This window comes from Delphinapterus leucas, chromosome 14 (genome assembly GCF_059928025.1).
Source record: "Delphinapterus leucas isolate spDelLeu-1000000601 "Yukka" chromosome 14, BTC_Dleu_Yukka2, whole genome shotgun sequence".
Taxonomy (NCBI): domain Eukaryota; kingdom Metazoa; phylum Chordata; class Mammalia; order Artiodactyla; family Monodontidae; genus Delphinapterus; species Delphinapterus leucas.
Window position 1 is genome coordinate 18,696,582 of NC_143142.1, and position 496,333 is coordinate 19,192,914.

Here is a 496,333-nt window from a genome sequence, read left to right on the forward strand (position 1 = left end):
TTAGACAACTATCTTTACCTTTCTGATCTTGATTTTCTCATCTGAAGAATGAGGATCTTCAGAGTCTTTCTGATGAGCTCATTCATGTAAAGCGCTAATCACAGGATTTAGCACAGAGTAAATCTACATAAGTATGAGCCGTTAAAAAAGAAAGACTATATTTCACCAAATCTAAGATGCCACTGATTGTACGACATGTTACTTCATGAACCACTGGTAATGAGGAAATGGTGCCAATTACCCCATGACACAATGCCTTCATGTCAGTTGATGGTAAGAAACATCCTGACTTCAGAGATGTTAAAATGTAAGGAAAATGTGCATCTTAGAATCAATGAGCTAGAATGTAAAGATAAAATTCATCTTCCTCAATTACCCTCTCTAGGACAATTTTGTACTTCTGGCAAGCAGTCCTTTCCAAGCATCCCTTCATTCACAGAACACAAACCCCAACAGAACCTCCATGATCTTCTCACTTTAGAGACAGCAAGGTCACCTGGCTCTCAAGGTGAGGGGGGCTGACCTTTGCTCACTCACGGAGGCTGAAGCAGGAGAAGTGGGTTAGATGCGCCTTCTCCTCTGGCCCAGGCTGGTGTCATCCCCCGGCCACACAGCATGTGTGTTTACAAACCTGGCTTGCTGACTGAGCTTTTGATATTCACCCTACGGGATTCAGACTCATCATGATAAGGAGAGAATCCAGCTTTACAAGACACTCAGGACCTGACTCCACTCTCTGTGATCTTTGGCAACTGCCCAGGGCCTGGATTTTAACCTCCCTGGAAAGCCATGATTCATGTCCCCCTTCTCAACACTTGACAGCAGCCTCCCAGAGTCTGCTGAGACCTCTCCAACAGGAAATCAAAGTGTGTGGGCATTTCAGAACTGTATCCTCCTGCTGTCAGAAACAGGGGTGGAGGGTGTAGTCCAGGATCCCCAGCAAGGAGACACACATGGAGGCATCCTAGCCCCCAAGACTGAATGAACCATGAGTAAAATCCTAAAGTAATGGGTCTGGAGTAATGAATTCCAACCACAAAAAGGATAATTATCAACTACTACTATTGAAAATGTACTGGTTATGTGCCAGACAATGTTCAATGTACTTTCCAAGCATCACCTCATTTAAAACTCACACCCCTTGTGGGTAGATAATCATAAGGTCCATTTCACAGATGAGGACACTGAGGCTCAAAGTCACAAACCTAGAAAGAGTTGGAATGAGGATTTGAAGCCAGGTAGCAATGACTCTTACCCAAGACCCCTGGGGACAGGGGAGGGACATGATATGAGGCTAGAGAGGGGTCTGCTAGAGTCCTGTGTGGCTATCTGGGGACAACTTTATGCTTAGCAGCAGGAAAGGGTTTTCAAAGCGTTCCAAGCATTTGTGGCTTGAAGATGGTAAAGTTCTCCATCTACCACCTAAGCGTTTATTTCTCACTCACACGTCTGTGAGCCAGTTGGAATCTGGCTGGTCCAGGCTGGGTTCTGCTGGCTTTGGCCCCGGTCAGGTCAGATCCATATCTGCTCCATGCGTCTCTCATCCTCCTTGGACTAGCAGTCTGACTCCAGAGGCATGTTCTACTCAGGCTAAAGGAAGGAGCTTGAGGGGGCCAACCCCACAGCACAAACGCATTCTAAGTCTCTGTTGGGATGACATCCTCTAATGTCCTCTTGGTCAAAGCAAGTCACACGGCCCAGCCCAAGTCAAGGGGTGGGATGCACGGTCCTCCTTGCAGATGCGCAAGGGAGTGGATATTTGCTGAATAAAGACCGGACACCCTACATCCTCCTCGTGGGATTTTCTTTCTGTTTTGCGATCATCTGGCCATTATTATGGCAGAAACCATTTCCTTGGCATAGTCTGGGTCACGGCACCCAAATTATTGATGCATGGTTTTCTTTTTCGCTCGCAAACTTTGGTCTGTCACCTCCAGCTATAAGCTGAGTTCCTCCTCTGAATTTTATAACTCTAGCCCCCCAGTCTGAACGGTAAGCCCCTTTTTAATTAAAGAATCCTTATTCCTGAGGAAGCAATGCTCTCTCTAGGCTTGTCGCCAGGTAATAATCACTGCCTCTGACATGTAACTGATAGACTCTCCTACCTGGAGCCTCTCCACCAATGACCACAGTGAGCCAGTCTATTTCTCTCTAGCTTGCGATCTGGGACAGCTTCCAGGACAGATATTCATTGCTCACTGGGCCTCAACTTGCTGCCTTAGAAACTCCCCCTTATTTGGCTACTCCCTGCAGGTAAGTGTTGTCATCGTGGCTTCTCTCAGACCCTTTAATGTGCTTCTCTCTGGCTACCCCTGTGATCCCATGACTTTGAGTGACCCACCCTGTTTCCCGATCTGCAAGCATGTACGCTTCCTTCAAAGGGAATCTTTATCTTTCTTTTTTCTTTTCCCCTGAGCTTAGTTCAAACATCTAGGTCGTTAGAACTTCACACAGCCCTTCTCAGCAATCCAGGGTGCCCATGTGCCCCAAAGTCTCCCACCAGGTGTAGCCCTTCCCCTGGATTGCTCCACTGGGCATAGTGGAGACCAGGCACTATTTCCCATCTTCCACCAGCACCACTGTCTCTCTCACTGCCCCTCCCAGGAGCCCATTCTAATGAGCTGAACTTCCTCTGTGCTGATGGGCCCATTAGTCCAGGATGAAGAATAAGGTGTGAATGGCTTTCACCCCCTTGGGATGCACCATATCAGAGGGGTCTTAGTGTCGCTGCTTGGGCATCAAGCTTCGAGAATCTGCTCCTTTGCTTCTCCCTATGACCCATGTATCCAGGTGGCTGGCCTGGATTGGGGATGGATTTTAATCTTCCCATTCAGAATCCCCACGCCCCTATGACAACTCAGGCCTTTCCATTAGCATAGTGTCATAATGCTAGACCACCTCTTCCCTTGGGGTGAATTCTCTCCCTGGGGGCTCCCTGACTGATGGCAGGGGTCACATTCTAGCAGAGATCCCTACTTATCAATCAAAGTCCACTTTTACATGAAAAATTTTTGTTTCCTGGAATATAAGTCACAAATCAACCCAAAGCATGACCAAGGAGAGGAGACTTCAGGGAATTTGACCTGGAAGGAGAAACACTTTTGCCCAAGGCAGATCATTAGCACATCCCCCAACAGAGCTGAAAAGTCAATCTTTCAATGTGTCATGATTAGATTTCCATTTGGAGTTAACATCTTCCCAACTGCTGAGATCTAAAAAGGCCTCTGGCCCAAGCAGCGGGAAGACAGGAGAAAAATCAGCATCGTTATTAATACTCTGTATGTAATTTCAAGGGGAAATGCTCGGGAATCGGGGGTGAGGAAGGAGGGGGCCACACAAACCAAAATGCCCATGTCCTTTGAAAGCGGCTGTGATTGATTGAGTTACGTCCCTGGTTTGCAAGTGTCCTGAGTGGTCCCCTCTCTGGTGCAACCAATTATCTTCCTGCCTGCAGGAGCCACGGGGTGCATTAACAGGAAACCAAGGTGATTTACACAAAATTGAAATATCTCCTCTGGGACAAGAGCAAAAACTGCAATTCAACCGCACTTGGCTGACTCTGGCCTGAGCACCACGAACTTTTCATTTGCCGCTACAGGAATGTTCTGCTACAGGACATTCCAGCTCCATCTGTTCACTCAGCCATAAATATTTTTCTCTACCACCTGACCAGAAATCCTGGGGAAGGCATGGAGTTCCAGATGGAGAGCCCAGATGATGGACAGACCGTGACCTTCTCAGGGTCCTCAGGGATGCAGGGACATACAAGGGAGCCACAACTGAGAATGCCCACGATTGGACAGAATTTACAGGAAACTGTGGGTCACCTGAGCCAGCACCTCTCAAAGTGTGGTGCTCATGGCTAGGTGGTTCGGGGTAGGGCAGTAAATAACACTGACAGAAAGCCATTCTCTTTTGGGTCTTAAACAGTAATGAGAAAAATCAATCCTTCTCAATTTCCTTTCATCCTTCTGATTAAGTCAAGGAGAAGTCTCTCTTTGGCGATAATAGGTCTCTAATACCTAACACCTGCTAATCTGTCCTGATATAACCAAGAGTCATCAAGAACCAGAGAAGAACCTCAGGCAGGAAACAGCCTCCAGCCAGAATTCTGTTTAAGACTTACACCCGGAAATGGCATAGCATCCCTTCTGTCATATGCTTTTGGTTAAAGCCAATCCCAGGGCCAGTCAGATTCAACGGGAGGGGACAACACCAGGATGTAAATATTGGAAGGCATGGTTCACTGGGGGCTGCTAATATCCAGACACCCACTGTACCCACTTCTAGAGTCCGAACCACTCACTTTGCCAGAGGGTTGGAGACCCCATTTGCAATTTAAAAAAAAATCTATTTCATTTGTTTCATATATTCCTGTAAGCAACACATATCAGCTCGGGCCTACTTTGTGCCGGGGCCAGAAGTCATTAAGGCACAATCGAACAGAATTTTGTCAAGACCAAGACCCTCGACTTACTCTTTGTCTAGTCCCCACTGGGCCCAATCCAGCACCAGACACAGAGCTAGTGTCAATCAGTCACAAATCTCGCCTCCAATGCCTACGGCTCTGTGAATTGCAGCTGGTCAGTTAACATGCTTCAACCTCCACGTCACCATCTGTAAAAGGGGAATGATGCTTCTTGGCCAGGTTCTTGTGGGAACCGATAAGATTAACATATGGAAGCATTTAATACAAGTTGGTGAATGAATGTGTGCATGAGTGAGTAAGTGAATGAATGAGTGAGTGAATGAGTGAATGAAAGAACAGATCCAGAATCTCTTCCATGCCAGGCATGGGGCAGAGATCAAGGGGTTGCAGAGTTGAGGGGTTAGGATCTTGAACTCTGGGGTCAAAGTGTCTATGTCTAAATTCCAGCTCTGCAGCTCAGTTGCTGCATGACCCTCTCTGGGTCTCAGTTTCCTCATCTGTAAAATGGAAACAAGGGGAAAACTATCTGCCGAGCTTACAGTCAGCATCAGCTGTCATGAGGGATCCAGAGACCAGGAAGTTCTGCACAGGGCAGTGGGCAGGGGCCCTGAGTCCCTGTTTTCCTGCCTCCCAGGGTGCAGGCCTGTAGAGGCTGTGAATGCCAGCTGTCTTGGCAGCTACTAATTCTGGACAGTCTCCACGTGTAACTCAGACTCCGCAGAGAGAATCTGTAAATAAGGCCTCCCGTAAATCACAGCTAACCACTCTCATCAGGCCCCTCGTGCAGCCTCCAGATCCAGTAAAGTCAGGCCCTGTTGCCTGACCCGTTATGCCGCCCCCTCACCCTGATCAGAGACCCTGGGAGGGCTGATGTTCTGAGACCCGTGTCCTGACTGTCTCCATAAATGTGGAACTCACGGGTCTCCATGCCGCTGTGATTCCACCCTCTCCCTTCCCTGTCCATTTAGGCCATCTGATTCATCTCTCCAATTTAATAAAAATAGTATCCTCCCAGGCTCCCGCCAAGGCCAGAGACAGGCAGGATACCTCCAACGTTTAAACCAAGCCAGACCTTAATTAGTCAGCAGCATCAATATCACTTTTTCCTGTGATTAGCATTTCAAAGTAAGTTCCACAACTTGGGCTGTCAGCGTCCAGGAGCCTGGCAGAAGGTTGTTATGTGCAGCAGGAAAAAAACAAAAAAAATCCCACCACGGAGAGTGCCTGGGCTTTCAGAAACTCAGCAACTCTGCCGAGGCCCCTTCCTCTCAGCTGCTGACCCCGTGCCAAGTTCCCCAGCTGGCCCCATGTTTCCCTTTCTGTCCGTGGGCCTGATCTTTACACTCTGAGGTCTGGGTCAACAGAAGGTCGGTAGAACCACCGAGAGCTGTAAACTGAGGTCCACAGGCTAATTCTCCCAGGTGATGTGTTGTCTTTCTAAACAGGAAATTGTACACAAAAGTCTCCATTTCTGGCTTCTTCTGGGAAGTGCCAGATCTGGCCACACGGAGCCCACCTTTCCTCCTGTAGCAGCATCATAAGAACTGAGTAGCAGCTGCCACTTTTAGACAGACACGAACCCTCCAGTTTGCCACGGTCCCCATCATTCCCTACTGTCCGGTACCTGGCTCTCACATCTGTTATGTGTGGGGCCTTGGTGAAAACTTGAGTTTTTGTCCCCTGTTATTGGGGCTGGTTGGATGAGGCAGGAAATTCTGGATGGCCCACAGACCGTTCAGAGGCGAGACCAGGGGTAGCCCTCTCAGGAAGAGGAGGGGAATGCAGGTGGGGCCAGAAAGATCTCACTGGGTGTGAAGGAAAAGCCTGGCAGAGGGCATAGGACCCGCTCAAGCAGTCCCTCTGCCCCATCACCCCCAGCTTCTCTCTCCCTTCAACTCAAATCTCATGAAAATCTCTGAGACTGGGGGTAGAGTAGAATGAGCACCTGCACAAGTGACAGGACAAATGGGTCCCTGCCCAGATCTGTCATTACCCTGATGGATCACCATGGACACATTTCTCTGTGCCTTGGTTTCCCCTTCCATAAAATGAAGCCGTTGAATTGGCTTACTGACCTCCGAGCTTCCTTCCAGCTCCTCGTCACTTGTCCCAAGGAAGAGGCTGTGACCAGAGGCTCTCTGAGCTCTGGAGAGGGGAAGAGTGACACTCCCCAGTGGATTTAGACACCTCCCCCTCAATAATCACTAGCACTTGCTCCATTTGTTTATATAAATGAACATGTTCTGAATCTTCGGTAAAGGGCTTTGACTACTGTGCAGCTTCAAGTCGAGTCCCCAGCACATGGTTCCAGGAAAACGGCACCCCTAGCACCTCCCAGAGAGAAATTCTGGCATTAATACTGAGCCTCTTGCTCAGGCCTTGACCTCTGTCTGCTTTCAACTCTGCCAGTCCACTCAACACATGTCTTAAATTTGTTTTAAGCATCTTTCATGTGCTAGGAAGTGTGCAGGGTCCTAGGGCTTTGGTGTCTAAGGGAGTGTAGGGAGAATTCTGTTGCTGACTCCCATGGCTCTCTGTGAGAGAGAGGGGGTGGGGGGAGAGGGAGAGAGAGAGAAGGAGATAGAGAGAGAGGGAAAGAAAGATGGAAAGATGGATGAGTGGATGGATCTATGGAGAGAGGGAGGGACTCCACTGATAAAGTTCTTAACCAACCCCCTGACCTTCTTATTTCCTTTTCTCTTGTTCTATCAGTGTCTCTCATATTCTACCCTCTTCTCCCACCCTCCCTGTGCTCTGCAGGTTGAGTGGGTAAACGAGTTCGGATCAGAGACCTATTCTCTGTCCCCTCATTTGCTTTTCTGGGTTTGGGTCCCACTTTCTGGCATCATGGCCCACTCTTTCCTTGACCCCCTCACTCCATGTGTCCACTCAGGACTGCCCAGGAGACCCTGCTGCTCTAGCCACTGCCCCGAGGAGCAGATGCCCCAACTCACAGGCCAGTGCCTCCCCCGCTGAGAAACTGGCTCCCCATGGGGACCTCTAGATTCAGAGATGGGTGGGAGGGGAGAAGAAGGGCAGTGAAATTGAGAATGCTTTTGAGACCTCAGTGATGGCTGGGCTGTAACTGGAGATGGCATTCTCTCCCCTCCTTCCAGGCTCCAAGCACTCTTCTGAGAATATTTGCTTTGGCATCTGCTGGAAGCTGGCAGCATGCAAGCGGTATAGAAGGCTGCTGGAAGGAAGGGCCAACAGCCAGCTTCTTTCTAAGTGAACCTAGCTCCTCCCTACCCTCCCAGCATCTCCTGAGGAAGAGGCTTCCTTTCTTTTGAAGGGGAGCAGAATATATACCAAGGTCTTTTAGGGTCAAGAGATAGTGTCTGATAGAGACATCTATCCCCTGAGGCATCAGCCCAAATCTGGACCAGGACAGTGCTGTGGGTCTGGAGGACCTACCCATTGGTCTTGGTCTGCCTATTGTACTCCTCCACCTGCACAAAAAAACTACTTTTCATGGATGGCCCCATGCTCCTAGGCTCCCGTACCGCCTCCATTGACAACAACCACTTAATAATGACAGTAACAATAGTAGCTGATTGTTTCAACAGTACACACATTGGGTAACAGCCATGCTAAACTCTCCAGAGCCACTAAACTATTTCATCCTCCGAACAGTCCATCAGCCAGGTATTAATATACTATCAAATTCACACCATGTACTCCCTGTGTGATCTGGACAATGTAGTTACCCTCTCTGAGCCTCAGTTTCCCCATCTGTAAAATGGGAATGATGACACCTGCTTCATGGGGCTGTTGGGGGACTTTTTCTATGCCTGCAAAAGGCTTGACCTAAATCCTGACTCATGAAAGTGGAAACTGACTTTTCAGAGGGGTTAATTATTCAGGGACACACAACCAGCATTAGGGGCCAGGTTTTCCTGCCCCTAAAACAAGTGCACTCAGCCAGTACACTATGCTTAAAATCAGAGTTCTCTGCAGCTGGACTGCAGAGATCCATCATGAGCACGTAAACTGTAATCCCCGTATGCCACTGCATTTTAAACAGAAATCGAGAGTAAGCGGTTCACATGGGACTGAGCAGCTGGTGGTCATGTCGTTATCCAGCAAATCATGCTTCTCCCTAAGGGACATTTGCAGCAGAGTGGTCTGAGGGAGGCCGGAGATATTGCAAGGCCTCCTCAAAGCAGAGGAGCCCCTTTGGACATATGTACAGACCACATCTCTTAATGTTCCCTCTGACTTTGACAGCAGGGAAGAAAGGATGAATCTCTCAGCTCCATGCTTCCCAAACCTGGCTAGGTATCACATCACCTGGGGACTTGACGAGAACGTACATTGGTTGGCCCCATCACCAGACCTGGTGATTCAGACGCTTCAGCATGCGGCCTGAAGATCTGTATTTCAAGGGCATCATCACAAAACTTTTTTGGGGCAGCAGAAAACTACCACTACCACTGTGTCCTTGAATCGTCAACAACATCTCTGAGGGGTCTGGATTTTTAAACCTGATGAGGTTACTGAAGCTCAGAGAGATTAAGAAAATTCGCTCAAGACCATACAACTAGTGTATCAGGATTAATTCTACTCTGAGAAGAAAACTCAAAATTTTAAAGGTGGTTTAAACAAAAATTTAAAGATAGTAGTTTATTTCTCTCTCACAGAATCAAAAACTGCAGTTAAGGAGTTCAGAAACCTAGGCCTCTTCTAAGCTGTTGCTCTGCTAGCTCAACACAAGTCTTCCCCCTCATGACTCAGAATGGGTACTCCAGCTCCGGTCATTATGCCCATCTTCTAGCTTCCAGAAAGAAAGAAGAGAAGGTGATTTCTGGAAGTTTTAGATATCACTGCCTTTTGACTCTGTTGGCCATAACTTACTCTCATGGTCATGGCCAGCTGAAAGGGAGACTGGGAAATATAGTCCTATTCCCAATTTCAAGATTGAGAGCAGGAATTTAAACTACCAAGTGGCATGTGGTTTATATTTCTCATCTTAATCTTAACAAGGCCCAATGAAACAGATGCTATTATTATCTGTGCATGACAGATGAAGAAGCTGAAACTCAGAACAATTAAGAATTTTGCTCAAGGGCTTCCCTGGTGGCGCAGTGGTTGAGAGTCCGCCTGCCGATGCAGGGGACACGGGTTCGTGCCCCGGTCCAGGAAGATCCCACATGCCGCAGAGGGGCTGGGCCCGTGAGCCATGGCCACTGAGCCTGCGTGTCCTGAGCCTGTGCTCCACAACGGGAGAGGCCACAACAGTGAGAGGCCCGCGTACCGCAAAAAAAAAAAAGAATTTTGCTCAAATTAGATGGCTACTCCTTAGCCGGGTTAGGGTTTAAACCCAGGTGGGCTTACCCTGAATTCTATGATTTCCCCTTCCTTACATGATGCTGTGATGCCAGCAGAAGACAGAAGGGAGAATCCTCTGTTAACAAAGCTTCATCTTGGCAAAGATACCTTCTATCCAGTTTTCAATCCATGCACTTGGGGAAAAACATCACAACTTCCCTATCACCCAGGATCAGGAAGTAGAGAGGTGGGTTGGTTCTGTAATGTGAAACAACCCCTGACAATAATTGGGAAAATGCCATGCTGCCGTGTGTGTCTCACACACGCTGGGACCCACAGGCTTGGCTGCTGTGGATGGAGACACCCTCTGGCTTTCTCAACCCCTCCCTCTCCCCCTCCTGTCCACCACCTACTCCTCCTCCTTCTCGGATCCACACAATGGACCAGATGATGTACATTCCCAGGAGCCTTATGACTGTCACCTGCTCCCACAAAGGGCAAAGGGAGAGATGGAGAAGAGGCATTGTTGTCTGTAAAGGGACAGATAGAAAATAGGGTTTCCACGCCATAACGTTTCTGTTATGACCACTCAACTCTGTCAGTGGAGCATGAAGCAGCCATAGACAATATGTAAATGAATAGCTGTGTTCTGATAAAACTTTTTTACAAAAACTGGTGAAGGCTTGATTGGACCCACAGGCCATAATTTGCTGACCCCTGGCCTAGTGGTTACATGCACAGACTGGCATCCATCAACACTTCCTACAAATCCTACCTTCTAGTGTAGATGGGAATTATCTACCTAATCTTGGGCCTCAGTTTTCTCATCTCTCCCATGGAAATAAATATACCTACCCCCACTCCATGATTAATAAATTCTCTGTTCCCCAACAGGCAAGCTTACTCTGACCCCAGGGCCTTTGCACTTGCCTTGCCATCCTTTCCAGCTCTTGCATGTTGGCTCCACCTCATCATGAAGTTTCTTAAGTCACCTTCTCAGAGGCTTCCCTGGCACCCCTGTCCAGAGTAGTGAACCTTCCAGCCTGGCACATAGCAGATACAGAAGCCAACTTATTTAAAAGACATTGATTCTTTTCTAGATAAGGAAGGATATGATTTCTGCAGCCCAGGAATTCCCTGCACTGGGAATGCTACCTTCTCTCCTTTTCCTGAACCTTCAGAGCAGGTCACAGGTGGGATCTAAAACTCAAGGCAAGGAGAATCAGTGCACCTTTCTCCAGCATGTACTTTTCAACTCTGGGCACTTCCTTCTTCAATCAAGTGGCTGGCAGGGTCGGCAGACAAAAGTAAATGATGGGGTGACCTTCAAGGCCCTTCAACCAAGCCGCGAGTGCAGAGTTTCGCTGTCTGGTGACCCATCCTCACCCTGCTGATGGGCCTTCCGTGAGTCACCCAGAATTTTCCACCTAGATTTATGAAATCCATTTTCTCTGAGACAGACTAAACAGTTTAGAGAGAACCAATATCATTAGGTTAATGATTCCCCATAAATAATTCCCCACACAGCCCAGTTAATCCCACAAATGGAGCATTAACGGTGGCAGGTCACTTGCTGGCCCTTCACAATTCCCTGGGATGACCATGGCTTAGGCAGACGGTGCTGCCTAGTAAGGTCCTGCTTATCGGGGCTGGCCCACTCCGTTATAATCCTCCATCAGCCACTTCAGGGTTCCCGCTGCAGCCTGGGTGTGATGTCCTAAATGAACATCATGGATGGGAATTATTTTCTGTCTCGTTTCATCCTTGGCCATGACTTTTCATTTTCCATTGATGTCTGATTTATTTATCTGTTTATGAAGCAACCCGTTTGGCTTGAAGTGACAGCGATAGGCATTTGATCAAATCGAGTCACAAATCTCATCTCCCACCATCCTGAATTTTTATTCCATCATTACTTAACAAAATAGAATTAAGTTGGGGAGAAAGCAGGCTCTTGCATTATGCATTGGCCTCATTTCAGTGGTCTTTATGCTGTCTCTTGGGGTTGCAGCTTTTCCACATTACCAAGTGTTCTCAGAGGAAAGCAGTTGCATCTCTAATGCCTGAGAAATTTTGTTCTCCACTCTGATTTGCCTGGGTTCTGAAAGTTGGCAGAGCTATCCAAGGGATATGGATCAGATTGTCTTTAGCCAAGGTGGTTCCCATGGGACAATACCCTATAAGGTTTTTCCACAGAAGAGCAGAGCTTCCCAAAATCTAACCTCCTTAGAATCAAGGTGTGTTTTCAATGTGTCCTATAAGCCCTGCTATTCCTCACCCAAACAGGCATGGAGGGCATAGAGCATACGATATTGGTATCATCATCATTATCAAAATTACTGGAAACTAATTATCAAAGTTCTTGCCAGGTGCCAGGCACTCTGCTAAGTGTTTCTCATATTTATCCCCATTCTACAGATGAGAAAATCGGGTAAGGGACAAAACTAGGACTCATTTCTCATCTACCCACCACCAGAGCCAGGTTCTTAACAACTCTGATTCTGCCTCACAAGGAGGTACTTCATTTCTTGCCAAGGAGGAAGGGAAAGTAATAAATATCTACTGGGCACATATGTGTTAACATTTTCCACATTACCTCATTTTATTCTTTATTTTAATTTATTTTTTAATTTTTAAACATTTATTTAAAAAACCATAATGGTACAAAAAGGTTGAAAGTAAAAGAATTGGAAAAGATATACTGTGCAAATATAAACTAAAAGGAAAGTATATAATAACAGATAGAGTAGATGTGAAAGCAAAAGCGTTACTAGAAATAAACAAGGGCACTTCATATCAACAAGACCAATTTACAAGGAAGTTTTAAATTTGTATGCACTTAACTTCAAATTATATAGAGCAACAGAGCTACAAGGAAAAAATAGACAAATTCACTATCATAATAGGAGATTTAACATACTGCTGTCATTCACTGATAGAGGATACCTCTTTCAGGATCAGTAGACCCCCCCCAAAAAAATTAGTAAGGGTATAAAAAACTTAAATAATGTGAGCAGCAAATTTGATTTCACAAGCAGATATACAGTCACTATGCTCCAAAACTTGAAATTACAAATTATTTTCAAGCACACTTGGAACATTTTTAAAACTGGCCATATTGTGCTATAAGGCAAATTTTAACAAATTTCAAAGTATTAAAATTATACAAAGTATGTTTCTTGACTTGTAGTTAAGCTACAAATCAGTAACATAAAAGTAACTAGAAGTTATGAAATACACTACTTCTAAGTAACCCCCCCCAAAATAAATCACAATTGGAGTGAGAAAATAATTTGAACTGAATGATAAAACAAAATATTACATACCAAAACTTGGATGTGACTAAAGCTGTGCTTACAGGAAAATGTATAGTCTTTTTTTTTAATTGCACACATGTCTATAAACCTAATAAATAGGTTTTCTCTATTTTTTTCATACAGCAGGTTCCTATTAGTCATCAATGTTATACACATCAGTGTATACACGTGAATCCCAATCTCCCAATTCATCCCACCACCACCCCACCTGCCACTGCTTTCCCCCCTTGGTGTCCATATGTTTGTTCTCTACATCTGTGTCACAATTTCTGCTCAGCAAACCGGTTCATCTGTACCATTATTCTAGGTTCCACATATATGAGTTAATATACGATATTTGTTTTTCTCTTTCTGACTTACTTCACTCTGTATGACAGTCTCTAGATCCATCCACGTCTCAACAAATGACCCAATTTCGTTCCTTTTTATGGCTGAGTAATATTCCATTGTATATATCTACCACATCTTCTTTATCCATTTGTCTGTCGACGGGCATTTAAGTTGCTTCCGTGACCTGGCTATTGTAAATAATGCTGCAATGAACATTGGGGTGCATGTGTCTTTTTGAATTGTGGTTTCCTCCGGGTATATGCCCAGTAGTGGGATTGCTGGATCATATGGTAATTCTATTTTTAGTTTTTTAAGGAACCTCCATACTGTTCTCCATAGTGGCTGTATCAATTTACATTCCCACCAACAGTGCAAGAGGGTTCCCTTTACTCCACACCCTCTCCAGCATTTGTTGTTTGTAGATGTTCTGATGAAGCCGATTCTAACTGGTGTGAGGTGATACCTCATTGTAGTTTTGATTTGCATTTCTCTAATAATTTGTGATGTTGACCAGCTTTTCATGTGCTTCTTGGCCACCTGTATGTCTTCTTTGGAGAAATGTCTATTTAGGTCTTCTGCCCATTTTTGGCTTGGGTTGCTTGTTTTTTTAATATTGAGCTGCATGAGTTGTTTATACATTTTGGAGATTAATCCTTTGTCCATTGATTCGTTTGCAAATATTTTCTCCTATTCTGAGGGTTGTATTTTCGTCTTGTTTATGGTTTCCTTTGCTGTGCAAAAGCTTTTAAGTTTCATTAGGTCCCATTTGTATATTTTTGGTTTTATTTCCATCACTCTAGGAGGTGGATCAAAAAAGATCTTGCTGTGATTTATGTCAAAGGGTGTTCTTCCTATGTTTTCCTCTAAGAGTTTTATAGTGTCCGGACTTACATTTAGGTCTTGAAGCCATTTTGAGTTTATTTTTGTGTATGGTGTTAGGAAGTGTTCTAGTTTCATTCTTTTACATGTAGCTGTCCAGTTTTCCCAGCACCACTTACTGAAGAGACTGTCTTTTCTCCATTGTATATCCATGCCTCCTTTGTCATAGATTAGTTGACCATAGGTGCGTGGGATTACCTCTGGGCTTTCTATCTTGTTCCATTGATATATGTTTCTGTTTTTGTGCCAGTACCATATTGTCTTGATTACTGTAGCTGTGTTCTATAGTCTGAAGTCAGGGAGTCTGATTCCTCCACCTCCGTTTTTTTTCCCTCAAGACTGCTTTGGCTATTCGGGGTCTTTTGCGTCTCCATACAAATTTTAAGATTTTTTGTTCTAGTTCTGTAAAAAAATGCCATTGGTAATTTGATAGGGATTGCATTGAATCTGTAGATTGCTTTGGGTAGTATAGTCATTTTCACAATATTGATTCTTTCAATCCAAGAACATGGTATATCTCTCCATCTGTTGGTATCATCTTTAATTTCTTTCATCAGTGTCTTATAGTTTTCTGCATACAGGTCTTTTGTCTCCCTAGGTAGGTTTATTCCTAGGTATTTTATTCTTTTTGTTGCAATGGTAAATGGGAGTGTATCCTTAATCTCTCTTTCAGATTTTTCATCATTAGTGTATAGGAATGCAAAAGATTTCTGTGCATTAATTTTGTATCCTGCAACTTTACCAAAATCATTGATTAGCTCTAGTAGTTTTCCGGTGGCATCTTTAGGATTCTCTATGTATAGTATCATGTTATCTGCAAACAGTGACAGTTTTACTTCTTCTTTTCCAATTTGGATTCCTTTTATTTCTTTTTCTTCTCTCATTGCCGAGGCTAGGACTTCCAAAACTATGTTGAATAATAGCAGTGAGAGTGGACATCCTTGTCTTGTTCCTGATATTAGAGGAAATGCTTTCAGTTTTTCACCACTGAGAATGATGTTTGCTGTGGGTTTGTCATATATGGCCTTTACTATGTTCAGGTAGGTTCCCTCTATGCCCACGTTCTAGAGAGTTTTTATCATAAATGGGTGTTGAATTTTGTCAAAAGCTTTTCTGCATCTATTGAGATGATCATATGGTTTTTCTTCTTCAATTTGTTAATATCGTGTATCACATTGATTTGCGTATATTGAAGAATCCTTGCATCCCTGGGATAAATTCCACTTGATCATGGTGTATGATCCTTTTAATGTGTTGTTGGATTCTGTTTGCTAGTATTTTGTTGAGGAGTTTTGCATCTATATTCATCAGTGATATTGGTCTGTAATTTTCTTTTTTCGTAGTATCTTTGTCTGGTTTTGGTGTCAGGGTGATCATGGCCTCATAGAATGAGTTTGGGAGTGTTCCTTCCTCCGCAATTTTTTGGAAGAGTTTGAGAAGGCTGGGTGTTAGCTCTTCTCTAAATGTTTGATAGAATTCGCCTGTGAAGCCATCCCGTCCTGGACTTTTGTTTGTTGGAAGATTTTTTTTTTTTTTTTTTGCGGTACGCGGGCCTCTCACTGCTGTTGCCTCTCCCGTTGCAGTGCACAGGCTCCGGACGCGCAGACTCAGCGGCCGTGGCTCACAGGCCCAGCCGCTCTGCGGCACGTGGGATCCTCCCATACCGGGGCATGAACCCGTGTTCCCTGCATCGGCAGGCGGACTCTCAACCACTGCGCCACCAGGGAAGCCCTGTTGGAAGATTTTTAATCACAGTTTCAATTTCATTACTTCTGACTGGTCTGTTCATAATTTCTATTTCTTCCTGGTTCAGTCTTGGATGGTTATACCTTTCTAAGAATTTGTCCATTTCTTCCAGGTTGTCCATTGTATTGGCATAGAGTTGCTTGCGGCAGTCTCTTAGGATACTCTGCATTTCTGTGGTGTCTGTTGTAACTTCTCCTTTTTCATTTCTAATTTATTGATTTGAGGCCTCTCCCTCTTTTTCTTGATGAGTCTGGCTAATGGTTTATCAATTTTGTTTACCTTCTCAAAGATCGAGCTTTTAGTTTTATTGGTCTTTGCTATTGTTTTCTTTGTTTCTATGTCATTTATTGCTGCTCTAGTCTTTATGATTTCTTTCTTTCTGCTAACTTTGGGTTTTGTTTGTTCTTCTTTCTCTAGTTCCTTTAGGTGTACGGTTAGATTATTTATTTGAGCTTTTTCTTGTTTCTTGAGGTAGGCTTGTATAGCCATAAACTTCCCTCTTAGAACTGCTTTTTCTGCATCCCATAGGCTTTGGATTGTCGTGTTTTCATTGTCATTTGTCTCTAGGTATTTTTTGATTTCCTCTTTGATTTCTTCAGTGATCTCTTGGTTATTTAGCAACATAGTGTTTAGCCTCCATGTGTTTGTGTTTTTTACATTTTTTTCCCATGTAATTCATTTCTAATCTCATAGCGTTGTGGTCAGAAAAGGTGCTTGATATGATTTCAATTTTCTTAAATTTACTGAGGCTTGATTTGTGACCCAAGATGTGACCTATCCTGGGGAATGTTCCGTGCGCACTTGAGAAGAAAGTGTAATCTGCTGTTTGGGGATGGAATGTCCTATAAATATCAATTAAATCTATCTGGTCTATCGTGTCATTTAAAGCTTCTGTTTCCTTATTTGTTTTCATTTTGGATGATCTGTCCATTGGTGTAAGTGAGGTGTTAAAGTCCCCCACTATTGTTGTGTTACTGTCGATTTCCTCTTTTACAGCAGTTAGCAGTTGCCTTATGTATTGAGATGCTCCTATGTTGGGTGCGTATATAATTGTTATATCTTCTTCTTGGACTGATCCCTTGATCATTATGTAGCGTCATTCCTTGTCTCTTGTAACATTCTTTATTTTAAAGTCTATTTTATCTGATATGAGTATTGCTACTCCAGCTTTCTTTTGATTTCCATTTGCATGGAATATCTTTTTCCATCCCCTCACTTTCAGTCTGTATGTGTCCCTAGGTCTGAAGTGGGTCTCTTGTAGACAGCAAATATATGGCTCTTGTTTTTGTATCCATTCAGCAAGCCTGTGTCTTTTGGTTGGAGCATTTAATACATTTACATTTAAGGTAATTATCGATATGTATGTTCCTATGACCATTTTCTTGTTTTGGGTTTGTTTTTGTAGGTCCTTTTCTTCTCTTGTGTTTCCCACTTAGAGAAGTTCCTTTAGCACTTGATGTAGAGCTGGTTTGGTGGTGCTGAATTCCCTTATCTTTTGCTTGTCTGTAAAGCTTTTGGTTTCTCCATCGAATCTGAGTGAGATCCTTGTCAGGTAGAGTAATCTTGGTAGTAGGTTCTTCCCTTTCATCACTTTAAGTATATCATGCCACTCCCTTCTGGCTTGTAGAGTTTCTGCTGAGAAATCAGCTGTTAACCTTATGGGAGTTCCCTTGTATGTTGTCGTTTTTCCCTTGCTGCTTTCAATAATTTTTCTTTGTCTTTAATTTTTGCCAATTTGATTACTATGTGTCTCGGCGTGTTTCTCCTTGGGTTTATCCTGTATGGGACTCGCTGAGCCTCCTGGACTTGGTGGCTATTTCCTTTCCCACGTTAGGGAAGTTTTCGACTATAATCTCTTCAAACATTTTCTCTGGTCCTTTCTCTCTCTCTTCTCCTTCTGGGACCCCTATAATGCCCAGCTGTTGCTGTTCTGCGGCAGTGAATTCCATCATTCTGTCTTCAAGGTCACTTATCCATTCTTCTGCCTCAGTTATTCTGCTATTGATTCCTCCTAGTGTAGTTTTCATTTCAGTTATTGTATTGTTCATCTCTGTTTGTTTGTTCTTTAATTCTTCTAGGTCTTTGTTAAATATTTCTTGCATCTTCTCGATCTTTGCCTCCATTGTTTTTCCGAGGTCCTGGATCATCTTCACTATCATTATTCTGAATTCTTTTTCTGGAAGGTTCCCTATCTCCACTTCATTTAGTTGTTTTTCTGGGGTTTTATCTTGTTCCTTCATCTGGTACATAGCCCTCTGCCTTTTCATCTTGTCTATCTTTCTGTGAATGTGGTTTTTGTTCCACACGCTGCAGGGTTGTAGTTCTTGCTTCTGCTGTCTGCCCTCTGGTGGATGAGCCTATCTAAGAGGCTTGTGCAGGTTTCCTGATGGTAGGGACTGGTGGTGGGTAGAGCTGACTGTTGCTCTGTTGGGCAGAGCTCAGTAAAACTTCAGTCCACTTGACTGTTGATGGGTGGGGCTGGGTTCCCTCCCTGTTGTTTGTTTGGCCTGAGGCGACCCATCACTGGAGCCTACCTGGGCTCTTTGGTGGGGCTGATGACAGACTCTGGGAGGGCTCACACCAAGGAGTACTTCCCAGAACTTCTGCTGCCAGTGTCCTTGTCCCCACGGTGAGCCACAGCCACCCCACGCCTCTGCAGGAGACCCTCCAACACTAGCAGGTAGGTCTGATTTAGTCTCCTTTGGGGTCACTGCGCCTTCCCCTGGGTCCCGATGCGCACACTACTTTGTGTGTGCCCTCCAAGAGTGGAGTCTCTGTTTCCTCCAGTCCTGTTGAAGTCCTGCAGTCAAATCCCGCTAGCCTTCAAAGTCTGATTCTCTAGGAATTCCTCCTCCCATTGCCGGACCCCCAGGTTGGGAAGCCAGACACGGGGCTCAGAGCCTTCACTCCAGTGGGTGGACTTCTGTGATATAAGTGTTCTCCTGTCTGTGAGTCACCCACCCAGCAGTTATGGGATTTGATTTTGCTGTGAGTGCGCCCCTCCTACCATCTCATTGTGGCTTCTCCTTTGTCTTTGGATGTGGGTGAGTTCCAGTGTCTTCCTGTCGATGATTGTCCAGCAGCTAGTTGTGATTCTGGTGTTCTCACAAGAGGGACTGAGAGCACGTCCTTCTACTCTGCCATCTTGACTGCTCTCTCCCATTTTATTCTTTAAAAAAAAAATTTTTTTTTAAGAATTTAAAAAAATATTTATTTTATTAATTTTTGGCTGCATCGGGTCTTAGTTGCGGCATGCGGGATCTTTCGTTGCGGCATGGGCTCTTCATTGCGGTGCATGGGCTTCTCTTTAGTTGTGGCCCGCGGGCTCCAGAGTACGTGGGCTCTGTATTTGCGGCACGCAGGCTTAGTTGCCCCGAGGCATGTGGGACCTTAGTTCCCCGACCAGGATCGAACCCACGTCCCCAGAATTGGAAGGAGGATTCTTAACCACTGGACCACCAGGGAAGTCCCTGTTTCATTTTATTCTTAAAGTCTCCCCCAAAAGAAAACCAAACAAATAAATAAATAAAGTCCCCTGTGACATATACATTAGCCAATCTTACAGGCAGAAAAGCTGGGGCTTAAAGATACTAAAATAATCTGTCTCTAAATCCAGGATAACAATGATATCCAGCCAAATGAGGGGTCTTGAGACTAAAGGTATCTCGTGATGCAGCTTCTACAGCAGGGGGTCCTGGTGCAAGGTCCTGAGATGGTCCTCAGCACATTCATGACCTTTTTTTTTGCACAACACGGTATGCATGTGCACATGAGGATATTTTCTAAGGAAAGCCTCATAGCTCTGATAAGATATTGGAGGGGGTTCTAAACCCAAAATAGATAAAGAGATACTGGTCTAGAAGACAGCTTATACATGCTTGTTGACTTCAGGCAATCAGCCGTCAACACACATCTTTTCAGCACGTACTCTGCATGGAATACTAGAAAAATATAAAGATTGATATCCACCCATGTCTTCAAGGAGACAAATAACAGGAGGAACAAGATCAGGTCTTATCATTTCCCTGCTTAAGCCCTTCCACTGGTTTTCCAGCCCACTGAGAATAAAATCCAGACATTTCACTGTGACCTACCAACAAGGCTCAGTAGGACTCCTACCTTCCCAACTCTTCACATATTGGGTTTCTTCTTATCCTCAGGACTCAGAACAAAGGTCATTTTGGAGAGAGCCTCCTTGAACTCATGTGAGTCTAGCATATGCTGGGTTTCCCCTTAGCTGTATCACAATCTCTGATCGTTGTGTCTGTGCGCTTACTTACTCAATGTCTATCTCCCCAGCTAGAATAAAAGCTCATGAGGGCAGACTAGTCCATCCTGGTCACCATTCCCAACACCTGACACTGTGCCTGGCACAGACTTGGTGATCAACAATATTGAGTGGATGAAAGGGCATGTCACTTACCACCATTGAGCCTCAGTTTTCTCATCTATAAAGTACAGGTTTGGACAATGGATGGTTTGCAAATTATGCTCCCCAGGTCCCAAGTGCCTCCTCAAAGTCCCTCAAGACCCCATAGGGAAAAAGAGGTAAAAATAGTGATGTTCTTGGCCTCCTAGCCCCACCCCAGCTATGTATTCTAAACAGTGCCACTTGGGATAGGATTTCATCTGAATGCAAAAGAATTCTTCAGCTTAAACCTGAAGTTTTAAACTGTTGGACTCTGAGCATCTTTGCAGCTCTAAAATCTATGACCTGTAACTAAAAAACACAAAGAGTGGTACAGAGGGGAAGGAGCCCCCAGGAGTTTTGGGGTTCGGGGAGAGATACCACACAGATGGGCTAGTCCCAAAGACCTAATGGAGGGAGAAAGGACTTGAAGGACAAGTTAGGAAAACAAGAACGAGGAGGCATAGAGTTTTGAATCATGGCAGTGAAGAGCATCTAGAGGGGACATTCAAAGAGCAAGAAGAGTCCTAAGACAGTGGTCTTGATGGATGGTCCCTGGATCGGCAGCATCAGCATTGCCTAGAACTTGTTAGAAATGCAAATTCTCAGGCTCCATTCCAGATCTACTAAATCACAAACTATGGAGGGGGTGGAGCCCAGAAATCTGTGTTTTAACAAGCCCGCCACACGACTGGATGCACGTTTAAGTTCTAAGGTTAAGGGTAAGGCAAGAAGGGTGAGATACCTGCCCAAATCCAACTAGAAGGCAGTCATGGAAGAATCCTGGGGGATGACTTAGTGGTTCTAAGTGGTTCTAACCACCTTAGTGGTTTTCAACCCTGGCTTCACATTAGAATCACCTGGAGAGCTTTTCCAACTCCTAATGCCCAGGCCACATGCAGAGAAATTAAACTGGAATCACTAGGGATGGGAGCAAGGAGTCTGCATTTTTTTAAACCTCCCCATACAATTGCACTGTACAGACATGGCTGAACAGCATAGTGTCTGTGCTTTCTTGTAGGACAGGTAGCAAGGGGAGCCAGGACCCAGTATACCTGGAAATTCTGCTTGATAATGTAACCTGCTGGGGTTCACTGTGCTGCTACAGAGAGGTTGATGGTGGTACTGCTCAGGAGGGAGAATTAATTTATTACAAAGGGGAGAATGCATTTAGTTAATTAAGGATGGTAAATGTGCCTCATAAGTAGTTCTGTGAGAAAGAGGGTGGAGGGAGAAGGACAGGAGAGGTATAATCATGTGGTTGTTTAAGTTATCTCTTGCTGCTAGAAATAGAATGTACTGGATCAGTAGAATTAGAAGAAAAGGCTTAATAATGAAAAAGAAGAGAATGAACACCGAGGACATCTCAAGAGGAATATTTTAGAGTGGAGTTTGAGAGGATGTTATGCAGAAGACAAGGAAAGATCATGCCTGTGTCATAGTGGTCAGGACTACGAGATCTGGAGTTCTACTGCCTGGGTTCAAATCCCATCTCGGCCATTTCATAGCTATGTGACCTCAGGCGTGTTGCTCAACCTCTCTGGACCAGTCTCTTCATTTGTAAAATGGGTGGGGGAGGGGTAATAAAAATTTCTATCTCATTGGGTTTTTGTGATGATTAAATGGGTTAATCTACACAATGTGTTTTTTACAGCAGCTCCTGGCACTCTACAGTGGGTTGCTATATTAATTGTTCTTGTTTATAAGGTTGTGGATAACAAGGGATGCACTGACCCAGGAGCTCAAGGATTTCTTGGCATGGGGCATGCTTCTTTTCTTCCCCCAACAACACGGCTGTGACTCTTGAAATAAGCCATGTGTTCATGAATCCATGTAGTCTCAAGAGTTCTACCTGTGTTGACTTCTTAACAATTGCAGAGATTGTTGCTTCAACTGCTCTCCTGCCACTGGTCACCATCATAGAGTGTCAAATCAGCCCTAAGGGCATACAAAGAGCCCAGAGACCACCAACCAATAGAGTAGCTGAGCTGACATCAGAGCCCTCTCAACACTCCAAATCCATAGGAATGCTGGATAAAATATAACAAAACTTCACATACATAGCTCGGATCAAAAATAAAGGAAAAGAGAATCCCAGGTGCCAGAAAGGACAAGCAAACTAAATGAGCCCAAAGGTCCATGTGATATCAGAACTGCATATACCTAGAGAGTCATAATACCAATGCCTGGAGAGCAGAGCTGCAGCCACAGGATGGGAGCTGATAAGGCCCAAAGCAGGGAACCATAAAGGGCTTTCTATCCATGAAAGGGGCACTAAAAAGTTCTACCTAGTGGCTTAAGCACATAGCTTTCAGGTGAATTGGCCACCCCAAACCACAGGTGGTAAAACACTCACTGAGAGAAATTTAAATATCAAGGCTGTGCCATGAGGTTCCCCAATCTTGGCTCCCTGGGAATCCCAAAGAAAAAAATCCCCACTGAAGATGAGCTCACAGTTAAAAATGATAAAGTACATAAAGAAACCAAGCCCCCACAAGAGTCAGAAGATGCAACTAATGAAGGAATTCAAACCATAGAAACTAAATTCACAAGACCTCTTTAAAAGTCTCTTTGAAGTTATTTGAGTAATAAAAAAAAAAGGAAAGAAAATAGGGTCAATAGTAGCTACAGATCATTAACCATAGACACAAAGCCTGCATGAAGGAGACTGTTGCCTGTTCAGTTTCTGCCTGCTGATTTTAAGGATGTGATGCAGGAGAGTGAAAAAAGATACTCATACATGTGTAGGCTGATATGGCCTTTCTAGTCTTTCTAGAAAAGTCAAGTTTTCAACATGGATCAGAAGCCTTAATTATTTTTGCACACACTTTGGAGAAACCCACTTTTAGGGATTTATTCTAAAGAAATAATGATGGATATGAGCAAAGATTAGCTACAAGGATATTTTTTTCTTTAGTGTTGAACAATTGGAAACATCCTAAGTGTCCAGCAGCAGGGATTTATCAAATAAATGAGGATATATCCAGATGTTGGGGTTCTAGGCAGGCATTGAAATGGATGCTGTAGAAGAATGTTGAATGACATGGAAAGATGTTCATAACATTGTAAGTAAAAAGAAAACAGACTTTTTTGTAATTGCATGGGCCATATAATTCCATTTTTATAAATGTAGGATAAATACTGTGGTTTAATATTTAACTATGGAAACTCAATTATGAAAAATAGATGTAATACTGGAAACAAAAGTCACAAACAGGATTATCTGTGAGCGGTAATACATTATGCCATTGATGGAAACACACCACTGGCCCAGTTGAAAAATGAAAATTGTCTTTAATGGGAAAGGATACAAAAACTTTTGGAGAGCATTGCGTGAAGCAGAAAACAACACAGCTCCTCACAGACAGACACAGATTTACAGTTCTCCTGGAGCTCAGCATGAGGATGACAGCTGTCAATAATATGACTGTGTGGAATGAAGGCTCTCCCCATGCATTGCCCTCCAAGCTTCTCCTCTTATCTGCCCATTCTGGAGCTCCTGGCTACCTGTCTGCTTGAATTCAGGTGAAAGTCACTGATGCAAAAGAGCCTAGAACATTCCTTAGAGTTCGCTGCAAGACTGAGTTAAGAGGTGGTGTCTTCTCCAGGACCATCTCGTGGAGCATCACGGCCACCTGAATTCTAATAATGCTGGGATTACAGGAGATTTTCCTTTCTGTCCTTCTTTTTGCTTGTTCATATTTTCCAAATATATTATTCTGTGTATTAGTCACCACAAGCTATAGGGTAACAAAATAATCCCTAAATCAGTAGCTTAGCACAAGAACTGTTTTTCTTCAAACTAAAAGCCTGATACTGTAACTATACCATACAGGATACACAGCTATGAAGGTTGAGGCAGCAGGGGAAGAGAGAGCATAGAAGTGGCACAACAGCTGCTAAATACCTTACGACAGGAGAGACACATCATTTCTGCTTACACTTCACTGGCTAGAATCCATTGGATAGAATTCCCAGTGCCCACATGGCAAGTTACTGGGAAGTATATTCCTCACTTGTACTAGAAAGTCTACTACACTATGTATAGAGAACACTGGTAATCCTGACCACCTCTTTAATAAATACTATTTTTAACACACTTTCTAAGGTGGGGAATACTGTCCCATTAGACTTAATATAAGAAGTAAATCCGGTACAGACACCAGGGCGGGAAAAGGGGGGTGGGATGAATTGGGAGATTGGGATTGACATATATACACCAATATGTATAAAATAGATAACTAATGAGAACCTTCTGTATAGCACAGGGAACTCTACTCAATGCTCTGTGGTGACTTAAATGGGAAGGAAATCCAAAAAAGAGGGGATATACACATACATATACATATATATACATATAGCTGATTCACTTAGCTGTACAGTAGAAACTAACACAACATTGTAAAACAACTATACCCTAATTTTAAAAAAAAGGTAAATCTGTATGTTGTCTCTACAGGAAACCCATTCACATAGGTCGCTGACTTTTGTAGAATAAGTGGATGAATTTCCAGGTCTTGAGAAGCTCTAAACAACCCATTATTCAGCCCCCTCCCACGGATACCTAAACCTCCCCCTCCTAGGGAGAGACCAAAATCAGAGAACAATTCTCTGTATTACAGTGGGTCCAGGCTGGTCACCGGGGAACAACAGTGTCATCACAGCCCCAGTTGTTTTCCATTCTTTTACACTGCTACCCTCTGCATGGCCTCAGGATGGCTGGTTCTGCTTGAGACATCCTGGCCTCCCCAAATTTCATCCAAAGAGGAAAAAGAGAGTCTCCTGGTACAACAACTTTTATCAAGAAAGGAACCTTTTATACCAGTCAGGATGGCCATCATCAAAAAGACTATAAATAATGAATGCTGGAGAGGGTGTGGAGAAAAGGGAACCCTCCTACACTGTTGGTGGTATGTAAATTGGTGCAGCCACTATGGAGAACAGTATGGAGGTTCCTTAAAAAACTAAAAATAGAGTTACCATAAGATCCTGCAATCCTACTCTTGGGCATATATCTGGAGGAACCATAATTCTAAAAGATACATGCATCCCAATGTTCATTGCAGCACTATTTATAATTGGCAAGACATGGAAGCAACTTGTATGTCCATTGACAATTGAATGGATAAAGAAGATGTGGTATGTGTATATACAATGGAATATTACTCAGCCATCAAAAAGAATGAAATAACGCCATCTGCGGCAACATGGATGGACACAGACATTATCATACTAAGTAAAGTAAGTCAGACAGAGAAAGACAAATATCATATGATATCACTTTTATGTGGAATCTAAAAAAGTGATACAAATGAACTTCTATACAAAACAAGTATAGACCCACAGACATAGAAAACAAACTTACAGTTACCAAAGGGGAAAGGGGGAGGAGGGATAAATTAGGAGTTTGGGGTTAACATATATACACTAGTATATATAAAATAGATAACCAACAAGGACCTACTGTATAGCACAGGGAACTACACTCAATATTTTGCAATAACCTATAAGGTCAAAGAATCTGAAAAAGAATAGATACGTATATATGTATAACTGAATCACTTTGCTGTACACTAGAAACTAACACAACACGGTAAATCAACTATACTTCAATTTTTTTAAAAAAAGAAAGGAACCTTTTCCCAGAATCCCTCCACTCACACATCTAAACCAATCACTGGCTAGAGTTGTGAAATGACCGTAATTGTATTTAAATAACCAACATACACCACCCTGGAACTGGGAAAGGGGCCATGCGGTACATGAAAGCCTACTACTTAGTCCAAATTGAGGTTCTATTAGCAAGAAAGAAAAGAGAAGTGGGAAATCAATAGTATTCTACAGATGTAATAGGCAGTACTTGTAGGTCAGTATCCATCTATGTATTCCCTCAATAAATGTTTCTTGAGTGACTACTCAGTGCCAAGTGTCATGGTGGGCATTATGGAACCAGAGAGGGACTAGACACATTCCCTACCCTCAGTGAATTTTCAGTCCAGTAGAAATGGTTAGGCATTAATTACATAACCACAACAGATTGTGATAGATGGCCAGATTGATGTTTATGCTATATACGGAAGCATGGAAGAGAGACTTGAAGGCAATCATAGAAGGCTTCTCAGAGGAGATGACATTTAAGCTGGACCTCGAAGGCTGAGGAGTTCACCAGTTAGACAGTATAGGGAGAGCAGTCCAGGGAAAGGCAGAAGTGAATGAATACATGACTGACTGAATCAATGAAAAAGACAATACGAAAAGATACTTCAAAGAAAAACATGCCTGGTAAGAGAAGGCAGTGTGAGCTTTGTGAAGGCCTAACCAGTAAGGCCTTCCAGAACGTCAAGAGGAGTCTGTGGGTTGTAGTACCTGTGATTATATGCACTACTGACTATGTAACTTCAGAGTAACTGCAGGGAAAGAAAATGAAGTGCATTCAAGTACAGGAAGACACCTTCACCAGAAGTAATAAATCTGAAAACCCTTCCAGACACAGACCTTTATGGGTGTGAAGTATTTTAGGGACAGTCAAAATCACGTAACATAGAGCAGTGCATCCTAATGCAGTGGAACCTAGGAACCACTTTCCCTCCTGCCTTGAATCTTTCCAAAAAGTTAACTCTTTGGTGGCCAGTCCTCTTTCTGGCTATGGGGGAGGTTTAAGCAGTATTGTGAAAGCAAATGCGGGGACCTAGAGGAGAAAGGTGGCCAGGCCCCACTGCTGTGTCTCCCTGGGAATCTGGAAATGCCCAGCCACATGGACTGACTGGAGACTCTGCCAGCCTGTGTAATTTTGTTGTCATTTTTTTCTGAAAATGATAATCAGCTGTTTTCAATGATTAAAATACAGGCTCACCTGGAGGCAGAAGGATGGACAGTTTGACCTCTCAAGATCTTCCTTCAGCCTTATATTTCAGGAGAGAGCATGGCAGAGGGAATGTGATACAATAAAGAATGTATCTGCTTTGTTCTGGGTTCCTGGCACAGTGTTTCAAAATCCTTGGAATTTCTTAGTGATAGTAGTAGCTTTTGTTATTCATAATGAGCCCCTTTTGGTGTGGGGGGGCGGGGGAGCATGGTGGGGCGCTGGTGGCCAGGGGAACCAACAATGTGATTGGAGGGTTGAACCTTTCAGCCACCCGTTGGAGAGGGGAGGGGAGCTGGAGATTGCATTCAATCACCATGGTTTAAATTAAATCAATGATTTAATCAATCATGCTGACATAGTGAAACCTGGATAAAAACTCTTAGGCACCAAGGCTTAGCGGAACTTTCCGGTTGGTGAACACATCAGTGTGCTGGGAGGGTGGTACACCCTGAACCCATGTGGAAGGAGTATGGAAGCTCTGAGCCCCCTCCCCTACCTTGCCTTATGCATCTCTTCCAATCAGCTGTTCTTGAGTTGTATCCTTTATAATAAAACTGTAATTTTGGGTATAGTGCATGCAGTGAATTCCTTGAGTTGTTCTAGTGAATTACCAAACCTCAAAGGGAATTATGGGAAACCCCAAATTTGTAGCAGAAGCATGAGTGGCTAGGGTACACCTGGGACTTGTGGTTGGTGTCTGAAGTAGGGGCAGTCTAGTGGAGCTAAGCCCCTTAGTCTGTGGGGTCTGCACTAATTCCAGGGAGTTAGTGTCTGAATTGAATTGAATTGGGCTGAAGTGAATGACACCCAGCTGGTATTGGAGCTTAGGGAATGAAGATGATGGTTGACACTTACTGAGTACTTATTATGAGCCATGTGCATATAAAATCTTTCATGTGCATTTTCTCAAATAAGAGTCCAGACCCCGCCCTGCTCCCAATATTGATGGTTGCAGTTTACATCGTAGATTCCTCAATATGTTATATATAGCTTTAAACCAGGTCGCACATTCCTTAGAATGGCCTTCAACTGGCCAGGGATTTCACACCTTTAGTTTTAGGTATCCCTCCCCATCTTCGGCCTTTCCAGCGAGCAGTTACAGATTTGTAAACACTCCAAGGGATGCTATTTAAAGACAGCCCTTTGTAAATCAGAGTGCTTCTGAAACACAAATGGATGTAATCACTCCCTAATTTGCCTGGTTTGTGGGTTTGAATTTGCTTGCTTGCTTTATTTAGACTCTTTTGAATCATTTCGTGGGCTGAGAATCAACAGCTTCAGCCATAAGTGCTCTGACTCTGTTTTGTTTTGTGCAACACCAGGTGTAATGTCAGACGAATAATGTTATTTTTTTCCCCAATGCTATACATTACACATCCAAGTGAGCCTTGTCTTTCAAAGTTCTCACCTCGAGGAGGCAAATGCTTTCCCCACCACTCCGTCTTGAGTACCTGGAGCACCCCTGGAGCACCCCTTCCCCCACTCCCTTCCCTAGAGCCTGAGGGCTCTTCCCACACAGGAATTGTACTGTCTGATTCCATATCAAATGTAGCACATGACTGGATTCTACACACCCCCCACTCTCCTCTCCATGGGTCTCGACATTCCAGTTGATGGGAAAGAATGGAAGCAAAGAGAAGAGGGTTGCAGGGGTTCAGGCGCAAGAGGGTTCAGGGGTTCAGGGCTCAGACTAGGGTGGTGGCAGTGGGGATCAGAAGAGGTGAACTATTTTTGGAGCCCACCACTCATTGGATGTATGGGATGTGGCAGTGAAGAAAAAATGGGTCACTTCTGATCTCTCACCAAAATTCTCAGTGACACTCAGAGCCCTTGTCATATTTGGTAATCAGAATTATTTGTGACTGTTTTTCTATCGTCTATCTCCTAGACTGTGAGCTCCAGGAGGTCAGTGAGTAGCAGAGGGCTTAGCACCCCAGAGGACTCAGTAAATATTTGTGGAATGAAAAAATGAATGAACATCTTATCCCCCTGATAGAAGCCCATATGCACAAACACAAACTTGCTGCATCCAGTGATCGAGCTTCCTATTTTGGCTCCAAAGCTTGAAAGGTCAGAGGTCATGGACACTTTTGAGAATCTGATGGAAGCTAGAGAGCCTCTCCCCTTTCCCAAATGTGAACAGAATTTTGCACAGTACTTCAGAGATTTCACTGACCACACATGGACCACCCAGAGTTCTTTGTTAAGAATTTCTGATCTCGGGCTTCCCTGGTGGCGCAGTGGTTAAGAATCCGCCTGCCAATGCAGGGGACACGGGTTCAAGCCCTGGTCCGGGAAGATCCCACATGCCGCGGAGCAACTAAGCCCGTGCGCCACAACTACTGAGCCTGCGCTCTAGGGCCCGCGAGCCACAACTACTGAAGCCCACGCGCCTAGAGCCCGTGCTCCGCAATGAGAGAAGCCACCGCAATGAGAAGCCCGCGCACGCAACGAAGAGTAGCCCCTGCTTGCTGCAAATAGAGAAAGCCCGTGTGCAGCAACGAAGACCCAACACAGCCAAAAATAATAAATAAAAATAAATTTATTTTTTAAAAAAAGGAATTTCTGATCTCTAATCCAAAGCTCTGGTTTTATAAATGTGCCCAGAGAGGGGAACTAACTTGCCCAAGATCACATAGCTAGAAAGAAAGAAGGGGAAGGAAATGCTTTTTGAGCTATAAATGATCAGGACTTTTCTCATTTTTCCAGATCCCTCACTTCCTCTGGGCAGAGACAGCCAGCATATTCATCCAGAGCTGGACTTTTCTGCTTAAAAGTCCTTTCTTTTTGGCATGGAAATGTGTCTTCAGAAATTTTTTTTGGACCAAAATCTCCCCAAACTAGGTTTGAGGCTTTGAGAAGAGAAGAGCCACATACTGATATGCATGTGTGTTGGGAGAGTTTGGAGAGAGTGGTTTCTGTTGTTAGTTAGGGAAAGTACTTTTCTTTTTTATTCTCTTTTTACTGTTTTCCTAAGTGTTTTTCTGACTCAGAGGGGAACCAGAGCTCAGTTCTGCTCCACAGGATTAGTTAACAATCTTTGACAGTGCTGCATTCTCAGTGGAAGTCAGAACCCCTGCAAAACACTGAATTATTCACACCAAACAGGTCACATTTGCTGATGGAGCAAGTAGAATTTTGTGTCATGGAAAGACTCATTAAACTGAGTGCTTTGGCAAAGCAAGCCTCACTGGGGTCTAACTTGTTGGCATTGCTTGACATCTGCCTCCCAAAAGTAATGGGGGCCGCATCTACCTAATGGGCAGAGAGAGTGAGCCCATTTCTGTCTGTGGCCAGAACACATGTCTCATGGACCTGCCCCAAGCCCTGTCCTTCATCCATGCTATCAGCATTTGGACCTTGGAGACTTGCATGCTCAAAGCTCTGTGGAAGGCAGAAAGACAAGACTGGTCACTTTTTGGATGAGGATCACTAATCCAATGATGCTATCTTTATCAAGAATCATTTGGTTGCAAGGAACGAAAACCTCCTTAGACTGACTCAAGTAAAAGGAGATTGATTAAGTGGATAAAGGGTAATCTTGTGGATCTCAACGATGGAGAAAACCCTTTTTAAAATTTTATACAGCAGGTTCTTATTAGTTATCTATTTTATACAAGTTAGTGTATATATGTCAATCCCAATCTCCCAATTCATCCCCCCACCCCCACTGGACCTTTTGAGAATCAAAACTCATTAGGTAAACTATGTGTTTTCTCTCCTCTCTCTCACCATACGACAAGATGCATGAATAAATCCAGTAAATGGATACATAGGAATCCAAGTGCATCAGTCATGGCACTGCTTACATACAGCCCCTGATAACTTGGATGTAGCCTTACCTCAGCTGCTGGGGGGAGATGCAAATGCATGTTGCTGTCCATGGTTCTAAACAACCACTGAACACAATTTTCTTTTTCCCTAACACTGGGACCCAGATAACCTCATCCAAACTGGCTCAGGACATCTTAATCAAATTTTGAAAGAGGTGTGAGGGTAGAGAATGAAAAAAGAGGAAGATTGGGAAAAATGACAGGCCATTAGAGGCAAGCATGCAGGACCACAGTTCGCTAGAGATGATAGGAACCAAGCATGACCATTGGCTAGGTTATACCAATGCACTCATGGGTTGTTTTGTTGTTTTATCTTCTGTATTGATGAATAATCAGGTATTCTTCACAGTTGAAGGACAAATAGAATTACCAGCCTTGCTCCATTTTTTTTTTTTTTCCCACACTTTGAGGCTTGCGGGATATTAGTTCCCCAACCAGGGATTGAACCAGTGCCCCCTGCTGTGGAAGCATGAAGCCCTAACCACTGGACTGCCAGGGAAGTCCCCAGTCTTGCTCCATTCTGATGCCATACTCCAAAGTGTCAGGAGCTCACCATTTTGTAATATCATCTAATTCCAGAGGTGTAAGAATCTCGGTTTTTGAAAACATTTCTTGTGTCAGACTTAACCTGCTCTCTTGTAACCACCACCCTCTGTTCGCAGTTCTGCTGCCTCTTCCACATGACAGCCCTTCAGACAATTAAAGCCCACCCTCACCTGTCCCCAGGTCATCCTTCCCCAATTGATCCTAGGACTCCTGTGCTATATCAGCTCATCCTGACTGAGCATCGCGTGGAACCCAGAGATTAAAGTGAAACTTCTGAGATGGGAGTCTGTGCTAAAGACAGCATCTGAATGTCCAGTTTCAAGCAGTCCCAAGTCCTTCCCAGGTACTGATCAAAGGTCCCCGCACTCTGCACAGAGCAGCGTTTCATCTGAATCCGCTCCTGGATGTGGGCCATGGCATTAAGACATCAGCCTGGCCTCCTTTCTCCCTAACATTAGACAAAGCGGGAAATGCTGTCATTACAGCAGAAAGGAGGCTAAACTGATGGCTACATCTTCACCTCAGTTCTCCTTGCTGCATCCCACATTCTATCCCATTGTCTCCATGAATTAGAAAATACAACCATCTGGGTGATATCCACTGATCTGTGGTCCCAATCATAATATGTAGCCTTTTGTTCATGCAGTGAATATTCACTGAACTGCTATTGTGGGCCAGGCACAGATGGTTCAAAGACTCCTAACATCCAGACCCTGCTCCAAAGAAGCCCATGATCTGGTGAAGGAGACAAAAACATGTCAAAAACAAATGATTACAATAAAATGGTCCTTTGAGAAAAGGACCAAATTTGACACATAAGCAAGTTGCTTAGAGGAATTATGGAAAGAGGATAAGTTCTACTCAGCAGATAAGAAAAGGCTTTGCAGAAGAAATGACATATGGTCTGGGTACTGATGGGTGAATCAGAGTTTTCTAGGGGGCAAAAAGGTGAGAACAAGATTCCAGACGGTATTTGTCAAAGCACACAGGTGTGAGAATGCAGGGACAGTTTGGAGAAGGACTGATGGCACCATGGGGTGAGAATGTCGGATTCACACCACTTAGGTCAACCAACTAATAGGAATGAGCCCCCACTAAGGGCCAGGCACCAAGGATATAGCAGTGAATATGCCAGGCTTGACCCGTAATTTCCTGGAGCCTCTACTGCTTCAGAGAAGAACTTCAGGAGATGATGTGCCCATGGAGATGCTTCCATAACACCTTGCACGTCCTGGGGTAGCACACATCACTCTCTAGAGCTACTGTCTGTTGACCTATGATTAGACAATGACTTCCTTAAGAACAGAACGTTGTGCCATTTACCACTTCTGCATCCCCTATGCCCAGCGGTTTCTGGCACACACTGGCCACTCAATAGACGTGCGATGGAAGAATAAATGAAAAGCTGGTAGGGCCAGTTTGTGACTGGCCTGTCTTTCCTCCTCAGCCTCTTGAGGAAGAACTATTACTGGTACCTGTATTCAATGCAACAAGGCAGGGATTTTTTTAAAGCAGCAATGATTGCATTTCCCTAATCCAGGACTGAATTAAACACTACCTTTAACATGGGTTGTTAAAAATGTTTTACTTCTCCGGCTGGCACTTAGAAGTCAGCTCTTTCTCAGACATTCTCTTCCTTCATTTACTTCTTATCAGGGACATCAAGACCATTGGCATTTAAAAAGCACATTATGTTGGCTCTTTTCTTTCCAAGCACTGCAAAAGAAGTGATTTGACCTTTCATAAGGAAAATGGAACCCTGAGCTTCCCCTACATGGCAGTGATGTCCGGGATTTCTTATCTCCGTGTCAGGAGACCTTCTCTCCAGCCTGGTGGGAGTGAGGCTGGGAGATGGATGGAGCCTATCTGATACGGTCCCTCAAGAGAAAATGCTGAGGGGAAGGTTTATTAATAGTGCAGACCAGCCCTGCCGTAGGCAACTGTGAGGAGGAGGCGGGAGAGCACTGGCTCCAGGGTCACAGTGAACTCTGCTGACATTTCATTTCTTTGACATCTGTGCAGAGAATCCCACGCTATTGTCCTGGGGGGATGAAAAGGAGAGGATGGCCACAGTCAGAAAACTAAAATGGAAAAAACTGACTGACCCAGGAGCCCAGACAGATAGAATGAATTCCCTCATGGGAAAGGGCAGGTCTCAATAAGTCTCCTGTTTGGCTTGGAAATATAAGAAATAGATCTATTGCCATCCTCTGCTCATGAGAGCTCCCTTTTGTGATTACTTTTACATGTAGCAAGAATTAGGAGTGTGTGAGTCCTTGGAGTATATTGCTAAAATTATGGCAATTTTTCCTCTCACTGTGCCCATGCTCTTTGCAATGAGACTCTGCTGCTTCTCCCATCAAGGTGTGGAGCCTCTTCCCCACTCCTGGAACCTGCACTGGACCCTGTGACTAGCATTGGCCAGTAGAACATGGTGGAAGTGTTACTGTGTCAGTTCTAAGCCTGGGCCTCTAGAGACTGTGCTTACTTCCATTCTCTCTGGGAAACTTTCCTGGCCACCACATGAACAGCCTGGGCTAGCCTATGGGAAGATGAGCGATCAGAGCCATTGAAGAACATTTACCCCAGCTGAGATCTCAAACATGTGAGAGTCCAGCCAGGATCACTAAAACTGCCTACCCAACCTGTAGCTTGAACGTGGATGCAAGAATGTATCCAGGTAAGATCAGAAGAAACACCCAGCTGAGTCCACCCTAAATTGCCAATGGCAGAATTTTAAGCTAAATAAATTGTTGCTATTTTAAGCCACTGGGTTTTGAGGGCATTTTGTTATACAGCAATACCTAACTGATACATTTGTATTCTTATTCGAGCACCCCTAGAGGACAGGAGAATTTAGCACTTAGATGAGAAGATACCAGAACTCTAAGCTGGCATGTAAATCCCATGAAGGCAGGAACCATGTTTTCCTGGTTCAACCCAATGGGCACAGCAAGTGACACAGAGCAGATGACAAAAAAACCTTGTTGTATTGAGTCTGAAAATTGTACAGAAAATTGGGTATCTTCAAGAGGATGCCCTCATGAGAATTTTCCCAACTTGCCTCCTGGAGTAATTATCACCCTGGTTAAAGCTTCAGTAAGAATGGCTGGCAAGATCAATTGAGCTTCTTGAATTTAATCTGAAGAATTGTGTGTCCTGGTTAAGAAGAGCCAGCAAAGAGTTAAAACATCTCTACCACATACACTCCCTGCCCCATCCATTACTCCCCCAGTTATCTAAACCTATAGTCATTCTTGACATCCCACCCCCTCCTCTCCTTCATTCAGTCTCCATGTCCTGTTGCTTATGTCTCTTACATACATCTCAATCTATTCACTTCTTGCCACCACCGTAGTTTAGGCTTGAACGATCATATCAGCTCTTAAACTCGTCTCTTAATTAGTTGCTTGACCCCTTCTCCCCGGAACAGCAATTATGATCTTTCCAAAGCACCAGTCTGATCATCCCTCCCCTGCTAGCCTTCAGTGGCTCCCCATTTCCCCCAACAGGGTTTCTTAGTCTGCGTATGCCCACTGATGACTTTCCTCCCTCCCTTCTCCTTGTTCTCTGTTTCCAACAAACCACATGCCTTTCCTGTGATACTGAACTATTTGTAGTTCTCCTGTGACATTCTTGAGCTGGGATAGTCTCTCCACTCCCTATCCTACTGCCCAGCTATTTCCTTTCTTCTTTTAAGGGCTTTCCTTAGATGTCATAGTTTCCTTCCCTGATCCTCAGGCTGAGTAAGATGAAAGGATCTCCTCTGTTGTCCTTCAGCTTCCTGTCCACTTCCCAGATCTCACTGAAGTTCCAGTGCCTGTTCTTCTCTTCCCTCCCCCTGCCACTAGCCTATGAACTCTGTGAGGCTGGGGCTATTTCTTTCATCTGTGTCTAGCAAAGGACCTGACTTACAGTAAGTGGTTGATAGAATGAGTGAATGAATGAACCTAAAACAAGAGGGACAGGGACTTCCCTGGTGATGCGGTGGTTAAGAATCCACCTGCCAATGCAGGGGACACGGGTTCGAGCCCTAGTCCGGGAAGATCCCACAAGCCGCGGAGCAACTAAGCCCGTGCGCCACAACTACTGAGCCTGTGCTCTAGAGCCCGCAAGCCACAACTACTGAGCCTGCACCCTAGAGCCCGCACACCACAACTACTGAAGCCCGCGTGCCTAGAGCCCATGCTCCGCAACAAGAGAAGCCACTGCAATGAGAAGCCCGTGCACTACAACGAAGAGTAGCCCCCACTCTCTGCAACTAGAGAAAGCCCGCGCACAGCAACGAAGACCCAATGCAGCCAAAAATAAATTAACTAATTAATTTAAAAAAAAAGACAAGAGGGACTTTTGGCAGCCCCTCCTGAGAATGAATCAGACTTGAGGGAATCTTCTAGAGAGAACTAGAAGAACCAGTTCCCACTTCCAGGTTACATGATCTTCTGGGAAGTGGATTAGAAGGAAGGATGAGCAGTAACGCATGTCTGAATCAGGCACAAACATGGAGCAAATTCACGAATTGGTAGCTCTCATTAGACTTCAGTTGTCAAAAGTGAGATTTGCTAACAATCAATAAGGGTTGGTGTTGATCAACAACTTGTATCAGTCGCTGTACTAAGAGCTTTACAAGTCTCATCGCATTTACTCATCTCAGCCACGCCGTGAAGTATGTTTTATCACCATCCCCCACTTTTCAAGTGAGACTCCAGAAGCACAGAGAGGTTAAGTAACTTGCCCAAGGTCACTCAGTCAATGGATTAGGTTAAGCAAAGTCATTTTGCTTGAGTGCAGGTTACACAGTCTTTATCTGATCATCTGCTATGAAATGTATGATGTGGGAAATTCAATACAATTATACCATTTAAACATACTTTGCTTGCTTATGGATACAGGCCAAAATAAAGCATCACATTCAAATAATTAACCTAGTCAATAGAAGAGTAAACAGGATGCCGATCAATATACAGAGTTTTTTTTTTCTTTCTGAGATTATCAATGCACTTTTAAAATTGAAGTACAGTTGATTTACAGTGTTGTGTTAGTTTCAGGTGTGTATCAGTGCACATTTTTTGCCAAGACATAAGCATTCTATTTCTGGCCACCAGACTCCTAAGAGTGAAGAAGTGAAAATTATATATGCATTTAATGTCCCCAATTAGAGTACTGCATGTCTATTAGTTTCTACATGTAACATCAATGTTGTTTCCCCATTTTCCCTCATATTAACTGGCCCCCACTATAAACTAGTCACTTTCCCTGCAATTCTACAAACCTTGCCACCTCCTGGGCCCTTATCCATGTGGCTTCCCTTGCCTGAAAGCCACCCCCATCTAAATCTGTCTTTTAAGGTCAAGTTCATGACCACCTCTTTCTGTCTTGCCACACCTTCTCATTCTAGGAAATATGATATGGGGCTCAGTGCTCTTTCCATTCCATCTTGGGCTGGTCAAGGAGCATCCTCCCCATCCACATGTGTTTTTATTTGGCCTGCATGATCTGGCTGCACAGATTTAAAATTTGAATTAGTTGTCCACTTCCAAAAATCAAGAAAGTTTACATAAAGATCCAGCCTTCTGATTTTCTTGAGAAGTCACAAGATTTGATAACTCTGTAACCCTATACCTTCATGGCTAAAGATACCCAGAACTGAGTAGCTGCTTCCTTCGACAGGGTACCACAGATGCTGGTGTGCCCCCCATCCCTCCTACTCCCTCATCACCTACCATTTATGGGCACCCAGAAGGCCGACTGACTTCCTGCTTGTCCACTCATGCAATTCTTTGGGTGAAGATTCCTTCTGCCTATGGAGGCTGCTCTGTCTCATTGCAGGACAGACCAGAAGTGCCAGGGAATAACTGTCTTCTCATCTCCTCCCAAGAGCAGCTCTCAACCAATGATGGCAAGACGTTGGTGAGCTTCCCTCATCATCTAAATGTTCCTGGGTTCCAACATCCTGGCGGTCTGCTTATTATCCAGTGATGCGTAATAATAACCTCCAAACACAGTAGCTTAAAACAGTGTATTAACTCTCACTGTCCTGTAGGTCACCTGGGCAGTTCTGCTCCACCTGGTATCAGCTGGCCATTGGGTGGCTGCACTCATGTGCAGGTCCATTTAGGCTGTACCAAACAAGATGGCTGGAGTGAGCACCGGCAGGGAGTTAGTGCTGGAAGTCAGCTAGGGGTGCAGCTGGGGATGACTAGCAGCATGTGCATACGTGGCCTCTCCATGTGGCTTAGGCTTCTTGCAACGTGGCAGCTGGTTCCCAAGAGGGAGTGATCTAAGAGTGAGCATTTCCAAGAGACCCACGCAGAAGTGACAGGTGTCTCATAAACTGACCTCAGAAACCACATAGCATCCCTCCACCACCATCTCCCCACGCTTCCTCAGCCTCTCCTTCCCATCTTTTGAAAGCTGCTGTGTGAGGCCATGAGGTCTGGCACTGCTGCAGCCAGCTCACAACCATGAGGTGGGGGGCTGCCAAGTGGTCAGAGAATTGCAGAGCCATTCGGGAGCTCAGAGTCCGGCATGAAATCTTGGAACTACCTCTCTTCAGACCTCTTCATGATGGTGGTAACTGTGCTTAGAATTTGAACCACAGTTAGGCTTTCTACTACTCATGGCTAAATGTATCCAAACTGATGAACCGACTGACTTCAAGTATGGGACCCAGGTGGGTGTCACTTTTCTATGTTCCCCAGATTCTGATTTATAGCTCCTGATGTAGTCGTTTGGAGATGTCAGGAATTGGGAGAAAGGTTGCAAGACAAGGCTTGGAGGAATGTCTTCTTGCAAAATACCTAAAGGACCCTGATGGAGAAATAACGCACTCTGCTGAGTGCCTCTCCAGAAGTTTCCCCTGGAGACTAAAACCTCAAATGATCCAATTTAAACAGTTTATTCTGGCTGGACAGTTAAGAGCAGTGTATCTCAGTAAACCAGCACCCTTAGAATACTGCCTAGCCTTGGATAAGAGCGCTCTTCAATGGCACTTAGTATTGAAACCACCTTGGGTCCTTGCTAGAATTCAGATTCTTGGGCTCCCTCTCCTAAAATATTTGGATTCATAGGTCTAGGGTAGGGAAAAAGAATCTACATTTTTATTAAGGATTTCAGGTGACTCTGATGTGAATGGTCGATGGATCTCATCTTGTGCTTTTCAAACTGTATTTTAAAGGAAGTAATTTGTTGGGTCGTGTGTGTGTGTGTGTGTGTGTGTGTGTGTGTGTGTGTGTGTGTGAGATCTATATAAACACCTGTGATCAGCTGAATTTAATTGGACCACAGCTGGTGTTGATTGCATATTTTTTAATGTGGCTTTTGAATACTCTCCCCTAGAACAGCCTTTATGACTGAACATCGGCATTGGTCCAACCTTGGCTGTCAATTTTAAGGTTTATTTAAAGGCACATGACAGCTGGAGCTTTTTATTCTTTACCTAAATGACACTACATATGGACTTGGGAGTTTTAAGTGCAGCATGTTGACAGGATAATTTCTACCATGATTGGGCAGCTGCCAGTTAGTTTTTTGTTTTTGTTTTTGTTTAATTTTATTTATTTATTGCTGCATTGGGTCTTTGTTGCTGCTGTGGGCTTTCTCTAGTTGCATCTAGCAGGGGCTACCCTTCGCTGCAGTGCGTGGGCTTCTCACTGTGGTGGCCTCTCCTGTTGCGGATCACGGGCTCTACACACACAGGCTTCAGTAGTTGCAGCACATGGGCTCAGTAGTTGTGGCGCACGGGCTTAGTTGCTCCGCAGCATGTGGGACCTTCCTGGGCTGGGGATCAAACCCGTGTCCCCTGCATTGGCAGGCGGACTCTCAACTACTGTGCACCAGGGAAGTCCTGCTGCTGGTTGGTTTTAAAAACTGTGAGTTGCTTGCTCTCAGAGTCAGCTTGGGCAGATTATGTCATGACCCCAGGTCAGCAGAAGGTTGTCTACCCTGAAAATAGTCATCAAGCCTGCTGCAAGCCTAGATGAGTCTCTGTATGTGAATCAGAAAAAGGTGCCTCTTTCCTCAGGCAGAAAGGACTTCTCCTGGCTTAGTGAGGGGTATGAAGGCTGAAGAGTGAAGGAAGGAGGCTCCTAAAACAAAACAAAACAAAACAAGAGGCAACCAAGGTATTGTTACAATGAAGGGGAAGGGACGTTGGATGTGTTCCCTGCCACTGGAAAAGAGGTCTCAGTGTGCTGACTTTGTATATGATCCAGGTATCCTTATGCAGTGCACAACCCATACAACTACACATGACAGCCATGTACGAGTTAACACAAGTCTTGTTCAGAACTGGAAGGGCTCCAAACATCAGACTGGAGGCTGTGCATGTTGGTGGAAAAAATAAAAACACAGCAGCAATACCATTTAATGAGCCAGATGGTAGAGGCCTCTTCTGTGAAGGGTGACCACAGGGAGAGAGACCTGTGATGGCATTAACCTCTGAGCAGCCATGTGAGTTTCTCTCCAAGGCCACAGTGGATCATGGTCACATGGGATCCATCTGAGAATGTGTTCTCCATCAGGGAACAGTCCATGGGGGTCTGGGTCCAGCAGGAGTGAACACACCCAGGATCCCTTCCCCACTTGGGGTACTAGTACCCTAAAAAGTCATCCTTTGAAGAACTGCCTCACTTCCACTCCAGTTTTAGTGATTTGGGTGCTGAAACTCACAGCAGCTCCCGAGATGAACAAATGACCCAGGCTTCAGCAGTCAGGATAAATCTCCCGGGAAGAGCTTTACTTTGGATTCCACAGACTATGGAATCAGCTGCAGGGGCAGCATAATGCTAAAAGTGTGGGCTCTGAAGTCAGATTTCAACTCCACAAACATCTAGTCGTGCGACCTTGAGTGTCTTAACCCTTCTGGGGCAGACAGACTCTGAAGTGGCCATGGTCCCCACCTCCCAGTTACACGCTGTGTAGCCCACTCCCCTTGAGTGTGGGCAGGACCTTGGTCTGGCTTCTAACCAATAAATATGACAAAGATGATAAAATGATGTCACTTCTGTGATCATATTATGTTAAGACTGTAACATCTGTCTTGCTTGAAGTCCCTCTCCCTGTGACTTGGAAGAAGTAAGTGGCTATGTTGGGAAGGAACTGGGGGTGGGTGTCTCTGGCCAATAGGCAACAATAAATTGAGATCCTCAGCTCTATAGCCCATGAGTAAAGGGCTGCTGCCAACAACTGTGTGAGTTTGGAAGCAAATCCTTCCCCAGTTGAGCCCCAGATGAGACCGCACCCTGACCAACACTTCATTACAACCTCGTAAGACCCCAAGCAGAGAACTCTGTTAAGCTGTGTCCAGAGCCTTGACCCACAGAAATAGTAATATAATAAATGGGAGTCGTTATAAGCTGCAAAGTGTGTGGTAATTTCTGCAGCAACAGATGACTAATACACCCTCTCAGGAAGAGAATGGAGAGATAGTCACGTGGTTGAGAGTAACGCTTTCAATATGATGTCAAGCACCCAGCAGATTGCTGTGAGACTGTAGGATACTGCAGGGGTGTGCCTGGCACACAATAGATACTCAATAAATTGCACTTCCCTTCCTCCCCTCAGTAAGACCAGTGTCATAAGTTGGCGACCTTGGAATAAGTTGGCAAACTCTGTATTGGAAGTTTCCAGGGTCACCCTAGGAAAACCAGCAGAAGTTAAAAAGCCAAGCTTCTTTTGTGGAAGGTAAAATCATTTTACATCGTCCAAGAGGCTTCACACAAGGCAAAAAACTGTTTCATAATCCTGCCATGTAAACCAGCTGGGATTTTCCTTCACATAAATTGGATTTTGATTTATATGTCAACAAATGCCCCCAGAAACCTCATCATTTGAAAGTTCATCAATCTCAGCTAGAACTGCAGATATGGCCCTACAGGTACCTCCCTGGGAAATACAGCCCTCGTTTACTAGCCCACACGCTGACAGGGGCATGAAAGAGGAAGCGGGAGGCAGGAGAGATAGGATCACCTACCGGGGCTTTGCAGTGTCAGGCTGAGGACTTGAGGCCCCAGAAGAGTGTGAGAGAGCCTGGTGATTTGGGGGACCTGCTTGAAGGTGTGGCACGGCTGGAGCATGCAAGGAGTGCCAGCTTGAGATCAGGGAGATAGGGAGGGGCCAGGTTATGACTAGCACTGAATGCCAGGACATGGGGCTTGGGTTTTGAAACAAGAAAATGGCATAGCAGATACGAATCTTCAAAACAGTGTTCTAGCTGCAGTGTGAAGGACAGGATGGAGAGACATGCCTGGGGACAGAGAGACCAGCTGGGATGCCACTGCCATCCTTTATATGAGCAATAATGGCATCCTGGACGGTGATGGCAGTCAGGGTGAAGAGAAGGGGATGGATGGAAGGACTCTCGGGGGATTCATGTTGGCAAACCTGGTGACTGATAGGACTGGACAGAGAGGTCTGGTAGGACGACACTGATTTCTGAATTAAGTCAGAGGACGGTGGCAGCATTTACAACCCGAATTGTGGAAGAAAAGTAACATAGTCAATGACCAACCGGAAGTCTTAGAATAGTCCCAGAAGAGGTTTACATGGAAGAGAAAAGAAAATCTCAAGTCAGGAGAGTAGAGCCTCCAGCTAAGAGAAAATTGCCCCAAATCAGCTACTTCATGCATTACACCATGCAAAGCCCCCGTCACAGACACTTTGTAGAATGTCCTCTCTGGGGACATTATGGCCCAGCTACAAATGAGTCACAACCTCCCTTTTAAAGCTAATAAGGCTCTTCTTATAGAGTAGTGGAGCCATGACTACTTTGGCAGCTCTGACATAAGGGATTATATTGACGTGGTTGAACATTTTACTGAGCAAGGGAGGTGTTTGGCTGGCCAGTAAAACTGAAAATATGTGCTGTGGGCTTGGGGGCTTGTCAATTCCATTTCCACTGTCCTTTCTTAAGTGAAGACTATACCAAGTCCCAAAAGACTGCCCTTCAATCCACACGGCACATGGTCAATTATCCAGTATCCAAGCTCAGAGGGTCTTTGTGAGGACTAGAGGCCATGATGGGTGTAAAGGACTTGGCACAGTTTCTGGTACAAAGGATGAGCTTAGATTTCCCCGTCACCAGCACCATCCTTACTGATGTCACTAACATCATCACTGTTATCATATAGTGTGGAGCTGATCAGACCACTCCCCTGCTCAAAAGCCCTCTCTGGCTCCCCACTGCACATAGGAGAGAGTCCACACTCAGCCTGGCCGTCACTATGCGACATCATCATACCAGTCCAGGTTTAACTTCTTCAGCTCCTGAACACCTGTCCTACATTTTAACTATACAACCATGTAGGCATTTGCAACAATTTGCCAAACAATAGGGAAGGGAATTAGACATGAATTAGACTTTCACTGGCCTCGTGAAACTCATGCTCTATCTGTAGATTAAGACACGCCTAATGAGAGTCCAGAGAAAGCTAAATGTTGGGCAAGGGACAACTTTATATCTAACTGGGGATTTAGTGCCTGAGCCAGGTGGTCCCTGATGAGCAGGAAAGAAGTCTGTGGAAAATCCCCTTGCCTAGACCCAGTGCAGGGCATGATACCAGGCATTTCACACAATCATTCAGTTTGGGGCCAGGCACTATTCTAGGTATTTGACATATATTATCTCATTAAATGAATCACAAGTCTACGAAGTATACAATCTCATCCCCATTCTACAGAAGAGGAGCCTGAGGCTCAGGGAGATTAAGTAACTTGCCTAAAGTTTCCCAGTGGATAAATGGCAATGTCAAACAGAGCCTAGATATTTTTAACTGCAAATATCTTAGTACTTTCAAGACCACTGGAGTGGCTTTCAGGTTTGGATTGTCATTGGAATTTACAAGACACATGATAGGCTCACCAGGCATGAGACTTCTTTCACCTTAAGAAGGGATACAGAATAAGGAGCACAGCAGCATCTTAGGCTAGCAGCATCACAAAGGCCTTGGACATCCAGAGCCAATGTCCAATGTCCTAATCACCATTCTGGTCTAAAGCACGAGAGCTGGTGTGACTGTGGGTCACACTGGCATAGGGAAGCTTCAGGATCTTGGAGCCTTGAATACCTTGCTAGTGACGTAGTGCCCTGAGGGGCACATGTTTCTCATTCTTCAGCAGCTGCACTCCATAAACTACAGGTCATGTAATAAGGAAACCCGACAAGCAAGTACAGTGGGCTCCGAGACATCATTGGATCAGTGATGAGCCTATAGCCACCCCAGGAACAGCATCATTTGTCTCTAGTGGATACATTCCTTCCGTCATTATCAGAAAGAGTCCAACTTTCCTCAAGCATTCCTGAGGATGGAAGAAAGATTTACTGTTCACCTGTGAGCCCCAGCCCCTTCCTTCTGATGATAACGATGATGACCAACACTTATTAAGAACCCACTATGTGCCAGCTCTGTGCCAAACTTTTTATCTGCATTATTTCAACTAATCTCCATAAGCCAATAAAATAGGTCCAGTAAATATTGTTCCCATTCTATAGATGCAGAAACTGAGACTTAAATAGAGAGATTCCGTAACATTCCCAGAGTCACACCTCTAGGAACGGAACGTGCCAGAATTTAACCCTGGTGCACTTGACTCCCTAACTGGTGTACCTAATCAGTCTGTGAAACTGGATAATGGAGTCAAAACCAAGTTCATCCCTCCCAGTTAAACTGGTTGCGTGCCTGAGTCCTAAATCAAACGATAAACCAATTCAACTGGAAAAAAACATCTATTAAACTAGTAGATTGTCTAATTTGGTCAGTTCCTGAACCAAACTGACAAGTCATTTCATTTAAAATAAATGAGCTAATAGTCGTGTGTAGAGGTGCCATCATGGCTTAGTTGCTTTGCCCAGTTTTATCACATAAAAGCTGTGTTCCTGAAAGCGTTCTCTGAGGCACTAGAGCTTTTGCAGGGGCTGTGCTGTGGTCAGACTCTGGCAAAAGTGGAATTAAGCCTTGTTAAGGGGATCATTTTAATCTCAAGAACCTTCAACAGGATGCTTCCTATACGTTATGAATCTCTTCTTGTCAGAAGTGCGAGGATTCCCCCAAATCCTGTTCCCACGGGCCCCTCTTTGGGTGAGAATATATTCCCAACACACACTGGGAAATGCTGCCCTATCCTTCTCATCTCCCTGCTCCTCTTGATTTTTCTCTTCTCAGAACTGGAGTCTTTCTTCTGCTCCCATCACTCCTCAGGTCAGCTCCCAGCTTCCCAGAGCCCCATCTGCAGCGCAGCAGACGTCACGAAGAGTACAGTTACCCAGGGAACAGAGGCATGGACTTCACGTTGCATTATGTAGACCCTGCCTAGCCACTGTTGAGTACATCAGCTCAAATAAATGATTTACAAAGACTACTAGAGCAAAAGAAATGCGAGTACACATACGCACGCACACACATGTGCACACACACCCCTATAAATGTTATTGGCTTTCATCCACCAGGATGCCTTTGAACAGATCTCATAAACATTAAAAAAATGTTTACTAAGGTGAACAATGTACTGTAATATCTCCTGAATAATTTGTGCTCTCCGGAGCACCCACTGCGGTATTTTCTAGTTTTTGTCCTCTCCGGCAGCTGCTGGCCACTCCGAAAGAAACGAGCTTCCAACTGTATTAATAGCTTTTTCACCTTCCTGCCGCTGCTCCCTCTAAATGGCTTGCCGTGATCTATTCATGAAATAAGTAACTGCTACCTTTCACGTCTCCCAAACCTTCCTTGTGCCTGGTGAGATTACAGAAGTCAGAATCTTTCCAAGGAGCTCTCTAAATGCCTGTGTTGCAGGAGAACCCAGGAAGGCTAGCTCTGTGTGAAGTCAGTGGAAACTAGGTAAGTCTGGACATCGTTTGGTCACAGGGGAGTTCCCACAGGGCCTCGGTACAATGTGCTTCAGTGTGCCGGTATGTTGGATGAAGCCTTCACCGGGTTTGTTATCCTTTCCACCAGTTCCCTGTGAGTTTTATAGCCACCCCTCTGTCTGTGGGAAGCCACAACACACGTGGCAGGTGAACATTCCATCCCCAGAGTCTAAAAGATGTGAATCCAAATCCCAGCTCTGACACTCACTAGCTGTGTGACCTTAGGCAAGTTGCTTTGCCTCTCTGAACCTCAATCTCTTCTAGTTGATACAAACAACAACAAAGCTATAATACTGCTTTTGTTGTTAATTTTATTATCCCCACATTGGAGCAAATGGATCCAGAGAAGTTCAATAGCTTGCTCATGTGCACACCTGAGTGTGAGTGGCAAAGGTGGGAGTTTAATCCAGTTTTATCTGATGCCAAAATCTGTGCTCATTCCAACTACATGCTCAGCACCAGGAAGGCAAGGCCTTGTCTGTTTGTTTCCGCTATGTCCCTAATTACCAGCCACGGGAGGTGCCCAAGTCTTAATCACCTCTTGCAACTTACTTGGTAGGCAATGTTCTAATCATTTCCTAATATGCCCTTATTTAATCATTACAACAACGATATAAGCTGGGTACTGGTATTACCCCCACTTTAAAGATGAGGAAATGGGTGGATAGATGGATGCATGAATTCCATTACTGTTTTCCAGATTAACCTGATCATAGAAATCACCTAGGTTCTTACTAAAAATCAGATTCCTGGACTCCCCATCACTTCCTCTATCCCCAGGGCTTCTGTTTCAGTAGGTTTCGGTGGGCTCCAATCCTGGGATATGTACACAACAGAGTCCACCCATGAGGTCTGATGAGTTTTTTAAACGAAACGAGGGTCTAGTTCTCAAACAAAAATTCTGGTCCAAGGATGATACTCATAAGCACCTGCTGAGAAGGAAGTCAGTTCTTATAATTCAACACAGTCTGGGGAAGGAGAGCAGGTCTTGGAGTCCAGCTGACCTAGATATGACTTCCCACTTGCCCCTTAATAGATGTCTGATGGGAACCAAGTCACATAACCTTGCTGAGCATCAGTTTCCTCAACTGCAAAGCCTGGATAATCGTCCCTTCCATGAATGGTTACGGTCATATTTAGCAACAATATATTTACGATGTCTCCATGATGCCTAGAACATGGTCGGAGTTCAACAACTAAGAACTGATTACAAATCGTGTAGGACACAGCATGATCCAGAAAGGAAGCTTTTGAGCCAGGTAGACTTCATGTGTTTATTCAGCAAATATTTAGTGAACATTTAGTGCTTACTGTGTGTCAGGCACTGTGCCCAGAGCAGTGAATACAGCAGTTAACAAAATAAATTAAATACCCTGCCCTGAGGGATAGTCAAGTAGGAGTGAGACAGGCAATTAAATATATGCAAGATAAATAAGGAAATTATATAGTAAGAGATTGTGTCTTAGAAGGCAAAAAGTGCTTTGGAGAGAAGAACAAAGGAGGGTGAGGAGAAACAGACATGGGGGCAGAGAGAGAAATTTTAAAAGGATGGTCATGATACGTTGCATTGAGCGAGGGATATCTGGATAAGATTTTAAAGAAGTAAGGACTCGTGGTTTGCCATATCTGGCATTTGAATTCTAGCTTTTCTATTTACTTTCTGTGTGATTTTGGGAAAGCCATCTTATTTCTCTAAGTCTGCGTTTCATGATCTGTAAAATGGGAATAGTGGTACCCAGAGTCATCAGATTTCATAATAATGTATACTGGTTTTTGTGCATAAGTTATTTTTAAGAAAACTGGACAAATAATGGCTAACATTTATCAGGCACTTCCTCTGCCTACCAGGTCCTCTCCCAGGCATTTCATATGCAGTATCTCACTTTAATCCTCACCATAGCTCACTGAGGTAGCATTCTAGTCCCATTTTACTGATGAGGAAACTTAGGCCCAGATATCTGAAGTGACTTGCCCAACTTCGCTAAACGAGGAAATGGTACAGCCAAGACAGGGACCTGGATCTGACTCACAAATCTACTTAACCCTCTCCCTCACTTACTGACTGTGTGACCTTCAACACATCACCCCCTAAGCCTTCATTTCTCATTGTTTAAGAATCAGAGCACTGCTTGTTTTCACATCAAATGATGTGAAATCAAATCATCATCAAATCTTCATCATCAAATGATGATGCCTTGATTACCGTCTTAATTCAATCCATGTATCTGAGGCTGTCTGACAGGAAAAGACAGATGCCTAAACTCAAAGAGGACATAAAACAGCATCCAGACACACTTGGAAAACTGATTTCACCTCTAACCCAATTTTGATCAGTGGCAGAAGGTGCCTGGTTCCCGCTACTGGGAAGGATTTTAAGATCACAACTAGTCTGAGCAGGCTGTACTGCCATGATCTATTAGTGATGTCTGGCACAGATGAAGAAGTGGAGAGCAGAGGTCTGTGTGATGCAAAAGTCACTTCTGTTGGTCCTAAATGGAAAATCCAAGTACCCTTGCAAAATTAAAACCTGCCCTCGTATTTTCTTTGATCCAGGTAGAGAGAAACTTAACTTACTTGAAGCCAGTTACCAACTTTGACAAAGTGAACATGAACTTAGGAGTCATCCTCTCCATTTTCTGGACATTATCTAGTTCTTGACGTTTATCCATCAATTAAAATATTTTTGGCAACATGGTAAAGACACGAAAATGGTTTTCAACTATTTTTGAATTGAACATAGAGGGAAACCAAAGACATTTCCTTGGTTAGAAAGGAATCTAGTTCTCTCTAGAATTACTTAATGAATGGCAGCCCAAGAAAGGCAGAGAAGAGGGCGTCTCCCAAACTGCTGATTCAGGAGCCTGTGCCCATCTCAACGAGGTCAGAGGGTCTCCCGATTTACAACTCACAGCACACCAAGGAGACCTTAAACCAATATGCCAACCAGGGAATGCGCCAAGGCAAGCAGACTCCTTCCTACCTTCCGAGAAGAAGGATTTATATAGAAACGTGCTAAAAATAACTCCCAGGTGTGACAGGCTGCGTTGGGTCAGGCAGCTCTCAATTATCTGGGATGGAGGCAGCCTAGGATGCTGGTAAAGTGAAGTAAAGGAAAGCCCAGCCATCGTGTCTATCTAGCCTTAGGGTTCAGTGCAAAGGCTTGGGAGTTTCAGACAGATCTGGGTCTGGATCTTGTTTGAACCACTTCCTGCTGTGTGACCTTGGGCAAGTCATTTCACCTCTCAGAGCCTCAGATTCCTTATCTAGAAAGCAGAGAGCGTTACATAGAGTAGTTCCTCGGTATCCGTGTAAGATTGGTCCCAGGACCACGCCCCCTGCAGATACCAAAATCCCCAGGTGTTCAAGTCCCAAAGGTGGCCCTTGGTATTGGGGATGTGGAACCCACTGACACAAAGGGCCAACTGTACCTTCTTCCCAGCATGTATTTTGAAGATTAAATGAAATAAAGAACACAGCACTCAGCAGAGTGCCTGCAACATGGTAAACCCTCCATCAATGTGAGTTTGCTTATTGTTTTCCGAATGAGGGAGGGGAGCATATTTCTATTTCTTAATGAGTGTAATGCAGGCTAATAGTAAAGTGAGTCAGAATCCCCGTATTAAATTCAAGAGATGAAGTGGGGAAAGCTGCTAGGTAAGATAGCTAGTTCTCACTCTGTCCGCACCTGCTGTTCAGGCTTGGAATTTTCCCCCCCATCTCTAAGATGTGGATGGCCCATTTGTCACAAAGAAAAGGGTAGCACATGGTTCAAGACACAGACATAGGTTTCAATTCCCGGCTCTGCCTGTTCTGAGTGACTGAGTCTTGGTTTACGGATCTGTGAAATGGGGATGATGATAACAACACCAGCCTCCCAGTGAAATGAACAAAATAAGCACCACAAAATTTTAGTAATACTAATCCTTAGCTTCTTTAACAAGATTATTATTATTATTTAAGTGATTATAGCTCAGGTACTACCTTGCTTCAAGAAGCCAGTGGTGGCAGCAGGATGGAAAGCAATCAAATTGCAGTGGACAATTTGCCCCAGATATGCTGCATGTAGGGAGCTGGGAATTGCACAGGGGCCTCCAACACCCCAAGGCTCTCCCTCCCTCAAACACCCCATTCTCCCCTCCCCTCCAAAAACAACCAAGATTATTCAGAGAAACTTTGAAAAATATAAATGCCCACTTCTCACCGCTCTGTAGTTCAAATTCCAAGAAACAGCAAAGCTCCTATATCAGCACTAATTAAACCGCCAGCTAGTAACAGTCCCATCACTCAACCAGTAAATCTAATTCCTATCTGTTCAGCAGGGATCCCTGAACCACATAAACCCAGGCTGGAGTCTGATGTAACCTTAAAGGACTCTTGATAGCTTCTGGAGTCTTTCTCCTCCCCACACATCTTGCAGCATCGAGAAGGTCTACTCTGTGAGTTACTGGGAGAAATAGCTTCCCTTGGCACTTTCCACATCTGTCTTAATTTTTAAAATTATATTTGTATTAAACCCTGAAGGAAAATGGACTTGCAAAGTTCTCATTAAACAGGGAACCACGCACTGCCTAAAACAGAGAGATGAAAAATTTTTTTGAAAGCAACCCTCACAATTTGCCTTAATGAGCTCTCCCTGCACTGCTGTATTAGAGCGTGTGCAAATAAATAGAGCACGTTGTGAGTGGTGGATGCGCAGATGGATATGTGAGCAGCTGATAATAGTTCTGGCAGCCTCCAGTTGGGATCTTTCTTCCTAGGAACTTAAAGCATTGGGTGCATTACGCCACAGTCTTTTCTCCCCGGCTTAATGCTGGGGTGGAAAGACAACTCATCCCTGGAACCTCTCACGGAGGGAGAGTCACTCCCACACAACAGTTTCAGAGGAAGCTGCGGGAGTCTGCTTCCTAGGAGAATACACAGTGTTTATCGAGCAGCTACTCTGGCCAGGCTTGTTGCTAAGCGCTTTTCCTGGCATCCGTGGTTATCAGCTGTGGTAAACTGGATTATGGCTCCCAATGCCACATCCTCCCTTAAACAGAATTATACACCCACGCTCTTTGCCATGTGACTTGTGGGTGGAGTCTACTACCTTGCCGCATTAGCGCTTAGTCACGTGACTTGTCTTGGCCAACGAAGTATGGGAGGAAGTCTTAGTGTTACAGTTCCAAGCTTCAAGAGGCATCACGTTTCCAATCTCTTGCACTCTTGCCATCACCATAATAAGGGACCTGCCATCCCCCATATGAGACACACAGCCTAGAGTTATAACCAACTGAAATTAGCCAAATATTAGCCCGTTGGCACACACAGAAGTGAAAAAAAAAAGAAGGCATACAGATGGCCAACAGGCACATGAAAAGATGCTCAACATCACTAATTATTAGAAAAATGCAAATCAAAACTACATTGAGGTATCACGTCACACCAGTCAGAATGGCCATCATCAAAAAGTCTACAAATAATAAATGTGGGAGAGGGTGTGGATAAAAGGGAACCCTCCTACACTGTTGGTGGGAATGTAACCTGGCTCAGTCACTATGGAGAACAGTATGGAGGTTCCTTAAAAAACTAAAAATAGAGTTACCATATGATCCAACAATCCCACTCCTGGGCATATATCCAGAAAAGACAAATGCACCCCAATGTTCACTTCATTATTCAAAAAGACACATGCACCCCAGTGTTTACTGCAGCACTATTTACAATAGCCAAGACATGGAAGCAACCTAAGTGTCCATTGACAGATGAATGGATAAAGATGTGGTGTATATATTTACAACAGAATATTACTCAACCATAAAAAAGAATGAAACAATGCCATTTGCAACAACATGGGTGGACCTAGAGATGATTATACTAAGTGAAGTCACAAAGAGAAAGACAAATACCATATGATATCACTTACATGTGGAATATAAAAAGACAGATACAAATGAACTTATTTACAAATAAGAAACAGACTCACAGACATAGAAAACAAACTTATGGTTACCAAAGGGGAACAGGGTGGTGGAGGAGGGATAAATTAGGAGCTTGGGATTAACAGATACACACTACTATGTATAAAATAGATAAACAACAGGTCCTGCTATATAGCACAGGGAACCATATTCAATATGTTGTAATAACCAATAATGGAAAAAAATCTGCAAAGGTATATATATACACATTTTTTTAAGATTATTTTTTTGATGTGGACCATTTTTAAAGTCTTTATTGAATTTGTTACAATATTGCTTCGTTTTATGTTTTGGTTTTTTGACCCAGAGGCATGTGGGAGCTTAGCTCCCTGGCCAGGGATCGAACCCGCATCCCCTGCACTGGAAGGCAAAGTCTTAACCCCTGGACCGCCAGGGAAGTCCTGACACACACACACACACACACACATATATATATATATACACACACACACACACAAATATATATATAACTGAATCACTTTGCTGTACACCAGAAACTAACACAACATTGTAAATCAACTATACTTCAATACAAAAAAAAGGAAGAAACTAAATCAGACCTCAAACAAATCATCAGTAGGTTAGGTTTGGGTTTTTGTTGTTGTTGTTAATGTCGTCTTGGTTTGAGGTTTACTTGTCTGTGAAATGAAATGGTGACGACAGGGTGTTTTGAAAACAGCCATGTCCCTAATAAGGCTTAGACCAGTGCATGTCAAACTGTCTGCAATGAAGGGCCAGCTTTGTTTTTTCCCAGGACATCACGGACTAATCCTAGTCGTGCAAGGAGCTGCTACTTGTCACTCGATCCTACTCTGCGTGAGTAGTACCCACTCACGCCACAGGCAGCTCACCACTGAATTTCAACAGCACTCTGACTGGTCTACACCTGGTTCAACAAGGCAAGTGCACTTGGCCCCTGTGCAGGGCTAGATTGCTATGGAAGTTTCTACATGCCAGTTCTTGATGTCTTACTGATCTTGTCCCAGAGCTGACAAAGCTCAGAGGCACAGCTCAGAGACTACACTTTGAGTAGCACTGGACTGGAGTCAAGCAGGGCTCTCACCCCTTCCCAGTCCTGGGAAGAGCCCAAAGATGACTCTGACAAGCTGAAAACCCCTACATCAGCCACTTCATGCTTCTTTCCAGCTCAGATTCATGAAATGCCAACTGAGGCAGGAAAAGGCTTTTCACTGTTGGAGATATAGTGTCCAAGGTGGGATCCCACAGGAGCTTGGGGACCAGAGTGGACTGACCTTGACATTCACAAAGTATAAGTTTCAGGACTGTCATCTGAATGCACTGCCAAATAAACAGGTACTCCCATACCTAAGTTTCATGACTAATTTTCTTAAGAGGGTCGTTCACACTGTATCAACTTCAGTTCCTCAAATCCGATCTGACCCTGCTGGGGACTTGGGCTGAAGTTCACCAAGCCATTAGGTCTACAAGGTGAACCAGCACATATGCTGCAAGTCTGCAGGCAGTGATGTTTTACCTGTACTCTAGCTGCCTTCTCAAGGAGGAAGTTTTAGGTGTGTGGCCAAAGAACCCTGGAGTGGGATTTTGGCAATGCCATCTACTTGCTGAACTTGGATGAGCAGCTGTACACTTCTCAGAGCCTCAGTTTCTTCACCTGTACAATGGAACAAGAACAGCACGCATCAAAGTTTAACGGGGATACAAGCTCACGGGCTCAATGCAGGGCTGCATGTCTAACAGAGGCAGCGCCTAGCGATTTAGCACTTGGCCTCTGGAGGCAGAACACTCAAGTTCAAGTCCTGGCTCTGCCACTCACTAGCTGTGTGACTTTGCAAGTTTTCCCACATCTCTGAGCCTCAGTTTCCTCAGCTGTGAAATAGGGCTAACATTATAATTCCCTCCCGGTGTCACTCTGAAGATTAATAAGATGGTGCCTGAAAAGGATTAGCGGACTCCACAGGGCAGAGTGGGTGCTTATAAATGGCAACTAGTATTATTGTGCAAACGCAGGCTTTGGTCTGAAGGATGTAGGGAAGATGTCAGAAGGCCAAGATTAGGGTTAAGGGATCCCATGACCCTGGAGCTGAGTTATGCCAACAGGCTACCCAGACCCACAACCTTGGGCTGTCGGGCCGACAGAGCCCGCGCCCCACAAAGCCAGCCTGCCATAGGCCACCAAGGCTGTTTCCCTCTGCAGAGAGCTGGCAGCCGTGTGAACCTGTTCTCAATCCACTCCCATATCATTCCCCTTAACATCTCCCTGGGAGCTGATTGATGGCGACAGGCGACAATCTATAGCTATGTGACCGAATGTTTACTACCAGCCCTCTAGGAAATGATTACTTCGAGGTAATTTTGAACCTCCAGACTATGATGCAGTGTCTCATATATTAAACTGAAGTGAGCAGTGTATAAAAGTATTACAAGGAGACCTTGTATTTCACAGTTTACTGGGGAAGGAGCACACAGGGGCTCCTTGGTCTGAAATTGGTTTCAGGGGAAGGCGAGCGTGGAGGATTCAAATTCTTTGCATCCAGCCTTATGGAAGGAACAGAGAATTCAGCTTTGAGTCTACAAGACCAAGGTCAATGCCCATTTTATCCCCCTGGAGCACTCCAGGGGTGACCCTACAGCCCTTGCCACTGAGGACCCGCACACTATAATCCACACTACCAAGGCTCTAGGACCCTGCCACGGCTGCTTCCAGAAGCTGGATGGGTTTCTTCCTGCCCCTTGCACAACCATTACCAAAAAATGGGTCCCTTGGGAGTACCTCCTTCTTCACAAACCTCTCTTTCATATGAAAGTTTTCTAAAGGTTAGACATATCGACCAATGGAACAAAATAGGGTCCAGAAATCGACTCACTCATAGTCACCTGACTTATAACAAAATTCCCTGGAAGCAGAGGGAGAAGGATGTTGTTTTCAATTACTGGTGCTGGGTCAACCCATGCTGGAAAAGAAAAATTCAGCTTGAACCCTACCTCACACCATACAAAGAAATCAGTATCAGATGTATTGTACAGCTAAATGTGAAAAGGAAAACAATAGAACATTTAGGCAAAAACACGGGAGAGCGTCTTCATGACCTTGGGGTAGGCAAAAATGTCTTAAATAAGTCACAAAAGTGCTACCTGAAGGGGAATACTGATAAATTGGACTACAGCCACAACTGTTGATAGTAATCAAAAGATACCATGGAGGGAATGAAAACACACCCAGGAGAATGGGAATGGATATTTGCAAATTCAAAAAGGACTTTTAACCAAAGTATTAAGAAGAACTACAAATTTGTAAGAAAAAGGCAGACAACCCGAAGAGAAAAATGGGCAGAAGACATGAACAGGAAGTGCACAAAAGATGGTCTCCAACTGGCAAATAAGTACATGAAAAGGTGCTCAGATATTAGAGAAATACAAATTAAAACCACCATGTAATATTTCTCACTCTTACCAGAACAGACTAAAATGTAAAAGGCGTAGACACCAAATGTTGGAGCAATTGCAAACTCTCATATATTATCGGTGGCAGTGTAAATTGGTATAAACACTTTATAAAATGATTTCACAGTACCTGCTAAAGCCAACTATGCATATTATCTTTGACTCAGCAATTCTACTCAAAAGAAATGCATATATATGTTCACCAATAAACATGTACAAGAATATTCATAGCAGCCCTACTTGTATTAGCTGAAAACTGGAAACAGCCCAAATGCCCATTAACAGTTGAATTAATAAACTAACTATGGTATCACCACACATTGGAATACTACCCTGCAATAGGGATGAGTGATATATGCACAATATAATTTATATTTCCATATTCCATATATATATAATTAATTCTATTAATTTCCATATATATCTTCATATAATATATAACTTTATATAATTCCATTTCTATAAAGTTCAAAAACTAGCAAAACTAGCCTATGCTTTAGAAATCAAGATAATAGATACTCTTGGGGTGACTGGAAGGAGGCCCAACCGGGTCTTCTGTGGATCCGGTAAAACTGTTTCATAGTTTAGGCACTGGTTACAGGACGATGTTCAATTTATAAATATTTAGCAAGCAACATACTTAGGCTTTGTGCGATTTTCTATATATATATGTTACTCTTCAATAAAAAGTTTACCCCTCCCCTCCCCAAAAATCCAAATTTTCCAGCACTGGGTCCCAAGACTAGACCACAAACTTACAAGGGAGATGGCGAAGTGAGTTTTTGGCTTTTCTCTTGGGGACGTGGGACTCTGGTCAAGGGAAAATTCCCCCACCCAGGAAGGACATTATATTGATGCTCAGTGGCCAAAAGGCATAAAAAATGGCCACTAGAGGAGATGGAGGGGGAGAGGAGGAGAGCATCCATCCTTAAGTGCCAGGCACTGTATTGAGTAGCTCTGTGCACATCTATTCATTCAAGCCTCACCTGGGCTCAGGGGGTAAGTACTTCATCATCCCATGAGCTAAGCACTGCTGAGGCAACTGAGGCTCAGAGAGGGGCCAGAACACGTGCCCAGGTCTCAATGGCTCCAAACCCAAGCTCCCAACCTCCAAGGGTAGCCTGTAGATTGCCTGCTTACTGTGCAGGAGCAGCTGTCATCCCAGGGCCCTGTGTCTCTGTGACCTCCCAAGAGAAACGTGGGGACCACGTGGGCAAGAGGAGCCTGGCCTTCTCAGCGGGTGAGTACGTGCTACCCTCCTGCTCAGCCTTGTCTCTGCCTTTAATTGGCACAACCTGCTCCATAGCAAGAGAAATGTTTACAGTGTTAACAAGGCAAACTGTTAATTAAGACAGAGGTACCTTCAGGGGGTTTTAATTTAGGGTAGGCACCAACCGGGATAAAGAAGACATTCAAATCATAGGATGTGTGCATTTTCTATACCCAACTGGCTACCTTGCAGAATTTTAATAAAGATGATTTCTGCTTTCTCGTTATGATTTCAAGCTGCCTGCAAACAAGGCCTTTGCTGTCTCAGAAGGGTTTGGAGTCTGTACTTGGGGTGCTGATAACTAAGGGAAGATATGTGAGGCAGTGAAGGGGATGGTGAGGAGGTAAGTAGTCTTGGTTCAAATCCCAGCTCCATCACTTACAAGCAGTGATGAGTCAGTCACTTGGCCTCGATAAGCCCCAGATTCCTCAGCTATATAATAAGGTCAACATGCCCAGCTAATAGGGTTATTGAGATTATAAAATTAGTATATATGTGTATATGTGTGTGTGTGTCTGTGTGTGTGTGTGTACACACATTATATAGGTACATATACATATAGATATACACATCTCATTTCGCACAGTTCTGGGCATATAGCAAGTGCTCAATTATTGTTAGGACTCTGCTTACAGCTCACTGTCCTGGGTTCAGCTTTGGGAAACTGACCTAGATGTTGTAAACACCTTAACTTCAGAGAAATTACCTAAGTTGCCCAAGGTCTCACAGCTAGTAAGGTTTGGTACTTGGCCAAAGTGAGGTTAGGTCCCAACCGTGTTTGACTTTTGAGTCCCTCCTTTTTCACGGCCATCTATTCCAGGTGTGACCTGAATTTAGATATCCCGGTGCCAGCCCAGAAGCTCCGCGTGGAGTAATTTGCACAGAGGTCCCAGCCAGGCACACAGCGAGAACACCTTTTGTTAGAAAGCGGATGACCTTCACGCCATTGGCTCCCCAGTCCCATGGGGCTTTCCACTCTGGCTGCTGTTCTTGGTCAAGGATGAGATAGGTTGTGGATTTCATAGCATCAGGAGGCTCCATTAAGGGTTGAGGCATAGGAAGAGGTCAGAATTACCAGATCCTCTAAAAACAGCTGCAAGGACTCCCCTTGGTGCAATCATCCTTTTCCCACACTCCCAGAGAGTGACGAGGTGACCAGTGAGACTGGGTCAAAGTGTTCTAATGCTGGATTCCAAAATAAACAAAGCTGAGCCCCTCTAATGTCTAGAGTTCAGTTGCTTGAGCTGCATCCCTGCCCATCCCAGCTCTGGCTTCTATGCATGATTGGATTCCAGCCATGGGACTTGGGATTCAGATGTGGATTCAAGTTCATCTATATCCCGCAGGGAGTCAAAAAGACATGAGTTTAATCTAATCTTCCACAACATTGATATACTTATTGTTAAATTACACACATAATCCTATACTAATACATCATGTGCATTATGGAGATGTGTCTATTATAAAACATGGAGAAGATACATAAAATGTAAAAGGAAGAAATGGAAAATAGATATAAATAGACAGTCTAATCCTTTCTTCCCACACCCCTGTACATATAGTCGACAGTCTTGTTGACCGTTCCCTTTCCCAGGGGGTATACTCATTCATAAAAGAGCTGTCCTCTCATCTGAGCAACTTCCCTTGGCTAAAGGGAGATGTCTCACTTTGAAGTTGACACCCCTCACCACCCTAGGGTCAGGTGGCTGACAGAGGGACACAAAAGGTCAGCCCCCTGTGATGCAATTCACCTGCCAGAGATCCCGTATGGACCAGGCTGAACCTAGACTCCAGCTGACATCACACCCTTGCGTAGGTTTTTCCCTCTTCTCCATACTGCTTCCCTGACTCTCGCATAGGTTTCTCCTGAGTGCTCCCCACCCCAGTAAGTCACACGGATCCAAATCCTTGCCTCAGGCTCCACTTCCAGGGAACCTGAACTAAGACAGTACATTATAAACTGAACTAAGACAGTACATTATAAAACATGCACAGAAGTATAACTTTCAAAACAGATATAATAGAAAATACACAGAAACAGAAGTTCTTATACCTTTTTCCCACACCTGGGAGGATCCTCCTGCGTTGCCCCCAGTTTGCAGATGCCCCACTCCAGAGACCACTGCTACAGGCAAGCTGAGCCTTGGCAGGGTTTGAAGGAGGAAAGAGGCTGGGGTCAAATCTGTGGTTTGAAAAGAGGTCTCTGGTTGCCCGATAAAGAATGGAATGGGACGGGGGGGAAGGTTGGAAGCGGGCAGAGCAGGAGGAAGTGGCTATAGGCATCCAAGCAAGACACAATGGCAGCCTGGACAAGGGTGGTGGGAGGATGGAGAAAAGTGGCTGATGGGAAAAAGACTTAGGAGGTGGGATCTCCAGCATGAGGAGGTTGAGTGACTGTCAGGGGACAGGGAAGGAGGAAAGGGACAGAATGCCTGGGTGTCTTGTATCAGCAGTTGGTGCACTGTGCTGTGTTCACTGAAACCTTGAGGAGAAGCAGGTGCATGGGGTGGGGTGGGGGAAAGAAGAGTTGCATTCTGGACTCACCTCCACCACCTGAGCCAGGTTCTCTATCCTTGAAGGGAACTAGGAGTTCAGAGAAGAGCCACACACATTCTCCATCATGGGAGTAAATACCAGGGCACACACCACAAAGCGTATTCAAGAACGCTATAAGACCAGATGCAGTTTATTTTGTTGGCCCTTTGTTGAGCACCACTGTGTGCAAAGCTCCTTGCTAAGCCTGAGGCAGACACGAGGCTGAAGACACCAGGGGTGCTACCCACCAGAAGCTCGTGGTCCTGAGGGAGAGACAAACGCACTCAGGCAAGGTTCCGGGAGCCCTCACTAAGAACCCTGCGGACTTTGGAACCACATCTCCTGCTGGGGTCCTATCCTATCTTCTCAATTTAATTATTGGTTTAGCTTGGGTATGTTACTTAATCCCTCTGAGCCTCAGTTTCCTTGCCTGTAAAATGAGGATGAAAATCGTGATACCTACCTCGTGGGCTGCTGTGAGGATTAAATAACAGTAATAGCAGTAACTAGCATTTACTGAGCCCCCAAAGCTCCAGCACTGTGTACCTGGCACATAGCAGATGCTTGACAACTATTTGTTGAATGAATTAATTGAGCACTTACTGTGCTCTAGATGCTGGGGAAACTCAATAAATGTTATTTTTTATCCTTTTTTTTATTACTGAATTTTCTCAGCAACTCTATGAGACCAACATGACTGTTTCCCCCTCTCTCAGGTGAGAAAACTAAGACCCTGGGACTTTAAGTGCATCATCCAACATCACACTGCTAGTAAATGACCGAACAAATCCAAACCCAGGATCCAGTCTAAGTCTGGAGCCGGTGCCCTTGGACCAAAGATGATTAATAATTTAATGTATGTGAATTACAGCCTGGTTCAGGGCGTGCTGTGTGTGTCCCCTCAATTCCAGAAGCCTCTCTGAGCCAGGTTTGGGCACCGGGACTCTTTCCTGTAAGTAATAGGGAGCCCCGGGAGGGATTCGATCAGGGGCCTGATGTGATCACATGTGTGATTAAAGGAGATAATTCTGGCTCCCATGCAGGGCCGGAACTAAGGTGAGGAGAGCGAGGCACCTACCTCAGGCACAAAATTTAACAAGAAGCTGAAAAGACTCATTAACACGATAAATAAAGACAGAATCCGTATTACTGATATTTCCTTTCTCCCCAGGCTTCAATATGGCTCAGCAAAGCCCTGTTATTGATCCTGTCTTAATTTAAAATGTTGGTACTTTGTTCATCATAGATTTTTTTGCAGTAATTAAAAAATATGGCATTAGAATATCATTGCTCTTGATTGCCGAGTTTTTCTGGTGTCCCCTTAACTTTGTGCCTGAGTCCAGGTCCTCCTCCCATGACTTATTTATTCACATTTCCTCAAAGCAAAACTTGTCCAAGTCTCATTTTCTACATCTGTGAAACAGGTATCTTAATACTTAACCTCTCAGAGTTGCCGTGAGTACTAGATAAGATTCTGCAGGTTTAAGCCTTGCTTTGTGAACAATGAAGTGTGTGACTCAGGGAGGTGACTGATCTCATGAAACAAGGCACCTGGCAATGCCCTTGGCAGAGCTGGGAGTCATTCAGGATTTTCTTTCTAAGCCTCAATTTTGGTCACACTGTCTCCCATCCTATTCCCTCAACTGCACCTTACAACCCCCGCTGCCCACCCCACCCAGTAAAGACAATCACACAGAGTGGCTTATTCCCAAAGAAGTTCTAGAGCCAGAAGAGTTCCCCAAGAATTCACTGCAAAACAGAGTCTTGATCTTTGACAAAATCCACTCTGAACCAGGCAGCTGAAAACAAACATTGCTTCTTCCACTGGTGTCAGAAAACCATATATTGTGTTTTGAGGCCTCCTGGAGAGGGCTGAAGTATTCTTTTTCTCAGGAGAAATTAAACCTGGCCTCGTACACTGCAGTTGGAACTGCTTCCAACCCCACATTCAGGATATTTGCTATTCTGATTGTATAAGCTCGAGTCAGGTACACACGCTGGGGCTTCTGAATATATTTACAAGGAAATCAGCATAATACACAGTTAATATTCAGCATTTGATTAATCCAAAAGCTCCGCTCCATGTTCCAATTACATCCACTGCTCCACTACGTGGGCCGGGTTTTGCTTAAACGCATTTGGAGTCAGTGGAGCGCAAGATTTACGGAGGCTGCCGAAAGGATGGTGCTCTGATGGTAATAAGTTATATTCCTATTATGTGGTGGGCAATAAAGAATCTGATATTTATTGTTCTGGATTTTCGAGAAACTCTTGGAAAGAATCTAGGCTGCTGGAACACAGTGACATATTTCACAAACAAATGTCTCCACTGCGGTTTGACTGTTTAGAGGAGCTGGGGCTGCCTTAGAAACCCAGCACCCTAAAAACTTTTTTTGATTTTAAATTTAAAAATTAAAAATTTTTAAATTTAAAAATAAAGGGACTTCCCCGGCAGACCAGTGGTTAAGACTCTACACTCTCAATACAGGGGACACAGGTTCAGTCCCTGGTTGGGGAACTAAGATCCCACATGCCGCACGGCACAGCCAATAAATAAATAAATAAATAATAAAAATTAAAATAAGTAAAAATAATTTTAAATTTTTAAAAAATTTTTAAAAATTAAATAAAAAAAAAGAAACCCAGTACCCAAGTACTCGAGTAGGTCAACCAGCACCTCCATCATGGTTGGAAGTTTCTCACTACGCTTAGAGAGACACCTGGTTCTGTCCTCCTGGAAATCACAGGCTGTGTGACCTCGGGCAAGACCCTTACACCTCTCTAAGCCTTTTTCTCCATCTGTAAAATGGGAATAGCAATAGTAACCTCAGAGTTCTGTTGCCAGGATTAAATGAAATACTGAGCGCGCACCTGCTTAGGCCGGTGCCTGGCATGTAGCAAGCTTCTAATGGATGGTTTTCAAAGAAGAACTGGAATTGACAAACGAATAAGTGGATCAAAGTTAATTTCTTCAACTCATGAGGGCACTTATTAGAACAGTGTGTCCTCAAAAATGTGGTAACCAGGGACTTCCCTGGCGGTCCAGTGGTTAAGATTCCACACTTCCACTGCAGGGGGCACGGGTTCAATCCCTAGCTGGAGAACTGAGATCCCACATGCTGCATGGTGCAGCCAAAAAATGAATAAATAAATTGTATTAAAAAAAATTTTTTGATGTGGTAACTGTACCACTCGGAGGTGTAGGGAATGATTTTTGATGGAACATGGATGGTGAATTTTATTTTTAAAGTTATGTGCTTATTTTAGTGGGTCTTGAGGGGAAATAATAAACACTCAACCTCATGATTTTGTGAACATGACTGCTTGAGCCAAAACTATAGAGGAATGACTACTAGAACAAATCTTAGAAAAAAAGAATGTGTAACCAAAGATAGGGCAAAAACCTTGAAGGTGATATTAAAATAACTGGGGTTTGGGAAGCACTGTTCTGAAAGGAGAAAAATAAAAACTCTTGGGGTTAGCAAAGCAAATCTTGGGGTCAGCATAAACATATGTTTATGTTTTAAACATAAAAAAATCAGGAACCATGAAGGGTAAGATTGTGGGTATCTCAGGGTTGTTCTGAATTCCCCAGATGGTACCCACTGCCTATTCCCACCCATCCCCCACCCGCAGGAAAGCACATCTGGAAGTAAAGCATTGAAAACAGCATCATTATAGAAAGAAACTTGAATGTTCTCAAACTTATTTTTTAAGCAAATAATCTGTCGCCTTTGGTATTTCACCAATAGCTCAGACTATTTTCCAACGTCCCTGATAACTTATGGCCACCCAGTGGTGATGCCATGCTGTGGCTGAGAACTGCTGGTCTCCAGAACCATGCCACGTGGTTAAATTAAAACCACCTTGGGTATCAAGAAGCTGAACTCAGACTGTAAACGGAGAGAGTTGGCTCCAGCTCTTTCTGCTGGTGTTTCAACATCTAGAGTGCTGCTAAGGCCTTTGTCCTCTGCTCTCCTAATTCCAGAGCTCCCCGCTCCCTGGAAGAGAAAGTCATTCCAGGCTGGAAACTGCAGAATGACAAGCTTCTGAAGCAGCAAGCATGGGGTTAGGTTGGTTAGCGGGGCGGGGGGAGAGAAGTTCTCTCATGCACATGGTTAGGGGGAGAAGCTCTTTTCCTTTGGCAAATGCTAAGCAGCTGACGGCTTTTCAGATTGCCAATGGCGGGGGTTCTCACTCAGAAACTGGGGTAAGATTCAGGAGGTCTATGGACCCCCTGAAATGACTGGCAAACCAGTGAAACCAGTGTGGGGTGTGTGTGTGTGTGTGTGTGTGTGTGTGTGTGTGTGTGTGTGTGTGTCTGCATGCACACACATGCATTTGAGTACTTCCCCAGGGGAAAGTCCATGGCTTCCACCAAACAGTCAAAGGGGCTGCTTTGGGTTTTGTCAGCTGTTTGGAGCTTCAGTGATATGGAATCTTAATGCAAAAGGTAAGAGAAGGGAAGGAGATGCATCAGTTAAGAGAGGAGAAGGTGGTTTGGGGTGTGACTGGGATAGAAGAGGTTTAAGAAATACTTCTGTGGAGCATGAGTCGTCTCCTAGTGTTGAGGAATTACGATAAATGAATGTAAGTTATTTTGAAATTATTCTTGGGATCATGAGACTGTTCCGTTGATCTCAACAGCTCTTGAGACTGGGTCACATGGATCCCTGAGGTATAAGCACTACATCAACACTTCTCTCCATCTCTCTTTTCATCTTCCAGGTGCTCATCCCCTAGAAGGCAGGAACTCTGGCTAATGACACATCATATCCTCCACCACCTCCAAAGCTGGTGCTTTGCCACATCCTTGTGGAAGGAGTGACTGTGCCGATCTTTAGGAGTCATTGGTCAGAAGAGCACGAGCTTTGCACCCAAATGGACATGGACTTAAATTGTGATCTCCATCATGTAGTCAGAAGGTTTTCTTGGGCAAGTTATGGAGCCATTTTCATCCACAGTTTCCCATTTGAAAGATGGGGGTGAACATTTCTAGTTGGCATGGCTCTCAAGATGATTAAATGAGTGAGTGGATTTCATGAGCTTAACGCCGTTCCTGGTACATGTGAGGCACGCAGCCAATCATAGTTATTGCTCTAAAAACACATTTGTTTGAAAGACCGACCCTACTTAGTTGTTTAAAAATCATTTAGGGTCAGCAGCATAAATCTCAAACAGAAAGATTTGCTGAGAGTCTTCTGCATGCTTTCTGTGTAGGGCAGCAATAATGCAATTCTTGCTTTCATAGGCTCCCGAAGGAGAAGCGATGGGTAAGCTGCACTTCGCAAGCTCAGTGAGAGCTCGATGCCATGAGCACCCCCCTGGACTTGGGGTCAGAGAAGAATTCCAGATGAAAAGACATGAGAGAAGAAGATGTAAGAAAAGAGCTGGAGAGGTAGCGAGGGAAAGGTGCTGAAAGAGGATTGTAGGTGAGGGACCTCCATGTGAGGAACCCTGAGCCAGGAAAGGGCTTGGTGAGTTAAAGGATCTGCCAAGGATCCCAGTGGGAGGAGACAAGAAATCCCTCAGAACGTCCTGTGCTAGGACTACTGCAGGGTCTCCAACCTGTTCTCAGTACCATCCTTCCAGCCGCCTTCTCCGTCCTGCCCACAGCAATCAGAGGGATCACTGAACAATATAACTCGGATCCTGCTGCTCCTTTTCTTTTCTTTTTTTTTGTGGTACGTGGGCCTCTCACTGTTGTGGCCTCTCCCATTGCGGAGCACAGGCTCTGGATGCGCAGGCTCAGCGGCCATGGCTCACAGGCCGAGCCGCTCCGCAGCATGTGGGATCTTCCCGGACCGGGGCACGAACCCGTGTCCCCTGCATCGGCAGGCGGACTCTCAACCACTGTGCCACCAGGGAAGCCCCCTGCTGCTCCTTTTTATGGCTCCCTACTGCCAACAGGATGAAGTCCAAGTTCCTTTTCTTACCCTAACTGACCCCTGCCGACCTCATCTCTGGCCCTCCTGACACACCAGGCTCCTCTGATTCACCACACACACTGTGTGTCAGCCTCCTAACAGCATCCTTCCTCTTCCCTGTCTGGCCCATGTTTGCTCCCACCACAGGGCCTTTACACCTGCTCTTCCCTGTGCCTTGAATGCTCTGCTTCCTCCAGTTCTGGCCTTGGTGCCTCCCTCTCTCCATTCATGTGTCAGCTCTGCTGTCCTCTCCTACTTGTTTTCTCCACGTAGATCCCACAGTTGCCCTCTGTCACATCACCCTATGCTTCCTTCACATTCCTTACTATCTTCTAACACTTGGTTGCTCTGAATCAGACCTCTACATAAAAAGAAACAGAACTTTCTTCTCCCGACTCTACAGTGGCTACATTTATCCAGCGTCATCAGGGCATCCATGGGTATTTGCCCCAATTGCCATGGAAAACTTGATTTCAAATCCAGAAAATCCCTGACAAATCATAAGGTCCAAGAATTAGAAACTCTGATTAACTGGATTTTCCCGTCAATTGAAGGCTAATCAGGAAACCTTTTGCGTTTTAATCCCTCTGGCTGGTTATCTTTCAATACCATGTTGTGGTTCTCTCCTGCTCTGAATCCCAGCTCTATCCTTGAGGAGCTCTGTAGCCTTGGGCAAGTTACTGAATATCTTAGTTACCTATTGCCACATCACAAATTTCCTCAAGCTTAGTGGCTTAAAACCACATGCAATCAATATCTCGCTGTTTCCATGAGTCAGTAGTCCAGGCATGGCTTAGCTGGGTCTTCTCAGGGTCCCACGATGCTTCAATCAAGGTGTCAAGTGGGCTCCTTCCCAGAGCTCAGGGTCCCCTTCCAAGCCTGCAGCAGTATTGGCAGAATTCAGTTCCTTGTAGCTGTAGGACTGAGGTTCCCATTGTCTTCCTGGTTGTCGTCTGGGGCTGCTCTCAATTTCCAGAGGACACCTACAGTTCTTTGCTATGTGACCCTTTGTCAACATGCTAACTTCCTTAGCATTAACTTGTGTAGTGTTCACCAAGATCCTCTGAAGGAGATGCAATTATTATTCCTACTTAGCAGATGAGGAAACTGGGGTTTAATAATGTGCTACGATTGGTACAAGGATATCCATCTGGCAAGTGGCAGAGCCCAAAACAAAGTCAAGTTGGTCTGGCTACAAAGCCCATGTGCTTACGTAACCACTACAAGATTCCGTGTGTTGTATCTTATTAAAACCTAGCTGAGGGCTTCCCTGGTGGCGAAGTGGTTAAGAATCCGCCTGCCAACGCAGGGGACATGGGTTTGAGCCCTGGTCTGGGAAGATCCCACATGCCACAGAGCAACCAAGCCCGTGCGCCACCACTACTGAGCCTGCGCTCTAGAGCCCACGAGCCGCAACTACTGAGCCTACGTGCCACAACTACTGAAGCCTGCATGCCTAGAGCCCGTGCTCCACAACAAGAGAAGCCACCGCAATGAGAAGCCCGCGCACCACAATGAAGAGTAGCCCCCGCTCACTGCAACTAGAGAAAGCCTGCGCGCAGCAACCAAGACCCAACGCAGCCAAAAATAAATAAATAAATTTATATTAAAAAAAAAAAACCTAGTTGAGTTTTGTCTTTTTTATTCTAGAGTATAGCTCTTGCACACAGGATGTTCTTGGGAAAAGGAGCCAGGTCTCAAGTTATATGTGTCCTAGATCCATAACACAAGTTGTAGCACATAATGGGTAATTAATAAACGTTTGCTAAATGGATGGATAGGGTGGGCAAGTGGTGGATGTCTGGATGTCTGGATGGATAGATGGATGGATGGATGGATGGGACAGATGGGTGGGTCTGAAGGGAGATGGAGTGGGTAGAGGAATAGATGGATGAAGAATGGGGTGGGTATTAGGTTGGATATGGACTGGGCAGTGGGTGGAGGGATGAACGTGTGGCTGAGTTGGTGGGAGATGGGTATGGGTATGAGATAACTGGGTAGAAACAGATAGTAACTTCTCTCTGAATAGCTTCCTAGACATTTTCTACTTTCCCCCTGTAATCCTCTTATACTGTACACATGATGTATCTACAAAATTCAGGCTGGCCTAAGTTCGTCATTGGCTTGATACCCATAAACGTATATTTGGATTCAAGAATTCACAAATCCTAGGCTATTACAGGGACTGGCAGTGCCCTGTTTCTCTAGAATGGAGCAAGCTGAATGGCTGTTTAATAGGTGGATGACCCCCGACCACCAAGAGGTTGATCCTAGGAAAAATTCCCTGCCCAGTGCATCCCAGAGCTTCGGAAGGCTGAGGGATGCCTCAGCTCCTACCTGCCTGGAAAGGAGAAGAATTTTACTTTTCTAAGAGCTGATGATATCCCACTGACCGAAGAACTGTGCATAGCCCTCCCAATAGCAGGGGTGGGTAACCCAGTGCTGTAGCATCAGATGGAGCATTCTGTGATATCCTAGCCTATTCCGGAGTCTCAGTCTTTACCCTGAGCTCATTTGGGACATGTGTAGTTACAATAACAGTTTAACAAGCATTAGCAAAGTACTCTGCCAAGGACATTAATGTACATCCCATTTAATCTTCAAAGTGGTCCTAGAACCTGGTGCTGATATTCTCTCCATTGGTTCAGGAATCAGGTGAGGTCATCCTTCAAGGTCACCCAGCTGCCAAGAGGGGAACTTGGGCTTCACAACCACTTCGATCTGACTTTAAAACTCTCGTTCTGCACTTGTGTTCCAAACTGCTCCCGTCCAAGGAGAAGAAACGCCTTGTCTCTTGACTAGCAAGATACTTGGAGAGGACAGGACAGAGATGGGCCTCTTGTGAACAATCTCTTGGAACACATGGTTTTGATAAAGACATTGGGAGGCAACAGATTCAAACAAATATTCTCTAAATCCCCCTCTCAACCATAATAATCTTGGGAATGGCTCTTGCTTGGCTGATGTATTGGGGAGGGGGGAAATTCCTGAAATAACTGTAGGATTGTTCAAGGAAGCCCTTCTGGCTAAGTCCACGGAGAGATCGCAAATACCATTCCCCATCACTGGCCAGAGCAAGAGAAAACCAGGGAGACTGAGAAGGTGCCCAAAGGGCTGTACATAGATGGGGCTCCTTGTGCAAAGCCCCACAGTGCTTTGTTAATTCAAGTGCCCCACACACCCTCTTTCGCTCTTAACTGCACTGCCAGCTTGGGGTAAATAAGAATCAGATGGACAAAAGTCACGCCATCTTCCTGCTGAGCTCACACTGTATCCTGTGCATGGTGCTGAGTTATCTTTATGTGCGTCATCTCGTTTAATGATCATAGCCGCCCTGGGCAGGGACTTCTATTACTATCCCTATATATGAAAACTGAGGCTCAGAGTGGTAGAGTAACTTCCCAAGGTTACTCAGCTTGGAGGTGAAAGAGGCAGGATTCCATGCCAGGTCTGCCTGACTCCACAGCCTCTTAAGGACTGCAATTGACAGCCCCGCATTGCAGTAAAAACAAGGGCTTTGCAAACAGACTCATTTCGTCCTCATCTGCGCAATTGGTTCAGTTAATTGCCCATTTTACTGAGGAGAAAACCCAGCATCAGGGAACAGGGCCCAATTTCCTCAGAGAAGCACAGGTAGAAAACAGCACAACGGAAATACGAATCCAGTTCTGTCCACTCCAGAACTTAATGTCTTTCTTCCATGCCTCACTGCCAATCAAATCTACTCTCTCAACGAGACGATGTCCTGAGCAGGTCCCAATGGGAACTCTGGGCAGCTCTGTCCACAGCCCCTGGACAGAGGTCGGCCTCCTCCACCCTCTGCCTCGTCTCTCCTCTAATAGCCTGGCCCCTCTCCAGACCCTGCAAGCTCTCCACCCCCATGTCAACTGCTTTTCAGGCTGCCTGTCACCCATGGTTTACAGCTCACTCGATGAAGAGCAAATTTGTATTGATCTCAGAACAACTCAGGCTGTAAATAACTGGTCATGATTGGCTTGGTCACCTCAAGATGAAGATCTATCCACTGCACCAGGGGTCTAAATCTAATTATCATCCCAGAAAACCCACTGGCAGTATGACCCAATGTCTACGTGAAAAGAACTATTAAGGTGGCCAAGAGCTACCTGTAAAAATACATACCACATGATGCAGAGCTGGCCCTGGTCTTGGCTGATGGATCAAAGTCTTAGCGGCTTACTTTGGCCATTGAATTAAGTTTGAGACCTGACCGTGAGCCATTTCTGTTACTAATAATAGTGGTAATAATGACCATGGCACAACAATATAGCTAATACTCACTGACCACTTTCCATGCAGTATTTCATTCTCACAAAAGCCCTGTTACTTATTAGCTATGGGATTCTGGGCAAGTTACTTAGCTTCTCTGCACCTCTGTTCCCTCAGCTGTAAAATGAGGAATAATATTAACAGCTCCCTTATCACAGTGGGGGAAAGGTTAAATGAAGTGATTTATGTAAATTGCTAAGATCAGGAGCTAGGTGTACTCTTACCCTCACTATTCATAAAGAAACAGAAGCTCAGGGATGTTAAGAGACTTGCCCAAGGTCACACAGCCAACATGGGGCTTTATTATAGATCACAGTGCATTGTTTATAAAATGTTCAACTGCCAACACCGAAAACTAGAGATGACTTCCTGTTTCTCTTGAACATTGGGGAAAAAAACTGGCAGCACTGGGCTCACCTTTCTTTCCACCATATTTTTCTGCTAACCAAATCTGTTCCCTCCCATCAGCTAAGCCCAACAATGCCTAAGTCTGCCCACAGACTCTTGAAAAAAAAAAATTCTGGGATTTTGAGGTTTACTAGAATGCCTGGATCAAATGCCTGAGTGCCGTGGAGCAGATGACGCTGGCCAGCAGCTGCCACCACTCCACGGGGTTAGGGCTCCTGGTTTACCACAGCTCCCAGCACCCCCTGCTGCCCTACACCTGGCCTACTTCTCACGTTCACAACGCCTGCCTGGCCCCTGGAGGCACCTGAGACTGTGGAATACATTAGCACACTCGAACCCCTGAGGGATGTGCCATCGTCACTCCCAGGTGCAGAAGCACGGTCAAGGAGACCGTGACTTGCCCAAGGTCACCCAGTCAGTGAGCGTCAGGACCGAGATTCCAACGTAAGCCTACCTTCTCCCAGAGCCAACCTTCTTTGTCCTTTGCCGAGTTTCCTTCCCAGGCTCACGGGCTACGTGAAAGTCTGCAGGCAGAGACAGGAAAGAAAAATCAATATCAATCTCTCACCCTGGGGAAGGAATGTAAAAAGAGAGAGTCTTCAAGTCGTCTTTCAGGTCTCACAGCCTCTCCTGAAATGACTCTTCTGAGGACAAAGGGCTGTTCCCAGTGGTTAATGGCTTGGTCTGTGAAAGACCCATATCGGGGAGAACACTGAGCTTACATGTGTCCCTGTTCTGTGACCGTCACAAAAAGGCTCCCACGTTCAGGTTGCCGTCCCTTTTTCCATCTTCAGACCTTGCAGGAAAGAGGCAAGGAGGGCTGTGGCTGACAGCCACCCCACGCCCAGCCCCGACCCCAGTAGGTGACAGCACCTAGGCCCGTGAAGAGACGGCTCCCCCAACCCCAATGAAAGCAGTCCCCCTTCCTGGCCCCAAGGCTCGGGAGGTGGGTGGGAAACGGAGGCGGCGCCCGGAAGAGAGATTTCATTTTCTCTCCTCTTCCAGAGCTGACAGCTTGGACAGCAGCTTCTGAGGAACAAACTTTATTCTCAGGCAGACCGATAGGCCTGAGCTTTAAGTGATGCCATGAATATTTATGGCTTTTCTCCCTGCTTCTTCCTCAGCCTTGGCCATTACACAAGGTTCCCCTCACTGCCGGCAGATGCCTCATTATTGCTCCGCGGAAGCCGCTTCTCTGTCCCCGGGATGAAGAGCCACCAGGTGGCGCTGTTGTCTCTCGTGAATGTCGGCGACGATAAATCTACATCAGCCTCTGTAGTTTATGGAGTGTTCTAAGAGCTTTACACAGGTTACATCATTTAATCCTCGAAACGACCCCGAGGAGGAGGCAGTGAGGCGCAGAGAGGAGAAGCTACTTACCCAAGGTCACACAGCTAGGAAGCATCGAAGACAAGATTCAAATCTATATGCCGACGGCAGAAAATTTCTGTAGCAAAAATGTCAGTATACAAACACCGACTGTCCCTGCCTGGGAAAGGCTATGTTTTTTTTTTTTTTTCCTGAAGTTATGTCCTTCTTACGTTTAGGTGTTAAGATGGATTTTCTTTTTTGAAATGATGGAGACAGGATGCGTGGTGGGTTTTCATGTCTTTAATAAGCAAAATTCTAAATTTCCTATCCAATGGACCTAGAGATTATCATACTAAGTGAAATAAACCAGATAAAGACAAAAATAACATATGATATTGCTTATATGTGGAATCTTAAAAAAATGATACAAATGAACTTATATACAAAACAGAAATAGACCCACAGACATAGAAAACAAACTTAAATTACTGAAGGGGAAGGAGGGGGGAGGGATAAATTAGGAGTTTGGGATTAACATATACACACTACTATAGATAACCAGCAAGGACCTACTGTATAGCACTGGGAACTATACTCAATATTTTGTAATAAACTATAAGGGAAAAGAATCTGAAAAAATATATATACGTATAACTGAATCACTTTGCTGTACACCAGAAACTAACACAACTTTGTAAATCAGCTATACTTCAATTTAAAAAATTTAATAAATAAAATTTCCTATCCAAAACTTTTTCCCCACAATTTTCAAGCCCCAGATATTCAAGATCAAGGACCATTTCCCTTAATGGACAAGCTCTGGTGTTCAGTTAGGAGGAAATTCAAGTTTGTACAACAGAATTCTGTTGGTGCCCCAGTCACACAGGAGTACAATCAGTAACGCATCGTCTGGTACAAGTGGATGTAGACAGGGGACCCAAGCTCTCTGGGCCTCAGTCTCCTCACTAGTAAGATGGGATAATCACAGCAACCCACCGTCTCATGATGAGGACTGAGTGAGATGATGCGTGTAACTGGCTTATCACATTATCTGGCCAACAGTAGGTAATCTGGTGTCTGATTTCCTTCCTCTGTGAGGTTCATCTACCTTGTTCCATGCAGTTGTGGTTTGCTCATTCTCTTCGTGTGTAGTGTCCCACTGTGTGAATATGCCACGCTTTATTCATCCTGCCATTAATGGCCACGTGGACTGTTTCACGTCTGGGATTCCACAATCTTAGGGATTGTGGTCCTATGAACATTCCAATACATGTGTATTTGTGAATGTAAGTACACATCTGCATTGGGATTATGCAGAGGGGAGACTGTGGTGTCCAAGGTCTGGATGTAATCACTTTTAGAAGATACTGACACATACCTTCCCAGAGTGTGTGTCAACTTACCCAACTGTCAGCCCTGGAGGAGTTCCAGTTCCTCCACATCCTCAGCAACACTAGATATGAGAACTTCTATATACTTTCGACATTCTGGCAAATGTGTGGAACTGTCACATTGGGGTGTCAAACTACATTTCACTGAAGAATAATGAGCACATTTTCATTTGAGTTTTAGCAATGGATATCCTCTGTTGGGAAATGTCTATTCACGTCCTTTGTTCATTTTTCCTTTTTTTTTTTTTTTTTGCCACATCCTTTGTAGGAAATGTGTTTTGCAGAAAGCCTTTTCCATTGCACTTTACTGTTTCTTTCACTTAATGGTGTCTACTGATGAATGGAACTTCTTATTTTAAAATAGTCAATTTTTCCCTTCATGGTTAGCACAATTTTATCCTAGTTACATCATCTTTGCCTACTCCCAAAGTCATGAAAACATTCTCCCTTGTTTTATTCTACAAGTGTATTGTTCTACCTTGCATAATTAGATCCACAATAGACCTGGAACTGATTTTGAGGTTGGTTTAAAGATTTCCATATGGAAAATTTATTGAAAAGCATGGTCAAGTTTATTTTTGTTTTCACTTCCAAGAGTGAGGTGTTTTAGCTGCAATCATCTTTAAGTGCTTGTTGTAGAACCTGCAGTAGTTTATTCATTTATTCAGCCAACATTAACTGAGGTTGTACTTTGTGCCAAGCTCTGTGCTGGGCACTGTAGTCACACGGGTGCTGCCCTCAAGATTCCCTGGGGAGTAGACACAGGACATACAGTCCATTGAATGGATCTGTCATTCACCTCTGTATTCTCCAAGCCCCACACAGTGCCCAGCCCATAGTAGGAGCTCAATAAACAGCAACTTCCTTGGGCAACAGAACAATATTATGTCTCTGGCATCTGGACTTGGACAAAAACTTTGTCAAATCACGGCCTGTCCAGTTATGTGCTGTGTGACTCTGGGCAGGTCACACCATCTCTCTGAGGCTCGATTTCCTGGTACGTAGGATGGGAATTTACATCGCAGGGTCTCCTGGGGGTTTAAGGAGCTAATCCATGAAAACAGACTGGCACACACTGAGTGCGTGACAAGTTATAGTTTTTGGAGTTAATATTGTCACCATGATGTCAACAAGCCCTGGTAAATACTACGGTCTCCATTCTCCCTTCTGGAAAATAGGGAGGACGGACCACATCACCTCTGTCTCCTCCACACCAGGACCCTAACGGATCAGACACGGCTGCGGTGAGACCTTCAAGATGGCGGAAGAGTAAGACGCGGAGATCACCTTCCTCCCCACAAATACATCTACATGTGGAACAGCTGCTACAGAACACCTACTGAACGCTGGCAGAAGACCTCAGACCTCCCAAAAGGCAAGAAACTCCCCACGTACCCGGTTAGGGCAAAAGAAAAAAGAAAAAACAGAGACAAAAGAATAGGGACGGGACCTGCACCTGTGGGAGGGAGCTGCGAAGGAGGAAAAGTTTTCACACACTAGGAAGGCCCTTCACCGGTGAAGACAGGGGATGGTGGGGCGGAGGGGCTGGGCACGGAGGTGGGGGGGGCTTCGGCGCCGCGGAGGAGAACGCAGCCACTGGGGTGCGGAGGGCAAAGCGGGGAGATTCCCGCACAGAGGATCGGTGCCGACCGGCACTCACCAGCCCGAGAGGCTTGTCTGTTTCCCCGCCGGGGCAGGTGGGGGCTGGGAGCTGAGGCGCAGGCTTCGGAGGTCAGACCCCAGGGAGAGGCCTGGGGTTGGCGGCGTGAACACAGCCTGAAGGGGTTAGTGCGCCACAGCTACCCGGGAGTGAGTCCCGGAAAACGTCTGGAGCTGCCGAAGCGGCAAGAGAATATTGTTACGGGGTGTGTGAGGAGAGGGGATTCAGAGCACCGCCTCAATGAGCTCCAGAGACAGGCGCGAGCGGCGGCTATCAGCGCGGACCTCAGAGACGGGCATGAGAAGCTAAGGCTGCTGCTGCCGCCACCAAGAAGCCTGTGTGGAAGCACAGGTCACTCTCCACACCTCCCCTCCCGGGAGCCTGTGCAGCCGCCACTGCCAGGGTCCCGGGATCCAGGGACAACTTCCCCGGGAGAACACATGGCGTACCTCAGGCTGGTGTAACGTCACGCTGGCCTCTGCCGCTGCAGGCTCGCCCTGCGCTCCGTACCCTCCCTCCCCCCAGCCTGAGTGAGCCAGAGCCGCTTAATCAGCGGCTCCTTTAACCCCGTCCTGTCTGAGCGGGAACACGCCCTCACGCGACCTACGTGCAGAGGCGGGGCCAAATCCAAAGCTGAGCCCCGGGAGCTGTGCGAACAAAGAAGAGAAAGGGAAATCTCTCCCAGCAGCCTCAAGAGCAGCGGATTAAATCTCCACAATCAACTTGATGTACCTGCATCTGTGGAATACCTGAATAGACACCGAATCATCCCAAATTGAGGCGGTGGACTTTGGGAGCAACGATATATATATTTTTTTCCTTTTTCTCTTTTTCTGTGTATGTGTATGCTTCTTTGTGTGATTTTGTCTGTATAGCTTTGTTTTACCGTTTGTCCTAGGGTTCTGTCTGTCCATTTTGTTTGTTTATATTTTAGTACAGTTTTTAGCACTTGTTATCATTGGCGGATTTGTTTTTTGGTTTGGTTGCTCTTTCTTTTTTCTTTTTCTAATTACTTTTTAATTTTAAATTATTTTTTATTTTAATAACTCTATTTTATTTATTTTTCTATCTTTTTTTCTCCCTTTTCTTCTAAGCCGTGTGGCTGACAGGGTCTTGGTGCTCCAGCTGGGTGTCAGGCCTGTGCCTCTGAGGTGGGAGAGCCGAGTGCAGGACTTTGGCCCACCAGAGACCTCCCAGCTCCATGTAATATCAAACGGCGAAAGCTCTCCCAGAGATCTCCATCCCAATGCTAAGACCCAGCTCCACGCAACAACCAGCAAGCTACAGTGCTGGACACCCTATGCCAAACAACTAGCAAGACAGGACCACAACCGCCCCCATTAGCACAGAGGCTGCCTAAAATCATAAGGCCACAGACACCCCAAAACACATCACCAGACGTGGTCCTGCCCTCCAGAAAGACAAGATCCAGCCTCATCCACCAGAACACAGGCACCGGTCCCCTCCACCAGGAAGCCTACACAGCCCATTGAACCAAACTTAGCTACTGGGGACAGACACCAAAAACAATGGGAACTATGAACCTGCAGCCTGCAAAAAGGAGACCCCAAACACAGTAAGATAAGCAAAATGAGAAGACAGAGAAACACACAGCAGATGAAGGAGCAAGGTAAAAACCCACCAGACCAAACAAATGAAGAGAAAATAGGCAGTCTACCTGAAAAAGAATTCAGAGTAATGATAGTAAAGATGATCCAGAATCTTGGAAATAGAATGGAGAAAATACAAGAAACATTTAACAAGGACCTAGAAGAAATAAAGAGCAAACAAACAATGATGAACAACACAATAAATGAAATTTAAAATTCTCTAGAAGGAATCAATAGCAGAATAACTGAGGCAGAAAAACGGGTAAGTGACCTGGAAGATAAAATAGTGGAAATAACTACTGCAGAGCAGAATAAAGAAAAAAGAATGAAAAGAATTGAGGACAGTCTCAGAGACCTCTGGGACAACATTAAACGCACCAACATTCGAATTATAGGGGTCTCAGAAGAAGAAGAGAAAAAGAAAGGGACTGAGAAAATATTTGAAGAGATTATAGTTGAAAACTTCCCTAATATGGGAAAGGAAATAGTTAATCAAGTCCAGGAAGTACAGAGTCCCATACAGGATGAATCCAAGGAGAAACACACCAAGACACATATTAATCAAACTATCAAAAATTAAATACAAAGAAAAAATATTAAAAGCAGCAAGGCAAAAACAACAAATAACATACAAGGACATCCCCATAAGGTTAACAGCTGATATTTCAGCAGAAACTCTGCAAGCCAGGAGGGGGTGGCAGGACATGTTTAAAGTGATGAAAGGGAAAAACCTACAACCAAGATTACTCTACCCAGCAGGGGTCTCATTCAGGTTTGATGGAGAAATTAAAACGTTTACAGACAAGCAAAAGCTAAGAGAATTCAGCACCACCAAACCAGCTTTACAACAAATGCTAAAGGAACTCCTCTAGGCAGGAAACACAAGAGCAGGAAAAGACCTACAATAACAAACCCAAAACAATTAAGAAAATGGTAATAGGAACATACATATCAATAATTACCTTAAATGTAAATGGATTAAATGCTCCAACCAAAAGACATAGACTGGCTGAATAGATACAAAAACAAGACCTGTATATATGCTGTCTACAAGAGACCCACTTCAGACCTAGGGACACATACAGACTGATAGTGAGGGGATGGAAAAAGATATTCCATGCAAATGGAAATCAAAAGAAAGCTGGAGTAGCAATTCTCATATCAGACAAAATAGACTTTTTTTTTAACATCTTTATTGGAGTATAATTGCTTTACAATGATATGTTAGTTTCTGCTTTATAACAAGGTGAATCAGCTATACATATGCATATGTTCCCATCTCTCTTTCCTCTTGCGTCTCCCTCCCTCCACCCTCCCTATCCCACCCCTCTAGGTGGTCACAAAGCACCAAGCTGATCTCCCTGTGCTATGCGGCTACTTCCCACTAGCTATCTATTTTACGTTTGGTAGTGTATATATGTCCATGCCACTCTCTCACTTTGTCACAGCTTACCCTTCCCCCTCCCCATACCCTGAAGTCCATTCTCTAATAGGAATTAGACTTTAAAATAAAGACTATTACAAAAGACAAAGAAGGACACTACATGATGATCAAGGGATCAATCCAAGAAGATATAACAATTGTAAATATTTATGCATCCAACATAGGAGCACCTCAATACATAAGGCAAATGCTAACAGCCATAAAAGTGGAAATCGACAGTAACACAATCATAGTAGGGGACTTTAACATCCCAGTGTCACCAATGGACAGATCATCCAAAATGAAAATAAATAAGGAAAGGGAAGCTTTAAATGATACATTAATTGATATTTATAGGACATGCCATCCAAAAACAACAGAATACATTTTCTTCTCAAGTGCTCATGGAACATTCTCCAGGATAGGTCATATCCTGGGTCACAAATCAAGCCTTGGTAAATTTAAGAAAATTGAAATCGTATCAAGTATCTTTTCCGACCACAATGCTATGAGACTAGATATCAATTACAGGAAAAAATCTGTAAAAAATACAAACACATGGACGCTAAATAATACACTACTTAATAACCAAGAGATCACTGAAGAAATCAAAGAGGAAATAAAAAAATACCTAGAAACAAATGACAATGAAAACACGATGACCCAAAACCTATGGGATGCAGCAAAAGCAGTTCTAAGAGGGAAGTTTATAGCAATACAATCCTACCTCAAGAAACAAGAAACATCTCAAATAAACAACCTAACCTTACACCTAAAGCAATTAGAGAAAGAAGAACAAAAAACCCGCAAAGTTAGCAGAAGGAAAGTAATCATAAAGATCAGATCAGAAATAAATGAAAAAGAAATGAAGGAAACAATAACAAGGATTAATAAAACGAAAAGCTGGTTCTTTGAGAAGATAAACAAAATTGATAAACCATTAGCCAGACTCATCAAGAAAAAAAGGGAGAAGACTCAAATCAATAGAATTAGAAATGAAAAAGGAGAAGTAACAACTGATACTGCAGAATACAAAGGATCATGAGAGATTACTACAAGCAACTATATGCCAATAAAATGAACAACCTGGAAGAAATGGACAAATTCTTAGAAAAGCGCAACCTTCTAAGACTGAACCAGGAAGAAATAGAAAATATAAACAGACCAATCACAAGCACTGAAATTGAGACTGTGATTAAAAATCTTCCAACAAACAAAAGCCCAGGACCAGATGGCTTCACAGGCGAATTCTATCAAACATTTAGAGAAGAGTTAACACCTATCCTTCTCAAACTCTTCCAAAATAGAGCAGAGGGAGGAACACTCCCAAACTCATTCTACGAGGCCACTATCACCCTGATACCAAAACCAGACAAAGATGTCACAATGAAAGAAAACTACAGGCCAATATTACTGATGATAATAGATGCAAAAATCCTCAACAAAATACTAGCAAACAGCATCCAAGAGCACATTAAAAGGATCATACACCATGATCAAGTGGGGTTTATCCCAGGAATGCAAAGATTCTTCAATATACTCAAATCAATCAATGTGATACACCATATTAACAAATTGAAGGATAAAAATTATATGATCATCTCAATAGATGCAGAAAAAGCTTTTGACAAAATTCAACACCCATTTATGATAAAAACCCTCCAGAAAGTAGGCATAGAGGGAACTTACCTCAACATAATAAAGGCCATATATGACAAACCCACAGTCAACGTCATTCTCAATGGTGAAAAACTGAACCATTTCCACTAAGATCAGGAACAAGACAAGGTTGCCCACTCTCACCACTATTATTCAACATAGTTTTGGAAGTTTTAGCCACAGCAATCAGAGAAGAAAAAGAAATAAAAGGAATACAAATCGGAAAAGAAGAAATAAAGCTGTCACTGTTTGCAGATGACATGATACTATACATAGAGAATCCTAAAGATGCTACCAGAAAACTACTAGAGCTAATTAATGAATCTGGTAAAGTTGCAGGATACAAAATTAATGCAGAGAAACCTCTTGCAGTCCTAAACACTAATGATGAAAAATCTGAAAGAGAAGTTAAGGAAACACTCCCATTAACCATTGCAACAAAAAGAATAAAATACCTGGGAATAAACCTACCTAAGCAGACCAAAGACCTGTATGCAGAAAACTATAAGACACTGATGAAAGAAATTAAAGATGATACAAATTGATGGAGAGGTCTACCATGTTCTTGGATTGGAAGAATCAATATTGTGAAAATGACTATACTACCCAAAGCAATCTACAGATTCAATGCAATCCCTATCAAACTACCAAAGGCATTTTTCACAGAACTAGAACAAAAAATTTCACAGTTTGTGTGGAAACACAAAAGACCCCAAATAGCCAAAGCAATCTTGAGAAAGAAAAACGGAGCTGGAGGAATCAGGCTCTCTTCAGACTATACTACAAAGCTACAGTCATCAAGACAGTATGGTACTGGCACAAAAGCAGAAATATAGATCAATGGAATAGGATAGAAAGCCCAGAGATAAACCCACGTACCTATGGTCACCTTATTTTTGATAAAGGGGGCAAGAATATACAATGGAGAAAAGACAGTCTCTTCAATAAGTGGTGCTGGGAAAACTGGACAGCTACATGTAAAAGAGTGAAATTAGAACACTCCCTAGCACCATACACAAAAATAAACTCAAAATGGATTAAAGACCTGAATGTAAGGCCAGACACTATAAAACTCTTAGAGGAAAACATAGGCAGAACACTCTATGGCAAAAATCACAGCAAGATCCTTTTTAAGCCGCCTCCTAGAGAAATTGAAATAAAAACAAAAATAAACAAATGGGACCTAATGAAACTTAAAAGCTTTTGCACAGCAAAGGAAACTATAAACAAGACGAAAAGATAACCCTCAGAATGGGAGAAAATATTTGCAAATGAAGCAACTGACAAAGGATTAATCTCCAAAATTTACAAGCAGCTCATGTAGCTCAATGTCAAAAAAACAAACAACCCAATCCAAAAATGGGCAGAAGACCTAAATAGACATTTCTCCAAAGAAGATATACAGATTGCCAACAAACACATGAAAGAATGCTCAACATCACTAATCATTAGAGAAATGCAAATCAAAACTACAATGAGATATCACCTCACACCAGTCAGAATGGCCATCATCAAAAAATCTAGAAACAATAAATGCTGGAGAGGGTGTGGAGTAAAGGGAATCCTCTTGCACTGTTGGTGGTAATGTAAATTGATATAGCCACTATGGAGAACAGTATGGAGTTTCCTTAAAAAACTAAAAATAGAACTACCATATGACCCAGCAATCCCACTACTGGACATATACCCTGAGAAAACCATAATTCAAAAAGAGTCATGTACCACAATGTTCATTGCAGCTCTATTTACAATAGTCAGGACATGGAAGCAACCTAAGTGTCTATCGACAGATGAATGGATAAAGAAGATGTGGCACACATATACAATGGAATATTACTCAGCCATAAAAAGAAATGAAATTGAGTTATTTGTAGTGAGGTGGATGGACCTAGAGTGTGTCATACAGAGTGAAGTAAGTTAGAAAGAGAAAAAGAAATACCATATGCTAGCACATATATATGGAATCTAAAAAAAAAAAAAATGTTTTAAAGAACCTAGTGGCAGGGCAGGAATAAAAACGCAGACGTAGAGAATGGACTTGAGGACACGGAGAGGGGGAAGGGTAAGATGGGACGAAGTGAGAGAGTGGCATGGACTTATATACACTGCCAAATGTAAAATAGATAGCTAGTGGGAAGCAGCCGCATAGCACAGGGAGATCAGCTTGGTGCTTAGTGGCCACCTAGAGGGGCGGGATAGGGAGGGTGGGAGGGAGACGCAAGAGGGAGGAGATATGGGGATATATGTATATGTATAGCTGATTCACTTTGTTATACAGCAGAAACTAACACAACAATGTAAAGCAATTATACTCCAATAAAGATGTTAACAAAAAAAAAGAAAAAAAGAAATGGCTGTTGTGTTGGGTGGGTGTAGAGTGGCATCTAGTGGAGAGGAAGAAAAAGTTACAAAGTGTCATAAGGATGTTTGGAAAAGAGTTTTCAAGACTGGCAGAAAAGCCAGGAAGGTGACTGGCACGTACTTGTGTCCCCAGCAGGGGAGGTACACAAACTGCCCTCGGCTTCACTCAGGACTCCCTCGCATGTGCCTGAGCCCCACGTACTAATGGAAGACTCCCCCCTCCCCCTCCCCAGGCCTCTCTGGGTGCTGGGTCTCTGGGTCCTGTGGGCTCAGAGGCTCATCTTCCATGTTCTGCTCCACCTGCCCCATGTCCAGCTAAGGGCATTGCCTCCGCTGCCACCAAGTGCCCAGCTCTCAGGATAATTAAGAACAGGTAAGTTAGCAATGTTCAAACACATTTTTCTGTTTCCACGTTTTGCTACTCCTAGTGCAGGAGCAATCTAAGGACTGACTCCAGCCTTTTGTTTTCCCTGTTTGTAAACAAATCAATTTTCTTTGTGGTCCTGACAGGTCATTGGTCTGCAGCACCTTCATGTGACAGAGTCAGGCAGGACCTCTGTAGGTTCAGATCACAATTTTACTGGAAGCAAAACCTGCGAAGTCTTCTTAAATAATGTATCACAAAGTCTTCCACTCTGTGAACACAGCATATCTTTCCATTTATTTGTGTCTTCTGTATTTTGGTTTAGCAATGCTTTGTAGTTTGTGGGAGATGGGATATCTCTGCAGATGGCAATATGGGGACAGAGGTACCATTGCTGGACACCAGTAGGTGTCCATGGACAGAAGGAGGATGTGGAACTAAATGGAAGAGTATTTTCCATACTATGTGGGACATGAGGCCTTAAGCAAAGTAAAGAGGAACAATGAATCTCCAGATATCATGGAAGAAACTGGTCTGATTAATTTGACTGAGTAAATTGTGCTTAATTTGTGAAATAACAGTTTTGTTTTCAAATTACAAACAACTGAACATAATCTTACTGTTTTCGCCTACCTAAAAATGTATCATAAATTAAGTATCTTTTCTTTCTCTGTATACATTTTTTGTAAGACCGAATTTTGGTCCTATTTGATAATGATTTATCATGTGATTAGCAGACACAGAGAACAGACTTGTGGTTGCTAAGGGGTAGGGGGGTAAAGGAGGGATGGACTGGGAGTTTGGGATTAGCAGATGCAAACTATTATACATAGGATGGATAAACAAGGTCCTACTGTATAGCACAGGGAACTGTATGCAGTATCGTGTGATAAACCATAAAGGAAAAGAATATGAAAAAGAATGTATATATATATATATATATATATATATATATATCTGAACCACTTTTCCATACAGTAGAAATTAACACAACATTGTAAATCAACTATACTTCAACAAAATTAAAAAAAATTTTTTTTAATATCAAAAAGAAATCACGTGATTAGATGACTCTTACAGATTCAATGTTTTAGCAATGGGAATAAAGACTCGGGGAGATGGTCTGTAAGAGGCCAGGTTAATTCTAAATGGTTGGATTAAATTGTATTGCATCTAGAAAGTAATCACCCGTGTTTGCTTTTTGCTGGATTCTTTGGTCATTGTAAAGACAGAGCCCAGCGCTCCTGTATTATCTAATCAAGAAAAACGGAAAAAGACACATCTCTAGCTGAAAACTGTGACACGTGTTCTGTGAGGTGGGGGCTAAATTTCAAGTGTAAAAACAAAAGACAGTGGAAATAATTTATCTCAATATAAGAACAAGTTTATACAGCATGCAACCAGTGAGCTGGGCTTTCAGTTTTCGTGGAGCCAAACACGCTCATCTCTGGGCTGAAAGGAGGGCATGCGGATGTCGCTGGAAGAGTGAAAACAACATAGGCTGGTTTTTTGTTTTTTACCTTTTGGCCCCGCTACGCGGCACGGGGGATCTTAGTTCCCTGACCAGGGATCGAACCCACGGCTCCTGCATTGTGAGCGTGGACTCTTAACCACTGGACCGCCACGGAAGTCCCCTGTTTATTAATCCTGTAGATGTAACTTGTAGGGAATAGGAGGACCCTGATGACCGCACTAATGGGCAAATGCACAGCATGTCCACGAGGTGGCGCGAGGACGGTATTCTGTGACCTGTGGAAGGATGTACGGTATTTGCCTGCGGTGCTCCCAGCAGCTGTGCTGATGAGCATCTTGCGTGGCGGGGATGGCTGGGTGCTGAGACCAGGATGAAGACAGTCATGGTTTGGGGGAAAGTTAACAGAGAGCAAGGAGCTGAAGTCTTGGAGCAATGACGGGGTAGGCCCGGCAGCTATTGCGTCCCTGCAGTGAATCCATGTATGGCCCTAAGCAAGATGCTGAAAGAGCACAGTCCCCAGAAGAGAGGTCCAGCAAGGCAGCAGTGTAACCAAGGAGACGCCAACTCTGGTGATGGAAGCAGAGGGTGGAACCTTCAGAGAATCAGCTCAGGACACGTGGGAACTGTGGGTGAGCATCCACGATTCTGAGGAGGGTTGATGGGAGGCCAGAGGGTGAGGAGCTACCAGGTCCCACCTGCACGGAGCCAGGGGTGATCCAGGCAGTGGGTGGGCTGTGAGGTCGACACCTGGGGGCAGGAGCATCAGACAGCAGGTGTGCCAATTTTTCAGATGTTGGTTACTACTATAATTAATTTTGTGAATGATGGAAATATTGATGGCATCATCGCTTAAAATTCACTGTGGATAACGTTTGCTTTGTTTTACCAAGAGCTCAAATTGACCTTTTTTAGTCTTTTATATTATGTACATATTATTTTGATAATGTTATTTAAGAAATAAAATTTCCAAATTGTGTTACATTTTTAAACAATATTGAATATTTTAAAATTACATTTTCAGAAGTTTCTTTTCTGAGTGTTCACCAATCTCACCACGTATTGCTTTCGTCCAGTGTTTATTGATGTTGCTTTGACCTTGAGGAAGAGGTTTACATTATCAACAAAATTAAATCTAGACATTCTACTTTATTGTTGCATGTACATATATAATTATTACTGTATAAATATATATAAATACAGTATAAATATTAGATACATATATGTATGTATATGTGTGTGTAAATATTTCATGCTTAATCTTTAGCCAGTGCAATAGTGGGTTTTTAAAACAAAAACAACTCTCATTTTAACTTCACTTGATGGCTTTTTAAGATTTAAAAAGTTCATTATCACATAAATCATATCAATGTTTTGTTAGGTCAGTCTCCCAAGGCAATAGAAGTAAAAGCAAAAATAAACAAATGGGGCTTAATCAGACAAGTTTTTATACAACAAAGGAAACCATAAACAAAATGAAAAGAAACCTACGGAATGGGAGAAAATATTTGCAAATGATGTGACTGACAAGGGATTAATTTCAAAAATATCCAAACAGCTCATACAACTCAATAACAAAAAAAAAAACAACCCAATCGAAAAATGGGCAGAAGACCTAAATAGACATTTCTCCAAAGAAGACATACAGATGGCCAACTGGCACATGAAAAAATGCTCATGATCGCTAATTACTAGAGAAACGCAAATCAAAACTACAATGAGTTACCACCTCACACTGGTCAGAATGGCTATCATTAAAAAGTCTACAGATAACAAATGCTGCAGAGGGAGTGGAGAAAAGGGAACCCTCCTACACTGTTGGTGGGAATATAAATTGGTGCAGCCACTATGGAGAACAGTTTGGAGGTTCCTCAAAAAAAACAGAATTGCCATATGATCCAGCAACCCCACTCCTGGGCATATATCTGGACAAAATTATAATTCAAAATGATACATGCACCCCAATGTTCATTGCAGCACTATTTACAATAGCCAAGACATGAAAACAACCTAAATGTCCATCAACAGATGAATGGATAAAGATGTGGTGTGTGTATACACACACACACACACACACACACACACACACACTGGAATATTACTCAGCCACAAAAAAGAATGAAATAATGCCATTTGCAGCAACATGGATGGACCTAGAGATTATCATACTAAATGAAGTAAGTCAGAAAGAGAAAGACAAATACTACATGATATCACTTATATATGGAATCTAAAATATGACACAAATGAACTTATCTATGAAACAGAAACAGACTCACAGACAGAGAACGGACTTGTGGTTGCCAAGAGGGAGGTGTCGGGGAGGGATGGATTGGGAATTTGGGATTAGCAGATGCAAACTATTATACAGAGAATGGATAAACGACAAGGTCCTATTGTATAGCACAGGGAACTATATTCAATATCCTATGATAAGCCATAATGGAAAAGAATCTGAAAAAGAATGTATGTATAACTGAATCACTTTGCTGTACAGCAGAAATTAACACAACATTGTAAATCAACAATACTTCAATAAATTTTAAAAAAAGATTTTAAAAGTTCAGTGTTGTTATTATTCACTCCATTGTTTATTCATGATATAAATTTTCACTTGCTTTAGCTACAGTACTTAGAAAATGTAGGTCCAGGAAGAACGGATGGCATGTTTTCCGAATAATCATGTTGTGTTGTGATCTAAAGTAAAGTGAGATGGAATCTGAAAATGTTTTATTGCGATCTGATTCTTCTCCTTGGCTTCATTTCCAAGCAATGAGTAGAAAGAAGGAATCTTATTGTCTTGTTTTACCCCTTGATTAAATGTAAAAAAATTTAATGATCAAAAATAGTGAAGCTGATTTTCAATATTTTTTAAACTCATAGAAATGAATAGGCCATGAGGGCAGTTCACAAATTGCAATAATTATTTAATATCTTTAGAAATTACTGGGCACTCTCAATGCAATTTGATGGTGTGTGTCAAAGATCCTGCACAGGTGTTAGTGACAACTGCAGACCCTTTGAACATAATAAATGACCCTCTGACTAATAAATTTGTGCTAAAATGAGCAGCAACCCTCAGGGGTCGTTATATCACCATTTACAAAGGGATGGGTACCTCCCTTTTCTGATGCAGGTTCCAGGACTCCATTCTACTTTCTGAACACCCACCACAGTCCAGGACTAAGGTGATACCATCTCTGCTCAGTTCAGTAAACATATGTGTCTACTAAGACCTAAGACTTGACCCTGTTCCTTACAAGATTATTTGAAATTACAGCAGTTTCAATTCATATGCAGCCAATGTTTTTAGGAGAAGATGCACCTACACTGCCCTCCCTTCTGCTTCAAAACCTGTAATTCCGGTTATAAGATAAATAAGCACAAGGGATGTAATGTACAACATGATAGTTATAATGATCACAACCTGCCGCTGACCAGCGAGAGAAAGAGGATCTCACCGCCCAGGGCCAGAAGGGAAGGGGTAAGGAACTGAAATAGCACCGACGAATGGTGTCAGAACGACCAAGACAACTGATGGTTGCAAGGCAAATTTTATTGTGCTACAGTTGCAGATTATATAGACTAGAAAAGGGAAGGTTGCCTTCCCCCTCCCCGTGTCCTCAAGTCCATTCTCTACGTCTGCGTCTTTATTCCTGCCCTGCCCCTAGGCTCTTCAGAACGGTTTTTTTCTTTTTTAGATTCCATATATATGTGTTAGCATACCGTATGTTCTTCTCTTTCTGACTTACTTCACTCTGTATGACAGACTCTAGGTGGGCTACTTTAAAGCGGTGCCTCTGCCTCCTCCCTGCTGAGGGCCTGGACGGAAAAAGCGCGGGCAATGCAGGCCACGCCCTGCGCTGAGGCCCCGCCCCCTCAACACCGTGTCCAACCAGGGCCTCCTGACTGGGGATGGACTGGGGAGGGCCCCGCCCCCGCCCCGCCCCCGCATGCCGGAGAGAAGGCCAATTCCTACACCAAGACCCGCGCCATTTTGCGCCGCCTCTTGGCACTCTGAGGGAAGCAGATGTGCCAAGGAGGAAGGTTGGGCCCAAAAGGAGTCCCAGCAGGCTTTCCCCAGCCAGACTTTGCCCTTTATGACTAACATTAAGCTCTACTTATATGTGCCAGGTGGTATGCTGAGTGCTTTATTTGTGTAATCACCTGAAATCTCAACAGTCCTGGACCCTGGAAGGTGAGTCAATTAGTCCTTATCTTGGAGTCTCACTGCAATGGGGGTGCTTCTTTCTGGAAAATAGGGGGCTGGAAAAGTACCAAATGATCCCGCTGCGAATGAGATGCCTCATTTTTTTGTAATCAAAAGTTTTTATTTTGAGATCACTGTCGATTCACACGCAGTTGTGAGAAATAATACAAAGAGATCCCATGGATCTTTGACCCAATTTCCCCTAATGGTAACATCTTGCAAAACAATAGTACAGTGTCACAACCTGGATATTGACATTGGTCCAGTCAGGGTACAGAATTGATCCGTGACTACAAGGGTCCCTCATATCCCTTTAATTCCCACATCCTCTTCCCTTCTCATGCAGCCTCTCCTTAACCCCTGGATTCCACTACTTTTTTTTCTCTGTAGTTGCAAGAATGTTGTGTAAATACACCATACAGTCCTTTTGAGATTGGCTTTTTTCACTCACATAATTCTCTGAAGGTTCATGCAAGATGTTAGGTAAATAGTCTGTTCCTCTTTACAGCTAAATACTATTCGGTAGTATGGACGTTCTACAGTCAGTTTAGCCTTTCACCCACTGAAGGACATCTGGGTTCTTTCTAGTTTTTAGCTATTATGAATATAGCTGCTATAAACATCCATGTACAAGGTTTCTGTGTAAACATAAGTCTTCATGTCTCTGGGAAAAAAAAAAAGATGCTCAATTGCTGGGGCATGTTTAGTTTACTGGTAAAAACTGCCCAAATGTTTCCTGGAGTGGCTGTACCATTTTACATTCTGCCAGCAATCCATGAGAGATCCAGATCTTCTCCGACCTCAGCAAAATTTGGTGCTCTCACTGTTTTTTATTTAGCCACTCTGATAGATGTATAGTGGTATCTCATTGTGGTTTTCATCCCTGATGGCTAATGAATGTCAAAAATTTTTTTTTCTCTGTAAATTCCTCTTTGGTGAAATGACCATGTCTTTTACCAATTTTAAAATTGGGGTGTTTTGTTTTTTGTTTTTTCTTTTTTGCGGTACGCGGGCCTCTCACTGTTGTGGCCTCTCCCATTGCGGAGCACAGGCTCCGGACGCGCAGGCTCAGCGGCCATGGCTCACGGGCCCAGCCGCTCCACGGCACGTGGGATCTTCCCGGACCGGGGCACGAACCTGTGTCCCCTGCATCGGCAGGCGGACTCTCAACCACTGCGCCACCAGGGAAGCCCATGATTTCAAGTATATTCTTAATTGCTTATTTGAGGACTTTTACAATGGCTGCTTTAAAATCCTTGTCAGATACTTCACCACCTCTGTCACATCAGTGTGGGCATCTACTGACTGTCTTTGTTCAGTCCGTTTGAAACCTTCCTAGTTCTTGATGTGATGAGTAATTATCTATTGAAACCTGGACATTATGAGTATGATGAGACTCTGGATCTTATTTAAATGTTCTGTTTTAGCTGGATTTTCTGACCCTGCTCAAGGGGAAGAGGGTCTTGACTCATTACTGCCAGTTGAGTGTGGAATCCAGGTCTCCCAGTTGGCCTCCATTAACCCTCGAGGGCTGAGGTTCTCCTTACTGCTGGTCAGGATGGGACAGGAGAGTGGAGTTCCAGCTCCCCACTAGGGCTCCAGTGATACATCGGTGGGAGGGAGGGGTATGAGTGCCTCATTAGTGCTCCCCATGTGACCTCACTGACATCAAGGGTAGGGAGAGTGGCCTTAGTAACACTGAGTGGTGGTAAAAGCCTCCTCTGACATCACCCCAGCGGGGAGAGGGAGGCCACCTCTTTACGGCTGGGTGTTGTTGGAAGTCCAGGCTCTCTCCAAAATCCACTGACACTGAAGAGTGGAGGACTTCCTCATCATCTGGCAGGGATGAAAGTCCTGACTCCATACTCAGTCTTCTCTGGCACCACCATACCCCCTGTCCCGCCAGAAGGGGGTTGTAGTGCCTCATTACAGCCTGGAGAGAGTGGAAGTCGAGTTTATTTACTCAGTCTTTGCAGATATGGGTGGGTGACTTATTCAGACTAATTACCCCTGGTTTCTACTTTGTGCCTGGATCAACTTCCCTTGACCCTGGGATATAGATGAAAAGCAGCTTCTTTGAAATGTGGCCAGACATTCTCATTGTCTGAGAACAATGAGGGAAAGGGTCAGAAGGAAGAAACAGGGCTTGCAACCCAGAATAAGTACTGTAAATTATTAATCCCTATTAATGTTGGAACTGAATAACACACTCTGGCACAGCTGCAGAGGATAGCAGTCGTGAACATGAGCTTGGGAATCAGATAGCCCTGGGTGCAAATTCCAGCTCTTCCACTAATTAGCTGTGTGACCCTGGGTAAGTTATTCAACATCTCTGATCCTCATCTATAAAATGAGAATTGTTAATGTAACACGTTTTGAGTTCATACTATGAACAAATAATTGCTATTTTATGCCACTTAGGACCCCATCACAACACTTTGGGATGATTTGTTACACAGCACTAGAAAACTGATACAGAAACCTTATCCTCCCATTTTACAGACTGAAGAAAGTGAGGTTTGCTTGAAACCGTGGAGCCACAGTTCAGTCTCTTTCCACTACATCATCAGGGTGAGGCCCCTTCTGACATCCCCAGCCCCATGAAGCAGGGCCAGTTACTGATAAGACAGGGGGTGGGAGACTCCAGTTTCCATTTCCGAAACTCTCATCCACTCACTCTTGACTCTCAGTTTTCACATAAAATGGGGTCACAGCACCTCCTGGGAGGCTTACTGTGAATATCTTTTCAGGTGGGGGATTCTGCCTTCTTCCTATGAGACTTTGGGACTGGCCTTCCCACTTGGGGAATCAGAGGCTGAGACACCTCCCTGTGTCTCCTTGAGGGTGCACTGGAAACAGTGCACCTGGAGACCTGCAGGCACATGGGGCCCACAGCCAGGACCCTCCTCCTGGAGCCTGGAAGGCTGTAGGAGACTGGGGGGTGGGGGGAGGTGCCAGGCTTGGAGGAGACAACATATACAATGGGACCAGGTGCTAAGGCTCCAGGTCCATGGCTGGAGCTGGAGCAGTCCTGGGGAGAAAGACTGATGGGCCTCTGAATGTTGCCTGGTTGCACAGAGCAGAGGTTGGTTGGGCGGGTGCCATGTGGGTGTGGCCCCCTGCAGTTCTAAATGCTGCCCTGCTGCTGCTCCTTGGGGCTGAGCTTGTGCAGGGGAGGCTTCTGCCAACTAGATGTGGGCATGGGGAGTGGGGTGAGGTTAGGGCTGTCCTCTTCTGGAGCTCTGAGAGCTTCAAAAGAGCCAGAAGCCCAGAAGATGCTGGCATTGTAGCCCTTCACCATTTCAGGGTTGGGGGAGGCAGGCTGAACTCCCTCAAACCAAGAATTCACTGTATGTCCCCGAATCATCTACTGTCTCTTCCTTCATTCAACAAATAGGTCTGGGGCTGAGGTTAAGACCGTTCTTCCCACCACTGTGTGATTTGAGCAAGTGACTTCACCTCTCTGAGCCTCAGTTTCCTCATCTGTAAAATGAAGATGACAGTAACACCGCTTTCATAGCTTTTTGAGGATTTAATGAGAATCCAAGTAAGGCCCTTAGCAAGGCGGTATTAGTGTTGATGCTCTCCTCCACGCCACACCCTCCCCACTCCCTCAGCCCAGGAGACCCCTGCCTGGTCTACCCAGAGGCCCAGCCCTGCTGGTTATTTGGGGTTGCCCAGGGAGAATGGCTAAGGCCAGCGCTGGAACCAGCAAGATATAGGCTCAGTGACATCCCTCTCTGGATCTCAGTTTCTCCATCTGTGGAAGACAAGAGCTGTACTGTAAAAAATGAGAGACAGCAGTGCCTGGTGCATTTATGGAGGGCCAACGGTATGCTCCACACTTCACCACCTTCCCTACAACCCTAAGGGGCTGCCAGTGTCATCAACAGCCCCATTGTACAGTCACACAGCTAGGAGTAGGGGTGCTGGGCTTGAAGCCTCACTCTCATGGCTGAGGACCTTGGGCCCCTGGGAAAGCAGGGCTAACTCTGGAGGGACTTCCTCTCCCCCTCCCTCCTCCCTCCTTCCCAGCCTCCACTGGGAGGTGTGCCCTGGAGGAGCAGCTGCCACCCCACCTCCACCAGGCTCAGCACAGAGGCAAGGGCAGGGCTGGTGCTCTGTCTCCACCTCATCAGAAATGGGATGGAAAAACACAGGAGAGTCGACCTGGAGGGGAGGGCGCTCAGGAGCTGGCGCTGGCTCTCTGGGGCTGCCAAAGAACTGAAACAAGATTCAGTTCCTTCGGGCATCTGAGCACCTACTGTGTGCCTGGCACTGAGTGGGGCCCGAGGGGCGGGTGGGAGAGTAGGAGCCATCCCTGCCCCCAAAGAGCTCATTCTCCATCACACAAGCCGTCCGTTACTTCACTTACTATAGGGGACTCACTATGTCCCTTCATTCACCACCACCAAGCTATGGGTGCTGTTATCCCCAAGGGTTGTATCTGGAAAATGAAGCCCAGAGAAGGAAAGTGAGTTGTCCAAGCTAGTTGGTGTTGGAGTTGAGAATTATGATTCTTTTTTTTGAATCACACAACTTATTATTATATATTGACTTTCTAAAGACAAAACAGTGCTTTTGGTCTCCAACCATATTTAGTTGCTATTTATTCACGTACCTTCAATAATCTTTCTCTTTCGCTAACGTTTGCCTAGTATAACTTCCCAACATTTTAATCAAAAGTACATATGTGGGGGCTTCCCTGGTGGCGCAGTGGTTGAGAGTCTGCCTGCCGATGCAGGGGACACAGGTTCGTGCCCCGGTCTGGGAGGATCCCACATGCTGCGGAGCGGCTGGGCCCATGAGCCATGGCCGCTGAGCCTGCGCGTCCAGAGCCTGTGCTCCGCAACGGGAGAGGCCATAACAGTGAGAGGCCCCTTTAAAAAAAAAAAAGTATGTATGTGTACTTATATATAGTCATGTCTTGTATGGTTTATCTAATCTGGATAAAAGCTTTTTAACTCTCATGTTAAGCCCATTTAAATTTAGTATGAGTGAATATTTTTATATTCATATTTATTTCTATTATAATTTTGATATATTTGTATTTATTTCTACTATGTTTTTTGCTAATTGTTCTGATGGTTTGATGCTTCCTTTCTCCTTTTCTTTTTTCTTTTGGATTGACTAACTGTAATTTTTACCATAGTACTATTATGTAATTTTAAATTTACTCTTAAAACTTTAACATACAAAATTAGCTTACAATGCAAAGTAATCTTTGTGCCTACCTCACTCTGAACAAAATGAGAACTCTTCAAATCTGATTGCCATCCTTCTCACCCTACATGTTACTTCAGTAGTTTGCTTTTTTTTTTTAACTCCCAATTTGGAAAATACTATTATTTCATTTGGTGAGTACTTCATTTCTGCTCACCAGTGTTCACTGAATATCCCAACATCTCAAACTTTCATTCTGAGATCATTGTCCCTTTAATTACCTCAATTTGTCTCTGAAAAATCACCTTTACTGTTTCTTTTCACTGTTATTTGAATACAAGTAAAAGTCTATAATTCTACACTGATCTTCTTTTGAATCTTAGCATATGAAAGTGTTATTTCAGTTCCTTTTGTTTGTACTTTTGCTGGTTGTTCTTATGAGATAAGAATAGCCCTTTCTCGTCCCTCCGTTTGTTTTTCTTGAGATGCACTGCAATATAGCTCTACATGGATTTTTTATTTATTCACGTGCTAGGGTTTTCATCCTGCTTTCTGAAGAGGAGAATTCACATATTTTTTATCACATCTAGGAAATGCTCGGCCGTGATTACTTCCAGTGTTTTCTTTCTCCCATTCTCTTCATTTTCTCCTTGGAATAAAGTTGGAAGATGATCAAAGCTTCTCATTCTGTGTTTCATATTGTTTTACCTCTTTATTTGAGCATTCCATTTCTTTGTATACTAAATTGGGAAAATATGTCAGACCTAATGTCCATTTCTATGTTTCTTTCTTCACCTATCTCTAATCTTCTGCTATAGCTCATTAAATGAGTTTTTAATTTTAATTTCTGTATTTTTCACTTCTAGTAGTTCAGTTGTTTCCTTTAATAATCTGCCTGGACATTTCTGATCATCTGTGATTCCTTTCCATGTTTTTAGTTCTGCATTTAATTTTTAAAATATTTAAAAGGTCTTTATGATTCTGACAATTATAGAATCCCAAGCCCTTAGATATCTAGTCAAACAGGAAGTTATAGGTGAATTTTCTAGATAAAGAACTTTGGCTGTGTTTCTGCAAGCCATTGTAATCCCTTTAGATGGTACAGGTTTGTGTCCTAGGGGGTGGGGTGTGTCTGTATGTGAGTTCGTGTGGTGCAGTTTTGTGTGTGTGTGTCTGTGTGTGTGTGTGTCTTTCCCCTATATTCCTTTTACACAGCAAAATTGCAAGTGTCAGCTTTCTCAGTAAAATATCCCATTGCCATTGCCTCATGGGTATATGTGTTAGGTGTACTGCAATGTCATTCTGACGCTAACCACCAAGAGTTACTATCAGATCCCACAAGTTAAGGACAAAGTCCTCCATATGACTGCCGTTTCTTCAGATACCAGCCACATTTTGTGGGTTCCCAGGCTACCCAAACTTCCAAAAGACTGGCTATAAATTCAGGGGTTTCCATGACCCCCTCAGGTTTGATAATTCGCTATAAATGACTCAAAAAACTCAAGAAAGTGCTATACTTGTTATTACAGTTTTATTATAAAGGACACACATAGGGCGAGGCCTGAGGGGGTCCTGGAAGCAGAGCTCCCATCCCCTCTCCCTGTGGAGTCAGGCACGTCACCGTCCCAGCACATCTGTCTGTTCCCCAAACAAAAAACACCACTAAGCTTCGGTGTCCATAATTTTTATTGGGGTGTCACTCTGCAGGCATAATTGATTTAAACACTGAAGCCAATCTCTGTCTGCCCTCCCCTCTCCTAGTCTTTGACCATGGTTACCTTATAGCAAAATGATCATACCTGTCTGAGCATCTACATTTGGAGTAGCATTTACATAATAGATACAGCAATAGTACTGATGTGAATATAGCTAATATTTGGAGGAGCAAGTGTAGGGTACAGATAGCAGGTTTTTAACTCAAATGTATTTCCCAATACATTTAACTATCAGTATAAGTATTATAATCTTGCCAACAATGCCAGTGTTAGACCGCATCTCAATATTATAGATGCAACCTGAAAAATGAGTTCCTTTTAGTTATGAATAAATAGTCCAGCCCATCATCATATTACATGACCAAATGTCTCCTGGGCCAGGGCCACAGAGGTTTGCAGGCTTCCGTTTGACATTGTCAGGTTCCAAAAGAAGGAGTGGTCTCAGCTCTATGTGGCTTCAGCCTTTCAGGCATCTGGCATAATTGAGCTAAGAGCCTTTTTGGAAGAATACTGGATTTCCCTCTCTGCATAGCCCATGTATTCATTCCTTTACCTTCGGCTATTACTTCTGCTTCTCTCCATTTGTACAGAATGAATGGGCTATTTCTACCGCTGGGCAGTATAAGAGCATGCACCATTAACCCCATTTTGGCTTGAGGGAGTGAAACCAGGACTTACTCAATCAGGCCCTTAGGAAAATTGACATAAACGTGTAAAAGTAGAGTTACAATTTCTTGCCTAGGACCCATGCCTACTTCTGATTGTAGTTACAGCCCAGTCCTGTGACTACTATTTACATCAGGTAGGGGAAGAAAGTTGAGGTGATGGGTGAGGAAAAGAAAAATATATAATCATACCATCATCCTCCCCCAGTGGGAAGAACTGCATAGTCAAAGCAGCATCCCCTCCCACGCCCTCTCCCTCAGATCCACCACAAAAGCAGAAGGATCTGTCTAGTGGGGAAATGCCTTTGGCGCCTGTCACGGTGAGAGTGAGCAAACGCTTGTGAGGGCACATAAGCAAGTCTGTTATGCCTCTATCTCCCCCTGTTTTAGACAAATCAGTGCTTTAATTGCCTATTCCAATCTTCTACCAAACCATTACTCTGAGGATGAGCATTGTGTTGCTCAGTGCAGGACCTTCTGTTCTGACTCTTTTGTTGTAGTGTGAGCATTGGCATGTACCACCTGATAACATACACTCCAGTCCATAGTCAGTATCTATTCCTGTCAGGACTTAGGTACAGCCCCCTGGGGCCCCAGCATTAGTCCAGTGTAATCCACTTGCCAGCTTTCCCGCTGGGGAATCCACTCCACGGCCATCAGCAGTCTGTGTCTCTCTTGTCGACAGACAGAACAGTTCCTGGCATTTTGTGTCTCAGAGGGAGCAAGAGGAATGCATGCCGATTCAGTCCATGGACCGAGGAGGCCACCTCAGGCAAGCACATTAGTATATCCAAACTCATCGATTCCAGTCATCTTACAAATCTGAAGAATGGTTTTTCTGATGGGCATTGACATATCCTACTTGAATTCAGTCTTCAGATTTCCATAGTGATTTCCATAGGGCCATGCCCCATCTGGGCATCCTTCTCATAGGCCATTTTTCCATTGCCTTTTGGCCTGACCATATGGCCAAGCTATTGGCCACCACCCATGCATTAGTAAAAACCCAAACAGCATGCAGTATAGGGGCATGGAGCTAGTTTATTTTTACCTTCTTTGATCAGAGTGATGGTCTTCCAAACAGGAAACTATCTCTTCATCTTGCAACTGTCATCTAGAAGCTAAGCTGCTCTTTTTTGGTCAGTCAAGAGCTGTTTATAGGGCACTGTCCCAAGTGGCAATGGAATCAGTAGCTCCTCATGTGATTCCAAAGTCAGTCCTAGAGAAAATGAGTGTACTTGCCCACAAATACACTGAACAAGTCTTTGCAATCCCCTCACAGCCTGCTCCTGTGCAAACCATTTCCATTTTATTATGGAACTCACCTGGGCATTGCCCTCCCTATTAGAGTGTCCCTCTGCTATCACCCAAGATATTATGGGTATTTCAGGTTTCAAGATTATTTTATGTCCTTCAGTTGTAGGGCAGAGTCAGTTAATGTCCAATAGCAAGATAATAATTGCTCCTCTTACAGAAATTCTCTAGTCTGTTATCCCAGCAGTGGTCACTGGGAGGGGAACACAGGGTTTTGCCATAAACCCCAGTCTACACTCTTACATGGGTCTACTGTAATGAGAATTTGTCTGTACCAACACTTAAGCTTCTATTTTATACTCTGTAGGTTCTGACATTTTTACTGCTTCCCATTTAGCAATTAGTATTGCTTGAAGAGTGGACTTATGTGCCTTCTGTTTTATGCCAGGCAAGGGAAACATTCCTCAGTCAGACCCAATATCCATCCCTATAATATGTTCAGGTAACACAGACACAGCCACTTTACACAGAGCCTGCATAAACATTCCAGTTTTCATCCAAACTTTCTACCTTAATCCGATTAAATCATGCATTTCTTTTATTTTCTCAGTTTAATTGTAGGCTCTTTGAGGTCCTGTCTCACGCACAGATTTGGGTGCTACACAGTGCATGAAGTTCTTTTGTCAAGGAGCCCAGGAAACTTCCCTTCCTCCCTCCCCAATCATTCCACCCACTCGTGTGCATAAGACTTTGGGTCCCCCAGCAGAGCCATGAGCCAAGATACACTGGCCCCTTTGTCAGTCTTTATCTAGGTGAGTCTGCTTGACTGTCATCCCAGGTGACTCCCAGTTGGGTTTCTCACTGTAGTCTTTGCCTCCTGACTTTTAAAATTGCTCCAAACTGGGATAAATAGAGTGGAAAGACATGTTTGAGGACCCATGTGGACCCATTGGTCCACTCATCCTTTGATGGTGCTCCATTAGGACTTTTGTTTCAATGCCATTAAGGTCAGCTTTATTCATCCCATTCCTCAAAAACCATGCAAAGATTTCCATTCTGCTGGGATAAGTCCCTTGACTCTCCCTTCTGCCTTTTGCCGTTGTTTAAAGTTAATTAGTCTATTTTTTAATTAGCATCTATAAGACCCGTAAGGGGAAAACTGAGACAGAAAAATCTCATAAATCATTTTGGGGTGCTGTTTGATTTGGCAGCAGTTAGGTTACAAGACGTGTCCACGCAAAAGAGGCTCTTTAATCACAGCACTTGCCATGTCCTGGGTAAGGGGCATACTCTGTGGATTAAAATCCTGATCTCCATAAAGCCAGTGTAGCATGGCTTGTGTGCAAAGCATTTCAGCTGCTTCATCTGAGATGTCCTAGTTGGCATTTATAGGGGGAGTCAGACAGTCTTTCCTGTCAGGGGAAACAGACTTCACAGGACCTTTTATCCAGCCCACAAGGCTGTTGGGAATAACCTTTGGTGTGTCTGAATCATGCACAACCTTCTGTGATTGTTCCATAGTGACATGTGGGTCCTGGATCAGAGCAAACACACCCTTCCACTGTGCAGCCTTCAAAGCCAGAGACACAGCCCCCACATTAATCCTCTCACGTGCCATTTCAGTACAGGCTTTTCAGGAAGCTGATGATACCAATCCACAAAATGAGACAACTGCACACTCTACCTCCTGGTTTCAGTAATTTCTTCTTTTTGCCATCCTCGACCTGGACTACCTTTTTGATGACCAGAGGTCTCAGAGGTCCTCTCCCCTGTGCAAAATCTGAGCTTTGTCAACACCAAGATCTGACTCAGAACTTTCTTTCAATTCAGTTTTAGCTATTACAGATAACAGTAACCAGCGGACTACATACTGAACTTTTTTCTTGTTATTTTACAATTCTTATGCATCCAGTGAGCCAAAACCCCAGGAGCTGGGTCCATCATCTCTAAACTCTATTGTTCACTTTTGAGTAAGGGACTGCAGCACAACTGCTATTCCATACTGTAAATGACCTTGTGGTCACCCAGGAATCAAAAAATCCTCACCCGCCACCCTTTTATCCTTTCTCTTCACAAACCACATGTCTCAGTGGGTCAGGGTCCTTGTAGTGGATCCCCCATTTCTGACACCAAATGCTGTGTTTCCCCCCCTATTCTGGGCATACATTAATGTGAGTCTGATGCTCACCACCCAGAGTTAGCATCAGATCCCACAAGGTAGGACAAAATCCTTCACAAGACTCTCCTTCCATCAGACACCAGATGCAATTTGGGGATCCCTAGCCACCTACACTTCTGATGGACTGGCTATATATTTAGGGGTTCCCACAACCCCTGGGGTTCAATAATTCCCTGGAAACAATTCATAGAACTAAGGGAAGCACTATTCTTACAGTTTTACTATAAAGGATACACACAGGTGAGGTCTAAGAGGGTTCTGGATGCAGAGCTTCCATGTCCCCTCCCTGTGGAGCCCTAACACATCACCCTCCCACCACGTGTTCACCATCCTGGAGGTTCCAATGTGTACAGGTGTCCAGAGTTTTTACTGGTGTTTCATTAGGTAGGCACGATTAATCAAATCTTTGGCCGAATGACTGAAGTCAATCTCCAGCCCCCTCCCCTCTCCCTGGAGGTCACTTTGGCTTGAAGTTATAACCATCTAATCCTGCAGTTGGCCTTTCACTCCCATCCTAAAGCCATCCGGGGATCCAAAATGAGTCACCTCTTTGGCCTAACAAAGGCTATCTTAACATGCAGGAAATTCCAAGGATTTTTGAAGCTTTGTGCCAGGAGCCAGGGACAGAGACCAGACACCATCTTTATTATACTATAGGATGTATGTCCAAATTTATCAAACTGCAAACCTTCAGTATGTACAGTATACTGTATGCTAAGCACACCTCAATAAACTGGGACAAAATACTGTTGCCATCCAGGAAAACATTCACAGAGTTCTAAATGGACAAAACTGTGGCTTCAGAATCACTATTACTGAGACATTAAGTATTCGTTTAATAATAAATCTCCACTCTGAGTTGGCCTTTACATTCCCCTCATTTTGGTTGATCAAATACAAGAAAAGAATCTCTAACTGTATTTATTTGACTTATGAGAAATGGGAGGCTTGAGAACGTGGGGGTATTCTGCAAAGCTGTACGACCAGCAAATAGGGAACCAGGCCCTGTAGATTAACCCTTCAGTTCCAAATCCTGTGGACTTTCTCTGGTGCCTCTGCTTCTTGGGACAGACTCTAAACTTCTCCTATGAGTTTGGCATATCAATTATGACTTTAATCCTTGTTCCCAATCCTTGTGTGGGATGCTCAGCAGGCCTGAGATTGCAGGAATCCCAGCCCTTGCTCCTTCAGATACTTTAACATTAAAGGGGTATTTTCTCAAGTATGCCCCTTCCTGTCCCTCTCCACATTCCCAAAGCTTCTTTTTGTTATTACAAGAGGCTTCAGAATTAATCCTCCCCCATCTCAGCTGGGCGCTGGGGCAGCATTCCTTCCTTTTGCAGGAGCCCCAGGTGAACCCACATGTTGCACCCAATTCTGGAGGAATCTGAGAAAGGAGGATCCTCCAGGGATAAATGAAGAACCTATACTCCAACTCTCACCAACTAAAGTCTAGTATTTTGCTCCAGAAAATGTTGCCAAGAATAGGAAATGCCATTCTGATGTGGGAAATCAGTCTCCCATCACTTATGCCAGCCCTGGTTTCTGTGTGCTGGGCACGAAACACTGTACAGAGATCTCTTTCAGGGACTGAGCGTCAGGGTAGGCCCTGGGCTCCCTTCCTGGGAGGCTGAAGGGGAGGTTATGCATTGCAAGGTGGGGAGAGGGGAACTCAGCAGTGGGACAGGAACATCGCCACTCATGTCCCAGTCAAACCTGCCAGAGGAAATAGGATCTGGGTTTCTTCTGAAGCCTTAGCAAGTAACAAGTCAAGGGAGTTGTTTGAAGTCAATGCAAATATAAAATGAGGCAGAGTCTGACTTGAGGATCCTTTTGTTTCATGGCTCCTGTGTGAAATGCATGGCATTTTAATAGAATTTGATTGTCCTACAGGAGTGTTGAAATTTTTCCCCACAAAATAAAAAGAGGAGACTAGTTGATTAAAAAGATCAATTTTTACCCCCAGAAGCAAGTTTCTTATAACAAGATTGTCCTAGAAATCCTTCATCTCTAGATCACAGATTCCCAGGGGTGCTTGAGGAGACCCTGGCCATGTGTGATTAAAGGTTACAGCGAGAGATACCAAGAGCAGCTGCCCATAGGAGACATCAGGGCCCAGAACCTTGGGCAGGACCTTGAGAGGGAAAAGATACGGAGGGACACAAGAAAGACACAAGAGTACCCAGGCCAGGGAAGGAAGAGGGGTGATAGATTCCAAAGTCTTCAGATGGGAAAAATCAGTACAGCATCACCACCTGTGTCCAGCCATGGCCATCTCTACCTCTGTGCTCCTTCCATGTGGGGATGAGGGAGGATGAGGTGCAGTGGCTGCAGTGAGAACAACAGGGACATCCACCTTATTTTCTGCAGAGAGGAGCTTCCTTCCTATTCTGTTGTCTTCTGCATCAACTGGAACATACCCGGCACTTTGCATCATGGCAGTTGGTGAGAGGCAGAGAAGAGGAGTCAGGTCTGACATGGGTCAGCAGGAATGGACTACAGGGTCTGGCCAGAGACAGGAGAGTCTGAGACCTCTTCTCCCTCATGCTGGGACAGGGACCAGTTTTTACTTTTCATCAGCTTCTAGAGGTTGCATGACTGCTACTCCTTTTCTAGACAATATTAACCAAGGATTTTCCGGCCCAGAAAAGCATTTAAACTGAAGAGAGCTCACAGCATGTGGCCAGGCAGCTGTAGGAACACTCCAGGTGCAGTGGAGGTGGGGAGGGCCACAGGCACTAGCACCAGGCAAGCTCAGCAAAGACATGAGGGATGTTCCCAGAGTCGAGGTAGTCCTTGCTACTCTTCTCTATGACTGAGAGGCATCAATTTGAGAGTTTCTTCGAAATCGTCTTGGAATTCTCAGGCCTAAACTCTGTGTCCTCCCACTCTTGGGGACAGGAACCTTGGACGTAGGTGACCACTGCAAGGGCACTGCCTGTATCTTCCTCATCAATTCTCACCCCAGTGGTCAGCCTTGGACAACCCTTCTTAGACCCCATAAATGTCTAATGTACATCCCCCCACCCCGGACTGGGATCCAGTTCAGGGGTGGAAAGGGTCCCTCCTCAGCTTGTCCAGGCCTGCTGGGTCCACACCAAGTCAGGGGCCTGCCCAGGTTCTAATCCAGATCAGGAATGAGACGGGTGGGCTCCTGAAACATCCCTCCCTCACCCCTGACCCTGCTGTTCTGATTACATCAGCACAGGTGTGCCCGGTCTTGCTCTTCATCTCTGCTGACAGGTGGGCCCCCTGATGGGAATCCTCTAGCACCTGGGTGTTGACCTTACTGTCTGTGTCCCCAGGGCCTCACTTAATGCCTGGCACGTGTGCGTGAGTCCAGGAAGGACCTACAAATGCATTGTCAGATAAGACCAGCAAACTATACTTACAAGGAACAAGGCGGAGCGGGGGAGACTATGTCTTCCTCATCTTTGGATTCTATAGCTGTGACATCCAGTGTGGTGTTCCCTTGCCAGATTTGCCTGTTTATAACTAACTAATTAATTAATTATAAATAAAATGAACATTCAGTCCATCCATCACACCAGCCATGTTTCAAGTGCCTTATAGAGTTATGTGCTAGCAGCCACTGTATTCAACAAGGCAGAGAGAACATTTCCATCCTCACAGGACACTGTCTTGTGCAGCTGACCTGATCTGGGCACAGGTCTGTTGGTTGAACTCATCTAATTCAAAGTGTTTCCATCACAGGTGGAATTTCAGGTTGATAAATTTGCAGGTGACAGTGGTACTTATCCGGTGGGAATTGGGGTAGTGAGAAGTTGAAGAGGGCTCCTCTCTCTCATTAGAAGATTTGCAACTATGATCTTGGTGAAGGGCTCTGGCTCCAGGGAGCCCAGGGAAGGCTGAGAACCCAGAGGAAAGAGCCGGGTGATGCTGAGTGAGCCAGCATGGCCTCCACTGGAGTAGAAGGAAGGAGTGAGCTACTCTCTCTAACAACCTTATTGCTCAAGTTTGTGTTTCTAAAGAATGGCTGGAGGAGAGCATATATGACTCAAGCAGCGAGGATGACGACTCTCCAGGTAGGGAACAAGGCTCAGCTGCTTTAGTAGGCTGAGGAAGAAAGGTATAAGATCAGAAAGAAGAGGAAACATGGAGGCTTGTTTTGTGTTTTCCGTATTTTTAAAAATTAATTTATTTATTTTTGGCTGCATTTTATTTTTGGCTGCATTGGGTTTTCATTGCTGTGTGCGGGCTTTCTCTAGTTTGAGCAAGCGGGGGCTACTCTTTGTTGCGGTGCGCGGACTTCTCATTGCAGTGGCTTCTCGTTGCAGAGCATGGGCTCTGGGTGCACGGGCTTCAGTAGTTGTGGCTCGTGGGCTCTAGAGCGCAGGCTCAGTAGTTGTGGCACACGGGCTTAGTTGCACCGCGGCATGTGGGATCTTCCTGGACCAGGGCTCGAACCCGTGTCCCCTGCATTGGAAGGTGGATTCTTAACCACTGCATCACCAGGGAAGTCCCATGTTTTCTGTATTTTAATGACCTAATAGGAAGAGGTATTACGTCTGTGGGCTTTGAGGGTGCTGTGTTTGTAATCACCTTTCCTGGCTTTGTTATTTAAGATAATCATTTCCAGGAGACCAGTTCTTGCTGCCTTTGCCACTGCCAAACACCAGAACCTTTGCTTACGTTTGGTTGGCATCTCTTGAGAATAAAGCACAAGTGTTATTGGGTTGGGGTTTGGGGGTTGAGCTGGGATGAGGCCATCTGGTGGGACTCGACTCCCTCATGAACACTTGAACCTGGAGACACAGTTCTTCGTGTGTGATCCCGGTGCCGGGTGAGAAGCAGACTCTCCCTCTGCACATTCAGGTCTTGAGGCGGCACCTTCATGTCCTGTCCTCAGGTTTACTCCTGGTTTAAGGGCGCTCCCAGGGATGGGGAGGTTAGAGGTGACATCCTCCCAGCTTCCTGCACGGGTTCCTGGGTGCTCCTGGAGAGGTGAGTGGGGAGCACACCCTGGAGCACATTTCTCGCCTCCACTCCTCACCCACAACCCAAATCCTGGGACCAGGAATGAGGCCCATGTTCAGCTGCCCCTCGAGCCCCTCCACGGTTGGCAGGAATTCTCGAGGATGCTGTGAAGGGTTGCCGGGCTGGCCCCACACACTTGTCCTCATAGCCCTGCTGACCTGGTCCTCTGGGACTGACCTGCCCCAGGACAGAGCGTCTGGGAGGCAGGGCCAGGGGTCGCTTCTCCTCTCAGAACCCACTGCTGCAGACAGGCAGCGCTGCCCCTGCTCCCCCATACCCCAGCCATGCCCACCCTGTGCTCTTCCCCCAGGCCGGCCCAGGTCCCCTCCTCCCCAGTCCTTCCAGGACTCCGGGGAAATCTCTCAGGTACTGTTTACTCATGTGGGCATATATCCTCCTGCTGGAGAACCCTTGTTGCATAGCTTGCAGACCAAGAGAATTTGGACAAGTTACTTTACCTCTAAGCTTGTGTTCATCCCCTCTAAGGAGCTAGAAAACTTACGGGGTTGTTGTGAGGACTAAGTATCTAGCAAGTAACTAAGGTCATCGCCTCAGGCACAGGACAGATAAGTTGTATGTGGAATTGGCTGCCATTCTGTCCCAGGAGGCCCATCAAAACCCTGGGTCCATGACAGGTGCTTCCTGCATTTGGTTGGATTGGTTCATCGATCCATTGATTGATTAGGGAGAGTGGCAGGATACCCACAATTGTTCCTGCAATGTTCCCATATGTTGGAGAACAATATGGTTGGTGGAGGTTGTCAAGGAGAAGGGACTTTAAGCCGACAAGGAAGGGAAGAAGTAAGGAAGAGGAGGGAGCTGGGAGGAGGGCAGCGTTATGCACAGAAAGCCGTGGAGATGTGACTGGCTGTTGGAGGCACAGGAGGACACAGGCATGGCTTCCTGGTCATAGTTACAGAATTCGAGGGCTGGAAAAGGGGCCCTAGAGATCCTAGACCCTCGCCCTCATTGCAGAGGTGAAGCCATCCAGGCCCTGGGAGAGATGGGGACAGAAGGGGCCCCGAGTTCTGACCTTGACTCTGATTCTCAGCTCTCCTTTCACATGCCCCCACCCCCAGCATCGTTGCTGTCCTTGGCACTAAAACACTCCTTGGCTGACAGTGCAGACTCTGAACGGGAGGGCAGCAATCCGCATGTAACTTACTCTTTCATCTCCTTTACATTTTCTCTCTTTTTCTAATCCATAAGCTCCTCTGTGTAGCTCTTCCCTGTCCCCTCCTTCCCTCTTTTTAATGATTCTCATCCAGAAGGACCTGTTCTCATCCAGGCACTTGAGGTCCTGGGATCTTCTATAAAATCTGTACAAACCCTCTGCAGCCGTCCTCCTCCACTTTCTTAGCATTGCCCTGGCTCCAGAGTGCCCGCCCACCACCCTGTCTGTATCACTGAATCGTGTTGAGCAGCCCTGAGTGCCCCCCCTCCCTGGGGCAGGAGGCAGGTCAGAGTCAGAATGACTGGGCCCACCCTGCTGGAGCCCCCCCAGCCCCACCTGTGAAGTCTGGCTCTGCCCTGCCCCCTCCCACCACTGCCACTAATGGGTGTAGTCCTGCCCTGGGCGCCTCTGACAAGTGCCATTGTTTTCTCTCCAGCTGTCAAGAAATTCTCTCCTACTCTATTAGAATGAAGGAAGGAGATAAAGTGGAAGAATAAGAGGAAATGGGAGCATGAAACAAGTGAACTGCGGAGGGGAGGCAAATAAGGGCACATGGGTTCCATTGCTTCCTAACTTTCTTTCTGGCACTTTGGTAGAACCAGCCAAACTGAGGAGCACATTGGGGCGGCCAGTATTGCATGCAAGGGAGACAAGAGGATGGTAAAAATCTATGCAGACAAATGAAGGGTGCCCTGAGAACATCTTTCCTGGAAGCGATAACCCACTCCACATAACCTTTTAAGGTTGCTGGGCCAAACCCTCCAATGGCTCCTCCATTTGGAGGGGAGGGCTGTAGGTTACTGTAAGGCCACCTGTGCCTGACTCCAGGCTGCGTTGTTCACATCATACACGTTTGTAAGAGTCTTCCAGGATTTATTTAATATCTTGGTAGTGCGGGACCCAGCTCTGCTCCACCAACCCCCTTAACATCAACAGGGGGCATCCCCCACTCAGCGGCTGAATGCTAGATCCGCTAACATTGGATATGATGAGATAGCATGGTGAGGCCCTGACCCTCCCCCTCCCTCAGGCCTCCTAGGAAAAGGGTGAGAAGGACAGTGGCACCTGGGACTCCTTCTCATGCAATCAGGACAGCTCACGTGGGCCAGCTTAGAGCCCTGTCTGCCCGTAGTAGTCTCAGGATCAAGTAGGGGACTCTGCAGGATCCACACCCAGCTGGGAGGGAGCCAACCCCTGGGGGCCCCTCAGCCTCTACAGAGCCCTGCGGAGGGCCTGAGTCACCTCATGGCAACGTTTCTCAGGCTGAGGCTCTGTAGATTTGTCATATGTATATAAGAACAAAACAGGCACACAAAAGTGGAAGGAAACTCAATGCCATACTCATTTGGGATAGGGTAAGGGGGCAGAATTATAAATCGCTTATGTTTCTTTAATTTCCAAATTTGTAAATAAGTAAAAAAAATTATATATTTGATTATATTTCATTTTTTATTTATTTTTTAAATATTTATTTATTTGGCTGCATCAGGTCTTGGTTGTGGCATGTGGGATCTTTAGTTGCAGCACATGGGATGTTTAGTTGTGCATGTGGACTTCTAGTTGTGGCATACAAGCTCTTAGTTGGGGCATGTGTGATCTAGTTCCCTGACCAGGGATCGAACCTGGGCCCCCTGCATTGGGATCACAGAGTCTTAGCCACTGGCCCACCAGGGAAGTCCCTATTTCATTATATTTTATTTTATTATTTTTTAAATAAATTTATCTATTTATTTATTGGCTGCGTTGGGTCTTCACTGCTGCGCACCGGCTTTCTCTAGTTGTGGCGAGCAGGGACTACTCTTCGTTGCGGTGCGCGGGCTTCTCATTGCGGTGGCTTCTCTTGTTGCGGAGCTCGGGCTCTAGGCGCACAGGCTTCGGTAGTTGTGGCACGTGGGCTTGGTAGTTGTGGCTCGCAGGCTCTAGAGCACAGGCTCAGTAGTTGTGGCACATGGGCCTAGTTGCTCCGCAGCATGTGGGATCTTCCCAGACCAGGGCTCGAACCTGTGTCCCCTGCATTGGCAGGCAGATTCTTAACCAATGCACCACGAGGGAAGCCCTCATTATATTTTACATAGCAGTGTTTTCTATAACCTTTTCACATTGGAGTACTTAGGCCATAAACCTCATTTTTTTATTACCACTGAATAATCTTTTTCTAAAGTGAAAGAAACAAGCAAGGCTTGGTGGGGATGTTAGGAAAAAAATTATTGGGGATAAAATGTGACTTAATTGTTCATTTCCACTGTGCAGGTCTCCTGATGGGTCGGGTTGAGTAGGGCTGGAGGGAGAGGGTCACTACTTCCACCTGTGTCATCAGACCTCCCACTCCTCACAGCACCCACACTTTTCACCCTGGAGCCCCAGAGCCTCCCCTTTCCTCTGCATCACTTTCACTGTTCAGGGGACCAGTCAATTGAACGCCACCCAGCCAAATGCCCAGGTTAAATCGCCCCTGTAGGACAGGTCTCTATGCTACCAGCACACACTTGGCAAAGAGCAGCAAACAGGCCCCAGTGCCCTGAGGATGTGAGCCCTGGGGATGTCAGGGCCCAAAGTCACTTCCAGGGTCTGAGTAGCCCCCTGGGTCCCACACACCGACCCCAGGGAGCCCACCTCCCCACTGACTCCAGTCCCTGCCTTTGTGTGGCAGGTTCTGGTCTGACACCTGTGAAGACCGTGACCTGGAGGCCTCAGCCTGAGACTCAGGGGGGATGGAGCTTGTGCAGTGTCTGGCAGCTTAAATGAGACACGAGGCCAAGGAAGGAGGGCCGCCTCTCTGCTCCGCCTCCGCTCCTGAGTCAGCTAGTGGGTGCCGGTTACTTCCTGTCCGAGCTGTACAGATTTAGCATTAATTTTAGATATATGTTTTATTTTTAACACTGGAGGCTTTTACATCAAGCAAAATTGATCTCCTCCTTGGTTTATTTTTTAAACATTTCTATGTAAAATAACACACAAGTATAGAAAATCACCCTCCGCAGAGGGAGGGCTCAGTGAATTACAATGGGCGCTCCACTCTGGGGAGCAGTAGTTTTTCCCTCTGTAAAAGCCCAGATGCTTCTGAGAAGCTCCTCTCAGCTTCCTTCCTCTGGCCTGAGACCTCCACAGCGGAAATCCCAAAGGGACTGGATTCTCCCAGCCCTCCAGCGCCCTCCACTACTTTCTGATTGTGCTGCCACACTCATTTTGAGTTATTTGTGTGTAAATCACTGCACTTGGAATATACATGGAGTAACTGATTTCATTCTTATAACCAAATAAGTTAGCACTGATTCTTCTCTCCTTCTACAGGGGGCTGCCAGGGTGCTGGGGACGTCCTGTATATTGAACTGGGTGTTGGTAACAGATGTGTTTATATTTACAAGAAACCATAAAGCTCTACGCTTAAGATCTGTGCCCTGTACAATACACCAAGTAAACTTCAATTAGAAAGAGATCCAAAAAACTTTCCCCACAAAACAAACTTCAGGCCCAGGTGGCTTCCTCTGATTTCTATCAAACATTTAAGACAGAAATGATGGCTGTCTCCTACACACTCTTCCAGAGAACAGATACAGAGGGAACACACCCGCACTGCTTTCATCGGACCAGGAGAATACTGATGTCATACCAGCAGCAGATATTACAGGACAGGAGAAATGACAGGCTAAACACTTCTGAATGTCGATGTCAAAATCCAAAAGCAAATATTAGCAGTCTAAATCTAGAGGTTTTCAGAAAGGAAGGAAACTGGGATTTCATGGCGGTATTTCCAGTGGTTGATGTGCACAGGATCACTGGGTGTTTGGGTGCTGCCTGGGAACGTGAAGAGAAGGGGCAATGCCATCGGGTTAGTGGAATGAACATTTGGTGACAGAGATTAGGAGGGCCTGGGTCATCCTCAGAGACAGTCCTGTGATGGGGTCTCTAGGCTGTGGCTATGGAGGGGTCCCTCTAGGAGGACATGGGCCTCCTGTGCCACCGCAGGGTCTAGGGATGGATGAGGAGTTTGTAGGGGCTGGATTTTGATGAGGAAGGATGAGCAGGGAAGGTGCGCCCTCGGAGCCAGTGCAGCCACGGCCCCTCCCCAGCCAGACCGTAGCCCAGGCTACTCAGACAGTTGCTCACATCAATAGTCAGGCGACAGTGGGGCACGCCAGCTTCACCCACTAAACCACCAAGCACAGCCCAGCAGGCCACTGTCCTCATTAATCAGCACTAACTGTGTATCCAGGGCTGGTTGTTGAAGACCAAGCTAATTTGTTAGAGACGTGCCATGTGGGCAGCTGGCTTGGAGAGACCGGGGCTCTGAGCCACGTGGAGACAAGCTGACCACTGGTCAGACCACCAGGAGGCTCACCCGGTGTGTGAAGATGATGAGGGAGGAGGGACGTAGATGGGACCCTGTGATCCTTCAAGGGACCTTCTTTCAGGGATATTTAACAGCTGTGGGGTCAGGGATCAACATGTAAGGGAGGCAGCGGGTCAGGCATGGGCCCTCCTGTTGGCTCAGACCCCTCCTGTCCTTGGAGCAACCACGGGGCAGGCAGGAGGATTGGGGGGATGGAGGGAGGGGAGCCCTGGGCTCAGGAGTCCAGGGCACCATCTAGAGGATTCAGGGGTTCGGGGATTTCTGTCCCAGGGAACCAACTACATTCCTGTCCCACATCCATCTGTCATCAGCTTTGTGACTCCGGGAAAGTCACTTAAAATCTCAACATTTTAGTGCCATGTACCATAAAATATGGATCACAGCACCTGCCGTGAGTTCCCCACGGGGCTGATGTGGGGAATCACAGGAGATGATAACAGATACTCTTCACAAGCTCTAAAGCATCACACCCATAACCTTCCCCGCTCCCCTGCCCTGTGGCATCCAGGTCCCCTCTCTGGAGGCAGCACTACCACATTTCTTGCTTATTCTTCCAGACATTTAATATTTGAACACTTAGGTAGCACTTATGAAGTACCCATCATTTTTCGTCAGGGTCTACCTGATTTGTTGTATTAAGCTTCATCATGTAATACTAATAAGTGGGCCCTATTAACATTTCCATATCACAGAACAAGGAACTGAGGACAGAGGGTCTGCATAACTTTCCCAGGTTCATGTGGCTTCTGGTATGATTTGAATCCAGACCATCAGGCACCAGCCCCCACTCTGTCGGTCACTGTGCTGTGTTCCTTTTCTATATTATCTCACTAAATAAAGTCATGTCCCCGTGCAGTCAGCCCACTGGCTATTTTAAGTGCACCCCACAGTGCAACACCCTCTTCCCAAGCCCAGCTTTGATTCGCTTGACTCCCCTAGACTCCCCTAGGAGGCTGGTGAACAAAGAGAACAGACGTGTGACCTGGGAATGAATTGACACCTCTGCATGGTCTTCTCCCAGCAACTTATCAATAGTTCTTTCAGTTTTTGTTGTGTTTTCCAGGATCATGACTCGGGTACCAAGAAGAAAAGGAAGATTATAAAGGAATCAAACACAGGATGCACAAGAATATCATCTGTGATCAAGATAATCTGCTGGCCATCCGCAGCGGTGGTTCAGGCACATCAGAATCAGCATCTGGCCAAACAACAGGGTGGGGACCCAAATAGCACCCCCACTGACCACTCCATTGAAGGTACTGTGGAACTAATACCAGCAAGTAGATTCAGGAGCAATGGCTGTAGTTTGTACAGCAGAGCCTGGATCTGGCTGAGGGATGATTGGGCAGGGAAGGTGCCCACTCAGAGCCCATGCAGCCACTGCCCGCTCTTAGCCAGGCCTTAGTCCAAGCTGCTCAGACGATTGGTCAGTTTCTAGTCAGTGAGACCCTGAGGGTCTGTAAACTTCATCTGTTAAGCCACCAAAACACCAGCCCAGTAGACCCTGTTCCCAGCTAATGAATATTAACTGCTCATCATCCAGGTTTGGTCAGTTGAAGATGATGCTAATTCTCTGTGCAACTGTCATGTGGGCAGTTGGTTTGGAATGTCCTGAGTTCTGAGTCAGTTAGGGAGTCAAGTAGACTACTGGTCATTCAGGGTGGTCACCTGACCACCAGGAAGTCTCACTGCAAGTCAGCTGCTAGAATCAAGTGCTGAGGGGGAAGGGAGGGGAGATGCACACATATTTGGATACTCCGGTCCATCAGGGGGTCTGCATTTGGGGGAGAGGCATTGTATTTGGGGTCAGGAATTGAAACGTAGAGCCAGGAGTTGGGTCCAGATTTGAGCCATTCTCTTGGGCCAGGCACCTCCTCCGAGTACCAGCTGTCTCCTTGCAGCATCCTTGGGGCAGGAGGATGTGGGAAAGGGAGTGAGGAGAGCTCTTGGTTTTTGTATCCAGGGCATGATCTCATGTCCATGTGTTCAGGAATCTCTATCCGCAGGGAATCAACTCCCTCCCCTGCCTTAGACCCATCACTCATCAGTGTTGTGACTCTGGGCAAGTTACTCAATCTCTCTAAATTTCAGTGCCCTGAACCATAAAATATGGGCCACAGCTCCTACTCTGTCCAACCCATAGTGCTGATGTGAGAATCCCGAGAAATAACAGATTCTCTCCAGTATTGAAAGTTGAGTATTGAAGTTTCTCACTATTATTGTTGAGGAGTCTGTTTCTCTTTTCAATTCTGTCAGTTTGCTTCATGTCTTTTGGAACTATCTTGTTAAGTGCAAAATGTTTATAAAGTTTCCTCCTTGAGAAATGGACCCTTTTGTCACTCTAAAATGTCCTTACTTGTCTCTAGAAAAAATTGCCATAATGTTTGTCTTATATAATAAAGCCAGTCTAATTCTCTTTTGGTTAATATTTGCTTGGTATATGTTTTCCCACCTTTTTACTTTAGATCTCTTTGTATCTTGAATTTAAAGTGCAACTCTGTAGATAGCATACAGCTAGATCATAGCTTTTTATCCATTCTGCCAATGTCTGTCTATTGGAGTGTATAAACCATGTATGAATACATTTTATTTAATCACTAATCAGGTAGCATTGAAATCTGTCATTTTGCCATCTGTTTTCTGTATGAGTTATATCTTTTTGTTCTAATATTCCTCCATTGCTGCTTTCTTTTGTGCTGGTTATTTTCTAGTGTACCAATTTAATTCCCATGTTGTTTCTTTTACTATAGATTCTGGGTTATAGTCCCACTATAGTCCTTAGTGGATTCCCTGGGGACAATTAACATCTTAATTTATAGCATTCTAATCTGGATTAATACCAAATTAATTTCAGTGACTTACAGAGACTTTACTCATCTGTGGATCTGTTCCATGTACCCTTCTGTATACTGTTACTGTCATATAAATTACATATTTTATATGTTGTGTGTTCAGCAATGTAGATTATTATATTCTTATAGTGTCCTTTTTAAGCAGATAGAAGAAAATAGTACATTGTTTATATGTTTATACTATATACATCTTATGTACTTATATTTACACTTTCTTTTATATTTACATATGTAACAATTTCTTTATGTAGATTTGTGTTACTCTGTTGTCTTTTCATTTCAGCCTAAAGGACTCCATATTTCTTATAGGCCTGGTGATAGCAATGGAGTCTCTCAGGTTTTATTTATCTGGGAATGTCTTAATGTCTCCTTCATTACTGAAGGGCATCTCTAGTAGAGAATTCTTGGTTGACAGTCAATGTCTTTCAGCACTTCTTTGTGTTTTTTTTGGCCACGCTGCGCACAGCTTGTGGGATCTCAGTTCCCCAACCAGGGATTGAACCCGGCCCCTCTGCAGTGAAAGCGTGGAGTCCTAACCACTGGACTGCCAGGAAATTCTCTTTTTTAGCACTTTTACTATGTCATCCCACTGCCTTCTGTTCTCCATGATTTTTAATGAAAGTCGGCCCTTAAACTTAGTGGGGAGCCTTTGCCCGTGATTAGTCACTTCTTTCTTGTTGCTTTCATGATTCTCTCTTTGTCTTTGACCTTGAACCATTTTAGTGTGATGTGAGCTTATTCAACTTGATGTTCATCGAACTTCTTGAATATTGATTGTGTTTTCCATCAAATTTGGTGAGATTTTGGCTGTTACTTCACATGGCCTCCCTTTCTCTCTCTCATGTCTTTTTGGGACTCTTCTTTATGCAGGTGTTGGTATGCTTGATAGTATTACCCAGGTCTCATTAGGCTCTGTTCATTTTTCTTCCCTATCCCCCCCCCTTTTTTTAACTTACTGTTCATCAGACTGGAACTCAATTAACCTGTCTTCAAATTCGCTGATTCTGTCTTCCTCCTGCTCACATCTGTTCAGCCCTATTGTGGGTTTGTGTCCCCCCAATTATATATTAAATCTCTAATGCCCAGTACCTGTGACAGTGTCCTTATTTGGAAATAAGGTCTCAAGTTAAGATATGGTCATATGGGATAACTGTGGGCCCTAACCCAATGGCTGTTGTCCTTATAAGAGCAGGGAAGTTTGGATACACAGACACAGAGGAGAGAAGGCCCCGTGATAATGAAAGCAGAGATTGGAGTGATACAGCTGCAAGATAAGGAAAACCAATGAGTTCCAGAAAATACCAAAAGCTAGAAAGAAGCAAGGAAGAATAATTTTCTAGATCTTTCATAGGGAGCATAGCCGGGCCTACAGCTTGACTCCAGACTTCCAGCCTCCAGAAGTGTGGAACAGTAAATTTCTGTTGTTTTAAGACGTGTGGTTTATAGTAATTTGTTACAGCAGCCCTGGGAAACTAATCTAAGCCCCTCCAGTGAAATTTTCAGTTATTACTGTCCTTTTCAACTACAGATATTCCATTTGGTTCTCTTTTATAATTTTATCTTCTTTATTGCCATTCTCTACTTCGAGGAATATAATTTTCATATTATTGTTTAGTTTTTAAAATATGATTTCTTTTAATTCTTTGAACATACTCAAAAAAAATTTCAGGGTTCATAGCAGCACTATTTACAATAGCCAAGACATGGAAGCAACCTATATCTTCATCAACAGATGACTGGATAAAGAAGATATGGTGTATATATATATAATGGAATATTACTCAGCCATAAACAAGAATGAAATAATGCCATTTGCAGCAACATGGATGGACCTAGAGATTATCATATTAAGTGAAGTCAGAGAAAGACAAATATCATATGATATCACTTATATGTGGAATCTAAAAAAATGATAGAAGTGAACTTATTTACAAAAATAGACTCACAGACATAGAAAACAAACTTATGGTTACCAAAGGGGATAGCAGAAGGAGGGAGTAGAGATAAATTAGGAGTTTGGGATTAACATATACACACTACTATGTATAAAGTAGATAAACAGCAAGGACCTACTGTATAGCACAGGGAATTATATTCGATATCTTATAATAACCTATAATGGAAAAGATTCTGAAAAAGAACACATATATATATAAACCAAACCATGTTGCTGTACACCTGAAACTAACACAACATTGTAAATTAACTACACTTCAGTTTTAAAAACTGGTTTAAAAAAATAGCTGATACAAAGTATTTGTCCATTGTCAGGAGTTTCATGAAGATACTGTCTACTAGGGTTTTTTAACCCTTGTGTGTCAGCCTGTTTTGGTGGGGGGACGAGAACACCCCCAGGCTATATGATTCTCTCACTGAACTCAGTATATTGTCATACTAGTTGCTATCATTTATTACAATGACAGCACACGAAGCAGAATAAGCTCAGGGGAAAAGTGCATGCAGGAGGTCCAGAGGAAACCAGGCACAGGCTTTTAGGAATCCTGCTCCAGTGGAGTCACACAGGCACACTGAGCTCCTCCAACAAAACTTGTGACAGCACATGTGAAATGTTGGCTTCCAGGGAACCTCATTAGAGACTGTGTGCCCAGAGGTTGTTACTGGGGGCTGGTCATTTAGTCATCCTCTGCCTAGCACATACCTAAACTCAAGAATTTCAGCAGGAAAGAGATGTTCAGCATAAAGCACAGTGTTTGCAAAAACAGCTTGGGCACAGTGAGCCACTCTTACTGGAGAATGGTGGGGACTGTCCTGATTCCAAGTTCCCAGACTCTAGCCAAGGGCCAATCTAGCAAGCAGGCCTTTCTAAGGAAAGCAATCTCAACCCTACTATGTCAACTCTTTTCTGGACCACACTTTTTTTTTTGGTGGGCGGGGGGGCATAAACTGGACATTTAAAATAATATCACATGGAAACTCTGAGAATCAGATTCTCACCCCTCCCCAGGATTTGTTGTTATGCTATTTTTTTGTACTTGTTGTGTTTTTGGTTTTGGGGTTTGTTTTTTGTTGTTGTTTTGCTATTGACTTTTCTGAGCAAATTCACTAAGTGTATTCTGTGTCGTGTGTGACCACTGTCGTCCCTGTTTTGTTACTTGGTGGTCATTTGTTGATTGGATAGAGATTTCATTAACAGCCTGGAACCAAGAAGTCACCCAGTCTTTACTGAGGGGCTCTGTGAGCATGGGGATTTTTGTCTTAGCACTCAGCCAGGCAGCGGAAATCCCCACCTAAGCCTTCACTTCCTGCTTGTGCAGAACGTCAAGGTCAGCCAGAGGTGAGAGCTTAGGACCTTCGCAGGTCTTTCCTGAGCGTGTGCACAGCCCTGAGTATGTGAGCCAATTCCTCATAATAAATCTCCTTCTATCTCTGTTTGTTTCTCTAGAGAACTCTGACTAGCCCAGGCTCCACATGACCTCTACAGCCAAATGCATACTTCTTAGGATGTGTCATCTTTACGACATGGCTGCACCCTTCCTTCATCTCATCCAGACTCATCTAGAGTCACTTCTCCTGACCCTGTCCACACTGCCATCTGCCACACTTAGGCCCAGTGCAAATTCTATTATTTACTTGGATGAACAACCAAAAAAATTTTTTTCTGTTGACATATGCTGTTACCAACACCTAGAGCATTTTCCCCCTTATTTCTCCTTCTAGCTCATTTCCATAAATCCTAAAGATATCACCCTCTGGGGTCAGGTTTCTGTGTCCTAAATGCTTCCCCCAAGCCTAAACCCTCACTGGGGTTTAACTCAATATGTGCTCCCACGGCACCCTTCTAATTCTCACACTGTTGTGTTCAGGGACTGGTAGAAAAAGGTGAAGGTGGGGCTTTGGAGGCACAATTGAGGAGACTGACATCCAAAAACATAAACTGTGTGAGAGCATTACTGTTCTAGTGTTAGGGACCCCAGGAAGTGGCCAATATATGCTGTAATGGTGGATAATCCACAGGACTGAAAAATTAGATGATTGCATGGAATTGAAAGATTGTTAGGAAGAAGTTGGGCAAGTAAATGTCCCTTTAGCTACTCTTGGCATTGTTTACAGTTCCTTTATGGAAAAAATCGGAGGTTAAATAAACATATTTAACCTAGCTCCTCTTCATTAATAAATACATGTAATACACATCATCAAGTAGATCTCAGTAGGTTTAGAACTGTGCTGCATATAAATATTTTTGAATGAGTAATTCTAAACATCCTTAACTGGATTTATTGAGTTTTGTTGGCAGTCCCAACTTTAAAAAGCCCCTTCAAGTACCCAATATTGTCTACTCCATATCTCCTCAGGGATCCATTGCACCCCGATGCTCTGGGCAGCGAGTAGGTAGCCTGAAGCCCAAAGGTCTTTCTCTCACTTCCCTGTGGACCTTGAGCACAGTGCAAGCACTCAGCTGCTGTCCCATGCTGAGCAGTAATGATTAGCCTCATCTCCAGGCTGGAGACCAGAGAGAGAGAGGCCAGTCTGCCTTGACCCAGAGCCCACGAATCTCTGTGATTCCTGAGAGTCGGTTAACATACTTGTGGGTCAGGGGCTTGAGGACACAGCCTGAGTGTTGCTGCAGCCAAGCTGCTCCCTGGTTGCCCATATTGTTGCTATTTCCAGTACAGGTGATGGTGGTCATCTGTCCTGGGCCCTTGGATGCTGAGGGTGGCTAAGTCAGCCCTGCCTGGGCCGTAGACCCTAGAGGGAGAGAGGGAACAGTGAGCCAAGTGAATGAGGGTACAGGGCAGAACTGAGGGGTCCCCCACAAATATTCCACCCAGAACAGGTCAGCCCTCACCTGCTGCAGAGAGGGAGGAGAATGGTGAGGAGAGGGGTGCAGGTCATGGGGCAGGTGCTCAAGAGCTGTGCTGCCTGAGACTCCAGTGGGTGCTCCCCTAAGTCTCTTATTCTGAGGCACCCATGGGAGGGAGGAGTTCCTACATTCACATGTGTCCCTGTTCCCCGACATGCTCAGCCCTGGGCAATGTCTCTGTGGCAGGTTAATGGCCCCTCCAAAGATGTTTATATTCTAATCCTTGGATTCTACCCAAATGTTGCCTTATATAGGGAAAGGGAATTAATGTTGCAGATGGAGCTAGGCTGCCTATCAGCTAACATTAAAATAGGGAGAATATCTTGGATTATCCAAGCGGTCCCAACATCATCACAAGGGCCATTAAAAGTGGAAGTGGGAGGCAGAAGAATCAGTGTCAGTGGGATATGAGAATGACTTCATTGGCCATTGCAGGCTTTGAAGATGGAAGCGGGGCCAGGAGGCAAGGAATGCAGACAACTTCTGGAAGCTAGAATGAAGGAAACAGACTCCTAGAGCCTCCAGAAAGGAATGCAGCCCTGCTGGCATTTATTTTAGCCCGGTAATGCCCACATCAGACCTCTAACTCAGAGTCAGGACATTCATTATTCTTAGATTATATATTGTATTGCTGCTTAGGCCAAATTCATTCCTAACCTACTCAGTAACGTGAAACTTAGGTACTATGATACACTGGAGAAAGTTTATCTGTAAGCCTTTGGAACAATAAAGCTTTCTCCTAGAAATATTTGATACCCAGTTTCCTTCATCTAATTTATAAAGGACTAGTAGGCTAATAAAGTCAGATGGTGTCCTGGTCACAATACTTCTGTTCATCTTACAAAAGCAACAATTTTTTCTAATCAGTAGATTAAGAAGCCTAAGACCATATTTTTAAGAACAAGACTGAATTCAGTGATTTTAACATGAATACGTTTAGTGAATCACATTTTAAATTTATAATTCTAGACATTATAGTTTTATGAATAATATTTGTATTGCATTTATAGGAAATGTTCAGAAAGTGCTCATTACTTTGAATTTGTTCCAAGTGATTTTTGTAGCTCTCTAGAAATGTACTACCATAAATGTATTATCATAAATCAAATTCTAGCTTTAGAAAAGAATGTGTTATCTTTAATCATGGAGACCATATCCTATATTTATCATTATTAGCAATACAGCTAGGTAGGACGTTACCTGGATTACAGTATATTTAAAAGACTTGTTTTAATTTTATTTCTTATAAGATGGGTTCAAATTGCAAACCTAAATTGATTAACCTATAATCAAAGCAATTATATTGTTTTTAAACATATCCTTTCTGATGTATTTGAAGCCCCCTAACTACCCCACCTCAAAAAGAAAAAATACCACTCTAGGAGTATAAGAGAATGAAAGTTTCACATATTGTTTTTTTAGTTAATTAAGTTATTTATTTATTTATTTTTGGCTACGTTGGGTCTTTGTTGCTGTGTGCGGGCTTTCTCTAGTTGCGGTGAGCGGGGGTTACTCTTTGTCGTGGTGCGTGGGCTTCTCATTGCAGTGGCTTCTCGTTGTGGAGCACAGGCTCTAGGCGTGTGGGCTTCAGTAGTTGCGGTGCGTGGGCTCAGTAGTTGCGGCTCGCGGGCTCCAGAGCGCAGGCTCAGTAGTTGTCACGCCCGGGCTTAGCTGCTCTGCAGCATGTGGGGTCTTCCCAGACCAGGGCTTGAACCCGTGTCCCCTGCATTGGCAGGCGGATTCTTAACCACTGAGCCACAGGGAAGTCCCACATATTGTTTCTTAAGTCTATTTACAGATAGTTTTAAGTGGAAAGAGAAAAAAAAAATGTGTCTGCTTTCAGGAAAAACATGATAGCTTCATTTAAACAACTTATTCAAGACTTTCTTCTGATGATGGTACAGCTAACACAATAATGTCACACTTAGAACATGCACAAGAGAATGAATTAAACAGAAATGCTAACAAAGCCTTTAATTTACCTTCTTTGTGGAAAAAGTGACAAAATGTTACATTCCTGAGCCACCAACTTTTAAATCGCAAAGCTCTCCTTACTACAGCTCCACCAGAAAAAATTCAGATTGCCATGCAGATACAAAGAACAAACTATTTCATATATAGGTTGTTTCTTTCATACAAAATATTAAACACAAATAAATTCCCATTTAATTTTGCCACTTTTATGTCTTCACTGTCCTGAGAAAAAGGTTGTTACAAAAATAAAGTAGGTATGATTTTCCAAGTAGAATTTACTTGTTCATAGATATATATATTCTCCATGTGACTAATGCCCAACCTTTTTTAAAAATTAATTAATTTATTTATTTTTGGCTGCGTTGGGTCTTCATTGGTGTGTGCAGGCTTTTCTCTAGTTGTGGTGAGCGGGGGCTACTCTTCATTGTGGTGCACGGGCTTCTCATTGCGGTGGCTTCTCTTGTTGCGGGGAATGGGCCCTAGAGTACGTGGGCTTCAGTAGTTGTGGCATGTGGGCTCAGTAGTTGTGGCTCGTGGGCTCTAGAGCACAGGCTCAGTAGTTGTGGCACATGGGCTTTGTTGCACCACGGCATGTGGGATCTTCCTGGACCAGGGCTCAAACCCGTGTCCCCTGCATTGGCAGGCGGATTCTTAACCACTGCACCACCAGGGAAGTCCCCCAACCTTTACAATTAGAGCAGCATTGCTTGGAGTACAGAATATTCAGGCATGTTTAATCATAAAGTCCTTGTAACACATTTGAGAGGTAAATTCCAAAACAAAACTGTCACTGTCAGTTCTCCAGCCTGGAGAAGAGAAGCCTCATGTTAAGTTAGTGGTGGTATTGAAAATAGCATAACACACTTGGAGTCTCGTCCGTGTCCAGTCAAGAATGGTTTTAAGCTCTGATCGTGCATCTAGGAAAAAATTTCAGATGTACAGATGCAGAATGAGAAAATAAATTTACAAATTGTGATTTTCAACATCCTATCATGCTTTCTTCTCTATGTTAAAGGTAAAAGAGATGTTTTGACAGAGATCCATGTGGTTCTTGGTGAAGACTCTGGCCCACCAGGTAAGCCAGCTTATGGGTATAATGGCAAGGAGCAGGGACTCAGATGATACCCTTTAGGAGAAAGATTAACCAAAACAATTTTCTTACCTTTATGTCTACTTTCCCTAAGTTTAAATTTTTATAGATATCCAAGGTTCAAAAAGCAGATTCAATTTTGAACAGTTTCACAGATCTGAAGGAAAATCAGTATCAAAAAATACTTACCATAGCCACTATGGAGAACAGTATGGAGGCTCCTTAAAACTAAAAACAGAGCTACCATATGACCCAGCAATCCCACTCCTGGGTGTATATCCAGAAAAGATGAAAGCTCTAATTCAAAAATATGCATGTACCCCAATGTTCGTAGCAGCACTATTTACAATAGCCAAGACACAAAAGCAACCTAAATGTCCATCAGCAGATGAATGGACAAAGATGTGGTATGTGTATACAATAGAACAGTACTCATTCATAAGGAATGAAATAATGCCATTTGCAGTAACATGGATGGACCTAGATATTATCATACTAAGTGAAGTAAATCACAGACAAATATTATTTGATATCACTTACATGTAGAACCTAAAAAATAGCATACAAATGAACTTATTTTTATTTACAAAGTAGAAACAGACTCACAGACACAGAAAACAAACCTATGGTTACCAAAGAAGAAACTGCAGGGGGGAGGGATAAATTAGGAGTATAGGATTAACAGATGCACATCACCAAATTAAAGAAAAAAAGTACTTACTGAAAAATTGTAATACATGTGGCATAATTTGTAAGTTAGACTCTGTACTGCATCTGGGCTCAAGTAAAGCGTGTCATGGATGACATTATAATGAGTGGGAGTGACAGTGCCAGTGCCTTCTTTCACAGACTGACTCACAATAAAAAAGTCATACCTAGAATTATAGAACCTAATTGGTATCAAGCTTATTTTAGAAGAAAAACAGTGTAGCAAACCTAGTCTCTGAAGTAACAATTTACAGAAATCTATGATACAGAGTTTCCTTTATATTTAGAAGCCTGGCTAACTGTTGAGCAATGATTTGCTAAAGCAAATCTACAAAGGACAGTGAAATCATTGACAATTAATAACGCTCATGGGATTTAAACTCAAAAGCATATGCACTGATGCCTAGAGGCAGCAAACATCAAATTAGCACGTTAGACATGGTCATAGGTAATGTGATTCAGAGGTTCAGGGAAAGTTGGGAATATCCATCCCTGCAAATCACCAGAATATATTCAAACTCCCTAAATTATATAAGTGGTAAGCTTAACCAATTTATTGTAAATATTGAATGTTTATATCATTTTATGTTATACTTTATGTTAATTGTACTCTTCATTTGCTTTGTTTTCTTCAATCCTTTCATGCCTTCTACTAGAAAAATCAGTGTTTCTGCCTTTCTTCAAGCTTAATTCATTTCTCCCTATCTGTTGGTATGAATATCCTGTTTTATTTCTTGCTGTGGTTTTGCATAACTTTCTCATTTGCATAATTCACTTTACAAGTCTAAAGTTAACCAGAAGTTCTAGCCTTCTTCCTAACAACGGAATCATCTTAGAACGATCAATAAATATTTGTCTGTTTTTAAAATTCTCTGAGAGGGCTTCCCTGGTGGCGCAGTGGTTGAGAGTCCGCCTGCCGATGCAGGGGACACGGGTTCGTGCCCCAGTCCGGGAAGATCCCACATGCCGCAGAGCAGCTGGGCCCGTGAGCCATGGCCGCTGAGCCTGCGCGTCCGGAGCCTGTGCTCCGCAGCAGGAGAGGCCACAGCAGTGAGAGGCCTGCGTACCGCAAAAAAATATATATAATAATAATAAAAAAATAAAATTCTCTGAGAAACAAAATGATTGAAGAAAGAAAAAATTATCATCTAATATACCTATCATTTTTAACCTTCTTTAGGTCAATTCTTCCTTTCTCGTCCAAATCACGCAAACCTTAAAAAATTCTGTTACTATTTGAATAAAAAGGAATCTTTAAAATAAAGATGGCTTACCATTCCGTCCTAGTCACCTCTAAATCAATAACAATTCCTGGAGATGGATTGTCAAGTCTTCCTTCATCCTTTTCAATAAAAAATCTGATGTTTATTTGTTTCTTCACCACGATGAAAGTTAGTCTGACACTTAAAAGATTATGATCAGTGTCACTCTGTTTGCTCTGCGTTATCTCAGAAGCATTCAGAGTGTCGAAAACAGCCCACACGTAGGAGCCATTAAAAGGAGTCTGCAGATGGTAGCTCTCCACACACCCCAATTTTACTGTCTTAGATCCAAGAGCCTGATTCAGGAAGTAAAGGAGGAGGTTTCTATTCATAGCCATTCAGATCCTAGGGGAAGGGTCCCTTCCTCCCAAGGTCAGGATTACTTGTACTGTCTATGCTGGGCACCAGGCTTCACTGACAAACAGGTGAGGCCAGAGAAGGGAACTGAGAGGAATCCCCAGTCCTGGGACGTACAGAACTCCAGGATAAAGGAGCTGGATAAGTACAAACCATTGACAGGCTATGTTCATGGACTTTTAGGAATATCTGAGGTTAGCAAGCCCTTCTCCATCAAGGTTTGAAAGGAGATTAGAAAAAGAGAAAGAATCATGGGGTTCCATATGGAGAAACAACCTGCTACTGCAAGGCTTCAGTTCTGCTTTCTCCTCTGACGTGGGCATGGAACGCAAAGGGGGAAGGGTCTGTTTTTTCTCCCCCCCGCCATCCACTGAATCCCTCCATATCCAGCTTTCCAATTCACACATCACAATTGTTGTAGATATTTCCCCCTGCCCCCAGAAACTAAAATGTAAAGCTTACAAAATCTGCACTTCAAGAGTAATATACCCACTTTTGTCCTCTGTAAGCATTTTCTAAGTAGGACTCCATCTGTCTTAGTTTTTGGTCAGTCAGTGCTTGAAGCTGTCCATCTCCCACTCCATCTCGATACACAATGGTGAATGTGGCAGAGATGAATTTTGTTCATACCAGAGCTTCAAGGCAGCTGAAAGGAAGCCAGAAACACATATAAATAAACCATAACTTGGAACAAAGTGGCCACTATTTTTGACAACTTCTGTGTTCATTTGTCAACATGGTAGCTTTCAGGACACTGCTTAAGTCCTCAGTCTAGTCCATACTTAACAAGAGTATGAAAATTTTGAGCCAGATAATTCTTTGTGGTGGTCAGGGGCAGGGAGTGTTGCTGTCCCATGCATGGTAAGACATTTAACAGCATCCCTAAACTTCTGTCCACTAGATGCCAATAGCACCTCTATCCCCATTGTGACAACCAAAAGTGTCTTCACTCATTGCCAGATGTCCCAGGTGGGGGAGCAGTATCTCCACCAGTATAGACTCAAGCCCTCCAGCCTCCACCAGGCACTGACTGTGCAAGCAGGTCGTCAGCCCATTGACAAGCTCCTGCCCCGATTGCTGGATGATGCATTGAGAGAACCACCTGTATGGAGAAAAATAAGCCATTAGTTTGGAAAACAAGATTAATTCAGAATCAAAATGATGAAATTAATCTATGACCAAAAAAAAATTCACTATCAGTAGTTGAGGATCCAATTAAAGATCCTTTTTTTTTTTTTGGCGGTACGCGGGCCTCTCACTGTTGTGGCCTCTCCCGTTGTGGAGCCCAGGCTCCGGATGCGCAGGCTCAGCGGCCATGGCTCACGGGCCCAGCTGCTCTGCGGCATGTGGGATCTTCCCGGACCGGGGCACGAACCCGTGTCCCTTGCATCTCAACCACTGCGCCACCAGGGAAGCCCTAAAGATCCATTCTTCATCCCGCTGCAGAGATCCAGGTATTGGTCTCTTCACATATCTTAGGCATTTTGTAACATTTTGAATGTACAGAAAGAGTAAGATAGAATGGAAACATTTGTTAACATTAACTACAAATTATACATGCTTTGAATACATATGACTCATATTGTTTCAGCTCCTGGGGAATTCCACAAAGTGCAAACCCAGTGTTTCTCTGGAGACTCCTACTTTAGTTCAATGTCTTAAACAATGGTTCATCCATATGAATCTGCTTTGGAGGGAGCAGTTTGCTTCAAAACAGTAATAGCTATTGTGACCACTGCTCAAGGTATCAAGTAAAATCACCTGTTTGTCTCGAGTTTCTATCCCCTTATTGCGTTTTTGTTTGCTTCAGAGTATTAGGATGACCTGATAGGGCATGATGTATGTTTGCCTCTTCATCTGAATCTGTACTCCAATGGACGGGATCAGGTATTTTGGCTTTACATTTTCACTGCTGCATTCTCAGTATTTACACATAGCAAGTGCTCAAAAATATCTATTGCATGAATGCAAGCTTAACTTTTTACCTATTATCACATTTTCTACTAAAAAAGGCAGAGTAAATCCATGTTACTGTATTTAGAGTATGACTGGAAAAAAAAAGATCCTTAAAGGATACTGTGGAATTATACCTGGTGGGCCACAAACAGCATTGAACATAGTGGTGGTTTGTGACTGTCCCACATACCACAACGCACAAGAGAAGAATATGCAAACCCATCTGCACTATGGGTTTTATTTTCTACTCTAAGCACAGAAAATAAAAGGTCCCTGGAGAAAAGGAGAATCATAGGATATAGAAGCACATCTCCTTATTCAGGTACATTATATACAAATGTATGAAGACAAGATCTTATTATACCTACAGGCCACTGAGTATGTTCCCATATGTGTCTTCACCCACGTATATCCTAAGTGCTTCCTCATGTGTCCCTATGCAGAGGCTTACTGATCAAATTCTGCGGTTGGCAGAATTCTACCTGTCCTCATCCTTGGAACTTGTGAACATACTGAGATCTGGCCCCTGTGGTGATGTTATATGGCACAGTTGACTTTAGGATAAGGAGTCTCCAGATGGATGATATCCGACATCCTGAGCTCCTTTAAAATCAGCAAGTTTTCTTTAGCTGATGACAGAAGAGGAAGATGGAGAGATTCAAAAGAGAACAATAGCACAGTGTGAATTGGCGGGTTGGAAGTTGGAGGGGAGGCAGGGAGCACATCAGAAGGAACATGGATGAAACTCTAGAAGCTGAGACTAGCTGTAGGTGACAGCCAGCAAGGAAGTGGGGTCCTCTGTCCCACAATCACAAGAAAATTGGCTCTGCCACAACGACGTATGCTGGGAAGAGGATCCCAAGCCTCCAGGTGAGAATGTGGCTTATGTGACACTTTTCACTCAGCCTTGGGACTTCCCTGGTGCTCCAGTGTTTAAGAATCTGCACTTCCTCCGCAGGGGCCATGGGTTCGATCCCTGGTCGGGGAACTAAGATCCCGCATGCTGCGCAGTGCAGCCAAAAAAACAAACAAAATCTCAGCCTTGTAAGGCCCTGAGAGCCACGCAGTGCCCAACATCTGACCCACAGGACTGTCCATGGTCATGTGAGTGTCGTCTTAAGCTGCCATATTTTGTCATGGTTGTTAGGCAGCAATAGAGAATGATCAGAGGCTTCCATACAAAATGTTCTGGGAGCCTAACTTTGCCAGAAGATCAGGAGAGCACATCTCTAAGAACAACTTGTCCATGGAGCTTGCCAATAATGTGTGTTAAGTCCACCTCTCCTATCTGGCCTCCAGATAGCTCCCCACTAAACACTGTCTGCCAAAGCTTACCCACCGCGTCAAGTCTGGATCGATGCTTGCCACAAATCCTGCGACTGACTTCCGTCGATGTACAATACCGTGGAAACAATCGATACCGATGAACATTGCATTCTGCAACTTAAATTTTAAACAAGGTAGCAGATTGAGTTAGAACACGAAGCAAATTTCCAATTAAATAGGACCTTAACAAATTGTACCAAAGACAGATGAAAGCAAGAGAAGGCAACAAAATCCCCACGTACTTCTATATCCACCTTCCAGAGGGCACCTCCTAGCTTGCAGTTCATCTGCAGGGCAATCTTTGTAGCGATGGTCTCTCTAAGGTCCGTTTCAACACACACTGGCTTGGAAGCGGGTAATTGACACACAGGTGTCTTTTTATGCCATCATAAATTTCTTTATTTTCAGTGGGCAGCAAGAAAAGGACCTTGAAAGAAAGCAAACATGACATTCCCCAAAATGCAAGAACACGGTGACGTGAGAAATGGATGCGTGTCGAGGAAGCTATATAGGTGGAGCACTGACAAAGTAGAGACTATTTATTAAATAGATATCTGAATCCATGAGGGTGAAGGGTCTAGAATCACACTGCATTCAACAAGTGTGAGTGTGAGTGTATGGAAGAGACAGGCTGCGAGACAGGCATTTGGAAATATGCATCGATCCTTTAAACGTGCAAAACACTTTCATCCTAGTCATTCCATTCCCAGGAGTCATTCCATTTCCAGAAGTTTATCATGAAGTCAACATGGATGGGTTAAAAACATAGACTGAACTATACCGTCCTCAGGACAGTCACCGTCGATGGGATGATCGCTGTGTGGGGTGCTTCCCAAGCATTCTACTTGATTCAGTTAATTCTCTCACCAATCAACTGAGATAAATACTGTTATGTGCCCCCACCAGCAAACAAGCTTGGGGGCTGTTGTGGAAACTGCCTGATTTACAAGCAGCAGAGCAAGTTTCCAAACCCTCGCCAGGACCTCCAGTAGGACACTGAGCAGTTAGGAAGAGAGGCTACTGCTTGGCTTGTTTCTGACTAATGGGAAAAATCATCAGTATATATATATATATTTTTTCAATTTTATTTTTTTTTATTTTTTTGCGGTACGCGGGCCTCTCGCTGCTGTGGCCTCTCCCGTTGCGGAGCACAGGCTCCGGACGCGCAGGCTCAGCGGCCATGGCTCACGGGCCCAGCCGCTTCACGGCATGTGGGATCCTCCCAGACCGAGGCACGAACCTGTGTCCCCTACATCGGCAGGCAGACTCTCAACCACTGTGCCACCAGGGAAGCCCAGTATATTCTTTTTAACATAATGATGCTTATAGAAGTTTTTGGCAGACGTTCTTTATCAGATTAGGGTAATTCTTTTCTCATTGTAGATTGAGTTTTTTTTTTCACATGAAAAAGTATGAGATTTTATTAAATGCATTACCTGCGTGGACTAAGAGAAATATTCACCACACTATAATTCACCACACTAACCAGTTTTTAGAAAAATATAAACAACCTGTTTCAAACTTAGTGGCCCACTCTAGCCCATGGTGTTCTCCTAATATTTCTTTAACCACCAACTGTGAACTTTGGAAATCACACTTCCCATTTCTTATAGCTTTTGTAAAAAATAAACAAGCCTCAATTAAATAGAGTCAGGAGACGAGAGGGGGAGCTCTCATACCCTGCAACCATAGCAGAGCCCAACAGGAAGAAGAAAGACTTCTTTTCTTCCCTGGCAAGACCTTGGCCAATGAAAAGCCATGGACTCTTTGTTTACTAAAGCCCTTCCAACTTGCTTTTCTCTTCTATGAAGGGGTTCTCCTTTCCTCATCAAGTGGGACTTGCACGTGGCTCGCCAGGGTTGCAGACCCCAAATTGCAATTCTACACTGATCCCAAATCAACCCATCTTTGCTGAAGAAAAAACCTGCAGTCTATTGTTTTAGGTCCAAAAAACAAATCAGTTCTGTTGTCCCTATTTCCATTATTTGAAAGGTAGGATTGCGCTTACTTTCTAATGCCTCATCTATGAATTCAGCAGTTTTTCCCAGATCTCATTACAGCCCTACGACAAAGTTGTCATCTCTTATGAGACTCAATTCCTAGCAGGGCATCCTGAGACTACCCTAGTCATTCAAATATTTCAGCACATCCATTTCACTCAAGTAAATCTGCTGGAACCATTTTCTTATGTTTACATGTAAGACTCTATATATCAACACATGCCAAGAAGGTAGTTTGCCCTAATGTGACACACTCCCTCAAATTATTACTAATCCCAGTACTCTGTGATGCTAACATGCATGAATTATCTATTACAACCTATGTGTATGAACTGCTATGTGCCAGGCATGGTGTGAGGTATAAGAGATATGTATTGCAAAGAGCAGAATCATAGCTCTCCTAGTCCTATGAAACTCATAGTCTATTGGGGAGGGGAGAGATTAATAAAAATCACCCAAATATATAATTACAAACTGGGATAAGTGTTATGAAATACAAGTACATAACAGAACAGGGTGACCTCACAGAGGCCTGATGTTGCAGGTCAGTGTATGCACGAGAGGGAGGGGTACTGTTGGGATATCCAGAATGGCTCTTTTTCAAAACATTTTATGAAGTATAGTTGATTTACAATATTGTATTAATTTGTGCTATATAGCAAAGTGACTCAGTTATACATATGTACATTCTTTTTCATGTTCTTTTCCATTATGGTTTATCACAGGATATTGAATATAGTTCCCTGTGCTATGCAGTAGGACCTTGTTGTTTATCCATCCTATATATAATAGTTTGCATCTGCTAATCCCAAACTCCCAATCTTTCCCTCCCCCACTCCCTCCCACTTGGAAACCACAAGTCTATTCTCTGTATCTGTGAGTCTGTTTGTTTCATAGATATGTTCATTTGTGTCATATTTTAGATTGCATGTATAAGTAATACCATATGTCCATCAACAGATGAATGGATAAAGAAGATGTGGTGTATACACACACACACACACACAATTGAATATTACTTAGCCATAAAAAAGAATGAAATAATGCCATTAGCAGCAACATGGATGGACCCAGAACGGCTCTTCTTAGTCAAAGATCTTTGAGATAAAATTTGTAGGATGAACAAGCAAACATCAGCCTAGGTGGAGGAATCAGCACACATAAATTGAGAAGGAGAGAGGTCCTTAACTCTCTCACAGCCTCACCTCCCTTACTTCCCCAGCTTGCATTCCATAGCCTGTCACAATTACATCCTCACAAATGCCATTCATTCCTTCACTATGCCTTCATCATGCTACGTTGGCAAGTCTCAAACCCTGGTAAAATCCAGCTGTCTGTTCTGCCCATGCAACCAACAGCCTAACCCTGCTGAGTGGTTCTAGAGTCAGTCTGCCACAATCTAAAAGGGGTGTTCTGTTCAGATGCCCTAGTTATGCTTCCTACCCATTCAAAAAACCAACATTTCACACTTTCTCATCTCTTCTCAAATCTCCTATACATCTCCCTCATCGCTGCCCATCAACTAACTCAGCCAGTGATCTTGCTTCATACTTCACTGAGAAGTGAATGTCTGAGGATTCAGACAGGAGTACACTTATATTCTGCCCGGTGTTTGCCTTCTCTCTACACATATGTATGTTCTTCTTGCCTTCCGATTACTATGGAGGATGTGTCCTGCTCCAGAAAAGGGTCTGTAATCTCTACTACAGCTATGGATTCTAACCTCTTCTTTCCTTCAGGGATTTTGTTCCTATCATTACCCCTCATTTATCTTGCCTTCTGTATTAACAATTTCTCCTTCTCTATTGGACAATTTATACCAGGATAAACACATACTGTAGTATTCTCTAACTTAAAAAAATCCTTCATCTACGTAACATTTCTCTTCCCTTCTACAGCAAGTGTTGCTAAATTTTTCCTTCAGTACCTTCCACCTGGACTTCAATTGCCACCATTACACAATTTGCTCTTGGCAGTGAACTCCATGCTATCAAACTCAATATACTCTTCACTGTGTGTTTTTCCCCCAGCTCTATTGAGGTATAATTGGTATACAAAAATCTGCCCATAATGTGTACAGTTTGGTGAATTGGGGCATATGTATACACTCTCATTTAACCTCATCTTAACATTCTACAGAGACGCATATCCTTCTTTCCTGAAATATTTCATTCTCTTGGTCATCTATATATTCTGCCTAGGTGACTGCATATCAAAATCCAAGGACTAGGTAAGAGCTAATAATTCCCAAAATGAAAACTCCAGGCTTTACACCGTGGGACTCCAGACTCATCCGCATGCCCAAAGAGCATACTTTATTTACACCCTTTGGCAGAGAGATGATACTGAACTCACCACATCTGTACACGAAAGAAAAGAGTGTCCACTTAGGTAGGTTCAGGCTATAGGACTGAATTTAACAAAGAAATATGAGTGAAAGTAGTGCATCAGCCTATCACTTTCAGTCTAAGGGACCTAAGAGCCAGGATGCTGCTTCTACCTCTTTTCTTCTAACATGACAACCTTGGAGTCCTCTTGTTGAGATGGTAGAGCCACAAAATGGTAACAGATGAGATCACTGAGTCTCCGTGACTCTCATTAGACTTTATTCAAGCCAGAAATAAACCTTTTAAAATTAACTTATTGATATTTCAGTTTGCAATTCCATCTGTGCCTATCTCATCCCAGAACAATCCCCTCACTTATTACAACCAAGCCTTCACTATGTCCCCTCCATTTTCACCTACTTCTCCCACCCTGCTCCAGGCCACCATCATCATTTAAGTCAACTGATTTAATAACCTCCTCACTGGTTTCCCTGCCTCCATTTTTACCCCCATACAGCCCATTCTCTGTATATTAGACAGAAATCTTACAAATATCTACGCAGTATTATTTGACAATCAAATCCAATTTACTTCTCCAGAGAACACTCCAGCCTAGTTTGGGCTCTGGGTACACAATGCCCACCCCGAAAATAGTGCCTTTGTACTACCTCTTCTCCCTCATCCGCACCTAGCTTGCTCCTTGCTTCCATTTATATATCAGCTTCGCAGAGAAGCTTTCCATGACCTTGCAGACTAATAGCCACCAGATATTCTCCATAATACCACCCAATTTTAATTATCTCCATATCCCTTATAACTATTAGAATAGTTTTCTTCTTGTTTGTCATCTCTCTGCCATGAGAAGGCAAGTGCCTTAAGAGCTGAGAACTAAATTGTCTTACTAATGTATACCCAAGATATACAATAGGCACTAAATGCTCTTGGGATTGAATGAACAAGTAATAAGTGTGAAACACAAATGAGGATAATGTCATGATAACCCTCCCTTGAAAGGATGTCAGAGGGCTATGTACCTGCAATTGTTCCAAGTAGCTATGTTTTGAGTCCCAATATAATACAAGCTTTTTAAAAAACATCCATTTATAAGTTCTTTCCATTTGCCACAAATATCTGCCGTTCCTTTAATTACCTTTCTCTCATCTGCTAAAGCTAGAAAACCAACCTCACCAACTGGCCTGAGTTTACATTCCTTTAATTACCTTTCTCTCATCTGCTAAAGCTAGAAAACCAACCTCACCAACTGGCCTGAGTTTATTTGTGAGCACTCAAATTAAAAATATAGGAGGGAGGGCTTCCCTGGTGGCGCAGTGGTTAAGAATCCGCCTGACAATGAAGGGGACACGGGTTCGTTCCGTGGTCCGGGAAGATCCCACATGTCGCAGAGCAACTAAGCCACCGCAATGAGAAGCCCACGCACCGCAATGAAGAGTAGTCCCTACTCGCCGAAACTAGAGAAGGCCCGCGCACAGCAACGGAGACCCAACACAGCCAAAAACAAATAAATAAATAAATAGAGGAATCCATGAATTATGAGATTTAGCACGTAACAGACATCATCTCAGATTGTAATTGGTCGTTTTTTTCTTCTTTTTGAACCAAGTTCTGTAGGGCTGAAACTCCTACATAAAGTTCTCATTTCTGAAGTCTTACCATATTTTATTTTCTACGTAACAATCCATCTACATGTTCAAAACAACCATAGCCACTTCTAAGCCTGACAGAGAGGGCCATCTTGGAGCCATTCTAATTATGTGACATTACCCTATACACAAAACACTCGAATACATGGATAATAGATATAAGCCAAGCTATAATACCCCAAAAGGAGAATATATACAAACACATATATATGTGTCTAAATAAGACTTGAGAAATATACTTAACTGTATAATATGAAAATTTTTAAGACAAGTATGTTTGAAGAAATAAAATTTCATACCTCCCTGTAATAGTCTACAAAGGAGGTTTCACTGCCATCTGATCTTGTAACTGTAGAGCTGGGAGACTTCTCCCAAGTAATACCATCCACCCTATAGGTTCTGTTGTCATACCTGTGAAATAATCGTAATATATGGTATTATTCCTGACGTTATTGCATGGAACCATGTAAGAAAGAAGTGGTTTAAAATCCTACAGGTAATTGCAGGATATATAGCTTTACTAAGATTAATTCACATAACATGCAATTCAGCCACTTAAGCGTGCAGTCCAGTGGTTTTTAGTATACTTACTGAGTGGTGCAACCATCACGCGATTTTAGAATATTTTCATCACCCAAAGAAGAAACACCTGAACCATGAGCGGTCACTCCTTGTTTCCACCCAATTCCCCCGGGCCTTAAACCACCACTAGTTTACTTACTGTCCCTATGCACTTGCCTACTCATCACATTTCATATAAATTGAGTCATATAATACGTGATCTTCCCTGACTGGCTTCTTTCACTTAGCATAATATTTTCAGGGTTCATTCATGCTGTAGCATGTATTGCTACTTCATTCCATTTCACTGACAAATAATATATCATTGTATAGATATACCACATTTGTGTTTATCCATTTACCAGTTGATGAACATTTGGGTTGTTTATGCTCAAGCTAGTATGAATAGTGATGTTGTGGACATTCATATACCAATTGTGGTGGATATGTTTTTATTTCTCTTGGGTATATAACCTGGAGTGGAATTGCTGGGTCGTATGGTAATGCTATATTTAGCACATTGAGGAAATGCCAGACTGTTTCCCAAAGAGGCCATACTTATACCAGCAGTGTATAATGGTTGGTTTCAATTTTTCCACATCCTTGCCAACACTTGTTAATATCTTCCTTTTTAACTTTTAGCAATCCTAGTAGATAGGAAGTGGCATTTCATTGTGGCTTTAATTTGCATTTCCCTGATGGCTAATGATGTTGAGCATCTTCTCATATGATTATTGGCCATTTGTATATTTTATTTGGAGAAATGTCTATTCAGATCCTTTGCCCATTTTTTAAAGTTGAGTTTCCTTGATTGAGTTGTAAATATTCCTTATGTATGTAGATACAAATTATTTATTACATGTGATTTGCAAATATTTCCCCCTGTTCTGCCAGTTGTCTTTTCACTTTCTTGACAGTATACCTTAAAGAACAAACATTTTATTTGGTTAAGTCCAATTTATTTGTTTCTTTGGGCATTACTTGTGCTTTTGGTGTCTTATCTAATAAGGTTTTTGCCTAACTCAAAGTCAAGATTTACTCTTATGTTTTCTTCTAAGAATTTTATATTTTTACCTCTTTTAGTTAGGTCTATCTCGAGTTAATTTTTTAGTAAATTTGAGTTAATTTTGTGTATCCTGTGATGAAGGGGCAGGTGAATATCCAGCTATCCCAGCAATACTTGTTGAAAAGACTGTTCTTTCCCTGATTGAATTATCTCCATACCCTTGTTCAAGTCAACTGACTATAAAAGTGAGCGTTAATTCATGGATTCCCTATTCTGTTTCACTGGCTTTTAGGTCTATACTTATACCAGCGTCACACTGTCTCGGTTACTGTAGCTTCATAATAAGGTTTGAAATTAGGAAGTGCAAGTCTTCCAACTTTGCTCTTCTTAAAGATTGGATTTAAGGTTACTTAGCCAAAACATCCTCTTACCAATTAAGATTTCTGGTGTAGAGGGAGATTAAAAATAAAAACTTCCTTCAAATGGAAATTTGCTAGTAGATTATAATTAAGCACCAATTTTTAAAAATAGCTAGACAAAGAGAAAGGAAAAGAGAAATTTGGAAGATGCATACTCTCTTGAGTGCAAGTGAGCGTTCAGAGCCAACAACTGAGTTAGCAGTAGGACTCAGAAGAACCTCAGAGTTTACAATTGACACATGTTCCTCTCCCATGCTGTATAACCAGATGAGAAAAATTATCCAGTGATTCTTGCCATTTTCATGCTATTTCTACTTCTGAATGTCTATATTTAATCATTCAAAAACCCTAGGAACATCTCTAATGAAAAAAAGTCAAAGTGATTGGATAGGTTTCCAAAAAGCAGACTTACTTTGTAAGAACAGATGACCCAACTAACTTTTTAAGAATTTTCTCTTTTGCATCTTCTCCTCTGGCTTTTTCACGACTGTGTGATATTAAATCATAAGCAGTTTCCATTCGGAGCAGTTTATGGCTCACATCAGCACAGAGGGTAAGACCAGCTTCATATGGAAGAATGGAAGTAATATAGCCAGGCCAGATTTACAATCTGCAAATAAGTTAGATGTGGGTTTCAAGATCCCAGCTCTGGCCGTAAAGCCAGGTATTAGGGAACCTAAACTCACTGTCTAAAATTGATACTTTTAGAGTCAGTTTTAATCTCTTATTTTTAATAATCACTGGTCTTTTGAAGGACCTTCAAACAGAGATTTTTACCAGATGCGCTAGTTATAAGTAATACATCATCTTTGTTAAACCATTTTTATTATCACCTATGGGCTTAAACTGTTATATATACTCATATGTGAGGATATATATGATATATACATATGTAAATTATATACACGTATACCAAGGAGTAATACATACACATAGACACAAGTGTTATGATTGACAATATTTTCAGAGAAATTACCCAAGTTTGAGATGATTATTTGGTTCTTTAATGTAGAAGTTTATAGGATAAAATAGTAAGTCTTTCTCCCAATGTTTTTTTCTGCTAAAGTTTTAGAGGGAACAAGAAATTTTAAAAATTACTCAAAACTTCATTATCGGCATTTGAGACATATTGTACCATTAAAAAGGTGGTAAAAGATATATTTTTTACCTTTGTACTAAATTCAGTTTAAGCAGTGAAATGAGACACTAGAGAATATCGGTGATAATCAAACATGGCATGTGGGTTTGTTACAAGTCCTATGGGCAAGGGATGTTCAGGATATCTCCACAAACTGTTGCACAGGAATAGTGGGAGTTTGGCTCTAATAGAGTGAAAAATGGGAGAGAAAGAGCAATGTCAGGAAAATGTAGAATATTACTTAACCGTTTCCCCTAGTGAGTGAAGTAATAATAAAGAGTTTCCATCACGTATACGACGATGTCCCAATAACTTTCCAAGTTCAGAGAGTAAAGCTTCACGTTTTCGTCCATCCTCTATGTCTGGCATATAGATGACATTGTACTTGTGTGAATTCCCATGGGAACAAGACTTCAGCTGGACATGGTTCAAAAATAGCATTACCGGGCTACCTAGCATGCCTGAAAAATGGAGCCACATGTTAATCATGAAACAGAGTGGCTGATCAGACCCCAAACAATTTCGACACCACAATATTAAGAACCAAAGTTAGATCCAACCAGGAGATTGACAACAAACAACATAAGCAATTATATACACCTGGCCTCCAGAATCCCTAACATCAGTTTAGGTGAATCCTTATGCAAGCCCACATTTAGGAAGTTCAAGGATCAAGGTATTTAACGATAATAAAAATAGCAAACGGAAACCTCTGCCAAAAGCAGGGGATTAGGGGAGGGGAGCCACGGTATGTAATAATGTTTAGTTTTCTGGGTTTTTTAAAAATCTCAGCACAACCGAAGAACTGGGTCATTCTATCTTAAGTGGCTATAAAAGGAAGAGATGAAAATGAAGAGTACATCCAGGACTCTTAAGTCTTTGTTTATGCAAAAGTGAATGTTATTACAAAAATGTGAGAAGGTGAGAGGGTACCTCCACTTAAGGTGATGGTATAAAGCATCATAGATACTTAAACAACTCTATAACATTGTATTGTTAACGATCAACATACCTTTTGTTGAGTCTCTAACATGGCCTAATATCTGCTGAGTATTCACCACAAAGTCTCGATAATCCCTGCCAACATCCCTCCTCTGCCTCAGCGAGGATTCCTGCAACCCAGATGCCAGTTGAAGTTCCTCTACATGTAAACAAGCATGAAACTTGTTAATTTACACAAAAAGGGAAATGTAAATAGAAAGGACAATATTACACCCCAGCTATTAAGAGTTAAGATTGTTTGAGGAAGAAAAGATATCAAAGGATCCCAACATTATTTTAGCAATGGGTCATCAGAAAAGAAGAGTCTTACTCAGAAGCTTTTCCCAACAAGTCCCCAGTCCACATCGGTGTTTGCCTTCGCACCTCATTCCTCCCTGCTCTAATATTTGTCTTGTTTCATCTGGTTTTGGTTCAGAATACAAGATTCTTCAACTGGAATATTGTTCAACATTAAACAATGAATTCTATGGGCTTCCCTGGTGGCGAAGTGGTTAAGAATCTGCCTGCCAGTGCAGGGGACACAGGTTCAAGCCCTGGTCCGGGAAGATCCCACATGCTGCGGAGCAACTAAGCCCGTGCACCACAACTACTGAGCCCACGTGCCACAACTACTGAAGCCCGCACGCCTAGAGTCCATGCTCCGCAAGAGAAGCCACCACAATGAGAAGCCCATGCACCGCAACAAAGAGTAGCCCCCGCTCGCCACAACTAGAGAAAGCCCAGGCATAGCAACGAAGACCCAATGAAGCCAAAAATAAATAAATAAAAATAAATTTTAGAAAAATCTTGCAATATGTAACAACATGAATGAACCTTGAAGACACTCACAAAAGGACAAATACTGCATAATTCCACTTATACATTGAAAATAGTCACACTCAGAAGCGGAGAGTAGAATGGTGGTTTTCAGGGAGTGGGAGAAGGGAACTAGGGATTTGCTAATCAACAGGTGTAAAATTAGAGTTATGCAAGATAAGTTAGTTCTTGAGATCTGTGGTACAACATTGTGCCTATAGTTAATACTGTGCTGTACATTTAAAAATACAATAAGAGGGTAGAACTCTATTGTTCTTACCACAATAAAAATTTAAAAAATGTTTTAAAAAGGTGGTTGGAGAATCAGATCTAAGGTTTCACTGCATTACCCAAATCCTTGGCAAACGACAACATCTGAGCCTGTGGGCTTACCTGTATAATGATAACTGTTCACCTGTGAGGATAATACAATGTAGGTAAACATTTGAGGAACTGCTCAACCTTTCAGTATAGCGATTCACGAACCCAAGAAAAATCTTGTTCCCTGAACTAGTTAACTTATAGTTGTCATACCAATGCATTTTCTAAATTTGAAAAGCAATTACATTGAATTAGCTAATGAATAATGACCTCTATTTCTTTTTCCATAAGTCTTAAAATATAAGGGGAATAAAGCATTGATAGCCAGATAATTCACTGCAGGAGATAGTTGAGAGCTGTACCTTCTTCCCATCCTGCCAAACATCACGGGAACACCGAGGCTGTCTGTCTAGAATTTTATCACTGTCATGTACCGTCACGTATTAAGTATCCTCTACCCCTCACCATATCTTTCTTCTTCCCTCTTTTTACCTGAAGGCTGCGGTGTTCCGTCTGCTTCTGTTGGTGGTCCAGCCCCAGCCACGTGGCTAACACCCCACAGCTGCTTGAGCCTAGCCTGGATTTGACGAGGTTGCTGAGCCTGCAAGTTTTTGGAGATAAAAATAAAGAGTAATGTTATCCATATGTTCGACCGTCACCCAAAAATTATCATATGCCTGCCATGTGCCACGATGCATGTATCAGAGCATAAAGCAAAGGAACTTGCTTGAAAACCTCATATTCCAGTGACAGAAAATAAATTGATGACTAACTTATATGGCATGAATATGATAATTGCTAGGGAAATGAAAAAAGTAGAACAAAGCCAAGTATGGAAAATTGGGAGTTATTGGGAAGGTGGGGTATGAAAGGGGCTGGTTGCATTAATTCATGGGGGACAAAGCAGAGCCTCAGTGCGAAGTTGACGCTGAAACAAAGACTCAGAGGCAGTGAGTTAACAAGGTTACACAAGCCTCAGGTGGAGGAAAGAGCAAGCTCCTAAGGAAGAATTGTTCAAGGGAGAGCAAGATGAACAAGGGAGGGGGAAGCAGGGGGACCTGGGGAGGTAGTGGGAGGGAGGCCATGTTAAGGAAATCTCCTGTGACTCTGAGAAAATGGGAACTCTTACAGGCTGTGGGTTGGACGTGAATCCAATTTACCGGCTCTGTGCTGGGAACAGACTGAGGATGAGACCAGGGCAGAAGCAAGAAGGCCAGTTACGAGGCCATTTGTGGGGTCCAGCCAGGGATGCTGGTGGTTTGGCCCAGAGGGTGGTAATAGAGGGGATGAGAAATGATCAGAGACTGGATATTTTTTGAACATCAGGGACAACAGTATTTCCTGATTGTTTATGTGAAGGGTTTGAGGTCAAAAGAGGATGAATCCAAAGACTTTGGCCTAAACAACTGGAAGAAAGGGATTTCATCAGATGAAGTAGTTAGGAATTGTCTGGGAGGGCAAATCAGGGGCGTGAGACATGCATGGGGATGTTCGTTTAGTGCAGGAGAGGGAACTTGTCCACATACCAGATCGCACCTAAAGCCATGATACTGATAAGATGACCAAGGGTGTGAGTGCATGTACCAAGGAGAAGAGGCCCAAGGACTAGGTCCTGGGCATATGGACAGGACAGGAGGAGAACCCAGCCAAGGGAAGCTACAGCAGTGGCCAGTGAGGTTGGTGGAAAACCAAGGGTGTGCGGTGACCTGACCAGCACATGGAAGGAGTTAATCAAGGAGAAAGGAGGGCTCAACTATTCCAAGTACAAGTGATAGGCAAGACCAAGGAGGACCTAGGACGGACCTGGGGATTTGACAAAGTGGAGGATACTGAGGAAGCCTGACAAGAGCCATTTCAGTGGAGCAATGGGGAGAGCACCTGATTGGAGTGAAGGGTCAAGAGGGAGATAAGGATTGGAGTTCAGAAACGAGACAAGACTTCGTTGATGGGAAGCAAAGAGAAAGGAAGTAATTGTGAGGAAAGCAGATCCAGGAGAGGATTCTCATTGGATGGCAGTCAACTCAGCTGGTTGTAGGCAGATGGGGATGATCTAGGACTTGGGAGATAGGAGAATTGCAGGAGAGATGCCAGGGGATAGAGAATTGGCTAAGGGGCCCAGGAGATTTTTCCTTTAGGTAGGAGCAGAGCCAGTGCCCTAGGGTCTCGGGTGAGGGGCCAAGGCCAGGATGTGGAGATTCGGTGAAGACAGCATTGAAGTTCTGCTTTGACGCTTTATTTGTCTCAGTGTCATAGGAGTTGATGTTAAAGGCTGAAAATTAAGACGGGGGAGGAGCAGCAGGAAGGGTTGAGGCTTGAGCAGGTGGGGGAGGCGAAGAAACAGGACCTGATGGGGTCATATGACTGCTGGCCAGCACTGGGACCCATCAGAGGTCAAAGCAAGACCCCCTAAAACATGCAAAGTGGATGCGGGATAAGAGAGGACAGAAGTGCATAGAGACAGCAGGGATAGCAAGTTTTAAACAAGACTAAAAAATTCTATCCAACTCAGTCTGTTCAAACACTTGCCTGAAATTGCCCATTTTGAAATCACTTCCCAAAGAGGAGTCACTGGCTGAGACCAAGAGATGTAGATGACTTTCCATCCACTGGGGTTTGGAAGAAGGTCTGTTTGCATCTATGAAGATGCACATGAAAGGGAAGGGGTAGAGAGGATATCCGGGTAGAGAGGATATCCAGGTAGATAAAGCCTACCCACACCGACAGCCATGGAATCTGAATTTTCTTACAAGATGCATTAGTTCCCTCTCAGCAGGAGAGAACTCTAAACCTGAACTGTACTGACTCAGCAAGGCATCTTTAGGAACATTAGGAAGCTCACTGCTGTGCCACGTCTCACTATGTCAGCGAAGCTCCGTTGTAGGTCAGTTCTGGGTACTTCAGGACCCCCTAGCCACCTCAGGCTTAGCAGGCTCCACGGATGCTGGATTGCACGCTCTACCTCGGGCTCGAACCCTGGCCCTGCCGGTCATTGCTGTCCCGAAGGTGATGACCCTGAAGGGGGGAGGCCCTTAAAAAACATGGTTTTGTTAAACATCTCTGTGTAGTTGCCTGGGAACTTTTTTTTAAACTACGACTTCAAATAAAGCATCAGGTTTCTAGCTACACACGTTTTCCAGTCACACCAACAAGAGGGACTGCCCCTAACTTGTCAGAGAAGTGTCCTGTAGTAAAAGACAGGGGACCTGGGCAGATACTTATGGGAATTTAAGAAAATTGTTGATTATGATTCTTTTCCACACACAGATTCACGAGACACTATGGTCAAAGTGCTTTCTAGTACAAGTCAGGTGTGTACTGGGTTCTTCTTACCTACTAGGCATCCCCATAGCACAGTGAGGAGCCTGGGTGTCCCCTAGACTTTCTCTAACGCACACACACACACACACACACACACACACACGGTGTCCCCTAGACTTTCTCTAACACACACACACACACACACACACACACACACCTCTAAATTGCTACTCCACCCACCTATCTCCAGTCTTGGTCCTCAGCCCACACAGCTCACCTACCCTCCTTCCTCTTCTGCAATTAGGAAGATCTGTGCATGATGCACCCACAGTTTTGTGCCCTCGGGTCCCTCTCCTCCAGCCCCACAGTGTCTGAGCGCCGATTTCTGCAGGGTTAGAGGTGCAAAGCTCCTTCTAAAAGGGTTAGCCCTTCCCAGGACACAACCCTGTGCCCCCAAAGCAGTCACCAAGCAGGGGTGGGATTGGAGGGAGAACTAGCCTGGCCACTTTGTGGGATGCGCCTCACCCCGAGCAGGGCAGGTGCCCGGTGCAGGCCTACCTCAATTTCATTTTCAACCCTGCTGCCCAGCCTCTTCCGGCGCCGCCTCCATCCTGGCCCAAATGCAGCCAACTCTAAGCTGCACCTGGTGAATTAAGAGATGCTCCGAGTGTCAGTGGGATGGGAAGGTGGGAGGGGGAGTGGCTCTGCCTGCCCTTGGGCCCACCTGATCCCACCCATCAGCCATCCGCAGATTAACCTGCCGAGTGACTTTACCAAATGATGTTCACTTGGAACTCCAGAAACTTATGTCCTTAGCACTTAATACTTGAACTAAATCCCTGCTGTGGCCAATATAACTAACTCAGTTGTAGCTACTGTGGCTGTCTTTGGACTCAAACCTGGGCTCATCCCTAGTTGTCTCCCTGGCACAGATCCCTACAAGTGGATTTGCAGTGATATTTAAGCTAACTATTGGAGGTTGTTTTTGTAAATGATATTTGTTGTATCAGTCGTTTTGTTAATTGCCTCCAGGTTCTGTCATTCTTTGGCTTTGCCATTTAAAAATTTTATTAGGGCTTCCCTGGTGGCGCAGTGGTTGAGAGTCCGCCTGCCGATGCAGGGGACGCGGGTTTGTGCCCCAGACTGGGAAGATCCCACATGCCGCAGAGCGGCTGGGCCCGTGAGCCATGGCCACTGAGCCTGCGTGTCCAGAGCCTGTGAGAGGCCCGCAGCAGTGAGAGGCCCGTGTACTGAAAAAAAAAAAGAACTTATGACTAAAAAAATAGTTATGACTGAGAACCATAAACAAAATGAAAAGACAACCTATGGAATGGGAGAAAATATTTGCAAGAGCTTTATTTCCAAAATATACAAACAACTCATACAACTCAACAACAACAAAAAAAACAAACAACCCAATTGAAAAATGGGCAGAAGAGCTAAATAGACATTTCTCCAAAGAAGACATACAGATGGCCAATAGGCACATGAAAAGATGCTCACTTTGTTATAAAGCAGAAACTAGCACACCATTGTAAAGCAATTATACTCTAATAAAGGTGTTTAAAAAAAAAGAAAAGATGCTTAACATCACTAATTATTAGAGAAATGCAAATCAAAACTACAATACAAAGAGGTACCACCTCGTACCAGTCAGAATGGCCATCATTAAAAGATCTACAAATAACAAATGCTGAAGAGGGTGTAGAGAAAAAGGAACCCACCTACACTGTTGGTTGGAATGTATTGATAAGTTGGTGCAGCCACTATGGAAAACAGTATGGAGGTTCCTCAGAAAACTAAAAATAGAATTACCATATGATCCAGCAGTCCCACTCCTGGGCATATATCTGGACAAAACTATTATTCAAAAAAATAAATGCACCCCTGTGTTCATAGCAGCACTATTCACAATAGCCAAGACATGGAAACAACCTAAATGTCCATTGGCAGATGAATGGATAAAGAAGATGTGGCACATATATACAATGGAATACTACTACTCAGCCTTAAAAAAAGAATGAAATAATGCCATTTACAACAACATGGATGCAACTAGAATTATCATACTAAGTGAAGTAAGAAAGTGAAGGACAAATACCATACTATATCACTTATATGTGTAATCTAAAATGCAGCACAAATGAACCTATCTATGAAACAGAAACAGACTCACAGAGAACAAACTTGTGGTTGCCAAGGGGAAGGGGGGTGAGGGAAGGATGGATGGAGTTTGGGGTTAGTAGTTGCAAAATATTACATGTAGAATGGATAAACAACAAGGTCCTATTGTATATCATAAGGAACTATATTCAGTATCCTGTGATAAACCATAATGGAAAAGAATATGAAAAAGACTATATAGATGTATAACGGAGTCACTTTGCTGTATAGCAGAAATTAACACAACATTGTAAATCAGCTATACTTCAATAAAAAAAAATTTAAAAAAAGAAGCTATGACTGAAAATCTTGGAAATAAGGAGAACACATATGCTTGTTATGTCAGTAACAACTAAGGAAGCCAATTACAAGTTCTAGTAAAATAAGTTTGTGCAAGGAAGTCGTGGGCCAAATAGGAGGCCAGTGAAAATGAGGCATGACTTTGAGCCTGTGATGGGTTATAAATTTAGAAAACCATTTGATACTTGGATGGAACAATTTCCTTAGAATGACCCAGGACTGGTATTTCATTGTGTCCAATGGAATATTATTCCATTGTGTGTGTGTGTGTGTGTATGACATATATATATATAATATATATATTATATATATATATAACATTTTCTTTATTCATGCGTCTGACGATGGAGATTGCTTCCTTGGATTAGCTCTAGTAATTGATGCTGCTATGAACATGGGTGTACAAATATCTCTTTGAGATCTTGCTTTCAATTCATTTGGGTATACACCCAGAAGTGAAGTTGCTGGGTCATGTGGTAATTCTATTTTAAATTTTTTAGTAACCACCACACTGTTTTCCATAGTGGCTGCAGCATTTTACATTCCCACCAACAGTGCACAAAGTTTCCAATTTCTCCACATCCTCACCGACACTTGTCTTTTGTTTCTTTGATAGTAACCATTCTGATGGATGTGAGGTGGCACCTCCTTGTAGTTTTGATTTGCATTTCACTAATGATTAGTAATGTTGAGCATCTTTTCACATGCTTGTTGACCATTTGTATACACTTTTGAACAAATGTTTATTCAACTCCTTTGCCCATTTTTGAATGGGGACATTAGTTTTTTGTTATTGGATTGTAAGAGTTCCTTATATATCCTGAGTATTAACCCCTTATGAATGATTTGCAAATATTGTCTCCCATCCCCTGGGTTACCTTTTTCACTCTGTTGATTGCGTCATTTGATGCACATAAGTTTTTAATTTTGATGTAGTCATTTATCTATTTTTATTTTGTTGCCTGTGCTTTTGGTGTCACATCCAAGAAATCATTGCCAAACCCAACATCATGTAGATTTTTGCCCTGTATTCTTCTTCGAGTTTTATAGGTTTAGCTCTTACGTTTAGATATTTGATCAGTTTTGAATTAACTTTTGTATATGGCATAAAGTGAGAATCCAACTTTATTTATAATTCCATGAATATTTGTGGCTTTTCTGCTTATTTCTCCCTCAGCCTTGGCCATTACACATGGTTCCCACTCACTGCCCGTGTGGATGCCTCCTCCGAAGCAGCTTGTCTGTACCTGGGATGAAGAGCCACTAGGTGGCGCTGTTGTCACTCGTGAGTTTCGGCGACGATAAATCTACACCAGCCTCTGTAGCAAGGGCTTTAATTTACATAGGTTAAATCATTTAATCCTCACAATGACCCGGAGAAGGAGACAGTGAGGCACAGAGAGGCAAAGTTGCTTACTCAAAGTCACACAGCTAGGAAGTATCAGAGACAAGATTCAAATCCATAAGCCAGGGGCAGGAGGTTTCTGCAGTGAAATTGTCAGTGTACAAACACCAGCTGTCCCTGCCCGGGAAAGGCCTTTTTTTTTTTTAGGGCTGAAATTAGGTCCTTCTTATCCTTTAGGTGTTAAGATGGTTTTTCTTTTCATTTTTTAATTTATTTATTATTTTTGGCTGCGTTCGGTCTTCGTTGCTGCCCGCGGGCTTTCTATAGTTGCAGAGAGCAGGGGCTACTCTTCGTTGCGGTGCGCGGGCTTCTCATGACAGTGGCTTCTCTTGTTGTGGAGCACGGGCTCTAGGCGTGCGGGCTTCAGTAGTTGTGGCACACGGGCTTAGTTGCTCCGCGGCATGTGGGATCTTCCCAGACCAGGGCTCGAACCCATGTGCCCTGCATTGGCAGGCGGATTCTTAACCACTGCGCCACCAGGGAAGTCCCGGTTTTTCTTTTATGAAATGATGGAGACAGTGGATGTGTGGTGGTTTTTTGCGTCCTTAATAACCAAAATTAAAAATTTCCAGGAATTCCCTGGTGCTCCAGTGGTTAGGACTCCACGCTTTCACTGCTGAGGGCACAGGTTCAATCCCTTGCCTGGGAACTGAGATTTTGCAAGCCACGTAGCACAGCCGGAAAAAAAAAATTTTTCCTATCCAATACATATTCCCCTGCAATTTTCAGGCCCCAAATATGCAAGATCAGGAACCATTTCCCTTAATGAACAAGCTATGGTGTTCAGTTAGGAAATTCAAGTGTGTACAACAATTCTGTTGGTCACGCAGTCCAAGTGGAATACAGTCAGTAATGTGGCACATATATTTATAAATGCACCAAACAATGAGAAATATAACAAAAATTTTTTTGTATCATACCCAAAGCAATAATTTATGAAGAGGAAGAGATAAATTTCAAACAGAATCAATGATTAGGCTCTTGGATTATTTGATAATCAAGTTAAGAAGAGGAGTAAACCCTAAAATATTGAAGGAATATACAAATCTGACCGGTTTCACAAGAAATCAGGATAACAGAAAACTATAGGTTTTCATTATAGGTTATTAGCATTTTTATGTATATTTATTTTTTACCTTTTAAAAAAATCATAGTTCATTTACAGTGTTGGGTTAGTTTCAGGTGTACAGCAAAGTGATTCAGTTATACATACATATATATGTCTTTTTCAGATTGTTTTCCATCTATGTGGAAAGAAAAACAGACCTTTTTGAATCAGGAGTTTGTGACAAACCACAGCAAGGCATTCATGTGGCATTAGGACATTTAAAAAAATTAATCCTGTAGGTGGATAGTTGTGGCTTCCTCAATATCACTGTGGGACTCCTCTTGTAAATGACAGTAAAACCACTTTTGTACACCACCACCCATATGTGCAAGTGTAAGGCCATCTTCCTAGGAATAATTGCTCAATTTGAGTTTAATTTCTTTACCATTTGTTTTTCTGATTTCACAGGTTCACCCCTTTAAGCCTCCAAAAATCACATTAACTGGATCCTTTTTTTTTTTAAACATCTTTATTGGAGTATAATTGCTTTACAATGGTGTGTTAGTTTCTGCTTTATAACAAAGTGAATCAGCTATACATATACATATATCCCCATATCCCCTCCCTCTTGCGTCTCCCACCGGCCCACCCTCCCTATCCCACCCCTCTAGGTGGTCACAAAGCACCGAACTGATCTCCCTGTGCTATGAGGCTGCTTCCCACTAGCTATCTATTTTACATTTGGTAGTGTATATGCCACTCTCTCACTTCATCCCAGCTTACCCTTCCCCTGCCCCATGTCCTCAAGTCTATTCTCTATGTTCCAAAATATAGTAGAGGGAGGAATACTCCCAAACTCATTCTACGAGGCCACCACCACCCTGATACCAAAGCCAGACAAAGATGTCACAAAGAAAGAAAACTACAGGCCAATATCACTGATGAACATAGATACAAAAATCCTCAACAAAACACTAGCACACAGAATCCAACAGCACATTAAAAGGATCATACACCATGATGAAGTGGGGTTTATCCCAGGAATGCAAGGATTCTTCAATATACGCAAATCAGTCAATGTGATAAACCATATTAACAAATTGAAGGAGAAAAACCATATGATTATCTCTATTGAGGTAATATTGATTATCTATTGAGACGCAGAAAAAGCTTTCGACAAAATTCAACACCCATTTATGATAAAAAACCCTCCAGAAAGTAGGCACAGAGTGAACTTACCTCGACATAATAAAGGCCATATATGACAAACCCACAGCCAACATCATTCTCAATGGTGAAAAACTGAAACCAATTCCTCTAAGATCAGGACAAGACAAGATTGTTCCTAACAAAGGCTCTGATGCTAATCCTAACTAAGGCCTGACACTACTCCTAACTCAGGCCATGGCACTAATCCTATCTCAGGCCCTGACACTGTCCCTAACTAAGGACCTGACACTACTCCTAACATAGGCCCTGACACGGTACCTAGCAAAGGCTCTGATGCTAGTTCTAACTAAGGCCCTGACACTACTCCTAACTCAGCTCCTAGCATGATAACTAACAAAGGCTCTGATGCTACTCCTAACTAAGGCCCTGACACTGTCTGTAAGTAAGGCCTTGACACTACTACTAACTCAGGACCTGATACTGTCCCTATCTAAGGCCCTGACAGTACACCTAACTCTGGCCATGACACTGACCCTAACTAAGGCCTTGACACTGCTCCTAACTCAGGCCCTGACACTGTCCCTAACTGAGGCCCTGACACTACTCCTAACTCAGGCCCTGACACGATACCTAACGAAGGCTCTGACGCTAGTCCTAACTAAGGCCCTGACACTGTCCCTAACTAATGCCTTGACACTACTCCTAACTCAGGCCCTGATATTATACCTAACAAAGGCTCGGATGCTAGTCCTAACTAAGGCCCTGACACTGTCCCTAACTAAGGCCTGACACTGTCCCTAATTAAGGCCCTGACACTACTCCTAACTCAGGCCCTGCTAGTCCTAACAGGGCTTTGAGAAGGATAGGTGTTAGCTCTTCTCTAAATGTTTGATAGAATTCACCTGTGAAGCCATCTGGTCCTGGGCTTTTGTTTGTTGGAATATTTTAAATCACAGTCTCAATTTCAGTGCTTGTGATTGGTCTGTTTCTTTTCTATTTCGTCCTGGTTCAGTCTCGGAAGGTTGTGCTTTTCTAAGAATCTGTCCATTTCTTCCAGGTTGTCCATTTTATTGGTATAGAGTTGCTTGTAGTAATCTCTCGTGATCCTTTGTATTTCTGCAGTGTCAGTTGTTACTTCTCCTTTTTCATTTCTAATTCTATTGATTTGAGTCTTCTCCCTCTTTTTATTGGTGAGTCTGGCTAATGGTTTATCAATTTTGTTTATCTTCTCAAAGAACCACCTTTTAGTTTTATTGATCTTTGCTATTGTTTCCTTCATTTCTTTTTCATTTATTTCTGATCTGATCTTTATGATTTCTTTCCATCTGCTAACTTTGGGGGTTTTTTGTTCTTCTTTCTCTAATTGCTTTAGGTGTAAGGTTAGGTTGTTTATTTGAGATGTTTTTGTTTCTTGAGGTAGGATTGTATTGCTACAAACTTCCCTCTTAGAACTGCTTTTGCTGCATCCCGTAGGTTTTGAGTCATCGTGTTTTCATTGTCATTTGTTTCTAGGTATTTTTTGATATCCTCTTTGATTTCTTCAATGATCTCTTGGTTATTAAGTAGTGTATTATTTAGCCTCCATGTGTTTGTATTTTTTACAGATTTTTTCCTGTAATTGATATCTAGTCTCATAGTGTTGTGGTTGGAAAAGATACTTGATATGATTTCAATTTTCTTAAATTTGATTTGTGACCCAAGATATGATCTATCCTGGAGAATATTCCATGAGCACTTGAGAAGAAAGTGTATTCTGCTGTTTTTGGATGAAATGTCCTGTAAATGTCAAGTAACTCCATCTTGTTTAATGTACCATTTAAAGCTTGTGTTTCCTTTTGTATTTTCATTTTGGATGATCTGTCCATTGGTGAAAGTGGGATGTTAAAAGTCCCCTACTATGATTGTGTTACTGTTGATTTCCCCTTTTATGGCTGTTAGCATTTGCCTTATGTATTGAGGTGCTCCTGTGTTGTAACTGGATCTTTTAAGGCCCACGTAGCTTCCCCAAATTGTCTTTTGAGCTTCAAAATTAAGTTGTTGAGAGAACTCTTCCAGCCCAGGAATTCTTAAGGACTCCCTATTTCCTATGGGATAATGGGTGGGGGGCTCACCTAAAAATAAGCCATGAAGGAGGTGCATCCAAGTGTCAGTGATGTGGTTCCCTGGTGAGCAGATTATTGTTTATGTGATGGTTCTTCTTTTGTTTTTTGTTTGTTTGTTTGTTGGGTTTTTTTGCAGATCTGCCCCAGATATGAGCTGCCCCTTTGCAGCACTCAGCATTACAGCAGAAGTGAGTGGGTCCCTGAGAACCACAAGCTGCTATGGGGGAAGCGTGGCCTGAACACCTGGGGCCCCCCTCAGCAAAACACCTCCATAGCGACCACAGGACCTGGCACTAAGAATAACCCTGTTTTTGCAGGCACGATTGCCCCTGCCTTAAGTCAGAACCTGGAGGTACTCCAAGGCAGAGCCCCCTTGTTGCAAGTAGGGAGCCCGGTGACACCAAAGGCAAGACTGTGCTGAGATGTAGGCTCTGGCCTTTGCTACCGGTGGCCCTGCTTCTGCCGAGGGCACAGTGAGGAGCAGCCTTGTCATTAGGGTCCCCTCATCACCTGCCCAGGCTCTTTTGGACACAGAACTGTCAGGCTATCACCCAGCTCATTTTCCTCTGGTTCAGGATCCACACTTCTGGAGTCTAGGAAGCAAAAGCCGACCTGAAAAAACAGTTTGCTTGAGAAGCAGCCAGAGCTCGGGTTCCTGTATCCTGGACCTTGCTTCTGCTCTGTCTTCGTTTCTTTTATAATTTTTTAAAATTTATTTATTTATTTATTTATTTTTGGCGGTGTTGGGTCTTTGTTGCTGTGCACAGGCTTTCTCTAGTTGCAGAGTGCGGGGGCTACTCTGTTGCAGTGCGCAGGCTTCTCATTGCGGTGGCTCCTCCTGTTGTGGATCACGGGCTGTAGGTGCTCGGGCTTCAGTAGCTGTGTCATGCAGGCTTCAGTAGTTGTGACTTGCGGGCGGTAGAGCGCAGGCTCTGTAGTTGTGGCACACGGGCTTAGTTGCTCCGCAGCATGTGGGATCTTCCCGGACGAGGGCTCGAACCCATGTCTCCTGCATTGGCAGGCAGATTCTTAACCACTGCACCACCAGAGAAGCCCTGTGTCTCTGTTTCTAACACAAATTTATCTCTCATTTGTGCATTCCTCCAGGAAACTGGAAACCCAAGACCTCGAAGGGAGTGTGAAGAGAAGGAGGCAGAATGAGACCAAGCAGAAGATACCTCGTGCCCAGATCTTGGTTTCTAATGCCACACTCCAAAAGAAGAAACTAAGGCGTCCTGGAGAAGTAGCTGATTCACAAGGAGGCAAGATTCACAAAACACGCAGGTACTTGCAATTCCTGCTGAGACCCTACCCCATCATCTTTATTATTATCATTATTATTTTCCATTTTGTGCAAAGGTACCAACATATGTTCATAACAATTTTTTGAAAAGCACACTGCTGGAGGGACTTCCCTGGTGGTCCACTGATTAAGACTCTGTGCTCTCAATGCAGGGGGCACAGGCACGGGTTCAATCCCTGGTTGGGGAACTAAGATCCCACATGCTGTGTGGTGCGGCCAAAAAAAAACCCAAACGTACTGCTGGAAAGAGCACACAATTCAAAGTAAGTCTCCTTCCCATACATTAGTAAAGGGAGAAAGACCCATCGGCAAAGAGAATGGAGCCACACACAGCAAGAGATGCTATTCGGCTTGTCCTTTTCTTCTGTCAAATCCGCCCCGCATATCTTTCCATCAATTTAAGTGACTCAGAGTGAGTGTCTTTCCTGTCTCAAGAGCCTTGACTAAGATCTGCTTTAGCAGCTCAATAACACAATTTTATCACTTCAGTAAATTAACAGTCATATGTACTTACATGGCATGTACACCAAGAGTCTCCATAAACACGATGTCATTTGATTCTTATCTTCACAGGTGCACTGGGAGATAGATAGACAAGTAGAATTAACACCTCTCCCATTTCATAGATGAGAAAAGTGAGGCTTAGAGGATAAGGAATGATGTTCAGAAGGCAATGCCTGTGGCACAGGAACCAGGACATCCTGGAGCCCTCAGAGACCATCTGGAACACTTTTCTCTCCCACCTTCTCCAGGCCTCACTCATAGGCACACTCCTGAGCCACATACTCTTCGTTCTGCTTCAGTAACAATGTTCACACCAAATAACTTCAGCCCTCTGGCTACAGCTGACTGGAGCAGATAGGGCCACCTGACCCAGGATAGAGTCAGTTCATTGGCTAGGCTAAGCCAATCAGATTTTGAAGTTTGGAGACTGGAGACGGGTTTTTTAATAAATTTATTTATTTATTTTTGGCTATGTTGAGTCTTTGTTGCTGAGTGTGGGCTTTCTCTAGTTGCGGCAAGCTGGGGCTACTCTTCATTGCAGTGTGTGGGCTTCTCATTGCAGTGGCTTCTCTTGTTGCGGAGCACAGGCTCTAGGCATGCGAGCTTCAGTAGTTGTGGCATGTGGCTCAGTAGTTGTGGCTCATGGGCTCTAGAGCGCAGGCTCAGTAGTTGTGGCACGAGGGCTCAGTTGTTGTGGCTCTTGGGCTCTAGAGCACAGGCTCAGTAGTTGTGGCGCATGGGCTTAGTTGCTCCGCGGCATGTGGGATCTTCCTAGACCAGGGCTTGAACCCATGTCCCCTGCCTTGGCAGGTGGATTCTTAACAACTGTGCCACCAGGGAATTCCCTAGAGACTATTATTTCTTGAGCATTTTCTGTATGCCAGGAATATAGCACTTGGCATCCATTTCATCCTCACAACAAGCTTATATTGATCATTATTGCCCCCATCTTATAAATGAGGAAACTGAAGTTCAGGAAGGTTAAGGGACATGATCAAGGTCACACAGCTGGCAAGTAGCTGAGTTGAAATTCAGTCTTGTGTATGTCTGACCAGAGACTGTGGTCTTAACCAGTATGTGGTGCTGCCTCCCTGAGTGGACCCCAGAGCTTTCTCAGCCACCCCGCTTTCAACACCCCAGTATTCAATTTACTGACCAACATGTAATTCCCCAAATGTATCTTACTGGCTGTCACCTCTGAACCCTGCATGTGTTATTCCTTCTGCTTTCCATGCCCTGGATCTGTCACCTCCTAACAGCCAGACCTTGGGCTTTGTTACTCCATCTCATTGATCTCAGTTTCCTTGTGTGTAGAATGGGAAACACTGATTGTAACCTTTACCTCGTAAGGACAATATGAGGATCAAGTGATGACTGTGAAACCACTTTATAAACTTCGGCAATACTCCCCCAAACTGTCTACAGATTAGTACAATCCTTAGGGAAAATCCCAACACCATTTTTGCAGAAATGAAAAAACTGATCCAAAAATTCATGTGGAATATCAAGAGTCCTCAAAGAGTCAAAACAATCTTTAAAAAGAACAAAATTGGTAGATTCACACTTCCTTACAGTTATCAAAACTGAGGTGCTGGAATAAGGATAGTTATATAGATCAACTGAATAAAATTGGGGGCCCAGAAAGGAGACCATACATCTATGATCGACTGGTTTTCAAGAGGCTGCCAAGACCATTCAATGGAGAAACAATAGTTTCTTTTTTTTTAATTGGAGTATAGTTGATTTACAATGTTGTGTTACTTTCTGCTGTACAGCACAGCAAATCAGTTATGCATATACATATATCCACTCTTTTTTAGATTCTTTTCCCATATAGGTCATTACATAGTATTGAGTACAGTTCCCTGTGCTACACAGTAGGTCCTTATTACTTATCTATTTTATATATGGTAGGGTGTATACATCAAGCCCAATCTCCCAAGTTATGCCTCGCCCCACACTCCCCCCCTGCTAACCATAAGATTGTTTTCTACATTTGTAACTCTACTTCTATTTTGCAAATAAGAACTTATTTTGTAAATAAGTTCTGTTTTGTAAATAAGTACCATTTTTTAAAATTCCACATATAAGTGATATCATATGATATTTGTCTTCTTTGTCTGACTTACTTCACTCAGTATGACAATCTCTAGGTCCATCCATGTTGCTGCAAATGGCATTATTTCGTTTGTTTTTATGGCTGAGTAATATTCCATTGTATATATGTACGACATCTTCTTTATCCATTCCTCTGTTGATGGACATTTGCTTCCATGTCCTGGTTATTGTAAGCAGTGCTGCAGTGAACACTGGGGTGCATGTGTCTTTTTGAACTATGGTTTTCTCTGGATATATGTCCAGGAGTGGGATTGCTGGATCATATGGTAGCCTTATTTTTAGAAACAATAGTTTCTTGAAAAAAGGGTACTGGGACAACTGGATATCCACATGCAAATGAAGTTGGACCCTTACCTCACACCATATATAAAACTTAACTCAAAATGGATTGGAGACTTAAATATAAGAGCTGTACCTATAAAACTCTTAGAAGAAAACATACGGGCAAATAGGCATAACCTTGGTTTTGGATATAGTTTCTTAGATATGGCATCAAAATCACAAGCAACAGGGACTTCCCTGGTGGTCCAGTGGTTAAGACTCCATGCCTCCAATGCAGGGGGCACAGGTTCGATCCCTGGTTGGGGAACTAAGATCCCACATGCCCTGTGGAGCGGACAAAAAAAAATTTTTTTTAATCACAAGCAACAAAAGAAAAAATACATAAATTGGACTTTATAAAAATTTAAAACTTTTTTTGCACTATCTCAATAGGCTTCTATCAAGAAAGAGAAAAGATAGCCCACAGAATGGAAGAAAATATTTGCAAGCCATATATGTAATAAGAGTCTAGTATCCAGAATACATAAAGAATTCATACAACTCACCAATAAAAAGACAATTCAATTTAAAATGAGCAAAAGACTAGCATAAAACTTCTCCAAAGAAGTTATACAAATGGCTTACAAGCATATGAAAAGATGTTCAACATCATTAGTCATTAGGGAAATGCAAATCAAAATCACAATCAGATACCACTTCACACCCACTAGGATGACTATAATTTTTAAAAAGGAAAATAGGTTTTAGCAAGGATGTGAAAAAATTGAAATCCTTGTACATTGCTGGTAGGAATGCAAAATGGTACAGTCACTATGGAAAAGAATATGGAGGTTCCTCAAAACGTTAAGCATAGAATGACCATGTGACCCATGTCTTAGTCAGTTTGGACTGTTATAACAAAATACCATAGACTAGGTGGCTTATAAACAACAGAAATTTATTTCTCACAGTTCTGAAGACCAGAAAGTCCAAGATTGAGGCACTGACAAATTCAGTGTCTGGTGAGAGCCCACTTCCTGATTCATAGATGGCTATCTTCTTGCTGTGTCTTCACGTGGTGGAAGGGGCCAAAGAGCCCTCTGGGGTATCTTATAAGGGCACTAATCTCATTCATGAGGGTTCCATCCCCCTGACCTAAACCTAATCACCTCCAAAAGGTCCTACCTCCAAATACTGTCACACTGGGGATTAGATGTCAACATATAAATTTGAGGGGAACATCAACACTCGGTCTATAGCACCCAGCAATTACACTCCAAGTTAAATAAAAATATTTGTCCACATAAAATCTTGTACATCGAAGTATACAGCACTATACATAGCAGCATTATTCACAACAGCCAAAAGGTGGAAACAATCCAAATGTCCATCCACTAATGAATGAAGAAACAAAATGTGGTATGTCCATAAAATGGAAATTCTTAGGCCATAAAAAGGAATGAAGTACTGATACATGCTACAACATAGATGAATCTCAAAAATATGGTATGTCAAAGAAGCTGGACACAAGGCTACCTACCTACTGGATCATTTAACTTACATAAAATCTCCAGAACAGGCAAACTGATAGGTACAAAAAGCAGATTAGTGGTTGCCAAAAGTTGGGGGAAGGGGGAAATGTGGAGTGACTGCTTAATGGGTACAGGGCTTCCTTTTGAGATGAAGTGTTCTGGAACTAGAGAGTGGTGATGGCTTCATCACATTGTGAATGTACTAAATACAACTGAATTGTCCACTTTAAAATGGTTAGAATGGTGAATGTTATGTGACTGTTACCACAGTAAATTAAAAAGGCTTGCTGATGGATAGAATGTGGAATGAGAAGGTAAGAAGGAAATCAAGACTCTCCTGGGTTTTTTTAGGGAGTTATGGACTGGAGGAGCCTTAAGTACTCACTGTGTTACAGTCTCCACCACATCCATTCTCTTCTTTGACTAGGCATGCTCATTCCCGCCCCAGGGGCTTTGCACCTGCTCTACCATGTGCCTGGAATGATCTAGATCTATATTTATTGACATAGATAGATGTTCTTTTTTTTTTTTTTTTTTTTTTTTTTTGCGGTACGCAGGCCTCTCACTGTTGTGGCCTCTCCCGTTGCGGAGCACAGGCTCCGGACGCGCAGGCTCAGCGGCCATGGCCCACGGGCCCTGCCGCTCCGCGGCATGTGGGATCCTCCCAGACCGAGGCACGAAGCTGTGTCCCCTGCATCGGCAGGCGGACTCTCAACCACTGCACCCCCAGGGAAGCCCGAGATGTTCATTTTTAAGTGAAAAAGCAGGTCACTTTTTTTTACAAATGTTCATGTAAACAGATGAACACATTACATAGAATAATTTTATCAGCAAGGTGTTTTCAACTGCAGGTAAGAGAAAACTCTAGGTCAATGACTTCACAATAGGGTCATGCCGTTGTGCCAGTAATCAGTGTATTGCTTTTCAACTCCAAATTCTTTCTTCCATAGTGAATGGAAGTGTTCAGAGGTCTTTGGCCATAAGCCACAGAAGCTGACTTTGGCTAATTTAAGAAGAAAAACGGGCATTCCCGGAGTTCAAGGGAGGCTCCTCCATAATAAAGACTGCATTAAGATTGTCTTTTATACTGAGCACGATGCTGAGATTTCTCAGTAGAGGGCGCTAAAGAGACACTGCAGGAGAAACAGGCCTTTCTCGCTGGTTCCCACAGCTGCACCAGTGGTCAGCAGCACAGGTATGAGGCAAAGCCTGGGTAGCTGTGAGTCAGATGGTGGAATTCTCAGACCCTGAGGAGGGCTTTGGGATCTTTCCAAGCTGATCTTAGGTGATGGCGCCCCAAGTGGTGAGTGGTCTAACTTCAGCGGAGAGAGCCAAGCTCCTGGTTCAGAAACCTGAGCAAATCCAGGTTCCACAGATGCCCATCTTCCTGTTGCTATTAAAGCAAGCTTCATCAAGTCCTTCTTTTTGGAAGAAAAGCTCCAGGTTTTCAAGGAGGGACCATCACAGGTCACCTATCCATGCCTAGTGCTTGGCAGAAGGAAAAACATGGGTTTTGAGAAATGGCTCCCCATAGTGGGGCCTGGGCATCCTACTTTTCTAAAGTACCACAATTATCCTAGGGGCACAGTCAAGGATAGAACCACTGGATCAATCTCTTGAGCCCTGAGGTCAGAATTCTGACTGCTGTTCACTTTGTGTATTACCATTTTTTTTTTCTTTTGCCAATAGGCAACTGTTTCTCATACTCTGGGCACCTGCACTGGAGATAGTGAGGTGGGGGGTGTGTGACTGAGACTCCCCTCCCTCAGAAGGAGCAGGCTGTGTGACCCAGGCCAGACCAATCAGATGCTTCCTCTCTGGAACAGGGCCTTAAATAGGTGGAGCTCCTGTCACCTGAGTGGTGGTGCTCTAAAGTCTTTGTCAGATGACTATTCCCAAGAGTCTCTTTCTGGCCTTCCAGAGCTGCCTTGGTTTTCATCCCATTTCTGAGTCTTCCAGCCTCCCTTGGACTCTGGGAATGCCCATTATCCTTCCAGTCTATTCCCTTTTGCTAAGTTAGCCAAAGTCAGAACCTGTGGCTTATGGTCAAAGGCTCCTGACACTGACAAATGGAAAAGAGGGGACTCTGGATCCACGGCTACAGGGAGAGGGCACACTCTGAGCTGTCCTCAGTCCTTCTGAAAGGAAAACTGAATAGTGGGGGCCCCTCTGGGGCAGGATGCAAATCCTAAAGTGGACTTCAAGGCCTTACAGGACTTTGGCCCACCATTGTGCTCCTTGTTTGTGCCACTCCAGCCCCACTGGCTTCTCAGCTTGTCGTCACACTCAGTGGGCGTACTCCCACCTCAGGGTCTTTGCACTTGCTGTTCCCTTTGCCTGGAATGCTCTTCCTCCAGAAATCCCCACAGCCTACTCCTTTGCCTTTGCTCAAATGACATCTCTTCAGTGGGGCCTCTCTCAGCTACCCCACTTCAAAATACAAAGCCCACCCGTCTGGGCCCTCCCTCTCTGCTTTGCCTACTTTATTTTTCTCCAGAAGCTTCCATCCTACTATATCATCTGCTTATTTATTTTGTTGTCTATTCCCTAAGCCCCACAAAGTGAGGCATTTTGTCTGTCTTGCTCACTTCAGTATCCCCAGCACAGTAACCTGGCACATAGTAGGTGCTCAATAAATATAGATCTGAGATGCATCCTGGGTGGATGCAGTCAGGAACTTGGTGGAACAAACCTTGGTCCCAAAGAGCCCATTGCCTGCCCAGCCCTGGAGATCCTGGCTGACAGGTGCCCCTATTGGGGTCCTGCCAGGACCCCACTCTCCCAATGACCTGCATGTGGGGGAGGGAGCCCCTCAAGGCTTGGCATCTCCTGGATGGAGAACCAGTGTGCCTTGGAAGATTCTTAATAATACCGCATACCTCAAAGATATGGCGGGTTCAGTTCCAGATCATCACAAAAAAAGCGTGAATAGCAAAATAAAGCAAGTCACACAAATGTTTGTTTCCCAGTGCTTATAAAAGTTATGTTTACACTATACTGCAGTCCATTAAGTGTGCAATAGCATTATGTCTAAAAAAATGGACATACCTTAATTTCAGAATACTTTATTGCTAAAAAATGCTGTCATCCAAGCCTTCATTGAGGAGTCGATCTTTTTGCAGGTGGAGGGTTTGAAATATTGTGAGAATTACCCAAATGTGACAGACACAAAGCAAACGAATGCTATCGGGAAAATAGCACCAATACACTTGCTAAATTCAGGGTTGCCACAAACTTTCCATTTGTAAAAACAACCCCACGATATCTGCAAAGTGCAATAAAGGGTAGAAGAGACACAAGCAACACTTCAGTTGAACATAGACTGAAACCTATAAGTTGGCTGGGAAAATGTGAACACTGACTGGATATTTGTTGTTATTAAGAATTTAGTGTTAATTTTCAGGTCTGATAATGAGATTGGGGTTTTGTTGTAAACAAAAAGAGTTCTTATATTTCAGAGATACACACTGAAATATTTATAGATGAAATGATAATGGTGTCAGGGGGTAGGACACAAATGACATATAAAAAAGAAAAGATTGGCTGTATATTAATAACTGGGGATGGGTAAATCCGGTTTATTATGCTATTCTCTCTACTTTTATATATGTTTGAAAATGTCCATGGTAAAGTTTTTAAAATGAAAAAAAAAAAGCAAAGCAGAATAAAACGAGGTATGCCTGTAATAATAATAACAACAACAGTAATAGTAGCAGCACAGCTATCTTTTATGGTTGCTGGCCTTTTGTTCCTAGGTGTGCGCTTTACATTCAGTACTTCATTTAAGTCTCATATTATTCCCATGAGGTGATCATATTATACCCACTTTAAAGATGAGAAAACCGAAGCTAGTAGAGTGTCGATAGTAGCCCCACCGTCTCCCGCCACTTCCAAGCCTGGCACACAGCAGACATTGAATAAATGATGCTGTCCTTCCCGGCCCCAAAGAAGGCGGGTGGGCATGGAGCGGGGGGGGGGGCGGTCCCTCAGGAGGGAGGTCCAGGCGCGGGATGCGCGGGACGCGCCGGATGCGCGGGGGTGAGCATGTGTGTCGGGCCGCGCGGAGCCTCAGCTAGGGCCTGGGCGGCCCAGCGTGGCTCTTCCGAGGGTGGGGCAGCCGCGGCCCGGCCTGACGTCTGGCGCCTTGACCGTCACTCGGCGCTCGCCCCGCCCCGCCGCGGCCGCAGCAGCCGGGAGAAGCCCCTAGGAGCCACCGCCGCCGGCCGCACTCGGATCGCAGCGGGCGCAGCCATGGCTTCAGGGCTGGCGGGTAAGGGGACGCGGGGCGCGGGGGCGGCGGGAGGGCAGCCCCGAGCCGCGGCCCCCAGCCCTCGGCTGAGCGGCAGTTCCCCCGTGTCACCCCACAGAGGCGGAGACCCGGCAGAGGTTGCTGCGCACCGTCAAGAAGGAGGTAAGTGCCGGGCGGGGGCCGGGGGCGCGACCCACAGGGCAGGGAGCCACCGCAGCCAGCCCGGAAAGCGTCTGCAAAGGAGCGGTGGCCTCCTGGGGTGTGGAGCTACCCTGCGTTGGTGCTGACCCCACGGAGCTAGAAGCGGGTGAGCTTGGGGGTGGGATTATTGGTGGGGGGCCCTGGGTGTTTTTGTGCTGTGTGCAGGGGCGACTGCTGCGTGAGGGCCCTCCAGGTGGAGGCACACCTGGATGTGTCTGAGTAGGACCCCCTCTTGTGGAAGAGCAGGTTGGTGGGTCTCGCCAAGGTGAGAAAAGCACTTGGTGGGGCTGACAGGGCATGTTGCTGGGGGCGGGCTGGATGGGACTGCAGCAGGAGCACCAGACTTTGGGAAAGGGGAGGAAGTCACTACGGGGAAATAAAGCTTCCCACCTACCCCTCCCCGAAATTCTCAGTCCTTGGAGCCACCCCCAGGAGCCAGGGGGCTCCCTCCCTGAGAGTCCCAGGTCAGTGGGTTACTCCATTTGAGGCATGTGCGCATGCTCCCCTGGCAGGCAGGCCCCCCCTGACCCCCACCCCACCCCACCCTCGAACGAGGGTGAGAATTAGTCAGGGTTCAGCTGCCCCTCTGCCCCTTCCCTCTCCCTGGGGTTAGACGGAAGCCCAGTCTAGCCTTAGAGTTAATAGTTCATGACTTCTCGGAGAGTGGGAGAATCTATAGTGATGGGTGCCTGGGAAAGCATTTAGATACCTGGACTGCGTGTGTTTTTTTGTGTGTGTACGTGCATGCACCTGTCTGTGTGGGTGAGGACACGTAGCTGTGAGTATGTGTATCTGAGAACATGTGTGCATCTGCCTGGAGATATCTAAGTGTATCTCTGTGTGTACATGCATCCGTGTGTCTGTGTGTTTGTCTGTTTTTGTGATTATGATGTGTATCTGTGTGATGTGGGAATCTCTGTGAATGAGTGAGGTTGTGACTGTGTGTGTGCATGTGACATGGGATGCATGAGTCTGTGTGTGAATGAGTGAGCTGTGACCATGCGTGCATGAGTGAGGCTGTGTCTGTGTGTGTGCATCGCCCTCCTCATGTCACCCGCATCCCTCCACGTGGGACCCCATTGCTGCTGAGCCTGCCTCACATCTGCATCCTGAGTGCTCAGCCCTAGACCAGGAATGGCCGCAGACCTTGGGGGCTGACCTGATCCTGTGCCTCTGTGTATGTTGAGGGTGTCAGTGTCTGGTAACAGTGCTGTCCACCAAGAAGCCCCTCCCCGCATGGTGGCAGATACCACCAAGGGCAGCCTGGAGGCTGGAACCTGTTGCTGCCCCTCCCTGCTTGGGGAGCGTGGGCATGTGTCTGTGCATATGTCTCAGTGTGTGGCATGTCCCATTGTTGCTAAAAGAATCAGCTCCAGGCTGACTGCACATTCTAGCGTTTCTGAATAAGAAGACGTACAGGCTACATGGAATCCCTCAGAAAGGCCCAGAACTTTTCAGCTCAGGCCTCTTAGAGACCCCTGTGGGGACCTGAAGAAAGCTCTGTCTAGACCCTCTTTCCATCAAAACCTACATATTCTGATTGTTTCGGGGGGAAGTGTGTATAGACCTCCCGCCCAAAACCCTTCAGGTTAAAAACATACAATTTTTTTGTTCATTGTTTAATTAAACCTAGGTGTAATATGTGCTCCCCAAATGTTTTCACCTGGAGTGGCTGTGTTTTTAAGGAAATGCTTGACTGGTTCAACAAGAGGTTGGGGGAGGGGACCTACAGGCAGAAGAGCTTGTGAACATCTTGAAGGGAGTGCTTCCCTGGCTCTGGGCAGGCCTCCAGCTGGGGCCCTGAACCCAGCTCTGCTACCAGCTCCCTCGATGCCCTGGACGAGTTCCTTCCCCTCTCAGGGACACAGTTTCCATATCTGGAGGAGGGAGCATTGGTTCAGTGTCCCTGGAGGTCCCATCCATGTCAGTCTAGTTTGGGTTATTGGCCAGGCTGTGGGGGACTTTTCCCCTGGTGGCCAGCGGTCTGAGGCTGCATTCTCTCTCCTGGGAGCAGCTGAGTTTGGGGCTTGGGATGAGCTTTCTGCCTGGCTCGAGGCCGAGGCCATCCCCTGGTCAGAGGGACCTCTTGGCATCCTGCTTGATGCCTGGGTGGGGGGCGGGGTGCAGAGGCAGAACCTTGCAAGTTTCGGCAAAGGACCTCGAGTGCCCATTGACCCCGATCTGCAATCAGAAGGCAAGACTTATAGTTGCAAGTTGATAGCTGTTTCTAAATTTTGCATTTCGTGGGGCACATCGTTTTAGTAATTAGTGCTTCCACTTACTGGGGGCTACTCTGTGCCATATCCTGTGTGCACAGTAATTTTATGAAGTGAATGAGGTTGTTCCCACTTTCAGACAAGGAAACTGAGGCTCAGAGAGGAGAAGTGAATTCCTCAAGAGCACACAGCCCAGAAGGGACTTATCCCCCTGGCCTGTCTGGTGTTAGAGCCAGGCTGTCTTACCCCCTAAATCAGAAACATGCCCATCCACATCTACACAGTGCCACAATCTCAGCATGTGTGGGTGGTATAATTTCCATTGTACAGATAAGAAAACTGGCCCAGAGAGAGTAAGCGAAGTGTTTCAAGGGCACAGAACCAGTGAAGGGGAACAGTCTTCTGTCTGTGAGCCCCCTGTTCAGCATGGGTGCCCCCAAGGGCGTGGTGACAAATCCATGCCCCCCAAAGCAGATCTCCTCTCTCCTTTCCTTCCTCTGCCTACCTCTTTGGAGAGCATCTCCAATGGAATGGTGAAGGGGAGCTCTTTGCTTAGAAAACTGGGAATTGATTGAGGTCTTCCTTCTCTCCACCCTCTGGGTTCAGAACCACATCCCTGCCTGTCACAGCCTCGCCCAGAGGCCCCTCCCATCCTTCTTTCTGGAAGGGGCGGCTTAAGAGTTTCTGTAGATAAACCAGGCAGGTCTGCAAACTTTGTCTGAGCCACTGAAGCTACAAAGGCTAGTAGAGCCTGTGGGGCTGGAAGTTCCATCTAGTGCTGACTCAGCTGGGCTCTGTGGATCCCACAGTGAACAAGATCGGCCCTGCCCTCTGGGGGCTTACATTCCAGTACGGTGGACAGACCCTGACAGACATCCGAATGTAACTGAAAGGATGATTGCAGGCTGTGCACTGAGGTCTGAAGTAGAAGCACTTGGCATCACAAGAACATATAACTGCATGCAGGTGGCTCAGGAGGGCTTCTCGGAGGAAGTGATGTTTAAGATGTGTGAAGGATAAGTAGGCTTTTTAGGTGAAGGGATGAGGTAGCAAGAGACAGAGGAAAACCATTCCTGGCAGAGGGAACTGCACATGCAAAGACTGTGGCTGGAGGGAGCACTACAGACAAGGAATGGAAGGACTAGGAAGTGGCTGGAGTGCAGAGAGAAAGGACAATGGTGCCACATGCAGAGGGGGCAGAGCATGTGGTCCTCTCCTAAAAGCAAGAGGAAAGGAGTGGGGAGGACATGAGGAATATGGAAAGAAGAGGGTGGAGCCGAAACTCATTGCTTAACAATTGTACAACTTGGACAAGCATCTGTCTTTACCTTCACACGTATCTGGGTTTCAGTTTATTCATAATGGGGGTGAAAATTACTCACCTCTCAGGGTAAACCATGTGAAAACACCCACCACGTTAGTCTGAGCTTCTCCAGGACAGGAATCTTTTTATTTTCTGTCTCCCCAGCACCACCCAGGGAAAGCTGGGGACAGCGTGGCCTCAGCATAATTTCCTCCAGTTAAATCCAACCAACTCTATCCTGGCTCCTTCCTGGCTCGATTAGCCCTCCCCTCCTTTTCCCTCCCTGCCTCCACCCCTTAATTTTGTTTTGGTTCCCAGAGCCTCAGGGACTGGCTTCCCGTTGCCATGACGACTGCCACTAAAGGAGCTAGTCACGTGACACGAGTTGATAAGGGAAGCAGAGTGTCTAACTGCCTTGTTTTCCTGCCTCAGGGCTGGGCCTGGGAGGCCTCTTAATTGGAGGGGAGAAGGCAGGGGCTTGTGGGCCAGGAGGAGAGACCCTGGGAAAGAGGCAGGGGGATGAGGTGGGTGCTAGAGAGGAAGCTACGTTTAGCTCTGCACACTGGAGCTGGTGTGAGGGCTGTCCTGGGGAGCCATCATCACAGTGGCTGAGCTGGGCTTGTCTGGGGACTCAGCCTCCCAGCTCCTGAGTGGGGGATCATGAGAGGGGAGGTAGGTGGGACGTGTTGAGAAGGTTGGAGGAAATCAAGAGGGAAACAACTGGTGTTAGTACTAGGACCCTGTGGTCCTAGTCTAACCCGGTGGTTCTTAGTGAAGGAGGGGGCACAATTTTGCCACCCAGGTAGGATTGCCACATAACATACAGGTCACACAGTTAAATTCAAAATTAAGATAAACAACAAACAATTTTTTAGAATGAGTATGTATTGCTAAATCTGGCAACCCTACCCCAGGGGACATTTGGCAACATCTGGAGACATTTTTGGTTGTCATAGCTGGGGGTGCTACTGGCATCTAGTGGGAAGAGACCAGGGATGCTGCTCAACATCCTACAAAGCACAGGACAGCCCCCATCACAAGGAAGTATCCAGCTCAGAACAGCACTACTTTGCTGACTGGTCCCCACATGCCACCTTCTTTACTCAGAAAGACAACCTTAAGAGGGAGAATAACCATCTCCTTCACTTTATAGAAGAGGACCTGGAGGCACAGAGACGGTAAGCAGCTCGCTTTAAGGTTGCACAGCCAGCCTGTGGAGAAGCCAGGATTCAAATCCCACATTCTCAGGATCTGAAGGGTGGCCTCGTGGCCTCTGATTCACAGAGGGCAGAGGTAGGGAGCTACAAGCTACAGCAGAGTCCCCGGAAGCAGGCTTGGGGGTCAGATGTGTGTAGGGGAAGGAGATGAGTCAGGAAAGGTCCGTTAGCCCCAGCTTGTGCAGGGCTGCGGATGTCAGGCGGCAGCCTTTGCTCCATCAGACAGTAGGGAGCTCTAGAAGATTTATGAACAGGGGAGGTCTTGCTTGGAGTTGTACTTCAGGAAGTTCCATTTGGCAGCAGGGGCCAGAACAGACCCTTTCTGCCAGCTCTTAGAAGAAAACTTCCTCTCTTCTTTCCTTCTTTCCACAAATATTTATTGAGCATCTACTAGGTGCCAGGCATTGTTGTAGGAACTGCAGATTGAGAAATGAACAAAGCAGCATCCCTGCTCACGTGCTCTCGTGAAGCTTACAGTCTAGCTGGGGGACAGATAACACAATAAATATAGTGACAGGAGCTATGAGGAAAATAAAGCAGGAAAGGTGGTGGAGAGTGGTGACAAGCGCACTCCAGAGGGGGCACTCTGGGATGGCCTTTCCAACAGGGTGACATTGTCTGCTTGGCAGACATCTGTGGGAAGGGTGTTCCTGACAGAGGGAACAGCATATACAAAGCATTTGAGTGGGGAACAGTGAATAGTGAGGAGGCCAGCGAGGCTGGAGCAAAGGGAAAAAGAATGAAGGAGGATGAGATGAGGTCAGAGAAGGAACAGGAGGCCCATCGTGCAGGGCCTGTGGCCCTCGGAAGCTTTGGCTTTTACTCTGAGTGAGGTGGGAGCCGTGGGGGGATTTTGAGCATGGGGGGAGTGTGAGTTCACCTATGTGTGGCTGCAGGCAGGCAATACATGGAGGGGACAAATGAGGATACAAAGTCATTAGGCAAGAGAGGAAACTTCTATCTAGTTCTTTCCGAGCTTTCCATTCTTGGGCTGGAAATCACAACCCCACACTCCTCTGCTGGGCCAAGTGGAGGTTCCGAAAACGCTTGCTGATCGAATGAACAAAAGCAGGAATACTGGGTGGGATATTTCGGGGCTCTCTGTTGCTTGCAGGGTTGACTCAAATCAGTTGGTGTGTGTCGTGTTTTCGAGCTTAAAACGGCAGAAGTTCTCATGAATAATGCAGCTATATCCACACATAGTCTGGTTTGATGCTTTTTTTGTATCTCTGGCAATGTGGCTTCCGGGAGCTTTGGATAGTGGTGGGCTTGGGTTTGATGTGACGGGGGTGGCAGGAGGGACTCTGGCTTTCCTGCTTAGATATGTCTCCCGTGAAGTCTGGGTGGATCCCCCCTGCAGTAACCTCCTGAGGGGCTCTGCGAGAGGGTGGTAGCTTTTGCTGCTGGTTGGCAGGTGGGAAAGTGCATTTCTGTCACCCACTTGGACCCACAGTTGTTGGCTGCAGACCCCAGGATGGGAGGTGAGGACACCTGAGTCCTTGTCCCAACTCTGCGCCTAACGACCTGTGGCCTCTTAGCGGGTCCCTTCTCCCTGTCTCATTCTCCTGCTTTCTAAGTGGACAAGGTCGGACGGCCCAGGGATTCTAAGAACATCGAGCCATCTAATTTGACCGGCATCTCTTTACAAGAGCCAAGCCTCTCCTGTGTTTTCTCTACTCTGAATTTGCCAAGTCTGTATTTAAGACTTATTATACTCAGTAGCTGATAAGACTTTTGGGGAGCCTTCACTCAAGGAAAACAAGGGCTCGACTAAAGCCATTCTAATGGGATCAAGTTTTTTTAAACAGCATTTACTGAGCATTTTATATGAATGACTTCATTTAAGTATCTCAGTGCCCTGTGGAGTGGATAAAACGTTCTCCCTAATAGAGAAGGATATTGAGGCACAGAGATGGCAAGTAAGACCCCTGCGGCCGTGGAGACTGTAAGTGGTACAGCTTGGGGGTCTGGCTCCAGGACCCAGCTCTGCACTCTGGAGCCAAAACCAATGTGGTTATAAGCTATGAAGAGAGTGTGGAGTTAGGGATAAGGCCAAGCTTTGGAGCCAGACAGCCTTGAGTTCAGGTTGCAGCCCTGCCGTTTAGGAGCTGTGGGAATCTCTCTGGCTTGAGTTTCCTTGTGTATCAGATGGCCAGGGCATCATCTACCACTCGTTTATGCTGTCACACGGGGGTTTGACAGTATTTGTGGAGGGACCAGGCACAGTGCTTGGCTCACCCAGTTAAGAGTGAGATGGAACTCGTTTGCAGAAGGACATTTTGCTGCCCTTTCTGGTCACGTTGAACTTGCAGATGCCCTCAGCATGGGATCTTGATCTCCTTGGGTAAGCCTTGGGCTGGGGGTTGCCAGGACCACAGCAGCAGTGCTGTAGCCTAGGAAGGGGATCCAGTGGGACTGAGCCCTTGAGTAGGAGTCTGCAAGGCTGAGTCTTGACTGATGGCATTGCCATCCTCGGGTGGGCAGCTGGAGGTTCCCTCTGTGTCTGACTGCTCATCGGCCCCCGTGGAGGTAATCCCTCAGCCTCAGGAGGTCAGAAACCCTCGTGAGCCTGCTGGCCCTGCCTCTTAGCTGCTGTGAGCCCCCGGGTGAGGCAGCTAGGAGGGCTGAACTCCAATGGGGGCAGCGTATTTTTCTTTCTTTTAGTAGTACAAGAAGATAGGAGATGAATAGTTTTTTTTGTGCTTTTTCTTCACAAAATCTTGAAGGAACTCAGATTCTGGGCATTTGTGAAGGACAGTAACAGGTCCTATTGCCGTAGACCCCCATACAAAAATCGGATAACTGAAGCCTCAAGAGATCAAGGGACTTGGCGATACTTGGGGCATTGAATGAATTCTCCTCTAATTATTGTTATTTAGTGAATTATGTTGAAATGGAAAGTTAGAATTAGAGCAGCTATCATTTCTTTTTTTTTTTTAAGAAATAAAGACATTTTTACTACTACCATTTATTAAACGCTACTCTAAGTGCTTTACTCTCTCTCATTTAATCCACAAAGCAATCTTCCTATAGAGTAGGCACAGATAGCAACTCCTCTTTACTGGAGAGGAAATTGAAGCTCATAGAGGTTAAGAAACAGGACTAAGTAAGGTCACACAGCTGCAAAGCAGCAGAGCAGGGTGTTTTAGCCAGCCCCGTCCAATTCAAGTTGGATGATAACTTGCTAAAAAAACTAGTTAAAACAGTAAATGAACACATAAATATAAAGCAGAAAGGGAAAGAGAGGCTAAGAAATGGATCTCTTGGTTCAAGGGTTTGGGAAGTTTGTAGTGATCCGGCTTTATGTACAGCTGTATCCAGGGGTTCCAGTGATGTTATCAGGACCATCTCTCTGTGCTGCTTTTGTCTGTGTAAGCTTTATGCTTCCTCTCTATGGGGAGGTAGAGGGTTGCCCAGCCGCTCTCAGGAAACAATATGCCAGCTTGACATCGAGACAAACAGAGCTTCTCCTTCCCCACGGTTCTAGCAGAAGTCTTAGGATTACATCTCATCCGACCAGCCTGGGTCATGTGCTCCTTTTGTGCCAATGGCTGTGGGATGGATTGCTCTGATTGGTCAAGCCTGGAGGGGTGAAGTGTGGAGTCAGCCCTGTGAGAGTAAAGGAGGGGACCCAGAGGAGAGTCAAGGTGAAATGACCAGACAGGGAGATGGTAACTAGGCCAACAAACCACAGACATCCACCTTCACAGCCTGAGGGTCCTGCATTTGGAGCTCAGCCCCTAACAGTAGAGGTGGCCACTCTGATGCTCCGACAGGGAGATGGTAACTAGGCCAACAAACCACAGACATCCACCTTCACAGCCTGAGGGTCCTGCATTTGGAGCTCAGCCCCTAACAGTAGAGGTGGCCACTCTGATGCTCCGTGCCTGGCTGTGATCCCAAGTGCTGCCTGGGGACCTGCTGTGCACAGGTGTCTGCTGGATCAGAGATTTTTACTCAGGGGTGTGCAAAACCCTGAAATTGTACAAACACTTTGTACTTGCTGTATGGAGAGGGTATCCTCCATTATCCTCAGGACCTGTAAAAGATCCACAACCCAAATACCCTAATACAGTTGGTGTCCTTTAATATGGTTTTAAATAAACCTTTCACAGATTAAAAAAAAAAAAAACATCCTGGAAGATGCTGGGATAAAAAGGTGAATACAGTACAGTTTCCCAACCTCCACGTGCTCAGAAATGAAATAGTGTCTCCTAATTTCTAAGCCAGTGAGTCCTCTAATAATAATATCAATCTCTAATAATAATCATAATGAGCATTTATTGGGCACCTACTATATTCTAGACCTGCACTGTCCAATGTGGGCTACTAGTCACGTGTGCCTATTTACATTTAAATCAAGTAAAATTACATTTTAAATACTGTTCCTCAACGGCACTAGGCACGTTTCAATAGCCCCACGTGGCTAGTGATACCATATTGGACAATACAGGGATACAGCATGTCCAGAAAGTTCTATCATGTTCTAGACGTTGTGCTAAGTGCTTTATATCCATTAACATATTTGATCTTTAAAAAATCCTTAATAAATAGGACCTACCCCTACCTCAGAGGTAGGGGTAGGTCCTATTTATTATCCCATTTTACAGATGAGTAAACTGAAGCACAGAGCAAGTGAAGTGACTTGCCCAAGGTCGGAGAGCCCGTAAGAACCAGGATTCTAACCCAGCCCTTAAACACATTATCTCACTGCTTTTCCTCTTAAGGTTGGCTGGAGGTGGTTAGTCCATTTTCTGGTCCATCCTGAGTGTGAACCATCTGGGTATTCCGTTTCTTTCTTTCCTGCAGCCGCCCAGACCCCCAAATTTTGGGCAGCTTTCCAGAGAATCTCTGCACCCTCTGGAGTCCGTGTGTGCCTTCCTCATCCTTGAGGCCCGTGGGTCTGCGGAAACAGGGCATGTTGCCAGGGGAGCCGCCACACTCAGTAGGCAGAGCAACCGGGAGAAAGCTGGCGGGTATCCATGGTGTGGGCTGAGAATGTGAAACACGCGGGCCCTTTTTCCTGGGGATGGGGGGCGGCCGGGGGATTGTCTTCAAGGCTTCTCCATGTCCATCCGTGGCTGGGTGTGGGAGTGTTGGCCGGAGGGACCTTTTGGCCAGGATGTCCCCAGGTGAATGGTCTTAGAATCAGGCACTGGGGAAGACTCCTTGTCGAGGGGTCTGGGGCACCTGTGCAGGGTGGCGATGACAGACCTGTTGGTGGGAACCCCATTCTCAGCCCCAGAGCACCTCTCCTTCCAGGCCCCGCTGGCTGGCGGGTCTTTCTACTCTTCGGAAACAATGCCTGGTGCTTATTTATAGCACGTCAGTAAACTATTAACTGGGGCGGGACCGGCAGCAGCCCGGGAGAGGCATTTGCTTCTCCTGCAAGCCCCATAGCCACCTTTAGGGCGTTTAAGAGTGAGGAACCAGAGGGAGGGCTCTTCTAACCCTCTGAAAATCCACATGCCACCACTTCACCGTTTATTTATTTATCCGCTCATTCCCATCACACGGATGGGACTGCAGAAGGACACCCCTGTGGCTTTGCCTTCCTTACCTGTGTGGATGTGGTGGGCAGGGTGGAAGGATGTGGGCGTGAGGGTGGGGCAGATCAGTCCTGGAACTGCAGGCGAGAGAGAATCCCCAAAAAGGAAGCTTCGATCCATTCCCTGTGGTTGCTGAGGTCCTAGTGCCAGACACCTTCAGACCCCTGCTCTGCGAGGCCCCAGAGCGCCCTGCAGACCACACAGGCTGAAGGCGAGGAGGAGTCCCTTTGGAAGGAGACTCAGTCTGTTTGCCCAAAAGCTGGGACCCCCGCCGACATCCTCCATGAGTGGCAGAGTAAGGTAAAGACATTTTTTTAAGAAACAGACTTTATTTTTTTATAGCAGTTTAGGTTCACAGTAAAAATTAAATGAAAAGTACAGAGATTTCCCTTACACGCCCCACCCCACACATGCACAGCCTTCCCCACTATGGACCCCCCACCAGAATGGGACATTTGTTACAATGGAGGAACCTACATTGACACATTATCACCCCAAGTTCATAGCTACACTAGGATTCAGTCTTGGTGATGTGCATGCTGTGGATCTGGACAAATGCATAGGGACGTGTATCCACCATTATAGCATCACACAGAACAGTTTCACTGCCCTAAAATCCTCTGTGCTCTACCTATTCATCCTTCTCTCCCCCCAACCCCTGGCAACCACCCATCTTTTAACTGTCTCCATAGTTTTGCTTTTTCCAGAATGTCGTGCAGTTGGAGTCATACAGTATGTTGCCTTTTCAGAGTGGCTTCTTTCATTTAGTAATAAGCATTTCAGCTTGGACATTCTTTTCGTGACTATGATTTTCCTTCGGGAACCGACGTGTGGCAGAGAGAGGGAGCTAGGAGGTGCCTGGTGAGCTGGGAGAGATGGGTCATGAAAGATGATGGCTGGGGCAGAGGTGGAGCTGGCAGGCGCTGCTGTACCCTGGCTGTGATTGTGACATTGGGCTTCACTGGGCTGAGGGAGCCGGTGCATTGGCCACCTGGCTGCTAGCGTCCCCACCGTGACTTGGGACTCCGGAGCAGGAGACCTTGATTCAGATCCCAGCCTCTTCGCAGGCCAGATGACCTTTGTCCCTCCCAGGTCTGCTGCTTCGTTGGAAAAATGAGAATAGTAGCAATGACACCTATATTATTGTGAATCTTTGGGCTCACATATGTAAAGCTCCTACCCAGCTTGTGGGAAGCATCCGTAGGTGTCTGTTGAATGAATGAATGAACCTACTGTGTGCCAGGGTCGGTGCAGAGCAGGTAGTCATGGGTCTGAATCCCTGCCCTGCCATTTGAAAACCTTGTGCTCTTGGAACGTCATTTAATCTCACTGAGACTCAGTTTCCTCGTTTGTAAAATGAGGAGGCTAATTGTATCCATTTCTCCAAATTACCACAAGGATTGGATGAGATAAACCTCCTAAACACAGTGCCAGGCGCACAGTGAGCACTTTATAAATAAATGCCGGTTGTTCTTACATAAAACAAATGCATAAAGCACCTACTATGTAGCTGCTGTTGTGTTTAATGCTTTATATTGAGTTGTCTGAGGTGTTTATATATATTTTGGATATCAACCCCTTATCGGTAATATCATTTGCATATATTTTCTCCCATTCCGTAGGTTGTCTTTTTGTTTCATCGATGGTTTCTCTTGCTGTGCAAAAGCTTTTAAGTTTAATTAGGTCTCATTTGTTTATTTTTGCTTTTATTTCTTTTGCCTTTAGAGACAGATCCAAGAGATATTGCTACAAAATGTATTATGCCTTTGAGACAATACTAATATCTAATACAAATACTGATATAACACTAATATGAATAACACCCATTTTATGGATGAGAATGCTGAGGCTCAGAGAAGGGACATGATTTGCCCGAGATCATGCGTGCATGAGCTGGGATATGAATTCTGGAAGTTTGATTCCAGAGTCCAGTGCTCATGGCTGTGCAGTGGGTGTTACTCTAGGAGCTGGGAAAGGGAGGGGACATCACATCAACTCGAGGGGGTCTCAGGAGGGAGTAAGAAGGTCACGTTATCTGCTTCTGGAGCACTGGGTGGTTTTTCCAGAGCTGGAGGTGGAGGTAAGGGTGGGTGGGGAGGTAAGGGTGGGTGGGGATGTCAGGTGGAGGGTACTGCAGAAGCGAATGTCAGGTGGTGGGAGTCACATGGGTCACACAGAAGGAATGCATGTGTGACTGGGAAGGGACAGGATTTGGCAGGAAAGGCAGGTGGAGCCACACCATGGGAATAGTTATAGCTTGCCAGGCGGTCCCATCCAGCCCCCACATCTGTGTCTGTGCTTTGGAGCTTCCCAAAATATTCCTTTCCCTCCCCCCCCCGCCCCACCCATCAGCCTCAGCCCTGTTCCAGCCCCTCCCAACTCTCACCTCCTGCGTGCCTCACCCATATCAAATTAAAAAATACAGAGCCGCCAGCTATTTCCATGTAGTGCTTTTCCCTGCCACACTGTCCGTACATCTGTTCCTTCCTTTGAGCTCCAGGGCACCTCTGTGGGGGCAGTAGCAGGAGGAATTTTTTTTCCCTATGCTTTAGAGTTGGTGAATCCGAAGCCCAGAAAGTTCATTTCTACTTGTACTTCAGATCTTGAGCATCACCTCCTGCAGGAAGCCCTCCCTGACCTCCCCACCCACCCAGTTTCCTTGTTATCTGTTCTCATAGAACCAAGTTCTTTCACTGCAGAGAAATGGTCTCGCTTCGTCATTATCTACCCATTGGTGTGATTTAGTTAATGTCTTTCCACCTTGCTGGACTGTGACCTGCGTGAGGACAGGGACTCTATCTGCTTGCCACCTGATGCCGCACACATAGGAGGCGCTCTGTGAATGTTGACTGACTGAGCAGTCAGTTTTGACAGTTTTGGTTCATGTGATACGTTATGGGAAGGCAGGTGTTAGCGGAACGTGGAAGAGGCATGCTTATCCCCGCTTGGGGTATGGAAAGTCCAGGAAGGCTCCCAGGAGGAGGGGACCCCTGGGCTGAAGCCTGAGTTGCAGTTAGCCAGCTGGAGCATGCATGGAGGGGCATCTGGCAGAAGGCACCACGTAGGCAAAGGCGTGGAGGTGAGCCCATTGCGTTGCCTTTGGGGACCTGCGTCCTGAGGCAGGGCTGGAAATACTGGCCTCTTAAGGTATCTGCATCTTGTTCTCAGCATCTGGGGTGCCTGCAGAGTGGCCCAGCCTATCCACCTCTTACCCCCCTCACCCCAGTCATTGTCGAGGGGGCCTTTGAGCCACCCCCCTTTTCTCCCCACTTTCCCCACATGCTGAGAGTTTTGTTTTGTTTTTTATTTATTTTTGGCTGCGTTGGGTCTTCGTTGCTGCACGCGGGCTTTCTCTAGTTGCGGTGAGCGGGGGCTACTCTTTGTTGTGGTGCATGTGCTTCTCGTTGTGGTGGCTTCTCTTGTTGCGGAGCACGGGCTCTAGGCGCGTGGGCCTCAGTAGCTGTGGTGCACTGGCTTAGTTGCTCCGCGGCCTGTGGGATCTTTCCAGACCAGGACTCGAACATTGGCAGGCGGATTCTCAACCACTGCGCCACCAGGGAAGTCCCTGAGAGTTATTTTTAAAACCACTTCGAAGGCCCTCCAGGCATCCTAATCTAACGGTCCTCTCCACCGTGAGTTTCTTGTAGATGTAAGAGTCAGGCTGCCTAGGGGGCTCCATCTCAGAAGCTGTTGCTACCTAAGCATTACTCACCCACCTGCACCACCAGGCACCTACCACCTGAGACCCCAGCTGGTGTGCGGATGCTCTAAGGCCTCCTAGGAGCAGGTGGCAGCTCTGGTGATGTTTATTTAGGCCTCCTATGTGCCACAGGCACTGTGCTGGGTGCTTTAAACCAGGGGTCCCCGTGGCCCAAATGCAGCTTGTTTGTGAGCTGCCCTTGAGCCAAGAGTGCTTTTTACATTACAAAGGGTTGTAAAAACAAAAGAGACTCTGTGATGTAGACTGTAGGTGGTCTAAAAAAGAGGTTTGCCAGATTTAGCAAATGAAAATTCAGAAAGCCCAATTAAATTTGACTTTCAGGGAAACAGTAATGTTTTAGCAAAAGTATTTACCATTCGCTATTTGGAACATACTTACACTGTATATATATATATATTATATATATTTGTTATTTATCTGAAATTTAGATTTTACTGGGCATCCTGTATTTTATATGGCACCGCTATCCTAAAGCCTGAAGTATTTGCTGTCTGACTTATTACAGAAGAAGTTTGCTGACCCCAGCCTTACACACATAGAAGTTTGCTGACCCCAGCCTTACACACATAGCAAACGAGATCAGGCATCAAAGGGGCTTAGGACACTGCCTGGACCCCAGCTCCATAAGCACCGGCTACTGGTATTCGTGTTATTGGCATAATCAAAGTGATCACCAAATATATATTGAACTGCTTGTCCGAGGGGCTCAAGGTTTACTTGGGAGAGACGGACACTGAACGAATAAATCCACAGACGTGTAGTGACGATCAGACTGTGATAAGTTCTAGGGTGCCATGCAAGAGACTCTGTTTTAGACAGGGCGGTTCTGAGCACTGTGCCTGTTTTGTCTGTGGAATCCTCACATAGCATCCGTGTGAGGTGGTGCAAACATCATCCCCATTTCACAGATGAGGAAACCGAGGCCCGAGGTTCCCCAGCTAACAGCAGAGCTGGACTTTGACCTGGGCCTGGTGGCTCCCAAGCCCATGTTCTACTCACGTCACTAAAATGCCTCCCTTTATATGGTGCCAGCTGTGTGCTGGGTCTCATTTGAGGTCCCCTGCCTGTATTTTCCGTAATCCTTGTGACAGCCCTGCATACTGGGCCATGTGATTCCCATCGGGGCTTAGAGGAGTGAACACAGCACAGTGTGGAGAGTCAGGGAGGAGGAGCAAGTCGATTTGGAAGCTGGCAGGGTTCCAGGTGGGCAACATGAGGGTACCTGGGTGTGCGCAGGTGGCAGGTGTGAGGAGGAGAGACACAGGGCAGCCCGGGGAGCCACCAGGAGCCCCCCTTCCGGCTTTGCAGATTGGCCCGGATTTCCCTGTCTCCCTCCTGAGATTAATCCTCCTTTTATGCTGTTTAAATATTTGCAGGTAGAGGGAGGGAGGGATGGGGGAGGGCGGGGCATATTTCTGAATGGTTGCCGGATGGGGCCAGTGGTGGGGTGGGGTAGGTGCTCTGAGGCCTGATGTGGAGGCACGGCTGGGCCACAGCCAGAGGAAGTTGGGGTTGGTGAATAGAGCTGAAAGGGCCCCTTAGCAATTGGCCGTTCACCTAACTAACTAACCCTCATGAATATCCACCGTGGGCCACTCAGTGAACCTGACCATCGCTATCATCTCAAGAGTCATTACTGTTTGTAGCATCCCTACTATGTGCCAAGTACAGTCTCCACAATCTCATTCAAGCCTCACATTACCCCTGTGAGGTAGGGATGCTAAGACCATCCACCCCATTTTACAGATGGGGAAGCTTGTCTAGCATCATGTGGGCAGTGAGTGGCCAAGGATTGGACCCCAGGTCAGTGACTCCACCTCTTGGGCCCTTAGCCTCTCTCAACTGCCTCCTCACATCCTGTCCTTAGAGCTGAGAAGCTGGTTCCAAAAAGAGTGAGCTCCCCATCGTTGGAGAAATGCAAGCAGTTGTTGGAGGACTCCTTAGAATGGAGCTGGAGAGGGATCACAGTTTCCCGACCACTGTGACCTTTGAGGTCCCCCTGCCTCTGAAGGGTCCCCACAGTGGGATGTAGTTGGCAGAGTCACATCCAGGTGACCCAGGTCTTCTGACTCCCAGTTCAGTGCCTCTTTCCATCCCCAAGTTGGGAGACACTGGAGAATCCCTCCTCACAGGTTTCTCAGCACCTTGGGATTTCAGAGGGCCTGACCCAGGATTGGGCAGGGCTGGAGGCAGGGCTCCAGGTCAGGCCATCAGACCTGGCTTCAAGTCCTGGCTGTGTGACCTGCAGGCAAGTTGTATAAACTCTCTGTGCCTCACTTTATCCATCTCTAAAATGGGGATAATAATGCTCTCATGAGGATTAAATCAGACATTCTATACAGATCACCTGGCACTTCGTAGATGCTCTTAGTATACATTCTCTTTTATTCTAATAACAAAAGCAGAATGACAGAACAAAAGGAGAATAACAGAAGCATTTGGTTCACAGTGGCCTCTGCTTCTGCAGTGACAGACAAAGTATTTGTTAGAACAAAGGCCCTGGGTCTGAATCCTGCTGCCTCTGCGTGACCTGGGTCAAGTTAGCTAATGTTTGTGTGTCAGTTTCCCCATCTGTAAAATGGGAATAACTTGGGAAATGACCTCATGAAGGTTGTGCTTACAGATAGTCCCCGGAACACAGCGAGTGCCCAAAAAAGTGAGGGTAAGCTTTAGCGTCATAAAGCTTCTACTGTGTGCTAGCCCGGCCTGCCCTTTCACCAGTCACATCACATTTAATTCTCAGCACAGCCCCAGGGGGTGATAGGTTCCACTTTACAGATGAGGAAACTGAGGTGCCAGCAGGGGCACGACTCGACCGAGCTCACACTGGACGTGAGTGGCCCGGCTGGAATGAGAATGCAGGTCTGTGTGGCTCTAGAGTGGCGCCAACCATAGTCACTGCCTCTGTGCCGCCCAAATGGGGCGGGATTCCTGGTCCAAAGCTTAGAAAATCACACAGGCCGCAAGGAGCCAGGATGGCACCCTGCCACTGCCACCGTCTCCAAACCACCCCACGGTCCCTCAATCTGTCTGCCTCCAACGTGGACCAAGTTCAAGACCATGTCTGGGGGCCTGAGAGGGGGAAGGTGGTTGAGCTAATTTCGGAAATCTTCTGCAGCTGCCAGTCCCTCTTCCCCCGTCCCCAGTGCTGACCTGTCCCGGGGGATGGGTCCCCCCCTCGCAGGAGTGGGCAGCAGCCTCTTTCTTCTTGCGGCGAGACCATGCCCTCTTCTGCAAGACTCTCAGTGACCTTCTGGGGGAGGCTCCCACAGCGTTGCCTTTTAATTTCCTCTCCTGGCCTCCGGCTGTCAGCCTGTTATGAACTTCCGGGAAGATATTCTAGCCCACAGCTGGGGGCCAACGGAGGTGGGGAGGGGCCCTCACTGCCGGAACCCCTTGTTCAGGCTGAGAACGCCCTGGGTGCTGCATTCTCCCCTCCACCACCCACCCCAGATCCATCCCCAGGACAGGAGGCCCAGAGCCAGGCAGCCACGGGCTCCTCCCTGCAGCCGGCTTCCCAGCTGTGTGACCCTTTGAATTTCAGGATCCACAGCTGTAAGCAGCCGGCCTTCTCCGCTCTGCAGATTCTGGAGTTGAGACAACGTGTGTGTGCAGTCAGGGTGCCGATAGGAAGCAAGTGCTTCCCCCAAGGTGAATTTAATAAAGGGCTGTTGACTAAGGCAAGGGAAGGATGCTGTGAGGCCCCGGGAAGCATGCAGCACCCCATGATATTAACGTTGGGGAACCAAGAACCGCTACTGCCCCCAGTCTGATCAGGGTGGGAGGGAGAGGTTCCCAGAAGGGGCAGGCTGTGTGGGGAGGGTCCCCAGAGACAGCTGTGACTGCTACGCCTCTTTCTTAAGGATTTGGGGGCAGCTCCTTATTTTATATCCTCCCCCACCCTTCCCCACTCTCCCCGCCTCTCCTTTTCCATCCCCTTAGATCCTTGAGTACAGTCTGAGCGTGCTTGAGATCACCTGGAGGGCTTGATCACTACCCCAGAGTTTCTGATTCAGTAGGTCCAGGGTGAGGCTGAGCATCTGTATCTCTGACCAGTTCCCAGCTGGTGCCGGTGCTAGTGCTTCTGGGCCCCACCCCAAGGAGCTCTGCTCGTCCCCATCGCACTTACCTCCCACCTCTCTTAGCTTGTGGCTCTTTGGACTAAGGGCCCCTTCAGGGCAGGACTGTCTTACTCCATCCCTGCAGCTCTGTCCACCTTGAACTCAGTATCCGAGGGCTGGTTCTCTTGCCGCCTGCCCAGATGAATCCACCTGCGTTTGTATCACTTGCAACTTGTCCCTGTAGATTGCTGTCCAGACATGTTGATCCGAGGTCAATGCTGAGATAGAGATCAGGATGCAGGAGGTCTATGAGGGCACGCTCTTGGGGTCAACACCAGGAGAGGTGAGGCAGAGAAACAGGAGTGGGTGGAGGGAGAAGTTGGGCCACGATGTGGCCTCCGTGGAAGCCTCAGTCAGCCCTGTGGAGAGCTGGGACGGCCCTTCAGAGCTGTCCCATGTGAGGGCAAGGATGCCGGATCTTCACACCCCACATGCATCATTCACTGGATGGGCCACCCCGGGAAGGACTGCGACCTTGGGGGAGGCCCTCTCTGCAGCTGAGGTGACCCTGTTTCCTAAGGGACAGCAGCCCTCCCAGCAGCTGGCAGCCTCCGGTCCTCATGGGATCTGAGTGGTGCATTGCAGCATCTGCCACATCATCAGGACCTTCTCATGGCCCCCACCGCCATCCTCTCCCTACCCCTGAGTCCCATGGCCCCTGTACCCCACACTCTTCCTTCCTTTCCAGCCCCAAACCAGAAAGCCCTCTTGCTATCACTCAAGCACACAGAGCCCCCAGTAAAGACACCTGCCCATGGTTTGGCCACCAGCTGACCTCTGAATCTTAATTTTGCTTGGCCAGGCCATCCTGCAACACAGAGAAGTCAAAGCCCCCAGGCCCCATCCTCTTTGTACTACATCAGTGTTATCTGCCACATGTGATGGTTAGGGATGCACCAGGCCTTCCAGAGAGAGGGAGAGAGGAAGACGGCAGATGTATTAGTCTGCTCGGGCTGCCATAACAAGGTACCACTTGGTGGCTTAAACAACAGAAATTTATTTTCTCACAGTTCTGGAGGCTGGAAGTCCAAGATCAAGGTGTCGGCAGGATTGGTTCCTTTGGAGGGCCAGGCGGGAAGGGTCTGTTCTGGGTCTCTCTCCTCGGCTGTTGATGGCTGTCTTCTCCCTGTATCTTCACATGGCCTTCCCTCTGTACCTGTCCATGTTCAAATTTCCTCTTCTTATAAAGACCCCAGATGATACCAGATGAAGGCTCACTCGAATGTCCTGATTTTAACTTAATCACTCTGTAAAGATCTCATCTCCAAATACTGTCACATTCTGAGGTCCTAAGGGATAGGATTTCAACATGAATTTGGTGGGGGGCCGGGGAGGGACACAGCTGAGCCGATAACATTAGGGGAGGTGACAGTTTACAGGATTGGAAAGCAGGTGACAAGGAAAAGGAATGGGAAGAGGTTAAGGCATCCTGGGCAGGTGTTTGAGGCCAGAGGGGTGGTGCCAGCCTAAGGGCCCCTACTAGTTGCTAGCAGAGCCGGAAGCTAAAGCTGAAGGGTGTTTCACGCATCCCGAGGACGCTCACAGCCTCCTTTTGTGGAGGGAGCCGATGGGGCCTGGTGGCCTCTGCGCTAACCGTGGGGAAAGAGGCAGGCTGGCAGCAGGGCCTCTGCATCAGAGCCACTCCAGAGGGTGACAGGCAGATGGCCGCCTCCAAGGAACAGGAGGACGTTGCCAGGGGGGCTGCAACCTGCTTAAGAGAGGGCTGGCCCTCTGGAAGGAGCTGAGGCCTGCCCTGAAATGGAGTGGTCACGCTTTGGCACTCCTCCCACCCCCCAGAGCTGACCTGCTGCTGCAGGGAACACCAGCCCGGCAGAGCCAAACGTTCCTGTGCTGGGTCGGTGAGCTGTAAAAACACGCCCCTCCTGTGTGTTTCTCCTTTGCTCTCACCTGTCCCCACACAATACTCCAATACGCAGACTGTGGGTTTTCTGCACAACAAACAATCCCCCAGTGCCAGCTGAGCATCCTACAATTAACTCAGTTCTGACACCATCTATCGGAGATGGCATCCGATCCCACAGGTTAAGGGCTCAGTCCCACAAGACTGACCCCCCAATTTCAGGTACCAGTTGCACATCTCAGGTTGTTCCTCGTACTTCTGGCAGACCTGCTGTAAGTCAGGGTTCGCACCTCCTAATCCCATCACAGTGCAAGTTAGGATTTCAGCGTATGAATTTTGGAGGAACCTAAGCAGCCCATTGCAAGGAGTATCCTCCCTCCTCCGTCTCAGTTTCCTCCTCTGTGAATGGAGAGGGTATTACTGTGAAGTTCTTGTGATGATCCAGTGAGGTGAGGCAGGCAGGAGAGAGCTTTGCAAACTGTGACACACTCAGGACTTACTTACACACTTGCTCATTCCATCCCACCTGCTTATAACTCCAAGCTCAACCTCACCCCATGTAGACTGCCCTTGGTGGCCGTGTTTCCCCTGCAAGGTTAATTTTGTTTATTGTTTTTAACTTGGTTTTACCTGCATACATGTGTTTGATGGCAGGGACTTGGGATGCATGGACCAGATTTGATATGTTGACGGGCAGCAAAGAGGTCATGGTCATCATTATTAAAATGTTACTATTTATTGACCACCTACTATGTATCAGGCATTATGCTGAGTGCTTTACCTATACTTCCTCATTTAAACCTCCCCGTGGGAAGTATGCATTCATCCAACAGATACTTATTGAGTGCCTACTATGTGCTCTTCTAGGTCTTAAGAATAGGGCGGTAAGTGATGTATATGGGTCGTGGAAGTCAAGAGATGCCAAGAAAGAAGCAAAATACATAGCGTGCTAGGGGCAATAAACACTATGGAGAGAAATAAGCAGAAAGGGGGTATGTTGAATGCTGACTGGGGTGGGGTTGAGATTTTAAATAGGATGATCAGGGGTGGTGACATTTGAGTGAAGAGTTGAACCGTGTAGGTTTCCAGGGAAAAAGCATTCAGTAAAGGGAACAGCAAGTGGGAAGGCGTGAGGTGGGACCATGCCCTCTGAGCTGGGCAGACAGCAAGGAGACATGGGGTACGTGCAGTGAGTGACGGGACCAGTGGGGGAGGAGGTTGGGAGGACAGTGATGGACCCAGGTTATGTGGAGCCTTGTGGGCCATCGTGAGCACTTGGGTTGTCAGTCCAGGTGAGATGGGAGCCACGGGAGAGCTCTGAGCACCGGAGGGATGGTGGTCGGACTTACCCTGTTTTTTCTAACTAGAAAATATTTATTTATACTACATTAACACATACATGCTTCTTAAAATTGTGGTAAAATACAGAGAACAGAAAATTCACATCCTTCACCATTTTTAAGTTCAGTAGTGTTAAGTATGTTTACATTATTGTGTAGCCAGTGTCCAGAACTCTCTTTATCTTGCAAAACTGAAATTCTGTACCCATTAAGCACTAACTCCCCATTTTCCCCTCGTCCCCACCCCAACTTCTGGTAGCCCCATTCTACTTTCTATGCATTTGACTACTTTAGGTGCCTCATATAAGTGGAATCCTACAGTATCTGCCTCTTCGTGTCTGGCTTATTTCACTTAACATGATGTACTCAAAGGTTCATCCATGTTGTAGCATGTGTCAGAATTTCCTTTTTAAGGCTAAATAATACTCCATTGTATGTATACACTACATTTTGTTTATCTATCATTGTTTATCTATCATGAACCCTTGGGTTGTTTCCACCTTTTGGCTATTGTGAATTACACTGCTATGAACATGGGCAAACAAACCTCTCTCTCTGTATATAATATCTAAATATAAGATCATGTCATCTGGAAAAAGAGATAATTTTCCTTCTTCCTTTCCAGTGTGCGCCCCTCTTTTGTTTCTTTTCTTGCCTAATATATCTGGCTGACTTCCAGTGCTATGTTAAATAGAAGAGGTAAAAGCAGGCATCTTTATTTTGTTCCTGAACTTATAGGAAAAGCTTTTTCAGGCTTTCACCACTGAGTATGATGGTAGCTGTGGGCTTTTCTTATACAGGCTTGACTCGGAGATAATGCAGGTTTGGTTCCAGACCACCACAATAAAGCAAATATCACAGTAAAATGAATCACATGAATTTTTTTGTTCCCCAGTGCATGTAAGTGTTATGTTTACACTATACTATAGTCTATTAAGTGTCTATTAGGTTATTCAATCTGTTGGTATCCAGTTGTTCATAGTATTCTCTTATAATCCTTTTTATTTCTGTGGCATCCCTTGTAATGTCCCCTCTTTCTATTCTGATTTCAATTATTTGAGTCTTCTCTCCTTTTTTCTTTTTTGTAAAAAAAAAATTTATTTATTTATTTTTGGCTGCGTTGGGTCTTCGTTGCTGCGTGCGGGCTTTCTCTAGTTGCGGAAAGCAGGGGCTACTCTTCGTTGCAGTGTGCAGGCTTCTCATTGCGGTGACTTCTCTTGTTGTAGAGCACGGGCTCTAGGTGCACGGGCTTCAGTAGTTGTGGCTTGCAGGCTCTAGAGCACAGGCTCAGTAGTTGTGGCGCACGGGCTTAATTGCTCCACGGCATGTGGGATCTTCCCCGACCAGGGATCAAACCTGTGTCCCCTGTATTGGCAAGAAGATTCTTATCCACTACGCCACCGGGGAAGCCCTCTCCTTTTTTCTTAGTCAGTCCAGCTTAAAGGTTTGTCAATTTTGCTGATTGTTTGAACCAACTCTTGCTTTTGTTAATTTTTTCTGTTCTCTATTTTGTTTATTTCTAGTCTTGATTTCCCTCTGCTAGCTTTGGGTTTAGTTTATTCTCCTTTTATAGTTCGTTAAGGTGTAAAGTTAGATTGCTGATTTGGGATCTTTATTCTTTAACGTAAGTATTTCCAACTGTAAATTTCCCTCTTATCACTGCTTCCCTTTCATCCCATAAATTTTTGCATGTTGTGTTTTCATTTTCTTTTGTCTCAAGACGTTTGTTGATTTTTCTTGTGATTTCTTCTTTGACTCATTGTTTAAGCGTGTGTTTAACTTTTCATTTATTTCTGGATTTCCCAGTTTTCCTTCTGCTGTTGATTTCTAGCTTCATTCCATTGTGATCGGAAGAGATACTTTCTTTGATTTCAGTCTTTTAAAATTTATTAAGACTTGTTTTGTGTCCTAACACAGTAATCTGAAGACTATTCCATGTACACTTGAGAAAAGTGTGTATTCTGCTCTTGTTGGTTGGACAGTCCATGTGTCTGTTAGGTCCAGTTGGTCTATAATGTCGTCCAAGTCCTCTGTTTCCTTATCGACCTTCTGTCTGGTTGTTCTGTTGACTTACCTTTTAACAAGATCCTTCTGGACACGTTAAGACAGCCTCTAGCATGTAGATGCAGGGAGACCAGTGAGAGGTTACAGTGTCAATCTAGGAGAGATATGACTTGGACCAGCATCACTGGCACCTGGGCAGTGCTGTTGGAGGGGAGGAAAAATGGTTGGACTCTGAGTCTGTTTCAGTGGTGGAGCCAAAAGAGTCAGTGAAACAATTCTGTAGAAATTGGAGCTATAGGTAAAGGAGTTTGCCTAAGCTCCTACAGCTAGTAAGTGGCTGAGCCAGGATTTGAACCCAGGTCTGTTTGGCTCCCAATTCTTGGCTGTTGATTACTCACTGTGCTTTTGAAAGTACTCCCGATCCAGCTGCCCGGACACCCACCCCCATGCCTCCCTGACAGTCCGCTGTCACCACTATTTTGCCTGAACTCACTCCCTCTGCCTCTATTCCCAAAGGATGTCCAAGTCTAGGTGCTGGGAGCAGAGAAAAGAGGGAGGCAGGTACCTGAGGCTGAGGAGGGCAGAGAGGGGGCCAAATGCTTTGAGACCATGTGGGCTTAACGGCATGTTGTAGAAGGGGCTCAACCCCTGGAGTCGGATAAACCTGGGTCCAAGCCCTGAATCCACTCGTCACCAGCTGTGTGACTCTGGGCAGGTTACTTCACCTCTCTGTGCCTTTGTTTGCTCCAGGGGTCATTATACTGCTACTCCGTTTACCCATGATTATAGTGACAAGAAAGCATGTTTTTCAACTGGAATATTCTACCAAAGCAGAAGTCAGTCATGATCTTTCAAGCCATTCATTCCTCAAACAGAACTTTATTGAGCACCTACTGTGTGCTGGAACCACAGTTCTTAAGCAGGGAGACACGGAGTGCTTGCCCTCATGGGGTCCACAGCTTGGCAGGGGGGACAGGTGCTGACAAAATCATCACAAATCTGATGGATGTTACAAAAAGCAGCCACTGTGGGCCCCCAAGCAAGGAAATTTAATCTTAACAGGTGGTGTTTCAGGCAGGACCAGAATAACGGTAAAGGAGACCAGGTGTGAGGTTCTCGGTAGGGCAATGACCTGCATGCAGCTAACGTTTATCGCGGTACGCTGCACACCAGGCTCTGTACTCAGCACGTGGGGCGCGTTACCTTGTGCAGTCCTCCCGTTGCCCCTTGTAGGCGCTGTTCCTACAAGCCCTGTACCCAGTGAGAACACTAAGGTTCAGAGAGGCGGCATGAGTTGCCTGAGGAAATACAGCTAGTAGCTAGACGGGTCAGGGCATGGCAGCTGGAGCCAAAATGAGAAACATTTTTATAAGTTGGAATTCCAGCTCTGCTGCTTCCTAGCCGTATGGCCTTGGGTGGGCTAGTTCATCTTCCTGAACCTCAGTTTCCCCATTTGTAAGTGGGACCAGTTCCGCAGGCTCAGTTAGATAGTTTTCAGACTTTGAAATGCTGCTGGCAAAACCAGGCTTAGAGCTTGCTGGGCTTGGTGGCCGGGAGCTGTTCACGGTGCGGGTGCTGACTTGGTTGTGTCGGGGGAAGTGCTGTGTCAGCTCTCAGGTGGTCACTGCCATGTGTTTTTCCAGAGAACATGGCCAAGGATGCTTTGGGTTCTGTCTTCCCCTCCAGAAGGCAATCGGAAGGGAGAGAGAGACACTGAGAGCCTGAGACTGCTCTCAGACAGGCACGTGGATGGGCTGGCCAGGCCGAGTGTAGGTGGGCTGCAGGGCAGCCAGAAGGGAGTAGGGGCTCATCGATGGGGGTGGATTCCGGATCCCCACGTCACAGCCCCAGAGATGTAGAGCTGGGACCAGGTTTTGAGGTCATCTCTTCTGACCTCCTCAACCTCCAGGTGGGCAAACTGAGGCCTTAGAGGGGAGAAACACTTTGCTAAAGTACTACAGTGACTCCAGACACAGTGGGGCCCAGAATCCAGCAGAGCAGAAGGGCATTCAGGCCACCAGAGGGCCACCTCCATAAGCAGAGGCATGGCTGCCCTTTCAGCGCTGTGTCCCCTGTGCCTGGCACACCACAGGTGTTCAATAAATATTTGTTGAATGAGTGAATGTAGTATGAAAAACACACAGCCTGGGGAGTCACACCCAGCTTGGTTTCTGTCTCCACTCTGGGCCAGCTCTATGCTTCTGGGTGAATTTCTACACATTGCTAAGCCTCTGTTTCCCAAAATAAGATCACAAATCCAGCTGGTAGGTACCTGAGCAGGGATTTGAACTGTGGTCTACAGGATTCCCTGATTTTTCATACTACACCTTCCTGTTTTTTTTAATATACCCGTTTCATTCATTCATTCATCCACTCACTTAGAAAATATTTATGGAGACCTACTATGGACGAGGCACTGTTCTAGCCTCCATGGATACAGCCGTGAAAAAAAAGGCAGACAAGGCCCTGCCCTTGGGGAAATTATATTGTAGAAGATGGAGACAGACAGTAAACAAATCGGACAGGAAGTACTCTGAAGAAACCATAACAGGGGATGGAAGGAGTTAGAGGTGGGATGCCTTAGATGATGTGGACAGTCAGGAAGGAGAGGACATTTTTCGTGACACCTCAAGAGAAGCCCACTATGCAGAGAGCCTGAAAAAATAATTTAGTGGAGTGTGGAGCTATCAGAGGCCACAGGCCCTAGCCCTACAGAAAACACAGCAGGGAGGATGTGGAAGGAAAGCAGTTACCAAAACATCCCAAGCAGCCTGAGAACACCGTGGGGGGTGATGTAGCCCTTTGAGGTTGCACCCCGAGTGGGTTTGGGTCTCCCCCTCTGGTGCCTCTGCCTTCCAGGTGAAACAGATTATGGAGGAAGCCGTCACGCGCAAGTTTGTCCACGAAGACAGCAGCCACATCATCTCTTTCTGTGGTGAGTTAGTGGCCTTGAAAAGCAGCTTTTTTTCCCCTCTGTGGGCTGCCTTGGGGATGTGGCGTCTTTCTTTGAGCAAAGTTCTCATGTCATTCTTTTGCTTTTTAACTGCGAAGTTATTTTTGGATTCTAAAGGGACTCCATTAGGGAATTTGGAAGTAGAGAAAAGATTTGGAAGTAGAGAAGAAATTAAGAATGACATCTGCACCCCGGGAAAAGGTAATCATGGTTGACACAGAAGGATGCCTTCCCTCCCGTGGGTTCCGTTCGCACTGATCCTACCCCAAGCGACCAAGGGTCTTGCATCTAAGGGATGGGCTCTACATCCTTTCCTCACCCAGGTAAAGAGAGAGGATGAATGAGGACTTAAAAAAAAAAGAAAGGAATCAGGAACCATAGACACATCCCGAGGGATCTCTTCCAGCTGGCTCAGCAAAGGAGGCAGGCTCAGAGCATGACTGAGACTTCTCTCCTTGAACCTGCGAGGCCCACAGGGTTCCAGGAATAACCTCGCTGCCCGGTTCTTACTGTACTTTCACAATGGCTAGAGACAGGTGTCTTACCGTGTCCCTGAAGTCAGGATTCAGTGCATAAGCAGTGTGTACATATACGTGGGAGTGTTTCTTTCTCCCTGAAAACCTTTTTATTTAGTGATTGGAGTCTCATAACAAAGGACAAGCTGTAATGCTCCCCTCACGGTCTTGGCCCTATAGAGGGGCCCATCAGCCTCCATCCAGATGGCCGGGGACACCACCCGTGGGCCTGCAGCTGGCCGAGCACATGCCATGACCTGGGAGACCACTGACGTCAGCTTAGCCCCTTGCAGCCCACCTCTGTTCACATCCCACCTCTGCCACTTCTTGGTTGGGTGACCTTGGGCAAGATCTTATTTTTTTAGGTGATAATGCATTTAGTTAAATAAATATATATATATACACATATATATATATTTTGGCTGCACCTCCTGGCTTGTGGGATCTTAGTTCCCTGAGCAGAGATCAAACCTGGGCCCATGGCAGTGAAAGCGCCGAGTCTTAACCACTGGACTACCAGGGAAGTCCCAGAAATACGTTTTATGTATATATTGGGTTGGCCAAAAAGTTCATTCAGGTTTTTCTGTAAGATGTTACGTTATGTATAAAAATACACATTTATGCGTGCACATATATATACACACACATATATATGGGAATATATATCTCTCTATATAAATATAGATCTATATCTCTGGCTTTCTTTTTTCTCCTGGACATTTTTATTTGCAAAAGACATGATATGCATGTCTATTTTGGGACTCACTAGCATACCTACCAATTAAAGACTTAGAAGACTAGAGAGTGATAAAAATCATAATAATTCTCTAACTCTGATCAGAGTTTGGGGGTGAGAGAAATCTGCTGGCCCTAAATGAGACCTGAGGGATGGATGTCCCTGAGGATTCTTTTGTCCATTGTTCCTTATGAGCCATTGTCGGAAAGTATGGAATAATGTCTACCAAGCCAGAATGGATCATGAACTTAATCAGTATAAAGAAATGAAAGTTCTGGGTATGTAAGCAAAACTGAAGATACTTTAGAGATCATCACCCAGAATATTTTAAATCCATGAGCAGATTAGGCAACATGTGAACAATCCTTCAAAGCCAAGTCATTGCTAACAACAACAACAAAAACAACACAAGCAGTTAAACTGAAACCTCTCAGTATTTCTCCTTGCACATGGCATGACCTTGGCCAGCCTCTTTTTTTTTTTTTTTTTTTTTTTTTTTGCGGTACGCGGGCCTCTCACTGTTGTGGCCTCTCCCATTGCGGAGCACAGGCTCTGGACATGCAGGCTCAGCGACCATGGCTCACGGGCCCAGCTGCTCCGCGGCACGCGGGATCCTCCCGGACCGGGGCACGAACCCTCACCCCCTGCATCGGCAGGCGGACTCCCAAGCACTGCGCCACCAGGGAAGCCCTTGGCCAGGCTCTTGAGTGCTGGTGTCCTCTTCTGAAAAGACAGTAACTAGAACACTTGCTTAATGAGTTTTGCCACGGGGATCAGGGAAGGTAAACCTTAACACTGGCTGAGTAGGTGCCCAAGAAGGGGTAGCTCTTATTATAAATTAACATTTTCCCATAAACATTGATTATGCTCCAGTGCATACCAGAGAGCTCCCAGTCTGCTGTGTAAGACGGAAAGTAAGAAGATAAATAAAGGCTGCTGAGAGTATCAGATGTAAGATAGGGGCCATCAGAATGGCCTGCACAGGGTCTGTTTCTTAGAAGGGAACACTGAGGACCAGAGGGGGAAAGTTATTTGCCTAAGGTCACACAGCAAGTTAGTGGTAGAACCCAGGCTACACCCTAGGTCTCTTATTTGAGGAGGGCTGGGCAGGGCCTCCAGGGGAAACACAGAAATGGGAAGATTATGACTGAATCCTCTCTTCAAATGCCCTTTGTGGAGGCACAAGTGTTGTGAGCACACCTTGGGTTCAGATGTGGGTTTGAATCCCAGCTCCATCACTTATTTGCTGGGTGGCCCTGGGCAGTTCAGTTTACGTCTGGGAGCCTCAGTTTCCACATCTGAAAAATGGATGGTTTTACTTTCTGCCTGGCTGTGGCAGAGATCAGATGAGATCCATAATGTTAGCTGTTACTGGAGTCACAGTAGTAATGACAACAGTGCGACTCCCTAACCGGAATAAAGCTCAGCAGTCACATGGTCCAGGCTCCCCTCCCTCATTGACAGGAGTAATAGCTAACATTCTTAAAGCACACACTATGTGCCAGGCTCTGGGCAAAGTGCTTTCCGTGCATTTTTTCCACCTCATCCTAACAGTAACCTCACGAGGTTAATGTTCATACCATCCCCGTTTTACAGATGAGGAAACTGAGGCACAGGGAGGGGAAGTAATTGACCCCTGTCACACAGCTGGTTATTGGCCAGGAGAGAATGTGAACAGAGATGATCTGACCTTGGGCGGCAAGCGTGGGTTCACCCCTAAGCCCCCTTGCTCCCTTTTGAGGGGCTGGATGGTGGAGAGGTATACGTGCTTTTTGCTATGATGCTGTCACGAAATTTGTGATTCTGGGGTCCCCGGATCTTCAAGGTACCTGTGTGTGTTGGAAGCTCAGAGCCAGGCTGGACACTGGGGAGCATGGGCAGGGCCTGCTGATCGTTGTGTCCCTGCAGCGGCTGTGGAGGCCTGCGTCCTGCATGGCCTGCGGAGGCGGGCGGCTGGCTTCCTGCGCAGCAACAAGATCGCAGCTCTCTTCATGAAAGTGGGCAAGAGCTTCCCGCCAGCAGAGGAGCTGAGCCGCAAGGTGCAGGACCTGGAACAGCTGATAGAGAGCGCGTAAGTGCTGAGAACGGGGTAGAGGCTAGGGTACCCCCAGAGGATAGCCCCTGCTCCTCCCCGGGCTCGGTGAGAGCCTGCACCCTCTCCACTCTCCACTCTGCTCCTCCAACCCTCCAGATTCTTTCACACCCCAGGTCCTTTGCACACACTGTACCCTCCACCCAGTTCACGCCCCTCATCTTCCATGGCTGGCTCCTTGTCATCCTCAGGCCTTCCCCTAACTAATGGTAAATTTCAACCCTCACCCCATTTCCCTTTTATATCCCTCTGTTTATTGTCTTCCCAGTTGTTATCACCATCTGTAATTTATTCATTCATTCGTTTACTGTTTACTTGATTGTTGTCTGTCTCCCCCACTTGACTCTGAACTCCTTGAGGGCAGGCAGCTGCACCTGTGCTATCCCCCATTAGGTCCCCAGTGTCTGAGACAGTGCTCAGCACCTGGGAAATGCCCAAGAAACAACTGTAAAATGAATAAGTGCCTACTCTGAGCCAAGCCTGTGCCAAATGCAGGAAGATCAAAGTTTAACATAACCAACATGGTCTCTGCGTGGACAGATGCTCACAGTGAAGCAGCCATTGAAGGGGATGTTGTCTTAGTGGCTGAGTGTGTGTACTGGGGGGAGGCTCATGGCCTGAGAGTGTGTACATGAGGGCCTTCCACCCGAGCCACCCCCAGCGTCCCAACTGCACAACCAAACCCCCTACCTGGAGCCTGGTCAGGGATGGCAAATAGATTTCAAACCCATTTGGTCCTAGTAGCTGCACAGAGAGTTGTGTTGTGAAAGATTCTGGAGCTGTGAGTGGACTACATGGGAAAGAGGGCATGGATTGATTAGCCATGCCTGTTATGGGCAACAGAAGGGAGAGAGAGGCGTGCATGTCATGTGTTTGCCCTCTCTGCCATGAGTGGTTACTCTGGATGAGAAATGGCCCTTTGCTTGCCCTTTAGGCCCTGCCAGCCCCGGGCTGCTGGCCAGAACTGCATGATGGGTAAGGCTATAGATTTGGCATTGCCAACTCCCATTTGGAATCTGACTCCTCAGCCACCTGGTCTTTAGGTGCCTTCCAATCCATCTGCTAAATTCCCAGGTGTTTGCTGATAACTTCTTAAAAGGGATGGATTTCCATGGACCTTCCATAACATTGGGAGCAACTTTCTAATGGAGGAATGAGAGATGTCCATTCCAGGTGTCCATTCATTCATTTGTGCAATCGTTCATTCATGGACATATTTACTGAGCCCTTTGTATATGCCAGGCACTGTGCTGGGCCCTGGAGATACAGGCGTGAAAAAGGGCCAAGGCTTGCCACTTGGCAGACTCAATATTTTATTTTAAAAGCACTTGCATTGTCCATACCCTCGAGGTCACAGTGTGGAGGGGAAGACAGAGAAGTGAGTGGGAAGTTAAGCTGCAGAGGTTGAGGGAACACAGAGGAGGGGCCCCTCCCCAGCTTCAGCTGGTGCAAGAGGGCTTCCTGTAGGAGGGGGTGCCCTCGCTGAGACCTCAAGAGTGAGAAGGAGTCAGCCAGGGAATAGGGTAGACGGGGGAAGCCGGGAAGAAGCAGCAGCTCACGAAAGTCCTCATATGAGAGCTTCGCAGCCTCAGGGATCCACAGATATCTCTGTCTGGCTGGATCATGGGGTCAGAGGCAGAGAGTGGTAAGGAGGTGGCTGGAGAGGCAAACGGGCAAGGTCATGGAGTGCCCTGCTAGTCATGTTAAAAAGCTTCCTTCTCCAGGGCAATGGGGAGCCACCAAAAGATCTATAATCCAAGACTCTTCTTGGCCAGCACTCCTTTCCAGCCGAGAGAGAGAGAAAGTAAGAGAGAGACAGAAATTTCAATAGGGGCAAGACGGGTATAAAGACACAGACCTACTAGAGAATGGACTTGAGGATACGGGGAGGGGGAAGGGTAAGCTGTGACAAAGTGAGAGAGTGGCATGGACATATATACACTACCAAACGTAAAATAGATAGCTAGTGGGAAGCAGCCGCATAGCACAGGGAGATCAGCTCGGTGCTTTGTGACCACCTAGAGGGGTGGGATAGGGAGGGTGGGAGGGAGACGCAAGAGGGAAGACATATGGGAACATATGTATCTGTATAACTGATTCACTTTGTTATAAAGCAGAAACTAACACACCATTGTAAAGCAGTTATACTCCAATAAAGATGTTAAAAAAACAAAGAAATTTCAGTATGAGAATCTGGCTCACCCATCAACAGTGTAGGAAAGTGTCAGTTTTACCACATCTTCACACTCACTCGGTATTATTTTTTCAACTCTTTTCCCATTCTCCAGGAGCAATATGGGCTCTTGTTGTTGTTCTAATTGGCATTCCTTGATTTCTTAGAGAAGTTGGACACTTTCCCATTTGCATATTGATCCTGTTGGATTTCCTCTTTTGTGAATATCTATTCTCTTCCTTTACTGGTCTTGAAGGCGAAACCAGATCCAGGGCCTCCAGGAGAATGTGCGAAAGCTGCCAAAACTGCCCAACCTGTCCCCACTCGCCATCAAGCACCTGTGGATCCGTACAGCCTTGTTTGAGAAGGTCCTGGACAAAATTGTTCATTACCTTGTGGAAAACAGCAGGTGAGCGGAAGACACCTGGGTGCGCTCTGCCACCACCTGCTGGCCTTCTTAGGAATTGCACTCTCTCACACAAAGCTGCTTACGCTTTGCCCCCTTGATATACACTTGATGTAAAGGTGATTAAATAAGGGCCTTCTGGATGTTTGACTCTGAACTAGCCTAGCTTAGAACCTTGGGAATATTTGGGTGCTTAATAGCAATGCAGGGTCTTTGGAATTGGGGTGGGGTGTAAGGATCTTGCAATCTTAGAGATGTTCCTTTTCCCATGAATGAAGCCCACATCTATTCACTATGTGGCCCTAGGGGACTCACTTAGCTTCTCTGTGCCTCTGTTGTCTCTTCTGGTGAATGGGACAGGATGGGAATTGCTGCCACCCTGGAGAAGAGGTGAGAAAAGGAGTTAGTGAGTACACAGCATTTTGGAAATGCATAGTGATATTTTTTACATTTTCTCTCCTAGCTCAGATTGACATGGTATAAAGGTTTTACAGTGTAAGTCCTCTTGGCAAACATTCATCCATGCATCCATTCATTCACCCAATAAATATTTAATGAGCATATACTGTGCGCCAGGCACTAACCTAGATGTTGGGGATACACTGGTCTTGCCTGTCATGTTTATGAACTTGGATATTATGAAAAGAACAGTGGAGATCTACTGAAGGATCTAGGATCTGAGACTCCTCGTGGCCAGCACCCCTTTCCAGCAAGAGAGACAGAAAGGATGGAAGAAAGAAAGAAATATATCTGAGAATCTTTCCATCTTTCAGTATGTAAAAATGCCTGTTTAACCACATCCTCACACAGAGTGGGTATCATTGTTCTCATCTTTTATTCTTTGCGTGTTTGCTAGGAAAATATGTATGAAAGTACAAACCAAAGTCCTTCCCCTCATGAAGCTCGCATTGTAGCAGGGAAAACAGGCACATAGTAATTGTGATAATTTGTGATGAGTGTACCAGGACAGGTGGGTGGTGTTTAACTTCCTCTGGGTGGTCAGGGAAAGTATCCCAGAAGATGGGATACTGTGAAACAGGGTGGGGAAGAGTGTTCTCAGCAAAGGGAACAGCAGGTGCAAAGGCCCGGAGGCAGGAGAGGAACTGAAAGAAATCCAGGCTCTGGAGTTCCAGTTCACCTTTTCACCTTCTAGTAAATTATAACACATCTCTGCCCCCTGTCTTGTTATGGGTCCAGGGTCTCTGTAGTTAATTGCCTTTGGCATATGACCTTGTGTTTTCCCGCTGAAAAAGTTGGTCATATTTTTTTAGTAATTTATTTGAGCAGCAATACCAACCTACTATTTCTTCATTAACACTGTATTTTGAATTTTAGGTTCACACAGAATTGAAACAGTAGTACAGAGGGTTCTTGCCTACCCTCAATGTTAACATCCTACATAACTGTAGTACAAGCCTTAAAACCAAGAAATTGCCATTGACGCAATGCTGTTAAACCAACAGTATTGGTACTTTTTTTTTTTTTTTTTTGCTATATAATTCTATGAAATTTTAACACATGCATAGTTTCATAAAACCAACACCACACTCAGGCTATAGAACTGTTCCAAAGAAACCCATCACCCGGAAGAAACTCCCTGGGGCTACCCTATATAGTCACATCTTGCTCCCAACCTACCTACTATTTTAAGGCATTATTTCCAGGTTACGATCACATAACTGTGCTGATTTTTGGAATAGAGTATGAGTGGTGGACTGGAAAGTGTCTCAAAGTATTAGCTTCAGATCTGACACCAAAATGTATAAACTTGATGTTGAGCATGTCCAGGATGTGTCATTCTGCCTCAGCCAATTTTATGGTTGATTGAAGATTTCTTTGGGGTAAAATTACAATGATATTGCCACATTTAGTGAGAACTTCACGGTCTTGGGACTTAATACATGCAGTTGGACATTTACTCCTCCCAGCATCCGCAAGTGGGTGAGTCCTGTCATTCTTCCCACTTTACAGCTGAGGGCACCGAACGAAGCTTAGAGAAGGTAGTCACCTGCCCAGGGACACACAGCGAGGGAGGGAGTGACCGAGCTGGGCTCCCACTCAGTCCGACTCCAGATCCTGTGTTCTTCACCCCCTGTTGTAGGAAGGGAAGAAGAGCTAAGCTTGCTGGGTGTAGCCTGCATCCACCTGCTGTGTGGCCTCCAGCAAGCCACTTACCTTCTCTGGGCCTGAGATCCCTCAGGAGGTCAGAACAAGGTCCTTTCCAATTCTGAAGTTCTGTTAGTTTCTAGATTGTATGAGTTTGCAAAGAATTAGAAACCAGTGCACAGCAACTCAAAAAACAAAACACTCAGCACGAACGTATTGACAACATTGCATGTTATTTTGGAGAGTCAGAGGCCGGGGGCATTTTTGAGCGTGTCAGGCCAGAGTCATCTGCTTTCGTTTTCCAGACAGGAAGGCCTATTATTACAGCTTTTGAGGACACACCACAGCTAAAAAGCATATGTTTGCCTCAATAATATTGGAAGGGCAGACATCATCTGAGCCTCTAAGTGACTTCATGTTTGAAATGGAAGATGCAAGAGAAGCAGACAGAACAGCCAGGCCTCGGCAGCCTTCTAATGATTTTTTCTGTTACTCTCATTATTAATAATAATGTATTATTAATAAGCCATGTATTAAGCAGTTATAGCCAAGCACTGTGTTAAGTGCCTTACATCTGTTGTCTCTCTCAAACGTCCTTTGGCAGCCCTATGAGACATATTGTTATTATCCCCATTTTACAGATGGGGCAGCTGAGGCTCACAGAGGTACTGGGTGACCAGAGAGGCATTGAACCCAGTCTGCTCTTAACCATCAGGTTGTAGTTGATCGTGCACCCTCCGCTGGTCACCATACAACCCTGCATGTCCTTTCCTCTCTTGCTAGTAAGTATTACGAGAAGGAAGCTCTCCTGATGGACCCCGTGGATGGCCCCATCCTTGCATCTTTGTTGGGTAAGTGGTCCAGTGCTCTGAGCTTCCTCTGGATCTCTGGTCTCAGCTCCAGGGGGCACCTCCTAAGGGCCTCTCTCGCCTCCCTCCAGCCTCTCCCTTCAAAACTGCTCCCTGCCTCTTGCTTTCAGGGTCTTGTGCTGGTTTCTCTTTAGCAGGACCCTGGGTCATGCTAGCTGCCTGGAGGGGAGAGATGGTGAAATAAGTGGTCCATCTGGTGGTAGAAGGGAGGGAGGACTTTCCAGGGAGATGGCTTCCCAGCCCCTGTCTGCTCCACAGTAGGGCCCTGCGCCCTGGAGTACACCAAGATGAAGACTTCCGATCACTTCTGGACGGACCCCTCAGCCGACGAGCTTGTCCAGAGGCACCGCATCCACAGCTTGCACCTGCGACAGGACTCGCCCACCAAGCGTCCGGCCCTCTGCGTGAGTGGGGTGGACGGTGGGGCACTGGGAGGGAGTCTGGCTGAGTTCTGGACTTGGTGTGGAGGTGGGGAGTGGACTGGGGCCTTGGTGGTCACTCCAGACCTCATCTGCCACCTCCCTGCACATTGCCAGATCCAGAAAAGGCATTCGAGTAGCAGCATGGATGACCGGCCGTCCCTCTCCGCCCGTGACTATGTAGAGTCCCTGCACCAGAACTCCCGGGCCACCCTGCTCTATGGCAAGAACAACGTTCTGGTTCAGCCGGTGAGAGTTCATCTTGGGCCCAGTTCTTCCACTGGGGGTCTGGCTCCAGGTTATAAAGGAGGAGTTCCCTCTGGCTCCTGGTTGCTCATCCATCTATCCATCCATCCACCCATTCACCATCTATTCATCCATCTGTCAAAATCTCCACCCACCCAGCCAGTCTACTCTCTTCCAGTCTCTGTATTCACCCATCACTGTATCCATGCATCCATCACTATTTCTTTATCCATCTGCCTGTATTTATATCCACCCAACCACCCATTCATTCATCCATCCATCTACCCATCATTACGTCCATACAGCCATCTACCCATTATTACATCCATCCATTCATCTACCCATCGTTACGTCCATCCATCCACCCATAGTTATATTCATCTATTAATCCATCCATCTACCCATCATCAATCCGTGTCTGCACTTGTCCATTTGTTTTCCAGTTCATCTATCCATCCATCTGTCCAGCCAGCTGTCTGTCTATCATTCTCTGCTGTAATCACTCATTTAGTTCACCCATTTGTACTGAACCTGCTATGCACCGTTTCAGGTGCACTAAAATGTGAAAAAAAATTGTGTATCTTAGAGTCGATGAAATACGGCAAGGATGCTTCCTCCCGGGGTTGCTGGCGTGTGTGGTTGAGATATTTATGGAGTGGAGCCATGCTCGGTACACCCTCGGTGCTCAGTAAATGTTAGTTGTCTGTCTCCACATGTTGTGGGGTGAATCTGGGGGGAGGAGGGCTGCCTCTTATGTGTGAGGCTTGGAGACAGCCCCCTCCGCCAAACCCCACTTGGGATAGAGCAGAGCAGGTGAGAAGCCCTGCAGGCATATTGGGAAGGCAGAGGATGGGGCTCCTGGGCGGGGAGTATGGAGAGGGTATTTGTGGAGGGCGTTCTGGGTAATATCTGTGCAACAGAACTCAGCTGCCATCTCTTTCTACCTTAAGACTGGACACAGTGATGGCAGATACATGCCTTCCGTTTTGGAAAGGGTGTTATTGAAAGGACAGAGCCCCCTTCCTGGTTCTAAAGATCCCCCCCGACTCCACCCTTGCATCAGGGCTCCTGAGCCACATGAAAGGGTGGGGTGGGCGGCTTTCACAGCTGGACTCTGTAGAACCAAACCCATCGTGGTGGTTGGCTTAGCACAGCCATCTGGAGGGAGGTTGGGGGTCTTCCAAATGGACATGGCCGTGGAGGGAATGAGCCAACCTCTTGGTTCTGGTTGTGTGCCCTTGAGTCACATGGGCCAGGGCCCGTGTCCACTGTGATGCCAGCGCTATGATCAGGCCTGAGTCCTGCTGTCTCTGCAGAGGGATGACATGGAGGCTGTGCCGGGGTACCTGTCCCTGCACCAGACAGCTGACGTCATGACCTTGAAGTGGACGCCCAACCAGCTGATGAACGGGTCTGTAGGGGACCTGGACTACGAGAAGAGGTAGGGTGCTGGGAGCCTCCCTTCCCCTCAGCGCAGGGATGTTTGTGCCCTGTCCCTTGTGCCCCGCCTCTGCCCCTGCTCCGTCTGGTTGTTATGGCCACTTGGTCCAGCCTCCCTGCAGCTGTGGCCTTGTGGGTAACTCAGGAGGATCTGGGAGCTGACTGGAAGAATCTTAGGATATAGGTATTAGGCAGTGCCCTGGGCAAACACCACCCGGAGAGGGGAATCGTAACAAAGATCTCGTGAGCCCTCAAATGGCAGATACTCCCCAGTCTCTTGCCATCTTACCCATCACTCAATACAAAAGGAAGGCCAGAGGCGTTGGTTGTGAGCACCTGGTCCAGGTCTGTGTCTCCTGTAATACCCCGCGAGTTATAAGACCCGGCGACGGCCTTGGAGTCACACTTCAAAGAGACCCGGGAACCAGGGATTCCCTGCCTGCGATCCCCTGTGTTCCAGCGCAATTAGGGAAAGTTTAGGAAAAACACAGGGAAGCCGCCATGCAGAGGTGCAGCCCGCCCGGTGATTTCAGCTGGGGGAGTCTTGGCTGCTGGTGGGGAGGAGGGATGATGGGTTTTGCTGCTCTGAGCCCACATCGGGCTCTATTATTATTATACATGTTCTTGATTTCTTCAAAACTTTTGATTATGAGGAATTTCTAACATAAAAATAGAACTCAAGTACCCATGATGCAGCCCTAACAGCCATCCCGTCATCCCCTCTGCCTTTCATATTGTCCTGCAGTAGCAAACAGACATCATGAAATTATAGGATTTCATCTATAAATATATATACATATTTGTAAGTATAAATATATATATTTACACATATAAAAGAAGGACTCTTTCCAAGGGCCATGACCAGAGCCCTATCATTGTATTCTGTGTAGTGTTAAGCCTCGGTGCGATTAACGCCAGGCTTTGGTGTGATTAATATCATTCTCTAAGCTGATCACTTCCTGGGCAAGGGTTACCGTCTGTCCTCAGAGACGGTCATTGGGAGGTGCAGTCGGTCCTCAACTGGGCCAAGTAATTCAGCTCCAGCCGGACTCCTGAGTTTCTGATGGTGGCACCTCCTGGGAGGAGCAGTGTGGGAGCCGAGGAAATGCTCTTGCCCTTGAACCTTATATCAGCTTATTCATCTCTATGTCAGGCCTTCCCGACCTCCCAGCTGAGTTCAGATCCCATGGAGGTCCCCTGAATCTCCTTCTTAGCATTTACAAAATCATAATAAATCTGTTACTACTTGTGTTCTGACTGTCTCGCCCTTTAGATATCAAATAATTGTGAAGCAAAGCAGGGAAGTCAGGGGACCTGGATTCATTCATCAAATGTTAACTGAGGACCTACCGTGTGCTAGACACTGTGCTTGGTCCAAGAGAGATAACAGATGCGTAAAAGGAGAGGAAAATCGATCTTTTCAGAGCTTACACTGTACTTACATTGTACTGGAGGAGACAACAAATAAGCAATGAATAAACGGATGTGATGGGAACAAGTCCTTGCTCGGTCCTCCCCTCACTGGATGACCTGGGGTACATCACTCCCCCTTTCTGGGCCTCAACTTCCCTCTCCTATCAAATGAGGGGGGTGGACAGGATGAGCTCTCCAGAACATGAAGGGTTCCCCAAGGGTCTGCAGGGGTTCCTAAACATTGACGTGTCTTCCACCAAACATCGAAGCTTTCAACAACACAAGGACTCTGTTTGTTGGTTGGACCTAAGCCCAGGATTGTGTGGGCAGGAAACTTTTGATGTTAATGTTTTGGGAAAGACATTGGACCAAATGGTTGCCAAGCACCTTCCCTCCAGCTCAAATCATCGGGGACTCTGTTTCTGCCTGTTTCTGCATCATCTTTTCCTCTGTGGACAGGCATATCATAAGTGCTTCAATATTTAGTTCCAGCTGAATCTGCACTTCGAAGGTCACTGCTAATGGGGTTGGGAACTTCCCCAGCCCTGGGCTCTGAACCCCCATCTATCCTTATCCTTGCCTGGAACTGAGGCTCACTGGAATAAAAACAGCCAGGGGTCAGAAATGTGCGTGTTGGCATGGGAAAGGGGGGAACCCAGGGGATCCAGCATCCCTCTGGGGATCAAGGGACAATGGCGATAAGGAGGAGGAGGTTCAGGACCTCTTTCCTCTTTTCCCAGCCAGACTTCCCTCTTACACAGCCAGGATCATAACTCCCCAGCTGGGTTTCCTGATGTTCGAGGGGAAATACCACCAGAAAGGTGGATATTTGGTCTCTGGAGTCAGCCCAGACTTGGCTCAAATCTCAGCCCTGCCATGTGGAACAGCTGGAACCCTCATACACTGCTGATGGTCCAACCACTTTACAAACAAGTTTGGAAGTTTCTTATAACATACCCTTGCTATATGACCCAGAAATTCCACTCTAGAAGCCGTTAGAACATGTAAAACGAAAACAGAAACTCAACTCTTGTTCCTTCCCAGTTGAGTGACCTTGGATAATCAATTTCACCTCCCTGAGCCTCAGTTTTTTCATCTGTAAAATGGGGATGTGGTAATGGAACCTCTGAAGAGACATACAGGGAAGAGTCAATAAGAAAATGCATATAAAGCCCTTAGCAGGAAGCCTGGCAGCTGGAAAGGCATCCCGGTCATGGGGTTTGTTGGTGTTAATTTAGATGGATCCAAAGGACCTGTGGCCACAGAGATCCTCCTTGCTGGTGTCTGGTGGTAATTGGAGAGTTGCCTTGTTTCCTGGGCATTCCAGGATCCAGCATTTACCATTCATTATGAACATTCTCTAAGCATTTTGCAGAAGTGAACAAAAAGCCCAGTCCCTCTCCAGGAGTTCATCACCCCTTGGAGAGACAGAGGAGAAAACAGGCAATTGCAACCCTGTGTGATGGGCCTGGTGTGGGAGCCCTGGGAAGGACCTCCTCACTGAGACTCGCCTTGTGAGGGGCTCGGCAGAGGCTGCTACTCGGAAAAACGCTTGTGTACTTGACCATCGTCCAAGGACATTCACTCCATGGATCCTGACGAGACTGATTCTGGTATAGACCGGTGCAGAAAGGGCCCTCGGAGAGCTTATATTCCAACTTCCTTGCTTCACATCAGAGGAAACTGAGGCCCAGAGATGGGGAAGGACTGGCTCAATGTTGGTGGCAGGAGTGGGATTTGAACGCTGCCTGACCTTGACGCCTGTGTTAGTGTCCTCCAAGAAGCAGACACCAAGACAGGATTAGACGTGCAGAAGAGATGTAATGGGGGAAGAACTTGCAAAGGATCAAAGTGAGGAGCAGGACGAGGCGGGCAGACCGAGAAGCTGGTCTTATCACTGGGAAGGGATGGGGAAAGGAAGGAAGACTGGCCAAGAAGAATCTCGGACACAGTGCAGTTCTAAGAACATTTGGCCAGATCAGTAGGGAATCCCTGGACTAAAGTTGACCATTGGAGGAGTCTCCCAGCCCACAAGAGTAGAGCTACACTGTCACCCCCACGTGCTCAGTCCTGACTAAAAGCAGCCCAAGCGAAGCATGACCTTAGCACAGATGTGGTGGTGGATCCACAGGGGTGGCCTCTGAAGCTGTTGGTTGGTCAGCTCTGCTCCCCACAGCAAGTTCTGAAGGAAACTTGAACAGTGCACTCCTGTGGCCCCCACTGTCCATTGTGTTCTGAGGGGAAGGGCAATCTGTTTCAAGACAGCAGTAGGCATCGAGCTGGAAATGGAAAACCTTAAGTAAATCATCACAGGGACGGTTCACCAAGTACCTTTTCATGCATCACCACTGTGTTAAGCCCTTCAAATATGTGATTCCATTTAATCCTCACAGCAACACAATGCAGTAGATATTATTATGAGCCCCGTTTTATAGAGGAGGAAAATGAGGTTCATGGAAGCCTTCAAGTCACCCTGCTGAGACCTGTGCAGTTAAGGCTGTTGAGTGGCTATTCTAACCACATGGACACATGGTGGCCTGGAGTTGGTCAAGACTCTTATCTTAGATGCTGGTGACAGAAAACCAAACTCAAACTGCCTTGATCATTGGCTCACATGAACTGAAAAATCCAGGGGTGGTGGCTTCAGGCATGGCTGGATCCAGGGACTCAAATGAGGACCTGAACTCTTTCCATCTCTTGGCTCTACTTTCCCAACTGTTGACTCCATTCACAGGCAGGCTTTTTCTTGCCATGGCCCTCTACATCTCCAGAGTTCTATCATCCTTACCACTACTCTCCTAGCAGAAAGGAGCATCTCTTTCCCAGAGATTTCTAACATAAATCCAATAATTGAGTCTCATTGGTTCTGCTTGCATCATGGGGCAATCTGTGAACCAATCACAGTGGCTGGAACAGTGTCATATACTGAGTGGCCAAGCCAGGGTCAGGTGCCCATTCCTGGAGTCCTTGACGTGGGGGGGCGTAGGAGAGAGGTCAGCCTTAGCCACATGGACTGGGGTTAAAGAAATGTGTGTGTAGGGGGGATTCCTTGGAAAATTGGGGTACTGGAACCAGAAGAAGGGGAGATAGAGTCTGGGAAGACTGGGACATGGATGTTGGGGATAGGTGGTCCTGGTGAGGAGGGTGGAGGAGCCCATGGATTGGGCTTCCCCATGGCGAGTTGGGCAGACATCCTGCAAGCCTGACCCTCCCTCCCCTTCCAGCGTCTACTGGGACTATGCCATGACCATCCGCCTGGAGGAGATTGTCTACCTGCATTGCCACCAGCAAGGTAGGAACTGAGGGTGAGCATGGGGCTGGGGTGTGTTCCTCCTGGATCCCCTGCCTGCCCCACCCACTTATTACCTGTGCAACCTCAGACAAGTGACTTCACCTCTCTGAGCCTCAGTTTCCCCATCTGTAAAATGGAAATCATAACAGCGTCTATTCATGGGGTTGCTGTGAGGATCAAATGACATTTGTTAAGGGCTCAGCATTGAACCCATGTATCAGGCACAGTTCTCACTATTCACATGCTTGCTATCTAATCGTTGCAACAACCCAGTGGTAGGGGCTCCGTCATTCCCATTTTAGAGGTGAGGAAGCAGCGTGGCACATTGATATACTTCCTAAGCTCCCCAGTCTGGTCTCAAACCCAGGCCTTTGTCCCTCCAAAGTCAGTGTTCTGAAAATCAAAGATTTATAGCTAGAGTTCTCCTTTATAGCTTAAGGAAGGTATATTCTGAACAAGCAGAGGGCCATCTTGCTTTATTAAGAAAGGAATCTGTACATCACCAAGACACAAAACACAGTGATTTAAATTATTTACTGAGACAGACGTGGGTTCAGATCCAGATCCTGCCACTCACCAGCTGTGTGACCTTGGGCAAGTTACATAACCTCTCTGAGCCTCAGTTTTATCATATGCAAAATAGGCAGTAATAGATATGCCTCATAGTGCTCTTTTGAGTATTACAATAAGACAATGCCTTTAACGTGCTATGCATGTATACAGTAAATGCTTAATACATGCTAGCAAGAGTCAATTACTAAAATAAATGAATAAATAAATTTAAAAAAAAAAAGAGTCAATTACTGCCCTGAAAATGGGTCTGTCTGAAAGCCTCCGTACAAAAATAGGTCAGGTCAATTTGTAGAGTGTGTTTGAGGGGCATAGGGTGTTTGGGGGTATCTTTTTCCTTTGGTGGGTGAATGCAGGGAGGCCAAGCACCTTCTTCTTGACCTTGTCCTGTAGTTCCCCAGTTGATGACCTTGGTGGGTGGGATGAGGGGGACTCAGAGGAGGCGACAGCTGCCCCTGAGCTTCTGCCCAGGCCTTTCGCAGAGCCTTAGAGCAGGACCGCTGGGTCTGGCTGGGCATGCCTGGGCGGGGGCCCATCACCATGTCTCATAGTGACTTCCTGCTGGGTCTCCTCTGGCCGGGTCGCGGTGGCAGTGGACAGCGGTGGGACAGTGGTGTTGGTCAGCCAGGACGGGATCCAGAGGCCGCCCTTCCGCTTCCCCAAGGGAGGTCACCTCCTGCAGTTCCTCTCGTGCCTGGAGAATGGGCTGCTCCCTCACGGGCAGCTGGACCCGCCACTCTGGTCTCAGCGAGGGAAGGTGAGTGATCGTGGGAGCCCCAGGGAGGCTGGGGTAGGGGTCAGCCATGGGGAGTGGCTGGCTGTTCTTGCCCATGGGCCCTTATGTGGCTGCATAGGCTCTTGCACGCCCCGCAGAGACCCTCGGGCTGTGCAGGTTGTGGAGACAGGTGAGTCCCAGGGACCATGCACTGGGATGTGTTCTTTCAGGGCAAAGTATTTCCCAAACTGCGCAAGCGAAGCCCTCAGGGTTCGTCCGAGTCCACGTCTTCAGACAAGGAAGATGAGGAGGCCACGGATTACGTGTTCAGGATCATCTACCCTGGCATGCAGTCCGAATTCGGTAAGCTGCCCTGGCCCTGGGCCCAGGGATCCACCTGTTAGCTGGTCCTGAAATTGACTTCAGCCATGTGGAACTAGAGGACAAGAGATGTGGATTCTGGGGCCAGCAGGGGGACCTGGAATCAGGAAGTTGGGGTCTTGGCAGCCTTGATTTCCCCCAAATGAAAACAAATAAGCGCTCTCTACTTAGCTAATAAAGATGTCCATGGGCACAAGGTGGCATGGGGTAGCAGCAGTGATATGGGCTCTGGAATCCTGGTTGAACTTGGGCAAGTCACTTCACCCCTCTGTGCCTTGGTTTCCTCATCCGTAAAATGGGGACCTATTCATAGCACCTATTTCATGGGACTCTTGCGAGGATCAAATGAGATAAAGCACTTGGCACAGAAAGAACACTCACATGCTATTATGTTGTTATTATTATTTTACTTCAAAATATTGTTGTAAGGATTCAATGAGATAATAAGCTGGTCAATGTAATGCCCATAGAATGAGGCCTCGCATACAGTAGGCCCTCAATAAATGGTTGTCAAGACAGCAGAGGGGGGGAATTTCCTGGTGGTCTAGTGGTTAGGACTCTGCATTTTCACTGCTGAGGGCGCAGGTTCAATCCCTAGTCGGGGAACTAAGATCAAGCAAGCCGCGCAGCGTGGCCATAAATAAATAAACAAACAAATAAATAAATAAAAGCCAGCAGAGGGGAAGGGAAGCCCTGGGCACTGGCACACAAGATTATAACGTGTCCTACAGTTTGCATGGTGACTGCCATGAAGTAGATGCTTAGTGAATGGAAACTGTTGCTATGAAGATCTTCATTACCAGAGGGCTGTGGTGACGATGAAATGAATGAATATTTGAAAAGTTCTCAGAAGGAGGCCTGACATTTGTTAAGCACTGTGTGGATGTCTGTTAAACAAATCAATAATAAGTTATAGGCTCTTTCTATAAACCTTATTTTAAATATTTAACCCTCTGCAGCCCTGTTCCTATTTGATGGATAATGGCTCTGAGATTCCCTTTGCTTAAGTGACCACGCTGGGCAGTGAGAGGCTCTTTTGAAAGCAGACACCCTCCCTGGCGAGGTTGGACTAACTGTGCCAGGCTGCTTAATGCTCCAGTTCGCGTCCACTGCTGTTGGAGCTGGGATGTGGGCAGGCTTGGTGGTAAGGTCTTATGTTGCTTGGGTTAGCCTGTGTTTTCACATGTATTCAGTTAGGAGCAAAGCCTCATGTTCCTGTGTCTTTAAGAGCCATGGAGTGTCCTGAAGTGTATTGCCATATCCGTTCCCGCCCAGGATCAGGGTCTGAAGCCATCCTAGCCTCTCTGCGGTACTACGGCTCACATGGCGCATGCCCCCGCCCCCCCTCCGCCCCCCACAGAGAGCTGATTTATCAGAGAGGCCAGTGCCCTGTGGCTGCCTTCCCAGGCAGCTCTCTCACAGGTCCTCATCCAACAAACAATTTGTAGGCTCTTGCTGGGAGCCAGGCTGGGTGCTGAATGTCTTACTTATTTGGGGAATATCCACGTTAGCCTGTCGTGGCCCTGCACGTGCCAGGGCAACAGATGCTAGCTGCACCCACCCACACCCTCTGTGCAGGCAGCTCTACTCCCAGCTGCCAGCCTTAGTGTCTCCAGCCACCAGGGTTCCTTCTGCCCTGGGGGGTGGGTGGGGTGGATTACAATCAGTGCCTCCCTGGAGCAGCCCTCAGCCAGTGTCCGGTAGGAGCTGGTGTATAAATGCCCCAGCTCCCTCACCCCTCAAGTGAGAACACGCTGAAATGTGTGTTCTGCACATGTCCTAGAGGTCCCCCACGAGATCAAGCGCCAGGTGCCCATGACGGTAACTGACGCGGTGACCAGCTTGTTACCCTCTTCGCCCTTCCCCTCCTGTGTCCTTTCACTTGTCCCCTACCTGTGCTTCTTGGGAACATCTCCCAACTTGCACTTGAATCCTTGTCTGCCTTCAAGGAAACCCCAACCAAGACAGTGAATTTAGAACAGGGCTTCTCAATCTTAGCACCACTGACATTTCGGATGGAATAATTCTTTGTGGTTGGGGGCTGTCCTATGCACTGTAGGGTGTTGAGCAGCATGCCTGGTCTCCACTCACTAGATGCCAAGTAGTAAATCTGCCCCCACCACCAGCACCACGTTGTGACAACCAGAAATGTCTCCAGACACTGCTAAGTGTCCTCTGGGGGCCAAATTGCCCCCGGATGAGAACTGCTGGTTTAGAGAAAAGAACAGAACACATTACTACTTTCAAGTCTGCCATTGCAATGTGGCCAAGTGACTGGCCCTCTCCAGGCCTCATTTCCTCATCTGTAGAACTGGGATAACAGCAGTCCCCACCCGGGATCATATTCTTAGAAGTCAGATCAATGATACATCACACACCTAATATGACAGATGCCCTGTGAGCAATGGTGGGTCTCATGTACTAAGTGACACTGTGTGCCGAGCCCACTTCTGTGCTCTCTCCATGTCTTAATTCACTTAATCCTCACCACAGCCCTCCAAGGCAGGTACCATTGTCATCACCATCCCCCCTTGTTCAAAGGAGGAAACTGAGGCACAGAAAGGTTAAAAAACTGATCCAGGATTGCCCAGCTAATCCTTGGCATGGCTGGCATTTGAACCCACATGGTCTGGCTCCAGAGCTTGTGCTTCTTACATCCACTCCATGCAGATTGTTTTGATGGGAGGGTAGGGGAGGGCATTGTGGTTTCACTCCCTCCATCCTCAAGGTCAGGTTCAGCCCACATGGAAATGGTGACCCCCATGCTTGGTTGATTTTCTCAGGACCCTGAGCGTCACAGAGTTTACAAAACAGTCATGTTATGATTTTCATCTGTAAGGTCTGTAAAGTCCTTTCTGAGGAAGTGCCTAAACCTGAAATCAGCAAACCCCTTCTTGTGGGCCAAATTCAGCCCACTGCTTGTTTTTGTAAATAAAGTTTTATTGGAACACGGCCACAGCCATCCATTTACATATGGTCTATGGCTGCTTGAAAAGCCACAGCTGCAGAGTTGACTAGTTGGGGCAGAGACCACATGACCCACAAAGCCAAAAATATTTACTGGCTGGCCTTTTGCAGAAAAAGTATACAGATGCCTGCCTTAAATGATAAGAGAGAAGAGTTTCCCCCTGTGGGAGGGAAGATGTGGCCACAGATGGTTCTAAACTCCCTTTCCATGTCTTCTCACCCCTGTCTCCACCACCTGGTTCTGTGCCTGCTTCATGTCCACAGAGGAGGCAAAGACAAGTTCTCAAGCGTTTAGGTGGGTTCACAGTCAGAGAAGGGCATTTCCAGACCCCTCTGTCGCCAAGACGGTCTCTGTACTGTCTGGTATGGGAGGTGTGAGCCGCATATGGTCCTGAGCACTTGAAATGGGGCTAGTCCAAATTGTAAGTGTACAACGCACACTGGATTTTGAAGATTTTGTACCAAGAAAAAGAATGTAAAATATCTCATTAATTATTTTATATTGATTCTGTGTGAAAATGATAACATTTGGTGGGACTTCCCTGGCGGTCCAGTGGTTAAGACTCTGCACTTCCACTGCAGGGGGTGCGAGTTCGATCCCTGGTCAACAATGGTCGGGGAACTAAGATCCCACGTGCCACGCCATGCGGCCAAAAAAAAAAAAAAAGATAACATTTGGAGTTTATTGGGTTAAACAGCACATATTGCTGATTGATTTCATCTGTTTCTTCTTACCCTTTTAGTGTGGCTACTAGGAAATTTTAAATTATGCTTGTACCTCACATTGGATTTGTATTGGACAGCACCTGCCCAGTGCAGGGTTCTCAGCCTTGGCACTGTTGACATTTTGGGCTGAATAACTGTTTGTGGGTGGAGGAGGGAAGAGTCTTATATATTATATAGGATGTTGAGCAGCATCCCTACCCACTAGATGCTAGTAACATCTAGCTAACTCCCAAGTCACGACAGAGTGTCTCCAGACATCACCAAGTGTCCCTTGGGAGGCCAACATCACCCCAGTTGAGAACCGCTGGTCTAGGGCAAGGATGGTTTGGGGAGACAACAGCCAGTAGGAAAACAGCTGAGAGAGTATGAATAGGATCTCGGGGTCTGATCCTCTAGGTTGGAATCCCGGCTCCACCACTTATAAGCTGAGTAGTCTTGGGCATGCTGCTTGAACTCTCTGTGCCTCAGTCTTCTAATCTGTAAAAGGGGATAATGATAGGACTTGAGCTCGGGAAGTGACAGCTCTTCTTAGTGGGAAGAGAAGGGGGGACTTTAGTCAAAAAGGTGAGGCTTTGAGTAAGTTGTGTCACCATTCTGAGCCTCACTTTTCTCTTCTGCAAAATAGGAAAAAAAAAATGCATCCCTTACAGGGTCGTTAGGGATAAGGCAATCCCCTGCATATAGTAGGGGATGTGCACCCAGCACAGAGTAGGCACTTTATAGGTAACAGCATTCTTTTTTCCTCTGATCAAACACAGTCCATGGGAACTAAGTGGAACAGGACAGGGGAAGGTTTCAAGCCCCAGGGAATTGGTTCTTCTCGCCTTTTCAGTGTTCCTGTCACCGCAGACCTTCCATTTCACCAGGGCTTTTTATTTTGCCTCTTAAGTTGCTTCCAGTGCCGTGGGTGGCACTTCCCCTGTCTCCGTGGGCCCTGCCTGGATGGTGGTTCCTGCGGGACGGTCCGCGTTAGTGGTGGCCAGGGGCAGTCGGTGGGCGCAGACCAAATGGGACACCACCCTCCCCACATCAAGCCAGAAGCCGCAGCCCCCCAGTAATGTCTGGGCTCTCCCCACCCCTGGGGCTGGGTGCCAGCCACCTCTGCCATGTTGTCATTTGAGTCTTGGTCCCGGGGGAGGTGGAGGCAGGAGAAATATTAATGCCCTCACACTGTCCTACCTCCGTGCTGCAGGACGCAGCTTGGAGTGTTGCGGGTTCTGTAGCAGAGGGATCCATTGATGATGTCTGCAGGGTGTGAGAGGCTGGGGGTGGAGGCATGCTTGCCACATCTGCGTGAAACTGATCAGTGCTTCCCTGAGATTGGCTGAGAACTGGGACTTTTTCCAGAACATTTTACAGGGGCCTACTGGTCTTTCTTGTCCAGCTCATTGGTCTATGGGGAGGAGTAGGGCAACAAGCCACTTTTGGTGGCCTCAAGAACCTCATTCTGTAGGCAGCTTTCCATTCTGTCAGTGGGTGGGGGCAGACGCTGTCAGCTACGGATCTGTGGTGACTAGGGGGGCCGGATCCACAGCTCCCCCTCTCCTTAGAGCCCAAGGGAAGAGGCCAGGTATTACCAGTCATCCTTGAGGAGGCATGGCTCATGGGGCAAATGAGTACCCCTCTTAATTTCCTAAAGCAGGGCTTGGCAGACTGTGGCCCACAAGCCAAATCCAGTCTCATTCTGTATAGCTCATGAACTAAGAATGGTGTTTACATTTTTTAAAAATCGAAAAAAAATCAAAAGAAGAATAATATTTTGTGACATGTGAAAATGATATGAAATTCACATTATAGTGTCCACAAAGGAAGTTTTATTAGAACATACCCATGCTCATTTGTCTGCCTTTTGTTTTTGGCTGCTTTTGCGTTGCAGCAGCAGAGTCAAGTGGTTATGATAGTGGCTTGCAAACCCTAAAATATTTTCTACCTGGCCCTTTACAGAAAATACTTACCAAGCCCTGTCCTAGAGAAAAGAACTTTTTTGCACCAAGAGGCCAGGAAATTAACTGCAGGAAGTCTAACGCCTGGTCACCGGGGTGTTTGTCCTGCAGCATTACAGATGCTGAGGTCTCCATGCATCTGGGAGAGAAAACAGTAAGGGAAGCTGTAAGTGCTCTATCCTTGGGAGCAATTGGTCAGGAACCACCAGTGTCCAAGAGTTAGGAGATCATTTGTGCCCTCTTGGTTCTCAAATGTGGCTGCTGCCTCAAAACTGTTTTTGAAACACGGACTCAAGGGCTGTATCTCCAGGATACAGCCTGCATATAGTAGGACCTACTTTAATTCAGTAGGTCAGGGGTGGGATACAGGCATATGGCTTTTCAACATGCCCCCCTCAACATGATTCTGGGGGGTTGCCAACCTATTTGAGGCTCTCTTGGTAGAGCTACAGGCCCAGGACCATGGACAGTGCAGGCACCCTCATCAGTAGGGACTCCACTGGGTCCCCTTGCTGTTGGGTGGCCTGCCTCACCTGTTGAGTCAGGCTTCCTTACATCTCACCACCAGGAGCTCCCCATGAGACCTACCTCTGGGGACTCGAGGCCATCAGCCTTCCCCAGACGTCCCCAGCAGGCTCCCCTTCCTTCCTGCCAGCCTCCTATGAGGACAACTGAATGACAACATGGTGAGGCTTGGCCTCCTGCTTGGGGATTGGGCCTGTTTCCTTGGCTCTGATCTCTTTCTGTCTGTTCTCCTTCTGTCTCTTCAGCTTTCATCGGCTCTGCCCATCTACTGGGGGCCCGAAATCTTGGTGGTGGCTTTCATTGGCTCGGATGGGCTCAAGGACCTGGTTTGGGGTCACTGTCTCCTGCTGTGACATTCAGAGTCTTTCTCTATCCCTGTGCTGGTCTGGGGGTGAGCTGCTTGCTTTGGGGTGAGGTTTCTGTGACCCACATAGGCTTAACCATGGCTCTTCCTCTGCCCCTTCTACCCACCACAGTCCCCCAGGACCTGATGGATGTCTCCGTGAGCAACCTGCCATCCCTATGGCAACCCAGCCCACGGAAGTCTTCCTGTTCACAGAGTGGCTCGGCTGATGGTGGCTCAACCAATGGCTGCAACCATGAGAGGTATGAGGGGCTTGGACTGTGGATGGAGGGAACGGAAGGATTTACCAAAGATTTGCAGATGCCCATTTCTTGCCTTGCCTTGAATTCAGAGGAGTGAACATAGGCTATAGAATCGTCCATGTCTGGGTTAAATCCTAGCCATGTGAAGTCTAGCTGTTGGAGCTTCCTTACATATATCGGTCAGGATAAACAAGATTATGATGCTGTAACAAACAATCCTAAAATCTCAGTGGCTTATTACAATAAAGGATTGTCCATCGTGCATATTCATGCTGTGTGTCTATCCTGGGTCAGCTGAGGGCTCTGGTTTCTCCACATTAAAGGGCCTGGCAGATGGAGCCACCACCATCTTGAATATTGCAAATCACGGTGACTGAGGGAAATGGAGCTCTGGATGGGGTTTAACCCGAGTGCGGCACTTACATTTTCACTCACACCTCATTGGCCCCACCAACAAGGGACCAGGAAGTGTGTCCTACCACACTCCTGGAAGGCAGAAGCTGGAAATATTACTTAATGACAACCAAACATGCCTCAGTTTGCTCTTCCAACAAGTGGGGATACTAATGCTTACGTTATGTAGCTGTTGTAAGGACAAATCACATAATGGTTTAAAGTGGCCAGCATGTGTACCTGGCACATGGTGATGTTCAATAAATGACACTTTTTAATTTATCGCATAAAGTTAAATCCCCAGATCATCTCTCTCCTTGCCCACAGGGCTTTGTCTCCTTGGAACTACGCAGCCCATTCCTGAGACTGGTCATGTTTCCCATTGACCCCGCCTGGCCTGGCCTGGGAGAATGGAATTCTTTTTTCCTTGCTGGGCCTCTGTCCCAGTGGGTGGTCCAGTCTTCAGTCATGGCCGTGTAAATGGGGGCCAGCATCAGATAAAGCCATATACTTACTTCCTGGCTTTCAGGGTGTGGTCTCTGGGCCAGCAGTACCATCACCCGAGCAGATTCTCTGTCCTTCACGCCAGACCTACTGAAGCTGAATCTGCATTTAACAAGGTCCCAAGATCGTGTGTGTACTTTTAAGCTTGAGAAGCACTGAAATGACCAGAGATTCTCACATTTTCATAGGCATCAGAATCACTTTGGGCATCACGTACTGCTTCCTGGACCACTTACTGGAGATTGTGACTGAGTAGGTCTGTGCAGGACCTAGGAATCCACATGCTGGAGAAACCCCAAGTGATTCTGTGGCTGATGGCGCATGGACAATTGACAAATGCTGTTCTAACCTAGTACCTCTCATAGTATCTGCTTCCGCATCTGTAATGATAGGGAACTCACCACCTTGCAGACGGCCAAGGCCACTGTGGGGCAGCTGTCAGTGTGGTGCTGTCCTTATGTAACCCGAGGAAGCCAAGCCTCACCAGCCTGAGGGCACAAAGAGGGTGACTTTAATGTTTAATGCCTCCACGTGCATAACTGGAGGACTTCAGCCATGCCTCCTTCCCAGTCTCGCTGGGTTTTTAACGGGTGTAATATTCCTCCACTCTGTTTTCTCCAAGAATGCACAACGCTACCTTCAGCAGTCCTGTTTTCTCCATCAATTCTGAGGCCTTCTTTCAGCCAAAACAGTCCCCCCCCCACCCCCGCAAATTCCCATGCAAGGAGAAGCTCTGAGGCATTACCTCCTTTGCAGTCAGCCAGAGTCCGAATCGCAGTCTGGCTCCACTTTGGTTCAGCGGGGTCACTTTAGAAGTCGGACATATGGCTATGGCTGATTCATTTTGTTGTGCAGTGGAGGCTAACACAACACTGAAAAGCAACCATACTCCAATCAAAAAATAAAAAGATGTCAAAACACTTTCTGCTGGTGAAAGAAACCCACTTCAAACTGGTGCAAATGAAAATCTCTTGATAGAACTGAGACATCCAGAGGTATGGTGGCTTCAGGCATGGCTGGATCGAGATGCTCCATAGAGGGATGTCTGTTTCTTTGGCTCTTGGCTCTGCTTGTGTCTATGATGGTTTCATTCTCAAGCTGGCCCTTCCTGTGCAGTAGTAAAAACGGATCCCAGCAGCTGCTGCCCTACAGCCCACTGGCTTAGGAACTCAAGCCGAGAGAAGAGTGTCTGTTTTCTAGTAGTTCCAACAAAAGTTCCAGGGCTGATTTTCATTGGCCCAGGTTGGATCGTGTGACATCCCCCCCCCCCGACCCAATAACTGTGACTCCAAGCTGAGTCATGTACTGGGTAGAATCAGCTCTACCCAAACCGTAGGGACAGAGTTGGGGAGGAGCTAACTCCCAAGCTGATAGCGGAAGAAGGGGCAGTGATGCTGTGTAGATAGAAACAGTAACACCCCCAGTCTACTTGACTGGCTGGTTTTAATCTGCTCCCTAGAGATAACGAGTTATGCTCCTCTCCAGCAAACCTGGGCTATGTGTGGATCTGTACTAAGTGTGTTCCTTTCCCTTCCTTCCTTCCTACAGGGCTCCCTTAAAGCTTCTCTGTGACAATATGAAGTACCAGATTCTTTCCAGAGCCTTCTATGGATGTGCGTATTGGCCTTATTTGCCATTGTGGTCTCCAGGGAGCATTTATTCAGTGCCTACTGCATGCCAGCAATATCAGGGGAAGGAGCCTGACTCCTATTTCCTAGGTGTCTAGTTTTGGTGAAGTTACATTAACCTTTCTTAGCCTCAATTTCCTCATTTACAGATTGGGCATAAAATGTCTCCCTTGGTCCTAAGGGGAGGCAGTGAACACTTGCTGGAAGGGGTTTGGTTTAATCATCATTGCATCTCCAGTGCCCACCTTAGAGGGTTTGTTTTCAGGCTTGAATGGAAAGCGTGTATAAAGCCCCTAGCACCTGGCATTGCATGCAGTCGGTGCTCAGTAAGTGTCAGTCCCCTTCTCCTATAGGCAGGAGCAGAAGAGTAAGATGGGCTGATCTCTTCCCCAAAACTTAAAAACTAAATTCATAATACAGGTGCTCTGATTATTTCCAATTAACAGATGAGGAAACTGAGGCACAGAGAGGCAAAGTGACTTGCCCAGGGTTACACGGCTAATAAGCGACAGAGCTGGGACTCAAACCCAGGCCTGCCTGGTGGCAAAGCCTCTGTTTTTTCCACTCTGCTATTTTGATTCTTAGCAGGTTTTATTTCCCCTATCTCACAGCCTAGATGGGGAAGTAAAATGTGTATATTTTCAGGGATTCTAGGAAAGTGTTAGTATATCCTGCTTGGGCCTGCGAAAAAACAGTGCAGGTCGTATCGGCCTGGAGAAACGGAAAGCATGAGCTCCCCAAGATCAAGGTTTTTGCCTGTTCTGTTATTACCCATCCCTAGTGCCTAACGCAGGGCCTGGTGTGAAGAAGGCATTGGGTGAGTATTTATGGAACCACAATGGAAGAGCTTCCTGGTAGAAGGGTTGGGGGTCGAGATGGGTCTTGATATCATCACATGGTGTGGCTCCTCCCTGATGATGGTTGAGAGCCCAGGTTCTGGAGCCAGACAGTCTGCATTCAAATCCCAGCTCGACACCTAGCAACGTGACCTGGGCAAGTGATGCACGCAGACTGTGCCTCAGTTTCCCCACCTATAAGATGGGCGTAGTAAGAGTGCCTGCTTCACAGGGTTGTAGTGAGAATCAACTAAGCTACGTAAGCTCTGGGAACAGCTCCCTGGAACAGAGTGTGCTATATACATGTTAGCTATCATATCATCCTCATCGTAATCATCATGATTACCCCTGTTGTTGGTAGGGGTGAGTCCTCAGGCTCCAGATGATCCAGGGTCCTCTCTGGGACTCGAGGATGAGTTGGGGGTCAGTAGCCAGAAGGAACGGGCATGGTCAAAGCGCACATAGGCCAGCACCGGCTGAGTGCTTCCTGTGGACCCGGCACCCAGGGTGGAGCAAATGAAGGGGGGCAAGTTGGTGGGAATTGCTCGAAGGGCCAGGGCCATCTTTGAAAGCAAACCAGTGCCCTCAGCATCTCCCCAGCTACTGATTGGCCAGGGCCTTCTTTATCCAGCTGCAGTTTGAACGAGTCATCCCCTCTCTCCCATTCTTTTTCTTTTGGTATGGATTGGAGGCACCCCAGGGCACAGCAAGACCGTGGAGTCACTGGCCTCTTCCTGCCTCCAGCCTGTGAATTAAATGCCTTGCTTTCCAGCAGAGGAGGTGCTGGGGCTGAGAAAGGTGACATGACTTCCCCAGGGTCACAGGGCTGTTAAGCAGTTAAGCCAGCAAGTGACTTTGCCTCTCCGAGCCTCACCTTCCTTATCTGGAAAAGGAGGATGACGACAGTTTGCTGGTCACGAGGGTTCAATCAGATTACGAGTAGGACAGTACTTTGGAGACTCCGTGAGACAAGGCAGGGGGGTGTTGGATGGTGGGCAATGACACTTTTCCTTCCTCCCCGGCAGGGCTTGCCTACTGCAGACACCTGTCCACTGTGAGGACCCACCTGTCAGCCCTGGTCAATCACATGATCGTGTCCCCGGACTTGCCCTGCGATGCTGGACACGGGCTGACGGCCGAGATCTGGGAGCAGTACCTGCAGGACAGCACAGTAAGGCTTGGCCTGGCTCGGCCTGCCGTGGGGCAGAGACTTTGCGGGGACAGAGACTATGGGGGGACCTTTTATCATCTGAGGAATAGACCCAGCTGCGTGGGGACTCAGGTGTTGTGACATCCTTGGGTTCTCCATACACAAATTGAAGGTCCCCTCCTCGAGAGTTCCAACACCCACAGCCTGCTTCTGCCCATTGGGGTGAGGATCAGGGAGGGTGGAAAATACATATGTTTGCCTTGAAGGAGTAAAGAATGAGTCAGCCAGTAAGCATTTATTAAGCATCAGCTGTATGCTCGGTCCTGTATGACGTGCTGTGACTTCCCGGCCAGAAGAATTTACAGTCCAGTTGGCTACTTAGAATGATGAGAGTAGCTAAGTTAGAGGGAGGCAGCTGGACCAAGGAAACCCCACCACTACATGAAACCGTTTTCCCTCATCTTTGTCTTAGGGCTCGAGAATTCTACCATTAGCTATTTCGCCTGGAGATGGATTTCTAAGATTTTCTTATTAGAATACAAATATTCCTGGAAGGGAAATGTTTATGTGTGAAAAGAGTTTCATGGAGAAATAATTTGGGAAACAAGCTTAAACAGCTTTCTGTATCCTGCAGGACTTGTCAGAGCCTTGGCTATGCTTATGCTTGATATGCTTATCACGCTCAGGAAATTGGGGGAGTGTGGGAGAGCATATGGAACGTTCTTTCCAATGTATGTGGCCGCAGGGACCTTCGTTGGAAAAGTACCACCTATGGTGGAAGGCAGAATCCACTCTAAGAAATACTGGTTTGCTGCCAAGTGCAGGCTCTCAGAGGAGATACCCATTTCCTCCACGGTGGGTAAATGCGGTGGCTCCGTCAGCTGCATCCCTCCTCCCTGGGGAGGGCCAAGCTGGTGAGCACCTGGCTCAGCCTGGCTTCCCCACGTTGGGGGAAGGTGCTATTCTGTGTATTAATCTGGGGATGCCAGGAGACTCAGTGGGAAAAACAAACTGATTCCCAAACCTGGACAAGCAGAAGGGTGGTTTTCTTTTTTTGCCGGAAATAGTTGTTTTTCTAAGTTACAGGAGGAATGCCTTCTTACTGTAACAATTCAAAGAATGCAGAACACAGGTGTACAGAATTTCTTTTAAGTTTTTAAATATGATCTCTCTGCTGCACCCCCCTAGTTCTGATCCCCTGAATTAATGAATAGTATCAGTTTGGTGTAGACCCTGTTATACATTTCCCATACTTATACATCCACAGATATGTCTATATAGATAAAACTGAAACTCATTTTTTTAATGAGGTAACATTATATTTTAAGTGACCAACTTACTTTTATATCAAAGGCATCTTTCAGATCTCTAAGTAAACTATTACACATTAGAACCTTAGCACCTTATATGTGGGTGGACCATAATTTAGTCAAATCTTCCCCTAATGATGGACATCTGGGCTGTTCCTTTTTCTTTTTTTAAAATTATTTCAAACAGTGCTGCAGTCAACATCTGTATAAGCATATACCTTTCTGTACTAGTTCTCTTATTTTGAGGGTAGAGTCCTAGAAATGTAACTGTTTGATGTCCATTTTAAATTTAAATAGATATGCCAGCTTACCTTTCTTGAGAGGTTATAGTGTTCATAATCCCTGGCAGTCTGTGAGAGTGAGTGCACACTTCCTGAGGAATTCGAAAGATTTATAGACTTCTGGGCTCCACTCCAGGGGCTCCAGCTTTACTGATTGAGCACCTCTAAGAGTGGAGCCCAAGAATTTATATTTTGAAAGTTCCCCTTCCCCAGGGAATTCCCTGGCAGTCCAGTGGTTAGGACTCCACGCTTTCACTGCCAAAGGCCCGGGTTCGATGCTTGGTCAGGGAACTAAGATCCCATGGGTTGCGCATTGCGGCCAAAAAAAAAAAAAAAAGAAAGTTCCCCAAATGCTCCTTGCAGTCTCCCCAGTTTGGGAGGCAGTATCCTAAGGACAAATTGGCTGAAACAATAAATAGTCAAAAATGAATATTTTTCATCTAGCACGCCTGCAACCCTTTCACAATCTGCTTGGTCGCATCGCTGTGTCAGGGTGGACTGGGCTGCAGTAACACATAGTCCCCGCTGCTTTCGTTGCTTGACACCATAGAGGTGTATTTATTGCTCACTTAACAGTCCTGGGTGGGCATTCCTGGTGAGTGGGCATCTCTCCTCCCTCTAGAGGGTCAGGGATCTTTCAGTCTTGTGGCCCCACCATCCTCTGGGGCCTTGTGGTCATCTGCTTCCAGCCAGCAGAGGGGAAATGGAAAGTGTGAAGGGAGTACACGTACTTCTTCAAAGCCCTGGCTTGAAAATGGATTACATCACTTCCTCTTACATCCTTTTGGCCAGAACCCAGTCACATGGCCACACCTACCTGCAAGGGAGGCTGGGAAATGGAGTCCAGCTATGGACTCCAGGAGAAGAGAACCCAGATTTTTCATGAAGCGTTCACAGCCTCAGCCCCAAATAGCTCCCTAGTTTTTATACAGCGTTGACAAGGCTGTCAATACAATATGAATAAAAATTCCTAACAGGAACAAAATGGCTGGTTTTGCCATTGTGGTTGGGTACATTTAAGACTAGTGTTAAAAAAAAAAAAAGACTAGTGTTAAGAAGTGAAACATGCTTTTAATTTTATAATGTGAAGTAAAGAGGTGGGAGGAAACAGGACCCTAGTGCCCTTCAGGGTAGCCTTCTGGCAGTCATTGGCACTTTTCACACACACACACACACACACACACACACATACAGATAGGACCCTCTGGTCCCCCAGTGCAACTGCTTGACAAATTGTATCTGCAAAGCCTTTGCCTGGAAATGAATTTTAAAAAAGAAAGAGGACAGATCTATTCCACGGTACAGCAAACAGTTGCTAAAGTCATTCTTGTGTGCACAAAAGCTATTAGTGTATGAAGAATCAGCTGGAAATGGCTCCTTTTCCGTTTAATTCGCTTTAAAACAACTTTCTTAGTGCTGAGTCAAGATTAATAACTCCAAGATAATATTCCCCAATAAGCACAGTACACACAATTGACTAAAAATTAAGTCGAAACGTTAATTCATTATATTCTGACCTTTGGGTTTTGTTTTTGTTTTTTACAAAAATGGGTTCACCCTCGGCCTATTCTGCATCTTATTTTTTACACTTAACAATATACACTGAACGCCCTTTTATGTAGGTTCTCATAAATGCACCTGCTGCCCTGTTACTCTCCGTGTGGTATTCCCACGTAGGGATGCAGCATTCCCCCATTGGTGGGCAGTTATGGGGGTTCCTGGGGTTTTTGCTTTATTGTATGATGCCACGATGGATATCTGGGCCCATGTGGCTTTGCTTTTTCACAGCATGATCACTGAGGGCTAAGTCTGAGAAGCGGGACTGCTGGGTCACAGAGTCCATCCCCTGGTTTCCTGTAGAGCAAATCCTTTGTTTCCCCACACCTACCACAGAGTTACCAGGAGCGGGAGCTGCTGCGTCTCATCTACTACGGGGGCATCCAGCCAGAGATCCGCAAAGCCGTGTGGCCCTTCCTCCTGGGCCACTACCAGTTTGGGATGACAGAAACAGAAAGGAAGGAGGTTGGTTACCCCTGATGGGCAGTGGGGTCTTTGGCAGCAAGAAGAGCCAGGTAATGTGGGGCTGGGGGAGCTCCGGTCCCATGGTGGACCAAGGTGGGGCAGGGAGATGTTGGGGAGTCAGGAAGCTTGGGGGCAGCACAGTCCGATAGAGACACAACAAACGCCACAGATGTAATTTTTTTGAATAACTTTTTTTCATTTTGAGGTAGTGATAGATTCACATGCACTTGTAAGAAATAACGCAGCGATATCTCATCCTTTATCCAACTTCCCCCAGTGGTAACTTCTTGCAAAACTATAATATCACAGCCAGGGTATTGACATTGACATAGATATACTGGCAATGTATCAATCATTATTTTTACATTAAAGTCCATATTTTATTGCATTTCTTTTTTGTTGTTTATAATAAATATGTATATATTTTTAATTGAGAGATAGTTTATTTGCAATATTATACTAGTTTCAGGTGTTCAACATAGTGATTCAAAATTTTTATAGATTATACTCCATTTATAGTTATTATAAAATATTGGCCATATTCCCTGTGCTGTATAATATATCCTTATACATATGTGTGTGTGTGTGTATATATATATCTCAATCTTAATCAGGCTTCCCATTTTACTTGTACTCGTGTGTGTGTCTATTTAGTTCTCTACAATTTTATCACACGTGTGGGTTTGTGTATCACCACCACAGTCAACATACTGAACATTTCCAGTGCTACTAGGGTCCTCATGGCCTTTTATAGCCAAACCTACCTCCCTCCCACTCACTCCCATCCCTAACCCCTGGCAACCACTGAACTATTCTCTATTTCTGTAACTTTGTCATTTCAAGAATGTTGTAGGAATGGAATCATACAGTGTATAACCTTTGGGGATTGACTTTTTCCACTCAGTGTAAATCTGTAGCGATTCATCTAAGTTGCTGTGCGTATCAGTTCTTGATTCCTTTATACGGCTGAGTAGTGTTCCACAGTATGGATGCACCACAGTTTAACTCCACCTGTTGATGGATAGGCAGGTTGTTTCCAGTTTTTCAGTGATTACAAATAAAGCTGCAGTGAACCTTCATATACAGGTTTCCATGTGAGCATAAGGTGGAATAAATGCTCGAATGCAGCTGCTGGGCCCGATGGTAGTTCACACTTTGTTTTGTTTTATAAGAAACCACCAAACTTCTGCAGTGGCTGTACCATTTTATCTTCCCGCTAGCACTGTAGGAGTGATCCACACCTGCACCCTCACCAGTGTTATCACTAGTTTTTATGTTATCCACTTACAGGAATGTGTACATGGTATTTCATTGTGGTTTTAATTTGCGTTTCCCAATTGACTAGTGATACTGAACATCTTTTCACGTGCTCACTTGCCATCTGTGAATCTTCAGTGAAATGTCAGATCATGGCTTCTGTTCATTTTCTTGTTGAATTGTTTCATTTTTTTATGGTTGAGTTTGGGAGTTCTTTTTATGCTCTAGATATTAATTCTTTGTCATATATGTCATTTGCAAATATATTCCCCCAGTCTGTACCTTGTCTTTTTGTCTTCTTAACAGGGTCTTTTGCAGAACAAATTTTTAGATTTTTGAGGAGGTTCAGTGTATCAATTTTCCCTCTGAGGGATTGTACTTCTGGTGTCAAGTCTAATAATTTTTTGCTTAGCCCCAAATCCTGAAGAGTTTTTCTCCTATTTTTTCCTAAAATGTCCATGATCCATTTTGAGTTCATTTTTGGATATGGTGTGTCATTTAAGTCAAGAGTTCTTGTTTGTTTGTTTGGTTTGGTTTGGTTTTTGCCTCTGGATGTCCAGTTGCTTCAGCACCATTTGTTGAAAATGCTATCCTTCCTCCATTGAACTGCTTCTGCACCTTTGTGAAAAATCATTTGGACGTACATTTGCAACAACATGGATGAACTTGGAGGGTATTATGCTTAGTGAAATGTCAGGCAGAGAAAGACCAATACTGTATGATATCACTTATACTTGGAATCTAAAAAATAAAGCAAACTAGTGAATGGAACAAAAAAGAAAGAGACTCACAGATATAGGGAACAAACTAGTTGTTACCAGTGGGAAGGGGGAAGAGGGGAGGGGCAAGATAGAGGTGGGGATTAAGAGGTACAAACTACTATGTATAAAATAAATAAGCTACAAGGATATATTGTACAGCACGGGGAATACAGCCAATATTTTATAATAACTATGAATGGAGTATAACCTTTAAAAACTGTGAATCACTGTGTTGTACACCTGAAACTTACATAATATTATGAATCAACTATACCTCAATTTAAAAAAAAGTGAAGGAGAAAAAATCAGCGGGGCTTATAGAGTGGCGTCTATTTCTGGATTCTCTATTCTGTGCCTTTGATCTAATTCCACACTATAATTAGTAATCTTCAGGTAATACCATACTGTCTTCATTACTGTAGCACATATGGAATTTTAAATGTTTTAGTAGTTACATTTTAAAAAGTAAAAAGAAACAGACACAATTAATATTTTTAAAGTTTTAATTTTAACATAATTTTAAGTTCATGCCAAGTTGCAAAAGTTGTGATGCAGAGGTCCTAGGTACCCATCACGCCGCTTCCCCCAATGGAAACATCTTATAGAACTATTATATATAGTGTATTATCAAAACCAGCATATCAAGGAAATTCCCTGGCGGTCCAGCGGTAAGGACTCGGCACTCTCACTGCCGGGGCCCTGGGTTCGATCCCTGGTCAGGGAACCGAGATCCCAAAGGCCTCGCAACCAAAAAAACCCCAAAAAACAAAAAAATAGAACATTAACATTGGTACAGTACAACCTAGGATTTCATTAGTTTTTGCATCCGCTCCTCTGTGTGTGTGTGTGCGTGTGTGTGTGTGTGTGTGTGTGTGTGTGTGTGTGGTTCTATGTCATTTTATCAGGGTGAAATTAATTTTAATAACATTTTATTTAGCCCAGTATATCCAATATATTACCATTTCAGCATGTACTCAATATAAAAATTATTAGTGAGATATTTTACATTCTTTTATTCATAATGAGTTTTCAAAACCCACTGATACTTTACACTCCATGTCTGTGTACCATCTGTGCTACGATTTACTAAGTATTTGTCTCTGAATTGATTCACTTAAAAATTTATATAACTTACTTAAAAAGGCATTTTATAGCCCTGCCATCAATGGAAAACCAATATGACTTGCCAAAAGAGAAGGAAACTCCAAAAATAAATAGAATGTGACAAAATGAAATAATTCAGCTCTACCTAGATGTCACAGGCTGCCTGAGGCCTCTCTCTCTTTGTTTAGAAGGGAGATTATAAGGTATTAAGGATGGATTAAAGACACGGTAGTGCCAGACTGGCCTTCCTCATAATCAGAAAAGTTGAATATGGAGACTTTCTCACACTGTGGTTCCATATGCTGAGGCTGTGCCACGAACTGTCGAAAATGATCTCAGGACCAGCATGAGGATTCCGGTGTGGCAGGCCCCGTGCTCGGGACTGGGAACCCAGAGGTGCATTAGATAAGGCCTTTGCCAGTTTAGGGGGGTTCATGCAAAATCAGATGGAGGCAAACTCAGGGGCTTTAAGAGCACAGAGGAGGCACCTCCACCGGGCAGAAGCCTACCTGAATTCTTTGAAGAGGTTGCTTTCCAGGCGAGGAGACTGAGGAAGGGCTTCTAGGAAGAGAGACTCCTGCATGATGCGATGTGTGTGTGTCTGTGTGCATTTGTGTGGGGAGGGGCGGAAGGGCGTGCGGATGTGGGTAGCTGGGACGTAAAGGACGAGGTGGGTGGGGGAAGCAGTGAGAAGCAGGGCTGGAGAGGAAACAGGAGGAAGACTGCCGAGTGGGAGATGGACAGGAGGGGCCAGGCTGGGACAAGCAGGCACCAGGAAGGAAGGTCATCTGGGTGAGGGGTCCTGGAAGCCTAGCCTAGGATGGCAGTGGGAACAGGGAAGTGGGCTTGGCTGAGTCTTCGGGATGTCAGTGGGAGGGAGCTGCCCATGACAGGCTTGGGCAGGGTGGACCCGGAGCCTCTCTCTGGAAGCCCTGACTAGCTAAAGGACGCCCGCCCCTCCTATCCCTGGCATGGGGCAGGCTCCCTGCCCTCCCTCTTCTCCTTCCTGCCCCCTCACACCCTTTCGTCAGCTTGTCTGCCCCACTTGTGCCCAGAGGTCTGGCAGATACAGAACCTCAGTTACCTGGGCTGTGCAACACAGAAATGAAGTAAGCTCCGATCTTCTCTGCTGAAATCTCACAAGGGAAACACTAAAAACCTGTGGCCCTTCTCTAAAGCCATTGCTGTAAGTAAAGGAAAGGGTCACTTTTATTCATCTTTGTGTTCTCAGCACCTACCCCCATGCTGGGCACCTGGGAGGCCCCTGGTAAGTGCGTTGAGTGACTGGAGGAATGGACAAATGAGGCATCTTGCTCATCGTATGTTTCGTATGCCTAGGTTGGTGCCTAGCACATAGTAGGTACTTATCAACTTAGATGAACAAGTGAATGAATGAATGAATGAAGTAGGAAAAAGGAAAAGAAGGTAATAAAGAAGGAAAGAAACAGTCTGCTCACTTTAGTATCCCCAAGGCTTAGTATACTGCCTGGCACAGAGTAGGTTGTCAACAAATATTTGAATAAGTGTATGAATGAATGAATGAATAAAAGAAGGAAGATAGGAAGGAAGGAGGGAAAAATGGAAAGAAAGAAGTTGCCTTGCTCACTTTTGTGTATCCCCAGGGCCTAGCCAGTGCCTGGCACATAGTAGGTGTTCAGTTAACATCTGTTGGATGTTAACTCCATGAATGTTGTATGGGTGTTTCTAGGGCTCAGGGTCCCAGGTCAGAGCCACCATCTTCTGGGTTGGGTTGGTTGTCCCCTGGGATCCCACCATTCCAGGTGACCGTGCATCTGCCTTGGCAGGTGGACGAGCAGATGCATGCCTGCTATGCGCAGACCATGTCCGAGTGGCTGGGCTGTGAAGCGATTGTGCGGCAGAGGGAGCGGGAATCCCACGCGGCCGCCCTGGCCAAGTGCTCTTCGGGGGCCAGCCTGGACAGCCACCTGCACCGGATGATGCACCGGGACTCCACCATCAGCAATGAGGTGATGGGTGGCTCCCCTCAGGGAGCCGGGGGTAGGGCTCTGCTCCATCAGGCTGTTGTAGGAAGTGTGAGGGCTGGGTGTTTGGGGCCTTGGGACAGAGTCCCACCCCTGGCTTTTAGGTGGAAGGTGACTTTGGAGTCAGACAGACCTGACTTCAAACTCCAGCCCCTTCATTTCTTAGCTCTGGGGCTCAGACAAGCACCTTTACTTCTGGGCCTCAGTTTCCTCATCTATGAAATGGGAATGATCATTTGTATAGGGGAGATTTGTGTACAACTCAAACAAGCTAGCATATATAAAGTGCCCAGCACAGTGTTAGACTTTCATTTGTTCAGCAAATGCTGTTGAGTACCTACTACGTGCCAGGTACTGTCAGGAATGTTCTGGAATGTCAAGAATGCTCCAGTGACCAGGTCAGACATATCTGTCCTGATAGAATCTCCAGTTTAGCATCCCAAAGCAGGGGGTGAAAAGAAAGCCAGTTCCCTTCACCAGTGGTAAATCCATCATCAATTGCCACACTAATACTGTGTCACAAACAACCCCCCAAAGCCAATGATGTCCAACAGTAAACATGCGTTTTTTACTCATGAGCCTGTGGGTCAGCCGGGCAGTTCTGCTCAGCTAAAAGGTTTGTTGATCTTCGTTGGCCTCTCACATATCTGGGGTGACTCGGCCCTGCTCCTCACGTCTCATCCTCCAGCAGGCTAGCCTGGCCATGTTCTTGCAGTGAAAGCAGATCTTAAAGAGAGAAAGCAGAAATGCACAAGCATTTTTTGTGTGTTTGCCCTGTCAGGTTTGCTAACACCCCACTGGCCAAAGCAGGTCACTTGGCCAAGCTTAGCATCAGGATAGACAGAAACTAGAAGTTTTAGGGCAAAAAGCACGTATACAGGGAAGGAGTAGAACATAGACATGCATACAACCAGTCCTTTGAGTTGAACTAAAATATTAGTTGGAAGTCTCAAGTGCAGAGCAGTTAAAGGTGGGGTTCTCTGGTTGTGGGTGGGAGGTGGAGGTCCAGTGGCTGCTATGGCCTCCGAGGAGGCTCCAGGGAGTAGGGAGTGAGCCGCCGCCCCACTTTTATTTGATAGGTAGGAAGCTGAGGCCCTGAGAAGGGACTTGCCTGAGTCAGGGGTAGAGATAAGACCACACTTACTGACTTCCAGCCCAGCAGCCCCTCCTGAGCTCAATGTGGGGACCCTGAGCCCGGATGCAGCCTCACCCACACTCCATCCAACCCCTTTTTCTCTCAGTCCTCCCAGAGCTGCAGTTCGGGCCGCCAGAACATCCGCCTGCAGAGCGACTCCAGCAGCAGCACACAGGTGACCTCCCGGAGGCCCCGCCCCTCCCCACCCATCCCCCTCCCTCCAACCTGGAATAACGGGACTGGAGGTCCCTCATATACAGGTCACTCATGGTTGATCTGTTTTAGCTTTTTATGCTAGCATTAAAAATTGAAGTTTTACCTACACGAGTAATACATGAATCTCTTTTGCCTGTTAAAAAAATAAAAATATTACAGAGAAAACTAAATTTGGCTTTGACCATCCCTAATCCCCACATGCCCTTCCTAGAAATAACATTGCTATCTTCAATTTGCTGTGTATCCTTCCAGACCCTTCTGTATGCCTTTACATACACAGAAATACATAGACAGTATGTAATATATTGCGATGTTTAGTAATCTTTTAAAATTTCTAAATAAATACCATCAGATGTATTGTTCAACAGCCTTTCATTTCATTCAGGGCAAAGAAATGTTAACACATTCTCACTCAATATTAAAGAAAAAAACAGTGAAAAATTGTGCAAAGTATGTCACCTTTTGCATAAACAGAGGAAATATTAATATATGTATGTATTTGCATCTATTTTCTAAAATGATGGAAGGATAAACCAGAAACTGAACAAATGGTTACTTAAGTGGGGTGAGGGGCACAGGGAAAGAAGCTACATTTCCCTGAATGTACTTTGTTTTCTAGTTTTGACTTTGGAGTTAGGTAAGGTAACTCCAAAAGCAATTTAATCGAAAAGAAATCTTTTTAAAACCAGAAGCACATGAAATTAACAGTAAATCAAGTTGGTGACATAACCACACAGAAGAAATATTTCAAGTGATCTTGGGACATGATCTTATACAGTCTGCCTTGATGGGATATGGCCTAAAGACACAAAGAACCACAAATAAATCTTAGATATGTGTCCTGGAGACTTTTCCATAATATTTCATATACATCTAACTAATTTTGAAAATTGATCCATAATAGTCCACCACATGGATGCTTTTTTAGCCTGTTCCTTATGTGGTTAACTAATTTTTTTACTTAAAAAAATTATGTGCACATAATTTTGTATGATAAAAGATATTCATCCTCAGAGTCAACTGCAATGCTTCCTTGTTTCTTTCTGGATTATTCTATGCTTATGTGTGCATATGGAGCAATTTTTTATTTTCTACACATGGGAGCATATATTACACCTTGTTCTGCCTCAGTCTTTTTACTGACTGTGTAGTGTTCCCCTGCAGGCATGTTCCGTATTTGAACCAGTCCCCTGTGGATGGATATTCAGGCTGCTGCTGGAAGTAGCACCACAATAGACATCCTAGTCCATCTGTCTTTGTGCACCTGGTCTGCAGGTCTTCGAGTCTGTGGACGAGGTGGAGCAGGTGGAGGCAGAATGCAGGTTGGAGGAGAAGCAGCCCAAGATCCCCAACGGGAACCTGGTGAATGGCACCTGTTCCCCAGACTCCGGCCACCCTTCCTCCCACAACTTCTCCTCGGGCCTCTCGGAGCACTCAGAACCCAGCCTGAGCACGGAGGACAGCGTCATGGACGCCCAGCGCCCTGCCCCACTGGTGATTCGACACAGGGACAGCGGTGTGGATGACGGGCAGAGCAGCGAGGCCACCACTTCCCGGGACGAGGCCCCCCGTGAGGAGCTGGCTGTGCAGGACAGCCTGGAGAGCGACCTCCTGGCCAACGGGAGCATGGACGAGTTCGTGTCCATCACTGGCAGTATGGATGTAGCTCTGCCCGAAAGGGAGGGCCCTGCGATGGAGGGCTGGAGGGGCATCGAGGTGGGGAAGCAGAGCCAGGTGGGCAGTGAGGACGACCTCTCAGAGGAGCCCGAGATGGAAAGCCTCTTCCCCGTGCTCGCTTCTCTGGCCGTGACCACTTCTGCCAACAACGAGGCATCCCCTGTGTCTTCTAGTGGCGTCACCTACTCTGTAAGTCACCAGGATTCTCCTCCACTCAATTTTCTGCAGCCTCAGGAGGGTGGGAGTGTCCCACAAACCTCAGTTATCCAGAACGACCTCTGGTTCGTTGCCTTTTCCCATCACGGAGGGTTCACTGTAGAAACCCATTTGGGAGAGAAGATAATATAATACTTAAAGAACACAGGCTTTGCAGACAAACAGTGCTGGGTTCAGATCCCAGCTTAGGTCCATCGCTTTATCTTTCTGAGCCTCAGTTTCCCTATCTATCTCATACCTTCCTCCCTGAGTTGTTTTCAGAATTAGTGAGTCAAGTCCTCTGTGCTCAGCCCATAGCGATCAATAGCAACCTTGATGGTGAGCATCCTGATTTACACTCAGGTCCAATATCTTTTAAATATTTTACTTTCTTGCCAAAAAGCCCAAAGCAAAGGACATCAACTGAAAGGGAGGTTTTTCTGGGCCAGGTGTTGTATATCCATTTTCTTTTGTTTGTTTTTTGCGGTATGCGGGCCTCTCACCTCTGTGCCCTCTCCGTTGCGGAGCACAGGCTCCAGTCGCGCAGGCTCAGCGGCCATGGCTCACGGGCCCAGCCGCTCCGTGGCATGTGGGATCTTCCCGGACTGGGGCACGAACCCGTGTCCCCTGCATCGGCAGGCAGACTCTCAACCACTGCGCCACCAGGGAAGCCCTATCCATTTTCTTTTAAAGGACTTTTTATATCTATCACAAAGAGTCAAACAGTCAGACAAGGCTGGATCCAAAAACTGGAAGTTGTCTGCCCCACCTCTGCCCATTAGGCTCTCCCCAGAGGCAGTAGTAGTTACTTATTCTGCCCCAATTATCTGGTGTTTACCCTCATGTCTGTAAATAATACACTTGTATTGCTACTTACTGATCTTTTTTTGTTTTTCTTCGGTTTTTGACATCTATTGACTTCCCACTGTGGAGGAAGAGGATTCAGTCTTCTTCCTTCCCCCCCACTGCCCCCTCACCACACGAGTGAAACCGTCCCACAGTCCCCACCCATTCACTATGGTCATAGTAATTTTAGTTAAATGACTGTTCGGTGGTTATATTATTATAAGAATTTAATGCATAATCCATGTAGTAACCTGTATATGTTTTTTCTTTCCTGCAAAAAATTTTGTTTTTCCTAGAAGTATTTTCATTTCTTCGTTTGCTTTTTATTAGTTTGCTACATATATATTGTAGCATATATATACATATATATATCAATCTTACTTTTTTCATCTATAAAATGGGGATAGCAATTCTATACATCTCATAGGATTGTGTTCTTTTATTTTTTTTCGTTTATTTTTTTAAATATATTTATTTATTTGGTTGCGCCGGGTCTTAGTTGCGGCATGCGGGATTTTCATTGCCATTTGTGGGATCTTCGTTGTGGTGTGCAGAATCTTTAGTTGCAGCCTGCGGGCTCTCTTAGTTGCAGCATGCGGGATCTAGTTCCCTGACCAGGGATCAAACAGGGGCCCCCTGCATTGGGAGTGTGGAGTCTTAACCGCTGGCCCACCAGGGAAGTCCCAGGATTGTGTTGCTTTATAAAGGAAAAAAATAAAGAGAATTTTCATCACACAAAGTGAAAGAGGCTTTCTCAGGAAACAATAGCAACAAAAATAAAGTCGAACATCTGACTGGTCCAGGTAGAGGAAGTTTTTTTCAGTGATGACAGGAGAGGGCTAGGAGGAGGAAAGAGAATCTCTGGAAGACAGCCTCTGTGAGGAGTTGGGGTGTAATTGTTCTTTTCCTCCCCTCCTGGGGGCCCGCAGCCAGAGCTGCTGGATCTGTACACAGTGAACCTGCACCGCATCGAGAAGGACGTGCAGAGGTGTGACCGCAACTACTGGTACTTCACACCCGCCAACCTGGAGAAGCTACGGAACGTCATGTGCAGGTGGCCGGGGTGGGTGGGGGGGATGGATCAGTCAGGGATCGGGAGGGGATGGCACAGGTGTGGGCTACAGGGAGCCCATTTAGAATCGCACTCTCTGCAGTTGGCACCATGCCCGCCTTGAATCTCATTCCAGCCCATCCTGACAATTATATAACAATTATAGTAATGATAATAATAGAGAACATTTATTAAGCACCTACTGTATACCAGGCACTGTCCTGAGCCCTTTACTAACATCATTTCACTTGGTCCTCACAACAAGCCTATGAGGTAAGTGTTATCCCCTTTTATAGGTGAGGAAATGGAGGCTCAGAGGGGTACCGCATTGCTCAGGGTCCCTCCAGGTGGGCAGTAGCTGTACGGGAACTCACCCATTTCTCTCGGACTCTAGAATCTCTGCTTTATTTCTTTAAGCCAGGATTTGGGGCTCCTTGTTACTTTTCATTAAATAGTAACTATTTTATTTCTTGATATATGAAAGTAACCCATGCTTATTAAAAACCTGAATCAACCAAAGAAATCAGAAGTTCATAAAGTATAAAGAGAAACTTCTCCATTTATATCCAGTCATTAATGCCACTCACCTAGAAGAAGAAACTACTGCTAACAGTTTAGTGAATATCCTCCCAAGCCATGTATATGAGATATCTATGTATACACATATATAATAGATAGTATGTTATATAATATACAGTGTTATACTATATAACATATATAATTATCCTTCATATGTAGTATATAATTATATAAATATATAGTATAATATGAATATACACATGTTAATGTATTGATATTTATTTAGTAATTAATATTTAATGTAATATAATGCTATATAAATATATAGCATGTAATTATACTATATAATATATAGTTATACTATGTAATATATAGTATAATATAATATGAATGCACACGTTTTAATTTTTTAAAAATGTTTATCTGCGTTGGGTTATACTATAAACTGTTTTTCTACAACTTGCTTTTTACACTCAACAGTGCATCCTGGACTTCTTTACGTGCTACTCTAACTCAGGGGTTTGCAAACTACTACTACAGCCCATGGGCCAAATCCAGCCTACCACTTGCTTTTGTAAATAAAATTTTTTTTAGAATTTACCTATGCCCATTTGGTTGCGTATTATCTGTGATTGCTTCTGCAGAGTTATGTGGTTGAGAAAGAGAACATATGGCCTACACAGCTGAAAATACTTCTTATCTGGACCTCTCAGAAAAGGATTGCCAAACCCTGTTCAAACCGTTCTTATTAATAGACACCACCTCTTAACTATTCTGTCTTATGGTCTCCCAAGCAATTACTGCCACTCAAAATTTAGTTGATGAGATACAAACATAATTAACTTTAATATAGCATGCTACCTTAAAATTAAATAGTGCTGGGGGGGAAGGAAGGATAGACTGACTTTTACCTAGTTATGGCACCAGGAGAAATCACGGAAGGCCTCACCGTGGTGTGACCTTCAAGATGAATTTTGGCAAAAAGAGAAGACACTGAAGAAATAAATCATTTAGCACTGAAGTTAAGGGCATATACTCTGGAGTGAGGCCACCTGGGTTCAAATCCTGTCTCTACCATTTATTGTTAGGTGTATGACCTGGTGCATGTCACTTGGTTCTCTGTGCCTCATTACCCTTACCTGTGAAATGGGATAATAATAGTAACTTTGTCATATGATTATTTTGAGAATTAAATGATACAGTACATGTATAGTGGACAGAGCATACGGTAAATGCTTAGTAAATATTAGTTATTATTATTAAGGGACAGATGGAAATTCCAGGCAGAGGAAACTGCTGGGACAAAAGCACAGCGGCATGAATGTATGCTTTATTTGTACAAAGGTAAATACCTCTGCAGCTGGAGGGAAAGAAGCACTGGGAAGTGATGTGTGAGACTGTAAAGAGGGATTGGGAGGAAACTATGAACTCCTTGGACCCCCAGTTAAGGAGTATGGACACTGCCCTGTCATGCAGTGGGGTTTTTGAGCATGTAGTGGTCTCCCTGAGCTGAGCTTTAAGAAGGACATCCTGGTGACTGAGCATAGGATGTTTGAAGAGAGTGAGACTGGGGATGGGGATGCAGGCATGAGGTTGAGGGAGTGGTCCAGGTGAGAGATGGGGACCAAACCAGGATGGAGGTAAAGGAGGAGGGGGTTGGAGAGGCATATTGTGGGGGCCATCACTGGGCATCTTGTGTCTCTCTTGTAGCTACATCTGGCAGCACATTGATATCGGCTATGTCCAGGGTATGTGTGACCTCCTGGCTCCACTGTTGGTCATTCTGGATGACGGTGAGTGTATCCTCCCTGCCCCAGACCTGGGGATGCAGTTTCCTTCCCACTACACAGAAGAGAGGTTAACCTGACTCTGTGACTCCATGGAATGGGTCAGTACAGGTGCTCAGAAGACCTGTCCAGTGAACACATCAAGGTCCTAGTGAAATAAAAAGTTCTCTTATTCCATGTTGACCAACACTTATTTCCAGGTGTCCAACACCCATCCAAGCTTTTGCTAGCCACTGGTTTTATAAACATGAGTGAGAACAAAGGAAAACTCAGACCCAGACAGCTTCACTAGTGAATTCTACCGAACACTTAACAAAGAATGAATACCAATACTTCATAAACTCTTGTAAAACAGAGAAGAGGGAACACTTCTCAACTCATCCTATAAGGCAGGTCCTTATATGAGGACCCACTGGTACCCTGATACCAATACCAGACAAAGACATCACAAGAAAAGAAAACTGCAGGCCAATATCCTTTATGAAATCAAAGGCAAAAATCCTCAACAAAACACTAGCAAACTAGAATCCATCAATATATAAAAAGGATTATATTTCAAGACCAAATGGGATTTATCCCAGGAATGCCAGGCTGGTTCAGTGTATGAAAATCAATCAGTGTAATTCACTGCATTCATAGAATAAAGGACAAAAATCACATGATCATGTCAGTTGACAAAGAGATGCCATCTGACAAAATTCAGCAGCCTTTCATGATAAAAACTTCAGCAAACTTGGAATAAAAGAGAACTTCCTCAACGTGATAAAAGGCATCTGTGAAAAACCCACAACTAACATCATACTCAATGGTGAAATACTGAACGCTTCTCACCTAAGATCAAGAGTAAGACAAAGATGCCCACTTTTGCCACAAGAGGCCCTCGCCTTTACAATTAGGGAAGAAAAAGAAATAAAAGGCATCCAGATTGGAAAGGAAGTAAAACCATGTATATTTGCAGATGACATGATCTTGCCTATAGAAAATCCTAAGGAATCCAAAACACATTAAAAGTAATAAACAAGTTCAGCAGGGTTGCAGGATAGAGGACCTATGTAAAAGTCAGTTGTATTTCTATACAATTACCATGAATAATCTAAAAATGAAATTAGGAAAGCAATTCCATTTTCAATAGCATCTAAAAGAATAAAATGCTTAGGAATAAATTTAACAGAAGTGCAAGATTTGTACACCGAAAACTATAAAACACTGCTGAAAACAGTGAACCAGAAACACAAGAACTTAGTTATTTTTCTTCCAGTGAGCATGTAATTCTTAATTGATTTGAGTTTGCAAATAGACAAACAGGTAAAAAAAAAAAAGAAAGAACAACAAAGAAAAAAGGACGACAAAATTGGATTCTCTGTCATCTCTCACCCAACAGAGAATAGGCTTTCATTATACACCCAACAGAGATCACCAAATAGGCAGACCATAAGAGCAAATCCCCAGTCATTGCTGCCACCAATTCAGATTAACTTATTTAAGGTATACAAGCCAGAAGTGAAAACAAATACATAACATCAGTAGAAAAAGAAAAAAAGAACTAGAGGGTCAGAAAAAGTTCTGTTGCCACCGAGGATGTACAGGTAAATTGATTTAATTTGTCTCCATTGGATTAATCCCCTCAAACATCTCAGTGGATGACCTTCAGAACTGATAAAATATAATTTTCAAAAAGTTAATGTGTCTCTCTCATACAAATAAAATAAACACATGACAAAGATTTTATTCAACTTATTAATGAGGAAACCAGTAAGATATGAAAACTGCCTCCAAGAGCATGTGAGAAGCTGGGCATTTTAGCAACATTAAAATAAGATTGCTGCCAGAAGGGACAAATCTGTAGAGACAGAAAATAGACTAGTGGTTGACAGGGACTGCAGGGAGAGGGAAATAGGTGATGACCTCTGATATAGAGAGAGTGTCTTTTGGGGGTGATGAAAATGTTCTGAAATTAGAGATTTTGGTTCACAGAAGTGAATATACTAAAACCAGTGAATTATACATTTAAAAGAGTGGATTTTATGGTACGTAAACCTCAGTAAGGCTGTTTTAAAATGGGAAGTATAGCTCCCAACTCTTCAGAGCTGAGCATAGTGACTTGCTTCCAGAAAGTTCAGTGTAGAAGGGGGTGGGAGGTGAGAGAGAAACTATGCAGTGGGGAAACCTGAAAACACTGCCTCTATCAGGTGGCCAAGGTCATCAACCATCCTCAATCACATTGATACAGTATACCCTTGATATGATGTGATTAAAATGGCACCTTACCTACGTCTTTCTCCCAATAACCCATAATTCCAGTCTTATCATGAGAAAAACATCAGATAAATTCCAATAGGGAGGCATCCCGTAGAATACCTGACAAGTATTCTTCATAACTATCAAGGTCATCAAAAACAAGGAAGGCCTGATGCACTACCATAGCCAAGAGGAGCCTAGGGAGAGATGACAGTTGTATGTAATGTAGTCCTTGGATGAGTTCTTGGCACAGAAAAAGGACCTAAGATAAAAAAAACTATGGACTTGAGTCAATTATGTATCATCAGTGGGTCATTAATTGTAACAAACGTACCATACTAATGGGAGATGTTAGTAATAGGGGGAACGAGGTGTGGGGTATATGGAAACTCTCTGTACACTCTTCCCAATTTTTCTGTAAATGTTAACTGTTCTGAAAAATAAAGTCTTTTAAAAAGTAAATGAGATCCTACTGTGCCTCTGGAAACCTTCTCATAACTTTCCCCAAAGTTACTAGGTGTTAAGAGAGAAAAAAGGTACCATTTTCAAATAAATTTTTTAAACACTGGGTTGAACAATATAAAAGATTTTTTAAATTACATGACTTCTCAGAGCCTTTTCATTCTTAATATAGGTAGTGGCTCTCTAAGCAGCATTTCCCAATGTTATTTGACCCTTTCTTTGCATAAGGCCTGCAAACACCCTTCCAATATTAACAATTGCTCTTTTAATACAGTGGTTCCCAGACATGAGGATTTCATGAACCCTGTAGAATTTTTTTTTCAAAAAGTTTGGGACCAAACATTGTCAACTTTTCATTATAGCAAATAGGGATCTTTAAAACAGAGCATTTTGCTGTCACCATTGTTTCCTAAAATAAAACACTTCAGTACCTCTAAAGGTGGGAAGTATGTAATTAATTGGAGAGTGTTCCTTGAAATGGTATACATTTGTACTCCATTGTCCTTATGTTTCTCATTTGGCTGTGGACTTTGTGAACCAGCTCAGGGCCTCGGACCATCACTTTGGGACCTCGGGTTCCTTGGGCAGTGGCGCAGTTGACTGTTCCTCCTGTGCTCTTCCCGCAGAGGCGCTTGCCTTCAGCTGCTTCACCGAGCTCATGAAGAGGATGAACCAGAACTTCCCCCACGGAGGCGCCATGGACACGCACTTTGCCAACATGAGGTCGCTAATCCAGGTAGGACCTTGTGCTTTTCAATAATATAACATTCCAGCTCAGCCCAATGGACCGCAAGCCAACTTAATAGCCACGCCTTGTTTAACTTGATTCAGTCGCTCAATCCTACTTAACTCAGCCCAGTTGAGTTAAACTAAAAAACTCAATTCAACTCAACCTTCACTCAACAGCTCAATCCACTACATTCATTCTCACTGAGCATTTATTTGGTTCAGGCACTGTGGCTACACCGATGAACAAGACATGGCCCTCGCCCTTAAGAGGATGTTTGATTGTATTGGTCCTTTTCTGCAAAGAAATATTTGAGTATATTTCTCTCTCTCTCGCTTTCTCTCTCTCTCTCTCTCTCTCACACACACACACACACACACACCTTTTTTGAGATCAATTCATATACCATAAAATTCACCCTTTTAAAATGTTCAATTCAGTGATTTTTAGAATTTTCATGGGTGTGAAATCATCATCACTATCTAATTTCAGAACACTTTCATCACCCCAAAGAGAATCCCCATACCCATTAACGTCAGTCCCTCCCCAGCTCCTGGCAACTACTAATCTACTTTCTGTCTCTATAGATTTATCTATTCTGGACATTTCATATAAATGGAGTCACACAATATGTGGCCTCTTGTGTCTGACTTCTTTCACTTAGCATCATGCTTTCAAGGTCCACCCATGTTATAGCATATATCTGTACATCATTCCTTTTTATTGCCGAATATTCCATTGCATGGATAGACCACATTTTGTTTATCCATTCATCCACTGATAAACGCTTGAGTGGTTCCCACTTTTTTGCTGTTATGAATAATGCTGTTGTGTACATTCATGTACAAGTTTTTATATGGACATAGGTTTTCATTTCTCTTGGAGATATACCTAGGAGTGGAATTACAGCTGCACCAGTTTGCATTCCCACCAGCAACATATAAGGGTTCCAGTATCTCTTCATCCTCACCAACACTTTGTTGTCTGTCATTTTTATTATAGCCATCCTAGTGCATGTGAAGTGGTCTCTCATTATGGTTTTGATTTGCATTTTCCTAATTGCTAATTATGCCCATTTGTTGCATCTCTCGTGCTTATTGGCTATTTGCACATCTTCTTTAGAGAAATGATGGGGTTAGGTTGAGCTAGGTTGACTTCCACCTCAAACCCTTTGCCCATTTTTAAACTCCACCTGGTTGTTAAGGGCTGTATGGTATCTGGTGTGGGGATGTAGCATCATTTATTCAGCTGTCCCCTCTAGTCTAGCCTTTGCCCAGGAGACTGATGCCTATCTTTCCTTTCTCTGACAGATCCTGGACTCAGAGCTCTTCGAGTTGATGCATCAGAATGGGGACTACACTCACTTCTACTTCTGCTACCGCTGGTTCCTGCTGGATTTCAAGCGAGGTACAGACTTCAAACTGGAAACTTGTTCTCAGACTCTTTGTAGCAGAATCTCAGGGGAAAAGGTACCAGGGAGGTGAGGCTGGGAGGTGTTGTAACAAAGCCAGTGGAAGAGAGTAATGCCCATTTGTTGAGTTCTGACTATCAGTTCACTCAACTTATCTTGCAGAGACACTATGCAGTAGGTGTTGTCACAATCCCCATTTTACAGATGAGGAAACTAAGACTGAGAAGAACTAAATTCAGAGCTAGGAATAATAAAGCCAGGATCTGAGCCCCACTCTGTCTACCTAAGCCCAGTTCCCTTCCATTCTATTAAGCTGCTTATCAGAGGCCAAGAACTCGGAAGCCCATAGAGCATCTTTCACACGTGACTTAAAAATGATGTCTGACACAGTGCATTGCTGTCATGCCAATTTGGGGTGATGCTAATAATATCTAACCTGTATGGAGGTGTTTAGTAAGGTCCAGGCACTGTGCTGAGCCATTTCTATGTATTATTTCTTCAGTCCTTTATTACTGTTAGTATCACCGCACTTACAGACGAGGAAAGAGAAGGGCTCATGGAGGGGAAGTAACTAGCCCAAGGTCACCTTACTAGTAAGTGATGGGGCCAGGATTCAGACTGAGTTTATTGGACATAGGAAGCCTTACTTTTCATCATTGCTCTATTCTATCTCTTTACCAGACCCAGAGGCAGCAGCCAGCTCTGCCTGGGTGCAGGGGGAAAAGGAGATACCCCCATTGGTGCTAAAAGAGATGGAGGGAGCAGGGAGAGAGGGGGACACTGACCAAGGGGCAGGGCAAGGACAGGTCAATGTAAATCAAATCTGCATGTGCCCGGTTCCTCCACTTACGGGATGTCAGAGTTGGAAACTTACAACCCACCTGGTTTGCATAGCCTATTCTACAGAGGGGAAAACTGAGGCTTCTGTCAAATGACAGCGTCCAGGTCTCCTGTCTCCTGGCCTGAGCTCTGTCCACTGCTCCAGGACAGAAGCGCGGACCATGGCTGGCCCGGGATCTTTCCGGAGGGAGGGCAGCACCGTGAGCTCAGTGACTGACCCTTCCCCTGCGCGTGTGTGTTGGTGTCCCGGCAGAACTCATCTATGATGACGTCTTCTCTGTTTGGGAGACCATCTGGGCAGCCAAACACGTGTCGTCCGCCCACTATGTCCTGTTCATCGCGCTGGCGCTGGTGGAGGTCTACCGTGACATCATCTTGGAGAACAACATGGATTTCACAGACATCATCAAATTTTTTAATGGTATCCATGTGGCCAGGGTCTTATCTGAGGGATGCAGGCTTCTGGAGGGCCCCTTCCTGGGGCCTGGAGAGGGATGGAGGGTCACTGAGACGGATGCACCATGAAGGGGATGGAGGAGGGTTCTCCCCACTTCTTGCAGCTATTTCCAAGTGGATGAGTTAACATCTTGTAATGCTGAGTGATCCCTGTGTGTTTTTCTCAGGGATCTGGCAGAAGGGGCCTAGGTGTTGAAATCAGGCTCAGGGGGCATCCCTGGCTCTGCCGTGAATCAGCTGTGCCATGGACACACCGCTTCCCCTCTCTAAACATCTGCTTCCTCACGTGGGAGATGGAGTAACAGTGTCTTCTTCAGAAGGTTGGCGTGTGTAGGGAAAGCAGATACGGGAAAGCAGTTGAAATGGCGTGAAAAAGGCACAGCCTTTGAAATCAAACAGAGATGGATTCTGATCCCAGCCTTGCCACCTGGGAGCTGTGTGACTTGGGCAAGTGACTTTATGTCTCTGGGCTTCAGAGTCCTTGGGGATAAAATGGTACTAACACCTCCCTCACGGAGATGTCAGGAGGATTCAATGAGACCACAAGGATATAAAGCCCATCAGTCAGATGGTACTTGGCTCATAGCTGTTACTATGAATAGAAGCTGTTGCTACTATCAATATTATCACTATTAAAACATTTTCTTAAACTAAGGAAGGTTTTGGAAAAAGCAAAAGAAGAAAAAAGCCACCTGTGATGACCTTACACTGGAAACATTATTAGTTTTCTTTAAAGAAGCTTTTTTATTTTGGAATAATTTTAGATTTAGAGAAAAGTTGCAAAGATAGTACAGAGAGTTCCCAATACCCTTCACCCAGCTGCCCCTAATGTTAATATGTTACCTGATCCTAGTACATTTGTAGAACAAAGCAATTAATATTGATATATTATTATCAACTAAACTACAGACTGACTTGATTTCACTTGGTTTTTAACTAATGTCCTTTTTCTGCTCCAGGATCCAGTCCAGGAAACCACGCTGTACTTAGTGGGTTCATTTTTTAAAAAATGTTTTTTCCATCTAGTCTTTCCCAAAGTAATGGATATTTTTATGTTGTTACCATTTCAGAATCCAGTTGTATCTAGGGTTTTTTCCGCTTAGTGTTTTAAAAACCATCTTCTATATAATCATTTTTTAAGACAGCAGAATATACCTCAAGTGACTGTTCATAACTTACTGAACCGTCCCTTCTGATTGGGCATCTAGGTTGTTTTCGGTTTGAGGGTGTGATTGAGAACCCAAAGCAATTCCTGTCTTAGCGTGGAGGTTCTCAAACTTTCTCAGTTCATGGCACCCCTGATGTCTCCGTAAAGTTTTCGTGGCACTCGGACCAAAAGTTCCATTCACTAACTAGTTAGGTCCAAACCACCTAATAAGTATATCTCTCCTAACAACTTAGTAGCCATTTGAAAAAATAATACATGTAAGTCAAAAGAAAATCGTATTTTTATTTTAAATTTAAATAAGTACAGTTACTGGGACTTCCCTGGCGGTCCAGTGGCTAAGACTCCGTGCTCCTGATGCAAGGGACATGGGTTCAATCCCTGGTCAGGGAACTAAGATCCCACACGCCACACGGCGTGGCCAAAATAAATAAATATAAATAAATAAATAAATAAGTACAGTTACTAATGGGTGTGTTCACCTGTTGGGCTTTGCACAACTTCTCAAACCTTGGAATCATTTTGAACCCCACCACCTTCATTTCCTATTCCACAGTGATTTTCACATGATAGTTGCTTTTATCATGGCAACTGCTTGCTGAAAACCTAGTTTTTGCAAAGCTAGAAAGCCGTTAATAGGAATGTCATGAAATTTGCAAACTCACTTGCATTAGCAGTTTATGTGGTGTTCAGTAGATGTGGAAGATAGCTGTATTTCCCTCAAAGTTTCCATGTGTTCACTGTGGCACCCTGGGATTCCTCAGCACCCAGTTTGGGAACCACGGTGTTAGTGTTTTTTGTTTGTTTGTTTTTCTTCTACCAAATCATTTCTTTCTTTCTTGTTTTGTTTTGTTTTTCTGAGGTTTTTTTTTAATGTTACTTATCCCTATTTTTATTTGTTTTTATTTCAACTTTTATTTATTTATTTATTTACTTGCCTGTGTTGGGTCTTAGTTGCAGAACGCAGGATCTTCGTTGCGGCATGCAGGATCTTTCGCTGCAGCACGCGGGCTTCTCTCTAGCTGTGGTATGCAGGTTGTCTCTCTCTAGTTGTGGTGCGCAGGCTCCAGAGCGCGTGGGCTCTGTAGTTTGCAGCATGTGGGCTCAGGAGTTGTGGCACGCAGGCTTAGTTGCCCCGTGGCATGTGGGATCTTAGTTCCCTGACCAGGATTCAGACCCACGTCCCCTGCACTGGAAGGTGGGGACTACCACTGGACCACCAGGGAAGTCCCCAAATGAGTTCTTTATGATAAATGTCTAAGTTTAGGATTATTCTGCTTTGAAGAGCTGATCATTTTGTGTCACTCTCGACAAAGTGATTACTGGTCCTTTCTCCCCTCCCCTCCCCCTCTCCTTCTGTTGCTTCCTTCCTTCTCTACTTCTAAGCATCTACCATGTGCCTGGCATTGCTTTCTTAAAAGGTGTCCAGTCATTATGTTTGTAGGAGGGTGGTGGGAGGACCTAATTTTTTTTTTAAACACACACACAGAGTCAGCTTCGTCTCGTTTGATCTCACAGTAACCTTGTGAAGTAGGTACTGTTATGGTTCCCATTTTACAGATGAGAAAACCGAGGTCTGGAGTTGCAGGCCTTCCCCAAAGTCTCTGCTTCCAGAACTGCCCTGGGGGTGATGCCAGATGATGATGATGATGGGGATGCCCCAGAGACCTCTCTGGGCACTGAAAGTGCGTCCCGAGGATGGACACAGAAGGAGGCTCATGAGATTTTACTTCCGCTCTTTCAGAAATGGCCGAGCGACACAACACCAAACAGGTCCTGAAGCTGGCCCGGGACCTCGTGTACAAGGTGCAGACCCTGATTGAGAACAAGTGAGGACCATGTCACCCAGGCAGCGTCACCCAAGCCTCTGCCCACCTGCCTGTCCTGCCTGCTTCTCCTCCTGGCCGCCCAGGGAGCAAGGTCCTGGCATCTGTTCCCGAGCATGGACCTCTGTGCAAAGAGAAAGTACCCCAACTTTGGCCGCCAGGCAGGTGGGATCGAGGGATTGCCCCTTCAGTTCAGCCTTACGTTTTTCTGTTTGACCAAAGATTGCCCAAGTCTGGGATTTCTCTCTTGTGGGAGTTGGGAGTTGTTGGTGTGCGGAGGGAACGTCTTCGTTCATGGTCCCCAGAATGGTCTCCTCCCTCTTCTCTCCCATCCCTCCAACTGTCTTGTCGGATGAGACTTAGGGAGGGAACTTTTTGGAAACTGGTATAGGAGAGGTCTGTGGGGCTACCTCTGTACTTTGAAAGGGGCCTTTGGAGATGTTCCAGAACGTGGCTGGAAGGTTGGCCTGGAGCAGAGCACTGTTGACATTTAATGCTTTTTTGAGGGATGCTGCCCTGTGCACTGTTGGAACTTGAGCAGCATCCCTGGCCTCTACCTACTACATGCCAGTAGCACCCTCCTCCCCAACCCCTTGTGACATCCCGGAGCACCTCCAGACATTGCCAAATAGCCCCATTTGAGAACCACTGGCTTGGAGGAGGGGCTACAAGTGTATCTCCCTCTCCACTTTCTTTGTACCTGAGCCGCCTATATCCTGAGACTTTCTTCCATTTAGAAAAGGCACATGGGGTCCTTTGCACATCTCTCTTGGGGTCCGGGATTTCAACCGTTGTATATTTCTCATTTTTTCTCCTCCACCTGGCCCAGGAGAGACTTTTTTCTTCTTTTAAAGAAAGACGTCTGCCTGTGAGAAGTGTCTGTAAGCATGAGATAGGCCTCTTCCGGGTCCTGCTCAGGGGCCCCCGGGGCAGGGCAGAGTCCACATCCCCTTCCTTTCTTCCTAGGGAGGACCTCGCCTCTCCTTCCATACATCGGGTCTGATGTTCCAGAAGCTTGGAAGATGTGTGTTGGTGCAAGCCACTTGTTTAGGGAGGCTGGCTTTTCTCTAAGTGCCCTTGCTCACTCAGGACAAAGGAGGGAAAGGAGGACAGAGGTTGGCCCAGGTAGGGTATGGCGGGTGTTTTCCTTGGGAAAGAAACATCAGCTGATGAACTGGTGCCAGGGTCACAGAGCAGACTGGAAATGGTCCCCTCCATGTCTTCACACAGAGGGTCACCAATCCCCAAACAGACCCTAAGCAAGCTAGTTTACCTGCCTACCTGTCCTCCCAAGAGGGTGGTCCTGCCAGCCCTTCTCTTCCGAGAGTGTACGAGAGTCGTCGGGAGAAACAGTGAGAGTTGGGGAGGGATGCTCATCCCAAGAATGGCAGGTAGGATTTTGGAGAGAGTAGGAGACTCGTCAAGCACTTTGAAGCATTCGCAGAGAGAGTGCATTAGTCCTTCCGTCCTGAGGAAACCAGGAAGGGGAGCAATCCCTGCCTGGCGTGCTTGTGAAGGCACTTCCCTTGGACCCAGCACTTTAGGTTGCCCTGAACTTCTGCCTGAGTATGGTCTCCTGGGCAGGATGGATGAGACTAGATGGCCCTCGCTTCCAAAGAACGCTCCGTGAGAAATGCATCTCCTCGCCCTAGTCCCCCACCTTCCCAAGATGGGAGAAAATGTATGAAAGTTCCCTCCAGATAAAAGTTTATATTGCCATTCAACTGTTCACTACAGAGGATGTTATTTTAGCAAGACCCAGGTCCTAGACCTTCCGATTCTTATTTATTTTTTGACAGACTAGTCTGAAAGTACAGCACAAAATCTCCTCTCTGCCTTCTCTCGTGGTGTTCCAGAGAGCGTCGTGGTTGTGATTTGGAATAACTCCTATTTATTTGGCTTACTGTGTTTATTTGGATCTTTGTACATTGTGTGTGTCCTTGTGTCCCTGAATCGTATGTGTGCGAGTTGTTTTATCTATGGAGTGCCCTCCTTTTCTCAGTGTTGCCAACGTATCTTGTTACAGTTTACTACAGAGTTGTGTCTATATATAGAGAAAATATATATAAACAGAAACATGTGAACCTGGGTTATTTTTTGTTTCTTTGTTTGGGGATTTTCTTTTTAATTTGAAAGAAAGAAATGCTTGCTTCTGAAGACTGTGTCCTTATACCCCACCCTCCACCCCACCTCAGTGACCCAGACACAGAGAGGGATGTATTCTTATGATAGCTCCCTGGTCTTTCCCCTGAAAGTTCAAGGCTGGTGAATCTCATCTCATCCTTTGTATCAGTTAGCTGTTACCACAAGTAATGCTGTGTAACAAACCACCCCAAATCTTAGTGGCTTCAAACAGCCATTTATTTAGCTTGTGATGATTCTGTAGGTCAACAATATGAGCTGGGTTCAGCTGGGTGGTTCTTCTGGTCTCAGCTCGACTTCTTTGTGTGTCTCTGATCAGCTGATGGCCAGCCAGGCAACTCTGCTTTTGACAATTGGCCAGCTGTTGGCTAGGATAGTGGGAGAAACTGGGCCATGTATCTCTCATCCTCCATTAGGCTAGCTCAGGCTTGTTTACATGGCCATGATGGCAGTTTCTAAGAGAGCAAACAGAAGTGTGCAATGCCTCTTGAGACCTAGGATTGGAATTGGCATAAAGTTATTTCTACTATATTCTTTTGGTCAAAGAAGTCATATGGCTGAGCTCAGATTGAAAGGATGGAGAAATAGATTCCACCAGTTGATGGGAGGTTTTGAAAAGTGACAACGAAAAGGGCTGTAAATACAGGCACGAAAATAATTGAGTATTTTTGCAAACAGTCTACCAGGTATCCCAAGGTCCATGCACAGGAGGGGTCCCAAGATGGTCAGCCATTGGACTCAAGAGTATACCTCTAAGTTGATGCCTCACTGTATCCCCACTGCTGAGCTAGCTCCTCTCTCACCCCCAGTGTTCCCATAGACCATCAACTTATCTCCTCAGTATCTATGATTCCCACTCACGGCTGCCATTCTGAACCACAGTCTTTGGGCAATGGAGACCTCACATGGATCTCCACCCCCAGCAGCCTCTAGCCATGCACCAAGGGAAACTTCTGGTTTTCCGCTGCAGACGCAAAGCTTGATTTAATCTAATGAGCACCCATCAAAACTTCAGGTTTTCTATAGAAAAAGTTAGTTTCCAAACAAGCCAGCAAAGTAAAGGAGTTTCAGGTGGCATTGGTGGCCTGGCTGAGCCCAAGTCACCACTTTCTTGGAAGATTGCCAGCAGAGGTAAGTCTGAAGCCACACAGCAGCGGGAAGGTGGGGACTTGTCTTTTGCTGGCCCACATGGGGCTCTCTTAGTGGGAAGGTCTGCTGCTTCCTGGGAGAAGCTTCTGAGAGCAAAGACTGGTCCTGATGTTCTGACCATCCTTTGAAGCCACTGGTCTCATTTCCCCAACTCCAGCCATAGCTTGGTACACATGGCCCTCCTCCTGGAGGACCCCACTATTCTTGCAGCTGCCTGGCACCACCAGACCTGGGTACCACCAGCATGCCTGTTATGTGTGTACAAATGTGCAGTTACATGCACTATTGACTTACGGTAAAGGATGACGTATTTTGTGGGAAAAAATCCTAAGAGAATGTTTTGCTTCTGTAAAGGTTTTCCTAAACACATGCATTTGCACCTTGCATAGATGTGAGAAGATGAGTCTTGGGCCACTAGGCACGTTTTCGTGACTCGAAGCAGGAATGGAGAAGGGGTCTTTGCTGCCATGCGTACGGCACACACAGTTGTCACTGTGGACCCCTCCTCCCCCCTTTTTCTTCTTCTTCCTCCGCCACCTCCTCCATCTTTTCCTCCATTTCTTTATCTTCTCCTTCCCCCATCCCTCCGATTCCTCTCCTCTGCCCCTTCTGCCTCCTTTCCTTGTAGCCATGGGCATGTGGACACTGTCCGTCACCATGTCTTCTGACTGAATGTTGCTGTTCTCATTCAGAACAACACTGCTGGGTTTAGACCCTCTGGCTGCTCTGTCATCTCTCTTCTAAATCACATTCCATTTTCTTTTCACCTCGAGCTTTCCATTTGGCTTGTGGGAGAGGCCATGGGGCAACTGAGAAGCACTTATGCAAAGAGTTTGGGAGGCCCCGACCATCCCATTTCAGAACGGCTGCAACCATTTATGCCATCCTGTTTCATCTTCCTTCTTATCCCTCCCTCCTTCTCTCCCAGGCCTGAGGTCCCAGCAGCCCATCGGAGAAAGGAGGTGAGGGTACAGTCAAGGGCAGTGGGAGGAAGTGGTTTAGATTTCTTTCCTTTTCAACAGATACTCAAGTTTGAGAGACATTAGATCCATCAATCAATGAGTCTTCTCCCCAGGTTTTATGACAGCATCAAACTCAAGTCACCTGCAGTCCACCTTTATGATTTGGACCATATCTGTGTACCATCTGTACTATTATATCTTTACTAGTCTTCTTTTTTTTTTTTACTTTTCGGCCACACCGTGTTGCATGTGGGGTCTTAGTTCCCCGATCAGGGAGCAAACCTGCACTCCCTGCAGTGGAAGTGCGGAATCTTAACCACTGGACTGCCAGGGAAAGTCCCTTTACTAGTTTTCTTTAAATCAGCTCATTTTTTAAAACTTCAAACTTATGGCAAGCCAGAATCATTTGCATAAACAGAAGATGGTTGTAAAAATAAATCTTATTTTGCCAAAATACTGTTTCCCACCAAAGGCTTTCTGAAGCTTGCTCTCTTGCCGTTAAGAAGAGATGCGCTAAGGGTTTGAGAGGTTAAAGACGTGCTAGCACCAGACGAGCCTTTCTTCTTGGAGGACTTCAAGGAGGATTGAAGTGGGAGTGACTTTCTCACCACACCAACTAAAATCAGGTCCTATATCTTTATCCACATGCTTGGGGAGGGATGACTTAGGATCCCAACTCTGCCACTTCCTGGTTGTGTGGCTTTGGGCAAGTGACCTTGCCTCTCTGAGCCTTGGTTTTCATTTCTGTGAACTGGGGGTAATAATGCCTCCCTTGGGTCTGGATTCAGTCCTGGCCCCCCTCTTTCCACTGGGACCCTCTGCCCCTAGCATCACTGGGGATGATTTCCTGGTTGGGACCTCAGTTTCCCTGAGTTCCCATCATCTGTCTTGCTCAGGTTCTCAGGTGAATCTTTGACACAGCTCCTGAAGGAGAACTGGGGAAGGGATGAGCTCTGAGCCCTCTGGGGCTATGACAGAGCAACTGGAGTTAGGTGTGGTGAGGCCATCAGTTCTTGGCAGGAGCAAAACCCACTCTGACTCTGCAGTTTGCATCGGGTTCTGCTGAGTCAGGGAAGGGCTCTCGGGTCTCTGTACTGCTGGCTTTTAAGCTGCTGGACACATTGAGAGCTTGAGCCCAGGACAGGTATAGACTCTAGAAGGAGCACAGTTTGATCCTTTTTGAAGTGCCAGCTTGCCAATCCGTTGCTAAGTCAACCTAGTAGAATTCAAATGACCTACAGAACGATGCCGTTCCCTAGGGACTTTCCATTACATCGGGGTGCTGGGCAGGAATCCTCCAGTATCTTCCTGGCTTGCTTTATTCAGTCTCGTGGGCACAGTGATTTCCAGCCTCGGCAGGTAAAGGGCTCCTGCAAACAAAGAATACCTCTTATTATGCTGAACAGAAAATAAGACATCCCTCTGTCTCTTGTCAAATAAAGACAGTGTCTGTGTAAATGCTTCTGCTTCATAGGCTGCAGATTTGCTCCCTTTGGCATTGCTGAAATTGTTGAAGGAGAAAATTAAGGAACTTGGGAGCTACTGTAAGGTTATTACATAGAGGAGGCAGCTCATCCCTAGCGCAGGTGGGTGACCTGAAGCTGAGTTTGGGCTTCTTCTTGGCGGCATCTACTTGCTGCTTTTTGCACTGGGATGCTGCCTGGGCCTCCTGGAATCTTCCCACAGAAGCCTGACTCACATCAGAGTGCTGATGGCACTTGAAACCTACCACTGGTCTTCGAGTCCATTTGGATACCATGCGGTGGCTTCCTAGGTTTCCTATTACTTTATTCCATTATTCTATTACTTTTTAAAGTAATTATTGTTTTTTTCTGAAAGACAAATGCAAGCTGCATTCTCTGTGGTTTGTGTGTTTTCAAAATAATAGAATCGCTCTAATAATATAATATTGTTATTTACAGATGTTCTTAGTTGAACATTTAAAACCAAAAGAGTTTGGTGAGCTGGGTCGGGGCAGAGATCACAAATTCAGGTGTTATTTTGCCTCCATCACAGAGTCTGACAGACCTGGATTCAAATCCCACCTCTGCCACTGATCAGCTGTGTGACTTTGGGCAAGTGACTTTGTCTCTCTGAGCTTCAGTTTTCACTTTTGTGAAATGCAGATAATAAAGCTTCCCTTAAAGAGAGAGTTTGGTATCAAATGTTTTTGCTTGCCTGGCATCCTTGCCCCATTCTAGGACCAGCAACTTCTCCCATCTTCTGGGGAAATGTATCTCCTACGTTATAACTATAGTTATAGTCTATTGAGATTGCTGACAAGCCCCTCCCCCCAAGGTGGGTACATGACTCAGTTCTGGCCAATCAGATTCCATCCCTGGGAAGAGAGCGGTTCACTCTTTCTTCTGGGCAGTCTAACTAGAGGGGTACCAGCCTGGAGCTGCCTGTGACTGTGTCTCTTGCAGGTAGCGGAGCAGGCATGGCTGCATCCAGCTACTCAAGTGAAGTCTTTAGAGCTCCATCTTTGTCTATCTGGTGGTTCCACTCTTGTCCATGTTGGCTTATACGGGTCCCATGCCCATCACTGAACCAATCATTCTGACTGGGTTTGACTGGCCAGAAGGACTCATTTGTCCATCCTAAAGCCTGGGGTGGTCAGAGAGTTGCTGAGGGTCATTCCCCAAGGGAAGATTAGGGCGCTCTTCCCAAAGAAGGGCAATGGGTCTTGATAAGCAAAGGCAACAGACTGACTCCATCCCTGGCAGAGAGAGCAATGTGTACAAAGGGGTGGAGCTGTGAAGAGACCTACTGTGAGCTCAGAATTCAGTGTGGCTGGAGGGAGAGGCGCAGGGTTGGGTGAATGACAAGAAAGAAGCTGGAGAGAGAGGTTCGGACTGGATTGTGAGGGGCCTCATGTTCCCCAAATAACAGTGAAGTTTCCACATCAGTGGGATTGTCCATGGAGGGGTGAGATAGGTCCTTACTGCCTGACACCCCCTCAATCCCCACCCCAGCACTGGACCAGCTCTCATCTATAAGGGGCACTCACTAGATGTTTGATGGGAAAATGAAAAATTTTCAAATTCTCCAAGAGGAGGAGTTATAAAAAGGGAAGGATATTTTTATTTTATTCTCTCATAGAGAATATGCACATACTTATTAAAAGATGTAGTATTTGAGTGGTGACCACGGATTCAGAATTGCCCCAGGCACTTTGCATGAATAGATTTATCCTCACCACAGTCCTGTGAGATAGGGATTATAATAATTATAGCTAAAGTTTATTGAATACTAGTGCCTAACATCATGCTAAGGGCTTTATTTATACACAGCATCTTAAGTTAATTCTCATAACAACCCTATGAGGTAGGCATTATTTCACACACACTCCCATCTTACAGAAGTATACACCGAGGCCCAGAGAAGTGAAGTGTCTTGTCTGAGCTCACACAGCAAGGAAGCAGCAGAGGTGGGATTTGAACCTGGGTGCATGGTGATTTCATACAACTGTTGCATGGGCTCTTTTTGCTCCTCCTGAGATATTTTTATTTGCTCATTTCTGGCACAAGGATGATGCTCTCAGTGTCACTGGAGAAGAGGATGGTCCTCTGCTGGACCTCGGTCACGTGGAGCCACCTGAACATGGGCAGGAGGCTAGCCAGGACTGTGTGGAAGATGGCAGTCACATAGCCCCAGCCCAGCTGGCACTGACCACCGTGGTACACAGAGGAGGCTAAGCAGGCTTCCTTGGCAAATGGGGAGGCCAAGCTGATCGGGAAAACCAGCAGGCCCACAATGGTGGCGATGGCTAGAAACAGCAGCAAGGAAAACCAGTGTGTCGGTCAAGGAGCTCTGGGCTGCCTTTCCATCCCAGGACTCACTCATCCACCCTCCTATCCCCCCACCCATCCATCCATCCACTCACTTATTTATTGGTTCATCTATCCTTTTATCCACCTATCACTCAGCTTAGCCTTCCACCCATCTGTCCATCTACTCACCCATCCACTCATTCTCTCCATTCCTACACCTACCTATCTATTCACTCATCCATCCAGCCAGCCAGCCATCCACCCACTTAGCCACCTACCTTCCACCAATTCATCCATCCATCCGTCTATCCATATTCCAGTCTACCCATTTTCCCCATCCTTCCATCCATCTATCTATTCATCCATTCTTCCAGTAATATGTTTATTGATGCATCCATCAGCTCATCCACCTACTTACCCACCCTACTCCATCCATTCACCAACCCATCCATCCATCCATGCACTCATTCATCAAAACTGTTAGGCACTCTGTCAAAGGTACTAATGATACTAAGAAAATGAACCGGACACCTCCACACCTAGAAGGCACTTCCCGTGCAGGAGAGTCACGTGACCTGCAGCCACCCTTCAGCCACTCTCGTCCACTTGAAGTTCCCTGCACATGCCTTGCTCTTTTCTGTATGCCTTTGTCCGTGATGTTCCCATTACCTGAAACAGCCTTCTACATTTGGTTAACTCCCACTCATCCTTCCAGATTCATCTCAGTGATGCCTCCTCAAGGAAGCCTTCCTTAACACCTTCCACACACTGGGTCTGGTACCTCTTGGAGTTTTTCTTTGCATCCTGTGCTCATCCTCTTGTGCCAAATATCCACTGAGTTATAACTGCCTAATACACCCCACCCCCGGTAGACACTGGAGGACAAGGACTGTATCTCCATCCATTGATTCAACAAATATTTAATGAGCAACTATTATGTGCAGAGTACCGTGTTAGATGCTGGTGATATCAAGGCAGACATGTCCTTGCCCTCATGGAGCTGATGTTCTAGTGGAGAGAGATGCACAATAATCAAGCAGGCAGATAAGATATTATCAAGCAGGCAGGTAAGTGCTATGAAAAATGGAAAGCAAGGTAAGAGGAAGGAGACTCCAAGGAGAGGGAAGCTCCCTTACCTTGAGGTCATGGAAGACCCCACTGAGGCAGTGATATTTGAGCAAAGCCCTTAATGAAGTGGGAGGAGCAAGATGTGAAGATCTGAGAAGAGAGAATTCCAGGCAGAGGGAACAAGCTTGGTTTTCATGAGCAACAGAAAGCAAGCCAGTTTGGCCGGAGCATGCTGAGCCTGGCGGAGCAGGTAAGAGATGAGGTCAGTGAGCGAATGAGGGCTTCATCAGTGGAGCCTCATCAGTAACAGGAAGTCATTGGCGCGGATAAGCCAGTCCGAGTGGCATGATTTCAGCTTTAACAGGACCCACTTGGCCAGAGTGTGGCAAACAGACTCTAGGGGGCAAGGGTGGCAGCAGGGAGACGTGTGAGGTGGTCACCTCTAAACCAGGTGAGAGATGGTGGAGAATTAATTGGATGAAGGTTCAGTCAAGACCTGAGCTAGATCATCCCAAGCCGATGTGTAAATTAGAGAAAAGCAGATGCAGCCGGGCAGACACAGCCCTGCAGTTTTCACAGCTTAGGAATTGGAGCATGGTTAGATTTCAGCAGCTCTCAGCCCTCAGCTGGATGCCCTTGTGCAGTGCACAACCTGCGCAACTGTATATGATGGTCCTGGTAAAAATGATGCAAAGTGGATGGATGGGAGAGAAACAAAGGAGGACAGACTATTAAGACTGGGTTTGGATAAGGGCAAGAGAGGGTGATGTTAAGGATACCATTCCCTACCTCCAACTTCTGGCTTGTTAAAGGACCTGGAATAGTCTACAATCCTAGGGTTTATCTCTGAGATTCAACTAGGAGGCAAGACTCTGCTTACAGGCTCATTCATCCATCCATTCATTCATTCATTCCACAAACATGTCTGGACCACATATGTGATAGAAGATTTACCTGCTGCTGCCTGCACCCCTGGCATTGGGCCGCTGCCCCTCCTTGGGCACAGCCCTTTGGGGGCTAAGGCCCAGGACAGGAAGAGAATTGCACTGAAGGCCAATAGGAGTCAACCTCCAAGGAGCATCACAGCTGAGACCTGCCAGGAAGAGAAAGGAGGGAGGGTGTTGTCTGGGGTGGGGGCAGTCTCTGCTCTCTCTGCTTAACTGATCAGCTACTGAGTCCTCAAAAATCCCACAAGATCTGTGCTATTATTATCCCTGTTTTACATATAAACAAACAGAGGTATAAGGAATTGGAGTCATTTCTCTCAGAGCACACAGCTACTTAAGAGGTAGAGTCAGAATTAAGATCTAGATCTACAACCACTATACCCTCCCTTTATTGAGTACCTGCTATACAGCAGAGTCACCAAGAGAGGCACCTTTGTAATCGGTTTTGAAGGCTGTGTAATCTTCCTTAGAGGTGCTGAACTGGGAGTCCCAACCCATTGTGCCCATCGTTGAATTTGGCAATTTGCAGTGACTTTCAACACCTTAGCTGTGGTTTTCAAACCTAGCAGCGCTTAGATAGAGGATGACCAGATAGGTGTGTACAGGTTGTGCACTGCACAACTCCAGGAGATGCGTTTGGGATTCATCACAGAAATGCATATTGACTACAGTACTTTTCCAGCAGATGGCAGTATAGTGTCCTGAAGAAGGGGCACCCTTTTCCTAATTTGTACAAAGGCACTGCATGCTGGCAGCTGCTTTCAGGATCATCCTGGGTGTTTGCTAAGATGCGGATAGCCAGACCCCACCCCGCACCTACCGAGTCAGAGGTTAGAAGGAAGGTGGGCAGAAATTGGCTTTTTTTTTTCTCTGATGGGTTTAAGAGTGCCCCACCGCCAGGTCCCAGTGAATGGATGAGACCACGCCTCACCTTCCAGGCAAAGTCAGGAATATCATCCGGGGACCTGAAGGTCCCACAGCTCTGGTTCCAGCTGTTACCCTGAGGCCAGGAGCAGTAGGTGAGGACACCAAAGGAGAAAGTGGTGGTCTGGAACCAGGCAGGAGAGATGAGGCTGAGGGCTGAGATGCAGGTTAGGGAAAGCCCCAGAGTTGCCCACACGCTGCCCACCATCAGGGAATGTCAGTGACCTAGAGGTCAAGGGACAAGATTAGTGGAAGGAGAGAAACAGGGGCTGGCAAAGGTGTCCCCCGCTCCCCGGCCAGCCAGGGATCTGGTCCTGTCTTCAGATCACAGGTCATTAGCCTCCCTTCGGCCTGGGATGCACTTGGAGGTGTTAATAACTGGGGTGAGGGTGGGTCTTTTCCCTAACAAGTTCTGGAAGTCGAAACTCCAAATTTTAGGATGAATGTTAGTGCTTAAACAGACCTTGGAGCACAACCAGTCCTCGGGAAACGATCATCACTGGTCCATGTGAGCCCCCTCTCGTGTTTCATTAATTCATTCATTTATTCCTTCATTCATTCGCTCTGCCCATCAAGGCTTGCACTTTCCAAAAGGTCTGCTTCTACCCTGCCCATCAGCTATCTCCTCTCAATCCCTAACCATTATTTAATGTGTATCTTTTTGTATGGAGGTATTTTTGCAAAATCAATATTGTTCAGTATATGTGTATTTTTCATGTATGTAAATGGCATTGTTTTATATATTGCTGTTTCATGTGGTGCCACATATGACCCTTGAGGGATAGTCAGGTGGCACCTGAACCCAGCCTTCAATGCCAAGAGTTATTTAGTTTTCAATTCTCCTTCAATCCTTCTCTTTACAACAAGGAGAAAATGTCTGTTGGAGCTAAAGGGTCTTAGTCATCTCCCAAGCATCTGTCAATCTCCTCTTTTTAAAAGACAGGGAGCCCTGAGCAAGCAGTGGGGTCTAGTGAGATTTTGGGGATGTAGTTGGATTTTCCTTGTATTTGTTGTGGTGTTTTTGTTCTATTTTTTGGCATGATACTGGTTATCCATTTTAAACTAAAATCTATTTTAAGGAGAAGGAGAGTTGATTTCAAGTCCAGTCTTACCAAAATAATAATAGAGGCTGGATGAAGATGCTGAGGCAGGATGGTGGTTTGCTAATAGCCAGCATTGTCATTGATGGTCAGAAGTGAGGCCCAGAAGGGCTGAGGCAGCCTAAGGGCACCCGGGGTCAAAAGCAGCTGAGCCAGCCAAGGGCACCTACACAGACTTTCCAGGACTTCAACCTTGGGTTTCACTTTGGGACTCTAAGCCCAGCCAGCACTTTAAACGTGGCGGGGATCCTGGGCTTGGAGGCCAGCCAGTCCCTCTACCACTTCCCAGCTGTGTGACCTGCAGCAAGTTGCCCCATTGCTCTGGGCCTCAGCTTCTCCATCTGCAAAAGCAGATTCTAAATCCCAGGGGGCATGTGGTGTTGGGTTCAATCACTGAGCAGGATGATGTGGTAGAAAGAAGCAACAAACCACGTTTCCCCCATATGACCTTGGGGAGGTCACCTCGTCTCTCTGGAAATGGGGGTGGGGGTGTTGTGAAGGTTCTAGGGGGTCAGATGCAGGTGTGCTGCAGGGAGAGGGGCTGAGCTAAGCCTGGGAAGGTAGGTCAGGGTAAGATGGCACAGGCATTTTATTCCCAGGATTAGAAAAACCTCACGGCAGCTAGCCAGCAAATGAGACACGGCCCCTTGAGGAAGGGAGGATGGATTTTTGTCCTACACCAAAATCAGCCTCAACTTTGGGGCTGGCAGGATCCCGAGGGGTGTAATTCCAGCCAGGAAGCTGGGGAGCCCAGAGCTGACTGAGGCCCGTGATTTTGCCTCTCTCTGGCTGCCCCAGTGCCTCTCCGGGCGTTTCTGACCTTGAAAGAAGTTTTGTTCTCCAGATAATGTGCTCAGTGTCACCTGGGAAAATCACACCAACCGTCCAGGTGCCCAGAAACTTAAATGAGGTATTATAACCCGAAACCACATCCGGCCAGGCTTCAATTACCTGGAATCCACCTGAGGGAAACATGAAAGGGATTGAATATTTTCTCCTCCAGCTCAGTGCTTAACTGTTAATGGCAGTTGACAATTCCTGAGCACTCATCAAGCCCCATTCTAAACTCTTTCAGTGCCTCATTCAATTCAAGACTGTGGTCCCTCTATGATAGGGTGGGTAGTACTGTTATCTGAGTTCCCATTTTACAGATGACTAAATGAAGCCTCAGGAAATGAGTGGTGGACCAGGGACTCAAACTCAGGGAATCAGGCTCCTGACTCTGGGACCTAAGCCCAAAGTGATATTAAGGAATTAGTTTAAAAGTCAAATACCCCAGCGTTTTTTAGGAGCTACCCAGGGTTAGAATTTGGTCAACCCTCCCACCTGCTCCAGCCAGTGAGCATGGATGGCCAGGGTAGCCATAGCCAGCCATGGCAGGAGGGGAACTGGGATTCGGGTATTTAGAGGTGGCTGCTAGAGCCTTGGTATGTCCCCATCATCCTGCTGTCCGTGTCCTCGTCTGTGAACTGGAAGGAATTGATCATTCATTCATTCAACTTTTATGTGCCCAACCCTGTGTGACCTTCACAGATACAGTGGTGAACAGAACATAGTGCCTGCCCTCAAGGAGCTTAGGGTTTCGTGGGCAAGGCAGACAAACAGGGTGGAAGAATATGGTCCATCATCCATCCATCCAGTCAACAAATATTTATTGAGTATCTACTATGTTCTGAGAACTGTTCTAGGTGCTGGGGGTTTAGTAGTGAGGAAAACAGACAAAACCACTGTCCTCATGGAGCTTACACTCTAGTGGGAGAGAGAGACAATAAGGAAATAATATATAAGATGCCTGATGTAAATAAGTGCCACAGAGGAAAATGAAGCTGGGAAGGGAGATGGTGAGTGACTGACGGATGGTCAGGAAAGCCCCATGAGAAGGTGACCTTTGACCCTTTTTTTTTTTTTTTTCTGTACGCGGGCCTCTCACTGTTGTGGCCTCTCCCGTTGCGGAGCACAGGCCCCGGACGCGCAAGCTCAGCGGCCATGGCTCACGGGCCCAGCCGCTCCGTGGCATGTGGGATCTTCCCGGACCGGGGCACGAACCCGTGTCCCCTGCATCGGCAGGCGGACTCTCAACCACTGCGCCACCAGGGAAGCCCAGAAGGTGACCTTTGAGTAAGAGCTGAGGGAGGAAGCCATGTGGATTTATGGGGGAGGAAATTCCAGGCAGAGGGAGGAGCAGGTGCAAAGGCCCTGTGGTAAGCGTGTACTTGGCGTGTTGGCAGAAGGGAGGAGGACCCGGTAACTGGAAGGAATGAGGAAAGGGGGAGAGTGGTGGGCCTTGTAGGCAATGATAGATCTTTGGCTTTTACTTTCTGAGTGAGATGGGGAGTCTGTGGGTGGTCTCGAGCAGAGATGTGACGTCACCTGTTCCAGTGTTTTAAAAAGATCACTCTGGCTTCTGCATGGAGGAGAGGCAGAAGGAAGGGCGAGGAAGAAGCAACCAGAGGCAACTTCAGTCGGTCAGGTGAGAGACATCAGTGGACCCGAGAGAGAGGAGAGAGGGAGGGTGGGGGCGGATTCTGGATCTTTGTTGAAGGAAAAAGGTAGGTCCGGCCAACCGGCTTTGCTTATGGATTGGACTTGGAGTGTGAGGGACCAAGAGGAGGCAAGGATGCCGCCAGGGCTTTTGACCTTGGCACCTGGAATGGAGGAGCTGCCCTTACTTGAGATAGGGAAGCTGCAGGAGGGACTGGTTTGTTAGGAGAGGTGGAGATATCTGAGTGTGGTGTAGCCTAAATGAAGTCTGAGATGTGTATTTCGCCAACCCACCGATCAACAGATGCAAACAGACACAGCGTCACACCAAGAGAAAGCCCAGGGCAATGTTGGGGCAGGCACAGAGGAGGGGCACCTGATCCAGCCTGGGTGCCAGGTGACATCCAGGCTGAGATCTGAAGATGGGCAAGTAGGGTTTAGGGGAGGATTTGACCCGCATCCCTTGTCTCATTCTCCTAGCTGCACAGCCAGGTCAGCCCTACTTCTGGTGCTTTTCCAGCTCCATTACAAGTTGGCTGTGTAAGCTGGTCAAATTATGATGTAATGTAATGGCTCCAAGCCTCTGTTTCCCCATTGCAGTGGACTGAGTGTTTGTGTGCCCCCCAAAATCACATGTTGAAATTCTAACCCCAGTGGTGATGGTGTTGAGAGCTGGGCATTTAGGAATGCCCTCATGAGGTCATGAGGGTGGACTTATGAATGGCATTCGTGCCCTTACAAAGAGACCCCAGGGAGCACCCTTGCCCCTTCTGCCATGTGGAGACATAGCAAGAAGACAGCCATCTATATACCAGGAAGCGTGCTCTCACTAGACACCAAATCTACCTGATCTTGGAATTCCTAGCCTCCAGAACTAAGAGAAATAAATTTCTGTTGGTTATAAGCCACTTAGTATGTGGCACTATGTTATAGCAGGCTGAGTAGACTAAAACACCCACCTGCAGAAAGATGGCCATATCCTAGACCAGTGGGACTTAACCTTTTGGAGGTGATGAATTCCTTTGAAAATAGGATTTAAAAGCATGGATGCATTCTTCATGCAGACTTACTTGTACACAACCCCCCCCCACACACACACAGTATTGTAATTTCAGGGGCTCATGGACCCTTAAAGCCCATTATGGTTCCTGGACAATACTTTCCTCTCTCCCCATCCTGACCTCACATCCCTCTTCCCACCAGACTCACCACACTTCAGGTCAAGACCCTCCAACGTGGCCACTTCTTCTCAGGCTCCAGCTTTGAACATACGTCTGCGACCTCATAACAGGTGTCCTTCTGTTTGAAGGAAACATTCAGGCTGCTGAACAAAGCCCAAGTGTGTGATAAGCTGGCCTGAGGGGTGTGTGTGTGTGTGTGTGTGCGTGTGCGCATGCGTGTGTGTACGTGTGTGTATTTTCCTTCCCAGTTCCTTAAATCGACAGGCTTTCATTGGGCTGCTGGGTGGGTTGGGCAAAGAGGGAAAAGCCAGCCCCAAATCAGGATGGGGTGAGGGTATGGGGTCTCCTGGGTAGGAGAAGGCATGAATAGGGATTAACCGATCTACGATTAAACACCAGGTGTTGAAATTCTTGCCACTGTGCTCTCTACTTTTCTGCCTTGGTAATTCTAGTTGAGGTATATTTCTCTGGGATCTGGATATCTACCCTGCAGGCTGTAAACTTGCGGAGAGTAGGCACTGGATCTGAAAAATCTTTGTCCCCCACATTCAGCATAAAACTTGGCACAGAATAGGCGCTTGTCTTGTCTTTGCGGTAAGTGACAGAAGTGCAGCTCCAACTGGCTCAACTAGAAACGAGAAACGCATTGGCTTACATAAGTGAAAATTCTGTGGGACAGCTTCAGGCACAGCTGGCTCCAGGTGAATAAGCAATGGACCTCTCTTTCTCTCTCCATCTCTCAGCTCCATTTTCTGCTGAGTTAGGTTCGCTCTCAGGCAGATTCTAACAGTGTTGGCTTCTGGTGCCTCCAGGCTTAGCAGCCCCAGAGAAAAAAAAGCTCCTCTTTGCACATAGTTGCCGCAATTGCTGTGATTAACGCTCACTGGACAAGCTTGGGTCCCATCATTGTGGCCAGGGAAATGGGATGCTCTGATTGGCCAGATCTAGGACCTGGGCTCAAGGATTAGGGATTGAGGGTTGGAGAATGGGGATTAGAGTAAGCATGTCATGAGGCTCACCGCACTAGAACTACATGGACTAAAGGTGGGGGATGGGTTGGTTTCTAGGAGGAAAACCAAGGTGCTGTTAGCAGAGGATGGGCCGTGGATGCTGGGAAGGTGAGAACAAGAGGCGTCACTCTGATGCTATAAATGCTGACACGACAAATGAGACACATCAGTTGGTGCTGTCAGAAGCAGGAAGGTTCAGTGATGCCTGAGATGGAGGCTCAAGTCCCAGCTCTGCCACCCACACTCAGTGTGGCCTTGGTCAGGGGATCTCTGCTTTACTGGGCCTCAGTCTTTCCACCGTAAAATGAGAGCCTCTGGAATACACCAGGGTTTTGAAGAGATGATTGCCAGGGTTTTTTTTCCCACTCATTCAGTCACGTATTTATTCTTTTTTTTTTTTTTTTTTCTTTCAATCAGTATTTGTGGAAGGGCTTTGGAGCTAGTCTGAACTGGATCTGAATCCCAGTGTGGTATCTCTCAGGCTTGATGGATGCACCTTCTCAGGTGTGCTTAGCTGTGTCCTTCCTGGCCACCCAGCGGCACTGGATGCCATAAGCCTCTGCTCACCTGCCCCTGCAGGCGGCCTGGGTCAGTTGCTGCAGCCACTTGGCCAGCTCAGCCTGCGGTGATGAGGCCTGAGTCGTGGCTTGGTCTCCCAACGACCCCAGCTGTGGTCTAGTCCGACCTGACTGGATCCTTGGCTGGGGGTTGGGAATAGGGTTCTGCTGCCTCCTCTTCTAGACTCAGGTGAAGCTCTGGGTGTAGAACTGGCTTCCCTCATGGCTGCCTGGAGGTGTAGGTAACACAGCTCAGACATGAGGAGCAGTTGGGCCCAATGGTCACTAATGGCAGACAGGAAAGGGGACGAGCCTGCAGATGAAGTTCTTGCCCTTTATCCCTGCATGTTTCACGTGGCTTCTCCAGAGATGCCCTGAGCCGTGGAACTCCCGGCCGTATTTTCTTGGAAAGCTGTGGCCAACTTAGTAAGACACGTCTTATATTTGCTCTCCCTCCTTCTCAGTCTCACAGTCCCTTTTCCTTCACTCTTGTTAAGCTGGGATTGCATCCCTGATAAGGCATTAGCTTATAAATCTTGCCTCAGGCTCTGTTTTCTAGGGAACCCAGGCTGTGATCCTAGCTGTGTGACCTTGAATGATTTACTTAACCTCTCTGAGCTTCAGATCACTTACCTGTGAAAAGGAGATAATATAGCATCTCTTATAGGATTGTTGTGGCGTTTAATGAGACAGCTCAATAAATTACAGATTTCATTATTATCACTACTGTGAATGAGGCATTGGATCGTATCATGTGAAAACATTTATTCAACGTTGAACTCCATGAATATTTATTGGGGGTCAGCTCTGATTCAGGTATTATGCTAGTCTCTGCTCCCAAGGAGCTCACAGTCTAGAAAGTGAGACAGAGAAGTAATTGGGCAATTATACTACAGTGTCATCAGTGTCTAGTTGGGGCTAGAAGACTCAGAAGCTTCGGCATGGGGGTCAGGGATGGTAATCAGGGATGGCTTCTTGGAGGAGTTGACTTTAAAACTAAGATCTGAAGGACACATAGTTTTTACAGATGATGGAGGGCAAAGTGTTCCAGACAGAGGCCACAGCATGGGCAAAGGCCTGGTGTTGAGAGAAAACATTTCAAAGAACGTACTGGCTCTCCCCTTCAAGGAGCAGGTAAATTACGGGAGAAACAAAATGAATAAATATACATCAATGAAAATGTGTGAATATGGTCTTTGCCAAGGAGTGTGTGAGTTCTAGAGCTGTCCTGTTCAATACAGTAGCTGTAGCCACGTGTGGTTATTTCGGTTAATTAAAATGAAACAAAATAAAAAATTCAGCTCCTCGGACACAATGGCCGAATTTCAAGCGCTCAGTAGTCATCTGCGGCTGATGTTGGACAGTGCAGATATAGAACATCTCTGTCATTGCAGAAAGCTCTACTGGACAGAGCTGCCAGTTCAGGACAAACATTCTGGAAGAGGGGGCAAACAATGGCAGAGAAGGGGTTCTGGGAAAGTCCCTGGGTGGCACTGTCCTCTCTCCTCAGGAGGAGAAAAGCCAGGGCTGGGAGTGGTGGGTGGGGTGTTGGCTCTGAAAACAATGTACAACCTGACACCTCTTTGGTCAGGGTGTAATCTCTGGGTGTGTGCTGGCTGGCAGCCTCTCACCTGGGAGGGAAGACACAGGAACACAGAGAGAATCAGCTAAGGTGGGGGCTGAGCCAGGAAGTCCCGCCCCTTCTGGGGCCAGGAGGGCTCTGGGAGTTGTAGTTTGGCACATCTGGGATTTCCCCTCAAAGCTTGATGTGGGTAGAACTGACACTGGGCATTTCTTGGGGTGTAGAGTTGGGGGTGGGCTGGCTAGGGCTGGGAACACACCTGGGTTTGGGGTTTCTGTGACAGGTGGCAGAAAAAGGACTGTCTTCTCCCTTCCCCCACTTAAGTTCTGGGATAGAGAGGAGAGGCCAAGATGGAGGACTAAGCTGGATGGGGAGCTGAGAGACGTCCAGTTCAACAGAATCCTCAGCCCACATGTTATGGTTCATTGAGATGTGCCTGGGAGAGACAGGAAGTTCTGATAAGGTTATGGAGGAGAGATAGCAGAGGGTACCCTATCAGCTGTTGGCCATTCATGCATTTAACCCAATATTTATTAAGCGCAGTATTTATTGAGCACTTACTATGTACCAAGCTCTGCTCTAGGCACTAAGAATAAGGAGTGAACTAAAGAGAGAAAAGCCCCTGCCTCCAGAAGTTCTAGAGAGGACAGCAGACGATTTGCCTTTGCTCATATAATATACATGTAATGCAAAAGTCCTGCTTAAAGGTTGATTTTGAGGCATTTTAACTTTCAATCCAACCATTCTCTGTCCCCCACCACAAAGACTCCGCCCTGGGAGTGGTAGTCGTATTTAAAAGCCACTCAGTTGGGTCCTACTGATGGCTGTTCTCAAGACATCCAGATACAGGAGATTATTCTAAGATGTAAGACGTTGGGACTTCCCTGGTGGCACAGTGGTTAAGAGTCCGCCTGCCAATGCAAGGGACACAGGTTCGATCCCTGGTCCGGGAAGAGCCCACATACCGCAGAGCAACTAAGCCTGTGTACCACAACTACTGAGCCTGCGCTCTAGAGCCCGCAAGCCACAACTACCGAGCCCGCGTGCCACAACTACTGAAGCCTGCGCACCTAGAGCCCGTGCTCTGCAACAAGAGAAGCCACCACAATGAGAAGCCCGCGCGCAGCAACGAAGAACCAATGCAGCCATGGGCGTCATGGGGCCACTGCCTCACCACTTCTGGGTTCCATCACTGTGGGCAAGTCTCAGGCTGCTGCTCGATAAAATGCTGATACTTACTCCAAAAGTGCAGATTAAAAGAAACAAGAGATATGATGTGTGTATCTCCTGTAACAGGGGTGCCTTCTTACACACACACACAAATTGAGAGAAAGACAGGTAAGAGAGAGCCCTGCCAATTCTCCTGAAGCCACACAGCGTGATGTTCTTTTTCCTCTCTTTGACTTTATTGAGGTCTAACTGACGTACAATAAATTCATGTATGATTTTAGATCCTTCAGTTAACTCTCCGTACATTTCCTTCCTAAGGAAGAAAGCACGAGTCACAAATACAATTCAATTTATTCGTGCAAATATTGTTTACAATGTCTGTAAGCTCCACGAGAGCCTGTATATTGCCAGATGCTTCACCACTGGGTCCCTGACATCCAGCATACTGCAGGTGCTTAATAAAGACCTGTGGAATGAAATGAGTAAAGGATAGCAAAACAGGCATTTTCCCATTCAGGAGCAACTTCCTTCGATTCTCTCAACTTGTCCAAAAACTCTCTATATGCCTCACACCTCAACCCCCACCTCAACACAATGGCAGCAGGCGTGGCATACAGTAGGCGCCCCAGCGGGAGTGAACAACCTCCTGCCAAGCCCCTGGTCGTGCGGTCCCGGGTGCAATTCCCCTGATTGCCGCGAGGCGGCACGAGCGCCTCGCGCAGACCGCCCCTCCACCCCCACCCACCCAAGCCGTCACCCGCAGCCCAAGAGATTCAATGGGCGAGGCTCTAACCGTGCGCCTCCTGAGTTCCCGGGCTGCATTAGGCTCTTGGGGGCGCAGACCCGGCGGCCGGTCGGTGTCCATTGCGGGGGATCCCAGCCAGAGCCGCGGGCTGACCCCGGGAATGCGGGCGGGGATCATGAACAACGTTCTGAGTCCGGCGCGGCGGGGTCGGGGCTCGAGGGCCGGGACCGCTTCCGGGAGGAGTGTCGGGGCAAACTCGTGACCCCTGACCTGTCTCACCGTCCCCCGGCCCCGGCGCCGGCCGAGAGCACGGGTCCGCCTGCAGCGCTCCGCCCCGGGGCCCTCCGCGCAGGCGCCGCCGGCCACGGTTCCCACGGCGACGGGGGCGCTTCCACGCCCGAGGCCCCGCCCCCAGCAGGCTAGGCTGCGCTGGGCCGCGGGCGGCGCGGGCAGGTGCCACAGACTGCGGGCAGGTGGAGGCACGGCGGGCCGGCGGCGGCGGCTCTAGGGTAGGTTGAGCGGCGGCGGCGGTAGATGGGGGCAAGCCATCCGCCCCCTGTCCCCGGTCTGCGAGGGGGCCGGGGAGGCGGCGGCCGGCGATGGCCGCCAAGTTTCTGCTCGGCTGAGGCCCCGGGAGAAAAGTTGGCAAAGTTGGCCGGGGAAGAGGTGGGGACCCGGTGGATCTCCCGGGGCTTTGGGTCTGCGGGGAGGAGGCATCTCGATTTGGGAGCCGGGAGGTCTGTCTCTCGAGACTTGGGAGTGGATCCCGCGGGAAGATCCCTCACTGGGCAGCCAATGGATCCCACGCCACCCGGTTGAAGACTTGGGAGTCGATCCCAGGAGTGGATCGGGCGCTGGTGGCCTGGGGTCCCATACGATCCCCAGCCTGGGGGTGACTGTGGACGGTGATTGGAAACTGGGAGCTGGTTTATCCCTCTCCTCTGACCCCCACTGGTCCGAGCCTTGGGAGTGATTCCGAGAGGAGATCTGGTGGCCGGGAGCTGGGGTATCGCTGGAGATCCGTACCCAGCCTGGAACTGCTAGGATCCGGACGTCCGTGCAGGTTGGAGGCCCAGGAGGTGGACACTGGGAAGCGGGGGTGCTGATCGAGGCGGAGCCCGGGGCGAAGGGATCCTCCGGGCACCTGAGGCGGTGGAGAGAGTAGAGCGCGGGGCCCCACGGGCTCCGGGGCTCCGGACGCGCCCTCCCTGCAGGGCCTGCGCACCCCACCGCGCGCCTTCTCAGGGCAGAGGCGCCCTGATGGGATTAAGGCTCAATCCCCCTGCTCCCGGTAGGCTCGGGTGGCCCCCACCCCGCTGGCGGCGCTGCCTAGGGCTACAGGCGGGACCCAGGGGAAGGGAAGCGGCCCGTTGACCCCCGAGCCGGGCCCGACCTTTCCACACCCTCCTAGCACACACTCGGCACGGAGCCGCGGCGCCGCGCCCTGAAACCCTGCTTCTCCGCTGGTCGGTAGCCGGTCGGTAGTGGGGCTGCCGTGTGACCTCCGCGCGCCGCCTAGGTGGCCAGGGCTTCCTACCCGCGGGACTGAACTTTCTCCAGACAGGAGCTGCCATTACCTTTTGGAAAGGAAAGGGCTATACCTGTTGCACAAAGAAAGTGCTTTTTCTTTGCAGCTTCTTTGTGACCTTGGACAAAACACTTAACCTTTCTGAGCCCAGGTCTCCCTTTGGGGCAAAATGGAGTGGGGGTGGGGGTCACAGTCCTCCCTCGTCTGGGTGCCTGGCAGGATTAATAGGTATAAAAGGTCTGAAACAGGTACAGGCTCTGTAAATATTAGTGGGCCCTCGTTCTGTGGTCTCTCCCTTGTCTCATGCCCTGCCGCTTCCCCTCAGGTGTCTGAAGGAAGGCTCCAGAAGCCCAACTTGCGTCTTTTTAACCTGCAGGATTAGGCAGATATTTAACTTAGTCTTCCTTCCAAAGGGGTTTAATTGCCCCTCTGATGCCCCTTGCAGAGAGAAGCTCTAGGGTTTGGCTAATCAGTAACCAGGGCATTTGGACAAGACTTCTCCCTTGGCCCAGCTTTCCCTTTGCTAATCCATCGAAGCTCCTGGACAAACATGCATTCACCCCCAGACACCGGTGTCTCATCCTTGGGACAGTTCCAGAGGGAGTTGTGCATCCACTAGCCACGGTCCTGGTGGTTTTATGGGGAATCCTTTTTAAAGGATTTGCATGCTTGACAAGGGTGCAATTATCCTAGAGAAGTGCAGGGTTTCATTCAGTACAGTGTCTGGACGTGTGAGAAGCTCATTCGGTCAACCAGTGTGTGTATTGAGCACCTACTATGTGGCAGACACTAGAAATGGTGGACCCAGGGCAATATAGGATCTGTCCTCCTGGCTTGCGATCTAGCTGTGAGCAATCAGCTTGCCCTGCAGTCCAGTGAGGCAGCTGTACTGATTCTTGATGTTGGGGGTATAACCCTCACCCCAGATTCTTAGTCTGGAGGTGCCCCACCCCCCCTTGGAGGTCCTGGGGGCTGGCTTTTATTCAGGGCTGACTTTGGCAGGAGAATGGAACAGCCCACTATCTGACCGTGAGCCTTTCTCCCCTCTCAGCATCACCAGAATACATCTCTGACCATCTCAGAAAAAGAGCCCCAGAGGAATGTTTTAAATGTGCATTCATTAATTAATTCATTCAACAAATATTTCAAGACACCATGTCAAAGAGGAGGCACACCCTTAAGGGGTAAATTCTTTGTGAAAAGAGGCAGTTGCCCAGAAGGAGAGAGCTGTGATAATGGGAAGAGGGGCTGATGGCTTCTGACCTGGAGTGGGGGATGGTGGGCAGGGGGTTTGTTTCTTGGAGAGCGTGCCCGTGGGTAGAGGATGGCGTTATGTGCTGGAAAGAGGGGACAGAAAGGCCTGGGTGCCTGGACGGAGGAGGGAGCATAGGGTGTTGGCTGGAGATCCTGGCAGGGGCCAGGGCAACCATTCCCAGGGGTTTGGACTTTATACTGGGGCACTGGGGCACTGTGGGAGTTTCTCTGGGGGAGAGGGATGGAGTCAGATGTGTGTTTTGGGAAGCTTGCCCATCTCTTGGGGAGGCTGGATGGGAGATGGTGTGCCAGGAGGCTGGAGACTGCTCGAAAAATCCAGGTGAGAGGTGATGACGGAACTGAACTTGGATAGAGACAGTGGTCAGTGTTGTGTTTCAAGAGCCACGCGGTTGAAGACCCCTTCCTGGAGGCATGGCAGTCAATCTGGAGAAGGAAACCCCCAGTGGAGGTGGCCTGAATATTTTAAGTGTCAGTATTTCATTCAAGTCAGCAAACCTTCCTGAGCATCTGTTGTCACCTGCCCTGGGAGGGTCATAAACACCTGAGGGGACTTTACCTTGGAACCCTCACCATCTTCCTGTGTGAGGGGGTGGGGCTCGTCATTCCCATTTTACAGATTCAGGACTCAGTGTTGTGGCGGTGAGGTCTTTGTCAGCTGCCAGTGGCAGAGCAGGGGTTTGAACTTGCTTCCAGCTTGCAAATCCAGGATGTTTGGAGTTAAGGAAGTTGAATAGAGAAGCCACAAATGTTGGTGAGGTTGGGTCAGGGTGCAGCAGGGGTAAACCCAGGGAGGCTTCCAGGAGGAGGCAGGGATAGAAAGGAGGGAGTCGGCCAGGGAGACTTGGGGGCAAACCCTGGCGCTGCCCCTTCCTGGCTGTGGTCTGAGGCCATGGTATTTGGTTTGAGACTCAGTGTCCTCATCTGTAAAATGGGCTCGTGATAGGATACTCCCCTTCCTCAAAGGGTTGTTATACAAGTTGAGAGAAGCAGTGCATGGACATTACCAGGCGTAGTGTCCACACTGGTCTGTGCCCACTAAGTAGTGGGTATGATTATTATAATAGATGTCATCACGGCATGTCATTATATATATATATATATACACACACACACTATATATATTGTGTTTCAGGCAGGTGGTGCTTGCCTCTTCCAACCTGGTGTGTTTGGTGGGGGGGTGGGGGGGACGTTGGGCGACCACGGGTGACACTTGAGCTGAGTCTTAAAGGAGGAGAGGGCAAGGATGAGGACATTGCAGGCAGCAGGAGCAGGACAGGCAAAGGCAGGGCCATTAGGAGAACTGTGTGCTCATTGGTATACCCAGAATACAGGGTGTGTTGAAGAAATAAAAGTTAGACCATTGGCAACAAAAATTCTCTTTACACCCCCTGCCACTCCCTAAATACCCAAACAGGAAGGCTTTGGCAGGTTTGGGATCGAGAGGAGGGCGGGGGAATCTCTGTCCAGGAGTTTCACATTTCTTCCCCCACTCACCCATCCAGATTATAGGAGTGTGACCCCAGACAAGCCATTCCCCTCCTGGGACCTCAATTTCTTTCTTTGTAAAATGGGAGGATTGGAGAGAATGTAGAGAAAGCACATAACACATCAGAGCAACTGCTTTTCACTGAACCCTTTACATGTGCTGGGTCCTGGGCGAAGCTCTTTTGTTCTTTTTTAATTCTTCACAACAAACACAGGCGATGCCTGTTTTGGGGACCCTTGATTCTGCAGTTTATAAAACTGAGGCTTTGAGAGGTCCTTCTGCCCAAGACCACTACCGAAACTCCTGTCATTTACAAAGAAGCTAACAAACTTTGAATTGAGAGATACACACACATGCACACACAAATTTTTTTTTCCTTCAATGTGATGGATATTTTATTGAGCATCTTCTATGGGCAATTCAAAAGAGCCTCTGCCCTTAGGAATTCAGTCCACAGAAATCTGGTCAATTGGATGGGAGGAAGGGAGGGGGAAGGCAAATTGAGATAAATATGGAAATGATTATGGATTGACTTCTGAGAAGTAGTATCGCCACATTTGCTAATTGCTCAGTTGAGTGACCTTTGAAATGTTGTATAGCCTTGTCTCCACTGAGAGTATAAAATACATCCCCAAAGGCTGATCTTTGGATATTTACATCACTGAGTCAGAAGAGATACACATACACGCACACACACACACACACACACACACAGTATAATAATAACATATAATATATATATTATTGTAAAATAACATGTAACATACCAAACACTTCAAAAATGGCAAAATGAATTTACGTTAAGTGAAAAGTAAAATCCCACCCAAGACCCCCAATCCCATTCCTCAGAGATAATGCAGTCAGCAGTTTCCCTTGACCCTCCAGAAACTTTCCACATACATATGCTCTGTTTACTTCTTTCCAAGCCCTTATCACACTCTGCTATCTTAAGTTGTTTTTTGGGGTTTTTTGGTCCACTCTGGAACCAGATGGAAAGAATTGTATCTTGGTTCTGCCACTTATTGTCTGTGTGACCTTGGGCAGGTGACTTAACCTCTCTGAGCCGCAGTTTCCTCATCAGTAAATGGAGATAATAACGGGTCTTACCTCTGAGGGTTGCTGTGAGGAGGAAATGAAAAGGGACTGGCACATGGTCAGTGCTCGGTATGTGTTGCTTCTTGTTCCTTGTGGTGGTTGTAGTGGAGGTGGTATTGCTTCCTCCCCCTCTAGATGACGCTCCAAGAAGGCAGAAACCCTATTTGTCTTCACTGCTGTTTCCTTAGTAAACAGTTGTGGAATAAAGAAATGAATCAGTATATGTGGACATATGCTTTGAACAACAACAATCATAAGGCAAAGAATTTCACGCAGAAATTAAAAATAGATGTGGCCCCATTTTAGACTGTGTTGACTTACTGCACTCTTTTAAAAAACTGAACAATACTTCAATGCATGAAGGTGCTATTAGTTATTGAGCACATGCCCTGCTGGTGAGCATTGAGTGGTTTGTTTTCTTGCTATAACACACAGTGTCACGGTGACATCCCTGCTCACGTGTCTTTGCCTACTTGTTGTAGTCGATGGGAGGGCACATTCTAAGATGGGGAACAGTTGGGATAAAGGGTGTTTAGAATGTTGATCTCACCTGCTCAGTTTCCCTCCAGAGTGGCTGTACCTTTCCTACTCCTTCCAAGGCTGGAAACACATAGTCCTTTGTGTCAGTCAGGTTTCTACCTGATAATACTGTGTAACAAACATCTCCCAAATCACAGTGATTTTTTTTTTTTTTGTCTGCATTGGGTCTTTGTTGCTGTGCATGGGCTTTCTCTAGTTGCGGTGAGTGGGGCTATTCTTCATCGTGGTGCACGGGCTTCTCATTGTGGTGGCTTCTCTTGTTGCGGAGCACAGGCTCTAGGCATGTGGGCTTCAGTAGCTGTGGCACACGGGCTCAGTAGTTGTGGCTCGCGGGCTCTAAAGTGCAGGCTCAGTAGTTGTGGCGCATGGGCTTAGTTGCTCCGCGCATGTGGGATCTTCCTGGACCAGGGCTCGAACCCATGTCCCCTGCATTGGCAGGCGGATTCTTAACCACTGTGCCACCAGGGAAGTCCCTGCAGTGACTTTTAACAGCAAACATTTGTTTCGTACTTGGGGGTCATCAGATGGCTTGGCTGACCTTGCCTGGGCTTGGCAGGGAGGCTGGATTCCAGGCTTTGGTTTGGGTTCCCGTCTGCCCTGTGTATCTTCATCTTGGTACCCAGGCTGACAGGCAGCAGCCAGCCAGGACGTGCTCTTCTGTGGTGGACAACAGATGCTCAGGAGCTCTCTGGGAACCTGCAGAGCCTCTGAAAGCCTCCCCTTGGAACTGGGAAGGTGTCATTTCTGCCCTCATTCTCTTGGCCAAAGCAAGTCACATGGCCAAACTCAATATCAATGAGATGGAAGTATGATCCTCTCATGGAGGCTGAGAGGGAGCTAGTATATATCTTCTGAGCAGGAATACAGCCTGCCACATGGGTCAGGGAGGTCCTTGCCAAGGTGGAGGGCCCGCCCAGCGGTGGCAGTGAGCATCGTGGCTCATGATTTGTGGGGGACACATCAGAGCAGGGGTCTGGGTAAGGAGACCCGGTTTGTGAGAACTCCCAGAACAGGAAGTTCACCTCTCTGAGCCTCAGTTTCCTCATCTGGAAAATGGGAATAATGCGTCTTCTCTGGCAGAGCTGCTGTGAAGCTTGAAACAGTATTGGATAAGGAGGTGCTTTCTGTGACATGAGGTGCGAAGGTGAGGGATAATCGTCTTGATGATGGTTTTTGCTCTGGACTTTGTTCCTCAGGCTCTGGTACCTGTAGCCAGTGGACTGGGAGATCCCAGTGAGGCCAAGGGGAGGCTGTGGAGGTGATCAATCCGGCTTCAAATCCCAGCTCTGCTCCTTATGGTCCTCGTGACCCTCAACCAGTCTCATCACCTCTCGGAACCTCAGTTTTCCTGTTTGTAAAATGGACACAGGGTGCTTATGACCATTAGCAAGAAGGACTGTGAAACACTTGGCATGAAGTAGATGACAAATAAATGGTCCTGTGACTGCGGAGCTGGGATGGGGGTGGGGGTTCCTAATTAGGGTGGAGTGAGGAGTTCTGCAAAACTGGATATCGGTTCTGCAGAATTGGTTATAGAATTAGATATTCCCAACCTCCCTTGGGAATAATGCAGAGACTCTGGATCCAGACTGCCTGTGTTCAGACCCCACCTCCACTACTTTCCAACTGTGTGACCTTAGGCAAGACAGTTGGTCTCTCTGTGCCTCAGTTTACTCCTCTGTAAAATGGGAGTAACAATGGTGCCTGCCTCCTGAGGTGGATGAGCATTAAATTAGTTAATACATAGTGCCCTATAATGAATGTACATGTGTCATTTTTTAAAATTAATTAATTAATTTTTTTTTGGCTGCGTGGGTCTTCGTTGCTGCACACGGGCTTTCTCTAGTTGCGGCGAGTGGAGGCTACTCTTCATTGCGGCGTGCGGGCTTCTCATTGCAGTGGCTTCTCTTTTGCAGAGCACGGGCTCTAGGCACGCAGGCTTCAGTAGTTGTGGCATGCAGGCTCAGTAGTTGTGGCTCGTGGGCTCTAGAGCTCAGGCTCAGTAGTTGTGGTGCACAGGCTTAGTTGCTCTGAGGCATGTGGGATCTTCTCAGACCAGGACTCGAACCCGTGTCCCCTGCATTGGCAGATGAATTCTTAACCACTGCACCACCAGGGAAGTCCCTACATGTGTCATTTTTACAATAATACTATTGTCATTATTACTAGTATCATTATTATGTATGAAGGTCTGTGAGGTTGCTTCTGGTCCTTGGAGCACCAGGGTCCTGGGGAAAGGAGTGACTTAGGACCCCTGCTTCCCAGCAAGTGTTTTTCCCCTTCTGCTGTAGCTGGAGGGCTGTCAGTTAATGGATCACTGTTTACATGACGTTCTGTCCCCAAGGCGAGCCTTGACTATCCACTCAGCCCCCTTCCGGCCAGGGAGGGGTCTTGGATGCTCTGAGTTTAAGGAATATTCACACCTTCCCATTGTGGAAACAATCAGCAGGTTTCAGGGAGCCCCTGGTTATGAGTATCGGCTGGAGGCCACCTGAGCTAGGTGCAGGGTTAGAAGTCACACTTACTCCTTCATTCAATGAAAATTTATCCTGTAGCTACCGCTTGGCAAATCCCGTGCTGGCCATGGGGAAAATGGGATCTGCTTGATGTCAGGGCTGGATTTTTGGAGAAAAGTTGGGTAGCGCCAGCATGGGATACCTGTGTGACCCTGTGTAGGTCACTTCACCTCTCTGGGCATTTCCCCATCGGTGAAGTGAGTCTCAGATGGGCCAAGGTGTCACTGAAGGTAAGAGAGGGCAGCCTTTTGACCTGTGTGTACCTGATGGTCTGCCTTGGCTCCTGTGCCTTCAGAAGTTTGGGGAGATGACTGAGTCTGCTGGTCCTCCATCTGCTGAGACCTGGCTTTTGAGAACACTAAATGTTATTTAGAGTAAAATAAAAATAATAAGTAGGGAGTTTTCATTCTGTCCCAGGCACTGTGCTCATCATTGTTTTATTTGATTCTTTTTTTTTATTTTTTATTTTTTCTGGTACGCGGGCCTCTCACTGCTGCGGCCTCTCCCGCTGCGGAGCACAGGCTCCGGACGCGCAGGCTCAGCGGCCATGGCTCACGGGCCCAGCCGCTCCGCGGCACGTGGGATCCTCCCGGACCGGGGCACGAACCCGTGTCCCCTGCATCGGCAGGCGGACTCCCAACCACTGCGCCACCAGGGAAGCCCTATTTGATTCTTATGTCCCCATTTTACAGATGAGAAAACTGAGGCTCAGAGACGGAGCCCCACGCCCAGGGCCTCTACTAGGAAGGGGGAATGCTGATCCTTGCAGCCTGACTCAGCCCATGTGCCTTCAATCCCTCCTTTGCTGCCTCCCTGGCGGTAAAGCAGGCCAAGCTAGAGAATCCTAGTGTTCCGTCCCATCTGTACTGTGTCATTGCTGTGTGACTCTGGGCAAGTGACTTTGCCTCTCTGAGCCTCAGTCCTCATCTGCAGAAAGAAGACTCTAGGATTTTCCCTGTGGGATGGTTGTGGGGTTAGGTGAGATAACCGTGCACATAGTAGGCACTTTAAAAATGGGATCCCTGCCCCATAAAAAGATCAGTTTAGTATTCTTAAAAACTGTCTGTAAGTTATACCAAGGAATGACTTTATGAATCACTATATAAATCTTCCTTGTTTGTAGTAGCAGAAGTAGTCATAGTAGCAGTAATTCAAAATAATAATTAGTGTTGATGGACTGCTTCTTATACTCTAGTTCCTTGTGCATTATTATATCCAATCTTTTCTCAGTGCTAGTGTCGTTCCCATTTTACAGATGAGGAAACTGAGTCCCGGTGTGGTGAACCTCCTCTCCCAGAGCTACCAGCTAGTGGCAGCCCTTTTGTGTGTGAATCTCCTTTGTGGAGATACAGCTGCACTTTCAAAGGCTCCAGGTCAGGGCTGTGGCTCTGTGTTGACGTTTCTTTTTGTTTTGCTTCCTCAGTGAAGAAAGCCCTTTCTGGGTGCCATCCTGTTTACCTGAGGCGTGGTGAGGCACCGCTGTGGGAAGGAAGCCCAGGGTGTGCAGGGCCCACCGGCAGAGGGAGGCCAGCGGGCATGTTGGGTACACCGAGGTCACTCCGTGAACTCCCGCCACACTGCCTGCCCAGACATGGAGCCTGGGCCTTAGTGGGCACAGTGCCTGCCAAGCCCTGCCCAGTGCCCTGGGCTGGGCTGCGGAGTGACTCGTTGGGGAACTCCCAGGGCCCTTTGGCCTGGGAAGCTGCCCAAGTTTGTCTCTCCCTTTCATTTTAGGCCCCAGCCCTGGAAATCTCATGCCTTTGTTTCTAGAATGGATTGCCTGCCTGCTAGGGACTTGGTTGGCATGAGAAGGGGTCCGAGGCCATGGGAGAGAATACAGAGTATATTAGAATGAGTTATGGGCCACTAGTCAGGACCCCTGAGTACCTACTTCTCTGCTGGGTGTCCTTGGGTAAGCCCCTTCCCGCTCTGGGCCTTTTTCACAGGGGGAGGGGCAACTGGATGAGTAGATCCCAGAGCCTTTTATTCCTGCTGCGCCTTCTGGGAAGACTCAAAACCAGACCTTTGAAACGCAGGGCCCAGGAAAAAACCAAAAAAACCAACAAAAAAATCCCACCCTTTGTTGAAGACCTACTGTGTACCAACTGCCTTGTTAAGGAGGTATTACATCTACGTCTTCTGTCAGTCCTCAGAGTGACTTGGGCAGGTGGTATTACTGACCCGTTTTACAGATGAGAAAACCGAGCCTCAGAGACCTGAAGCCTTCCTCAAGGTCTCTTAGCTTGAGGCAAGAAGTGGCAGAGGCTGGATCTGAACTCAGGTCTGCCACCTGGAAAACTGCCAACCCCTATGATAGTAACTCAACACAGTGGGTCCTCCCACCTCCCCATGACCATGTTGAAAATACCACCTCTCCCCTCAGAACTTCCCGGGCAGTGTATCCCTGTCCTCTTTTGGGATAGTTGGTCATTTTCATCTTTGTTATTAATTAAGCACCTACTGTGTACCAGGGCCTGGGCTGGGCCCTGGGTTTCAGAGGTGCCTGGGATACAGCTCCTGCCCTCCCAGAGGGGACAGATGAGGGGTTACAGGGCAGCGTGCCCAGGGCTGTGATGGTGGGTGTGGGGCCCATGGGGGCACCGGGGTGGGGACCCTGTTCTCCTGGCCCCGCCTCCTGGCAGCCTCGAAGCAAAACCGTTTCCCTTGACACGCTCAGACTTGGATGAGATGGGAAGCTTTGGCAACCAGCATTCCACCTCCTTCTTGGAGAGGTGAGGTGTGCCTGGTTACTGTGGGATTTAACTGCAGGGAGGAGATGATGAGACGTCCAAGTGTCGCCTTTATCCAGATGCCTTCATCTCAGCCCCTCTGCCCTCCTCCTTTTCCTTCATTAAAGGGGGGGATTGGGTGAAGGGGGGCAGCAAAAAGCTCTGGAGGAATTTTTGGAATGCCCAGAATGCTAGCTGACCCAGCAGAGTAAGTGTGAGCCATCTGCCCTGGCTTTAGTGAGCTCGGCTGGGCGACCGCAGGGGCTTCCTGGGTGTCACCCAGTTCCTGTGCCAAGGCCCGGGTCACCCCCGGGAAGGTGGCTCTTCTGTGGACCGCGGCAGCGGCCCACCATGATGACACTGCTCGGTTGAGAGCCATGCAGCCCTGGGGTCACCTGCTGCCTCTGTTTTGTCGCCAGCCCTGGGCATGGCTTCTTCTCTCTGCATGGGTGTCCGTGCCATGGAGCGTGGGTGCTGATGCCCGTCTTTCAGCCCGGCCGGGAGCTCCCAGCGAGGTCACGTAGGTGAATGTTGGGGTGAATGGCCAGTTGATGTTCGTGCTGGTCTACTGGGGTGGGTGGTGATGTTAAGTAAAGCCCCCACTGTGTGCATGCATCCTCACGGGGTTTCTATATCCTTTACTATTTACACCTGGCCAGCCCTTCTGCCTGAAGGTGGTGGCAGGAGATAACTGTTCAGTGCTCTAACGGATGATTCTCAGTTCATTTTCCAAATTAATAATTTTTATTCTCTTTTTATCCTTAGTACAATATGTTTACGTCATGCTACAGTACATGTTCATTGTCAAACATTTACAGATACAGATAAACAAAAAGGAGGAGGTAAGACTCATACAATCCCACAATCGAAAGATAACCAGGGCTCATGTTTTGCGGTGTGAGTTTTAGACTTGTGCACAGTACATGTGATGGAGAGATGTCAGCACCGCATTCTGCAGTTTAGAGTGTGGGCTTTATTCTCAGGTGGCTTGAATCCAAATCCTGGCTCTGGAATCTCCTAGCTGTGTGACCTTGGGCAGGTCACTTTCCCTCTCTGAGCCTCAGTTTCTCCTCCGTTAAGTAAGGTGGCTGTGAGGATTAAATGAGTCGATGTCTGTGAAGTGCTTAGAGAGATGCCTGGGATACAGCAAATGCTTCATGTTTACGAGCTACCGTTTTACACTATGCATATTTTTCCTTGTTTTGAGCGCTGCGCCCCTTTCTAGCAATGCTGTAATCTACAACTGGCGGGTTTGGACATTAGGCTGGGGGGGACACCCTGACCACCTCCTGGCAGGGCCAGGGCCAGGGCCAGCAGTGGGGGCTGCTGAGAACGGGGGTTGGGCCAGCTGGTTTGGCTGACACAGAGCGCTCCTGGCATGCTCACAAGCCGCCCCTGATCTTTATCGCTCAGGGATGCTTCCTGTCCCCACTGAGTCCTGGGCATTTGTCCAAATTAAAGCCGCTGGCTGGTCCCAGCAGCTGGAGGTGGCCCCTGTAAATGAGCTCACCAGGAACCCTTCTTCTTTCTCCCTTGGCGCCCGCAGTGGCTTCAGAAGGATGGGCTCAGCCACAGCTGGGAAGAGGGACAGGGTCGGCTGGCCACCTCTAAGCAGGTCTGAAACTAGGAAGTCACCTGGCACCAATGGGGACCCTCAGAGAGAGGGAAGGGGTTTGGGGAGCCATCGGGCAGGACAGTTAATGGAGCCTGGCTTTCAGAAGTGAATTTGGGGTTGGTGACATCCACTGGGGACAAGCGATGGCGTGCTTTACCAGCTCAGTGACCACGGGCGAGTTAAACAACCTCATCCGCCCTCAGTCTTCTTCTCTGTAAAATGGGGCTAATAGTAGGTCTCACCTTATAGGGTTGTTGTACTATGATATGTAAAGGTCCTAGCACAACTGGACCCATAGTCAGCACCTCAGCATCATCATTTGTGCATCTAAAACAACATGGACTGAGCAAGACACTATGCTAAGTGCTCGCTATGCGTTATTTTCTAGTCATGAATTGTCGTTGCTGTTATTAACACCGTTGTCCTGCTGTCTGATTCCACACTGCTTGGGAGTATGTTTAACCATGGCTTCACACCTTTGAGCGTGTGATGAAACACTCAGCACACAGTCAGTGATCAATAAAAGGCAACCACAGCGGTTGTTATTATTGGGTTTGCTGGCACTACACGGCAGCTGTTGGACGACAGGCAGCTCCCTCACCAACCCAACGCCTGTCATTTGGAGCGCCTGCCCCGTGAGTGTTCTTCTGGGGCTGACCTTGAAATCCAGGTTTGGGACTTCCCTGGCGGTCCAGTGGTTAAGATTCCGCGCTTCCAATGCAGGGGACGTGGGTTCAATCCCTGGTTGGGGGACTAAGATCCCTCATGCCTCATGGCACAGCCAAAAAAAAAAAAAGAAAACCAGGTTTTCCTTGTCCATTTCAGTGCCATGCCCCTGCCCCCATCGGCAGTCCTCCTGGCCGTCTATCCACTTCAGCTGCTCTGAAGGATGGTCTCCGCATCCTGGGGGTACCCCCAGGATCCTCCAGAGTGAATGTTGTACCCACGACACGGTACATCCCAAACGTCTCTCCCAAATTTGGGCGTGATTAATCTGGCTGTCGTTGTGGAGGATGGTACAAAATTTGCACCCGCAAACTGTACTTTTAGGGGGTGGATCGTGGAGGCAGGGTGTTGGGAGGATAACTGCTCTTGCGGGCTGCTGCCTCGGGCTCTGGCTACAATCTTCTGCTGGCTTGGAGTACGGGCGGGGGGTTTCCCTCTAACTGCTTCCAGAGGCCGACCGATGCTGGGAAATCTTGAGTTCCAGCGTGTGTCTACTGTGAGGGGGCGGGGTAGGCGGCTGGAACAGGCCGGGACCCCAGCTGGTTTTCCCTTCTATCTGAAATCTAAGATCATACTAGAGAAAGATGCTAAGTACTAAATATAATTCTTTGGGTAGTTCTTAGTACCGAAACAAGACAGAATCATTATAGAACACAAGCAAAAAATAAAAATACAAAATAAAAATCAACCAAAATGTTACCACCCAGGCAGATATCACAGTGATAACAACAACGAAAATAATAAGTTAATGTCTATTGAGCACTTGCTAAATGCTTTACATGCTTTATCTCACTTCACCTACTCAGGAAAAGGTATTTCTGAGAGATTTGAATTCGGGACCCGGTGCTCATGAACGCATGGTCAGAACCACCCAAAAGATCTGGTCCCCCATTGATCCTTCCGTCGACCCCCTAGGATGTGCCAGGCATGTGCTAACTCACTTCATTCTCATGGTGACTCAGAGAGGCAGGAACTCTTCTTGTTCCCATTTTCCAGATGAGGAAACTGAGGTCCAGAGAGGTGAAGTCCCTAGCCCATGGTCACTCAGGAGGTGGGATGTGAACCCATGTAGAGCCTCTGTTTTGAGGATTTAATGCATCAACTCTGTGTTTTCCAAACTCCAGTCATTCCTGTATCACCTTGAAAAGTTTTCATATTTATGTACCACCTGGGACTGTTCCTCAGTTAATGTTTTTCTTGAACTTGACTCACTTTTTAAAGTAACAGCTTTATTGAAATACAATTCACTTACCATATGATTCATTCATTTAAAGCGTACAATTCAAATTACAGTTAAAAATAGAACTACCATATGATCCAGCAATTCCAGTTCTGGGTATTTATCCAAAGAAAATGAAAACACTATCTTGAAAAGACATCTGCACCACCGTGTTCATTGCAGCATTATTCATAATTGCCAAGATATGAAAGCAACCTAAGTGTCCATCGATGAATGAATGGATAAAGAAGGTGTGGCATATATATACAATGGAATATTATTCAGCCATAAAAGGAGTGAAATCTTGCCATTTGTGGCAACATGAGTGGACCTCAAGAGGATTAACCTAAGTGAAATAAGTCAGATAGAGGAAGACAAATACCAGATGATCTCATTTGTACGTGTAATCTAAAAAGAACCCAAACAAACCCCAAACAAAAACAAGACCTCCAGTACATAGATATAAAGACCAGATTGGTGGTTGCCAGGTGGGGGCGGGGGGCCTGGGGGTTGAAATGGGTGATCAAAAGGTACAAACGTGCAGTTATGCAGTAAGTCCTGGGGATGTAATGTACAGCACGGTGACTCTAAGTTAATATTGTATTGCATATCTGAAAGCTGCTAAGAGAGTAGATCTTAAAAGTTTCATCACAAGAAAAAAACTTTTTGTAATTATGAGTGGTGATGGATGTTAACTAGACTTGTTGTGGTAATCACTTTGCAACATATACACTTGAAGCTAATATAATGTTGTATGTCGATTATACCTTAAAAAATTTTTAAATAAAAAGAATTAAGAAAGTATATAGTTCAGTGGTTTTTAGTATATTCACAATTTTAGGACATTTTTATGACCACAAAAAGAGATTTCGTATTCATTTGCAGTCATTCCCCACTTCCTTCCAATTCCCCCAGCCCCTGGTAACCATTAATCTACTTTCTGTCTCTCAGATTTGCCTATTTTGGACATTTTATATAAATGGAATCATACTGTATGTAGTTTTTATTCTAACTCCTTTTACTCAGCATAATGTTTTCAGGGTTCAGCCGTGTTGTCAAGTGTATCAGGACTCCATTCCTTTTTATGGCCGAATAATACTCCATTGTATGGCTCAATGACATTTTGACTCATTTTTTAAAAACTCAAAAATATTAAAAAAGATGTTCAACGTGCTGGTTATATTTGATCTAAAGCATGGGGAAATACATCACTTAAAGCCTGTTTTTTTTTTACTATAACTGGAGATTTATTATATTCTAATACAGATCATTTATAAATGCAATTTCTTTACTCAAAAGTTCCCTCTCTTTTTGTCTGTGTACAATTTGCAAAACTATTCTGAAAGCGGAATATATGTGCACAAGTCTGCAAAGACTGCAAATTAAGAATATGGCAAATGCTTTACAAGTTACTTTCAAAAAACTATCCGCTGTGTAACGGATTCACTTTGTTGTAAAGCAGAAACTGACACCATTGTAACGCAACTATACTCCAGTAACGATGTTAAAAAATTTTTAAAAATTAAAAAAAAAACCTATCTGCCACAACTGGGCCTTTACAGTGCCTTTTTCTTTTCTTTTTTTTTTTTTGGATAAAAATATTCCAATGCCAGCCTTCCTTCCGCTGCGTTATCACTGTGGTACATACATACTCCATGCCCTGATGTACTTGGGACCGTACCTTGTAAACTCTTAACAGGCCACCCACAAAGTGAGCTGTTTTATCGTGTCGTGTCGTTGTCATATTTGGGGGAGGGGGGTGTGATGAGATATTTTCCATTTTGTCCCATGAATGAGAAAAACACAGTCTTCTGCTAGAACAGAGGAGAGATTTAAATTTCAGCGTTGATCGCTCCCATGCTGTACGCTGCCCCCAACCACATATTGGGTAGAACGTATGAAAGTGCCATTTTTGTAGCCCAACAATGGTGGAATACTGTAATTTCATATGGTACAACCTGAGGATGACCCCACCAGGTCAGCAATATTGGTCCCTGTTTGCAGATGAGAAAACTGAGCCTCAAGAGGGAGGTGACTCAGCAAACACAGCCAGCACGGGCAGAACGGGGAGCCAAAGTCCCTACTCATTTCATATGGCCTCCCTTGGCTCTTGCGATGACACTGCTGACTCACCGGTGGTGGATGGGAGCTTTGGCTTATTTTTTCAGCAGCAGGGACGGGTTTCCCTGCACCATCCACGCTCCCCTCCGTTCTGCGTGGGCTGGCCACGTGCCTACTGCATGCCCTGCGGGAGGCCACTGGCTGGGAACCAAACAAGTCTACCCATCGCTGGTCTCCAAGGCCCCTGACAACCTGGTCCTTCCTCTCCCCATCCTGAGCCGGCGACTCGGGGCCCTTGGCCCCGCTGCAGCCGGGAACGCTGAGCCCTGCGCATCCCTCCCTGGAGGATTGGTCCACATTTGGCAACGCTGTCTACAGAGCAGGATGGCAGAATCCCCAGGGGCGGGCCTTGGATCCGGGCCCTAACCAGGCTGTCTGGATTTTTGTGCCTTTCCTTTGGAAGCCTTCCTTTCTAGGGGAGGGAACAAAAGGCCTCGAGTGCGTGTTTCTCTCAAGGTCACAGAGCCAGTTGGGAGCTGCTGCGCAGGGACAAGATGTCAGGATTCCTGCCACCTAATTCCTGCTTCTTCCCCCCGACACCCTCCCGGCCCCCTTGAGCCCCCCTGTTGTTGGAGGCACCAGTCCTTGCTGCCCCCCACAGCAGGTGTGAGCTGGCTGGGGGTGCCACACAACCCCCGAGCTGTCTGGGTGGAGCTCCAGCACCCACTGGCCACCCGCCAGGTGACTTGGGGAGCCCACCGGGCCGGTCATGGCTTGAAGATAGTCCAGCACCCAGCACCCCAGCAGGTGGAGGAATGGGTTTGGCCCTTTCCCCACCCATCCCCCGCATGCTGGGGCCCACCCCTGGCTCAGCCCATGGGCCACCTGCCTCTGGCAGCGCCTGAGTGCGCCGGGTTTTGCAGGAGAAATGCTGCCTCGGTCCTCCCCGCCCCAGTAGGACAAAGCCTTCCAGGGACCCTGCCAGTGGGGAGGGGAAGGGGGAGACCGAGGCGGGGTAACTGGACCAGCAGAATCACAGCCCAGTGTGGATGACCACGGTTCCACAGAGACAGACCCCAGTTCCAGTCTTGCCTCTGGACAAGTCACATCACCTGCCTCTACTTCCGTTTCCTCATCTGCCAAATGGGTGTGATAGGCCTGCTTCAAAGGACTGATAAGGGTTGGGCCTGTAGTAGGGGCTCAGTAAATGGCCATGTAATGGGGGAGGGGGTAGATGGAGGAGAGCAGGCAGTCTCTTGTGTCCAGGAAGCCTGGGCTCAAGTCTTTGGCTTCACCATTTGCTGCTTGTATGACTCCAGGCAAGTTGAGCCCCCAGCCTCAGTCTCCCTGTCTGTACAATGGGAATGACAGGAGAACCAATTTGAATGTGCTGTTATGAGGATCGATTGAGATGCTGCCTGTGAAGTTCTTATTAGCTTGGCATGTCTTTGGAAGCTGTTTTTATGATTATTATTAACATAATAATAATGTTTCCACAGTATCAGCATCGGATGCATCTGAGTGTGTTTATTGGATGACCTTGCAAACTTGGGGATGTTTCTTTGAAAAGGGGGAAACCAAAGGGTGATGGAGGCAGGGGGATGGATGATGTGAACCCTCAGGGGCCCTTCCTGTCCAGAGGTGCTGGATAAAATATTGGTCCAAGGCCAGGGACTCTGTGTTCTGCTGTCTGGGCCCTTGACAAATGGGGTCATTGGCCTTGGTGAGGCGAATGGGTGGATGGTAGGCAGGATCCACCCCTAACTTCCTGCTGGGGTGTGAGTCAGAAACAGAAAGGCCTGAGTGTGTCCAAGTCCCTCTAACCCTGTGGTCACTTGGGGGCACCCACCTTCCCCCCCCTTCCCTCCCCCGGGGTTCTGGTGGGGCCCAGGGGTGTGATGTGCTCACAGGTTGTTCTGTGGACTGGTTTCTCACCCTTAGATTCGCAGCGGGGTGGGGTGGGAGAGCTGGGGTTGCTGAAGCCCAGAGAGGGCAGGGTCTTTGACCTGTGTCACCCAGCAAGCTGAGGGCAGAGGGCTCTTGACTCTGGGCTCCGGGCAGGGACATTTTATTGCTGAATTGGCCTCTGTCCTCACTGAGTTTAATTTCTCCACTTTCTCACCTGCAGTACATAGTCTTTATTCCTTACTCATAAGTGGCACCTGGCATTAACCAAACCACGAAGCCAAAAATACACTCCCCTGGACCTACATATTTTTCATGTGGGTGTCCTCCAAAAGCTCAGAGGGGGGATGGTAATAACAGCCACCACCATCATATAGCTGTTAACACATTGAACACATGCTGTGAACCAGGCACGCTGCTCTGCACTTTATAACGATTAACTCATTTCATTCTCCCGGTGGCCCCATAAGGCAGGGATTGTTATTTTTATACCCATTTTACAGATGTGGTAACTAAGGTACAGAAAGGCAAAATAACTTGCCTAAGGCCACCATGGTAGAACTGGGATTTGAACCCAGGCAGCAAAATCTGGCACCAGATTTCAAAAATAAAAATTATGTTAAAATTGTGGTGAAGTACACATAATGTAAATTTAGCATCTTAACCATTTTTAGGTGTACCGTGCAGCGGCATTAAATATGCTACCGTCATCACCATCCATCTCCAGAATTCTTTTCATTTTGCAAAACTGAAACTGCACCCACTAAACACTAGCTCCCCATTCCCAGCTTCCCGCATCCCCTGATAACTGTTACTCCACTTTCTGTCTCTGAATTTCACTAGTCTAGATACCTTACGTAAGTGGGCTCAGGCAATATTTGTCCTTTTGTGTCTGGCTTATTTCACTGAGCATAATGTCCTCAAGGTTCACCCACGTTGTAGCCTTTGTCAGAATTTCCTTCCATTTTAAGGCTGAATAATATTTCATTGTACATAAACACCACACTTTGTTTATCCATTCCTCAGTCGTGTACCTGGACACTTGGGTTACTACCACATTTTAGCTGTTGTGAAGAATGCTGCTATTAACATGGGTGTACAAGTATCGCTTTGAGATCCTCCTTTCAATTATTTTAGGTAGTTACCCAGAACTAGGATTGACGGATGGTATGATAGTTCTATTTTTAATTATTTGGGGAACCACCATACTGTTTTCCACAGCAGCTGCACCATTTTACATTCCCACCAGCAACGTACAACTGCATCCCACCAACACCTGTTATTTTCTGTTGTTTTTTTTTTTTTTAAAAAACACCAGCCATCCTAATAGGTGTGGCTGGCACCTGATTTTTGTGAGAGATTCTTAGAAGCTGTATTTGTGAGGCCTCAGTTCCTGTTAGAATGTCTGCTGCATCATGGGATGCGTTTTCTGGAAATATTTTGGCCTCTCCCACCCGACTGGGAACTTTCTCAGGATGAGCCCCAGGGCCGCCACAGGGATGCTGGCCTGGGTTAGATGCTGAGGAAACGCTAAAGAACTCGATTCTCACTGACCCAGGGCACACCCCGGCATGTGTCTTTTTTTGGGAGAAACGCTTACGGCCCGGATCTTATTCTTCCGGGATGCTCTCTGGGCAACGTAGTCCCACCTTCTGGGTCACTGGGGAGGAAGCAGCGGCTGAATACCTGGCACCTGGCTGTTCGGAAGAAATACCCTCCCACCCCCGGCAGCTTTAAGAAAATACAGGTGCTGGGACCACCATTTGGAGGCTCATACTCCGTGGGTCTGGGGTGGGGCCCGAGCATCTGTTTTAAAAAAGAAATCTCCCCAGGTGATTCTTACGGGCACCTGGCCCAAGAGGCACGCCCATATAACATGTCACTCGACTCTGGCTACAGCTGAGGAATTTATCACAAAAATACCCGAGGGACATGTGTGTGTCTGCGTCTTCGCTAGAGTGAGTGAGTTAATGAATGAATGATGAATGAATGAGTGCTGAGTTCCCCAAGCTCTGTCAGCCCCACACCATCTTCATAATTTTTGCCCTGTCTCTACAGGCATACCTCGGAGATATTGCGAGTTCGGTTCCAGACCACTACAAAAAAGCCAATACGATAAAAAAAAAGCGAGTCACATGAACTTTTGGATTCCCGGTGCACATAAAAGTTATGTTTACACTATACTGTAGTCTGTTAAGGGTGCAATAGCATGATGTCTAAAGAGACAATGCACGTACCTTAATTAAAAAAATACTTTATTGCTCAGAAATACTGGTCATCACCTGAGCCTTCAGCTAATCATAACCTTTTTGCTGGTGGAGGGTTTGAAATATCGCGAGAGTTACCAAAATGTGACACAGACAGGAAGTGAGCAAAGGCTGTTGGAAAATGGCACCTATAGACTTGCTCGACGCAGGGTTGCTACAGACCTTCAATTTGTGAAAAACATAGTATCTTCGAAGGGCCAAAAAACGAGGTATGCCTGTATACTTTCTATGTTATTAGTCACCTAATACTTTAAAGCCACCCCACCTAGGTGTACTGAAACAAATCTATGTAAAAATTGGAAAAGCCGGGCTTCCCTGGTGGCGCAGTGGTTGAGAGTCCGCCTGCCGTTGCAGGGGACACGGGTTTGTGCCCCGGTCCGGGAAGATCCCACATGCCGCGGAGCGGCTGGGCCCGTGAGTCATGGCCGCTGAGCCTGCGCGTCGGGAGCCTGTGCTCCGCAACGGGAGAGGCCACAACAGTGAGAGGCCCGCGTACCGCAAAAAAAAAAAAAAAAAAAAACGAAAACAAAAACAACAACAAAAAAATTGGAAAAGTCAGTATCTCTGGCCATAAACAGAAGTTTACTTTCAAGGTACAAAGGCAATCAAACCGTGTCAGCAGATTTCAACTAAATTCAGTCATCCCTCGGTATCTGCGGGGGATTGGTTTTAAGAGCCACCCGGGTACCCAAATCCGCGGATGCTTAAGTCCAGTCTAGGATAGGCGGCCTTCCGTATCGGTGGCTTCCTCATCTTCGGATGCAACCAACTGCGGGTGGGAAACACAGTACACGGTGCGCAGTCCGTGGATGCGGAAACACCGGATGCAGAAAGTGTGTAGGCGGAGGCCAGACTGTAAATGCTGCAGCCCCCAAGGGTTTTGAGCCAGAGGACTTGCTCTCTTTATTAAAAGGTGTAATTAGCAAGTGTTACATAAGTGTTAAGGACAGGCAAGCACCCGGTGGAGATGTTCTTCTGCCTGGAACTACTTTTCCTCCATGAGTCAGTGCTATTTATTGTCCAGCGCTTGGACTATGTGGCCTCCCATGCTTCATAGCTGCAAAGTCAGGCAATGAGGGCGTGAGAGAGGAGCCAGGGTGACAGGGAGAGTGGATTCCCATGGGCGAGGCCCACCGTCTTGAGTGGCCATCGCCCCGAACTGCCCTGTGGGTGTGGGATTAACTCGAGCCCAGGGCATCCCTTGCCCCACGGCTGTCCCAGGACTGAAGAGGCTTTTATCTACAGGTTCATTGAGTTGAGACGGGTCCCTGCCAAGGAGGTCAGGTCCTGGGTCGGGCACAGAGCCCAGAGGGCGCGGACCTCGTAGCTGGGAGTCAGGAGGGAGAAGAGGCCTGTCCTGCAGCGCTGGAGTCCCTGTGGGGTGGACATAGGCATCCCGGCTCCTCGATCACCGGTGTGGAGGCCAGTGGTCTGCCTCTTCCTGGAGCGTGACCTTGGGTGAGTCCCTTGACGTTTCTGAGCTTTCCTTGGTCTCTCTGAGCTTCCCTTGGTGCATCTGTTAGATTAATTCATTTGGAAACTACTGTTGGATGCCAGCTGGGGCTAGACTCTGAGCTGCTTGCCGCAGGAAACCCGGCAGCTGAGACCCCTTCTCCCTGGGAGTTTATGGGCTGGCGGGGAGGCGGACATGGCAGGGAGGGGAAGAGGTGCAGGAGGCTTTGAAGATAGTCTGGGGGAGGCGCTTTAGCTGAGCGGTCGGCTCAGATTTTTCTGAGGCTGGTGTAACAGGTAACCACAATCTGTGTTACTTAGAACAACAGAAATGTATTGCCTTACAGCCTGGAGGCTAGAAGTCCAAAATCAAGGTGTCAGCAGGGCCACACTCCCTCAAAGGCTCTAAGGGGAACCCTTTCTTTCTTCTTCCAGTTTCTGGTGGCTTCCGGCAGTCCTTAGTGTTTCTTGGCTTGTGTCTGTATATCTGCATTTTCTTTTCTTATGAGGACACCAGTCATTGGATCAGGGCCCACCCTAATGCAATATGACTGCATTGAGACATCATTATGTCTGCAAAGACCAAATAAAGTCACATTCCAAGATTCCAGATGGACATGAATTTTAGGAGGACACTATTCAACCCACTATGCTGAGGAAGGGCCATTAAAGCTGAGACCTAAACATGTGTGTGTGGTCAGGGAGGGTGGGGAGTTGCGGGGAGGGGGTCATTCAGGCAGAGGGAACAGCATGTGCGACGGCTTTCCGGTGGGAGGGCAGCTGAGGCGAGTGTGACGGGGGCAGGGTAAACAAGGGGAGCTGTCGGGGCTGAGGGCAGAGAGACTGGGGGGCTGCAGCACGGAGCCCCGGAAAAGGGATGGATTTCATCCTAAGCGCCTCTGACGAGTTTAAACGGGGGCGTGATGTGATTGGATTCCCCTTTTTGGAAAACGGTCATCTTTTTTTTTTTCTAATTGAAGCACAGTTGACTTACAATGTTGTGTTAATTTCTGTCGTGCAGCAGAGTGACTCAGTTATACATATACATACATTCTTTTTTATATTCTTTTCCATTCACGGTTTATCACAGGATATTGAATATAGTTCCCTGTTCTGTTTTTTTTTAAAACAAGGTTATTCTAACTATAGACGGGGAAGGGGCATGGCAGTGACCAACAGTATACATGCTTTAAGGTTTACCCTAGCACATTTGCTTCCCACGAGTGCCTTAATATTCAGAGCCCTGGCAGGGAGGTAGGGCAGTGCTAATATCCCTTGAGGAAACGAAGGCCCAGAGAGGGTAAGCAGTTTTCCTAGGATCACACAGCTAGGATGAAGAGCACTCAGGACACTCACCAATGTCTTCTGTCTTGTGAATGCTCAGGCACCTGGAGGTGAAGGTCCTTGGACCTTGAAGGTCCATTTTCAGAGACAGCTGGGATTCCGGTGCAGGGGAGATGCATTGATTTCACACCTGTTGCTGCCTGTGCTGTGTCATTTGCTCAGCCCAGGGAAGGTTTAGCTATGCGATGGGGATAAGGTAGCTTTGGCAAGTTAGTGTGGAGTTAATTCCCTTGTATCTGTGAGCTGCTGGGATCCTCCCCTTCAGAGCAGAGCTCCAGAGGAGAAAAAGCAGGCCAAGGGCAATAAACACTGCCCTGTTCACCAAAGAGCATTTTGGAGGGTTGTGATAAAATCTTGGGCCAAGGCCCAAAGGAAATGGCAGGATAGTTAAGACTGTCCCAGAACCTTTGAGCTGATGTTTCTGTGACATTTGCGGTGTCTAGTCACATGGAAAAGAACTCTCTTCTTGAGAAATAAAAATTCGTATCTATTCGGATGGAACATTCCAGAGTGTGAACATGTTCATTGAACCCGTCCTGGGATTGACAACATAAATTAAGAGCCATCTCCCAGGTATTGAGGACGCTAACATCCTCCTGAGAGACAGGCTTATTTGCTGGATCTGAGATTCCCAGTGTGGGGCAAGGTCATTATTTCCTGCTCGGGTCTCTTGTTTCTTTAGTTCTCTCTTTGTCTCGGTGCTGGGGTCAGCGGGAGGGAGACGGAGGGATTGCTCTGGAATGCCCCCCTTCTGATGAGGATGTTTCTCCAACTGTGTTTTGAGAGAGCTGTGGGGTGCTCCCTGGGGAGAAAGCTGAGCCAGACACTGCTGACCCCCTCCCCAAGCCTAGCTGCTTGGATGGACCCCTTACCCGGCAGGGTTGAGAGATGCTGTGTGTGTGTGTGTGTGTGTGTGTGTGTGTGTGTGTGTGTGTGTGTGTGTGTGTGGCGGAGAGGAGTTAAACTTGGTTCGGGATCTGAGGGCTGGTTTCCTTCCTCTCCTGGTGAAAGGCCCTGTCGAATGAATCACATCCTCTCTTTAGCGTTCTGGGCCCACAGAATGTCAAGGCCAGCCTGGTGTTGTCAGAGGGATGCCCACCCAGGGGATGTCAGACTCTGGTTTGGGACTCCGTGGAGGGACTTTGGGCCACCCCAAGGGGTGATGCCTGTAGCTTCCCTTTGAGGCATGTATATTTCGTTCATTCATCCATCCATCCATGTATCCATCCATCCATCTGTCCTTCCACCCATCCACTCATTGCAAATCTGGGTGATGCTCAACCCCTTGCTGGAGATAGGTCCTTGGGTTAATCATCCACCCTTTGTTATTCCAACACCTGCCTCGGCCTGGCCCTATGCAGCCCCCAGGGACTCACCTATGGAAGAGACAGACAAGCTCCCGCACCCTGGTCTGCCAGCTTCTCCTGTAAAGGACCAGATAGTAACTATTTTCAGCTCTTCAGATCATAAGACCCCCATCACAACTGCTGACCGCCAGACACAATATGTAGCCAAGTACATGCTGCAGTGCTCCAGTCAGATTTTATTCAGGGACACTGAAACGTGGTTTTCCTATAATTTTCATGTTGACACACGAAATATTATTTTTTTGATTTTTTTCCCCACTGGTTTAAAAATGTGTGGGCTTCCCTGGTGGCACAGTGGTTGAGAGTCCGCCTGCCGATGCAGGGGACACGGGTTCGTGCCCCGGTCCGGGAAGATCCCACATGCCGCGGAGTGGCTGGGCCCGTGAGCCATGGCCGCTGAGCCTGCGCGACCGGAGCCTGTGCTTCGCAACGGGAGAGGCCACAACAGTGAGAGGCCCGTGTACTGCAAAAACAAACAAACAAACAAAACAAAATAAAAATGTGAAAACCATCCTTAGCTCACAGGCCCTACAAAAAGAGATTTGGCCCATGGGATTCTAGACAGAATCAAAGTGAGTAAGCCGACAGAAAGATCATTTTGGTCCGTGAGAAGGGTGGTACAGAGGATACAGCAGTGAGACGGAGGAAGCGCTTCTGTTTGGTGTTCAGGGAAAGCCCCTTTGAAGAAATGACATTTAAGTGGAGAACTGAGTGGAGGGAGAGTCAGCCCCTTGTCCAGGCAGTGGGAACAGCGGGAGCAAAGGTCTGAGGTGTAGGGAGGAGTTGGCGGAGTGGGGGGCGGGTGCAAGTACAAGGAACAGAAAAGTGTGCATGGCCCAAGCCAAAGGGTGAAGGGGAGAGATGGGTAGTGAGGTCCCAGAGATGAGAGCTCGGCCATTTTAGATTTTGATGAGGGTGTTGCACCTCAGTGTTTCCCCGAGGGATGGGAGAGCTGGGGTATTTATACTCCAGCTCCTGGGGCCTCAACTCCTGGCTACTTCCGGCTGTCTTGCACCCAGGCCCCCAGGGCAGGGGGAAGCCCTCAGGCAGAGACTACAGGGCTTTTGAAAATTGTGGGAGTGTTCAGGGTTGCAGATAGGACACTGACAGCATCCACTGCACTGGGATTTAGTGCCTTTTTCAAGACCTAGCTCAGGTATCTCCCCTGCAGGACGTCTTCTCCACTCCCCCTCCTGGCAACCCCTGGTCCTCCTTCCTCTGGTCCCGCTCGGCCCCCAGGTCAACCACCATCCTAGTGCTTCAGGGCTTGATGCTGTAATTCCTCCTTGGTCTGGGTTGGGGCCACACCTTGTTCCCAGATACAGGGTTTGGAAATGCCTGGTGATGATGAGTTCAGGGCAGTGAGGCGGGACCCCTGCCCTGGGGCGCTCACAGCCCTGGGGGGAGGCAGGCAGTGACAGGTGGCTGTGTTGCAGGGGATGAGGGCTGGGGAGGCTGCGGCTGAAAAGCGGCTGCTTTCTGAGCTCCTACTGCTCGCAGACCCTGTGCTTCTCACCCCTGGACATCCCTGGCGTCCCTCTGGGAGTTCCATAAAAATAGCCACGCCCAGGCTCCACCTGCAGAAATTCTAACTTGGCCCAGGACTGCATCTGGCTATAAATCTTGATCCAGTCCTTTGGGCTTGGAGTGCCAAACGCCTCTGTATTGGTTTCTTGTGGCTGCTTGAACAAATTATTACAGACCTTAAAGGCTTAAAGCAACAGACGTTTATTCTCTTCTGGTTCTGGAATCAGTTTCACTGAGCAAGAACCGAGGTGTCTGCTCCCTCCAGGGGCTGTTGGGGAGAATCCTTGCCTTTTCCAGCTTCTGTAGGCTGCCGCATTCCCAGTTCCCTTCCTGAATCTTCAGAGCCGCAGCTGAGCATGTCAAGTGTCTCTCTGCTGAGGCTGTCACATGGCCTTTTCTCTTCCCTAGGCAAATTCTCCCTCTGCGTCCCTTTTATAAGGACACGTGTGACTGCATTTAGGGCCCACCCGGGTAATCTAGGCTTATCCTCCCATCTCAAGATCCTGAACGAAAGCACATCTGCAAAGACCCTTTTTCTATGTACGGTAACAGGGATCCTGCTTCCGGGGCTTAGGACCTGGATATTTTTTGGAGCCATTAATTCAGCATCGTGCTCCTGGTCCCGAGAACGCACCTCCTGAGCCCCCAGCCCGGGCAGGTGCCTCCCCCCACAGCTAATCTTATGGACTCCTGCAAGGTTGGGTTCCTTATTTCTGCTTTCCAAGTGGGGAACCTGAGGCTTGCGGCGGGGAGAGTGATTTTCTGAAACCAAGCTTGCATTTGAGTCTGACCTCGCATCCTTTAAGCCCTGAATCGTGTTGGCCTTCATTCCTCATGCTCCAGGGAGGGGGCAGCGACCGAAGTGCTGTAGCTAGAGGGGGTTCTGCTGAGCTCCCTCTGCGGGGTCGCAGGATTCTAGAGACTACTGCCCTGGGGCTGGGAGCCTGCTTGTTATGTTTAGGGTGTCTCTGTTCCGACGCCCCTCAGTGGGAAGAATTCCCATTTCTTCTTCACATGATCCTTTTGGGGAGAAGGTCACTATTGATGTTAGTTCTTTAAAAATGGGCTTTGGGGTGATTTAACTCACCTGAGGATCGCAGTGGGCGTCAGCGCCAAAGACAGGGGAGGAAAGGGAACCGCTCTGTCCCAGTTGCTGCCCTGGGGCCCTCCGTGCCCATTCGGGCTCTGCATCACTATCCCCATTTCACAGGTGAGGAAACCCAGCCTTGGGCAGGGGGATTGCCGTGTCCAAGGTCATGCAACCAGTAAGTGGTGGAGGCAGGATTTGAACCCAGGTCTCCCTGACTCTGCCCTTTGCGCTAGTGGTGAATCACCAGGCCCGGCACGCTGCCTGATTCTGAGTGGTGGGATGGTTTTTTTTTAAATTTATTGAAGTATAGCTGGTTTACAATGTTGTGCTAATTTCTGTTGTACAGCAAAGTGATTCCATTATACACATACATACTTTTCCAGATTCTTTTCCGTTATGGTTTATCGCAGTATATTGAATCTAGTTCCCTGTGCTATGCAGTAGGACCTTGTTGTTGTTCCATCCTATATGTAATAGTTTACACCTGCTAATCCCAAACTCCCACTCCTTCCCTCCCCCACACCTGGCACCCACAAGTCTGTTCTCTGTCTGTGAGTCTGTTTCGTAGATATGTTCATTCATGTCATATTTTAGATGCCACGTACAGGTGATGCCCTGTGATATGTGTCTCTGTCTGACTTACCTCGCTTAGTATGATAATCCCTAGGTCCATCCATTTTACTGCAAATGGCGTTATTTCGTTCTTTATTAGGGCTGAGTAGTATTCCATTGTATATATACACCACATCTTCTTGATCCGTTCACCTGTTGATGGACATTTAGGTTGTTTCCATGTCTTGGCTATTGTAAATAGTGCTGCTGTGAACGTTGGGATGTATGTATCTTTTTGAATTATAGTTTTGTCTGGGTATATGCCCAGGAGTGGGACTGCTGGATCATATGGCAACTCTATTTTTAGTTTTTTGAGGACACTCCACACTCTTCTTCATAGCGGCTGCACCAATTTACATTCATGGTGGGAGTTCTGAATTGAACTTTTTCGGTCCCTTCTGGTTTCCCTGCTTCATGTCGGGAGGGGGTTCACGCTTTTCCTCTCACCCTCACATTCAGTCCTTCAGCCAGTCCCATCATCATTTTTTTTTTTTTTTTTTTTTTTTTTTTTTTTTTTGCGGTACACGGGCCTCTCACTGTTGTGGCCTCTCCCGTTGCGGAGCACAGCCTCCGGACACGCAGGCTCAGTGGCCATGGCTCACGGGCCCAGCCACTCCACGGCATGTGGGATCTTCCCGGAAGGGGGCACGAACCCGTGTCCCCTGCGTCGGCAGGTGGACACTCAACCACTGCGCCACCAGGGAAGCCCGCATCATCTGTTTTTAAAGCCATAACATCTCTTCTCTCCGTCCCACTGTCACTGAACCCGCCCAGGCCCCCCACCTCTTGCACCTGGGAGGCAGTAGGGGCCTCCACTCTTGTCCTCGGCAGTTTATTCTCCTCTGGGTGCCCGGAGTGAGCTTCCAGATGGTTCACAGCCCTGCTAAAGCCCACGTTGGAGTGGATTCCCACTCCTTCCCACAGAGGCTCTGCCTGACCCCCCCCCCCCCATCCATCCTGCCCCTCCAGATGACCTCATCCTCTCCCTTCCCACCTGCCTGCCTCTGGCCTTCCTTTTGGAAGGCTCTTTCCTGAGCTGTTTGCATGGCAGGCTCCTCCCCTTCCCTTGGGTCTCAGCTCAGGTGTCAGTCCCCTCCCCTCCCCATCCCCCCAGGGTAGAGTTGCTCCCCGCAACCCTGACTCTTATCACATAACCCTGCTTTATTGCCTTCACAGCCCTGGTCGGCTCCTAAACGATTTCTTCCTTTCCTTTTGTCTACTGAAAGCTCTGCCTTCTAGAGCAGAGCCTTTGTCAGTTTTGCTGTGAGGCTGCATCCCCCATGCACATAGTCGGTGCTTAATTAATGGATATTTGTTGAGTGAATGGTCCAGGTGAGGAGGTCCAGGTTCCAGTGTGGACCTTGCCCGGGCTTCCTGGATGTCCTTGGGCAACTTTCTTCCCCCTCGGGCTCTCCTCACCAGTGTAACCTAGAAGCTTGGGCTGCGTGGTCTCGAAGATGGAAGACTCTGGCCTTCCAGGCCCCAGGAATTCAGGGCTGGTCAGGGCTCTGGGGGGATGGGCTGGCCCAAGGGAAGATGTGGGAGGAAGGCAGACCCTGAGCCACAGGAAAGGGAGAGTCCCTGGGTGGGGAAGCAACTATTTGGGACGAGTTCACGAGGTTTAACCAGAGCTCACGAGCCCTCCTCTCCACGGCGCCCCAAGAAAACACTGGCTGTTGTCTTAGCTGCTGTGTTGGTGCCGGGAGGGTGTGCGGGGCGAGTGTCCCCCCTGCCGGGACCTCTGTCCAGCAGGCTTTGTTTGAGATTTGAACAGAAAAGAAGGCTATCCTCTTTAAAACGCAGCTCCAGAAACCTCTCTGGGCTTTGGGGATCTAGGCAGAAGATGGCAGGGAGCTTTTTTCTCACTCTTTGTTAAACATTAAAAATTTTTTTCTAATGGAACATTATACATGCCAAACACCAGGAAGAAAAAATACCCTCCGAAGTAAGCCCACCACCATTGGATAATCACCGTGAACTTTTGGCATGGGGATTTTTGTATTTTCGAGGGTGCCTTTGGTTTTCCCATAGATTATGCTGCTTACAGTCTTTTTTCAAAACCCCAGATGTATACAGCTTTGAAGCTTCCTTTTTTTCCCTCTTAAATCATGCTATTAACTAGTTTCTCCCATTACCCATCTTGGTAAACTTCATTTCGGACAAGTGCATAAAATTTCCAAAGAATACCATAGTCTGTTTAACCAAACCCCAGTCATTGGACATTTAGCTTGTTTCACATTCCTTGGTCCATCTCTCCAGCCTCGAGTACCTGGTGTTCTCTGGCCCTGGAAAACCCTGTACTTTTGGTTCCCTGAAAGGGTCTCCTGCCTCAGGACCTTTGCACAGGCTGTTCTGCTGCCTCTCCCTCTGTTGTACCTTCCTGGTGTGCCCCCTTTACTTTCCTCACAGTTTGTATGGAAACCTTTCTTGGGTTTCTCTTTGAGTTCTGCTCGGCTCCCCTCACCCCTGACTGTGAGCTGCCTGAGAGCCAGGGGTGTTGCTGTCTCTGGAGGGGTTATGGGGATTGTTAGTTTCATGCCCCCTAGATGTTTATTCTTGTGTTGTAAAAATGGGGCCTTGGCTTCCTTTGAGTCTTAACTAGTTGAGTGGCTGGCCGGGGTGGGGGGGTGGGGGGGTGAATATGTTTTATGATGGGGGTAGGGGATACATTTTTATTTTATTTTATTTTATTTTATTTTATTGTTTGGCCGCTCTGCTTGGCATGCAGGACCTTAGTTCCCCGACCAGGGACTGAACCTGCACCCCCTGCAGTGGAAGCGTGGAGTCTTAACCACTGGACCGACAGGGAGGTCCTAATATATTTTTACTTTAGCCCCCAAAGCATGAGGCAAAGATGAAAATGACCCCCACAGATGCATGACACCCCATCTAGTTCCTCCACTGACATACTCCATGTATGTGGACCCACATGACAATGGTGGTTACCATGGAGATCCACAGGTGTCATTGTCACCACGATAAATAGTAAGAGCTGCTCTTTCTTGAACTCTTAGTTTAATTAATTAGTTTAATTCAGTTACTTCTCACAGCCAGGCCCCGAGAGAGGCTCTCATCATCCCCATATTACAGATGAGGAAACTGAGGCTTGGAGAGATGTTGTAATTTGCCCAGGATCACACAGACTAGAAGTGGCTGAGGCAGTATATAAACCCAGGTGGGGTGGTTCCAGAGCCTGAGCTTCTAACAACAGCCCTGGCCCACCCCCCACCCCACACACATGCCAGACATGAGCACATGCCACCAGCTGCCTTGGGTGTTGGTATTGGCTTTGGGCTACAGAACCACTGCCTGCAGCCCAGCTCCAGTGTGAACAGGTCACCTCTGGGTGTCAACAGGCTGGCCCAGCAGGCGCTGGCTCACGCCCTGGCCTTGTCCATCCTTGAGGGGTGGAGTCATGACCTGGACTTGCAGGTGGGCAGCTTCAAGGATGCTGGCCTTGGACTCCTGCCATAGCCTGGACGGCTGGTCTTCCCACCACACCTGTGGGAAGGGCCTGGGGCTTGATGGGTGTGCCAGGCCCTTTTGCCCAGCAGGGGAGCTGAGGCTCAGGACACACAGCCAAAGTCTGTGGCATATACCCAGACAAAACTATAATTCAAAAAGCCCCAACCAAAGGCCTCCCCTTGACCGCTCAGCCCCTCTGTCCTGCTGAGGGCCTGGCCCAGGCAGTGCCTGTCACTCAGGCCAGCTTTGGGGACCCACCCTTCCGTATTTTTAAGATTGTCCCCTGTCTTCATTCCTGCCAATCCAGGAGAGCGGTTCAGCCTTTTGGGCTCTGAAGTTTGACAAGATGAGTGACCTTGGACTAGGCTTTTAATTTCCTTAAGCTTTAGTTTCCTCCTTTCTTAAGTGGGAAAAATCATGATACCTGTAGTCCTGGGGTAATGGGAGGAATCGAGGAGATAATCTCTATCCAGAGTTTATTTTAGAGCTGGGGACACGCACAGCAAGCGTGGGGTGAATGCTTGTTCTGTGGTTGGGCTTGTTATTTCCACCAGTATGGGGAGGTCCGGGACCTGGGTTTGCCCTGTCCATGCTTGTCCCCTTGCATCCCCTCCTTCCTTGGCGTGGCCACACCATATCAGCGTTTGCAGACATGGGTCTGGGGACCCCTCCCCCTCCTCTACAGAGCAGGACATGACTCATGCCTGCGCTGGTGGACACCGCCCTTGGCATAGCTGACCACGCCCGCAACTGATCTCCTGAGAGGTTGTCTCTGGGGTTTAGGTATGTTGCCAGCGGGTGGGGGTAGGGACCAGGGCTTGGACCCTGCCAGAGCTGAGACTGACCCCTAAAGAGCTGGATTCTTTAAGGATGCCCATGCCCGGGTCTCTGCCAGGAAACCAGAGTCTTAACTTGCCATGTTGTGGCTGTAGGCTCTGGGCTTTTAGTGGAGGACATGGTCTCAGATGGAGGGAACACACTACTATGTGCTTGTAAAATCCTGTCTTTGTAATTGCCGACTTGTGTGAACATTATATGTGTCCCCTGCCACCCCCAAGCTGGCCCCATCTTGTTCACAGGTGCATCCCGGCTCCTGGTACAGTGCCTGGCACATAGTAGGAGACCAGTAAAAGTGGAGTCAATAAATAAGCAGTGCCAAGCACTTTTACGTCCTTAGCAAACCTCTCAGCTACTTTTGGAACTGGATAGGATCACAAACCCATTCAACAGGTGAGGAGGCTGAGGCTAAGGAAGGTAAGGAGCCCAAGTGCACAAAGGCAGGATTTGAGTTCGATTCTGCACGCTGTGAGCTGCAACCTGAAGCTCTCTTCTGACTCAGATGCCCACTTGCCAGGTGCCGATCTCAAAGCAGCTCTCTCTGCCTCTCCCTCTACCTGCCTTGAAGCCAGCAGTTCTCACCTGGACGCACAGGATGGAGGATGCTGACATGTGAGACGCCCTCCCCTGGGAGTGGGGGACTCAGGGAGGCTCCTGGCAGGCAGGCGGTAACTCCACCCTCTCCCACTGAGGAAAGCAGATCAGGATGCAGGGGAGGCAAGGAGAGGAAGGTGTTTCTGGGAGAACCCCAAGTGCACTCTCATAGGTGGCCTCAGATCTGCTCATTGTCCCTTGTCCAGATTCAGCCCTTGCCACTTTTTGCCACTTCAGCCCAGCCAGGTTAGCAGAAATTGCCTTTCCCTCAATGCCCTGAGCTCTTTTCCAACTCTAGACCTCATGGTCTTCCCTTGGCTGGCTCCCTCTGATCCTTTAGGTTATGCAGCTGAAATGCCACCTCCTCCAAGAAGTCTTCCTTGATCACCCAATCCATGGGGCTCAACCATGATTCACTTCACAGACCTCATTCCCTTCACCTCCCTTGTCACATGCTGCCATCTTTGTCCATGTTGGCTTATCCATTCCCTGTCTTTCCCACTTCCCAACTCTAAACTCTGTGTAAACAGGGTCCTCGAGTTTTGAGTTCATCAGTATCTCCCCATCCCCGAACATGGGGCCTGGCACATAGTGGGTCAATATATCTTTTGAATGATTGGTAAAAGAGCAACTTGAAAACATTTGGCCAGCGCATACGTTGGCACCTCCCACCGTCTTGGTCATCGGTGGGTTGTGGACCGTTTCACAATGGGGTGTGCCTCACCATCACATCACGAGACCCTAGGGGAGAATGGGTGTTCTGAGCAAGTCCATCTCTTGTGAGTCAGTGATTTTAGGAAAAGACGGGTATCTTAGGTTGGGCTCCCCCAGAAGCAGAGCCTGAGTCAGGGGTGCCAGGGCAAGTGATTTATTTGGATGGTGGGACACGATTAGACTTTGCTAACAATCAAAGCAGCTGGGGGCAGCTGGGGTATGAAGTATGCTGGGAACCTCAGGGAGACTATGAAACACGCCTCTGAATTGTCCCACCAGCAGTAGAAAGTTGTCCACCAGTGCCAGGGAGGTTTGGGTGGGGCTCTGACAGCATCTACCACAGTGGGCAGGCTCTTACTCGGTGGCTGGCATGCCCGGCCTGGCAAGCTCTGGCAGGGACCTGCTGGCTCCAGCAGACAGAGGGGGATGGTGGCTCTGGTGAACCCGAGCATAAGCCCAGAGGCTGTGAGCAGGGAGAGGTTGGTTACTTGTTCCTGTTTCTGCCGAGATCTGGGGCTATTTGCACATAGTTGCCACTTTGGGTGTAAAAGGATCTCCGAGCCCAGGGAGGTCATTTTCTTGGGTTCATCTTCTGAGGAGGAGTTTTATCATAAGCAGAACTCCTGCGTACTGAGCGCCTGCTGTATACACTTCCCAAGCCTCTTTGGTTCCTTGTGTTGTTGGAGATGCTGGACGAAGTCTGCCTGTCCCTCCCCCCAGCTCTCCACGTCTTTCCTGCGCTTGTACCGAAGGCCACAGGTCTAGCCCCGCAGGCCCCCTCCTCGTCCCAGTCTCTCTAAGTGGTTAATAGTACTACTATTGACGAGGACAGTCATCGATGTGTGTGGCACCCACAGGCGTTGTCCTAAGCACTTTGCAAGTGTGGTTCCTTTAATCCTCACAAAAGCGCAGGAAATACCTACCCGTGATTCCATCTTATACTTGAGGAAGCCAAGGCTCAAAGAGGTGGAGTTACTTGCCCAAGGTCACACAGCTGGTGAGATCAAGACAGGACTGGACGCCCAGCTGGTTGACACTGGAAGTCCACGCTCTGCCCCGTCCTACAGAGGGACACGAACAGGGCGAGGAGAATGGGGGGCTTCTGGCTGCCAATCCTGCATGTTGTCCCCCAAGCATGTCGTCCACTGTGCTCTTAATAACTGCTGATTACCCTGAGCAAAATGAAGGTCTAGAAGAACTGAGTGCAGGTGGTTTTTAATCCGAATTTAGGAGACGGTTGTGTTTTCTGTCACCAGATCAGGTAGATTGCCTTTAGGGGAGGGGCTTGATGACTCAGGGAACAGACCCCTTCTGCCCAGGTGGCTCTTCTCAGAGCCCGTGGTCGGGAGGGGTGGCTCAGGGGAGGGCCCTCTCTGCGCTCGGAGGGATGTTTCTTAGCTTCATTGCTGGTGGCTGAAAGCAAGAAGGTTTTGATGGGGGTCCTTCTGTATATCTTTTAAAGATAAAAGTGAAAGGACTCGGGAGCAGAGGGTAGACCCTCCCCCAACACGCATGCACACGCAGACACACACACACACACACACACACACACACACACACACACACACACACACACACACACACACACACTGTGGACATTCCCTCCCCTTACAGCTGGGCTCCTGGTCCATCCTCAGTCTGTCATTGTCATTCACGTTAGACTTACCAGTGGGAGGCAGTGCATTGTCCCAGAGTCCAGGCCAGTGGAGACCCTGGAGTCTGTCTTAGGTAGGGTTTGGTTCCCGAGAACCAAGCTTGAGACGGGAAGCATTGATTGGATGGGGGAGGGGTGCTCTCAGGAGTGGGGGAGTGAGGGAAAGAGGAGCGGGCAGGGGAAGGGATGTGGTCTCATCCAAGTTTAGCTTCAGCCTGAACCACTGGGGGCCTCTGGAGCCACAGAATGAATCCTGCCTTGATGCAAGGGTAAGTGGCCTTTTGTATCCCATATATGTTAGTCACTGGCTATGGATGCCCTGGTTGGTAGGGGGTTTGCAGGGAGGGTTGGAGGTCTTGGCCTTTTGGAGGACAGCTCTCCTGGAAAAGTATGTATCTGTGAACAGACAACCCTCATAGCAGCTGCGGGGAGGGTGCAGCACCAGGGAAGGGGATCTGGTGGAGGGAGAAGGCAACAGTTTCTCCTGGTGGTTCTATGCTACATTTGTCCCTAATTGGCTGTGTGACCTTAGGCAAGTCACTTATCCTCTCTGGGCCCAGATTTCACCTTCTATACCTGGAGGGAGTTGCGCAGAATCATCTTGGCCCCATCCCTTTTTTTTTTTTTTTTTTTTTTTGTGGTACGCGGGCCTCTCACTGTTGTGGCCTCTCCCGTTGCAGAGCACAGGCTCCGGACGCGCAGGCTCAGCGGCCATGGCTCATGGGCTCAGCCGCTCCACGGCATGTGGGACCTTCCCGGACTGGGGCACGAACCCGAGTCCCCTGCATCGGCAGGCGGACTCTCAACCACTGCACCACCAGGGAAGCCCGGCCCCACCCCATTTTTAACCTCCATCAAGTGACTCATTTTCTCCTTCAGACATTCATTTGTTTCAGCAAATGTTTATTGTTTACCTATTATGTGCCAGGTGACTTGCTAGGCTCTGATGATGAGACAGGGGAGGGAACAGGACAGAGAGGGTCTCAGCCCTCAGGGGGTAAGACAATCAATTCAACAGACTTAAAACAGTAGGATCAGTGTCACAAAGAAGCAGAGAGCTGTGGGGATGAAAGCCTACCTGGGGTGGGAGCAGAGGTCTGGGAAGGCTTCCTGGAGGATAAGCATTTCATCAGAGAGCTGTTGCTGCATGAACGCACATGGGTACTGACATCACCCGGGAGAAACAGAAATGACCGGCATTTCCTTGCAGGTCTCTTTCCCATCTGAGGGTGGAATTCTTACAGATCCTGACTCCCTCCAGGCCAAAGCAAACTGAGATCTCCAGGCTGGGTGGAGCTGGGGGAATGGGAGGGGGCACTTGGTAGGAGATGAGGTCCTGGGGTATGTGGGAGGCACATCAGGCAGGGCTGTGGTGAGGGGCATGGCTTCATTTCGTAAGCACCTGGAGGCCATTGGAAGTTTGAGGGCTTGTTTTCTCAGGCATAACTTACAGTAAAGTACACGAATCTTACGTGTAAACTGGACACACGTTTGCATATGAACACTGCACGTAACCACCACTCATATCAAGATATAGAACATTTCTAGGCCCCTAGAAAGCTTCATTATACCCATCCTAGTCAATACTCCCCAAATTGACCTACCTTCTATCACCATTGGCTAGTTTTGCCTATTTCCTGAACTTCGTGTTAGTGCAATTTTACTGTACGAGTGCTTTTGGGTCCCGCTTGTTTTGCTCATCGTAATGTCTATGCATTTATCCACGTGTTTGCATGTTGCCATAGTGTGGTGTTCTTCATTGCTGTATTATATCCCATCATATGAATATGCTGCGCTTTATCCAGGCTACCGTGGATGGACACTTAGGTGGTTTCTAGGTTTTGGCTATGACGAATGAAGCTACTGTGGACATTCGTGTACACGTCTCTTGTGGACCTGAGCACTCATTTCTTTCGGGTAAATACTCAGGAGAGGAATTGCTGGGTCGTAAGTTAGATGCAGGTCAGCTTGAGTAGGTTCTGCCCAACAGTTTTCTAAAGTGTGCCGGTGTAAAAACGGTTCCACTTCCCCCCGGTCAACATGTCAGTCTGTTGTTTTGGCCATTGTGGTAGATGTCCGGTAGTATCTCATTGTGATTTTAATTTGTTTTCTGGATGACCAGTGAAGTTGAGCATCTTTTCATGTGCTTATTGCTCATTTGGAGATTTTTTTCTGTGTGTGCGCAGTGCCCATTCAAGTCTCTTGTCCTTAAAAAAAAAGCAAACAATAAGCCAGATTGTCTTTTTCGTATTGGTTTAGAGTTCTTTATGTATTCTGGATAGAGTCCTTTGTGAAGTATATATGTCTGTGTGTATACACATGTGCACATGTATAAATATGATATAATATTTTAAATTATATTTATAAACATAATATAGATGAAATACTATATATCATACCATTTGTATACATAATATTTTATCCCAGTCCATGTCTTGCCTTTTCATTGTCTCCATGGTGTCTTCTGATGAACAGAAGTTTTCCTTCATTTTATTTAAGATCAGTTTTTCCCATGTTTCCTTCTAGAAGCTGTACTGTTTTACCTCACAGGAAGCACTGTGAGGCGAGTGTGAAGGTGAGAGAGGGAAGGCAAGGAGCTAATAGAGGGTATGTCATGGAGACAGGGCATAATGTGCACCTCAGAGTCTTCCCCCAGAGTGGGAAGGAGCTGGGGTATTGATACACCAGTTGCCATCTGTCTATGGTGGAGGGCTGCGCATGGGGCACTGCCCAACTGGCACTTCTGGCCTGTGCTCCCATGGCCAGAAACCAAGCCAGAGAGTTGCAGGCATCTTCAGTAGGCAGCCTTCTGCATCCCGGGGTGGGTGCTGAGAGTGTAAGGCAGGACACCTGAGGTGTCTGATGCACCCTTCTCGAGAAAGGCTTGGGCTCTCTGACATTCGTATTATATTCAGAAATTTAGTCTGTTTCACTTTGTGCTTTCACGTACCTAGCATTTCTCTTTTAATTTGTTTATTTTATTTATTAATTTTTGGCGGCATTGGGTCTTCCTTGCGGTGCACGGGCTTCTCGTTGCGGTGGCTTCTCTTGTTGCGGAGCAGGGCTCTAGGCGCGTGGGCTTCAGTAGTTGTGGCACGAGGGCTCAGTAGTTGTGGTTTGTGGGCTCTAGAGTGCAGGCTCAGTAGTTGTAGCGCACGGGCTTAGTTGCTCCACGGCATGTGGGATTTTCCCAGACCAGGGCTCGAACCCGTGTCCCCAGCATTAGCAGACGGATTCTTAACCACTGTGCCACTAGGGAAGTCCACGTACCTAGCATTTTTAAAACGTTTCTTTTTTTTCTATCATGAGCACATTTATTTGATCAGAAGTCAGCACAGCAAAGGAGTCCAGACGGTGGGCTTCGTGGTCTTGGTGTCTCTGAGCCTCAGTTTCCTCATCTATAAAATGGGAGTAAAACACTAGTACCTGCCTCAGAGGTTGCCGGGAGAAGTGAAGCTTTGCCTGTAAAGTGTTTCACCTGGAAACTGGCTACACATTCAATAAATAGAAACTGTTTTTGTTGTGATTAGTATTGTATAAAGTTAAGAAATTATAAATAAGCAAAAAAATAAAAATAGATTAAAATCCCCTGTAGTCTCATCTCCCTCCCACTTAGAGTCACCCTCTCTGAACATTTCTTATATATTCTTCTAACACTTTCTGTAAGCATCCTTGTGTTCATATTTATATACCCATCCATGTGCATCTATATAAAACAAGAAATGGGATCCCCATGGTCCATATCTTACCTAAACGTTTTACAGTTTAACTTTTACTTATTTATTTGGCCAGGTAATACATTCACGAGGCTCAAAATGCAAAGTTACCAGAGTGCAGACAGTGAGAAACCTCCCTCCCATTTCTGGCCCTCAATTCACCCATTTCCCTGCCTGCCACCGCCAGGGAATGAATTTAAAATTTATTTTTAATTGTATTCCCCCCTGCCACCCTGAAACTCTTTGTAACTGCCTCTGTTGGGCAAGGAGCCCCTTATATCCTTGTAAGTGGCAAAGGTTACCCTAGAAATTGAACCATGTTAGCCTTGTGTGTTGATGGTGTCATTCTGGCCCTGTAGATAGAGGTTTTCTTAGCGCTGTATGCCAGTTGATAAAGATGATGGATTAGGGGGTCAAAGGGACACTGGCTGATCTCTCAAACATGTGACACTCCTAGCTTTAAATCACAAGTGCTCTGTGCCCGTAATGAATGGCTGGAACTGCTGTTAACCAGAACCTTTCATTAACCGAGGCCTCTCCTCTGCCTCCCTCGCCTCTCACCCTGCGTTTAAGGCAGAGAGAGAAAGAGGTCAAAATAAACAGTTCTCGGTGATGCTAAAGGTCATGACTCCTGACAGTGGGTGAATAATTCATGGTTCAGTTAAATAAGGTTGGGCCTGGGGTTGAGGCAGCCAGCCCTGTGGCCCAGGCCTCCTCCGTGTTAAGAAGGCTGAGGATTAAATTAGAAGATCCGGGGACTGAGTGCCAGCTTGTCCCTTCCTGCCCCTGTGACTCTGAGCCTCAGTTTCACATCTGTGTATTGGGAATGTACAGCGTGGTCCAATAGAACTTTCTGCACTGCCCAGTAAGGCACCCAGCCTCCCGTGCCTGATGAGCCCTTCAAATGGGGCTGGCATGACCAAGGCACTGAATTTAAAATTGTATTTAATTTTAATCAGTTGACATTTAAATTTTAGTAGCTGCATGGAAAAGTGCAGTGCCAGGACCTACCTTGTAGGATTTGATACTGTCAAGGTCCAAACAAGCAGGAATGGGGGGTTAAGAATTTTGGTGGCTCTGGTGGGGCTAACCCAAAGGACTTCACAGAGGCTTGAGCTTTGGGGTTATTTAGGTAGCCATTCAGCTCCATGCCGCCTCCTCCAGACAGTCCTCCCTTTCCTTTCTCCCCAACCAACTTAAGCTCTGTATGAGTTTCCTATTGCTGCTGTAACAAATTACCACAATTTACTGGCTTCAACAATGCAAGTTTATTACCTTATAGTTCTGGAGGTCAGAAGTCTAGTGAAGGTCGGCTGGGGTGTGTTCCTTGCAGAGGCTCTAGGGGAGCATCCATTTCCCTGCCTTTTCCAGTTTCCAGAGGTTGCTGCATCCCTTGGCTTGTGGCCCCGCATGGCTCTAATCCCTGTTCCCTTCATCACATTTTCTCTCTCTGACTCTGACCCACTTGCCTCTCTTCCGTAAGGAACCTTGTGATGACGTCGGGCCCACCCAGCTAATCCAGGATAATTTTCCTATCTCAAGAGACTTCGCTTGGTCACATCTGCAAAGATAACAGAGTCACAAGTTTTGGGGATCAGGACGTGGACATCGTTGGGGGGCATTATTCTGTCTACTCTAAGCCCTTCCTCCCGAGGGCCTCAGTCTCACCTCCCTGCTGTGGTCACTGTTTGTGGCCATGTCTGCAGCTGTGTCTGCCTCCCCAGCTAGACTGTGCTTTGAGCACAAGGATGTTTTGCCCCAAAACTTGCCTGAAAACCCAGTCTGAGCTAGACAGGTCCCGTGAGGGACAAAATGGCAAAGTGTATACACTGTGGAGTCAAACGCCTGAGTGGGATCCCAGATCTGCTAACTTACTAAGCAGTTGACCTCAGCCAATCATTTTGCCTTTTGAAACCTCAGTTTACCTATCTATAGAATGGGGATAATAATAACATCAGCCCCAGAAGGTCATTGAAGAGATTAACAGGGCCCAGCACAGGGGGAGGGGTGGAGGTGGGTGGGGGCGTGGCGTGGGGAGGGGAGGGGACGCCAGCACTTAACCCAGCAACTGTTGGCTGCTGCAGGATGAACTGGGTGGGATTGAACTGGGTGGGATTGGGAGGGAGGCTGCCTGAGTTCAAATCCCAGCTCCACCCCATGGGCAAATTGCTAAGCCTCCCTTGGCATCGTTGTCCTCGTCCATCAAGTGGGCCTAATCATGCGACCCACCCCAGAAGGTGGATTAAGTGGGGAAATTCATTTAACTCACAAAATGAGCGCCCAATCAGTGTTAGTGATCTGATGATGGTAATTATTAATGCCAAGCTTTCCCAGAGCCCAGCACTTAATAGGTTGCAGGACAAAGCAATTGAATAAACTTGGGATTGTTCATTGGGTTCTCTTTTTGGCAGCCGGGCCAGGTATATTTCTTCAGCTCCACTGAGGCCTGGGTTCTGTGCCAGGAGGGCCTGTCTGTCGTGCCCCGAGGCTGGCAGCGCCAGGCCCTGACAGGTTTACAGGGGAGCTGGGAAGCTGGCCCCAGAGGACGAGGAGGAAGAGTCATTGGTTGCCTGAAGGGTATCGGAGGCACAGTGACCCTCCTGGGAAAACCAGGAGAGGACATATCAGCCGTCACTGCAGGTTCACTGCCATGGGCGGAGCCCCGATGAGAACGGCTGGTGGGGGTGGAGTGGGGTGGGTGCAGCAGCCGGGGATGGACCTGGGACTGTTTACATCCCTGGGACACTACTTCGTCTTGACCATCCTTTCAGGCTTCCCTTGCACCTGGTTTTGGGAGGGATGCTCTTTGGTGTCTACATTCTTCGGTGCTTCTGCCTGATTTTAATCAAGGCTTGTGTAGATGACAGGCTGGTATTGGATCTTAGACCAGCCTTGAGAAAAGTATCCACTTACCCAGTCCCTGAATCACTATCTCTCCCAAATTCCTTCATCAGAGAGCTATTCCTTTAAATCTAGCTAAAAAACTCCCACCAACCCCCACGTCCCTCCATCAGGCTTCATGTTCTTTTTGTTTATTTGCTCATTTATTTATCATGCATTTGCAGAAACCTACTATGTATGTGCCAAGTATACTGATGGTGTTTCACATGCACCATCTCCTTTAATCCTCGGAATCCTTTGAGGTAGGTATCACTGAACTTAATTTACCCATGAAGAAACTGAGCTTTCAGGGGTGAAGTGGCTTGTCAAAAGCACTACTACAGGGCTTCCCTGGTGGCACAGTGGTTGAGAGTCTACCTGCCAATGCAGGGGACACAGGTTCATGCCCCGGTCCGGGAAGATCCCACATGCCGCGGAGCGGCTGGGCCCGTGAGCCATGGCCACTGAGCCTGCGCATCCGGAGCCTGTGCTCCGCGACGGGAGAGGCCACAGCGGTGAGAGGCCCGCGTATCGCAAAAAATAAATAAATAAATAAATAAAAGCACTACTACATTCACTGTGTTTACTTAGAAGACATTTGTCCACTTAACAAATTTGTACCCAAACTCCCTGTGTCCATTAGGAATGCTTTTGCCTTCATGTAACAGAAACCTTAACAATGGCTTAAATAGTACATTGTTATTTTTCACATAACAATAACAACAACAAAAATCCAGAGGAGAACGGTTCAGTTAGTTTAGTAGCTCAGCTATGTCATCAAGGTCTTTTCCATGTCACTATCCTTAAAGTATCACTTGTGATCCCATGGTCCCAAAATGGTTGCCTTGGTTCCAGGCATCACATCTTTGTTCCAGGCAGGAAAATGGGGAAGGAGCACCACAAGCTGCATCTGCCTGTTTTTGACTCCAATGCCATGATCTTTCCACTTTACCGGTGAATTCCAGTCACATGGGCTTTTTAAAAAATAATTAATTAATTAATTAATTGATTTATTTTTGGCTGCGTTGGGTCTTTGTTGCTGCGCGGGGCTTTCTTTAGTTGTGGCGAGCGGGGGCTGCTCTTTGTTGTGGTGTGTGGGCTTCTCATTGCGGTTGCTTCTCTTGTTGCAGAGCACGGGCTCTAGGTGTGTGGACTTCAGTTGTTGTGGCTCACGGGCTCTAGAACGCAGGCTCAGTAGTTGTGGCTCACGGGCTTAGTTGCTCCATGGCTTGTGGGATCTTCCTGGACCAGGGCTCGAACCCGTGTCCCCTCTCTTGGCAGGCGATTCTTAACCACTGTGCTACCAGGGAAGCCCCTGTCACATGGGCTTTTGCCATTTGTACCTAACCCCTGTATCATCATCATTTTTTTTTTAACTTTCACTTTTCCGAAAGTTAAATAAAATTTTAAAGGAACCATTACAAACATCTTACTGTAAATAGCAAACCAGTGTCACTTGTCTTAAATTGAAAACAACAGTAAAATTAAATACAATGAAAATAAAATTATATTTTAAGATCTGCTGCTGCAGCTGGTGGTCTGAGCTTGGAGCTGTGTCTTCTTTCTTAAACCTGGGAGATTAGCAGGTAGTGTAGGTGTTAAAGTCATGGTGGCACCAAGCAGAGATGGGCTCAGGAACTGCATGAGAAGGCACCCATGAGAATCAGAAAGGAAACAGTTTGCACAGAATGTCATTCACAGAAGCTTCATGCTGTGCCTGGGTGTCAAAGCACCCTAAGTGTTACCAAAGACCATCTTGTGTCCCGCATGGGCTGCCTCCCACCGCTGGGGAACCCAGCACTCTCCTATTCTGCCTTTCCCGTGCCAGGCATCAGGTAGGTTCTGGGAAGGGGAACCCAGAGCCGGAGGGGTCTGTGTCCTGGGTGGGCTCAGGAGGGATCTGTAAATCTTGCAGCGGGGAGACTGTCAGGCTTATCTCTGATACAAGGCATGATGATCAGGTAAATAGCCAAAGAAGGTTGGAAGACACTTTGGCTTAGGAAGTCAGCGCAGGCTCCCTGGAAGAGGTGTCCCTTAGTCTGCTGTAAAAGCATGAGTGGGATTTGGGCAAATGGAAATTGTGCTGTGGGTAAAGGGCTCTCCACGGAGAAGAAATAAGTGAAAAAGATACTCAGGTCGTGGGGTACCTTTGGGAATCTGGGAGTGGAGGCAGGGCCTGTAGTACAGACCATGTTGGTTAGTTTTGGCCTGTGGGTGGGTTGGTGGGGGGGGGTCTTGAATACCTTGTCCAAGGCAATGGACAGTGGGAGACATTTATTTTGGAGCTGGGGAACACATGATCAGACCTTCCCAGGGTTTGAGTTTGAACATAAGGCAGCTCTTGGGCCAAAATAAGCTAATTCCTCCAGAAACCTATCTGTGCTCGGAGGGAATTATTTATTTATTTTTCTGAAATGCAATATGCGCCTCTCAGGCTCCCTAAGGAGAGAGCATGTTATACTCAGATTTTTCTGAGTCCAGCATTGATCTGTGTGTCGTGTTGAACTGAGCTCTGAGGTTGAATTTCCTCTGCCGTGAATGTCATTTCTGGGGCAGGGCTTTCTTCCTGCCTACCCTTCCAACGCCAGGCGGGACACAGCCTCTGGGCTGGGCCCAGACTCACCTCTCCCTGTGAGCCGTTCTAATTGCCCTTGCAAATCTTACAGTCAAGTGCGTGATGATGGTCCGGCCATAAGTGAGACCCAGTAAAGCTGCCAGTGATGGCACAGTCAGCCCTGGGGCCCTGGTTTATTTCTCATCTTTACTGGGTCTGCCCCAGGGCAGAGGTTAAGAACCCTGGCCTCCTAAGCTTTGACTCAAGTTAGCATGGGACATGTTTCCCTTAGGTGTGAAGGGAAACACATGGATGTATGCTCCATTCTGCATATATCCAAAAAAGTGTACACCCTTGGAACCAGCCAGCCCACTTGTAGGCCACATTTACCTTGGGAAAGTCATTGCACGTGGGTGTTCATTGAAGTGTTGGTTTTAATAGTCAGAGATTGGAAACAACCTAAGGATACAATAGTGGAGGATGGATTCGATATAATGATGAGATATCCATGTAATGGGATACTGCAAAGCATGAGAAACAGCTGTAGAATTGTGTAGCTATTGATGTGAAAGGTATTTATGACGTATTTTGAAATTAAACAAAACAAAGCAAGTTCCTAAACAGCACACATGACCTGATTGCATTTTAGTTTTGACAAAAAGTTCCCACTTATATTGGAAATGGCCAGATGGATGGACATCAGAATGCTAGTAATGGCTGTTGGCTCTGGGTGGTGGGATATAGGATTATTAAAAACATTTTGCTCATTTATATTTTTGAATTTTTCTGCAATTACTATGTGGAGAACCTGAAGAGACCTCATGAAGACGTAGGTCTCTGCCAGAATAGCGTGAGAGCTTTAGATAACTTATAGGGGGGATGTCATATCCTTGGGGGAGTCCAGTCTCTCAGGGGACTGAGTTCTCTACAATCTAGAGCAGGGGTCACAAACTCTGTAAAGGGCTAGAAAGTAAATATTTTAGGCTTTCTGGGCCATACGGCCTCTGTGGCAACCACTCCAGTCTGTCTTCATACCTTGGAAGAAGCCATCGATAACATGTAAATTAATGGGTGTGTCTGTCTTCCAATAAAACTTTATTTACAAGAACAGGCAGTGGGCCAGATGTGGCCTACAGACTGTAGTTTGCCCATCCTTGATCCCAAGAAAAACAAACAAACCCAAAAAAGCTGCTTGCTTAATGGTTTTGGTGAGTGCTGTAGCCAGTCCAGAAATAGCACAAATAGTAGGAAGGAACAGGCCAATGAAAGTTGAAAAGGCGGATGTTTAAGTAAAGGCATAAAGGCCACTTGTAACATTCTTTCTCCAAATCAGCAGTTGCACCTGGACAAGCGGTATTGGGGTGAGGCAGTTTGGATTATGCTTTGGAGTGTCTAAGATGCCAATTAGCTCACCAGAGGCTCTGAAAAGTCTTGTGGGAAGGACAATAGTTTACACGCTGTTGAGCTCGCATTTCCCAAACTCTTTCTATTGATATACACCACAGGACCCTTTGTGTGAGTGTGAATGTGTACCACCCATATCTTGTGGTACGGGGCCAGTTGGGAAAAAGCCCCCTCAAACTGTTCCTCTGTATTCCAGAGTCTGAAAGGTCAGATGCCCTGAATTCTAATTCATTACAACTTGAGATTGACACAGAAGTCAAGGCTGTACTAATTAAGGCAGTTCTTACAGAATCACACACATTGAGTAGGAAACTTAGCTCTCACCACTTCCGTCAACACTGAATGAGAATTTTATTGAGTCCCTTAACAATCCTTTATTGAGCACCAGTTGTTCAGAAGGAATCGTGGGGGACCAGGGGATGTAGAACAGTCATCTCAGAATCTCAGAGAGCTGGGTTTCACGGGGGATGAGCCAGGGGCAGAGAAAAGTTGCATAATGCAAACCTGATAAGTCCTGGGGTTGAGCCAAACCACAGTCACAGAATCTGGCAGGGACTTGTCCAAGCTCTCATTGCAAGTTTGTGGAGGAACTGAGACCAAAACTAGGGTGAGAGACATATTGGGTGATTCCATTCCTTTGAAATACCCAGAAATGGCAACTCCTTAGAGACAGAAAGCAGAGTAGTGGTTGCCAGAGGCTGGGGAAGGGGAGAAGAGGGAGTGGCTGCTTCTTGGGTATGGGATTTCCTTTGGGGTGATGAAAATGTTTTGGAAGTAGATAGTGGCGATGGTTGCACAATACCGTGAATTTACAAAATGACACTGCTTTCACGCTTTGAAATGGTTGAAATTATGAATTTCATGTTATGTGGTTTCTACCACAGTTAAAAAAAAAAATGTAGGATGATGGAATAATTTATTGTCCAAACCTGGGCACTTTTGAGAGTGAACGCGTTCTGTCCCAGGTAAACCAGGATCTGTGATCATCTTGACTAAAATCACCCAGTTCTGACTCTCGGACCAGTGTTTTGTACCCTCCAATGCGTCTCTGACTCAACAAAAGTGCATGGTTTTTCGAAAGTTGTGCCACTCAGACTTTTCACCAAGATAGCCCCATGTTGCCCCAAGGAGAATAAGTGAACAGGCTCGCGCTATATGACTGTGTTTCTCCCGTACCTTTGGGCCTTTGCACATGCTGTTCCCTCTCCTGGCTCCAACCTCCTCCTCTGCTTGGCTGTCTCCTACCAGTCTCAGATGAGATGTCACCTCTTCCAGGAAGGCATCCCTGACTACTCCTTCTTTGGGCTTTTACAGCCTCATTAGAGCACCCCCCGATTGTAATCAGGAATGGGGTCTCCTTTGCTTCCCATTGCATTCCTAACGGGGATGGGGGCAGAGCCCAGTGTGGACCATGAGGGCTTTTAATGGAGATTTGCCTAAAGGACGTGGGTCCCAATGAGCTGAGTCACATGGTAATTAGAACTTAAGCATTAGGTTTCCTTTATATTTGTCTTTAGTTTCTTGGGTTTTCTTTATTGTGGTAAAATATAAAATTTTTATCACAAATTTAGCATAAATTTTATCATCGTAACTATTTTTAAGTGTGTAGTTCAGCAGCGTTAAGTACATTCACTCAACCATCACCACCATCCATCTCCAGAATTATTTTTCGTTTTTTTTTTTTTTTTTTGCGGTACACGGGCCTCTCACTGTTGTGGCCTCTCCCGTTGCGGAGCACAGGCTCCGGACGCGCAGGCTCAGCGGCCATGGCTCACGGGCCCAGCCGCTCCGCTGCATGTGGGAGCTTCCCAGACCGGGGCACGAACCCGTGTCCCCTGCATCGGCAGGCGGACTCTCAACCACTGCGCCACCAGGGAAGCCCCAGACTTATTTTTATCATTTCATACTGAAACTCTATACTCATTAAACAATAAAGCCCCATTCCCTCCACCCTCCGCCCCCTGGCAACCACCATTCTACTTTCTGTCTCTATGAATTTGACTACTCTAGGTGCCCCATATAAGTGGAATCATCCAGTATTTGTCCTTTTGCGAATGTCTTATTGCACTTAGCATAATGTCCTCCAGGTTCATGCACGTTGTATGTGTCAGAATTTCCTTCCTTTGTAAGGCTGAATAATATTCCACATTTTGTTTATCCATCGATAGATGTTTGAGTGGTATCTACCTTTTGACTATTGTGAATAATTTTGCTTTGAACACTGAAATTCAAATAAATTTGAAATTTATTAGGATTTTTTTCTCCATTAAGGAAGCTACATGCAGAATATACGACATACTATATATATATATATATATATATATATATATACACACACACAACATACAGAATATCTTTAAATAATACAACTCTCAGACGGGGACAGGGTGATCTTTGGGGGAGGGGCATTCTGCCTTTGCTTCACTATGTTCTATTTTAAATAAAAAAAATTTTTTTTGCTCCTCTGGATGGAATTCTGAGATGGCAGTGGATGGGGGATGTAGTGGTGCTGGGAGGATGGGAGAAAAGCAGAAAGCAGTACAAATACGAGACTTCAAGCAGATTCTCAGAGCGACTGGGAAGTAAAGACACAGAGAGGGTTTGGTGGAGGTGTGCAAATATCTGTTCGAGTCCCTACTCTCAGCTCTTTTGGACATACACCTAGGAGTGGTCATATGGTACGTCATTCTTTCTTTCTTCCTTTGGTTGCGCCGGGTCTTAGTTGCAGCAGGTGGGCTCCTTAGTTGCAGCTCACGGGCTCCTTAGTTGTGGCATGTGAACTCTTAGTTGCAGCACGCATGTGGGATCTAGTTCCTGGACCAGGGATCGAATCCAGGCCCCCTGCATTGGGAGCATGGAGTCTTAACTGCTGCACCACCAGGGAAGTCCCCATATGCTAATTGTATGTTTACTTTTTGAGGATCTGCCATACTGTTTTCCTGGGCAGTGCACAAGGGTTCCAAATTTTCCACATCCTCACCAGCACTTGTTGTTTCTGGTTTGTTTGTTTTTTTTTTTTTTTTTGCGGTACGCGGGCCTCTCGCGTTGCGGAGCACAGGCTCCGGACGCGCAGGCTCAGCGGCCATGGCTCATGGGCCCAGCCGCTCTGCGGCATGTGGGATCTTCCTGGACCGGGGCACGAACCCGTGTCCCCTGCATCGCCAGGCGGACTCTCAACCACTGCGCCACCAGGGAAGGCCGGTTTGTTTGTTTTTGGTTTTGGTTTTTTTTTTTGCAGTACACGGGCCTCTCACTGTTGTGGCCTCTCCCGGTGCGGAGCACAGGCTCTGGACGCGCAGGCGCAGCGGCCATGGCTCACGGGCCCAGCCGCTCCGCGGCATGTGGGATCTTCCCGGACCGGGGCACGAACCCGTGTCCCCTGCATCGGCAGGCGGACTCTCAACCACTGCGCCACCAGGGAAGCCCTCTGTTTTTTTTGATGGTAGACACCATAATGGGTGTGAAGCGTCCTTTACATTTGAACATCATAAAAAAGCACTTGTTCTAGTTAAACCCATGTGGACTTTGGAAGGAATCCTATGGAGGGGAGGGTGGATCAGCATACCTCCTGCTGCCCACGGCAGATCCATTCACTCCTCCAGCTTCAGTTTCCTCACCTGTAAGATGGGCTTCATAATAGGACCTGCTTCTTTTTTTTTTTTTGGCCATGCTGCATAGCATGAGAGATCTTAGTTCCCCAACCAGGGAGTGAACCCTCATGTCCTGCAGTGGAAGCGCAGTCTTAAGCACTGGACTGCCTGGGAAGTCCCAGGACCTGCTTCTTTGTATTGTTAAGGGGACGAAATGAGTCCTATCCGTAAGGCACTTAGCACAGTCCCTGGCACACGCTTAGTGCTTAATAAATGATAGTTATCTCTATCCTCAGCTTCTCTTAAAAAAATTTATTTATTTGGTTGTGTCGGGTCTCAGGTGAGGCAGGCGGGCTCCTTAGCTGCAGCTTGCAGGCTCCTTAGTTGTGGCTCACTGGCTCCTTAGTTGTGGCATGCATGCAGGATCTAGTTCCCGGACCAGGGATCGAAACTGGGCCCCATGCATTGGGAGCACGGAGTCTTACCCACTGTACCACCAGGGAAGTCCCTATCCTCAGCTTTTGAAAGCTCTGAAAGTGGGCAGGAAGGGAGCCTTGGTACCTCTACATTTTGAATTGATGGGGAGAACACAGCTCAGAGGGAGACTTCCGGTATTGAGGCCTAAAAAGAAATCTGCACAAACAACATTAATGGAAATAAAAAGGAATCTCAAAGTGAAAAGGAATTTAAAAATATAACAGTTCCACCCTTGTCCCCGACACTTTTCCTTTTCACCTGTCCCTTTCCCCTTCCAGACCTTGACCATTTGTATAAACAATTTTTGCCGTTGTCACAGCCTTGAATACAGAAAATTACCCACCTGCCACCCTCTCTCCAACAGCATTCTCATGAGCTCTTCTCACTTTCCTGCACAGGGTCCCCAGTCCTCACTTTCAAGAGATGCAGAACAGCCCCTTACACGTGGCTGAGAGACTTTCACCTTTTGTGGAGAATGTGGATTATTTCTAGGTTTTTGCCATGATAGCCATGGCAGCCATCTTTTGGAAAAATAAATTTATTTATTTATTTATTTTCATTTTTGGCTGCGCTGGGTCTTCGTTGCTGTGCGCAGGCTTTCTCTAGGTGCAGCGTGCAGGGGCTACTCTTCGTTGCGGCATGTGGGCTTCTCATTGCAGTGGCTTCTCTTGTTGAGGAGCACGGGCTCTAGGCACGTGGGCTTCAGTAGTTGTGGCGCATGGGCTCAGTAGTTGTGGCTCGCGGGCTCTAGAGTGCAGGCTCAGTAGTTGTGGCTCACAGGCTTAGTTGCTCCATGGCATGTGGGATCTTCCCAGACCAGGGCTCGAACCCGTGTCCCCTGCATTGGCAGGCAGGGAAGTCCCGCAACCATCTTTTCTGATCACAAACTCAGGCCATGTGGTGTGAAGGGATTTTTGTGCCACTTGTGGGCAGACTGGGAACTGGAGATCTGGTCTACCCGCTGACGTTGCAACTTTTGTGACATTTCAAATGGCTTCTGAGTCCTGGGTTTTTTCAAATAAGAGTTATCACCCTAAGTTCAGGGTGCGTTATTGCTGCACTTGGATGGACAACACTGCAGGGGGCATCTTTGTGTGTATGGTTTTCTCTTCCTTTAGATTCCTTCCATAGGACACGTTTTTAGACATGGGATTACTGAGTCAAAAATAAATGAATGTTTTTGGGGTGAGGTATATGGGGGGAAAACACTTGATTCATAGTCAGAAGATTTCAACTGTAACACTACCCCTCACTAGCTTGAGATCGGACTCATTTCCCTCATCTGTAGAATGGTGGTAATAAACTGAAAAGCACAAGATTGTTGAGAATATTACATGGGAGAAGGCAGAAGGTGCAGAGTCACTTAGTGTGGTCCCTGAGTCTTGACGGGGTCTCCAGTAATACTAGTGGAAAGTGAATATTGCCAGCTTGCTTTTGTAACTTACATTGTCCCTGGGAGCAGATGAGCATGTCAGTTTTCCCACACCCACGCCTGCCTTGGATACTATTATTTTCTTCTTTCAGGGATGCTCTCCCTTGAGGTATTTTTTGCACACTGACTTTATGTCCGGTGCAGCATCAGACCCTGGGGGTACAGCTGCGAACCAGACCCAGGACCCTCCTGGTCTGGAGCTCCCCCCACTCTAGAGGCAGTCACCACATGTGGGATCAGTGCTGGGCTAGGGAGAAGCTCTGGGAGTTAGATACCAGAGCAGAGAAGAGGCACCTGAACCCACCCTGGGGCATCAGGGAAGGCTTCCTGGAGGAGGTGGCTGCTTGGAGCTGAGATTAGCCAGGCAGTAGGAAATGGCAGTGTAGAGGCGGGAAGGTGAGGAAAAGCATGATGTGTCTTGTGACCTGTCTGAGGTTCATGTGTGCTGCAGTAAGTATGTGAGTGAGTGTGAGAGACAGACAGACGGATGGAGGGGGAGGTGTCAATCATGAGACTGAAGCTGGAGAGATGAAGAGGATCCAGATCCTGCCAGGACCCAGGGAAGGAGTTTGATCTTCATTCAGAGGGCAGTGGGGAGGTGTGGGGAGTGACATGGTGGCCCCTGCGTATCAGAGAATCACTCTGGCTGCTGCTAGAACAGATTGGAGGAGACACCAGCAGAGAAAGTTACTTACCTAATAACAACATTCTATGCCTCTTGCTTATTTATTTCGTTTATTGTCTTTTCCTATGTTCATGATTGTCAGCTCCATGGGAACAGGGCTTTCTGTATGTTTTGTTCACTGCTGTGTCCCCAGAGCCTGGTACATGGTAGGTGTTCAGTAACTGTGTATTGGAATGAATGAATGAATGAATGAGCTGGGGCCACAGCCATGGGGATGGAGAGGAGAGGATGCATACACTCCGTCGATATTAGACATTGGTCCCCCTCCATCTGGGGCCTGTGGATGGACAACGCTCATGCATTTACCACAGCCCTGCTTTCCTGGGGAGACCTGGACATGCACTTGGCCCTTCACACGGGGCGCCACACAGGATGGATTTGCGGATTTGGGAGCCCAGGTCACATTCCGGAAGACGCTGGAAGGTGTCAGGACTGGCTCACGGCCCTCACCAGATTGTGGCATTCCCAGGAAGCGGCACCCAGAGATGGCTGAGTGAATGACTGTGAGCTCCCAGATCGGATTTAGGGGTGTCATTATGAAAGATTGGCAACAGCTGTTCAAATGAATCAACGCCTCTGAATCTGAGAGAGAAGCTACCAAATGGTTGGGTTCCGAATGGAAGGGCTTCTCCTGCCTTGTCCCTGTGAGGTTCTCTCGGATTCCCCGGGAGCCTGTGTGCTCCACGGCTGCACCCCCAGCACCCGGCACAGAGCCTGGCTTGTAGAAGGAAGGTCAGAGGGATCGGAGGAATGAATACTCGTGAACGACGCCTGTCTAATTTCAGTGACGATCGGTTTCGGTGACTCAACCCTCAGGAACATGGTTTTCTCTGCATGAAATCGCAGGAAATGGGAATTTCAAACCTTGCAGATTAATTCAGGGAGATCGAGCCTGTGGACCTGGCAGGTTCAGCAACCGCAGAGGTACACCCACCACTACCCCCACTGCTGCCCCGCATCCTCCGTGTCCTGGTCCACTGCAGCCTCCTGACCTCCCAGATCAGCCTGGCTCCCCATCTGTCCCCCCATGCCGACCTTCACGGTTATTTGTAGATAAAACCAGACACAGCTCATACCTGGTGTCCCTGCTTTCTCCAGGGAGCTCTTATTTACCTGGCTCTGGCCATCGTGCTAATATATTTAAAAAGAGCGAGCGAGGCCACCCCAGGAATAAACAGCATCTGTCCTCTGTGTGAGTGGGCTTCTGAAATGTTTTGGAAGAGACTAACATCTCTTAAATTAAGCATAACATATGTGATGCATTTAAAGCAAGATTTTAAAGCGAACATTTCAGTTGGTTTCCTTGTATTTTACAACAGGTTAAAGGAAAACCTGAGAATCATGGGTTTCTAGGTTTGGGAAAGAGTTCAAAATATTATTTAGCCATCCACTATGGTGGTTTAAAAACTCTTTTTTATCCCCCTTTGTTCATTGATTGATTGATTCATTCATTGATTTGTTCATGCAACCGTATTTATAGACCAGGCATCTGCCTGGCATTTCAAATGGAAACTTGAGAGGGAGCCCAAGATAGAAAGGAGATTACAGATAACAGAGACACCGTTCTGGTTAAGAGGGGTGCGGACCAAGAGCCTTTCTCTTGTTTCCCCTTTTTCCTTCCCTGCAATCTGGCTACTGAGATGGGTTCAGAGATCCCGAAGTGGGGGCAACATTTGTGAGCCATCAACCCTGATTCAGCAACAGCGCTCTTGGTGGTTCTTCCCAGGAAAAGCTGTATAGAGAAGCATTCGTTCATTCCACCTTTGGGCAGATGAGCCGGTGTGACAGTCTGGGGTTAATGTGGTCACAGCAGGTGTCTGACGGCGGCCTGTCCCAGGCAGTGCATCAGGTGAAACTGGTGGGGCCTCTAGGCGGGGTCAGCAGGTTGAGCTCCCAGCTGGGCTCTTCGTAGCTCCTTGGTTCTGTCATTCAGTAGCAATTGACCTGTGGCCACACCAGAACTTGCCAGAGCCAGAGGAACTAGTTCATCTTGTGACCAAGACTGCTTAGTGTCATGAAACTCAGGACTCTAGCCCTTATTTAGAATCTTAGAAGGGTGGGGAGCAGGGCCAGGAGAATAGTTCTTCATTCATTTATTTATTCACTCAATAATTATGTGCTCAGTGCTCTTATCTGCCAGGCCACTGTGCTAGCTCTTGGGGATTCAGGGTGACTCCTGGGGGCTTCCCATTGATGTGAAATGAAGGATCATGAACTATTAAATGTAGCTGTGTAGCTATGAGGAGTCTGGCTGAGTGTCTGTGGGTCTCTCTGGACACGTAAGAGGGAGATTATACTAGGTTGGAGGGGGGCAGCTGTGTCTGGACTGCAATCTTAGGGGAGGGCCTGTGTCTGTGTGTAGTGACAGGGATATCTCAGAGAACAGGCACAGCACATGCAAAGGCCCTGAGGAGGCATGTGAGGACCTCCAAGAGATGCAATGTACAAATACTGCTGATCAGGAGAACCAGGGGAAATAGCTCCCAAATTAGCCAGCTCTTTGAGTCTTCCGGAGTTCCCTCCTCTAAACCGAGGGAGTCTTCCGGGACCACCACTCCCAATTTTAGACAGTTAATCCTCCTTTTCCTGTGCTCCCATGTCCCCCTTTATAAACCATGATGTTTATTGCCCAGTGTTGTAATCGCTTGTGTGTGTGTGTATGTGTGTGTGTGTTTCTCACACAAGACTCTGAGGTCCCTGGATGCAGGGGATATTTCTTATTCATCCTTGTGAACGTGGTAGGTGCTCAGTAAACATGTATCAGAGGAACGGGGGAGATTTTTATGGAGCACCTACGGTTTGTACTCGGCACCCTTGATGCCCACGTGTATAGATAAGGCGACAATACTGAAAAGCTGCTAGGAGCGTGAGTTTTACAAGCTGGCGGAGACACCAGCAGATGCAGTTGGAGCTCGAAAGCCTTTGCGCCGTCTGTGCACATATTGCCGGAACCCCGGAACTGAGGCTCTCGCCCTGTGTCTCCCCAGACCTGCTTGAAACTCAGCCTGCTGGGACGAGCCTCCCCTCCCCTGCCGGCTCCTGCCATGGGAGTGTGCGGACAGCCCCGTTGGAGATGAGACACGATACCGCTGGCTTTCTCTGGCAGTCACACTTCCCCAGCCAGGACCTGCCAGCTCGGGTAAGTGGGGCTGGAGTGTCCGGGGGTGGGCAGGGCTCCTGTGGGTTCTGCTAGGGAGTTTTCTCTCTGTCCTTTGAATCCTGTTCTTGTCCTGTGTCTCTGTCCGGGCTATGTCTGTGTCCCAGAGGTCACGGGAGCTGGCTTTAACGATGAGCAGTCCTGATTTGGGGCAGGACCCTGTGCACCTTAGAACTCCACCCCGAGTCTTTGCAGACGGGTTCCTCCCAAGTCTCCGATTTTCCCATTCTCCATTTCTGTGCCTCTCTTCTGCCTCTAACCCCGTCTAGACAGTGTTCTCCGCCTTGGGGAGAAGGAACCTTCTTAGCACCATCGAGCGTGTAAGGAAGAGGAAATATCAAAATCTGTCTGCCTTTCTTTCCTGCAGGCTGCTGAGTGAGTCAGAGCCGGGGGCAGCATTGTAGGGCCCCAGGAAGGGAAGTGGAGGCTTGCGTTGGACTAAAATGCCTTCTACTTTCAGCCCATCTAGACGGGGGGCAGGCTGGGGACAGTTTTGTAGGGAAAGAGAGCACTGGAGTGAAGGTGGGGTTAGGGTGGGGGACGAATCAAGAACAGCAGCTTGTCTGGCACTTTTTAAGACCAGAAAGGAAGAGGACATCATTGTTAAAAAGGCAGAGTTGAATGGGTCCAGGACTTGAGATCACGTTTCAGCTGTGTGATGGTTGGCAAGTCGGGCCACCTCTCTGAGCCCTTTCCCTTCATCTTTATAAGGGAGATAAGGATAATCCCTGCTTCTCGGGGTCGTTGGAGGATGGATGAGAGAGGAGGGCTGCTGCCTTGAGAGAGCAGAGCTCATGACTGGATGAACAAGGGGCTTGTGCCTGAGCTGCTGCAAAACTGGGGCTGGCAATCACATACCCGCCTCTTAGGGTTCTAAAGAGGATGTGATTTGTAAAACAGAGAAAGCACTGGGCTTACCTGAGGCCTCACTCTTGGTAAACTCTCGTCGTTAGCTGATACTCTTCTTACTGAGACTGTGAAGGCAGCCAGCGTAAAACAGGCGTTCAACAGAAAAGAGCCCAGAGGCAAACAATCACAGCAGCAGGTGGAGTGGGAAATGAGGGTGGCTTTCTTTTAAGGCTTCTGGAAGGACTGGGGAGGGGAGAGATAAGGGACTGTCTGGACGGTTAGAGTGCCAAGGCCAGTGACCAACTTTGTGACCGTTGGCTAGCTGTGTGAGGTGGGGCTTGTCACCTACCCTCTCTGTGCTTGGCTGTGACGAGGGTCAGGACCAGCCTGATGTGGCTGGGCTCTGAAACGGGAAAGTACTGCGGGGTGAAGGACTCTCATCAGGGTTTATGCTGGGAGCGTGTGGTGTGAATTTGGAGTCTGACCTGGGTTCGAATCCCAGCTTTGCCTCTTTACTCTCTGAGTGACCTCAGGTCGGTTACTTGGCCTCTCTGAGTTGGTTTCCATACCTGTACAGCAGAGATCATCACTTTTCACCCTGAAAGCTGGCCTTGAGATTAGCTGAGTCAGGAAAGTCCAAGAGAGTGTTGGCACCTTTTCTGTGTCCTTTGAGCCGGAATGAACTTCAGAGTCGGGCCATTTAGTCCACTGCCCTTTGCCCACAGCTGAGAGGTGAAGGCACTGGCCCAGGCTGGCCCCGTGGTCAATGGAGAGCTGTCGTCCAGACTCGGGACTCTGGTCTTTTGATCCCCATCCCCCAAATCCCTCTGCTTCAACCCAGACACTGACTGAATCTTAAATTTACTATTTTTTTTAGTGGTTGCCTCTCTGTTTCTGATGTTCGTCTTCCCCATGGATCCACAGCCGTAACCATGGTGACGCGGGTGGAGGTCGGCTCCATAAGTTCTCTGACAGGAGTGCCAGGCCTGGGCGAGCTCTCCAAGGAGGAAGCTCTGACTCGGACCTACTTCCGCCAGGCTGGCAGCGCCTCCGGGGCCCCCTCAGCGCTGCTCTTGGAAGGGAAAAGCCCCCTCAGGAGCCCAGTCCGCTTGCTCCCTCTGCCGAGACTCACCCCCAAGCCCTTCTCCAAGGAGAAGGCCGGGGACGTGATCTCCTCGTGGCCCAGCCTGAGCAGGCCGTCTCCTACCGGGGGGCTCCCCCGGGGCGTGGCGGCAGAGGGGCTGGACGAGAAGATGCCTGGCTTGGTGGGGCAGGAGGCGGGGAGCGGGGACGGCCCGAGCAGCTCGTCTCTGTTCTCCAAGGCCGCGGTGTTGCGGCCTAGCCCCAGCACCATGATCCTCTTTGAAACCACCAAAGCCGGGCCTACCCTGGGGAAGGGGGTCGGCCGGGGGGCTCCGGAGGCCGACGCAGGCGTGTCTCAGGGGCCCCCTTCTGCCTCCCGGCCTGAGGTGGCCACCAAGCCTGCCTTGCCGGCCCGAAACCCTGCGGGGACTCTTCCCCGACCGGCCTCCGTGTCTCAGGTCACCAGGCCGGCGGCCACCCAAGAGGAGACAGGCCTAAAGGAGCCTCTGTCAAAGGCCAGCAGCGTGGAGGACGCGGGTAGCCCCGCTCTGGAGCCCAGGCCTCGACTGAAGAGAAGGCCCGTGTCGGCCATTTTCATCGAGTCCATTCAGCCTCAGAAGCCAGCAGGCCCTGGCGGGGCAGCCATGGTGGGGAAGGCGCCCCCCACCCCTCCTGAGAAGACGTGGGTGAGGAGGCCTCGGCCTCTGTCCGTGGACCTCACGGCCAGGTTCGAGAGTAGAGAGGCCTTGGCAAGGAAGGTGGAGGCCATAGCAGGATCCACGGCCCAGTGGCGGGGTCCCGAGAGGCCTGACCTGGACCCCAAAGTAGATGGGGAGCGTCTGGTCAAAGCAGAGGCTCCCCTTCACGACCCAGATTCTGACTTCCTGCAGGTGGCCAGGAAGATCCAGGAACGGAAGGAGAAGCTGCTCTGCAAGCAGGCAGAGATGGGCCACCTCAGAACCATGGGGGGCTCGGCCAGGGTCACCCCCATCAGTGACCAGAATCTTGGGGAAGAGAAAGCCAAGCTGGATGGCGAGCCGGAGAAGGCACCCAGGGGCCCCCAGTCCCCTTCGCCCAGGCCTGGAAAAGGCCAAGAAATCGCTGAGGTCAAGAGCAGAGCGGCTGATGGGGAAACCCAGGCAGGGGGAGAGCGGACCCCGAGGGGCAGCGTGAAGAAGCACGTCAGCCTCTTTGGTGAGGAGAGCGCCTCAGCCTTGTCATTGGGGTCTTCGCCCCCATCAGCCCCCGCTGAGTCCCCACCGGCTGCACCGGAGCTGGGGAAAGCCGGTGTGAGCGTCCAGGAGCGGATCAAAGGCTGGGCCACCGAGAGCTCGGAAGCAAAGCCAGAGATCAGGAAGAAGGTGATACAGGCACGGCCGCTGTCAGCGGATTTGACCAAACTGTAAGTGGGAGCATCCCACTGGCTTCCCCCAGCCTCCAAGGTCCTCAACCCCTTACCAGAGACCCCTCGGGAAAGGAAATAGCAGGGCTCCAGGCTCCGTGCTGCGCGCCTTACGCCCCCTCTCAGTTGACCCACAGCCCGCAGAGGAAATGGCATTAGCTCCCATTTCTCAGATGAGGAAGCTGAGGTGTGGAGAGACAGGGGAGCTGCCCTCGTACGTTTCCTCGTACGTTTCCCTCTGTGCACTTTTCAGGGGGAAATATTGTGCCCATTTCACAGATATGGACAGGAAAGGTGAAATACCATGAGGAAGTCGGGAGCCTGGTGCAATTCCAGCTCAGCCTGTCTCCATAGCTAAGCTTTCCTTTCCTGAAGTCCGAGGACACCTAATATATGGCCTAAACCTCTGTGGATGGCCCCCAAAACAATCAGACGGGTCATGATAACTTGGGTGGGTAGCTTCACCCCTTGAGCCTCGGTCTCTTTATCTCCAAAACGGAAATGATGCTAAGACCTGCCTTTAAGGATTAAGGCAAAGACTCAGAGAGATAATGCTGAGAGTCACTCAACCCAAGGGAGCCCTCAACACGCTGTAGCTCCAAATGATACTATTAATCCTAATGGTTATTGATGATTTTCTAAGCTTGGCCTGGCCTCTGACATCTCTTGCTCCTTCGTTTTTCCACAAGTGGCTTCTCGGCCAGGACAGAGGGATGCTGCCGGGGGTTTCTGCCAGCTTGTTAATGACATGCCTGCCGCTGACATACTTTGTCAGGGATGGAGCTTCCAAGGGGAGCTCTGGGCCGACTGCCCTTCAGGCCCTGGGAACCCGGGCAGCCAGATTGGCCAGAGTTGGACCAGTGGCTCTCAGCAGTTAGAATGACCTGGAAAAAAAAATACCGATGCCTGGCCCCCACCCCACCCCCTAGAGAATCTGATTCAGCTGGTCTGGGGAGGGGCCCTTGTCGTGGTGGTTTTTAAAAGTTTCCCAAGTGATTTTCATGTGCAGCCAGGCTCGTGAACCCCTGAATTCAGAAAACAGAGAAATGGGAGAATTCCCTGGCTGTCCAATGGTTAGGACTTGGCGCTTTCACTGCCATGGGCCGGGTTCAATCCCTGGTCTGGGAACCGAGATCCCTCAAGCTGCACAGCGTGGCAAAATAATAATAATAATAAAAATTTTAAAAACCCAGAAAACAGAGAAAGGGGCACCCATGTCGGGGACCTCACACACCTTCCCTCTCTGCATCCCCCAGTGTCTCAGGTTATTCCCATCTGACAGGAGGGGAAACCAGGGCTCTGGGCTTAGAAACAACTCATGCACAGCCTCACGCCTCCCAGGAGGCAGACCTTGGACTGATGCGTGTGGGTCAAGTTTAAGCAGTTTGATTTCTTTCACCTCCCTCTTATCTGCAGCCCCCAGCCCTGAGCTAATCTTTCAGCGTCCGCTCCAGAGAACTCTTCAGAGATGGAAAAAGTGTAGCTCCAGAACTCCCCTTTCTCCCTCTTCCCCTTACAGTGGGGAGACAGGCCCAGAGAGGGATAATGACTGGGCCCAGGTCACTCGAGGCAGGCCCGTGCCCTGACACATTCCCCGACTGCCCACTGCCCCTGTGGTCGGTCTGCGGTGGGGCTGCTATTGTGAGGTTACAACCATTAATTATCCCTCCTGGGGCATCTTCACTCTTCTCTAAACGACTTCACGTAGCTATTAGGGCCTTGGGTAGCCTCTTATCCGCCCTACAAAAGACTGGGGAGGTGTTAATTATCCCCGTTTTATGAGTGAGGTCACAAGCCTGACCCAAGCTCCCTCAGTGGGGAGGCAGGAGAGCTGGGACTAGCACCCAGGTCTCTTCACCCAAGCCTGGGGCTCCTGCTACCCCGATGATGCTGTGTTTAAGGTAGGCTGTCCCCACTGGGCTGGAGGGGTTTGGCAACTGCAAAGGACATGTCCCTTCTCGGAGGAAATTGGGCAGTGTTGCTTTGATGATCTCAGTGCTGGTTTCACCCCTGGGTTCCTGAGCTAGTTACGGGGTGCGGGCTGGAGGGAGCCACAGCTGCCGGTCCCTGTACAAGTAACTTGGATCTCTGTGCCAGGTTTTCAAGTGCAGCTTCAAACAACGAAGTCACATGTGAGAAGTGTTCTGAGCTGAGCAGTGAGCCTCCTAAAGAACCAAGAGAAAAGGTAAGGAGCCACTTGGCGCGTCCTTTTTTCCCAGCAGGTAGTTATACTTATTGGAAAAAGGGCTTTTATGATCTCCAGGACCCAGGAAAGAATCAGAAACCTCTCATGAACTGTTAAGACATTTTTTTCCTTTAATGTTGGGACTTTTAAAGTCCCTTCCAGTATGATGGGCTGTGTGATTCCCCGTTACAAATATAATCGTCAGGCATTTCTTTTTGTCTGTGCAAATGGGAGGAGGGACATGGCTTTCCTGTGTAAGAATGTCTGCTTTATTAAGAAATTAGTAAAGATGTAAAAATGTTAATAGAACCCCCCCTCAATTTTCCCCCATTATGGTCCCTGCTTCTTTCCCCACCCTGATGTGTCACCTAGACGAAGAAGAAGGAGGAGAGTTACCATCAATTAAATTGCTTAAAACATATTTTCATTTAGTCTGTTTTCTTAAATATTTATTTATTTTGCCTGTGCTGGATCTTAGCTGTGGCACACGGGATCTTCGTTGCAGCATGCAGACTCTTAGTTGCAGCATGCATGCGGGATCTAGTTCCCTGACCAGGGATCGAACCTGGGTCCCCTGCATTGGGAGCATGGAGTCTTACCCAGTGGACCACCAGGGAAGTCCCCATTTAGTCTGTTTAATTTAAAAAAGCTCATAAAATAACTGCTAGGTATAACGGGTTTGTGGTTGATGCTTTCTGCAGTTTCAACTTTTCTTAAACAGCTTCACTGAGGTATAATTGACATACAGTAAACTGGACATGTTTAAAGCATATAAGCAGGTGAGCTTTGGCATCTTTGTACACCTGTTGAAGCTTTCATCACAATAAAGACAGTGGGCATTTCCAGCACATGCAAGTTTCTTCTCTGTGACCCCCCAGAGCAACCACTCATCTGCTTTCAGTTACTATAGATTCATTTGCATCTTCTAGATTGTTATATAAATGCAACCAGTGCTCTTTTTTCGGTCCGGCTTCTTTCACTCAGAATCATTATTTTGAGCTTCATCATGTCGTCATGTGTATCAATAGCCCATCCTTTTTTATTGCCGAGTAGTACTCCGTTGTATGGGTAGCCCACAGTTGGCTTATCCATTCACCCCTTGATGGGCATTTGGGTTGTTTCCAGTTTGGGGCCATTGCAAATAAAGCTTCTGTGAACATCTGTGGGAAAGGCTCTGTAGGGACATCTATTTTGTTTTCTCTTGGATAAATAACTAGGCACGGAATGGCTGGATCACATAGTTTAACTTTTTAAGAAAATTATACAGAGTTTTAAACACCAGAGCTTGGTTCCAAGCCCATTTGAATCCCTCCCATCATAAATCCCTAACAAAGGTGAGCTGGCTCTGAATGACAGTGCCTACCACTCCTGGGGTGGGCGGTTTGCCCTGTTTTTATCCTTGGATCTTCTGAGTCATTTCTTAAAAAATGGTAGAGAGGGACTTCCCTGGCAGTCCAGCGGTTGAGACTCCGCACTTCCATTGCGGGGGATGCAGGTTCGATCCCTGGTCAGGGAACTAAGATCCCTTAGTTTTCCCAAAATGGAAACCCCTTACCCAGTCACTCCTCATCCCCCACCTCCAGCCCCCGGCAACCATGAATCTACCTTCTGTCTCTATAGACTTGCCTATTCTGGGTATTCCATATAAGTGGAATCATGTATGTGGCCTTTTGTGTCTGACTTCTTTCACTTTGCATTATGTTTTCAAGGTTCATCCATGTTATGTTATAGCATGTATCAGTACTGCATTCTTTTTTATGGATGAATAATATTCCATTGCATGGATATACCGCTTTCTGTTTATCCATTCATCCATTGACGGACATTTGAGTTTCCAGCTTTTGGCGATTGTGAATAATGCTGCTGCGGACATTGGTGTACAAGTTTTTGTCTGAACACCTGTTTTCAGTTCTTTTGGGTATATACTCAGGAATGGAATTGGTGGGTTGTATGGTTAAATCTTTGTGTAACTTCTTGAAGTAGACCTTTTGCTAAGAGAAAAGAAAAATTTTAAATATGACTAAGCAATAATACATGAATATTATAACAACCCAACAGAACTAAAATGTGTAGGATTAAAAGATGACGTTCTCTTCCTCATTTCTTCTTCCTACCCTCACTCCTTCACCCACAGTTTTTTTTTTTTTAATTTATTTATTTTATTTATTCATTTCTGGCTGCATTGGCTATTTGTTGCTGCACACAGGCTTTCTCTAGTTGTGGCGAGTGGGGGCTACTCTTCGTTGTGGTGCACGGGCCTCTCATTGTGGTGGCTTCTCTTGTTGCAGGGCACGGGCTCCAGGCATGCGGGCGTCAGTAGTTGTGGCACGTGGGTTCAGTAGTTGTGGCTTGTGGGCTCAGTAGTTGTGGCTCACGGGCTCTAGAGCGCAGGCTCAGTAGTTGTGGCACACGGGCTTAGTTGCTCCACGGCATGTGGGATCTTCTCTGACCAGGGCTTGAACCCGTGTCCCCTGCATTGGCAGGCGGATTCCTCACCACTGCACCACCAGGGAAGCCCTTCACTCCCAGTTTGATTGTTATCTTTTCTCCACTGTTTATGTACACACGTACATATTTATACACATGTACACATGTAGTTTTTTAAAATGGTATTTTATTATAAATATATACTTCCTCATCCTGCTTTTCTTCCACCAGCACGACATTTTGTGTGTTCTTAGACGTTAGGACATTGGGACCTGCCCCCACTTCTGTGGATCCAAGTGCCTGTGTGGTATTCAATTGTTTGAATATTTCAGAATTTATTTAGCCAGTGCCCTTCAGATGGGCATTTAGGTTGTTTGTGTGTTCTTTCGTTTCACAAACAGTGCTGTTCTTGTTCACATAGACTAGTGCATGTGAGCAAAGCAAGAATCCTGGGAGGAAATCGGCCAGATAAAAGGAAATGAGTGTCCTAAAATCATGAGAGATATACTGAGTTGCCCAAGAATCATGCCCATTTATCTTCTCACCAACAGTGTCTGAGAGTGGCCGTGTCTGAGAGTGGCCATTTCACCACATCCTCACCCACACTGGCTATGTTCAGTCTGTAAGATTTAATGGTGTCTCACTGCTGTGATTTTAAAAGCAGCTATTTCAGGGCTTCCCTGGTGGTGCAGTGGTTAAGAATCCACCTGACAATGCAGGGAACATGGGTTCGAGCCCTGGTCAGGGAAGATCCCACATGCCGCGGAGCAACTAAGCCCATGCGCCACGACCACTGAGCCTGCGCTCTAGAGCCCGCGAGTTACAACTACTGAACCTATGTGCCACAACTGCTGAAGCCCACGCGCCTAGAGCCCGTGCTCCGCAACAAGAGAAGCCACCAAAATGAGAAGCCCTCGCACCGCAACGAAGAGTAGCCCCCGCTCGCCGCAACTAGAGAAAGCCTGCGTGCAGCAAGGAAGACCCAACACAACCAAAAATAAATACATCAATCAATCAATCAATCAATAAATTAAAGCAGCTATTTCAATCACCTCATCTCTTTCTTTCCATTTCAAACTGCCCCTCGAGGTTTTTTTTTTGGCTGCACTGCACGGCTTGTGGGATCTTAGTTCTCTGACGAGGGATCGAACCCCGGGCCCTGGCAATGGAAGGCCGGAGTCCTAACCACTGAACCACCAGGGAATTCCCTCCATTTCAAACCCTTTTACTTAAATTGGATTTTTTTTTTTTTCCACAGCAAAAGGAAGGGCATGGTGTGGACGGCGCATCTGTCCCAAGAAGCCCCTGGAAGCCTGCGACGCCCCGGGAGAAATCCAGGCAGACAGAGTGGAAAGACAGTTCTGACCAAGTCCCTGGCAGCGGTTGGAGCGAAAACGTGGTGGGGCCTCTGAGCCCTTCCGCCAGCACCCCGGATGATGACAGAAGCTTCCAGACCGTGTGGGCCACAGTGTTCGAACATCACGTGGAGAAGCACACCGTGGCTGACCTGTCAGGACACTGTCCCGCAGCCATGACCCCCAGGGACACGGCCGACGTCTTGGAGTTCAGATCCAGGTTCCTTGGGTCGAGAAGCTCTTTCCCGCAAACCACATACCCGAAGAAAGAGTGGTTGGAAAATCCCGACCCAAAGAAATCTGGGCGGACCGCCTTCTCCAACGGTGAGCCCAAACAGCATCATATGTCTTCCCTCCTGGGAAGATACCCTGTGGGCGACAAGTGCAGTAATAACCCCTGCCTCAAGCTCTTGGAAAGCCCTCCTGCATCCGAGAGGGTCGAGCCCAGGTATGACATCATGCACGCGGTCGGTGAGCGTGCACACAGCGAGGCCATCCCCATGGCGCCCGAGGAGAAGGCTGTGACGCTCCGGAGCAGCCAGTCTCGGCTCTCACTGTCCCAGGAGGTCACCCCTGCCGTGACCCCTGCTGACCCCGAGCGCAGGCTGGAAGGCCAGGTGGGGTCCATCCAAAGGGCCAGTTTGATCTGGGAAGCTCGAGGGACGCGTGAGGTCAGTGGGCCAAAGCCTGAGTTCCACCGAGAGCTAAAGGACACGTCTGGAGGCAATTGTCTGTCACCCAGATGGACAGGTGGGGTGGCCATCAGCTGGCAGAAAGCCGCTGTGGGGGTCAGTGAAGAGAGAGGCTCGGAACCAAGCCCCGAGGCCACCTCTGCGAGGACCATCCAGGCTGCCATCCAGGAGGCCCAGCACCAGGGGATCGAAGGGGCTGGAATAAAGCCAGGGGAAAGGGGTGCCCCCCAGGGGGGCCCTCTGGAGCCTCCTTCCAGGGCTAAGGGCGAGGCCTCTGACTTCCGAGCCCGGCCACAGGCAGACGTGCTACTGCAGAAGGGGCCCCTCGCCGTGGCTGGTGGCCAGAGTGGAGCGAGGCCGGCCCAGGTGCCGGAGCCCGAAGCCAGGATGCGGAAGGTGAGCCCCAGCGACCAGAGGATGGAGAGGTGGAGGCGGCGGACATTACCCCACGACGCGAAGTTCGATGAATTCAGCTTACTGGCCCCAGAGCACTCTTCCAAGGCAGAGCAGAGACGGACGGGTTATTTGACCCGCACCGCAGGTGCCTTAGGAAAACTCCAACTAGCCCACGGTTGGGAGGAGCCCCAGCAGGGGAACCCGGGCGTGTCACAGGTTCTTTCAGCAGCGAAGCAAGGGCCATCTGTGGAACCCAAGGCGACCTTTTTTGCAGTGACGTATCAGATTCCCGACACTCAAAAAGCAAAGAGCATTGTTAAGCCTGGGTCCGAAAACTTGATGGAACATTCTAGAAAAATAGCCCCACCTCTATCGCCTCATCTTTTAACATCTACCTTGGTTTCTCTGAACCATGAAGAGCTGCTGGAGACCATGGGCAGTAAAAACCAGGCTCCAGGCAGAGAGCATGACCGCGCAAGCTTTCCAAAGACCCCGAGGCCAGCGTCTCTTGGGGACAGGATTCTGGGTCCTCCCAGCGAGAGAATCTCCGATGGCGATGCTTTATGGGTTCGTCGGGGACCAGAAGACAGCGTTGGTTTTCACAGCGACTGGAAGGACCGTGGGAACAAGACATCCCCCCGTGGTGCTCCCAAAACACCTCCGGCTCTCAAAAGTCACCCGAAAGCCACCCATCTCCTGCTCAGAAGGAAGACGGAGGTGGTCAGCGAGACATTCCCAGGTAAAATCAAGGACGGTTACAGGTCCAGTGTCCTCGACATTGACGCCCTGATGGCCGAGTACCAGAGACAGCCAGCCGCAGGCCCCAGGGAGGCTCAGGAGCTGATGGGGGGGCCGCCCACAGAGCCCAGAGGCTCGAATCCTGAGAGGCCTGGCCAGCAAGGCGAGGTGGATCGGAGACGGAGGAGCCTGAAGGAGGGCCCTGAAATTGAGGGCCCCCGGAAGCAAGCCAGTTTTGCCGAAACAAACCCCAGTCCTACCCCCGGCTCGGGCAAGCAACTGGCAGAGACCCCGGAGGCAGCCACGAGCACCAAGGTCAGCCCTCCTCTGTGGGCCCTGCCGCACTCAGCTCCTCCTGAGAAATATCCAGGGGCCTCTTCTGGCCCTGCAGGTCCCAGGAAAAAAGGCTCGGGGGTCACCAAGGATGAGAAAAAGGCCTTTATCAGTAAACATCACAGTGCAAAGTGCCCGCATTCCCTGGCTGAGTCAAAGCCCACCACCTCCTGGGAGGATCTGGGCAGCGGGGCCACCATGCCACCCAGGTCCTCCCCCACTGACCAGAAGAAAGGGCTCCCAAGGAAATCCCTCGGGAGGGGAGAGGAGGGCAGTGTGACCCAGTGGGGCAACCACCCATGGGACTGTGGAAGGTCACTGCTGGATGTCAAGAGGGCCCACTCGGAGAAAGGCCCCCCTCTCAAAATCCGAGAGGGCCTGTCCATCATGCAGGAAGCCAGAGAGAGGAGGCAAGAGCAGCCCAAAGGGAGGCCCAGTCTCCCCAGGGAGATTTCAGAGGCCAAAGACATCAAGACGGGGCTCTGTCAGCAGGAGTCGGGGAATCGAGACAGTCAAAAGGTGAGTACAAACCATGTTGCAGTTTTGTCAAACGTTGTTAAACATGCAGGCCAGGGGTCTCAAACTCAGAATCCACGTGGGTAGGCCAGGTGAGTATGGAAATGAGTGGAGTCAGGCTGGGTGTGAGACGCTAGGGAGTGGTGGGGCTTGTGGCAAATGGAGAGCCCACGCCTTATCGGAAGGGGGCAACCGCTGCGCAGCCCCAGCTGGTTCTTGACAAGTGAGGAAGGTGGTGTTGAGATGGCAGATCTGATTTATCAAGAGAACCGGAAAGATCCAGATTTGTGTCTGTAATCCCCTCCCGCCATTATGAAATGAGGACAGAGTACTAAAAAAATGCTGCTTAGCCCAAGCAAAACTTGTCTGCTGGCACTATACAGCCTGTGGGCTACGAGTTTTAAAGCCCTGGGCTAGAATGATCACAATAGGTATCATTTATTGAGCACCTGCTGTATTCCAGTATGCTTCATCACGTTCATCATTGTATCCCCAGAATCCAGCATCCTGCTTGATGTTTCGTGAACGTTCAAGAAGTGTTTGTTGAATGAGCGAGCTCACGTGAGCCTCAGGACAATCCACACGAGAGGGATTGTCGTGGTTTGTGTTCCTATAGAAGCAGCCCCCTGCAAGTTGTTTTAGGAGGTGACCCCCTGAGGAGCTGGTGTGGGGAGGAGAAGTGAGTCAGGGAAGGGAAGCAGGTGATGAAGGTGTGGGCACCTGAGGCTCGTTCTCACTGGAGACCCCTGGGGAGCAGCACAGGTCACCTCTGGGTGGTCCTGTCCAAGGGGGAGGGGACCTGGAGTATTTGTTTCCTAGTTCCCCTCTGTCCTTGCCTGAGGCTGTGTCTGGGGCTTTTACCATTCAGACTCCTCTGACCTGGCTGGGGCCATGCTCAGTGGTGGAGAGGAAAATCCTCACGCAGCATTGGCGTGTACTTGAGTGGTGTGCAGGGCACCCATAATGTCTGCTGCAGGTATGATCACCTTGTTCAGATGGAAAAAACTGAGGCTCAGAGAGGTTCAGTAACTTATCCCAAGTCACAAAGCACCAAGTGGCATAGCCAGTGTTTGCACCTAGGTCTGGCCCGACACCCGAGCTTTCAGTGGAATGAGAGATCATGAAGGTGGGGAAGAAATCTGAGGCATGGAGTCAGCCCTCAGGAAGCTTTTGATCTCTGTGTGGAGGTGGGACACGGTGATTGACGGCCAGAAAAGGATGTGGTGCAGAGTGAGGCGCTGGAGAAGAGGCCCAGGGAGACATCCCGGAGGAGGCCCTGGCCTGAGCCCACCCTTGAGGGATGGATATGAATTCGGATGGGCTGATTAGAGGAGGTGAGGGCATTCTTGGTAGGAGCACAGCATGGGCAAAGGTTCAGAGGTGGGGAAAAAAATGGCATGCCCTGGGGCCAGTGTGGTAACTGACTACGGGGCCCTTCCTGTCACCCCCCAGCCAACCTAGAAAGGGATGTTGTGGAAATTAAGCGATAGGAGAATTCACCTAAGGTTCAGGGCATGTAAGTGGTGGAAGCAGACTTTGAACCCACGTGTCTTCCGATGACCATATTCAGGCTTGCGTTGGAATCTCCGCTCTGCCGCTCACGGGCTCAGCTGTGTGCAGAGCAGGCACTTGGCCTCCCCGAGCCTCAGTTTCCCCCTCTCTGGAGTTAGGAGTTAACGGGGATTCCTATCCTTGAGGCGCTGCTACCAGGCGGAGAGGAGGTAAAGTGCCCAGCATGGGTCAGGCAGGCAGCGGGCTCCGCAGATGCGCCTCCAGGAAGGGTTTCGCCTACCCCGCCCCCCGCCCCCCACCCCCCACCCCCCACCCCCCAGCTCCAGGCTGTTGTTATGGGGAAGCGAGAGAGGGAGGAGGCCATGGAAATGTGACACTGCATCTGTGTGCCAGCACCTGGCTGAGGGGCCCGCCGGCAGCAGGAGACTTGGGGCCTCGTGGGGGGGCCACCCCAGCCCGGCCTTGGATGTCCGCCCGGGGTGCCGAGGCCCCAGGAGCGCTCATTGTCAGGGGATCTGTTTTCTCACAAAGGGGACTGGGAAGCTTTGGAACAGCTCCCCGTTTCTCTTCTCTGCTGCCCAAAGATCTTTGGTTCTGGACCTTTAAAAAATAAGTAAGAGCAAAACAGAAGTAAAAAATGTTGGTTGTTGAAAATTCAAACCTTACAAGAGTGTATAACATGTATAGAAAAATGTCCCCCCGGACCCCTTTCCTTTCCCGTCCCCCAGATGCAGCCACTGTTACAGTTTTTGATCTTCTTGGAGACTTGCCTACACTCCAGAGTGGCTTACCCATCGCATATGTATTGATTTATAATTGTTGTATTTTTCTTATTGCAAAAGTAGTGAATGCTTGGGCACAATTTAAAATATTATTGAAACATATGGTTTAGGATGGAAAGCTCCCCCAAATGAGGACCCTCTGGTGCACTGGGACCCTCCCCTCCAGACCTGTTGGTGGTTCTTGGCCATGGGCAGCTTTGCTGCCAGGGCGCATTTGGCAAAGTTTGAGATGTTTTTTGTTGTTGTAACCAGGGAAGAGTTTGCTCCTGGCATCTACTGGGTGGAGACCAGGGGTACTCCACAACGTCCCACAGCGCAGCCCCCAACACAGAGAATCATGGAGCCCCAAATGCATGTAGAGCTGAGGCTGGGGCACCCTGGCCCAGACACAGATAGGTAAACGCATACTGTTCTGTGGAAACATGGCAGCATTCTTCAGAAAGTCTCACAACTTGCTTCGTTTTCTCTGTCGTGTATTTAAACTTTTTAAAAAATGTTTTGTAAAATTTTTAAAGATTACTTTCCATTTACAGTTATTACAAAATATTGGCTATATTCCCCGTGTTATACAATACATCCTTGAGCCTATTTACACCCAATAGTTTGTACCTCCCCGCCGCCTCATGCTTATGTTGCCCCTTCCCCCCATGCCCCACTGGTAACCATTAGTTTGTTCTCTATATCTGTGAGTCTCCTTCTTTTTTATTATATTCACTAGTTTGTTGTATTTTTTAGATTCCACATATAAGTGATACCATACAGTATGTGTCTTTCTCTCTCTGACTTATCTCACTTAGCATAATGCCCTCCAAATCCATCCATGCCGCTGCAAATGGCAAACTTTCGTTCTTTTTAATGGCCGAGTAATATTCCAGTGTGTGTGTGTGTACCACACATATACACACACACGCACACCACATCTTCTTTACCCATTCATCTGTTGATGGACATTTACATTCCACACCTTGGCAATTATAAATAATGCTGCTGTGATCATTGGGGTGCATGGATCTTTTTGAGTTAATTTTTTTTTTCAGATATACACCCAGATAACTTGCTTTAAAACTTTAACAGAAAAAAAAGTGCATATATAATCACCTTATTATTTTTTATGGTTGCAAAGTATTTCATTATGTGACTGAGCCCAAGCTTTTTTTATCCAGACTTTTGTGGATGGACATTTGGGTTGATTTGAGTTCTAGGGCTTCTTTGAGCATCTTGAGGTGCATCTCTGCTTCCTTGGGTGAGGATTTCTTGATCGACAGCCAATTCTGCTCATGTGCCCCACATGGGGTGTGATTGCAATTAAAGTTATTCCTCCCTCCCTCCCTCCCTCCTCTCCTCTCTTCCCTTCGTTCTCACTCTTTCTTTCTTTTTCACTTAACATTTATCAGAACTTTGTCCCAGGCCCAATTATAGTATTTCGTTTCATCAAATGATTTATTTTCGTTTCAAGAGAGAATATTTTCACATGGCTCCAAAAATACTTATAAAGTAAAAATTCCCCCAGACCTCTCATTCTCCATCCCTCCTGTTTCCTCCTCGTCCCGTAATCATATTCTTTTCTGCCCAAATTCTTTTAGAGTTTCTTTCCGAAAATACAAGCAAATGTGAATATGTAAGTCTTGTTTTTCCTTCCCTTTTCTATAAAAGAGAGCGTTCTCTAAGAGTGGTTGAAACTTTGGTTGCCTATGGGTAAGTCCTAAAAGACAGCAGCGCAGGGCCTTCCCCCCAGACCAATTTGGCTGAAGTCTTGGGGTGGGGCCTGCCTTTGTCAGTTTTAGAAGCTCGCCTGGGGATTCTTGGGTGGAGGGTCAATGCTGAACCCACAGATCTGCTACCTGCCTTTTTTTTTTTTTTTTTTGTATAAAGCCTCTTCGAGAACTTTTGCATTCAGCCGCAGACAGCGAGCGTCCTCATTGTTTTTACCTGCTGCATAGTAGACGTGGATGATATTTCCCACCTTTTACTATTTACAAACCAGGTATGTGCAGGTGTATCTGTGGGTTCAGAATGGCGATTGCCCTTCCACGGGGGAAAGGGGCTGTGATTTTGCAGGACTGCCAGCGTGCCATGCAGTGGAGCTGTACCAGTTCACATCCTCCCTAGTGATGACAGGGCCCCATCTTCCCTCAGCCTTGCCAGCCGGCTGGGTTATCAAACTTTTGGAGCTCATGCTCCCAGTGAGTGACCTCCATCTTGTCACTTGTGTGTGAGGCCATCTGTATTTCCTTCCTATAACCTGCTGGCTTAAGTTCCGCCACTTTCCTTTTGGAAAAAGAATTCTTCATTAGGAAGATGAACACTTTGTACTTTCATGATTTGATTTCTTCCTGGAAACAGCCCTGGACTGCAAATGGGGCAGACCTGGCATTGGGCAGACCTAGCTTTGTGACTTACCAGCTGTGTGGCTCTGGGCACCTTGCCAGACCTCTCTGAGCCTCAGTTTCCTCACCTGTAGAATGGGAATCCTGCTTGCCTCATGGACTTGCTGGAGATTTATCACAAAGTAACATATAGTCAAGTGCCTGGCCCAGGGCCTGATGTGGAGAAGGTTTGTGGAAGTCAGAGGGATGCACTTAGGGTCAACCTTCATCTCTTCACACGTCGAATAAGTGTACGAGTCTGGTGTCAGGCCCTGTTCTGGGCACCAGGGCTGCTGGGAGGGCTCAGTCCACTGTATCAGGTTGTGCCGTCCAATACGGCAGCCACTAGCCACGTGTGGGTCTTTCCATTTAAATTAGTTAAAATTAAGTAAGATCCAAAATTCAGTTTCTTCGTCGCACTGGACACATCCAAGTGCTCAAAAGCCACAAGTGGGGCTTCCCTGATGGCACAGTGGTTGAGAGTCCACCTGCCGATGCAGGGGACACGGGTTCGTGCCCCGGTCCGGGAAGATCCCACATGCCATGGAGCGGCTAGGCCCGTGAGCCATGGCCGCTGAGCCTGCGCGTCGGGAGCCTGTGCTCTGCAACGGGAGAGGCCACACAGTGAGGGGCCCGCGTACCGCAAAAAAAAAAAAAAGCCATAAGTGGCCCATGGCCATGGTATTGCTCAGCCCAGATGGAGAGCCTCGCCATAATCACAGAGTGTTCTAGCAGACAGGGCTGGTCCAGATGGGCAAGCAGAGTGAGTGAGTGGGATCATTCAGAGAGTGGTTTAAGTCCTGGGGAGATAGAGTAACCTCCCTGTCACCCCCTTTCTCTAAGGGGTGGTCTCATGGGAAGGGACTTGACAGATGCCATGTGAATGACGGGAGCACCCCAGACAGGCCAGGATCTGCGGGGAAGAGGCAGAAGCAGTGAGCGAAGATGCCCCAGCATGGAGATGAGCTGGTCCTGGGGATGCTGGCGGGACCCCAGTGGGCCCTGGGATGCTGGCCAGAGCTGAGCTGGGGAGGGGAGGAGGGCCCCAGAGCGTAAGGGGGCTAGCAAAGGGTTCTGAGCTGCTGCCACCATCTGTGTCTCAGAGAGACCCCTGGCTGCCCTCTGGGTGAGGGTGGAAGCAGGGAGGCCTGTGAGGAGGCTGCCATGGTCCCCAGACAGGTGACAGGGCTTGCACCAGGGTGGTGGCTGTGGAGGGGTTAGCAGCATTTTTTGAGGAGGTGGTAACAGCTTTACTGACATATAAATTCATGGCCCATGCAATTCACCCATTTAAAGTGTACAGTTAATTCAGTGGCTTTTAGTATATTCACAGAGTTCTGTAACCATAATCACATTCAATTTTAAAATACCTTCTTCATCCTCCAGAAAGCCCTGTACCCACTGACCAGTCACTTCCTGTTCTCCTAATACCCTCCAGGCCCAGGCAACCACTCATCTACTTTCTGTCTCTATAGATTTGCCTATTCTGGACATTTCATATAAATGAAATCACACGAAGTGGTCCTTTGTGACTGACCTCTTTCACTTAGCATAATGTTTTCAAGGTCCATCCGTATTGTAGCATATATTAGTAGTTCATTCCTTTTTATGGCCGAATAATTCTGCCGTATAGCTGCACCCCATTTTATTTATCCATTCTTTGGTGATGAGCATTTGGGTTGTTTCCACTCTTTAGCTATTATGGAGGAAGGTGGTATGAACATTCCTGCACAAGCTTTTGTATGCTTTCATTTCTTTGGCTATATACCTGGGAGTGGCATTGCTGGGTCACATGGTAATAACTCCAGGTTTCACCTTCGTGGGGCTGTCAGACTGTTTTCCAAAGCAGCTGCACCATTTTGCATTCCCACCAGCAGTGTATGAGAGTTCTAATTTTTCTGCATCCTAGCCAACATTTGCTATCCTCTGTCTTTCTGATTCTAGCCATCCTACTGAGTGTGAAGTGATATCTCATGGTGGTTTTTAATTGAGATATAATTGACATGGTGGTTTGTTAATTGAGATATAATTGACATGGCGGTTTTTAATTGAGATATAATTGACATGGTGGTTTTTAATTGAGATATAATTGACATGTAACGTTATATCAGTTTCTGATGTACAACATGATGATTCAGTATTCGTATATATTGCAAAATAATCGTTGTGGTTTTGATTTGCATTTCCTGTTGAGCATCTTTTAACGTGCTTATTGGCCATTTGTGTACTTTTTTGGAGTAATGTCTATTCAGATCCTTTGTCCAGTTTTAGATTCGTTTGTTATTTTATTATTGAGCTGTAATTATTCTTTGTACATTCTGGATACAAGTGCCTTATGAGACATAATGATTTGCAGGAATGTTCTCCCATTCTGTGGGTTGTCTTTTCACTTTTTTTAAATTAATCAATTAATTAATTAACTTCTGGCTGCGTTGGGTCTTGTTGCTGCGCACGGGCTTTCTCTAGTTGCGGCGAGCAGGGGCTACCCTTCTTTGCGATGTGCGGTCTTCTCATTTCAATGGCTTCTCTTGCTGTGGAGCACAGGCTCTTGGCGTGCGGACTTCAGTAGTTGTGGCATGCGGGCTCAGTAGTTGTGGTGCATGGGCTTAGTTGCTCCGCGGCATGTGGGATCTTCCTGGACCAGGGGTCGAACCTGTGTCCCCTGCATTGGCAGGCGGATCCCTGACCACTGCGCCACCAGGGAAGTCCCACTTTTCACTTTCTTAATGGTGCCCTTTGAAGCATCAGAGTCTTTCATTTTGATGTAGTCTAGTTTACTTGTCTTTTGTTACTTGAGCTTCTGGTGTCCTATCTAAGAAACCCTTGCCTAATCCATGAAGGTCATGAAGATATAAGCCTATATTTTCTTCTAAGAGTTTTCTCCTTTTGGCTGTGACATTTAGGTCTTTGATCTATTTTGAGTCGATGTTGGTATATGATTTGAGGTTTGCAGCATGTTTTGAAGGCAGTGTCAACTTTGTTGATGGGACAGAGAGGAAGAGGAGACAGAGGGTGACCCGAGGGTCTTGGCCTACCCAGCTGGTGACGGGGACAAGATTGGAGGGGAGGAATGGAGAGGCCTGTTTTGGGCACATGAGGTCTCAGACCAGTGTGAGCAGTGACTATAGATGGTAAGTGGGCAATGGGATCTGCAAGTCTGGAGTCCCAACACAGAGAGACAGAATCTGGACTCGCCCGTGTGTACACAGGATTTATTTAAGCCATGGGGTGTGATAAGAAACCCCAAGGGAGTGATGTAGAAGAGGAGGCTGCGTGGCTGGCCTGGGTCACACTTTCACATGTCCCTCTGAGATGCAGGGAGCCTCAGAAGGAATAGCCAGGGAGGTCAGAGGAGAACCAGAGAGCCTCATAAGGCATCAAAAAAGAGGCTATGAGGCAAGGGATCAGGAATCCAGCTATGCTCTTCACTCATGCTCTGTGTTCTTAAGCAAATGCCTTCCCTCTCTGGGCAGGGACAGTATGAGGTGTGTAAAATCCACATTCTAGAGTCCTGTGTTTACTGGCTTGTGACTCTATCCCCTTATATATAAAAATAACAGGATTCATACCAGCACACCTACTCCGTTGTATTCATGTACCATTTCTCTGTATATGTGCACATGTGTTTGGATGCATGGAAGGATGTCTAAAATGAGGTCGCCAAAGTTGCCAGTGGCAGTGATGAGGCAGGCTAACATTTACGGAGGGCTCCCCACATACCAGGCATGGGGGAGACTAAGGTGAAGCCAACCAGGCACCCAGGTCTCACGCACGTCTGCCCCCTGGTGGCAGCACTGAGTCACACGCTTTCCATGGGCTGGTCCATCCCTGAACTGAGGACGATTATTAGGGGGTCTTTCCCCACATGATCAAGGCTCAGAGAGGTTAAGGCACACAGCTGAGGTCACACAGTTACTAAGTGGCTGAGGCTGGGCTGAACCCAGACCTGCTGATCCTACATATTACCCCCGTTCATTGAGGTGGACCGCCTGCCATGGGATGGTGCGGGGTGGGGGGATGGAGCATCTGGTGCTTTAATTTTCTTCTTTGCCCTTTTAGGCCAGAATGGACTCTCTCGGTGTCCATTCTTCCTGCAAATAGGGAAGCCCCAGTAAAGTCCTCTTCTTGTGTCCTGTGCCTCAGGTGCCGCCAGGGAGGGAGTTTGCCCTCCAGGACAACGAGCCGCTGCTCTGGCAGGTGATCCCTGTGGCCGCGGGCCCCCGGAGAAGCCACAGCTTCTGCAAGGACAAGAGGAGCGGGCCCTTCGTGGTGAGTGGTGCTGGCGTGGCCAGAGTGGACACAGTTGGGAATGTCCCAGGCTGGCCCCAGGGCCTGCGGGGGACGGGGACAGGCAGGTGACTGTCCGGGAGCCTGGTGTTGTCTGGCTCTGCCATGGTTCATGACGTGGAGGGTGTTTGGTGGCTCTGCTGGGGAAGCCTTCTCCCCTCGTGGGTTTTTGGCCCCTTGTGGAGGGGTAGCCCCTGCTGCTTGGCATGGAGCGGTGAGGAGAACACGTGCTGGGGTCCGAGTGCCCTGGGTTCAAATCCCAGCACTGTCTCCTCTCAGACTCTTTGAGCAATTTTTATTAATTTCCATGCACCTCAGTTTGTTCACCAGGAGAACGGGGCTGTGATTCCTGCTTTTTTTGCGCCGCTGGGAGGATGGAGTAGGATTGCGTGGGGCCCAGCACATGGTAATTCAGACAGTGATCGATAGTGTGGTGACGACAGGAGGAAGGTGGGGTTAAGCTGCTTCTGGAGCCGGATCGCCTGGGTTCACATCCTAGCTGTGCATGCAGATGGGCACCCGGCCTCAGTTTCCTCATCTGTAAAATGGGGGTAGTAGTAGCATCTACTTCACAGGGCTGATGTGGGGTTCAGATAAGATAATTCGAGAAGTGTTTAGCTTGGTCCCAGGTACACGGTAAACACTTTAATAAGCGTTACGTTACCATTATTATTATCATTGTTGTTATTATTCTTGTTTTCGAGTGTCCTTTTGGCTGTCACTGAGCTCTGTCTCCTCAGCCAGCACTTCCTCCCTCTTAGCCTGTTTCCTCACTTGTGGAAGCAAGTAGGTAAATGAGGCGGCAGGACCCCAGGGGAGCCCCCTTCCCTGGAGCCTCAGTGTCCCCAGCTGGGTTCCAGGGCTTTACCACATCTGAATTTCCGTGATTTTCTTTTCTGTTTTTTTTTCTTTTCACTTTTGCTCCATGATCCTGGGAGATCTGCTGAGCTCTGCATTTCCTCCCGGGCCCTGGGCCCCACGTGGGGACATCTGAGATAAGCCTTTTTTAATGAGGCAACACCAGCTCTGTGCCTGAGATCATTCTGAGTGCAAGGCTGCATGCATTTCAGTGGTTATCTGTGCCCGGTCTCACGTCTCTGAGATGTGGGCTCCTGCAGCATTGAAGCCTGAGGTCCATTCCGTCTAGCTTTATGGTCACGGGCAAGAGACTTCAGTTTCCTAAACCTTGGTCTCCTCCTCTGTAAAATGGGTGAAGACACTGCCCCTGGCAGGCTTCTTGCCGAGACCTGATGGGAGAGTGAAAAGGCCTGACTGTGGGGCTGGGGGTGACAGCTCCCATGCAGGGACTCAGACGTCGGCTGAGAAGCCCTGGAAAATTCCTCAAGTGTCCAGATCTCAGCCACCGATTTCTTTCTCACCCTTGTCTCCATTCCCTCTCAGGCACTGACTCAGCTTATCTGATTTTGTGTGTGTGTGTGTGTGTGTGTGTGTGTGTGTGTGTGTGTGTGAGAGAGAGAGAGAGAGAGAGAGAGAGAGAGAAGACAAAGGCCATGGAGCGAAGAGCATTCAAACCCTGTCTTTTTACAGTCTCTGCTTGCTGGCCCCTCCCCTTTCTCCCTCTGTCACTGAGGAGCCTTTGTCCATGGAGTCGTCAGGTGGCTCCCTCCTTCTGGCCCCCAAGGCCCCTGCCCCATTACTGCCTGCTTGATCACCTCTCCTCCAGAGGTGGACGGGTTGGGGTACTGAGCCTGAGCAAGACAGAGCTGGGGCCCCAGACCTCGGTTGCCTGCTTTCAGGACTGACACCTGCAATTCCAGGTAGTGGCCACCAGGGGGTGATGGTGTTCAGCTCACTTTCTGATGGCTCCAAAAGCCTGTCTGGGGGGACCTCAGCATTGGGGCTCTGGAGGCTGAAAGAAGTAGGTTCAAGTTCTGACTCTGGCACTCTGTGACCTCAGGCAAGTGGTCTGATGGACCCCACTGAGCCTCAGTTTTTGCTTCTGTAAAATGAGGCTGGTCCTAAGTGGCCTCCAGAGTATTTCTGTGAGCAGTAAATGAGGTCACTCAGCCCTCAGGAGAGTAAATTCCCAGTTAATGCCTTGGCTGCGGGGATCACTGTTCCCGCTTTCCTTTTCCTCTCCTTCTCTTCCACCTCCCTTGCCCCCTCCTCCTCCTCCTCCTAACTCCCCCTCCTCCTGTCGTCTCCCTTTTTTCTCTCCTAGTCCAACTCTCTCATTATGAACGGGGAAACTGAGGCCCCGAGAGAGGGCCTGACGTAGGCAGGGCAACCCTTCAGATGAGGCCTGGGGTCCTGAGCCCTTGGCCCTGCCAGCTGCCCCTACCCCTCTGGAGGTAGGAGGTGGTCAGTCCTGCATTTTATACTCCGTGGTACGTTCGAGGATTCACTCACTAGTGGATAAACGCCATCCGCCATTACTCCCGTCACTGTTTTGATTGATGACTTTGTACTGTTGACTTCCAATTGAGATTCAGGTTCATCTCCCTTTTTTGAGTCTGTGCTCCAGGCCTTGTCAGTCCCCACTCCCCACTCATGTTAGGGAATATGAATCCCATTTTACAGAGGAGGAAACCGAGTCTCAGAGACGTTAAGCCACTTGCCCGAGGCCACACAGTTAGCAAACGGGGGAGCTGGAATGCATACTGGGCCTGTTTCGCCTCCAGCCTTAGCCCTGGGCCCCTTCTGCCTCAGGCCTGTGCTTTTGGCCTGGGACCACTCTGCCAGCCCCTCTCTCCCCTTGGGCCTGCAGTGCTTGGGGCATCGCTCACAAGGAAACAAGACAGCCAACCAATCCCCGGGGCTGAGAATGTGATATTTGTCCAGCACAGGGTTGGCCACCCTCCGAAGGGTGCCTGGGACCCACTGGGGCTGATGCCCTGCTGATCTGCAGAGCCCTGCCCACCCCCAGCTGGTCAGACCCTGAGCATGAGGTCAGACCGGTTCCACCCGGCCGCTTCATAGAGGCGGCAAACGAGTGAGTTTAGCACTCAGCGCCTCTCTTTTTTTCCTCTGTAAAGTGGTGGATTGCAGGAATAACAGTGCCCACCACAGTGCCCACCACAGTGCTTACTGGGTGGCGTAGATACTAGTTTATCCCCATTTTACAGGTGGGAAAACTGAGGCTCAGAGCCAGTAAGTGCCTCTCCCAAGGTCTGAGTCTACCTCATTGTGTGGTAGGAGGATGGGGCTAAAAAGAGATGATGCTTATAAAGCACTGATGGAGAGTAACTGCCTGATAAATGTTACTGTGTTTTTGTTTGGGGTTTTTTAAAAATAAATTTATTTATTTTTGGCTGCGTTGGGTCTTTGTTGCTACACGTAGGCTTTCTCTAGTTGCGGGGAGTGGGGGCTGCTCTTTGTTGCGGTACGCGGGCTTCTCATTGCGGTGGCTTATCTTGTTGTGGAGCATGGGCTCTAGGCGCGTGGGCTTCAGTAGTTGTGACACACGGGCTCAGTAGTTGTGGCTCGCGGGCTCTAGAGCGCAGGGTCAGTAGTTGTGGCGCACAGGCTTAGTTGCTCCGCGGCATGTGGGATCTTCCCGGACCAGGGCTCGATCCCGTATCCCCTACATTGTCAGGCGGATTCTTAACCGCTGTGCCACCACGGAAGTCCCACTGTGTTGTTAATTATGATTTGCTGTCAGCTGTTTTTTTCCTCTATATTCTCTCAAAGAGCTGCTGATGGAACGGGAAGTTGTCCCCTCTCTTTGGAGTTTTTTTTGCCGTTGAGGAAATGGAGGGCAGGGGAGGGGAGGTGTTCTGTCCGGGGGGTCCCACGGCAGCCAGGCTGGGCTGGGACTGGAGTTCTGAGTCCCTGGCCGGTGCTCTCTGCTCTCTCTGCTCCCCCGCTTCTTTCAGGGCCGTCCTTAGGACCTCCGGTCTGTGTGGCAGGTCCTAGTCCTGCGCCCAGCCTCCTCCCTCCACCATCCACGGGTGGTGGTGGATGGGCACACCCTCTTTTCCTCGTAAAGTGAGCCTTTGGCTTGCACTCGTGCTGGGATCGTAAAACACAGTGACTCAGTCGTGGACCACGACCTTGGGTCATGGTTCACCCCAGAGGCCCCTCCCGTGACCGTGAAGGCACAGATTCACTGGCTCTGGGGCTTCCCAGCGATGTGGCAGATGGGCCTCTGGTAACCTCAAGAATGTTCTCCCAAATCCCCAAACCCGTCAGTCAGCATTTGGTGGCTCATCTAGTGATGAGTTCACCCCCTCGTGGGCCTACTTTGTGCCAGGCCCTGAGTGAGGGGGCCCTGGAGAGTCTCTCACTCAGTTTCCTCGGGTCCACAGTCCAGGCGGGCCTGGGGGTGGCCCGGGAGGGCGTAGTTAGGTGAAGGCGGGCACTCAGGACATAGGGACAATGCATGCAAAGGCATGGTGAGGTGAAGCGAGAGGCGTGTCGGGGGGTCAGTGACCAGCCCAGTTGGGCTGAGATGGAACATTTCGGGGGTTCAGTCTTTCTTTTCTTTTTGTTTTTTTTGCGGTACGCTGGCCTCTCACTGTTGTGGCCTCTCCCGTTGCGGAGCACAGGCTCCAGACGCGCAGGCTCAGAGGCCATGGCTCACGGGCCCAGCCGCTCCACGGCATGTGGGATCCTCCCAGACTGGGACACGAACCCATGTCTCCTGCATCGGCAGGCGGACTCTCAACCACTGCGCCACCAGGGAAGCCCCCCAGTCTTTCTTTTGACAAATGTTTATCTGCATGTTACGAATAAGACACAGGTGGATAAGAAGGTAACTAAATAACTGCCTTGGGTTCTAATGGCTCTGGTTCACTGAGCCCTTACTGTGTGTGCCAGGCGCCCTGTTGCGTGCTTCACCTGCATTCCCTCGTTCAATTTGCTCATGGTTCCAAGTCCCCCCCTCCCAAAATTAGGGAGTATATCTCTCCATCTGGGGAGGTCTCACAGAGGAGGGACAATTGTTTTAGGTCTTCAAAGATGAACAAGCGTTTGCCAGATGGGTGTGGTCTGGGAAGGAGTGGTTTGCCCCTGGTGGAGGGAGCAGCTTGGGCCAGGGTTGGGGGGTGTGAAATCGCGTTCTATTCCTGAGTGTCATGCAGGGTCCAGGAGACGGCCTGGACGTCATTCCTGACACCGCCCCCCCCCCGCCCGCCCGTGTGTGTCTTAATCCTGAGCTCTGACCTTTCCCACACGTCCTGCTGATGACCCAGTGGTTCTTGCTTCTGAGCAGTGACACACCTCCTGACAACTCTGTCGTCATGCTGTCACCTTTGGACAAGGATCGGCCAGGGCAATCCCTGAAGCTTTGAAAGCATTTGAACCTGATAACTTTATTTTTTTCCTTTTTATGATCTCTCTCTTTTTGAAAAAACATTTTATTGGAGTATAGCTGATTTACAATGTTGTGTTAGCCTCAGGTGTACAGCATAGTGAATCAGTTATACGTATACATATATCCACTCTGAGCCTGATAACTTTATTATAATGACTGGAGAATGGGGGCACATTTTTTTGAATTCTAATGACAAGAATAGTAATTCTTGTGAGTGCGATCAGCTTGAGATAAGAGGGAACTCTTGATGTGGCCCCAAAATGGAGACATCAGTGGTCCTGGTTAGAGGTTCTCTTTGAATTTCAGTTGGTTGACTGGGCTGTCAAAAGAGAAGGAAAAAAAAAGCAAAATGGAAAACCATATATGAACTGCTAGAAAGAACTCATCAAAGATTGTGCTTAAAAAACAAGTTGTACATAAAGATATGACGGCTTTTTATTTGCTGGGGATGTGAATTCTCCTCCCCATACTGTGTTGCTTGGTGTTCCCACATATGAAGTTGGGCCTGTGTCCACGTCATGCTGAACTGCACCAGGAACGTGGCTCACTGGCTTAATTGAAAGGCCTAATTTGCCTCACACAGCAAGGTATCTGGAGGTGGGCAGCGGCTGACTTAGGTCAGCACCTCTGAGAGTCTCTTGGGCTTTCCCTCCTGCTTCATGCCTCACGGTCTCAAGGTGGCTGTCACTTTTCCAGCCATTCGGTCCACTTTCAGGTGGGAAGAAGTGGGAAGCCAGAGGGGCCATGTCAGCTGAGTTTGCAAGAAAGCAACAGCTCTCCCTGGAACACCCTCCCAGAGGGCAGTAATGGGTCACACGGCCACTGCTAGCAGCAAGAGGGTCTGGAAAAGTCAGTGTTCCATGCTGGAAGTTGGCCACGTTGGAAATGGCCATTGGTCGTTCAGATAGCATTGTCGGGAATTCCGTGGCGGTCCAGTGGTCGGGACTCCGCACTTCCACTGCAGGGGGCATGGGTTCAATCTCTGGTTGGGGAACTAGGATCCTGCAAGCCGCGCGGTGCAGCCAAAACAACAACGACAACAAAAACCAAATAGCATGGTTTAGTACAGTCCGGCTTCCTTGTCAAGGAAGCCTGGGGCCTCCAAACCAGGATACAGGACAAGAGAGAAAATCTACCCAGCATCTGTGTGCTGTGATGTGAGATGTGTGCTGGGCACTGGGCTTCAGGGATTGGAGGACACAATCCCCACCCTCCAAGGCCCCCAGTCTGCTGGGGAGCAAGCCTCAGGGAAGGGAAGGAAGGCTGAGGTGGAAGGAACAGGCCGGGGGGGAGCCGGCCCAGAGGCCAGAGTGACTCCTTCTGCCTGGGTGAGTCCGGATGATGGGCCAGCTCTAGGCGCGTGACGTGGAGCTGAGTGGTGAGGATCTGCAGCAAGCTGGGCTCTTAGGAGGCCCCGGAATCCTCTGACAGGTGGCTAATTTCATTTGTTAATGGCTTCTTGTCTTTCACTGTTGAGTCCAAAGGGCTGGAGAAGAATGGAGTAATTTATATCTCAGCTGATTAAAGTTCCTTTTCTGGATTAAAACCAGCCAGACCAGAAAGCTTTCATTTCCTAGGTCTTAAAATGCAAATGACCAGGGCTTCCCTGGTGGCGCAGTGGTTGAGAGTCCCCTGCCGATGCAGGGGACACGGGTTCGTGCCCTGGTCCGGGAAGATCCCACATGCCGCGGAGCGGCTGGGCCTGTGAGCCATGGCCACTGAGCCTGCGCGTCCGGAGCCTGTGCTCCGCAACGGGAGAGGCCACAACAGTGAGAGGCCTGCGTACCGCAAAAAAAAAAAAAAAAAAAAAAACGCAAATAACCAGTTGTGCCCGAGATTTTGTATTGGGAAGATTTTGTATTTATTCATTTACCCAGTTCTCTCTCCACCCACTCACTCATCTACCCTCCCAGCCATCTACCTATCCATCCTCCACCCAGTTATTAATTCATGCAAAGCTTTACAGATACCAAAGGTGAACAAGCTAACTTGTCCTCAAATTGCTCACATTCCTAGACTGTAAAGCCAGGATGGTACAAACTAGTTATTTGTTGATTTAGTCACTCACTCTTTCATTCAACAGAAATGCATGAGTATCTACTATGTGTTATGTGCTGTTTTGGGCCCATCAGGTACAGCAGTGAACAAGACGTGGTTCCTGCTCTCCTGGAGCTAATACTCTGGTGTTGGGTGGGACAATGTGGGGTTTTCCAGGAGCTTCGAGGGGGTTACCTGGGGAGTGGTGGGGATGAGCCTTCAGGGTTAGAATAAGGGGCGTGATGTTCGCCGCTGGCCGTGGAAGAGCCAAGGGAAGTTAGGACCAGGGTTAGAGAAGGTCAGAGGTGCGGCCTGGAGCGCCCTCTAGTGGCATTGCAGAGAAGGGTTGGAGAGGGTAAACTGGAAGCTTGGAGACTGGTTAGGATGTTGGAACAATTTGGGCAAGACGATTAAAAAAAAATTACTGTGGTTAAATACACATAACATAAAATTTACCATTTTAGCCATTTTAAGCTTACTATACATCTATAATAATGTATGTCATTAGATAAATTCTCGGTGTTTTGTAACCATCACCACCATCCATCTGCAGAGCTTTTCTCATCATCCCGAACAGAAAGTCTGTCTGTGCCGTGAAACACTAACTCCCCACTCCCCGACTCCCACAGCCCCCGGTAACCTCTACTCTACTTTATGTCTCTATGAATTTGCCCTTTCTGGGTACTTCATATAAATGGAATCATACAATGTGTATCCTTTTGTGTTTGGCTTGTTTTATTTATTTATTTGTCCGTGGTGTAGCACGTGTCAGCACTCCACTCCTTTCTATGGCTGAAAAATAGTCCCTCGTATGTACAGAACACATTTTGTTTGTCCGTTCTTCTGTGGATGGACACTTGGGTTGTGTCCACCTTTTGACTATTGTGAATAATGCTACTAGTAACATTGGTGTGCAAGTATCTGTCTGAGTCCCTGCTATCCATTATTTTGAGTCTATACCAGAGAGTGGAATTGCTAAAAAAAAATATGGTAATTCTACATTTAACTTTTTGAGGGTTCACCACAGTGGCTTCACCAATTTACATTGTCACCAGCAATAATGCACAAGGGTTCTAATTTCTCCACATCTTCACCAACACTTGTCATTTTCTGTGTTTTTTTAAAAAATACTAGCTATCCTAATGGGTGTGAAGTGGTATCTCCTCATGGATTTGATTTGCATTCCCCTAACAACTAATGATATTGAATATCTTTTCTTGTGCTTCTTGGCTAGTTGTGTATCTTTGCCCATTTTTGAATCAGATTGATGTGTGTATACACACACACACACACACACACACACACGTATGTATATCCTGGCTATTCGTCTCTTATTAGATACGTGATCTGCAAATATTTTCTCCCATTCTGTGGACTGTTTTTTCATTCTCTTAGTAGTGCTCTTTGATGCATGAAGGTTTTCAATTTTGATTACATCTAATTTATCTACTACTTTTTTGTTGTTGCGTAGAAAATAATTTTTTTAATTTGTGTTATAATATGTATACCAAAAATAATTTTTTAGTTGAAGTGTAATATGTATCTTAAGCCAGAGAGCCTGGGTTTGAATCTTAACTCTGCTGCTTCTCAGCCATGTGACCTTGTGTGGGTTAATATCTCTGTGCCTCTGTTTCCCCATCTGTAAAAGAGGGATAATAATAGAGCCAACTTGTTAGAAATGAACTGAGTTTAGATGAATTAATGTCAGAAGGCACTGTGAACAGTGGTTGACACCTAGTAGGTGTTTTTTAAGTGTTTGCTGTTATTACCATGACTGTATATCATATATTGAGTTTCTACATGACAGTCCCTGCGCTGAGTGCTGTACAAACATTATTCCACTATCCCATTGAATCCTCTCAAACCCCAAGAGGTTGTCCCCATGTTGTAGATGAGGAACCTGAGGCCTGGGCCCTTACACTTTGTTGAGGGCCATATCCTGGCATTTTCCCCCTGAGTGACCCCACTGTATCCTGAGGTGCTAGGAAGATGCCCATTTTAGAGATGCTGAACTCGAGGCTCAGAGAGGGGAGGTGACTGGCCCAAGGGCACACAGCAAAGGAATCGCAACACCTGGATTGATTCTTGGCCTGTGGACTCACCCCTTGCTGCCGGGGAGGGGTGAGGGCGTTTTGTGAGGACAGGGGAGTCCTGCTGGGCTGAATTCTGTTTCAGTTGTGCCACTGGAACTCCCGGGGCTCTGTGGGTTCCTGGGCACTGAGGCCACGGAGGACCCCTAGCCAGGTACCTGCCACCCGCAGAGGCCAAAGGCCAGTGAATGACCTAAACACCTGCTCCGCTTGCGAAGCCTCCCTGCTGGGGCCGGGTGGGCAGCTTGTGGGCGCTGGGAGGATATCCTGGGACCTGTTCACCTTGTCCACGTGTTAACCCATTCCGTGCCATGGCACACTGCCGCCATTGCACAGGTGAGGAAGCAGAGGCCCAGAGGGCAGAGGATGATCTCGTCCTTTAGTTTCACCTCCTTGGGAAAGTATGTTGATGTGCCCTTGCGTGAGAATGATGCTAATACTAGAATAATCCTGACTCTCATTTCTTTTTTTTTTTTTTGTAAGAAAGTAAATCATTAATGAACATACACTTTCAACTGCTAACAGTCACAATTACTTGCTTCACCTGTACAGGTGATTGAGACACAGCACCCTGGCAGGGTTGCTGGGGCCACACCATTTCTGCTTCCAGGGTGCACACAAGTGCTCTTGTGTATATGTACACACACACACACACACACACACACACACACGCCTGTGGGAACCCCAAATAAGCCCCACTCGACCCGTATTCTCATCTAACCTTGTTCAGCTGCCACTCTCTGGCTTCGGACACCTCGCTGAGCTTTATTTCCCTCATCTGTGAAATGGGGTGAAGCCCACTCCATGCCCCTCACAGGCTGTCATGAGTGGATGAGAAAGACATTGGTAAATTGCCAAGTTGGACTTAGTGGTCCAGGGCCCAGGCAGAGTTCGGAGTTCATTCCAGAAACGTTTGCTGAGCACCTACCGCACGCTGGAGAGAAGCCAGGTTCACATCGGTTCCTGGAGGATAAAATCCCATCGCACTCAGGCTCCAGTTCGTGGGCACAAACGGCCTAAAGGACTGTGTGTAGTTTGGCCCCTGGCCACCCACGTGACCTCTGCTCCCAGCACTCAATCTCCACTCACCCCACTCAAGCCACACTGGCCTCCAGAATGTTCCCTTCACATGCGGGTGTGTTTCCACCCAGGCCCTTAGCACAGGCTGTTTGCTGTCCTCCAGATTCCCTCCTGACTCCCCTCCTCTCAGGGCATCTCTCAGCTCAGTGTCACCGCTCAGCGGGGCCTTCCCTGATGCCACGTCTCTAGAAGGACCGCAGACACCTGTGTCACATGCAGTGTCCTCCCGTCACCCCGTGTCTTCCTCCCCCATCAGAGTGGAGGCTCTGAGAAGCAGGGAACACCCAGCACGGTGCCCGGCACATAGCAGACATGCAGCGCGAGGGTTTACTCCACTTCTGGTATACTCACAAACTTGTGCATCCATCATGCAATCAATTTGAGAAGACTTTCATTACCCCCCAAGGAAACCAAGCACCCCTTAGCAGCCAGTCCCTGGGCCCCTCCTTGATACAATTTATCGACCTCCTAGGATGCGCCAGGCACCGTGTTCGGTTCATTCTCACGGTGACCCTATGAGGTGGGAACTATTCTTGTTCCCATTTTCCAGTTGGCAAAGCTGGGGCCCAGAGAGGTGAGGTCACTTGCCCACATCATGAAGCCAGGAGGTGACAGAGCTGGGATTTGAACCCGCATGGAGCTTGTGCTTGGAGGATCTAACACATGAATTTGATGTTTCCCAAACCCTAGTCATTCTCATGTATCACTCTGAACATTTTTCATTTTCATGAACCACCTGGACTAATACATAGTTAACGTTTTTCTTGAACTTGGCTCACTTTTCAAAATGTAACAGCTTTATCAAGATGGAATTCACATGACATACAATTCACTCATTCAAAGGGTAGAATTCAGTGGTTTTTAATACGTGCAGCCATCACCACAGTCACCTCTAGAATGTGTTCCTCACCCAAAAAGAAAGCCGTACCCATTAGCTGCCACCCCCAGTCGGTCCCCAGCCCTAGGCAAACCCTCTCCTGTTTTCTGTCTGTAAGAATTGCCTGTTCTAGGTACCTTGTATAAATGGAATCACACAGTATCTGTCCTTTCGGGTCAGTCTTATTTTACTCAGCATTATGTTTTCTAGGTCCATCCGGGCCATGGATGGATACTCCGTTCCTTTTTACGGCTAGATAATACTCTGTCATGTCAACATACCACACTTTGATTGGCTGTGTGTCGATTGGTGGACATTTGGTGTGTTTCCACTTTTTGGCACTCCCCTCATTTTTACAGTCCCCTTGTACCGGTTTCATTTCTTCACTCTTCTAACCTCTGTCTGCACTTACTATTTATTTGGTTCCTGATCTCCTGTCTCCCTACCGCAAACAAGAATTGAGGGATTTCCGGGCTCCTGACTCCTTTGTTCAGCGCCATGTTGAATGAATGAGTGAGCAAGTGAACCAGAGGCTGAGTCAGCAGCCGAGCAGGGAGGATGGATAGGCATGTGCACAGCTAACCGGCCTGGCGAGAGGAACAGTGCTCGGACACCCTTGACTTGGTTGTGGGGAAGCCAGAAGGGCTCGAGGTACAGTGAAACTGGGTCTTGGTGGTGTGTAGAAGTCAGCCAGGTAGGGAGAGGCAGGAAGGGCAGCCCAGGCACAGGGCTCAGCCTGAGCAGTGGCCGGGGGGCTTGACCTCTTTGCCTGTGCAATAGAGATTTGTTGTCCTCGCCACACTTCTGGGAGGGGACCCCTGTGCTCGCAGGGTGGCCTTGTCACTGAGCAGAGAGGAGGGCTTGGAGCAACGCAGAGAATTTAGTCAGGGGGATGGGACAGCGCTCCGAGGACCCCATTCTTTCCACCTCAGAAACCCCCTGACCTGGTGATCCCTAAGTGCCGGCTTCAGATAGATGCATTCAGGGCTTCTGAATCCAGATTTGTGGGCGGTGTCCCTCGAGATTTTGTATCAGGGGCTACCCTCAGAAGCCAGGCCAGGCAGGGATGGGAATTTTCAATGACAAACAGTGTAGAGGGCGGGGGCCCTCCCAGGGTGGTCCTGCCCAGGGTGGCTGGACCACCCGATGTTCCAAGCAGAACTGATGACGGGGATTTGATCTCATTGTGAAATCTCACTGTTTTTATACATTGGAGAAAAAAAAATTTTTTAACCACACCCAGCCACCTTCAGTTAACACAGGCGGTATTGGCAGTCTCGATTCACATACGATCTCGCTGAATCTTTGCCACAGTTCATGGGGAAACAGAGGCTTGGGAAAGTGGGCAGGTGCCACCGGCGGGCTGGGTCCAGGGATGTCAGACTCTTGGAAGCCTCCACCTTCAAGGGGCATCAGAAATGCCCTGAGTGTCCTCCAGGGGGGGTCTTGCTACAGTTACTGTTCTCTCCCCCACCCGTCCTCCTCGCAGATTAAAGGAAAGCACCAGCTTCCTGATGCAGTGTTCACAAGTGACCACCAGAGGGCAGGATGGGGGCGATCTAAATGCTTTCAACATTTTGCTTTATTAGGAGTTTTTAACCCCTTTTGCACTAGGCCCTTCATTCTAAACCCGAAAAAGCCAAGTCTTCCACGGCCATTTAGATTTTTATTTTAACGCTTGTCACTGATTTTGGAGCACGTGTCACTCAGCTTGGGTCCCCATCAGGTCTCTTGTCAGTTTCGATTTTGCAAGCCAGTCAGGGCTGCTGGGCTGAAGTTGGGACGTTCACCTGCAGCCCTCACAGCCCTGGCCACCCCAGTTTGTTTTCACTGCTATTGTTTCTCTTTTGAATAAATTATTTTTGGGGGAAAAAAAGTTTCCCCAAAGTTTTATTTCTAAAAGAGGTGTGTGTGTGGGGGGGGGGGTGTATGTGTCCAGGGGGTGGGTAGCCCATAATGAGAGCCCCATGAATATAGAAATGGCACTTCTGACCTAAGAAGATGTATTTCCAGAGATGCTAAATCTTCTACTTGAAGACAGGGTCTCCTGAGAAGAGAAACGTTTGGTCGTATCTCAAGCCTCGGCTCCATGCCACTTCCTCTAAGAAGCCCTCCTGGGTTGCACCCTTTCCTGTGCACTCCAGGCCCTTCAGCCTCCAGTGCCATAATTTATTTCCAAGTGCTTCCCTCCTGTAGATCCTGAGCTCCCAGAGGGCAAGAACCTGGTCTCCATCATTCTCACTCGATGTCCCCACCACTTCACACTTCATCCTCAAGGCTTTCAGTGAGCGAGTACTTGAAATCTGCTAGGCGCTCTTCTGACCTCACCTCACCTCATCCCCCAGCTGCCCTGTGAGGGAAGAACTTATTATTGTTGCCGTTGTGGTCGTTGTTATCTTTTTCACCGACCTCGTTTGACATCAGAAGGAACCGAGGCACAGAGAAGAGAAAGCAGGTTGTCCAGGACGACGCCATTTGGCAGGATCAGAGCTAGGATTCGAACCCAGGCCCATCTGAGTGCAAATCCCTGCTCCTGGCAGCTTCGTGCCCCAGCACAGTAGCATCATTATAGGTACTCAAGCAGGGCTCACTGAGTTAGCAGGGAGAGCTCTCTGGCTGGGGTCTGGGTGCACGCAGCCCTGCACACGCCTGCCTGGGGCTCTTCCTGCTGCCGCCGCCCACCTCCCTCCGTCCTTCGCAAGCTGCCTCCTCTTTCTTCTTTCTTCTCCTCCTTCTCCAAAAGCCTACTGAGGTAGAATCTACATCTTATAAAATTCACTCGTTTTTTAAGCGTACAATGTAATCATTTTCAGTAAATTTACAAAGTTGCACAACCATCACCACTGCCTAATACCAGAACCTTCTCGTCACCACATTAAGAAACCCCGTACCCATTAGGCCCCGGCAGCCACCGACCTACTTCTGTGTCCATCCTTGCGCCTTCTCTGGACATTTCCCACCATGAGGTCTTCCCCCCGGTTTCTCTCCCTGAGCACGGTGGTTTCGGTGCAGCCAGAGTGCCTCCGCCTTTTGTGTTGGCCTGGCTCCCTCTCAGTGCTGGTGTCTTCCCTGTCCCTCCCTTCCCTGTCTGCCTCTCCTCACGGTGGAGAGAACCCAGGGGTCAGGCTGGGCGAAAGCGGATGAAAAATGTTCTGGTTTGTTTTTTTTTCGGGGGTGTGTTTTAAGTGATTTCCAACGTCCTGCAGTTGATAACGCCCTGTGGGTTGGCCGTGCCCTGGTGGGATGGGCTCAGAGTGCCTTGTTTGGGGTAGATAACCCCCCATCCTGCAGGGCTGACCCCAGCTTGGACCCCTCCTTGTTGCCCTGCCATCCAGGGCGGCTGAATTTGATACACCACTAGTCGGTCATGGCCAAGGTGATTTGAGTCCTGACTGAGAGCTCCATGCTCTGAGCAGTTTATTACACATATTTCTTCATTTCCTCCTCCCAGCGACCTGGTGGGACAGGCACTGTCGTCATCCCTATTTTACATAGAGCTGGGGCACAGAGACGTTAAACAACCAGCCTGATATCAAAGCTGTCTAGTGCTGGGACGAGGATTCGAACCCAGGCAGTCTGCCTCCAGCATCCACACCCTTTCCCTGCACTCTGGCTGCCTCTGTGACACTAGCCATCCCCTCCCTGGGTCTCAGTTTCCCCTCCGGACAGTCTTCTGCTCTGTCTGTGCCCTGACCCTTTAGGGGATTGTCAACTCCTGGAAGATGGGGGCATGTGTATGGCTTCTGTGGGCCCCTTTTGGTGGCTGAGGAGCCGCCATCACACAGTAGGTCTGCCTTCTGTGTGTCATGGATTCCCAGATCTAGCAGTGAACTCCTTGTCAGCAGGAGAATTGGGAACCCTCTGCCTTTCAGGAAGTGGTTACAGAGCACCTGAGTGCTGGGCTGCGTGCCAGTCCCTGGGACCTCCTTGCCTGTGGGGAGCTCACAGCCCTGCGGGGAGGACAGGCTCTCATCACGAGAAGCACCTTCATATACTCGAAGAGGAGGCCCAGTGACTCAGGCTTGCTCGCTCAGAGGGCTTCCTGCGGACGTGCTGCTTGCACTGGCCTTGAGCGATGGTTGCATTTCCACAAATAGAAAGGGCATTCCCGGCGGAGGGCCCTGCCTGAGCAAAGGCTGGGAGGCTGAGGGTCCATACACGGTTGAGGAATGGGTGTCACTGTGATGGTACGTGGAGGCTGTACGGCTAAGGTCACTGAAATCCCAGCCAAGGCTGGGGTGCAGGGAATGTGGCAGGGCCAGTGGCCCATGTCCTCATGCAGGAATGCAGACCCTTGGGCTAGGCCAGCCTTCTTTTCTAGGGACGACGGAAATCTGCATTGCTACCCACCGTTGCAACTCGTTCAAATAAAACAAAATAGTGTGCCTACCTCCCCCTGCCCCCCGGCACCCCTAAAACCTGACACAAACAGAGTCACTCCTGGGGGCTGCCAGTTTTCATCCCTGTTTTCCTTCGTGAACGCAGATGTTGGTTTTTAACAGCCTCGCATCATTTTTATAGGCAAGAGATTTCTGCTCAAGGCTAAGCCCTCTCAGTAGGTCGGCATGGTTGCTTGTACATTCAGTCTTTTCTGGAATGAATGAAGGACATTAATAAGGATCTCCCGAGGACCTACTGTGGCCGGGTGTCATCTTGGGACGTGGGGAGCCAGGCTGACCAGGGTGGGCGCCCCTGGGGAACTGACCTTCGAGGAGGGATGGAAGGAGGAATCACCAGGATGTAGAATGTTCCTCCAGAAGTGGCGTCGTGGGGCCCTGTGTCTGGGGGCCACCCTGAGCCTGGGCTGGAGGCTGCTGGATGGTTAGCCCTTAATCCAGAGATCCCGGCATGAATAGGCGCGAACTAGGTGGAGAGGAAGGGGCGTGTGTTTGTTTTCCAGGGCTGCCGTTATGAATCACCACGTGCTTTGTGGCTCAGAAACAGTAGATACTTATTCTGTCTCCGTTCTGGAGGCCAGAGCCTGAAGTTAAGGTGTCGGCAGGGCCACGATCCCTCCAGGGATTCTAGGGGAGGATGCTTCCTTGCCTCTTCTCGCTTTGGGGGCCCGAGGCATTCTCTAGCTTGTGGCCATACCCCTCCAGTCTCTGCCTCCGTCCTCATGTGGCATCCTCCCCGGAGGTTGCGTCTTCTCTTCTGGACACTTGCTGGATTTAGGGCCATCCAGGGTAACCCAGAATAGTCTCATCTCAAGATCCTTAATTTATTAATAATTACATCTGCAAAGACCTTTTTCCAGATAAAGTCACATTTACAGGTTCTGGGCGGACGTACCTTTTGGGGGGGCCACCATCCCATCCGCTACAGGGAGGAACAGCATGAGCAAAGGCCCTGTGGTCGCCTGGTGCACCCGATTGGGGTGGGGCAGGTGTGGGGTCAAGTGGTAAAAGGTGAACAGGGGTCTGGGGTGGGAGGGATGGGGAGCCAGGGGAGGCATCCAGGGTGTGTGTGGGGTGCCTTGGTCACCATTGTGCATGCAGGTGGTTCCCCTGGCCAGGTGAGAAGGGTCCTACAGGGCAGGGTGGGACCAGCCCAGCTGATCAGAAGGCGATAGCCCTGACTAGGTAGGGGTCGCTTTGGGCCTGGAGTGGAGGTGCAGCAGGGGGCCCCCTGCTCCTGGGAGTGTGACCTGGTGACTGTGGCCTCCTCCAGGCTGAGAAAGCGGGACTTTGAGCGGGTTGGGGGTGGGGGTCTCCATCACTGGTGCCTGCCCACCCCCACCCGCCTCGTGGGGGCTCAGCTCTGTCTCCACCTGGGACTTGCCAGGTCTGACTTGTTTACTTTTCTTTTTATCCTTCGCACCCCTGCCCTGTCTCCTGTCTTTCTGCCTCCACCCCACCCCCTTCCCTGCTCGCACCCCACTGCCCTGCTCTCTTTGTCTCCTCGCGGTCTCTGACTTTCTTCGGGTTCATCTCTTTTCCCGCCTGTGTGTGTGTGTCTCCATCCCCCTCAGTGACCGAGCCCCTTCCCCCGATCTCTGTCATCCTCTCTGCCTCTTCTAGCCCATTTCTCTCTCGGTCCATCCCCGTCAGGCCTATGGGAGGCAGAGCAGCTGGCCGTCAGCAGCCTCCGTGTTCCTGGTGGTGGACGGTTGCTCCCTAGGACAGGCAGACTCAGCTAGGGCCACCTCCTGCTGTTCTGTTAGCGCCTCAGCGAGCAGGACCCCACTTTCCAACTGGACCATCAGCCAAGCAGTCAGAGGGCAGGGGCCAGGCTGCACCTCCACCTGCGCCATCAGCTGGGGCCGCCCCCCAACTGGCTGTCCGTTGGGCAGTGAGCGGCGGGGACCCCTCGCCTGCCAGATGTGGGGCGCCGAGTCAGAGGGGCCATGGGCCTGCTTCTGAAGAGCTCAGAAGTTCACGCCGTGGCTTCCTCCGCCGCTGAGCTCAGCTCCCCTGCTGGTGTCCTCGGGGGCTTCCTGTCAGCCGCTCTGCCCCGGGTCGGGTTGTGGGTCTGATGTGTACGGTGCACGTGGTCCCTGGGGCCGGGGGTGCCTCTGCGCCAGCCCCCGCCTGGGCTCTCGTGCGGGGCGCTCGCCGTGTGCCAGTCCGGTTCCGGTTCAGGCGAGGGCTGACCTGATGGAGGTGGTGTGGAGCCGGGGCTCTGCGGCTGCCCTGCCGCTCACCTCGGCAGCTGCCTTTGCTCTCGAGCTCCAGCTTCCTCGTGTGGCCCGTGGAGATGATAATGTTTCCCCCAGGGAAGCACCGTGAGGACTAAACGAGATGCTTTGGTATTATTCTGCCTCATCCGAAGCAGAAAACCCTGAAACGCAGGGATACTCCATCCCATTTTACAGAAGAGGTAACTGAGGCTCAGGAAGGTGGGGTGACTTGCCAAGATCACACTCTTTCGAAGGAAGTTCCCAAGAAAGGTCACCTTGGGTCAGCCTTAGGTGTGCTACAATTCGCATTTTTAATTTCTGAAAAGGATGCTCCCCCTGTTCCCACCACCCTCCCCCCAACCCCAGCTGGCAGACGGTGACTCTGGGAGCCGGTCTGTCCCTTCCTCAGCATCCCCCTGCTCGCACCCTGGGCCTCCTGCCCTCGGGAGTGGACAGAACCCAGGACTGGTTGGGAGGCCTGGGTTCCAGCCTTGGCTCAGTTTCCACCTTTCTGTGTGACCTCGACCAAGTCCCTATCCCTCTCTGGGCCTCCCTTTTCCCCCTCTGTAAAATGGGGACAACCAGGGCCTCCTTCCAGGGCTGCTCAGAAGCTTAACTGAGTCAGAAGGAACTTGACTGAGCTGGGAGGGGCTGTGTGAACCGATGGGATCCTGAGTTGATTTATTTCCTTTATATGGAAGGATTTGGGGTGGGGAGGGCTCCCCCTTGGTGTGTGGTTTTGGGGAGGAACTTGTCCTCACATGACACACTCACACACACGCACACACTCAGTTCTGGGGCTTCATCCTTGCTCTTCCCACCACTCAGCGGAAAACCCCCAGGCCCAGAGCACCCCCAGGAGGGTGCAGGGTCCAGACCACTCAGCTAGATTAGGGAGGGGCCACCCCTGGGCCCGCCCCCCTGGAAGAGCCACTGGAGATGCTCCAGGCGGGGCCCTGGGACCTGAGCGGCAGCTTCCCCGCGCCCTTGGCAGGGCCATCCTGCCAGTCCCCTGGCCACCAGCCGGCCCCTGAATGATTCATGCCACCTTGAACTTGACTCCTGGTGTGACAAGCCGAGCGGGAAGAGCCGCCCCCTCCAGAGGGAGACTGGAAGCGTGCACAATGCAGGCGGCATAACCCCCAGGCGCCAGAAATGGAGTATTATTACTGCCCCAGCTTGTTGAAGCTCTTGCGGTACCTGTGGGTGAGTGCGGCCGTCCGGACCCGTATCTCCTTTTTCTTCTCCTCCCGACTCCTGCCAGCTTTGCTTCCTGGCTCTGTCTGGTCAGCAGTGGCTCTGTTTTCTTTAAGAAATGGTGGTTGTTTCAAGGAGGAGGGGGTGTTGGGAAAGGGATGGGGTTTGATTTGGGAGGCAGAGGGGACTCATAGAAGAGGACGAGGTCCTGCCCCGGGTGGATCAGTGGGCACGGCGGCCACCCCTCCCGTCCTCGGAAAAACAGGAAAAACAAGGGGAGCGTTAGTGATCTTTCCAGAAATCGACGTTTCTTTGATTTACCGGACTTTTCTTTACTCTGAAATTACATCCTACTTGCCTTTGTGTACACGTAAAAATGTCTCATCTTTTATGAGTTGGAAAGAATAGATTTTGTTTTTCTTTCAGTGAACTTACTAAGCAAAAGTAGAAAGTTGGAACCCTCCCATTGCAGCCTCTCATCTATATAACAGAGGGAAAAAAAAAAAAAAAACTCCAAACTTTTTTTGGCAAAATGCCAAAAACAGGGAACCCAAGTGGAAGTGCTTTGTGGGGTATAAAGTGCTTTTCAAATCTTGTTTTGACTCTGAGATTGATCTGCTGTGTGTCCACAGGCAAGTTGCTTCCCCTCTCTGGACCTCTGTTTCCTCATCTGTGAAACTAAGGGGTGGGCAGGAGATGATGGTGGGTTATGTGACATTCATCAGGGCTCCGTGAACAGAGGGGCTTAGCAGGGAATCATCACAGGTGGGTCTCAGAGTTTTCCAGAACATTTGCCACCCAGCTGAGAATGCCCAAGAAAGTAAGACTTGGGACATATTATTTTTCCCCCTGCTGAATGTTTGCAAATACTTCAAATGCCGAGTCACCCAGGGAATTTTCCGGAGCTCCTAAAAATACAACTTTAGGAAACATTGTCCTTCAGCCGCTCCCCACCCCAGCCCAAGTCCCCTGCAGCAGTTGAAAAACAGGAGACACCCCTCACCCCCGCCGAGTCCTTCTCCTTTGATCACTGACTTTTGATTATTGTCATACTGTAAACGTAAGGGAACATTAACTGGTTTATTTTTTTTTAATTACAGAAATAATTTATGGGCATGGAAGAAAACTTGGGAGATATTGAAGAGCATGAGAGAGAAATTAAGCAGCCCATGATCCTTTGTATTTGGGGATTCTGCTGCCCACTGGGGCCTCATGACCTTGATGTGCTGGGCACACAGGCGCTGGGCTTCAGTGTTAGGGAGGCTGTGATATTGTGATTTATAGTAAGAAATACATATTTGGTTTTTGTTCCTGTCTCTGGCACAGGGCTCCTAAAACCCTTGGTGTTTCCAAAGTGATAAAGGTGTCTAGATATTCACACATGAGTTTATGTTAATGAGATGACTTTTGGCCTGCACCTAAGTAAGGGTGGGGGCTGGTTGCCAGGGAAACCAACCACGTGAGCTCTTCCTCTTTCCCAGGAAGCCACGTCAGATGGAGAGTGACCAGCTAAGCATCGATTATTGTAAGGGTCCTGATGGGCGGGGGGTAGCCCTCCCCATCCCTGCTGTAGACTCACGTAGCACAGAATATACATTCACCCATCACTCCATCCTCCTGGGCCACTCACTGCTCTCCGTTTTCTGCTCCACGTCACCTCTTCATAATGTTTCAAAATTTTGGAATACTTTTAGATTTACAGAAAAGTGGCAGAGATGGTTGGGGGAGTCCCTGTATACGCTTCACCTAGCATCTTACTGTAACAACCATAGTATATTGTCCAACGTAAGAAATTAACATTGGTGCAGCACTGTTAACTAAACTCTAGGCTTCATTCCAGTGGTTCTCATCCAGGGACGACCTTCAGGGGACACTTGGCAATGTCTGGTGACATTCTTTGATTGTCGCAACTGGGGCGGGGGGGTGATGGTGGCATCTTGCAGGTGGAGGTCAGGGATGCTACTAAAGATGGTACAATGCACAGGGCAGTCTCCCACCCCCCAAACAACCACCACCAACAGTGACCCGTTCCCAACAGCAGTCGCACCAAGGCTGAGAAAGCCTGCTTGATTCGGATTTCACCAGATTATCCACCCATGTCCTTTCTCTGTTCCAGGATCCAACACGGGGTCCACGTCATATTTTGCCTCACAATTTCATCCATCGCAGTGAACGAACGAGTGTAGAATATGCACGTCTCAACTTTATGTGCCCACTAATAAGGGGAACATCTGTCCACATCTGGAAACCCTCTGTAAACGTGTTGCTTAGTGACTGCTAACTACCCACATTTGTCGTCAGCCTTGATTTATCAGCCGTTCTCCCACGGTTGGACACCTGGGTTACTCCCAGGCACTCACTACACGCACAGCTTAGTGATGGTCATTCTCAGCCTTAAATCTCTATTCACTTTTCAGGTTCTTTCCTAAGTCAGCTTCTTAGAATTGGGGCCAAGCGTGGGCTGCAGCAGGTTTCTGCAGAGTTGGTCATTTGTCGGTGGGGTGTCGGTGGTCTCCTGTTGCTGGCCCGCATCCCCCACATAGCTGCAGTTCTGTTCTGGGGGGGAGGGGCGCTGCCCCCACCATCAAGCCCAGTCACGGCCCAGCATCAGCTGGGAAGTGGGGGAGGGAGATTAAGTTTCTGCTTTAAATCATTAGTAACTGTAGCTGGTGGCTACCCCTGCCATGGCTGTTTTGAGTTACTTAATCTCCTTTGTTGCTGAGATAACCCAGCCAGACTGTCCCAAGGCTGGTGGCCTTGCTGGGGCGCTAGCAGCAAGTTGGTTGCTTGTGGTTGTCAATTGCAACAATAATAATAACAACAACAGCCACCGTCACCACCACCATTCCTACTGAGCGCTCCCAGCGTCCGGGGCCCGTGCCTTTCATGGTTATCTCATCCTCACGAGAAACCAGAACCTTACGTGTTGGTCTCATTATTATCCCCATTTTGCAGTTAGGGAACCTGAGGCTCAGAGAGGTTAAGCTGCTCACTGAAGGCCTCCCCAGCTAGGAGGTGTCAGAGCCTGTATCTGAGTGCAGGTCTCCCTTTATGACATTTCAGCTACTTCATTGAGTCTGATCTTCCTGTTTCTCAGATGGGGAAACTGAGGCCCACGGGTTGAGGTGACTTGCCGGCCTACAGGAAATCCTTCGACCTGTATCAACTTTTGCAAAGTGGAGGATTATAGAAAGATGTTGCACTGGGCCAAGCTGGGCTCTGGAGGGGAGAGCCCTGGCTTAGAATCCCAGCTCCACCAACAGCAAGTCACATTGCCTCGCTGAGCCTCAGTTTCCCCATCTGTACGTGGATTGTCTGAGAATTAGCTAAGACAAGGGGCATTAGTATCCTTGGCACAGGGCTGGACTCGGAGGAGGCACTCACAATCTAGATGTTCTTGTTTGGGGGTGGCGGGAGGGCTCTGATAGAATGGGAGACACCCTCCCCCAGGCTTTCCCTGGATCCCCAGAGGCTGCCTGTCCAGCCAGCCCAGAGAGCCTGAGCTCTGACTCCTGGCTGGCCACCTTCCTTGACTCCATGTCACCCACAGCCAAGAGGGTTGCCAGAGTGTCACTTCTGACAGCTTCTTCAGGAAGAGGCTATGTGACGCGGAGACCAAGCCCAAGGGCGGAGCCCTGTGCTGTTGGTGGCGGGTCCCTTTCCGCCCCTTTCAGACGCCTCCTCCCCAGGGTCTGTGGTCCGATGGCTCCGTCTCCGTGCAGTGACAGGGGAACCACCTTGTTTTCCATGGTGGCTGCTGAGCTTCATCTCCCTGCCTTCGACTCCATGGCCAGATTTTTTTTTTTTTTTTTTTGGTGGAAAAATGTCCAAATGTCTAAATGTGGTTAGACTGGCCGTTCTCTCCCCAGGGCCTCCTTGTTGCCTGGTTACTCAGCTTTGTCCCTCACTCAGCCTGTCATCACCTCCAGGAATAATAATACCAGTCATGAGACAGGGACGTGCATTCCTCTCTCACCCTCCAAACGCTTGCACGTGTGGCATTGCGGTTAATCCTCCCAACAGCCCCGAGAGCAGGGTATTATTATTTTACAGATGTGAAGCCTGGAGCTCCAGGGGGTTGAGTGCCCACCTGATATGGACCAGCTGGCAAGGGGCAGAGCTGGGGTTTGACCTCGGGAAGTCTGGCACCAAAGCTAATGTGCTTGGTTATGGCATGCGGCTTCCCTCAGGCAGGAAGGACGCCCATCTTCACCCAGCCCCGGGCACGGTGCATAGTAGGTGCTCAGTAGACACAGCGTGTGGAAGGCGTAGTGAGGGCTGGATGGCTGTGGGCTTTATCGGGGCGCCTGGCATTCCGCACACACCTGTCCACTATTACCATTGCTACTGCTGTTATTTTTACTACTAGCTCCTGAGTCTCAGATCTTGGCGGTCTTGCTCTGTGCTAAGGGTCCGGTCTGGCTTTGCAACGTCTGTGGCTGAAATAGGAGAACTGGCTATTTTTGTGCTGTTGGAGCCAGGGCTGAGGCTTGGGCCACAGGCAGCTTGTGTCATGAGACTTGAGCCCCGGGTGCCTTGTAAACTCAGTCGCAGGGCAGAGAACTGGGGTCTTGGTCCAGTCCCCACCGAGCAGCTTGCTAATGGAGTGGAGAGCTTCAGGCAAATCTCCTAGCCTCTCAGAAAGTCAGTTTTGCTGTCTGTAGAGTGGGAACGATAATAACATCTCCCTCGTGGGAGGTCTTGAGGACTCAGTGAGGCAATGCCAGCAAGCCCAGGGCACAGTCGGTCCCGTATAAGTGTTAGCAGCTGGTGCCGGTGTAGACAGCTAATGGGTCCTCAATCCAGTTCAATTCAATTACACGCCTGTGGCAGGGCCTGCTCTCAGTGTTCGAGATAATCCGTGAACCAGACGGGCAGAGATCCCTGCCTCGGGGACTAACGTTCCAGTGGGGGGTTCAGGCAGTAAACAATGGGCGTTTGTTTGCAGGAGCACTGTATAGTATGTCAGGAGTCCGGGCGGCTGGGAAAAGGAGGAGGGCTTGGATGGGTGGGCATGCCCCGAGAAGGCAACACTGGAACCGAGACTTTGGAAGAGGGGAGGGAGTAGGCCCAGGGAGGTTGCAGGAAGAGGCAGCAGCCAGTGCAAAGGCCCTGGGGTCCATGTGTGCATAGGCAGTTCTGTGGAACCAGGAGGAGGCCAGTGTGGCTGCAGCAGAGAGCGAGCAAGGGGATGGGAGTTGTCAAGGTCATGTAGGGCCTGGTAGCCGCTCGGAAAACTTTGCCTTGTGCTCTGAAGGGGACGGAGCAGTGGAGGGTGTTCGCTTGGAGTGGGAGGGACACAGTCTGACTTGGGTTTTGAACAGACAAAGGCAGAATCAGGGAGACCAGCGAGGAGTCTCTGCAGTTGTCCAGGTGGGAGATGACGGTGCCTCAGACCAGGGAAGTGGTGAGAAGTGGACAGATTCTGGATCTGCTCTGAAGGTCAAGCCACGGGATTCGCTGATGGATTGGGTGTGGGTGAGAGAGTCACACAGACACTGAGGATTTGGGGGCTGGCGAAGGGAAGGATGGAGCTGCTGCTGGCGTCCATTAGGACAACTGCAGAGGGAGAGGGTCCTGGGGGCAGATCAGGGTTTGGCTTTGACTTGTGGAGTCTGGAATGTCTGTTAGACATCCCGCACCCTTTCCCCAGCCTCTCTCCCCCTGTCTGTATAGCGGAGTTAATCCTGTCCGTATAACGGAGGTAACTCCTGACCTGCCCACGTCTGAAGGTTGTTGAGATGCTTTGGTGGAGATTTGAAAGCACCTCCGAGGAGAAGGAAGATGCCAAGCCCATGCCAGGAGGTTCTTTAGCCCCTGAGATATTTCATGCTGATGGGCTGAAGTGAACAGCATTCCCTACTCTCAGACGGAGGTCTCTCAGGCTGGCAGCCCTTGCTGTCCCAAAGGAGCCATTGCTGGGTTTCAGACATTCCAGGGATTAGAGCCATTAGAAGGGACATGCCAGTCCTATGACTGCCAAGAGGAATGATAAATGCAAGGTAGAAGCTCTGGAGGGGTGGGAATGAGGGCAAAACACTTCCGGGAGCCAGGAGTCTGGGGTGTACTTGTTGTGTGACCCTGAGGCGATTGCCTGCCCTCTCTGGACCCCAATTTCTCTGTTGGTATAGTGAAGTATTGGGCTGGATTCTCCTTGAGGTTTTTGACTGTGCACAGTCTCCCAATTCTAGGGATCCAGTAAAGAATGGAGCTTTGGGGTCAGACAGACCTGGGTTCGAATTCAGGCTTCCCTGCAGTGTGACCTTGAGCAGATGGCTTCCTGTCTCTGAGCCTCAGTTTTTTCACCTGGGGATGAGTAATCCCCCTTTCTCAAATGGGGATTATGTCAGCATCTCATTGTGGAGACCAGTGTCGGGAGCACCTGGCACATAATAGGCACTAAATAAATGGGGGCTGTTATCTTTTTAATTCCTTCCCAAGGGAATTATCCAAACTGACTTGATACAAGAAGTGGGCTGGGGGGCTCACTGGAAGAATGATTTCCAGATGGAGACGCTAGAGGGCACTCCTGTTGTAACAAATCACTCGAGCGGCTGCCTTTTTAAAGCAAGTGCAGGGCTACCCCATTTCCACACCTGAGCGTGTGTAACCCTCTCCAGAGAGGCAGGCGCTCTGATTATCTCCATTTTACAGATGGGGACACCAAGGAAACCTAACTTGTCCAAAGTCGCATAGAGGGGAGGCCTCAGAACTGGCTTTCTAGGGCAGGGTTTTTCCCTGTTGGAGCCCATGGTCTCTCTCTGCCCCTGAGGTCTCCTGCCGCCTGAATCCTAAGGCCAGTGAAGGCTAGGGAGTCACAGAAATGGCGTTGCCACCAAGATCAGCCTCGGTGGGATAAGCCAGGCCAAGGCCAGCCCCAGACCTCCAGTTATTTCAGCTGGAAAATCCAATATGAAGAGGGTGGGGTATAGTATGGAGTGTAAACGATGGAGCAGATTTTGCCAAATTTTGCTAAATCCCAGGATGTTGGTCCTTGCAGAGAATCTGCGTCTATTTTTTTGGTAGCAAATCTGGCCTCAGTCCATCAGCAATGGAGGGATGAAAAGCTTGATGCAGACCGGTGCCCGCTCTGCCACCCACTCTTGTCCCTGGTGGGCAAACGGATTTTCCAGAGCTGAAAAGGCACATGGCTTTGGGAGTTTCGAACTGAATGAACACATGGTTTCCATCCTCGAGGCAGAACGGGTGAGGGGGGAGGCAGCCTGGGCTAGCGGGACAGCGTCACCGAGTGGGGAGCCAGGACGCTGGGCTGCTGGGCTGTGGTCCTGGCCGTGAGACCTTGCTTGTGCTGGTCACTGCCCCTTTCCCGGCCCAGCGTCTTCACCTGTGGCATGCAGTCATAGGCTCGTCTCAAAGTTGGCTTGCTGTGCTGTGCGCGTGTATTGAGTGCCTTTTCTGGGCTGGGCCCCGATCTGGCTCTTAAAGCCTGAGTAGGATGGGGGTGCGGGGGGCGGCGTGGGGGCAGGGCATTTAGGTGGCGGGACCAGCATGTGTGGAGGCCTGGAAGTTCTGGAAGCGGTGGGAGGTTTGAGGTGTCTTTGTTTGGAGCCAGAAAAACACAATGTAAGTATTTCCTCAAGGGTGGAATAGTGCACGGATGAGAAGGCTGAAAACTCTTTGCTTTCTTTTTAAGAAAACCTGGTGGGGTTTGGGTTTTTTTGTTTTGTTTTGTTTTTTAATTTTTATTGGAGTATAGTTGCTTTACAACGCTGTGTTAGTTTCTGCTGTACAGCAAAGTGAATCATCTGTATGTGTACGTATACTTCCTTGTTTTGGGATTGCCTTCCCATTTAAGTCACCACAGAGCACTGAGTAGAGTTGCCTGTGCTATACAGTAGGTTCTCATCAAAGAAAACATGGTGCTTTATGTAGAAATTCTGAGGTAGGAAGGGACAGCTGTTTGCAGACGTATTCTGTTTAATGTCATATTAATATTTTGCATTAAGCCTACTTGTATTAATAAAATATAAGCACATTCATGTTAACATCATATTATTTCACAGTTACAATATAAATACGATAATATAGTAATAGGAGATCTTCATGTACCTCTTCCATTGTGTCAGTGTATGTATTTGCTAGGGCTACCCTATCAAAATACCACAGTCTGGGTGGCTTAAACAACAGAAATTTATTTTCCCACAGTTCTGGAGGCTAGCTAGGTGTCCGAGATCAAGGTGTCGGCAGGTTTGGTTTCTCCTGAGACCTCTCTTCTTGGCTGCAGAGGGCTGCCTCCTGGTTTGTCCTCACATGGCCTTGCCTCTGTGCACCCCAGGTGTCTGTGTGTCCAAATTTCCTCCCTATAAGGACACCAGTCTCATTTTTACTTAATTATCTCTCTAAAGGCCCCATTTCCAAGCCCAGTCTCATTCTGAGGTACTGGGATTAGGGCTTCAACCTATAAATTTTGGGGAAACACAATTCAGTCTATAGCAGCCAGGCACTAGGCAAAGCACTTCATATTACTTCGTTTTATCCCTTACAACAGTCCTGGGAGAGAAACACTAATATCATCCCCATTTTACAGATGATGAAACCGAGGCTCAGAGAGGTTATGTCACCTGCAGAAGATCACACAGCTGGTTGGCAGAGGAGCTGGGATTTGATCCCATGCTGTCTTGCCTTGGAGCCTGCACTATGCTAGTATATGTTTATAATTTGACTTGAATACTAGGGAGGCCTTTTTTTTTTTTTTAACCTCTCACATTCTATTGAATGTACCCAATATTTCCTCATTGCCTCTCTGTACTCTGCCCTGTCCTTGTTTTAGGTGTAATTGGAAAAGACTCAGAGGGGGAGCGAAGGCCCCTGCCAGACCCCAGTGCTGCCCCAGCTTGCCTGGGCCCTCGCTGGCCTGTTGGCCACCTTCCCAGGAGGGGCGTGCCGGGGGCTGCCTGCTCCCCGCTCTGCCCCCAGCCACCCATGTTTGCCGAGAGCAGCCTGGGGCCCAGTGAAAGCAGCCTTTGTCCTCCAGCCGTTCCTCCCAGAGGGATGACCCTAAGTCCCAGCTTGGGAACAAAGCAGCAACCTGCCATGTGAGTTCAGGTCAGCAGCAGTATCCTGTGGAGTCTCCCAGGCTAAACACGGTGCGGGGAGGGGGCGGCCTTGGCTACGGGGTTGCAAAGTTAGGTGGGATCAAGAAGATGGCAGAGCACTCCTGTGTCCTGAGCGATGATGCCAGGGGCTCCTGTGTGCACAGAAGTTTACAGTTTATAAAGTTGTTCCATGCTTTTCCGGGTTGGTGGAGCCTCCCCGATTGTGCACATCATAAAGGGCAGGAACTCGGAGAGACAGGTAGCAGTTTTTACATGGAACCACTTCAAAACATCGGGGTGTAAGCCAACCACTATTTACTCTGCTCATAACATTCGATGGGTCAGGAAATCGGGTAAGGCTCCGTGGGGATAGCAGCTCTGTGATATTTGGGGTGTCAGCTGGGATCCCCAAACAGCTGGGGGCTGGAATCATCCAGAGGCCTCTTCACCCACCTATCTGGTGCCTGTGATGACTTGGAGGCCGGACTTTCTGGGACTGTTGTCCAGGCACCTGCCGTAGCTTGGGCTTCCTCACAACATGGAGGCTCAGGGCTCCCAGAGCAAGTGTTGTGGCCAAGAGGGCAGACCTCCATCACCCTTTATGATGGACGCAGCCTCAGAATTCACATAGCGTCACTTCTGCTGCTCTCTGTTGAGCAAAGCAGTCACAAGCCCCCCAAGATTCAGGAGGAGAGGACATGGATCCCCACCTCTCAATGGAAGGAAAGTCAAGGAATGTGCAGCCATGTTTCAAAGCTGCCACAGCCAGAAATGAAAGTAAAATTACTAGGTAATGTTTATTGAGCACTTACTATGTGCCAGGCACTGTGCCAAGGGCTTCCCATGGATGAACCTACCTAAGCCTCCCCACAGCCCCAGGGGGCAGGGGATTCGGAGCCTGATGTTTTCCTGTCAACCTTTCAACCTGAGCAGACGGAGGAACCCAGGGAGATCGACAGGGCTGCCATTTGTTTGGTGTTGAACATGTCACTGTGGGAAGTTGTGGGCCGGTTTGTTTTTTTTCCCCTTCCTCCTCTAAACTTAGAATATTCCTCGAGTTCTTGAAAATTCTCACTTAGCTGCCTGATTCATCTCCTCACTCACCAATTCTTCCCTTTAGTGTTTATTTCGAGCAGTTTCTCTCTCCCTCCCCCATCACCCCTTCTCCACCCTGCAGCTCGTGGGAAGGGAAGGGGCATCGCAAACTTCCCCGCTGCCTCCTCTCCCCAGGCTTTTGAGGAAACAGGGGGTGGGGCCTTGCGGTCCTGCCTGAGGAACCGAGGTATCACTCGGCCTCCTGTGTGTGCCGGCTTTGCTCTTCCTCCGCGGCCAAGTCTGGGGCTCACTCATCTGCCTCCCAAGGGTCTGATGTACAATAGGTGCCCAATATATGTTTGGTGAACTGAACATGTAAATGATGGAGGAAGGAAGAACGGCTGGCTCTTCAAGGGCGGAGGTTCTCTCCTGTGCACCTCTGCGTCCCTGGCACGCAGTAGGCACTCAATAAATGTTCATTGTACCAAATGAAGAAAAGAAGGAATGGGTGGATGAGACAGGGAGCAGTGACTGGGCCTTACATTTGTATCCTTGTCACGTAACGCAGTGCTGGATGCCCATTCATTCCCTCGGTGAATGAATGAATGATTGACTCCAGTGAACTCTCCACCAGGAGGGGATGTGTCTATTTCACATCTGTATTCACAGCCGGGCACACAGCAGGTGCTCAGCAGTGCCTATGGAGCTGAATGAAAGAAAGAGGGAATGAAAAGAATGACTAAGTGAAACTTCTCATTATCAGGGACCTTGCCTTGTTCATCTCTGTCTCTCCAGTTCTCAGCACAGAGTCTTGTATACAGTAGGTGCTCATTCGATGTTGAATGAATGAATGAGTGAATGAATGAAAAGAGAAACTTCTTGAGGGTAGGGACATGTCTTATTTGTTTCCCCACTTCCTAGAATGGGGCTTGGCACACAGTAGGTGCTCAATAAATGTCTGTTGAACTGAACGCATGGATGAATGAGCGAGTGAGTACGTAAGTGAGACTTTTGGAGCGTAGGGCCTGTGTCTTGTTCATTTCTTTCCTCAGGTCCTAATACCAGGTCAGGCATACAGCAGGTGCTTAGCAAATGCTTCCGCGCTGCCCCGACCTTTGTGGGAGTGTCCGTGTCCATCCCTGAGAATGTACTGAAAGGGGAAGGCCGACTGGGGGCACCTTGTCCCTCTCAATTGGCCCGCACCCTGCCCGCCGGGCCCCATGGCCGGGACTTCCTGTTGTTCCCGTCTGCACAGGTGGACAGGAAGTCCCCGAAGGCCTGCCCAAGAGCTGCTTCCTATATTTCCTTCATGCCGGGCTGCCCTCGGTGGGACCCAGGCGCCACACCGGGCCCCAGCGCCGGCTGGCCGAGGAAGAGTACCCCCCAGGGACCCCACTTCCTGACTACATTAGCACTTCTATTTTAGGGCCTGCTGAGTTTTTGCACAAGGCAAGTGAAGCCTGGGAGAATGTTCCACTTGGAGCCAGCCCCTAAAATCACCTTGTTCTTATTCTGGCCTGTTAACCCCCTCACAGCTGAGCAGCAGGAACAGAACAGAGAGTCAAGGCTTTGGGGTCTGAGAGAGCAGGGTTCAGATCTACCTCTGTGGCTTTAAAGTTGAGCCTCAGTTTTCTCATCTGTGAAATGGGCTTTATAAATATCCACACACACCCTGCCCCTCCTGTTTTCCCATCTTGGCCACATGTCTGTTCCTCTTTCAAACTCCCCGTGCTGAGGCTGCCCACTCCCGGAGTTATGATGTCAGTAGATTCCCAGCACTGTGTTTAAAAAACTGTCTGCCCTGCTTGATTCTGAGAGGCAGTGGCTCAGGCTAGGTTCCCTAGAAACAGAGCTTGAGACGGGGATTCATGTGTCCACGATTTAGTGACGGAGAACTAGAGTCGGCCTGATCCCTGGAGGTGTTCTGGAGGGGCGACAGCACCACAAAGTCAGTCCCTGCCTTGGAGAAGCAGGGTGGCTCTTCCTCCACCAGCTGAGGTCAGCTGTTGGAGAAGCTCGGGCAGTGAGCGTTGGCAGCCAGCACCACAGAACCTGGGGGAAGGGGACCCCAGCCAGTACCAGGGGCCTGGGCGGGACACCAACAGCATCTACTGCTGTCAGGCAGCCTGGAGAGTTATGGACCCAGTGCAGTGAGATGCTGGGTGTAGATTGGCTGGCATGGAGACGTCGATGCCTACTAAGTAGTAACTTGGTAAAAATGAAGAGCTCTGAAGAAGATGGAAGTGGGTATATGGGTGTAATGATGCCGTTTGTTCCTCCAGCACATACTGGTTGAGCGCGAGAGGCCAGGCTCTCAGTGGGTGCACAGGTGTGGACTCCACATTCCGTGCCTCCAGGGAGGGGTGACACCCACATAAATGGATACATGGGTAATGGTGCTGTACCTGTGATGTCTCCACACATTGGTGGGAAGGTTAGGCCCATTTTTAGGGGGAGGAAATTTAACACAGGTGATGGATGTCCAAACATTCAAAATAGTTTATTTTTCTTTGATTTGAGAAAGTAATACGAAGACACAGTGAACATTTCCAATAGTGCAAAATAGCATAGCGTTCTACAGAAAAATGTGTCTCCCTGCTACCGCCAACCTGCAGTCCCACTCCGCTAGAAATTGGTGACAGTTTCATGCATCCCCTTGCAGAAATATTCTCTGCGTACATAAGACTCTCTGTGCCTGTATCTGTATTTCCTGTGTATATACACATATTTTTAACACCAGTCAGACCTTGCTATACATAGTGTTCTATGCCCTGATTTTTCTTTTTTTCATAATGATGAGACCTTTCCCTCTTAGCACAGTAGGTCTGTCTCATTCATTCTGATGGCTTTATATTTTTCCTCTCATTGTATTTATTGAACCAGTCCCCTCCCGATGGATATGTAGGTCATTTCCAGTTTTGTGCACCGTAAACAACACTGCAGCGAACATCCTTGTGCAAACGTCTTGGTGCCCTTGTGTGTTGCATCTGTCTGCAGGGGAAATGCCTAGCCATGGACTTGCCAGGTCATGTGAAGGTTGAATAGGGTTTTCCAGGTGGGCTGGGGCTGGCAGGAGTGGGAGTGAGGGGGAAGGGGAGGTGTTCAGGTATGAAGAACAGCATGAGGACATACAGGAGCTGGAGCTGAGAGCAGGGTGGCCTGCCTCCATCACAAATGTGGTCTGGGTCCCAGCCTGATGTTCAGATGCCACATCACCTGCCGAGTTTCACTCCAGCTCTGAGAATCTGGGGGTGTAGGTGGCTCCTTATGAGGGGTCTGACACCACGCAAAGCACTTTTTCTGTCTTCTCCTTGGGTTCACATGGCACATCATCAAACAATATTGTTATCACAGTTTTATCACGGGCTCAGAGAGGTGCAGTGACTTGCCCAGGGTCACACAGCTAATGAATGACGGATCTACATGATCCCATAGGTCAGTCCTTCCACATATACCATGTTGCTCCCTGCTCTTCCTTGCTAGGAATTCCTTGCCAGGAATGCTCTTTCATTGGATGTCTATCCTGTTGGAACACAGCCTCCATGAGGGCAGGGATCTTCATCTGTCTCATCCCCTGCTGTGTCCCCACAGTCCAGCACAGGGCCTGGCACACAGCAGGCATGCAATGAATGTTTGTTGAATGACCAAGTGAGCTAGTGAACTTCTGGTCCATTCCATTCCAAGCAAAACTTTTATTTGCTTATAATAGTATTTATGATGATGATGATCTGGTTCCTTTTCTCAGAAATAGACTCGCATTTTTTAAAGCAATGAAACATCTTTCTTTGCAAACCAGTTTATCTCGTAGGAATCTGACATTTTGCATTTTTTTCCTCTGGGAGCCAAACGAGGATGTCTATTCTGTAGAATGTCACCAGAGAAAGGAATCTGAACATTTCCTTTTGGAAATTTCTGCATAAAAAGTTAAAGCGAGATGGAACTGTACTTGAAGATTTCAGTTGCCATGGCTACCGAATAACACAGCGAATAGTGTTCTTACATATGGTCTCCACTAGACCTTCAACCACTGTATCTCAGTTACAGAATTTTGGCTTTTAAGTGCATTTAATGCAGTGAGGCTTTGAGAGGAGAGTCTTGCTGCTGGGTGTCCGCTGGCTGAAGTGCTTTAACCAGCAAGTATTTTTTTGAGCCTCTCCTGGGCCCCGTCCTTTGGGGCTTATCTTCATCACCATCGTGCGGGTGCTGGAACTACCACCTCCACTTCAGAGATGAGCACACTGAGCCCCATAGAGTTTTGGATGGTGTATATGTGTGTCCATTCAATGTTTATTTGTTCGTTCATTTATTCATTTGTTTATTCTCTCAACAACTATTTATTGAACCCCTTCTCTGTGTCAGACACTGGTCTAGGCAGTGAGCATCCCTGCCCCAGCAGAGTGTATGTTCCAGTGGGAGAGACAGATAATATATACGAAAAGTAAATACTGATAAATGTATGAAGACAATAGAACAGGTTGATGTGGCAGATAGAGGCTGGGAGGAGGTGTGGCTGTAAAGGCCCCTAAAGGGATGTGGCTTTTGAGCAGAGATCTGAAAGAAGGAGCCCACCACTTCTGGGGGAAGAGTGTTTCAGGCGGTGGGAACAGCACATGCAAAGGCCCTGAGGCCAGAACCAGCTTGGAGGGGTTGAGGCCAATAGTGGGGTCAATATGGCCGGCCTGGTATTGAGCAGGGGGGTAGGGGGAGGCAGGTGGGGGCCTGGAGGGCCAGGGCAGAGCGTTTGGAGTTTGCTCTGGCCTTAGTGCAGAGCTGAGGGCGTGCTTTTGGTAGCGGCTGATGGGACAGGTTGGAGAAGGGGGCTGGGACCTGGTGCTGAGGAGGGATGTCGGGGTCAGGGTGGGGATGGGGATGGAGAAATGATCTGGTTCTGGCTGTAGTTTGGGGAGGGGAGGAAAGGGACCGTGGAAGGTTTCCAGTTTTCAGGCCAGGACAGAGAGGTGAGTGGAGGAACTTGTGTGGAGAAAGCAGATTTGGGGCCAGGCATCAAGAGTTTCCTCCTGGTGTCTTTGAGGCACATTTGAGGCACCATTAGATTTCCAAGCAGTGAGGGAGGTGGGATTGAAGGAGGTTTCACTTTGGCTTTTGAAGATGAGTGATGTCGAGGCTTTCCTGATGGGCCTGGTCCAGCGGAGGGGGAGACTCGGGTGCTGCAGGGGACAGAGAGGTGGTCAGCTGCAGGGGTGAAGCCCTGGAGTTGGTGAGCGGGGTAAGAGGAGGGGCTGGCCTGGTAGCTGGAGGGAGGCAAGGCGGGCTCCCAGATGCGGGGGCCAGAGAGGGTGGGCTCACTCTCCTCTGATTGCTTTGATTTGTTTCAGTGAAGGGAGAGGGACTTACCCATTGGTGCAAAGAGAGAACTGATTGTGCTTCGGAGGCAGGCTCCTCGGTTCCGATCCAGCCATTCGTCCCCCAGCAGGTTGCTGAGCACGAACGTTTACCGAGCACTTCCTACGTGCTAAGTGATCCCTCCACAGAGGTCCCTATTATTATCCCCATTTACAGATGGACGAGGAAACAGAGGCTCAGAGAGGTGCAGCAGCTTGCCCAAAGTCACACAGCTCTTTGGCAGACAGGCCAGGTTTTGATGCTGTACAACCTGGGAACCAGGTCTAAGGCTCAGGTTTCTCATCTTTCAAGTGGAGACAAGACCACATTGGGCTGTTGGCAGAGCATCAGTGACCTAAAAGATACGGTGGCACCTGCCCTGCACCGAACGCCGTGCTCAGCCTACGGGAGGTGCGTGAGTGATGGCCACCCCATCCTGGCCTGTTTCTGTTCACTGGGTCTCCAGTAAGTGCCACTTGCTGCTGGCATCTCGAGGCTGCACAGCATTTTCATTGCTTCCAGAAGTCCTTCTGCCAAAGGATCTCATTAAGTCCATTTTGAAATGAGAACACTTGGCAGGGGAAGAGAAGGTAGTTAGCATATTTATTATTCAGATCTGAAATAACTTGCCTGGTAAGAATGGAGAGGCACTGGGATCTGGCCTGAAACCCCGCCCTCTTCCCCCCCTGCCCTCGGAGGATGCAGGGCCTGAGGGAGGAAGGCCGGGTTTCTGCCGGCCTGCTGGCAACTAGCCTGTCCCTGGGATCCAGTCCGATGCGGGAGGAGGCTCTGAAGCTGCAGCGCCAGACCTGTTCCCGGCCTGCTGCAGATGGTGGCTGGAGAGCCGAGATGGGAATTCTTCCTGTTCTTTCTGGGATGAGTGAAAAAACAAAGTCTAGGGCTTCTAGGGAATTCCATCTGGTGTGTGCCCTGGTCTCATTAGATGGGAAGAGACCTGGCACCCCAGACACCAGCTCTGGCACCCGGGAAGTCCCAGAAGAGCCGTGGGTGCTCAGCACAGCCCACAGGGTCCTTGAGGCTGGATGAATTAAGGCCACTTGTCCCCGAGCTGTCCCCAAGAGCTGCCTCTGGGGCCTTGTTTGCCAAGTTAGGAACATGTCAGAGACCTGGTTTCTCGTCCTCAGCTGTATTATAGAGCAGGCAGAGCTGAACATCACCTTCACCCAAGACGCATGAGGTCTGGTGGGGCCTCTGGCTTCTCAGGCTCCCACCTTCCCTCTTCCCCTCTTTTCTGCTGGTCCCATTCGGCCAAGACTCACCCACCCCCTGTCCCTTACCCTCAAGGCTCCACTTACTGTAAGAGCCACCACTGTTATTTTGTATGTGTGACAGCTTTGTTGAGATATAATTGACGTACAATACAACATACATATTTAAAGTGTGTAATTTGATGAGTTTTGACATATGTGTATTCCCGAGGAACCACCATTACGATGAAAATAATGAACACGTCCTTCACCCCTAAGAATTTCCTCGTGCCCCTGTGTGATCCCTCCTTCCCTCCCTGCCCTCATGCAACCGCTGATCTCTCTATCATTATAGATTAGTTGGCATTTTCTAGACTTTTATGTAAATGGAATCGGACACCGCACGCTCCTCTTCATCTGGTTCCTTTCACTCTGCATAATTATCTGAGATTCATCCGTGGCGTAGTGCGTATCAGCGGCTCATTCCTTTTTATCACTCAGGACTGTTCCACTGCATGGATGTACCGGTGTGTGCATCCATTCGTCTGTTGACAGACAGTTGGGTTGATTCCACTTTTTGGCTCACGTGAGTAAAGCTGCTCTGAACATTCTTGGTCAAGTCTCTGCGTGGACACGTGATTTCATTTCTCTTGGGTAAACACCTAGGAGTGGAGTGGCTGGATCATGTGGTAGGTGCATGTTAAACTGTTTTCCAGTGTGGCTGCACCATTTGCGTCTCATCCCCTGAGAGTTTCCGTTGCCCTGCATCCTCACCAGCACTTGGTACACTGCTGTTATTGTATCAGTGAAGATGCTGAAAGGAGCAAAAGAACGCCCCCCCAATAAAGACGGGTCAAACCATAAGGATGCGTATTACTTCACATAATTCACCTGATGGTAGAGGGGATGTAGTGCAGTGTTCATCACACTGTGGCCTGTGAGCTAAGAATGAGTTTTACATCTTTCAAAGATTATTTTTAAAAAATCCCCCAAACCAAAAAATATGTGACAGAGACCACACGTGGCTGGCAATACCTAAAATATTTACTATCTTGCCCTTTAAAACAGTTTGCCACATCCTGGATTAGTGGATCAACCCAGATTCTTTCCATTTTTCTATGCTCTCTTCAGCATCTTTTCCCCTCGTGGTCCCAAAATGACTGCCACAGTTCCAGCCATTCCTGGGAGACTTGACAATATCCAGCTAAGGAAGAGGGGGTGTATTGGGAGGAAGACTTCTCCCTGAGTGTACCCAGCAGACTTCCCCCCAAAATCTCATTGGCCAGGATTTGGTCCCATCCCCATGCTGTTGCTGCAAGAGAGGGTGGGAAGTTAGTAGCCAGCATTTTCAAGGCTTGGCCAGGAAAGAAGAATGCTGTTCATGGCTGTATTTTTCTGTGCCAATTCTTTGATTAGTTTCCTGGTGCCCGATTGTCTTGAATGAGTTTGAGCTGGTTATGAGGACCCTATATGTCCCTGGCCTTGGTTCCTTCATCTGAGATTTGATGTCACCTTTAAGGGCTGATGAGAACTGAATGAGATTTATGTAAAGTGCCTAAAGTGTTGCACATAGTCGGTGCTGGAGGACAGTGTGGTATAATGGTCGCCCAGGGTCCTTGCTGTGTGACCTTGGCCAAGTAGCTTGCCTTCTCTCAGCCTTACTTCTCTTGTCTGTAAAATGGGTATAAGATGGTCCCCCTCCTTACAGGGTGATGCTGAAGAGTCTGTGAATTATCTGATTCAAAGTGCGCGGCCTGGGCCTGGCATGTGGTTAAGTCTTGATAAACATTAACTGTGCACCAGGCCTCAGGATGGGCCCTGGAGATACAGAAGGGAATTGAAACAGCGCTGACCTTCCAGTATCTGCAGCCAGTGGGCAGAGGGGTGTGGAAATTAGCCCTTCTATTTATGGTTAAGAGAACACTGTGATGGGGAAGCTCAGGGGTTGGGGAGCCCAGAGGAGGCACTGAGCTGAGTGGGAAGGGTAGCAGGGAAGGCTTCCTGGAGGTGGGGGCATCAGTGTGAAGTCTTTAAGGGTGGGTAGGAATTGACCAAGGAGGAGAGGGGAGGAGAGGATGGGACTGCAGTACAAATGTTATAGTGTTTCTCCCCTACCCTCCCCATCCTCTTATATGCACCCCCCGCCACTTCTCCTCCCCTCCTCGCCCCTTCTTTCTCTTCTTCACTTCATTCATTCATTCACCCATTCATTCAGCAAACACTGAGAGCCTCCAGTGTGCTAGGCACAGGGACAATAGCAGATATTAAGGCATCCAAGGTTTCTGCTCTCACGAGCCTTGGTTAGAGAGATCACATTAAAGAAACGATCAGGAAAATACCAGGTAGTATAACAGAATGTGTGAAGGAAAGGGTGCTAAGGTAGAGAGGGTCTGGCAGCTCCTTTGTGTTGGGTGGTTGGGAGGGAGAGTCTCTGAGGAGCTAGATTCAGAAGTGAGAAGCATCATGGTATGCGGGGCTACAGTCAGTTTGGGGCTGCTGGGTGGTACCTTTCCCGGCAGGAGGCAGCTGGGTGGAGGGAGCTGGGGGCCTCACCTTCATCGTCCTGGCGATGGGAGAGTTCCAGACAGCTGTGAGTCCAGGCTGGCCAAGGTCCAGGAACTCTGAGGCTGCCAGAATATGCCTTGTGCCTACCAGGTGGGTACTGTGGGGGCCTACGGGGCGACACACTTTTGTCAAAATGCCAAGGCTGCCTGGCCGCCCTGCTTCCTGCCCTCCTGCCCAGCACAGCGTGGCTCCTGGAACAGTGTGGGCAGTGCAGAGGAGGGGCTGTCTACAAGCCGAGAAACAAGGCACAAGATAATAGACCTCTAGCCGGGTCGGGAGAAAGCCGTGCCTGTGTGGAGGCCTCAGCAAGCAGGGACCGAATGGGGACCATTAGTCACAGCAGCTCTGAGATGAGAGGAGGGTGGCCGAGGGCTGGCTAGCTGGGCAATGGGAATGATAGGGGTGGGCCTGGGAGGCCAGAGGCGCCAGCTCCCCAGCACCCACTGTCCCCTTGCCCACCGAGCCACAGCTCTGAGAGCACAGGCCTCCAAGCCAGACTTCACCACTAAGTGACTGTGCAGCCTTCAGCCTCTGCGCTCACTGCCTCAGTGTCCTCATCTGTATAATGGCGATAGTTGTTCTGCTCTCACGAGATAGAACACACATCACATGAACTTCAGCACCACCTGGGAAGGAGGGGACCGTTTTTATCCCATTTTAAAGACAAGGAAGGAGGGGCTCAGAGAAGGCAAGCCACTTGCCCAGGATCACACCGTGAGGAGTCAGTCATGGGAGGCCTGCCCTTAACCATGTGTGTGTGGGGATGACATGAGATGGCGTAGGACCTGGCCCGTCGTTGGTGCTTAGGAAATATTAACCGCGTCCTAGCAGTGTTTGAATAGATGTTGATTTGGCATGTGGGAGGACGTTTTTCTTCAAAAGTTTGTTCTCCAAACGTGAGCACTCCAGCCGCAGACCGCCCCGTGGGAACCTGACGCCATCCCACCTACCTTTGCCAGGGGCCTGCTTTGTGCACCCTTACCTGGGAGGCGGGTGTCACGATTTCCATTTGTGAGATGAGGCACCACAGGCAAAAGGAGGCCACGTGAGTGCCCCAGACCACACGGTGTTTGAGTCTGCCTGGGACAGGTGGCCTTTGAGAGGAGGCAGCTGGGGTTTTGAGTTGGGCTCCCCGGCCTCCCAGAGAGGAGGGGAGCGCTGCCCGGGGACCCCCAGTAATTGGGGGCAGAGCCTGGTGGCCTCAAGCCTGGGTCAGTGGGCCCAGGGCCCACCCTCTCCTCTCCGTTCAGCCGGGGCAGGTGGGATACAGGGGGCTTTCCAAGGCCGCCCAGACCTGGGGGTCCTTGGAGCTGCCGAGGCGGCTGAGGCCATCTCAGGAAACCTTGTGCCCATCACAGTCAGGCTTCACTTGGGATTCACGGCCGCCCGAGTCTGAGGAAGTGAAGCAGAGAGGAAGAAGGAGGAGCAGGGCTAAGGCCCTTTATCCTGCCGCCACCTCTTCTGCACCCCAAATCCAGCCCTGTTCTGCCATGAGCCGGGGTGCTCACAGAGGCAGGGTAGCCGGTGTTCAGGAGCCCCGGCTTTGAGCTCAGCCCGACCTGGGCTTAAGCCATGCTCTGCACGCGGCAGCCATGTGACTCGGGCTAGGGTCTTCCTCATTCGGTGTCTCGGTGTCCTCATCTGTACAGCAGGGATTACAACCATTCTGGCTTATGCAGGTCAGGGAGGTGATGGAGCGCACAGTAGGCCCTCGGCGACTAAGAGCTACTCCAGTTCATTATCATCCTTACTGCAAAGCCCAAATAAAACCACTCTGGGAGCCAGGGATGGGGTCCCCAGCACCTGGCACAGCGCTTGGCACATAGTAGGTCCTCATTCAAGTGCTTGTTGAAGTCAGAAGGGAGGAGGGAGGGGGCAGGGAAAGGAAGCCTTCTCATTCCTCTAGCCTTTTATTATCCTCGGGGAGAGGCTTCAAATCTTAGGGTGTTGCTTAGGGGGCACTTAGCCCAGGATAGCAGGCTCACTGCTCAGGGATAAATTTCCTAGGGGACATCATGAATCCCTTGTCCCAGTTCTAATTCTTGTTCCCCAAGAACATCTTGCTCTCTTTCACTAACTGATCCAAAAATGTGCAATTTCAGCTGCTCTGGTGGAAAGAGACGTGTTGTCCAACCCCAAGCAAGGCGACCAGACAAAGACCCCAGTAGGGTCCCCTTCTCCTTCCCAGAAAGCCCGAGGAGCGTGTGGCAGCGTTCCGGAAACCACTGCCCCAGAGCCACTGGGCAGCCAGCAGCATGAATCAGGCGGGGCCCTCAGCCCAGCCTGCTTCCATTTTTGAGGAGGCCAGGGCCTGCAGCTTTATTAGACGCCTAGCTCTTCAAAGAGGGGCTGTAATTACAGACTGGCCTTGCCACGCAAGGCGGGGCCACACAGCGGGCTCTCCCCAGTGTGGAAAATGCTACTTTCCACTTGAGCTCAGGGTGGGGCCTGATAAAGCAGAGAGATGAGTTCCTGGCTGTTTCTAGAAAGATTTCCTTTCCAGATGGTTTTTCTTTCCCCCCTCCCCTTCCAAGGTTAATTAAGGGCATCTTAGGTCATTAAAATGACTATTTGAATAAGAGTGTGATAAATGAACACAAGGAAATTGTCTTGGGCTTGGTTTATAAATAATCTGGGATTGACTTGTCAGATCAAGTTATTTCTGTTTTTTTTTTTGTTGTTCCCATATCAGAATTCTTTTCCCTGTTGCCTTGGAAACAAGCCTAGGGAGAGGGATGCTGGGAGTTGTATGACTGGGGTTCAAACCTCAATGATTCCCTCATTTCACACGGTGGGCACGTCGAGTGCCTGCTGAGTGCCAGATGCTGAGATTCAAGGGTGAACAGGACACATACCTGCTGCCCCTGGTCTCAGAGTCCAGTGGGGAGACTGACGGGTAAATTGAGTTACAGCTCAGATTGTTAATGATGCTTGGGGGTCATTCGGCAAAGTGGGAGCCCGAGGTGACCACCCCCTGCCGGGGGGCATGAAGAATCAGGGGAGGCTTCTTGGAAGAGGGAGTACCCTAAGCTGAGCTGTGAAGGACAATAGATGCTGACCAGGTGAGGAACGGGTAGAATGGTGTCCTAGCGAGAGGGAACAGCATGTGCAGAGGGCTGAACAAGAGGCAGCAGAGCACATCCCAGAGACCTTGTCAAAGTCCAGATCGTGAGCGAATCCTATGGAAGATCACGGCTCCTGACATAGATTTATTGTGGGTCTGGGACAGCCATCTGCCTGGGCCTGGTTCTTCAATGAAATGAGAAGTTTGGCTGTTGGTCAGCTCTCCAAAACCTTTGCTCCATCCCACGAGGAGAGAAAACAGGTTTAAGCTGGGTCGACAAGTCAGCCCTTCCCACATATGGTCCCTGGAATTAGTCTCTAGGCCAGATGTCAAGAAAGGAAACTGTTTGATTTACAACCAGACAAGTCCTTCTGCAGGCATTTCCTGACCCAAGGAGGTCTGAAGACAACCAGAGAAGTGTGTGGAATAGTTACTGCCCTCGTGCATGGGGCTTGGGACAGAGTTGGCTATTTTAAGGGGTCTTAGAGGTGTGGATAGAGTCTGGCTTCTGTCCTAGAAGGAGGAGGGCTTTGGAATCAGACAGGTCTGGGTTCAAGTCCCAGAACCCCACTTGCCAGCTCAGTGACCTTGAGCAAATACCTTCAGCTCTTTAAAACCTCACTGCCCTTCTCTGCAAAATGGGGATAATTAATAACAGGACTCACCCCGTAGGGTTGTTGTGAGGGTTATGTGAGGTGAGGTGTATGGGTGACCAGTTCCCGGCACACAGCAAATCCTCAATTAATGGTTATTATTATTTCTACCACACCCCCTTCCTTATCAGTATAACATTAGTATATTTCGAGGCCCAGGATGCCTACTTCCGGAATGTACAATCTTTTGGGAAACAGGATGTGCAGAGAGTCATGTGATTGAGACCTCCTGGGGGAGATTTGGAAAAGACTGAAGTTGCTGAAGGTGGTCATGGGGTGCGGGGACGTCCAATAGAGGTGGAGAACAGGGGAAGGCAGCTCTAGGCAGGGATACAGGGGATACAGCATGTGAAAAAGCCCAGAGGCAAGACTGAATACGGCCATGCCCAATGGCCTTTGCACATGCCATTCAGCCTTCCTGGAATACTCCTATTCATCTTTTAAGACCCTACCCGGATTTGCTTCTTCCAGTTACCATAAATGATCCTCAGTAAATGACCATCTTCCCTTTGCTCTTCTTTCCTCAAGTTCCTACATTCTTGGTTGGGTTTCGCCTCCCCCACTTACATCCCCATCATAGTGTGTTATTCACTAGTCTGTTATAGCCCTTGGTACTTGTACTGCAAATGTTCATTTTTTTTTTCTGGCTTTTTCTTCCACCTGAGGGATTCTCTAGAGTGTTCATATTTGTATCAGATTTGGGGGAGAAAATGATACAGCCTCAGATCTGAGGTGGCCTGTTGGGACACTCTCTCCCCTTAATGGCTGAGATCAGATAGCTATCCCGAGCTCTTCAGGGACTATAGGTCCCTTCAGGGTCAGCACGGAGCTCACACAAAGTAGCGGCACAGGGAACATTTGTTGAATGAATGAATGACCGCATTCTGATTTCTGTGACGGCACACACTTGTCTAGAAATGGTGACCTCTGGGCCCCACCTCATACTGTGGATAAAATTCCCCTTTATTTCCTGGATCACAGCAGTTTCTCCAGAGTATTTTGGATTAATTATGTAAGGAGATGGCTTTCTTTCCGTTTTGATGCCCAGCAACATCCCAAGAGTTTCCTGGAGAGAACAGAAGAGTTTGCAAAAAAAGTCCTCTGGCAGGGAAAGCGCTCAGGCTGCCCCAGTTTTCAGAGAGTGACGCTTTTTATAGTCACACTTTCAGACCACATTGTACCTAAGGGGAGCCGGGAGCGGGGAGCAAGCAAGCAATCTGTCTTTCCAGCTCCCTTCTGCACCCCTCTCACCCGTTGTGGAAGGAGGTGGGACCTTGTGATCCCGCCTGCTGCTTGGTCTTCTCTGCTTTTCCCAACATTTGTCTTCGATCCAGACTGATTTGCCAAAGGCCAGTCCTCCTCTACCTTGTCCAAGGTGCAAGGCTGGGGGTTGCACACTCTACCACTTAATAGCTGTGTGACCTTAGGCTGCTCATTGAATCCCTCTGCCTCAGTTTTTCCATCTGTAAAATGGGAGTAATAATCCTATTACAAACCTCATTTCATTGTTGGGAGGAGCAGACAGTGTAATACGATGCCTGGCACACACAGTAAGGGGTTCCAACAGCATCAGTGACAATGATGACTTTGATGATTTCATCTCTGAAGATCAGAGAGGCTCAGTAACTTTCTCAAGGCCACACAGCTAATAAGAGCCAGAGGCAGGTCTACAAACCCTTAACCATGAAGCTATATTGATTTAGCATATCCTGGGCTGGGGCTAGGGTGAGGTGACTGAGGCACACACCTAGGGCCCAAAATTTAAGAGAGCACCAAAATAATGGGTTATCAAAATAAATAACTTTAAATGCAGTATTTTTTAAAAAATCAAAATTAATTCAAAAATCCATGGTGAACAAACTGTCGACATTATACATAAAGACAGGATCAGTGTCACTGAGTTTTTCTTTTGTCTCTGACTTCAGTATGGGTCGGCACAACACTGAACGAGTCTCTTTTTGTTGGACGATAAGGTTTTTACGAATTTTTCACAAATATAACTGTGATGAACACCCCTGTATAGCAAAATGTTTGTATAGATCATTCTCATTTCCAGACAGATTTCTGGGTGTGGAATTGGATCATGAAACTCAGGATCAAAAGGCAGGCACATCCTCCCATCCCAACCTTTTATTATGAAAAATTTCAAATATACAGAAACTGTGCAGGACATACACATATACCTACCAGACAGATTCTATAATTGCTCACCTTTTGCTCTCTTTGCCTTAGAAAAATCTAGCCATCCATCCATTCCTTAGTGTATACTTTTTTTTTTTTGCTGCATTTCAAAATAAGTTATAGATATCAGTACACTTCAGCATGCGTGCCATTAACTGGCCATTGTTTTTAAGAATTTTGATCTTCAATGTTAAATTCCCTTCAGGAAATAATATACCAATCTCCATTTCCATCTGTGGGTAAATGTATCTCTTTTACCACAGCCTGACCAACACTGGGTATTATCACTTTAAAGGTGTTGTAGGTGCTGCTTTGATGTAACGTTTTTCCTCCGGAAGGGTCTCAGTAAATTTTTCCCACCTCTGTGTCCAGGTGGTCTGTTAAAAAGTTGCGTCCCTTTCTAGATCTTTAGGTATTTCTGGTGTGGCTTTTCTGGGGTTAGATGGGGAGGACTCAGCTCTTTCTCATGACTGCTCCCACCCTGGAAGTCCCTGGCCCTCTGGGCAACTGGCCCGCCCACTGCAGGAGGCTGGCTACGGACCAGGTGAGGAAAGTGGGCAAACCTTGGTGGCCAGAAGCCCTGGGACCCTGAAGGCTGTATGGGGTGGTGGGTGGGGCCAGACACATGTATGGAGGTAGGATCTGGGGTCCTGTGCACATTTTTCTCATTTGCATCATGGGGTGCAGGCTGCTACAAGAGGCCCTTGTCTCCCTCCCCTCTCTCTCCTCAATTCTGCTCCAGCTCTTGGTTTCCCAATGGCCCAGGCACTATCCTGCCTCTGGGCATTTGAATCTCTTGTGATTTCTGTGGGTCAGGAATTTGGGAGCAGCTTGGCTGGATAGCTAGGGCTCAGGGTCTCCTGTGAGGTTGCAGTTGAGGGCCACAGTCATCCAAGGGTTTGCCTGGCGATGTGGGATCTGCTTCCAAAATGGCTCACTCACACGGCTGGAAGTGGGTGCTGCCTGTTGGCTGGGGGCCTCAGACTCTCTCCACGTGGGTCTCTCCACAGGGCTGCTTGAGTGCCTTCACAACATGGCGGCTGGTAGGACCCAGCTTTGGAAATCACACACTGTCACTTCTGCCTTATCTCTTGGGCACACAGACCAACTCGGACTCATTGTGAGAGGGAACCACTCTGGGGTGTGAATAACAGGGGTCAGGGATCCCTGGAGGCCATCTTGGGGGCCGCCTACCAGGTGACGTCACCTCCCTGGGCCTCAGTCTCCTCCTGTCAAATGGGTTCACGTGAGGATTCATGAGTTAATTCCTATGAACACTTAGAATGGCATTGGACACTCAGTCACACTCTCAGTGAATATTAGCCACAGTTATAGTGTCCTACTGGACTGGGAGCCCTCAAGGGCAGGTGCGTCCTCAGTCTCTGTATCCAGTGCCTGGCCCGGGAAGGGCAGTCTCTGAATGCTTACGTGAATCAGTGAAAGAATGAATGAGCAAACGAACATCTGCAAGGACTAGGAATCCAGAGAAGAAGGAGATCTGCGTCAGCTGCATTGTCAGACACCTCCGTGAAAAACTTTCTCAAGTGAAGCCCTTTGATCGGTGTCTAGGGAGCAAATATTTGTTCAAAACTGAGATGACGTGGGTGGGGAAAAGTGCTGGGGATGCAGTCAGACTGATCAAAGTTTCACTCTTGGACTCGGCGTTTGAACGATAAATATTTACTGAGCTCCAACTCTGGACCATGTGCTGTGTCAGACCCGGAAAATGGGGCAGGGGCGGGGATGAAACAGCCCAGACCCATGCTCTGGTGGTACCCTTGCTGTGTGACCTTGGGCAAGTGAATCTATGTCTCTGAGTCTGCACCTCCTCATCTGTAACACAGAGGGTGGATCCCTGCTGGAAGGAGAAATCTCCTTCCAGGGGGAGGAGTGTGCCTCCCCTTAGGGAGGCTGCTGCTCACCGTTTCCGGACAAGCACCCCCTCCAGTCTCAGATGCTGCTGCCTCGCATTTCCCACCCCCACCCCCCGCCACTACAGCTCCACAAGGGTTAAAGCCCAGGAGCTCATGTGACCCAGTATAAACCATGAATCATTCCTGTTCATCCCTGTGCCGCGCCTGCCCACCCAGGATGGGGCAGATGCTGTGCCCCAGGGTTGCCATGGCAACTCTGCCTGTACTGAAATACAGCCCGGCCCAGTTCCTTCCTTGGGGGACCTCGGGGGTTGTTTCACCTGGCTGGGTGTTGCCTTTTAGGGAGGAGGGAGAGAAGGCTGGAAAGGCGAGAGAGACAGAGAGAGAGAGAGAGAGAAAGAGAGAGGATGAGAGAGAGAGAGGAGCTTAGGGAGGAACAAGTGGAAAATAAGACACGGGGAGGAAGGAGAGGCTGGGAAACTGACAGAGAAATGGACCGCCAGAGGGAGACAGACTGACTGCCGGCCAGAGGTCCACAGACGCTCGCCGCCTGTCACCCTAGAGGCAGTTTCCCAACTGTTCAGCCTTCCCCGGGCCGCCTGATCTCCGACATACGTGCACACAGGCGCCCGCGTGCACGCACGAGCAGCCGCATCTCCCCTTGCGCCCGCGGTCAGGGCACAGGGCGGATAGGCTGCCGGCCACGTGCATTCACAGTCAGCTCCGCGGGACGGTGAGCGAGTTGGGACTTGGAGAGGAAGAACAAATGGGGGCGGACGTCAGCTCCCTGGGCGGCTGCCTCCCCGAGGCCCCTCCGGCATTCCTGGGCAGCGAAGCCCCTCGCTGAGAACGGGGGCTGATGTCATCCTGGGCTGCCAAGCCAGGGGACCCGGGGCCCTGGTGGCTGCCTCCAGAAATGAGCTAGCTGCCCGCCGGCCCACAGGTTTGGAACCCCCGGCCGGAGGACAGGAAACCTGCGTGGGCCAGGTGAGCAGGGCCCCGCCGCCGCCGCGGGTGCCTGGGGGGTGCCTCCTACCTGGGGGAAAGTGAGGATCCAGGTGCCTGAGGGTGCCCGGGGGCCACCGCCTTTTCCACCCCCACCTCGCGGGGACCGTCACGCCCTGGAGCCGGCGCGGCAGCCCAGTTCCTCAAAGCTCCTCGTCACCCGAGCCAGCCGGCCAGCCGGTGAGCGCTGGGAACTGGATCTTGGAGCTGCCAGCGTGTTTACTCACAACTCCGGCGGGTGGACTCGCAGCCTGACCCTGAACTGCCTCAGATTCGGAGCGAGCCCCGCGGATGCCTCCGGCTGCTGGCTCAGCGATGTTTATCTACTCTCGGGCCGGCTGAAGAGGGCTGCTGGCTTTCCTCTCCAGGCAGCCCAGAACTCCTGGTGGTGCACAGCAGGGAGAGGGGAGAGGACCCCAGCGTTTCGCGGCTTTCCTGCCTCCCCACCTGCCGGCCCCATGGATTACCTGGGAGACAAACTCACGGTGGCCCAAACCCACATGACCCAGTGGATGGGGACCGTCCGGCGGTCCTTCCAGGAGGCCCTCAACTTAGTGACCAGCACGGTGGGCCCCGAGCGGGCGAGTGGGGAGCCCTCCGGCCGGACCCCCTTCAAGCGCACCTCGTCCTTCCGACACCTCGCTTCCCGCAGCCGGGAATCTTTACGCCGCTTCTCTGCGCGAAGCCAACAGAGATTTTCTTCCCTGAGGAAAAGGCAGCCGGACTCGGAGCCACCAGATCTTGTAAGCTTATTATGTTTTTTAAAATATGAAAACAACAGTGAGAACTCCTCCCCTCCAGTGCGGCCCCTGCCCCACTCCAGGGAGGTGGTGGGGTTCCCATAGATCCAACCGGGGAGGTTGCCTCTTCCAGAATAATTGTCCGTCTAGCCCGACCCTGTCCTGCTCCCGTGCCTGGGAAAGAGGCGTGTGGTGGCGATCCCCCTGACAGTGGACTTGCTCGCTCCCCCAAAGCGGTCAGGACATTTATACCGGACTCAACGTCTGTGCGGATGGGGCTGGCACATGAGTCCGGCAGGCTTTGCCGGTTGATTTATCTGCAAGTGCCGACACTCCAGCCCGACGCAAATGCTTCCTATTTTGGGGGAGGATTAGTTGGCACCTGCTTCATCTCCTCACACCCTCCAGGGTGGCCAAGTGTCCATGTCATGTGCGTGTGGAGACTTCTGTGGTCTTATAGTCGAGCAGAATTGCGAGGTCTCATCTGATTACCCGAGGTGGTGGGCAGATTTGCCCACTGACAAGTGAATCTTGGTGTGAATGAGCCAGGACAGGGGACCTTAATCTGGGTCCTGAGATTCCACCATCTCTCACTCAGGCAAGCTTGATGGGGCTTGGGGACCAGGGTAGAATGACATCTAATGATTGAAAACGCGACTTGCATCCAGGTTTTTTCTCAAGGACCTTACTAATGATTTGAAGAGGTGGAACTGAGCCCAGACAGGGAAAGGTACCTGCCTGGGGTAGCACAGTGAGTGAGTGGCAAAGCAAGTGCCGGAACCCCAAGCTTTGAACCCCACTCAGGGCTCTTTCCAGCCAAGCTTCCAGTAAAAAGATTTCTCCAGACCTTCCTCATAACTTCAGGGAAGCCCATATCACTGACCCTCAAAGAGAGGGCCTGGTGTTTTCACATAGGAGACATCTGCCACCAGACTATGTGACCCGGTTCGCAGGAGACTAAAGATGGGTGAAGGGCTAAACCAGCTCCTTCCCTGGGTTCAGCCTTGTGATGAGTCCCGATGGTCATTTTGGGACCCAGCATTTAGTTATGGAGCTGAGGGGTGCACCAGGCTCTCAGCCAGCCCTCTGTGCACGCGAGGTCGCTGAGATCTCACGCCTGCCCTCAAGGTGCAGGATCCCGGCATCCCCTCGGCTGGCCCAGAGAGGTGTGGTGATTCTCCCAGGGTCACACAGCAATCAGAGCAGTCAGTTGCTAACATGTGCCTCATTAATATGACATCTCCTTCCCTTCTGGGTCTGTGCTGCTCTGTGGCCCTGGACAAATCAGTGGGGCCTGAATTTATGAGACAGAACCCCCACCCCAACCTTTGGAAGGGGTGACTTAGCCCGGGGAGAGAAAGCCTCTCGTTCATTCTTTCTGTCCGTCTGTCTCGTCTCTGTGTGTCTCTCTCTCGTCTCTCCTCTTTCACTCTTGTTCCCTCTCTGGCAATTCATTTAAGGGTGTGGGGCTTGGTAACATTCAGTTCTCGTGCCCTGTAGCCCTAGGCATCGACCCGAGTCCCCCCAGGCCTCATTGCCCTGCTCCCCAGTTTGGTGAATGAATGAATGAATGAATGGAGATGGACCTTGCAGGGCCTTTGTCTCCTCTGTTCACTGTTGCCTTGCAGTACCTCCGTCAATGCTAATGCGTGCTAGATGAATCTGGGCTGAATTCATCTGGTACCTTCCCATTTAGCATTTGGCATCTACCAGCTGGCATTGGGGTTGAAAGCTTGAATCAAACTTGGCCACATCCTGGTGAAGGGACCTTGACCCTTCTCAAGCCTCACTTTCCTCCTCTGTCAGTTGGGGAGAACTCAGGATCATCAGGAGGTTGAAATGGGTGCCCATCGCAGGACTGGGCACATAATAGGTGTGCATTTGTAGCTGCTTTCTGTCTGTCAGGTGCCATGATGTCCTGACTCCTCGGGATGAGGGCAGAGTTGGGATGGAGACACAAGCTGTTATGCAGAGGGCCTGGGTTTGACTCCTGGCTCTGCCACTTTCCAGCTGTACAGCCTTGGGTGGACTGTTCCCCTCTCTGTGCCTCAGTTTCCTCATCTGTGAAATGGGGGTTTATCCTCATTTCCCATTTACATTTCCCATCGTTATCACTTAAGGGCAGTGACCTGCCACCAGTAGATGCATGATGCCCATGGCCATGGTATGTGGGCCTTAAAAGTTAGCTACTGCAACAACCAAAACCTTTTCTCCCAAACCATCCCTTCAAAGATCCCCAGCGAACTGGAAAATCCACACACTCCCCTTTCACTCGGGGACTTCGCTTAAATATTTGTTCTATGGGAGGAGGAAACTTTTTAAAGCCACAGACAGTTAAGAGTTTGGGGCCACCTGCAGGAGCCGTAGCTGGGGCTGGGAAGGGGACAGGGGGCGGGATTTCAGTCTTTGGGACTTGAACTCTTACTTGATTTACCTAAAGAGTCCGTTCTGTTCCAAATCCTGCCTCAGGCTCCTATTTACTCAGAGCCGAGTAGAAGAATCTCTGGCAGGCAGAAAGTAACCCTCAAAGGCGTGCCCCAAAACGTTTTTCTAAAGGCAGCCTTGAAATAATTTGCTAATGGCCTGCCTGGGCGTCTGCCGAATAAAAGGGGGAAGAAGGGAAATAATCGCATTGTCTCTGAGCGACAAAGGCAGGAAGAGGCATGTCTGTGCTGCAGCCCAGAGCGAGCCTGAGAACAAGCCCAGCAAGCAAGGTGGACTGCAAGTGGAGGCCGGGCAGAAAATTCCAGAACCCAGGCACAATGTCAGTGCCACAGAGGCCAATGGCTGGAGTGAAAGTAGGAAGCAGGGGTCTCCAAGGCTGAGGGCTGTTCTGCAGAGAGGGCTTTGGAATTGAACCAACTCGGGGCCGAGTGACCTTGGGCAAGTGGACCCGCCTCTTCCAGCCTCAGCATCCTCATCTGTAAAGTGGGGGCTCTCCTGGGGCTTGTCGGGTGGGTGGCCCAGTGGGACGGACTAAAAACCAGCACAGCCCTGGCACCTGTTAAGCACCCGCATCCAGGAAGGGCTTAACGAGTGTGGGTGCAGGTGCCGTGATGTGAGTCCCACCTAACCAAATGGCCAGACTGGTGCCTTTTGCAAAGCAAAATAAGAACCTGGCCAACCTTTTGTGGGCATTTACTGTGTGCCAGGACCCCATAAGCATGAGGTGTGTATTATTTGTGTCCCTTCGTTCACTCACTCACATTTTCATCCCACCAGTGTTTATCGAGCACCTACTAGGGTGCCTACACTGACTGAAACAGACACAGCTCTTGCCTTTATAGAGTTGCCTTCAAGGGGACAGAACATAAAACACGTCAGCAGATAAATATGTCATGTAGGGGCTGAAAACGAGGGAACCGTGTTAAAAGATCAAGGGCTTGTCTGTAACACCAAACTCTTTTGTTGTTGTTGTTGTTAATATTTATTTATTTGGCTGCGCCTGGTCTTAGTTGTGACACACAGGATCTTCCTTGCCACGTGCCGGATCTTTGTTGCAGCATGCATACTCTTAGTTGCGGCATGCAAACCCTTAGTTGCAGCATGCTTACTCTTAGTTGTGGCATGCAAACTCTTAGTTATGGCGTGTGGGAATCTTTTAGTTGCGGCATGCAGGCTCTTAGTTGCGACATGCAAGCGGGATCTAGTTCCCTGACCAAGGATCGAACCCGGGCCCCCTGCATTGGGTGCGTGGAGTCTTAACCACTGTGCCACCAGGGAAGTTCTGACACCAAACTCTGGCCATATGTCAGTTTTCCAGTCTCACTACCGTTGGTACCTAGGGCCCAGTCATTCTTTGGGGGGCAGAGAGCTGTCCCATGTATGTATATAGGATCATCCCTGGACTCTCCCAACTAGATGCCAGTAGCGCCCCCAAGCATGATGACCAAAAATGTCCCCAGACATTGCCAGGTGTCTCCAGGGGGCAAAACCGCCACCCCCTCCCCATCCTCCGGTTGAGAAGACTGCTGTACATAATTTGGTTGGGAGACTATAATTGTATTTGGAGTATCCTCCCACTGACCTGAGCTGGGGAAGAAGGGCAAGCACCTCCTGTTTGCCAGGAGTTTGTCTCATCGAATCCGCATAGCTGCCCCTGAGGGACATGGAGTATAGCCCCCATATTTTATGGATGAGAAATCAGAAGCACAGAGAGGTGAAGTCACAGGCCTGGGGCCACACAGCTCGGATCGGTGAGGCTGGAACCCCAACACCCCAGCGTGTGTCGGCTGTGCTGGGCCCAAGGTGGCCCCTGGCTCCGGGGATTCACTGTTTAAGCACCGGCGCGCTGTGCTGGGTGGGTTCAATCCTGAGTGGGAGTATTTGGTTCTGCGTCAATTATGGCGAAATGGATGCATAAATATTCAGCAGGGCTCAGCGTCTTCCCCCTGCCGTGAGCGCGCGCGCGCACACACACACACACACACACACACACACACACCTTTTTTTAGCAAGTGGGAGAGAATTAGAAAGGAAGAGGATGTCTGTGACTCTCACCATCAGAAGCCCCGATTTCTGTCAATACCTCCTCCACGTTGACTGCCTCTTTAGGCTGCCACGATAAATGACCACACACACTGGCGGCCGAAAACAACAGAAATTTGGAGACCAAGAGTTCAAAACCAAGGTGTTGTCAGGCCACACACCCCTTCTAGGGCTCTAGGGGAGGATCCTTCCTGCCTCTTCCAGCTTCTGATGGCTCCAGGGATTCCTTGGCTTGTGGCCACATTGCCCCAATCTCTGCTTCTGTCTGCACTCCGCTTCTCTTTTGTCTCTTATAAGGACACTTGTCATTGGATTTAGGGCCCTCCAGGTCATCCATCCTGAGCTCATCTGGAGATCCTTAACTTCTTTAACATCTGCAAAGACCTTTTTTCCAAGTCAAGTCGCATTCACAGGTGCCAGGGGTTAGGATGTGGACATATCTCTTTGGAGGCCGCAGTTCAGCTCACTCACTGCTTCTACTCTGGCCTCTTGCCCTCCAGGCCATTCTTCACCCAGCAACCCAAGGGGTCAAGTTGTTCCCCTGCCTCACCCAGACTTAGGAAGCCTCAGCTTCTTACCGTGGCCCGCAAGGCCCCGTGGGATGTGGCCCTGCTTCCCTCCGGACCTCAGCTCTCACCGCTGTCCTCCAAGCTCATTTCACTCCTGCCACTCTGACCCCCTGCTCTTCTTCAGTCATGGCCTGCTCCTTCCAGACCCTGGGCATTTGCCCTTACAGTTCCCTGTGTTTGGAATGCTCTTCCCTCTCTCTTCACCTCTACAGAGAGGCTTCCTGACAGCTGAGGCTGGGGTGAATCCCCACCGTGTTTCCCTCCACCCTGTGCCCTGTAAATGTCCTCCTGGTACTTATCTCAGTCTGAACTTGCTTCATTTCACTTGTTTATTCTGTCTCCACCACTAGAATGAAAGGCCTGCGAGGGCTGGGGTTTGGGTCGGCCTGGCTCACCTCGGTATCGCCGGTGCCTAGAAGAGCATCCTGCACATCTAGCCGCTGACGTCATGTCTGGCTTCCTGAAATCCACTCTCCTTTATCCCTGTGTCTGCCTTGTGGCACCATCTCCATATCACAGATGGGTAAACTGAGGCCCAGAGAGGATCAGTGATTTAGCCTTGGTACCCACCATCTCGGAGTTGACACCAAGATTCCAGCCCAGGGTGGTCGGCGGTTCTTTCCTTATAGAGGTCCAGGTGGGAAAATCTGAGATATAATGGGGATAGAAACTATTATTCATTCATTAAGAATTTTTTGTCCATTATCTCTTCTTTGCCAGATGGAGGACAAGATAGACAGGGTTTCTGCCCTCTCAGGGCTCACAGGAACAGGGAGACACAGTAAACAAATAAGTCAGCTAATGAGTGAACAAGATACTCTCTGGTATGTGTCAGGGCTCTGAGGAAAAATGTCACAGGGTATGGGGACTGGTGGGAGTGTGATTTAGGAAGAGAGGTCAGAGAAGTTTTCTCAGGAGGTGATGTTTTAAGCAGAGACGTGAATGAAGGGAATGGGCCTTAAGAAGTTTTGGAGGAGGAACATCCTGGCAGCGGGAAAGACAGGTGCAAAGGCCCTGAGGCATGTTTGAGGAGCAGCAGGGAGGCCAGGGTGGCTGGATCAGAGCAAGTAAGTTGGAAGAAGGTAGAAAATGAGCAGTTGGGGGCCAGGTCGTGCAGGGCCTGGGGGCTCTGGTAAGGATGCGAGATTTTAGAACCGTAGGGTTACAAGCAAGGGAGCAGTAACGAGAGCAGAGTATCAATGGCCGCTGTTCATTACTGAGCGCCTACTCTGTGCCAGGCACAGGTTGTCACGTTTCTCTCGGAGACCTGGGCTTCAGGGGAATAGGGTCCAGCTACTACCACCCCCTCCTGCATCTCCTGGCACCTGTGCCGATGCTGCCCATCACTGCTGGTCCAGAGCCCTGCCGGGTGCCCTGGCCTCAGGCCCTGCCCCTTAGGGCATGGAACTGGGGTGCTAGACTTCAGCGCAGCCCCCAAGTCCAGCGCCCAGTGACTTCACCTCTGCTCTGGTGTGGATGGGCAGGCAGGATGGGCCGACCGCACCCAACTCCAGGTCTGCTCTTCACCCTGCAGGCAGCAGAATGATGTCACCCAGAGAACAATGGCCCCTTCACAGGTCCAGACAGGGCCGAAGCCTGGGCCCAGAATCGGTGCCTCTGGGAGAGACCTGGAGTGACGCGCAGGGCAGGACAAAGGCTTGGCCGCTCCACCGGGCTCTGCTTGTGTGAAATTATGTTGAGCTCTCCGCCCCTCCCCCCACACTGAAAAAGGGGGGTGCGCTCACAGTACGTGGAGAGTACAGAAAACCCGAACAAGAGCAGAATCCACCCATGATTTTAAGGTCCATGGAAACCACTCTTGGCATTCGAATGCATTTCCTTCCTGTCTTTTTTCCTCCCTTTCTCAAGCAAAATCGCCCACCTTCTGTCTCTATCCTTGGAGAACATGTGCCGGTTTTATGTGTCTTTAGTAAAGACTGTTGTGAATGCCCAGGCCACACTCCACAGTGCACACACTCCTTTGTCTATTCACCCCTCTGCCTGGGCATTCGGGTTGCTCCCCATTTGGGGCAGTCGGGAAGGACTCTGCAGGGGCGGCCCTAGGTGGGCACATCCTTATCTGGACTTCTGAGAGGTCAGCGAGGTTAAAACAAGCTCCTCTTCATCTCTGTGACCCCACGGCTCCTCTGTTACTCTCACTTTCTCTCCCTCTTTCAGCGTTTTCAAATCTCAGATGTTTTGTTCAGACAAAATGCCTCTGGCTTTCCTCATCAGGAAGTCAGAAATTTCAGGAAGGAAATCTGGGTCGGTACATAACACAGGGAATGTTATATTTTTGGATTTCATGAAGAATGGGGTCTCGGCAAGGAGTCACCAAGATAATTCCTTACAAGTGGGAAGGATGTATTGGGTCAGTTACAGTGGGCCGCTGGTGAATGTTTAACATGAGCCAGGTCTTTAGGAGTAAAGCCCTGATTTGTATGCAGCATTTGCCTATTCCTCTGGTGTAAATACTCCCACCAGGGCCCACTGCAAGCTACCAACTAGCCATCAGTGAGCATGGAGCTGGGAAAAGATGTGCGGTACATCATTAGTATACACAGTAGTCCCCCATTATGTGCGGGGGATACATTCCAAACCCCCAGTGGATGCCTGAAACCCTGAATAGTACAATACCCTATATACACTATGCTTTTGTATACATACGTTCCTATGATTAAGTTTAATTTATAAATTAAATTAAGCTTTTAGGTACTGTAAGAGATTAACAATAACTAATAACAAAGTAGAACAATGATAACAACATACTTTAATAACAGTTATGTGCATGTGGTTTCTCTCTCTCTTTCTCAAAATATCTAATTGTACTGTACTCACCTTTCTTACTCCGGTGATGATGTGAGATGGTAAAATGCCTACATGATGAGACGAAGTGAGCAGGATGACGTAGGCAGTGTCACAGACTGTTGGGCTGCCGTTGACCTGACGATACGTCAGAAGGAGGGTCGTCCGCTTTGGGTTATCCTGGATCATTGAGCCATGACGATGGTAATGGATGGATGGTGGGAGCAGACGAATCCAGTGGTTGGGGGTCCAGGAGGGACAGTGTGAGATTTCATCACGCTACTCAGAAAGGTGTGCAATTTAAAACTTATGAATTGCTTATTTCTGGAATTTTCCATTTAATGTTTTTGGGCCGAGGTTGACCGTGGGTAACTGAAACCATGGAACATGAAACGGCAGATAAGGCGGGGTGGGGACTAGGGTATAGTATGTTATTGTACAGATTCAATGTACATAAGTGACCTCAAGACCATAGATAATAGTAAACCGTAGTAATTAGGAAATGATAAGGTTTGACTACTCCTTACCTTTGCTTTTAATAGGGTTTATTCAATCATTAGTTTATATCATTAATTTTTCTTAATGGCTGTGTTTAGCAACTGGCTCAGAACTGACTCCTGAAAATTTCACAGTTGTGCCTATACCACTGTTAGTAAAGAGAGTAAGTCATGGAGTCTCAGAGCTGTGGGTTTGAATCCTGGTTCTGCCTCTCACTTGCTGTGGGACTTTGGGGAGGCAACTTAGTCTCTTTATGCCTCCATTTCCTCTTCTGTAAAATGGGGCCCACAGTATTAGTCGACTCCGCAGCTGTGCTGGAGATTACACTGAGGTAATGCACATAGAACACTGAGCACAGTGCGAGGCACGTAGTAGGGTCTCAGTGAATGTTTTCCGTCCTCCTCCTCCTCATCATCATTTAGTGTTCAACAGTTGGCAAAGCACATTCAGACAGGCATACAGGCAGCCTCCAAGTGCCCCAGAGCTTCTTGCCCTTCAATATTCACACAAAGCCCCCTCCCACCCCACGTTGGGCTGGTCTGTGTGACCAGGAGAATGCAACAGAAGTGGTGGTGTCACACCTGAGCTCAGGTTATACTTATGGTGGCTGTCACTTCTCTCTTGGTCACTCTTTCCCTCTCTCGGAGCTTTCCCTCTGGGGGAGCCAGCTGCTGTGTCTCGAGGACACTCAGGCAGCCCTGTGGAGAGGCCCACGTGGCACAGACTGAAACCCGCCAGCAGCTGCGTGAGTGAGCTTGGCAGTGTTTCCTACAACCTGCAGAGGAGACCGCACCCCAGCTGGGAGCTTGTCTCCAACCTCATGGCATCCTCAGCCAGAACCATTCGGCCAAGCCCCTGCTGGACCCTGACTCCCAGAAACTGGGAGAGGCAGTGTTTGTTGTTTCAGCTACGAAGGTTTGGGGCTGTTTGTTACGCAGCAGTAGATAACCAGTATACGTTCCTTCTCATTCATACCTACCACAACAGACAGTCTGACGGTGGCCAGGGAGTGTTACTTAATCCCTCATCTCACAGATGAGTAAACTGAGGTGGGAAGAGCTCAAGGGACCTGCCCGAGATCTGTGATGCAGTAGCCCTTGGTGTTCCCCACGGATACTTTTCTCCTCTTGGGGGCTCTTGCTCATAAGGGAGGCTGCTTGGCCAGTGTGGGCTCAGGGTCCCGGGGGCTTTTGAGCAACACATCCTTTCAGGAGTTGGCCAGACTCTCCCGGCGTGGGAGGGAATCCATTTCTTGGATCCTAAGTGCTCATCACTCCGTTTAACTCATCAAACATTCATCATAAAGGTTGGGCCATAAACAGCCACGAATTCTCCACATGGATTTGAGAGCAGGGAATACAAGAGTGGTTTTTCTCCTGCATCAATTTCTAGACCTGAGGAGCCCTCTCCAACTGTCCTGCTCCCTCGAAAGGCAGATCCTAAAACATAAATTATCACCAAGAGTTAAAAAACTACAAAGTGTGTGAATGTTTACTTTTGTTTTTTAAACATAGATTTGGCATCCTTGTCTGTCCTTTCTTGATTAAGGGGAAAAAAAGTGGGGAGATGCAGGTAGAATTAGGTCAGTCCAGTTAAGAGCTTGGCTCTCCCTTTGGACAGATCTGAGTTTGAATCCCAGCCTTGTCACTAATTAGCTGTGGGACCTTGGGCAGGAGACTTTACCTTTGTGAGACTCAGTTTCCCTGTGAAGTTCTTAGCACAGTGCCTGGAGCCTAAAATGTGCATAATAAAACTTAGCTGCTATTATTCTTCTTATAACTTTGATGTATTAGTCAGCTTAGGGTATGTTATATTGCAGTAACAAACTGCCAACTCTCAACTCTTTTAAAATTAATTAATTTTTTATTAAAGTCTAGTTGATTTACAATGTTGTGTTAGTTTCAGTTATACAGCAAAGTGATTCAGTTATACATGTGTGTGTATATATATATATACACACACACACATATATATATAAATGTTTTTTCTTCTTAAGATTCTTTTCCGTATAGCTTATTACAAGATATTGAATAGAGTTTCCTGTGCTGTACGGTAGGTCCCAACTCTCAACTCCTAACGCAAAATTTTTCTTTTTTTTTTAACCTGAATTTTTTTGAAGTATTGTTTTTTTCCCCAGTTTTACCGAGATGTAATTGACATATAACATTGTGTTAGTTTAAAGTGTACATGATGATTTGACATGTGTAGAAACTGCGAAATGATCACCACAATGAGTTTAGTTAACACCCATCACCTCACATAGTTACGCATTTTTTTTCTCATGATGAAAACTTCTAAGATCTGTTCTCTTAGCAACTTTCAAATACACAGCACATTATGGTTAACTATGGTCACCTTCCTGTACACTATGTCCCCAGGATTTATTTATCTTATAACTGGAAGTTTGTATCTTTTCACCCCCTTTATCCATCCCCCTCAACTCCACCCCCCAAAATGTTTATTTCTTGCTCACACCAAGTCCACTGCTGGCCCCGCGGCTTTCTGCAGCTGCCTTCTCTCCAGGCTCTTTGAATCTTGTAGCGAGGCCATCTGGGAAAATGTGACTTCTGTTTAGCAGTATCAGAGGGAAAAAGCTTGAGAGTCACACCAAGGCAGAGGCTGTCTTGTCCCATTTCCCAGGTGGGGAAATGAAGGCATAAAGGGTGACAGGTCTTGAGCACTTACCCTGTGCCAGCCACTGAGCAAAACAAATGCCTTATCACATCCTTGCAGAAACCCCACGGGGGGTCGTATTATTTTTGGCATCCCTGATTCACAAAGGATAAAACCTAGACCCACAGGGTAGGACGTGACCTCGCTCACAGCCTGGACTCCAGCCCAGGTCTGCCAATGCCTCATTTCTTGTCCCTCAGTGGACCTCGAGACCCGCGTACCTGTGCTGAGAGACGCCCCGGTGCCGACCCGGGTTTCACACCACAGCGACACTGACACTTGGGGCTGGATCCTTCTTTGTGATGGGGGGCTGTCCCGCGCTTCGTAGGAGATGGAGCAGCTTCCGTGGCCTCCAGCCAGTCCTTCCAGACTTTGCCAAATGCCCCTTGGGGGCAGAATCGCCCACGGTTGAGAACCACTGATGTGTGTGGTGAGAGTCACGAGCTATGAGCTGACGTCCCTGCCAGGCCCTGCGTAACCAAGTGGCCTTAACTCTGAGTGAAGCCAAAACGTTAGTAGTCGGGCTTTGGAATTTCCTAACTTTTAGGTAAAATAACCTTTGACGCGTGGTGTCATTTGGGGCAGGTGTTTCCACAGTGATAAGCGTTTTTCTTCAGATGCGAAATGGAGCAGACGAAGTCTGCTGATGGAGTTGTTAGGAGAGTGAGTTGAGATGCTGGTGGGGTGCCCTGGCACGGCACTAGCACACAGTCAGTGCTTTATTGTCCTTCTAGTTATGACCTGTCACATGGGCTTGGGGGGTGGTGCACATTTCCTAGCAACCGAAGATACTTTTCCCGGTCTGTTGAATTTCCAATCCTGTGTCTTCAGGCTCTACATCCAAATATTTGCCTTCTGCCAAAGCCAGACGTTATCCGGCAGCCCACACTCCTGTCACTCACCAGCTTGATTTCTAGAAACAGCCCTTCCCCGGGCACACCTATAATTTAACATCTGTAATTCCTCAATTAGTAGTTAGCAGTCCGTTCTGTTCTTCTCGGTAATTGCCTTCTGCCCTGGGGAGGGTAAGGGATGGATGTGGGGGCCGTGTTGAGGCAGCTGCCGCCCTCACCCACCGCAGACATCTCAGCAGGAAGTGCCTGGAAGGTTCTGAAACCCCTGGCGCTGGGTTTGAAGAGGGTACCAAGGTAGCCACCCTGGTGGATGATGGGAAGCCGAGCTTTAGTATCCGTAAAAATTTTTTCATGAGCCCTGGGAGTGAGTGTAAACAGGCCGCTGAGGGGCAGGGTGCTGATGTGGAGTTCCTCTTCCTGGAGAGGCTCCTGAACCTTGATTGCCAGAGCGTCTAGATTGTTCCGGTCCACTCCTTCCATGTTACAGCTGGGGAAGCCAAGGCCCAGAGAGGGAAAGAGACCTACACAAAGTCACACAGCAAGTCGGTGACAGACCCAGTGTCGGAGCTTGGGGTTTCTAAATTCAAAGTTGGGGCAGTCAGAGGTCGTGCAGTTCTCAACCCTGATATCCTTCAGAGTTGAGCAGCAGACGTTTATTGAGCTCTTACTGTTTGCAAAACTCTGCAGTCAGCTGTGCGAGGCACTGAAGATAATGAGATGCAGTTCCCACCTCGGAGAAGTTTTCAGAAAAGTGACTAACATGCATATACCAGCTGCACAGGCTCAAACCAGCCTCTTCTCTGCAGCCCTGGTGGTGGGCCTCACTTTCCCTCTCTGTACATGGAGGCTCCGGTGTGACCTTTGCAGCCCTCCCCAGTGGAATCAGCCTGGACTCAAATCCCTGCTCCTCTGTGTGCTGGCGTGTGACTTTCAGCCAGACTTTGAGGAAGCCTCGGTTTCCACATCCGCAAGAAGGGGATGGGAATTCCACGCGGTAATGAGGGTAAAACGCTCAGCAGAGAGCCTGGCCCGTGGTGAGCCCTCCGTAACTAGTAGCTGGTAATCGTGATGGCTTCACTCTACCTGGCCTCGCTCTCCAACCACCCGGGGCTGCTCCCAGCTCTTCGAGAACCTTCCCTCCTGCCCATCTGTGCGCCAGCCAGCAAGGATGGAGCAGGGGTATGGACTCCGCTCTCTGTTGGCGGTTTGAAAAGGTTAAGCCTCTCCTTCAAACTGCGCTGTTTTCTCTCCCAAAGGACCCTCCACCCGCAGGTGTTCTGGTTGTCAGGAGAAGGACAGAGCAGAGCAGGCGGGCCTGGCCTGCAATGACAGAGCTGGCGGCTCCCAGCCTCCTTTGCTTCCACTCAGCTTCCGCTCCCTCCTCACAGGACACACCCCACGAGGCCTCCCCGCCTCCGCCCCCGAGGTGCTCCCTGGTGATGAAAGCGTATCAGGGTCATTAACAGCCACAGCTAATTAGGAAAGAAGAGACAGCACAGAGTTAAATAAGGGACCTTCTGAGCTGTGGCTGAGGGTACAACAGTTGGAGATCCTTCATATGTATTTTTCCCTTTCTCATGAATAAATACAAGCCCTTTTGGGGGAGGCACTGAAAATAAGAACGGAGGCCGGCAGAGCTCTGCTTAATGAGTTTCCTAATCTTTTCATATAATGGGGAGCCCTGTGGATTTTCAACAACTCGGTGCCATCGGTGGAAACGTAAGCCTTCCAGGTTTCTGAGCTGAATTGTGCCCTTCAGTGACATCTGACCCCCGAGGCAAGGGAGTGGAGGAAGCAGCGTGGGTGGTTCGAGTCCTTGTGCTGCCACTTCCCATATCTGGGACCTTGGCCAAGGGCCTTGACCTCTTTGAGCAGTGATGTCCTTGAGTGCAAAAGGGAGCTAACACTGTGAGAACTGAACTCAAACTTTGGTGGGCGCCTTGGATACTGGTTCAGTAAGCAGAATCCCAGGTGGAGGTCTTCTGGGTCTTAGGTGGGCCTCAGAATCTGCCTGTATTTCAAGAGCCCCAGGTAGAGATGGTCACGTGGGCACTACGCTTGGAGAAGCAGTTCCTTAAAGCAGTTCCCTCAGTCCGCAAATATTTATCGAGCACCTACTGTGTGCCAAGCATAGTCGGAGGCCCTAGGGATCCATCAGGGAACAAGACAGAGGTGGTCCCAGCCCTCAAGGACAGTATGTTGTTACTGAAGGGCTGGCTGTGTATTTGCTCTAGTGCACCTCTTGTGGTTGGATGAATGAACGAAAGAATGAATGGCTGCATGGGTTGTTAATATTGTTCTGATCATAGATGTGTCTTTGCAGCTTCTTCCAAATTCTTTCTAGCCATTCTTGCTAGATCACAAAGCAATACTGAGATGTATTTGCCCTTTCACATCCTCAGAGCCCAGCAGTACATCTGGCACATCTGTGACACTCAGTAAGTATCTGATGGATGGGTGAATGAATGAATGAATGAATGGACACATGCATGAATGAACTCTAAGCTCCTGGGTACCCACCAGCCAGATTAGTTGGGTGGATGACTAGGGCTCAGTGGACCTGTGTTTTCTTGCTAGGGGCAGTGGTCTGGAGAGGCTCTAGGTTGTAAATCGGAGTTCCACGTTCAAGGTGTATCCATGGGGTCATGGCCGTTCTCTCCGAGGACCACAGAAGCCCCGGGGCCTATGGTGGTCAAGTCTCAAGAACTTGAGGGTCAGTCCATGTCTTGACCAGCCAGAGAAAGTCCAGCTTTGTTCTCACTACTACAGTTGGTACCCGGCTTTTCTGCACCCACCCCCTAAGCCGTCTTTCTGGACCCCAAGGTTCTCACTGCTACACTGTGCTCACAGGTCTCGGTTTACTCGGCTCTGCGGAGCTGGAGTCAGGCAGCCTTCCAGAGAGCTAAACTGGAGCCCTTTCTGAATTCCTAGGGCGTGTTGCCAAAGGAAGGCTCCTGAAGCCTCCTCAGGAGCTGGTTGGGACTCCATCCTCTGCTCATTTATTGAGCCAACTTGTATTAAGGACCTGTTGTGTGCCAGGCACGGTGCCGGGTTCACGGACCAGGCTTGACTTCACCCTCAGGGTCACCCAAGGGTGTAACCCAGAAGAGGGGGCACACTTAGTGCCCCGGGCCCTTGCATGCCGAGGCTGGGGCTTCTCCCTACTACTTCTGTGCACTTTTCATCCCATGGGCTCAGCTGCCGAGGTGCTTTATTATGTCTCTCCCCCGAGAACAGAAGTGCTGTGAGGACAGGGGCCTCTCTCTGTTTTGCTGAGTCAGAAAGAGCTAGTTAGTGACAAAAAGCAGACTCTGGGGGCTTCCCTGGTGGCGCAGTGGTTGAGGGTCCGCCTGCCGATGCAGGGGACGCGGGTTCGTGCCCCGGTCTGGGAAGACCCCACATGCCGTGGGACAACTAAGCCCGTGCATCACAACTGAGCCTGGGCTCTAGAGCCCGCGAGCCACAACTACTGAGCCCGCGTGCCACAACTACTGAAGCCTGCGCGCCTAGAGCCCGTGCTCCACAAAAAGAGAAGCCACTGCAACGAGAAGCCCGCGCATCACAGTGAAGAGTAGCCCCCACTCGCCGCAACTAGAGAAAGCCCGTGCACAGCAATAAAGACCCAATGCAGCCAAAAATAAATTAATTAATTAATTTTAAAAAATGGGGATAATGATAGTACTTCATAGGGTTGCTGTGAAGAACACATCAGTTGACATATGTGAAGCACCTAGGACAGTGCCTGGCATGTAGTTGGCTCTGAAATGTTCTTAGTATGGATATTAACATTATTATATTTGCAGCTATAAGAATATTATGAATAAAGACACAAAATATCATAACTATTTTGAGGGATGATTTATATACAGCAAAATGCATGTATCTTAAGCACAAAGCATGATGAGTTTTGACAAATGCACACACCCATGTAACCCGCAACTCTATCAAGATCTAGAACATTCTCACTCCCCCTCAGAAATTCTTTCATGCCCCTTCCTGTCAGTCCTCCTTACCTGGAACTTAATAACACTTCTTGAATGAATGAATGAATGAATGGAGATCCATTGGGTTTGATCCCAAACCTCTTAGGCCGATTGTACTTGTAACCATAGCTGCATGACTTGATTAACTGTTAGGTAAGTGCAGGAATAGGAGTGCAAAAAGAAAGAGAGTTGTGGTACTATGAAAACTTAAACTCATTGAAAAGATTCCGTAAAGGTGAACTGCTAAAAAAGAATGACTGTCCTGTCGGGACGGAGGAGACTGCGAAAGACTGGGGTGAGAAATCCAGGCGTCTAAGTGGGTTCTCCATCCCAGGATGCCCAAGCGTCTGGGCCTCCACTCAGAGCCCAGGCACCTCCCTGGCCCTGCAGCACCGGGGACCCATCCCCCGGGCTCAGAGCCCCTCTCCCCACTGCCCTCCAAACCTGTCCCTCCCCGGGAAACCGAGAGGCTCAGCACCCCAGACCTGCGAATATGAGAAGTGGAGGAGCTTCCAGAGCACATTCTGCTGGGGTTTTCACGGGGGTGGAGGGCCCAGAAGGAGAGAGGTGGATTCCAGGGCCCCAGCCCTCACGCCTCACCCACCACATCCCAAACCCAGTTGCTCCCCTATCTTTGTAATATACTGGGCTTCTGTGATTTGGCTTCTAGAGAATTTTCTAAAGCTAACAAAGGAAAAAGAAAGTGGAAAGCAGGTGCTGCGGTGCCAGCCACTGCCCTCAATCAGAGACGAGGGCACATTCAAACAAGGCTAGTGCCTTGCCAGTGACATACAGCGACCCCGTGACAGGGGCTGTTCCAAGTCTGGCTTCTGACTCCTGGTTCTGAGTCTTTCCCCGTGGTCCCGGCTGGGTGTTGTCCAGCCCTGGAAAGCTGAGTCCAGGGGGGGCCCACCTACAGCCCAAGTGATGCCCTTTTCGGGATCTTAGATACACAGGTGCCCAGCAGGTAAGGGTACCTTGTACCTTGTCAGCCCGCAGGGGGTGCCTGGTCCCCTGGCCTGCTTCTAAGGGGAGCCGCTGTGGTCCGGGTCTTTGGTTCGGCTTCTCTCCCTCCAGGGCCTGGCAAGCGACACAGGGGCTGCTCCTTCCCTCCAGGGAGAGGTGGCGATGAAGTCACCTCCAGGCCCCTGGGCTGCTGGCTGGTCAGGTGCAGGGGCCGTTGGCACCTGCTCGGGCTGATGTCACCCTGGGAAGCCATTCAGTGCCGAGGGCCGCCTCCAGCCTTGGCCGCCTGCCCGCCCTGTTGCCTGTGTCCTGTTTTGTTTGTTATGTGGGGCGGGCTCAGGGAGGGCCCGGGGTTCGGGGAGACACAGTCTTCTCCCTGCTCTCTGAGACCAGGGTGGCGCCATCCCTTTTCTTTTGGAGGCACCCCAGGCTGTGGGGCAGACTGGTTTCAGGTTCAAATCCCAGCTCTGCCACCTCCGGGCCGGGTGGCGGTGGGCAGGTTGCTTTGCCCGCTGTGCCTCTGAGTCTTCCTCTCTGAAAAGGGGTGAGGGGGCATCACCTCACAGGGGTTGATTTAAGGATGGCCGAGGATGCGTATGAATCCGCTCCGCTCAGTACCTGCCCTCGGGAATGCCTGTGAGCTAGTGTTCCGATGGTGGGGATGGTGACGGCTGCTGTTCCTCTTGTGTGGGACGTGGTTACGAACGCTGTTCGCATTAGTCCCAGAACTGATTCAAGTCAAGCTTTTCAAAACAAAACAAAACAAAACCCAAGACACACTTGCTCCCTTTTGGACCCCCACTTGTTTTAAATCAATGTAACTTAACAAGACACAGATCATCAGTAAGCAGGATTTGGGTCGTTTCCAAAACCTTCCTTCACTCTGGCAAAGCTCTCAGCCTCCCAGTTTGCAAACCATTGTTAGAGATCCACAGTTCTCAGAAAATGCAGGTACCCAGGGCCCTGCCTCTTGAGAGTCTGACATAATTGGTCTGGGATGCTGTCCAGGAAGCTGGAGTTTTCAGAGCTCCCCAGGTGATCCCAAGGTGCCACCAGGGCTGGGACCCACTGGGTCAGGCAACATAACAGAAAGAACACAGGCTTCAGAGTAAGAATGACCCAGTATCAAACCCCAGACCTGCCACTTAGCTTCTGGGCAACCATGGGCAACTGCATACATGTCCCGGAGCCTCAGTTTCCTTATTTGTTAATGTTTCTAGAGGCTGCTGGGAGAGACCTGAGGTGGATATGAATGGTACCTCTCATGAGGTTGATGAGTCAAAGGATGGACATTCCACAGACGTGTTCCCTGGAAATCAGGGCAGGGCAGGGACCCTAGACCCTTGTCCATCCATCCATCCCCACCTTGTCAACACCGGGGACCCCCATTACTGGCTTCCCCCCTTCAGTTTTATGGTCTGGGAGTTGCCCAGAATTCTTTGTTGCTACACTGGAGTTGATTCGTGTTCCATGAATAAATTCAGAGACAATTCATTTAAGAATCACTTGGTTAAATAATGTTTCTAATGCAGGACTTTTCAGAGCCTTTAATTATGCAAATATACATTAGGAACCTCCAGAGATGGTCGTTGGCTTCCCGTACGTCTGAGCTCTCTCCATCGAGAGAAGTGCTGTAGATCTGTTCCTTGACTCGAGTGGGAGAAGGTCACGGCAGGGAATGGACACACCAATTGTCAGAAGTCCGCTTTCAGAAATGCGGTTAGGGAAACGTGCCTCCAATTGGGGGAATTGGGTAGCATGCGTTGAGTACAGAATTTACAAAGGGTTTCTCTGGGTTGGTATCTTGCATAACATACTTTGGGAAACATGCCCAGTCCTTTCTTCCCCCCTCTGGAATTACATACATGGGCTTCCATTAAAAGACTCTGTTCTCCAAACTGCCTGTATAAAGTCAGCATTAATTCATTCCCCCCTCGATTTTTATTGGGCAGAGAGGAAGGTACATGCATCGATGTGTCCATCACTGCCATCTGGGCATTGATGGGACAGTCCTAAGAGGCCCTGAGATTCCAGAAGAGGATCTCTGTCCGGCCAGGGCCCTTTGTTCAGAGAAGGGGGCTGAGAGGCCCAGAGGTAGAAATGACGTGGCCAAGGTCAATACAGAACTGCACCCAGACCCAGGTTTCTTTTTGTTTGTTTGGTTTGGTTTTTTTAACATCTTTATTGGAGTATAATTGCTTTACAATGGTGTGTTAGTTTCTGCTTTATAACAAAGTGAATCAGCTATACGTATACATACATCCCCATATCCCCGCCCTCTTGCGTCTCCCTCCCACCCTCCCTACCCCACCCCTCTAGGTGGTCACAAAGCACCCGCTGATCTCCCTGTGCTATGCAGCTGCTTCCCACTAGAGAATGGACTTCAGACCCAGGCTTCTTGCTGTGATCTGTCGTGGCTGAGTACGTCGCATGCTGTTTTTACAGCCTGAGCCTGGTTGGCCTCCAGTTATTACTGAAATGAGTGGAGGTTTCTGGGAACAGAGCAAATCCATAGAGTTTAATTAATGAATATGCCAGAGGGCTTGGCATCTGGATCCCTGTGTTTACCCCAGGCTCGGCTGGCAGGCATTTCCTACTGCGAGGGGCAGGGTGGAGCCCATCTCCCTGCCCACCCCTGCCCTCCTGGTGGAGATTGAGAGAGAGAGGGAGAGAGAAGCTGAAATCTGATTCCCCTACCCCCTTCGCAGCCCGGTTCCTGCAGAAGCTTTTCTGTATTGTTTTCAGAAGCACCGGCATTTTGTTTTTAGCATTCTTTATCAGTTTGTCGAAACGAAATCGTCCCTCAGAGACCCTGGAAATAGAACGAAGTGTCTGTGACGCCGGCAGACCTAAGCAGAAGTTGTGCTGTCAGTTCTGCCAACCAGCACCTTAAACCAGACCCAGGTCCTATGGTGACCAGTAAAGCCGAGATAACCTCGGTGTCCTGAGCTCAGAGGGGGAGGCCCCTGAGGATTGCAGCTGAGCCAGCCAGGATCTCATATCCGATGGTCACGGGGCTCAGAGTCCGACAGCCCTGAGTCTAAACCCCAGATCTGCCACTTGTCAGTTCTGTGTCCTGGGGCAAACTCCCTAATGTCTCTGAATCTCAATGTCTTCTTAGCTAAGATGGGAATAATAATTTTATATATATATATATATATATATATATATATATATATATATATATACACACACACATATATACAAAGATGTACTGTAAAGATTAAATGAGCTAATACAGGCAGAGCACTCAGCACAATGTCTCATAGTAAACTCTATAAATGTTAGCAATTATCTTAATCATCGTTATATACATCCCATTTTAGAGGTGTGACAGCCGGGTCCTGGAGAGGTCCATCGACTTGCCAAAGGGTTGGCCTCACATCACGATTAGATGTGTGTCTGTGACGGTGCCCGCAGGCCCTGCCACATCCTTTATACTCACAAAGATTCGAGGGATCTCAGGCACTTGGGGCTGTTCTTTCGAATGTCTTTCATCGCTTGGACCCCGTGCGCCGCTTCTAGTAGCAGGAGCTGCTTGTTTTTCCCTCTGCCTTCACACTTTCGAAACTCCCTTCCCACTCTTGCAGTCTAGAGAATTGAAGCCAGACGTGTGACTAATCAACGCCTCTTAAGTGGGGAAATAGGACCTTTTAGATGTCATTAAAATGGCAGCCACCAAAAGACAAAGGTGCTTCTGCCCCTCACTTGGCCGCCTGATGGGCGGCAGCTCCAGAAATGGACGAGGAGAGCGTTTCCTTCTCGGCCGTCCTCCTGGGCCCTGCCTCTTCCAGCTCCTGGGAGAGCTACAAACAGCCACGCTGATGGCAGCTGACTTTCCCTGAGCGCTGTGCGCCAGGCACTGTTCCAAGGGCTTCACGTGCTTTGATGCTTTTAATCCTCACAAACATCCTGTGAGGTAGGTGGTGTCATCCCACTTTACAGTTTGGGGAACTGAGGCTCAGGGAGCTGAAATGACCTGCTCAAGGTCACACAGCTGGGAGGACACAGTCGGCATTGGACATAGGCCTTTGGACTGGAGCCTGTGAGCATAACCGTGATGCTATTCCAGAGCTGTAACCTCTGCAGTTAACTTGAGCTCTGAGTTGCAAACCACCCTTGTCCTATTTCGAGGAGGATGGGGGTTGGGGGGAGCTGATATTCCTTCTGCAGCTACTCTGGACTTTATGTGCCAGATGGTATGAGCCCCGTGCATATATCTCCCATTTCATTCTTTTTTTATATACTCCCTCCTCTCTCTTCTCTTTCTCTCTCTGTCTCTCTGTCTCTGTCACACACACACACACACACACACACACACACACGCACACACACAATTAGCATTATGGTCCCTCCTTTTTCAGTGAAGAAATCAAGCCTCAGAGACCTCATGGGGCTTCCCCAGATCACACAGCCAGCGAACATCAAGCCTCAAACCCAGGTCTGGGTGCTTCCGAGCCCATACTTTTTCCCCCATTGAGCCAGATTGTGGCGTTCCTGATCCTGTCCCCACAGAGGAGCAGGAATAATGTGAACCTGGAGCTTGGCATCATAGAAATAGCCCAAGACCAGAAGTCAGGAAGCCAGGAACTTAGTCCTGGTTCTGGCAGGACCCTGCTGTGGGGCTGCAGAAAAATCCTGCCCCTGCTTTTGCCTCCATTATCCCGTGTATGCCACAAGGGGTTGGTCTCCCGGGTTTTTAAGCCTCCTTCACATGCCAACATTTCATGCGTATTCTGATTATAGCAAAAGGTGCCTGGATGTGTATCGTGGAGAAGACGAAGCTCAGGGCAGACCTTTGAGAGTGTCCCTGAAGTGGGGGAATGCAGCACCTCTGTTCTGCATGGGTCTCAAAGTTTTTACTTAACAACAAAAGAGAAACTTTTCCCCAGTAGCCAGTAGACAGGTCCCATCACTGGGATACACTTCGTGAAGCTGTAGACATTAGGGAATCTGAAGTGGTGAGCCTCCTGTCTCTGGAGGAAATCAAGCAAAGGCTGGGTGTTCTAGACATGAGGTAGAGCTAGAATGACCTCTCAAATACTTTTCAGCTCTGTAATCTGGTGATTCTGATAAAAGATAACCAGCTGGTGAGCCTAGAGCAGGGTACCAAATAGGTCTCTGCCCACTAACTAACTCTAAACGATGCAGTGGCTGCCTGGGGTGCTGTGTTGGGGATTCTCAGGGCTTGTCAGGGCTCAGTTCTATAATTGATTATTAATGTCTGCCATGGGCAAGCAAGGGAGTGTTACTGACTTTCTCCTTTTCGCTCTTTTCTAAAGAGTAATGCTTTCTGTTTCCAACACGAACTTTTTACTGTATTTTTGAAAATCTGGGGACAGGAGGGCATGGCTGTCAGCAGCCATCCACTCCCACACCCAGAGTTCTCTGTTCTACCTTACCAGGCCCGTGGGGTCTGTCTGTAAAGGTCAGAGGCTTTAGGAAAACGTCATGGACTCATGGAACGGTTGCTATTCACCTTGGTTTCCTTCAGGCTGGGAGAATTTGGCAATAGCCAGTAATTGAGGTTAACAGAAACCGATAATAAACAAGAACACTTGAGATTAATCTCTTCTGTTTCTTGGGACGGCACCATCATATACCTGCCTAATTTTCAAAGCGTATTACTGAGTAATCGGTGAATGGGACCTGTGCTGGGGAATCAAAACAGGCATAGCCCATTTTCCTGTAAGTCTCTTTTTCTCTTTCTGCTCAATTACTGTTGTTAGCCATTATGTCCTCATCGAGTGATTTCCTTTCAAAGCAAAATAAAAGTTGCGCATCCCTTCCTGGGAGAATTTTTCCTCCTGCCAGGACGTGCGCATAGCTGGGAAAGTTTCCAGCAAGCAAACAGTTTACAGTGCGAGGGGTGGGGGGGGGGGGACCCACAGAGATTAAGCCACTTATGCCTAAGGTCACACAGCCAAAAAGCAGCAGAGCTGGGCCTGTCTGCCTTAAAGGCACCTGCTCTTAAATATGTCAAGTGAATGTCTGTCCTGCAGTAGATGTTCAGTACACAACGGTTTATTTTTCTTGTCCTTGTCTCAAAAGTTGTTCGTCTCTGTATCTGTCAGGATAGGTTAGGTTATTCTGCAGTAACAAACAAACCCCCCAAAGTTCAACAGCGTAAAACAGAAAAATAGGTTTCTTTCTTGAGTGCTCCACATGTCCACTGACACTGGCTATGTCTCTGTTTCACGTCATTGTCGCTCCGAGGCCCAGGTTGATGGAGCAGCTTGCCAGGGACATGACCAACCACAGGGGAAGAGGTAGGGCCATCATTGAGGGAAAGAGAGTGTGGCAGCCATCACCGGCTCTTAAAGGTTCTGTCTGGAAATAAATGACATCACTTCTGCTCACACTTCATTGGCTAGGGCAAATAACATGAGCACACCTGTACTCAAGAGGGAGTATAATTTTTCTGCAGGGAGAGGCAGCAGATATGTATGCCTCATAATACAGTCTGCCTGCCACAGTCTCTGCATGATCTCTGTGGGTTCGTTTGTAGAAATGAGTTTGCGCAGGCTCATCTTTTTCCTTTCCTATAGCACGAGCCACCCTTTTGGATCAATTCTGTCCTTGTTGCTTGGATTTATTAAGGAGCCCCAAGTTGAACATATACCCATTCTCCAGTACAGCACAATTCCTGATTCCGACATCTCCATTTATTTATTCATCTGTTGGTTTCATCCTAGAGGTGGACTGCCAACCTGCAATGGTGAAAGAAACCTTCAAATATAAGTCTTTCAAGGGAATTCAGAGTTCTTTAAAGAAATGCAGGACTGTGTCCCTCCAACCCACAGAAGTATTGCCAAGCGGGTTACTCCACATGGGCAGCACTTAAATCGAGTGCCTACTGTGTGCCAGACACTTCTGTGCCTACATCAGAGCGGTCTGTGGTTACAAGCTGCCTCGGGAGGTGACCTGTGTTTGGGGGCTTGGGAATTCCATCCCCTTCCTGTTCTTCACTTTGAGGGAAAGGGACAGCCAGCTTCAGTGGTTGAGCAGAGAAAAGCACCAGACAGTTATACCCCCTCCACCAGCCCCTGACTGCGAAGCAGGAGGAAGAATTAATACGGGGTCTGGGCACAGTCTTAAGGGGTCTCCCGAGCATCTGTGTTCATCTCTTCTCAGTTGGGAATGCTGGGGATCCTGCTCTGAAGATACTTATAAAGGAACGCCCGTTGCCTCTGGTGCTCAGAGAGGCAATTACATAGTAGGAAGCGGGAGCCTAGGCGCTCTTGATGTGGCTTGCCTGGGAGGGCCGCAGGAAGACGGGGACTTGGCGGTCTGCAGCCGCCAGCCTTGCTCCTGCGAGGAGGGCTCCCAATCAGAATCAGCCGATCGGCGCTAGGCATCTCCCCACATTTATTGTATTTAAAGATATGTCCATCAAAGTGGATTTCCATTTTCCAACTTCCTGAACCTGAGTTCCAGTGGTTCTGATTTAGAACACGAGTTCCTGGGTCTGCCTGGGAACTGCCGAGGTCTGGAGTTCAGTAGACGTGAATTTGAACGCTGGCTCCACTATGTATGTAAGCCCCTCTCCCTCTCCAAACCTCAGTCCCCCCCGCCATACCCCCAGCTTTAAATGAGGCAGTGGATGGTCCTTGCCTTATAGGGGCAGAAGAAGGGGAAAATGCAATGGGGGTGAGTCACGTGGCAGCACCCCCTTAAGCTGGGAAACATCACAAATGTGGTGGGTGTTTGTTCAAGATTAAGAATTAGTGAGCTGCAAATTCCTCCATCAAGAATTTCTGCGGGCAGACCTTTAACATCTACAGTACCCCGTAATCCACACTCGGCGGGGGGTGGGATGTGCACTGTAGCGACAGCCTCTGGTTGCCTAGCAATGGGAAACCCATCCCAGCTGATATTCTAATTTGTCAGAACGTTTCAGCCACTGCAATGGTTCTGATGTCCAGTTACACCAGAAGGAAAAAATCAGCATCGTGCACAAACCTGTCCACCAGTTGTAGAATCCGACCCCTTCCCAGGAGCTTCTCAAGCCCAAAGCGAGACTGGCTCTTTCCCCGTAGGGGGCGAGTGAGCCCCGTGGGTTTACAGCTCTGTCCCCCTGAACCAGCACCCCTGCCATCTTGGCCTGTGGGTCTGGCTTTGAAATGGTGTTTGGGGCTGAGACCAGCAGGATATTGCCTGCGGCTCTCAGTCCATCTGGGCTCCCTTTAAACCAGGCGGGTGAAGCCCAGGGAGCTCCAGGGAGCTGCTTTGACTCCCACCTGACGATTTAATCCCCACTCACTGCTGGTCACTTTCATTCTAGGGGTTTACACACACATCTGTCTCGGCCGACGCTCCTTAGCAGGGGCCATGTCCTCCCTGGTAAATATAACGATGCCTGGCCCCCGGCTCTCCACCTGGCCCAGTTCAACAAATGACATTCCCTGTATACCCACCCTCGCAGGCCACTGGACAAACTCATAGAGCAGTTCTAAGGTTTGGCAAAACTGAGTGTGGACTTTGGGCTGGGACGCTTTTCAGAGTCATGTGTTCTCCGGTGTAAGAAGACTGAAACTCGCCAAAGCTAAGACATATATCTGTATGGTCTTCAACAATAGCTGAGTGAAGTACGGTTACTGTCCCCATTGTACAGATTGGGAAACTGAGGCCCAGTGAGGCCAAGGGACTGACCCAGGGCCCTACTGCCAGGCAGGGGCAGAGCAGGGCTTGGAGCCCACGCTTGTCTACACAAGGGGTTCCCACTTGAAACCTCCTTCTTTCCCTGGGAAACCCCACGCAAGCCCCATTCACTGTTAGTTAACCCAGACCTTGCCAGGGTCCCCGCGTGGCTAATATTAGGACCTGATGATGTTTCAGTGCAAGAATAGAGAAGGAACAAGGGGTGTGTCCCCCACAGGAGGCTTGTGGCCCTTTTGCTCGCACAGTGTTTGACTAACCTGCCTTTACTCCCCCTTGGCCATGCACACCTGGGAATCCTTTCTCTTTAGGGACCGTGAGTGGATCCCAGTTGTCCCTAGAGCCACCTGACAGCCATGGGGCCCACCTGAGGCCTGGGTCTCCGGTGTGGGTTCCCTAATTACTGCTGGAAGCCATCCCTCGCCTTCAACATGCTATAAATAGGAAGCTGGAGGAAGAATTGGAAAAAACGCCGCTGGCTCTTTTCCCCAGCGTGCGTGGGTTGAGTTAAAACCCATCAGGCCGCTGGCATTGCAGTGTTGGAAAGCCTGAGGCGGTGGAGGGCGGCTGCTGCGGCTGAAACCCAGAGGTGGCCCTGGACTCGGCCACATCCTCTTCTGTTTTCATTCTCATTGGCAGCGCGGGCTGCAGAATTGGATTCTGAGGCTGAGAGTCCTCCAGTGGCCTGCCTCTTGGGGTAGTGACAATGACTGTGATTTCCCCAAGGCCACAGTGTAGCCCAGCCTGACTGTGACCCTGCTGACATGTTCCAGGGGGATTGGGAGGGACTGGTCCTGGCGATGCCTTGACCTTCCTCCAGGAGGGAAGCAGCAGAAACAGCCTCCAGCCTCTCATTTGAACTCCACCTCCACCCGTGGTGTCACCTGCCCAGGCCACCTCCCCTCTCTGGACCTCGGATTCCTGGACCCTAGGTGAGGTCCCAGACAGCTCCAGTGCACTCGGTGGAAAGCCCAGGCAGGAGAGCAGAGTCATCATTTGCCAGTGGTGTGCGTGAGAGCGTGCACGGGTGCATATGCAACTCTGGTTATAAATTGTGTATTAAAAAAAACCCCGGTGACGCACTGGGAAGGGTACCTGTGCAGAAAGTGAACTTCACACTGGTTGGAAGATCCTTTGCAGGTAGGACCATCTCAGCAGTGTTTGGTAGACTCTAATACTAGTACAGTATAGACAATAATGTATAAAAAGTTCTAGTAGTCACAACCAGGCATGGGCTCAGAGAGGTGAATCGAGTTACCCAAGGTCACACAGCTGGTAAGAGGCACAGCCAAGACCGGAACCCAGGTCTGTCTGACCTCAGATCCACCGTGACGCTTGGACTCCCACATCACGTGGGTTTTCCAAGATGAGTTGCTCAGATAGATCCCTTGCCTGCACTTCTTTTGTGGCCGGGGTCGGGGGAGGCAAAAAAAATCACTCTGCCTTTCCCAGACTTCCCCCAGGCCTCACCAACAGATCACTGAAATGTTATTCATCATGAAAACATCTGGGAACAATAGCAGTTCCCAGGGCCAAGCTTGCGCTGTTGGCTGTTAAAACGCTGTTTAGAATTAAAGTGGAGGCGAGGAAGGTGTAACCCAGGAGGCTGAGTTGATGGGTTGATGCTGGGCTGCCTGGGTTTGACCCCCATGGGTCTCTGGGCAGGTCACTTCGCTTTGAACCTGTTTTCCCACACCTGGAAAATGAGATCCTGACCATGGGTAATGTGCTCCACTCTCCCAGTGGGAGCAGAATATCGGAAGCCCCCCAATTTGTTTTTCACATCTGGAGATGACATTTATGAATTACCCCAGCGTGGGTCTCCATGTAGACAGTCGGTGCCCAATCAGTGTTTAAAAATAAAATAAAAGAGAACAAAGTGCAGTGGGGTCTGTTGGGGAACCAAGGGGCTGGATGCACCGGGAGGACCTCAGCCCTGGCCGCCTGCTGCCTCCCTCCCACCTGGAGTGTCCAGACCAGCCCGGGCCTCCGATTATCTTAGCCTTGCTGCCCCACGGGGGTGAAGGAAGCACCTAACATTCTGTGTGCTTAATTCGCGTTTTTATTTGGGAAGCTAGAGGTTTAAGAGTGGGCAGAGGGAATGCTAGACTTAGAATGCCACTGGGGAAATGGGAGAGGGAGGGTGAGGTGCTTCAGCCCAGGCTCCTAAGGCAGCTCACCAGGTACCAGAAAACACCGTCTGTGGTGGCGGCAGCACTTGTAACAACAGGTGCCTCGTCCGCTGCACTGGCCCATCCCTCCTCCTGGATATCTGCCTGGCAGCCGTCACCTCCTTCAGGTCTTTGCTCAAACGTCTCGAAACAGACACTTGCCCTGCTGGCCTGTTCAACATTGCAGCACCCGCTGCCGCACCCCCCAGCACTCCTCAGCCCCTGCCCAGCTTTATTTTTCTCCACGACACCAATCACCTCGCAGCACAGTCTGTTCTGTATTCTGTCTGTTTCCCCCCCAGGATGTCAGCTCCCCCAGGGGAGGGACTTACCTGCTGCTCAAGGTGTTTGCACATGGCCGGTGCTCAGGTGACTGATAGGAGGGAGGAAGGGCTTCCTGTGTCCCCGGGCCTTTGCACTTACTATTGTGTGTAATCTTTAACTGCCTGGAGAGGTGGGTTCTGTAGTCCCCATTTTTATAGATGAGGGCATTGGAACTTGGTTGCATAGTAATTTAGTAACTCGGTGCCTTCTTTATATCATCCACAGTCTTGGGGCTTGGTCCTTCCCTCCCTCCTTCCCTCTCTCCCCTTGCTCTCTTTTTCCCTCCCTCCATCCCTCCCGACTTCCTCAAAGCACCTGTATTGTGCTGGGCACTGGGTCTGGCCCTGGGAAGAGGGAGGTAAACCCAATTTGATCCCAGCCCTCAGAGGCACGAGTCTTGGGGTGGGGTGGCCAGAGCTGACACAAGCCCCTGCCACCCAGGGTCCTAAGTGCTCTAGGAGAGTTATGAGTCAGAACTGCTTGCTCCCCTGTGCTCCCCTGTGGAGATCTGGGTCTTAAAGGTAGAGTAGGAGCTCCTCAGCAGACCAGGCAGGGACAGGCATTCCAGGCAACACAGCATTGCTCGTGGCAGAACCACACATGGTCCAGTCTCCCTGAAGCAGGATCTAGGCAAGGAGGAGTGGCCAGCGAGGGGCCTAGAAGGTGTCCTGGGGGCTGCAGGTGCCCAGCCAAGGAGCTTGGACTTTATCCAGCTGGCACTGGGCCAGGAGAGATGTCAGTCCAGGAGCCTCCAGCTCACCTGGGTTTTGCCGCTGGGAGCCTGGTAAAGGGAGGGAATGATGGGGGGTGCTCAGCTGAGGTTTCTGCCCTGCCCAGGATTCTCCGTCCTGTCCTTCGTCTCCATTGCATCTCACTCCCCTAATTGCTCCGGGTTTCCCCTCCAGAGAATAACGTTTACAGCCAAGGCCTTATTTCCCGGAAGCCGAGGATAGTAATTACTGCAAGAATTCTTACAGTTCCTATAAATCCCTCCAGCTCCTCTAAAGGAGCGTCGACCTGGGTGGTGGCACTGCGGTGATCTGCACCAAGAATTCCGAAAACACTTAATTCCTAAAAGCCCCTTGTATCATCCTCTGAGCTCTGTGTCTCCTGCTGGTTTCAGAGCCAGAGAGGTGATACTGATTTACGAGCATCATAGCAATTGCAGTCATTTCCCAGGTACCTACCACTCACCCAGCACTTCACACAGAACATTAGCCCATGCAGTGCTGGCATCAGCGATGGACACTGGAGTGGTTCTCTGCTGTTACTGAAGCCCCGAGAGGTGAAGCAACTTACCAAGGGCCACACAGCTTCTAAGAGCCAGGGAGCCAGGACTGGAGCCTAGGTCTGTCTTCCCCAAGGCACCTGTCAACCCGGCATCCCTCTTCCTTGAATCCCTGCATGGTCTGTAGCTAACATCCCAGCCGCTGCCTCTCTCCTCTCACTTCTGACTTGATGCCCAAGGAATAAATACTGGGCTCCTTGAAGTCTCCTTGTCACTTAGCATCCTATTTCTTTGCCTTAACCGCCCCTCCCCTTCCCCTGGCTAATTCCAGCTCCTCATGAAAGACCCAAGAGCCACTGCCCCTGGGAAGCCTTCCTGATCTCCCCCAGGCCCTTCCTCTGGCTGCAAACATTCCAGCCCATTGCCCTTCCTGTTCCCTGTTGAGATGATCTGCTTACACGTCCACTTCCCCAACTTGATTTTAAGTTGCCCCCGGGCAGATATCTGAGGTGCCTGAGCATCGTTAGCAGAGAGCTGGCATACAGTAGGCACTGAATAAGTGCTTGTTGTCCTGGGCAAGCTCCAGGCAACCTCTGAGCCCCCTTTCTGTTGGAAAGTCCCAGATCCTGCGGCTTGTGCGACGGACATGTTTTTCTCCACCTTTCCCCTTTTGCGTGGTGGCGTTGTATAGGAAGGGCTGGATAGGGCACCACCAGTTGGCCCAAGAGGGTGGCCGCCCCCTGCCTGGCAGCAGAACCCCTGGATGGTGTTCTGACCCAGTGATGCAACCCCGGTGATGGCCCCTATTTTACAGAGGGGGAAACTGAGGCCCCATGAGACTCACCTGAGGTCACACAGCTCATTAGAGGCACGGCCAGGGACCCGGGGTCTGCCTGAGCCCAGGCCCCTTCTCTGTGCTGAGCGGAGGAGGTGGGTGGGAGTCCAGGGCAGGCCCAGCAGGACCGGGCAGTAGACATTCTCAGGCTGTTACCCTCACTTTCTCTAAGGCCTCATCTGTCTGCTCCTCTGTCCCCAGATATTCTCACGTTAACACCAAGGCTGGGAAACAGGAAGGACCCTGCCCTGCCGGCGGCAGTTAAATCCCCAGGTGGGGGCAAGTCTGCGTCTGTAGGAGACCAAGCACCAGCTCTCACCACGACAGGGAGAAGGTGAAAAGGGGCTGAGCACCATTCTGCCCCTCCCCCGGGCCAGACAGCCACAGTGCTCGCCTGCCTGGGTGTGTTCCGGGTCCTTCTCCTATTTAAAAAAACTACACAAAACACGCTCACCGTAGAGAAATGAGATCATAGACAAGCAGAAAACAGTTACTTAATATACCACCCTAGAAATATTCTTTATAACATGTCTGTATCCTTTAAGATTTTTTGCATATATGTGCAAAATGTATACATATATATGAATATGATATATACACACGCATATATAAATATATTCATATTTTGCCTATGTGCAATATATATGCAAAATATATACATAGATATATAATATATGCACATGTGTATATAAATAATCTTTTGTATATGTTTGCATATATATGCTATATGCATGTATACATATATCCATGCAAAAATATATATGCAATATATATACATATATTTGCAGATAGATCAACAAAATGGAATTGTACTGCAGGAATGCTTTCGTACCTAGTTCTCTTTCATTTTCTCTTCTAGGACTAACTTCTCATGTCATGAACATGGACCTGCAGCCTCATTTTCAGTGGCTGTACTATATTCCATTTTTCCAGTTAGGCCCACTTTATTTAGTCAGGCCCAAATTGATTTTTGGACACGTAGGTTGTTCCCAGTCTTTTTGCCGTATAAATAATGCTGCAGTAAACATCCCTGGACATTCATCTTCACGCACCTGCATAGCCAGAATAACTTGTAGAAGCCGGGTAACTGGGTCGGAGGCAAAGAGCTCTTGCAGCACACTGACTAAATCCCTCTGGTGTCAGCTAGACCTCGGTGTGAGCACACGTGCGCGCACACAGGCAAGTTGCTTAATTCCCCTGAGCCTCCGTTCTCTCCTGTATAAAACGGAGCAGCAGATATGCAACCCGTATCCATCGTTCTGAAATCCACAAAGCTCTCCTTTGTCGCAAAACCACCCTGTACCAATGTACTGACATGAGGTTATTAATAGTATTTACACACGGTGTGACTATTCATACATTTTACTGCGGAAATATTAATACGTTTGCTTGTGGGGTGTTGCACTACACCAGTGTTTATCCACTTTTTTGGGTATTTTTTTCGTTATCATCCCCCAAAGGGCCTTTTAAAACTTTTTCTTAATTGCCGTTCCATGAAATTTTAATATCATAGTTAATATTGTACACCTGTATGTGTACTGTATGCATATCTGTGCCAAGGTTCCCCCCACCAAGAACCAATTTTCACCCCCTTAGGGACAGTATCATTCCTGTAGAGAATGCATGACGTAGACCAGTAGTTCTCAACCAGGCGCGGCTTTGCCCCCCAGGGACATTTGGCAATGTCTGGAGACAGTTTGGGTTGTCACAGCTGTGGGTTTGGGCGTCGGTCGGTACAGACCAGGAAGACTGCTAGCCTCTTCCAGTGCACAGCGCCGGCCCCCCTGCAACGGGCCAGAGTTCTAAGGTTGGCAGAGCCTCCTCTAGACCCCACTGGGGGTTCCTCCCAATATACAGTGTGTGCACTCGCCTGTGGCCTTTCTAAAATCTGAATTAGAATGCATCTGGCCCCCGGGTTAGGGGGTCAGGGCCGGCGGAGCTGTAACACTAAAACCTACTTCACAGGTCGGTGGGAGGACCCTTTGGGGGCTGATGCAGTAAAGTGCATTTCTTGGCACCTGGCCGTGGTCCATGCTCACCCAGGATGAGCCAAAGTGCCCAAGTGCCGGACGTCCAGGGTCCCGCGCCTGGATGCTGTCTCCACATTGAGAAATACACGTTCGGGAGCCTTTCAAAATCACTAGGTTTGCCTTCCAAGTCCCGTTAAGTGGGTGCTGGCCCCAAGGATGCCCAGGGCTTTTCCAGCATGCCTGAAAGCTTGCGTGGGCACCAGCTCCTTGCAGATGGGTCTGTTATTTTGTTTGTGGGCTTTGACCAAGGTGCAGTGTCTGTTTGAACATGCCTCTGGGCTTGGCCAGCAGCCAGTGGTAAGCTGGCCTGGAGCAGTGCATGGGGACCAGCCCCTGAATCCTGGAGCTCAAGATGGAGGCTTCCGAGTGCTCTCACCCACTTGTGACCCAGTGAGCCACGTGATGAGCAAACGGCACCCTGAAGCAGGCAGTTCCGCCCTGACTTGGGTGCTAAGAGTTGGTCAAAGAGACACCATCCACCGGGCATTTTCCAGGGCCTCTCTGGCTTCCCGAGGGCTGCACTGGGAAGCAGAGGTGGATCAAGTTGTGAGTTAGAACAGGCGGCGCCCTAGACCCTGGGCAGGGTCTTTGAACAAAACCACAGGCTGGGCTGGGCACCAGAAGGAAACGGGGCCCTTGGCTCGGTTCCAGGCGATGGAATGTCGGCCCAACTGGTTTTCCTCCTTCACTGGAGCTGGGCACTCATAAACAAGGGAGCTGCCAGGCCCGTCAACAGCAGAGAGGTCCCGGGCTCTGCCCCTGCCCTGCCCCCACTCCATCCGTGCTCCATGCCATCTCTGCAGACCAGCCTCTTATCCTCACGGTGGGTCCTTAAGCCTTTCCTGCAGGGCTGCACCTCAGGGTGGATGGGATGGGTCTGTCCAGTCCCCAGCATAGCCCGCTGTCAGTGAAGATGGTGTTTCGCTTCACCTGTTCCTAGGCTGTTTTGTCACCTGCACTGCCTTCTCCATTCTCCCCCAACTGTTCAATCTGACTCACTTTTCAAGGCCTGGGCCATGCCATGTGCCCTCTGTCACCAGCCACTCCTGAGCCCCTGTGTGCACTCTCCTCCCCTTCTGTCTGGGGCCCCGAAGTACTTTGGGTACCTGGGATAGGAAATCATTAATCATGGGGCCCAAGGTGACCAAGGGGGTGGTCTAAGGTGGAATTGTCTGCCCCTTGTTCCTAGTAAACTTTCTGTAACAGCTTTGACATCTCCATATCAGCACTTAAAATTCTACTTCATTGTTTTTGATGGCAGCATGGATTCCCTTGCAGGGATGAACCTGTTTACAGATGCCCTTGTGGAAAGATAACTGGGTTGTGTTTGCTGTTAACCAAAAACCAAATGCTGCTGCTGTGAGCATCTTTGGGTGTGTGAGTTGATGTATGTATGTATTCGTGTGTGTATTGTATGTTATCTGTGTTTATTATGTATGTGTTGTCTGTATGTGCAATGTGTATTATGTGTGTTTGTGTGTGTTGTCTATATGTATTTGTGTATATATATGTGTATGTGTGTATGTGTTTGCATTTGTGTGTATGTGTTTTTGTGTATTTTTTTGGTGTACATGTATTTGTGTATATATTTGCATATGTGTATATTGGTGTGTATGCATGCACGTCTCTCTGGGTGAATCACCGGAAGCAGGGGTAATGGAGCAGTGCTGTAAGATTGTAATGTGCACACAGATCGTGGAGGAGGTGGTGGGTGTGTCCTGCCCGGGAGAGATGCTGGAGGATTTGGGATCCTGAGGCAATGGACAGACACACTGGCTCCCCGCTTCCTCCCCAGGTTCACACTTACGTCAAGGCTGCAATTCTGTCGCCTGACAAGTTGAGCCATCGCCTGAAATAAACATGAGAGAGATGTTTTGACATGTGATGTTTCAAAAAAAAAAACAAAAAACAGAGTCAAATGTTGCTGAGACTGTTTTAAGAATCCCTCCAGGAGAGCCAAGTTAGGGTGGATGGGAGCAGATCCTATGAAAAGGAGATGCTAGGAAACATGAAAGAATTATGTATTTACATAGAATCATACATTTTAACGTTTATTTTTAAAAACTACCAACAGCAAATGTTACAAAATACAAAAAGAGGTAGAATTTTAAAGCTATGTCTCCCTCTCTCCCCCTCCCCCCGTCACTCGGTTCCCCTCCCAGAGGCAAGTGTGATGACAGTTTTCCTATGTCCTTCTCACATATTCTGTGCATTTTCAAATATTTACGTATATATTTTTCCTCGCTCCACCTGTTGCTTCCAGCCTTGCCTTATTCACTTGACAGTGTATCCTGGAAGTCACTCCATATCAGGACACATACATCTTCCTCATTCCTTTGAACAATTAAAGGGTATCCCATGCTATGATTGTTCTATAATTTTAAAATATAAAAATACATTAAAAAAACCAAAATTCCCTTTTATCTTGGCTCATCTTAACCTTAGGACTGTAGACCTTTTATTAATAGAACTTTAGACTTAAGAGGAAATTGAATTTGTCTGTGTAAAAGTATCTCAGGACTTTTAGAATGTTCTCTGCCCCTTCCCCACAAAGTGGGGCATAGAAGGTTCCTGGTTCCTGGTTATTTGGGGGGGATTGTCCTCCCTCCCTGGATCCATCTCTCCCGTTTTGCACCTTAAAAAATTATCACAGGGCTTCCCTGGTGGCGCAGTGGTTGAGAGTCCGCCTGCCACTGCAGGGGACATGGGTTCATGCCCCGGTCCGGGAAGATCCCACATGCCGCGGAGCAGCTGGGCCCGTGAGCCGTGGCCGCTGAGCCTGCGCGTCCGGAGCCTGTGCTCCGCAACGGGAGAGGCCACAACAGTGAGAGGCCCGCGTACCGCAAAAAAAAAAAAAAATCACAGTCGCCAGTCCGCTTTCACTGTCAGCATGCTGAACATGATGTTTTAGAAAAGAGATTTGTTTTTTAAAATGTAACAAAAATTAAAATTTAAGGGCATATATGAAAACAGACGGTCCTGGGATATATCAAGAGTCTTTAAGTAGACAGTAATATCGTTCATGGACATGAGAGAGGGGTCCGGGGATCATCTGTGGATCATTCATTCACTCATTCATTCATACACTGATTCATTCATTCATTCACTCACTGATTCATTCATTCATTCATTCACTCATTCATGCATCCATCCATTGTCAGTTGCTCCCCTGACCACCGTGGCTGTCTCTTAACTTGGTGCCAGGGTTTGAGGGTGAACAGACCCCAGTGCCTGCCCTCAGGGAGCTCACAGCCTGGAGGAGACCGTCAAACAAACAGTAAGCACAGTTCAGCACAATAAGCTGTATGATGAGCTGAGCACAGGGGGATTTTATGGGGTCCAAGGGGAGACCCAGTCCCGCTGCCGATGGAGGCAGTCAGGAGAGGCTTCTTGGAGGAGCTGGTGCCTGAGCTGTGTTTCAGGGACACATTCCAGGCAGACCTGGGCCAGCACTGGCCAGCAGCTGATGGACTATACCAAGACGTCTCCCAGAGGGGTGTTTCCTGGGTGCAGTGACAGCAGGAGTTGGTGGAATGGGGCATAACTGGCCATAGACTTGGAGCCGCCTGTGTTTGAATCGGGTCCCTTCACTCACTCCTGAGACCCCGGGTGAGGCGCGTCACCTCCCTGTGCCTCGGTCTTCTCATCCGGAAACTGGGGATAATTCACAGTATCTGCCTCTTAGGGTTGTTGGGAGGACTAATCTCGGCAGCTTGGCACGCAGGAAGAGCCGTGTCAAGGTCCCTTCTTGTTGTACCTGTCCATCTGTGAAATGGGTGTGTGAAAGCATCTCCTCTGGGACTTAAGCTAGACGGTGCACATGAGAAATCTGACTTGGTGCCAGGCGTGCAGTGGGTGCTCCTTACACGTTCCTGGTTATGACTACTTTTATTGCCTCTTAGCCCACCTCCGACACCCAGAGCATAGGGTGACTGCCGGGTTTCTGGAGTCTGGGAGACGCCGCCTCCAAGGCCAATGAGAGCCTGGGCCCCCCAGCCCAGCTGTCCTTTCTGTTTATAGACTTGGAGCTGGAGGCCGTCAGGAGAGCCAGACAGCCTCCACCGACCACGGAGCCCTGCGGGGCACCCCCCGCTGGAACCAGGCACGCCTCCTGAGGACCAGCTGCCAACCTGTGTTCCCGTCACTTTAGGTGACACACTTGCCCCCTAGAGTCAGCGTGTCTCTGCCGGAGCTGTCATTTTGCAGCCTGCGTACCCGGCTGGGCCCTGGAGGAGGGCAGGTATGCTGGGGTCAGTTCACTCCGTGATGGAGGGGAGCAGCTGGCTGATGTCCGGGTCAGGAGAGATGTTGAGGGATCTGGTTAAGGCAGCCCCTTTGCTCTCAGCTGAATGACAGGGCTGTCAGGCCTCCTTGTTAGAGTGTTTGTTTAAATGATGTGCTTCTGGGAACTAAGCAGTGGACGTCGTCGTCGTCGTCATCACCATCACCATCATCATCTCACCTGGAATCTATTTGGCACTTACCGTATGCTGGGCGTGTGCAGCTCTCACCAGATGTCTTACAAAATCCCCCCAACTCCCCTAAGCGCCCTCCCCATCCCCATTTTACAGATGGGAAAATTGAGGTTTTGAGAGGTTTGCTCATAGCTACCAAAAGGCAGAGCTGGATTTGCCCTGGTCTGCCCCACCTCAGAGCCTTCCCCACCTCCAACTCATCAGAGCCCTGGGGTAGGTTCATTTCCCATCTGCAACCTGAAAGTCCGTGCTTTCCGTTGCTAATCACCAGGCACTGCTAGCTTTTCCGTAGAGTGTTTATGAAAACTGATTTCATTCAAGGAGTGAACAGCATCATTTCCTCATCAGTCAGGTGGGCAAACCCAGCAAGGGTGTGAACAGTCCAAACGGGCACTCCTTTAAAGGGGAAGAAACCAATCCCTCTTCACCAGGAAACAGCTGACAGCTCACACAGGCCGGCTTGGTGAGCTCCGGACATTAGCCACCAGGCAGAGGTGAGCCATCAAGTGGCAGAGGGCCCCTGAGACCTGCCATCCCTAGCCACTAAGTCACCAAGAGAGGAAACCGAGGCTCAGAGAAGTGGGGGCTTTGCTCGAGGTCATCCAGAGAGGGAGCCAGCGCTGAGCCTGGCACCTTTGCTCACCACGATGGGTCAGTGGACCCAGTCCAGGAACAGGTGTGTTCCTGTGGGGGGAGCCGCATCACCACCGCCCAGGTGGGCCGGTTCAGCCCCGTCACTGAGGCCCAGCACATGTCCTCCACCTGTGCGTCGCTCTTGCCCTGTGCACCTCTCTCCCTGTGCCCATCTCCGCGCGCCTCCCAGTGCCGGTTGTGTTTTCTCCATTTGTCTTGCTCTCTGTCTTAGCTATGCCCCCATCCAAGCCACCACCGTGTGCCACACAAAGCCACACCTGGCTATACCTGACTACACCTGGCCAGACTGCACTGTTGTTCCCAGAGCCCATTGAGAGGGGTCAGAAACTGGTGTCCCACCAACCTTCCCCAGGAAGCACCATGCCCCACGGGCAGGGGCACAAGGCCTGGCTTGCGTTGCCACCTGAGGTGACACTGTGGACTCCGAGAAGCCCATCAACTGCACCGACGCCTCCTAGCTGGGACACAAGTCCACAGGGAGGGGACACTGCAGGTTTTTGCTGACGGCACTGGGAGAGCGTTCTGAGGGCTCCTGTCCTGCACCGTTCCTGTCCGCTTCCTTCTGGCCTGACTGCCTTACCTTGTTCTCCCTTCTCTCCTTTTTGTTTTTTCATTCCTCCCCACCTTCCCTCTTTCCTCCCTTCCTCTCTCCTTCTTTATTATTCAGTGAGCACTTAACTCTGTGCCAAGAGCTGTAACTAAGCTCCGAGAATCCAATGGTGACGAGACACAGCTCTCCCCTTTTGGAGGTTGTGTGTACTGGGAGGAACAGGCATCCAAGGAACCGTCCAAGTGCTGAGAACCCCCAGCCGAGGCCAGGGCTCGGAGGGACAGGACAAGGACCTAGACTCAGGCGGGAATCTGCTCGGAGGGGCCACCACGCACTCTGCGGTGTGAAGGAGGCCGCCCTTAGCCAGGCGAACAGCTGTGCTGTGAAGGTGCACGGGGTGTTTGGGCATCACTGTGGTTGCAGCACAGTGGAGGGAGTGAGGGTGAGAAGAGGTGACCAGGAGAGTGGGCGCTGGACATCCAGGCCCTGCGGGCCACAGTGGGACAGACAGTGCTCTTAAGAGCCTGGAGCGGGGGTTACAGGGTGGATGGGAGACACACTGGGGGACTCGGCCCATCCTTGGCCTGCTGCCCCCCTCCTCCCCTTTCTGGGCCTGAGGCCCCACCCTGGGTGCAGCTAGGGAATGCACTGTGGTAATCAGGCACAGACCAGGGGATCAGGACACCTGGATTCGAGGCGTGGCCAGGCATCCTTTCATCTCTCTGGCCCTCAATTTTCCCATCAGTGAGATGGTCATTGAAGGCCTTACAAAGGTCTCCATGTCAAGCCAGAGCTTGGAGAACGCAGCGGTTTGGGGGAGTATTTTGGGGCTTGGGTGTCAAGCAAACCAAGTTCAATTTGCAGCTCCACCACTTTTTAACTGTACCACCTTGGGTGTGTCAGGTCCCCTCTCTGGGCCTCAGTTTCCTCCCCTGTAAAATGGGTCCATTACGGTTCCTACCACATAGCGTTGTTTGGGAGCATTAGATGGCAAAGTGAAAGGTCATGATAATCACCAGCGCTCACAGTAATGTTAGCCCTTGATATTATTGTTAGTATTATTGCTCAGCCATTGTGCAAGTCTGATCTGGACACAAGGCAGGGAGGTGCCACCAGGCCCCAGGGGCACTGGGACAGAGCCAGCGTCACCCCAGCCTGGGTCCCATGACACCAGAGCACCCTGCACAGCTGAGAGTGTCCAGTTGCAGAAGGGGGAGGGGGACGCACATCTTGAATTGCCCCGTCAGCCGCAGGCCACCGAACACCGTTCTGACTCAGGCTTCCTTCCCAGGCGGATGTGTCAGACACCCCAGAATACATGCAGGCATAATATTTTCTCTTTTCCTCACTCCTTCCCTAATGACACGGCCTTTTCTGGGTAAGGAGCTCACACCTACTCAGTGCAGAAAAGTTATTTTCAGAAACATATTCCTCCAGCAAATATTTATTCAACAAGTACTCCAGGCCTGGCATGGTTCTAAGCACTGGGGCACAGCAGTGGATGAAGGAGTCCCCATTTTCATGCAGCTGACAGTCTAAAGGGTATAGATCAGGGATCAGCCAACTGCCTGTGGGCCAAATCCAGCTAGCCACCTGTTTTGTAAATAGAGTTTTATTGGAACACAGACATTGTGCTGCTGACATGGTAACGACAGGAAAGCTGAAGTTGGGACAGAGACCCCATGGCCCACAAAGCCCAAAATATTTATTATCTGGCCCTTTATAGAAAGAGTTTGCTGGGCTCTGATAGAGATTAAGAAATGAAGAGCCCCCTTCTGATTTGTTTTTAATTCGTGATGTCTACTATATGATAGCGTTGGAGGAATGATTTAATTAATTTTATTTAATTTTATTATCTGATGATATTGGGATAAAAAAATCACAAGTGTGGATACTAACGAACATCATCAATAATAGAAAGACAGCCCGTTTCCTCACCACATACAGTGCCACTGGTATCAGTTTTCTGTGGAAACTTCTGGAGGTTTCCTTTGCTTATTCTCACATGCATTTACATATTTGTTTTTACAAAGCTGGTATCAACACATGTGCTGTTTTGTTACCTTTTTAAAAAAGTAATATTTGCTAGTGTAAGGCAGACATCTTTCTGTGACAGTAAACATTCTTTCTGAGCATCACTTTCTTTGGCTGTGTTTATTCCATCGTGTGGATATATCATATTGTATTTCACCGATCCCTATCTTATTGGATATTTAGGACAATTCAGTGTTTTGCAATGTTATGTCCAGTATTTTGCAATCTTTGCTCTCCTGCGGGGAAGCGTCTGTGTTCATAGGTCTTGGTGAGTGTGTCTAATGATTTTCTTGAGATGAATTTCTGGAACTAAAATTGCTGAGTCCAGGGTATGCACGTTTTAAATTTCAGGACATGTGTTGCCACTTGTTTAAACACAGCCCTCAAAGGCGTCTGTTAGGCTGGTCTCCCCAGCCTGGGTGTTGGAAAACTGTCCATTATAGGTCCTGGGCTGCGGCAGTCGTGTTTGCCTGCAAGACGAGGGCCTAGAATTTTCACCTACCACCAGCTTGGGGCTTGGTGAGCTAGCCTGAGCAAGTGGTTTTTAAACCCGCCAAGTTTGCGAGGCTTTTTTAGAGCATTTTAAAGTGCATTTCCTCATCTGAGCCTCTTGAAGCATCCTGGACAAGGTGGGGGGCTGGAAGGAGCCCAGAAAACTGGGTTCCAGGCCCCCCAGCTCTGCCTCTCACTCCCCGTGAGAATCCCTGCCTCTGAGTTTATCATCTATCTGAAAAAGTTTATCATCTAAAAAGGGCCAGCTGAATAGACTCAAGGGTCCTTGGAGATCTAAATGTTAAGATTCACGACTTACCTGGTGGTCCAGTGGTTAAGACTTCGCCTTCCAGTGCGGAGGGTACAGGTTCGATCCCTGGTCAGGGAGCTAAGATCCCACATGCCTCATGGCCAAAAACCCAAAAACCATAACACAGAAGCAAAATTGTAACAAATTCAATAAAGACTTTAAAAAATGGTCCACATAAAAAAAAATCTTAAAAAAAAATAAATGTTAAGATGTGATGACTTGGTGTGACAAATGACAGCTGAAATTTGGATTGTGGCTGGTTGATATCCATCGGGGGTGCATGTCAAAAAAAAGACCTGCCCATGACCCAAATGCGGGACTAATTTGGACACGTGTGTTCCTCAGACAATGCTTCTCTTTATCCATCATGTATTTTCAGACCACCTTGTAGATATCTACTCATCCGCAGACAGTGAGGGCTTTTATAGCAGCCAGTAAGGCAGAACTGATTTGGAAGAACACTCTGCCTTAAAGCTAACTTAAAAACCTGACTTTCAGAAAGTTTCAGAAGAGTTTTGGACCCTTTCTGTGGTTGATCTTGAGGCCTCGTAGCCCTGGGAGTGAAGATCAAGACTTGCTGATTGAAGTGCCACCGGGGTCTGCTACAGTGACGAGACATGAATAATTTGCACTGCGCACAAGGTTACCAGGATACTAGTGGGAGAAAGTACTGACAAACAGCTTGATTTCTTAAGCCTCATTTGCAAGATCAATTCCCTTAGATGATCCTAACCCCTGGAGTACTCCAGATTTTGGGGTCCTGTGTTAAAACATAGGGACTGAGATGGCATTCAACCAAATACTTAACATCTGCGTTGTCCAGACATTGAGGCACAGAGAGGTTAAGTAACTTGCCCAAGGTCACACAGCCTGAATACAGGATCTATGTGATGGAGCCTGGATTTAAATCCAGGCATCTGGCTCCAGAAATAGTACTCATTCAAGGGAGACTGAAAAAAAAACAGGTCAATTATAATGAACATAATTTGGGAAGTACTACAGCAGTGCTCTTCAGTAGAAACTTTCTGCCATGATGGAAATGTCCTGTATCTTGTGCTGTTCAATATGGTAGCCATACGTGGCTATGGAGCCCTTGAAATATAGCTAGAGCCGCTGAGGAACTGGATTCTTCGTATTTTTAACATTTTAATTAATTTAAATGAAATTTAAATAGCCACACGTGGCTAGCGGCTATCATATTGGACAGCACAGATATAGAGACTTGAGGTCTAGGGAATGGTGGGAGCTGGCTCCTGAGCCAGCCTTGGGTGAGGGGAGTTCAGGGAAGGCTTCCTGGAGGAAGAGCCAGCAAAGCTGAAATCTGAATGACAGCCAGGTGGTGGTGGCTGCTCCAGCAGGTCTGGAGGTGAGGGATAGCCAACTGAGGAATGTGAGAAGAGGAAAGCGGGCTGGAGCAGCCAGTGGGAGGGGCTGGGAGGGCCTGGGGATGGGGGAGGGGCGGGGGACGGTGGGGAAAGAGCCCCACTAATGAAAGTCCTACAAGCCATCCTTATGGTGTTTGGACTTGACCCTGGGGGAGCTACTGAAGGGTTTTGAGCAGAAACCCTGCAGGCTTAGATTTCAGTTTTGGAAAGTGTAATAGGAAGAGAATATATGGGGACGGGGGGGAGCAGAGGTGAGGGAGGCAGGGGGACCCCAGAGCTGGCCAAAGTCTTCCTGATGGAGACTTTGAAGGGCTTGGGGATTGATCCGACACGGGGATGAGAGTGACAGAGGAGTCAGGGATGCTGCTGTCTGGAATCCTGAGTCTGGCTTTAGGCAGTGGAGGGAGAACACCTCCATCCCTGCCTGCGGGGATTACAGATCCCTGAGCGTGAATCTTAAACCTCTGCGGGAGGACCCACAAGTGGGGATGCATGGAAGCCAATGTATTTTGCTGAGCACCATTTATTCCCCCCACACCCTGCCGCCCAGAGCCTTCCAAAGGACGTCAGGAAGCATTCCCCTGCCTCCTGCCCTGATTCCACCCTTAGCATCCTTCGGAACTTGCCATGCTGATTTCCAGAGGCCCCACCTGCAGATCCCTTCCTCTATCACTCAGCACCGAAAGATCCCCATCTCTTGGGGGTTTTGAGGACCTGAGAAGAATCACACTTTGCCAGGAGTCCGTCCCCCTGCCTGACTCTGGGGAGGGCCGTGAACCTGATTCTGATCGCATCAGCTCTTGTGTCCTGAGCACCTATATGCCAGGCACTGAGCTTAACGCGTTCCAGGGCTTATCTCCCTGAAGCCTCAAAGCAACCCTTGTTTTTCCACTGAGGAAACTGAGGCTTGGATGGGCGGAGTCCCTTGGCCAGACCACCCAGCTGGGGCAGAGCAGAGACAGCAACCTCTCCCCCCGCAACCCTGAGCTGTAAGCTGTCCCTGAGCGGTCACCTTGCTGCCTTATGCTGAGCTTGGCACACACGGGGCACAGACCTAGCACGTACCTTGTAGCCGTCTGCAAGCTGCTGGGGACAAGGATGTCGAGTCCACCAGAGGCAGCCCCCCCAGGCCCCGACCTCTGGCCTCCGAATCCGACCCATGTGGTGGGTAAAGTTAGGGAATGGCCGATTCTGTGACAACTTTGAAAGCAGTAAGCAGCTGGGACCATGCTCAGTGACCACTTCCATTCCTGGGTCCCAGGGGGAATTCTCTTAAGGATACTGGGCGTCTGACCATGTCAGGTGACCTTTCAAGGCAAAGACATCCAAGCTTCCCCACCTGGGGACTGACTGAATCCCTCAGGCGTGCTAACGGCCACCCTCGCATGCTGCTATGGACTTGCAGTTTGGATGGACTGTTCCAAGGCTGCCTTGTATGTGCTACCCCTCCACCCTGCGATTCTCTGCCTAGGGAGTTCTCCTGTGGGAGTCATCAGAGATGTGTCACTTCAGCCCCAAGGATGTTCATCGTATGGTCGATTATAACAGTGAACAGCAACCTAAATGCCGCGACACTTGGGGATCGATTAAAGGAACAATGCTGTGTCGGGGCAGCGAACATTCTTCAGCCGTTAACCATGATGCTTAAAGGAGTTGACCCAGATGAAATTCTGGGCAGGATTATGGCAGAATATGGTCACTAGGTGATGGGTGACTTTTAAATATTATTTTTTGTGCTTTTCTGTAATTTTGACATGTTTTATAGCAAGCCTTTGTGATTTGGGTAACGAGGAAGAGGAATCTACAGGCAGTGAAATGAGGGTGTGTGAGTGTGGTTGTTTACCAGGGTGACTGAGAGGTTTATCCTGATTCCCTGGGGTCCTTGCACGTACCTCGCCCATAGTATCCCCTCATGGGGTACGCAAGTGTCTCCAAAAGGTGAGAGAAAGAGAATGAGGAAGGAGATGGGCATTTATGGGGTGTTTCCTGAATGTCAGGTCCTGCCCTTGGAGCTATCACGTGGGTCTTCTCATTGGCATCTTGCCACGTCCCTGTGCCCCAGAGAGGGAGACAAAAGCCCTGAGGTCACAGAGCAGAGCTTTTTCCCGAGGCTCCTGCTCACTCTGCAGGACCACACATGTTTGCTCTGCTAAGGATGGCTCCGAAGAAGCTGTGAAGAGGCGTGCTCCCCACTGGGAGGAAGATAAGCTACTGCAGGACAGTCTGCCCACCGCCACTAAGCACCTACTGGGTGCCAGGCAGGCTCTGGGTGGGGAGCAAAGGTGATGGAGTGTCCGATCTTAAAGGCTGCCTCAGCTGAGTTACAGAATCTGTGTAGTGACCCCCACCCCTGGTTCCCAAGTGCCTAGCACATGGTAGGTGCTCAGTAGATGTCTGTTGCATAAGTAACTTATATGTCAAACTTCACCTGGCACAAAAATGAGTCCAGAGTAGGCAGGGAGAGTGCAGGGGAAGGCAAGGTCACTGTGGGTTGTTGCAATGGCTTGGGGTGGGAGGGATGGATAGGAAGGGGGAAAGGTACAAGCAAAGCCACAGAGGCTGGAAGGTAAGGCTTGTGTGGGATGCAGTGAGTAGGTCTCGGTGGGTGGAATGGGCCTCTGTTTGGGGCAGGGCTAGGAGGTGGGACTGGACAGGAAACTTGGGGCTCAATTGCAAGGGGTGTTGGATCTCAGCAGGAGGACAGTAGGGAGCTGTGGGAGGTGTTTGAGCAGGAGAGGCATATGCTCCAGAGCACATTGCGGCAGGACATGCCTCCTGACCCCAGTGGGACACAAGGAGTGAGACGCTCCTGCTGCTGTTTCTGGAACTGGGGGCCAAGTTGTTCTCACCCCCTCGCCCTGTGACCCCCAACTCCCTCCATATTCCTCATCCACTGGCTCCAAGCCATCAAGAGATGGTGACTGGGAACATCCTTCAAAGCTCAGAAGCCAAGGCCATTTTTTTTTTTTTTAACATCTTTATTGGAGTATAACTGCTTTACAATGGTGTGTTAGTTTCTGCTTTATAACAAAGTGAATCAGTTATACATATACATATGTCCCCATATCTCCTCCCTCTTGCGTCTCCCTCCCACCCTCCCTATCCCACCCCTCTAGGTGGTCACAAAGCACCGAGCTGATCTCCCTATGCTACGCGGCTGCTTCCCACGAGCTAACTATTTTACATTTGGTAGTGTATATATGTCCATGCCACTCTCTCACTTCGTCCCAGCTTACCCTTCCCCCTCCCCGTGTCCTCAAGTCCATTCTCTACGCCTGCATCTTTATTCCTGTCCTGCCCCTAGGCTCTTCAGAACCATTTTTTTTTAAACATCTTTATTGGTGTATAATTGCTTTACAATGGTGTGTTAGTTTCTGCTTTATAACAAAGTGAATCAGTTATACATATACATATGTTCCCATATCTCTTCCCTCATGCGTCTCCCTCCCTCCCACCCTCCCTATCCCACCCCACTAGGTGGTCACAAAGCACCTAGCTGATTTTGAATTGCTATTGTGCCAATGGCCACCCAAGGGGCTGGAGTTTTGGTTTTGCCTTGAACATTCCAGCTGCTCCCCAATCAATAACACAGAGGCCCAAGTGTCAGCCAGTTCAACAGTCAGTCACCGGGGGATGGGCTTTTAATTTGCTGAGTGAACAAGTTAGGAAGGCCAGCACTTTGATGGAGACCTGTGGGCTTCCCAGCATGTGCCAGGTACCAGGTTAGGCCCTTTGGCTAGTGCTGTGGTTAGCAGGACCCTCTCCCTAGGGTCCAGGCTGAGGGCAGAGACCAAGTCACCGAGCAGTTGGTGACAGAGCCGGGGATCCGGGCTGCGTGGGGCACAGTGGTTGCCAGTTTGGACTTGCAGTCCAAGCCCCCTGCCTGAGTTTGAGTCCCACCTCATCATTTACTGGCTGTTTGATGGGGGGCATGTCACTTCACCTCTCTAAGCCTCAGTGTTCTCGTCTGTAAAATGGGGATTTTAATGAGCTCCACCTCATGGGATTGCCATGGGACTGCAGCTCAGCGAGGTGATATGCAGACAGCTTGATCAACACCGGGGACAAGTTAAATGCTCCACGAAGGCTGTGCTGGTGATGCTGGTGGTGGAAGCATGGCGACCGTGCGAACCTGGTGGCGGGGGATGGACGGGGGAGCACCGTAACCAGACTGATAAGTCCTGGGGGCAGTGAAGATGGAGAGAAGTTTGGCCAGGGGTAGGGTGGTGCCCACACAGGACACAGGAGGGTGACCCCTTCATCTCAGTTTGCCTGGCTTTGGCACCCGCCGTCCTTCATCCTGCGATGTCTTGGGCAAACCCGGATAGTAGGTCACCCTCGTGCCCAGCACAGACGTTTGGACCCACTTCCGAGAGCGGTAGGGAGCTGAGGTGGGTTCGAGCAGGGGGCGATGCTCTGTGAGTTACCAGCTGGGACCAGGTTCTGAGCATTTTCCCTGATAGAAACCTCTGGCTTGTCCTTGCAGGATCAGCTGAAGCAGTGTTTCTCCAGGCGGACCCCCGAGGCCAAGGACACTGACACCCTCGTGCAGGAAGCCGACAGCCAGTATGGGACGTGGCTGCACCAGCACCAGAGCGGGGAGAGGTAGGGTGTGCGGGGCGGGGCCTCTGGGCGGGAGCCAGGGTGGCCCATCTGCCTCCTGATTTCTCTGTTACTAAGTAGAACTGTTTTGTCTGTAACTATAAGAGCAAACCATTTCTTTTTATAAAACAGAAATTTAGAATGTACAGAAAACTTATTTTAAAATGATATATGAAACGTCCAGAATAGGCAAATCCATAGAGACAGAAAGTAGATTTGTGGTTGCCAGGGGCTGGGGGGAGGGGGAGAGGAGTGACTGTTCAACAGGGACCAGGTTTCCTTCTGGGGAGATGAAGATGTTCTGGAGCCAGGGAGCGGTGATAGTTGTGCAACATTGTGAATGCTCTACTGGTAAATTTCATGTTACGTGTGTTTCACTACCATAAAAAAAGTTACAAAATGAAAATGAAAATCGCCTCTGATCCCAGCACACAGATATAACCTTCATTAATGTTTTTTGTTGTCTTTCTAGACTTTTTTCTGTATGTATATTGTGTGTTTACAAATATAGGAGCATATTACAGATACGGCTCTATAAGCTATGTCAGCATTTAGTATCACCGCTGTTAGAGGCTTGTAGGGCCCCTCAGGTGTCAGCCTGGCTGGGAAGAAATATTATTATGACTGTGGCAGAAGCCTGGAGGTCACTGAGCATCGCCTGGATTCAGGAGGCAGGCAGGTCTGAACTCCAGCTTCACTCCAGCTGGCTGTGAGGTCTTGGGTAAATTAGTCATATTTGCCAGATTTCACGCTCCTTCTCCATAGAAGGGGGATGACGCGCATAAAAAGAGCCAAGATCTGTTGAGCGGACAGGCCGAGCACTGTTGTAAGCACTGAAACATAACATTTAATCCTGTCGCCCCATCTTGCAGAGGCAAAGACTGAGGCACGTGGGGTTGTCAGCAGGGTAACCTGTGCAGCAGTTGGCGTATTTCCCGGCACTTAGTAGGAGCTTGATACATTGCACCCGTTGTTTTAAAAATGCAGTTTTTCTTCTCTCCCTTGGGGGGGATCGAACACAGCAGCAGCTTCGTGGACAACCGGGAGGTGGGCTTGCCGTGTTCTCAGCTCACACTTCCCACCGGCGGGCCACAGGATTGCACGGTGTTTTGAAGTCAGGGAGACCTGGGTCGACCCCGGCATGGCCACTTACCAGCTGTGTCACTGTGTGACTCAGTTTCCTCATCTGTGGGTCTCATGCCCAGGGATATGGTGTGTCCATGGCTGAGCTGGACTCAAACCCAGGTCTCCCATCTCCTTCCCCTGCCCCCACCCGTCAGGAGCGGCCACACCCCTCTGCTGGTTTATGTCCCATAGCTGTCATTGGTACTAAAGCTGGGTGGAGGTTGATGGAATTGGAAGTGGGTAAGAAAAAGGGAAGCACAGGTTCCTTCCAGTACCCACGAAGACTTTTTGTTTTCTTTCCTACTCTGTGATGTGTGTTAATCAGTGAGCGAGTCTGGAAGCCTGGGTGTCCTGGCTTTGCGGTCGCTGTGTGACCCTGGGAGGCCCCTTCTCCCTCTGGGACCTGGCATCTCCCCCTGGGACCTGGCATCTCCCCTGTGTCCTGCGGTCGCCCCCTGCTGTCTCCAGGAGGCACTGCAGCTCCTCCTCCGGGAAAGGGCCCCGGAGCTGCTGTGCTCCCAGCCCTGAGCAGCGGCGCCACCTGCAGCCTCCTCAGTGGTATTTCCCTCATTTTTTGTGGATTTGCCTCAGTCGCACCCCACACCCAAACATCCTGCCTATTCCAAGGAATAAATTCTTCCCCGAGCTGACGAAAGCATAGCTGTGCTCCTACAGTGAAACACCAGTACACCTGGGTTGCAGGTTCTGCCCAAGGGTGCAGCTCAGGGGTATTTCAGGGCAGACCCTCCTATCAGTGAGGTGGTGTCTGGTGTGCCCGTCCCCCCTTCCTTAGGGTTAGGCTTTCCTGTGCTCTTGGCTTTGGGGTCTTTTTAAGGGGGGAGCGGAGAGCCTATTTAATTTAATGGTTTGATTTATTGACATATTTTCTATCTTGTGTGGTTCCAATTATCCAAGTGGTACTTGGAATACATTATGGGCAGAAATTCCAGGAGGAGAGGGTCAAGGACCTGGATTCTGGGGTCAGGTCTGTCCCTTTGGGCAGGCTACTTCACGTCTCTGTGCCTCGGTTTCCTCATCTCGAGCGAGGTTAGTATTTAATTTCCTGAGGTTAATCCTGTCTCCTAGGGCTGTGGACGTTGCAGGATTATAGGGTAATCACCGTAGGACTGTGAAGAGGATGGAACGATACAATTTTTAGCACAGGGCCTGGTGCATAGTAAGCGCTCCGTAAATCTCGAGTGAGTGAGTGAATGAATGAGTGGATGAGTGAATGAATGGATGGATGAAACAATGCAGGAGATTCCCCCACTCCTGCTCTCCCGCTGGTGACGGCCAGTGATTATTTGGTCTACATCAGCGCTGTGCCACAGAAATACAGTGCAAGCTGCAAACTCGAGGCAGTTTTAGTGTTCCAGTAGCCACGTCAGTAGAAAAGAAACAGGCAAAATTAATTTTAACAGTATGTTCTGTTGAGCCCAGTAGATCCGAAATACTACCATTTTAACATGTAGTCACTATAAAGTTATTAACGCGGTATTTTACGTTCTTTTTTTTTCACTCAAAGTGCTGGGAATCAGTGTGTACTGACTGTACTCAGGGCCCAGCTCAGCCCTCACTCGCCGCATTGCAAGGGCCCAACGGCCCACATGTGACCAGTGGCTCCCGTATTGGACGGCGCAGGGTTAGAGGGTCTTGAACGGGACATTCTGCACCCATTCTGCACCTGTTCAGGTGTTCTAGAGGCACCATGGACAGCACCTGGCTGGGCCCAGAGTGGTTCTCCTAGCTGGACGTTCTGTCTCTTGTTTCCTGGCATATAAAGCACAGCCCACACCCTACCTTCTGCCACTTCCCTTCCTTGAAATTCAGGTCTCTGAAACAACCTGCCCGACCAGGCCTCCCTCCCTTCCTTCCATTCTCATAGCTTGGCCCCCGAGTCCCCATCCCCGGACAGCAGTGCCACATCGGCTCAGAAGCAGCCCCCCAGCAGCCGCCTGTCTTCCCTGTCCTCCCAAACGGAGACCACCTCTGCTGGGGACCAGCACGATTGCTCCAAGGACCAGCAGAGCACCAGCGTGGACCGATCCAGCACGGACCTGGAATCCACTGACGGGATGGAGGGGCCGCCCCCAGCGGATGCCTGCCCCGCAAAGAGGGTGGACGACTTCTCCTTTATCCATGTAAGTCAGTCGTTGGGAGCACGTGCTGGAAACAGTCATTTCTTCTTAAAGGGACGTTCTAGCATCTCCCGATGAATTACCCCTTTCCCTGGTAGAATCTGTGTGCCAGGGCCCCCTGTGGTGGGTGCAGAGGGCACAGTCTGAGATGGGACTGAAGTCTACATGAGGCTTGTACCTGCCACACACCAGCTGTGTGTCTTGGGGCAACTGTCTTCACCTCTCTGAACCTCGGCTTCCTTGTCCACCTGTAACCAGTACAGTGGGTTTCACAGCTGTGAATGCAATCATATGTGTACAAATTAAAACTGAGCTGAGCCCTCACCTGTTAGGCGAACAGGCCATCTGGCCTCTCACCCCTGGCGGGTGGGAGGTGTCTGCCTGAGGCCTGCAAATCTAGGTGTGCAGCCTGGACTTCGCTCAGACCAATTCTGCTGGGGGTTCTTACCAAGGTCTTGACAAGTGGGACCATGTCCCTGGAGCCAGGGAATCCAAGCCTGTCTGTAAAGGGGATCCTCCTCAGGCGTGGGCAGCCCTCAGAACTCAGCTCTTCTGGGGCCCACGGAGAGCCACCCTACAGGATGCTAGCCACACAAGTCCAACTGCCTCCTACCCAACCCCTTCTAGACCTGCAGGGGTCAGGCAGGTTGTCCTTTTCAATCCTTGAGACACACGGGTTTTATTATTCTCCTTCCCTGACAATAGGGCTACCTGCCCACCCTCCTGAGGATGCAACATCTAAATGATGCAAAATCCAAAACAGACCCTGTCTCCTCAGTGAAGCCTCACGTCCACACCCTTAGAGATGACTACACAGATGCCCCCAGAGAAGGACCATCACTGCTTTAGGTGTGGGGCTTCCTTTAGGGCCTCAAATGGGATTCTCCTTCCTAAATATGGTCAAGGTCTCTCTCTGGCATCTCTAAATAAGGGCAGAAATGAGGAAAGGCACACACTCAGTCTCCATTGGGGCACCTCACTGTATAAACATGGACAGGGTGCAGGTTGTCAGGGTTTAGTTAGGGGATTTATTCAGTTATTCATCCAACAAATATTTATTGAGCTCCAGCCATGTCCCAAGCATTGCTCCAGCTTACACGCCCATACGATGTCACTGTGCCATAGCATAAGTCTCCTGATTTACCTTCTGGAACACTAAGCCCAAGAGGCAAAACCCCTGCCCCATTTTTATTTTATTTTTTTTTAACTTATCCTTTCATATAACCAGAGACAACACTACTTTTTTTTTTTAAAACATTAAAAAAAAAAAATTTTTGGCCACACTGAGGAGCTTGCAGGATCTCAGTTCCCCAACAGGGATTGAACCTGGGCCATGGCAGTGAGAGCGCCAAACCCTAACCACCAGACCACCAGGAACTCCCTCATTTTTGCTGATTCGGGAACAGAAGTGGCCACTGAGTGATTGAAATGCCAGTGTCCCTAAGCACAGGTCCAGCCAATTATTTAACACTGAGGTCTCCCACAGGCAGTGTTTGGAGGCTGAAAGGGGAGGCGAGGCACTAGGGAAGGAATCAGCTTCTGCACCAGCCTGAGGCTGCACGGGTGGCCCTGGGGAACGGGACCACGCCCCCTTCAGCAGCCCCTGCGTTGCTGTGGCTCCCTCCCACTTTCCCTGAGTCTGAGAAACCCGCTCTATTTAGTAGTGACCAGAGATATATGCTCTCCTCTTGAGGACGGCGGACCCTTTATGATTTCCATCTCTCCCCAACTTCCACCAGCCCCACACAAATCCCCCCACTGGACAGCATCACAGCCAGTTTGGGAAACAGCTGTGCAGGTATCAGCCCCCTCCTCCCGCCCCCAATGGGGTGTCTGTCACTTACTGACTTTGGGAAATGAGTCACTGAAATTAGCTCATCATCGCTAACTTAAAAGACCCTGGGTGACAGAATTTCTCCAAAGTGGACCTGAGAGGAAGAATCCAACATTTCAGGCCAGGACCTGAGCTGGCCAGGAAGGGAGAAGCCCATTGTAGGAATAGCTCACGGCTGCGAGCCTGAGTCAGGTGCTGCTGGAACCAGGACTTTCCATGCCTGGGCTCCCTGAATTCTCTCAACCACCCTGGCAAGGGGATACTATTACCATTCCGTTTTTACAAATAGGGACACCCAAGCTCAGAGAGGGTAAGTCCCCTGCTCTGAGGTCACACAGCTGGCATTCAAACTGAGCGGGATTTGAAGCCCAAGCTCCGGGCTCTTCACCACTATCTCCTTGGAGATCACTGAGCCAGAGGCTGCCCACCTTCTTGCTGGGCCTACCCAGGTGGTCTGCCCCCAGCCCTCTCAGCACAAAAGGTGGTGATGTTGGAAACCATCACTGACCCTCCACCTGCCTCAGCTCACAGTGTGATGCTTGCAAACTAATGCCTGGTACTTAGTAGGTGCTCCACCGGCTCCCACCTGCACCCTGAATTATTGTGGGTAGAGGAAGGACCACACTGAGAACCTCTCAGCTCGTGGACCCTGTGTGGAATAAGGTTGTTGTAAGGATTTAGTTAGATGATGTGTTCAGTTATTCATTCAACAAATAAACAAACATGTACTGAGCTCCTGTTAGGTACTGCTCTAGCTTACCTGCTCAGATGATGTCACCAGGAGCGGAAAGCCATTTCCATTATGTGCCCACTGTGTTCCAGGCACTGTGTGGGGCACTCAAGGTTTATTTGATTCTTGGAATCAGCCTACATGCTATATCTCACAGAGCAAGTAGGCTTAGAGTGTTAGGTTCCTACTGAAATGCGGAAATGCTGGCCCATGTACCACCTAAATAGCATTGTGTATCGACACAGCTATGCACACCTTCCTTGGGTGATGCCCCCATTTAATGTTTCCCATGCTTTGTTTCCCCTCTTCTTCCCTGCCACTCCCACAGCAAACTTCAGTCCTCGACTCAAGTGCCCTAAAGACCCGGGTGCAGCTCAGCAAGAGAAGCCGCCGCCGGGCTCCCATCTCCCACTCCCTCCGGCGCAGCCGAGTCAGCGAGTCGGAGAGTAGGTCTCCTTTGGAGGAGGAGGCCAACAGCACGTGGATGTTCAAGGACTCCACAGGTATGCCCCCTCTCCTCCACAGGTAGCACATTGGATAGCAGGAAGGATTTTAAACCCTGGAAGAGCTTTCTGACTTTGAAGGCTGTGGGGTATTAGAACACAATAACATAGGAAACTGTGGTTTCTTATTCCACCAAGCTTTTTAGAAACTAGGTAAAACATTTTTTTGAGGATGATATATTAGTTGGGGCTCCACAGGTTGCAAGGAACTGAGACAACTTAATAGGATTTCACTATTTATGCTGTTATCCTTATTAAATTCACCCTTATCCTCTCTTCAGGTTTGTTTGCTGGTATTTTTCTAGATTCTCAAGTTGAAAGATCAGTTCATTTATTGTCAGTCTTTTGGGGTTTCTAATAAATTATTTAAGGCTATGCATTTTCCTCTAAGGTCTTCTTTGGCTGCATTCCACGTCAAACCTTGAGCTGAATCCTAAAGAACAGATAGGAATTAGCCAGGGAAGGGTATTCCAGATGGAAATATCAACAGGATCAAAGGGGCAGAGGTGTGGAAAGAACATTCCGTGGGTGTGGCGGGGGCAGGGGCGGGTCGTTTCTCTAAGCAGTTCAGTGTTTCCCAAGCCAGAAATAGCAGGAATCAGGCTAGAAAGGAAGAGCCAGTTCGTGGAGAGTTGTGATTCCTTGCTAAGGAGTTAGACTTGATCTGTAGATGGAGAGCCACGGAAGAGTTTTAAGGAGAAGCAAAATCTCAGAATGGAGGCTGCCAGTGACTTCAGTATGCTTTTCTTTGCAACAGAGGAGAAATCCCCCAGGAAGGAAGAGTCAGATGAGGAGGAGAAGACGCCCAGAGCTGAGAGGACGCCCATCAGCCGACCCCAGAGGATGCCTGTGTTTCCAGGCATGGACCCGGCAGCGCTGAAGGTACCAGACTTCATGCCCAGAGCTATGCTTACCTGTGGCAGCAAAACAGACGGGCCCATGTTTCTCACCCTCCTCCCTCCTTCCTTCCCTCTCTCCTTCCTTGCATCCCTCCCTTCCTCCCTTCCTGTCTTCCTCCCTCTCTGTCTAATTTTTGAAATAGTTGAAGATTCATGAGAAGTTGCAAAACTAGTATGAGAGACTTCCTGGGGACCCCTCCTCACCCAGCTTCCCCCAGTGCTAAAGCATCCCATGGCCATGGTACATTATCAAGACCAGGACATCGGCCTTGGCCCGGTGCTATGAACAATACTACTGATATATTTGGATTTCTCCAGTAATCCTGTGTTTCTGAATCTCCACTTCTTTCTCTAGCCCCCACACCTGCTGCTCAGTTTAGTCTTCCAGCTAAGCCTCCATGTGCTCATCTGTAAAGGGGGTTAAAAGTCCACCTTAGGCATCAGGCCCAGTGCTGGATGTCTGGGAAACAGGAGTAAACTAGCCCAGGCTTCTGTTCTTGAGGAATCTGGTGTGCTAGGGGTGGGAGGCACATAAAATGATTATTTTGATTCCAAACAATGTGAGAAGTCAGCATTGGAGCCATATTAATCTGTCTTAAATAGCACCGCAATCCCAGTTGGACTGTGGAATCCTGAGGGCAGGGCTGGGCTGTCTCCCCACCCTCAGCTCCACCGAGCATCTCACAGGTCCTGGGAGGCAGCGGTACTTAATGCAAGTGAGAGAGGGGCCTCTTTTATCCCCAGGCACCATGTGCTTGCAAACTCGCTTTATGTCCCCAGCAACCCTAAAAAAGGTAGCTCTTTACTCCCATTTTACTGAAGAAGAAATCAAGACAAAGAAGCCTAGGTTGTTTGTGGAATTTCTCAACCCCACACTCCATGTGGCCAGGGAGCCTCCTGTTAGGGGCTGTGAACTTGCCACTCCTTCAGTAGATGGCAGCTTTGCTTTTCATGTCATTCCTGGCAAGAATAAAAAGTTGATAAACAGCAGATGCATACTTGCCCCTGTAATTCATTTTACAGGCCTTCAAAACATAAATGTCTTGCAGCAGCTGTCCTGGGCCAGAGGTTTTCTGACTTCTTTTTTGAAGCATTGGAACAAAGCTGCCTTACAGGGCAGCCTAACACAGGGGGCAGAGAAAGGCCCTGCTTACAGGAGGGAGCAGAGGCCCTAGGGAGGCTGCCGGGCTTTTTCTCGAAAGAGCCCTGGAGTTGGAATTGGGCAGACCTAGGACGAATCCTAGTTGTGGAAAACCATGTGACTTTGGGCCAACTGCTCAACCTTTGACCTTTAGGCTACTCCTCTATAAAACAGAGAAAGCCAGTCTCCATCCTGGAAACATGTGTCATATAACTTACACCTGGTGGAGTCCGGTCGCTGGATGCCCAGTGCACAGAAGCTGCCAGGCCGACGATGGTGATGACCGCTATTGCTGGGGGCTCTGCCAGCATTGACTTGGAGACAGATGCCACCTGCCACCATCATACCCCCCCTAGGAATTCTGGGCACACCATTCCAAATCATCCCATTCCCTGTGTACCCTCCAAAAATGGTGGGAATCCACCCTGCGTTTTCCCTGTGCAAACCTGATAGTCAGAAACCTCACTTATTCATATTCACAGGAGCAAAGAGCTTAAAAGAGCTGGGCCTCAGCTGTAAGATGCATCTCTTGTCTGCATCTCGGGCTCTCAGGAGACTGAAGGAGGTGGAGCGTCCTGTGATGAGGACACCACACATGGTGGCTTTTCAGCCAAAGATAATGTGATTGGGTGGATTTTTCACAGTTGTTCGATCCCAGTGGTCAAGGGTGGCCTCTTGGATTACAAGCCTGACCTCTGATTTTTCTTGGCCTCCACGGTCAGGCAGCATCTCCCCCACCCCTGAGTCTGCTGCCTGGGTCTGTTCAGATGCTGGGAGCCCTGCTGTCGCCATGCAGTGACAAGTGCCATAGGATGGGACCCTTCCCCAGACCAAGGGCGGGTTACAGACTCCACCCCTGTCTTCTCTTCCCAGGCTCAGCTGCACAAGAGGCCAGAGATGGACAGTCCCAGCGATACCCCCAGCTGGGCCCCACAGCCCAAGACCCCCAAGTCCCCCTTCCAGCCTGGGGTGCTGGGCAGCCGCGTGCTGCCCTCCAGCGTGGAGAAGGACGAGAGGTGAGAGTGTTGCTAACACATAAAAGTTAGGGATCATGCATGATACTGTTATTGTAATATAAGAGCTATGATAGAGCAGGGGTTGGCCAACTATAGCCCACAGGCCAAATTCAGCCCACTGTCTGTGTTTGTAAATAAAGTTTTATTGGCACACAGCCATCATTTAAGGATTGTCTGTGGCTGCTTTCCTGATGCAACTGCAGACCTGACACGTTGACACAGACACCCTATAACCTGCAAAGTCAAAAATACTTACTATCGGACCCCAGTGACAGAGGAAGGCAGAAGAAGAGTTCAGAACCCAGACCTGAGGAGGACGGGTGTGGAAAAGGCTTCCAAGAGGAGGGGGTGCCCGATCTGCGTCATGACAGACAAGAGAGGTGGCCAAAGTCACAGCACATGCAAAGGTCCAGAGGCCTGGTAGAACTGGGTGCTGTAGGCTGTGCATGTTATTGGAGCACAGAGTGGGCCGTGGGAAGCAGGAAAGCAAGAGGATGAGAGAGAGAGACAGGCTGAGGCAGAGATGGTACCTGTCTTGCTCTGCGGATGCCAGAATTGCTCTGGAGTCAGCTGAGGGCACCAGTGTTTCTCCAGGGCTGGAGGGACCCCCAGACCAGGAGGCCTGGTTTTGAGCCTCCACCATCAGGCAAGCCTTGCTTGGGGTCCTCAGACCCCTGTCTGCCCAGGGGACCTCTCCTTCCTCACAGACCCCCACCCCACCCCCAGCCAGGTCAGCAATGTCCCTGAGCCCTCCGGGACTGTGGAGTCAGGAGCTTTCTCTGAGATCAATAGAAGTAAGGTCTTGTGTGTACATGTGTTTGATTATAAAAGTAGTACATGCTCACCTTAGGAATTGTAGAACATATAAAATGAATATAAAGCAGGAAAGAAAATCACCCATGATGTGATACCCCGCCCCCCCGCCCCCCACCCCCACCCCGCCAGAAGACTACCACAGTGACGTTTGGGCCTTTCTCCTTCCATTCTTTTTAAATGTAGTCGCGATTACAACATAAAATATGTATAGCTTCTTTTCCGGTTTCGTGTGACGATTCTCCCACAGCCATTAAAGTCCTCATAAGTATGATTTCTTTTTCTTTAAAAACTTTTCAGATGTTTTTGTTTGACTTCATTGTTTTTGTTAAAGTGATGTGTTCTCATTACAAGCCATTCCGAGAAACAGAGAAAAATACGTAAAGAAGAAAGTGAAAAATAAGACCCTCGAAAGCGTTATCGTTCGGTCGGTGATGACTCAGTGCGTTCACTTTGAGAGAATCCATTGAGCCGTGTGCTTACGATCTGAGTGATTTCTGGATGTGTGTCCTTCAACTTTTAAAAAAGTTAAAACAAATCGTACCTCCCCCAAACAATTATTGTTATTATTCAGTAAACATAAGATCTCCCTATCCGTGTCTTACAGGCATTGTTTTAGTCAGGGTTCTCCAAAGAAACATAACAGTAGTATGTATACACGGGGGTGAGAGAGAGAGAGAGAGAGAGAGAGAGAGAGAGAGAGAGAGAGAGAGAGAGAGAGAAAGAAGGATTTATTTTAAGGAATTGTTTTTCACGATCGCGGACGCTGACAAGTCCAAATTCTGCAGGGTAGACAGGCAGGTTGCAGACCTGACGAGGAGCTGGTGTTGCAGTTCAAGTCCCAAAGGCAGTATCTTGGCAGAATTCCCTCTTCTTCTAGGGAGGTTGGTCTTTTTCAATTAAGGCCTTCGACTGATTGGATGAGGCCCACCCATGTTATGGAGGGTAATCTGCTTTATTCAGAGACAACTGGTTTAAATATTAATCTCATCTAAAAAACAAAATAAAATACCTTCACAGAAATAGCTAGTATAATGTTTGACCAAACAGCTGGGCACTGTGGCCTAGCTAAGTGGACACACAGAATTAACCCTTATGGGCATGTACCTGGGTAGAGAGACCGAAGGATGGATGGATATTTGGGTGGCAAATGGATGGATGGAAATAATTTTATGTAAGCGTGACTTTCTCCTGCAGATTATTTCACAGAATGGATGTACCATGATTTATCTAACATTCTTCATTTTGGAGCACTTTGTTTAATTCCTGTTTCAGTCATGTCGACATGGGCATCTTTGCCGCCTGCGAGTGTGGCTCAGCCCCCGCCCACACGGCGGCAGGAGAATTGGGTCCCTCAGGGAGTCCTCGGTCAGGCTCACACTTGACTCCCACTGCCTTTGTGGTTTCAGATCGGAAGAGCCCTCTCCCCAGTGGCTAAAGGAGCTGAAATCCAAGAAGAGGCAAAGCTTGTATGAAAACCAAGCTTGAGCAGGTATGAGGGGCTATGGAGGGGAGACCCGGACAGAGCCTGCAACCTGAGGAGCAGGGGACTTGGGCCGGGAGGCCAAGGCTCAGAGACTTGGGATGCTGTACCCTGGAAAAGAGAAGGGAAAACGTGGTTGAGGGTGTTCGGGGTTCCCGTAAAGAGAGTGGCAATGATCTGCTTCTTCTTAGGGAAAAAAAAAAACACAGTTGGACGGCCTGGGGTGGGTGGAAAGGGCATGGACTCTGGTCTCACGCCCTTGGCCAGCCCTTCTCACTGCATCTCAGGCCCCCTTTATAAATTGAACGGGCAGGACAGCTTAATCTGAAATGTCCCCAATTTCTACATTCCTATACAACCTGTATAATTAAAAATTAATTTGAAAAAAAAAAGAAATTAAAAAATCGAACGATTAGTATGCCCTGATGTGGGCCCCAAATGATTTAACTTCTTGAACTTTAGTTTGCCCATCTGTAAAATGGGGTAGCAGCGCCCATGTTGCCGAGCAGTCCAGAGGGCTCCCTGAGAATGGACCGGAAGTCCCTGGGGGAGGAGCACATAGCTCTTGCTCCGTCAGAGTCAGCTCTGCTCTGAGAAGCACAGGAGACCCACCACCCGTTCTCCACAAACCTGAAATCCAGAAAGCTCGCAAAACGAAGCACCTCCATCCCTTATTTAGTGACAGAACCTGACCTGCATGGATAAAATACTATTTAGACTCTGTTTTCCCCATTTTATATGAATATCCATACATAATACTGCAAGCATATTATATGCTTAATTATGGGGGTGTTGCATAATGTATGTATGTATTATATGTTACATAATATTTACATATAAGCATATATATGTCTGTATATATGTATCTAACAAACTCAAAATTTCTAAATTCCCCAATAAATCTATGCTCTAGGATTTCAGATAAGGGATCAGAGCCTGTGTTTACTTGGTGCTCAGTGCTGTACCCACGATATCTCAGTTAAGCTTCCGGCCATCCATTTGAGGACACCACCGACGCTGGCACCCTGACCTGACCCTAAATTTCACGTTCATTCCATCATATCCAGCCGCCTGCCACCTTCCCCATCCCACCCCTCGAAAAAAAAGTCATCTTTCCTGGCCTGTAGCTTGTGGGGTGGCTGCCTTGGGGAGCACCAGAAAAGTGTTTAGGGCTCAATGATGGGGAGAAATGGCATCTCTTGTTCCCCCTGCTGACACCAGGACTGTCCCTTCCTCTCCAGACAGGGGCCACTGCCACGTCTAATGAACAAGCCTTAACTGTCAGTACCCGAAGACGAGGTCCCGCTGCTGCCGTTGCTTCCTGCACACACCTGGGCCCTTCCGGTCGGTCGGTCTGTCGGTCGGGTGGAGAAGGCTGCCCAATGCCCCCCCTCACCACAGGCTCTCCCGGACGGATGGGGCAGGAAGGCTCACCCTCCATGAGCACGTGCTCTGTCTCCCCGGACAGCACTTCAGGCTGGGAAAGAAGCCAGGCGGCCCAGAAATGTCCATGCTGGTGGTTTGGTTTTGTTTTGTTTAATGTAAAAATGTGCATTTCTACCCATTTTAAACCCCTGCAGCAGCTCCAGGAACATGGATGTAAGGCTGGACCGTCTCCCCTGGGTTCTGAGTCGTGAAAGCGCCTCTTCCCCCCAACCCCCACCCAGGGCTGGTCTTTTTTTGGAAGGACATTTCCAAGGAAGATGAAACCATACATTTCCTGCTGTAACTGTGGTCCCAGCAGTACCACCGGGTTGGGGGCTTTGATCGCTCCTTTGGCGAATTCCTTCTCCCTCTCGAAGAATCAGCAGTTCTGATCTTTAAACACACCTGCCCTCATTCTTTCAAGTGTATTTATCCTCCCAGTGGGGCTGTGTGCAGAGCTTGCCTGTTCCATTGTACATCATGTTTTGTTTGCTTTAGAAGGTGATAAAGCAATAATCCAGCCAACTTTCTTTGAAATTTGATATGTATATATGTTTTTATGTTAAAGAACAGGAGGAGAGGCGTGTGAATAGTTTGCTTGAAGTATCTAATCATCTCAGGTTATCTTATCCCTACCCCAAGCTTTTTAAAAATTCTGATTGTCACCCTGGTGTACACTTTCCTGGTTCCTATTCATCCGAGCTCTGATTTCTGTAGGGTGACCTTTGTCCCTTGGCCTCAAGGTTCAAAAAACTGCAGCCCAAATGGCAGTGCCTTTCCCTCCCAAACATCAGACCCACCCGAGAGGCTTTTTCTCCAAAGTCCCTTTCTGAACACAACCTGAGCTGCTGGCATAAAAGATCTATTCCCAGTTGGTCTCAGGACAAACGATGAATGAGGGGTCCTTTTTGTTTCTTCTCACCTCTTCTTTCTACCCAACCTCCCCCCAATTCTACCTGACCAGGTGCTTTTTCTAGGTCCAAATGCAGGAAGGGAGGGTCTTGCTGAAAGCCCTTCTCTGGAGGGGAGTCCCCCCGACCCCCAGCCCAGGAACTCTGGACAGACTTGCTAGACGCTAGGTAACCAAGTATAGGCTTGCCTTGCCTCTTTTTTTTCTTGGCAACTCTAAGCTCATTCCCAGGAATCTCCAAGACCTCTGGGGTCTCCAGTCATGGCTACTCTGTCCTTGTTTTTGGAAATCCTCCACACCAGCTTTCTCCACCTCTTGAGCCCAGGGCCCCAGCAGTCATCCCAGGGATAGCCGGCCCACCGCCATGTCTGGAGTTGCCATAAACTTTGTGCCAACCTTGCCCGGGAGACACCCATGTGTGAGAGAGATGCTTGGGCAGTTCACAGGGCAGCCTGTGATTGCTGAGGGGCACTGGGGCTGAGCTTCTTAATGGATCTTTGCTCAGCAATGGACTTCCCAAGAAGTGAAAGTCTCTCCTAATAAATCCATTCTTTGCAAATGGTGTCAAAACCTGCTTGCCTTCTCCCTGGCCACCCCTCCTTCAGTCTCTGTTTGTCTCCTCAGCTCTTCCTCCCTTATCTCCCATTACCACCTCTTCCCTCTCTTGGGTACGGCAGGATGGAGACCAGTCCCGTCTCTGCAGGTTAAGACAAACACCCGGGCCCGAGAGGGGCTGTGGTTCAGCACCACGGACAGTGACCGAGGTGTGGGTGAGAGGCCCTCCCTCCCTGAGTCCTGTTGGCTGAGCTTTGGCTACCCGATGGGCGGTTGTTGGAGCCCGTCTCCCGGGCAACCTTGTGCATCTGGAAACCTCATGCATGTGTGTCTGGAGATCTGGTCCTGCTCGATCACACTTTGTATTCTCTTCATTCCCTGAGTTTGTGGTCAGTCCGCTCTCTCTGGCCATTTGGGGATTTAATCCTTTCAGGAACCGCTTCAGTTAATTTTCCTTTCTTACTCTTCAGAGATCCTTTTCATGTTTCATTTCAGTTTTGCTGTAGTGTCCAGGTCAGTAGGTCCTCTAGACACTCCTAGTGTGCTGTGACCCTGACGTCTTTTCTCGCCTGCTGTCTTTCTTTGCCTTTCTCAAGGTGGGAAGGCCCCTTGGTACCATCTTAGGCAGTAGGAAGCCACTTGGCTCTGTTCGGTCAGTATAGTGATACTCACCATGCAAAACTCTCAGTTTTGAATTAGTCGTGTTTCATCCCATGTATACCCAACAGGAAAGAAAAACACTTGAAAACAAGATTGACCTGGAGGCCTTCTGCCTATCCTCCCACACCTGGATTGGAAATAAAGATCCATTTAATTCCTTGGTGATGAGGACACAACTAACTTAACATGCCTTAATCATTTGTATGCAATCAGGTCACCCGCCCTCATCCAGCCCTCCTCCCCTGGGCCTCTGGCTTTCTTTAAATGAGAGTTTTATACAGAATGCATCAAAAATAAGATGGATAGATAGGTGATGTTTTAAATTGTACTCTCTCTCGCACACACGCTCTCTCTCTCTCCCTCCATCCCCCCACACCCTCTTTGCACATCAGCATTTTGAGAGCTGGTCTTTTGATAAGTCCATATCTTTTTCCCCTCCAGTAGATCCCCTTCTTCATGGTCTCTTGCCTAATGTAACAGAAGCCTTTGGCCTGTAAAATTCCACGGTGAGGCCTCAAAAATCAGTGTTGTGGAGAATCTCTCAGTACCACCAGAGAAACTCCAGTGGAAGAGAAGCCTCACTAAACCCAAACCCCAGTGGAGTTTAGAGTGTTGGGGGCTTTGAGTGACGCTGCCCTGACGGCCTCATGTTGTCTGGCGTTCGGGCAAAGGACAATCAGATGGGGAGGTTTTGCAGGGGACAAGCAAAGTCATGTGCTTTCAGACAAATGTGTTTTCCCTTGTGCTTCCCAGGAAGAAGTGAGGCCAACTCTAGGTATCGGAATAGAGGTGAGCCTGAGGTCTTCAACCTTAGAGGCTGTGCAGGGGATTTGGAAAAACCTTAGGCGTGATCTCCCTGAAGGAGACCTCAGCTGCTCCCACCTGGCGCTGACAGCTGCCTTGTCCATTTACATTTTTCATCACGGTACCCCCAGACTGCCCCAGGAGCTAGGTGTCGTTACAAAGCTAAAAACCCACAGATGTGTCATTGGATCACCTCCAAAACAAAATGCTTGCTTAAAGGTGACGTGGGCCTGCGTGGAAGACAGCGTCCCACTCAAGGAGAGGACTCTCAAGCCAGCCGCTCCCTCTCTCCTCCTCCATCCCTGTGGTCCCTCCCACACAGCCCTGTCCCTTAATACAGGAAGCTAGATGACGGTTGTCTTTGTGTAAACTAGCATTTCAGGGTGAGGTCTGCAGGGAGGTGGGAGAAAAACTCTATCCACCGGGAATTGCGCCGCCTCCAATTTATGCCGTGGCGAGTCACTACAGTAATGGAGAATCCTTCTATAGCCTCCGACTGTGCCTTTCCTCCTCCAACATGTGATAAAACAGGAAAGCAAAAAAAAAACCCTATGGCATCGTGATTCCATGGAGTAGGAGGGAGCCACTTAAGGGAGAGGGGACCTGCCCCACATCTGGAAGGGGGTCCACCTTGGGCCCCACCCCCTTAGGGAGTGATGGATCTGAGCCCTGTGCTGAGAAGCTGCCAGGAGTTACCCTGTTGGAATTCTGGGCAAGTCGAGGGTCTGGGAACATAGAACCGCATAGAAAACCGGTAGGCATGAATGTGCTGAGTCTTGGTCTGTATCTCCTTTGGCCCCCATCACCCCTCTAGAGATTTCTTTCTTTTGTCTAGGTTGGTTCCTGCAGGGAGGGGGCCAGAAAACCAGGTTCCTGGAAAGTCAGCCTGAGATTTCCAGCAAGGTAACCTCTCAGCCGCTCACTGCTCACCTCCCAGAATCTCCTTAAACGGTCACCCTCACACCTGGCACCACACCATCTCCCATGAATCAGCCTGGCACTGTTTTAGCAATCTCCGGCGGCGTCACACCTGCTAAAAAAAAAACCAACGTGATGCCGTTGTCTAAAGAATGAGCTCATCCCACATAGCCTTATAGATCCTGTAAATGCGGGGCTCACGAACGTCATCTGTTGTGTTACTGAAGATATTTTGTACCGTGTCGTTCCCTAAATCATACCAACGTCCTACAAGTCCTGCACTTCCCAGATGGTTATGAGCCTCAAAATGCTTTGCAAGATGGAGGGGGGAGTGGAAATATATATACGTACGCTATGTATTTTCCTAACCTTTCTTCTGGGTCCCTTCCTCCGATATTTGAGTCACGATCGAAAAGGAACTCGAGTCCTGTGTGCGAGAAAGTTGGAGCGTCCTGCCAGTTGGTGTCCTTGCAGTTGCCTTATGAACTCACAGGCTCCAGGAGTTCTGAACAGAAGGTGGTCGACCGGCACTTTATCCAGTCCCAGAAATGATCTCTAATCGTGTGACTGAGAATTCATCTAGAGAAACCTATATTTTTAACATCAAAACAAACGGGGCTTCCCGGACCTCACAGAGTATTGGATGTCTACCAGTACTTTTCTATTTTGTAACTGTAAAGAGGTTTCATACACACAGCAGAGCAGTTGGGAATCTGGTCGACTGCCCTAAAACAAAATGACCTTTGCATGTACAAAGACGTTGCATTCAGACTCTGAAAGCAGCAAATAAAGCTTTGACGCGAGCTGCACTGGAGACGTCAGCGTGTCGGTGTGTGAATGAATGGACTCCCCCATGCATGCATGCCTGTCCCCAGCTGAGTCAGCCTCTCTGCTGCGCCGAGCTGGGGGCCAGACGGAGGGAGGGCGCAGCAGGGGTCCTGGGAAAGGGGGCAGGATCTCCATTCGACGTGGGGTTGGGTCCTCATTCTGCCTCCTCCTGGCTGTGGGGTATCTCTGAACCCCCATGGTTCTCCAGAATGGGGGTGTGACAGCGATAATAGTGGGCAAAAGTTAAAGGCAGTGGCTCTCAGCTGGGTGGATTGTGTCCCCCGCACGACATCTGGCAATGACAGGAGATGTTGTTTTAGTTATCACACGGAGGGAAGGGAGATGCTACTGGCATCTAGTGGGTGGAGGCCAGGGATAATGCTTAGCATTGTACACCGTGCAGGACAGCCGTCACACCCCATCGCACAGAATGATCCGGCCCCAGATGGCAGTGGGGCCAGGATTGAGAACTCTAGGTTAAAGAAGTGCGGCCCAGGAAATCTGGGCATATAGTAGGTCTTCAGGGTCCTAAAGGAACTGATGGGCGTTGGGGAGTCAGGCCTGATAGGCTGTCGCACCCCTGTCTTCCCCCTTATATCCCCAGCAGGTGGCGGCTGCATCCCAGGTTAAGGGGTTGAGACCAGCTCTGCTCTCCATGGACACCAGAAGGAAGCAGCCTCTTGGTTTGAACTGTCAACAGTAGGCAGGATCCTCAGTGATTAAAAGCTAGAAGGTAGCGCTGTGCTGAGTGTTTTGCCTTCGTGATCTCTCAATGGCTCGAGGAGAGAGAAGCTTCTCCATTTACAGATGGAGAGGCTGTGATTCTGACCTTCATTCGCTCACCCAAGGTCACACAAGTCCACCTGTTTCCAGAGCCCAGCTGTCACCCACACCTCCAGGGATGCAAGGAGGTTGGGTTTTATGCCGACTTGAGAACGTTAGCCAAAAACAAACAGCAAAAGAAAACCCTCTTGGTTAACAATTTACCCCTTTGCCCTCATTATTTTATTCATTCAGCAATCATTAAATACAGGTTCCCCTCCACTATCCGAAAGCAGAGTGCTCCTCTGAAACCTTTCCTAGGCTGCAGTGGCATAAATTGAAGAAGCAATTACCTGAGGACACATCTTGTTCACAGATGCACAGAAGAAATGGAGATAAAGCACAGATGCTCTCAGACACTGTTCAAAGCTCTGGCCCGCTTGAAGCTGAGATACTGAGTGTGGTTCCCACGGAAGGCACTTGGTGGCGCCACTCGCTGCTTGGGGCTCACCTCGCCACTGTCATGGCTCGTTATAAAATGAACACAACGTGATTTTTGCTTTTCACCCTTTTTTTGTAAAAGCAGAAATTCTCTGGACTTCTTTCCGTTAAAAAAACAGGTACTAATGTAGGTCTTTCATTAAAGCAAAGTAGCTTAAGGAAAACTTTCGAAAAGCCAGGAAATTCTGGTAGCTATCGCAGGCAAAATTATACTTTGTTAAGCACACGCACAAAATGCGTGGATTTTTTTTTTTTTTTGGTCATAAATAAAGGGACTATCGTGATCATCTTTATTTCTGTTTAGGCTAAGAGGTGGGCCCTGGAGGAGGCCAACCCCTTCTCTGCTGTGTGACCCTGGGTGAGTGACTCCACATCTCTGAACTGTTTCCCCCTCTATAAAGTGGAGATCATAATTCCTCCCCTAAAGAGGGCTGCATGAGGATTGAACACACTGCTCATGAAGCTGGCCCAGTGCCGTGCACATAGTAGGTCTTCAATAAATGGTCACTGTTATTTGTCAATGTATAATGAAATGTGTAACGAAAATGAATCTTTGTATAACGAATCTTCTGTATAACGAAAATGAATCTTTGTTGGGTCTGTTACCACATCTCGTGGAAATGTTTGGGTGGATTTACACGCAACTTGGAGGGTATGTTCAGGGTGATCTGACTTAAAATTTAGGCCACATGGCACATGGGAAAATTGAGAGATTCTAGGACCCATCACTTTAAGACCTGGAGCCATTCCAAGGATGTCATGCACCTCAATAGGAAGATGGTGGAGCTGAGAAGCCAAAGGAAGGAAGTTGAAGACACTGAGATCTTTACACCCCGATGCCCCCTGCCTGGTGCTGCCGGGCTTACCACAAAGCTGATGCGGTCCGTCTGCCCCCAGGAAGTCATCAGAGGCCACGGCTGAGGACACAGAGGCATGGGGGCCTCCCTGGGCCTGCTATTGGGGTGAAGTGACCCGCACAGAATCAGGTGGACAGGGCGCTGCCTCAGCAAGCCAGGATGTGCTGGGCTGTCAGAAAACGCCCATAAATAGGACGGTCCCTGCAGAAGCAGACTGAGTCTGCAGACAGCATCGGCCCCTCTGTTCTTCTCAAGGCGACTGCAACAGGTTCATTCTGGGTATGCGGGGAGAGAGAGGCAGGCCCGGACCTTGGTGGTCTCCGGGGGGGGCGTGCACAGCTGGCCCCCTGCACCAACCGGGGATCCACGTGAGGGCTGGAGCCAAGAGGGAGAACGCAGGACAGCGAGCAGGCCAGCTGGTGTCTGAGGGGGTGCGCAGGGTCGAGCCCTTGGCTGTGAGCTTAGGGCAGGGGGCCTACGAAGACTGAGCACCGCTGAGGAAGGGGAATGGGCAAACTGGGGGCCTGCCACATCTGCTGAGAATCCTCTGTGAGCTGGACCTCCATGAGCTGGACCAGGCCCTGTTTCCTGCTGAGGCTGGACACAGGCAGACAGACAGCCCGCAGGCTACGCATCCCTGGGCCTGTGTCCTGAGTATATGGGCCACGCAGCCCATCTACTTCCAGGAATGTGGGGTGTAGCTGAGGCCACTGTGGATGTCTGAACTGGGCATGTGTGTGTGCAAGAAAGAGAGAGGGGCTGTGTTTGTGCAACAGGTGGGAAGTGACCGTGTACAATGACCACGGGAGCTTGTGTGTGTGTGTGTGTGTGTGCACCTGTGCGTGTGCTGATAAGCAGGAAAACAGTCCTATGTGTCTGTGTGTGCAGCATCAAGAGAATCCTTCCACGTGACTAATGCAGGCCCAGTGGTGTGCGGCACAGTCCCTAGGGATGAAGGGGAGCTGTCTGTCTGTTTGTTTGTGCCTGTGTCTCTTTAAGTGGCTGGAACAAAGTAAGTGCTCCATAAATGCATATGAAATGCATAAGTGAATGCAGAGAAACTGGACTGGAGCCGGTGTCCCAGGACCTGGTCCGGCATCATGCTTTCTCTAGATGTCTGTCTGTCCATCTCCCACCAGTCTGTGGTCTCTTCCTCTCCATCACCCAGCACAGGGCCAGGCACCAACTGGGTTCTCACGGAATCTTTGGCAAGTGAAGGAGTCAGTGAACAAAAGACTATACTGCTTGGGGTGCAGAGGCGGGAGAGGTTCCTGTAGAGGAAACCCCAGCAACGCCCACCCTCTGAGCAGGGTCTGGAGGTGCTGTGTCCGCACAGAACTCCGGGTGTGGGGGAAGGGCACGCGCTTTGGAGCCCAGTCCCAGCCCCACCTCACTGGGCCTCGGGATTGCCCTCTGTAAAATGGGGATCCTGACTCCCCTGACTGTCCCGGTCCCTGTGGTCCATAGTAGATACTAAGGGGATGTTTGCTGAATGACTGAATGACCACATGTAGGTTGTGAGCAATGACCACATCTCAGAGGCAGCCAAGTTCTGTAGCTCAGCCTCGACTCCAATCACGTCAACACCTGGTTTTGCCCGGGTGCACCTGGTGACTCTTTTGCCTTTGACTGAAGCCACAGGTGTTCCTGGGGCAATGGCGGAGCAGCACAGCGCGCCGGAACAGGCTGCCGCCGGCAAGAGCCACGGAGGCCTCGGGGGCGGCTACAAGGTACCGGGCAGGGAGGGGGTCCCGGGGGCTCTGGGCCCAGGGCCGCTCTTGGTCCTCGGGGTCAGCCTCCTGGCCAGGCAGCCTCTCTCCAGAAAGGAGCCGCAACCCTTCTGGCCAGCTTGGACCAAGAGGACATGTCCCCGCCCTGCGATAAATTCACTTCATGGCTCTGCCCCATCGTTCCTCTTCTGTGTCCTTGTCTGCAAAATGGAACTGGTCACGCGCACCTGCCAGTCTCAATGCGGGTTTCGGGAGACGCGGCACTGACTCTCCTGCCCGACCTTGGTCCAGTCCCCGGCCCTCTCTGGGCCTCAACAGCCCCACCTTTAAAGTGGGGATGGTACCCACACTCCTCAGTGTGAGAGCTCAACGTGTGTGCCAGTACCATGGCCAGCTAACGGAGGAATCTGAGAGCTGGGATTTGTTGGCTCTGTCATTTTTTTTTTTTTTTTTTAGTTTTTGGCCGTGCTGCGTGGCATGTGGGATCTTAGTTCCTTGACCAGGGATCGAACCCGCGCCCCCTGCATTGGAAGCGCGGAGTCTTAACCACTGGACCGCCAGGGAAGTCCCGGCTCTGTCCTTTCTAAGCTATCCCGGGGGCTTTAATTTGAGATGGGGTCCGGGAATGAATTGACTAAGGAGATAACTGGGGGCTTTAACCAGAAGGGTGCACACCGGGAGGGGAAGAGCAGCAAAGAGGCCTGCCTGGCTCTGGGCCTGATCCGTGGGTGAATCAGCCTTGCCCTGTGGACCCCCAGCTTCCCACTGGGGAGAGCAGCCCAGAGGCAGCCGCCCACCAGAGAAGAGGGTATCACTGCCGGCCCTTCCTGGCTCCTTTTGGCATTTGGCTTTCCCCTGACCACTCCAGTGCTCGGGAGAAAAGAGCCAGCTGGCTTATTGAGTCCATGCCTCCACTTAACTTGCTGTGCAGCCCAGGACGTTTTCTGAGCCTCCCTTGACCCTTGTATAAAATGACCAGAGCCAATGCTCCCCAGGGACCTGCTACGAAGATAGTTTGTGCTTCTAGGCGGGTGAAAGAGGCAAAACCTTCCTCTGCCTTTGCAACCACTTCCTCTGGGGTATAGGGACAGGTGAAGTTCAACTGTTGCAAACTGGAGTTTTATTTGTCCTGCACAAGGCTTTTTAAATGGAGAAATTTCACATTAAGGAAATTACAGATTTCTGGCTTCTCTTGAAAAGCTTAGAAGGGGGCCCACAGTCCCTCCTATCCACAGCGGCTCCATTGCCCTACAGTAACCCTCTGGTTATTTTGGTCATTTTGCTTTACTTGATTTTGCCCTGCCTCCGGCCAGATACCAGAATTGCAATCCCTGGATTAATGGGGGTTCCTGGAGGTGTTCCCATCCATGGCCACCAGGGGGCAGGGCAGACCTGTGGCGGTGCTGGCTTCAGGCCTGTACCAGGCAGAGCTGAGGGAGCGGATGGCAGTACCTCCCTCCAAGGCCCTAAAGAGGACCTGGCAGGACACAGGCTGGGGCTGGGAACCCTGCCCCGGTGGGATGCTCAGGAGGCTGCCCTTCCAGGTGATCGTGTACGAAATGGAGAACTTCCAGGGCAAGCGGTGTGAGCTCTCGGCCGAGTGCCCCAACCTGACAGAAAGCCTGCTGGAGAAGGTGGGCTCCATCCAAGTGGAGTCGGGGCCGTGAGTACCTGCACCCCCAGCCCCTCCTCACAGCCCTGAGCCCTCTGCAAGTCGGGAGGTCCAGGATCGAGCTCTAGATCTCTGTGGGGCCTTAGGCAACTCCCTTCCCATCTCTGGCCTCAGTTTTCCCACCTGTAAGATAAGAGCATTGAACTGTGATTTTCTTGGAATCCTTCTAACTCTCCATCTCTGAGGTCAGTAGCAGGGCACTGTGGAGAGAGAACAGAGGAAGACACCCAGCACCTAACTCAGTGCCTACTAGTGGGATTTAATAGTTTTAATAATGATGATAATATCTAAATTCTAATGTGCTTTTTATATCACTGAATCCCTCTTGACAGATGAAGAAACTGAGGCCAAAGTGGTCACGTGTCCTGTGCATGTCCACATGGCAAGCAGGAGTCCCAGCTGGACCCTGAATTTTTCAGGTGGAAAGTCCAGACTCTGGTACTACCCACTTGGGTGATCCTGGGCAAGGTGCTTCACCCTCTTGGCCTCTATTTTCTCATCTGTCAAATAGGATAATAAGGGTACATACTTCAGAGAGAGTTTTTGTGAAAGTGAATGGAAGGATGCACATAAATAATTACAATATAGGGCTTCCCTGGTGGCGCAGTGGTTGAGAGTCCGCCTGCCGATGCAGGGGACGCGGGTTCGTGCCCCGGTCCGGGAGGATCCCACATGCCGCGGAGCGGCTGGGCCCGTAAGCCATGGCCGCTGAGCCTGTGCGTCCGGAGCCTATGCTCCGCAACGGGAGAGGCCACAGCAGTGAGAGGCCCATGTACCGAAAAAAAAAAAATTGCAATATAATAGTCATAATAGCACTAACAATATAATAGTAAGAAGAAGAAAAATAGGAGGAGGGGGAGGGGCAGGAGAAGGAGGAGATGTCTATGGAATACTTAACTGTGTGCCAGGCATTGCATTTAAAATGTTTCTGAGAGACTTCCCTGTTGGCGCAGTGGTTAAGAATCCGCCTGCCAATGCAGGGGACACGGGCTCGAGCCCTGGTCTGGGAAGATCCCACATGCCGCGGAGCAACTAAGCCCATGCACCACAACTACCAAGCCTGCTCTCTAGAGCCCGCGAGCCACAACTATGGAGCCCGCGCTCCTAGAACCCGTGCTCTGCAACAAGAGAAGCCACCGCAATGAGAAGCCCACATACTGCAGTGAAGAGTAGCCCCCACTCGCTGCAACTAGAGAAAAGCCCGCGTGCAGCAATGAAGACCCAATGCAGCCAAAAAATTAAATTAAATAAATAAAAATAAAATAAAGAATAAAATAAAATGTTTCTGAGCAGCCTACACAGAGGCTGCACATAAAATAGATTCTCAAGACTCTTCCCCAGGATGGTTTTCTGACTCAGAGTCTCAACTCCCAGTATGTTCCAGCAGCTCCCTCAATACCAGGACCAGGGCTCAGTAGTAGCGTCGGAGGGAAAGTGCAGGGTCAAAAGTCAGCAGCTCTTGGGCACCCCCCTCACTAGTCTTGGGTCCTCCCGCAGGGCAGCAGAGGCGACCCAGGCCTCTTTCCTCCTGCAGGTGGCTGGCATTTGAGCGCAGGGCCTTCCGCGGGGAGCAGTATGTCCTGGAGAAGGGGGATTATCCTCGCTGGGACGCGTGGTCCAACAGCCACCGCGGTGACAGCCTCCTGTCCCTCCGGCCTCTGCAAATTGTGAGTATAGCGCCTAGAAGCAGGACGTGCCTGGAGCTCGTGAGGCAAGCTCCTTTCACAAGCTCAGCCGAGGGCTTGGCTGGCATTCTACATGAATAATTCTGTTCTCCTGCCACCCTCTCTGTGCCTCGGTGTCCCTATCTGATAAATGACGGAGTTTTTAACCAGACCTGAAAGGCCCCTCTTGGTTTCCCGGCTCTCTGGCTCTAAAATTCCTAAGGAGACCAGCTCTGGGGGTGGGCGTTATTTGACTTAATTCTTTCCTGGAACCTCCCTCCCCCTGTTCTGGGCATGGAAGCAGCCAGTTCACCCCGTGGTCTTTGCCCCCAGGATGGTCCGGATCACAAGCTGCATCTCTTTGAGAACCCGGCTTTCGGCGGCCGCAAGATGGAGATAGTGGACGATGACGTGCCCAGCCTCTGGGCTCACGGCTTCCAGGACCGTGTGGCGAGCGTCCGGGCCATCAACGGGACGTAAGGGACCTGATCCCACTCTTGCCCCTGCCCTGTCCTCCAGTTGGCGTGCCTCTGGCTCCACACAGAATCTTTGTTCACAATTTCCTACACAACTGACGTTTCCTGCTCCTTCAGGTCTGGAGGCTCTTCACTCAAGTCAGTGCATCTACACCAACCGTGCTCAAAGCCCCATTCAAGATCCCCCATGATGCGAATGTCCAATTGCTTGCATTCCGGTACCATTGGATATCCAGGAAGCCTTGACTTATAGACAGTTTTATCTTTTTTTTTAACCAAGTGAAGTCTGTCCCCCTTACCTCTCTCCATCAAAATCTTCACTCCTTTTCTGAACATCCCTAGGCCCTTGAACTCAGATATTTTTTTCCTTTTCGCAATCTTTGTCCTTCTTACCAGGGAACCCAGCCTGTAGGTAGGTGTGGCTTGAGTAGTACATAGGAGAGCAGGCTCATCACCTCCCTCCTTCTAGGCTTGATATCTCTGTTAATACAATCTTAGGATCACCATCCCTTTGTCCAGGTGACTGTATCTCACTTGCAGGCTTGTGATCTGGGGTTGGGCCTTGAAAGGTGCCACCTCTACCTGATAATAATGTATTCAACAACTTTTTACTAAGTTATCACCTATGGTCAGGGTATGGGGGCAACAGGAACTATACAATTCCTCCCTCAAGAATTTCACAGATATCTGAATTGATATGTAAAGGATATGTAAAGGATATGGAGGAGGAGATATCTGAATTGATATGTAAAGGATATGTAAAGGATATGCAACAGGAACTATACAATTCCTCCCTCAAGAATTTCACAGTCTTATAGGGATCTGAATTGATATGTAAAGGATATGTAAAGGATATGGAGGAGGAGATATCTGAATTGATATGTAAAGGATATGTAAAGGATATGCAACAGGAACTATACAATTCCTCCCTCAAGAATTTCACAGTCTTATAGGGAGACAGACAAGGAAATAGTATTCGCAATTCGTTGTGATCAGAATTGTGATGGGGGATGTACAGGGGCTCTGAGGGTCCTGATGAGGCACTTGGTTTAGCCTGGGGGTGTCAGGAAGGGCTTTCTGGAGGAGGAGATATCTGAATTGATATGTAAAGGATACTAATGAAAGAGGAGATGAAATAAGGTTGAGGCAAGGACAAGCATTCCAGGCAGAAGGAACAGCATGTGTAAAGGCTCAGAGACATGCAGGTTCAGGGAGAATAGAATAAGACAGGCTGGAGTGTGGGGTATAAAGAAGGAATGAGAGATGAGGCTAGAGGTGCTACGTGAAGAATCTTGTGGGCAGGATTAGGAATTTGAGTTCATCCCGAGGGCACTGGGGAGCCAGGGAGGGATTTAGGCAGGTGGAGAGCATGATCAAACGCTGGTTTTAAAAGACTCGGTCTGGCCGGAGGCAAGAGATTGGACCCTGACCATCCTCACCCCGACCTTGGTCTCCCTGCAGGTGGGTTGGCTACGAGTTCCCCGGCTACCGCGGCCGCCAGTACGTGTTTGAGCGGGGTGAGTACCGCCACTGGAACGAGTGGGACGCCAACCAGCCACAGCTGCAGTCTGTGCGCCGTATCCGCGACCAGAAGTGGCACAAGCGGGGCTGCTTCCTCAGCAGCTGAAGGGCGCCCAGGCCCCAGTGGCCCAGGCCCGCCCTGGGGGGCAGCAAGGGCAAGAAGAGGCGGCTCCAGGGCCGGGGTGAGGGCCTGTCTGGCCACCCTTCCCCAGAATCTGCTCAATAAAGCCTGGGGCCGGTCCCCCACCTGCCATGTTCCTCCGTGTCACTTTTTGAGGGGGCTGGGCCCCAGGTAGAGCCCAGGGGAGGGGCAGGATGAAGGAGGCTTGGGCTTGAGGGTTCTGAGAGCCCCAAGGGAGGGCTGTGAGCTGTGCTTCCATTTGAGGGGCTGGTCCTTATCAGGCAGAACCACACGTGCATCCTGCCCCGATTTTGTGTCTGGCTGCCTGTGTCTCCATCTGTCAGTCCGTCCATCCATCCATCCATCCTTCTCGTCTTCCTTCCATATTTCTATGTTTTCTTCTGTCCATTGATTTATCCATCCCTCCTTCTACCCACCCATCTTTCTACCCATTCTTTCAATTCTTCCTTCTATCCTCCCATCCACTCATCCCTCCATCCATCCATCTTACATCCCTTCCTCCCTCTGTCCATCCCTCCATCCCTCCCTCCCTCCATCCATCCATCCATCCATCCACTCATCCGTCCATCCATCTACCCATCCATCCCTCCCATCCATCCATCCTTGCATCAGTCCTTTCGCCCATTAATCCATCCATCCTTCCTTTCTCCCATCCACCTGTCCATCATTCCCCCTCCATCTCTCTGTCTCTATTCTCACTAACTTATTCCACAAGTACCAGGCCCTGTTCAAGGCCTGAGGTCACAGCAGTGAACAAAGCAGAGTCCCGCCCACACAGAGCTCACCTTCTAGGAGAGACAGAACATAAATGAACAGGTAAAGTTTGAATATAATGTCAGGAGGTGGGAAGGGCTAAGGACAAGGAAGCGGGATACAAGGATGCAGAGTGATGGGGTCGCGGTCAGAGAACTCTGAGGAGGTGACATTTGACCTCAGACCTGAATGACCCATGAGAACATTCCAGGCGGAGGAAGAACAGACTTGAAGTTCATAGGCTGGAGTGCGGCTGAGTGATGGAGACACAGCAAGGAGGGTTAAGTAAGAGATGGGGAGGGGGTCAGAGAGGGCGTGTGGTCGGCATTTAGGACTCCACAGACTCTGGGAAAGTCTGACTCTTCTCCCGGGGGCGGGAGCCATGGAGAGTTTGAACGAGGCGAGACATGGTCTGTCTTTGGGTTTAATAGGAGCGCTCTGGCTGTAGCGCAGAGCAGAGACGGTGGGACCAAGGGGGAAGCCGGGAGACCGGTTGGGGGGCTCCTGCAGAGATCCGGGCAAGCCATGATGATATGGTGCCCCGACCTGCTCTCTTCCATGCATTGGTGACTGTCACCCTGCCCAGAGATCTGCAGCCTCGGCTCAAGGGCTAAGCCCCCATCCCACCCGCCAGCCCTGAGCCTCAGTGGCTTCCTCCAGCCCAAGGGGGGACACCGTGGCTGCGCACGTGAGTCTCCTCTGCCGCCCACTCCCCGCCCCCCTCCCCGCCATGGGAATAGGAGGGACTGTCCCGTCTGACAGTCAGGCCACAGCTGGCCTCCGGGGATCACCCCTTCCATCTCCAGGAGCCAATGCCTACCTTGCTCCCCTGTTGCCCCTGCAGCCTGTTCCAGCCTCCCGCAGCCTCCCCACGGCTAAAGGCCACTGGTATGGGGGAGGCCTGGGGGGGCCCCAGGAAGACATTAAATAAAATGGGGCAATTTTCAGTTACTTCAGCCTGTGTGCTTAAAAAAATATGCACAGCTGAGAAATCACCTCGAATTATTCTTACATTGGTGTGTAGGGCAGAGCTGGGGTGGGTGAGGGCACTCAGCAAGGAGGCAGGTGGAAGGCAGGGGTTGACTCCCTGGATGTGGGGACAGCAGCACCCACCCCTCCTCACCCCTTCCTCCCACCAGCACCCACTCCTTCCTCCCTCTCACAGAGAGAGGCCTTGTTATGCTTTATCCATCAGTGCTCACTGAACACCAGACCCAGTGCTAGGGCTTTTTATTCATTATCATCTCATTGAATCCTAACGAAGACCTTGGAAGGCACAGTTATTGATCCTATTTAACAGATGAAGAAACCGAGGCTCAGAGAGGCCGTATCACCTTCCCAGGGCCACACAGACAGGAAATGGTAGAGCCGAGGTTTGAACCCTGTATTTTGATGCTAGAACATCTGTTTCTGAGCCCTACACACTCTGATGTATCCATCAGGGGCAGAGAAACATCACAGAAAAGGAAACAACGGTTGCCACAGCAACAATTTTAATGAGAATAATAGTAGCCACTGCTCTCCAGCCCCTACTGTCACCGAGTCCACTACTGCTTTATAGAATCAGCTCTCATCTGTGATGGGTGATCATGACCTCCATTTGCAGAGAGGGATACTGAGGCCCAGGGTGTTGAAGTAAATTGACCCAAGTGCCACCACATTTAAGTGGTGGGACCAGAACTCAAGTTCGTGTCCATCTCCAAAGCTCGGGTCGCCCTGCCCACCAGCTGTTGATGCTGTAGCTGAAGCCTTCTCTGCTGCTGCAGCTTCTGTCCATGAAGGTGGCTGCTGTTTATTGAGCACCTGCTTTGTTCTAGGTTTTGGGCAAGAGGTGTCCATGCCTGGTCTCAGTTTACACCAGGAAGGCCCCTGGCAGGCTCCAGGGTTATGGGTCAGTGGAGGCAAGGAGGCCAACGCAGTACTGGGGACAGTTCCCCCTCCCCTCCCTCCCTTGGGCCAGACTTGGTCCCAGGCACTGCAGCTGGGTTAACTCTAGAGGTGGAGTTCAGCTGGACCCCATATTCAGGACAGACCCTGTCCAAAGCCTGAAACCTATAATAACCATCTGTGTCAAGGAGAGCTTGCTCTCTGCAAGTATTCCCATGCATTATCCCGTTCAACCCCACTAAAGGCCTCGGAAGCACAGAGAGGGGCAGCCAACTCCGAAGGTCACACAGCCAGGGAGCAGCAGACCTGGGATTTGACCCCAGGCCTGCATAACCCCAAAAGGCTGCTCTTAACTCCAACCTAGACTTAAATTTCCACCTAACACAGGGGCAGAGCCTGAGAGGGACAGTGAAGCAAAGGCATCCCTCAGTGACAAAAGGTCAAGGTTCAGGGCCAGGAAGTCACTTTACTTAATTGAGAGGCTTTGTAGGCTAATGGTTAGAGGCAGTACACCTGAGATGGGCTTTTTTTTTTAACATCTTTATTGGAGCATAATTGCTTTACAATGGTGTGTTAGTTTCTGCTTTATAACAAAGTGAATCAGCTGTACATACACATATATCCCCATAACTCTTCCCTCTTGCGTCTCCCTCTGAGATGGCCTTTTGATCCACATCACCCAGGTTTCTTTCCAGGCTCCACCACTTACTGTGTGCCTTTGGGCAAGTCACTTAACCTCTCTGTGCCTCCGTCACCTCGTCTGTAACATGAAGTTAATAACACTATCTAGGTTGTTTTGAGTTTTAGCGTAAGATTAATTGGCAGAAAGGGATGAGAACAACAGATAAACAAAGTGTGAGCTCTAGAAATATTCATCCTCCTCCTCATCATCATTAGAAATGATGACCCCGGGGCTCCCCTGGTGGCGCAGTGGTTGGGAGTCCGCCTGCCGATGCAGGGGACACGGGTTCGTGCCCCGGTCCGGGAAGATCCCACGTGCCGCGGAGCAGCTGGGCCCGTGAGCCATGGCCGCTGAGCCTGCGCGTCCGGAGCCTGTGCTCCGCAACGGGAGAGGCCACAGCAGTGAGAGGCCCGTGTACCGCAAAAAAAAAAAAAAAGAAGAAAGAAATGATGACCCTAGATATGGGCTCCGTGGTTGTATGAAGCAGAGAGACTTTCCAGTTACTCAGTAATGGGGGGGTCATCCTAAGGCTGCCAGCGCAAGCAAGAAAACAAGGAACCTAGGCTCCGTGGCTGGGCTTGGGGAGTCCAAGCTGTGACAAGGCTTCACGGGGAGAGTGGGACCCGGGGGGTGAGCAGGGCTCATGGAGACAGGACTGCAGCTCAAGGACTCCTAGGAGCCGGGCGGCAGACTCTGTGGGCATCCTCCTAGGGGTCCACCATTAGGGAGCCTCAGCAAATGCATCCCCCCCCACCTGCTTCTCCTGGGGTCCTCCTGCCACTCCCTGCTGCCAGCGGCCCCCTCTCCCCAGCCTTCACCCCGGATGTCTTTTATCTGCTCCTGGATGGTAGCAGATACTATGTATTTTCCCATATACCTTAGAACCTGAAATGGTGGTGTGTGGGGGCCACTTCCAGCTGCCGGCATCCGCATGCTTGTGCGCCAGGGGGCAGCTGGCATTCTGGGGAATTAATGCCTACTAGGAGCAGCCCTCATCCGATAGCTAACAGGAATTAGTGTATAAATACCCCAGCTCCCTACCCTCGGGTGGGAACTTGACCAAGCATTCCTCCCCATTTTGGAAAGAATCATGGCACCCGCGGCGATGTTGCCTGCAGTGTTTGCATCACCAATAAATCACCTCTGGGCCAATCCGCATGTCTGGCTGTATTATGTTTAAGAAGATTCTTCATGGGCATATGAAAATGTCATGCACACATTCAGTTCAATATTAACTTCTTTTTTTTGCGGTACGCGGGCCTCTCACTGTTGTGGCCCCTCCCGCTGCGGAGCACAGGCTCCGGACGCGCAGGCTCAGCGGCCATGGCTCACGGGCCCAGCCGCTCCGCGGCATGTGGGATCTTCCCAGACAGGGGCACGAACCCGTGTCCCCTGCATCGGCAGGCGGACTCTCAACCACTGCGCCACCAGGGAAGCCCCAATATTAACTTCTTATCCAAACTTGTCCACTGTAAGTAGCACAAATACCTAACTCCTTGTTTACATCATTCTGGTATAACTGTGTCCAAACCTTTATCTATCGAAATACATATTATTACACATTTTATTTTATTTATTCTTATATATTATAGTTAGGACATTTTATTATGAATTTATTCTGAAAGTATGTACATAGGTGAGTTATGGTTTCAATTTTATTTCAGGAAAGGGCTGTCACACAATAATTGTCATGAGAAGGGAGTGTCGGTGCTGAAAGAGGGGACAAGTTCTCGACTTGGTGGCCTCCGAGGCTCCTTGTAGCTCTGGCTCCTTTGTATCTAAGGATCAAACTGTGTTTGGGGACACCAAGGCCTGTGCTCTTTGTAACATCAAGAAGGTGATTTCAACTAAAAATAGAGTTACCATATGATTCAGCAGTCCCACTCCTGAGCATATATCCAAACAAAACTCTAATCCAAAAAGATACACGCATCCCTGTGTTCACAGCACAAGGCATGGAAACAACCTAAATGTCCATCGACAGATGACTGGATAAAGGAGATGTGGCACATATATACACTGGAATACTACTCAGCCCTAAAAAACCCCAAAACAATGCCATTTGCAGCAACATGGGTGCAATTAGAGATTATCATACTAGGTGAAGTCGGAAAGAGAAAGACAAACGCCATATATCACTTATATGTGGAATCTAAAATATGACACAAATGAACCTATCTGTGAAATAGAAAGACTCACGGACATAGAGCACAGACTTGTGGTTGCCAAGCGGGGGGAGGATGGGGGAGGGAAGGTTTGGCAGTTTGGGATTAGCAGATGCAAACTATTGTATACAGAATGGATAAACAGCAGGGTCCTACTGTACAGCACAGAGAACTATATTCAGTGTCCTATGATAAACCATAATGGAAAAGAATATTTAAAAAAAGAATGTATATATGTATAACTGAATCACTTTGCTGTAAAGCAGAAATTAACACCACATAGTAAATCACCTATACTTCAATAAAAAAAAAAAAATCTTAGAAAAAGAAGAAGGTGATTTCAGACTTTTAGCTTCCAGAACTATGAGACAATGCATTTCTGGAAGTCTTTCTGTGACATTATATTTATTGTGGTAAAATAATCATAACATAAAATTTACCATTTTAACCACTTTTAAGTATACAGTTCAGTGGCCTTAAACACATTTACAGTCTTGTGCAATCATCACCACCATCCATTTCCAGAAGGGTTTTTCATCTGGCCAAACTGAAAGTCTGTACTCATTAGACCATAATTCCCCCGTCCCCCCTCCCTCCAGACCCCAGCAACCACTATTCTACTCTCTGTCTCTAAATTTAACTGCACTAAGAATCTCCTAGAAGTGGAATCAGACAGTATTTGTCCTCTTGTGTCTGGCTTCTGTCACTCAGCATAATGTCTTCAAGTTCCGTTCAGGTTGTAGCCTGTGTCAGAATTTCCCTCCCTTTTAAGGCTGAATGATATTCCACTGTAAGGATAGAACACATTTCGATCCATTCGTCTGTCAGTGAACATCTGGGCTGTGCCCACTTTTTGGCCATTGTGAGTAATGCTACTGTGAACATAGGTGTACAAATACCTGCTGGAGTCCCTGGTGTATTCCCAGAAGTAGAATTGCTGGATCATGTGGGAATTCTATGCTTAATTTTTTTCAGGAACCGCCATACTATTTCCCATAGAGGCTGTACCATTTCATCCCCAAATTCTGTTGTTTCAAGCCACTAGTTTGGGGCCCTTGGTTACGGCAGTCCCTACTACGTGTCAGGCACTGGGCTTTCGGGATATGATGGTGTACGATCAGGCCACTCAAGGTGGCTGTTCTCTTGCTCTCTGTACGTCCCCTGCTGGACCAGCCCCTGCTTCACCTGCACCTGCACCTGCTCACGTGACCGTACCTGCCCCCCCCCCCCCCCCAGCAAGTGATTGTCCTAATCCTTAGCCCAGAGCGGCTCCACCTGCTAGTTTATTAAAGGGAAACACCTGGCCTCGTGATGGTTATTAACCTGAGGGCCGTGAGGGGCGTGCCCAAGCTGCTGGTTTCCCTGGTAACTGATGAGCCCCGTATAAATGGCAGCCTCCCTCCCCCCCCCCCACTCGGGGTAAAGAGTGCCGCCATGTTCTGCGCGCTGTCTGCTGCGCATGGCGGGGTGTCGCCCCAGGACCCTTTGTTTCGGACGTGTAAGGTCCTGTGTCCAGTGACTGTTGACGTACCAGGCTCAAGCCTGGGCAATTACAAGGCTCACAGGCCCGCGGGTGCAGCCCAACAGTTGGCCGGCCAACAAGGAGGCCGAGGAAACCCCCGTGAGTGCCGAGCTGTCGGGAACAGAAAGCTGCGGGGGGTGATCCCGAGGCGGCCGTCCACTAGCACGCGGGGCCCTGTGGCAGCTGGCCACCACCAGAGCCGCCTTTCTCTTCCTTACATTGAGGATGCCCTGTTCAACTCAGAGTCTCTTTCCAGTTTAGAAGTAGCAGCTCCACCCTCGGGGTTCATCTGACTGCACGGGGATGGCTGGTGAATGAGGAAACACAAGGACCTGGATTATCCATCAGATACTTGGGTGTTACCTGGACGTGTAAGACAAGCCTACCCCCGAAACAGCACCCCTACGCAATTACAGACACAGGCTTTAGGGATATTAACTCAGGGACAGCCTTGTGAATTGGACGCGGCCAGTTACTCAGAGGGGTTTGGTTAGGGTCTGTGGCAATGGCAAAATAATAAGAGAACCCTTGGGTTTCTGGTCCCAGCTATGGGAGGGGGCAGAGCAACGATATAGGGGGATGGGACCACAGCTACAGGCCGTCTACAACGCGTTACCACAGGTGGGAGCTGACCCAAGTCATCGAGCATCACAACCACTATTCTGGGTCTAGAACAGCTGTGCGTGACCTACAGGACCCGCGTGGACATGGATAGCCACCAAGGACCATGAAGCCCAGGGATGGGCTGAATAAAAATGCCATACACTCGCTTTTCCACCTGCCTTGCTACCCCACCACTGTGGGGCTATGAAGGGACCACTTGAACGATTGAGAGGGGAACTCGCTCTCAACACCTGGACCAGGAGGCTGACTTGAGCCCTGCGAAATATCACTGAGCGTCCCCGGAGCATCGTCCCGGCGCCTACGCCGTGTTAACCTAGAGGCAACTAGTCAACACTAGCTCAACTGTTGACACCGAGGGAGCAAAGGACCGTTGCCAGCCACCTGTCAGGACAACAACTCACTTTTGGCCTTGACTCAGGATCTATCCCCGGGGAACAGTTATAAAGTGGCCTGGGACTGACAGGTAAGTCCCGGTGGTTTGTGTCTGCCGCTTCGTGGAGAACAGCATTAGAAAGGGGCTTACAGATTTCCCCTGTCTTCTCCCCGACCCCGCCTAGGGCTGCTAAGGTAATTAACCTGGGCCCCTCCTGGAGAAAGGCGCCATTATATTAACCCTGTGGCCTGTTGCTTAACCACCTCTTCAGTATTCAGCGCCGGCTGTGGGGACCGAGGGTGGACAGGGGGTGTGGCCTGCAGGCAGGTGGGTTGTCTCAGTGCCGTGACTGTTTGTATTTTGCTCGATGGTCGTGATATTCCCTGTCTTGCGCCTGTTGAAGCTTACGTTTCGACCCTAGTCTGAGTGGAGGGAATCTGTTCTCAGACGGGGCGGCAGTGGTTCCCTCCCTGCGAGATGAGTCTGATTGCCGTTGTGGTCCTCCGCTGGACTTACGTGAAAAACTGACCCGACAAGCACCTGGCGTACTTGTGATGCTCCTTAGCTGCTGGTGTCTAGATTGCATTTGTGGTGTTTGGTTGCAGTGCGCCCCGGCCTGACCCCAGGGATATCGGGGCAGAGGGGTGGACCCGGATTGCAAGGGTCGTGTGGGGTCTGTAGGGGTGGAGAGTAGGGTCAGGCCCCTCAAGATGGATGTTCTCTTGCTCTGTGTCCATCCCCCTGCTCGACCAGCCCCTGCTTCACTCACATGACCACCCAACCCTCTTCATTATAGGGTTTCATTAGTCCCTGGTTATTGAGGAGCCCACCTGACGTCAATTCCCCCTATAAAGGGCAGCCTCCTTCTTCCCTGAGTAGCTGGAGATTTCTGCCATGTCTGGTCAGCCATTGGCCGCACATGGTGAGGTGTCGCTGCAGAAGCGTTTATGTCCAGTATGCTCTGTCCAATAAACCACTGATGTCTCTGTCGCTGTCTCTGGGCTCTTTCTTTGGTCTCAAGCCTGGGAAACTACAAGGCTCACAGGCTTGCGGGTGCAGCCCAACAGGTGGTGAACCAGGCAGACAATGGCCCTTCCCTGAGATGCTTATCTTGTATTTGGAATGACAGCAGATAAATGAGTAACATGATGTCAGGTGGTGAGAAGTGCTACAGAGAGACACAGCATGCCCAGGGGGCTGGTGTGTGTGTGTGTGTGTGTGTGTGTGTGTGTGTGTGTGTGTGTGTGTGTGTGTGTGTGTGTGTGTGTGTGTGTGTGTGTGTGTGTGTGTGTGTGTGTGTGTGTGTGTTGGGGGCATGGAAGGCGGGGGCAAGCAAGTCCCCTCACTCAAACCCAGTTTCCAAACCCCCGTGCTGTCCCCTCTCTGCTGCCTGACCTTGGATTCAGTCAGGACACAGGCTGTCTATGGGGAGGACGTGCAAACTGGAGGAATGCCCATGAGGCAGCGATGAGGCCAGCAGGAGGGATGTGAGAGGTTTCTCCACACCATGGGGCCCAAGGATCCTAAGGGCACCCCACTGAGGGACAGTGAGTGCTGGGACAGTCAGGGGCCTTCAGGATGAAGATGGCCCCTCTCCTCAGCCCTGCAAGATCAGGCCTCTTCCCACCTTGGCCGCCCAGCCCAGGCCCTGCCCCACCACAGCCCACCCTGTAGCTGCATTAACCTGTTTGCAGGTCTTCTTACCGCGACATTGCCTTGTACCTGGTCCCCTTCTCTTTGGAACCCTCCTCCCAACCCGGTTTCCCAGGCGAATTTCTCCTCATCCCTGAGGACTTTGACTCTTCCCAGGAGCCTTCCTGGATGGTCCAGGCTGGGGTAGGTCCCCTCCCTGACACTACCCCTTAGAGCAGCACTTGGCACCAAGCGCATGCCTGATCAATATTTGTTGAATGCGTGGATGGATGGATGGATGCTGGACCCTGCCAAACCACCTTCCTGTCCTTGTTTTTTTTTCACCAGGGCCACTGAGATTTGCCTCTGTCTGCCTCCCCCAGGGCTCAACTGACCATATCAGTGAACCCAGCATGCCCCTGGTCCTGGCAGCTGGACGGCTGATGCATGCAAAGCGGGCATCTCCTTGCTCAACCGCCTGACCACCCTGGCGCAGCCGAATCTGAAAGCTGATGACATTATTGTGCAGAGACACAATGTCTGTGGGCATTTGCTGACCTGGGCTTTGGTACGGGCTTAATCCAGCATTCTCGCCCCGCTTTCTGCAGGGACGCAGCGGTCACCCGCCTTGGCACCGGCACTGCTGGGGAAGGTATAAATGCCACCTCCCGGCAGCCGGCTCCACGGGCACTCTTGGGCTGGTGTCACTGGTAAGAATGCCTCTATTGCTTGTCTTGCCTTTTTCTCTCATCCTTCTCCCTGATGGAAAGTGTAGGAGACCCGGGTTCAAATCCAGAGGCTATCACTTTCTGACAAGGTGACTTGGGGCAAAGACCTCAAGGTGCTGAGCCTCGGTTTTCTTTTCTGTTAAATGGGAAGGGGGTCATAAAACCTCCTTTGCTGTGGGGCTCAGAGATACATAGGTGAGTGGTCTAGCACAGTGCCTGGCACAGTGTGTAATTTGGTGATGCTCTTTATTAGTATTAAACCGTCCATCAGCATCCTCGTTTTGCCAGTGGAGGAGAATATAGCTGAGGGTTTGCAGGTGGAAGGAGTAAAACCACAGAAGGTTCAGCTTCATTTCTAGGGCAGTGAGTCAGCTCTCTCCATATCCACAAACGCTCCCGGGCACCGGCTCTGTGTCCCACCTTGGGACGGCTAGGAAGCAGCCCCCCTCTCGGGGAGCTCCCAGCAACAGGTGACTCCAAAGGCACTAAAACTGGGTGGAAAGGACCCTAATAATGCCATAATTGGTGCCGTGTACTGAGCACTGAGGGGGTTCTGGGACGGCTGCCAAGTGCTTGAGCTTTTCTGTGTTATATGATTGGATCATCACAACCTGTTCATAGCTATGACCAGGCACCATCCTGTCCCCATTTTACAGAACAGGAAATTGAGGCACAGAGGGGATGACCTTCCCAGGGCCTTGATGCTGGTAAGCAGCGGAGGAAGCACCTGAGTTGAACCACCTGAGCTTAATCTTTAGTCTGAGGATGCTGCTGGGGCTGTAATGTGGCATCTTGGGCACAGTGACAGACCCAGAGGGCTGGTTTCTTAGGGGAGAAGGGCAGGTTTGCCTCCCAAGCTGCTTTAGTTGAATGTCCTCTTTTTGGGGAACATCCTGGCCTGGCCTCTGTTGTGGAAGGAGCTTCTGGAAGCCGGATGTTATCTCTGGAGAAGGAGACAGGTTCCCCCTCTACACTGGGAAAACACAGGCTGTGTTCTCTGCCCATCCTGTGGGAAGGGAGAAGAAACTGACACCCTTCCAGAATTTTCTGACGTTCTTGGCTGCTAAGAAACTCTCCCTGCTGCTGACCACAGTGCCTGAACTTCCATAATACTCACGTCGTTGCTTTCTTGTGGCAGGAGTTCCATCACAGCCTTGTGTACTATTTGGGTGGTGGAGGGGAGAATAAGGCCAATGGTGGAAAGGAGCATTCTGGGTACTGGATGTGGGGTGGGGGGCAGGAGTCAAGGAGGAAGTTGGGGATGAGGGGCAGGGGCCCAGGGGACTTTGTGAGATGGCAGATTGGGAGCTAAAACCCGGCCAGGCACAGCCAGTGCGTGGGGTTTGTCTGCCCACATTATTTTCTTTGAATCAAGAAATTTCTGTGTAATATCAATCGATGCATAAGAAATTTATGCATAATAGCATCAATTATCTGGGGCCAAATGGGTCCCCACTCACACTCTAGTGTCTCACTTTATTTTTTAGTAAAACTCATTTCTCTGTCCCCCCCTCGGAGCCGGCCTGGACACAAAGAAGCGAAGCTAAGGATGGACGTTCAGGCAGCCGCTGGCCGTCCCCACTGCCCTAGGACAACCTGAAATCAGGGAGACAGAAAACAGGACGTGGGGCTGGAGTGATGTGGCCCCGGGACATGCCGCCACCACCACCCCTGTCCCCCCCAGTGAGGGAACCGAGGGCCCAGAGAGAGGTCCTCACTGCTGCTTCCCCTATGCCTTGCCTTCCAGGTCATTCCTGCACCGGACCGCCCACCATGGCCTCAGACCACCAGACCCCAGCGGGCAAACCTCAGCCCCTCAACCCCAAGGTGGGTACCACGTGGGAGGAAGGGGTGGCAAGCACGGTGCCTCTCGGTTTCCCTGCTGTAAAGTGGGGTTGGTGCCTTCCTTTCTGGGGCTTCCCCTCTCTGGGCCACAGTCTCCCCAGCTTGCACACTGGAGGGGGTGCTGATTCAGAAGGCCCCTCCCCAGCCCACGACTAGCATCCTTCTGGCTTTGGAGACTTAATTTTCTCTGCCGTACCCTTTACCCCATTGCCCAGGGTGGGTCCCCAAAGCCGAGGCAGACCCTCGGTCCAGTCTGAGAGGGGGCTTGTGAATGGGGGGTGGGGTGGGAATCCTGACTCCACACCTGCTGTGTGACCTTGGCCAGTCACTTGACCTCTCTGAGCCTCAGGTCCCTCCTTCAAAAAATGGGGAGCGTTGGACTCATGGCATAAGGTAATTGTGAAGAGGCAAAGAAAACAGGCTCAGGGCTTCCCGGGTGGCACAGTTGTTGAGAGTCCGCCTGCCGATGCAGGGGACACGGGTTCATGCCCCAGTCCGGGAAGATCCCACATGCTGCGGAGCGGCTGGGCCCGTGAGCCATGGCCGCTGAGCCTGCGTGTCCGGAGCCTGTGCTCCGCAACCGGAGAGGCCACAACAGTGAGAGGCCCGCGTACCGCAAAAAAAAAACCAAAAACAAAATCAAAGAAAACAGGCTCAGCCTAATGCTTGTCCACCTAACGCCAGCCTTCTTTGTTTTTTCCTCCTAAGGGCGGTGGGATCTTATCCCAATGTCAGGGGCTTGTCACACTGAATCTGCCCTCAAACTTCTACCAGCAACAGTCCACCAGGCTGCCCTCCTGTTTCCCTCTGCCTCAGAGGCCCCAGGCATAGATTCCATCCTGGAACTGCCTTTTTGTCTGATTTGGGCCCCCACCCCAGTTCACCCCAATTCTGTCCCTTAAGAGGCTTACTTTCTAGAAGAAAGACAATAAATAAACTAATATATAACTTCAAGGAGTGAAAAGTGTTAGGAAGAAACAAGAGTGGGTTCTTTAGGGTCAGGGTGGACGAGGAACGTGTTAGCTAAGGTTGTCAGGGAGGACTTCTCTGAGGAGGTGACATTGAACAAAGCCCCCAGTCAAGTGAGGAAGTAGTGAAAGTTGGGGAATGGGGGGTAGGGGAGAGCATTCTCGGCAAAGGGCACAGTGAGTGCAAAGGCCCAGGGGTTGGAGTGAGATGGGTAAGTTTGAGCAGCAAGAAGCCCAGTGCGATGTGGCTTGGAGCAGCGCTGTCCAACCGATTTCAAATGGGAGCCACTTACGGACTTTAACGCTTCCTAGTAGCCATGTTAACAAAGTAAAAAGAAACGGGAAATTAATTTTCATATATTTTATTAAGCCCAATATATCCTAATGTACAGTCAGTAGAAAAATTATTAGAGAACTATTTTACATTCTTTTTTTCGTACTGTATCTTCAACATCTGATGTGTATTTGATACCCACAGCACATTTTAATTCAGATTAGTTGCCCATGTTCAGTAGACATCTAGCAGTTGCTGAATTGGATGGTACAGGTTGAAAGGATTAGGTAATATGTAAATTTTTAGCGTTCATTTGTTGATACATACAACAACAATAATAATGCTGAGCTCCTGGGCTCTGAGGCCTTGCAAATGCATGGGGAGTCTGACCTGCCTTGCCCTCCTTGCCCCTGTAAGCCCTTGTCTCCCGGGCCAGTGTCATAATCCACTAGCCCCCGACTCCCAGGTTCTTGATTCTTCTCAATAAGCCTGCAGAATAGGCATGATTCCCCATTGTACAGATGGGGCAGCCGAGGCTCAGAGCAATCACGTGGCTTCCTCAGGTTGCACGGCTGGATGCAACAGAGGCGACGTAGGAGCCCAGTTCTTCTCCTGACCCATCTGTGGTCCTGTCAGTGATCGTAAAGGCTGAACTGAGCCCGTGGAATTTGACTGTGAACCTTGCTGGGCCTCCCTCCCCTGGCTTTGTCTGGCTAATCCCCCGGCCTGGGAGAGAGGGGCGTGTTTACCCAGCCAGTGCTGACCGCCTGGATTGGGCAGCTGCTCCCCCTGGAGGCCCACTTCCCTGAACCCCGCCCCCCTTCATCCAGAGGCAGTCCCCTGGGGAAAGTGTGGCTGGCAAACGTCTGCCCGCAAGTTCTGTCTGGAATCCTGACAGGAGGCAGCTGCCCCCCTCCCCCACCTCTTAGCACTTGGCTGTGAGGCCGGAGCAGCCCTTTCAGTTTTGCTGATCTTCCCTTTTCCTGATGGGGATCCTGCCGGCCCTTCCCTGGGCTGCTGAGAGGCAGGTGAGGCAAGGGGAGTGAAGTCCTCTTAAGAAGTATCCAGAGGGGGAGGAAAGCCTGCAAAACCTGTGGGGGCTTAAGAAAAGGGCACAGGTATGCGTAGTCTTATGGGTGAAATGGGGGTGGAGGGTGGGTACGGCAGCACTGGTCCAGCTCTAATGGGGGCAGGAGAAGCTTAAGCAGCATGGTCTAGCATCTTGCTACCCCTACTCTGGTCCACAGACCAGTGGTACCAAAATGCTGCTCTACAGGAAACAGCATCAGACGAGCTTGGGCTCTGATTTCAGCTCTGCCACTTACCCACTTGGGATCCTTAGCATGTCCCTTAATATAATTATGCCTCCCACACCCAGAGCAAATATGGTGTGCTAGCCATTACGCTCCTCTGAATCCTTCCAGCAACCCCACGATGTAGGTTCTGTCTTTATTTCCCATTTTACAGATGGGGAAACCGAGGCTCAGACAGGTGAAATACTGGCTCAAGGTCTCACAGCTGGTAACTGGAGCCAAGACTGTCAGACTTTATATTTGGTTTGTGATTCCCGAGTGTGGAACCCTTCAGCATCCTCCAAGGCTCTCTCCCCTCCCTATGCCCACTCACGCCCACTGCCCTGTTCTCCCTCCTCCCCATCATGACGGGGTTCTGACTCTCTCCTCCTGTTTCAGATCATCATCTTTGAGCAGGAAAACTTCCAGGGTCACTCACATGAGCTCAATGGGCCCTGCCCCAACCTGAAGGAGACCGGCGTGGAGAAGGCAGGCTCTGTCCTGGTGCAGGCTGGACCGTAAGTACCTGGGGGGCCTCACTTGGTCAGGAGTTGCCAGGGTGAGGCAATCAGGCTGTAGAGCGAGCTGGAGGGATCCGCTCTCACTGAGCTCCTAGACTGTGCAATTAGGGAACCAGGATTTGAGGTCTTGGCAGCCTGTGGAGAGAGCTTGTGGTTTGAGGTCAGATAGAGCTGGGTTTCAAATCCTGGTTCCACCACTTCTGTGCTGTGTGACGTTGGACCAGGAACTTCTCTCTCTGAGCCTCGGTTTTCTCCTCTGTAGGATGAGGATAACCATGTCCTCCTGGGGATGATGGGATGGAGCTCTTGTGAAAAGCCTGACACCAAGGTCATCCACTTCCTTGAGGCAGGGAGACAGACACAGTGACTCCCGTGGACCTTTTTAGAGCTGCCAACCTCTGGCTCTGGGAGTGTCCTCGCTCTCCTAGGAGGTTTAAAGCTGGATGTCCCAGCTCTGCAACCACCACTCCCTTCCCAGGACCTGGGGATACTTGGTTTTCACAGATATGCTGACACCTTGGGGGGGCCAGCAGGCTTGGGACCCCTGGCCCAAGAGAGAAGGGGAGGTGACTGGTCAGGTCTGACTCTGCCGCGCTCAGGTGACATAGTTGAGCACGGCCTGCAGGGGCCTCTCCTTGTGGTTCCCTGACTGTTCCTTCTCTCCAAGAGCCTCCAGAATCAGGGGTGGCCACCAGTGACCCCCAACAACAGGTTAGTGAGTCTAGTGTGGGTCCTGGATGACCCGCACCACACCTCAGGGTTCACCGGGAATTCTGCAGTGTGTAATGACCCTAATTGAATCAGAGTCTGCTGGTGTGGAGAACACAGCCAAAGGAATGGCCCTGCCCGCCCCACTTAGCTGATGCCCTCAGAGCATCAGTGTGCCTGAGAGCATGCCTTCCTGGACGGTTGAAGTTTTGACAACTGAAGCACCACATCTGATTTTTCAGTTGCCTTTTTTTTTAGTATTTGGATGGAAGAATTTCTCAAATAGACCTTACATTCCTCCTCTGCTTTCTTTTAAAACATATAACTTTGATATTTTTATTTATTATTGTTTAAAATTAAGGAGCAGTGGTTTAGTGCAAAAAAGCCATATGACTCTTACCACTCAGAGTAACCATTAAGATTTTCATATAAACATATTTTTCTCTGTATATATTTCATCAAATATATATTAGATATATACTTAATCAAAAGTCAGATCATGCCTTACAGACTGTTTTATAACTCATTTTGAAAACTTTTATCTCAAATTCTCTCCATGTCATTAAGTAGCATTTTATGTCAATGCTTTTCAGAGAGTTTTTTGGAGGTAAATCTGTATCAGAATCACAGAAGGTGGGGAGGCTTTGAAGTGCAGATTCTTGGGTCCCAGCCCTGGCCCAGTGAATCAAACGCTTGGGCCTGGAGCCCAGGAATCTGCATTTCACAAACCCACCACCTTGTGATATTTCTGCCCAGTTACGTTTGAGAACCCCTCTCCTACTTCATTGTTTTTCATACTTTGTAACATTTCATTACGGGTTACGACATAATTTACTCAACCAGGCCCTGCCCGTTGGATGCGTAAGTTGTTTTGATTATTTGATATTATAAACAACACCGTGATGGACATCGTTACCCGTGTATCTGTGAGCTCTTTGACAACTGTTTTCTAAGGACACGTTGTCTAAAGCTGAAGTGCCAGATCAAGAGGGCATCCTCTGCTAAAAGCAGCAAGAAACACCATCTCTCCTTCCGTTAAGGACTTAGATTACTGTTCCAAAGAGTTGTCACTGTGCCAGGCTGAACTGTCTGCCTCTGCGATGAACGCCCCGGAATGCCAGGCATCACGAAGTCGGTGCCACCTTTTTCTTATTGTCCCCTTTCCTCTATTAGCCATGCCCCACCGGCAGGCAATCCTTCCCTTTAAGGATTCTCTCTTCTACCGTGGATCTAAGACTGTTAGAGTTTTGTGTAGCGTAGGGGTCCAGAGACCACCATCAAGAACCAAAGAGGAAAGAGACCCAGAGAGAAGGGGTTGATATCAGCAAGGTGCGTGAGCGTTAGATACAGGGATATTCTGCAGTCCGTTCTCGGTGGTAAAAGCTGCTTGGGCACGTTTCTTCCCAACTCCATGTTCACTGATGTCACACTGAGAGCTTGGCACTGGCCACGGTGGGACTATTTACACCATGGAAATTAGCAGATGCTACAAACAGGATTTGTTTTGTTTTTCAGAGCTGGCTTTTAATTTACCAGCATATCATTGGCCTTGGGACATGGGTTCTATACATCTGTGTTTGTTGCTAGGCCGTCTTTTAGGCTTCCTCCTTATTTCTTGGTTACGTTCCAGATGATTGAAGTCAGCACCGTGCTGGGTTCTGGATAACTGAGGTGATGCTTCTCTTGGATTTTCTGTGCTTGGATTTAAATGAGGCTGCTACTCTTTTTTTTTTTTTTTTTTTTTTTTTGCACGGTACGCAGGCCTCTCACTGTTGTGGCCTCTCCCATTGTGGAGCACAGGCTCTGGACGTGCAGGCTCAGCGGCCATGGCTCACGGGCCTAGCCACTCCGCAACATGTGAGATCTTCCCGGACCAGGGCACGAACCCGTGTCCCCTGCATCGGCAGGCGGACTCTCAACCACTGTGCCACCAGGGAAGCCCTGCTACTCATTTTGATGAGCTGGGCAACTGTGAGCTCTGGGGCCCAAACGAGTAGCCAGGGTCCCACCAGAGGAAGCCTGGAGTGAGCCTGACTTGCCCTCTCTCTCTCTGTCTCCACTGCAGCTGGGTGGGCTACGAGCAAGCCAACTGCAAAGGGGAGCAGTTTGTGTTTGAGAAGGGTGAGTACCCCCGCTGGGACTCATGGACCAGCAGCCGGAGGACAGACTCCCTCAGCTCCCTGAGGCCCATCAAAGTGGTAAGCCCCTGACCCTCATCTTCTTCCTCTCTTTGCCCGCCTGGAGCCAGCGGTCTGGGGACCAGGAAGGAGCCTTTACCTCTGGCATCGTGCCCCTTCTGACTGGCGGGAGACTTCCTGGCTGTGTGACCTCGCATAAGTCACTTCACTTCCCTGAGCCTCAGTTTCCTCACCTGTAAGATGGGGATATTAGTATCTACTGTCCTGAGATACCAGCAGGCTTAGCCTGAGAACTGCCACATCGTATGACTTCAGGGGCTTCATTCAAGATGCTCCAGGGGGCGCTGTTCACATTCTCTTCTATGTGGATGGTGCTGTCCAGGGCTGTGTGATTTCTGTCACAAAGCAATCGTTCCATAAATGATTGCCACCATAAATATTCAAAGAAATTCTGGGTTTCGGGCTGGAGGAGAAGGCAGTTTAGCTCTTGTTCACGACTCATGCCAGTGTAACCTTTCAGAGCTTCTCTGATCCTGATTACTAGTGTGTGAGCTCTCTGGAGGGCAGAGGGCCCAGTGATGCTCAGTTATACTCCCAAACCTCCCCAGCCCAGTCTAGTTCTCCCCAGAGCTAGATGGAAAATCGGGGAACATTGGACTTGGCATTCCACAGACCTGGGTTCCTCTGCTGGCTCTGGCACTTCCGGCTCTGTGACCTTGACCAAGTCACTTTACCTCTCTAAGCCTCAGTTTTCTTATCCACCAAACAGCATAAAAGTAGTTTAAAGGATGAAAGGAGATGACTAAGAAAAATGTCACAGGAACAGGAGGATGGGAAGATATGTGGAGATGAAGGAAAGCCAAAATATTTCAAGTGTCTGCTAGAGGCACGATAAGCCTATGTGTGTGTGCGTGTGTGTATGTATCATGGCTGCCATTTATTCTTAAAAAGGGGAGTTGAGGCGTTGGGAGGGAAAATGCCATTTCAGAATCAAATAGTCCCCAAAGTGTAGAATCTGGAGTGTCTTGTTACGTGAAAATAGCCCAGTAGGATCTTAATGAACAAACCCTGTTGGATGCCGTTGCCATAGACACTCACATGGCGGGGTTCTTGGGCCAGAGAGCTGCAGGTGGAGCCTGCTGGTCCCAACTCCAGGGCACCCTGGGCGCTCTCACCCACACTTGCTTTCCCCTACTTCCTGTCCACAGGACAGCCAGGAGCATAAGATCATCCTCTATGAGAACCCCAACTTCACGGGGAAGAAGATGGAGGTGATAGACGATGATGTGCCCAGCTTCCACGCCCACGGCTACCAGGAGAAGGTGTCTTCTGTGCGGGTGCAGAGTGGCACGTGAGTGCACAGCCAGCCCTGGCTCACCCCGCCCCAGGAGCCCAGACCCTGGGCTGCTAAGTCCTGCTCTGTCCTGAACTCTGGGGCTCTTATACGTTCCTGATCTCAGTCTTCTCATTGGAAAATGGGCGTTGAAATCATCAGCGTGCACATGGCTTTCAGCCCCTGAGGTTCCACCCTGATCTGCCTCTTGGGCAACACCCTGCCTCTGGAGGAGAGAAACCTTGGCCTTAACCTCAGCCCCAAAGAGCAGGACAGTAAATGGTGGGGGGGGGCAGGGTAAGGCAGAGGTGGGGAGGGTGTAGGGGGGAGCCGAAGCTGGGAATGAGTTGAGTGGTCTTAACAGAAACAGAGCTGGGAGAGGCAGGAAGTCCAGCCAGTGCTGGCCTTTGACTGCATGAGTTCCTGAGATTGGAAATAGGAAGGATCCTTCTCCACCAAGTTAAACTTCGGCACATAAACCTCAACCATCAGCATTGGGGAATTTCTCAATGTGAAAAATTTGGTTTCCATGGGGAGTCTGACGATGGGCTTTGGGCAGTGGTGTGCTGGAGACGGCTTGTACCAGCTTGCAAAAGCTGACTGTTAACTTTTCGGAACTTACGTGAGCTGGTTATTTAATCATTGGTAACTTGAAATGAGCCATCATGAAGTATTTACACCTCAGAAATTGGAAAATGTTACAAATCAAGACTTTCCCCCCACCCCAAGAGAGCTAGTTTACCAACACATACTGGCTTTCTGGGGCTTGTCAAACTCTTAGAGCGTGCAAAGTTCTGTATTCATGTTCCCCTCCATTTACTCGTTTATTCATTCATTGATTCAATTTGTCGAGTGATGTCATATGCCAGGCACCGTGTTAAGTCATCAGTAAGTCAAGGTGGGTTAAACAGACCTGGCCTCTGCCTTGTGTAGCTAGCAGTCTGGTTGCGGACAACTGTTAATAGTTTAGGAATCCGCACGAATCTGGCCTCCTTCCCCGAGGAAGGCACTCTTGAGCTGAGATCTCAAGAAAGTAGGTATCATAGAGGTAAAGAGAAGGAAGGACATCCCAGACGGTGAGAACAGCACATGCAAAGGTCCTGTGGTGGGAGGAGCCTGGTGAGTCTGATGGGCTCTACAAGGGACGGAGTGGCTGTGCTGCAGAGATATAGGGGCCCAAGTCTGAGTAGCAGAGCTAGAGGTGTCCACAGGGGCTGGATGGGCAGGTCCGTGTGGGCCAGGACTGTGATGCTTTCTGGGGAGAAGACTGTAATGGTCATCAGGTACTCAGAGTGAGTGACCCCTAAATGGTGATGGCTTCAAAGGGTGGAGGGATCATGGAGGGCTCCTGGGACCTAGCCTGCTGTTCTTTGGCCTTGCCAGGGGTTAGGTTAAGAGGCCTGTCTTCTTCTAAGCTTAAGTGAGCTTGAGATCACCCCTTCCTCTGAACCCAGTGTCAGGCCTTCAGTTAAAAGTTGCTTCTGGAGATAGTGAGCTCCCCATCAAGGGAAGGAAGAAAGCAGAGGCTGGTCCCAGGAAGGGTGGGGGTGTACCTGCTAACACCCAGTTAGTGTGAAATGATTGGGAGGCCCCACCCTTCCTAGTGGTTAAACAATTCCCTCCCTCTCTCTCCATCTGCATCTCCTGTCTCCCCACGTCCCCTCTTCCCACCTCTGGCCCTGCAGGTGGGTCGGCTACCAGTACCCCGGCTACCGCGGGCTGCAGTACCTGCTGGAGAAGGGTGATTACAAGGACAGCGGCGACTTCGGGGCCCCACAGCCCCAGGTGCAGTCCGTGCGCCGCATCCGTGACATGCAATGGCACCAGCGAGGCGCCTTCCACCCCTCCAACTAGTGCCCCCCATTTCCTCCTTCCCAGGGGCCTGGCCAGCTGCCCAGGATCCCACCAGACATCCTGGCGAGTGAATAAAGTGTGACTTGCAACTTGTCCGCAGCGGTGTCTTTTATCCCCCGTGGGAGCCGGGGTGCTGCGTGTAGTGTGTGCGCGCGCGCGCACTTGTATGAAAGACAGAGACACAGAAAGACGAGAGAACCAGAAAGTGACTGGGTGAGGGGTGGGCAACCTCTTCGAGAGTTTTCAGCTCTGCAGCTGCTTAGCTGTGTGACCTTGGGCACATTGTCCAACCTCTCTGAGCCTCCACCTGACTTACAACCCTCTTTACCCCATGAGCGGCTGGCTTGGCTGACCTCTCAGTCCTTCTTGTGTGGTTGCTAAGCAGTCACTCAAGGGCACGTGATGGATGCTCCAGCCCTTAAAAATGTATCCACTGCCTGCCATTCCCACAGAATTGCCTTATCACCTTGAACCTGGGAGTTTTCTTAGATCTGCCCAGCAGAGCCCCAAACCCTGCAATCCCCACTCCATCCCGGAGAGAGGTCACAATGACCTGTTTGTAGGTTTGTGTGTTCCTTGGTTCCTTTGTTCACAACTTGATTGGGGTTGTCACTTAGCATAGCAACTGGGGGCTGGGTTCCTGCATCCGACTGGCCTGGATCCTGATGGCTGTTCTGGAGGCTTGGCCAGTGATGGGGCCTCAGAACCTTAATGCTTCCACTTGGAAAAATAGGGAAAAAATAGTGCCTCCTTAACAGGGTTACAGCAAGGACAACATGAGATAGCCCAGGTGTTCTCTATATAAATGTTAATCACTGGTTGGTTTTCTGTAGTGCAAATATCCCCTCCCAGAGAGCAGCTTCTTTTTACTTTGTCTTTGGTATCTTTTGATGCAGTGGTTTTAAATTTTGATGCAGTCTAACATCAGTCTGTTCCTTTATGGTTTGTATCTGCCATGTCTTCTTTAAGAGATTTCTTTCTCACCCCACTTCTCACAAATATGTTCTCCAGATTTTTTTTGCCTAAAAGTTTTAAAGTTTTGCATTTCCCACTTAAATTCTCAGTCCTCCTGGAGTTGATTTTTCTGTATAGTGTGTGCCAGGGACCTAATTTCTTTTTTCTCTTTTTTTCCACTTTGAACCACCGTTGTCCCGGGGTAATTTATTGAGAAATCCACTTCCGCCACTGTGGTGCAAAGTTGCCTCTGTGTCCCATAGTAGATTGACACATATGTGTGGGGTCTGTTTATGGGCTCTTTTTTTTTTTTCTGTTCCTTTATTCTATCTGTGTATCTCTGTACTCTTACCATATTATGTTAATAGCCATTGTTGTGTGATAAATCTTGCAGTGCCCTAAATCATTCTTCTTCAAGGACGTTTTATATAGGCTTGACCCTTTATATCTCCGTATAAAATTATTTTCTCAAATCTAGAAAATGGGAAACCCTATTGAATGAGCTAAAGAGATTAAAATGATTACCATGAAGGTGGGAACTAATCAGTGCTTAACAAATTTTGCCAGCTTTGATTTGCTCCTTCATTCTTCAGCCAACACTCACTGAGTACCTGTCTTGTTCCTGGAATGGGCAGAGTAGGGGATACAAAGGAGGTAAGACAAAGCCCCTGCCCCCAGGAAGCTTCTACTCTGGGGGGATGGTAATAGCTTAAGAGTAGAACCTTGATGATGATCATGAGTTGAATTATACCCCCCTCAAAAGTCATATGTTGACGTCCTAACCCCCAATACCTCAGAATTTGACTTTATTTGGAAATAGGGTCGTTGCTGAGTCAATCAGTTCAATTTATTTGAGGTCATACTGGAGTAGGGTGGGTCCCTAAGTCAATATGATCGGTGCCCCTATGAAAAGGGGAAATTTGGAGACAGACACACACACAGGGAGAACACCACGTGAAGATGCAGGCAGAGATCCGAGTGATGTAGCAGATGCCATGAAACACCAAAGATTGCCAGGAAACCACCAGAAGCCAAGAGTCATGGAACAGATTCTCCCTCATATACCCCCAGAAGGAGTCAGCCCAGCTGACACCTTGACCTTGGACTGCTAGCATACAGAATCATGAGAGAATAAGTTCCCATTGTTTACGCCATTCTGCTTGTGGTATTTTGTTCTGGCAGCCCTAGGACACTAATACAGAGATGGTAAGATGAAGGGGCCAGCGATGCCAAGGGAAGACAGGAGTTACTGCCTAGGACATCAGGCTAGACTTCCCCCAAAGTGGGAGCGTTCAAAGACGAGCTGGCACTTCCCAGGTGAATCTTGGGGAGAACAATCCCGGTGAAGGGAACAGAGCATGCAAACTTAGGGGAGCAAGAAAGAGCAGGGTATGTTCTAGTATTTCAGGTACAGCATGTACTTCGGAGCCTGGAAGCTCCAGAGGGTTTGCTAAGCACAAGGTCCCGAGAGATTGGAGAAGCATGATGACGGTGGTGGTGATGGTGGTGAAGGTGATGGTGATGATGTGTGTTTGTGGTACGTGGCACCAAGAGGGTTTCCAGTTATCTATCTGAACATATCAAACTCCCCCAAACTTAGTGGTAAAACTACAGTCATCATTTATTTGGATAACACACATGTAATCTGGGCAGGACCAAGTGGGGACAGCTCATCTCCAAACGGAGTCACCTAGGGTGGCTTGAAGGCTGGGGTGGGTCACATGGCTGGGCGTTGTACTGGCTGTTGGCTGGGACCTCAGCTATGGCTCTCAGATCAGACACCCCAACACGTGGACGCCCCGTGCAGCTGCGTGCCTCTCCCCCAGCCTGGTGGCTGGGTTCTCAGAGCAAGTGTCCCAAGAGAAAGGTGAAAGCTGCCTGGCATTTTAATGACTTAGCCTTAGAAGTCACATGGCATCACTTCCTCCCTGCTCCATTGGCAGAGGGGTCCCTTAGTGGACCCAGGTTCAAGGGGAGGAGACAAAATCCCCACCAGGCAATGAGAGGGAGGTCAACGTATGGGACGAGGCATATTACGGTGTCTGTCTTTACCAAATGCAATCTGGCAGATGGGGAAGGGAGGCACCAGGAACGGGCTTTCACAAGGCAGGGAAGAGGGCTGGGTTCACATGGCCAGGACACACTCTGTCTCTCGGAACTCATTCTGCTCAGTAAAAGAACAGGCTGGACATGACAGCTGGTTGGGGTCACTGCCCCTCCCCCTACATCTCTCTATGTTTCTTATTTGTGTGTGTGTGTTTCTCTGTCTCGCTCCCTTTATCTCTCCCTATCTTCTGTCTCTCTTGGGACCTGTCTTTATTTCTGCCTGTATCTCTCTCTTTCTCCATCTTCCTGTCTCTATTGAACTCTCCCTCGGCCTCTCCATTTCTGCTTTTCTCTCTTTATCTCTAGCTCCCCATTAATTCCCTATCTTTCCCCTTCATCTTACTCTCTCCCTCTCTAGGTGTCATGTGTGGGCTGTGGTCTACCCCCCTCTCCCCGCCTCCCCAGCGTGGGCGGCTCTCTTTTCTCTCTGGCCTCCACAGGGCCCGCCCTGCCCCCTGCTTCCCGCCCCCCAGGAGCCATTCCCACTTTCAGCCACCAGGTGTCAGCAAAGCCTCATCCTCAGGGCTCCTGCCGGCAGGGCCCTGATTGGCCGCAGCCACAGCCGGGCAGCCACAGGTTGTTGCAGGCCCGGTGATTTCCTCAATCTCTGACCTACAGCAGCCCGTGGATTACTTCCATTTTGCAGGTGAGCAACTGAGCCTCACAGAGTGCGGAATGACTTGCCCAAGGCCACGCTGGGAGAAGGTGGAAAAGCTGAGGTCGGAGCCCAGGATTCTATCTGAGCCGCGGTCACCAGCCTTTCTGGCTACCCTTGAATCCCCACACTCCAAACCCTCCACCACCCACTCTGGGAGCCCCTTTCCCGGCTGCCGTGCTCGTTGTGCAGCGCTGCGCCCATTCTGGTCTCTCTCTGGTGCTGGGCGGGTGGAAGGCCAGGGGATGCCCTTTGACGCTTCCAGTCCTGGAGATGCTGATGGGTGGAGTGCCCTAACCCCGGCTTTAAAAATACGGAGCCTAAAATAGTCCTTCCCGTGCCTTCTCCTCGCTGGGGACTTTGATGTTGGCTGGCTGTGCTGGGCTGCCGGGTCCCAGTGTCCTGTGTCTCCTCTGGACAGGCTCTGCAGGGAATCTGGGCTGGAAGACAGTCCCGCCTCAGAGCCACTGTCCAACACAGCAGCGTGCTCCCCTCTTGAGGACGGAGTTGATTGGCGGTGGACTTGGGCACCAGGAAGCTTTGGCAGAGCTGCCCTGAAGGAGATGCTTGAAAGGGAACAGGTATGTGATTTCCCTGTGCTGGTCTCCTGAATTTCCATCACCCTTTGACCTCCTGAATTTCTGTTAAATCCACCCACTTCCCACCAATCCCTCATCCAAGCCTGCATCCTCTCTTGTTCACACAATCCCAACACCTCCTCACAGGTCCCTCTGCACTCCCTCTGCCCCTACAGTCCCTTCTCCACACAGCAGAGGGAATCTTCTCAGAATGCAAATCCAATCATGACACCCTCCTGCTTAAACCTGCCATGGCTCCCCATCACCCTTGGGATAAAGACCCTAATCATTGACTCACAAGACCTTTGAGGGCTAGTCCTGGCCTTGTCTCTCCGGCCTCCTACTACATAAATACACTTTTTTTCCCGTCCCTTGTACTCATCAAGTCACAGGGCTTCCCAGTTTGCCTAATTAGCCCTCAGGCAGCCTTCAGATCTCAGCCCAGTGGGTTCCCTGTCTTCACAGGTGAGGCCAATCCCCTGATGACATACGATTTTCTGCTCTGCTCACCTGTCTTCTGAAGGCCTAAGCACACGTGGTTGTACATTTCTTTGTCTGATTCCTTAATTCATCTCCATTCCCTCCTAGACTGAAGTCTCTGTGAAGGCAGGGACAAGGTCTAATTTTGCATTCCGTGTATCCAAGAGCCCACATGTAGTTGAGGCTTGATAGATATTGAATGAATGAATGAATGGGTGGGTGGTCCAACCCAGAGCTCGGCGGTGACTGACAGGACAACCTCCTTAGAATCAGTCCTGTCCAGGTAAAGACTGGCTGTCTAAGGAAGATCAGGCAGCAGCATGGAAAGCTCCTTCTGCTGCCTGGGCTTGTGTGGATCCCTCCTACCCCTCCTCCTTGAATTGGTGACCATCCCCCATGAGTCCTTCCAGAGCGCAGACTCTGGAATCCATCCCAGGGCAAGATGTGAACCCTGACTCTTCACAGCTGTGTGGCCTTAACCAATTGAGCCGTAACATTCTCATCTGAAGACAGGGTGCGTGAGGCTTATTCAGCGCCAGGTCCTTCCAAGTGATGAGTCCAGAGCCCGGTGCCTAGCTGCTCAGGAACAAAGGTAACTTTTCTCTTTTAATCTTTCAATGCTTCCTCCTACCCCGGTGCCATCCCAGGCGTCTCGGTCTAGAGAGTATAAGGAAAAGTATCCAATCAGTGCCTTCAGTCTAGGGCAGGGCTCTTAACCTCAGCTCTCCTGATAGGTTGTGGGTTCCAGGACTGACTGTCCGGTGCATTGTGAGATGTTTAGCAGCATTGCTGGCCTCTGTCCGCTAGATGTCAGTAACACCCTCGAATTGTAACTCCAAACAGCCAGATGCTCCTGGGGGCGAAATCACCCCAGGCTGAGAACTAGGGATTCTAGTATTAGTGACTCATCCTGGCGGAGGCGGGTAAGTATATTTTTAAAGATGATAGTGGATGAGGTATTTTCTCCGTGCCACACATGAGATAGATTCAGATAAACTGTCAAGAGCTGGAAAGCGGCCAAGTCTCCCACCTCACAGATGGGAAAACTGAGGTCCAGAGGCAAGGGCTTTGTTACTGGCAAGCAGAGAGGCTTAGGCGCCTAAAATACACACACATAAATGTCTAGGCATTTAATACGTACGTATATATTAGATACATATTTGACATATATTGTATATAGCAACTCTATTAAAAGCAGACATGGAGTCACAAGCAGGAAAGGCATTTTAGACTCTTCCTCTGTGTACCATGTGTGGACACCTGTGCACGTGCATGCACACACGCTCACACACACAAAAGTGCAGCCCAAGCTTCTTGCTTCTTTTTGGTAATTCTGGGAAGAGAAAGTGGAAGGAATTTGGAGCGCATTTGCTGCCTGCGGTCTTTTGGTCTTGAAGCCCTTGGGGGGAGGAGAGGGAAGGGGGGACAGGGCAGGAGGTGCAGATGAAACAGGTATCAGAGGGACGTCTGTAGGCTAAATAAGAGGACAGGGCTATTTTGTCCTTTTGCTTTCTCGAACTGTTTTGGGGGCAGTAATTTGGTTTTGAATGAGAAGGGCTGAAGTTTGCCTTGAGTTTTACAAACACACCACCACGACAAGAGGAAATTATGAAGGGGAAGCAGTGAATGACCTGTCTTCTAACCTTTTGACTGCAGCCCTTCAGACTTTTCCCGGGTGGCCCTGGCGGGCCCTGGGGGGTTTTGAGTAAGCGACTGACACAGTCCCTGGATTGGCATTGGAGACCATTCCCTCCAGCTGGTGTGTGGAGCTGGGGAAGGTGGGGAGGGGCTGGAAGCCCTTTTCTTTGGACTGACAGAGGGGGCAGCAGCCTGCCCTGTTCGGGGTGGGGGGGTGAAACTTCAGGGCACCCACTCCTTGTAAGGGGCACTTGGGCGCCATGCTGTCTACTAGTAATGCTCCCTGTGGCCCAGGTCGTTATACTTTTCAAAGCACGTTTGTTTATTTCTTGCTTCCGACATTTCTCTTATAAGAAGTAAAACGTTACCAGTATTGTGCAGTGTGCCCCCCTGAATCCATAACCTTTACCTCCCTTGCCTTAAGGTAACCACTTGTATGTTTCTTTTTATACTTTTACTTCCTATGTGAATATCTATAAACAATGGGTAGTATTGTTTCTAGACTTTCCATAAACATGATACTCAATGTATCCTTTCCTAACTGGAACTTGCCTCTCAATATCATGCTTCTGAGACTTAGGTTGTAACATTTAGTAGGTTTAGATCATGGATCTTAACTGGCGGTAGGGGGAGTGTTTCATGGTACCGGCATAATGCAAGTTACTAATCCCGTCCAGTATTGACGGACTCTGATGTTCCTCCTGGTTGGGTGTTACTGTCAACGAAGCTGCATTCACAGCGTACTTTAACCCCTCTCGGAGTGGCCCTCTGGCTGTTGGTGCTGCGAGCGAGAACGCTGCAACTGAGCCTAAATAACCCTGGTTTCCTCATTCACAGAAATAAAGAGCATAGCAGTACCTACCTTCCTGGGGTGTTGTGAGGATCGATGCAATAATGTTGGTGAAGCACTTAGAGCAGGGTAGTGCCATGCAAGTGTTTGATATAATTTATGCTGTTATAACTTGAGCTTCGGAGAAAGTGTGAATGGAGTTATGTAATAGCCTCCTCTTCCAGGCTGTGTGACTTTGGACAAGTCATTCAACCTCCCTGGGTCTTTCCTTCCTGTAAAACAGGGCGTCGTAAAGGTTACGTGGGGTGATGGGTGCCATATCATAGACACCCTGCAAAGATCCGCTTTTCTTTCCTCACTTCTGTTTCCTCACCCTTGAGGGGTTCTTGGGGTACATGTTACTATCCTCTTGGACAGATAAGGAGACTGAGGCTCAGAGAGGTAGAGAAACTTTCTGCAGATCGCACAGCATGTCAGGATGAACGGGCTTTATCCAGGCAATGCCCCTGGGTTGGGTCCCTGTTGTTGTAGACCTCCAGGCCCCTCCTGCCTCCTCCCCAGATCCCATGACACCCCTGCACCATCCCACCCCCAGCCTAGACCTGAAGCGTGGCCACCCTCTGTGTCCTTGCCACCCGGTGGAACTGATACAAACAGTCCTCCACGTGGCCCCTCAGAAACAGCCACCAAAAGCTCCCGTACCGTGGCAACCACAGAATCAAAACAAGCTCTTAAGAAATGATCGTACTGGACAGGGAGGTAGAAAGCCCACCCGGCAAACCAGCGCCCCCTCTGTTGATTCCCACCGCTGGGCTTTCATCCTGCAGAGCTGACTTGGTTTGTGTTGTATCTTCAGTTAAAGGAATTCCCGCCCCCCCCCCCCCCGTGTTGTTTCCCTCTAGCTGACTAAGGCTGGGAGCCAAGAAGGGGGGTTTAAAATACACAAAGGGAACAGCACAGAGGAGAAGAACCATGAGAGAGTGGGTGCCCTGGGGGCGGCAGAGCTGAGTGGGCACTATGCCCCGTCTGGGCCCTCCCTGGCTTCGTCTTGGTCCTGAGGTCACTGGGGGCAGAGTGGTGACACCTCAGCCCCTCGTGCGTGCCCACTGGTCAGCCCTTAGTTGGCTCCTTTTGGAATTTCATCCCAAGTCCCAAAACATAAAGCTGGGAAGGCCCTGGAAGACCATCCGATCCAGTGGTTTCCTTTTTTTTTTTTTTTTAAGCAAAGAAATTGTTTTCTGGATAATCTAGCATAAGTCATGCCGATAGGCAAAGCAGATAAGAGCTTGTTGGGGTGGAAGGGGCGGGGCTGGAATTCTGCCCTTTTGGGGGCTCCCTCCCCCCAAGGGAGCGCTTTAGCATCTGCATCCAATGTCAGTGCCCTAAGGGTGTAGAAGACAAACCCAGCCCCTTCATTTACAGATGAAGAAACTACTATTATGATGGACAGTAATTGTTAGCAAACTACTATTTTTTTTTTAATTGAAGTATAGTTGATTTAAAATGTTGTGTTTCAGGTATACAGCAAAGTGATTCAGTTCCATATATATATATATATATATATATTCTCTTTCAGATTCTTTTCCCTTATAGGTTATTACAAAATATTGAGCTAGGACAAAGAGGTGGCCTGGTGTGGAGGGAAGCTCACAGGGTGTGCAGGGTTGGAGCTCTGGGTCCAAGATGTGCATCCGGCATTTGTCCTGGCTGTTGGGTAAGAGAATGATGGTGAGTGGCCGGTGAGCGTGAGGGTTGGAGGAAGGAAGCCTTGAGATCACGCTGGCGAGATCACACTTGGCACTAGGGAGCTACAGCAGGTGCTTGAGCTAGAGAGTCAAATCCTACCCTTGGCTACACTTGAGTGTTGGGACAACAGGCCCAGAGTATTTTGTTAACAGTAATCACAGCTGTGCTAGCCACTGCTCTAAGCATTTCATAGGCACGATTTTCATCATCGCAAATCCTCCTTCTTGGAGGTGGCATTAGCGTCCCGCTTTACACATGAGGTTACTGAGGCTCCGAGGAGTGAAGTGATTTGCCCAGGGCCACACACCTGGTGAGTAGTGACCCTGACATTTGAACCCAAGACTGGCTGATTCCCACGCCACATACTTATATCAGTTAAGCACAGCGACTGAAATGCTATGTAACAGACGACCACAAAATCTCAGTGCCGTGGAACAATAAGTGTTTATTTAGCTCACGTGTCTAATGTGTGTTGTTGAGCCAGGCTGGGCTCAGCTGGGTAGTCTACCCTGCTCCACGAGTCTCTCATTCTCTCCTGGGGTCACTGGGCTGGCTTGGACACATTCCTCTCCTGGCAATGGCAGGACCACAAGAAGACAAGCAGGAACGTGCACAGCCTCCTGGGACCCAGGCTCAGAACCAGTGCACGGTCACTCCTGCCTCATTTTATTCATCCAAGCAAGTCACAAGACCAAGCCCGGGAACTGCAATGTCCCTGGGGAAGAGTAGGGATATAGGGAGAGGGGAAGAACTGGGGCCAATATTGTGCACTACAGCAGTGCCTGTGCTGGTGAAAAATGTATCCACACACTCTCTGACACTCTTTTCCAAAGGTGGAGCCCTTGAGTGTGGGCTGGGCTTCCTGACTTCCTTCTAATGAACAGAGCAAGTTGGAAGTGACAGTGTGTCCCTTCCAAGGCCAGGACACTGGGACTCCCTCCTTGCCCTTTGGAGGATCATCATTCTGGGGAAGCCAGCCACCATATTGTGAGGATACTCAAGCAGTCTTGTGGAGAGACCCACATGGTAAGGACCTGGGGACTCCAGCCAGCAGCTGTGGGAGTGAGTCTTCCTGGAAGCAGGTCTTCTGGCCCCAGTCAAGCCTTCAGACGACTACAGCCTACTGACATCCTGATGGCAACTTCTTGAGAGACCCTGAATTAGAGCCATCCGGCTAAGGTACTCCTGAATTCCTGATCCACAGAAACTATGACACAATAAGTGTTTTTACTGTTTTAAGCGTCTAGGTTCTGGAGCAATTCAGTATGCAGCAACAGAAAACTAATGCAATGCCTAATCATTATGCCCACCTGTTGCTGCCATTTCAAATGAGGCTTCGATGGAAGCTGTTTTGTCTGCTGCCCGGAGGACCAGCAAAATCCCAACAATTTACCAAGATTAAGAAACCAAAAATACTCACGGTAAACTGTGGTTGTTAAGAAACATCTGTTCTTGAGATGCCCAAATTGGGCTGCTCTCAAAGGGAATGAAAATATATCAGAGGATGGGGACGGCTGTGAGGGGACCGATGCTAACCCTTTGGCAGACTCAGCTTGTCACTCAGGTCCCTCCTTGGAGCTGAGGCAGGCAGAAGAATCCGAGCAAAGGTCTGATGGAGCTGCTGTAGCAAGGCACTGAGGCTCCATCCAGCTGCGAGGGAGGTACTCACACTTATCACATCCTACTGTGTGCCAGGTACAAGGTGGTCACTGCAAACTCTGTATGTGAGGAAAAAGGGTTGGGGTATTGGAAGACTTTGGCTTCATGATGTGGACTAACAGGTGAGAGGCAGTATGGACTAGCAGTTAAGAGCCCATGGACAGGCCTGCATTTGAATCCCAGCAATGGTGCTTGCTAACCCTGGGGCTTGTAAGAGGCCAGTGACTTAAATACTCTGAGCCAGTTTCCTCATCTGTAAAATGGGCATAATAACTGTGCCTACTTGACCACTAGTTGTGGTCTGCCCAGCTTTGCTTTGTAGGACTCCTCCCGTACTCCATGTGTTCTGTCCATCCTGGTGCCCTGCCGCTGTAGCACATCCCCTTGGCCACAGTGATTGGTTTTCAGGAATAGACATATGACCCAAGCGAGGTCAATCAGGTGGCTGTAGGGAGATGTTCTTTCTTTCTTAAAGTGGTAGGTTTAGAAGGACAGGAGCGTGGGTTGTCAGTGTCAACCATAACATGTACCGTGTGAAGAAATCTTGTCTCAGACCTGGGAAGGGATGAAAGAGCCTCATGACATTGTTTAAGCTCCTGGATCCAGCCACACCTGAGACCTACGCAGAATTTTTTCCAGATGTTTGCACTAATCAAATTTCTCGAGAGAAACAGAACCAATAAATACACACACACACACACACACACACCATTGGTTTTGATATAGCTAACTATAGATATGGATATAGATATGGAGAGAAATTTATTATAAGGAATTAGCTCATACAATTATGGAAGCTGCGCAGTCTCGAGACATGTAGTCCGCAAGCTGGAGGCCAGAAGCTCTGATGGTGTCAGTTCCCGTCCAAAAGCCAGTAGACATAAGACCCAAGAAGAGCTGACGTTTTAGTCTGAGTCCAAAGGCAGAAGACCAATGTCCCAGTTCAAGACAATCAGGTGGGAGGTGTTCCCTCTTCCTTACGGGAGGGTCAGCCTTTTTGTTCTGTTTCAGGCCTTCAAGGGATTGGATGAGAGCCACCCACATCAGGGAGGGCAATCTGCTTTACTCAGTCTACTGAGTTAAAGGTTAATCCCACTCTCACAGACACACTCAGAAGAATGTTTGATTAAATTTCTGGGCACCCTGTGGCCCAGCCCAGTTGGCACATAAAATGAATCATCATGGTGGCTGAGTTATAGCGTCATCGAATGCCTTCCCCTGTTGGTTTTAAACCCATTTGAGTCGATAGGACTTGCTTGCAATCAAGAATCCTGACTGATATAAGTTCTTGTTTAATAGGGATATTTAAAAAATGAATGAGCTCTTGCACAGTGCCTGAGAGATGGTAAGCACACAAAAATAACGATCATTGATGCCTGTTGGAGAGAAACTTCAAAGGAGCAGGATTTTCCATTTCGTCCCCACTGCTTCCCACAATCCGGAGGTCAGAAGACGGGCTGGCATTTCTCCTACTTTCTCTCCACCACATCCTCTCTTTAGAGTTGGCCCATTGGTCCTGAGTAGGTGGAACAGACCCTCTACCCCCGGGAAGACTCCATACTCTAAGTCGTCTGGCACGATACTTGACAAACTAAAAGATGAGGAACGTGGAAAAATCCTTCCTCGAGGCTATGGTCTGGAGCATCACGTCATTTTGAATGTCAAAAGCTGAACATCACCTCTGTCTTTCTCTTTTCATTTTCTGAAATAAGTTCTAATCTCCCCCCAGACTAATGGATGCCTTGGGCTGTACAGATCCAAAGCTACACTCAGGGAAACAAATTAAAAAGTACATTAAAAACTTTTAAACTAGTTATCCCTGTAACCTATCTTTCTAAGAATGGTGGATATATTGTTTTTGGCCACCAGCATCCTTTCCTTGACGGACCCATGCCTCCCTCACTTCCTACGGTACCTGGAGGCTATTAATCACAGTCTTGCACCCTCTGCACCACCGGGGAGAGCATATCATGGGGCTGAGTCAGTCCTAAGACCATGGCCACGTCCTCTTGGACCCAGCAGCTGGCCCTGAGGTGGACATGGGATTGAACCAGAGCCAGTCCGAATCCTTCTTTGGGTTCTTACATCCATGATGAGAGAGAGGCAGAGATAGAAAGAGACAGGAGCGGGGCGGGGGGCGGCAGGTGGAGAGAGACAGAGGAAGAGGATGCGAGCGCCTTTTCCTTTTGGACTGCAAGCCATAGGGAAGAGGCTTGGGGCTGCCTGTGGCCATTCTTCTTGGCTTGAAGAGAGGTCAACACACAGAGGGGAGAAGAGATACAGAGAGAGAACTGAGTGCCAGATACATGGGAGGATATCACGTGAGCCCCTGGATCTAACCATGCCTGAAGCAAGCTAAAAATTCCTCCTTTCCCTTAAACCTGTTTCAGTTGAAACAATGGTCTATTTCTCCTTCAAATTCACTTTTAAAATGGTGAAGGAAACTGCAGACATGCTTCTCGCAAAGAGCTCCAGCTTGGGCCACCCTCTCGTAGTTTGGAAGTCTGCCCTGCCCCCCAAGTGCAGGCACTGGAGTCAGAAGACTGAGATGTGAGCCCCAAATACCAACTCTCTGAGCCTCAGTTTCTTCCTCTGTAAACTGTAGATAATAGTACCTACCTCCTCGGGCAGTAAGAGGCTTAAATAAGATGATGGTTGTCAAATGTGCATCTCGGGGCCTGGCACAGAGAAGTGCCCCACCTGCAGGAGCTGTTTAGCCCCCGTCCTCCAGAATACCAGCGTGCTGCTCCCTTTCCTGCCTGACCCAGTTTTTCATCCAAATTTGGCCACAGGCCCAGGCCCTGGCCTATTTTAGGCACACCTCTTTTTGTTGCAGGAAAAAGAGACCCACGCAAGTTACCTTAAAACAGGGGGTTTATTGTGGAGACAAATGGGGACAGGAATGTGGAGGGTGTGGAGGCAGGAAAACCCTTGGGACTGGAACTGTTTTGATGTGGAATCTCTTTTCTTTGTGCCTTTAAAAGGAATCATGCTACCTGTCCTTACAGGAAGGACCCCTTCCCAAGCCTGGGTGTAAACAAACCCAGGGAAGCTGGTGACTATAGTTGTCCAGAGCTAAGACTCCTTAGCACTCTTGTGGGGGGAATGGACTTTTTTAGTTGCTCATAATTTGGATTCAGATTTTAACGGCTCTCAGGACCAGCAGGGCTATCATGAGAGAGGACGTGGACAGGGTTTTTGGAGTGAAGTACAGAGTGACTGTAATTTATCGTCCAAACCAAGACACTTTGAGAATGAAAGGGAGCATCATGGTAATTACACAGGGCTGCAGACATAAACCAAGACTGCAAGCCAGCTAGGACGTATGGTTGCCCTGAGAGCGCAGAAGTCTGGGAAGGAGGGGACTGAAAAAGGCAGGTGCCTAGAATGCAAAGAGGTCTGGGAATGCGGCTGCTGCCCAGGATGTGACAGGTTCATGAGGCCAGGGCTGGATGGCTAGGAAGGCAGCCCTCGGGTCCCCAGGGACCACGCTGTAGCGCCTGCCCTGATGGTGTTCACGCTCATGGAACTTTGCTCCATCAGCCCACAGCCCCCCCAGAGGGAGACCCAGACCCTAAGCTGCTTGAAACCCATAGGAGGTCTCTGTACAGGAGATGGAGAGAAACTCCCCACTCAGATAAGTGGAGGGGGGAAGATGGATGGAGCACGTGTCCCCCCTCCCTGCAACCTGGCTCAGTGTAAGTAGCTTCTTCTGTGACACGTGGAGTTTTCCGCATCGTATCTGTGCACTCAGAACTCAGTGCATGCGAGGAGCTTCCCCGCTTCTTCCAGTCCTCTGATTTCTGGTGACTGTGCCTCTCCCTGACTCTTTCCCTTGTCTTCCTGACTGACTCCTAGCCTGGACCTTTGGCAGTGAAATCACCGCTTGTCTCAAATCTTAGCAACCTTGAAACAACCCTTTTCCACTCCCCAGGAAGGACCAGAAGCTTCTCACCTTCAGGGGATTTCAGGCCCCTCCATGTATGTACGTGGTAGTTGTTCTCATCCCTCTTATTATCCCCCCGACTTTATGTGCCCCAGGGCCCCCACCCCTTATGCACGCTCATTCATTCTCTGGACTTTCAATGACTCCATCCCCTAGATGGAGCATGTGACCTAAGCTAAGCCAGTTAGCCCGTCCTATCTCCCTGGGCACTGATTGGTCTAGGTATACGCCCAATCACAGTTTGTTACATGACTTGAGGTCCTGAGAAGAGCCTGGGGTCATCTTTTCTGATGCTCTTGGAGGGGATGAAGAATGGAATGCAGAACAGCCAGCATTGTTCTTGATGAAGGATCCACACATGGAGTCAACCCCGAGGAAGCAGAGCTAAGCGGAGAGAGAGAAACTGGATCCTGGTGACATCATTCGAGCCCCTAGATCAAGCCACACCTGAAGGTCTGCCTCTGGGCTGTTCACACACAGGCACCAATAAATTCCCTTTTCTCAGGTCCGGTTTTCTGCTACCTGCAATTGACAGAGCTCTAACTGCAGGTTGAGTCCCAGGGTCCAGAGGATGCTCAGATCAATGGTAAAGGGCTCAATAAATTACGCAGTTGCTCATACGAAGTTCTGAGCCCTGCCCTCCCATAGTGAGAATTTCCAGGCTCCAGTTAAAGCTATTAGTCCTCGTCTTCCCAGCCACTAACCCATACTCTCTTACAGAAGAGACTCTTGGCAATATTGTGAAGTAGGTCATGATGGTTTCTGACGCCCCCGTGTTCCACCTGACCTCCCTCTGAGGGTCTACAGCACCTATTTCATGAATATGTGCCCCACCCCCAGAATTTAATGGTCCCACACCACCCCTCAAGGTCCCCAACCCCAATGTTGTCTCGAAGACGTCCTGACTTCCCTGTGTTTTCCTGCACTGTACTTCCCTCGCCCTGGGATCCAGCCATTCTGGAGTCTTCCCTGGTCTGGGACTTCTTCCCACATCAGAAACTTTGCAGATCCTGGTTCCTGTGCCTGGGATTCCCCTTTTCTATTTCTTTACCAAGTTTTCTTCTATTCATCCTTGAAGTCTCAGCTGAAATGTCACTTCCCCAGGGAGTCCCCCTCGGCCTTTAATCTAGGTCAAGCCGGCCCGTTTTACATTCCTGTGGCACCTTGTACTTTTCTCTTGTAACTGTACCTCCATGCTTAGTCACTCCCCAAGGCCTATCATGAGATCTGGTACGAGGTAGGTTTTCAAAAACATCTGGATGGGTGAGTTCAACAGGCGCCGAGCGCCTCAGCAGCGGGGAGCAGAGGTCCAGAGAGAGGCAGGACCTGCCCGGGGTCGCACAGCCAGCCTGTGGCAGTGTGGACACTTGAAGCAGGACGGCGGTCAGATGCTCTGAGGAGCCCCGGTAACGGCCGCCCCTCCTTTGTTGCGAGTGCCAGCTCTGTTTACATCCCCAAAGACCTTTTCTGAGATTCCGTGGCCGCAGGCCATGTGCTGATGGCCGTGGAGGGCCGGAGCTCAGCAGGAGATGTGGCTGGCCTGGAGCCTGGCAGAGATGAGCTGGGTTAATGTTTATCCTGATCCCAGAGACATGAGTCATCAGACCAAGAGCAGGTGCAAAGAGGGTGACTGTGTGGGGAGACCCCATGTGCTTTGGCCTTGGTATGGCTACAAGGCCCAGGACAAATGGGGGCAGAAGGCCCTGGGTGCAGAGCCTGATGCTCTGCCGTGACCAGGGGACACACGTGGGTTCCAGTCCCAGTTCTGCCACTTGCCAGCTGTGTGGCCTTGGGCAAGACACCTTACCCTCTGAGTCTCCGCTTGCCATTCTGTGAAACAGGAATGTTCACAGAAACAACCTCAGAAAACAGTAATGGGAATTAAATTAGAAAATGATCACCCTGTGCTTATAGCAGTGCCTGACCCAGTATAAGCGTTCAGATTGCATCCCCTGGGCATGCCTACCCCAAAAAGCAATTCTACTATTTATTGCTTTGTTTACTTGGTTATTGTCTAAATCCCGCTCTGGACTGTGAACTCTGTGAAGGCAGAGTTCACCAGTAAATTTCTGGCATGGTGCTGAGCACATAGAAGGCACTCTAAATATTGAATGGGTGAATGGATGGGCGGGTGAATGGGTAGATGGGTGAATGGGTGAATGGATGGATGGATGGATGAATGGATAGTTGGGTGTGTGGATGGATGGATAGGTGGACGGATGGATGGATGGATGGAATGGTATCAATGGATGGATTTCTAGAATGAATGTAAGCTTTGTAAGTTTCTGTAGACCTATGACTCATCTGCTCATGTCCCAGGTTCTCCTACCTGTCTCATCCTGGTGTCCGTGGTGTCCAAGTTGCTGGGAGTGTAAAGAACAATAGAATAAGCGTACAAGATTCTTTTGTGGGTATTATTTTTAGTTTCCATGCTGCAGAGGTCAGAGTGTCAAAAACAAAAGTCTTTTCTCTCTCAAGGAGAGAATTGGTCACACCTGCGTGGGCAGCAGGTAGAGGTGGGTATTAGTCTGTTTGGTTTAACAGCTATTTGACTCAGACCTCTTGCCAGCCAGAGCGGGTGACCTTTCCTCCGAGCTCTGGGCCGCGAGCCAAGCCGGGGAGGGCAGTTCCCTTCACTCTCGAACACTGTCAATGCAGCTATGTCCTGCTGAGATTCAGTTCCCACTGACTGCCCTGTTGCCACCACAAGTGCATCTGAGAGCTTGGCAGAAATAAGAGTTCCATGGGGCTGGGACAAGGACGGGAGTGGGGAGGGGACCACAAACCAGCCATCTACCTCATATTATGTTAACTCTTTGGGGTAGACCAATATAATAATAACCCCCAAAGGGCCCCATCTCTCTGGGTTCACACTCCTTTGCAATGTGCTATCGTTGTTCTTCTCAACAAGAACAGTCTGTTTCCCCACGCTTCTTGAATCTGTGACTTGCTTTGGCCACCAGGATGTGGCACTAGTGATGCTGCGTGAGGCTCGTGCTTTGAGGCTAGGTCTTACGGGACGCTGCAGTTTCTCTTGCCCTCTGGGAACAGTGAGACCATTAGGCTGTGCGGACTCACCTACCAGTGGATGAGATGCCACATGGAGGAACTCAGAGGTGACCCATTAGACAGACAGCATCAACTACCAGACATTGAATGGGGCCAACCCGGACCCTCCAGCCTGTCTTAACACCCCGACCGAATGCAGCCGTGTGAATGAGACCAGGCAAAACTGGCGGAGGAAAAGCAGAAGCAATTCAGAGAATCACGAGACACAAGATATTGTTTTCAGGTACAATTTGGCGTGGTTTCTGTGGCAACGGAGGCTAATGAAATGCTGCTGTAACAAATAGTCCCAAACTTCGATGGCTCAAACTATGCAGATTTGTTTCTCACTTGCATCCCAGTCTGCTGTGGGCGGGAGCCCCTTTCCTTGCAGTCATTCAGAAACCCAGATGTCTTCTACACTATAGCTCTGCCAGATTCTAAGGTGCCGCCACTGAATCGCTGGCCAATGGGGAAAGAGAAAGCACGGAGGTGGCATGAGAGGTTTAGGGGCCAGTAGCTTATGTCACTTCTGACCCTAGTCCACTGGCCAGAACTCAGTTTTATGGTCATCCCAATGGCAGGAATAGGGAAATGGAGTAGCAAACACTAGCCAGTCCCAGCCCCTCTGTGCCAGGGTATAGGCTCAGTGCCTTGAACTCAGCATCTCATGAAATGCTCACAGCCCCACTTTGGGGCGGGGCTCTTCAATACTCACCCTCAGTTCTGCATGGCCCTCCAACTTGAGCCAGTGAGGAAAAAGACATATAGTTTCTGCTGTCGTGGATCTTGCATTCTAGCGGGGAAAGTTGGTCAGCAAATAAGGAGACTAATACATAAGCAATTTCAGAGAGTGATACATTCTTAGAAACGTATCAGAGTGGAAGTTTAGAGTGAGAGGTGTTATTTTGGAAAGGGTGGGCAAGGGACCCCTCTCCAAGGAGGTGACTAAG

At 48.2% G+C, this 496,333-nt stretch overlaps 6 protein-coding genes across 11 annotated transcripts; 4 read left to right on the plus strand and 2 right to left on the minus strand.

The window, feature by feature from the left end:
- Window positions 1-118,872: 118,872 nt before the first annotated feature.
- Window positions 118,873-139,769, minus strand: PIWIL3 (piwi like RNA-mediated gene silencing 3). The gene is given in 16 exon segments (XM_089895383.1): window positions 118,873-119,025; window positions 119,711-119,864; window positions 120,972-121,100; window positions 121,810-121,915; window positions 121,918-121,962; window positions 122,348-122,418; window positions 124,612-124,715; window positions 124,841-124,914; window positions 124,917-125,118; window positions 130,886-130,997; window positions 132,985-133,176; window positions 133,952-134,171; window positions 134,723-134,851; window positions 136,321-136,429; window positions 138,668-138,734; window positions 138,736-139,769. Coding segments are annotated over 16 exon segments (1,914 nt in total). The 5' UTR covers window positions 138,819-139,769; the 3' UTR covers window positions 118,873-118,908.
- A 17,267-nt stretch (window positions 139,770-157,036) lies between these two features.
- SGSM1 (small G protein signaling modulator 1) lies at window positions 157,037-241,211 on the plus strand. The gene is given in 31 exon segments (XM_089895384.1): window positions 157,037-157,262; window positions 157,360-157,548; window positions 159,457-159,636; window positions 160,468-160,540; window positions 183,573-183,709; window positions 186,887-187,049; window positions 189,500-189,652; window positions 192,539-192,606; window positions 192,883-193,028; window positions 193,161-193,292; window positions 194,606-194,730; window positions 199,367-199,434; window positions 200,598-200,761; window positions 200,950-201,082; window positions 205,683-205,847; window positions 207,738-207,867; window positions 210,313-210,377; window positions 212,254-212,399; window positions 215,863-215,991; window positions 220,919-221,101; window positions 222,358-222,426; window positions 223,743-224,333; window positions 226,115-226,239; window positions 228,466-228,548; window positions 231,869-231,978; window positions 233,280-233,376; window positions 234,474-234,641; window positions 237,586-237,670; window positions 238,634-238,655; window positions 238,657-238,699; window positions 238,962-241,211. Coding segments are annotated over 31 exon segments (4,269 nt in total). The 3' UTR covers window positions 239,063-241,211.
- A 4,215-nt stretch (window positions 241,212-245,426) lies between these two features.
- Window positions 245,427-248,899, minus strand: LHFPL7 (LHFPL tetraspan subfamily member 7). Its single transcript, XM_022550957.3, is given in 3 exon segments — window positions 245,427-245,689; window positions 247,716-247,854; window positions 248,640-248,899. Coding segments are annotated over 3 exon segments (603 nt in total). The 5' UTR covers window positions 248,841-248,899.
- A 9,800-nt stretch (window positions 248,900-258,699) lies between these two features.
- On the plus strand, window positions 258,700-447,139 carry KIAA1671 (KIAA1671 ortholog). Of its 6 annotated transcripts, XR_016387522.1 has the most exons (14): window positions 258,707-258,967; window positions 313,802-313,953; window positions 315,698-317,305; window positions 319,403-319,490; window positions 323,176-325,950; window positions 334,751-334,876; window positions 429,262-429,380; window positions 432,388-432,643; window positions 435,533-435,707; window positions 436,465-436,589; window positions 438,621-438,763; window positions 440,986-441,068; window positions 442,301-445,398; window positions 446,249-447,139. XR_016387522.1 is itself a non-coding variant. In XM_089894617.1 (13 exons), the coding sequence occupies exons 3-12, from the start codon at window positions 315,753-315,755 to the stop codon at window positions 441,062-441,064; spliced, it is 5,439 nt and encodes a 1,812-aa protein (XP_089750743.1). In that variant the 5' UTR covers window positions 259,018-259,521; window positions 313,802-313,953; window positions 315,698-315,752; the 3' UTR covers window positions 441,065-441,068; window positions 442,301-442,389. The 6 variants fall into 6 exon arrangements, 5 of the variants coding, with proteins under 5 accessions (XP_089750746.1, XP_089750747.1, XP_089750745.1 ...); XM_089894617.1 differs by lacking the exons at window positions 258,707-258,967; window positions 446,249-447,139 and adding an exon at window positions 259,018-259,521 and having other exon boundaries at window positions 442,301-442,389; XM_089894618.1 differs by lacking the exons at window positions 258,707-258,967; window positions 446,249-447,139 and adding an exon at window positions 289,460-291,726 and having other exon boundaries at window positions 442,301-442,389.
- A 2,873-nt stretch (window positions 447,140-450,012) lies between these two features.
- On the plus strand, window positions 450,013-456,991 carry CRYBB3 (crystallin beta B3). The gene is made up of 5 exons (XM_022550859.2): window positions 450,013-451,009; window positions 452,554-452,672; window positions 454,216-454,348; window positions 454,679-454,821; window positions 456,283-456,991. Exons 1-5 carry the CDS (start codon window positions 450,935-450,937, stop codon window positions 456,446-456,448), a joined length of 636 nt encoding a protein of 211 aa, XP_022406567.1. The 5' UTR covers window positions 450,013-450,934; the 3' UTR covers window positions 456,449-456,991.
- Window positions 456,992-468,519: 11,528 nt separating this feature from the next.
- On the plus strand, window positions 468,520-477,783 carry CRYBB2 (crystallin beta B2). The gene is made up of 5 exons (XM_022550942.2): window positions 468,520-468,677; window positions 471,629-471,747; window positions 474,524-474,656; window positions 475,805-475,947; window positions 477,615-477,783. The coding sequence occupies exons 1-5, from the start codon at window positions 468,582-468,584 to the stop codon at window positions 477,781-477,783; spliced, it is 660 nt and encodes a 219-aa protein (XP_022406650.2). The 5' UTR covers window positions 468,520-468,581.
- The last annotated feature ends 18,550 nt before the right edge of the window (window positions 477,784-496,333 follow it).

Coding starts and splice junctions, on each gene's coding strand:
- KIAA1671 (XM_089894617.1), top strand. CDS start 315,753: ATGGTGACGCGGGTGGAGGTCGGCTCCATAAGTTCTCTGACAGGAGTG. Junction 317,306..319,402: donor TCAGCGGATTTGACCAAACT/GTAAGTGGGAGC, acceptor TCTCTGTGCCAG/GTTTTCAAGTGCAGCTTCAA. Junction 325,951..334,750: donor GGAATCGAGACAGTCAAAAG/GTGAGTACAAAC, acceptor CCTGTGCCTCAG/GTGCCGCCAGGGAGGGAGTT.
- CRYBB3 (XM_022550859.2), top strand. CDS start 450,935: ATGGCGGAGCAGCACAGCGCGCCGGAACAGGCTGCCGCCGGCAAGAGC. Junction 454,349..454,678: donor CCCTCCGGCCTCTGCAAATT/GTGAGTATAGCG, acceptor CTTTGCCCCCAG/GATGGTCCGGATCACAAGCT. Junction 454,822..456,282: donor GTCCGGGCCATCAACGGGAC/GTAAGGGACCTG, acceptor GTCTCCCTGCAG/GTGGGTTGGCTACGAGTTCC.
- CRYBB2 (XM_022550942.2), top strand. CDS start 468,582: ATGCCTTGCCTTCCAGGTCATTCCTGCACCGGACCGCCCACCATGGCC. Junction 468,678..471,628: donor CTCAGCCCCTCAACCCCAAG/GTGGGTACCACG, acceptor CTCCTGTTTCAG/ATCATCATCTTTGAGCAGGA. Junction 474,657..475,804: donor CCCTGAGGCCCATCAAAGTG/GTAAGCCCCTGA, acceptor TCCTGTCCACAG/GACAGCCAGGAGCATAAGAT.